The 410,541-nt window shown below is 46.6% G+C and overlaps 7 protein-coding genes and 1 pseudogene across 13 annotated transcripts; 4 read left to right on the top strand and 4 right to left on the bottom strand.

Moving 5' to 3' along the window:
• The first annotated feature begins 55,459 nt into the window (after positions 1 to 55,459).
• Positions 55,460 to 56,940, top strand: LOC123955088 (annotated as a pseudogene).
• Positions 56,941 to 106,826: 49,886 nt separating this feature from the next.
• TEX36 (testis expressed 36) lies at positions 106,827 to 117,455 on the bottom strand. The gene is made up of 4 exons (XM_046026163.1): positions 117,405 to 117,455; positions 112,418 to 112,549; positions 111,494 to 111,574; positions 106,827 to 107,123 (listed from the first exon to the last, which is right to left on the bottom strand). Exons 1-4 carry the CDS (start codon positions 117,453 to 117,455, stop codon positions 106,827 to 106,829), a joined length of 561 nt encoding a protein of 186 aa, XP_045882119.1.
• A 34,379-nt stretch (positions 117,456 to 151,834) lies between these two features.
• Positions 151,835 to 198,105, top strand: EDRF1 (erythroid differentiation regulatory factor 1). Of its 4 annotated transcripts, none has more exons than XM_046026948.1 (25): positions 151,835 to 152,037; positions 153,114 to 153,322; positions 154,958 to 155,024; positions 155,680 to 155,805; positions 156,770 to 156,894; positions 157,126 to 157,282; positions 160,505 to 160,606; positions 160,870 to 160,991; positions 161,689 to 161,800; positions 164,446 to 164,593; positions 164,670 to 164,778; positions 165,074 to 165,185; positions 166,646 to 166,906; positions 169,305 to 169,376; positions 169,656 to 169,806; positions 172,100 to 172,288; positions 172,634 to 172,834; positions 174,237 to 174,455; positions 176,689 to 176,912; positions 178,965 to 179,123; positions 179,293 to 179,442; positions 180,647 to 180,800; positions 182,700 to 182,815; positions 183,673 to 183,824; positions 197,978 to 198,105. In XM_046026948.1, exons 1-25 carry the CDS (start codon positions 151,930 to 151,932, stop codon positions 198,021 to 198,023), a joined length of 3,591 nt encoding a protein of 1,196 aa, XP_045882904.1. In that variant the 5' UTR covers positions 151,835 to 151,929; the 3' UTR covers positions 198,024 to 198,105. The 4 variants fall into 4 exon arrangements, with proteins under 4 accessions (XP_045882904.1, XP_045882902.1, XP_045882905.1 ...); XM_046026946.1 differs by lacking the exon at positions 197,978 to 198,105 and adding an exon at positions 193,779 to 194,602; XM_046026949.1 differs by lacking the exons at positions 166,646 to 166,906; positions 197,978 to 198,105 and adding an exon at positions 193,779 to 194,602.
• On the bottom strand, positions 194,753 to 203,863 carry MMP21 (matrix metallopeptidase 21). Its single transcript, XM_046026950.1, has 7 exons — positions 203,395 to 203,863; positions 202,472 to 202,934; positions 201,519 to 201,658; positions 201,127 to 201,268; positions 199,866 to 200,123; positions 196,935 to 197,107; positions 194,753 to 196,684 (listed from the first exon to the last, which is right to left on the bottom strand). Exons 1-7 carry the CDS (start codon positions 203,554 to 203,556, stop codon positions 196,385 to 196,387), a joined length of 1,638 nt encoding a protein of 545 aa, XP_045882906.1. The 5' UTR covers positions 203,557 to 203,863; the 3' UTR covers positions 194,753 to 196,384.
• A 7,346-nt stretch (positions 203,864 to 211,209) lies between these two features.
• UROS (uroporphyrinogen III synthase) lies at positions 211,210 to 242,700 on the bottom strand. 3 transcript variants are annotated; one of them, XM_046026984.1, is made up of 10 exons: positions 242,601 to 242,700; positions 231,978 to 232,066; positions 231,705 to 231,788; positions 229,851 to 229,947; positions 227,535 to 227,609; positions 221,620 to 221,694; positions 216,438 to 216,518; positions 216,013 to 216,098; positions 214,938 to 215,036; positions 211,210 to 211,524 (listed from the first exon to the last, which is right to left on the bottom strand). In XM_046026984.1, exons 2-10 carry the CDS (start codon positions 232,038 to 232,040, stop codon positions 211,390 to 211,392), a joined length of 795 nt encoding a protein of 264 aa, XP_045882940.1. In that variant the 5' UTR covers positions 232,041 to 232,066; positions 242,601 to 242,700; the 3' UTR covers positions 211,210 to 211,389. The 3 variants fall into 3 exon arrangements, with proteins under 3 accessions (XP_045882940.1, XP_045882939.1, XP_045882938.1); XM_046026983.1 differs by lacking the exon at positions 242,601 to 242,700 and adding an exon at positions 242,225 to 242,562 and having other exon boundaries at positions 231,978 to 232,119; XM_046026982.1 differs by lacking the exon at positions 242,601 to 242,700 and adding an exon at positions 242,225 to 242,560.
• Positions 242,701 to 242,746: 46 nt separating this feature from the next.
• On the top strand, positions 242,747 to 256,596 carry LOC123955221 (BRCA2 and CDKN1A interacting protein). Its single transcript, XM_046026980.1, has 7 exons — positions 242,747 to 242,941; positions 246,408 to 246,482; positions 247,145 to 247,225; positions 251,470 to 251,559; positions 252,863 to 253,050; positions 254,517 to 254,691; positions 256,148 to 256,596. Exons 1-7 carry the CDS (start codon positions 242,774 to 242,776, stop codon positions 256,316 to 256,318), a joined length of 948 nt encoding a protein of 315 aa, XP_045882936.1. The 5' UTR covers positions 242,747 to 242,773; the 3' UTR covers positions 256,319 to 256,596.
• Positions 256,597 to 256,751: 155 nt separating this feature from the next.
• DHX32 (DEAH-box helicase 32 (putative)) lies at positions 256,752 to 307,255 on the bottom strand. Of its 2 annotated transcripts, none has more exons than XM_046026977.1 (12): positions 306,992 to 307,255; positions 292,787 to 293,276; positions 281,563 to 281,756; positions 277,182 to 277,554; positions 271,665 to 271,910; positions 270,319 to 270,418; positions 270,073 to 270,231; positions 261,548 to 261,769; positions 260,767 to 260,916; positions 258,593 to 258,780; positions 257,526 to 257,707; positions 256,752 to 256,935 (listed from the first exon to the last, which is right to left on the bottom strand). In XM_046026977.1, the coding sequence occupies exons 2-12, from the start codon at positions 293,066 to 293,068 to the stop codon at positions 256,764 to 256,766; spliced, it is 2,268 nt and encodes a 755-aa protein (XP_045882933.1). In that variant the 5' UTR covers positions 293,069 to 293,276; positions 306,992 to 307,255; the 3' UTR covers positions 256,752 to 256,763. The 2 variants fall into 2 exon arrangements, with proteins under 2 accessions (XP_045882933.1, XP_045882934.1); XM_046026978.1 differs by having other exon boundaries at positions 261,548 to 261,739; positions 306,992 to 307,254.
• Positions 305,200 to 407,742, top strand: FANK1 (fibronectin type III and ankyrin repeat domains 1). The gene is made up of 11 exons (XM_046026979.1): positions 305,200 to 306,812; positions 382,598 to 382,775; positions 389,215 to 389,339; positions 396,064 to 396,145; positions 397,112 to 397,186; positions 398,024 to 398,089; positions 402,856 to 403,021; positions 406,496 to 406,639; positions 407,181 to 407,258; positions 407,418 to 407,462; positions 407,557 to 407,742. The coding sequence occupies exons 1-11, from the start codon at positions 306,575 to 306,577 to the stop codon at positions 407,608 to 407,610; spliced, it is 1,251 nt and encodes a 416-aa protein (XP_045882935.1). The 5' UTR covers positions 305,200 to 306,574; the 3' UTR covers positions 407,611 to 407,742.
• The last annotated feature ends 2,799 nt before the right edge of the window (positions 407,743 to 410,541 follow it).

A 410,541-nucleotide genomic window follows, 5' to 3' on the forward strand; every position in this document is an offset into this window, starting at 1 on the left:
CTCTCTCACTCATTCTCTCTCAAATAAATAAATAAAATCTTAAAAAAAAAAAAGATATTTGCAAATATCTTCTCCCATTTTGTCAGTTGTCTTTTGATTTTGTTGACTCTGTCCTTTGTTGTGTAAAAGTTTTTATCTTGATGAAGTCCCAATATCATTTTTGCCTTTGTTTCCCTTGCCTTTGGAGACATGTCTAGCAAGAAGTCTAGCAGTTGAGGTCTTCTCTAAAATTTTGGTGGATTCCTGTCTCATATTAGGTCTTTCATCCATTTTGAGTCTGTTTTTGTGGATAGTGTAAGGAAATGGTCCAGTTTCATTCTTCTGAATGCGGCTAATTTTCTCAACACTATTTGTTGAAGAGACTGTCTTTTTTCTGTTGGATATTCTTTCCTGCTTTGTTGAAGATTAGTTGACCATAGAGTTGAGGGACTATTTCTGGGTTTTATATTCTGTTCCATTAATATATGTGTCTGTTTTTGTGCCAGTACCATATTGTCTTAATGATTACTGCTTTGTAATAGAGCTTGAAGTCCAGAATTGTGATGCCACCTGCTTTGGTTTTCTTTTTCAACATTCCTTTGGCTATTCAGGGTCTTTTCTGGTTCCATACAAATTTTAGGATTATTTGTTCCAGCTCTGTGAAAAAACTTGGTGGTATTTTGATAGGGATTGCACTAAATGTATAGATTGATCTATGTATAGGCATAGACATTTCAACAGTGTTTGTTCTTCCAATCCGTGAGCATAGAATGTTTTTCCATTTATTTGTGTCTTCCTCAGTTTCTTTCATGAATGTTCTATAGCTTTCTGAGTACAGATCCTTTGTCTCTTTGGTTAGGTTTATTAGGTATCTTATGGGTTTTGGTGCAATTGTATATAAGATCAACTCCTTAATTTCTCTTTCTTCTGTCTCATTGTTAGTGCATAGAAATGCAGCTGATTTTCCTTCCGTTTCTATGTTTTGAAACAGCTTCAGAAGAATAGATATTAATTCTTCTTTAAATGTTTGGTAGAATTTCCCTGGGAAGCCTTCAGCCCTGGACTCTTGTTTTTTGGGAGATTTTTTTTTTTTAAGATTTTATTTATTTATTTATTTGACACAGAGAGAGATCACAAGTAGGCAGAGAGGCAGGCAGAGAGAGAGGGGGAAGCAGGCTCCCCACCAAGCAGAGAGCCCAATGTGGGGCTCGATCCCAGGACCCTGGGATCATGACCTGAGCTGAAGGCAGAGGCCCCAACCCACTGAGCCACCCAGGTGCCCCTGTTGGGACATTTTTTATTACAACTTCTATTTCCTTGCTGGTGATGGGTCTGTTCAGGTTTCCTATTTCTTCCTGGTTCAGTTTTGGTAGTTTATATTACCTAGGAGTGTATCCATTTCTTCCAGATTGCCTAATTTGTTGACATATAGTTGCTTATAATATGTTCTTTTAATTTGTATTTCTTCCATGTTGGTTGTGATTTCTTCTCTTTCATTCATAGTTTTATTTATTTGGGTCCTTTCTCTTTTCTTTTTGATAAGTCTGGCCATCTTATTAATTCTTTCAGAGAACCAGCTCCTAGTTTCATTGATCTGTTCTACTGTTCTTTTGGTTTCTAGTTTATTGATTTCTGCTCTAATCTTTATTAATTGTCTTCTCCTGCTGGGTTTAAGCTTTATTTGCTGTTCTTTCTCCAGCTCCTTTAGGTGTAGGGTTAGATCTATGTGGCTAGATCTGCTGCCAGTCTAATGTAGGTTACAGACCTCTTGTCCCAAGCTGCTTTCAGGATTTTCTCTTTGTCTCTGAGATTTGCAAATTTCATTATTATATGTTGGGGTGTTGACCTATTTTTATTGATTCTGAGGGGGGCTCTCTGCCTTCTGGACTTGAATGCCTATTTCTTTCCCATGTTAGGGAAGTTCTCCACTATATTTTTTTTTTCCAGTGTGCCCTCTGCCCCTCTCTTACCTCTTCTGTGGTCCCCATTATTCTATATTGTTTTGTTTTATGATATCACTTATCTCTTGAATTTTCCCCTTGTGATCTAGTTCTCTCTCTTTTACTCAGCTTCTTTATTCTCCATCATTTTGTCTTCCATATCACTAATTTTCTTCTCTGCCTCATTTATCTTAGCACTTAGAACCTTCATTTTTTATTATATATCATTAATAGCCATTTTGATTTTGACTAGGTTAGATTTTATTTCCTTTATTTCTCCAGAAAGGAATTCTGTAGTATCTTCTTTTTTCAAGCCCAGCTAGTATCTTTATAATCATTATTCTGAACTCTAGTTCTGACATCTTACTTATATCCATACTGATTAGGTCCCTGGCAGTCAGTATTGCCTCTTGTTTTCTTTTTGAAGTGAGTTTTCCCATTTTGTCATTCTTGCAGAAAGTGGTCACTTTTGGGGGTACCTGGGTGGCTCCATTGGTTAAGCATCTGCCTTTGTCTTAGGTCATGACCTCAGGGTTCTGGGAATGAGTCCTGCCTCAGGCTCCCTGCTTATCGAGGAATCTGCTTCTCCCTCTCCCTCTGTCCTTCCCACTCATGTGCATGCTCTCTCACTCTCAAATAAATAAAATCTTTTTTAAAAAAATGCTTGCCTTTCTATTTGTAGAGTTTAAGCTATTCTTTTCTTAGATCTTTGCTTGAATTCTTAGGTATTCAGAATGATTTGATAGCAATCTAGCTCAATTCCTGGGACCAGACGGAACTAAGGTCTCCTACTCCTCCACCGCCTTGGACTATCTGCCTTTGATTTCCTTTGTTAATCTTATATTCTCTCTGTTTATTAGGGATCACTATACTGCAGAAGTTTTCAAGCTAGTGATCACATCCAAATGAATGAGTCATAGGACACTGAATATAATTCTTTAGTAGATGTATCAACATGATCTTTTCTGAAAAATGATATACTAATGATGCGAATTATTTAATTACACCATTATGAATGGGCCTATCATCTTGATTTATAGGACTTCTAATATAAATTCTCCTGGCTCATGGAACTTATGTACATGAGCCTTCAAGCCTACTATCCCCAGTGAGTAAAAATTTTTGGCAAGCAGATTTGCTAGCCACTTACTATCTTCTTTGCTTTTTTAAGATTTATTTATTTATTTGAGAGAGAGGGGGAAAAATGAGTGGAGGGTGGTGCAGAGGGAGAAGCAAACTGCCCATGAGCACACTCAAACACAGGGTTCAATCCCAGGACTCAGATCATAATGTGAGCTGAAGTCAGATGCTTAACCAACTGAGCCACCCAGGTGCCTTGCTGTTTACTATCTTCTTTTTGATCCAAACTATCATTTCTCTTAAAACTATGTTATAGCTTATATCCTCGAGAAAATCTTTGAGTCACTGAGTCACCACCACCCCCCTCCGCTGCCTTGGAATTTTTTCCATACTCCTATTGTGTTATATAATCATTATGGTACTCTATAAGAAAGTAAACAGTGTAGTTGCATGAATAATAAATGATGTAACATCTTTTGAGTGAGACAATTACTTTTATTTCTTTGGTATGTTTGTATTATTCCTCAGTGCATTGTATGTACTCATGTTGTTAACAAACTTAGTATTTTTCATATAAAAATTTCATTTTATTAATATTTTTAAATATACATATAAAAGATCATATTATATACATATTTCTGAATCTTGTTTTTTAAAACTCAACAAAACCTCATGGAAATTCCTCTGAAACAACTGGTATAACTTTAATTCATTTTGAAGTGTTGCATATTATTTCATAATGTGGATGTGCCATAATCTAGTCAATCATCCTCCTACTGGTAGGGCTTAATTTAATTTCCTTTTTTTGTATAAATAATTCACCCATAAATATCATCTTTGTCTTATGTCTTATGTCTTTCTGGTTTTATTTCTGTGGACTGGATTCCTAGGAATGGGCACATGGCATCTTAGAAAAGGCTGTGACAATTTACAATGTATGCCGACCCTTTTATGCTCATTCCTAACAATACTAAGAATTAATATTGAGTTATTTAAACTTGTTTGTAGGTCAGGGGCAATGATTCACTCACTCATCTGACAAACATTTATTGAGCACCTTTTACATAGCAGACACTGTTGCTGGCAGCTTTATACAGCTGTGAACAGCATAGGTCAAGTCCCTGTGCTTCTGGAGCTTCTATTCTAGAGAGGTAAATGGATAGCAAATACGCTGAGAGTCAAAGAGGGTCTGGAAAGAATGGGACAAGACTGACAGAGGTGGTGAAGAAGGCAGCGCTACTTGAGACAGGGTGCTCAGGAAAGATACCTCAGAGTTGTCATCAGAGTGGAGAAGAAGTGTGGAATTGGGTCACAGGAACAGGGGACAGCCAGTGAAGGCCCTAAGGCTAGTGCATGTTTGGCATGGCTTTTGGAACGAACATCAAGGAGCCAGGGCAGCTGGCGGGGATCTCCACCTCTACACTTCAGAGCTCTGTGGAAGCCAACTTCAGGGGTAGTGCCACTGAGACTCACTCGGAGTGGCACCACCGTGTGTCCTGTGCATTGCTGGTCACTGTACACAGCAGGAGCTTGCTGAGAACACACTAGAACCGAGAAGAAAGACCCCTTTCTGGCCCAGTTTTCCTCCAGTGCCTCTATTGGCAAAACTGGCATCTAATTACATGACAAATTGTTTTACAATAGTTTTTGTAATTTTACATTACAGTTTTACAATTTTTTTTCCAAAAGTCTTCATTACAGATCTTTTCCCCCCAAATTTATCATTTGTCTGTTGACTTTGTACAGGGCCCAGTTTGTCCTCTAAGTGTTTAAAAACTACATCTAGTCATATATGTCTCTCTCTTTCTTTTTTAATCTTGACTTCTAGGTTTTCTAAAGATTTTTAGAATTTTATTTTTTTAATTTATATCTTCAGTCTGTGTAGATTTATTTTTCAGTATGGTATAAATAAGGTTCCAATTGTATTTTCTTTCAGATAGCCCTTGTACTGACACCATTGATGAAATAATCTTTGCTCCACTGAAATGAAACTTTGTCATTTATTATACTTTTGTATTTACTGGGATCTGATTTTGGATTCTCTTCTCAGTTTCACTGATCCATTTGTTTCTTCCTGAATCTGCAATGACTTAATTGTAGACTTATTATTTTGTAAGGCAAGTACATCCACTGTTCTTTTTCATAAGTTTCTTAACTATTCTGAGCACACTTATTCTTCAAGTTTCAATATCATTCCTTCTAATTTGGAAAAACTCTATGAGATTTTAATCAGAATTAGATTACTTTTACATATTACTTTTATGATGTGTCTTCCAATCCAAGAAGAATATCTGTTCATATCTGGTTTTATACATTCAATTAGGGTCTTTGATTTTCTTCTTTTAAAAGATGACTACACTTTTTGGTTAAATGCATGTCTAAGTATTTGTGGCTTTTGTTGCCATTGTGAATGGCAGTTTTTACTTCCAGTTGCTTGTGCCAGTGTCCCAGCAGGAGACACATGATATACGCAAATGGGGTAGTGAGAAGAATTTTAAAAGAAAGTATTTGTAAAAGTGTGGACATTAGTAAAGGGAAATCCACAATGATGGAGAAGCATACCAGGGCAGACCCAGCAGGACAGTGAGGGTTGGCAGGGAGCACTTTACAGACTTGGAGAGAGAGCTGCAGCAGCAGGAAAGGACAGCTGGAAAGGAGCCTCTGGTAGAGGAGGCAGCTGGGACCCATCCTGGGTCCAGCAGAAAGGGAAACACCCTGTCTCTCCCACCTCCTGCCAGTGCCACCCAGTGGCTGAGCCCAGCTGGAAGGCAGAGGGCAGAGAAGGGCGAGAAGGGGAGACCAGGAAGGCAAACGGAGTCTGTCCAGTACCATGTTCAAATTTAGAACACAGGAAGCTATTGAATTTTTTGGCCTTTGTCTTATTTTCAGCCACTTTACATATTATTTTATTAATTCTAATAGCAAAAAAAAAAATTGAATCCCTTTGGGTTTTCTGCCTGTACCATGATATCATTCTTTAAAACAGGTGATTCTCTTTTCTTCCAGTCAATTCATCTTCCTCTTGTATCAGTTTGTGAGGGTTGCCACAACAAAGTAGCATAAATCCACAGGCTTAAGCAGCTGAAATGTATTATCCCAAAATTCTGGGAGCTAGAAGTCCAAGATCAAGGAGGCCTCAGGGCTGGCTCCTCCTGCAGACTGAGAGAGGATCCCCCAGCTTTTGGGGGTTTGCTGGTCATCTTTGGTGCATTCCCTGATTAATAGGTGAATCACCTCTATCCCTTCCTTCACCTTCCCAGGGCATTCTCCTAATGCATTCCCCCTTTTATAAAGATATCTGTCATATTGGATTAGGGCCCACCCTAATGATCTCATTTTAACTTGATCATCTGCAAAAACCTTATTTCCAAATAAGGTCTTACTGCAAGTACTGGGGATTAGGACATTTTTTTGCAGGGGATGGGGGTACACAATTCAACAGTCCAACCCACAACACCTGTCCTATCACCTTTAAGACAGTACTTATTAATAACAGCTATGGCAGGCATCACTGTCTAATTTCTAATTTAGTTGAAATTATTTTCAATTTTCCTCTTATAGGATATATTTCCTGTTGATTTTTGGTAAGTAATCTATTAAAAACTTACTCAAAGATAGTTTGGTAAACAAATAACATTGTTATCAAGTTATTAAATTATTTTCTCTTTTTCTGTTTGATAAAAATTTTCATTAGGAATAAGATTACCACCACCCCTACCCTGGTGTTAAATAAACCTCTGATCCTCCCAAAAAAAAAAAAAAAAAAAATTATTGCTACATTTTATCGATGGTCTTTGTACCATCTGTTGATTTGGTCAAATACCTTTACTCTTTTAATTTATTGATATAATGGATTATGTTGATAATTGTAGAATTGTTGCATCTCTCTTGCTTTCCTGTAAAAAGCTCTTTTTGATAAAAATTTATTATTTATTTGATATATTGATGGTTCGATTTGCTAATATTTATTTAGAAATTTTACATTGATTTTTTAAAAGATTTTATTTATTTATTTGACAGAGAGAGAGTACAAGCAAGGGGGAGCTGCAGGGAGAGGGAGAAGCAGGCTCCCCACTGAGCAGGGAGCCTGATGTGGGGCTCAATCCTAGGATGCTGGGATCATGATCTGAGCCGAAGGCAGACGCTTAAACAACTGAGCCACCAGATGCCCCTACATTGATTTTTCTGTTAACTCAGACTGTAGTTATTTTGGTAACTCTTTCAGGTTTTGGTATTACATATATGCAAACTTCATAATTTTTAATTGGAAAGATTTTTTTAAAAAAAATATCTGGCCTAGAATAGTTTACCTAATTGGATTATTTATCTGATCTTTAAAAGTTAAAAAAATTTCAGCTGTGAACTCACCTTGTTCTGTATGTTTCCTAGTGATACATCTTTAAGCAGCTTTACAATTTCTTCTTTGGTGATTGGCCTATTCAAGGTTTCCACTTTTTATTGTGTCAACTTAGGTAATTTAGGGTGAATTTGGGGTTTTCTCCTTTTACATGTTTGAAGGGTTTGGCATAGTATTACATGTGATGTTCCATCATGTTTTTTCTAAGTTCTCTTTTATCTGAGATTCTCTTTTCTCATTATTAGTCCTGCATATTTTTGCCCTTGCTCTCTTTTCCTTTATCAAACTTGAAAGGAATTTATCTTTTTAAGTGTTATTTCCAAAGAAACAGCTTTTGGATTAATTTATCCTTCTACTGTCTTTGTTGCTATGGTTTTCTATTTCATTAATTTTGTCTTTTAAATGAACAAATGTCCACTTTTCAGCTTTTTATTTATTTTACAGTTCATTTCTAATTTCTGGTTTCTTTATTTTTAATATTTTTCTTTTTAAAAATTTTATTTTTTCCTAATTTTCTGATGACTACTTAAATCTATAGAGATGTGGCAAAGCTTTTAAGTGTGCACCCTAGGTTTTTAGAATCAAATGTTCTCTTCATTCTTTTCTTCCTTTTTTTTTTTCTTAAGATTTTATTTATTTATATTAGAAAGAGCATGAATGGCAGGGGGAGAGGTAGAGGGAGAGAGAGAGAGAATCCCAACTAGACTCCCTTCCCTCCCACAGTCCCAAGATCACTACCTGAGCTGAAATCAAGAGTCGGACACTTAAGTGACCAAGCCCCTTCTTCATTATTTTCTAAGTGATTTGCTATTTACCTTTAATTTTTCTTTGTGTGTGTGTTCATGGTTTAGTGATTTTATTTTGTTCTAATGGAGGTAAAATTTTATATAACATTATATAAGTTTCAGGTGTACAACATGATAATTTGACATCTGTGTGGACTACAAAGTGATCCCCCTCAAAAGTCTGGTTACCATCTATAACCATACTATTGATCCCCTTCACCCATTTTGCCCAGCTTCCAACCCCTTTCTCCTCTGGTAACCATCAGTCTGTTCTTTGTATCTATGAGTTTGTTTTGTATTTTTTGTTTGTCAGTTGTGTGTTTTTAGATTCCACATATGAGTGAAATATATGGAATTTGTCTTTCTCCATCTGACTTATTTCACTTGAGTAATACCTTCCAGGTCCATCCATGTTGTCATAAATGGCAAGATTTCGTTCTTACTTATGGCTGTATTCCATTGTGTAAACATACCGTATCCTTTTTATCCATGCATCTATTGATGGGCATTTAGGTTCTGTTCATATCTTGGCTATTGTAAATAATTCCGTAGTGATATAAGAATGCATATACCTGTTCAAATTAGTGCTTTTGTGTTCTTTGCATAAAGACTCAGAAGTGGAATTGCTAGATCGTATGGTAGATCTATTCTCAATGTTTTGAAGAACATTTGTTCTGTCTTCTCCAGTGGCTGTACCAGTTTGCATTCCCCTCAACAGTGTGTGAAGTTTCCTTTTCTCCACATCTTCTCCAATACTTTTCATTTCTTGTCTTTTTGATACTAGCCATTCTAACAAACATGAGGTGATACCTCATTGTGGTTTTGATTTTCATTTCCCTAATGATTAGTAATAATTGAACATCTTTTCCAGTGCCTGTTGGCCATCTGTATATATTCTTTGGAAAAAATGTCTGTTTAGATCCTCTGATTATTTTAAAATTGGGTTTGTTTTTTATTGTGGAGTTGTATGAGTTCTTTATATATTTCAGATATTAACCCCTTATCAGATATATGATTTGCAGGTGTTTTCTCCCATTCAGTAGATGCCTTTTCATTTTGATGATAGTTTCCTTTTCTGTGCAAAAGCTTTTTAGATTGATATAGTCACACTTATTTATTTTTACTTTTGTTTCCCTTGCCATTGGAGTCAAATCCACAAATACCGTTTTGCATGGAGCACTGGGTGTTGTGCAAAAAGAATGAATACTGTTACGCTGAAAAAATAAATAAAATGGAAAAAAAAAATCCACAAATACATCTCTGAGACTGATGTTAAGAGCTAACTGCCTATGTTTTCTTCTAGAAATTTTATGGTTTAGGTCTTACATTAAAGTCTGTAATCCATTTTGAGTTAATCTTGGTGTATGGTTTCATTCTTTTGCATTATGGCTTCTCTTTAACTTTTTTATTTAACCTAATGATTAACTAGGACTGTGATTCTAAATTCAAAAGATTTTGGTCAGTGTTTATTTAATTTTTTTTAATTTTGGTATAATAATATATGGTCTTTACATATCTATTTTTATCCTTCTGTGCCCATGCTTATTTATTTATTATGCTCTAATTGTTTTGTTGTTGTTGTTTTTAGTTTCAGGGGTAGAATTTAGTGATTCATCAGTTGCATATAACACCCGGTGCTCATTACGTCAAGTGCCTGTCACCCAGTTACCCCATCCTCCTCCCATCTCCCCTCCAGCAACCCTGTTTCCTATAGTTAAGAATCTCTTATGGTTTGCTTCCCTCTCTGTTTTTATCTTATTTTATTTTCTTTCCCTTTCCCTATATTCATCTGTTTTGTTTCTTAAATTCCAAATGTGAGTGAAATTATATGGTATTTGTCTTCCTCTGCCTGACTTATTTTGCTTGCATAATACCCTCTAGTTCCATCCAGATCATTGCAAATGGCAAGATTTCATTGTTTTTGATGGCTGAGTAATATTCCATGGTGGTGTGTGTGTGTGTGTGTGTGTGTGTGTGTGTGTAATCTACGTATATCTATATCTATATCTATCTCTCTCTCTATATATCACATCTTCTTTATCTATTCATCTATTGATGGACACCTGGGCTCTTTCCATAGTTTGGTTATTATGGACATTGCTGCTATAAACATTGGGTGTGTGTGTCCTTCAGATCACTATGTTTATATCCTTTGGGTAAATATCTAGGAGTGCAATTGCTAGGCTGTAGGGTAGTTCTGTTTTCAACTTTTTGAGGAACCTCCGTACTATTTTCCAGAGTGGTTGTACCAGTTTCCATTCCTACCTGCAATGTAAGAGGGTTCCCCTTTCTCTGCATCCTTGCCAACATCTATTGTTTCCTGAGTTGTTCATTTTAGGCATTCTGATCAGTATGAGGTGATATCTCATTATGGCTTTGATTTGTATTTTCCTGGTGATAAGTGATATTGAGCATTTTTTCTTGTGTCTGTTCTGTGTCCATGCTTACTTTTGATTACTTTGATTACTTTTTTCATTATTATTGTCTCTCTCTCCTTTAAAAAATTTTCTTGTTTAGTCAAGCTACTATTCATTTTATTTTCCCCTAGCTAATGCAGAATTTTAACTGAACATTTATCTTTAATAAATGGTTATTGGATTTTTTATCTTGAAATCATATGCTTCCTCTTTTTGGTGTTATTATTTCCTTTAATTAAAAAGAGAAGGTAGTTATACATGGTTGGATTTTTTTAACTTTAAATTAAGGCTTGCAGTCCTATGTCAGGTCCTCCAATTAATAATAATAATAATAATAATAATAATAATAATAATAAATTTTTTAAAAAAGGAAATGTATAGGCCTATGAAATCCAAATCTTAGGATCTTTGCCTTAAATTTTTTACATCACAGCAGTCTCTTTCCCCACAGAGTCACTCTGGTTTCCTTGCTCAGTTCTTATTTGGTGTACACTCTTTGTTACAATTTAACCCACCACTTGACCTGGAATTCCAATTCTGCCACTTGCTAAAGAGTAAATTGAAGAAAAATGAAAAAAAAAATAAAAGGTTATTGGACTCTCTCAAGAACTCTTACACAGAAACATATTTCTAAGTTTGTATTTTCAGTCAAGATACTAAGTACTTACCCCACCAAGATGCATTGTTTTCTTTTTTCCTCTACCCTAACCCAGTAAGGTCAAACCATTTTCAAGATGTTCTTGGTTATCCTTGAAATTTTATTTTGGTAAGTTTTAGCAGTGATTTATTAAAATTTAGAAACATTAACAAACTCAGAACTAAAAAGGAAATTGGGATTGTGATAGAAACTGCATTAAGTAGATTTTGAGGAGTAGTGGCATTTTTAAACATTGACTTTCATGATCTGAAAACATGCTCTGTCTCTGTTAATTAGGATGTAATATCCTTCAGAAAAGCTTTGTCAGTTTTTTATACCAAAGTTATGCATTTGTTATTTTCCAAATTTTGTACTTTTCATTGCTATTGTGAATGGGATCTCTGTTTCCATTATATTTTCTAGCTGATTACCATTATAATAAAGGAGAACAACCTAATTTATATCTTCATCTTGTGTCTAGTATTCTAGATGCCAGTATGCTAAATTTCAAAGTCGATTATAAAGTTGTTCCTTTGGTTCCTTGGATTTTCTAGATAAACAATCATATAACCTATTAATATTGATGATTTCTGATACTTGTTTCTTTAATTTTCCTTTTCATGTTCTATTGCATTAGCTAGAGATCCCACAGTGTAGAATAATGGTTCTTAGAGAAAACATTCTTATCTTGACCCTAACTTTAGCCCAAATATTCTTATTTAAACATCTTTAAATACTAATTTTTATATTCTAACATATATTCTATATCGTTTTTAAGGTTTTGTTTTATAGCTATTTCCTAAGACTTGTTTCTTTTTATTTAAACCCAGAATAAATCTGAAATTTTGTGGGATGCCTTACTGTCTCCTGAGATGATCTCAAGACTTTCTCTTAATCTTTCAGTGTAATGATTTACACTAATAGATTTCTTAAAAGTGAATAGCCTTTACATTCTTAATTTATTTTAGACCCTGTTGTAACTTATTTACTAATACTTTGTTTCAGTTTTGCATTTTTGTTCATGAGCGAATGACCTTTAGTTTTCCTATCTTTAGCTGTCCTTGTCTGATTTTGATATCAGAAATATATTAGTCATTTAAAATGGGTCTGAAAGACACACCAAATGTGTTTTTGCAAAAAAAAAATATGAATTACATCTTAATTCTATTGAAAAGTGTCAGTCAGGCCAGCCAGCTCTTGAAAAGAAAGGATTCCATGATCCGACATGTCTGGGACTCATATCCCTCTGTTAGAGAGTCACAGTACACCAGGTACAAAGCGTTTGGAAATTCCTACTGGAAAGAAGCTTATTTCTTCAACCCAGGCTTTCCAAACAAACTTGAGCACAGACATTTCGTTCTTTTAAGCTTACCTATTAAAACATCCTACACAATATCTTTAAAGAGATATTAGTTTTGGAAATGCTGCTGTAAGCACAAAGCTGTTTCTTGCAAATTATTTATAACAGCAAAGATTAGAGAACAACCTAAATAAGAGGGGGATGTTTAGGTAAATTATGGGAGAATGGAACATCATGCAGTCAGAAAGTGCTGTGCCCAAGACTTTAATAAAGGCATGAAAACGCACATTCTTTTAGTGTTAAGTGAAAAATCAGGTTAAAAATACATCGTGTCATCACATTTACATTAACACCAAAAACAAAAAACTGAAAACAAAAATGATAAGGAGTAATCAAACAAAATTTCTAATAGTCATCTTGGATGGTTGGGTTTATTTTTTCTCCTTGTGTTTCTATAACCATAGATTGCTTCCTTGTTTGGGGAAAATGGCAATGTCAAAATAATAGAAACTCCCAGTTTCTTCCATGGAAGTGAACGTTTGTGGGCAGAGGGAAGAATGTCTAGCAGACGTGGGTGGGTGCCAGGGTCTCTGTATAATATTCTTTTTTTTTTTTTTAAAGATTTTATTTAGTTGACAGAGAGAGATCACAAGTAGATAGAGAGGCAGGCAGAGAGAGAGAGGGAAGCAGGCCCCTGCTGAGCAGAGAGCCCGATGCGGGACTCGATCCCAGGACCCTGGGATCATGACCCGAGCCGAAGGCAGAGGCTTTAACCCACTGAGCCACCCAGGTGTCCCTCTGTATAATATTCTTTACCTCCTGCCCATGGAAGGGCGTCCTCAGGGTGGACCATATTCTTAGCGTGGATTTAAGTGTGAGCAGCCTCTCATCTATGCCAACACCAGGTTCTAACTTAGCAAAACAGGCTGCTGCAACATGTACTCCCCACCCCACCTACCCTACTCCTTTTCCATCCCATCCTCGTAGTAACTATAGATGACTATCTTTCCCTTTGGACCTTAGGCTTCTCCAAGGAAGACAGTGTCTGATGGATCTTTGAATTCCCTCTGATAATTTGCACAGGGCTTTAGGCATGACACATGTCAAAAAATGTTTTTTCATATTCTAATATAATGTAAGGGGTGTCATTTTCTTACGTGTCCCTAGACCAGTCCTGCTCATCATGAAAGAGTGAGGAAGGAAGCAGAAGAATTCTATGGCTCCAGGAAGAACACATGCTAGAGGAACCATTAGCTCTATACAGTCACCGAGGCCACTCCCAATTCTCTCCCTCTAAATCTGTTTATTCGAAGACTTTGGACTCCCCCTTTTAAAGTAGAGATTTTCTATTTTGCATAATATTTTAATTGATTACAAATGACTATTACCCAATTTCAGAGTAACAGTAAAATTGTGTATATTGGACAATCACCTAGTAGGGAACATCTTTTTTCATTAACAGAGAGAGAGAATTGAGGTAACTAGTGACAACTCCAATTCTTGAGATATTTATTAATGGTATTCTGATTCTAATTAATTACACTACAGTTTACACAATTCTTGACCTCTTCCAACACAGAGAACATTTTGCTATGTAATTTTTGAAGGCTAAAGATACAGAATCTCCTATAAGGGCTGAATCCATACACACACACACACACACACACACACACATACAGGCAAAGTCAAGAGCATATTTTTCATGGAGGAATGGAGGAGTTTCTTTCCTACTTTCAAAAATCATGTACAATCCAGAATCTATTTGGCCACTACTTCTGTGTTATTTTTAAATTCTCTGTCAGATAAAATAAAGCTTAGCTTCCCTAAGATTTTAACTTAGCTTTGACAGTGACTTCTTAATACCAAGAGTGGCATGATCCTAATAGTTTTCCTGGACTGAGCTTCTTCTCTGAGCCAGACAGCAGGTGACTGTCACTCGCTTCATCCTCAGAATCCCCCTGGTTGATGGGTTCTGCGACCGCAGGTGCACAGGCTGAGGCTCAGGGCGGCAAAGTCAGTGTGTAAGATGGCGCAGCTAGTAAATACGCACAAGACCTGGGGTTTCAAGCACGGGTCTCACTCTCTCCAAAGTCAAACCATTTATTGGTAACAGCATCACAGGAAAACTGGAATTAGTAGATGAAATAGACAATACTCATACAAGATGATTGATAATAGAAGGAAAACCCCCAACTGACTAAGCCCTAAGCAGCACTTAATATGCACCAGGCACTGTTCTGAGCACTTGCCCTGTATGAATTCATTACATTCTCAGTTTGACCTCAGGAGGTAGGCACCATTATTATCTTTAGTTTAGAGGCAAAGCGAGAGCCCTGATAGGTGAGACAGCTTGCCCAAGGCCATGCCCTTGGCAACCACAGGGCAGAGCTTGGACCCCCAAGAGTTAGCTCCAGATGGGAGGAAGAAGCCACTATTCTGTGCTGCGTGAGAATGACAGAAGCCCTTGGGACTCTCCTCTTGCCTGTTGGTCCTCTCCGTTAAAAGTGATGAATTCGATGCTTGCTCTACTGTTCTCAGCTTGAAGAGATTTTTGGATTATCTTTGGGAATCAGCAAGACCGGTTTGTTCTGGGACAGGCAAGCTATCCCAGACTCCTTTCGACAGAACATGTATCTCCAAGCACCCTTGGGGGAAAACAGCCGTGGGAATAATCTGGCTATTTCCTCAGCGTTTGTTAAACCCCCATGTCACTGTGGTATAAATTGGGCTTTGAGCTGACTTCTTGGTTTTATCAAACATCTATATCCTAGTGTGTGTAAAGGAAACGTCCTTTGGGTTTTCCAGAATCCAGCAAATAATAAGATGGTGGGGAGAAGAAAGTTCTGGAGTTCACATCTCACACTGCCTTAGAACCACATTAGTGACACCGTGAAGCTTTGTTTTTCCAAGAGATTATTATCGTCAGAAGAGTGTCTCAAGTTAACGATTTCCAAGAGCTTCGCATCCCCTTCATATTTATTATTTTGGCTTCAAATTACCTCAGTCAATAAAATTACCGTTGTTGGTTCGCACCTTTCAGAAAATTTGTGTGCATTAAACACTTTGGCAATATTTATTTATTCTGCCATCTGTCTCACTATCTACACATTCTCAACAGTCTGGCCTCGAAAGGGCCCAGAATCACCTGAGCATCGTAAAATTAGTCCATGGCTGTCAGAGTAACGCATGGAGAACACAGCTGCTGTCCTGCTGCCTGATTTAATGAGGTTCCGAAAGTATGTGGACAAGGATGCTTTCCCTTGGTTACCATGGAAACAGGACAGGCTCTCAGAGCAGGTGTCAGCAGCATCGAAATCAAGATGAATCAGCTGATGGCTCGTCATCTGCAGGAGGCGTTGACCAAGCCCCCGTGGCTCCAGTTTGCACATAATGGTGCCCTCCCGCTCCTTCCTTCAGAGGAACTCCGGGACAGAGACCCAAACTCCACCCAGACTTCATTCCAAACATACTGTGTTACCATATAAGCTTTGTGAGTCGAAAAGGGCTTACACTTTGAGAATTTCAAAATTAGAAATCCATGGTTACTTCTGTTCTTTCAGATCCTAATTAATTGGAGATCTGTTTATTTGGGGGGGGCATGATCCACCCCTGAACCTCCCTTTCTACCCAATCAACTTGAGTTTATTTGATTTTATTCAAAGTCAGACTCATTTCCATGTCAGGAAGAAACTTTTTGTCTTAATGAACAGAATAGGATATCCAGTTCTTCTGGCTAAACTCACCATTTACAGGGCCAGAGGCTTTTTACACAAAGCTGGTTTTCCTCCTAAGTTATGCTGTCCCAGTTGAAGCAGTGTAATTCGTAAACTTCAGGGTTAGCTCCAGTTTAGTGTTAGCTCCGAGTCACTTCTCCGAGGCCACATCACTTGTAAAGAATAGAAAATCGAATATAAAACTATTCTTTACAGTTCATTCTGTGAGTATGGAGTCTTCTCAGGAAAGCTAGGAATGGAGGGGGGTTGGCTAAAGCCCCTGGAGCACCATTCCTCAGGAAGCTCCAATTTGGCACCAAAACTTACAGCAGGAAAACTTCGGTAAATACAGCTCTCTCCTCTCTGGCTTGTGCAAGGAGAAGGAATCTTTAACTTCTCGGCTTCACCTTCTCAGGATTTTTCTCCATCTTTGGACAGGGTCAAATAGAATTCATTAGCCAATTACCTCAGAGAAAATAAGGAAGCGTATGTGCTATTTCATGTAGAAAAAGAGCAAAGTGTTCCATTTTTCTGCCTTTTTCGGCTGAACTGACAGATATTCTTTGTTCTCTAGGAATGTGATGATTTAGGCCAAAATTCTGCTTCCTGAATAATTTAGATAATTGCCTCCGCCCCAACACTTTGCTGGAGTCGGGGAGATTTGACTTCAAAAAGCAGGTGATCAAATTAAAATTGTGTTTTGATGGACCTTACATTGAGCTCTTTTAGAAAGGGAAAGATGGATATTTACTGCTTAATTAAATGTTTCTGTGTGTTTTGAAAACAGAAATGAACCATACAAATACTGAATGTTATTAGTCTAATGTTAAGTGGTGAGCAGTGAAAAACCTCTTCTGAAACGGAGCTTGATATCCTAGACTTTGTTGCTTAAGATTCATCCAATCAGACGTTTTTGTCAAGCAGATGTTCGAGTCTGGATGTTGGAGGAGACAAAGCGTTCATCCTGGCCCTTAGGAGTTGTGTGTACAAAGTGAGTCTTGTTCCTCGGCTCTGTAGCTGTCAGTCTGCGTCCCGTCACTCCGAGCCAGTGTCCTGTGTGGTAAACAGCGGAGAGGAGTCTGAGGGCTAGCTGGAACTAGACATTTCCCTGGGTGCTGGTGACCCAGGAGCACCCAGCATGCATGGACAGCAGGGGTCCCACGGGAAGAGAAATTAAATAAAAGATTTCATTTAAAGCAACGGGACTGCTGTCTGGACTGACCTCCTGTAGGAGAATGAGAGCTTCATTTTGGCATCATGACGTGATTGTTGACTCACTTCGTGGACATTTTCTCAAGCCTTTGGCAAATGCTACTAACACAGGACCGTGGTTCGAGCACATGAGTCGTTTGCCTGACAGGATCCAGGATTTGGGCTAAACCATCTTCATGCCTAGTCTGAGTGACCCGGCTGGGGGTTTGCTGCCGGGGGGTCAACAGGTGCACCTGTAGCCCAGAGCGGGCCAAGAGAGAAAGGGGTGAAGCAGAAGGAGTCGTCTGTCCCTCATGGCCACTGGCACAGACCCTACTCTGGATGGACCCCACTGCGTACCATGTCCTTGCCGGTTGGGGCCTGTACCCCAGGGCCTCAACACTACCATCTCTCCAGCTCCTCTTGAAGACCCTTTAGAATCTCTGCTCCTCCTCAAAAGTCTGCCCAACTATCCCGCAGCGACCCCTCCTCTCAGCAAACGACCTTGCTCCCCAGTTCGCAAAGAAACAGAAGCCCTCAGGCAGGACCATCACCAACCTTGTTAACTAACCCAACCGCATCCATCCTCTCCTCATTTCCCTTTTAAAATAATTATGGCAACCACAGATAACGCTTATGTCGCATTCACCATGGAGTCTCTACCTGTGCTCCTTTACTTAGTCTTCGTGACTCCCCTGTGATGTAGGTGTTAGTCTCATCCCCATTTTAGAGATGAAGAAGCTGAGGTACAGAGAGGCTGACGCGCTTGCCGGGGCCACTCACGTAAGCTGTGTCGGAGCCAGGATGTGACCACTGTTCAGCCACTCTGCTAAGATGGAGATCAGCTGCTTATCTCCAGCCAGTTCCTCTGCAGCCTGGAGACCCTTCCCCTCCCACCTTCTGAGGGATTCACTCTAACAACCCTCCCTGCCCCCTTGGATCATCAGCTTCTCCTTTCTTATTGGTCCTTTCCTATTGGCAATTAAATACACCCATCTACCCATCTTCAAGAAGTCCTAGATCTCTCTTCCGTCGCCTTCTGTCTTCTCCCTCTCCCCCCTTCCTCTCTTCCTCCCTCCCCTCCTCCTTCCCACTCCCCCTTCATTCTCTTTCTCACTCTTTCCTATCCTCTAGTTCAAAACCAAGCTTCATGCAAAAGCCACCAGCACACATGGGCTCCATCTCCGTACCTTCTACTTACTCAGCCCATGGTGAGCTGGTTTCTGTTCCATCACCCCATAGAAAGGTCCTCAGCTTGCCAGTAATCTCCACTGGGTCGTTTCAGTCATTGTCTTGGCACATAATTGACTTTAAAGAAATGTTTTTGTAAAATATATAAACAAAGGAATATAGAAAATCTTCTAAGAAAAACTCAGCTTATTTCTCCCCACTCTGTTCCCCATCCCTCTAACAGCTTATGTCTGGAGATCCCCTCAATCAGCGCCCCCCACACATCACAGTTCCTCAGCCTGAGGTCCCAGGCCACCTGGGTGGAAATCTCATGACCATCCCTCACCCCTACTGGACCTTCTAAGTAAGATTCTCCAGGTGGAGTCAGGTATCGCAGTGTCAACAGCTACTGGAGTTGAAAGCCAGGCACATGGCAGTCGGAGGACCAAGGCTCCATATCTGCCCTTCTGTTAATGTCAATGATTCAGGGATCTCCTTATAAACAGTTAGATTTAAAACTATAAAAGGGATTATGCCTTTGAAAAACATTCGCAGATACGGAAGAAAGCTTAGTGTTCTCTTTGGCGTTGAGTAATGCTTATGGAATTTCATTGATCCTTGCTGTTTGTTTGCAGCATTGACCCCTTCCACGAAGGCTGTGGGGAAGGTTGCCTCAGCAGAACAACGGTGGGAGCAAGCAGGGCGCATCTGTGCACCCGAAACAGCTTACATGGGGGGACCTGATATCTTGGAGACTGATGCTCTGTGTTCTCTGCTCCCACTTTTTGGGATAAGAAAATCTTATTTAGAAGGCAGAATCGCTTCTCAGACAAATGCAGACAAGGGAATACTTTCTCCCTTATGTGAAAATGCTAAGTGACTTTCATTCCATGTAATTAATAACTCTAATACTTCCTGCTTCTATGTTGGATTGCTACCTCACACACCAGTTCCTGTACGTTAGCACAGTTTACTCTAACAATACAGAGAAATGGGCAGGGCATTCTATGCATCATTCCTTCCACAGAACCCTAGCAGGTTCCTGTTCTGTGTCTGACCCCAGCCTGGGAAAACAGAAGAGGGTCTGATGTGGAAGCTGCTGCCCTCCCATACCTTGCAGTCAGATGGTCGAGATAAGCCATAAGTACACAATCTAGTACAACCTAGGAGGTACCAAGGGCTTTGACATTCGATTGTAAACACCCTGAAGGCAAGAACCTGCTTTTTTCTATCTCTGCACCAAGCCCAGGGTCTGCGGGGAGCCAACGTTCACTTCATGTGGTTAAATGAACAGTAAGCATCAAGCACTTTGGAAATGTGGAGTTGGGTTGGGATTGGGGGGTGGATCACTTCCTGCTTGGGGTGGGTCAGTGGACTGGGACTTCCTGATCAAAGAAATGTTTGGACCCAGCAGTTCCTACTCATCTGTAGAACTTCATAAGACGTCTTCATTCAAACCTTGACAGATTGAGTGTAAATTAATGGAAAAGATGTTAGAATGTCAACCTGCCTAGCTTACGGCTTGTATTTGGGTGAAAGGAACATTTTACTCAAATGCCCGCTTGCATTCCATGTTTTCTTAGTATTAGTTTCCAAGACTTTTCTCCTGTGTTATTTTTGTGTTTGCTTGTTTTTGCTCTATTTTCTCATAAGAAAAATGCAGTGCAATCTTGTAAACAACTTGGAAAGTGGAGACAAGTTTGAAGAATTAGGAGGAAAATCACCCATAATCCCATGACCTAAAGGCAACCATGGTTATTTTTTTTGGCATATTTTTTTACAGCACTTATATATGTGTGTGTGTTTAACGTTGATAAGCACTATTAAAAACACAGTTTAGAATACTTTCCACTGTCAGTAAAACTCTTCAACAGCTTCCTAAAGCACTATGGCATGAGACACTGTTGCTCATGCTATAACTTATATTTTCATCACGTTTGACATGTGGCTTGTTCCAATTTTACATTAATAGAAATAAAGCTGAAACGAAATCCTTATAAAGTGTGGCCCACATTTTGGGTTACTTGCTTAGAATAGGTTCCTCAAAAGGAAATTGTAGAATCAGTGGAAGCAAACATTTGAAGGATCCTAATTAGATACATATTACCAAATGGCTTTCTAGAAAGTTGGCCTCCCAGAGGGTTTGATTCTGTCCCGCTCTTGTTCACCAGCTCTTCTCATGACTGACTGCAGCAAAACAAACTGTCCCCAAAGTGAGCAGCTTAAATTTACAGGCATTTCATTTTCTCTCACAATTTTGTGGGTCAGGAGTTCAGGCAGGGCCCAGCCGGCTGGTTCTTCTGCCCCAAGGGGCACTGACTGGGGTTTCTTGCAGGGGTTCGACTGGCAGCTGGTCTGGTCTGGAGGGTCCGGGATGGTTTCATCCTGGCTCCATCAAATCCCTCCTCTCTCCAGGTGGTCCCGGGACCTCCTCACACGGCCTATCCAGTAGGCTCATCAGACTTGTTATGGGGTGGCTTGGGGTGCACAAGTGAGCCAGTGTTTCCAGAAGAAGGAAGTGGAAGCTGCCCGTCTCTGAAGGCATATTCTGCCATATTGTGTTTTTTATTAAAGCAGTCATGGAGCCCACCCAGCCTCCAGGGAAGGGACCGAGGCATTATGTCCCAGCAGAAGGAACATCAAATATTTGTAGACACTTCTAATTCAACATAAGAGCATTGAGTGTTATTGTAAGAAATATTAACTTGCTTGCCAATACAAAAGATATGGTTAGATAAGAAAGTTGCTTTCCTTATAATTTATTCATTCCAAAACGTCCTCAACTTTTTCATATAATTATTGCCCCTTGAATTTTCCCACCTATGAGTTGTTTGTTCCTGCCCTTGGGTCTCTGATGGCTTTGCCATGTACAAACTTCAGGTGGTGGGTGGGCTACAAAAGCTCTCCAAACCTCTGCTTCTTCATCTGCAAAATGGGGGTGATAACATTATCCAGCTGAGCGTCTGTGAGAGCTGCTGGGATTTTCAATGAGAGGAAGAATCTAGACAGTTTATCACCAAGCCTGACCCATGACAAACACTCAGTACACGCTAGCAACTATTGCTAATCGTATCATTTGTTCAGAGTCTTGTCATAACAGTCAGGTGCCAGACTGAGGACGTGCAGATGGAGAGACACAGGGCTGCTGAAGTCACCGAGTGACTTCAGACAGAGGCAAAGCCAGGCATCCTCTGTGTTCTGAGAAATGCCAGTTTACAGCCCTAATTCCTGGCACCTCTGCGCAAGGGCAGGGAGCTGATGGCTTGTGAGTGGGCACAGTGCCATCCTACAAGGTGGGAATGAGAACGGGCAGCCAGGGGAACATGTATGTGCCCTGCCGTGTTTGTTAAACAAACCGTTCCCAGCCGGGGAACACTGCAACAGCTGTCAATCCTGTTCTTACAAATCCTGCTAATAGGAGATGTACAGTCATCAGTCCAGCTCGGGGAAGAATTATCTTTCAAACTTTTTTTAAAGAAACAGTATAGTACACCCAGCAAATACAGAGAAGTTGATTTATGTCTCATCCATCAAACTGAAATAAATGTTATTCCATGGGAACGAGACCAGCACGTTGAGACTGGAGGTAGTAAATTCATTCGCTGAGCACTGACTGAGGGGTACTCACATTTGTCACTTCCCCCTCTTGTCTGAAGGTGACACTCGGCGCCTGGCCACCAGCGGCACTGGGCTTTCAGTTGCTTTTCCTCCCTGTTAGTGATGACAGGTTGTGTTCCTGCCAGGCTCACAACTCCCTTCCTGATTTGAGCCCAGTAATGCCTGGCTGAGTCAGTAGCCTCTCAGGTGACATTCTGGACTGTGAATAGGTCAAACCATGGCCTTGCCAGCCATGGGCACATAGGGATGTTCTCGGTGGGTGATGGGCTCAGACAGAAGACAGGCAGGTGTGGGGTGCAGCAGGGAGGGAAAGGCCGGTGATGAGGACTCAGACGGCAAGAGCTCCCGCATCACCTACCAATCACGTGATATAGGCTTCCTGAGTCTGTTTCCACATCTACTAAATGGGGTTACAAATGCCTGCCCTGCCTACTTGCCAAGAATGGGAAGCCCCACAACACAAAACCTCATTGCCATGGGAGATAGAAGCACATCTGAAGCAAGCATACATAGTCTTTCTGTGTTGTTCTTTACTGAAGATTTCGTTCTCTAACAGCTTTGGAAGGGCTTAGTAAATACTGCTTTCCATTTAACAGAGTTACAAAACGAAGGTGCATCGAGTTTGACTTGTCAGGTCCTAGAGCAGAGCCCAGGTCCCTCACCCTCCACGATTCCCACCAGACCACCTCGTCTTCAGGTGGAACAAGGGCACTGGATATGTTTCCAGGGCCCTGTTTTTATGCTGAGTGGGTCAGTTCCAGCTGGGGTGCAGTGAGTTGGGAATGGCTGCTCACCTGGAGAAGCTCACAGACACCCATCCTTCATCTGTCTGTCCATGGAACCCTGGATAGGGAGGGCTGGATCCTTCGGAGCAACTCCATCCAGCAGTAGGACAGAAATCTTGGAAAGGCAAATACTCTGCTTCAAAGAGGCCAGACTTGTCAGTCAGGTAGAACTGGGCTTTAATCTCTCTACTTACTGTCTGAGTAAGTTACTGCATCTTTCTGTGTCTCGGTTGCCTCAAAAATCGGAGACAGTGAATCATGGGGTGTGTGGCTGGTGGGGGACTAAATCAGTGTGCAGAGCATCAGGCCTGATGCCTGGCACCAAGTAGATGGACACATTTTCTTCCTTTTTCCCTTAACATCTATCGTGTCTTTCACTTTTTCTTCCTTCCCTAGGGGTCTTGGAAATATCCCGGAGATGAACCAGACATACTTGACCTTGGAGATTTCTTGAGCAGATCATGTTCTGCAGGTATGCTGAGGTAATGCTAACGGGCACAGAGCTCGGAAGGAGCCAGCCTAGTCTCTGAGGACAGAGACAATGCAAGAGGGAGGTGGTTGTTTATATAGTGCAACCCGTCGCATTCGAGTGTTCCTTGGTACTTGGCACACAGCTCCTCACGCGCTGGGGAGCGAAGTGACTGCAGAAACCCTGGAAACTCCTCCCACCTTTTCCAGGATAACCGTGTAGGACCGGAGCACATCCCGAGGACTGGGTAACAGATTCCAGTCTCCTTAGTAGAATGTCAGAGGAATCCCAAATTATAATCTCTAGAAACACTTCTGGAAACTCCTTTTCCTTCTTTCTTTTCTCCTCCGGTTCTTATGCAATTCCTGTAGGGACTCTCAGACTCAAGACATTTCACTCTCAAAATTCTGCTTCCATGAAGAGGCTGCCCCTCCCCTGTGGCTTTTAAGTCCTCTCCTTCTGTTGATCCCCCCTCCCTCTTCCCCCTCCAGCCCCGTGCCCCTCTACTCATTTCCCTAGGTCTGTAATCTCCACAGGCTGGCAGCATGTGGGGAAAGGAAGCTATCTCCTACAAGGCCAGAGGAGGAAGAGAGGATGAGCCTGAGAGATGGGGCGGGCAGGGCCCAGGGTGGGGGCGGTGTGCATGAGTATCTCGTTCCCACTGCACATGCCTGTGGACCGGGGAGCCCCCTAGCACATGCTGGCGGGGAAAGCCATGATGATGGAGTGCAGACAAGACAAGGGGTGTGAGCTGGTGCCCCCCGGGCTCTCTGAGCATGACGCGTGTGGGAACGGCACGCAAGGGTCCTATTTCCCTTGGTTTCTATTTCCGCACTTCTCCCCACTCCAGTCTCTCCATCAGGATGCTCCCCTCCTGTTGGCCTTTCAGTAGCATCCATCTGAACCCAGAGGCTCCCTGGCTTTGTTGGGTCTGTGCTGCTCCTTCTCAGGCACCCGACCCCTGTCCCATGCTGTTTCCTCTGAGTACAACACTGTTCCCTCCCCTGTTTTCATCCAGCCCATGGCTGACTCAGCTCCGCATCAGCTCCTCCGGGAAGCCTTTCCAACCGCCCTCTTCTGGCATGGTCTGGGGATGGGGGAGCACCTTCTTTGTAATGACTCTCATTCAGCAGACACCTGTTGGCTGCCTCCTGTGTGTTGGCCACATGAGGGCACCAGGGACACAAAGACAAGCAAGACGCGCTCTTAGCCTTCAGGAAGCTTACAGTCCCTGTCCCTGGAATAGTGAGGTCGGGGACACAGGACAGTGCCTGGAGTTGTCCTTTTCTACTTGCCTGTGTCCCCGCTGTGCATCCTGGAGTCCTGCAAAAGGTCCTACCTGGGTTTCAAGCACCCCGAGCACAGGTTCTAGCCCATACAGTGCTGTGCCTTCCGTGAACACACGAGCGGGTGGGCAGTGAACACGCGGACCTGCCACGAAGCTTTGGTGCACGTCTGGGAGGCAGCACCGCCGGGAGGCTACCTTCCCAGCGACTCTCACAGTGAGAGCTTGCTGATGATCCCGCTGGGCAGCTGTGTGGACGAAGTGATTTGTGGTTTGAAGTCCCTGAGCAAACACTGTGGCAGAGAAACGAAAGGAATTCCTGTGGTAGTACTTGCTTCCTGCTCCTGTGCTCTTTTCTTGCAAGCTGGAGTCGTATGTTAGGTCCCTCCAGGACAAGTGTTCTCATGTGTGAGTGATTTATGCTTTATGCAGGCAGTGTTCCTGGCAACACAGGTGGGAATGGCGGTAATTTCGGGTGCAATCCAGTCCCAGCCTGATCCCTTGGAAAGTTCTGCAGCCTGAACTACACCTGAGATGCCTTATGATCTGTGTCCACTTCACCGTACGAAGGGATCCCAGAAAGCTGTCCACACATGATTCCAGGGCGTGTCCGTGCGGGTGTCTCCAGAAGAGACTGACACTCCCATCAGTCGAGTAAGAGATGTCTGCCCTCCCCAAAGCAGGTGGGCATCACCCAATTTGCAGAGCACCTCCGCAGAACAAAAAGGCAGAGGAAGACAAATTCTTTCGCCCTTCTGAGGCATCATCTCCTGCCCTCAAATATCGGCACTCCAGGTGCTCGGGCTTCCAGACTAGGATGGGGACTTACACCGTCAGCTCCCCTGATTTTTAGGCCTTTGCACTCAGACTGAAATCCACCACCAGCTTCCCTGGATTTTCCAGGACGTCGGGTAACTTCTTGGCCCCCGTAACTACATGAGCCAATTCCTCGACTATACCCCTCAGATCTGCTTCTGTATCTGTGCCGGTGGTTCTGTTTCTCGGAGAACCTAATGCAGCACCTCAAAGCCGAGCCCCGGGGAACAGGACCTCCAAAGCCCTTTGGGGCCTCTGAAGGATCCCTGGTGCAGGGACAAGCCAGGAGAGACCAGGGCCAGGAAGCTGGAGATCTGGGAGGAGCATCTACACCTTGTGGGGACAGGAATACCCAAGAGCTCTGGCGGTGGGGAGGGCCTTGTTTCTATTTGACTTGGAAGTCTGTGTCTAACTGACAGACGCACGGGCCACACTCAGCAGGGGATTGCCTCCACGGCCTCCAGCTGGACAGTGGGGGTTGAAGCCACAGACATGGGCTGAGCCCAAATACGGGCTCCCTTGTGCAATTCTAAGAGGGGCTCTACCTGTGTCCTTGATGTCTTTGCTAAGGGTTTTATCCTTTTGTGTTAGGGGTGAGCAGGGGTAGTTCTGTTAATCCAGGAAGTCAGAGAATAGTGCTTCCTGAATATCAGAGCTTATCCTCAACTCTCTGGCAAACAGGTGCAGATTATGAATGAGAAGGAGTCACGGAGGCCTCAGGGCTGAGCACAGAGAGATCAGATCAGACTTTCCTTCCTGAGCTTGAGTTTATTTCTAGAAAGAATCGCTTTAGAAAAACATCATTTAAAGCTATATTCATGGATGCCACAACCACAGTACTTGAGTAGGACATACTGCGAGCACCTCACTCCCTGCTGTCTCCAGTTCTTAGGAATGAAAGCATTTTCTCCAGAAAAATGAAGGCTAATGTTAGAAGTGCTTGGGGAATCACACCACTTAACTAATTTCCTTAGCATTCCCAGCAACACAGCCTCAGTGGAAACTTTGGAGGGAAAGAGGGAGCCTTTCAAAGCTGTTATAAAAGGCAGTAGCACCCCCTCTGACACAGGGTGGAAGGGGGGACAACAAATAAAAGAGCGTCTCCAAACTCAAAAGGAGGAAAGGATCGCTGGAGGGCGTGGGGGGGGCAGAGAACACATGAAAAAAGACATTATTCCCACTTTGCTGATTATAGAGCTCCACCAAATCCTCCCACGCCGGAAAGAACAAAGTACTCATTTCTAGCAACCCCAGAACAGAAGAAGGGGATATTGGCACAATCCCTTCATATTAAGGAGCAATTAAGGTATTAGGAGATTTCAGAGAAGTTCCAACAGAACAGAGCCATTCCCGTACATCACAAATCACATCCTTGACGAACTCCCGAGATACCGTGCTGCTCTGTTCCTTGTTATTTTTCGGGCTGTTACGTTCGCCCATTCACTCAACAAATACTTGTCAGGTGACTGCATGCACAGGTCACGGAAAACGACTGTAAGGACCCACCAGGATCCTGTGGAAGAAGCAATCAGATCTGGAGTGAGAAAAGCCAAGATTCAAGTCACCGCTGTGCCACACACGTGATTTGTCACACGCCTTTCAAGCTCCCGGTCTCAGGCTCCCCACCCGGAAACTGAGCCTCTGATAATGCTTCGCAGGGGAGGCGAAGGGGCTCCATGAAAGACCGTCCTTCGCGAAGGTGACCTTTCATTCGTTTTGTAACCTTCCCGGACAGGAAAGGGCACCACATTCCCTGATTTGGCCAGCAAAGTCTCAGGTGACACCTGTTGGCCCAGCCCCAGTGGCCTGCTGCAGGTGCCCCCATGTGGCAGACCAGTGATAGGATCCCCTCTTGGGAGCATCACCTATGCAGGAGCAAGCGCGAGAGGAGCCCCAGGGCTTCAAGCCGGTGGCTCGGTATTTCCGTCCCTCGCTAGCGGCCGGCGGAAGCTCCTTCCCGCCGAGCCACCCCTGCTCCCTGTGAAGGTGCCAGCCCGGGTGCGACCCTCAGAAGCGTTCGCAGAAACCGGTGCGCTGCTGCACGTCTGCAGCAGCGGGCCCCCAACAAAAGAGAAAACGGTAATTTGTGGTGCCCCCTCCCCATCATGAAGGCAGACTCTGGTATGAGGAACTGATTTTCTGCACAAAGACCTTCTTCAGTCCGTAAACTGAAATACGATATTTCAAGGCCACGGTGCTGCCGACCTCTACAAGAAGCACAAAGCACTGGCTGAGGCTGGTGACAGGAAAACCTGGGAGGTCTGGGCCTTCCATGTGGAATCAGGCTGCAAAGGGGGTGGCTGAGTGAGAGAACCTTAGACCCCGGACTTTAACTCTCAGCTCTCGCGCCCTTGGCCATGCTCCTCAGTCTTACCCTGCTGCTGTTTCCCAACTCGGTGGGCGGGTATGACCACAGCACCTCCTCCTAGCGTCGCCCTGAGGAGGAAGGCAGATGCACGCAGAGGGTTTAACCGGCCCTGGACGCCGGGCACATTGTCCATCAGTTGTGGAAGAGCTTATTCTCCATTCTGCTGCTCCCCACAGAGGGTCGCAGTGGTCCACAAGCATGTTCATGGTCAGCAAGCACCTGGCAGGAGTAAGGGGCCAGCCCCTGCTCGTACCTTCTCTCCCTTGGCCTTGCTTCCAGATCCAATCGAGACCGTCCAGAACTCGGACTTTCAAACGTGGTTAGTGAGTTTGCCTCCTGCCGGTGTGAGTTAGCGACTGCCACAATAGCACCGTACCACAAACTACCCTAAACCTCTGTGGCTTAAGACGACAAGGATTTATTCTCACCGCCGTGAAGGTCAGCTGGCGTCTACAATCCAGGCCGAGCTCTGCTTCGGACCGCTCTGGTTGGGGGAATTCTGGAGGTAGCTCCGTGAGGACTCATCTCTCAACCTTCTCCTGCAACCAGGGGCCTGCCCCGAGGATGCCCTTCTCCTGGCAATGGCAGGGGCTCCCGGGGGACATGGGGAGCCCTCCAGGTCTCTCAAAGTCTAGGCTCAAAACCCAGTCACTGCTACTTCTGCCCACGTAACCCCACCCAAAGCCAGTGCTCTCCCAGAAAGTCCATGGCAAGATGTGATGGGAGAGACGATAAAGAACTAGGGCCAATTCACAACATCTCATCTTTCACAGAAAAGGATGAAACAAACAAATTCCGAGTACTTCTTTTGGACTAGGACATGTTTCGGTTTCAAGAAACCCTATGAACCCATTTTACAGATGAAGAGACTGAGGGCTAAGATCGAACCATCAGCTTTTGCTGTATAACAAAGCACTCCCAAACTGTATCTATATCTGGACACCACCATTTATGTAGCTCACAATGCTGCCTGTCGCCAATTTGAGCTGGGTTGGTCAGACTCCCTGAGGCAAACTCACCTGAGACCATGATGCCTGGTACCTACAGCTAATAGGTGGGCTAGAGGCTGGCTGGGGTTTGGAATGACCTCACCCACCTATGTGGTGGTTGGCTGGCCATTGACTGGGCGACAGGCATCCTGGGCAGCCTAGCCTAGATTTGTTCATATTTGGATGTAGATTTGTTTATATCTGGGTATCCTGCATCCAAGGGCAGCAAGAGAGAAAGCCCCCAACATTCAGGCACATTTTTTGCCCGTGCTGGCGTGTTTGCTAATGTCCCAGGAGCTAAAGGAAGACCTAAGGCCAACCCAGAGCTAGGGTAGGAGGGCATGAGCCGACGGGTAGAGAGAGCACGTTAAATGAGGATCCTTCTGGTTTATCCGCCACAAGTACCTGGCTCGGGGCATGCAGTGACCACATGGCAGACTTCCCTTTTGGGGGACTTGGGGCTGACAGGCATGTGGTAAGCTTAGCCTGCAAGACATCTATGTCCCTGATGTGTTCTAGACACGCAGGTTCCTTCCCACAATGGCCATGTAAACTTCCTGTCCTCACTAGACTTTCTACTCATATCTATCTCAAAGCCTCATGTCTCAGGCATTAAATAAAAATTACAAAATAAATGTATTTCACGACCTTTGGGAATCTTTGGGACCTTTAGGGTCAGCATGAGGTGAGTCTCTTAGTAGCAAAATTTACCGTCAGAAACACAAATCTTGACCATGTGATTCTGGAGATTAGTTCTCCCAAATCATTGTCATAAACAGAACTGGGGGATTCTCTAGGTCCCTGCCCTTGTGCCCACAATGGGGCACCCACCTGTCAGGCTGTTTGCTGGGCCTGGTTTCTGAAGAAGTGCCTAGGATTTGCTAAGTGTGCCCAGGTCTTAGCATCTGAGCTTTTACTATGCAAATAGCCTCAAATGCTTCACCCATTTCGCATCATTTATCTGGAAAAGGGCAAAATCATTTTCCAAATTGGAGCAGACATGGAGGGGGGAAATGTGTTCGGTGTTATTGCAATTAGTCACGCTTTGGAATATCCTGGGGAAAGTCTACTCTTGAGTTATTATTGACATAGTGAAGTGGAGGAGGTTAGAAAGAAGTCTGCAGGCACCATTAATTAACCTCTCCATTATTTTTATTTCCTTGTGCATTTTTCTGACGGATAGAAGACCCGGGGTCAAACCCTGCTGGAGCCGTGGGCATCCCAGCACTCACAGAGCCTACACTCCTGTTTTCCAGAGCCAGGGAGAATGGCTGGCAAGTTCCACAACTCCAGCAGGCAATCAGGCAGGCACAGATCCTGGTCCCACATTGTTTGTGGCATGGTCCTCCCTCCTCCCCGTCCTCCCAGTCCTCCAGAGGTTGTTCACGTGCTACTTCTCCGGAAAGCCTTCCTAGGATGAACTCTCCTTCTTCCACAACTCTCAGCCCTGTCTTAGTGCCTCTTTCCGGGTGGAGGCTGGGGTATTTTGCCCAGATTCCATCTCTAGGATGAAAGCATTCATCTCCCAGCTGCTCACAGCTGCAGCCCTCCCTGGCAATTACCTTTGGCCACAGGGAATAGACTTACTTGCCCAAGGTTGGACCCATCAGGGGAGCCAGCAGCCAGTGACTGGCTAAAGCAGGGACACCGAGCCCAGCCCATTTCCCAAGATTTAGGCACATCTTGGCTCAGAGCTCTTGGAGGATCAGCTGGGCCCATGCCTGTTGCACCTGCACTGTGGACCCACTTCTACTCAGTGCTGACTTCCTCACAGTCTTCCCTCCCAATAACCCTCCCCCATGCACCTTCTGCCTGCAGCTCTCCCTCTCAGGGTCTGCTCTGGGGAATCTGAATTGAGACACTACATGGCACTTTGTGTCTTACTTTGTTTTCTAACTGGGTGCTCTGAGGCTGAACTCACCATCATACTTATTTTTTTAAATCTTGATGACTAAAAATGAAGTTATGAATTTAAAGTTTCTCGCAGTTTCCTCCTGAGCTAGAGATGGAGGCCGACCTTGTCCCTGAGAAAAGACTGCTGGTCTGTTTGTTTGGGGGTGGGAAGGACTTTTCAGTGTCCTTGTTGTCATGGAGAGTAGAGCCCCAAGCCTGCTCTGGAATGGAGAGGTTGAGGCCACAATATGAGCAAACACTGTGTGCTGATGTTCAAGGCTATCTTTCCAAGATGAGGAGTTTAATCTTGTTCATGAAACCAGACAGGGAGGAGGGGTTTCTTTCCTGCTCTGGGCTGAGGAGAGGTATGGCTTTGAATCAGCTCTGGCTAAAGGGATGAGATGAAAGCTGTCCCCTCACTCCTGGGAGGAGGTGGCTGGTCCTGTTGAGGGTGGCCATCTGGGAGGAACACCTAAGAAGGGAGAGAGCCAGAAGGGGACCCTGTGAAGAGCATGGCCAGTGGACCCTAGGAGATTTAATTTCTGGAATCTATTTTAAAAGTTTCCTCATTCAGGGGAGCCTGGGTGGCTCAGTCAGGTGGCATCCAACTCTTGGTTTTGGCTCAGATCATGATCTCAGGGTCTTGGGATCAAGCCCTGATTCAGGCTCTGTGTTCAGTATGGATTCTGCTTGAGATTCCTTCCCTTTCCTGCTCCCTCCCCCTCTCCTCTCACATAGCACATGAACACACACGCTCTCTCTCTCCCTCTCTAAACAAACAAATAAATAAAACAATAAGTGTTCTCATTTCCACTACAGACCCTGATGTTACCCCCAAGCCCCCATGGCCATGTAGATATTCGGGAAGGGCCTGATCATACTTGGCATGCAGAAGATGAGTTCCAGCAGCCCAGACAATGAGAGTGACATAAGGGAGGGGACATGAGGTGATAAACTGTAATTCAGTCAGATTCATGGGAAGAAAGCACTCTTGAGAGACCCAGAAACACTTGGAGTGGGGGGAAGGGGTTCTGAGGAAAACAGAGCTTGTTGGCTGAGTGTTGGAAGGTCAGAGGCTCTCGGGGGACTGTGTCTATGGACTCTGACTAATGGGCTGTCTCCCTACTGCCCTCCTGGGAGAAAAGAGTTAGTGGATTCCCTCAAGCCAAGAGTGTGCTGGTGTGCACCCAAGGGCCAGTGACTCCCGACCCATGGTCTCTGGTGGGCAGAATTCTAAGACAACTCCCACTCCCCTGTAATCCCTTCCCCTGTGCATCATGAGCCATCACTCCTGCAGTCATGGTACATGATGTGGCAGAAGGATTTTGCAGCTGTAACTAAGGCAACTAATCAGTTGACCATAAGATAGGGGTATTTCTCAGGTGGGCCTAACATAATCAGAGACTTTGGTGGCGGAAAGAGAAATCAGAGGTGTTTGCAGCAGAAAAAGGATTCAGTGCATCATTTCGGACTTTGAAGTTGGAGAGGACCACATGCAAAGCCTGGAAAGTGGCCTGGAGGAGCTGAGAGTGACCCTGGCCAACAGTCAGCAAGGGTGTGGGGACCTCAGTCCTACAACCACAGGAACTGAATGCTGCTAACAGCCTCAATGAGCAGATTCTTCCCCAGAGCCTCCAGAGAAGGGCCCAGCCAGCTGACAACTTGATTTCAGTCTTGTGAGACCCTAAACTGAGGCCAGCCAAGCCCAGCGGACTTCCACCTGTGGAACTGCGGGAGAACGGCTGTTGTTTGAAGTCACTACGTTTGTGTTCATTTGTTACCCAGCAACAGAAGACTGATACAGTCTTCTTTGAAAGCTCTTTGCAACAGATTTTGGAACACTATGGACTGTGGATAAATTCCTTCCTGTTGTTTTCAGCTGCATGACCCCTGAGCCTCAGTTTCCTGACCTATAACTCGAGGGAGATAATGCCTATCTTTCAAGGCCCTCTCATTCCCTAGAGTCTGGGTAGGGCTGCTCTTGGGAGATGCCTCGATCATTCTGCACCTCAGCTGTTTCCTTGTTAAAAAGACTTCATTAATACTTACATCATTGTTCTAAAGATCATAGCAGACCAGACAGCAGATGCCTGGCATGACATCGACCTCTCCTATTTACACCACCAGCCTGAGCACAAACCACACACATCACACACCCAAGAACAGGCCACGAAGGGCAATTTCCTGCAAGCTTATCATCAAGCCCTCTCGTTTCTGGGTAGCACAGGCCCCTCTAATTGAGAAATTTATTGAATTTTCTAAGAAAAATTGCCTACATGTTATATGGCCCTTTTAAGGAGCCAAATATCTCAATGCAACATTTTATTTGCATCAAAAACCGAAAACAAGATCCCATGAAAGTTCCTCAGGAGAGATTTTGCCAGAAGTTGTCACATAACAAAGTATGTTGCCATCCATCTTTTCCTTTAGATCCTCTCCCGTGTGGTCCCGCGGGGGAAGCTCCTGATTGAGATATAGGTGGCCAGTAAATGGGGAGCTGGAGCCCACACGTCCAGCGTGAAGAAGTCACGTGGGCGGGGAGGCGGCTGCTCCGGATGTAATCGTCTCCCATCGGAGCTCCAGTGATTCATGGGGGCCCTGATCACAGGCCCCACGTTATCTAATAGATTTCTGAAGTTTTCCACCAAGCGTTTTATTTTAAGTGACAGTTATTTCTATTAATGGGTGGGCCCTGTCAGTTTCCTGACCCCGGTCTGCAAGGATATTCTTCTGTTCCAATGGCAGTCATCATTTCTGTGAAGTGATGCGTGTAAAGGAGGCAGCCAGTGCAGGGCACCTCACTCGGGGCTGTCACTCAAGTTGACATCTCCATGTCGGAGCATTTTCTCCAAGTTTTCTCCATGTGACCTGCAAGGTAAAGATCAGGGGGCTCTCTTCATCCAAGCCATCCAGGTGCCAATCATCCTTACCTAAAAATGAAAGTTACAAACAAGCTGGGCTACTATTTATACTCTCCTGCCTGGCCCATCTTCTCCCTGTCAATCTCGCCCTCTCATTACGGATACAGGAGCCTCTTCTCCCTAATGCTCCGCAGCACACATTAGCTGCTCCCGCTCCCCCACTATTTGTCTTCCCTCACCTTCTGTGATTTTTTATAAAATAATCATGTCCGTCTGGCCTTTGTGCTTTCTCTGCCTAATAGGAGAAGGGGACATTTTTCCTCTCCTTGGCTTTTCTTTGCCTTCTCTTGCCTCCCTCCCTCCCTCTTCCATCCTTTCTCTTCTCCTCCTCTTTTCCTTCCCCCGGTTCTCTTCCTCTTCCTTTTTCGTTGTCCTTCCTTTATCCCCTTCCTGTCCCTGATGGCTTCCCACAAGGAAGTTATGCTCTGACTCTGCCCTGCAAAGCTACCTTCCCTTGGACCTGTGGCTGCCTGCCCACACAGCCCACACCAGGCCCCTTCCCAGCCTCCGGCCTGAACCTGGGTCCCGCCTGACGGCCTTCCTCCCGCCCCCACTGAGCCCCCACTTCTAACCTCCTCTGTCCTGATAAGGAGGTGCCTCTCCCTGCCATCAACCCCTCCTCTCCATGTGAGGTCTGTCTGTGCCTCCCTTCGGCCTCCACCAGGGATCTTTCTTAGCTTCCCCGGCACAAAAGCACTGCTCTGAGTAAAGGCCTTGTTCACTCATTCAACAACACCTCATCAAGTGCCTTCTACCAACCAGGCTCTGTAGAACGAGGAAGCCTGTGGTTAATGAGACCACAGCCTACAAGGTACTTGAAGCCCCGCAGGGCAACTCGCACTGAGCTAATGTCTACCAAAAGTTGTCATCACGATGGCCACGCATGGCACAAAGTAAGTCTGTCATCGATCAGCATACGTCCTGTGCTCTCGCTTCCTGGTAAGGACCCCAGGCACCAACGGGCACTCGCTGCTGCTGCTCCTGGAAAAACACAGCCTGTTTTCGAGAACATCCAGCCCCTGAGGATGGCAGGCGGGCTCCTCCTTTTGGGTGGACATGGCCTTCCAGTCTTCTTGTACTCTTCAGGAACTGGGATGGTGAAAACCACTGGGCTGTGGTCCTTCCCCTGGGGAGGGGGCTTGGGCCTGTTGCTGGCACATCTAAGTGCTTCGCGTGGCCTCCAGTGTGTTCACAAGTGTTCTGCTCTCCAGTGAAGCAGGAGCACATTTTCTCAGCCTTCCCTTCCACACGGACCACTGCCTCCTCCCAGCACTTGCTCACTTACCGTTTGTGTCCACACGGGGCGAAGCTCAACTGTGCACTTGAAAACACAAGTGTGTGTACTGAGCTGTGAGAGCCCAAAGGCACCTGTACTGTGATAGAATGCAGAAAAACCATGAGTCTGAACAGGCACTAAAATAGTGAACAAAGAAGAAATTCATTAACTAACATCCTCAGCCTCCATTTTCCCTTGTGTCAGGTGGGATAACCGTAGCACAGGGAGATTTCCAAAGCATTGCACACAGTTTGCCCCAATAAAGGCCCATCTACTTTCCCAGATATATGCCATTTAGAAGTCCCAACTGCGGGGGCACCTGGGGGCTGCAGTCTGTTGAGCGTCCGACTCTTGATCTCTGGGTTGTGAGATTGAGTCCCGCATTGGGCTCCACGCTGGGAGTGGAGCCTACTTGAGATTCTCCCTTGCATTCTGCCTCTCCCTCACACCCCTGCTCATGCATGTCTCTCTCTCTCAAAAAAAAAAAAAAAAAATGTAGGTTTTGTGAACCAGGCACAAGCACGAACAAATGTGGGAAACTATATAAAAAGCCTTAGTGTTCGAGGTGTTGGGCTCTGGAGGCCCCCACTGGCAGGGAGATCTGCACAGATCTCCACCTTGGGACAGGGAGGGACCATGTGGGGAGGGCAGACAACGGGGGTCACCTGTTTCTGCTTCCTGCTTCACTGTTGATTGTCACATGAAAGGAAGGGAATGGGGGAGTCAACTGAGGAACTTGGCTGACCTGGAGAGACTGGACCCCGCTGTGGGAAACTGAGGTTTGCTCTTTGCAAAGCAGCCGGATGCCTTCTCCAAAGACACTGGCAAACGAGGAATCGTGATAACCTCATGAACCTTCCCGCGAGGTGCTCCTCGTCGCTGCAAAGAATTCACGTCTGCGCAGAACTGAACCGAGTCACACGTTGCTAATCGGACAAGGTGCCATTGGGAGATGGAATACTTCATCCAGACGCCTGACTTGAGGATAGGAGGAGTTAAAAAAAAAGAACAAAAACTACTGTTAACTTTTAAACTAAAACAGCAACTAAAAGTCAGACAATTAAGCAGAGAAACCATGCACAAATGTCACACACAGAGAAGATCAAAGGAAACTTCGATCTCTGATAAAGATCAAGAGGGACAACTCAGATTTTTATGGCATCTGCTGACAAATGGCTGGAGTGGAAAAAAAAAAAAACACCTAGTAACTTGATTTCTCAGTATGCTGGAGAGATCAAAGGCTAGCCTCGGAAGTGAAATACCACAAGAAATGGCTCGCCCTTTATTTTTATTATTATTTTGGGGGGTAACTTGTATTTTAGGCCCATAACTCAAGGTTTGGAGACTTATGAGCCAGTGTCAGGAGAGATCAGTCAGCTGGCTGAACAGTGAGGGATATATTGCCCTTGGAACTTGTTCTCCTATCCTCTCAGCGCACCCCTCCACAATGAAGAAGGTGATACTAGACCTCTGTAAATAATACGGTCGAACCCTCTGATGCCCCAGAACACCGCCTTTCCTGAGCCGGGTACTATGTGATTCCGTGTGCACGCCTCACATGATCTCCATCGTTACTACTTTCCGGCATTTTATCCTCTCATCCTATATCCACATGCCCCGGACTTTGCTCCCTCCAACTCGCTCTTCAACACCATCTTTATCGCCTTTGAAGTCTGGTCTTCCTTGAGTCGCCTGTGGTTACATCTGTATCCACAGCACTGAAGATCATCCCTGATCTCTCCGAATGTGGAGGTATCTGACAGCAGGTAAATAAAACATCCGGCTGTGTGTTTCCTTCTGTTTTCATCTGGAACTTCGGCCTGATGCACAGATCTCTTGGATGAAAGCTAGCCTATTCTTTCAATTTTCCACATTTGGTTAACATTATATTATCATTTATTGTTATTTTTGTATAATTTCCTGATTCATATAGGTAGCCAGCCACAAGCATAATAATGTGGTTAATATTTTACACAAACAATTACCTTCAAATGTAAGTTAGTAAGTGGATTACGAATGAATCCAAGAATATTTTGGCAAATATCCCTGAGAAGCTGCTTTGGGACTAAAGCCATGGTAACAAAGCAGAGTATTCTGGCTAGGGGATCGATGGTGTGTTTGAGAAGCTTAATAAAACATTAAGAGTGTTGATACTGCTGATTCCAGGAAGGTAGGCAGAGAAGTTTAATCAGGTATCAGGCAGGTAACTAGACAATGTAAATAAAATAGACCAGAAATACATGTCCTATAATCAGTGTTATTTGCATCTCTCCAGCTGAGAATTACACACATAAGAAGGATAACGCTTAGATTATTGTAGTGTGTTAGAGGAACCTGAGGAGCCAAAACGTGCCACTTTCTGTTGCTAAGTTCCTGGCGACTGTGGTCTAGACTCTGATGGGCAGCCCAGAGTAATCTTCTCCCTCTTGGATGCCGGAAGTGCTCCGTGTGCAAAATGGTGTGTCCGCCCAAACTCATGCATCCAAAATCCCTCTGGATGTTTTAGAAATCCAGATGCCCCATAGGTCTTCCTCACTGTGACCTGTGCTAAAAGAGCTGCGTTCTTTTCTTAGTTACTTTATATTACAGGACATTTCAAGCCTTTACTAAAATGGGCAGCGTGATGAATCCCAGTGTACCCATCAGCTTCCATTATTGGCAACCTTTCATCAATCTTATGGCTGATTTTTTCTATTGTGGAAAAAAAAAAAACCCTACGTAATGTAAAATTTACCATCTTCACTCTTTTGAAATGTGCAGTTCGGTGATAAGTATATTCACATAGTTGTAAAACAGATTTCCCGAACTTTTTCATCTTGTAAATCTGAAGACTTACACCCAATTTCCCTTTCCCCCAGAAACCACCATTCCATTTTCTGACTTTGAATTTTATTACTATATATATATATATTTTAAGATTTTATTCATTTATTTGTCAGAGAGAGAGAGCACGTGAGCAGGGGGAGAGGCAGGCAGAGGGAGAAGCAGGTTCCCTGCCGAGCAGGGCTCAATACCAAGACCTGGAGATCATGACCTGAGCCAAAGGCAGACACTTAACTAACTGACTGGGCCACCCAGGCGCCCCTGAATTTTATTACTTTATGTACCTCATGTTAATGGACTCAATCACATAGTATTTGTCCTTCTGTGAGTAGCTTATTTCATTGAGCATAACGTCCTCAAGGTTTAGCTCATTCTGTAGGATGTGACAGGATTTCGTCCCTTTCAATCCTGAGTAATATTCCATTGTGGGGATGGAACACATTTGGTTTATCCATTCATCTGTGGATGAGTATTTGGGTTGCTTCCACCTTTTGGCAATTGTGAAGAGTGTTGCTGTGGACATGGGTGTCCAGATACCTGGGTGCCCAAGATCCTGATTTCAGCTCTTTTGGATATAACCCTGGAAGTGGGATTGCTGGATCACGTGGCAGTTCTGTTTTTAACTTTGTGGCATTTCCCCAGCCGCCCATCATGTTTGGCATCACGCCGACACTGTGCAAGGGTCTAATACCTCCCCGTCCCCACCAACACTTGTTATCTTGTTCTCTGGGTTTTTTGATAGTGGCCATACTGATGGGTGTGGGGTAATATCCCACTGTGGTTTTGATTCGCATTTCCCTGATGAGGAGGGATGTTGAGCTGCTTCTCATGTGCCTCTTGGCCATGTGTACATCATCTTTGGAGAATTGCCCATCAGTTCCTGTCCCCATTTTTTTAATTGAGTTGTTTGATTTTTCGTTGTCATTGCTGAGTTGTGATTTCTTCTTGAGTAGAGACATAAAGAAGATTTCATGTTTTGTTTTTAATCATAACAACTGTAAAAGAAAAAGTGGCTAGACTACGAAAATGAAGATCAGATAACTATACAGAGGAGGTTTCCAATACAGGCCACTTAGGGTTAGTAGATTGCTTTGAACTCTCCATACGGCTAATGGGAATCATCCTTCAGCCATCAAAACAGTAGGGGCACCTGTCCGAGCCAGCCTTCCTAAAGATGAGACATGAGTGTGTAAAAGGCCTGGCCTCTGTTTCCAAAGAGCTTACAACAACTCAGAAAAAGGCAACTTTGGGTCTGATATGTTTTAACAGCTGTACTGAGATATGTCTCAGTTCAGATACACAGTACAAAATTCAATGGGGGGTTGTATATTTATTTTTGAGATTATGATAAGATCTATGCAACATGAAATTTGCTAATTTAACCATTTTTTAAGAGATTTTGTTTATTTATTTATTTATTAGAGAGAGAGAGAGAGAGAGAGCACACACAAGTGGGGTGAGGGACAGAGGGAGAAGCAAACTCCTTGTTAAGAAGAGAGTCCCAGAGGGCGCCTGGGTGGCTCAGTGGGTTAAGCCTCTGCCTTTGGCTCAGGTCATGATCTCAGGGTCCTGGAATCGAGTCCCACATCGGGCTCTCTGCTCAGCAGGGAGCCTGCTTCCCCCTGCCTCTCTGCCTACTTGTGATCTCTGTCAAATAAATAAAAGTATTATTAAAATGGCACCATTAATCAAAAGGGAAAGAGGGCCCCTTGCAAGAGGGTAAATGTTGTGGGAAACTGGACTTAACTTGAAAATTCGCCTTGTCACCATAGGCAGTCTCTTCCTGAGCAGAGATCTTGCTTGTCAGCCAGGGAACTCGGACACACGGTGGAGGTGAATGGACTGAATTGCACCAGAGGAAACGGGGTGTAGAGAGGGCTTACGGAGAAATAAAAGGGTTTAACCTTAAATTATCTCAATTGATGTAATTTTCCTCCTGACCTTATGGAGGGAAATAAAACAAGATGAGAAAACGGAAAGATTTCTCTCTGGCTAGAATATTCCACCTCTAGGCCTCTGTGGGAATGTTCACAATCACCCCATCCGGTTACTCTCTTCTTGCCCAGTTACCACCCAGGCCTCATGCCTTCCCCCCTTCATTCATTCACTGCAAGCCCTTTGCAACAGATACTTTCAAAAGGATCCAACACCTCCTTAGTTCTGGTGGAATGGACAGGCCTCTTACAGGTGTGTGTGCCTGAGCCCCGCGTGGACGCCGGTCCCCAGCTCTCTCCATCTCTGAGGGGAGAAGCCTGTTGCCTTGTTCTGCAGTCCCGCCCGCCCTTCCCTCCCTTCCTCTGGCACCTTCAAGAACTCACGGAATTTTAATATCTTCCCCATGTGCCACGGTGGTGCCAATGCAATGTTTTTTAAATAATCTATACTTTATTTCGTTAATGCCATTCACAGATTTATGACTTCACATTTCATCATTAGCGCAGACTTGTGGGCTTTGAACCAGAAGCAGCGAGTTGAATTGCTGGAAATGGTCTTGTTGCAACAATTATCCTTCAACCCCGAGTGAGAGAAGCTGGTGGTGGGGTCTCGTGCCCGCCCGCCCCTGGGGAGGCTGTTGGTGCCACCTGGCCCGGCAGCCAGGGCCCGACTGGAGGGAGGAGAACCCTGGGGCTTGGGAGCGCATTGTTTTGGAGAAGGATAATGTGGCAGGAGCTTGTTATTTAATAACTAGCTGCCTTCCGAGCAGGAGGGTTAATCACTACCATTAAGCAGTGATCACTCCAGGTGAGGAGATGAGAGCAACTTCACATTTCGAAAGTTTGGAAATCAAAAAGCAAATGGCTGATGTGAGCAGAGCTTGACGGGAAGGCTGCTCTCGGTTCCAACTGTGTGCACGCTCTGGGGCTGTGCTTTCAGCTTGTGGGGGGTTTTTGTGGGGTTTTTTTTGTAATGGAAATTAAGATAAAACAACTTGATGCTGGCGCCTGGCCCTTTCTGGTTTTACCTATCATCATGTTAGAAAGTTTTTACAAGGAGCCCATGTAATTTTTGTAATTAGAAAAAGCAATTGGCATTCTGTAAAACAAAAGAAAAGCATGGGCTTTTTTCACACTCCTCTTTTGCCTGGATCCTTCTTCCACCCATGGCAGTTGCGGCCCAGGGTTCAAGGCTGTTTACTCAGTCATGGTAAACAACAGCAGATTTTCCCTTTTGCTTTCTGACTCTGAGAAATGAGAGCCACGAAGACTGAAGACCATTTCCAAGGAAGAGAGCAAAATGGAAAACCAAGAAGACGGAGAGGAAAATGGTCATCACTTCTGTCTGGCCAGGTGTGTCTCCTGCTTGTCCTTCAGCTCCCCAAAGCCGTTCCCAGCCACCATGCCAGGGTCAGCTCAGACATCCGGATAGTGATCCTGAGTGACTCGCTGTAGGCAGCTCTGAGTTCAGCTGCCACCAGCTCTGAGACCCGCCGCCCAATCTTGCTTGCAGTTCGAATCACCTGGGCAGCCTTACAAGACTCTGAGTTCAGAGTCTCCAACGACTCGAAGGTGAGGGCTCTGGATACAGGCAGATGATGGTATTGTGCAGCCAAGAACCAAGTCAAGAACCTTCCCCTCTCCTCTCAGCTCTGCCTCCTGCTTTGGTCAAAGCCTTCCGTTGTCCAGTGTGGTCCATGGACCAGAGCATCGGCAGCATCTGAGAGTTCAGGAGAAATGCAGAATCCCAGGCCCCAACCCAGAGCTTCTGAATCAGATCTTGCATTTTAACCAGACCCCCAGATGTGTAGTGTGTGTGTTAAACTGTAAGGAGCACTGGCCTTGGTCTCAGGCTCTCTTGCCTGGACTCCTCCATGGTCTCCCAGGGGAATTCCTTTCTCTATTCTCCCTCATTTCTAGGGCATCTCCACACTATTGAAGGGGTTCAGAATGAGCTACTGTAAAATCACCTTGAGCTGAAGGCATTTGTGTTTCTGAAATCTCTTCTCTGTCCGAAAGCGGAACCTCCCCAAAGAACTCAATGCACGTATATCCCTCCCCAGCTCACCTCTAATCTTCTCGAACCCCAGGCTCTGGCAACTGAATATCACATCTCCCATCTATCCTCTTAAGGGGCCGGCTTCCTTTCCAAGATGTCACTGGCTTTTCCATCAGTGCCCTCTCTCCCATCTTCGAAGAAGGCATTCTTTTTCTCAGAAGTGCCCCCCTGCCCTCCCCATCCCCTATAGAATGGGACAGAAGCCTGGGATTCTGACCACTTCCTGACTCACGTTCTTTGAGAACTCCCGTGCTGTTGTGTCACGTAACCTGCTTTCCTCTCCGGCCAGTCTGTCTTTTGTTGGTTTAGTTCGCAGGTCCCCGCCACTGCTCTGAGAAGGCGGAAGAGAGGTTTCCCTGCCCCACATGACACATTTGCTCACGGCGCTGATGCTGTGGGATGAACTACCAATTCCTTCCCGGGCAACGAGGCCCCACGAACCTGGCGTCAGACCGTTCAAGAGGGGTGTGTGTCTCTGGCTTCCTGGAGCCCAGTCCTCCAGCTGCGCTGACTCCCAGACGTCACAGCTCTTTGTCGATCTGTGTGGGCACAGACTATAGCCTCTACATGCGCTTTCTCCCTCTTCTCTCCCTGGCGCTCTCTCGCTCTTCAGAGCAGCCCCACTGATGCCCTGTCCACACACCTTTCCAGCTTTCTTCCCCGCCCCCCAAAGAACTCTCAGTGTCCCTAGTTTGTGACTCCACGCCTGGCACAGAACCGGGAACCTGGAAACTACTCAAAAAATAGTTCAGTTTAGGGGCGCCTGGCTGGCTCAACAGGTAGCATGAGACTTTTGATTTGGGGGTTGTAGGTTCAATTCCCACCAGGTACAGAGATTACTTAGAAATAAAATCTTAAAAGAAAAAAAAAAAGGAGTTTAATTTGGATCAATGGATAGAAGGCCTTAGTTCTGGGTTCCAGACTTCTGAGGGGTCTGCACCTCCCCCCCAACACACACACACACACACACACACACACACACAGAGTGATAGTTCAGAGAACATGCAGGCGCCGCTATCCTGCCCTCCAGCCCCAAACATTTGCTCAGGTGAAAACAGCTCAGGCTCTAGGGAAACACTTCTCTACGACTCTTGCCTTACGTCCTCGAAACAAAAAGTACCTGAGCCCAAATGCCATGAAGTCTTGTGGGTTGTGCCTCTGGATGTCAGAAATAGACAGAGCTTCAAAATAGGGGAGGATCTGAGCAGCAGAAGTGCTTAGGTAGGATAAATGACTAATTAATTCCCTTGTCAAATCCATCCTCCCAGAGAGGATGAACAGAAGAGATTTTCGCATAGTGAAGCATTCTTTGTGATACTGAGAGTCCATTTTCTTGCTTCTCTTTGTGTTCCAATCTGTGGCCCAGATGTACTAAAGAACACTTAGCAGTAGTTAAATAATTCATATTGCTCTCAAATTTGCATACATGTGGATCTAGATATGACAGGCATGAAGCATGGTACCAGCTCCTGTGGTTGCACCGGGATGGACTGGGAACGCTAGAACTGAAAATAGTCCTATTTTTGACAACTACTTAATGGGATTAGCCCGACTTTCAAGATTTCAGAGAAATTCATCTCTTAAAAAATGGTTTCAGTTTTTATACCATTAACGATATTTTCTTTTCTTTTTCCTTTTAAATTTCATGGATAGTGATATTTTAAAAGAAAGTAACTTTTTAAAAACATGAAAAATAATGTTGATTTTTGGGGGGTCACATTAGCTTTTGTTTGTTTTTTGATATAAAAATATTTGAATTGTATTTACTTTAGACACAGCTACATTCTGTTTTAAATCTTTAAATCACTGAGAGCAAATATAAGGCAAGATTATGATGAGAATCAAAAATAGAATGTAGAGCTCAGACAAGAAAAAAAGGAGAAGAAAAAAGAAACCGAATACCTTCAAATAAGTGATTTGCATAAATTTTTTTAAAGCTAGAAACAAAATGAGAAGTCTCTGTCAGGCACGACCCACATAAAATTTGCTAGTAAGACATTAGAAATTCTATATTTAATGAAGTTTTAATTACTGATCAAAACAATGAAAATGAGGGAGAAAATTATTCTAATCAAATTCACAACTTCAAGAGGTCAGAGGAAATCCCTGGGACCTCATATTCCCCACTACATGAAGATTTAATTACTGATCAAAGCGGTGAGAATGAAAAAGAGGATTGTTCATGACAAATTCACAACTCAGAAGCAGCAAGTGCAACTCTGGCCTGTCCGTTGGAAGACGAAGAAAAATCCATTCATGAAATTAGCAAATTGGATGAGAAACAGAAGTCTCTGGAGCTTCACTCATTTATGGTAGGACAGTCCTGAAAATGGCGTCAAACCCTCTTTGACAGCACGATAATGTTTCTAACAAAACACAATCCGATTCAAATTAGCGAATCCAATTTTTCATTGGGTGAGCATGAGCATGGCAGAAAACGAAGTATTTCACTTTATACTAGCATTCTTTCAAATGGAGAAGGAACCTCTAAAAGCCGGTTTTCGTAATCTAAAGTGAAAGACAAAGTGTTTTGTTACATGTGTCATGTAATTCACAGCCGACTTTTCGAGATCAGCTTTGGCCAAAGATGTTATTTGTAGCCAGAGACATTTGGATTTTTTTTATCAAAATAACACGAAATGTCATTGGCACATGTAAGAAAAAAGTACACACGTGCAAGTACTAAAAATTTCGGAATGGTGAATAAAGAGCAAACCGCTAACAGTATTTAACAATGACACGTCCATGCAGTCTACAACACTACTGTGATGTTCTGAAATGATACATTCCGAGCTCAGTATTTATCCGAGAGTTGCGGTGTCTTTTACAGTACTGAAACCCCAATATTTACAGAAAGCAATAAAAATGTTCCAGGTTTAATAGAAATAATCCCAGTTTTTAGGCTAGGATGGCCAAAAATGTAAGATGGATAAAAGTCATAAAACAAACACTCACTACTCAGGATGGAATCATTCAAAATGAGATGATTAATTCAGTAGGTAAGAAAGTGAGAGGATCAATCCTACATACAATAAAACCATAAATAAACATTACTCAGCGCAACTAGATGTAGCCACTGGCAAAAGTCGCGTTGAACAGCAAACACTGACTATCTGTACTGTTGAGAAGAAAACAAGAACTTACTGCACTGTTGTTATGACGTAGTAGTTTTTGATTTAAGAACTGGAAAAATGACTTCCGGTTCGTGGCATTGATTTAAAAGCTTGCTAAGGGGGGACCTGGCTGGCTCAGTGAGTAGAGCATGTGACCCTTGATCTCAGGGTCATAAGTTCAAGCCCCACATTGGGTGTAGAGATTATATCTAAAGATGTTAAAAGCTTTTTGAGAATAAGTCTATGAAAATGGCATCAGACACAGTAAACAAAAAGTGTATGGCCCCCAATTTTTTGGCCAGAAAGTTAGAAGCAACGCATGGATAGCTCATGATTTGACTTTGTTACTGGGATGCATGGTCTCAGGTTAGCTAGTGGTGCATTCTTCAGAATAATTAAGCAAGCATATAAAGGGTACTTTCTAGATCTGCCCAAAAAGGGAACAGTTTGATCAAGAATATATCAAATCTGACCTACAACCTCTCTAAGACTTAAAATGGGAATGCCAAGTAAATGCCACTCAAGCAATTACATTTAACTTAAACAACTTCATAAGAACAGGTTAAAAGTGATTAAATATGTTAAAAATGTAGATGTATGTTAAATATTAACAAATTAAAATATATAAAATATGTAAAAATATGTTTGACTCTAGTTTTTACATGACAGAAAATTGGCCAAAATATCACAGATTGTCAAATTTAATTATTATTGTGTATGTATACACATATTTTACTGATGGGTCTGTAATACATAGGTGAAATCCATAATTCATAAATTATATACTTATTCCATAAAATTTATATTTCTGACCTAATTTCATCAAAATCACTAATTATACCTTTATCATAAAAATTCTCACATACTTTATCCTATAGAATAATGTCAAATTAGACATTTCTTGAGTAATCAGAATTCCTAGTTTCTTTTTTTCTTAGAATTCCTAGTTTCTGTTAATTTCACATTAGAGAAACTTTGCTCTATGTTAAATTATAAGTATTAATCTCTACACCCAACATGGGGTTTGATCCCACAACCCCGAAATCATGACCTGAGCTGAAATCAAGAGTCCCATGTGAACAGTCAACAACAGACTGAGCCCCCCAGGGGCCCCTCACCTTGACTGGTTTTAACTCAGCTATCCATGAGATAGAAATGGTGGGGGGGAGGACAACTTAGCATTGACCTTCCCCGAAGACCCCTGGGGCCCAAGATGTCAGTGGGGTGCCCAGTACCTGCCCCTAACCCTTCAGCTGGCCTCCTGTGCTCTGATGCTCCCACACAGCTGGCCCCCTCTGTCCCCAGATGCCCTGTTCCCACAGGCCATGGTTGGAAGATGGCACACTGTGCCACCCCAGAGGGACTACCTCTCCTCCCAGCTTCCCCAGTAATCCCAGGGGCCCCGTGAGTACCCACAGAACTGAGATGGGTGCTTGGAGCACCATAACCAACAGCATCCACTGGCTGCAGTGGGACTGGAGGGCTCCCCCCAGATTTCCCCGAGGTGGACTCGGCAGTCAGCTTGCAGCTGTGCCTTAACGTCTTGGCCAAGCTCAACACGCCACATCTAGAGTTGGCGTCTCTTCCTCTGTATGAGTTTCTTACTGCTTGTTGCAACAAATGACCGCAAACTCAGTGCCTGAAAACAAAACACGTGTATTATCTTACAGTTCTGGGGCGGAGAAGTCCCTGAGCTGAAGTCAGGGTGTTTGTTGGAGGTTCCTCGGTGAATCCATGTTCTTGACTTTCCAGACTTCCAGAAGCTGCCTACACACCTTCCATCTTCAAAGCCAGCAATGTTGTGCTGTGTCTTCCTCACATGGTGTAACTCTTTGACTCTCTTGCCTGCCTTGTTCCTCCATTTACTAGAACATCTTATAACCTGGCTTGAGTCCTATGCCCATTCCTGAGCTGGGGTCAGGGAATGGGGTAGAATTACTGGCTCTCTTTGGGTCATCAATATCTCCATCCCTTCAACTCAGAGCGGTGGGGGGCAGTGATGGGCAGCCCCCAGCAGAGGCACAGGGCTGAAGCAGAGAAAGAAGTTTTCTAGTTTCTTCTGAATGGACAAAACAAGAAATATCTACTACAAATATTCATTGTTTTAAATCATGGAAAGATGTTAAAAATTCAGAGCAAAAACATCACCCATCATCCTGTCATCCCCCAATCAACTGTAGTTAAGATTGTGGAATTTTTCCTCCAAGTCCTTTTTTTCTGGGCACATGCACATGTTGAATACAGTCCTACCATATCGTATGGACAATTTTGCATCCTGCTCTTTTTACTTGAAATCATAACAGAAGGATTTTCTCATGTTATTTCCTTTGACTCTGTGCCCTGCACAAATCGACTTCCGTTCCCACCCCAGCTCTTTGGCAGAAGACTGTGTAGCCTGTACAAGTTAACTGGAAGGAGTGTGGGCTGTTTTGATTTAGGGAAATTTGAGCAGGGAGGAGAAAGAGGGACGAAAGGCACAAGGCTCTGTGACCCTTGCAGAGCCGCTGAGACAAACCAATGACACGGGATATGTGCTTCTATCCGTAGTGGTCATTTACCGCCAAACACCGTTGCCCACCCCAATTTGTTAAGTAATCAAGTTCGCGGGACAGTCCCAGTGCCAGTGGAGGGTGACGCTCTCCTGACACAGGGTCCTGCAGGGAGAGGAGTGCTTTCCCAGAGAATCCATCCCAGTTTTTGTGAGTTATGGGTGGTAACGTGGTTTTTTGCAAGGTGCTTCCATCTTCAGGTGAGGACGGGATGCTATTCTGAAAGCTGCTGCTAATCCGTGCTTCCAAATCCATGGGCTTTGAAGCTGCTTAACTGAAATTCACATCCAAACCGAATTCTGCTTTAGCTCAACTTGACGACTATGGATGGTAAAAATAAATCCCCAGGTCCCACAAGGACAGTGATGGAGTAGAGTTTGTTTGCTGGCACAGAAATGACATTTCAACTGGAATTCAGTTGTCTTCATGCAACCAAACCAGATTTTATGTCATTCTCTGACCTGGATTTCTTTTTTCCCCAAGATAACACAGACAGAACTCAGGTACTGTCGGTGACTCAGAAAACTCAGTTTGCCACAGGCAGCCAAGTTTGGCTATGGGCTTACTCGGCGGCCCATGGGCTCAGCTTTCCCCGAGCAGCCCAGAGGGAAGGAGGGGTGTCATGACCTCCATCTCCTTCCATTCTTCATCCTGCTTATCCTCTCCGTCAACAAGAAGTGCCTGTTCTACCTCTGGATGCTGCTCTGCTTCCACCTGCAGCCGGACCACGCTCAGGTCTCACCTGCACTCATGAAAGCAAGAAGGATCTTCCAGTGACTGAAACCGCAAGCATCTCTCCCCTGTTCACAGCTTCCTGTTGCACTGACTCAAAATCCCCACTCTTCACCATGGCCCATGGCCCTACAAATACAATCCCTTTCTGACCCACCCCCTCTCTCCCTTTGCCCACACACCGCATCTTGGCCACTCAGGTCTCCCTTCTAGTCTCCCAATCCCACTAACTGGTTCCTGCCTCTACCTGAGCTGCTCCTCCCCAGGGCTCCCACACATGCAACCCCAAGGTCTTGAATCAAAGTCAAGATCTTGCTCGGTGAGGGTTCCTTGGCTACTTTCTGCTTTATTGCATTTCCACCACATTCACTCTTGGAACGATCTTGTTTTTTTCATTCATGCATGCCTATCTATCTCCCCACTCCAAGTAAGCTCCTTCAAAGCAGGAATGTTGTTGATCTTAATCAACATTACTTAGTAAGCACCTTCTGGGTACTTAACAAATATTAGTTGAATGAAAGAGTGAATGAACATCCGATTCTAAAAAGACATGTTTTCTATGAGGCATGGACGATGATATGTTGGAGTGTCAGTTTCACACCAGTCAGTGTTCCCTGGTTTTTACCACTAGCTTCCTACATATTGCACTTGTCTTGGAGCCATGAAAGAATTCCCTTAACATTCATTAAGGTCAGGCAAGTGAAAGTCTTATTTCTAGTAAGGGAGAGCGAAAGTATGACTCTAAAATGGCAATTGCCCTAAGGTGTGAAAAATATTTTAAAATTCTCCATTTGCTCTTTGGTGGTAGTATCCTTTGTCAAAACTTTTCTCCATGTTATATTCATGCCTAATGAATGGAAGAAGAGAGTTTTCCTAGAACACCATAAAACACACCCCACTAGATGGAGCTTAGGAGGTATAAGTGCCCTTCGAACTCACAGTGCCTGGTGACTTAGAAGTAAAAGCAGACAGGGAGGAGAGGAATCATTGATATATAGAGCTAGAAGATTGATAAGGAGAAAGGGGAAAATTTAAATTTAGAGTCCAGCAGCCTTCTGAGAGGGAAAGATCAAGACCCCACACCCTCTTTTCCCCGGTTTAAGTCTGTCCAGCTCTTTGGGTTGGTCCTGGCCAATGTCTGATGAACAAGGCACCCAACCACTCCTTGAAGCCTCACACCCGGTCTTCTGATCACGGGTGGGCAAATGACCCATCCTGGGCCAATCATAATCCCCAGCACCTAGACTACCGTTATTGGTCCAGGGATGTCACATGATCCAGCCAGGCCAATCAAAGTCCTGCCCTGGGACTTTGCTGGATGGAGCAGGAAGGGAAGAGTCTTCCATGATCTGAATGGACACCTGCTTGGAGGGATCCAGTTCCCAGAAGAAAACTCCCTTGCTGTCACAACCAGCAGAGGCAGACGGAGGAGATAGAGTCCCCGGGGCAATCTGGGCCCAGAGTAGAAAGCACTGAGGCCCACGCTGTAGCACAAGGTCACCTGGGTTCTCCAGCAGAGGCAGCTGGGGTGTGCTACCGGCCTCAAGTCCCCGCGGCTTGCTTCTTCTCTACCTGTGCCTTCTCCAGCTAGCACAACCCAAAACACGGGGAAGCTTCCCTAAACCCAAGTATCTTTTTGCTCAAACTTGTGTGTTTGAATGGGGCTTCGGTCACACTCAAAGAGTCCTGGAAAAGAACAGGCGAGCAAGTCACTACAGAGACCATGCTGTGAGGGAAGTGATTTGCTTGCTGGGGGCTGTCGGGTGGTGGGCTTCTGACCTTGTCCAGGCTCATGCATCCTTTTTCGTAGAAGTGAATGTGTCTGAAAAGCGGCAGCCCTGGGAGTGCCACTGGCTGGGCAGAGGCTTGGGGGGTCAGGGGTACCCTCTGTCCTGCCATCAGGGAGAGCCTGCAGCCACAACAGCAGGAGTGGGAGCCTGAGCCCCAATCCCAAGGCCATGATGACACATGCTCTACAGGGCAAGCAGGAGTCTCCCCACACGGGGAGCCCAGCCCTCCTGCTCAGGGATGGAGTGAAGGGACTGGCAATGGCAAGACAACTGAATCAGGAAGCCAAGGGACACAACCTCAGGCCAGGGAGGTGGGCCGGCAGGAAGGGGGTGGTACCCTCTGGGTCGTGGCTGGGCCTGTAGCCTCCATCCTGACTACTGCATCATCTAAGAGAGAAGCCATGGCTGGCATCTCTGCGCTGTCTCCAAAGCACGTTTATACTGTTGTCTAACGCTACCTTCTCAGCCTTGAGCCTGGAGCACAGACTTGGTGCACATTTTTTTAAAAAGGACTTTGCATATTTATTTGAGAGAGAGAGCATGAGCAGGGGGAGGAGAGGGGCAGAGGGAGAAGCAGGTTTCCTGCCGACTGGGGCTTCATCCCGGGACCCTGGGATCATGACCTGAGCTGAAGACAGACACTTAACCAACTGAACCACCTGGGCACCCCATCATGCACATTTCACAGAGAAGGAAGTTAAGCTCGGGGGAGAAAAGAAACTTTCCGCATACCCAGGGCATGGCTAGGTCTCAAGTGCACGTCGGTTCTCCCATTCAGCTGAGCGCAGACTTACAGCTCGGAACCGGTGACCAAATGCAGTAGATTTAACTGTCTATTTGTGTGAACTTGATTATTGAATTAGCCGCTTAAAAGCTGAGTTGAAAGAAGTGACTCAGCATCCTATACACCTGTGGGCACAAATCCATGTGTTCATTTAGACAATCAAAGATAAACCCGAGGAATTTGCTTGGATGAAGAGCTCAAAGTCTTCTTGGGATGTCATTTTTCAGTGCTTATTTCACTTCGGGTTGCTAGGAGATAAATTGGTTTAAAAAAAAAAAAAACCAATTTGCATAAAGACCAGGAAAGCATTTTAATAATGTCAATATATAGCCAAGTGGACTAAAGAGCTAAAGTGACTATTTTTCACTGGATAATTAAGCCTCCAAATTTAAATGTTATAAAAGAGATAGACTTGTATTCCACGGGGGTCTGTTCCACTTGAGTAGCTAATTATTTCTCAAGAACAACACTGAGTCATGTTAGACATCTTCTTGCTGATCTAATAATATGAGGCTACTCAGAGAGGTCTCCTATCCTATCACATAATCAGGAATGGGAAGTGGATAGGGTTTTTATTGCGGAATTGTGAGAAATCCATTTTTTAATCACTAGCACAAATCTGACAATCTGTCTGGCAGCCAGGAACTAAATTAGAGAAGTTTTCTTTCCGTGATATGTATGTTGTAAATCTCCGTAATTCAAACCGATGGAGAGGAAGAGCCAATCGATTTTGGGGGAAAAAAAAAAAAAAAAAATATATATATATATATATATATATATCCACCCTAGGACTCACTCACTACTTTTTTAAATTTGCCTTTCAAGTCCCATTAGAATCTTGAGTCCTGCCCAAAATGATCGATACGAAAGTGTTACTTATGTTTATTGTCTCAAAACAGGTACACGGACTAGAAGAAACTTTGAAAACGTTTTTGGAATGCCAGGGTGGCACGTGGGTCCATGTCTACAAGGAGGTTCCGGTCGTTCCCTCCGTCCCTGTCTGCTAGCCTCCTCGCCCTGGCCCTTCACCACTTCTCCCAGCCAGAGGAGGGCCTGTTCCCCTACCTTCGGGCCTTGGCAGGGCTTGCGACTTACTTTGAGCAATAGACTGGGAAGGAAGTGGAGTTGGGTGAGCACAGAGCATGGGCCTTAAGAGGCCTCTGGCTTCTAGATCTGCTCTCTTAGAAGGCCACGGTCATGTAAAAAAGCCCCAGCTGGCAGCCTGCCGATGAAAGACCTCTTGGAGAGAAGCCCAGCAGACCGACACCAACAGCCAGACGTGGTAGGCTCCTGCGGACCACACAGGCCCACGCAGGCAAGAGCAGCAGAACTACCCAGCCGAGCCCAGCCTCAACTGCTGACCCGCGGAATGGTCGCCACGGAGCTGTTTGAACCCACTAAGTCTGGGGGTCATTTTTAATGCAGCAATAGATGCCAGGTACAAATTTTTGAATAAATGTAGACCATTCAGAAGTAACCGTACAAAAAGACAAACATCCCCACGATCTTACCTCCAACATTAGCTACCATCAATATGTTGGTATTTTTCTTCCAAATATTTTCTTGCATGTTTGTTTATTTACAAGAATGGAAACATATCGTTTTATAAACGCGCTTTTCTTTACGCACCCGACGTGAATGTTTTTGTGTGTCATAAAATAGTCTTTGCTTAGTGTTCTCTTGGGTGATGGTCGTTAAGTATAGTCACTAGAGGACACAGGAGAGGCTCAGGAAAGCCAAGTTTAATATCCTACAGGGTCCTAGAATCAGCAGGCACAGCATGGCACGCAGATTCTCCTTAGGAAAGGGAAGACAGGACCGGACAAGCTGCTCAGATTAGCTAGTTTGAATAATGTTGTCGGGCTCTGGCCTCCAGGGCTGTCCTCCGGTGGTCTGTACCGGCCCTGGGATAATGAGAGCGGGGAGTGGGGCCTCCTGGGGTCTGCAGGACGGAAAGAAGAGGCGAGGCTCTGGACTTCTTAGTTTGCACGCGAAGGGGATTCTCCAGCCGTCATCTGCCGTCTCTAAGAATTTGCTAGCCTGGGAGGGGCAGTCTCTCCCCAGCCAGAATGTTCTTAAGATGTCAAGACCTATCATAATAGAAGATGAAAAATACATATAAACAATAGAGTCTTCAACCTCGTTTTAAATAATGGCTTAGTATCTAATGTCTTCACATACATCTTCCAGAATAGACAGCCTCAGGCAAGAATTGAAGGGCTGAGACTTTATATGGGAGGTGCAGGCCGAGGGCCTAGACGGTGAGGAAAAGAAAGAAAAAAATTCAAGGAAAAACACAAAGCAGTGCTCTGTGATGAGTCAGCACGCCAGCAGCGATTTCAGGACGAGCTCTGGAGACACACACAGGTCGTGCCACAGACACATTCCCCTGGCATCGGGAGCGTCCCCCAGAAGGGGTGCAAGGAAGAACCTGATGGCCACACAGTTCCCCAAGGGGAGAAGCACGATGGGGGTGTATCTGCCCGATTTCCAATAGGTCGAGGGTCACCCCCATCAGGAGCTGACTCTCCCACACTCACAGTGCTGTTGTGAAGTGCGCCCCATTCGCTCAGGAAGCCCTGCCTCGTGGGACTCTGTCTAAGCTGGGGAGGAGAGAGTGACTGCATGGGGGAGGCGTGAAGCCCAGAAGACAGAGACGAGCAGACTGCCTAGGGACTCTGACAAGGCCCAGACTTTGTGTCCACTGCGTGTGTGTCTAGTGTAATTTACTTAACCCACGTTTCACTCCCAACATGACCCGCGCAGCCCGTCTCCACTGTGCTACTTTTCTCGCCAGTTAACCCTCGTTTTCATCTGGGACCATTTCCTGGGCATAAACCCCTAGAAGTGAAACCATTGGGTCCACATTGAGGGTTTTGATCAGTGTTATCACCCAGAGAGCCACCATTACAGATTTTGTCATTTCGAGTCCTGTGCACTTCTTGTTAAAGATTCTGTTTCGTGCTTGTGACTGTTGTGAATAGGATCTTATTCTGATACGTCCTTTACCTCGTTAGTGAGGATGATGGTTCATAACAAAGAGCACGGAGGACATGGGGAGATGGAGAGGAGAGGGAGTTGAGAGAAACTGGAAGGGAAGATGAACCAAGAGAGACTATGGACTCTGAAAAACAACCAGAGGGTTTTGAAGGGGCGGGGGGGTGGGAGGTTGGGGAACCAGGTGGTGGGTAATAGGGAGGGCACGTACTGCATGGAGCACTGGGTGTGATGCCAAAACAATGAACACTGTTATGCTGTAAATAAACAAATTAAAAAAAAAGATGTTTGTTTTCGTATAATCATCTTTTGATTTCAGTTTAAAATATTGTTACATTCATGTGGCCCAAAGGCTTGGAGTTGAACAAAGTCTCCCACCTACATCCTCACCCCTGGAAATAGCGTGGACTCCTCAGCCAGGCATTTGGAGGCCTTTTGTACAGGTGCAAACAAACACCCGTGTTCTCTTTGTCATGTTGTACGGATGCTCCGTACCTTGCTTTCATTAGCTTCACATGTAACTTGGAGACGACCCCCATGTTAGTAACTATGCGAAGTACCCTCCGCTTTGACTAGGTTCTCCATCATAGTATGGACGCCATGATGTAGTTAACTAACCCCTGCTGACTGGCACTTGAAATGTTGTGATCTTCTATATTTCCAAAAAAGGCAGCAGTAAGTAACTTTGTAAACATCTCATTTCACCCACCCCCATGTGAGTCTCTGTAGGATCGATTCCAAAATGGGGCAGATTGATAGGTCGAGGGGCATATGGACATCTGGGAAATGGGTGGGTGAGGTTAGCTTGTTCTTTGTCAAGGCCGCACCAGTCTACGTCCCAATGGCAAGAGCAAGAGAGTCTCTCGGCCCATCACGGGGTGGTTTTAAACTTCTCAGTCTTTACCAGTCTCATAGGTGAAAAGCAACGTCTCAGCGAGGGTTCCATGTGATTTCTCTGATTACGAGTGAGGCTCAATCTCTTTCCGGATGTTTAAGAGGCATTTATATTCCCTTTTCCGAGAACTACCCAACTCTGTCCTTTACCCTGCGTCAGGTTGTGTGGTGTCTGTTTAAGGAGTGCAGGCTTACGGGATTCTCTTTTGAGCTCCAGAAGTCAGTCCGTTGACTCTTGGTAAGAAGGTCTGACGCTGGGGCGCCTGGTGGCTCAGTCGGTTAAACGTCTGCCTTCGTCTCAGGTCATGATCCCAGGGACCTGGGACAGAGCCCCACGTTGGTCTCCCTGCTCAGCAGGGTGTCCGCGTCTCCCTCTGCCCCTCGCCCTGCGCATGCTTGTGCTCGCTCTCTCTGAAGTAAACACAATCTTTAAAAAAAGTGAAGTTTTTATAATACCTGCAAAGAATGCCACTTTCATCTTCTTTCGAAAAGTCCCATCTGATATCCCTGTCTTTTTCTGCGTGTGTTTTCGAACGGAGACTCCCAGTTTCCAGCACAGCGCTGGTTCCCGTCTTCTACCTTCCTTGCAGGGGAAGGCCTCTCGCACTTCATCAGTGGGTGGTGAGACACGGGCTGGAGCTTCGGGTACGCGTGCTTTACCCTCTCAGCGGAGGGCCCTCTCCACTCCTCGCTTACTGAGAGGCTATTAATAGTGTTGCGACTAGAAGCGGCTTCTCGGCTCCTTGTAGAACCTCTGGCAGGTTCAGCCTACTCGCCTCCACTCCGGCCTCCACCATGTCCGTCAGGCTGACCCAGAAGTCCTACAAGTGTCCACCGGCGGCCCTGGGCCTGCAGCAGCCGCTCCTGCACCAGCGGGCCTGGCTCCCGCAGCAGCTCGTCCGCCTTCTCCCGGGTGGGCGGCAGCTTCGGGGGGGCGTGAGCAGCAGCATGAGTGTGGTCGGGGCTATGGCTGCAGGGCCGGGGGCGTGGGGGCACCACGGCCGTCTCAGTGAACCAGAGCCCACTGAGCCCCTTAAGCTGGAAGTGGATCCCAACATCCAAGCTGGGCGCATCCAGGAGAAGGAGCAGATCAAGACCCTCAACAACAAATCTGCCTCCTTCCCCGACACGGCAAGGCACCTGGAGCAGCAGAGCAAGATTCTGGAGACCAAGTGGAGCCTCGTGCAGCAGCAGCAGACGGCGGGGAGCAGCCCAGACCCGCTCGAGAGCTGCGGTGGCAACCTGCGGCGGCCGCGGACACCCCGGGCCGGAGAAGCTGGAGCCGGAGGCGGAGGAGGAGGACTTCAGGAGCAAGTACAGGGAGGAGCTCAAAGAGCATGCAGGCATGGAGATTGAATTCGTCCTCATCAAGAAGGATGTGGACGAATCTTACACAAACAAGGTGAACTCGAGTCCTGCCTGGAAGGGCGGACCGACGACATCGACTTCTTCAGGCGGCTATGCGAAGAGATCCGTGAGCGGCAGTCCCAGATCTCGGACACGTCTGTGGTCCTATCCATGGACAAGAGCTGCTCCCTGGGCCTGGACAGCATCGTCGCCGAGGTCAAGGCCCAGTACGAGGACTTCGCCAACCGTAGCCGGCCTGAGGCCGAGACCCTGTACCAGATCAAGTACGAGGAGCTGCAGACATGGGCTGGGAAGCACGGGGATGTCCTCCGTTGCACGAAGACGGAGATTGCTGAGCTGAACCGGAGCATCAGCCGACTCCAGGCTGAGATGGAGGCCCTCAAAAACCAGAGGGCTGCCTGGAGGTGGCCATCGCCGATGCTGAGCAGCGCCGGGAGCTGGCCATTTAGGACGCCAATGCTAAGGTGGCCGAGCTGGAGGCCGCCCTGCTGCGAGCCAAGAAGGACATGGCCCGGCATCTGTGCAAGTACCAGGAGCTCATGAATGTCAAGTCGGCCCTGGACGTTAAGATCGCCACCTACCGCAAGCTGCTGGAGGGCGAGGGGAGCCAGCTGGAATCTGGGACGCTGAGCATGAGTATCCATACTAAGACCACCAGCAACTACTCAGGTGGCCTGAGCTTGGCCCATGGGGGCTTCCCAAGCCCTGGCCTCAACTATAGCCTGAGCTCCTTCCAGGCCAGCTTTGGCCCCGCTGGGTCCTTCAGCCGCAGCAGCTCCTCCAAAGCTGTGCTAGTGAAGAAGATCGACACCCGTGACGGGCAGCTGGTGTCCGAGTCATCTGATGTCTGTCCAAGTGAACAACCACCACGGTCCCGCCCAGCCTCCCCACTCTCGTGGCTGCCCTAGAGCCTTTGGCGGAAGGAGCTGTGCAGGGGAGCGTCAGGAACAGGAGACCCACCTAAGACTCAGCCCCGGTCCTCAGCCTGACCTTTGGGGGGAGTCTACTGCCCTGGGTACCCCATCTTGTCCATGCCTCCAACTATAAACCATTTCGAGTGTCTTGTCCCAAATAAACCTCAGCTGGCTGTGCCCATCCCCCCCCAAAAATAGTGTTTCAAAAAATATAATCAGTATCAGATATTAAATTATATTAAATATATTTTCAGAATATATGCCGATAATCATAATTTTTTATTCTTCATCTTTTGATACATTATATTAATAGATTCTTAATCCCAAACTATCCTTGCATTCCCAGAATGGTGTGGATTCCTTCTTAACCCAGTGCAAGACTCAATAGCTTAGTATTTTGTTTAGGATTTTGGCATCTCGGGACACCTGGGTGGCTCAGTTGGTTAAGGGTCTCCCTTCAGCTGGGGTCATGATCCCAGGATCCTGGGATCGAGTCCCACATTGGGCTCCCTGCCCAGCGGGGAGCCCGCTTCTCCCTCTCCCTGTCTCTCCCTCTGCTTGTGCTCTGTCTTTGACAAAAACATAAATAAAATCTTTAAAAAAATAAAAAATAAAAATAAAAATAAAGGATTTCAGCATCTCTTACATATATTCATATGAGAAGTTCCTGTCTGGTTTTCTTTCTGATAATACCTTTGTGAAGTCTGGGCATCATGACCTGTTAGGTGGTTCTTGATGAAGCTTCAGCTCCGAGCGTCAGTTTGCTTTTTCAAATCCATGTAAGTAACATCTCCTTTCTCACAACTTCCACCCCCATCCACAGAACCTTGGCAAAGAATCTACTTATTGGCATCACATGACCTCGGGGGAGTTCCCCCTATCTCTCTGTCCCATTCTCCTCTTTTATTTAAAAAGGGGAAGGGTTAATAATAGTGCTATCTCGTGGTGGCAGCATTTTGTAAGGATTAAATGAAATCGGGTTTGTAAGAGGCTGTAGCACAATGTCACAGAGGAAGGGCTCCCACTGTAGCAGATAGGACGCCTTTCTTGATAACCAGCCCCATCTGACAGAAGTCCACGCCTGTAGCGTACTTGCTCGGAAAGTGCTTTCTGGATGCTGAGCATTGGCACGTCCATGGGAAACAAATGCTGCGTATGATGTCAGCCACGATCAGGGCGATATTGTCTGATCCAGAAGTGGTTCACGTCGCGCTCATCTTTTTAACAATGTGGTTTAACAGGAAGACACTGTGACACAGCACAGAGACTCAATAGACAAATATTAGCGGTCAGGAGGTGCACTGCACAAACGCTCAGAAAGTTGTTCTAGTGCCTAGTTTCACCGTGTCTCCGCAGTTTCGTTCACATTAGTGATTTCCATACCATTATTCTCCCCTTCCCCACCCCCACGGCCCAGAGGGAGGCAGCCTCAGCAGGGTGGCCTGGGTGGGGGCTGGAGTCTGAGCGTGGTCGCTGTCACCTCTCCGTGCAGACTTGGGGCAAGCAAGCAACTTCCGTTTGTGTTTTTACCTATAAACCATGAATGACGATGCTAGAAACCGCCTCACTTGGAACTGTGAGAACTCAAAAATGAGTTACTGCAGGTGAAATGTTTGGAATTGTTTCTGCCCCTCCGCCCCAGGGCCACACGCAAGGAGAGTGTGCGGTCATTCATGTCGCTTTTATTACTACACACCACATTCTCAGCAGGAACCAAGTCAGGTGGTGGGTGACGGAAGTTTGAGAAATTGTATACAGCTGGCTTTTGTCATAGGTCCCAGTCCCCAAATCCCCAACAGCCTTGCCATTTACCTCTAACCGGGGTGACTAGGAGGCAGCAGGGCCCGGGGGTGAGAGGCCCCATGCTGTACAGAACTATCGAGAAGACCTCTCCTCCAAGAAGCAGTCGGTGGCTGGCAGGGGGCCCTCGCTCTGTGCGCAGACTCAGGCTTGGGAAACCTCACTGATCAAACCCCTGCGTCATCAAAGTTTCTCCCCGCTACACTCCCAGTTAATGGAAGTCAACAGAACATCCTTATTCCTGTCGCAAAGCAAATCTGAGTCTTAACATTAGAAGTGTAATTAGAATAGTCACGTGCGTACACAGAACCGCCACGTTAAAGTGGAATCCCCTCCAGCTCAGAGGATCGGTGAGCAGATACCTTCCCCGTGGTCTGGTCCCTCAGCTCGGGTCAGCTTTCCTTTGTTTTACACCAACCTCCCTGAGCAAATGCGCAACTCTTGATCTCAGGGTCATGAGTTCAAGCCCCAGGCTGGATGGAGAGCTTACTTAAAATACAGATAAATATATAAACAAACTGACCTCCTGGCCATCAGGACAACCATTTAATGCCCGGGGAGATCACACCCTGGCGCATCCTGGATCCCAGGCTCTCACTTCTGAGTCGGACCCCCGGCTCACCAGTTTTTTTCACGAAGTGACCGCGGCAAATTAAGCCCTCGCAAATCCAGCGAGTGTCCTGCACGGCAGAACTGCAAATAAAACTCTACGTGTTGAATGAGCTTATTGTCTCCCTCTTGTTTGCAAACACGCACACAGTGAGATCTTGACTATTTCAGAGCTTGGAAAAACAAAATTGTCTTCCAGCCTGTTTGAGCGCTGGGTGATTTTTCTGGCTCCTGGAGAAATGCCCAACCTTTTTGGAAGAGCGTATCTTGTGCATCCTAAACCCTCCCGCTGGGAAGAAACCCAGGTCGAGACGGCGGGCCTGAGGAGCATGAAACCGGAGGCAGCAGGTGGAGACCTTTCCCACTAAGACGAACACACACAAGGACCCCCACCCAGGTCGGCCCTCTGCCAGTGGGCTCTGCCCCCCACATGACGGCTCTCCCCTAATTACATGCTCACAAATGCAACATGAGTCTTTCTTTGCTTCTGCAAAATGCAGTTACCCCAGCTTTAGGCTTAGATTCCAGAGGAAAGAAATTGTCCCCTCCTTCTGACAAGTTGCCAGACTCTGGAAAAAGTGATCGAGTCTGCAGATCCAGGCTTCTCGCTGTAATTCAGCCACTTGCTGTGTGACTTTACACAACCTAATTAGCTTCTCCAGACTTCAGTCTCATGAGGGTCTATGCTTGCCTCAGTGAATGGCCAGGAGACTCATACACACAAATACGTTAGAAAATTCTTACAAGGTACAAAGCATCGCACAAATATAAGTTATAACCCTAAATGTGAGGTTAGCTCCCTCATGAAACAGATGATGAAACAGAAAATAAAATAGAGAAAATGGGCAGATGCACAAAAGGACAAACTCATGAGGTACCGGGAGTAGACAAATTCACAGACACGGAAGTAGAATAGAGGTGACCTGGGGGTGGGGGGGGCGGGGAAGGGGGGGTTAGTGTTCGATGGGGACAGGGCGTCTGTGGGAAGATAGAGGGATTCTGAGGACGTGCGGTGGCACCAGGGGCACAGCGATGTGAACGTACTTAATGCCATTGAACTGTACAGTTAAAAATGGCGAAAATGGTACATTTTGTGTCATACATGTTTTCCCACAAAACAAAAAAATAAAATAAAAAAATAATAAAAAATAAATGAGCAGACGGTTTAGGGAGACACAGGATTCTTTACAACAAGGGCTTTAACTTACAGATCGTCGGGAAGAGTTGTGTCCATGTGTCTGATAACTTTTCTTTCTATGGCCAGACTCCATGAGAAGCCAAAAACCTCATTAGAAGGTATTTATGTTTGTGCCTTTGGAGTGGCACTGTCCCGCCCACTGATGACCACCCCCGGTGCTGTGTCCTCACCAAGAGTGGGTCCCGTAGCCAGAGCAATCGCTCCTTCCGTGGACAGACATGAACAGACACCGCCAATGTTTGCCCCCGCTTCCCCTTTACCTTGTGCCCAGGGCTGGCTGTGCCCTCTGCCCGGAAGAGTCTCCCTTCCTTAGAGCGGTCGTAATCAAAGCAAGGAGTACGCAAACGTCCTCCACATGGATGACCATATAATCTCTCCTCTAAAACGTGATGCTTCTGAGAAAGGGGGACCTTAGCCCTAAGTTGGGACAGTCCCAGGAAAACCAGAACATAGGCTCTGTCTCTCTTTCCTGCTCCACCGAGGCTGTTCCAACAGATACAACGCCAGCCGTTTCCTTCCCCTCACTGTGTCTCTGTCCCAAGCAGTGGGAGAAAGCAGCCTCTGGGGAGAGAAGACAGTCACTCTGACGCAGCTCTTTGAACACGCCAGAGCAGAAGCCGGAACTCCCGTGAGTAGGAATGTTCTGTGGCCCACGAGGAGAGTGTCTGCTCTCCAGGGAAGTGGAGGAGGAAGAGGGGCACAAGGGTGAGGCCAGCAAGAAGGCCAGAGGCCGCCTGCTTGGCGATGAGAGCACCCACCCCCACGCAGAATGCCGGGTGACGGTCCCGGAGGCATACGGCACCCGTGCATGAGCGGGTGTTGGGGGAAATCAGGAAAGATGTGGGCCTCGACACACCACAACACGGAAGAGCCTCAAACACGCGGTGCCAAGTACAGGAAGCCCACACAGAGGCCTCACACTGCATGATTTCGTTTTTGTGAACTACCTGGAGGACGGAAATCCATAGAGTGCATTTGGGCAGGGGATCGGGGAGGGGGCTGGGCAAGTGACCGGCTGATGCGTGCGGGCTTGAGCTTGGGGTGATGGAAGCAACCGGGGCTAGAAAGATGGGAGGCTGCACAGCGCCGGGGATGTAGTAACACCACGGGATCGCTCGCTTATTAAAATCATTCATTTTCTGTTTTGTGAATTTCACCTGAAATTTTTTTTTAAACTGTGGTCTTCCTGGTGGATCTAACACGGGCACGTGGCAGCAGAGGACCGCAGGGTAGAGGCAGGCCTGGCTCCGGAAGGCAAGAGTCACCCACAACCAGATTTCGGGGGGGAGGGGCAGGAGACCCCAGCTGCCAGCTGGCTTACACGGAGGGTGAGGGGGCGGTCACCTGGCTCACTGTGGCCCACAGGAACTTAAATTTGCCACTTCCGGCTTCCAGCTTCTGGTAGCCAACTGTCTTCTCAAATAAATAGAGTGACAGACTGTTTACTGACACCCATGCCAACCAGAAGGGATTGAAATAAAGGCGTGGAAGAAAGAGGTCCTGGCTGTGTGAGGGCCAAAAGGGCGCAGATGCAGGAAAATGAATACCAGAGAAAACTGAATTCACGGCGAAAGTCACTGAAGGAGGCAACAGGGGTATTTGATACTGAAGCAAAGTTTAAGCTTAAGCTTGCCTACACTTGACACCGTTGCTTCAAACTCTATAAGGCACTTAAAAATGTCGGATGAGGGGCGCCTGGGTGGCTCAGTGGATTAAGCCGCTGCCTTCGGCTCAGGTCATGATCTCAGGGTCCTGGGATCGAGCCCCGCATCAGGCTCTCTGCTCCGCGGGGAGCCTGCTTCCTCCTCTCTCTCTCTGCCTGCCTTTCTGCCTACTTGTGATCTCTCTCTGTCAAATAAATAAATAAAATCTTTAAAAAAAAATGTCGGATGAGAGGTACTTGGGTAGCTCAGTCAGTGGGGCATCTGACCCTCGATCTCGGCTCAGGTCTTCATCTCAGATCGCGAGTTCAAGCCCCACCTTGGGCTCCACCACGCTGAGTGAATACATAATACAAACATATGTACATACGCACATAGACCAGGTCGGGCCGATAAGCCCACATACCCATGGTCTGAACAACGCACCACTCCTTGAAACTGATCAAATAGACAAAAATTGATCAAATCGACCAAAAATCAAATAACCCCCCAACCCACATTTTTAGACATTTTAAAGCATAAGTTAAAACAAATTATAAAAATCTGTAGGTTTTTCTGAATCATTATTTAGAGGGAAAGTCAGAATCTTAAGTGTATACACTGGAAGAAAGAAAGATTAAAAATTGACAAACTGACTTAGCAAGTTAGCAGCACAACGGCAAAGAAAGCAGAAGGAAAGGAGAGCAAGAAATGCACAGAATAGAAGAACAGAGAGCGTCCACAAAACCAACATTATTTTCCAAGAGGCTAGTTTAAATAGACAAATGTCTGGCAAGGTTGAGTGAAAAAGCGAGAGAAGGAGAGAAAGAGAAAGAAGGCACAAGACAACCAGGTATGCAAAAAGGAACGCAGTTATAGTTACGATTCAGATTTCAAAATTCAGCACAAGAATTTGATGTAGACTTTATACTACAATGTTTGAAAACTTAAGTAAAAATAAGTAATCTCAAAATATGTGTTACACTATTGTGAATTTAGAAAAAACCCACAAAATCAGAATAGAACTATTAAATACATTGAATCGGAGTCAAAAGTCTCACACAAAAGGCTGATCTAACATGCTGACAGGTGTGTTTTACCAAACCTTCAAATAATATCGATTATCTTTCACTTATATAAATCACTCCCCCCCAAATGTATATTTGCAAATAGAGGGAAAGTTACCCAGACTCATTTTGTGAAGCTAGCCAGTGTCATGTCAATATCAAAATCAGACATGAACACTTACGAAAAGGACAAGTATCGGCCAAGCTTCAGCAGTCGCTTCCCAACTAATCTCATTGCTGTTGCTCTTGCCCCGTTAGAGTTTACTCTACTCGCAACCCAGAGCGATCTATTTAAAGTGTAAGTCAGAGTAGGCCAGCACCTACCACTCTGGCCCTGGCCACCACTCTGCCTTATCCTCTACCTCACCCCCTTGCTGTTCTTGAAGCACACCAAGTACTGCTGCCCCAGGGCCTTTGCACTGGCTATTCTTTCCACAGAGACCACTTTTCTCCCCACATTCACGTGGTTCTCTCTCCATCTTCATTCAGCCTCTGCCCAGAGGGTTTCCTTGACCCTGATTACTCTGCTGCACTGTGCATAACATTGCTTAGTGCTATAGACTATACTGTGTCTCCCCAACGTCTCCCCAAATTCCTTTTGAAGTCCTACCTCCACCCAGTGTCATGTTATTTGGAGATGAGGCCTTTGGAAGGTCATTAGGGTTAGATGAGCTCATGAGAGTGAAGCTCTCATGATGGGAACAGTCCCCTTGTAAGAAAGACCCAAGGAGCTTTGTAAGAAGACACACCACAGAGCTTGCTCTCGCTCTGAGAGACACAGTGAGAACACGGCTCTCTGCAAGCCGGGAGGAGAACTTGCACCAGGAACCAAATCTGCCTTGATCTGGGACTTCCCAGCCCCCAGAACGATGAGGAAGAAAACGTGCAGTGTTGGTCCCCCCATCCCACCGCCCCAGTCTGTGGTAGTTTGTCTGGCAGCCTGGGCTAAGACACCTATTGAAATAAATACTTGTTAATCATTTTCTTCCTCTTGGGAATGTAAGCTCTGCAAGGCAAAGCCTTGTCCATCACCATTTCCTCCTATTATTCTCCTCGGGTATAAAGCATAGTACCTGGAGTGCCTGGGTGGCTCCATTTTTTAGTGTCTGCCTTTGGCTCAGGTCATGATCCCAGGGTCCTGGGATTGAGTCCCACATCGGGCTCCTTGCTCAGTGGGGAGCCTGCTTCTCCCTCTGCCTCTCTCCCTAGCTTGTGCTCTGTCTCTCTAACAAATAAAAAATACTAATAGTAATAATTACAGAACAGTACCTACTTCAGAGAGCCACTGTGGGTCACATGGGGTGGTGGCCCGTGCCATCTGCTAGGGCCTGCGTCCAGGGAGTTCTCGAGCACGTCACCTCTATGACCGCCTGTCCCGGACAGTGCCCTGCCGGTGTTGGGGGGTGACCGCATCCCGCTGTCCACTTCACGGTCACCAGAACTGCCAAGTACTTTGCCGTCCAGTGCCGTACTCCAGCCGGTGGGGGTGGGCGTCTGGGCCTCAGCGCGGACAGACGGTCCTCCCCTCCACCAGGTGAAGTCCAGCCACTGTCCCATCAGTGACATCCCACCCGAGTCCAAACACCTCCTGAGGCTTTGGGCCACCTGCTGATGGGATTCCCGCCTCCTGCCCAGCGTCAGCAGGACACACGGATTTCCCACGTGTGGCTGTTCGCCGCGTCCTCGAGCCCACCCTGAAGAGCCTCCTGCCCGTGATAATCGAACAATGACAGTAACGATGAGCACGGGCTGAGGTCACAGCCCACGGGGGGCCCTGCCCCTCTGCTGTGTGTAAACTCACGGCCACCCTGGGGTGTGGCAAGAGTGGAGGAAACCGTGTCGCGCGGGCTAAGCTCGTGCCCCAGTCACCAGGCTGACGCCCAGCCCAGTGCTTTTTCCCCCCACAACCCCGCCTTGAGCTGGGTTTGCTGGGCTCAGCTGCCACTTCCCCTGACCTAGAGGAAGTGGGTCCTTGGGAAAGCGCAGGCCTCGGGCCCTGGCAAAGCCACTTCTCCCCAAACCCGCAGAGCCCAGAGCTGACCATCGTAGCTGAAGTGACCTACTTCGTGCTGAGAAAAATGACTCTAGAAGGTGCATTCCTGCCCTTCTCGAGCCTCTTTTAACTCCGTATTTCACAAATCCGTAGATTTTACTGATCTTTGACTTGGAGGTTTTTAGAGACCCAGCAGATTGATTACAGGAAATCAAGTCCTTTCCGACAGAAGCCCAGCTCTGTTCCATCACTGGCCAGGCCCAGAACTGTTTCAGCAAAGACTTACTGCCCCTGAATGAAATCACACCTTTCCCGCAAGAAAAGAAAGACTAAAATTGAGTGCTTTTGAAACCTCCCTACCTTTGTTGGGACCCCGAGTCCCAAATTATATCCTTGGTCCCAATGCCGAACCCGTTCACAATAGATGTGAAGCTGAGGGTGAACCTGATCCGATCAGCTGTGTTTCCACAGACGGCGGACTCCTGTGGAGTCTCCACTTTTTTAAACCATGACCTTTGCTCCACTTCCCACACGCTCTCCCTTTGCTCCTCCCCCAAATCACTCATGCAACCAACTGAACGTTACACTCATCTTGAATAGTTCTTCTTTAAAAACTGGAAAAAGGGGTCCCTGGCAGGCTCAGGCTGTAGAGCATGTGACTCAGGGTCATGAGTTCGAGCCCCACCTTAGCGGTGGAGATTACTTAAATTTAAAAATATGATAATAAAGGAAAAAAATTCTTTCATTTTAAAATGTAACCACACTAAGGAACATCTGGTAAGTGGAGAAAGAAAAAAAACCCCCAAACACCCGTAATTCCAGGCAGCTGAAACAGCTTTGTCCACAGTGTGGTCCTTGACGGGGTGAAGACTAAAGTTGCTCTCAGTGTGTAACTGTGGAGAATCACGTGCGGAGCTTTAGGATGGCTGAGGACCACCTGGCACGGGGACAGGCCACTGTGCCCTCCCTCAGAGGGGCCGCCTTCTGCTGTGCACACGCGTGTGTGCGCACGCGGGCATGTGTTTTCTCCCCTCTGCGTTGCCTGTGTTCCTGCTCATCCCTGTTCATTTTCAGTCTTGACCTTGTTTCTGCATTTTCTTCCAGGACAGGTTCTTTGAGAGATGCGCCTTTTGTTACACGTGCTCTCGAGTTTCACACACTCAAGAGCGCATGAAGAGGCAGCAAACGGGCAGTGGCCCTCTGCTCAGGGGACGGTGGGGAAGATGGTCACGCGCGCACCAAGGGTCCTGCTCCCCAGGCCACGCCCCTCACTGAAGTGGGTAACGAACGTGTCACTGCTTCAAGCTACTTGCTAGACAAGGAGCAATAAAACCCCTTCCACTTTGGAGCCCAGTCCAGAGGCTCTGAAAATGTCAACAGGTCCTAGTTGTGATCTTTCATAAGTCTGGGGGGCCTGGGTGGCTCAGTCGGTTAAACGTCTGCCTTCAGCTCAGGTCACCCTCTCAGGGTCCTGGGATCAAGCCCCACATCGGGCTCTCTGCTCAGCAGGGAGTCAGCTTCTCCCTCTTTCTCTCCCTCTGTGCTCTCTCTCCATAAACAAATAAAATCTTTTTAAAAAGTGATGAAAGATCTGAGCGTCAGTTTCCCCATCCGTAAATCTGGGCGGTCTCTAAGGATCCCCCAGGGGAGATTTCCCTGGCTCCCTGGCCACTGCAGCCTCCCGTAAGGGAGCTGTGATGGAGAGACCTCTCCCCCCATCCCTGGCTCTGCCCTGCCCTGGACTCCAGGACCCGTGCTGACCTGAGGCAGACATACAGAGCTTCAGCCCTTTGTCTGGGATTTGCCCTGTGATCCAGTCCTGATGTGCCTAGCCCAGTCCAGGAAGCCAGGCATGGGTCCAATGTATTTAGGCAGCAAACACGAATGAGCCACCGCTTAGAGCTGCGCCCCACGCCCGAATACGCAGAGAAGTGGTCCTCGTCCTACCCCCAGCAGCCCCAGGGGACGCACCGAACAACACAACACGGTTCTCAGGCCTGCGCCCACCAGTGCCCAGCGCAGAGAGCACATCTGCTGGGTCCCTGGCCTTGAACCTGGACCTGTCCTGCACCTGTGGACCCAGTAGCCACCCCACACCACACTCTGACCCTTGACTCAGCCCCTCCTCCTCAGATCTTAAGAGTTCTGCCCTGAGCTGAGTCTGGGGGTACGCGCAGGGGATTTCGAAGAACTCACTCCTCCCAGCCTCCCTGACTCTGAGCTTTCCCCTCCTTGGGAGCCCCAACACTCCAGGGGAAAGCATCCTGAGCACCCCACAGGCTACGGGGCAGGGCCAAGCTGGAAACATGCCCACACTTGGACCCATTCTCTGAGCTTGCTCTTCCGCCCATGGGGACAGTGCCCCAGCAGCCACCGTGTCCTGCCCCTTCTGCCACAACGGACTGGCCTACAGGGGAACGTGTGGCCCGGGTCAGGATTGCCAGAAAAATGCTGGCTCCCAGCTAAGTTTCGTAGGCAAACAGCGGGTTTTCCTTCAGAGTATGGATTATAGGTAACCAGTGGCTTACCCTTCAGGAAAAGTGCCACCATGAATTATTTAGGTGTCCTTTATTTCTCTTTGCTACATCCGGTCACCCCACCCAAGGTAGACCAATCAAATTCCATCCCAGAACTTTGAACCCACAGCTCAGCAAGCCTCTACAGAACGAACTGGGGTGGCAGTGGGGCCGCTAGGTCCCACCAGGGAGGGAGAGAAGAGAGGAATTTGATCTGCAGAGAGGAGGAGGCTGACAGGGGTAAGAGGCAGCCACTTTCCCCTGTGTCATGTTCTGGACTTTTCCTAGGAACTGGCCCCATCCCTGGCTTCAGGGCGCTAAGAGGCCCTGACGTCCTCACCATTCATTCCACCCTTCAGGGGAGAGGGTCTTGTCCAGCATGTCTAAGGTGGAACCCTTCCCTGGGAACCCAGGCGAAGTAGCTGGTGTGAATGATGTTCTGTTTGTTGCTTTCCGCCCCAAACACCAAGATGGTCCCACTAGAGTCCCTTCAGTGTCCCCAGGAATCACTGCAAATTCCTCTCTCCTCTCACCCCCCTGCCTCCAAATCCCGTCAACTCCACGTTCTCTCCACACAATGACACTGCCCTGTTTCCAGCCTCCAGCCCCCGCTCTCTACAGCTATGTTTCTCCAGGACTGTCCATCTCCAGCCGAGGCAATTGTCCTAAACATAAATCTGACTTGTCCCCCCACCTCACTTGACATCTGTCAGTGGTTTGCCTTCTAGGGGCGTAGGGGTCCCTCTGTGATCTGGCGTCCGCTGAGCTGTCCATGTTCACCCCATCCCTCGCCGCCCGCCCAAACCATTCCCAGCTTTGACTTTCACAGTCTCCGCCAGACTCTCCCTCACCTGAGGGCCTTTGCACCTGCTGCTCTTCCCACTCCTCCTCCCCTGGCCCCACCTTCTGCCTTCAAGACTCGGCTGGGGTTGGGGGCGTTAGCAGCCTGTCCTGACTCACCCCCACCCCCCGCCACTTCCTAACAGGTATGATAAGGGCTTCTCCTGCAACGCACTTACCCGTAGCAGCACCTGAGAGCATGTTAGAAACGTCAATTCTCAATTCCCCTCTGGACTGCCTGATTGGAAACTCTGGAAACTCTGGAAGTGCGGCCCAGCGGTCAGGGTTGTAACTAGCCCACCAGGTGGTCTGATGCTCACCCTGTTTGAGAACCACCACTGTATTGTAATCGCGTATTTATGTGTTTGAAATAAATAGCTTGACAGCGTGAGAGGATTGCAAAGACCACGGCATCTTCACCCGCTAATAGAGGAACTGACGCATAACAGATTCTGGGTCAATGACTGTGGTGGAAGGAAAGGGAGGCCGGAACAGAAACTGGAAGGGAGGGGAAAGAGGGGAAGCGGAGAGGAAAGCAGGTAGGCAGCCGCAGTCCTCTCGCAGCACGCTTGGCTTTCTGACCCTCCTAGGGTTTCTAGGCCCAGCCACCCCGTTTTGGCATTTCCCTGGCTCTCCCCTCTGCTCACTGTAAGTTTGGGCACAGAGACAGTGCCGGACACAGGCGCCATGCACCTGTCATTCCTGGTCCCGCAGGGGCAGCAGGACGCACCTGCCACCATGGGGCCAAGAGGGAGCAGGTGACAGGCTTTGGGAGCGTCAACAACTTTCAGCATGTGCGGAGGAGGAGGGGAGCGAGGGTGGAAAGGATTTGCAGCGGGTCTGGTCTGTCATTTTCTGGTCGGTTTCATATCACTTGCCCACCCCATGGGCATTTCCAGCTCCCAGGCCTGCCAATGGCCAGGCACCCTCCTCTCCCTGCCTTGGGCTGTGGCTGACTGGCCCACAGGCAGGCGGCTGATCTCAGGAGTGTGTCCACAGGCTCTTTGGTCATTTGGACCTGAGTCGTCTGCTTGATCAGGTGAACGGGTCAATGCCAACTCCCTTCTCAAGAGGCTGGCATGAGACACTAGGAAGGCAGTCGCTGTGGGAACCCACGGCGAGTGGGTGAAGAGGAACCAGGGGCCTGCGTGAGCTGGGCCATGTGTGGCCGATGACAGAGCGAAGACCAGGAACGGGACAGGGAAGCCCGAGGTGTTGGCAGATGCAGAAAGAGACAGAGCGATGTCCCGGGCAAGATGTCAGGCCTGTCCCACCGTTGTCCCCACTCCCATGAGAACGGCTCTACCTGGCAGCCTGGATCCCTGAGCCATCCCGGTCGCACTTACAGAGGAGAGGACCTTCCTTTCCTTACTTCCTCTACTACGGCTGAGTTTCAGTCTTCATCTGAATGACTTAGAGTGAGAGAAATGCAGCGCTCAGATGTAAGTTGTGTTCCACAAGCGTGAAAACGGAGGACCAACCACAGCAGCCAAGGAGCCGTCCCCCGGCCATCCAGCGGCGCCCAGGGGCGCAGTTACAACTCTCCAGGCGACCGACAGCCTCTGCATTACAGCGCTGAAGACGGAACGCACACGCGCCCGTCGCTAAGCTAAGCACAGGTCCCTGTTTCTAACTGTAGCCCCATCGAAAGACCGGAAATCTCGTGGCATCCTCTCATTAGCATTTCAAGGGTAGGTCTTGACGCAGCGTCCATGGAAAAGTAGGACTGCATTTTGTACATGTGAGATGCTGAACACGACGGCCCGGTTCTGTTTGGGTCTGACCTGGACCCTCACGAGGTATGAACCTAGCTGATGACCTCAGCCAGCAAGAGCCGTCGTTACAGAATAGTACATGCCAGGTCTAAAAGCAATTCGGTTTTACCTTCTCCGTTTGGCCAGAGGAGTCGGCATGGCTAACTGTTCACCCAATTTGTCTGTCTGGAAACAGAAGAATTGGGAACATTAAACATATTTGGGAAATCTAAGCACGTGTTCTATCTGTTAATGCTCCACATCCTAATATTTGGGGTTTGAATTTTCCGTTAAGAATAGTAGCTAACATTTACCTTGTGCTTTCTGTGAGTAAGAAACTCTTTTGGTGTGTGTTGGTAAGAAACGTTTAACCAATAATGATGTTTGGTCTTCACAGTAACCTATGAGACAAGTATATTGTTTTAGAAACCGCGCTAATTATTATATGGGGACCTCCACGGACATCATCCACGGACACTGTCCACGGAGCGCACCCAGCAGTGGCAAGCCAGGTCTCCTACTGGGAGGCTCCCTCCCAGCCTTTCTGCCACATCCACGTGGAAGGTGAGCTAAGGAAACAGATGATTGCTTGTTTGTTTGAGGTACAGGCAGGGAAGATAATCCAGGAATTTGTAATTGCTCATCCCTGCTGAGGGATATTAGCCAGACATTAGCCTTGCCACGTGAATCATGACACTTGTGTCCGGCTGACTTATTACCTATGCACGGTGGTGCTCACCAGCTTGCCTGCTTGGTTTAGAAGGTGCTGGAAAAAGATGGTCCTCACTGCATCTAGCGCTCCCACTGCCAGTGGCTCAACCAGGAACCCAGGGCTCTTCCCCCACCCCTCCCGCCCCCCTCCCGGCCACGCTGCTACCCTGCACTCCAGCCCTCACCCCTACAACTTCCTGCCCCTCCTCACCCGGTTCCCTCCTATCACCCTTCTTCGGGACTCAGCCTGAGTCAGCCCCGGGGAAGCCCCGAATCTGGAAGACCCTCCACCCGGACTCCTGCGCCCCCCGCGTGTTCCCCAGCGAGGCTCTCACGGCTCTGACTCCCGTTTGAATCATTCGTTCACTCCCCAAACCTGCTCTGAGCGCCTGCTCTGCCTGCGGGCGATCCGAGAGGGACGGAGAAGAGGACGAGAGACCCAGCGGCCACGGAGGGGCACCACCCCGGAGAGATGGGGGCACAAGCCCGCGTTCGTCCCGACTCTCTCCGCCCCGGTTTTTAAATTCTGCCTTATATTTCCAGGCTACATAGAATGTCATTCCTTCTTTTAAAATTCACCCGTGTGTCCTTTCCGGGGAATACCAGTTAAGGATAGACGCTGGTGCGCTGTGCGGCGCAGGCCCTGGCGCTGGCGGGGGAGGCATGGGGGGCGCCAAGCTGCCCGACCCCGGCCGGCGCGGGGAAGCTGCGAGCGGCTCTCAAACGTGGCCACACCGGGCCAGAAAGGGACCTGGGACAACCTCAGCCCCAAGGACCGCCGAAGGGTAGGGCCTAGCGTGCTTCTGTTCTAGGAGCCCCGCTCCTCCCGCTAAGAGGACCTAAATAAAGTCCCACCCTCCCCACCGCTCCGCTCTTAGAAACTACAGGAGAGACGGTTCCACTGGATTTTTCCAAAGGCCAAGGATCCGACGCCCCCTTCCCCCACGCCGGAAGCCTGGTGGGGGCGAGGTGGCTCACAGGAAAGCCCTGGGGCTCCCCACCCCCACGTGTCCCCACCTCCGGCCCAGCCTCCCTCCTGTCCCCCCCCCCCACCCTGCCCCAAGCCATCCCCGATCCCCACCCTCTGAACCTCCGCCCTCCCCTTCCCCCCACCTCTCTGCCTCCCATTCCACTTCCCCCTCCGCTCCCCTGCTTGGCTCCTGGCTGTGCAGAGCTCGCCCGTCCTGCGCCCCCTCCCCCTGGGCTCCCGCCCCCCTCCTCGCCCGGTTTCCCCCACTCCTCCCCCCACCCAGCCCCGCGCGCCCCTCCGCTGCGCAGTTTTTCTCCTGGAGCACGGCCCCCAAACACATTCCAGACGCAGACTGCGCGGAGAGGCCTGGGCGGTCACCCTTGCCCCTACGCTGTGAGCACCGGGTTCGCAGCCGCACTGGGGACCCGCCGCCGGGCCGCAGCCCCAGCCCAGCAGCTGCGGAGGCGGCTTCCGAGGCGGGGGCGCAGGGCCACCTTATCGGACCTCGGCCACAGCGGGGGCGGTGGGGCCTCTAGGCCGCTGGGCGGCCTCGGTCTCCTCCTTCCCCTTGAAAGGACAGAGTACCCAGGGCTCCCCGCCACATCCTGGTGTTGAAAACCACAGTCCCCTCCCTCCCTCCGCCCAGCCTGGGAGACCACCCGAGAGCAGCGAGAACTGGGGTCGGGTGGGCAGCGCCCAGACCGGCCGGTGCCTGGTGGCGCACAGAAAGCGCCTGGGGACCAGGGTCGGGGGGCGCAGTTGGTAAGTGGGCAGCAGACCCGGCTCCCCTGGCTCCCCTGGCGGGAACCCGGGTGAGGCCCTCGCGCAGTCCTTCCCCTCCGCGGCTCACCCGGCATTTTCTCCCCGACAGGCTGTGCGTTCTGGGGTGGGACCCGGTCCTCCCGGCTCATCTCAGTAGCCAGCAGAAGGCAGGGGCGACCTGTGAGTGTGTAACACATTTTTTTGGTTGAATGAGAAAACAAACAGGCGAATGAAGGAATAAATCAAAGAAACTTTCTGGGTCCAAGATGGGTTTATTCTTACACCCTCCCCCCCCCCAAAAAAACCTCTCCATCTTTCTTCTTATCTATCAAAAGCAACTTTGTGCCTTTAAAAAAAAGTGAATTCAACCCGTTCATCTACCAACCCTTTATTTAGAACCTACTGTTCAATTTCTGTACTTGGGAGTTTATGGGCCCTGAGGGAAGTGTGGATCAGAAGAAGACTCAGTGCCCTTAGACTCAATTCTCATAATCCCAGCCGTCCTCCCTTCTAGGAGTAAGAGACAGTCCTTCTAACTGGCCACCCTTGTAGGACCCCCCCCACCCCACCCCCGGGATGAAATGTATTCAATGATGAGATGTCAGTAGACCCCCGAGTTTTCAAACATCTCTCTGAAAATTTAAATCCTGGACCACATCTCCCCATCTGTCCAAACAGGTAATTATACTTTGTGTATTAAAGTCTTCTATCTCTGACCTATCCAGTGCACAAAAAACAGTTTAACCTTTAAACCAAGTCATGTACACCATTTTACTCCTGGAAAGAGGAATTTATGTTATTCCGTCAAATCAGTATCAACCTGACCTTTAAACGCATCAGTGTTTCTTGGGGAAATATTATGGCTGGGATGCCTACGGAGGTAAACAACATCCACTGCTCCTGCCCGGCGCCGAGCCCTGCTTATTCTGCTTCTCGGAATAAGAGGGTGGAAGGCGGCGGGGCCCAGAGCTCTTCTGACAGACTCCACGGGGTATGAAGAACATTGTAAATGCACCAGAGTTGGCAGATATATTTCTATATTACTGTTCCTGAGATAACCGCTAAGGTGAATCATTTCCCACCACCTACCATTCCAAATTATTTCAAATTCTGAAGGGACCCTATTTATTTCATTGGTAGCTAGCAATTTACTTAGCCGAAGATCATTATATTTATGTGTCTGTGAGATCCTCACAATAATTACACATTTGCGCTGTCTCCGATGTGCTATACGTACTCTCATTAGTCATATACTTGGAAGGATATTATCACATTTTTGGAGCAGCCTTCGCAACGTACATATAAAGCGCCCGACTGGATGTGAACTTTGATTCTCAGGGTTTTCTTACACATCAGATTTATCAAACAGCAGGGCAGCCCGCATTCACATGCAAATGCTAACAGAATGCTGGGAAATTGTCTTAATTTCTCTTTTCTCTCCACTGCTTCCGCGCCACAGCCCTGGAAGATATTGTCTTGGGCAGCAGGGAGAGCAAACCTAGCTGAGATCTAAAATTGCTTTAGAAGCTTACCAAAAAGTTCCATAATAGGAAATATTTATAAGGCAGTATGCTTCTTTCCCAATCATAAAGTCACTGATGGGGAAGTATGATGAGGGCATTTGAAATTTCCAGTGTTCAAGCAATGTCCCCGGGGTTGATTTCTCTGGACAGTGTTTGCGAGGCTGGTCAGTTTACCTGAAAGGTCTGTTTTGTCACCTTAAAGTCATGGATTATTAGAGGGCACGGACCGGCTGGTGGTTTTGTCTGTTTCCGCACATTTATTTCGGAAGGGTCCACGATTATCATAACCCAGGTCATTCGCAGAACATGTCTAACCTTGATAGCAAATAACCGTGGTAGGAGAACGTTTCCCCCCACCTGAGCAATAGTTCCAAGAAAACATGACAATTCACATGCCAGAGACCATTATAGGACCGCTGAATTCCGGATGGGACCCCGGGGGCTGGAGAGGGGGCAGGTGGGTTGTCTGATGGCACGGACCATGGTAATTCTGTGTGATGGTGTATTCACATGTGCTTCCCGGGCTAGACGGTGACCTCCGTGAGCATGCGGACCGTGACTGCTCATGTTCACTTTCACATTTTCAGCACCCAGGGCAGTGCCCAGAACATACCAGCGCCTGGCACATAGGTGCTCAATAAATATTTGTTAGACGTTGAGATGTGATGGAGTGAATTATTGCCTTCGGATGCAGTACTGTAACTATCTTCTGGCCCTCAAAGAGCTTCTAGTCTAATGGGAAAACAGATGTTTAGCAGCTGCTCCCAAGAAAGAAGATTCCCAGTGCAGAGAAAATAGAGCTGAATGCGTGCGCAAGAGCGAAAGGAGAAAGTGGTTCTGATGAGTGTTTCTGTGCCACAAATCACCCTGAAGTTTGGTGGCTTGGGAGGGAGCTTTGTTGGCTGGCGGGAGTGTTCTGTATCTCAGCTGTGATGGTAGCTTCGTGACTGTACATTTGTCAAAGTCAGCAAACTACACCTGAAAAGGGTAGATCTTATTTACTCTATGTTGTATTTTAATAAGCTGCCTTTCAAAACTGAAACAAGGGGGTCTGGGTGGCGCAGTCATTTGAGCGTGGGGCCCTTGGCTTCTGCCTAGGTCTCCCGGTTGTATGGTCGAGCCCTGCGTCAGGGTCCAGGCTGAGTGTGGAGTCTGCTTGAGATTCTCTCCCTCACCTTGTCCCCTTCCCCCTTCAAATAAGTAAATAAAAATCTTTTTTAAAAAACTAGAAACTAAACCCAAACCCTTAGAGACTTGCGACAATAACTGTTGGTTACGCCCACAGATGCTGCGGAGGCGGAATTGGGGCTGGACACAGCAGGAGGCCTAGGCGTCGGCTGGGAGGACCCCAGGCTGGACAAGGACCAAGTGGCCGAGGGTGGGGTCACATGGAGGCCCCTGGCGCCCGGGCTCTGGCCTGCGGTGGCTAGAAGGCCAGAATGCCCCCTGGAGCCCCTCCGTCTCAGCCTCTCCGTTCCGCACATCCTTGGTGAGCGCCTACTGTATGCCAGGCTCCGCTGCGGGGGGCTATGGAAGGAGCCGTTAGCGCAGGAGACCCGTATCCTTGCCCAGCTGGAGCTGAGAGTTCGAAGATGGACGAAGACAGTAAACATTATAAAGAAGTCAGTCTGGTCTGCTGAAGGTAATACGGTATGTTAGAGGGAAAGAACTAAGCAAGATGAGGGGTGCGGGACGTGGTGGAGGGAGTCATCTTTGCGAATGGCACCACCTGGTGCCACCAGCTAACGGTCCTGGTGCTTGTTTTTGCCAGTGTGATGGTGCAAAATCGTGTTGGTTTTAATTGCGTTTTTCCAGCTATGGGGGAGCCGAGCGTCTCCTCTCGTGTGTGGCAGACTGCCAGCTGGTCACCAAACACGGTTCCTCGTTTTCTTGGGCGCAATTAGAAGACATTTCCCAGCCTCCTGTGCAGTGGGCTGCAGCCTGGGGTGGGTTCCAACGGAGAGAACAGGAGTTGTAGAGTCTCACATCTCCACGTCTCGTCCATAAAAACCTCTTCCCCCCGAACCTCCCCCGCCCAGCTGCCCCGTTCCACAGGCAACCTTGGAAGACCCATGTTGAAGACGGCAGAACCTCCAGCAGCCCTGTGAGGACCAGAACTTTGCCCCTTCCTCTCCCCAGCCGAGTCTGCATGAGCAAGAGATGAGCTTCTCCTGTTGGCGTTTACGGCGCTGCCCAGCCTCGGTCACATGCGTTCATTCCATTTCTCTCTTCTGAGGATGACCTGCTGGGACCCTCTGCCGAACTTTGTATGGGGTTGTTTGTTCTTTTTTTCACGGATCTGTAGGAGTCCTTTGTACCCTTGCTGGTCAAAGTGTGGTCTGTGGACCGGCAGGATAAATTTCACCCGGGACCTTGCTAGAGATGTGGCATCTCTGGCCCCGCCCAGACCCGCTGGGTCAGAACGTGCATTTTGTAAGGATCTCCCCATGAGTCTCATGCTGGGGAAAGTCTGGGACGAGTTCCTACCCATGTTTCGCAGTAATAATTCTTCATTTTCATGTGCATTCGATTCATTTTCCCTGGTCTGTACCCATCCTCCCATTTTTTTGGCTCTGTCTTCTCACAGATAGACTTTTTTTTTTTTTTTAAGATTTTATTTATTTATTTGACCGACAGAGATCGCAAGTAGGCAGAGAGGCAGCAGAGAGAGAGGGGGAAGCAGGCTCCCCGCCGAGCAGAGATCCCGAAGCGGGGCTCGATCCCAGGACCCTGGGAACATGACCTGAGCCGAAGGCAGGGCTTAACCCACTGAGCCACCCAGGCACCCCCCACATATAGACTTTTAAGCATTTTTTAACATTGCAGTATTTGCCAAATTTCATTTATTGTCTGTCCCCTAAGAAATTCTCTGCCTGAGGGCATATGGATATCGCGCTGTATTTTCTTCTAAAAGTTTTAAAGTTTTCCTTTTCACAGATTGTTCGTCCACCTGGAATGTTTTTCTGTGTGAGATGTCCCGTAAGGCTCTCCTGTTATTTTTTGGGTGTGGGTAACAATTACCCCAGCACTGTCCGCTGAATTAATCATTCATTCCCTACGGATCTGTCATGCTACCCCAGGCTCCGGCTGCTAATCAAGTTTGCACACACATGTGGGTCATGTCTCTGGTCTCCCGTTCACATTTTTCTTTTGGGTCACCTGCTTCCCCCACCCCACTCCCTTAACGGTATGTTTCAATCTGTCCCTGTCATGAGATTCTTTGACAATGAATTTGAATGGCTGCCTCCTATTCCGCTGTCCTTCATTCTGTTCAAGTTTCCTTGTTTTGGTTTTACCCTGCTGTAAATAAAGGCGGGGTGAATATCCTTCACGCGATCTTTGCACGCACACGTGTTGATTTAAGATAAATTCTCTGAGCGAAATTACCAAGGAGGCATATTTTTAAAGCATTTGATAAATATTGCCAAATTTCCCCCTAGAGAAATGGTACCAATTTCTATTCCTACCTGTTTCCTGTTGCCTTCCTTAACATTTTAATATCTCAGCATTTAAATCCCTACCAATATCATAAGCAAAATACTAACACGCTATCATCATAATGCATGTGCCTTTGACGACAACGGAAGATGCACATTTTCCATATGTTTATGGGCCTTTTGTACTTATTTTAACATGTTTGAGCCCATTCATGTGTAGGTGCACTTTTCTTATTGATTGATAAAGCTCTTTATCTATGAATAACATTGACTCATACATATACATCGCAGGTTTTTTTTGCAATTTGCATTTTACTTTTTACATTTGCTTACCATGTTTTTTTTGGTGTGCAGAAGCTTTAAATGTTAACGCAGTAGGATCTAGCGATGTTTTCCCTTAACATATACTAAAAGAAATACATAAGTCCTATCCCAAATGATTGCTCTATGGATTTTTTTGTTGTTGTTCTTTTAGATTTTGTTTTTTACATTTTACTATTTAATTCACTTGCTCGTTACACTCAACCCTCAAGTGGCAACTGACTTCTCCAGCCAGGTACAATCCCCTAATATACACTTCCTTCCCTCTGAGCACTTTTCACGATGGTGGTGTTTCACTGGTGTGTGAGTCTTTGGCTGATGTCTGTGTCCCGCTGTAACATGCAAGCCCCATGAAGGCAGGAGTCACTTTTTCATCCTTTCATTCCCAGCATCTGTCAAAATGCCAGGTGCCTGCACCCACTCGTGTGTAACCCCTCTGGCTTTGTTTAGAGCACCTGAAGATTCCTGTGTCTGTCAGCCCTTACTTCTGTCTATTTACTTAGCTCAGCTAATATGCACAAGCGATTATATGCACACACACGCATATGTATGTACATAATTTTATAGCTGTACAGTCGGATCCTATTCAGCCTTTTTTTTTTTTTTTTTTTGCAGCCCTTGAGGTCCAGCCTGGGCTCATCTGACCACACCATTCACTTCTTCCCTGCGGTAGATCATTCGGTAATCCCTTAGGCTTTATAAACAGGCAAACCTACTATCTAAAAATAATTTAGTCTGTCTTGCTTCTACCAGGCATAATTCACATCTTTGATTTGTTTATTGCATTGGCTAAAACGTCCCAGAACATGCAGTTCTTTCGTATTGGGGGGGGGGGGGGCGTGGGGAGGGACTGTATAAAACCAGAATAGAAGAAGATTGTACTTACGTTGTAATTTTTTTCAATTATAAATTTCAGAAGATAGCCAGATGGTCTCCTGATGTGCACACAAAGAAAATTTTCACAATTCTTATATCAGCACTAAAAGTGGCCACCGTGCACAGCACCCCAAGCGCCCCGCCTCCCCCCTCAGACTGCTCCACTGTGGTGAGTCTGGTGTTCCTGCGGGAAACAAGGGTCCTGTCTCCCCTCCAGCAGCAGGCTGCAGGGCGCACTACCTGGGTATCTGGAAAGCTAGGACACACTCCCAGCTCTGCCCTAGGTTGGTGCCCTGTCTTGGATGAGTCACTGTCCCTCCATGGTCCCCATTTCCCCACTTTCCAGTCGAGGAACCTGCCTCCCAGCTCTGCAGCCTAGGACTCCTGGCTTCTGCAGAAATGGCCCTTCGGGCCATGTGGGTCCTGCACATCCCAGACCTTGATCTCCCGGCAAGAGGATCCCTGCCAGAGCGGATGCAAGCCAAGTGATGATTTACATAAGCTCAGACCTGAAAGCCTGCTGCAGTGAAGGTATTAAGGAGATAAACCTTGGAGACTGTCCCATATTGGCTGAGTTGAGCCTACATAGATCACGGAGAGAACAAACCATGAGGTACCGTCAACTGATCACAGGAGCAGAGTGTCCGAATCGAGTGATGCCAGGAAAGGCTCAAGTTAGCAGGAAGCACTACCAGCAAGCCCAGAGGAGGCAGAGACAAGGGCTCAGAGCCTTCCTGGCCATGCAAGACCCCTCTCCGGAGATCCTCCCCTGGTCTCACCTCGTCACCCCCCATACCAGCGCTCCCCAAGCATCATGGCAGTCGTCTGAGCCACCTCGCGACTGCTCCTTAAAAACAGAGACCATGCCTTGTCATTTTTGCCTTCCCCAAGCACTTGTGAGGTGCTCAGATAGTGACAACATTTTTACTTCTTTCAAGGCACATTTTGTTTCGACTCACAAAAGTATCGAACGCTTGTTCTAGGCTATCTAGAAGACAAAGCCACAGGCTAATGACTTCATCCAGAAAACACAGATTACATTTTCCTCTCTGTTCCTGAGGTTCATTGGTTTTTCACAAAACTTACCTTACTATATGCGTAACCTAAATGCGTATATCATCGTAAAAATTTCTTACATAGTTAAATATTTTTCTAAAATGTGATTTTTTAGTAGCTATATAATTTTCCATCTTGTCCCTGAGCCTTCTCCATTGGCCAGATACTTAGATTTGGTCTTTAAGCTATTATTAATAACTTTGTGAAAAGTATCTTTGCCCCTAACCATTGCCTAGGGATCTCATTGGTTCCTTAGGATATATTCTCACTCAGACGGGGGATTACTGGATCAAAAGAAGGAGTTTTTATAGGGCTGTTCATAGGTACTACTCCATTTCCTTCCAGAAACGTGCCAGTTCTGTCTGAAAATGTCCATCTTGACAAATCCTTGCTAGCATTAGGTATTTAAATTATGATAATAAATATCTTTGCTCATTTCATAGTGAGAAATGGAAACTCATTGTTGCTTTAATGGGCTTTTCTTTGATTACTAGTGAAGCTGAAAATTTTCTCATTTGGTTACTGTCCATTTGTCATTTATCTTTTGCGGATTTTCTATTCATTCCTTCTTCTCTCTCTCTCCCTCTGTCCGTCAGACACTCAGTAAAACTGTGCGGAGGCATCTGTTGGCCAGACCCTGCCCAGGGGCCATGGTGAACGTGGTCAGGAAGACACAGGCAAGGACTCAGCACCCGTGGGGTGACACACAGCCCAGCAGAAGACCACTGGACAGCCGGAGACAACTGCTAGGAGGAGGAGACCATGCATAATTCTTTTTAATCATGGTAAAATACCATTTTTAAGTGTACTCACATTGTTACATAACCAATCTCCAGAACGTCCATTTTGCAAAACTGAAACTTCATACCCTCGGTCCCCTCTCCTAGCCCTTGACAACCACCGTTCCACCTTCTGGCCCTGTGATTTTGACGACTCTGGGGACATTTTATGACTGGAATCATATAAAGTAGCTGGGTTATTTCACTTAACCTAATGTCCTTGCGGTTCATTCATGTAAGAGCATATGACAGGATTTCCTTCCTTCTAAAGCGGAATAATATTCCATCGCACGTATGTGGAGATATCTCTGTCTCTGTCTCTGCCTCTATCTCTGTCTCTGTCTGTAAGTCTCTATCCCACTTTGTCTTGACAGTGCCTTGATGGACACTCGGGTTCCTTCCACCTTTTGACCATTGTGAGGAACGCTGCTACGAACTGGGTGTACGAATACCTCCCCTGAGACTCCGTTTTCAAATCTTTAGGATATATCCCCGGAAGAGGGGTCCTGGATCATAAAGTGACTCTATTTTTAACTTTCTGAGGAACCGCCACCTGTCGTGCGAGCAGCCGCACCATTTCGCAGTCCCATTAACAGGGCGCAAGGGCTCGGCTTCTTCACATCCTCGCCAACTCTTGTTACTTTCTGGTCTTTTGCATTTTTTTTTTCGTAGTAGTCGTCCTGACAGGTGCGAGGCGGCGTCTCGCCGTGGTTTTGGCTCGCATGAGAAGGTGGTGAGCATCTTCTCAGGTGCTTGTGGGCTCTTTGCGTATCTCGCAACGGGCGGTTTCTGATGCGGACTTCGCGTCTGCACGGAGCAAAGCGACACTGGGAGGCGCTCCGCTCCGGTCACGTCTTCACGGGGAAGCTGACTTGAAGTCCTCCCGATGATTAGCCAATTTCTAAACGAGAGAAAAGCTTGGGGACTGTCCTGATCAACCAGATTCTCCCACTCCCGACGCATGAACGTGGGAGGCCGCAGGCGTGGTGACGGGAGGGTCTGAAGCAGCGTCGTCAGTGCGGGGACAGCTCGCCAGTCCCCCCCTCACCCCGCACTGCGACGTGCCATCCGCAAGCGCGCACCCGAGAAATTAGTAACGCGCTGAAGAAAGGACTGGAGGTCAACCGTTTTGAACGGCTGAGACTGTGCAGTTTGAATTTGCAAATTACCAGGTGCCTCGTCGCTTTGGCTCTGGAGAGGGGGCCCAGGGACCTGCTCGGGGTGGCCGTCCTGTTCTCCTCAGAGTGGACACGTCAGCGTCGGCTGCACTAACACATGTGCACACAGGCTGTGACGTTTTTTAAGGTGTTGGTGCCCTCCACCCCATGGTACCAACAATTCCCGAGTCTCAGCTTCCAGAACTCTCTGCAGCAACTTTTTTGACTCTAAGATGGACAGACCGTAGTCCTGGGCCGCCCCTCCCGGTGCGCACTGCTGCAGACTCAGCAAAGCCCCAGGACTCCAGCGTTTGCAGACGCGAAACCTATGCTGGGGGTCGAGTCCCCGCCTCTCTTCGCAGGACCCTCTGCTGCACGGCTTCATCCCAAACTTCCCGAACCACAATAAGAGGATGCGGGGACGGTGCCAGGTGCCCATGTGAGTACTGGGGGGGCTGTCGCCTCCCCAGGAGCTGGGGCGGGCAGTGACCAGACGTAAGTGAGACACCTAAAAGCAGGTCCTCGACAGTCTTGAGGTCCTTGGGCTGTTTGGGATCTGAACTAAACCAAAGGATTTGGTTCTCGACACTGCGCTCAGGGAAAAGGTAGAGCGGGTCCTTAGTGGTCAGCTCGCTCGGAGCCAGGCCGAGGGTGCCACGCGGGTCCTGAGGTGCCCCGGCTCACCACTCACCTTGTTGTTAGGGGCTAATCTTAGTTGGAAGATTTAAAGGGGTGGAGCAGGGAATGAACCTCTGCAGGAAGGCCAGATAGCCGGCTGTACAGTCCTGGGGTTTAAAAAAAAAAGGCGCCTGGGTGGCTCAGCGGGTTAAAGCCTCTGCCTTCGGCTCGGGTCATGATCCCAGGGTCCTGGGATCGAGCCCCACATCGGGCTCTCTGCTCGGCGGGGAGCCTGCTTCCTCCTCTCTCTCTCTCTGCCTACTGTGATCTCACAGTACTCACAAATAAATAAATAAAATCTGTCAAATAAATAAATAAAATCTTTAAAAAATTAAAAAAGCAATAGCAGACAGCAGACGAATGTAACAGGAAACATCCAGAGAACGCAGGCAAACAGGGCACACAGGGCTCTGTGAGAGGAGGCTCACACAGAGGACGCGGGAGGAGCCTCTGTCCTGCCCACGGCAAGCGCCGCCGTCTCAGAGTGACCGTCTCTGCGCCGGAAGATAAGGCAAAGAGCACAAAGACAAGAGGACACATGCAGAAAGGCGAGAGCCTCACACGTAGGGGCCATGCCCAGAAGGAGGCCAAGGTGACCTGGCCTGTGGAGGAAAATAAGCACAAGCAAAATGAGGTTTCCAGGAGACACGCCAAAGCACTGAGATAGTCAGCTCTCCAAATCTGGCAAGGAATCACCTTTTCCAGAATGTTCCTGCCCATCCGTGCTCTGTGCACCGAGCTCGGCCACTGACTTAGCACTTCTGTGTGCAGCCGGCTCCCACCAGGCTGGGACCCCTCCCCAGCGGCGCCTGTGACTCCCCTGTCCCAGACGCAGCGCCTGGCGGAGCAAGGGCTCCTCGAGGGCGTGACGAGAGGAACAGGAAATGGCTTAGACCCATCTCCCCGAAAGAGTGTTCACACCTTCCTTCAAGGGAGAGAAGCTAATAATGAACTCGTGTGGAGAATAGAGAGGTGTCCACACTTAAAGTGAAAATTGAGTTTGGTCCAGAGATAATTTTGACGTCCTGGCTCAGCTCATAGTTTAGTTTTGAAATATTTGTTTCCATCTGGGGTTTGGCAGAATTGCATGTAGTAAAACCCCACTGATGTTTTCCCTCCTAAAAGGAGAAATTGGAGGCAGACGGGAAGGTTCATCATGACACATTTGTTACACACGTTTAAAATAATTTGAGCAGCATTATTGAGATGTAATTTACATAATGTATATAGAAAAGTCTTTGTGTCACAAGAGCAGAACTCAGTGTAACCCCACCCCCAAAGCAAGAGACAGAACACTGCCAGCCCCCCAGAGGCTCTGACCCAGACTTTTGAAGGCCTTGGCCGCTGGCCTTGTCCAAGAGCCACTTTGGTGGCCGCGCCTCGTGTATACACTAGGATGCGTTCACTTCACCGAAGCCCGTCTTCATTATAGGTAAGGATTTGCAAGCCCAGCCTCCTGGGCTCTGAACATGCTCTCTTGGGTCACGGATTCCATAAGAACCTGTGTAGTGGACCCTGGTGCGCTGCCCAGACCCCGCTAGCACACACCTCCACCGAAGATCACACCCCTTCCTGGGGCGGCGCACACCCAACATCTGATCAGGGCAGGCGATAAAAGCCAAGCTGTCATGGCTCAAGTCAGGAGCCGTCGAAAGGACCGTCTTAGCTCAGGGCTCCCCGTGGGTCCCCGTGGGGACCATCCCCGGAGGGGGGGTGTTCTCAGGCCACCAGCATGGCAGCCCCCGGCCAGTCCCATGTCCTCCCTATGCTTCCAGTCCAGGCCTGAGGGCTCGCTCCAAACTCCGCCTGAGTCTGCTTCCTGGGCACCTGACCTGCAGCTTCCATGGGCTCCCCTAGCCTTCCAAGCTTTCATTTCCGGTGGCGGCGCTGAGAGCCGGCTCTGTCCTGGGAAGGCCCGGGGTGCTGGAGAATATACAGAAAGCGGTCATTAATGGGCTTCACTGTTCTCATGCTGCTTCGCGGATCACAGAGCTCTCCCACACACCCTATCTCCGCGCCGTCTGCTCGTTCATTCACTCGTTCAGCCAGCCCAGCCGTGACGCTCCGGCCCCACACTGGGGGTGACCACACAGTGAAGAGTAAGACACTCCCTTCCCTCTGAGAGCTCACATCCCAGTGCAGAAAGCAGATGCCACAGCAGAATTCTCTGGGTGCCAAGGGCCATGACAGGACAAGCCCTGAAGAGGGGAGAAGAGTGGCAGCTGGGGAGGTGAGGCCCCCAGGGAGGTGAGGCTCCCCGCCAGGGCATGCAGCAGCAGGGCAGCACCAGGGAGACCACGGGGTGCGGGAGGAGACAGGCAGCCAAGCCCCGGCAGCCACATGGGCCACAGGCCCACGCAGGGTCTCTGAGGTTCCCGTGGACTTAGCCCAGCGTGGCTGGGAGTGGGAGAGGCCCCGTGGGCTCTGGCTTCCCCCCATGCGAATTCCCAGGGCCTTTCAGCGCACACTCACGCTGCTCGCTGGGGCCCGGGCAGCTGAGCAGGGAGAGAAGAGGGGAAAGCATGGGGAAGGAGAGAGTTTGGAGGCAGAGTGGTGGGTGGTAGGATCCAAACAAGAGATGAGCATGATCCTGGCAAGTTGCCCCGGTCCCACTTCAAGCACTGGATTAACTGAAATCCTTCTTCGCTACTTTCCAAAGTCAACAGGATTTGTTGAGTTTTTATCTCCAGTAAAGGAAAAGCTTTGAGAGAACAAGACAAAAAGAAAAAGAAAAAGAAAACATGTAAAAAGAGATGTTTTCACTGATCTGAATTTGGGGCATATCGACGACTGAAAAAAAATTTAAATGCTTAATTGTGGGGTCAGACACACTCTTTTAGAACATCGCTGCTTAGAAAACAAACTTGAGCTTATGCTCTTCAACGGTACAAAGATGAAAACATTCTTGCCTATTTATCAAATTAATCACCTTAAAATCTAAAGACAAATGGGATTCTTAGGGCAGTGTATAGCCAGTAATTTAATACCTAAGTTTTTCTAATCAATAAACCATTGGCCTGTTAGAATATTTAAGTCAGGCTTCAAGTCATTCAGGGAAAAAAAACCTATCAGCTTAAGTTCTTTGAAAGCATGTCTTTAATTTAAAATGTCATTTTTTACTTATGTGTTGCATTTTACGTTACTCTAAAACAACACCAAAAAATGTTCATAGAACTAGTGAAGGAGCTCCCGGCTGGCTCAGTGGGTGGGGGCCATGAGACTCCTGATCTCAGGGCTGTAAGTTCTAGCTCTCCGCTGGGCATAGAGATTACCTAATAATTAAAACCTTAAAAAAAATTTTTTTAGATATTTAAAATATCTTAGAATCGGAAATGTCACCATTTATTATGTCTTTGATTCAGTACATATTTTATATACATAATACTATGTACCAGCATGTCGTATGACTCTGGGGGGCACCGCTCATGTTGTGATGTCAGAAAGTGATCCAGGTTTGTGTGAGGCTATTGGGACACTGTTATGGACAGCGTGTTTGTGTCCTGCCCAAATTCATATGTTGAAACCTTCCCCCTCAATGTGATGGTATTTGGACGTGAGACCTTTGGGAGGTCATGAGTGTGGAACCTCCATGATGGCGATCGTGCCCTTAAAGAAGAGTGACAGTGCGGAGTGTCCTCTCTCTGTCCCTGCCATGTGAGGGCACAAGAAGACGAGGAAAGGAACTTTCCCTGGGACCCAACCATGCGGACCTCCCAGCCGCCACGACTGTGGGAAATGCCTGTTTAAGACCTGTCGGGAAATTCTGTTAGAGAGAACTGAACCAAGACAGATCCCGCGGTGATAAGACACAGCCCTTGTCCTCGGCGAGCCCACAGTAGAGGGTGGAACCGGCCGGCGAGGAGAGCCTCATGGGGCAGAGGCGCTCGCCCCTCCGAGCCCCCTCACCTGCCTTGGGATCAGGGAAGTGCCAGGTGTGACTCCTGGACCGTTAAAGCCACAGAGAGTCTTCAAAGATTCTCCCACAGAGAGGTTAAAGGATTTGTCCAGGCTCCCCCAAGGGGATTTCAAACTAGAGCCGCAATTTACTGCTTGTCCAAACACAGCACGCTTGCCGTCATGCATTAAAATTATGCAAGTTATTGGTGCCTTAAAAGAAAAAAAAAACTCAAAGTATATTTCAGGGCATGTAATGATAAGAAACATTTGGCATGTTCAAGGGGAAAAAATTCAAGTGTGCCACTGTAGAATTCTCCCCTATGGAAACCTCTGACTCGGTGTGCTCGGCCAGGAGAGGCAAAGTTTGGAAGAACCCGATGTGGAACTCCAGCCTGGAACCCGCCCGCTCAATGCAAACAGCGCGAGCTCTGCAGCAAAAGATTTCCACGTCCGCACCTCGGACCCACGACAGTGAATTCGTGACTGTGGCCTCCAACGTGGGCTGGTGGCAGTTCTGCAAAACCTTCCTTCCGCAAACCTTCAGTGGGAAGGCGGAAGGCATGCTGCTTGAGAAGCGGCCACCTGTTGTCACAGACCTTCTCCACCAGCGTGGGGCAAGAAAATGGGCTGGAAGTCTTCCTTCGTGGGAACTTTTCCCTGGTGACACTCCCTGCATCTTCAGACGCCGACGAAAGCATGGAAAGGAGCAACCGTTCTGGAGGAAGCTTCTAGGAAGATCTTACAGAGGTCATGTGTTATACACAGCTAGTATGGGAGATACCACACTGTTCTAGCATCTTTGTTTTCGAAGTCCGTTTTAAAGATTGTCCTAGAACAAAATGCAGGGCAACGAAAAGTCAAACTAGGTAGGCTGTCTGGCCAGTGTCTGCTTTTCTGGGCAGCCGGTGCACGTGCCCAGGCGTGTCTGATCATAGGCGCCGTGGTCCCCGGTCTCCTCCTCACAGCACCCTCCAGAGAGAAACAACAGCGTGGCTCCATCTCACAGATGGGAAAGCCGAGGTTCAGAGAGGCTGCTGCGATGCCCCTCATCACAGGACATACAAGTCCCAACTGGCAACCGCCGAGCTCTGTGGCCCCACCCGGTGGCTCGGGATTGGTGCCAGGCACACTGCCAGAGGGCCCTCCATCAAGCCTCCATGCCTCAGCACTGTGGGCTCCGGCTGGCCGGACCGTGGAACCGCACGGGAAGGATGGGTGCTGCCCAGAGACAAGGAGCCCAGTGTGCTGGGAGGGTGAGAAGAACTCCAGGCACCGGGCTACCTGGAGTTCAGAAGAAACGTTTTGAGAAGATAATTTGTCATCAGAAAAACCCCAGGGTCTGAGAAGCCTGCTTCCTCATCTTTCTTGGAGAAATCGAGACGACTTTAAATTACCCGACAAATTAGTTCATTTTAATGTCAGAATGCACCGAGAGGGGAAGGGTTTCTAAGGTGAAAGACGAGTAAGTGTAATTGCTTCTTTTTTCAAGATCACAATATTACTTTGTTCATTATGAAATAATGAAGCATTATTTAATCCCATTATGAAATAAATGAGATTGAGTAAATAGCACATCCGCATTCAAGCAGTGATACAAAGTCAGCAAGTGTTTATTCCACTGACATTTAAAAATAGCAGCTCCATTTTTCTTAGTAATGAATTTGTAGGTGTTTTCATTACAAAAAGTATATTTTACAAGAAATACAAATCAGGCATTGTTAAATTAACTGTTTGGGAAGCTCTCCGGCTGAACGCCTTCCCGGGGGGTGGGGTTTTGAAACGTGGATTCACTTCTTCACAATAAAGCTGATCTGCGGGCAGTGATCAATATCAAACAAAATCATCAGTGAAATGCAAAAGAAAAAAAGTCGATATGCGCGAAGAAGGGTAAGTCCGAGAAGCCCTATTTCAGTATGTACACCTGCCCTCTTGTGGTCTTCATCTGTATGGTCGCCTACCGGGCGCTTTGAAGACTATTAGAAATAGAGTATCCCAGCTAGTATCCTGGTAGCTGTGTTCACCTCACCGCAGAGCCCTGTCCCCCACGTAGCTCTGATTCTTTTCAGTGAGCACGTACTCAACAGCCTCCTCTGCTGGGGGTTGAAACCCCCAAGGCGCACTCACGTTTGGTGATGGCTGTGTTAGAGCGGGATCCATTTCGCTATTTCTCTTGCTCTGGCTATGAAGACTGCATCGCAAGTGACCCCAGAACACAAGGAGGCGAAACCACCATTCTGTGAGTCGGGAATTTGGACCACAGATGGTTTGTCTGGGCCCCCATGTGGAAGACCTAAAGGCCGTGGCTGGGAACATTTCAAGGCTCATTCACTCTTGAGTGGATGAGGCTGGCTGGAAGCTGGGGACCTCAGTTTCTTGTGCCCACGGCTCTGCATGAAGGCCAGTATGGGCTTCTTCAGAGTATGGCGGCTGCGTTCCAAGGATGAGTGTTTCCAGGAGAAGGAACGACAGGCAGAAGCTCCGCTTTGATGACCCAGCCTTAGAATTCAGATACGTGCTCCTCCGCCGTGTTCTGCTGGTCACGAGGGGCCAGTCCTGATCAGCATATTAGGGAACTAAACCGGCATGAGAACAAGGAGGTGTAGATCACTGAGGTCCATTTTGAAGACTGAATGCATACATTTTAATAATAAAACTACACTGTGTTCTGTTTTTCAGTAAAGTATGACTGCCTTCACCTTCCGATCTGGCCCTGGCATGCTCTCATCTGACCGCAGGCCAGCGTGTAGGACTGAAGCCCCCTTTCCTTCCTGCTTGAGTGTCTGTGGGAGAACGATCGAGGCTGATGTCCCAAATAGAGTGACTCATCCGAGGGAAAAGACGAGATCTTCCGGGATCTAGCTCTGGAGGGGCCAAGGGAGGGCGGAGGAGGGACAATAGCACAAATGGGTGGGAGGTGGTCAGCTTGGGCGGTGGGGGGAATGGGGACTTGTCTCTTCTCTACCGAGGAGTGTCCCTGCCAGACCCCCATTGACCCCCCACTCCACCTGCATGTTAAAAGATTCCATCAAGGACATCTGGGAGAAACACGAATGACTAATAAACATTAAAGAAGAAAAAAAAAAAAACACCTCAATTTCACTAGTAACCCTGGAAACAGACATCGAAGCCACATTCAGATACCCTGAAGGGATTTTTTTTTTTAGGTAAGAAGGGTCAGAGTGTTTTCTCAATGAGTGGAACCTCATTTAATCTGAAAACGTACTGCAGCCTATAATTATCTGAGTCTAACTCAAGTCTTAATTCAGATTTTCCGTTTTTAAAAATATAAGTGTTTTTGGTTCTGAGAAAAATAGTTTCATGTTCAGGAATACCAAATGCTGGTATCCGACCACTACCCACAAATCTGTCTCAGGGGACAGCTGTGTAACTAGAAGCTGTCAAGGTGTGGCCGTTAACTGTAGGACAGACAACTCCCCCTTGATCTGGAACATTCTGCACTGTGGTCAGAAAGGAGACGACCTAGGACAGGGCTGGGGAGTGTGAGGATCCTGAAAACATGACTTGGGCCTGAGCCTCGAACAGCAGGTGAACAGGCTCCAGGACGTCCTCTGTGGGGTGTCGGGGAGAGCCTTCTAGATAAAGCGAGCAGCAAGGGTCAGTGGCGTCCGCCAGAGCCGTATGCTTGGGAAATGGCAGGTACCAGTGTCCTGGTGGGTGGTATGTGGAAGTCGGCACCAGAGTAGATAAGGGCCGTGACTGGAGGCTGAACTCAAGCTGCTGATGTGAGGCTCCAGTGTTTTTCCGTAAGGGCACCAGCATTTGGGCAAATTTTAGAACAATCACTCTGTGCACAGTAGCCCTCGAGGGGCAAGAGGAGATGCCAAAAGTTAGCAACAAGAAGCTGAGTCGGGGTAACTGCGGCGGTGGGGGTGGGAAAAGAAAGAAGGGACATGATTATTAGAGGGAACTTTCTGAAGCAGAAGAGGCAGGAAGGCATTAGGGTGGGCCCCAGGCTTTGGCCTCAGTGACAGGATAGATGGGGGTGTCTTCAACTGAATGTGGAACATGAGGAGGGGAAGAGTCAGTGTGGGAGAGACCTTGAGCTCGCAGCTGGACTTGCCCAGGGTACGTGCTTCTGGGCCCACCAGCAAATCTGGCTCTGCCCAGGGGCGTGCACCTCACTAAATCTTACCCCCAACCCCGCAACAGGCACGCTAAGAGGAACATGAGTCTCCCTCGAGCCGCATCCCTGGTGCCTCGTACGGGGCCTTGGGAAGATTCGGCAAGCTTTGCTGAAGACACGGTTGTGTACATAAGCGATGGGTCAACAAAACGCATGCAAGACAGAGGAGAGGGAAGAGGATGGGAAGGGAAGGGGTCTGGGGACACCCTGAGGACGGCCACCTGAGAAATGGTCGAGAAGCAGAAAGCCCGTGCAGGTGGTGGGAAAGACCAGGAGGGAAGAGCAAGAGACCCGTCCAGCTGATCCGCTGTCCCCAGCTCTCCCCACCACCTAAACAGACACAGCGACAGCCCAGCAAGGAGCCCCGCAGACAGAGTTCATGCTGGAAAAGCTCGCGCTGACCGTGTGGGCTGGAATGGGTGAGAACCGGTTCTGTTCATTTCCGTGCAGAATCTGCTCCTGTAGACAGTCCAGAGAACCCTCCGGCAGGTGTCCCCCCCAGTCACTTTCTTCCTAGACATGCGATCACACACCCACTTCGTTGTCTCGTCTTTACGGAAGGAGAGTTTCCTAAATATCATTAATTACCATGAAGAATTCAGTAAAGGGAAAGACCTAATGAGGGATTACTTTTTATTAATGGCAGTAACTCGGGACATCTGTTGGAGAGTCAACAGCCCGCCCGATGAAAACTAAGTTATGAAGGCCTATGGCACTTGATTGAATTTTGCTTTTATGTCTACAAATGTGATTTCTTGTATTATGCATTTCTCTATGATATACTGATAAAAATTAGAATTTATCTTTTTTTTTTAAAGATTTAATTTATTTAACAGACAGAGATTACAAGTAGGCAGAGAGGCAGGCAGAGAGAGAGAGAGAGAAAGCAGGCTCTCTGGCGGGCTCTCAGAGAGCCCGATGCGGGGCTTGATCCCAGGTCTCCGGGATCATGACCTGAGCTGAAGGCAGAGGCTTTAACCCACTGAGCCATCCAGGTGCCCAAATTACAATTTATCTTAGTAATGCTCACAAAACCCTAAATAAATGGCCATGTTCGAAGCACGAAAAACATAAACAAAAAAGGTTTGCTTGACTTGGAAGCCTCGTGGGATGATCTTGCTCTGAGTAACAGCATCTGTTAAAAAATTGTTTTGCTGATCCGTTTAAATTTTTGGTTGTCAGACTCATACAGCAACAGAAAATTTAGAAAACAGGGAAACCGATGTCCCAAATCTTGCCCCCATCACAAGGTCTGACAGCGATTGGAGGGCTCCGTCCTTAGCACTAAGCGGAGTTTTTTAGTTGTAAACACAGTGTACTTTGTATCCTGCTTTTTTTTTTGCTTAATGTTATCTGATTCTTTTTTATGAGCAATGAAATTTGATACGAGGGGGCTGCTCACGGGGTTTTTTGAGAGACCATTGTTGGAAGGATTGGTGAGCATTTTCTAAGCCCCATCGACTTCAGGGAATCAGGAAATTAAACTTTTTATTTATTGGTCCTTTGACTTTCCCATAAATGGACACAGTTCCACCTTGTTTGACTGCACTGTAAAAGCAGACACCGGCTGAACAAAGGCACGCCCGTGAGTAATTAGGCATTAGGTGGGGGCAGGGTGGTGCTTTATGGGGCCATTAGGACTCTCTCAGCTGCCTTTAAGGTTCAAGTCTGCTCCTTGGACATTAGCTCCCATTAGTTTCTTTGATTTAAAAAAACTGGAGGTTTTGGGGGGCGGAGGAGTGTCCAAATGTTTAAAAAACGGTAAACTGACTTTCCTACAGTCCTTTAAGGGAAAGGATAAAGGCTGTTTATTCCATAGGTGCTTTTAAAGCAAAAAAACACACACATTTTCTGAATCTGAGTTGCTTCGACACTTCTGATACAGATGGTGTGGTCAACCCTGCAGAGCCTAGGGAAGCCGGCTCCCCGCTTTCCCACCCAGCAGAGGGGGGGTGCAACCCCCCTTCTCTGCAAGGTTTGCAGCATCCCTGAGAGGCTGTGTTCTTATCCCATGTTCCTCGGCCAGCCCACTGGCTTGTGGGTCTTGACCAGTGGTCTGGGGGAAACGTGGTTTTTGCTGCGTGCAGTTTCCCTTGTGAAATGCATTTCCTCATATATTTAGTTCAGAGCAAAAACTGTTATTTTCTTTGCTTGCCATCACAGCTATTAAATAAATAACTAAAGGGAATCCACCTTCAGAGGGAAAAGTTGGCAAGTTCTTTTCCACAAATGTGGCCTCGGGAAGACGTCCTCTTTGTAGAATCATCTTTACTCACCTGCTGTGGCTTTGTAAAGCAGAATGATTGTTGCCGCTTCTAGCATGGAAAAAGTCCATTTTGTTAAAAATCATAAGTTTAAAAATAAAACCACTAGTTTTAGTGGTTGGCTGTTTGGAAACACTCACTGATTAGCACTGTACATCGTCAGTGAGGGTCAGATACTAAACTAAGCACTGAGCCAAAGTCAAGGTCAAAGGGATGGATGTGAGCCTGTCTCCAAAGTGCTTGCCACCTGGGAGGGGAAGCTGATGCTTAACATACGAGTGGTCTCAGGGGTGCGAGGGAGCTCAGAGGAGAAAGAAGAAATGTTACTTCCCACTGGGGACCAGGGTGGCATGGCCAGGTCATCCCTTCACAAGGCAGGACAACGGGTCAAGACCACATCAGACCCATCACCAACCCAATATGCTTTGGTTCTCAAGAAACTAATGCGATCCTCTGTTGTTGCAGAATTATAACTAGGGACTCGATACGGTGAAGAGTGAGTGGCCGAGATACTTGAGGAGTCGGTGGCACCGCCCCAGGGAAAGGAGATGAATTCTCCCCAGAGCCTCCAGAACGCAGCCCCGCCCATAGCCAGATTTCTGTTCTCTGAGACCCATTTTGACTCTGGCCTCCAAAACCGTAATAAATGTGGGTTGTTTTAAACCCTCCCCAAAGTCCTTCCATCAAGCTACAACCCCGTGTCCATCCTGTCCTCCTCCTGAGCTGAACCCCAGTGCCTAGCTCTCTGCCGGAGGTCTGCTCTGCCTCCCCAGACACTTCGATGGGAATCTCGCTGCTGTCATAACCGCTTCCTGACCCGTTGCCTCTGCCTTCTCCCGGCACAACCAGCTCTAGGTGAACAGGGCAACCGCCGAAACCTCACGTCCCAACCATAAGGTAGGAAAACAGACCTCATTCCATCTGCTGAATAAACCCATCATCCCTCACCATTTCCCTCCTCTTAATTTTACCTATCATTAGGCTTTCAGTAAGTAAACAAACAAAACCGAAATAACTGCTTATAAATCCATAAGTAATCAAAATGTATTTAGTGCTTTAGCAAATAGTTTGTTTTTCTAATTTTCCTTTAATTAGCAGGGAAAGAATTAAAATCAATTTCTCATCCAGCAGATAAAAAATTAGACTCAGCTTCTGCCCTTACACAAATCCAAATTTTAATGTACACAAGAAACACAAATTCATAATTGTTCTTTAATATCATATGTATCCAATATTAAGCACATTTCTATGACATTTATCTTATCTCCCTGATCACAGCTTAATAAAATTATAATTATGACCTTTCAAAGTATTATTGCCTGATCCACACTTAATCGGCATTCTTCACTTGAAACCTTGAGTCTTGCGAGGGGGCTGCCGCATTCCGTCGGTGGGAGAGTCTCGACTTTGTGCACTAGGTGGGAGGGTGAGTCGGTCGGTCCCCGCGCCCCCTTGTTCCCCAATGCCCGAAGCAGGGGCTTGAGAAGCAACCGCTGATGAGTAAACACCAGGTGTCAGGCGTGTTTTACTTGTATTCACACTGACCCGCGTGAGGGTGTGCCTACACCAAGCCCAAAGGGAAAGGGGCAGTTAGGGGAGGAAGGGGACAGGGATGGGGACAGGGCTCTATTAGGAATGAGCCAGAAATCAGCCCAGACTGAGTTGGCAAACACTTGTGCTTTAATCAGAGCTGTCCTGATCCGGGGTTCCTGGCTGGCTCAGTCGGTTAAGCGTCTGCCTTTGGTTCAGGTCACGATCCCAGGATCCTGGGATCGAGCCCTGAGTCAGGCTCCCTGGCAGGGAGCCTGCTTCTCCCTCTGCCTGCCTGCGGCTCAGCCTGCTTGAGCTCTCTGTCAAGTAAATAAATTCTTAAAAATCTTTCAAAAACAAATGAATAAAACTCCTTAAAAAACAACAAAACTGTCCCCATCGACTGAAAACACTGAGCTCTTCTGCAACTGTGCTCGCACAGAGCCAAATCCTTCCTTTTAAAGATGCTGAATGTGACAGATGTCGGGCTTCGGTTTGCTGAGGCCTTGGTGTCTGCCTGTTCTCGGAGGAGCAATCCGATTTCTCCCGGGGGATGCCGTGGAGACTTGCCTGTCCTCCTCTGGGACGTGGCGGCGTTGGCTGAGGAAGGCTGGCACACGCCCCTCTTGGCTGATGAGAATCCTGGAAGCTTCCACCGAGGTGATGAACAGCAGATTATTTGAGATGGTTTCTGTGTTTCCCCTTCCAGCCTAAGGAATCACAGCGTGTCCTTGGGCTGGGAAGGCCAGATGCCACAGTGGTCGCTTATGATCCCGTGCACAGCGCGACCCCGGGTGACTGTTCCTCCTGCTGGGGGCTCGTGTTGTCGGTTGCAAACGCCGCGGCCAGACCGGCACCCGGGAGGAGCCCTGACAAGGCTTCTTGGACCTGATCTTCTGATGCAAGCTCCTGGGTGGCCCAGGGGAGGGAGAGACGGCAAGAAAATGGGATGTGTGTTCTTGTGTCTGTATTGCCCAATTTGGAAGCTTGCGGATCTACTGGATTCCGGCTGGGAGAAAGAACACAGCACTCGAAGTTATTTCGGTGACTCTGTGCAGAAATCACACGCTACACCTAACAAAGTCAACAATTTCATGGAGCCTAGTCAAGCGTGTGAGTTACCGTTTTATTCATTCCATTTATTCAGTGAGTAAGACGCTGACAGGGGGTTGATTTGTTGTTTAATATTTGGGGGGGGTTATTTTGGTATATTCGTAACGTGTTTACTTAAATATGGTGTGTTAAATGAGATGTTTTCATTTGTTTTGATAGGTACTTATAAAGGCAACGTACAGCATTTCACACTTACACAGCGCTTTCCGAGTCCTCGGCACGGCACTAGGACTCGAGAACGACTACCCTGCGTGTTTGGGAAGTGCCAGCCTCACTTTACCCAGAGCGAAGCGAGGCTTGAGCAGTGCCACCGAGCCCCCAGACCCTGAGCCCAGCGGCAGGGCTCTTCCCCAATCTCGGGCTCCCACTATCACGCTAGGACCTAAGATTGTGGGCAACAAGAAAGAGCCCAGAGAAGGAAATGGATTCTTCTTGCTTGTTTTATGGTTCTGGGGTGTTACCATAACAGCATGGATTCTTCCATGAACTCAGCAGAACATATGGGAAACCTATACTTAGCTTGTCATTTCAAGCCCTTCCTCCCCCACACCCAGCTCCCCCCCAAAAGTCCTCAATATGGTACCAATTCTGTAGGTTAAAAAAAATATTCAATTGGGTGATGTGTCCTTTGGTCTTGACCCATGGGACAGCAGCGATGGGTCCCGCCATCTGATTGGAGTTGCAGTTGAACACTGAAGTGCCCAGCAGACATGGTCCCTGGGATGGCTCTATTGGCCTCGGCCGGAGCAACATGGCCAAGACAACCAAATCTGGTGCCCAGCCTTCAGGACAGGGATGGCTTTGGCCAAAGACAGCTCTGGAATGCGCAAAACAAAGAGACGGCACGAGGCGATCTTTAAAAATAGTTGTAAATGTCAAAACAGACCGAATGAGAATGTGCTCTTCTGCCTAAAAATAGGCAGTGTTTCAGAGGCGGCTTCACACAGGCAATCACCACTCTGCTCTTTCAACTCTCATATTTAAGGGTCTTAGATCTGGATTTTTATAAATGAGAAACCCAGTCGTTATGCACATGCTGACCACATGCACAGGAACGGAATCTCCCCGATCGGCTTCTAGAATGGATACTAGGCAGCATCTCTCCAAAAGAGTATTACGGAGCCATCAGCTGTTCTTTCAGTGTCTCAGTCATTTCGAGGATGGCACAAGTCCAAGTCTCATTCATTAAAACAGAAGAAATCTATAAACACCTGCATGTAATTGATTAGTAAGTTGGGGTTTCTTTAACTAGCTGTTTATTCCTCTGTTTGAAACAACACCCTCAAACAAAGAACCAACAATGGCAAATCGTTGACATTGTGCCAAGTTATTAGAGACTTTTATTTCTGTAAAGTGGGTTATTTTATTGGGGGGGTCACCTAAGTTCCTGAGGGCTCCCCTTCCATTCAAGTGCTATGTCCTTTAGTTCTTGGTTCACTGGATTGAGAACATACAGTGAGGTGTGAGGTCATTGGACATTGGTGTTTACTTTTTATGTAGAAAACAAAGAGAGAAATCTGGGTCTAAGGGTAAGTTATCTAATTTGTGTTTTTGCCAGTGGTGAACGTAGCCTCCACTCTTCCATCCCAAGAGCAGAGGCTGACCTTTCCCCATCCCCTCGTCCCGCCTTCACATTCTTGCGGATTTAGTTCTGCACACCTTGTTGGTAATTTTGTGAATTTCATCCGTAGGGTGTTGAATGTTGGGTCACTCGTGTTGGAGACTGTTGGTGTTTGGGCAGAGAGAGGTGAGGCGAAGCAGAGGTGAGGTAAGTGAGGATTTGGGCACGGTGGGTGGGGAGAGGGTGCTGGGAGCAGACAGGGAAATGGGAGGGAATAGCTCTGGGGACACCCGCATTCCTATAAGTCAGAGAGTCAGAGACTGATTTGCAAAGAACAGGTAACCCTGTGTGTTGGGGCAGGGACCTGAGAGTCGTGCCCTGGGCGAGCCTCCCAAAATTTCCAAGCATTCAGGCACTCGGAATGTCTGAATGAGGGGGAGGGTGCCAAGAAGCAGGACTGGACACCAAAAGCAGCTCAGACGTCATCAAATCTGTCATCAGGCATTTGATTAAAACGAGCCAAAACCAAAACAAAGCATCTCTTTGAAACTGGGGACAGGAAGGAGCAGCCACACAGAATCCCTTCAGAAAGGAAAGGTAAATAGAAACCTCGCTGAGGACTGATTTAATGTGTATAAAATGTCACCGGCTAGTCTCTCCATTTTAGTGTGTCATTTTTTTTAAAAATCAGGGAATATAAAAACAATGTGTAAAGGCTGCGATAGGGATTACTAGGACTCCGCTGTCTCCTCCTTGCAGTCTTTCTCCTAAGATCTGAAGGTCCTCAACCGGGAATGCTCCCAGAGGTGGCGCCCAGGGTGAACCCCGCCCCTGAGATGGGGAGTAATGACCATGACCTCAAAACCAACAGGAAGGGTTGGGAATATTTTTTGGCCAAACATCGTGTGCTCTTCAGGGTAAGAAGTTGTTATTCATGTAACTGCCCTGATGTGAAATCATGTATCGTAGAATAAAAGCCAACATTTGAGGTTTTAAGAATTACTCCTCACAAATTACAATTGAGATGCGCTGAGTGTGCCTTCCATGTGGTATCACCGGTACGCACGGGACACATGCGCCTTGAAATGAGAGAGCGGAGAAACACGGGGTGAGGAAGAGGGCCGTCACCGGAAGGTACAGAGACCAGTCTGAAGAGAACTTTGAGGACTTCCACTCACAACCTTTAGAGCCTGCTTCTGAGGTGTGGAAGACACTTCTAGCTGGCTGAGCAGGGCAGCATTAAATAATATTGGCTTACATGTTAAGAAAATTATTTCTTTTCCTATTTGAAGCCTTCCATTTAGGTTGGGGAGAAAGCCTTGGGTTCAGTGACTATGTGTCTAATACCTCTGAGGGCAGACCTCAGACGTGAAGTCTTGAGGGGAGAACGATGTTTGCCTGGAAATTCATCACATCAGATTGGGGTTTTCTCCCCCTCGCCAAGGAGATTACCTTCAGGTTACTTTGTATCTATGACAAATGATCCCGATTTTCTAAAAGATGGAAATCAAGGTCAAAGTGTGCACATCAGGGCAGCAAATGTGGTAACCAGTCCAAGGAGACAGTGGGTTTGGGAAGAGGTGGGGCCCCAGGACACTTGGCCGGATTCTTTATAGAGATTCTCTGCCAGAGTTGGTCTCCTCCTCTGTGCCAGGCAGCAAACTGGATCTATGTCAGGGCCAAGGCAAGAGGACAGGGAATAGTTACCTGGGCCCAGGGTCAGGGCAGTGCCCCCACAAGATGACAGTAGACAAGCTGGGAGCCCTCCCCAGAGACAGAGCCGGTACCAGGTCCTGGGCAGTGCAAACTGCCACTCACCCGTCCTCAGGCTGATGGTGTGAGGACGTCCACCACACTCACAGATAAGCAAGCAAGGATCCTCACAACACGAGCATAAAACTAAAAATCACCAAGTGTTTGCACCATGCTGGAAATACATACAGCAATGCCTGAGAAACAAAATGAATGGACAAAAATAACGAGATGTTAGAATAAGTAAGATTATTATTGGACAGAATTAAATATTCCATCCACTAATAAGACCCGAATAGAGGCTCTGGAAGTTAAAATATTGTTTGGCTATAGAAAACCCTCAGTAGCTTGGCGGAATAACAGAATGGACCCATTGAAGAGCCAACGAGCAAACTGGAAGGTGAAGTATAGGGCTTCTCCCAGCAATGGGTGCAAACAGACAAGCAGATGGAAAATATAAAGGAATACTTCAGAGTTGAGAAAGCTAGGTCCAGATATTTCCATACCCATCTTAGACGTATTCTAGAAGAAAAGGAGAAAGGGAATAGAGAAAATAATCAAAGAAATGGTTAAAGAAAATTTTCTATGACTTAAAAAAAAAACAACAAAAAACCTAGGATTTAAAAAGTGAAATAGCTCACCCAGTTCTCAAGGGTACATATCACGTTAATGCTAGACTAGCACAGCCAGTTAATAAGCAAAATACAATCTATTTTTTGTAGCTAGCAAAAGAAGCTGCTCACAAACACACACACACACACACACACACTCACACACACAAGTGCACATACTGGTAAAATCTGAGTAAAGTCTATGGATTTAACATCAGTTTCCTGTATTTGCTATTCATGGTGGGCTGAAGCCCAGTCTGAAGCCCAGGATGAGGCTCTTGACACTCACTCTTGTGTATTCCCCTGCCCTTGAGTGTGAGCAGAACCTGTGAAAGTGATTCAATATTCCTCCCATTATTCTGCCATGTTATTGAGAAAAAAGGACTTGTCCAGGTGCAATTAAGGACCCAAATCAATTGACCTTAAGATACAGAGATTGTCCTTCTGCCATGTGAGCCCTCACCAAACGCTAAATCTATCCCACCATCTTGGGACTCCCCAGCCCTCCAGAACTATGAGAAATAAAGATTTGTTGTTAACAATCAAATACAAATATATATGGATGTTAAACTGGGTGGATCTGGGGCATCTGGGTGACTCCGTTGGTAAAGCATCTGCCTTCAGCTCAGGTCGCCATCCCAAGGTCCTGAGATGGAGCCCCAGTTCGGGCTTTCTGCTCCGTGGGGAGCCTGCTTCTCCCTCCCCCTCTGCTACTACCCCTGCTAGTGCTGACTCTGTCAAATAAATAAATAAGATCTTAAAACAACAACAACAACCTGGGTGGGTCTGATCTAATTGTGTGATGCCATTAAAAACAACAAACAACAATAACAGAGTTTTCCTAGTGAGAGAGATCCCAAAAGGTAAGAGAGATTTAAACTCCATTGATGACTTTGAAGCCAGACAAGGTGATACAGCAAGTCAAGCAGAAACTTCCAGGAGCTAAGAATGGCCCGTGGCTAACAGCCAGCAGGGGAACAGGCATGAGGTCCTACAAGCACGGGGAACTGAGTTGGGGCACAACCACATGAGCTTGAAGACCACCCCAGGCTTCACTCAACCCTTCATTTTAGCCTGTGAGACTCTGAGCAGAGAGTCCAGCCAGTGTGCCCAGAACCATGAGCTAATACACGGGTGTTGTTTTGAGCCACTACATTTATGGCTACTTGCTGTAAGCAACAGAAAACGAATATACTGTTGTGCCATAACTATGCCAAATATTATCCTTCGGGAAAACTGGGTAAAAGGGACACAGAATCTCCCTGTACTACTTTTTTTTTTTTTTCATAATTTGCTACAAAGCTATAGTTCTTTCAAAATAAAATTTTTTAAAAATTTTATTCATTCATTTGAGAGAGACAGAAAGAGCACAAGCAGGGAGAGCAGCAGGGAGAGGAAGTAGCAGGCTCCACCCCCGAGCAGGCAGCCCAAAATGGGGGCTCAATCCCAGGACCCAGAGATCATGACCTGAGCTGAAGGCAGACGCTTAACCATTTGAGCCATCCAGGCTTTCCCAAAAAGAGGGATTACACATCCTTTTTGAATATCCCCTAGAACATTTGCAAATACTGACCATGTGTTAAGCCACAACATTTTAAAATTTTCATTAAGTAGAAATTATACAGATTTTAATTACTGACCATAATGCAAAAACTAATCAATTAATAACATATAGATGATGAAAACTAACAAAAGAATAAATCAGAAAATTTACTTCTTAATAATTCTTGGATTAAGAAAATTAAAGCCACTTTAAAATGAACATCCTTTCTTGCTTTGTCAAAGCTTAATTGAACCTATAGTTGTGGGTTCATTTCCGGGTTTTCTATTCTGTTCCACTGATCTTTGTGTTGAGAAGGAAACCGAGAAAAAGACTCTTTTTTTTTTTCAGATTTTATTTATTTATTTGAAAGAGATTATTTATTTAACATGAGAGAGAGATCACGAACGGTGAAGAGGGTCAGAGGGAGAAGCAGACTCCCCATTGAACAGGAAGCCTGGGACCCTGGGACCATGACCTGAGTTGAAGGCAGACGCTTAACTGACTGAGCCACCCAGGCACCCCAAGAAACAGACTCTTAACTCTGGAGAACATAATGATGGTCTCCAGGGGGACAGGTGAGAGAGGGGATGGGGATGAAGGAGGACACTTGTGATGAACACCAGGTGGTGTACAGAAGGCTTGAATCAACATATTGTACACCTGAAACCAATATTATACTACATGCACACTAACTGGAATTTAAGTTAAAACTTTTTTTAAAAAAGGGAAAAAATCAAAAAAATAACAGTACATACAGAAGCATAGTGTATCTACAGAATGGCCTTTGGAAGAAACAGCCTTACCTACATTCTCAAGAAAACAGGAAAGGCTGCAAATAAATGAGTTATATTTGCACCTTGAGAAGCCATAAAGAAATAAAAACAAGCCCAAGAACAGAATACGTGAACAAGAAAGCATGAATTAGTAAGATCAAAAGCAAACAACGGCAACAAAAATGTAGATTTAGTAAAGAAAGCAAAGACATGTGAGCAACGTTTAACATGTCAAAGGACAGGACGTAACTTTAAAGATTAAAGAGAATAACTAAATGAAATATCCCAAATTCAAAAATCAGTACAAAACACATGATTTCCTCTACAAATAATGATGACCAAAATTGGATGGGGCGCCTGACTGGCTCGATGGGAGGAGCATGCAACTCTTGATCTCAGGGCTGTGAGTTTGAGTCCCATAGTGAGTGTAGAGGTTACAGAATAAATAAATAAATAAATAAATAAATAAACAAACCAAAATTAGAGAAATGGAAAAAAAGAAATAGAATATACAGATTAATTTTCATAAAACACATTGAGAAGATGTTCAAAGATCTGTACCCGAAAACTGCACTAGGCCCAGATTTCATGGCAAATTCTATAGATATTTGCAATTTACACATGCAGTTTCAGAGCACAGTAAAAATAGATTTTAGAGGAGGGCCTGGGTGGCTTTCATCAGTTGAGCCTCAAACACTTGCTTTTGGCTCGGGTCATGGTCTTGAGGTCACGATTCAGGGCCTGTGCATTGGGCTCTACTCTCAGCTCGAAGTCTACTTGTACCTGTCCTTTCCCCTCTGCTCCTCCACCTGCTCCCCCCTACCCTACACACACACACTCTCTCTCTCTCTCCCAAATAAATAAATAAATAAATATAATCTTTTTTAAAAGTAGACTTTAGGTACATCGGGGGTGGTGCGGTCTGTTGAGCGTTGGAATCTAGGTTTCAGCTCAGGTTGTGATCTCAGGGTTGCAAGACTGAGTCCCATGTCTGGCTCTGTGCCCAGCACGGAGTCTGCTTAAGATTCTCTCTCCCTCTCCTTCTGCCCCTTCCCCCTGTGCTCTCTCTCTAAAATAAACAAACGAACCTTCTAATACAATAGATTTTAAGATCCTTTAACAATTTGCATATCAAGGCAAGAGAATAATACATCAAAAGAATAATACATCATATCATAACCAACTAAAGTTTGTCCCTTAGAATGTTAGTATGGGTCAACATTAGGAAATCCATTAATATACTTTACTGCATTCACAGATTAATACCGAAAATGTTCATGATCATCTCTATAACTGCCAAAACGTCATGGGCTAAAATGTCACCCCACATATTAACAATAAGAACTACAACTAATCCTAGATTTCATAATTCAGATTAAAGGGGTCCTAAGCAAAGCATGAAATCCAGAAGCCATTAAAGAGGAGATTCATACATTTTACTACATGAAAATACACACAGAACTAAAAACATGGTGTATAGCACACCTATGTAAGATGTTAACAATGCGGGGGAACCATGGGGAGTAATGAATGAGGGGAAAGGAGGGAGATGGAAACTGGGTACTTCCCATTCAGTTTTCCTATAAACCTAAAACTGCTCTAAGAAATACAGTCTATTAATTTAAGATACATATATGATAACAAAGAGGGACTAACCAACATTTGATACAAAAGCCTTAATATCTTAATATATCAAGAAATCATGCAAATAATGGAAGAATGAGACAAATGAACCAATGGAAAATTTCGTGAAAGATACAGATAAACATTTCACAGCAAGAGAAACACAAATGGCTTTTCAATAACAACACACACAATGAAAGAGATGCAAATTGAAACACGATACCATTTTTTAGCTAACAGATTGGTAAATATAAAAAAATTTGTTAATGCATGAGTGTGGGGAAATAGAAGCTTTCGTATCTTGTATCTTGTTGGCAAAGTTGTAAGTTGGAGCACTGCTTTTAGGATATTTGATCTTAAAATTTTTTTAACTTTTATTTTTTATTTATTTGACAGACAGCGATCACAAGTAGGCAGAGAGGCAGGCAGAGATAGAGAGGGGGAAGCAGGCTCCCTGCTGAGCAGAGAGCCTGATGTGGGGTTCGATCCCAGGACTCTGAGATCATGACTTGAGCTGAAGGCAGAGGCTTAACCCACTGAGCCACCCAGGCACCCCTTAAATTTTTTTTAATTTAATATAAACTAAAATTGAAAATCCACATATTCTTTGGTTGAACTAGTTTATTTCCATGAGTTTTACCATATAGAAATGCTTGTAGATGGAGGCAAATGTTTATCTATACAGATGTTTAGAGGAGGAAAAGACAGAAACCTGCATAAACGGCCATCAGAAGATTCCAGGACCATGGCACATCCATGTCAGGAACCACTAGACAACTGTGTTTTCAAAAAAGATTTGTAAGTACTGATAAGGAACAACTTTGAACCTTCAAAGATACATTTCTAAGTGTAGTTGGTATTGGAGCAGTGGAAAGGCAACCGTGGAATGGTGTCTACCAGTGGTGTTTGTTAAAGGGTGTGTGTGTGTGTGTGAGAGAGAGAGAGAGAATGAATCTATACAGATTACCTGGGAAAAGCTGTACATTAAAAAGTGTCAGTCAGTAGGGCTGGCGCTGGGAGAAAAAAATGGGGACTGGAGTCAGAGATATGAGGAAAACCATTTTCACTCCTTAATTTTTTTCCCCATGTACATACATTACATGGACTTTACAAAATAACTTAGGCGGAGAAAAACAAGAAACAAAGAATAAGAGATCACTCTTAACTGGATGAAGATTACCTATCTAAAACCTATGGCAATAGTCAGATTTGAGAGCAACACATTCAAAGCAGCCATGTTACTTTCGGAAATAAGGGTATGCGCTGTCTGTGCCAGTATTCGAATTGTATCTGATGCAATAAAATGAGGGTGAGGTATAAACATGAAAAATGAGACAAATGATCATTTTTGCAAGTGATATAATCATCTGCATAGAAAATCCAAAAAAAAAATCCACTGAAAAATTATTAGAACTTTATTTATTTTTTTTGGAAATTTATTATTACAAGTTTAGCCAGGTGTCAAATACTAGATTCCCACGCAGAAGTCAATAGCTTTTGTACACATCAGTCAAAATCAACCTAACAGTGTAACTTCAAAAAAAAAATTCAAAATAGCCACAGAAGTTCAAAATACGCAGGAATAAACACAGAAAAGAAACATGCCAGAACCATGTGAAGAAAACTAAAACTTTACAAAAGAACATAAAACAAGATTTGAATAAATTGTGAGAGTCACTGTCGCACATGGTTATCAATTCTCCTATAAACTATTTTCTTAATTTGGGGAGATTTCTATCAAATTACCAGTGGATTTACTTGACAAGCTTATTCTAAAATTCATCTTTAGGAAAAATATCTAAATAGAGATAAGAAAGTGTTGGGATTGAGCGCTGGTCACACTGGTAAGTCTATAGGAGTGCGATCCCAAGGACCGTTGAGTGGGTGAAGACACTCCGCCAATAATCAGAGAAATGCAAAATAAGAAACCAAGTAACATGTTTTTGTCCTTACGTATCCTTAAATATCTAAAAGTTAATTTGAGGGGCACCGAGGTGGCTCAGTCGGTTAAGCATCCGACTCTTGACTTCAGCTCAGGTCATGATCTCAGGGTGGTGAGATCAAGCCCTGCGTTGGGCCCTGTGCTGGGCGTGGAGCCTGCTTAAGATTCTCTCTCTCCCTCCACCCATCCCCAACCCCTCATTCTTTCCCTTTCTCTAAATAAATAAATAAATAAAAGATGATTTGAGGAGGGACAAACTGAAATGCACAGATACCATTGGTAGGAGGCTGATCACTTTACTCTAAGGTAATTTGGGAGTATTTATTAAAACTTCAACTGTGGGGGCGCCTGGGTGGCTCAGTGGGTTAAAGCTTCTGCCTTCAGCTCAGGTCATGATCCCAGGGTCCTGGGATCGAGCCCCACATTGGGCTCTCTGCTCGGCAGGGAGCCTGCCTCCCCCCTCTCTCTGTGCCTGCCTCTCTGCCTACTTGTGATTTCTGTCTGTCAAATAAATAAATAAAATCTTAAAAAAAAAAAAAAACTTCAACTGTGCATCTCATCCAATCTAGCACTAACAGGGTAACTTCTCAGATTTTACTCCTGAGGAACGTACAAACATGCAGTCAAAGAGACTGATCAAAATGTTCTTGTGGCACCAGGTCAGACAGCAAAAAAGCAGAAGCAATTCAAACGCTCACTAGGAAGATAATGTCTAACACATGGTGCATTCGTTTTAGGGAATGCAGTGCAGCCGTTTGAAAACCAAACCAGTCTATCCATACGGACACGGTAAGAACTCCTAGGATACACTGGTAGATATCAAAGGACGTTCTAGCACAGCATGGGCTATGGAACAGTTTATGTTCAGAATTTATATGGAGTGATACATACGTATATGATTCTAAGCGCACAGAATAAAAACGAAAGGTTAACTTACTTCTGGGGACAGGACAAAGATTGCAGATGTGATGAAATCAAGGGGAACTCCTGGTACCTCTGTGTTGTTCCAGCTTTCAGCATGAAAATGTGATCCTATATCAATTACAGAATTTTTTAAACTCCCCTCCTGGAGGTAATGTGGCCATTTTAAAGTTCATTTTAATACATTTTTCGTTTAAAGCACTTTTCATTGCAAGTGTATATATCTTCACATATCTTTATTTTTATAAGAACTTGAATGTTTTTCAACCTTACTAAAAAAACAGAAATATGTTAAAGTGGGGAGTGGTAACATAATGTGTAGCTTTTCTGGTTTCTCAGTATAAAGACTTTCATCTCTGTGTTATCACAGCAAGAATATTTCACCTCTGCATTAAGACATGTACAATCTCTAATCTCTAATTTAAACAAATCCTATGTCAACTAGTAGGGCTGAACCAGAAAACAAATGTTCAGTGCGATACCAATATTACAAAACTCATCCATAACCTTCTGGAAAGATTAGGGCTCCAGTGAAGAACCAACCTTTTTGTCAATAGCAAACTTTACTTTTGGAGTCTTTTTCAAAAACTCTGTATAGCTTTTCCGAGGAATAAATTTAAAAGACTTCCATATCTCATTATAATGTCTTGGGAAGCGTCTGAAAATTGGGAGCACCACAACTTCTCGGTAGACATATGATATTTGGTTATTTGAAAAGCCATCAAGACAAGATGGAACATAGTCACACGCCCAGAGATTGAAATTTCTTGAAACATGTTGCCTTTTCTCTGGGGAGATCTTCCTCCGTCCCAGGCCCTGGGAAAGAATTATAAAAAGATTAGGAGAAAAATATTCAAGGTCACAAAGTTCTGGGGTCTTCAGTGAAACCAGTTACATGGCATCCTAGCCTTAATGCACAGTATGGCAACCACAACAAGAGGTATATCCTTTACCTACTTGCTAAGTGTTGTACATCAACACTCAGAGTATGTTGGAGGCATTTTGTTAATGATGCTTGCAGTCTTCCACTTCCACCAAAGGGACTAGTCTTCCAGAGACACGGAAGGGGGAGCCAGAGAGACCACAGCTGGAAACAGCCTTTTAGCCAGCCTGGGCTCCCAGGCACTCTGGACAGGTTCTCTGCACCCAGGGGGCTCCTCCATGAATCTGCCCCTAGCGGCATCCCAGCATTCAATGGGATAGATAGTTCTCCCTCTAAGAAGTCCACAGAAGCTGGATTCTTTCCCAAGAAGGAAGCAACACCTTTGGGGATCTGCCCACAGCCTTCCTCATTAACACTCAGGACCTCACACATGAACCTGAGAACAGCTCTGTATTCAGAATTGGGCTTTAGATCTGATCATGATTAGGAGACAACACTATGCTCAGACAAAAGACGAGGAGAAAAGACACATTAGATTACCCAGACTTTATATTACAGAGCATCCTGGACTCGCAATTGAGCAATATCCGATAATTCCATGGTAAACAGAAAAAAATTGCAAGTTAGGGATTGTCTGTAGCAAAGTGAGTTTGTCTTTTCATAAGGACCGGTATCGTTCCAAGTGGCAGCAGGTAGCAGACCCAATTAGGGTAATTTGAAGAGAGTTTAGTAATGGGACTATCTGTGGGGCCCCCCACTGGGACAGTGCAGAGGCTCCAGATCCAAGGGACTTAAAAGGGAATGTAGTCCCCACAGATCAGCCCCTGGTGCCAGGGGAGAGAGAAAGGGAGAGACTGGCTCTGGAGGCACAGACAGAAGGGGTTGCCCAAGCACCTTTCTAAAAATGTACCTGCAGATACTCCAGAAAAAAATTAAAACCAGATAAAAGAGACAATATGAATAGAGAAAGAGCTACAAAGAAAGGAACAAGTAAATCTTGTAATTAAGTCTAACTACTTACTGATAATGTGACTATGAAATATATCAAAACTTCAAGTAAGAATCCACAGAAAGAAAGGAAAGAAGGGGAGAAAGAGGGAGAGAAACAAATCTGGAACTGAAATCCCAGGATTTCAACTTGACTGCTTTTAACTCCAAGAGGTGCCACTTAACATGAGCCCATGAAAATGGCACCTTCATGATTGGGAAAGCACATCCTGGCCTCCAGCACAAGAACCCCCAGAGAGGAAAGTGAAGGAGGTCAGTACACTGAAGAACCTGGCTTATCCTGGAGGGAAAGCCTATAGATATTAAATTTTATATTCACAGAGTAATAGTGTCAATGAATTTCTTAAACATTTATATTTAAGGGTAACCACTAGTAAACAAGAGAAGTCACGTTGAGCAAATCAATTCAATCTAACAAAGTCAGGAGAGTGAGGGGGAAAAAACAAGAAACAATATACGAACATGGTAAACAGGAAACATAAATGAAATAGCAGAAATAAAACCCAAAACACAAATTATATCAATGTGAATGGGTGAAATTTTTATACAAAGAAACAATGACTCTTGGATTTTTTTTAAACCATGCTCTATTTTATTTATGATTAAAAAAAAGAAAAGCAACACCAAATGACTAAAAAGTATAAGGACAAAGGAATAAACCATAATGAAAGTAATGACTATCATCAAAAAGAAGACAATAGTGGCAAAGCTAATATTGCACTCTAGATTCATGGTTAAAAATGATAAGGAATGTAAAGAGAGATACTTCATTTTGATAAATAATAAAAGCCACCAAGAAAATAAATACTCATGAATTTTTATGTAGAAAGATATGGCATTAAACTATATAAGGTAAGGGGCGCCTGGGTGACTCAGTGGGTTAAAGCCTCTGCCTTCGGCTCAGGTCATGATCCCAGGGTCCTGGGATCGAGCCCCACATCAGGTTCTCTGCTCAACAGGGAGCCTGCTTCTCCCTCTCTCTCTCTGCCTGCCTCTCTGCCTATACTTGTGATCTCTGTCTGTCAAATAAATAAATAAAATCTTAAAAAAAACTATATAAAGCAAAAAGAATTTAGAAATTCAAGAATAATCTTAGAAGGGAAAATTGACAGATAAAAACAAAAATTAAGAAAAGGCTATGAAAGATTTGAATAACAACATTAAGATTTTAATTAATAAAATGAAGAACTTTGTAATCAACAGATGGGGAAAATATGTTCTTTTTAAACACCCATGAAACACTTATTAAAATTAATCAGGTATAAGATAACAAAGATATTCTTTATAATTCAGAATCCATATGCTATAAAAATTTAACCCACTGAATTAGATATTAGCAACCAAAGATGATCTCAAAAAATTCTAACCATGCAGAAAATTCAAAACATTCTTCTAAATTGTTTTTAGAATTAAAAATTAAATCATAGATTATTTGAAAGCAAATAACAATGAAACTTTAATTAGTAAAACCATTGGGATGTAGCCAAAGCAATAACCTGAGGAATATTCATAGTTTTAATAAGTTTATTAACAAAAACACTTACAAGTATATGAACTAAACATGCAACCAAAAAAGATTAAAAAGAACAGCAAAATAAGAGTACTTTAGGAGTTGTTACACCAATAAATTTGAAAAGAAATAGATGAATTTTAGGTAAACATGTGTCAGCAAAATCTACATGAGAAGAAATCAGTAGAATAGATTAATAATCAACAGAGAAATGGAAAGGGTTAAACAGTAAACAAACAAAAAAACTTACTCTAAAAAAAGTATTAAATCCAAATAATTTCATGGGCAAATTCTATCTAAATCTAACTTCATTAAACTGAAAGTTCACATTTTATCTAAATTATTCCTAAATGTAGAGAAAGTTGGAAAGCTTCCAGTGTTCTCTGTGAAACTAACATAGCTCTGACAAAATATTTGTGGTACAGTCCTGTTTATCACATTAACAAGATACACCCTTATAGATATATATGTTTGATGTGGATTGCAAAAGTTCTCCAATTTTACCCACCAAACCATTATTGGTGAGCCCATCAAGGTGGCATTATGAGGAGGAAAAATAAGTGTGCAATTTTTTTTTCAATTGTATTTAATTCTGTACTGTTTGAAAGTTGTAAAGGACATACGTTACTTTGACAGTTTAGAAAACCATTTTAAGCCCTCACATATTCATATAGTAAGCCCTCCATTTAGAAAGGCTGGCAGCGTGGGTATTCTGGATCTGTATTCAACACTCTGTATTCAACACTCTGCTAAGGGCAAATCAGAATTTTTGGGTTAAACCACTTCAGCTGAGCTTAAATATGACAGCCTAGAAGAAAGAGTGACTTTGGGCAAGTTCTTTGGGTTTCTTGTTATCAGGTTCCCCATCTCCAAACTGGGGACGATAAGAGTAATTAGCCAGTAGTGTTGTCATGAGCATTAAATGAGATAGTATGAGATGCTTGCATATGGTACATTTTTAATAAATGGTGGGTTTTATGTGTATCATCATCATCACGAACGTTCAGATTTGGTAAGAATTCTCGGAGATCACCGGATCCACCCCTCTACCTCAGATATATTAACCCTGCCCTGTCCAGTTGGATAACTGCCGGCCACATGTACACTTCAGATGTGGATTTTCCAAATGGATGGGGATGAATCTGGATTTTAAAGGCTTCGTTTAGGGAATGTAAACTATCTCAGAAATAATGTTTATATCAATTACATGTTGAATCGATAATTTGGGGAGTTATGGAGTTAAACAAAATATGTTATGAAAATTACATTTTCATACTAGAAAATTTACAATTACGTTTGCAGCTCACTAGATTTCCACAGCACGGTGCTGCGTTCGCCACCACTAACAAGTGCTCTCAGACTCTTCTCTCTCCACTGAGGGCAACTCCCTACTTCTGGGGAAGGATAGCACCAGTGATTGGGAAGTCCTCTGTATTATGTAAGCTCCCCTTCTCTGACCTCTCCTTGTGGGGCGTGGGGCTGCCTACCAGAGACATACAGGCAACCCCTCCTTCCCAGGACAGATCTTCACAAGAGACTCATGAACAAGACAGTTTATGAGAAGACACGTTTTGAAGTAGGAAGTGAATGCAAACATGGGAAGAAGGACTATGCTTTCTGGTGCAGAAAGTTGCATGGAACTTTGAGAGGTTCGTGCATTTTTTTTAACCTGTTATGAGGCATTAATTTTGACTTGGTTCCAAATTTTGAGGAAAGTCCTCGACCTTCACCGTGCCTCCCAGAGGCACTCCCAGTTGGACTAGTAATTTGGAGAGCAATACTCACCGAGTCCAGGTAGCACCCCGAGCTCTGCAGGGTGTGCCGATTGTCATGTACAGAGAAGGGGAAGTTGTTATTTACTGCTTGCTGGAAAAGATTGAGGGAGGGGTGAAAAGACACACATCAGGACCCCAACATGCTTTCAGAACTGACACACAGCAGCATGGAAAGAAGACAGAGGAAGCAAAGGGACGTTACGTAAGAGAGCAACCCATCACTGGAAAGGAGCAAATGGCCCAGGGCAGTGAGGTTATGGGTGTGCACCCCAACTCAAGGTTTTGAAGCTCGACTTTATTGGTGACCTTGAGGAAAATCATAAGAATCCTCTTTCTTTTTTTTAATATTCATTTATTTTATTTTATTTTTTATTAATTATTCTTATTAACATATAATGTATTAAAGAATCCTCTTTCAAAACACCTTCTTTGGAGGCAAAGAAGGAAAAGTGTATTGGTTCATAGAAGTGAAAGCTGGTAAGGACCTTTGAGGCATTGAGATCAACTTCTTCATCTGACCAGTAAGGATCCTGGTAGACCCGAGCCCCAGCCCAAATAGGCAGTGAGAGTCAGCTAAGGGTGAGGTTCGCACCGGCTTCCCCTTTAGTCTGCTCTACGCCCCTGAAGTGGCTCACAAACTGCCCGGGGAGGCAGAATGGGCTCATTCATGATCTGTGAGCTGTCACCAAAGGTGATGTTCCTTGTCCACAGATGAGCCTAACCTGATTGTCTGGATCAGGAGGGAGCTCCTTCTAGAGAGTATTTGGGGTGTCACAGAGACCAGGTTTCGGGTGGGATGCTCCCTGCATTTAGGGAGCCCGGGGGGGCCAAAGGAGTGGTTCCTTCCAAAGAAATGCCAGAAATGCCAGTAGGGCTGCCCCCGTGGAGAGCCACAGGGATGGGGGGCCCGGGCCCGCACTCCGGACTCACTCACCTTCTCCCGAACTTTGTAGATTGGTGGCAGCTTCCCCTCCACTTGCCGAGACAAACGCGGGCGGTGGGGCTCCTTCAACATAGCGCTTGTGCTGGATTCCGGTGTCTTCTGCGTTAGTCCAATCTGAGGGAACTGGAAAACCAGCGCACGCCGTGATTAAAACCAGACACACTGTGTCTCAGAGCGAAGTATCGGGGCTTCCTCCGTGATGTGATTAAAATGTCATTTGGGTGCTTCTGGTGTGCAATGGAAATGGCATAATTTTTGTAATTTTCAAGTATTCGTTCCAAGACAAACACTGTAATGGCCCCAGGTCCTCCTTGCCAGCTGTTTGCAGTTACCGGGCCACCCCCACTGCACAGGAGCCTGGAAATGTTTCTGCCCTGGTAAGGGGGGCGTGGCCTGTGAGCGCCAGCATGCCCCCGCCCAGAGGCGCTCCCGAAATGGGGCTAAGGGTTCAGCCAGCCTCCTGCAGCGGGGAGGTGGGGCTAAAACCCAGTTGAGCCTGCACTGAGAAGGTAGAATGGGAGGGGGTGGGAAACGTCCTTGAGGGAAAAATAGGGGATAGGATACAAAGCATAATAAAGATGATTTGGGGGAGGCTGTTGGTATCTCTCCATGAACACGGGGCAAGGAAACAGGTCTGGGCAGTGGGAGGAGTTCCCCAGAAGGGCCTCCGCCCACCCAGCAGAGAGCTCTGGGCATGGGATGACCTCTCAGAACTGTCCTGAGCAGGGGTGAAGGGCCTGGGCCTTCCTGCACGCTCATAGGTGACCTCAAGGAGGCAGCTACCTTCAGCCAAGGCAGGCCTGGTGTCAGAAAACGGAGGAGGGGGGCGCCTGGGTGGCTCAGTGGATTAAGCCGCTGCCTTCGGCTCAGGCCATGATCCCAGTGTCCTGGGATCGAGCCCTACATCGGGTTCTCTGCTCCGCGCGGAGCCTGCTTCCTCCTCTCTCTCTGCCTGCCTCTCTGCCTAGTTGTGATTTCTCTCTGTCAAATAAATAAGATATTTTTTAAAAAATTAAAAAAAAAAAGAAAACGGAGGAGAAGAAAACATCGGGTTCTCTGCTCCGCGCGGAGCCTGCTTCCTCCTCTCTCTCTGCCTGCCTCTCTGCCTAGTTGTGATTTCTCTCTGTCAAATAAATAAAATATTTTTTAAAAAATTAAAAAAAAAAAAAGAAAACGGAGGAGAAGAAAACGGGGAAGAAGTATAATTTGGTGGTTGGGTCACACACTATAGATCAAAGGTCCTGAGTCCAGTCCCGGCTTTCTCTCCTGTAAGGTGAGCCTGATGCGAGACACTGAATTTTCTAAGTCCCCATCTCTTTATCTGTAAAATGGGAATAATAATACTTATTTGACAGGGTCGCTGAGATTAAAAGGGAAAATGCATGTGCCAGAAAGTACTCTCTGCTAGCAGATTCTAGCTTTGCTCGCAGCTGTGGCCTCCCTGACCCCTCCCCAAACCCCCTGCCACACCTCAGGCCCCTGCTCCCTCCTTTCTGCTGGATTACAAGGAATTTAGCCAACACTGCCATTCTCCCTCGTTCCTTCTCGCGTCACAGTCTAACTGTGTATGCAGGTGGCTTCCATTCACTGCCTGTGCGGAGTGTGTTCAGTGCGTTACTGTTTCTGGAAAAAGGTGGGGACGTTACACCCTACACGTGGTGCCCTTGGTGGGCTCTGCTCACAGCGTGAGAAGCAAGGGGCTAGGTGACACACAGCCACTGAGCCATCTTTCAAACACAGTGCTGAGTGGAAGAAAGAAAACCAGAAGGAGACCTAGAACCCAACACCATTTCTGTGCATAAAGAATCCATGCGCACAAGACAACAGTATCTGATCTACAGAACACATCCAGATGAAAAAACTCCCAGTACACATTTTTGAATGACTACAGGAATGAGGATCAGGGCAGTGAAAAACCACACACCATGCCAGGCCAGCACCTGCCCAGAGCCCCAACCAGTGCCCCAACCAGCATCCCAACCAGCGCCCAGGCTCTCCGGGGGACCTGCACAAGGAGGGAGGGAGGAGGGAACCAGGAAGGAGGAAGGCTTTCTTTTCACCATCGTGCTCTACTATTTAAATGTTTCTTAACTAAGTGCAGCATTACATTACTCTTTTCCACAACAAAAACAATTATATCTGTTTCTGATTACGGTTGTAATACATACTCATGGTTTAAAAAGATTCAAACATAGAAACATAAGGAAGTCTTTCTCATACATCCCTGTGGGCATGAACACCCGTGTCTGTGTATGGATGGATGTGTGTAGAGACAGAGACAATTTTGCATACATATGGTCATATCATACATGTGGTTTCTAAACATCGTATTTGCCGGTTTATTGAAGAGTAACTTTTGATTACTTTCTCCCCGTCCTTTTGTCGCCCCACATGACAGTATCCACGGCTGAGTGCTCGTGTCCACAAACCCCGACCCCTGCAGACGGGCTTTGATTGGTTTAAAAAGTTGGACCATAAGATGCGTACTGTTCTGCTGGTTTTTGTTTTCCCACTTAACAAGGTACCCTAGACATTTTCCCAAGCCAACCTATATATTTCTGACTCATTCAGTTCTATTTTGTAATGTTCTAAAACAATTTTTTCCAAAGTAAATACAAAATACAAAGAGCCTCCAGACCCATAACCTTTCCTTGCTCTCTTTCTCCGGTCTGGCTATGTCAACACTCCTGTCTGGGCGGCTATGGAAAATCCGGCAGGGTGGGAGTCATTCTAGCATCAGGAAAGATCCCTTTCCCCAGCTAAATGACAGCTGACTTGAGTTCATTTGTATGCTGGACGTCTAAGGACTAAATCACTAGGGGGGGGGAAAAAGTCTCTCGCATTTTAATTTCACTCTTTTAAAATATATATTTAATGGTGATAACATGATAACTGTGAAATAAACCCTTCTGGTGGATATTGTCACCATGAAATATAGCTTTTTAACTAGTTGGCGGTGAAATTTTTGCTGCGTTCACTCATAAAATGACTGCAATATTAAACAGGAAGGGAAAAGTGTATGAGAAAAGCTTTTCCTGTCCGGCAACAGCCAGATTACAACCAGCAAGGTCAACTGCAAAATGACTGTCACCTTTAATGTGGCAATTACTGTCCTCCCCAGTGGGCTGCTGCTGACTCTAAGCCAACGATATCTTGAATTTTCCCGACTGGCCTGCAAGTTACTTTGGGAAACTTCATGATCAGCACTATTCTTTTTATGCTCTGAGGTGCGGGCAACAGAAGGGACCCACCCCAAACACTCAAGTCAGGCTTCGGGAGGCAATGCGTTTCCCCCTGAGCCCTGGCCCCGGGCACAGTCCTGGGATCACAATATGTCCCCAAACTCCCTGGCAATAAAATTGACCATGTGACCCAATGAGATCAAAGAGAAATCTGTAGGGCAGGGCTCTGGGATAGCTTTGTTTTCCCCCCATGAAAAGGGACAGAATTAACCAACAGGTGCCTTCTGTCCTTTCGTCCATTGACTTCCCCCTCATTTACCCCCGTGAGTCGAACAGTCCCACACCAAGGATGACATGAAAGAAGACTGAAAAGGACCTGATGACCTCCAAGAGCATCTGTCCCAGCCCTGAACTTCCTCCTTCTGAATTTCTTGTTGCTTGAGAAATACAAGCCCTTATTTGATTCACTGTAGTCAGCTTTTTATAATTCCTGCTCAAACTCAATTGTCGCTGATACTGTAGGTGAGAGAGAGGAAGCTACTTAGTCTGAGAAACTTGTATTTTTCTCTTCAAGACTGACTCCTGTTACGTAGTTCATCCTATTTCCCATTTTACTTTGGCTGCCAGGAATCTCCGAGCCAAATCTGATGATATTTTATAAATTGCAGTCATGTATGTCCTATGGCTGCTGTATACTCCACGTCTCCCCAGTCTCAGCCTTTTGTTCTTAAATACATCCAAACTGATTCTGAATTTTTATTTTTTTACACTTTCCTGCTTTATTGTGAATATTTTCTATACGTTACTGCAAATCTTTGAGGAATGAAGCAGGGTATACTAGAAAAAAATATAGGTGTATATGTATCATATTAATATACAAAATAGTTCACAAGTATTGAGTGGTTACTCTTTTTGTGTGCACCATACTAAGCCCTTGTGTGAATGGTCTCATGATCTGCACAATAGCCCTATAACCTTGGTACACTATGCTCCCATTTCACAGACAAACAAACTGATTTAAGGGTAAGCTGTTTAGTCAAGATCACATCCAGGTGGGTAAAGTTAGTTTTTGTCAGTTTTTTTTTTTTTTTTTTTGAAGATTTTATTTCCTTTGAGAGAGAGGGAGAAAGAAAGAGTGCACAAGCAGAGGGAGGGACTGAGGGAGAAGGAGAGAGACAATCTCCAGCAGACTCTGCCCTGAGCGGGGAGCCTGACTCGGACCTCGATCTCATCACCCTGAGACCATGACCTGAGCAGAAACCAAGAGTCAGACACTTAACCAACTGAGCCACCTGAGAACCCCAGAAAGTTAGTTTTTTAAAGGCTTTAGACTGAAATGTTCCGAGGTGTTTTCTATTTTTCCTTTTCTTTTTACACAAAGAGTGTTAACTTTTCCCGTATTACAGCTCTAATGCAATCAGTAGGTAAAAAGACAAAGATCCCAGGACCCCGGGAGTTTACATTCTCGGAGTGGATATAATACAGTAGATTACATAGCATGCTGCAAGATGGATGTTATTTAAAAAAAAAAAAGAAAGAAAAAGAGCACACAGCATTGACGGCTTCGTGGACACTCACGAGAGCGCTGAGTGTTTTACACACAAGAGTTGTTTCATGCAATTCTCCCAAGGACGCTATGAGGGTCCTATTTCACAGGTGAAGGGACTGAGGTTAGGGAAGTGATTCGTCAAGTGATGCCACGTGAAGTAGCAGCAGCGAGATCTAGACTCAGGTCTGTGACCTTGACCACACCCACGTGGCCTGAGAAAGGCCAGAGAAGCCACCACCTTTCTTACCCATCTTCCGTCCTTATCTAAAGCTGGGTTGAAGCGTCTCCCTTTGGCCATTTTCTGCAGGAAGTGAAGGTGCCTGAGGTCGTCTCCCTGACCTCCTCACTGCTCAGAAACTCTGTCATCTGGAAGACACTCCCCCTCCTTGTTCCTGACCTTCAGCCTCTACCAGGAGGGGAGGGTCCAGGGGACCCACCGTTGCCATAGAATCAGAGCCCCCATCACAATGGGAGAGGACGGCGGGGCTTCTGAGCCCTCGGAGGGTTCCTGCCAGGGTCCTTGCACCTGCTGTTCCCCAAGGTGTAAGGCAGAGAGTCACCGGGTCCCAGCTGAGGAACCCCTTTAACAGGTCAGACAAGTGGGGACAAGACAGCCTGGAGATAACAGCAGACTTTTGTCCCGTCTACATCCTCGAACTGGTGACCTTGAGTAACCATCTGTCCCAACTTCTTAGTTTCCAGAAAAGTGAACTGAATCCAGCAGGAGATCACCTTCTCCTCGGTGGGTCTGTGACACCCAGGGCTCCCTCCCTGTCCCGGCTCAGATGTCCATCCCGAGGGCTCCTGCTGCTTGCTCACCTTAGGACACTGAGGCCACGAGGAAGCAACCGTGGTGAGCAATCGTGAAACGCTGGGTGCCGGGCTGAACTGGATACTTCCACGTGTTTTTGTCTTATTTATGCCGCACAAGCACCTTTGGCATTTACAAATGAGGAAACGAGGGCCACACAGCCAACGGAGTTGGCACCGGGTCGCAGGATGGCTCCAGAGCTCACGAGCCTTCCCCAGGGCCAGCTCACCTCCCCGGGGTGCACAGGCCGCCCCTGAGAGCTGTGGCCTTTCTCTCTGAGCCCAGATACCCAGACCTGCCTCTCTTCTACTCAGCTACGTGATTTCTGCTTTTCTTGCCGTCTTTCTCCTTTTTGAGATGCTCTGTCTTCATGGCTCTCCTGGCTAGTCCACGAATTAAGAAGAGTAAACATCTAGAGGAGACTCTGTCCAGCAGCTTCTCATCCCCTAATCATCAAACCGGGCATTCGCACAAGACTTGCCATGTCGGTGACACGGGACCTCTCCCCCCGCCAGCGCTGGTGGCCTAGAGAGGTGGGCTCCTGGATGGGAGGCCTGGGGTGGCACCGTTCTCTGGCGTCCACGAGGCCAGAGCCCTGCAGTAGGGGTGGAGGAGAGAGAGACGGCGGGCAGCGTCGTCCCGTGCCAGGGAGCCGCTGTGCCAGCTCCAGACCGACAACCCTGCCATGCAGGGACAGGCAGGCCCTCTGGGTTTCCGCTACCTGCTGACGGTCCCTGAGGTGAGGCTCCCTCTGCTTCTCACAAGTCCGCTGGCTGTCCTCCTTGTGGCCCGGAGGTGGCATCTCGGCTCCAAGCGGCAGGGTGGACAAAGGGCTTGTCCCAGAGTGTGGGACTGGACCAGTCCCGGCCCCGGGTTCATGGTACGCTCTCCTTGCTGGCTCCGCAGCTTCTTTCGAGGGAAGAGTTGCACCCGCTGCTGTGAAACGCTCCCTCCCGCGAGCCGCAGCTCCGCCCGTGGTCACGCCTCGGCTGAAGAGAGGCTGCCACCTAGGCTTTGTCCTGGCGGGGTCTTCTTCCAGCTGACGCTCCATCACCAGGAAAGAGAACCAACGCCAGGACAAGCAAAGTCTCTGCCGCCCGGATGGGTGTGAAATGCTCTCATCTGTCATCTGACCGGCCCTGACTTCCAGCAAGGTCAGGCAGGAGTAGACACCATGAAAGCACTTGGTAACTGGAAAGCACTTTGCAAAAATAAGGAGGGACCTATGTGAAAGGCCCGTCAGTTTTGACTAAGTATTTTCCTACCCGCTAGTCATCACTGCATATGACGTTGCATGTGTGCTGGATGGTTCCTTCTTACGCCTTCCACGCACCGGGTCATCTCCCACCCCTCTGCCCCCCACTCTATGCCCTGGTCACTGGCCTGCAAAGACCACATCACCCGTCCCCACCCTTTGGCTGTGGTTAGACTCACCCAATAGGAAGAACCAGCGGGAACTGGGAGGGCAGGAGAGCAGGACGCGGGGTGCCGGGAACTGGTTAACAACCAGCTCTCTGGGGAACGGTCTGATTTGTAGGGGTGTTTGTCAATTTCCATGGTACAAATACTTCTACAGTGATTTTTAAGCTAAGACCAGGGACGCCCCACAGGTCAAAGGGTTGATCTCAGGCTCCTTCCCTTCCAGGCCACACTTGGGAAGGAGCTGTGTTGTTGGAAGGACACCTACCACTCCGGTCAGTCTGGCGGCCCCTCTCCCACAGCCCCCGCTCTTGCTGTCAGCAGCGACCTCTCCCCACCCCTTTGGCCTTGGGGTGGGCAAGGCTCTTGACTCTCATGGGTCCTTCTCATCCCCTGAACCCTGCCCACGTCTCTAGAAGGAGATCCTTCATGAGACTGTGTTCTGTCTTGGAGTGGGCCATCTGGTTCCTGCGGGGACACAGACAGGGGCCCACACAGGCATGAGCCACGACCTCCACTTACAGAAGGGGAGACTGAGTCTCAGAAGTGGAGGGACTCCCTGCAGTCACACAGCTAATGCGTGGCAGAGCACGAACCAGACCCCAAATGTCCTGAGGCCACGTTCAACGCCAGCATGTCCTCATTGGCGGCTCGTCCGTGACTCCGCCAAATTATTAAGCAGTGACTTCGAGGAGGATTGCTTTAATTCCCTTTCTTTAATTGGCATAAAACAAGGCCCATCTAAATCCCTACCTCTTGGCCAAATGCCCCTCTCTGGTGGCCTCTGGAGGTCAAGGCCAAAGGGCGGTGGCCCTGGGCAGCAGAAGTGAAGCAGGCGGCACTGCACACATGGTGGGAAAAGGGGGGACGCTCCCGCAGAACGTGCGGCTCCCACACCCGGAAACTGAAAGGAAAGCAAGAAGGATGGAAGATGCCAAAGACTTGGGAGTTTAGAAGCCTAGAACCCGGGCCATTTCCAACACAGTGTTCCAGGGGCACTCACTCGGTCTCCACCAGTGGAGCAGAAAATTTTTTAGAACGGCAATCTCATTTCTAAATACACTTTGCATCTCCTCTGTCTTCAGTCATCTGCTCTGTTAAACAAGGACTCTGGCTGCCGGTTAAGGTGTGTTTCAATTTTTCCCCTTTGAATGATTGCTCAAAATTCTAACAAATTTGTCCAAGGAAGTCAAAACTGAATAAAGAACACCCCGCCAGGAAGAATAAAATCCCACTTCTCCTCAGCTGGGATTTCTCAGTCAGAGATTGGGCAGGGCTGCTGCTTGGTGGTGCTATTATTATCTGCAGAGTTTGGGGTTGCTGGTCTGAGCTTTGTGACCCTCCCCAGTTCGCACACAGGTCCCAGAGCACGCAGGCGCCCGAGTCACTGGGGCCAAGGTCAGCAGCAGTCCACGCTCCCTCCTGGCCTGAGCTCTGCCTGTGCTGGGTCTCTGCCTGGAACACAGGGGCCAAGAGCATGCTAGACACCCTCCGCACAGACACTAGTGAGCGTGCGACAGTGTTTATTCTGTCAGTCGACAAAGGTTTACCGGACACCCACTGTATGCCATCCTGTTTCCAAATAGCACCAAGGCAACCACTGACATATAGGAAATGGCGAATTTACCCGTTTGTCTAAGGATCAGTATCCCCAATCATTGGTGAACTGAAAACTATTTTCAGCAAACTATCTACATTCACAACGAATTGTTTTGCTCAATTTTTTAAAAAGATTTTATTTATTTGACAGACAGAGATCACAAGTAGACAGAGAGGCAGGCAGAGAGAGAGGAAGGGAAGCAGACTCCCTGCTGAGCAGAGAGCCCGATGCGGGGCTCCATCCCAGGACCCTGAGATCATGACCTGAGCCGAAGGCAGAGGCTTAACCCACTGAGCCACCCAGGCGCCCCTTGCTCAATTTTTTTTTTTTGACTTAACAGTTGTTGTGTACCTTGACTTTTAGATCTTGCACATCTGAAGTGTTAAGGAGTTTGCGAAAGGTACGTGTCTCTCTCTCTCCCGTGCATTTCCAGTGCAACAGGCCATTCCTTGTTAAATTAATGAGGGGAGAGAAATCTTTTGAGGGAGAGAACGGGGTGGGACTAGGGGCGCTCTGCAGGCATGCTCTCACTCGTGGGTGCGTCCGCGCCCACCTGGGACGCGCCCACCTGGGACGTCCCCACGAACGCTCAGACCTGCCCACACGGGCGTCCTTCTGGTGTCACTCTGCCAAATGAATGTTTCGTCTTCCCGTTGACATCCACAAACCCTGGGCAACTTCACTTCCGTCTGCGTGTAAAATGTTGCACACTGAGAAATTCTCAGGCGTCTGCCAGATATTACGAAACATATTTTCATTTCACCCACGGACATAAACTATCTGGGTTCTTTCTGCAGGTAGCAACTGGATCAAGGTGACCTGACTACACTTTTTATTACGATGCATGATGTGTATGGTACTGATTTTAACGGACGCACAACACGTTTGCACGCCGTCTGGAAAAGCACTCTCGCATCTGTAATGGAAGCACATTTTTGGTAGCAACCCTATGCTGCAAACTCTCTGGAAAATTAACTGCCTCTCTCTCCCTTCTGCTCAAGAAAACAATTCAGTGGATCCAGACGGCTAAGACTCTCTGAAAGACAAAAAGGAGATCTTCACCAACTGGGAAGTTTATGGAATTGAAAGGCAGATGCAAACTCACTGTAACATTTACAAAAACCCTTAACTCCGCCAACGGGCCTGATACCCCAAATTCAAGTTACAGGGGACACTGTCATTGTAAGGACCGAACAATTTGATCATCTTGCCGAGACAGGAATTGCCATAAACCTTTCAAATGGTTTCCAGAGAAGTTTTGGGTAATGGAGACTTTGGAGACTTGGTCACTCAGAGAAGGGCCACCATCTGCAATTGTGCTGGAGACGGTGACGGACGCAGTAAAGCCCGCAACTGTCCGCGTGCAACCAACCCTCCTCTAGACAGAGACATTGCCCCACAAACGATCGGTCGTGACTCAGAGAGGCACGGGGTGCCCCTGGACTGTATGACAGAGGGACCTGAATGAATGTGAAAGGATCCCAAGGCTGTGAGGAAGACATGGAGAGAGAAACAAGAGCAACGGGCCAGGGAAGAGGGCAGTGCGGGACAGGCAGATGGACCTCCTGGTGCCCTCGTGGTGGGCGCAGCTTGGCTTGCTCTGGAAAAGGAAGGGAAGCCAGTGTGGTCTTGATGCCGGTGGGACGACAGGCACCTGCCCTCCATGACCTTGACCCGACAGCCAATGCTGCCAGGAGGCAGAGACCCACGGAACAGGCAGCAATAGCCAAAAAAGTCTCTTGAGGACTTTGGCTTTTTTAAGAGCACCTTAGAAATGAGACGTGCCTGAAATGCCCCAGATGCGTGGTGCTTACTCTTCCTCCAAATACTGAAAGAGACAAGCAGAAACCTTCAGTTCGGAGCCCGTCTCTCCCCTCGTTGGGATTGTTATGTCTGTTTCCACGCGTGCGTCTGCGTGTTTGCAGAGGTGGACGCCAAGACGCGGCCCTCCGTTTTCGCCCCCTAGAAAGATAGCTGCTCTTGTCCTCTCGCACTCTGAATGGGAGAGCCCTCCGAAAACACAGAATAAAAGACAGCAGTAATTACAAGTGTGGTTCAAAACGGAGAGCACTAAAATGGAAAATGCCAGCCTCCAGAATCGTGGAGCGAAACGGCGAAATAAATATCTATTTTTCAGCTGAAGAGAAAATGAGCAGTGTCTCGGAACGCGACGGAAAGTTCATCTCTACCCCAGCCGGCGCGGGAAGCAGCGGAGGCAGGGTCCCCAAACGGAGAAGAGATCTGTGGGCCTTTTCAAAATCCCCTTTATCCTCTTATTCTGTACTATAAAACATAATGGAGATTTCATCAACTTGGCAGGAAATTGCAAGCTAATAAAAGAGCCTTGTTACAAAGATAATAAGAAGAGAAAAGTCATAAAAGACAGACTTGAGCTAGGTTCTGGCCTTAGGCCCTCCTTTCCCCAGCTCGGCGGGGACCGAGGTTCATCAACTCAGTTAATGGTGTGGATGGCCACCAATCTGTCCTTCCTTGCTCCTGCTCTTTCTTCACATTCTGGGACATTTCCGCCCCTAGGGGGTGCCTTGCAAAGGCCAACAGAAACCCATGCAGCATGAAGCCTTGTCGCGTCCGTCGCCTTCTGCCTACGTGTCACCTGTTCATTAGCTCAGAAGTGACACCCTGATGGGGGAACCAGACAGGATACCGCATTGAAGCCATTGTCGATAAACCCCTTCACCTGAGAGAGGACTGCTTATTCCTCGCATCCTTCTGCTCCCTCTCTGGCTTCCAACTTATCTTGTCACCAAAACACCAGCCATCTCTTTCTCCCCTACTCCTCTCCTGGCCCCGGGCCTCACGCTGGAGTTTGATGAGAAATGCAGATTCTCAGGTCCCTGCCCAGCCCTACTGAACCAGAATATGCACTTTCACAAGACTCCTAGGTGATTCGTGTGCACATAAAAATTTGACAAGTGCCACCGTAGAGAGTCAGAGGCACGTGAGACCCATCTGAGCCATGGGTTCGGAAAGCCCTGTGGGCACATTTGATCTCACACCTGCGGATAGACACTGCAGCCTAATCCCTGAACAATGACCACTGTCCTGCGAGATTTTGAAAGTTTCAGAAGCCAAACAGGAGGCTTAAAGAGCTTACATTTACCCAGGTTTTCCCTCAGGTGCCCCAACCCTTCCTAGACGATGCCATACAGACCTACAGAGTGCTTGACGTGGAAGGAGGCAAGTGAATGATGTTCTTCCCCGGAGGACCCTCAGACACATGCTGTTTCTTTGCACAGTTACATAAACATACTGCCCTGTGGTTGTCTTAATGTTTAATTTAGATTGCTGCCCCATTGATTCAACTGTGGCTCGGGCAAATGAGAGTGAACCAGATTCATGGCTCCGCCGTGCCACGGTCCAGTCGTCCTGCCTCTAAGAGAATGACCACATCAGGGCCGTGCGCCTAATTAAGCACTTAGTCAATAACCCACTCCCTCTGGACTCAGCCATTTGCTTTATCCGTTGCGGGAACGAGATCAAGCTGGGCAGTGAGTGTGGGTAATTCATGCAGGAAGAGCTCATTTTAGGTGAGGCCGATTGATTGGAAGTGGCTGTTTCTGAGTCCGCACTGGAGAGAAAGCGCCTTCCCTCCTCGGGCGCTTCCAGCACCTTCACAAAGGCGAGGCGAGGCTTGAAAATCCAGCCTGCCAGGGGTGCACGGGTGTGGACCCCGAACGGCCAGCCGGACCTGGCCGCTGTGGCCCCAGAGAGCTGGGGACAGACCCCATCATTGGTATGCACATTGTTGGCTGCCATGGGGTGTCTGGAGCCGTTCTGTGTGCGATAAGAACTCTGCATTTTATCTGAGGTCTCGAGACAGCTTATTGACTGCACGGTCTTACTGTATGGCACATAATAACATTGTTAGGGGAAATGTCAGCAAAGGCACTGAAGGGTGGAAAAACACAAAATCAAATTTCTCCTATGACAATGGCTTGAATATCTGTTGGGTTTTCGCTTCCACCAAATGAGGCTGCGGGTTCTTTTCAGGCTGATTCAATCGGCCCCTGACCAGTGTTCGTCCGGCCTGCCTACCCAGCAGTCAGCACATTTTAACAAGCCATCCGTTCATCCTCCTCTCAGAGAGGGGTCTGGAACAGGCGGACGCTGTCCCAGTCTCTTCACAGAGAAATCATTTTCATAACATCCCGAGCGTCCCCAGACTTCATGGAACCATCTCCTGGGGTGGAGGCATCCCTAAGACATCTTCCTTCGCTGGCGTAATTAAAAGAGATTCTCCTCTTTCCAACGTTGTGTTACATTTACATTCAAAGTTATTTTGCTCTTTCTTTGCCCTTGCCCTCAAGGAATTGTGGGAATTCAAGTTAATAGGCTTTTAATGGCTCTGTGATAACTGTGATTATCAACTGTGAATCAGATCGGGAGAGCGCTGGAGTTCAGCAGCACCTCGTGCACAGAACCACCGTTCCTTTTGATCCTTGGTTGAAATTTGGTTTTTACTGTTCAGGTGCCACCATCCCCTAAGGGGGAAAAAAAAATTATCTTTAAGGATATCTCATTTGTTTCACAATTGCTTTGATAACAATTTTAAAGCCTTTCCACGTCTTCCTTTTGATATATTAGCAGCATTTAGAAACATATCCTGTTGCTAAAAATTAAGTCTACAATTGCATTTCCTGCTTCCTTTTTGAGGGGAAGATGCTGGATAGATTTAAAACACATGCAACATGTTGGATACACACACACGCTCACACATACACACGCACCCACCGTCTTCAACTTTTCACTGCCAAATATTTAGAAATAAATTTTTACTGTGTTCTCTGAACATATAATTACTGCTTTGAGGCTAGTTAATGAAAATATACTTTTCTTTGAAACATATTGGCTCTACTAAATGAGCCTTTCCTTGTGAGTCTACAGATGAATTGATTGTGAGCCTCCTTGAAAAAAAAAAAAGAAAAGGCATTCTGATCATTGTTGCCAGATGTCTCCAGCAAGCCTGCCAAGCTGTGGCTAGAAACGCAGCCTCAAAATAGTAGGCATGGGATTGTCCCATCAGCCAATTAGGGCCCTGAGAGCAAATTAGCTCTCGCTTCCCATTGGCCAGAACATCTGTGACCTGCGCATGGACAGCCCAGGGACGTTCTAGCCAGCATCCCCCACTCTGGCCAGTTGCTGCTGGCATCTGAAAAAGGCCACGAATAAGAGTCAGTCCACGGATTTTAGAAACTGCCTTGTTGAACACCTCAGTTTACTCCCTAGGAAAATCTCCATGGCCATCCCTGGGGACCAGGGTATTTTTTAGGCAAAGTAATACCTGTGGTCGGAATAATTGCACCTGGCAAAGCCCTCACTGAAGTTGTTCTCTAGAGACAAGGCCTCAATCTCAGAGAAGCGGGGGCCCTCACCTACAGGGCCCCCGCCTTGGGGGAGAAATCAACTAGATTTGTTCAGTGGGAAATCTGTAAGAGTGAAAGCTCCGTAACCCAGCAGCAGACAGCACAGCGCTGCCTTCTTGAATAACCATCATCTCAAACTGGAAATTGCAGTCACCATCCATTTTAAAAGACACATTTCAGCAAGAAGCCATGGGAGACGTAGAACCCTAAAGACCAGCTCATCTGTACAGAACAAAGCAAGGCTGGGGGTTCTCATCCGCAAAGGTCAGCTCTTGGCAGCATATGCCCCACTGGGCAGCCAAGAGCTCTTTAGATGCCGTTGCGGGACTGGCATCAGGACCAGAATTAAGAAACGACTGTTAGCAGCAAAGACTAATTGGGTAGCAGCAGCTCCCTCAAAAACACTGAAACAAGATGGGATTGGGAGGGAGACAAACCATAAATGACTCTTAATCTCACAAAACAAACTGGGGGTTCCTGGGGGGAGGTGGGATTGGGAGAGGGGGAGCGGGCTATGGACATTGGGGAGGGGAGGCGAACCATAAGAGACTATGGACTCTGAAAAACAACCTGAGGGTTTTGAAGGGTCAGGGGTGGGAGGTTGGGGCAACCTGAGGGTTTTGAAGGGTCAAGGGTGGGAGGTTGGGGGAACAGGTGGTGGGTAATGGGGAGGGCACGTTTTGCATGGAGCACTGGGTGTTGTGCAAAAAGAATGAATACTGTTACGCTGAAAAAATAAATAAAATGGAAAAAAAAAAAAAAAAACACCCACATCTTATGATCCAGCAATTTTACTTCTGAGAATTTACCCCAAGAAACGACCCATATATTTGCACGAAGATTTATCCCTAAGTGTGCTCATGATACTATGTGTTCGAGAAAAAAAAATGGAAACATAAAGTTGAGCCCAATGCAGTCATGAAAACCACAGAAGGACACAGAAAGGTTTACATTACATTGTTCATTTAAAAATAGCACCTGGGTGGCTCAGTTGGTCACGTGTCTGCCTTCCGCTCAGGTCATGATCTTGAGGTCCTGGGACCCAGCCCCAGGGGGGCTCCCTGCTAAGTGGGGAATCTTCTTGTCCTCCCTCTGTTTGTCCTACCCACCCCCATGCTCTTGCTTTCTCTCTCTCTCAAATAAATAAAATTTAAAAAAAAAGAAAGGTAAATACATATATAGAATGATCCTCTTTTGCAAAAATATGTATACATATTTATAGAAAAATGGAAGGTTACACAAAAAGTTTGAGAATTACTTGAGTTTCTTTTTTCTCTTCACTGGGCTTTTCCAAATGAACATGTATTGCTATCGTCGTTAGAAATGAAATGAGATTTTTTTCAAAGAGGGCATGGGAAAGCAAGTAACATAGGACTGATGTAACAGTTCAAGAGCAGACCAGGAGAGGGTGTAAAAATTAAGCTACAAAAAAAACAGTGATGATCTAGGAAGAACAAAGAAGGCCAGACTGGTTTTGGTCAAATCATGAATTTGCATGTGTTCTAGAAAAAATGTTTCACAGGCAATGCTCCACATGGCATTAGGTGCTGAATGGTTGGCGTTCCCTACTCTGGAAGGCTCACCACCTGTCTGAGGAATGCGTCCACGTGTCCTCGGGAGCACTCCCCTTTCACCCTCATGGTGGGCAGAGAAGTTCCCCGATCAGTCTCTATGGAATGTACTTTAATAAGCCCTCCCATTACGGAAAGTGAAATCAAATAAAGCTTAAAGTCCGCCAAAGCGTGACACTTGGCCTTAACCAGACTTTTGAGAGTGAGGCCTTGAAGTCCAACAATGAGGAATAACAAAGTTTCGAGTTCCAGCAGCATCCCTGCGGAGATCTTCAAGCAGGAAGGCTAGGACCTGCTCGAATGTCTTCGTGGGTTCCTCTGAACACAACTGTGAAACTTTCAAAGCTTCTGCTCTCAGGACTCAGACCCAAAAAGCTAGATTTTTCTCAATTTAAAATATATATCCTCTCCATTATGGAAAAGCTTTTAGCATGAGTTCTCCAATATCCAGTGTGCATTTTTACAGTAAATAGACCATCTGACCAATTCTTTCTCAAATGGGTTAAAGAAGGCTCCAAGGACACTGGCCAAGTGGTCAAGCCAGGGTTCAGTCCGAGGGAACAGAGGTTCATTTAAAGGGGTATTTATGGGAGACTTGGAGGCAGGAGGAACCGGGGGGATAACAGACATTTGGCGGCTTGCCTCTCTGGCACCCATCACCACCTCTCTTTCAGCAATAACTCCAATTTCTGCTCCTCACGACCATCAGTCCACCTGGATGGGGCAGAGTGGGGTCTGACCGTCACTCCGGCTCTAGCCAATCAGAGCATCACGTTCCCCTGGTGCTACTGTTTGGCTCTGGGTGGGCACAGGATGAAATCAGTCTGATCAAAGCAAAGTAAATTCCATTCTCAAGCAGAGAAAGAATCTCAGTCTTTCCCGACAATCGAACCTGAAAGCATGCAGGCTGGCATCTCTGCTCCCCCCTTCCCACCTCGGTACCTCAAGAAGGAAGCCAACTCACTGGGAAGACCTGCCTGGGGGGGACCTTCCTGTGTAGGAATGCGGACCCTCCCTACACAGGCTGACCTCCAGCCAGCGTGCCCCTGCCCTAGCCACTGCATGAGCCAGGAAGGTTTTCCTCTGTCCGTGAAAAGGGAGGGAGGGTTGAGGGAGGAGCAGAGAGAGAAGCTTTGGCCTCACAGGCTGAAGGGAGGGGAGGACCCATGGGAAAGGTAGGTGGTGGGAAACAAATCTCAGAATCCACTTCCTCCAGGATTGGGGAGCCCTCCCTGGGGCCTGGCCAACACCTTCAAAGCCCAGGAGTCTGCTCTCCAGATGGTGGCCATTCCATATGCCTCCCTGTCATCCGTGTTCCTGGCCCATCCCCTGCTGTCCACTGCTACCGAGGATGCCTCACGTGCCTGTCACCCTTGTCTTCTGCAGAGTGGATCTCTTGGTCTGGATTCTCCCCAAGAATGATACTGTAGAAGGCTGAGCCCCGACAGGGGAGGGGAGGGAAGGAGGAATTCCCACGCTCTGGTCCCCATGATCACTCCATGTACTTGACTCCGATCCCAGCCCACACACACACTCTTGACTCGACCTCACCCCAAAACACCAACTGCCCCTCCCTGGTTTGGCAGGTCTCGGGACCTCCGTGACAGCCGTACTGTTCAGCCTGTAATTTCTGCTCTCCCTGCAGCTGGCACAGTTGGCCCCAGATGCAAACCCCAAGGACTGAATGACTGCTTCTTGCCCTAAGTGTAGCCTCCTCCTTGTGAACAAGACTTGCTCATTTGTGACCCATGGGCTTGTGTGACAAGCAGGGAAAGGAAGCTATCATGAAAACTTGAAAGGAGCGAATGGCAAAAGGCCTACTCCTTCAATTTCATTGAACAGAGTTGATAAATTCCGTATTTATTTCCCTATTAACCACCATATCAATATCGTTAATGGAAAGTTACATATTTTTCTGTTAAAAATAGGCATTCTTGGGGTGCCTGGCTGTCTGAGTCTGAAGAACATGCAACTCTTGATCTCAGGGTTGTGAGTTCAAGCCCCGGGTTTGGTGTAGACCTAAATAAATTTTTTTTTTTAAAGTCCTTCTCCTCTGCATCTTTGTTGACCACGTTTTCTGGATTTTAGTGCAGTTGGACTTCTGGGTCTGAAAAATGCCCAACTTCTGTTGTAACCCAGTCCAGGGCAATAAAGCAGAACTTTAAATGGTGCATCCAGAATTATTTGTTTTCTGTTCTCTAAGTCATCCTGGAAAGCAAAAGCACCTGAATGCTAACGCCCCAGTATTTCTCTGTATTTCTCAATATTCTCAGTATTTCTCTGGACTGCAGGAAAAAATCCCAACACTTAGAAACGTGTAGGCAGCAACAAGAAGCCTGGGAAAACAGCCTCAGGACGGCTTCCGGCAGCAGCATCAGCCCGTGCTAAGAACGCAGCCCAGGAGTGGGAGGCTGGCTTGCACCCCAACACTGCCACTTCCTAGGCGTGTGATCTCAGGCAACTTCCTTCACCCCTTTGTGCTTCACTTTTCTCATATGCAAAATGGAGATCATTTTTTAAGTACCTGTAGCTTTAGGGGGCACCTAGGTGGCTCAGTTGGTTAAGAGTCCAACTCTTGGTTTTGGATCAAGTCCCAATCCCAGAGTTCTGGGGTGGAGCCCCAAGTCTGCTTGTCCCTCGCTCTCTCCTTCTGCCCCTTCCCCTGAGCTTGCTTGCGCTCACGCACGCGCTCTCTCTCTCTCAAGTAAAGTACCAACATGTTTGGGCTATTGTATTAAAGCCATTGCTAACAGGTGAAAAGCCTAGAAAAGTTCCTGACCCATGATTAGGTGTGAATAAATGCTAGCTCTTTTTACTATACATTACTGATTCCTCAAAATGCATAGATTTTGTCAAGAAGACTGTGGGGATATAGTGAGTGGTAGCTGGGACTGGAAGGAGGAAGGAGCCCAGAAAGCCCGAGATGGGCAAGACCCAAGCTGGGGACTCGCTCTGAGTCTCTGGAAGGCTGGCCGCAGATCCATAGTTTTCAGAAGTGAAGAAAGCCGTGGCAGAGGCAGATGCTTTCCACACCAATCTGGGGTGCCCCCCCCAAACGATGTCCTCATTCCCAAGGATTCTCACAGGCCCTGACCTTGGATTCTGTTTCTTCCTCTGCTCTCTTCTCTGACACCAAGTCCCCCGCAGCTGTGTTGGCATCCGTCCTTTCTTTGGCTTGCGGATGGTGGCCTGTAGGTGGGGCAGGGGTCAGGAGGAATCCTGGGCAAGAGAGGACCCCAAGCACCAAATGGGAAGTCTGGAAGCTCAAAGGCAAATGTGGATTCTGTATAGCTTTGCTAACGGAAGCCCTTGCTTCAGTCTGAATTCAGGTCTTCCCCCGCAAAAAACCACCAGCAATGACAGGCTCTTCAAAGTGAGTTCTAGCCACAGGCCAAAGATTAGGCTTTACTGAACCAGAGTCAGGGAAAGAATGACAGTCAAACATCTTTTTCTGCACGCAGACTGTAATCAGCTCCCCACAAGGTCATCGTGGAACACCAAGGACAATCCAGACCCCTCCTGGCTCTCCTCAGTAATGGACAGAAGCAATGGTGCAAATAATCTGGCCAAATGGTGGGTAATCCAAAAGTCATTTCCATTGGCCTTGGGAGAAGTCTCCATGCTCGTTCTGAGTGTGGATGTATGCAATCCTCCCTGCCAGCTCTGGGGTGTGCAATGGGGTCTGCTCATACCTATCCTCAGATCAGGCTGTGCACAGAGGAAGGCGTCTCCAACCGGTGTTGCACAGGCTGTGGTCACTGCAGAGCTCAAACGACACTGGACCATTTGGAATGGAGTGTGCGGGGGTTCTCCGTGTGCCCCTGGCCCATCATCCATGCTTCTCAGCTCTGCCAGGCTGACCCTGCCAACGGTATGCCATAGGCTCCTTTGCTCTTTGTCTTGGGGGAATGAAGTTGGGGTGGGGGCTGGGGACCTAGGAGAGTTCATCAGAGAGGCAGCTAAATGCTCACTCAGAGCACAGCCCCTCACTTGATCTCACTGAAGCCCAACACCCTACCCCTCCTTTATACTGAGAAGCCACTTGACTCTGCTGGGGCCGCCCCCATTTCAGACAGGGGGCATCAGGTACGACACATCTGGATCTGCATCCAGTGTTGGAGGCCATTTTTCTCTCCCTGTTGTCATCCGGGATGATGCAGTCCCCCAGGGATGACTGACTCCCTTTGGAAATGGATATATCAAATTATCAAAGGAGCCGCTCACCCAACATTCTTGACTTTTCCTCCTCCCAAGCCCCTTCTCCAATTCTGTCCTCTCAAAACCAGGTTTGGGATTTTATAAGAAGGACCTTTTGTCAATCGCTGGTTCCATGATCTTGACCCAGACTCTATTTTCTAGAATCATGACCCAAATTCTTCCTCCTTAGTCCGTTCAGCTTTCTGACTGTTAGTTGGTCAAAGCCATGGCTGTTGTGAGTTTGCCACAGTAACAGTCTGTTTGATCATTGTTGTGTTGATGGACAATTCAGTTGTTTCTGAGAGTTTTTTTAAGATTTTATTTATCTATTTGACAGAGAGTGTGCACTTGTGCATGAGTGCATGTAAGCACACAAGCAAGGGGAATGGCAGGCAAAGAGAGAGAGAGAAGCAGGCTCTCCACTGAGCAGACAGCCCAACGTGGGTTTCGATCCCAGGACCCCAGAATCATGACCTGAGCCGAAGGCAGATGCTTAACCGATTGAGCCACCCAGGTGTCCCAATGTCTGATAGTCTTTAAATCTGGTTATTTTTCAGAGTTTCCTGCCCCAGGAGTGGTGCCACCATCCATCCAGTTCCACACCACAAAGACTTAGGTGTCATCCACATACCTTTCTCTCCTCCATTCCCCAAATCCAAGCCACCCCCACGTCCTGGCATATCTCTCAAATCCATCCACTTCTCTCTAGCTCAGTTTCCAACATCCTGGTTTAAGTGACCACTGTTTCTCAAGTGGATGGCTGCCTTGTTCTGGGAATCCCTGCATCTCCCCAGCCCTCTCCTCCCAGGCCATTCTGCAACCACATGGTTTGGAAATGTGATTCATACTATGTCAGCTGTTAAAGTGCTTTCAGTGGCCACCATCACACAGCATAAAGACAATGTCCTCTGTGCAGTCCATAAACTCCTGACTGCTCTGACCACTGCTTCTGGGTCTGGCTGTGTCTCATATCATCTTCCACCTCCCCTTCTGCATCCCTCCACAGCCCGCACTCTCTGCCACCATAAGGTTGTATGCTGCTCTACCCCACACCCACCTGACCTCTTTGTCTACCCAACTCCTGTTCACCCTCCAGATCTTAAACATTACTTCCTCTAGATCAAGTTAGTTCCTCCAGTTAACTGTAGAAACCTGAACTCTCCTTCAAAGCACCTGTCACAGTTTGTAGTATGTAACGTGTTCATCCCCCCCCCCCCCCACCTCAGGCTACTCACTCCATAAGCCCAGGAATTATCCCTAGATCCTCCTCTGTGACAGGTGCCCAAGAGTCTGGAATGAATGATTTTTTTTCCTATTAAAAATGCTGCTGAGGAAATTTTTGAATCAACATTGCAAATTTACCACATGCTTCTATTTCCTCCTCTTCTGGAAACCCTCCAGTGATGGAATTTTTCAAAGGTATAGACCCAAAAGGACAAGAACAAAGAGAACTAAAGAGAAGACAATAATAGAAGAAAGACCTCAGCAGATTTTTGGAATGTAACAAAAAAACAAAACAAAAAAATAAGTGGGGAAATAGTAGCTGCTGCAGCAAAGAGCAGCAACTAGGACCCAGGTGCCGATAGAAGGTCAGCCAGGGGTCATGGAGAGCCTGGGCCCCTGAGACTTAGAAAAAAATACTGTGGACATTGGGGACACAACAAGGCAGAGGCTGATAAAGCTGCTTTAAAATCCATAGCCAGAGGGCTCAACCCTTGCCCCTTTCCCACCCTAGGTAGCCAAGCAACGACTTTCCCCATCTCTACTCTGACGCCACCACCAGTAGAAAAGCAGGGGCTTCTCCTCTAGAGAAAATGAATCTGAGGGTCTCCACTGGGGAGGAAATGAGGCATGGAGGTAAGGAGAGCACAGGAATAAAAACAAGCAGCAAGGTTGAGCAATCTACTATTCTGCAGCTTCCCGGGAAAACCCTCAGGCACAGAGAAGCAACTTTTCACAGTTGCAGGTGGGCCATGGCACGCTGATTGGTCTCAGGACACAGGCAGGGACAGACTGTGGCCACTATCATGAATAAATGCAATGTGGTAGCCCCGATTCTATTCTAGATCAGAGAAAGAAGAAAGGCAGCTATAAAGGATAAGTTGGGAATGTTGGGGAAATTCCGATATGGATCCTATATGGGGCTTTATTATCAATGTTAAATATCTTGCTGTGATAATGGTATTGTGCAAAAATATAGGCAAATATTCTCACCCCATAAGCCATGCCGAGGCATTTAGAATAACGGTGGCTTTCAGAGAGCCAACAAAGGAATTATACACTTACAGATATATATGTGTGTGCATGTACGCACAGATAGATGGAGAGGTACTTACAGGTATACATAGACTAATAGTCGGACAGGAGGGGGCAGGGAGAGGAAATCAAACAGAACCAGTGTGGCAAAATGTTAACCATAATAAGACTAGGTGTGGAGTATTCAATTATTCACTGTTCCTTTCCTCAGTTTTTATAGTAGGTTTGAAATTTTTCAAAATAGAACAACAATGGAAAGAATCCTAGTAGGATAAATCCCTTGACAGCAACACTTAAAGTGAAACCCAATAACAAACATATTTTGTTGGATATTGAGTAAAAGTGATTTTCAATCCAGATTCCTAGTCCCAGCCAAACGATCTACCAAAATAAGGAGGGCCGGAAAAAATACTTTGGACATAAGAAAGGAGTCAGCATTTTTATGTCCCACGTACCTTTTCTCAAGAAGCTAGAGAAAGACCTGCTTCAAACAACAAAGACAGGATTCGGGAAAGAGCCCTGGGAAGAAAAGAAGGCTGGGGATGGTGGGAAAGAGAAGCCACAGGACACAGGGGTACAAGAAGACTGCATCCAATGCAGGCTGCAGCAGAAGGGCACCACACTTCTGGAAAAAGGAAAAACAGAAAAGATCAAACAAAGCAAAACTCTCCTGGGCCTGCCCAAGCGGGAGTTGTCATTGGTAAACGTGGATCAGAGCATTAAGGGAAATGCAGTGATGACACATAGTAAACTGGCAAATATAAAATCAATTCCGTTGTTAATTCCAGAAAAAAAATTACAAGTATTCCAGAAAAGAGACGAGGGACTAGAGCATGTCTGCCTTAGCAGTTAACAATATTTGTAACGTTATAATAAAGGAAACACTTTTTTTTTTTTTAAATTTCTTCAAAGCTGGGAGGGCACCTGGGTGGCTCGGTCAGTTAAATATCCAACTCTTGATCTCAATGCAGGTCTGGATCTGAGGGTCACGAGTTCAAGCCCCACGCTGGGCTCCACACTGGGCATGCAGCCTGCTTAAAACAAAATTGAAGCAAAACAAAACAAAATCAAGACACTACGTGGGAGTGAAGATGGGGACTGTGTGTATGGAAAGGTAGGGAGCTCGTTTTAATTATGTTCTCATCTGTCTGATTTACCGTCTGGAAATCAAATGTAAAAAAATGGGTACATCAAGAAACAGGTGCCCAAAATAATTAAACACAGAGGTGCAGACTGGTATTTGTACATTAGTGTTCATGCCAACATGGCTCACAGGAGCCAAAAGTGGAAACAATCCAACTGTCCGCAGACAGATGGACCAATGAGCCATGTGTGGCATTTTCAGGCAGTGGAATATTATTTTTTTTTAAAGATTTATTTATTTGACAGAGAGAGATCGCAAGTAGGCAGAGAGGCAGACAGAGAGAGAGAGGAGGAAGCAGGCTCCCTGCTGAGCAGAGAGCCCGATGTGGGGCTCGATCCAGGACCCTGAGATCATGACCTGAGCTGAAGGCAGAGGCTTTAACCCACTGAGCCACCCAGGTGCCCCTGCAGTGGAATATTATTTAGCCTTTAAAATGGAAAGACACTCTGACACCTGCTACGTGGGAAAACCTTGAAGACATGATGCTGAGTGACATAAGCCAGTCACAGAACAACGAATATCGTGATTCCACTGATAGGAGTTACCTAGAGGAGAAAAATTCACAGATACGGAAAATAGGGTCAAGGTTACTAGGGGCTGGGAGTGGAGAGGGAAGTGGAGAGTTACTGTTTAATGGGTACAGAATCGTCTTTTGGGAAGATAAGAAACTTCTGGAAATGAATGGTGGTGACGGTTGCACCACATTGCCGGTGTGCTTAATGCCACTAAAAAAAGGTTAACAAAACATGACAGCAGAAGAATAGTATTCAAAGTTATGGTGCGTACTAGCAGGAGAAACAGCTGAGTGGGGAGTGCTTGCAGGAGGAGGGGATGCCGGGCCAGGGGAGGGGAGGGGCGTGGCAAGAGACAGTAGCCGGTCATTAAAGTCCTTGTTGCACAGTTTTCTTTTTTTTTTAAATATTTTATTTATTTATTTGACAGAGATCACAGGTAGGCAGAGAGGCAGGCAGAGAGAGAGGAGGAAGCAGGCTCCCCGCCGAGCACAGAGCCCAATGCGGGGCTCGATCCCAGAACCCTGAGATCATGACCTGAGCCGAAGGCAGAGGCTTAACCCACTGAGCCACCCAGGAGCCCCCAGTTTTAACTTTAGAAAGGATAGCAGGAACACTCACACAGTGCTGCTTACTCGGATACTTTGTGCATATGTTCTTTAATCCTCCTGTCACCAAGAGGCAGGTGCCTCAGTGTCCCGTTCTCAGCCAGCCCACTGCGCTGTCCCTTGGCCACCTGCGTTACAGTGATCAAAGTGCAAACTAATTTTCAAAAGATGCCGCAGTGAATTTCCTTGTCTACGTATTTTATGCGCTGCTATGTGAATATCGGATTCCTAGGAGTAAAAGAGTCCGAATTTTTATAAAAGACAAAACATGGTGTCCAGCTCATTCTGTCGACATAAAAACGAAGAATGTTGCTGATGTAGATGTTATGTTCCTCTTCAAGTGGAACTGAGCGCAGAAGCCAATGACCTTCCTTTGTATTCGTGATTTTTAGCAGGTCTCTCCAGTTTTTGCAGTTGCCCTCACTTCCCTTCTTACCTCTCCTTGTGACGATGATCATTGTAATGGTACTTGGGGAATAAAATATAAGAAAAATGAGCACCGAAAGAGCAAATCGGGCTTCCTTTAGAAATAGAGGAAAATAATTTTGCAGTTGAGGAAACACATTAAAATATTATTTTTCTAGTGAAAATAGTTACATCACAATTTTAAATTACATTTTCCATTTGAAATGGAGTCGATTTGCACCACCTACTGGAATGCATGGCTCTATAGAGTCCAAGGTTTCAAAATTAGGAATCCGCTTTTAGAGACTTTAGAGTTAGGTTTTTAGATATCTCTGAGAGACCAGACCCTTTGATATGTTGGAAATGCCAAATGCTAATTTACTTCAGGGACCATTTTCTAAAACAAACTCTCTTTAGAAGCCAAATTTAATCATCTAGCTCAATTAACAAATTGTACAACTGCTTATAAAAATAAAATGATTAAGCCAAATACATCAACCAAAGAGATAAAAATGTAAATTAGAAGCAAAACTGAAATCAATACACATTATCAGTTGCTAACTCACTATTAAAAAAGAAGATTCAAGCAGACAACTGGAAAATGACAGGAAACATAAGCAAACGGGGTAATAAACAGAACATAACTCAACATTAATTAAAAAAGAACTCGCCCAATGAAAATTTGATAGTGTTTATACCCAAAGTAATAATCATTGTCATGGCTTAATTACAGCTGAACATCAACATACAAAGCACTCATATTTAAGCTCTTTGACATTGTAAAGGAAATCCCAACAAAAATTTCATTCTTCATGACAAACTACTCCAAGCAATAAATTTCTGAGGATCTAGTAGCAACATTCATTATCGCGTAATTGACAGAGATTCAGAAAAAATATATCTACAGTATCCACTCTTCTACATGAAATTGCTTTAGAATAGAAGCCTAAATATATTACATTTTAATTTCTTGAAACCTATTATAGCATTTCACTTATTTTATGGGTGTTTTGTCTCAAAATTGATTTTATTTTTAGATGTCAACTAAATTAGATGTCGACTCAATTAACCGAAGCATAAAATATGCCAGCAGGATATATGTAAAATACACCCACAAAATGGTGTGCAAGTAAGCACCTGATTGAAACTCTGAAGCACAAAAAAGGTCCCGTGCAATGGTCACCGACTCATCCATGATCCTCTTTGTTGCTGCAGGTGATTTGTGCATGACAAGCCCGTGCACAGTGACAAATGTCATGTGCAAAGTTGCCAGGAGGTGTTTTTCCTCAGTGTAGTTCACCACTGATGTGATTTCATTCTTAAGGTTCTCATCTGCATTGGAAAGCGTGGTGGTTTAATTTCTGTCAGCTGAGCTCAAAGCCTTTCACTGAGGATACAGAGGAAATTCTTAGCGGGGCCACGGACGCCTTTCCTGGTCAAGACGCAGCGGCCTCTCCAGCCGGACCTGCCACCTGCTGCTCCCCAGGCTTCTGCCCCAACCTCAGCACCACCTTCCTGTGCCCCGCCCTGGCCATGCTCCCCACCGCTACCAGGACTTTGCCTATGTTTTTCCCTCTGCCAGGAATTCTCTTCTCTCCCCACTTTGGCCTAGTTACTTCTTCCCTGTCTTTCCTGGCTGAGTCCATTCAAAGCAGCAAGTTCGCATCTGGGGAGTACCTACCTGCAAGTTTCTGCATTCCCCCACTAGACTGCTTTTACTCACCAGTGAGTCCCAAGCGCGCGACACACCGCCTGCACAGAGGAAATATGGAACGACTCACTCAGATCAGGGCCAGAGAGGCACCTGCTCTGGCCCTCCTCCGGCTACACCCCTCCCCAAAGGGAGATGAGCCCACTTGGAGCTCCAGGGAGCCCACTCTAAAAGCTCCAAGCCTACTCTGGGGTCCATGGAGGCTGCTTCCCAAGCCTGTCCCCCCAAACACCTGGCATATCCATCCCTGTGCCCAAGGGGTGGCCAAGGAGCATCTGTTGGAAAGGTGAGAGGATAAAATGTATTTTAGGGGCACCTGGGTGGCTGAGTCAACTAAGCGTCCAACTCTTGATTTCGGCTCAGGTCATGATCTCAGGGTTGTGAGATCGAGCCCCACATTGGGCTTTCCTGGGTGTGGAGCCTGCTTAAGATTCTCTCTCTCCTTCTTCCGTTGCCCTCCCCCTGAAAAAAAAGTACAGAAGTATTTTAATAGTTGGCAAGGGGGTGGCTGTGATAAAGGTGTATAGTTAAGGAAGGAGGATAGAATGTGTTTTATTTCATAATTTGTTGGTTTAATATATAACTTGAGATATTTCGCTGTGTGCTATGCAGAACTCCATGTATAGTTCCCCCCAGACCCTGCCAGTCTCCCTCCCAAAAAAAACAGGCACAGAAGTGGTTTCATGCATAGCTGAAAATAAACTTGAGCTCTCACTTAATATCCTGATGATCCCTTGTATCCCATCGGAAATCTGAGTTCAAAGGAGAATGACTCTTAAAGTCAACAGAGATATAAATATTTCATGTCAAAGCTCCTTGATAAGCACAATGAATGGGGCCGGGGGAGAAGAACGGGGATAAAGAGTTGAAGTCATTCAGTTTGAAACCGTGTTTCAAAATCATTATAGGACACTGAAATATTAAAAATTATGTTCTTTGGGTAATAGGACAATGCACTTTCTTGAGTCTTTTTGCATTGCACTACTGTATGAATTTTCTTTTTTTTTATATATTTTATTTATTTGACAGAGAGATCACAAGTAGATAGAGAGGCAGGCAGAGAGAGAGAGAAGGAAGCAGGCCCCCTGCCGAGCAGAGAGCCCGATGCGGGACTCGATCCCAGGACCCTGAGATCATGACCTGAGCCGAAGGCAGCGGCTTAACCCACTGAGCCACCCAGGCGCCCCCTGTTTGAATTTTCTAATGGAACAGTGCTTACATTTGTAATGAAAATACCACTCTTTTAAAAATCAAGTTACTATTCTGTTTCATTTACAAAATGTGAACATTTCACCAAAGCGCACCATCTTTGCTATCCTTCACATGGAAGCAACAGTAGGAATTTTTTGCCCATATATTAATTTCAGAGGCAAAAACTGTATCTTCTCAGAACTCAGTGGAAAAGGACTATGGCTTATCTTACATTGCAGATAACAGGAAGTCACAAATAAGCTTCATTTCTAGGTTTAGAAAATGTGTCACCTGGCTAGTGGGCTCGGAGCCTACTTGATTTTGGGAGTTCCCTGACCGTTTGTTATTCCTGCCAACTTCCATTAAGCCCACCTTGATTTCTTCTGTTTCCTAATTATGGTCTGGAGTTTCTTGTTCATACCCATTCTTCTAGAAACCTAGTTTTGTTTTTCCTTACTTAGAAATAAAAATGGTCTAGGGATGCCTTGGTGGCTCAGTCAGTTAAGCATCTGCCTTCAGCTCGGGCCATTATCATGATCCCAGAGGCCTGGGATCAAGCCCCAAGTTGGGTTCCCTGCTCAGTGGGGAGCCTCCTTCTCTCTCTGCCCCCTCCCCTGCCCATTCTCTCTCTCTCTCTCTCTCAAATAAATGAATTCTTAAAAAGAAAAAGAAAGAAAGAAAGAAAGAAAAGAATGAAGAACGGTCTAGTTATTTACCTAGCAAGAATCAATTGCCCTCCATCCTTTGCCCCATTCCTTCCACCAAGTCCCGCACACCAAGTGTACCAGTCAACAGGGGACGCTCTTGTCCCCTCCCCCTTGCCCAGGCTGCTCCCACTTCCACACTTTGGCTAGTGTTTTTCCTCTATCATCCCACACCCTGCCCAACCTTCCAAATCCCAACTACCCCAGGCTCCATGGCCATTCCTGACCACCCCCCACAATCACCCCTCCCAGACGAGTGTAATTATCACACCTTGGAAACTCTACCACATCTGGACCTTCTCCTTTTCCATATCAGAACTCATATTCACCTGTTACTACTGAGCACTTGCTACTGCCCTTGTCCTCTTCCCAGAGCTAGATCCTAAGCCCTTGAGGTCAGAAGCCCTGTTCTGCTACCGTCTTTAACCCAGCATTGTTTCTGGGACTCAATGAATGTCTGAAATGAATGAAGCTACATTGTTTGGTCAATCCCAACACTGTGTCAGAACTGCTCAGGGCTCTTTGAGAAATGTGTCTTCTCAGTGCCAACTCAGCAGACTGACTTCAGACAGTGACTGACAGAAGAAAATGGCCAGAAAAATGCAACACGGAAGATTAAATTAAAAGGGATGAAGAATGAACTGATTCCAGTAATAATTCGAGGAAGGGGAGGATTGTGGGTGGAGGCGGACTAGTTGTGTGTTGATAATTGTTCAAGGTGCATGATGGTGACGGTTCATTTTCCCACTCTCTCTACTTAGGTATATATTTGAAAATTGAAAATATTTGAAGAAGAAGGCAAAGGAGAAGCAGCAGCAACAGTTGGTTTGCAGACACAGAGGAGGCCCCGGGCCCAGGTATGAGAGAAAGGCTTGGCATGGAGGTCTCTCTCCCTCCGAGTACCATCCTTCCCTGGGGCCACACTCCTGTCGTCCAAACTCCTCTCCTCCCAAATCTATACATGCCCCCACTCATTTATATGGCCCCCACCCTCGGACCCTTGGCCCAAGTAATGCCATCCCAGGCTCTGCCTCTTGGGTATTGCCCCACGTTCTAGGACATTCCTAGATGGGAACGGGAGCCCCTTGGAGCCAGTCTCTACTTCAGCCAATCTGGTTGGCAAACCCTACCCCGTGGGTGTGATAAGTCACACATGGAGATCTTCTGGGACATAAAGTCCTTGATGTTCTTAAATCACACCAAGTACAGTCCCCTATGAGGAAGAACTTGCCACAGTTTCCAGGAGACACCTCAGTGGAAATTTCTCCACTCTGGAAGGCTTCCCATAGCAGTGGAGGCTAGCGCAGACCACCCTCCGCCCAGAAAGACCGGTTCTATTCTAAAGGAGCTCTCTGAGGATCGTCCCCGTGGCTGTGATTTTCCAGTGAGTCATGACAATCAGATCATAACATTCATTGCAGCCAAGATGCCCAGAACGCCATCGTGCTTTCCTACTCAAGTCTTCCCTGAACGAGCCACGACAGCCTTGCTGATGAGGTCCAGCCAGGTTTAGGGATAAACAAGTCCGACCCCCTCCAACAGGACAGCTCAAGTTTCTCCTCCCACTCCCGTGCTAGCTCTTTCCTCCTTCCGGAAGACCATTAAAAGAATGATATTTGTAATGTAGATGAGGCCAGTCTTTTTGCACAATGTTGACAGACAGGAGGAAGATTCCAGAGAGAAATGCCACAGCAGCAAATGAATATAAATGATGCTTTTCTACTTTGTGTTTATAAAATGCCTTTTGTACCAGAATCTCAAAGCGCTCCAGAAAGCAAGGCTTTGACTGGCACGTTCAACTCAGGGTAAACGTGAATGGCCAGAGCTCCCCAAGTCATTTGTGATAAGAAAGAACAAAAGTCCAGACACTCTAAAAATTCAATATCCTTGCCTTCTGGGTAGTAAATAAAAGTGTGCAGATGGATAATGACATCTGTGGATTCCGGCTCCGTTTCCTAGGGAGAAAAAAATGTAAATAAATATGTAAAAAACTGTCCTATGTGGATAACACCCGTGGTTCACCCAGTGGTTACCATTCAGACCAACGTCCGCGTGCAATGGATTCTGTTACTGGGTGCTTTGTGACTGCATGACACCGAGAAAGTAAAGTATATCTTTTCCATGACCATGAGAAGACAAATACAGAAATGTTTAGTTAAAAGGTCTGTCCAGTCGGTGACTTTGACATCTGATGCTTTGGCACTAAGTGATGCCTTCCTTTCCTTCTGTCCACCGGTGTCACTGCTTAACAGCTAAATGATTCATTAGGGTCTGCAAAGGCCAAACCCTTAACTAGAAAGGCTGAGGGGGACCCACGGGCAGTGCCTGACTGTGGGATTGATTTGAAAGTTCATTTGAGAATTCCTTCCTTCTCACGCTTCCTCGAAGGTGCAAAGGAGCGTGCACAGCATGAATAACCCCTCAGGCTCCAGCTACCAACGAGTTGTCTGAAGAGCAGATGTTAGTGACTTTGAATCTGTTCTTTGGATTCATTTAGGGTTCCAGTCAGCTGCGGAGAATAAAACTCACAAAGGCTAAGAACACGTCTGCTGTGAAAGTAATACCTAGCAGAGACAACCTGTCCCTACAATCACTTGCGTTGTGTTCTGAAAGTCAATGCTAGTCGCTTACAAAAGAATTTCAGTTCTTCCAGTATCTAGAAAAGGAACCCCTGAAAGCACAATCGAAATGGCTTCTGAAGAGTTTCAAATAATTTGCTTAAATGTTATTAGTCTACAGAAGAGCAATTAAATAATTATCACCTAAATTAAACCAGCTATCGTGTAGTTTTCACCAAGAGGGTGTTGCTATTACACTGGTAAAGTGTACCTCCAAGTTTTCATTGTCTTACACTTTAAAATTTTTCTACTCTTGTCAGATTAAAGTGTAAAGGAAAATACAGATCATTAACTTGATAACTGTTCTTGACGTAAAGAGCAGCTGGCATGTGGCTTTTGGTACCATGGTGTGTCTGAAATAGTCTTTCTAAAAACAGCATTCTACAAACTTTCTTATCACACACTGTTATTAGTTTCAAAATGTTCTGAACATGCAGCCCCAATGTATGTGATGTAATTTGTAAATTACATCATAGCAGTAATACATTAACATCAAAACACAAAAGTAGAAAATAATCAATACTTAACATATTTTAATTTATTGACTGTAAATGAGTTCTGTTCCACTAATATTCTTTAAAAGAGAGTAAAGTGGTCAAACAGGTTTATTTTTGTGCTCTAGTTTGAAAACCTGGTGACAGAACAACTTGAAGTGTCCTTCTTTTTTTTTAAAGATTTTTATTTATTTATTTGACAGACGGAGATCACAAGTAGGCAGAGAGGCAGGCAGAGAGAGAGGAAGGGAAGCAGGCTCCCTGCTGAGCAGGGAGCCTCCTCGATCCCAGGACCCTGGGATCATGACTTGAGCTGAAAGCAGAGGCTTTAACCCACTGAGCCACCCAGGTGCCCCTTGAAGTGTCCTTCTAAGTTCAGCTTATTTTAAAACAGGGTTTGATGATTGTCATTACTTAAAATAGCTCAAAAGATAATTAATTAGGAAGAAACCCATAGTCTCAGAACTTTCCAAGTCAAACTGTCATTTCAACTGTATCCCACATGAGGCAAACATTGTAGCTGAAATTTGGTTACATTTCCATCTTCTTTGAGTCCATCCATCTTTCCTACACACCAATTATACGGTTTCAAGGAATAATTCAGAGATTGTAAGTTGTCTTACATGCGTTTGTTTACTCGTTCATTCGTGAGGAAGAAAGGTCAACAGACTGTTGTCAAGGAACAAAATTAAAAACAGGCCGAATGAGAGAGAGAGAGATTGAGAGAGGGAGAGGAAAGCTCTTGCTGGCAGCTGGGAAGAGTGAAGCTTGCGCACATTTTTGGGGTAAACAAATCAGTTGGTGGCTGACAAAGAGATCAGTCTGGGCATTCTGAGTAGGCCAAGGAGTGGTATTGAGGAAAACAATTAAGATGTGGATAGGTTTTCCCAAAGCCTTAAGAGTGTGGCTGAGAACCACGGGGGAGCTTGCTCTCTCTATGAGGTCGGCTCTGCTGTCCCCCTTTGGTTAGACGCTGCCCAAGGTAAACCAGACCTGCACCCCTGTTCTCCTTGATATACTTAAACTCAATTCGGAAGATTTGTAAAAGAGGTGAGACATTTCAGCTCTTAAGTTGACTGCAGACATTAATTTTTTTTTTCATTCGTTTGTTTATTTACAGCATAACAGTGTTCATTGTTTTGGCATCACACCCAGTGCTCCATGCAGTATGTGCCCTCCCTATTACCCACCACCTGGTTCCTCAACCTGCCCCTCCCCCCGCCCCTTCAAAACCCTCAGGTTGTTTTTCAGAGTCCATAATCTCTCATGGTTCATCTCCCCTTCCAGTTTCCCTCAACTCCCTCTCCTCTCCATCTCCCCATGTCCTCCATGTTCTTTGTTATGCTCCACAAATAAGTGAGACCATATGATACTTGACTCTCTCTGCTTGACTTATTTCGCTCAGCATAATTTCTTCCAGTCCCGTCCATGTTGCTACAAAAGTTGGGTATTCATCCTTTCTGATGGAGGCATAATACTCCATTGTGTATATGGACCACATCTTCCTTATCCATTCATCCGTTGAAGGGCATCTTGGTTCTTTCCACAGTTTGGCGACCGTAGTCATTGCTGCAATAAACATTGGGGTACAGATGGCCCTTCTTTTCACTACATCTGTATCTTTGGGGTAAATACCCAGCAGTGCAATTGCAGGGTCATAGGGAAGCTCTATTCTTAATTTCTTCAGGAATCTCCACACTGTTCTCCAAAGTGGCTGCACTAACTTGCATTCCCACCAGCAGTGTAAGAGGGTTCCCCTTTCTCCACATCCTCTCCAACACACGTTGTTTCCTGTCTTGCTAATTTTGGCCATTCTAACTGGTGTCAGGTGGTATCTCAATGTTGTTTTAATTTGAATCTCCCTGATGGCTAGTGATGATGAACATTTTTTCATGTGTCTGATAGCCATTTGTATGTCTTCGTTGGAGAAGTGTCTGTTCATATCTTCTGCCCATTTTTCGATATGATTATCTGTTTTGCGTGTGTTGAGTTTGAGAAGTTCTTTATAGATCCTGGATATCAACCTTTTGTCTGTACTGTCATTTGCAAATATCTTCTCCCATTCCGTGGGTTGCCTTTTTGTTTTGTTGACCATTTCCTTTGCTGTGCAAAAGCTTTTGATCTTGATGAAGTCCCAAAAGTTCATTTTCGCTTTTGTTTCCTTGGCCTTTGGAGACATATCTTGAAAGAAGCTGCAGACATTAATTTTTAATAAGCAGCATAGGTCATTTTCAGCAACAAAAGTGCACAATATTGGAAAGATTTGCAAACATTTTCAAAAGCGCTCTCATAAGATAAAGTTAAAAAAAAAACAAACAAATGTGTCTTTCTCATTTGCTGTTAAACCATCACCTTTCTCTCAAAGGGACAGATTAAGCCTGTCTATTTTTGTGAAATTTTCAACTAAAGCATCTTAATGATGGCTACTTGTCACCACAGAAAAGGATGGGGACACTTTTTATAAAATATAGTAACTCATTTTCTGAGCTTCACAATTCTTTTAAGTGCTTTGCCACACGATGATCTGTAAACTGTGTGTGGTATATAAGATTTTCAAGGTCGCCTCTCATCACGGAATTCTGAAAAGATTGTCCTAAAGGCCTTGTTCTGTCACCAGATTTAATCATGTGGACAGTATCTAATAACCCATCTGAGCCACCATAAACTGGTATACTACAGAGTGGTCCCTAGACACCCAGTGCCCCTCGCTGGGGCATATGTCTTCCCTACCACATGGGTGCTACACTTGGCTGTGTATCTCGTTTTGGCCAAAAAAAAAAAAAAAAAAAAAAAAAAAAAAAAGGTGTGTGGCAGCGATGTTTGTTACTCCTTTTGTTTGGTTTGGTTTTGTGTGTGGGGTGTGTGTGTGTGTGTGTGTGTGTGTGTGTGTGTGTGTGTCCCTGACCAGAAGCTTTGGGAACTGGTTTACAGGTTGTACCTCTCTTGGTTGTACCACTCCGACAGACAGTGCTCAGGGTGGTCTCATCAGTCTGGCTCACAGAGTAAAGATCACGTGGACTAGTGCAAGGATGTCCCAAATTCTGCCTGGGACACACTTCATCTAAATATTTGGGATGTTCTTACCCTTAAGAATTTGTTCACAGTTTACCTGAAATTCAAATGTAACTTACCATCCTGAATTTCACCTGGGGACCCTAATTGTAAGTCACTGCATTTGGGAATCGCTTGTTTTGGCTGCAAAACCCAATCTCCCATGACTAATAGACCATCTGACAATGGCCCAAGAAAGGGTGCCTGCGTCAGTCTGCATATCAAGTACTAGGAAGGCTTAATTTGTCCCTTAGTTTTCAGATTAAAAAGAAGCTGTTCTGGTTCTTCCTGAAAGCCAGCAGAATGTCTATAGAGATCACTGTTCTAAACTGTGGTCACCAGCAGCAGTGGTCAAATGCTGGAATCTTGCTAAAAATGCAGATTCTAGGCACTACCTTAGAATACCAATTTTGAATCTGGAGTTGGCTAGACGATCTGCTGGTTTAACAAGTTCCTTGGGTGATTTTGAGACAAACTAAAGGTCCAGTGGCCTGTGTCTGCATTTCAACTTTCTGTAAGACTGCGTGGGAGTCAGGGACTCAACCCCTTTTGCTGTTCAACTAGTTTTGTGAGATGTTCAACAAGTCAATTCTGTCCTCCTTTCTGGAGTGCCCTGCTCATCTATAGAGGGATGGGAATGGCTCAGATCATCTCAATCTCTCTTCCAGCTCTAAAAGTTCAGAACAAGGAGTCAGAAACCCAGGGCCTTCCAAGGTTCTGTAGGCAAAGTAAACAAGTGAGGGGGGGTAGGTGTAAACACTAGGTCATGTAGGGGACCGTGGCACCTTGCAAGGCACGAGCCCCATTCCAAGTGGTCCCTGCATGTTTTCTGTTTTGCGGGTAGAACTCCCAGGTCCTAGGCACATCTCCCTTGCATAGAACTATAACATTTTTTTAAAAGATATTATTTACGTTATTTATTTATTTGAGAGAGAGATTGAGAGAATGATTGGGGGAGGGGCAGTAGGAGAAGCAGACTCCCTGCAGAGCGGGGAGCCCCATACAGGAGTCAATTCCAGGACCCTGGGATCACGACCCGAGCCAAAAGCGGCTGCTTAACCAAATGACCCACCCAGGCAGTAAACATTTTTGACAAGATTTCTAATGTTGCTCTGTAAAACAGTGGGCTGCGAGTAACTAAGCAAATTTATGTCCGGCATTTCTCTGAAATCATAACGTGTGCTGGGAGGATGAGATTGGTAAGTGCAGTCTAACCTGCAGATTGTTTCAGAATGGAACTGGTGTGAAGACTACCTTTAATAACTAATGACTCACACCACAATAGTTTGGAGAGACTTCATTAAACCTTTTCAGCTTCGATTTTGCAGATTAAAAAAAAAAAACTGGAGCCAACAACATTGTTTTTATGTCTCAAACACTTTGATAAGCATTTTAAAAGCCTGTCATATTAGTTATTTTACCTACATTGCCTAGGGGCTAAAACAGTTCAATGGGCTGGTGCTATGGTGTTGGTAAAACAGATGATTAGATGGGACACTAGCCCTCCAGGAGCTCACAGGTGGCAAGAGACGCAAATACATACAGCTAGTTTTTCTATAAAGTGGCGAGTGCAGGGTAAAGCGACATACAAACTTTGGGGACAAAGAAAGGGACCCTAAGGATTAAGGAGGGGGAGGTGTCAGGAGAGACTTACTAGGGACGATATCTGAGATGAGTCTTGAGAAATAAGCCAGATGAGGAAGGGAAAGGTGTCCTAAGCAGGGGGAAACACCGGTAAATACAGACTGCTGGAACAACCCGCTGAAGCAGAAAACTGTAAGCCGTTGATTCATTCAACAAACATTTCCTAAGTGGTGAAAACATCAGGTGCTGGGGAGCCCGGTAAGCACCCGGTTAGTGCTGACTGATACCAACCAACAAAGCAGAGCAGGCCCTAGGTGATGGAGCACATCCTGAGCGGAAGGGAAGCTGAGGGACAGGGAAGGAGGCAGAAGGCAGACATTGATACCATACAAAAAGAAACATAAATAAGCTTCTTTTTTTTTTTAAGATTTTATTTATTTATTTGACAGACGGAGATCACAAGTAGGCAGAGAGGCAGGCAGAGAGAGAGAGGAAGGGAAGCAGGCTCCCTGCTGAGCAGAGAGCCCAACGCGAGGCTCGATCCCAGGACCCTGGATCATGACCTGAGCCGAAGGCAGAGGCTTTAACCCCTGAGCCACCCAGGAGCCCCCATAAATAAGCTTCTTAAAATGTGAAATTCTGAAAGTAATGATCCATGTTACCCACAACATTAAATTTCAATCACTGACATCAGAAACAATGATAACTCACTATCTCTCTTTCTCACACACACACACACAAAGCACTTAAAAGTGTGTACAGAAGAGAGCAATTAACGAGCACTTAGCTAGAAGAATGGATCAACTCTCTGTAACTCAGATGTACCCAGTTTCTCTTGCTTCAGGAATCCCCCTCCATTACTGTCTACACTTCGCTGGTTCTAGTCCTGGGAATGGCCTCAGGAAAGCCAGTCTCCCCTCAGGTCCTGGGACTCACTGGTAACCCCCTTGCCCTGAAGATCCTTTTTGGAGCTGACCTCTTTTTCTATGCTGAATTTCTGGCTGTGTTTCATTCCTCTCTGCCTTTTCTTTCTTCCTTTGTTTCTTTTTCTTCTTTTTAAAATATTTATTTGAGGGGGGGCGCCTGGGTGGCTCAGTGGGTTAAAGCCTCTGCCTTCGGCTCAGGTCATGGTCCCAGGGTCCTGGGATCAAGCCCCACATCGGACTCTCTGCTCCGCAGGGAGCCTGCTTCCTCCTCTCTCTCTGCCTGCCTCTCTGTCTAGTTGTGATTTCTCTCTGTCAAATAAATAAAAAATATATATATTAAAAAAATAAATATTTATTTGAGAGAGAGAGAAAATGTGAGGGTTAGGGGGAGGGAGCAGAGGGGAGAGGGACTCTCACGCACACTCCATGCTGAATGAGTTCTACACGGGGCTTGAGATCACAATCCTGAGAGCATGACCTGAGCCACTGAAACCAAGAGTCAGATGCTTCACCAACTGAGCCACCCAGGCACCCCCTCTCTGCCTTTTCACAGGCCATTTCCGGCACATTTTTCCATTAAGCAACATCACCAAGGGTTCAGGAACCTGCTTCTCAGGAAGCCTGCAATATTTTTGAGTCCTGAAAAAAAGAATTACTGACACCTCAGAAAATCCCTTCTTACAAAAAATTATAAGTTTAATAAAAATTATGTTTTATGATAAAATAATGCATAATCACAAAGAAAAATGGAAAACTAAACTTTTAAGAATTAATTTTAAATCACTTCATCTTACCACTCAGAGACTTTTTATGGGGACATAGACACAGGCAAAAGATATGCTTTAAAAATTAGGATCATAATACATATTTGCTTTTTAAATTTTTATCATTTAACATCGTATGTACAATTGAAATGTTCTTGAACATTTCTGAAAAAGAAGTTAATAGTTGCACAAGTTAATGGTATTCTACACCAGGGGCACCTGGGTAGCTCAGTGGGTTAAAGCCTCTGCCTTTGGCTCAGGTCATGATCCCAGGGTCCTGGGACCGAGCCCCACCTCGGGCTCTCTGCTCAGCAGGGAGCCTGTTTCCGCCCCTCTCTCTGCCTACTTGTGATCTCTCTCTGCCAAATAAATAAATAAAATCTTTAAAGGAAAAAAAAAGGTATTCTATACCAAAAAGACTTAATCATCTTCCTAATGCTAGATAACTTGTGTTGAAATTTTTTACTACAATAAATGTATTGCCCTGCAAAAAAAGGACTACAAAATATAAAAAATGATAAATATCAAAATCAATACATGTTGAAGTGTGTACAAAATGTACTATTATGTATAATTCACTGTTAAATATAATAAGAATGTTTCGTGACATTTGAAAACATTGTAAATTGAGCTTCCTCAGTCACAAGGATGTCACAAGGACGTGTGACTATGCACATAGTTATCAGAGCCCAATATAAGTTACAAATTGAGATAGCCAAATACTGCAAGGCAAAATTAATTTTTCAAAAAGTTTCCAATGTTTTGCCACAAAACAATTCAAGTTTTTTATGAAGGATGTGCCTGCATTTATGCTTGATATGGCAGTAGATGGGGATTCTGAGCATTAGAGATCCTAGCAGCTCCCAAGCTTTCACATGGCGCGGGTCGTTCCTCTACGCCCTTACTACTCGAAGCACTGGCATCATCTCCTGGAAGTCTGTTGGAAATGCAGACTCTCAGGTCCATCCCAGACCTACTGAGTCAGAACCTGCATGTCCACAAGATCTCCAGGTGTTTCCTGCGCGCGTTAACGCTGGACAAGCCCCAGGACCACCCAGAGAGCCCCTTGCTAGCTCCCTGGGGCCTGCCAAGCTGGCAGGCTCTCCGCCCGTGCTTCCCGAGTCACTAGGCAAACGCGGCACCTTAAAAAAGCCTGTGGAGGTGTGACCGCCTTCGAAGCGCGTCGGTTCCGTAAAGGCGGAAGGGCGCCAGTCCAACCCTCGGGGCTACGGGCCCAAACCCGTATTGTGATGCGCGAGCAGGACGCCAAGCCGGGGCGCGCCGGAGTCTGCACTGCCCCTCACCTGGGCCCCTGATCTCTCCTCTCCTGGGGCTGTGAGGCCGTCTGTAAGCCGGCGGGGGCGCTCACACCTCGCTACTTTATTTAACTGGACCGGCTGGTTACAGGACTGCGTCTGGTACTTCCCCGCCCGCGCTGCGACGACTTCGCCAACACCGACACCGCCGAGCCGAGGTCGCCAGAACTGTTTGCCAACAAAGGCTAGAGGCGTGCAAGGGGTGGAGCCTGGGAATCAGCTACCGCGAGACCTGGTCCCCTGAGGAGGCTCCAACAGGCGCAGGCGCACTACACCCCTGCCCCCGCCGCGAAGGTGGCTTCCACCGGGGAAGACGGGGTCTGGCCTCTGGCACAAAGATCGCGAGATTTGAGCGCGTCACCGAGACTCCTTCCGGTCACAGACCGGAAGCTCAGTGAGCGGGGGCGTCTCTGGCGCTTGCTTCGCTGTGGTGCGGCGCCGCTGGGCCCGGTTTCTGTCGCTCCTCCTCGGATCCCGTTCCGCCTCGCCTACCCTGGGCCGAGGTGATGGGGGACTCCAAGGAGGGTGGAGCGGAGTCTCCGCCGGTCGGGGCTGCTGCTGGGGAAGGGCTCAGCCTCCTGTCCCAGGGAGAATCCGAGGAACCTTCTGCACAGGTGAGTCGGTCCTGGGGCTGGACCTGCAGGGCTCCGGGGGCTGCGGGCCCGCTCCGCGAGAGGCGCATGTTACGGTTCCCGGAGGCTGCCGGTGCCTTGTGTGCGTCTGGACAGTCCGCCAGCCGGAGTGGAAGCCGCCGTGTCTGTGACCTGGCGTTCGGGTACTTGCATCCAAGTCACTCGGATCAAAAGCAGTTCTGGCTTCCCACTCGGTTACAACCGACGGCGGCTTAGGCACGACCTCGGCCGTCAAGGAGCGGGAATACGTGGTTCCACAGTGTGGCACAGTCGTGCCGAGCTGCCGGGAGAAGAGCGGGTGTCGGGGGGCGCCAGCGAAACGGGGTCGAGGTAACCCAGAAGGGTTCATAGTACTTGCCGGGCCGAGAAGGGACTGAGGGAAAGGCTAAGATGGTGAACTCGCGCACAGAGCTTGCTCGGGGGTGTGCAAGTGAGGAGTGTGAGGAGCCTCCCGCGCCTTCCTGTGAAGGCAGAGGCTCAGAGTGTGTAATGACCCAGCGAATCGACTCCTAAACGTTTGCTTGAAAACGGGAAAGCCCCAGCGGCGCCTGGCTGGCTGAGTTAGTGGAACGAAGGCTTCTTGGTCTCCTGGTCGTGAGTTCAAGCCGTACGTTGGGCGTAGAGTTTGCTTAAAAAACAAACAAACACAAACGCCGCAGATATCCTACCAAAAGACTTTCTAAATGATACGTTACTGAAATTAAAATAGCACATCTTTAAAAACAAAGAAAAAAGTACATCTTTAATAACAAGCAGAGGCTTTTATCCAATTTTGCATTTTGTTAATGGGATTCTATTGACTGTCCTTGGCTTTTGCTTGTCCACTGTCTTAGCTGAGCACCATAAACACTGTACTTCCAGACTCATGTTTTTCTTTGAAATTGTGTGAAAAAGAGCTAAGTAAATGTGGCAGTGTGTGCCTGCGTTTATTGCTATTGGAAGGGTGTGGCATATATTCTTGTGAAGCCTGATGTGGTGGGTTTTTTTTTCTTTTTATAAAGGTGGTATTTTTTAATTTCTAGCAGTGTTATTAAAGTTTCGTTCAATGTGTTAATTAGGGGTCAGCTTTATTTCTTGGAGGCAATGAAGTGAAGAGCCGAGCTGTGGTGAAATACTCCTCTGCCCCTCCTCGAACAGCATTTGCACGCCTTGAAGAGAAAACAGACTTGAAACTCCCACCTGCCAACTGGTTAAGAGAGAGTGCCAAACTAGGGCCGGCAGGAACTACCATTCTTGGCAATAGTAAGAAAAGCAAGCCATTTTCAAGGTAAATAGCCATCAGTGACGTTTTTTCCTGTCTCCCAACAGCCTGTCTGCCAGCCCCCAGACTCTGCTGTTTGCTTTTTCGGTTTAAGTTGTAATGCTCACCATCTTGGTGAGATTTCTCTTGAGAAAACGTTGACTTTCAAAGGTTTCCCCCCCCGCCCCCCCGCAGTGGGATTGTATTCTCGTGTGAAGACGCCAGGTGCATGTGCTTCTTTCAGGTCTGCAGCCTGTTATTAACAAAGCTGAGTTTTGACCATTTAAATTCAATCAGCTGTTTTATTTTTAGCCAATCAGGGTACCTTTTGAGTATATGAATATAAAGAATCAGGGTGGCACAGGAGGAGAACCGTTAACTCTACTGACTCTGCCCTGTAGAGTTTTTCATTAAATGGTGGTGGATGATTTCATCTGAAAAAGCCTGATAGAGAAACCGAGCATTTTCCGGTGACTTACACCACCTTGACTTTGACACTTGCTGAGACAGTTGCTGGAAGTTCTGCTGGTGGTATTTAAGTGTGAGAGAGTGGCCTGGGTTCTTAGAGAGAAACCTATACTAACATATTCTTGTAGACAATTTAATGTGTAGGGTACTCTTTTTTTCCCCTCTGTATGACTGAACCTAAAATATGTCCGCATAGCTAGCAAGAGCCATCAATATGTTAAAAGATAATGAGTTAGTAGCTTAGAAATTATCCTAATGCTTCCAAAGGTAAAAAATTATATTTGCATAATATTATTTGTAGCATTATTTATACTACCAAAAAGTTGGAGATAGTCCAAATATTTTTTTAAGAATGGCTTAATCAGTTATCAGTCAACTAAATTAAATATTATAAAGTTATTTAAATTTTAGTTACATTGAACGTGTGCAAACATGTGCCAAGTACTTTATATGTTTATCTCGTTGACTTTTCACAACAACCCTTTGAGTTAGGTTCTGTTAACTAATTTTCCACATGGGAGAATTGAGACTTAGAAGGGCTAAGTAACTTGCTTAGCCTGCATGGTCAGGCATCAGAGCATGCTTTGAAGTGAGGCATTCCTAGGTAAGTGTTCTGATCCTCTGCCATTTACTGACTGGAAAATGGTGACATCAGCTGCTTTTCAGGCGTAGAGATTATAGACGTGCCTCACGTGGCACCTGACACATTTTTTTTTTCTTTTCTCCTTCGGGCTGAATTGAGGTCATGTTCTTTTTTCCCCCTAAAAGTGTAGTAGTATATGAACTAGCAACACAGTCCTACAGACTAAAATCCTGATAAATGTTTCTGCTTATATTTTTCTTATCTCTTCACCTAAAAAGTATAATATCTTAAACTGATTTCTCTTGGAGATTTTTTTTGGGATTTGTAATTACAAAAAAAGTAATTGTTAATTTTTTTATTCTAGATGCTTCCTATTAATTGCTTCTAATGATTATTACTGTGTTTTATCAAATTAAAGATGTGATTGATTTAAATCTTTGTACCATGAAGAAGGAAAAACTTCATTTCTAATGTTGATAGGCATATTGATTGCAGAGATGTAAGATTGTGGAAAATGGGTATCCTGGAGGTGCTGGAATAGTGTATTCTCTTGTAAACTCTACTTGTTTCATTATGAGCATGACCTTTGTGGCCTTTGTTCCCTTCATTAGCTTTGGTATGGCATACGACTTTATTGATTCTGTGGGAAATGATGTGGACGTTGTCTCTGACTCTGAAGTAAGTGTGCTTATTGGAGAATGTAATTGGGGTGTTTGTTAGGGATTTATAACATTCTCTGTTCTGTAGTCTTGAAAAATTTCTGATGAAATAAGATACAACTGTCTGATTATCGAATACCTTTTGTGCTGTAAAGTAACACTCTTCCACATCTCCTTTCAAAAAGGAAGGAGTGACATCCAAAACACAGGCAGTGACAGTAATTCATATTGGTGGTTGTGTTCTAATAGAAGCAATTACAAGTCACTGAAAGGTGTGGGATGATTTATATAATGTTACCAGTTGAGAATTAGAAATGATACTTAGGGCAAAATCTTTTGCTCCTTACTTGGTCAGTTTTATCTGATATGCTAAAAGCCTAGGTCAGTGCAAAAGTGACCAGTACATACTTACCTTTAGGAAATTCCACTGTGTAAAAATAAATGTTTGCCCGCCATTTACATTAAAATAGGATGACTGCTAAAGTTAGGTGATTCTGGTTTTAAAGTTTTGTCTTCCATGTGTTTGTGTTTAGCTCTTTGTGTACAGTAGTTTATATAACCTTAGGAAAATAAAATTTCTTACGCTTTAAAATTGAATGAAGTTAAAATTGGAAAGAGTTCAGGTCACACTAAAAAGGTCTTTTTAAACTGTTTTTCCTCTTAATTTTTTAAAGAACATAAAAAAGCTCCTGAAGATTCCCTACAGCAAGTCCCATGTAAGCATGGCCGTCCACCGCATAGGGAGGACTCTTTTACTCGATGAGTTAGATATTCAGGAACTCTTCATGAGATCATCTCAGGTAATAACTTTTGGTGGAAAAACAACCTTTTAAGCACTATTTTAACAACTTAAGGGCACTAGAAATATCATTTCAAAGAAAGACTGAAGCGGAAACGTGGTTCAGCGGTTCAGCAACTGAGAAATTAGATGGTTCGTGGAATACAAAGAAGTTTTAATTAAAAAAAATAGAAAACAGAGTGAATAGGGAAGAAACTTATTTTATTTATAACCAACAGCCAGGATTCTTGCAAAGAAAAGGATGAAACCAACGGAGAAAGTTGTGAAAAATCAGAAATCTTAGAGGGTTGCTGAATTTTTTGAAAAATTCTTTGATGTCTCCATTAAAGAGATTCTCTTGAAACATAACTGCCAGGAAATGTGAAAAATGTTAGAAATAATTCCTATGAATACATGGTTATTAGTATTAATTGGTTCACTTAAAGCAGAACTTCTCAAACTGTATTTTGGTAAATGACTTCTCCACTCCCCTCTCCACCCTGTGTTGGTGACGGATACTTTTTGGAAAGTGTTAACAACAACGTTTCAGTGTCTCAAGGCTTACTCTCCATTTCTGTACTCTGACTGGGGACTGTTGGCAGGCCATGGTGTATGTATGCTTGTCACTGGTCAAGCCTTTGGGATGTGACAATGAGTAAATCACAAGTCCTCCTTTCCTGGCAGCTTACAGTTTTGGTGTTATAAACACACACAGATAATTTCAATATGGTATGCATATTGGGGCTTCTTCCAGGTGCCAAGGAACATGTTAGAAAGAAAAACCACTTCTCTTAGCCTGGCTCAAGGAGAAGAGGAAGACAGATTTCCCCAAAGAGGTGAAAGGGATTAAGTCAAGAAAGATAGTGTTTGAGTATGTGTTTATGAAATAGTATTTTTAAAATAGAGTATTTTTTGTAAAAGAGGAGAGGGTAACAAATGTTTTGATTACAGGTTTGTTGTATTTATCATTTTCTTTTGTTACTCAGACTGGTGATTGGACATGGCTGAAAGAGTTTTATCAGAGACTCATTGATCAGAAGTGGCAGAGGAAGAAGAAAAGCAAAGAACACTGGTATCAGAAAGCTATTCTTTCCAAGTTTTTATATTACAGGTACTTGGCTACTTGTTTATTTTTTATCTTTAGGAAGATGAAATTCTCTTCTGAAATTGAATTTTAAGCTAATAAAAGTAAGCTGTGTAACTATTGATATTTCAATATCTTCTGTTCCTTTTTAAAATAAGATTTATGGTTGATATGGAATTTAGCTGTAAAAAACTGGTAGGCTGTCACATAAAGTTAACTTTGGTAACAATGTGATGTTTTTATTTCTGGTTTGACCAGTATCAATGGTGATGGAGCCGCTCAGCCTGTCCCATCTGCTGCAGAACAGCAGGAATCATCCAGTTCAGATCAGACAAATGATTCGGATGGGGCTTCGTGGCCCGCCCCCTTTGAAATGCCTTCTTCGGTTTCTGAAGACCCCAGTGCTTCCAGTCAGGTTAGTTAGTACTTAGATGTTAATTTAGTAAACTCATTTAAAAAGACAAAACAAGTGATCTTGTTAATAAAAATGGAAGAATAGGAGTAAAAATACTTTTTAAAAAAATTTTCAAAATAGGATTTGTAAAAAAATATTATGAATAGCTAGATAATGTTTTTAAAATTAATTTGAAGTATTTAAAGATTTTTACTGGCATTCAAAATAGCTTACCAGTGTAAACACATTGGTCTGCGGTGTCATGGTGTCATTAAAACACCAGGTCTGTGGTGTCTTTTTAATAAGCTAGTGTCTATTTAATGCCTCTTATCAATACTGATTATCTCCTTGAAGTCATAAGACTATTCTATAATACAGTGATAGAAACTATTTTAAGCTTTAGACTTACAGTGAATGCCTATCAAATACTGAGACTCACAGGCCTGTTTGTAACTTAATAGTGACCTTCTCCCTTAATTTTTTGATTGTTAAGCCTAAAATTGCCCTTAAGATTTTCTGGATGAAGTTCCTGAGACTTAACCCACATTGATATTGTAAAGTTTTTAGAAAGGAAGAAAGAGTAGTGTATCTGTTTTGTGTCTTGTATTCTTGGTCCTTTTCTTATTTCTTGTTTAGGTTTTGTCTTTACTGTGTCTTACCAAAGAGTAAAGAAACTGAATCTATGTAAATTTATGCATGTCTGTTTTTAGGAAAACATAAGTCAAAGATAAAAATAAGATCTTTGGTTAATTGTGTTTTTCCTCTAGCTGTGTGTTCTCACATATTGAACATTATTTGTCCAGATTGTTGCTGTCCTCACAAACTGTAGGGTTACAGGAGGCAAATGCATTTAACTCGATTTTAGTTTTAGTAGGTTTTAAGATAGAGAAAGCTCATTAAGCTATGTAATGAATTTAAATTTTTTCCCAAATTAGGAAAGCTGTGGTGAAAAAGAAGGAAGTAATTACTGCGCAGGTTCCCATAGTGCTCACCTCCAGGAGGGGTGGGTGTTGTGAGAATACTGAGAGGCATGGGTGCTGGGTGCTAGCAGGGTCCAGTGTCATGACCTGGGTGATGATTACATGGATAATTTGCTTCGTAATTAGTCATTTTACTGTGTATGATTTATTTTATGCACCTCCCTGTATGTGATTATATTGCATTAATGGAGTTTTAAAAAATTTATTTAGTATTCCTTGACTTGAAAACCCACGTATTAAAAAAGAACCACATAACAGAAATACGAATCTCCTGCCACCAATCTGCTCATCTCCCAGCCTTATTATTCTGTTCCTGCCTCGTTTAGTGCTTACTATGAAAAATCACGGAGGCTTTTGAGAATCTGTAGAATTGTATGCGGAGGAAGTAAGCTGGTGTCTATTTAATGCCTTTTATGCCACGTACTTTAAGCTGTGTATGTGTGTGTGCGTACATATACATTTGTTTTCATCCTTGGGGCTGTATATGTATTCAGTGTTGATAGTACCATTTTATAAGTAAGTAAACTGAAGTTCATAGAGAGTAGATGTTTGCTCATGGTCCCACCACTGGGGAGATCTGAGGATTTACACCCCGAGCTTCTGGACTTCGGGGCCCTGTTCTGACACAGTACTCCACTACATCCATGCACTCCCACATGTCTAGAAGGGCCTTGTAAGCAGTGGGGTTGTCAGAGAGATGGCCATGGTCCTAGGCAGAGCTAGCCTGCCATAAAAAAATCTTCTTTGACGGAATATTTTATGTAACATTATACTGCCTGCATTTCAGATTTGGAGATTGTTGTGCACTCTGTTACCTCGTGAATTCTTATTCCCAAAACTAACCTGGCTGGTTTGAGGCCTGTGTTAAGCAGCAACAGAGTTTCAGTAGATGTCTGTGGTTGGCCTTGGAGCCGGACTTTTATTGGGAACATTGTAACCCAGAGCCCAGACTCGCTAAATCTGCTGCCTCACAAATACAGTTTTGGGATTTCGTCCACAGGTTGATATCTTGTCCGTACAAAGAAATAAAATAAAAAAGCTTGGCGTTCTAGTGGGACTCTTTAAGGAGACTGCAAGACAGCAAAAGCACTGGCGATCTCCCCCACCCCCACTGTGCTTGCAGTCGACCTGCTCACTTCATAGGCAGGGGCTGAGCCTGTTAGCACGTGCAGAGGTTGGGAAGTTAGAGATGGAATTAGCTGTGCACATGCGCGCACACACATACCAATCTCGGGATTAAAGGTTTAAAGTGATGTTTCTTTCTTTTTTTAAATAGTTTTTTTAAATAAACGTATAATGTATTATTAGCCCCACGGGTACAGGTCTGTGAATTGCCAGGTTTACACACTTCACAGCATAAAGTGATGTTTCTTAAGGCAACTGTCCCTAATGTTTGGAAATTTGAGTGGTACACTGAGTTTACCCATTGTCAAAGGTTCCCTCCTTAAGTGCTTTCTAGAATATATTCCACAGAATGTATTAAGGATAAAACATGTTCTGAGATTAAATAAATTTGAGAACATTGGATTTTACAGAGGAAAAGTTGATTTTTCTCTTATAGAACCTTTTAGAGGCTTTTTAAAAAATGTACTATGGATTGTACATTGTCCAAAAGCAAGCCCGTAGTGAACAGTGGCTTTCAAAACTTCCTCCGGAAGGTCTTCACCGAGTACCCCAAGGATTAGTGTTCTGTGAAGCCCGTGTCGGACAATGGCAGACCTCGGGGCTGTTCTGATGACCGATGTCTCAAGAATAATACGGCTGGGGGTGCCTGGCTGGCTCAGTCAGTAGAGCGTGTGACTCTTGATCTTGGGTTTGAAAGTTCGAGCCCCATGTTGGGTATAGAGAGTACTTCAAAATAAAGTCTTTTTAAAAATATAGGAAGAATAAAAAGAATATGGCTGAGATGTCTTAGAAATTTTTTAATTCAGTAGAGATGGCATGGGCTGAAATAGCAGTGGTATTCAGATTTAGCCAAAAAAGAAAAAAAAAATCAAAACTTTGAAAGCTTAAAAATGAAATCTTTAATCTTTTTTATTTGAGTAAGATCTAAATGTGATTAGCTTATTAGAATAGCTATGATAATTAAGAGCTGAAGTAAGCCACACGGTGATGAGAGTTCATGATTTGCACATTAGCTCTAAATTCACAAAAGTAGATTTGAGGTTTATGCTTTGAATGTTTAGGGGATACTCTTGAAAAGTAGGCCATTTGTGAGAAATTACGACAGCAGAGTCACTCCTTATCCTTGCACTTTTCACAGGGAAATGAGCCTCTTGAACCCTCATACATAGTGGGGCATGTGGCCTCAGCATCCAAAGAACAAAACCTGACTACTTTATTCAATGACGGGGAAAACAGTCAGGTATGCTTTCTGTGGTGTCCAAATTGGGACACCTGATCCCCAGTCTGCTTTGTCATTTAAAAGCTAGGACTTGTAGGGAAAAAAAGTCCACTTGATCCTGAAAATCACTATCTAAACATCTCTGTGATCTTATAGCTCTGTGACTTTAATTTACTCTGTCTTCTTTGTCTTTCCTTATTCTAGAAGTTCTGTGAATCGTGGGGGGAAATTATGGATCTCCTGATATTACACAGTAATCTCTCTTATTTTATTTTTAATCAAAGGGTCTTAAAAATGATTTTGTTCGGAATATCTTATGGACATTTGAAGATATACATATGTTAGTTGGCTCCAACATGCCTATATTTGGAGGAGGCAGGTATCCAGCAGTCAGCTTACGTCTCAGGTAAACCAGAATGGTATTTCATTAGAGTCAGTGTTTTATCTGCTTTCACTTAATCTGTTAATCATCACCTGGGTTTTTCCACCTTTCTCCTTGCCCCATGAATTGAAATCCGCTCGGGAGTGAGGAAGGGGCTGCTGTTAGCTAATGCTGAAAGCCCTGAGGTTGGGTTTTCATTCATGTCCTTAATGAATGGAGTCAGAGATCTGTTGTACTGGCTTAATCTTGTGTTGGAATTCACAACGTGTGAGAATATAATAGAATTTCATTAGTTAAGGGAGTGGTTTACCAGCTTCCTGTTAACTGACTGTGAGCACTTGTTGATTTAGTGCTCCAGCTGTACGTGTTGGTGTGGGCCAGTGTGAGCTCCAGTGTGGGCATTATCACACGTGGTCAGTCGTTCACCTTCGGTTGTGGGAGGAGCAGGCAGTGGGCTCACGGTAATCTGCTCTCCCACTTCCTTCTACTCTTAACTGAGAACTCATGGAGTCCAGTTAGAAACACAAGCAGAACTTACGGAAACATGGTGGAGAACACACCATGTCAGCTATGTGTACGTGTGTATATCTCATCAGAAAGTGTGTATGGCATTTTTCACCTGGGGAGAATAGGTTAAAGTGGTCAAATGGTGGAAATAAGTCTCAGATGGTTTACTGCGGAACATCTTAACCTGTATAACACCGGAAATGTGCATTTTTAGGGACAACAACAAACCAATTAACGTGCTAACTGGGATTGACTATTGGTTGGACAACTTGATATGCAACGTACCAGAACTTGTGATGTGTTTTCACGTAAATGGAATTGTACAGGTAAGTACGCTGCAGTGTGACTTTTCTAATTTTCTCCCAAATGTAGCTCGGTGCAGAGAGTACCTCTTGAGGCCCTTAAAGACTAGGCTGTCTTTTTAACAAGATTGCTGTGAATAAACTGAAAATTTGAGTGATTCCACATTTGAGTTGGTGATACCAGAATTCTAGATGTTACGGGAGTATGGTTGTATAGGTAATTTGTAGGAAGGTCATAAATACACTGCAACGTACATTTGTAGCCACAGAACTTTGATTTTAATGCCATATGTTCATAGCAGTTCATTATCTAAAAATGTCTCTGCAGTGGAGGTGTCTGTTCAGTATCTGAATATCTACTCCGGATGTGCAGTCTTAGGGGAAGGCTACAACAATAATGTGTAAAATCGATAGCTTACATGGCATATTATTAATGAGCTTGTTCTAGTCATGAGGCACTTTATCTTCATTATAAGTGTTGGGGAAAAACAAAGAATAAAGTTTGGTCACTACCCAGAAAGTTAAAATACTAGTGGGAAATAATGGTGCAAAGAGAAAGATAGGAGACCATCTGTTAGAAGGGCAGGACAGCCACAGAAATCTGGGTGGTCAGGGAAGGTGCGATCACTTCTGTTTTAATCTATAGAGACTTTAGGAAGTAGTGGCCTCTCAACCGAATCTTGAATGATAGCCTCTCCCAAAGCAAGAGATGAATAGTTAGAGGACTAGTGTAAGTACATGAAGGGATTGACAACAAATGCAGCTACGGACACAGGATTCATTGACAGAAGAGCAAATAGATTAGAAAAGCCGAGGTCAAATAATGAAGAGTCCAGGATGGCTCATGGAGTCAAATAGCTCAGTCCAGGATGCTGAGCTAAGGAGTGTGGGCTTAGTTCAGTTGATCTTCTGGAGTCTGTGAAGGCTTTACATCTGGGAGGTGAAATTCATTGTATTGGAGTCTTAGCCTGGAGATGGCGTGTAGGACAGGCATGGAGGGCTCTAAGACACGAAGCCTGGGGAGGGCCTTGCTCTACTCTTGTAACTTGTTGGACTTAAACTGCAGAGGAAGTACTAAGAATTGACAGTGGTAGGAAGGAGGAGCTAGCACTTATGGAGTGCTTGTTTTGTTCCAGATACTCTGCTAAGTGCTTGACATGCGTTACTTACTTGATCTTCGTAGCTGCTGGAATACCAGTATTCCCTGTTGATAAAGAGGGTAGCTTGAAGATCAGGGAGCTCAAGTGAGTCACCCAGGGCTACATTGCTAGTAAGTGGTGGTGCCAGTATTTGAACCTGTATCTCACTGAGGCGGTGCTTCTAACCATTGTACTCCAACCCAGTGGTTCTAAACCTTCAGTGTTTATCAGAATCACTCGTGTTCTCTAAAAAACACAGTTGGCTTGGCTTTCTAGTATATCAGGATAGGTGGGATCTATGTATCTGTCAAAGAAAATTAAAAAAGGAAAAAGCTTTGTAGATTCTGATTTGCACTGCTAGTTGGGAAACACTTTTGTACCATTACCCTAAAGAGCAGCATTTAATGAGAGGCTGTGGCCAGAGAGGGTGGTGGCATTATAGGGAATTCCAGGGCTCAGGATCTAGAATAGCAGTGGTATCATTGCCTGAGATGGGGACGTGGAAGTGGTTTAGGCAAGGAAGGTGATCTGTCTTCATCACATGTTCCATTTGAAGAAAGCACTGAAATGTCCCTGTGAGCATTTTGAAGTCGCAGGCTTTGGAGAAGAACGGGGATAGAGAAGTAACCCGAGTGCCGTCTCCCCGGGTACTGTTGGACGCCATCACTGTGGAAATCTATTCAACTCAAATGTTGGAGCCTTTCCCCGTGTGGGTGAAAGGGGAGGGGGACCTGAATAGTGCGGTATAAAATCCAGGAGAGGAGTGTTTTAAGGAAGGAGTTAAGATGCGGGGCTTTAGATGAACCAGCAAGGATGAAAACCAACCTTAGGAGATGATTTGGTCTTATTTTCCAATCCATTTGGAGTTTTTTAGAGTTTTCAGAAAATGCAATAGGAGACATTTAAGGAAGTGTGAACAGAAGACAAACGAGAAAAAAAAAGTGGAGGTACTTTAAAAGTAGTGGCAGTGGTGTCCCTGTGGCCTGTACGCTTGTTGCTGCCTCCGGTCCCTGGTTCTGTTTCTGGAAAAGAGTCAAGTCCATAGCTCAAGGGAAGAGTAGTGTCTACTGGGGAGACGTGCCCAGTGAGTCTAGTGTCTGGGGGAAAGCAGCTGGGTGAAGTCTGCCTTCATCTGCCACCCTCCCAGGTGAAAACCACCAGGTAGAACTGAAGGAATGGTGTGCTATGAGCTGTTCTACATGAGAACAGAAGCAGGATCGTGCCTAAATTTGTGATTCCAAATTGGTGGTGATTCTGTCTTGAGACTTGTTCCTGTGACAAGCGGACAGCATTGCTGAGCGGTGGGTCAGATTCCTTTGAAGTGGTGGAGAAATAAAAAGATCGAAAACCAGCGGGTTAAGCTCTTTGGGGCTGCATAGATCCCCGGGGGCTTATGTTTAAGCCACCAGGGTTATGTTTGACCCCTTGCTTATGCTTATGACCCCAGGGTTTATGTTTGTTTCATTCTTAATAAGAGAAGGGTTGCTGCCTAGGTTTTCTCTAAAGCTGCATTCTGTCTGTGTTTTACAGAAGTATGAAATGATAAAAACCGAAGAGATTCCCAATTTGGAAAACTCGAACTTTTCTACAAAAGTCATAAAAGACATTGCACAGAATATTTTATCGTTTCTAAAATCTAACTGTACGAAAGAGGGACATACCTATTGGTTGTTTAAAGGTAAATTCCTTCTTGAATCAACAGTAATAATTGATTGGAGTGGTCCTAGTAAACTAAAGTTTGTTTTCCTTTTCAGCAAGCGGCAGTGATATAGTGAAGCTTTATGACCTCACTACTCTTTGTGAAGAAACTGAAGACAAGTACCAAAATCCGTTCACAATGCCGGTGGCTATTCTCTTATATAAGTGAGTGCTTGAAGAAGTCATCTTATTGAAAATTTTAAAGTGCACAGCCACACATTCCAGGTCAAAGCTTTTAAATACCTCTTAGGTTTTTGTGGCTTAAGAAACAAAGTATAGTGCATATGTTTACAGGCTGTACCAAAGTCAACTTGGGAGGGGGGAGTAAATACCATATTTTAAAATACAGTATTGTTTTTTATATTCTTTATTTTATTGGAAGGTAAGAAGGGCATGGTTATACTTGAGTCTTGCAGAGAATGAGAAATGGAGTGTAAAGTTGATATAAACATTTTTTTAGGGTTGCTTGCAACATGATGATGAAGAAGAATCAAAATAAGAAACACTACGGGACTATTAGAACGTTGCTTCTTAATTGTGTTAAGTTGTTGGACAAAAGCAGACATCCTCAAGTAAGATTAACATTTATATGCTCTTTAAAAATATTCTAGCATTCTGAAAAAATAAAAAAAATTAAAACATTCTAGCATTTTGAAAGTTTGTTGCCTAGACTTAAAGCCTCTTAATTCATAGTCTGAACTGCCCTATCTGTTATGGTAGCCGGTGACCACTGGTGGCTGTTGAGCCCTTACAGTGTGCTTAATCGGAATTGAGGTGTGCTTCAAGTGTAAAACACACATGGATTTTGAAGGTTGGGTGTACATATTGCATGTTGAAATGGTAATATTTTGTGTTACTGAACCAATACATTAAAATTAATTTTGCCAGATTTTGCCTTCCGTATTTTAGCCACTAGAAATTTAAAATTTCATATGTGGCTGCCTGACATTACATTTCTCTCAGATAACACTGTTCTATAATTTTAGAACTCATGTGATTTTAACAATGGTGTTGTTTTTCCCTCTTAGCACTTCTAGAAGGTGGAAAACTATTTTACAGTATTTCTTAAAAGATCCATTTACACAAATGGGCCTTGTTGTCACTTTGTTGTATAACTAAAGTTCACACTCCATATCTCAGTATATAAAGCATCTCTTAAAATAATCTTTCAGTCCTGTGCCCCACAGTTTTACTTCACCCTTTCCCTCAGTCGTCTGAACCTGACAGCTACTTTTTGGTGTAATGCTAGTTGTGTTCCATTTGAATTAGGAAAGGCATGGAACATAGGCAGTTTTTTTTTTCTAAGATCCAAGTTAGTTTTAATTGTAGCCACATCCAGTTGGATATAAAAGATTATCCTAGATCCCAAACCATGAGAAAATTCTTTTTGAAGAAAAATAAAATAATTTCTGATTTAAATACCTAATTGCTGATTATGAGGTAGTGGCAGTTAGTAGAAATTGAATAGTTTACGTGAAAGTTAGAAAAGGGTTTTAAAACTATTAAATGTCTGTGGTCAAAAATAATTACTGATAATAGAGTAGAATAAATAATGATAATACGTAAATGCTAATTTTAAGAGATGCCAGGATGGACTTTTCCTCATTAAGCTAGTGGGGGATCCCCCCCGCAACTGTAGATCATGTAATAAATATTAGTTGCTTATCAAACCCTTATTAAGTTATAGCTTGTAAAGAGAAATTCTGGTTTCTCAGTTAATATGGAGAGTTGTCTTGCTAATATTTTATTATGACACTCCCTGTGAAAACTTGTTATCTCCAGGTGCCACCTCTTTTTAAGACAGAGGGCTGGGGGTGGAATAATTGCAGGAAATAAACAACCCATGAAGATTTTCTGGGGAACCTTCACAGTACTGATAACTTTGACTTGAGAATAGTTCTGTGTGTATTACAGTGTGCAAACAGGCTGTTTGCCGACCTCCTAAAATTTGTTAGTACCGTAGTAACATTTATTCCACTTCAGATTGTTCAGTTTTGATGACAATCACACGTATTTCTTTTTTTTTTATAAGATTATTGCTTCAGCCAATTACATGCTTTCAGAACTTTTTCAATTAGATGAACCTAAAAAAGAAGAAAGTTCAGAATCTCCTTTAAATGAGAATTCTGATGAAAGTTACAGTGAAGAGGAGGAAGAGATGCCAGACAGCGATGAAAATGGGTCCTATAGTACCAGCTCGGATCCCTCAGACGATAACAAAGCAGTAGCTATTATTAAGTCTGTTGGAGAACTGTCAGTTCCAGAAAAATACAAATCCATTCATCAAATCCGAGTAAGCATGGTAAAATTGTATTAAAGTTGTATTAAAGTTTAATCAGTTTAAAAACAATTATTAATTGAACACAGCTAACATCTCAAAAGATGGCATTACTGGGGCGCCTGCATGGTGCACTCGGTTAAGCATTGGACTCCTGGTTTCAGTTCAGGTCATAATCTCAGGGTCTTGAGATTGAATCCCATGTCGGGCTCCATGCTTAGTGCGGAGTCCGCTTTAGATTCTGTCTCCTTCCTCTGCCCCTCCCGTTTGTGTGTGCTCGTGTACACATGTGCTCTCGCTCCCTCTCCCTTGCTCTCTTTCTCTCTTTCAGGTCTCTTAAAAAAAAAAAAATCGGTAGATCTTTCATGGTCCAGGGGCTAGTAATCATTAGCTTTATGAACACTAAAACCTGTTTTATAATTGCCCCAGGGTAACTGATCCACATGCAGACCAGCGGTAGACAATGAGTAAACCACACATCAATTTATTAGTTTTTATGTAGGAGATTTTCTTTTGCCATGACCAGTGTATATTCCTGTCTCCTCACTGGAGTGTTCATTCTCAGAGTCTGGGTTACTGTGAAACTGAATGTATAGATTGCTTGGTGAACATAGGATAAGAGCAGACCAGGGCTGGTTTGTTGATCCATTTGTGAGGAAGCTGTTGCCTTATCCCAGCGCTGCAGGACAATAATTTCACAGTGACTGGGCCTTATCAGCTACATTGGACACATCTTGGCCTGGTCAAGGTCAGATAGACTCCAATAACTTCCTACCCTTTAAGTTCTGTTGACGTGGCTGGTACCATTCTTTCCAGATGGTAGAGTTATGTTTCAGTTTGCTAAATCCTAATTACTTTCCAGTCTCCCTCTGATCAGATCCAAGTTAGCCTTAAAAAATCCTGGCATTCCCAGAACTGAATATAGTCATACATACAGGTAATGTCTTAATGTAAGCTCTGAGTTTACCTTTCAGATGGAAACTTAATATCCAGATAGATTTTTAGAGGACACCCCTGTCACCCAAAAACATTGCCTATCTTTTCGACTCTTCACTTTACCCTCTCATTCACCATAGCCACACTGCCTCTTCCCTGCCTCAGGCTTGTCAGGCTCATGCCCACAGGGGGCACGTGCTGTTGCTTGTGTTCAGCATGTCCCCCAGGTTTTCGTGGCTGCCTTTTTTAAGCCTTAAATCTTGATGGAAATGTTGCTCCTTCTGAAGATCTTCCCTGACCACTCTAGCCAAAGCATCCCCTATTTTTATCTCCTTCATGGAGATCATAATCTGTATCTAAAGTTTGTGTTTGTTTCCCTTTATGAAAATAGAAGCTCCCTGTACGTATGGACATTCCTCTATCTCCCATGTCAAGGACACTTAAGGAAATATTTGATTAAATGACTACAGGAAAAATTCTTTTTTTTAAATTTATTTATTTATTTTTACAGGAAAAATTCTTAACTATCCATCTGAGAGTTTTCCTGCACTTCCCGCTTGAACTCCCATCCCCCACCAGGGGAATTAAAAAAAAAAAAATTCCCGATTATAAACAAGATTACTGAAGCCAAAAGTTCTGTGTATTTGCGGAACTGCATTGTAACACCAGACCCTAGATCTATGGAGTAGGTAGATGACAAAGACTATGCTGTGTTAGCTTACAGTTTTTTACAGAGATGGCACTTTTTTATCGTATCTGAAGCACTCAAAAAAATGCCCTGGTTTTCATATAAACAGGTCTCTAGTTAGCTTCGCCTTATTAGTGCACTTTGGAAACTGCAGTCAGCCTGGCTTCAGCACCTCATTTCCAGCTCAGTGACTGGGTCCACGGACACATCACTTAACATCTGTGCTCGGTGCGCAATGAGAACAGTCATTCCAGCCTCGCAGGATTCAGTGGACGTGACATGCCTCGGAGAGGCCCTTACACATAAGATCACTTAGTAGATACAGGTTGTTAACTGGTTCTGCTCGTAATGAAGCATACAAATTGTACAAATTGTGCAGTGAGACCATTGGTGATACTTGTTAACTTACGCAGATATTGTTAACTGTGTGTTATGAGTGTCATTGCTAATTAGGGATTAAACTCACCTACTAGGTATACATTTAACCAAAACATTACTCACATTCTTGCTTTTTTTGTCATAATAGAATTATCTTTAAAACTAAGAATTTAAAGTAACATTAACTTTGGCGGATCTTTTTATTGGCAAGGTTTTGTGGATGCTTAGGCTGCTTCTATCTGCAGCGTGAAAGCAGGACATTAACCTTAGTGTCAGTTACCTACGAAGCTGAATACACAGCAGATTTTGAAATTTTTGATGCATAGAGTTTTAATAATGCCCAGGAGCTGAGAGCTGTGGAATTTGTCATGTGGACAGCATATTAATCGTTTTAAATGTTTGTTTCTGAAGCCCAGTTGCACGTTCCCGGTTTGCCATGACACAGAAGAGCGCTGTAGACTCGTGCTTAGCTATGTTCTGGAGGTGAGTCTTAATTTTGTCTCTACTTTCAGTAAACTTGTACTTGGTAGGCACATAGAGCATATTTACTGGTGACTAAGCAGTATTCTGAATGGTACTCTGCTCCTTTTCTCCCCTCTAAGCATAAAGAAAATCGGTTTTTCCCAACCGTTTCAAGTAAAATGTAGTCTTTTCAAGTCTGTTTTCAAAATTTAAATTCTTCTAAATGTGTTCAGGGCCTTATATTTAGTTTCTGGTTGACCTTCAGTTACGTGTCTGGTAAATGTTTCTCCTTTTTTAAAGGGGTTAAAATCTGTGGACAGCAGTATTAAAAAAGAAAGCGACCTTCCTGCAGCTGACCCCAACACCCCAATCCCATTAAAATATGAAGATGAATCCACAAGGGGGGGTCCTGAGGGTCTGGAGAAGCAGATGGCCTTGTTTTTGGACAAAAGTAAGTTGAATTGATGTGCAAATAAGGACTTTTCTATAGAATAGTATACTGGCCCTTTATCAACAGCAGACTTATGTCAGTTAAGGCGTTCATTGAGAGGAACTCAGGAGAAGGATATCATGTGAATGGAAAGTAGGGGGAAATACCGTTTCATTCAAAATATAAAACAAAGAATAATTTTGACCCTTTATAGATATTCCTAATAAGTTCCACTTCTTCCAGTTTCTTGCAGCGAGGAGCTAATGCCCTCAGCTCGGTAGGGTTCTCATAAGAAATTACTGCATCAGTAAAAGCAGTCTAGTGTTTAAGAGCAGACTTGAGAACCAAACTGCCTAGCCCCAAATCATGGCTTTACGAAGGCAGTTTCCACTTTTTTGAACCTTTTTTTTTTTCTCTCTCTCTCAGAGTGGAGACAATAGTGCCTACTTTAAAGTTTTTTTTATAGATTAGATGAATTAATATGTGTGAAGTGCTTAGAACAGCACACATAATAAGCACCGTAGGATTGTTGGCTTTTGTTACCGCATGGTCCTTGAATCAGCTAGAAAGGCCACTTATAAATTGTCTCATTTGTTCCTCAGGAAAGTCACTTCATGAAGAACATGTGGACTCGTAAAAAATTGGTTTCAGTTGCTTAAAAAAATGTTTCAGAAGCTTGTATGTTTGAAATACTAAGTGCATCAGTCACTTCTGGTCAAGGGTTAAAAAAGAAAAGAAATACTAAATGCTTTCCTGACTTTTTAGAGTTCTCTTCGTGAACCTAAGCTGTTTATGGGGGGGAGTAAATTTAATTGCCCTAAGCATTTATGTATTGCTTCCTGTGTGCCCGGCTTGAGCCTGTGTACAGTGAGGAGAACGCCAGGACTTGAGACATCTCTGCCTTCTTTATGGTGTTTTTTTGAAATGCCTTTTCTCTCTTCCTTCGTCCCCACCTCAGCCATTGAAAATCCTGTTGCTGTTCCAAGAGATCTATGCTCCCCTCTCTCTGTAGTCAGAATTGATTCTCTTACAACTTTGTCCTTGAGCACTTACTGAAGCCTGCCTATGTCATAGTTAGATTTGTTGAATGGTTTTATGCACACCCGCCAGTACAGTTGGGAGCAAAAACTGTGTCTTATTCAGTTCTGGTATTCTCACCAAACCTCACACAGAGAATACAGTTACAGAGGGAAAAGAAATATGTGCACAACTAAAATCATAAGAGATTGTAAGTACCTTTCATTGGTTTGAAAGATTTGTGTTGTCACTGATCAAAAAAATGAGAAATCTTGAGGCTCAGAGACTAGGGAGGGGAATTCCCACAGCATTTTGTTCTCACCTCTGTAGTTGCACTTAAAATAGATTTGCCATGGTTTGTGTTAGCAGCCTGTCTCTACCTCTAGTGTGTGAGATCTACAAGGATGGAGAGCATAGAACTTCGTGTCACGGTTTCTGGTGTCTAGCACAGTGCTTGGCACAAAAGTGATGGTTTGTTAGATGAAGAAGGTAGTAGTAGGCTGGACTTTAAATAAAGCATGTTCCTGGTGGAGGAAACAGTCCATTAAGAGGGGAGATTAGAAAAAATGGGCATCTTTGTGGGCAACAAGCTGTAACTTGACTTTGGCTGCTGGGTGGTAGAGGTGGAATACTGGGGAGGAAGACAAAAAGATCACGTGGGAAGTGGGCTTAGGTGCTCAGGACTTAATAAGTGGTGTGAAGCCATTTTGGTGTTCTAGAACAGGCGTCCCACCATAATTAAAGCTTAGTTTAGGAAGGTAAACTTTCAGGGGTGCCTGGGTGGCTCAGTTGTTAAGCGTCTGCCTTTGGCTCAGGTCATGATCCCAGGGTCCTGGGATTGAGCCCCATATCGGGCTCCCTGCTCAGAAGGAAGCCTGCTTCTCCCTCTCCCTCTGCTGCTCCCCTGCTTGTGTTCCCTCTCTCACTGTGTCTCTCTCTGTCAAATAAATAAACAAAATCTTAAAAAAAAAAAAAGGGCAGGTAAACTTTCTGGCAGGATGACATAGACTGCAGAAAGGTCATGCCAGTCATGAGTGTGTTTACGTCAGTGATCAGTGACCCTGAAAGAGAATGCCAGAGTTGACAGCGGGGAGCAGAGAGCCTTCAGAAATCCCTGTGAGGATCTGTTGAAACGCTGCCGTTTTACTCCGTTGTTCAGTAGTAAAGTGCAGTGTATGTCCATCTTGTAGCCATAGTACCTAAGCCTGGACTGTTTCTATGAAGAAACGTTATTTTTTGATAGTGAGACTTATATTCAAATAAAATGTGCTTCCTTTCCCCTCCTCCCGTGTCATAGTGGGCTCCCTTCAGAAGGGTAATTATTCCAGTCAATCTGGAATGATCCCTGGTTCTTGGCAACATAAAATGAAACTCCAGCTGATTCTCAAGTCATCAAAGGCCTATTATGTTTTGTCTGATGCTGCCATGAGTCTTCAGAAATACGGAAGAGCGTTACGATACATCAAATTAGCTTTGCAGAGCCATGGTAAGTCACTGTAAACTAATACACTTCATAGGCATTGGGAGGGGAGAACAGAAAAGGCATCTGAATCACAGTGAAGATTTACTCCTATTCCTGTTGTAAAACTTAATTTTGAAATAACTTTTCTAGTCTTGAGTGTGTTACTTCGTATTTTGTTTTGTGCTGACTGGTTATCTCTTCCTTTGAAATACACGAAACTACAGAAACTACACGTGATAGCTGCCATAACATAAACCAAAGAGCTACAGTGGTACAAAGCTTTCAGCTAGTAACAGCTTTTCTTAATACTCACTGTAGTCATCAATTTCAATACCCCGGTGTTTTCTCTTTCCCACCCCTTCTGCCTAGATACTTACTGCTGCCTCTGCACCAACATGCTTTCGGAAGTGCTGCTGTTTCTGTCTCAGTATTTGACGCTCTGTGGGGACATCCAGCTGATGCTGGCCCAGAATGCGAACAACAGAGCGGCGCATCTCGAGGAGTTTAACTATCAAACGAAAGAAGATCAGGAGATACTGCACAGCCTCCACAGAGAGTCCAGTTGTCAAGGTATGCCAGTGAGACCCAGCGTTCCGTGCACGTGGGATTAGTCCGTCCAGTTCGTGCTTATCAGAGTATGCCAGGACGGTGGTGAAAATGTTAGTGTTTTGATATTGCAGTTTTGTTTCATTGATTGCTTAGTTTTAAAATTGAGCATGATCCCTGATGTATTTGTGTGTTAAGCGATTTTGAAATATTTCATAATTACTAATTATACAACTAGAACTAAAGATAAAATAAGCTCTAAAACAATTGTGTTGACTTCTTTACTCTCGTCTTTTCATGAGGTTTTCCTCGGTAACTTTGTAGTTAGTGAACCAAGCTATGGTTTCCTTTTGAAAAGGAGTAACAGTTGGGTAAAAGCGAATGAATTACCTTCTGAATGATTTCTGGGGGCACAGATCCAGAGATCATTTTTTTAAACTTCATTAAAGTTCATGGCTGACTATCTTACTGAGTATATTACTTCGTTTTGGGGTTGTCTGATTTTAAAACTGGGAAAAAGAATTGGTCCACTGCAGCTGTATCCTTAGTATGGCCGTAAGTTCACTGCAGTCAGGGCGGTAAATGAGCTAGGAGGAGCACCTTTGTAACATATCATGGCATTGTTGTATTTTGCTCTGAAAGTGTTGACGTTATTTGATATCTATCTCCCCAAAACTTTGGAACATTTGCCATGTAGAGAAGTACAATGAGGGGAATGTAGTATTTCCTCACTTTCGCCCTCTTTCTTTGCCTTCTCTCTTTCTGAGTTTTCTCAGACGATTGGTTTCATAGACACAGGGAGAGAATCCTTAGTGTTTTTACCACTCCCATCACATTTCATTTAAAACACTTGGGCCTGAGAGTGACGTTCTCCTGTGTAAATGTGAGCAGCAGGACTGCTCCCTTTTTTCCTCCTTGAATGTTGGGCCCTGCACCTAAGTTTACTGCAGTCCCGCTGGATGGCATGTTGAAGTCTTTGAGAGTTTATGTAGCGCTTCTTCAGTGAGGTAAACTGACATTCAAACCATAATGTCCGTTAAGTAGCCTCTTGTAGCAATCAGCGCTTTATTTCAAGAACTATTTCCATTAATTAAAAAGAAGAAAAATGGTTTACCTTGTATCAGTGAACTTTAAGTCTGTACCAATGAGCAAGTGTGCTTGGTAAAATCCAAATGATGGAATTGTTTGGTATTTTTGGTCAGGAGAATATTTCTTTATTCAAACATTAATATCCCAGGAAAATGAAGTTTTCTAAATTAAAAGATGTTTACTTTAAAACTTAAAATTCTACTTATATTGATTGAATCTTATAGTAGGTTTATACCATATTGGATTTCTTTTGTTGTCTTAAAATTAGGAGATTACTTGAATACCAAGGAAGATGAGTTCTCGGTACTCACTGTGATGTTTCCTTTTTTGTTTCAAGGATTTGCATGGGCAACTGATTTGTCTACAGACTTAGAGAGTCAGCTTTCAGTCAGTTGTAAATGTTACGAGGCTGCTAATGAAATCTTGCAATTTAGTGACTTAAAAAGCCAGAACCCAGAACACTATGTACAAGTATTGAAGAGAATGGGTAATATTAGAAACGAAATCGGTGTGTTTTACATGAATCAGGCTGCTGCTCTGCAGAGTGAGCGAGTAGGTGAGTATCTCTTGGGAGTCTGCTCTTTATTGCCTCTTCTCGTAGAAAATCATGCTGATTTTATGGTCTGAGCATAGTATTATGGCACTTGACTTGATGTAAAAAGGGGTGCTCTGGGGCGCCTGGGTGGCTCAGTCATCAAGCATCTGCCTTTGGCTCAAGTCATGATCTCAGGGTCCTGGGATCGACCCTGCATTGGGCTCCCCTGCTCAGTGGAGAGTCTGCTTCTCCCTCTCACTCCCCATGCTTGTGTTCTCTCTTTTGCTGGGTCTCTCACTGTCAAATAAATAAAATCTTTAAAAAAAAAAAGAAAAAAAAGAAAGGGGTGCTCTGTTGAAGAATCTTTTATTCTTAAGTTCTTGAGAAATAAAGATAGGAAAATACATTTCCCTTTAAGATTCATTGGGGCTCCTGGGTGGCTCAGTGGGTTAAGCCCCTGCCTTTGGCTCAGGTCATGATCTCAGGGTCCTGGGATTGAGTCCCGCATTAGGCTCTCTGCTTGGCAGGGAGACTGCTTCCCTCTCTCTCTCTGCCTGCCTGTCTGCCTACTTGTGAGCTGTCTCTGTCAAATAAATAAATAAAATCTTAAAAAAAAAAAAAAGATTCATCATTTCAGTGTCCTCTGTTCTTCATCTGATCAGAAGTGAAGTGCACAACCAGCTTGTGCCAGGCTCTGTGTTAGGTTCTGTGCTGGGTGTGTAATTAATTACAACATAGCTCTCTTTCATGTCAGGAAGCCAGAGAGAAACACAGATTTATGGGGCACTGGGCTGGCTCAGTCAGTAGAGTGTGCAACTCTTGATCTCAGGGTTGTGAGTTCAAGCCCCATGTTGGGTGTAGAGATTATGTAAAAATAAAAAGTCTTAAATAATAAAAATCTTTGAAAAATACCATGAGCACAGCTGCAGGACAGTAGAAGAGTGGAAAAAGGAGATGTATTTTGAAGTTGTGGGGTTTTTCTAGGGCTTTTGGGAAGAAGGTGTGGTTTGAACAGATTGGTACATGATGTAGGATATCAACAGGCAGAGACATGGAAGGGGGTGCTGTCCATACTGAGTAGGCAGCGCTGAGAAGGACTAGAGATGCAGGATCCGGTGGCTGGCGAGAGTAGCAGCACGTGATCTTTTGTGATTCAGGCAGAGGAAGACAGATTCAGCTGGGCCTCTGTCAAGTCTGAGAGACGTGTGAACATGTGAGTGGAAGGTCTGCCTCAGTTGTTGGTTGGAAACCTGTACTTAGAGCTGTTTGGGTTAGCAGGACGTAGGTTGGAGATCACTCAGATGGCGTGGGGAGGGGATAGTTGGATCCATGAGGATGCTGGACATGTGAAGACCTGCCAGTGGGAGGAAGGAACAGGGCTGCGGTAGAGTGGAGGACGGCAGGTAAGTTGAGGAACTGTGTGTGTGCCTGGTAGTCTGTGAACTGTGCTTGGCACTGGGGTACAAAGAGGTCACGCTTGTTAAAGAGTTTTGTTATATGTATAATATATATTTTTTCTTGGCTAATAACCTGTGCTTTTAGGGTGTCTCTAGAGGGGGAAGTCTGTGAAGGAGATGCAAAGTGGTAGCCAGAAACCTAGGAGAATTAGATACAGCCCAGATCATACCTCTTACAACTCCATGGGACCACGTGTTGTGAATCTTTATAAAATAGGGCTTTGCTTGGATCTTTTTATTTGCTTGTTTTCATATCCATCAGTTCATAGTGAAAGAGGGCCATGTTTGAGTATTATGTGAGTTCGCTCAGGCCACCTTACAAAATAACCACAGATTGGGTGGCTTAAACAACAGAAACTGTATTTCTCACAAGTTGGAAGCCGGAAGACAAGAACAAGGAGCCAGCAAGTTTGGGTTTTTCTGAGGCCCCTGTTCGTGGCTTTCGGATGGCCACCTTCTCTCTGTGTCCTTACCTGAGCTTCTCTTTGTGTGTGCCCCTGGTGTCTGTTTCTCCTAGAAGAACACCAGTCATATGGGAACCGGGCCCCATGTTATGACCTGGTCTGACTTTAATTACCTCTTTAGAGGCCCTGTCTCCAAATACAGTCACATTGAGGTAGGGCCTTGCTCTGAATTTGAGGGGTGTAGGATGAGAGCAGGTCACTGCAGTGGCTGCACACAGCTGGTTCCTCAGCTGTCCTGTCCCTGTCCTGCTGCCCTTGTCCTTGCCTGGGACGCATGGGGGATTGACATGGATGTCTGCTGACATGTGGTTTTCTTTCTCTTCTCTTGTGCAGTGAGCAAAAGTGTGTCTCCTGCAGAGCAGCAGTTGTGGAAAAAAAGCTTTTCTTGTTTTGAAAAAGGAATTCACAACTTTGAGTCAATCGATGATGCCACAAACGCTGCTCTTCTGTTGTGTAACACGGGAAGGCTCATGCGGATTTGCGCGCAGGCGCACTGTGGTGCCGGCGATGAATTTAAGCGGGAGTTCTCACCAGAAGAAGGCTTGTATTACAATAAGGTAACACGCTTGCATGTCGGACCCCATCCATTTATACCTCTTGTCATTCACTTTTGCCATTGCTCCCTGAAAATATTACAAAACTAACTAGAACTGTAGTGATGGCCTAGGAGGAGACAGAGAGAACCCTTAGAGACTGGCCCGAGAATGCGAGAATTTAGCGTTAGAGGGGGCGCATTGGAAAGATGATTATCCAGTGAGGTGTGTTGGCCTAAGCAGAGAAGACCGGTGGATTAAAGGCTGACGTGGAGAAAGGGAACTGGGAAAGTGGAGGAGGAGCTTCATGTGATGAGACGGGACAGGCCTTTCCCAGCACCACACCACAGGCAGGGATCACAGAGTAACCTTGGACACATTTAAATGTGTAGAAATAATGATTTCCAAATGCACAACAGAAAGCAAAATTGAAAAGCAAACGCCGAAAATATTGAAAATATTGAAATATCGAAAATAGTGAAAATATTGATAACAAAGGACAGATCAGAGGTCGTATATAAAGAAGCATTAAGATCTGTTGAAGAGGGGGGTGTCTGGCTGGCTCAGATGCCAGAGCGCATGACTCTTGATTTTGGGGTTGTAGTTCAAGCCCCACGTTTGTGTGTAGTGCTTACTTTAAAAATAAATGAAATAAAATAATTAAAATAAATTGCCCCAATAGAAAAGAGTTTAGAATATATAAAATATATATATTTTTTAGTGAAAAAAATATATTCATAAAAATTTTTTTAAATTAATATATAATGTATTATCGGTTTCAGAGGTACAGGTCTGTGATTCATCAGTCTTATGTAATACCCAGTGCTCATTAAGGGGCAGATCTTGAACAAAAATCTCATACACATTTCAAAAAGGGTAGTTAATATGTAAGAAATTTAAAATTCTAAACTTTTATGAAATTAAAATTTAAATTAGAAATTGAGTTTCTTTTGTCTGTTTAATTGCCAGGTATTTTGGCAAGTGGTAACATCCAGTGTTAGAGATGGTGTAAGGAGCAAGAGTTCTCTTTTCTTTTTTTTTTTAAATATTTATTTGAGGGGGGTGCAGAGGGGCAGGGAGGAGGAAGAAGGCAAGCAGACTCCGTGCAGTGTGGAGAGCCCAATGGGCTCTGCACCATGAAATCTCAGGAACCTGAGATTATGGTCAGAGCCGAAACCAAGAGTCAGATGCTGAACCGACTGAGCCACACACGCAGCCCAAGAGCTCTCCTTTAACAAATACTTCACAGTTAGGTGAGCACTAGTGAAGACTGTTTGTGGCATGGGAGGGTTTTTTTGTTTTTTTTTTTAAGATTTATTTATTTAATTATTGGAGTGTGAGTGTGGGAGGAGGAAGCAGAGCGAGAGGGAGAGCGCGACACAAGCAGACTACCGCTGAGTACAGAGCCAGACGCAGGGCTTCATCTCACGACGCTAAGACGACCCGAGCTGAAACCGAGAGGCAGATGCACCCCCCAGGCACCCCATGCATGGAGATTTTAAAATAAAATTGACCTATTAATAGTTTTTTTACGTTTATAGATACATACAGCAGAAGTAGGTGATGTGCACAAGAAATGCAGAAATTATTGCTTAGGTGATGGAGTTAAATGTGATTTATTTGCTTAAATAAAATGACCATGCCCTTGAGGCTGGGGCTGGTAGAGGGTGGAAGGGGTTGCTGCTTTTTATAGTCAGATCCAGCAGTATTTTATCCTTGGGCTCATCAAATTAGTTTCTTCTGACTTACTAGTTATATAAACACATTCTCATTCAGAAAGGAAAAAAACCAAAGGAAGGAAATGCATCCTTGTGCATGAGCATGAGTCAGAAAGCGCTGAGGCTGGGGCGGGACCCGCTGTGGAAATGAGGCAGGGCCCACAGCCCACTTGAAGCGGCTCGCCTCCCTGAACTAGTTTCGTTGATACGGTTTTTTCCTTTCCTTCCAGCACTGTCCTTCTGTAAATTGTTCCCACATCAGATTAACATCTGGGTGATTTTAAAGTATGTTTTATTTTCATGTGTTGTTGGCATAGATTTAGACTGAGCCCGACCTGGATTTTTCCCTCCCTCACAGGCTGTCGATTACTATTTGAAAGCCCTGAGGTCCCTGGGAACACGAGACATCCACCCGGCTGTCTGGGATTCAGTGAACTGGGAATTGTCCACAACTTACTTCACGATGGCAACGCTACAGCAAGATTATGCCCCATTGTCTAGGAAAGCTCAGGAGCAGGTAGTAATACTTGCGGGGCTCTAGAAGAAGTCTTCAGCTTCATTTATGCCTTCATAGATATTGAGCATATTTTCTGTAACAAGCAGTATTTAAATATTTTTATTTAAGATTATGGTTTTGTCATTTTCTTCTTCTTTCCCTTAAAAAAAAAAAAAACAAAAAAAACCAGATCGAGAAAGAAGTCAGTGAGGCTATGATGAAGTCCCTGAAGTACTGTGACGTGGACTCCGTGTCTGCTCGACAGCCTCTCTGCCAGTATCGAGCCGCGACCATCCATCACAGGCTGGCGTCCATGTACCACAGTTGTCTGAGAAATCAGGTATTGCCATTCCAGCTGAAGTTCAGTGCCAGGTCCATTTAACAGTGTTCTGGGTGTTTCTCTTACATTTTACTATCTATGTAAATGTCATCTAATCTGTTCGCTGATTTAGAAAAACTAGCCGCGGAGGTGGTTTTTGCTCTCTCACCTGTGCTGCATATCTTGTCTACTGTGATCGGTATTATGTTGTGAAATCAGACATCCTCTGTGTGCCTGTCCCTCCACCCAGAATACCTGTGTCCTGGGTTTTCCAGGATGTCCGTACCTTTTCTGATTTACCACGTATGCATTCGGCCTGGCAGGGAGCTCTGTAGGAGAAATCATACTGTACGTATTCTGTGGTTTATTGCCTTTCACACACACGGTGTTTTTGAGATTCCTGGTTGGTGCATTTTCTTAGTTCATTAGTATTCATTTAATATATCACAGTTTATTTATCCATTTTGCGATTCCCGGACTTTGGGGTTGTTTACTGTGAGGCTGTGGGAAACAGTGCTGTGAACAGCTTTGTGCGTGAGGCCTGGCACCCAGGTGTGTGTTTCTGAGGATAAACAGAGGCCCAGGTTGGAGGCGCCATCCTCCAGGGGGGTTGCCTGGCTACTGCCAAGGAATCTTGAGTGTGAAGTTTCTCAGAGATGTTTTCTTGTTTGTGTTGCTGTTTCCCTTTTCTTAGCTCAGGACCAAGGCAGCTTATTTTGCAGTCCCCTGGGTATGGGCCTTCTCCTGGTGCCCTTACCCTGACACTGTCATCCTTTGAGATGCAGCTTAATCGGAGAGGATTTCTTTCTACTTTAAGCTGGCCCTGGACACTCTTCCCCTTGCCCCAGGAGTTCCTAGCCAAGATTCAGGCTTGCCCAGATGGCCTAATAGCCTAGCCCCAAGGCAAAAGCAAGCTTTAGCATTCCAAGGCAATACAATGGGGACAGAGTTGTCTTTTCAGCAGGCAGTGCCGGGACAGCTGGATGTCCCGGGCAGGGCAGTGGAGTTGGACTCCTGCAGCGCCTCATGTACAAAAATTAACCAAAAGCGCATTAAACACCTGACTGTAAGAAACTGTAATACAGAAAGAAAGAAGATAGTAATAAAATTGTAAGATCCCTAAAAAATAACGACACTAAGTAACCTTTAGTGATCTAGTCAGAGACGTGGTAAGTAGTTACTGTGAAGCCCAGGCGTTAAGATTGGTCTTGATTTTTGACTGCAGGTTGGTGACGAGCATCTGAGGAAGCAGCACCGGGTGCTGGCGGACCTTCACTACAGCAAAGCCGTTAAGCTCTTTCAGCTTCTCAGAGACGCTCCCTGTGAGCTGCTTCGAGTGCAGTTAGAAAGAGTGGCGTTTGCAGAATTCCAGATGACCAGTGAGTCCTAACTTTTTCCTTTCACAGATCTGTGTGCATTGACTTTTGTTGGATCCTCTTTGAATGAGACAGACCTGGGGGTCTCTCTTGAAAGTAAAAATGTCATTTTCTTTTTAATATGCCCATAGTTAACGGCTTTGGGTAGGGGCCAGGAGAAGTCTCTAAACTTTTTAAAGTTTAGGAAATGGATTTGGTTATGTTCTTTGACCAACTTATCTTCGTAGAAATATTGAAATATATCCCATGCTCTCTTGGGATAAAAAATGTGGTAAGTCAGTTGAGAGCATTAGAGCTGTGACAACATGATCATGAACAGCACAGGAAGGGAGAAGCAGTGGTCCCATTGGAGTCCTGTAAACCGAAGGTGCACACTGGCAGCCATGGATTACGGAACTAGAACTTAGACCCCGAGCAAGGTAGAGCTAAGTGGGAAGGGAAGGGAAAGGCAGGAGGCAGGTGGATGAGCCGGTGGGGAGGGAGTGGGGTGGGGGGGGGAAAGCCCACAGCAGGGGGAGGAGTTGCTGCTCCACACTGAATGTGTCTTCCCGAGTTCTGTCGCTCCTGCCCACCTACTCCCCTTCTGTAGGAGGGGTCTTTGGAGAAATAGCTCTCGTGTGGTAAAGAAACAAGAAATATTTCTTTGAAGTACATCTGTTCATTTGATTTTATTTTCAGTTGTGTGCTTGTATAAAATTAAAATAAATTTAGTATCTACCCTGGTAGATGACTTTCAGTAGAGGATCCCAGAAGGATACACCAGAAAGTGATATTGCTGCCTTGGGGATGGCACCTGGGGGCCCAGGAGGAAGGCCTTCACTGTTTTCTCATTCAGACTTTATACATTTTGAGAACGTATTACCTATTCAGAACAGTTTTTTAAAAACACTTTTTACTGGGGTGCCCGGGTGGCACCGTCAGTTAAACATCAGACTCTTGATTTCAGCTGAGGTTGTGACTCAAGGTCATGAGATCGAGCACCATGTCAGTCTCCACTCAGCGTGAAGTTTGCTTGAGACTTTCTCTCCCTCTCCTCCTGTCCTTTCCTCCCCCAACCTCTCTCAAGAAAAATAAACGCACACACACACACGCGCGCGCGCACACACACGCACACACACAGACTTTTTACTGAAAGTATTTTTAACTTTTTGCCAGTGAATACTAGATGGCAGAATTAATAGTAGCTCTGTCTGGGGGTGGGTTTGGGTGACCTTTGTTCATTTGCATCTTTTAAATTTGCTGCCATGTTTGAATTCCTTCAAGAAAGCAGGTATCATTTTCATAAAAACAGATCCTGGAAACAAATTTGCTAAGCTGACAAGTATGGTTAATTTTCCTTCTAAAAGAATGTTTAAAAATTGAATACCTGAGAAAAGCAATGTAAACATTTGGGGACCTTTGGACCAGACTTGTCCTAGCTGGTTTCTTTGACCTAACGCTCAAGTTCTCTGTCAGGCAGTTGTGTTCTCACCCTGACAGAGCTAAGTGGTGACGCGGGGAGACAGTTGTTTATTGTTTTGTCTAGACTTAATATTTTCATACGGGGATGATTACTGAGAGTTGGATTTGTTTAGATTCTCATGAGCAACTGTTAGAGGATTTGAAAGTCCGTTTTCATTAATACATTGACACTGGATGGGTTTCTAGATTTATATTGAAAGGAATGATCATTTTTGGGGTGTCTGAGGGGCTCAGTCATTAAGCATCTGCCTTTGGCTCAGGTCATGATCCCAGGGTTCTGGGATCAAGCCCTGCATCAGGCTCCCTGCTCGGCAGGAAGGCTGCTTCTCCCTCTCCCACTCCCTCTGCTTGTGTTCCTGCTGTCACTGCCTCTCTCTCTGTCAAATAAATAAATCTTAAATAAATAAATGAATGATCATTTTTGTGTTTTTAACACTTTAGGTCAGAATAGCAATGTTGGAAAATTAAAAACACTATCTGGGGCTCTTGACATAATGGTGAGAACTAAGCATGCATTCCAGCTTATCAGAAAGGAGCTTGTAGAGGAATTTGACCAGGTAAATGGAGAAAATATTTATTTGTTTTTTGTGTGTCTTAAGCTAAGTGGTGAACATATATAGTGAGCATTTGGGGTATATGTGTGTGTTCTTCATATCATGGGTTTATGTGTATATACAGACATTCATACATGTGTGTTTTCCATTAATCATTAACAGGGATCTGTTGTATTTTCTTGGTGGAATTATTAAACTCTTTAAGTTGGACTATATGTTCTGTATTAAAAATTTTTTTCTTTAACCACATGGAGCTTAGTAAGACCCCAGTAGCATAATGTCTCTGTTGTGTTTTCCTTTTGCTTCTTTTGTTCTTTTTTATTCTTCTGTTTGTTTTTAAGAAAGAAGGAGTTGCATAATCTCTCCTGAACTGCAGGGGAGCAGTTGAACCTTTAATGGGCTGAAGCTCCTTGGAAAGCAGTTCCGGTTTGCCTGGCATTCCAGCATTCAGGCTGCCTTCTGCTGTTGCTGAAAGCTTCCCGGAGGCCCCCATGGTCCCCCAGCCTGTTTCTTTATCCGGCCCTGATTTGCCCAGCCCTATAGTCTGCCCATTTCCATCTTGCTCCTTTACTGTGCAGTGTTGCAAAGCAGGAGATTTCCATTCGGGGTTAGTTTCTTCTAAGTGCCTGTTAGGTGTGAGACATTTTTCACAGGTTTTAGTCTGTCAGAGTGATCTCTCAGGCGGGAGAGCGACTGCCACCAACAGGCTGTGCCTGGAGAGATACAAATGACCTGGAGTTTCCTTTTTGTTTTGTTTTTGGTTAAAAAGTTCAGAGTGAATTGAATTGTGGTCCCTTCATTTTACCATGAAGCGGTCACTCTCGGGCGGCTTAGGTAAAGTAACTTCTTGTCGTTTTCAGCCTAAGAGCGATGAGTCCACTCCAGCTGCTGATTCCTCTCCGAGTCTTAATCGAGAAGAAGTGATCAAGCTCCTCAGCATATTTGAATCCCGGCTGTCATTCCTTCTCCTTCAGTCCATCAAGCTGCTGTCTTCAACTAAGAAGAAAACAAGGTAAGTGCAGTGGTCATTTGTGGAAATTTCTTTTCCAGAACCTTACCTGTAAAAAGGAAGTAATCTCTACTGACCGAATGAAAAGATAGGTTGTATTCATTCTTGTCTTTTATGTGGGTGATCAGGGATTTGAAGTGGTGCTTTTCCTGACTTGGTGAATTAGATGAGACTCCTCTCCATGTGCCCTACTACATACTGGAACTGGAGAAGCAGATCTTGCTTCCTAAGAGTAAATATCCTACTGGTTATAATGCTTTCCCTGAGAGAGATGACTGACCCTGCAATGAAGAGCCTGCTGTTTCTAGTAACTCTCTGTTGTTTTTAGTGGGAGGTAAGACTACAGTTTTGATCCTGAGCCCCAAATGTGCTAATAGCAAGGAGAGGACAGAGAATCGAAGTCTCTGCAAAGCCCAAGAACCTAGTGAGGAGAAAAGTGGGAGCATCTCTGCAAAAAATGTTCTCCTACACCTGTATCAGCTTGTACATTTCTGGTGTTCTGCCAGAGTCATTATGTTGGCCTTATTAATTTAACTTGAAACTCCAGTAGTAAGTACTAGGCCAGGAAGGTAATACAAATAATACGTCTTTCTTTTTTTAAAATACAAGTACAGTCTGGCCATATTACAAAATTTGGAAAATAGGAAAAAAAAATCACTGTACATATACGTTGTTATCAGTTATTTGATGTGTATTTTATCAATTTATAATCTTCAGGTGCTTTGTATTTGTTTTCGTTTACAAATTTCATTTACAAATTTACTTTTGGTGCTATATAGTCCTTCAGGCTTTGACAGACATATACAGACAAGTGTCTCCTGCCAAAGCTATGACACAGAACAGTTCCATCAGTCCAAAAATTCCCTCTTGCTGCCTCTCTGTGGTCAGCCCCTGCTCCGCCCCAGTTCCTTAAATCTCAAGGAGAAAGCTTGGTGTCTTTTACCGGTAAGTGTAGCATCAGCTGTGGGTTTTTGTAGCTGCTCTTTATCGAGTTGAAAATGTTCCCTTCTATTCCTAGTTTTTTTCACGAATGGACATGAAATTTTTGTCAGACGTTTATTGATACACACATTGAAATGACCACATGGTTTTCCTTCTTTAGTCTCTTGGTATCCTGGAGCTCATTCGGTTTTTTTGAATGTTAAACCAGCTTTGCCTTCCTGAGATAAACCCCACTTTGTTGGTATGTGTCATTCTTGGGTATCGCTGGGATTCCGTGTGCTCATACTGTGTTGAGGATTTTATGTGTGTTTGTGAGGATGGTTCTCTCCTGTAGTGTGGTCATAGTTCTGGTCTTATAGTGGTTTTGTCTGCTTTCGGGACTGGAGCAGTGCTGGCCTTATTAATCAATTTGCAGGTGTTTCCTCTTCTAGTTTTTAGACGTATAGAGTTATTGTTTCTTCCCTAAACTTTTGTTAGAATTTACTAGTGGAATTATCTTAACCTAGAGTTGGCTTTATTGAAAGTGTTTCAGAATGATTTTTACTTCTTTTCGTAGGTAAGGTACTGTTCATGTTGACTTTTTCTTCTTGAGGAATAAAAGTCTATTTTAGCTGTTGTCAGATCAATAGGTTCACAGTATTCTGTATTATCCTGTTAATGTCTTAAGGTGTTTGTAGTGATAGCCCTCTTTTCATTCCTGATAATGCCAGCTTTTGTGTTCTTTTTTTTTTCTTTTAGTCTGATTAGGAGTTCATCAATTTTATTGATCTTTTTAAAGAACTGACTTATTCGATTGATTTTATTCCCCATGGTTTTTCTATTTCCACTGTCGCTGATTTACACATTTCTCTGTATACCTTTCTTTCTGCTTATTATGGGTTTAATTTGCTCTTTTTCTGGTTTCTTAAAGTGGAAGCTTAGATTATTGACTTGAGACCCTTTCTCTTTTTTAATATAAGCATTTTACTATAAATTTCACTCTGCTTTTGCTACATCTCACAGCTGTATTTTCTTCTTTCAGTTTAATATTAATTTTTTATATCCCCTGAAACTTCCTCTTTGACCCCTGTGTTATTTAGAAGCCTGCCACTTAGTTTCTAAATAGTGGGACTCTCCAGGTAATCTTTATTATGGATTACTAGTAATTCCATTGTGCACGGAGACCATACCTAACTTCATATGATATCTCTTTTTGGTGTACGTTTGTATTATGGCCTAGAATATGGTTTGTCTTTCCATGTGCACTTGAAACATACGGGTATCCTGTTGTCTGGGATAGAGACAATGGACATGTCAATTAAATTGGTTTATAGTATTCAGGTCTTCTGTGTTCTTACTGAGTTTCTGCTTGTTTTATTGATTACTAAGAGAGGGTGGAATTCTCCAGCTACAGCTGTGGGTTCATCTATTTTTCTTTTCAGTTCTGTCGGTTTTGTTTCCTCTGTATTGATGCGGACACATTTATTTTTTATTTTATTTTTTTTTTAAGATTTTATTTATTTGACAGAGATCACAAGTAGACAGGCAGGCAGAGAGAGAGGAGGAAGCAGGCTCCCTGCTGAGCAGAGAGCCCCATGCGGGGCTTGATCCCAGGACCCTGAGATCATGACCTGAGCCGAAGGCAGAGGCTTAACCCACTGAGCCACCAGGCGCCTGATGTGGACACATTTAGATGCACACACTGAGGATTGCTTTGTCGTGGAGAATCGACCCCCTTATCATGTGATAGCTGCTTTTTATCTTAATACAGCTACTCAACTTTCTTTTGGTCAATGTCTTCTTTTCTTTTAACCTTAACTATGCCATTTTTAGTAAAAGATTCTTATAAATGACATTCAACTGGGTCTTGCTTTTTTTAATCCAAACTCGTAACCGGTGTGTTCAAGACCATTCACGTTTAAGGTGGTGTCATATAGTTAGTTAAAATCTGGCGTCTTGCTAGCTAGCTGTTTTTTTCTGTCTTCTTGAGTTAATTGAACATTTTCTATGATTGCATTTGATTTCACTCTTGATTTCTTATTTATACTATTTTTTAAATGTTTTGATGTTTGCCCTAGGGTTTAGGTTCACAGCTTTAATCAGAGACCACTTTCCCATGATATTCTGAGGCACTACATGTTGTATGAAGACCTTCAGTCACTCCCAGTTCCTCCCTCTCATCAGTGGTGTTACCGTTCATTTCGCTTTTACATATGCCACAGACGCACAATACACTACTGCTCTTTCTGCGTTAGTTACCTTTTAAGACCAATTAAAAATAGACCAATTTATTTTTATATGAATTTATTTTACCTTCATTTATTCCATTTCTAGTGCTCTTCTTGGTATAGATACATTTTCTGTCTGGTGTCCTTTCTGCATGAAGAACTTCCTTTAACATTGACCAACAAAGAATTCTTCCATTTTGATTGTCTGAGAAAGTCTATTCTTCCTTCAGCTTTGGGAGAGGGTATAGAGGTCTTGGTTGACACACTTTCATAAGGATGTACCTCCCTTGCCTTCTGGTTTGCGTGTTCTCTGACAGGAAGCCCGCTCTGATTCTTACCTTTGTTCTTAGGTATTTGTTTGTTTGTTTTAAAGGTTTTTTATTTGACACAGAGATAGAGAGTACAGGTAGGCAGAGCAGCAGGCAGAGGGAGAGGAAGAAGCAGGCTTTCCGATGAGCAGGGAGCCTGATGCCTGGCTCAATCCCAGGACCCTGGGAACATGACCTGAGCCGAAGGCAGCCGCTTAACCAACTGAGCCACCCAGGTCGTAGGGATTTAATGTGCCGGTTTTCCTTCAGCTGCTTTCAAGGTTTTCCTCCCACTCCCCAGCAGTTCGAACAAGATGTTTTTGGGTATGTTGTGATTTCTCCTTCCTTCACGGGTATTTTTATTTCTTGTGTTCCGTTTTCTGTTTCTGTGGTGCCAGTTTTACCTGTGCTAGCCTGTCTTCAAGTGCATTGGTTCTTGATTTTGTGTCATTTGCAGTTGAACTTGTCAAAAAGCATTCTTGATCTCTGTTTGCTCTGTTCCTCATTTCTGGTATTCCCATTGGGTTTTTGCTGTAGGTTCCATCTCTGCTGAAGTGACCATTCTGATCTTGCACACCGTCCACATTTTCCATTGAGCCTTTTAGTGTATTAATCAGTGTCATTTTAAATCACCTATCGGATAGCTCCATGTCATATCTGAGTCTGCTTCTGTTGATTCTTTGTCTCTTGGTGTGTGTTGTTTCCTTACGTTTCTACATCTCCTAGTTATGGGAAACTGGACATCTCAGCCTGAGGGAAATAATTTTAACTGTGCCTGGAAAGCTCTTACACCTGTCCCATGCTAGGCTTTTGGTATGGGGCTTGAGTTTGTTTTTCTAGTCTGGAGCTGAGCTGTGGTTGAGCCTTTGTGTCGCTGTGGTTAACTTTTCACGTCTGCAGCCTTCAGGTTGCTCAGGCGGTGCCTGTGCCTAGTGTGGGGCCGGTCTGCGGAGGGTGTTTCTGAATGTCTCCTCCACTTTAGTGTTAGGGTTTTCCTAAGGAAGGTTTGTGGTACCTCAGAGAGGGTCTGTCTTCACGCTCTCACGGTTCTCTCAGCTATATTCCACTCCTGCTTGTCCTTCAGTGTTTCTAGGCTGCTAGGGAGGGGAAAGACGGTGGACCCGGCCTTCTCAGTTGGTCTGGGTAAGCCTCAGTCTTGGGCAGCCACTGCGTCCCTGAGCGCGAGTGTGGCCTCCCACTGCACCTGCCCCACCGCCAGGGTGGAGTGGCTTTATCTGCATTGATGTTCCCCAGTGCCCTAAGGCTGCCGTTGCTCCTTGCCTTCCTCTCCCTCGACTGTACCCTGCAGATTAAGGCTTTCAATCCTTGGAGAAAAGGGTCTGGGCCGGGTTGCCTGCCGTGCTCTAGCTCTAGCTGGTCTCCTTGCCCAGCCTGCATGAAGGTCGCTTTCTTAGGGCTCTCACCAGTTTTTTATGTGAGCATCTGGGGGGGTCCTTGAAGAAGGGCCTACAAGACAAGGTGAACTCATCCTCTTCTGCGGCCCCCAGGGACCCTGCACTCCCTCGCCAGCCCTCACTCCGCCTCTTCCAGCTCATTAGCTATTTTAGCTAAATTCTTAGCAGTATCTGGGTATATGGCTGCGTCTGCCCCAGCCAAGGAAGGACTTCCCGGTCTCCCTGTCCGTCCTTAGTTTTCAGACTCATTGCTTGCCCAGGGATCCCAGCTCTTTGACAGATTCGTGCAAAGTCATGAACTTGTGGTTTGTCCTGCTTCGCATTGCTGTGTTTGTCAAAGGGTGGGAATGATACTTTCTCCAGCTCTCTGCATTCTGAGAAGAAACCCTGTCCAGTAAATGCTCTCAGGTAATTCTCTGTGGCCCACGGAGAGAGCAGTGTTTGGGGAGGAGCGCTCCATCTGAGGTGCCCTCGCAGCTTTGTGCTCATCCTCGGGTGGCCTCCGTGTCCTGTCCCCGTACCCGCAGGGAGTGTGGTTCAGCCGGTGACGCCTGTCTTCTGAAGAAGCAAAGAACTAAAAGGCAGAGGAGACAGTGCGAGTAGTGGCACAGCTGAAAAACGTAACGGCTTTCCTGTTTAACAACAGTGGGTAGATTCTAAAATTTTTTCTTGGTTTCCACAAGGTGTCAATATAAACATAGGACATGTGAGGAACAGTGATTCACTGCTTTTCACAAATCGATGGTTTGAGCAGTTCGCTACCAGGTGATGCTTCAGTCTTACAGTATCTTTTACAAACACAACTGGCGGGGCGCCTGGGCAGCGCCGTCTCCTAAGCGTCTTGCTCTTGGTTTCAGCTCAGATTGTGATCTTGGGGTCTTGAGATCAAGCCCCCAGGCCAGCTCTGCCCTGGTCCTGGAGCCTGCTTACGCTCCTCTCTCTCCTCCATCCCCACAGACTCGCACGCACATTCTAAGAAATAAATAAAATCTTTAAAAAAAAATGTAGGGGGGCGCCTGGGTGGCTCAGTGGGTTAAAGCCACTGCCTTCGGCTCGGGTCATGATCTCAACGTCCTGGGATCGAGCCCCACATCAGGCTCTCTGCTCAGCGGGGAGCCTGCTTCCCCCTTTCTCTCTGCCTGCCTCTCTGCCTACTTGTGATCTCTATCTGTCAAATAAATAAATAAATAAAATAAAATCTTAAAAAAAAAAAAAAAAATGTAGGGGCACCTGGGTGGCTCAGTGGGTTAAAGCCTCTGCCTTCGGCTCGGGTCATGGTCCCGGGGTCCTGGGATGGAGCCCCGCATCGGGCTCTCTGCTCAGCAGGGAGCCTGCTTCCTCCTCTCTCTCTCTCTCTGCCTGCCTCTCTACCTACTTATGATCTCTCTCTGTCAAATAAATAAATAAAATCTTTTTTTTTTTTTTTAAATATTTTATTTATTTATTTGACAGAGAGAGAGATCACAAGTAGGAAGAGAGGCAGGCAGAGAGGAGGAAGCAGTCTCCCTGCAGAGCAGAGAGCCCGATGCAGGGCTCGATCCCAGGACCCTGAGATCATGACCTGAGCCGAAGGCAGCGGCTTAATCCACTGAGCCACCCAGGCGCCCCAATAAATAAAATCTTAAAAAAAAAAAAAAATGTAGGGGGTGCCTGGGTGGCTCAGTCATTAAATGTCTGCATTGGGCTCAGATCATGATCAAGCCCCCCCGGTCAGCAAGAAGCCTGCTTCTTCCTGTCCCACTCCCCATGTCTCTCGCTGTCTGTCTCTCTCTCTGCCAAATAAATAAGTAAAATCTTTAGAAACAAAAGTTTTAAGGAACTGTCATGTGTATGGCTTAAGTGATTTTTATTTTAGTGGAGGGTCTTGTAACCTGTTTTTTCAGGTCATTAATATACCGTTGGAAAAATGCAGCCTGAAGTTTTCATGCATGATGCATAAAGTCCTGTTTAGCTCATTTGTGTTCATTTGTCAAGGTTATTAAATAAAAGACTGTTAAATGTGATATTTATGTTGATACGTTGATAAGCTTCAAAACCTAGAGAAACCGGTTAGTGAGTCAGCGACTGCGTTTCTCCCGTGCTGTCTCCCCACAATCTGTGAGCGTTCCTGTTTGGAGTAAAGGGAGACCAGAACTTTTTTTTTCTCTTTTAATCTTATTTTAATTTATTTCTGAGAGAGAGCATGAGTTGGGGGGAAGGGGCAGCAAGAGAAAGAGCAGCGATGCAGGGCTCCATCCCAGGACCCTGGGATCATAACCTGAGCAAAAAACAGACGCGTAGGTGACCGAGCACCCCAGGTGCCCCAGAACTAGACTTTAAAGGGAAATAGTATGTTTGGGTTTTCTTTTGATTATTCTCTACCTACCACAACGCCGCTTTAAAAAGAAACAGCTTGAGGTAGCCTGGGTGGCTCAGTGGGTTAAAGCCTCTGCCTTCAGCTCAGGTCATGATCCCAGGATCCTGGGATCAAGCCCCGCATTGGGCTTTCTGCTCACCAGGGAGCCTGTTCCCCCCCCCCCCCTCTGCCTGCCTCTCTGCCTACTTGTGATCTCTGTCAAATAAATAAAATCTTTTTATAAATAAATAAATAAATAAATAGAAACAGCTTAGTAATTAAAAATCTTAATTTTCTTAGAATGTTCTTAAGACGACTAACTTCCTCTTATGATGACCAGCGTTATCCTGTGAGAAATGCTTGTTTTGTCCGTTGGGTTGTGTTTTCTTTTTGGATGAAGAATTTATTTACTGTTGTACTGTATTTTAATATTCACTGCTTTAGCAGATAGAGCCTTTTGATCTTCTTTTGATGGCTTTGGGGTTTTGTAGAATGAAAAACTATACAAAATAGAAGTAATTTCTGAGGGTTTGGAAAGCGCTTGACCACAGTGCAGAGAGCAGATCTTTTGGCTTTATGGGCTGTTCCTGGCCATTTAATGTGTACATTTAATATTTGGGTAAGAGAAAAGAAAAACAGAGGAATGGTAGTCACCTTTGGAAAAAAGATAAGCCAATGAAATATTGGGGTCTTTCTTGTTAGAGTTCAGGGGTCAGTGACACTACTGATGAGAGCTGAGGAAGGATGAGAATCGTGTGTAGAAATTGGAAGATGGGCCGCTTGGGTGGCTCAGTGAATTAAGCATCTGCCTTCAGCTCAGGTCATGATCTCGAGGTCCTGGGATCGAGCCCTGCGCCAGGCTTCTTGCTCAGTGGGAAGCCCATTTCTCGCCCTCTACCTGCCACACCCCCTGCTTGTGCTCTCTCAAAAATATTTGTTAAAAAAGAAAAATTGGAAGATGAAGATTCAAGATTCAGAAGTAGGATCAGGACAGATCTCAGAGGTTTTAAATTTATGATTCCAGCAGCCATCAGTTATCTTTAGGCCACCAGCTAAAATGTGGCATCATCGTCCATGAGGGAAAATTCATTTTGGGAGCACTGGTTCTGATTAAGTACTACTGCCTTGATTTGCCGGTAGTTTAAATTTCTTATAAGGTCCTCAGATGTTTTATAAAGGTCAGCCCCACCCATAAATTAAAACACAGCCCTCTTGGGCCCAAACTGTGGACGGTGAATGCATTTTAAACGATCACTTTTACTGTGCCACAGGTGGTTTGAAAGGATTGACTGATAAAAGTAGTAGGACTAAGAAGGAGAAGTTTCTAGAGAGGGGTGTGCGGGGCCCACACTCTTTCCAGCCTGGGCCCACGGTCAGCCCCAGTGTGGACAGGTGGGTCCTGGTGAGGAAGAGTGAGTGGAGCCACGGAAAGGAAGAGTCCTCATAGCCCTTGATGTACACCAGAGGGAGGTTCTAGACTGCTGGTTTGCTCTCTGGCCGGCCTGATGGGCACTCAGGCAAAAGCAGAACATTGGCACATTGGTGAACGGAAAGAACACAGCATTTGAAGTCAGAATATGTTTTGACATGAATCCAAATTATTTAGCCCTTCTGAGCCTTGGTTTTTACATATTTAAAGTAGGAATGAATACATCCTTGCCCTTCTGAGGCAGTGGTTACCACGTGGCTCAGATGCAAACGTGCACATTCTGCAGAGACGATCTGCTGTCGGCTGTAGATGGTCACGTGTGGCCGGAGAGTCGGTATTGCATCTGGACTCGTTTAAAAAAGGAAAAAAGGGCGCCTGGGTGGCTCAGTCATTAAGCATCTGCCTTCGGCTCAGGTGGTGGTCCCAGGGTCCTGGGATCGAGCCCTGCATCGGGCTCGCCACTCAGCGGGAAGCCTGCTTCTCCTTCTCCCACTCTCCCTGCCTGTGTTCCCTCTCTGTATCTCTTGTTGTCAAATAAATATTTTTAAAAAGTGGGGGAGGATGCTAGAGGTGAACTGCCATGTAATTAGTCATCTTTTCTCCTTTTAAGATAATCTACTGCTCTGTCCTGTGGGGGACCTATTTTCAGAGCAGCTGAGTCTTTGTCAGAACAGTTCTTGAGTATGTCTCGGACCCTGTGCCCGAGGGGCGTCGTTCATACGAAGTTCACGGGCGGTGTAGATACATTGAGGTGGGCTAACTCCCAAGTCTGGAGTCTGGGCTTCCGGCCGGCACAGTTCTAGCCCCACGGAGAGCAGCCCCACCTTCACGCTGGTTGATCTCGGGGGTCAGGCTCAGAGCAGAGAAGGGAGGACATAGGGGACAGCTTTCCACGCTCTCCCTAGCCTGGCTCCGCCGGATTCTCTTCACCACGCGTCTCACCTGACATGCTCTTCTCTTCTGGCTCAGTGCGCGCCTCCGCCCCGCCCCAGCCCGGCTCCCACCGGAGTGGAACTCGGTGCCGAGAGGGCGGGGGCGCTGGGTCTGGCTCGGCCGTGGCGGGGGGCCGCTCCCCGTGCGCGGGAAGCGCTCCGAGACTCGTAAACAGAAGGATCGTTGGTTCTGATGGATGTAGTGAAGTACGTGTCCACACACAGGCCTGTGAACGGTGGATACAGAAGGTGAGTCCGGAATGCACAGGACTAGAGCACCTGCCTCCCCGTGGAGAGTGACGGGCGTTCCTGTGGATGGTCTGGATTCTTCTTGAGCTGTTGGCGGGCGTCGCTGTGCACTTCACCTCTTTGCTTTTGTTTTAACGCAGCAGTAATACTGAAGACGACGTGGTCCTCAAAACCAACAAGCAGATCTACTCCCAGCTTTTGAGAGCTACTGCTAACAAAACCGCAGCCCTTCTGGAGAGGATCGACGTTCTCGTCCATCTGCTGGACCAGCTCGCTCGCGGCGGCGGCAGCGTGCAGTGACTCGCGCCCCAGGCCCCGGCCGCGGAGATGCTCTAGTGCCTTCAGCTCTCGGGGGCGAGTGTCCACTCGGTGCTTCGTGTCATTAAATATGAGGGGAATACCCACGTACAGCAGGCCCGGCAGTGGAGACTCAGAGTGCTCTTTTCCCGTGACAGACGAGTCATGGCTGAGTTCTTGGACTTCTCCATTGGAAGTGCTACAGCCAGAATCCGACTCGGAGCTCCCGGCACTTGTTTCTTGGGGAAGTACATGGTACCTCCGTGTTCACAGACTTGCTGTGGTGGCCGGTGCACTTGTAGACATTTTTGAAGTATGTTAAGCTACATGGGTTTAAGATAATAATTATTTTGGATGATGTTACTTTGGTCCAGGGAACTTTTATCCAGATGACTCTAGTGGTTCACATGGGTTAAGGCAATGCCCTGTGCACCTGCAGGGTCCCCTCCTCAGCTGCACGGAAGGAATCCTGTCCTCCCCCAGCTTCAGTGCGGGATGTGGTGCAGACTGGTCGTTGAGCCAGTGTCTGTATTTAGTGCATGTTCTGAAAGGATCCGCTCTCCTTTGACTTTGTATGACAGTTGATCAAGAATAGGTACTACTCCCCCCCCCCTTTTTTTTCATTTTAAACTTGAAACTGTGAATAAGGTAAGAAAACTATTTTGAATAAATAAATTATTTATTTAAAATGTCTGTATTTTTCCATTTTATGTTCTTCGCTTTGATTGAACTGGTTTAATGAGTGGATTTTACAAAGGAAAGATTAAAACATTAAAAATAAATTGTGCTACTAAGTTCTCCCTAGAAAGTCACACTCACGACTCGCCACTGTTGCTGAGCAGCTCCTGTCCCGTGGCGTACAGACGGCCTCTGTTTTTCCGTGCTACAGCATGCGACGCTGCGCTTGTCCTTTCCTGCTAAAATCCATTTCAAGGAAATGGAACAGAAATCAAGCCTACTCTTTACTGTCAGGTAGACGGTTGGGACTTCGGTGCATGAGGCCTTTGTAGACAAGAGCCTGCCCTGCCTCCAGGTCTGCTGGCCTGGCCCCCAAGGTCCATTCCGACCTCCTTCCGGCCATCTGCAGACCCCTGTCCTGGCGGATGATGCAGAGCCCCTCCGCTCAGCAGCCATACCTCTCTGGAGGAATCTGAACTCCGTGGAAAGGTGTTTGAAGCTGAGTTTTTATGGGGCACTTTCTCATGCGCTGGGACTCTCAGGTGTTTCTTGGCAGTGTGTGGACACCTGTCCCAGCTTGGCAGAGCTGCTGGCCCCGGGCCGTCTGTCCACTTCCTTGTTACTTAGTTTACACTTCCTTGGGACAGATTTGCATCCATTTTCAAAAATCACTGAGACATTTAAAGTTTTGACTAAGTCGTGAAGCCGATGCACAGAATCAGCCGTGTCTCCTGTCAGGACAGCGGTCACTCCGCTTCCCCCGTCGGCAAGCGCGGTCTCCGCGGGTTAATTCTGCGCACCTCCACGGGGCAGATCTGATTCTGAAGCCAGCGTCAGGGATGTCGCCTTCCTGTCTTGTTTTCTGGCCTCTCCTTGGCTGAATAGCCTTTTCGTCCAGAGGAGTATTTGTTTTTAATCAAGAAGATACCAGTGCTCACTGTCTTCCCTTGTCTAAGCAAGAATATGAACATCCCTACAGGGGAAGAGATGTCTTTTTCAATGTTTTTGTCATCTGCTGACTTTAAATTCGTGCTGTTTAAAGTGCTCATGTCTTAAGCTCTTACTTGAAAAGAACTGTGCCACCCGTGGCCTGACCACCGAGATGACTTGTTTTGCAGTTAACTTCAAGGCAGGGATGGAGAGAAGGTCGCCTGGATGCTGGGCTGGAGTGTGGAGGTGAGGGGGGCCAGCAGCCACCGCGTCTGACTCTGGGAAGGACACAGTTGTGAACTCCACAGTTTCCTCGACTAGAAATGTGCACAGTTGTAGGTCCCCTGGCACTCTCCAGACTTGTGAAGATCAAGAGAGAAATACATGGGAAAACCTGTACACTGTCACGTATTAGAAAAATATAAATTATTGTGACAGGAACTGTGGACTACAGTCAATTTGAAATCTGTGACCTTTTCCACTGAAGGCTCCCAGGGAGCTGCATTTCCTTCCATCTGGATCCTATGGCTATCGCTACGTTTTTGTCCACCCACGAAATCGGGTGCAGGGGGGATGGGTGGTGGAGAGACAGGGATTCCTCAGGGTTCTTTCTTTTTTTAACCTTTCCTAAAAGATTGGCAAAATTATTCAGTGGATTATTTTTTTGCCTGAGAAATTCCCTTCTAAATCAAGTATTTCAGAAGTTCAAGTAATGCTTTTTCCATTGGCTTTTAGCCCTATTTGCTTTGGTTACTAAAAATCTGGTTTGTTTCCTTTGCAAAAGAAACCGGACTTGCTCTCAGACGAGAAACCCTCTGACTCCACTCGCCTGTTTCTCCCGTTACGTGTCCAGGCTGGAGGTGTGGACGTCACAGATGTCAAACCACCGCTGTGAGATGGACTGCTTCGGAAATAAGCCATTTGAAGGAAGCCAAGAATGCTTTTGTTTGTCCTTGTCGTTGACTACTTTCCAATAGGCATTGTCTTTGAAAAAGAAAACGGAGTTGTGTGCGTAGGAGTAATAGGCAGAGTCTATATTCCTGAAGGGATGGTTTCGTGGCTCTATTCCCGGAAACACTTCAGTGATGTTCTTCGGGTAAGAATCAAGTACTCGATCTCTATTGACATCAAATGCAAACACCTGCAAAGCAAGTAAGAGAGTAAGACTGGCTTCTCTGAAAACCACTGATTTTTTAAGTTAACTTAGAGGAATGCGGTAAGTAAATCTGTGGCTTTGCACTAGATTCTCTGGGCTTGAACTTCGTTCTCCATACGGTGGGATCTGCCACGGCCATAGAGGCCTGAGGCAACTGAGAACAACTTTAAATGAAGAACTTGAATTTCAAGTAGGGCTGAAGAAGCAACACGAGGCTGGAAAGCGTCCTACTTACGAGGGACTCTTTGAAGAAGTAAATTAACTGCTTTCTTCGGTCGTAAAAGGCAGTGTCCAGGGGACTTGGGATGCCAGGAAATCCTTCTGAAATCAATTTGGGGTAGCTTCTTCCTTGTTCATCTTCTGTGTAGGTCTGATCCTTGTCACTGTCGTATCTCCAGTACTGATTCCCTGAGGGCCAAACAAAAAATGCTAATATGGCTTATTACCGTTTAATTAGAGCCAACCAGGAGGAGGGACTGCTTTCAACACAGGCCTCAAGCCAACCATGATGATCTGCCGTGACCCCAGGAGAAGGCAGGACCTCAGCATCTAAGCGAAGCCTCCATTCAGATGAATGATTCCCCAGGTCTTGAATTACTTCTAGATTGGTCTCAGCAATCACTGCTGCTATTAAAATGTTGGTTGTCGGGGCACCTGGGTGGCTCAGTGGGTTAAGCCTCTGCCTTCGGCTCAGGTCATGATCTCGGGGTCCTGGGATCGAGCCCCACATCGGGCTCTCTGCTCAGCAGGGAGCCTGCTTCCCCATTCCCTCTGTCAGCCTCTCTGCCTACTTGTGATATCTCTCTCTGTCAAATAAATTAAAAAAAAAAAAGTTGGTTGTCAGGGACACCTGGGTGGCGCAGTCGGTTAAGCATCAGCCTTCAGTTCAGGTCATGATCCTGGAGTCCCAGGATCCTGGGGTCAAGCCTGGCATTGGGCTCTCTGTTCAGCAGGGAGTCTGCTTCTCTCTCTGACCCTTCCCTCTCTTGTGGTCTCTCTCTCTTAAATAAATAAAATCTTAAAAAAAGGAAAAAAAAGTTGGTTGTCCTTTGCAGGCACACCAGCCCACTGGTGCTCATCAAAAGCAAAAAAAAAAAAAAAGACGAAGAGCATGCGGTCTTTCACAGAAGTTTCTTCTTACATACAGTCTCATGATCTCCCTTTTACATGTTAGGGAACAATGGGTTGTGAGTCATTTTCCTACCCTAATCAACATATGCCTTCTTTTTACAGAAAACAATCCTGATGCTTATGATGGGGTTTTACTTTTTTTTTCAGGGTTTTAGGATCATGTAGTTCCACACCAACCGCAGGGTACAAGTGACATGGGAGAGAAGAGCGGAAGTGGTCCATGCGGTCCAGTCACAGCCCAGGCCTACGGGCGCAGCCCCCTCCCACGCCCCACCACGTGACTCCACCCACTGTCCTTGTAAGCTTGTCATTTTGCTCCCTTGCATTTCAAGATCCGAATGCTAATTTCAGGCTCTGAAACAGCACAGGATTATTCTAAGTTCTCCTTATTAGCTCCTAATCCTGACTATTAACATACTGTCAGAAAAAGTAGAACACATCCACGGATTCGGTATTTTGTGCTCACAACCTACGCCGCGCCACAGCCAGCCACCTTCCTTAGCCACCAGCCCTGGGAGCTCCCTTTCCCTCATTCCCTCCCTCCCCCCACCCCCCCATCTGCCCCCCCAACCCCTGGCCAAAAGTTTGCCATTTTGAACAGTGAATGACATGGGTCCAGCCGGGGGTGCAATTCACTCTAACTGGAATACTTTTTTGAATTCAAAGTCTTCACAGCAAGTTAACTTTAAGGTATTTTTAAAGCTCCAAGCATAAAGTACAGCCATATGATAGCAATCCCCCACAATGACCTAATTCTATAATTAAGAATCTTTGAGTGTTGCCAGTCTAAGTTCTAGTCCAGGACTTCCTAAAGCATGGAACGCTGTGCTTCTAACTCTGTAAGCTCTAAACCAGCGAAGTCCACCCTCGTAATTTCTTTATGTAACTGAACCAAAGTAATTCTTCCGTCATGTGATGTCCGGAAAATTAAGACCAAATTCCTGTGCGGCCCAGTCTGTACACAGCATCCTGGCTGGGCTCTGGCCTCACGGAGTCCTGAGTGGTTTCAGGCAATAGGGTCGTATTACTAGGGAGTGGGGCAGAGACAGGGCGCACAGCTTCCCCCTAGGGCGTACGTTTGGGGAAGGGAAAGAAAAACCAGCAACCACAGAATCTTGTTTGTGGTTTGATGCCACGTATTTGGTTTGCTAAGGCAGCCCACCTCGGTGACAGGGACACAGAGGCCAGAGCAAGGCGATCTATGAGTGAAGGGAGGAAGCCGCAGGAGACCCTTGGCCGGCCTGCTCCGTGTCCCCCACCACCACCAGGGCCCCCTCCTCAGTTTCTGCCTAACACAAAAACACGGATCTTCCCTGCTCGGAAGCCACGATTCCTCACTGCCTGCTGGGTGAGGTCCAGCCCCCGGGCATGGAGGCTCTGGGTGCTCAGGCTGGCCTGGGCTTTCCAACCTAATCTCATCCCGTGTCGGGGCCCTGTCATACCTCCACGGGCTCAGCTGTCTCTCCTGTCTGTGTTTCACCCTCACTCACCCTGAAACTTTGCTTCGGCCGCCTGTGTCTCACCGCCCCCTCACCTCCCCCATCCGTACCTCCCCCACCACGCTATTCCCTATGTCCCTTTCGGGGCACCTGGGGTCCTACGTGTCCTCCGAGGCTGGGACAAGCCCTGAATTCTAGGTGGTTCCGGCATCTGGTTCCAGGGGCAGTGGCCACCTTGTCCACTCACCCTTCCCTTCACTACATAATTCGAGTGGGCCACTCCTAAGGTCTGTTCTCTCCAGAACTAGTCTTGGCAACCACCTCAGGGCCAGGCACAGTTGGTCATTCATTCATTCAGTCATTCATTCATTCACTCACTCACTCATCTGTTCCTTTGAAGCATGGGTGCCTTCTCCCAGAGATCGGGAGTAAAACACCGCCCCTGTGCTCACAGAGGTCCCAGTCTGACGGAACAGACAAATTATGTGAGGACTTGCGGGTGCGTTATGCTAAGACTCCCTGGTATGGGGTTCAAACGTTTGTTCCCAGTGCGCCCGGGGAATAAAAGCAACAGAGCCGTCCATGAGAACCTTTACCTTTAAAAAAATAACGCTCGTCCCTCCTCCATGTCCAGAGGTGGACATAAGCGTCGATGTTCTGTGCTGGGATTCCGTGCCAGCCCCTGAGGATTTGGAGAGGATCCCCGTAGCGCGTCCGGTTGTTTCGGTTTTCGTAAAGCCAGTACCAGCTGTTGCGGAAGAAGTAGGTGCTGAACCTCAGCGTCACGGCGCCGTGTGGGTTTCGCTCTCTGCGAATCCAGTCAAATGCGGTATCAAACGACCCTTCACATGAACCTGAGGGGAAAACGTCCAACCACTTGTCACCTGCTGCAAAAACCAACAATCGTTACTTCCATGTGTCACTCAAAGACAACTGCGAAGCTGGAGTTTTCTGTTCAGTGTCTCACAGCAAGACGCCCTCCCCCACGAGAGCCTGAAGCGGGCCCACCCCGCGGAGCTGCAGGAGCCGGAGGGGCCCCGGGGCAGTGTTGGCTCACAGGGCCCATTCTCGCTAATCTTTGTGCAGGAGACGACTCCGGAGCATCCCGATTTTGGATGCTGGCTGTGTGACCCCCCCTAAACGTAGCTGATGCCCTCTGATGGCTCGTCTGACTTCATTAGAGGCAAGCAGTTTGGTTCTGGGCACACACAAGACTAAGATTTCCTCTGCGGGAAAGAAACCCATCCTGGCACTTGTCACTGTCCAAATGTGCCGAGAGCATCTTTGCAGAGAATGGCTGGGGTGGAACAGAAACGGTGGTGCGCTCTCTTCCAAATGGAAAAGGGGAGAGTGGCTTTCTTCCCCTCAGCCTCAACGCTAAGTCATTATTAATCACTTCCAGTAAATAGGGAACCCTTAGCTCTCTGTAGTTAAAGAGAGATTAAAGTTGATCCTGGCAAGGCTCCCGCTGCTCTTTGCCTTGGGACGGCAGGAAGCTTCTTCCAGGGGCTTCCAAGTGCCTGCAGGGCCAGTGGGAGGCCGCTGCCTGGGTGGCCCACTGCTCTTTAGGAAGCCGCCATGTTCCCCTCCTTCCTCCCAGAGACATAGCGTAGCCCAGGGAAGAGGGAACATCCACGGGAGAGCTTTGCTCTGCATCGGGGGCCACGTCCGGGCACGGCCACCTTGAAGGGAAGAGTATTCCCGTCACAGAGCTAGAAGGCAGCTCCCCTCCCGTGCAGCCAGAGTGGCACTATCTTGTGCTGCTTCGGGGCAGCCTCCCGATCAGGAGTGATTGGGGTCCTGTCATGCTGAATGTCCTCTGTGAGCTCTGCGGACGGTCTTCTAGAATAGTCTTACCGTACAACTTTTGAACTGCTTTTCTGTCTGACCAGTCCAACTCAAACACAGGCTCCTGGGGGATGTAATTCGGCCGCATTATGGATCCTGGCCTGTAGGTGTGAGGCAGGCCGAGTACGTGGCCAATTTCATGGACGGCCACCTAGAGGGAACACAAATCACGGGTGCCGTGCCAAGCCTGGGTGTCTGTCACGTGCCCCCCCAACTCCAGGGGGCAGGCCTGTGCTATAGGAGGAGATGCACATGTTAAGGAGAAGGGGAGCGGTGGGGAGAATCGGGGAGCTTTCCCAGAAGGCTGCGGACACTTCCCCCGAGGAGGCCTGGCGTCCTGCCCTCCCGCCCGTGCTGCACACCCTTCGCCTGGCCGCTCGGGGCAGCTGCAGCCCGCTTACTTTGAGAAGGCTGATGCCTACGTCACTGCTGGGAGGTGTGAAGTGCTCGTCGTCGTCGAAGTGGATGTCGCCCAGGCGCCAGGCATGTGCAAACTCCTGCCCGCTGCCATCAAAAACCCGAGGACAGCCCAGGTGCCGGCCTGACCAGGGGAGAGGGAACATGGACACAGAGTCTTCGCAGCCTCCAGGGGCTCGCAGTCCAGGAGCGGAAGCAACAGCTCCTGGCTCCTGCAACAGGCCGGTGTCGAGTCTAAACTCGGAAACAGCTGCCCAGCAAACCTGTGGGAGCTGGCGGAGGGGGGTCGGGGGGTGCCCTCCAAATGCTTAGGGAGGAGACAAGATCTGAGCTGGAGCCTCCCAGCTGACGGGTCAGGACATGAAGGAGGTGCTGCCCGGTGGTCAGGTCCCTCCCCTGTGTACGGTTTTCAGCTACACTTCCTGCACACCAGCAGGACGGCCGCGAGCATCCCTAGCTCCCAGGGGGCTGCAGAGACATTACGCTGTCCAAACCCACCCAGCTCGGAGGTGGTGGGCCCGCTGGTGGGGGCGCCCAGACCACCACGGGCCAGTTCTCCCCAGGAGTGGCAGGGAGGGGGCGCCCCTGCCCTGCTGGGCACGGGAGCTCTCTGCAGCAGTGCTCACCCCGCTGACGGGCTCAGGGACAAGCACAGGGATCCAAACCCTAAATCGCGGAGGCAGGCAGGCCGTGCCCTTCCCAGTGAGTTGTAATAAAGCAGCACTGAGGTTTGCCGGCTGCGCTTACTCCTGGAACGTGCCACCTCCGACACCCCAGGAGGCTCTGCAGGTGGCCCAAGTCGGGGGGGGGGGGGGTGTCCCCTAGTCAGCCTGTTGCTCGCCCCCCGCCCGGGCTCCCTGTGCAAACCGGGCCGCGCCTCCGGCCGTGGGGAAGGCAATGGGGACACAGCCCGCCTGAGGGTCTCGGCCCTTCTCACCTCGCCCGAAGCCCAGCTTTATGTCCACGCTGGCCGCGGGGGCGGCGAGGTCCTCGCGGAAGTCCAGCGGCATCACCTCGCTCCACATGCGGAAGGCCAGTCTGAGGATGTGCCTCTGCTCGTCCACGGCCAGCTGCCCGCTGGCGCCCTCCCCCAGCAGCCGCCAGGTCAGCGTCCTCTTGGCGAAGGCTCGGGTCCCCCGGCGGGGCGCGGCGACCTCAGGCTGCGGGGGCGGCGGCCGTAGGAAGCGCTTGGGCCGGGCGCGGGGCGGCGGGCGCGACAGAGGCCGCGTGTCGGGGACGCCGCAGCGTGGCCTGTTCATGGCCGCCAGCGTGGCCGCGTCCAGCCGCCCGCTCGCCGGCAGCTCGTTGACCTTCTGGAACCTGCGCACGGCCTCGGCCAGGCCGGGGGCCCGGGGGCTCGCGGGCGGCGCGTCGGCCCAGCCGTACTTGGACAGGAATCGCTGCGGAAGAGAAGTACCGACCGCGGGGCGGGGGGCGGACTGAGCGGCCTGGACGTGGAGGAGACAGGACGCGCGAGGCCCATGTGTCCTCGTGCACGTCTGTGTGCACGGGGCGTGGTTGCCCGTGTCGTGCATTTCTAGTCCGTGGTCACCGGTTGTCTGTGGGAGGCCTTCGCCTGAGGCGCACGTGCCTAAGGCGGTGTGCCTGCGCACGTGCCTGCGTGTGCGTGTGTGCTCCTGCGCGTGTGCCTGCGTGTCCGCCTGTGCCCTGGCCTGCATGTGCGCGTGTCTGTGTGTGCGGGCGTCCGCCTGTGGTGTGCACGAGTCCGCGTGTGCGCGTACGGATGTGCATGCCTGCCAGGGGCGTGCACCGGTCTGCGTGCGCGTGTCCGCGTGTGGCGTGCCCGCGCCCGCAGGTGCCCGCGCCCGGGAGTGTGGGGGCTGCCGGGGCTGCGCCTACCTGCGCCGTGAGGGGGTCGGCGATGGGCTGGGCGCGGCGCAGCGGGGCGGGCTCCAGGTCCGAGCGGTCCCGGCTGTGGAAAAGTGGCTCGGGCAGGGCCGGCCCGGGGGCCGCGAGCCAGCAGAGCAGCAGGGCCCGGCCGACGGCGGCGGCGGCCAGCATGGCCCCGGCCGAGCACCGGCTCCGCCACGCGCCGTCCGTCCCGTCGCCCTCCTGAGGCGCAGCCCCCCGGCGCTTTTATAGCAGCCCCAGGGAGACACGCGCTGGCGAGGCCTTCCCACCCAGGCCCGAAGTGTGCCCACCAGGAGGCCCGGCGGGCCCTGGACGCGCCGCCCTTTGAAGACCCCAGGAGCACGCTTCTTGTTGGGGTGAGAATGTTTGCGGCTTCCTCGGGTAATTACATCCCGACCTGGCAGCCGCCTGCCGATTCCGTTTCTGTGGTGACGGGAGGTGGGCGAGCTGCTGCCCCAGTGGGCTGGGGACCCGCCGCCAAGCACCCCCTGGCCCTGGTCGCAGCGGCGCGGAGCCTCGCCCCCCGCAGCCTGCTGGGGCCCGGTGCACCTGCGGCTGCCCCCCCCCCCCCCGCCCCCGTCCGTTTGCTCATAGCTCGCGTCCGTTTTCCTTCTTGGTTAGCTGCGGCTGGGGATGTTTGTTTCTCTGATCTCTTCTCGTTCTTGTTTCTTTTCATAAAAGAACAGTATAGGCAAATGTAAATTCTGGAGGAAATCCTGGGATCCAGATAGTGACGTTTCGGGGAACATTCTTACAGGTACATGGGTCGTGTGCATGCGCAGCAAAGGATTTGTGTTCGGGTGATTTTATATGCATCATATTCTCTGTGCTGTTCCCGTAAACCCCAGGGAAGGTCGTGGGCGCCTTTCTGTGTTCACGAATATGTGTTCGCCGTCCTAGTTAATGGCTGTGGGCTGTCCGGGTCTGTGGGCCAAGGCACTTTTACACGAGGATATACTAGAATCGCCTGAGGTTCTAGAACTGCCCTTCTGTTGCCCCTCTTGAAGGAGTCTACTGGAGGAAGGAAAGAGGAAGAAAAAATTGGCTCAGCTGCCTGGGAGTTGTAACTGGTCTTGTCCAGAGAGCCTGAGGGAAGAGCGAAAGGCCCTCCAGGCACTGTGGCTGTGGGTGAGAGCCTGGAATGCCAGTGTCGCAGTCTGCTAACAGCAGGGGAGCAGGTGTGCGGGCTGTCCCTTAGCTCCTCGTTCATTCATCAAACACTCCTTACTCTTCTAGGGACAGGGGATACGGAAATGAACATGATGCACTTGTTCTTTGCCCGCTTGGAACTTATATTCTAAGTGGAAGAGACAGACAATAAACAAGCCAATGAATGAAAAATTAAAATGGTGACAGGAGCTGAGAATGCAGATCAGGAAACTGAGTGCCTTGGAGGTGGGCAGTCGATATTAAGGGTCTAGGAAAGACCTATCGCAAAGATGAAATGTAAGCAATGAAAGAAAAGCAAGAGGGACAATGTCACATGTGATTGGGATTCGTGGGTGGTGTGGGCAAAGGAAAAGGAAAGTGCAAAGGCCCTGAGGCAGGACCCAGCCCCTGCAGAGTAACAGAGGGCAGTGTGGTAGATGTCAGCGGGCGGTGGGAGGAGGGAGGTGACGATGGAAAAGAGGGTGGATGGGAAGACGATGAAGGACCTGGAGGTCAGATAATTTGGATTCTACCCCAAGTTCGTTGGGGATCTTTTGAGCAGGAGAGTGACTTTATTGCTTCATCATTTAAAGAATCCACCTGGGGCACCTGGCGGCTTAGTCAGAGGAGCAGGAGACCCTTGATCTTGGGGTTGTAAGTTCAAATCCCATGTTTGGTGTAGATGACTTAAGTAAAGACATAAACTTAAAAGAATCCTCCCAGCTGCTCTGTGGAAGATGGGTAAAGGGGTGCAGCCCCGAGGCAGGTGTAGACTGCAGTCCCTCCAGGGTGCCCTAGCAGCCCTTCTGTGCCAGGTTGGCCTGATGGCCCTGTAGCCTGAGACCCCTCTAGGATATTGGGTTTCTAGACAGGGCACCGTACCAGGCTGTGACGCAGGGGAATTCATTCCTAGCGAGATCCCTGGAGCAGGTGTTTGGCCTCACACCAATGCTGCAGTGACAAGGCCAGCCCTGGAACTGGGCTGCTCGTCAGGCCAGCTGCACAGCCCCACTCAGTTCCTGTCGGCTCAGAGACATCTGAGGCCGGCCCCATACCAGGTGGGGACACAAGAGCGAGTAGGGGTGGGGAGGCATGACTTTGGAGTGGGGGGCCTATGGGGTTGAAACCCTCCCAGGGCTGTGCAGGTGTAATGGGTCCCTGAAACCGCCTGCCAGATCTTGGAAGTTTATCAGGAGGCCCTACCTGGGCTCAGTCCCATAAACTCTGCAGGTGTTTTCGACACCACATCACCTCCCAAGGCTGTGTCCTTAGAACAGTGTCTGGGAGCGGGAAAGGCAAGCCGAACGGAACCCACGTTCCAAGGACTGGGAGTGGGTGAGGAGCGTCGGCGTGCCCGAGTCCAGCTCATGGGACAATCGGCAGTCATCTCTTAGATGACCTTCCCCCGCAGGGTCGCTCACACTCAGCTGTGTCCACAGACCCACAGACCGCCCCACCCCCGACTGTGTCTCCTGTGGACGTGCCCTCCCGGCTCCCGAACCAGCACCACTGGCTGGGAGCGCCCCGTGGGCACTCCTGGGGCTGTGGCGGGAGAGGACACCTGGGCCAGCTGTCAGGAGACAGGCGTGGCTCATGTCATTTCTCATCATTAGCCTCACACCCGCTGCAGAAGCAAGCCCCAGGCATCCTATAGAATCCTGTGCGTAACTATGTTCGTAGGGATCCGTACAGGATCGACTGTTGGGGAGAAAGAGCAAAGCTTACCACCATGATCACGCCTTAAAACTGAGCAGCAGCGTCTGCCAGTATCACGTGCACCCGGGCAGAGTTCACATCTTCAACTCCAGCCTCTTTCATTACATTTTATGTATTTAAAGATTTTATTTATCTGACAGAGAGACACAGTGAGAGGGGCCACACAAGCATGGTCACAGGGAGAGGGAGAAGCAGGCTTCCCACTGAGCAGGGAGCCGAAGTGGGGCTGGATCCCAGGACCCCGGGACCACATCTGGGCCGAAGGCAGATGCCTAACAACTGAGCCACCCAGGCGCCCCCCCCATTACATTTTAAATTAGCTTCTGATTGCAAGGGACATCCTGAATACTTCTTGTAGAACCAAATGAAGAAGATGAAAAGCACGACGAGCGACTCCCAGTGGCGCACATGCACCTGGTACTCCCATGTGACTGTGGCGCCCGACATTTACACAGAGCCAGAGGGGGGCTGGCCCCAGCGCTGGGGGCCTTCTGGTGCGTACCCGTGCCCACCGGACCTGCTCTGCCCATGTACCTGGACTTCCGTGAGAGGCCCGGGAAGCCCATCCCTCATCTCACAGAGTCGGCCTGGCAGGCTCTCTGCACCACGTGACCAGAGGGGCCGGGCCACAATCGGTGCCCTACTTGAGTTCCTTCCCACTGTGCCCTGTATCCTACCTGTCATACACGTGTCATTTACATGTATAATATATATAAGCACACATGTGACTGACAGGTGTCAATCATGTCAGTGTGTATATATCAACATACTTCACATCTGCATGCGTGTCAATGGACATGTACATCTGAATAAATGGCCACAGAATTACTGCACCGTGTGGCCAAAGCCCAGTGCAACTTTGAGGCTTAAGGGTCGTCTTCACCTTGCACATGTTTGGGTTGTCTGTTCTGTTTTTTTAAATTGAAATTCAAACTGTTTTGTGTTTGCTTTTTTTTTTAAAGATTTTATTTGAGAGAAAGAGAGAGGACGAGCAGGGGAGGGAGTAGTGGGAGAGGAAGAAGCAGGCTTGCCGCTGAGCAGGAAGCCCAACGTGGGGCTCCATCCCAAGACCCTGGGATCATGTCCTGAGCCAAAGGCAGACACTTAACTGACTGAGCCACCGTGGCGACCCTCGAACTGTGTTTTGATTAGAAGATAATGCTAAATGTTTTCTCTTGGGGAAACCAAAACCTTCACAGGTACAAGGTTTAGAACAAAATTATTCACGATGCCACCTAGACACTATCTTTCCTGGGAGGCTAACATTCTGAACACGGAGCAGAATTGAGAACTCTGTGGTTGAGTGCTGGTGTCCCGAGGGGTGATGTCACACAGCCTGAGTTCTGCTGGGTCTGAAAGACCAAGTCGGGGCCCACCCATCCCTTGAGCCCTGGCCGAAGACGGCGCTTCTGAAAGTCAGGTCTTCAAACGTGCACAGCAGCTCTCCGTAAAGACGGCAGGGGGACCCACTAGGGCTTTATGACGGAAGGGTCTTGTTCCCTCACATTGGTCTTTTCTGCTGGGTTGTGCGGTTGGCCTGGGACTCACCCGCTCGGGGCCCCCGGACCCAGGGACTGTCTACCCTTCTCTCAGAGCATTCTTCTGATTATTTCAAAGCCTCTGAGTAGCCTGACTGGCGTCACAAGGTTCCCACTGCTTGATTAACTAAATTGCGTATTCCAGGTAAATTGGATTTTATGGAAATCAGATTTAGGAGAAAAAATGGCAGAGAAAAGCGGGTGGTCTACAATACAGACAGGAGCGACAGCAACTCCAAGAGAAGCTGGTGTTCTTGGTCTGTGCAGGGCACTCCTCATCTCTGAGCTTGGGGAAGGGTTTGGCTGGAAGCTTCTAGAATCTTCTTAAATGCTGAGATGGCAGGACCCAGTTGTCAGTGGAAGGAGTGAAGACGTTTTTTTCCCCCTGAAGTACATGTCTGTACAATATGGGGTTGCATATTCTCAGCATCACACAGCATAACATTTTGAAAGAGACTTTCCCTTAATTATTCCCACAGGAGATTTCTGAGCCTTATGCCCAGTGAGGGGTCAGTTTTGCCTCTGAACGTGGATCAATCTCAAAGGCCCAGGTTTTTGGAAACCACCTGTGCAAGGGCAGGCCTGGGTGTGACTCACAGCCACACACTTCTGCCCGTGAATGGGAGAAAAAGTCTTCCCACTGCCTGATCTTCTGATTTCCTTCACTCTGGACTCTGCATTTCAGTCACTCTCCACCCGCGAAGAAATCCCCTTTCCCCCATGGCCAGCCTTGGCCCCCAGGCCTCCCCGGGAGCAGTCACACACGCTTACACATGGAAGGCTCTGTGGTTTGGGGCTCCTGCTTCCCCACGGAAGGACGTGTGCCGAGGCGGAGAGGGGGCCGGGGGGAGGGAGGCCACAGTCACCGCTCGCCCGCACTTCTCTGCGCAGGTGTGTGAGACGCTTCGACGATGGCCACTGACGTGGAGGTCATGATTGCCATCGGCTGCGGCTTACTGCTTATCGCGTGGTTGCTGATTTGCTGCGTCCTCTGTCTTTGCTGCAAAGTGTGCAGAACACTGAAGTGAGTGCGAAAGGGAGGAGGGCTGAGAGGTCTGTACAGTCAGTAGCGTGATTTGCCCAGCTGAGAACCTCCAGGCAGTTGTAAGAAATGGGCTTTAAAAAAAAAAAAAGAAATCTGGGGGCACCTGAGTGGCTCATTCAGTGAAGTATCCCATCTTGTTCTCAGCTCAGGTCTCAACCGTGGGTTCAAGCCCTGTGCTGGGCTCCATGCTGGGTTTGGAGCCTACTTTAAAAGAAAGAAAAATCAAATCTAATGCTTACTATAAAATCTCCGAAGGGACATATGACAATCGATGGCATCGACACAAAAGGCAGGTGACTTGGTCTGGAAGAAGGCCATCCCGAGACTCTGCTGTCTCCAGCTCCCTGCGGTCACCCTCCCAGCGACAGAAGCTCGGAGAGCGGTGCTCTGGCAACTGTCCAAAGAGAGGTGGCCTGCCCCCCTGTCTCCAGGCCACGGGCCTGTTGTGTGAAATACAGGTTCTTTATGTGGAACTCAGCTGCCTCCTGACTTTGTTCTCTCCGGATGTTTGCAGGCCCCTCCAGGGCAAACGCTGTGCTGTCTCTGATCCCCAGGTACTCAGAACTCATTAGGTGTCGGGGCCATGACCCCAACATCGCCTCTGCCATCTGGCAACGCCTTCTGCCAGACAGACCTCTCAGCTCAGAGCAGTAAATGCGCAGTGTTGTTTGTGTATGACAATACGCGACACACTGCTTACTACCCACCAGCATAAGCTCTCCATCCAGATCTGAAGGCAGCTTCGGCGAGTTCTAGATGGAGTTTTCTGAGCTGCAGGGCACACCTCTAGGAGGCGGTCGCTCATCTGCCTTTGACAGGTGGGCAGCCTGCAGCTCACACGGCAGGAGTGACCCCCCCGGTGTCAGGGAGACGGGGCTCCGAGAGTTCCACTGCACCCTCTCCTCCTGGTCTTCATGCTCCCCCAGCCCAAGCTTCCCGAACCCTCAGGACCCTTCACTTACTCCCAGTCCCTGCAAAGAAGCCCAGGCACTGTCCACTGTGGGAGGGCTGGTTCCTGTCCTCACCCAGGTGACACCTCAGTGGGGCCTCCTATGTAGGGGTGATGGCAGCCGGGGGCTGTGCGCACACAGGGGACAGCGGGCAGCAGGTGGGTCAGAGGCAGAGCGCAAGTGTGGGGATATAATCGGGAGCAACCTGCAGGCCCACGGTCAGGGGACCGCCTCCACCAGCCTTGGTCTTGTCGGCCCCACACGACCACCGAGGGGGGCACGGCAGCCGTTCCTCCTCACATAGCAGCACCTGCCGCAGCCCTTGGACGCTGAGGCTCGCGTAGCCATCTCTGGTCCGGTGACGACACTGTCCTGAGGCTGGCCTCTAGATGCTGCTGCAGCAGCCTGGCCTGGCGGGCACTGCTTGGTGGCACTGTGGGGCCGGGAGGGCAGCACCCACCTTAGCGTGGGCTGCCTGGGGCACGGCGCTTCCCCGGGCTCAGAAAAGGTGACTCCAGCAGAAAAAGGCTCCCTGGGAGCGGCAGGGGTTCTGAACACACCCCATCGGTCCAGACCTGACTTTCAGATCGGAAAGAAGCGGTCGGATGGATTCTGACCCGTCCTCGGAAACAGGACCGCAGACAAAAAGTACGGGGCCATCACGGTACCCGCAGAACTTCCGCTCAGGTTACACCACTAATTATCACCAGGTCCTCACTTTTCTGCTGAGGTCACGTGGAGGTGAGGCAGCTCCGGAGTGCCATCAGTCTGGGCCTCTGTGCTTGACGTCCCCAAGTCCCTTGCAGAGCATCCTGGCTGGTCACTCATCACTGGGTGACCCTGAGCAAGGCATTTAATGCCACGAGTCTCAGGTTCTTCCCCAGAGAAACAGGAGTCAGAGTGGCGTCCCCGCCTCAGATTGTGAAGGGGCACGAGGAGGAGGGAGGCAGGACTGCCAGGTCAGACCCCTTCCTGCCACCAGCTCAGGTGACCGAACGACGGACGTGGGCGATAGTCTACCCAGCTCAGGTTCCAGGCCAAGATTTTTAAAAAGTAGAAATAAAGTTTGTGGGCAGAGTCCCCAAGCCTGTCCGCAGGCCTGGCACCTTGCAGACGAAGGCCTCCTGTGTAAACCCACCTCCCCGCCCCGCAGACGCCCTGCCCGGCCTGGGCTGCATTTCAGCTCGGGAGGGAAGATGGTCTCTCCTGATCGGCACAGCAACTGGCCACAGCGCACAGGCAGGAACTCGCAGGTCCCTTCTCGGAGACGAACGAAGCTGCTTCCTACACAGATGTTCTCGTGCCTGCCGGCTTGGCGGCTCTCGGAACGTGGGCGCATCTGTTTCCTCCACAGACACGGCTCTGTGTGCAAAACGACACACGGCAAGGGACAACACAGTCGGTGCGGGGAGCCGGGCGGTTTATTTGGTTTTCTTGCCTCTGCCAGAGGAGCTCTCGCCGGCCCCAGGGGCCCTGCAGAGGCACGAGGCCGAGGCGTGGGGGCCCTGCCGATGGCTCGCTTCCCTGCAGCAGCAGCACGGTGCCCTGGGCCGGGGACAGCAGCGCAGCGGGAACGGTCACCGACTCAGCAGCTGGGGGCCTGGAGGGCCACCTGGAGACCCTTGGCCAGGGCCAGCGGCGTGGGGCTCTCGGCCATGCAGCTCACACGCAGGCCCTGGGCGGTCAGCGCACGGGCTGTGCTGGGGCCGATGGCGGCAAACTGTGGGGGGAGAGAGGGGGAGCTTCAGTGCCCCTGCAGGGCCGGGAGGACAGTGGGGCAGGGCCTGGGGCCAGTCGGGTCACTGGGGCTCACGGGCGGACACCCCTCCCACCGTCTTGGCCGCCTCTCCACAGGCCTTAGCGGCCCACGGTTCTGCCCTGGGGGGGGGGGTCCACGTGGAGCAGCGCGCAAAGTCGGCGAGGTGCTCCGGGCGTGGCGGGGGCCCCGGCTGCACCGCCCCCCGCACCCCTCCACCCCAGGAAAACTCAGCAGCCGAGGATCAGGTTCCCATCCTAGCCCTGCCGCCTCTGGACCCCTGTCCCTTCATCTGTAAAACAGGGTCACCGCCTTCCCCAGGGGCTGCTGCGAGGATCACGAGAGGCCGCTGCGAGCAAGCACCTGGCCGGGGCCCCGGCACAGACGAGTACTCAGCGGGGGACACGGTTACTCTGAGCGAGACGCTCGGTGGCCTGAGCCGTGTCAGCGGGCCGCCTCTCTCCCTGCACATGGCGCGTTTGATGGTCACATGCAGAGCCTCGCTTGGGGCTGAATGTGGTTTTCCGTCGTGGTGACCCCGGCCCTTGCCCAGGTGTCCTCACAGGTCACGGAGCCCCTCTGGCCCCGTGTGCTCACCTGTAGAAGGGGTGCAGCTGCCCTCGCATGGCAGGCTAGCACGGGGGGAAGCAAGGCCTGTTGCTCTGGGGGAGAGCACGCCCGTCACCCCACCCCCGCACTGGGTGCACCCGCGCCCCGGGGAAGGTCTGGGAGGACGGCAGCCCTTACCCGGCGCCCCCTCCCATCCTCCCTCCCGGGACCAGGCGTGGCACAGGGACCACTCTCAGGACACTTTCTGGGGCATGTCAGAGCCACAGGACAGAGGCTGCTGCCCCCGGAAGCCCAAGCTCCCCGCCCCCCGCTCCACCTCATGACGCAGCCGTTCCTCGAGAAACTCCCTGAGGGAAAGATGGCGCTGGGAGGAGCCCCACCTCACAGCAGACACACTCGTGAACCTGAAGTGGCTCCCAGGCCTAAGTGTGAGAGCAGAGACCGTCAGCACAGAAGGAACACAGGGCGAGTCTTCACGCCTGGGATTAGCTCCACCGCTCACGGCCCAAGTAGCAAAGGGAAAGCCAGGTAAGTGCGTCTTTACCAAAACGGAAAAACTGTCCTGCTTCTGAGGACACCATCACAGAAGGGAAAAGACAACTCAGGGGACAGGGAAAATTTCTGCACATCGTCCATCTGTGGCGGAGCCTGGATCCAGGAACCCAGAACTCGTCCAGCCCAGCAGCACCGGCCACAAGAACACGGCAAGGACGTGAACAGACGCTTGTCCGAAGGACAACCGGACCGGCCAGCACACGCGGGGACAGCTGCTGGGCGTCGTGGGTCGTAGGGAAATCCAAGTCAGAACTGGCCCCGGCCGCCGGGACGGCTCTGAGCATGAAGACAGAGAAGACAAGCTCTGCGCAGGCCGTGGAGGAACCGGCACCTTCCCACACGGCTGGTGCGGAAGCAGAGCGCGGCAGCTGCTCGGGAAGACGCTGCTTCTTCAAAATTACCAAAGTGAGACATACAGTGACCGCGCGGCCCCGCAGTTCCCCTCCTTAGTGCATGCTCAAGAGAGGTGGAAGCACGCGACCGCTTCAGAACCACAGTCGGGCCCAGCGTCCCTCCTGCCCGCCCCGGAGCGGACCCAGCGCCCGTCGCCGAGGAGCGGCTGAAGACGCGGTGCCGCGGCCCAGCGCGGACGCTCCCACGGCCACAAAAAGAAGCGAAGTCCTGACAGGCCACAGACCGGGGGAGCCTGCAAAGCACCACGCTGATAAGCAGAGGAAGGCAGTCCCGAGAGCCCAGAGAGCAGCTCCGTGGAGACTGCGGTGGCCCGGCTGCCGGGCACGTCCCAGCGGCGAGAACTGGGGCAGCCCAGCACCCCGGCTTCTCCCAGCCTCCAGGGAGGAAAGGGCGGACTGTGGGCCGGTCACTAACTGCCTGAGCACGTCAGGGCCTAATCTTCTCAATCCTTCCAACCCTGAGCGTTAGACACCGTTCTCCTCTCCTGTCATTTAACCTCTCTGGGCCTCAGCTGCTTCACCCGTGGTCAGGACAGTGGTTCCAGTTTTGCCTGATTCCCGCCACTGGACCGGTGGGCGCGTTCTACAAGATACTGCCCGAAAACGTTCCAGCAACTGGCCACGGCTCAGGTGTCACCTCGGCCAACAACGTGGCACCCGTCTTCCTGGGTTCAAACCCCTTCCTCCCGTGAGACCTCGGGCAAGACACAGACACACAACTGCTCTGGGCCCAGTAGCCCTGTAGAACCGGGAGCCGGCGCTGAGTCCGCAGGCCGTGAGACGCACCCGGAGTAAAAGCCAAGGGCGCTCGCTGTGCGTGAGGATGCGGTGCTGGCGGCCTGTCCTCCGCCCTCTCCTCGGTCCCACTGCAGCCAGTTCAAGAGCCTTCCTGTCACGGGCCCCAGAAGCCTCGTCGTTACTTGTAGACGCCCAGCAAATGGGGTCCCTCACAAGTGGGAATGTTAAGCTTTTGAATTAAAAGACATGAAAAGAGGGAATGGCTTTTAGAATAGATAAAGCCAAGATGTTTCGATGGGAAACCAGGGAAAGGACACTAGGACGCTTGCCAGGTTCTGGCCAAGGACTGGCCCGAAGTCTCATCCAGTCCTGAGACTCCTCTGTCGGAGAAGACCACAGACAGCAGCCCCCCTCGACTGCAGGTCCCTGAGCAGCCCCTGCCCCCTTATTCGCGGTTTCACTGTCCACACTGCTAGTTCCCCGCAGTCAACCGCCGTCCAGACCAGCCTCACGCTGCGTCACTCGCCTCCATCACTCCCCTCCCCTTGTCTCATCACCGAGACACGTTCCCATCTCACATCTCGGGAGAAGGAGGGTGCGCACACCACAGCAAGGCGTCCTGAGAGAGTTCACGTCACTGTTACCACAAGACACTGCTGTAACGGCTTTATTGTCAGTGGTTGTTAATCTCGTATGGGGCCTAATTTAGAAATTAAACTTCATCACAGGGATGTATGTGTAGGAAAGAACACACTCTATCAGGACTGGGTAGTAGCCGTGGTTTCAGACTTCCACCTGAAGGTCTGGGAACGTATCCCCCACAGATAAAGTGCGACTACACGTCTCTAAAGGCCACAGAAGAATCATCGTCCTCGTGGTACAAATGAGGAAACAGGCTCAGAGAGATTAAGTAACTTGCCCAAGAGCACCAGCCAGGAAGTGGTGCTGGAGAATTCTAGAGCCCGGCCGTTCCAGGGCTACAAGCGGAGAGCATGGTGTCTGCTAGGTCAGGAGTGCTCTGACTTTACACGGAAACTCTAGGATAATTGGCAAGAATTTTTAAAAATCTGAAAAAGACCAAAAGCCCACTGAATACCTCACCTTAATTCGGTCGATGTTGTCACCAGATAACTCTTGAATGTGCTTGAGGCTGTACATAAGGCCAGAGGGACTGAAGAACGTGATGCTGGCCGGAACGCCCTGCAGGGAGAGCACAAGACCAGTATGTCGGCACAGGCCAAGAAGAGAATGTTCCGCTGGTTCTTCTAGCCAGGTGCCATCAACCCTGGAGCCCCAGGAGGCAGCCCTCAGGCAGCCCCACAGAGTCACAGCAGGAGGGTTCCTGGTGGACGTGGCCTTCTCTGCTCCCTCGAGGCCAAAGCCAAGTTCAGGTGAGGCACCGTTTAGAGGGCAGGGTGCCTTTGGGGAGGCTGAGTGCTGCTCCTCATTGCTCTGCTGGCCCACAGGTCTGTCTGTCTGGCCAGAAAACATGGCAGCCGTGGACCCCATGCCCAGCCGAGCAGATGGTGCCACGAGCTCACGTGGCCAGAGTGGCCCTGATGAGTGAGACGGCAGTCCAGGCCCGCTCCCTGTCAGCTCTGCATCCCTTCTCAGGAGACAGAAGGCGCACTGGCTGCACAGCCTTTCTGTTTTGGTCTGCACTAACGGGCCGTCCAGAGCCAGCAAGCCCTTCAGAAGCCTGTCCTGGGAGAGGGAGGGGAGGCAGCCCACTGAGTACAGATGTGGGAAAGCTTAAACTGGCGCCACCCACCTTCCTGCCTGAAGCCTTCAGAGGTCTCTGTGGCTTCCCAAATTCAGTCCAGACCCCTCGGTGGGCACTGTGGGCCTTCCCAGCGTGGGCCCCGCCTCCCCTCCCAGCCTCTGCCCCTGCGGCTCCCTCAGGGCCCCACACAATGAAGGACGGTGGCACGAGGGCCCCTAGCTGCCCAGGCCCACCAGGTCTGGGGTGGAATCCACAGGGCTTTGTGCATATTATCTCCTTTCATCCTTCTAGAAACCTTACAGGAGAGTTCTGTTCCCATTTCACAGATACAGAGATGGAGCCTTGGGAAGTCATGCAACTGGGGATGGGGGGACCATGCACAGGGGTTTGGGCCTCTTGCCCCCCGGCCCCCACCACCCATCACCCAGAGCTCTCCCTGCAGGCACCACCCACCTGCTTAGAATAGTAGCTTTTGAGGTTCACTTGGATTCCTGGGTGTGGGATCTTCTGATAGACAGTTATGCTTTCCATGGGGATCCCTGGGCACAGTCAAAAGCAGAAAACAGGCTTTATTCCACTGGGAACACTGGGCTCCCTCCCGAGACTCTCCTCTGTACGGGGACCTGCTCCAGGGTCCGTCTGCCCCAGCACCACCCACACTCTTGGCGACGGCTGTGACACCCTGCGGGCTCCCAGCTACGGTCAGGACAGCAGCCTGTACCCCACACCGGACACGACCATGAGGGCGGCCCACCCTTTCCTGGGGGCTCCACACAGCCAACCCTGCACGCGGACCGCGAAGGCTCCCGGCAGCCCCGAGGGGGCAGAGCGGGGGGGGGGGGGGTGGGCTGTGCCACAAGCCAATGCACCCTCGTCACCTCTGTCCTTGAGCATTTTCGGCAGGATTTCTCCTTTGACGGTTCCGCAGGGAAACAGAAGGGGCAATGCCGGTGACTCCCCTGTGGATAAAGAACCAGACTTTGTTAATCCTTTCAGGAAGGGGTTGCACGTGCCCGGGGCACGGGGAGCAGCAGCTCCAGCTCACCCGGTGGCTGTGAGTGGGAGGGAAGAAGCTGACCTTGCTACTAGATCGCAGAGGAGTCGGCCGCGGCGCTCAGAAAATGGGGGTCCCCACATGCTGGGGCCACTGATCCCCAGGCTCCTCCAGCCCCTCTGGTCCTGATGCAGCGCTGGGCGGCAGGCACGAGCTAGCATGCCGCTCTGCACTTGGCTGGAGTCAGAAGCCAGGGCCCACGCTCACAAGGCAGCAGGGAAATGGCAGCCAGAAGTGGCCGGGCAGCCACCCCCAGACAGAGACGAGCTGTCTGCCTACTGTCCCCTCAGGACGGCGGTCACCTGGCTAAGTGCCCACAGGCCGGATGGGTGGCTGTGGAGGGACCCGGCCTGCTGAGAAGGGCCCTGCCTCCCACCCAGCTCCCCGTCTCCACTCTAGGAAGACCTAAGGGTGCGTCCAGCTCCAGGCTCTCCGCAGAACGAAGACGGCATGCGGTCTGAGCTCTGACCTGAGACATTACCAAACAACAAAACCAATGGGAGAAGCTTCCCCAAATGTGAACAGTGTGATCGAACTAACCACTCCCCTCCGACGTCCGTCCATCAGTTGGAATAAGTCTTAGTGGCTGTTGCTCACGCACAAGCGCATTGTTCTGTCCCCATCCGATCTCCCCGAACACCTCTGTGGGGACTGCAGTCAGAGGAAGGAACAACCCAAGCTCTTCCCGTCCAGCACCATCTCCCTGAAGGCCAAGCCCAACTACAGGGACAACTTCCTTTTTCCAGGTTATTCAATAACTACGTACTGGTGAATGTGTTCTTGATTTAAGCTGCTCTGTAACTATCAGCATGGACATAAAAGAACACAAGGAATCGGGACAAATTCAAATGTAGACGATAGATGCCCACTGATTGCTCTTTTCCGGTGGGAGGAAATGCTTCATGTGCTGTGGCTGCCGTCCTTGGAGACAAATTTCCAAAGCGATGTTCAGGTGCGACTTTCTTACCCAGAGCCAGGCATGCCTCCGGTCTGTGCATCCATCCGTGAAGTTAGGTGCTGGGGGTGCAGGATTCTAGGGGCCAAAGCTGCTCCCACAGAACCCCCCAGCCACCTGCTCTGGGGCAGCTTCGAGAATCCGGCAGAAAAACCAAGGCCTGCCTATCCAGCAAGCCTAGCCCTAGACGTGTGCAAGAGGCCTTTGGAAGATTCCAGTATCTGCTCTTCAAAGCAGCTCTTTGGAAGATCTAGCCCAGTACTGAGCTGCTCGTGCTCACTCCCGGATAGCTGGCCACTAACTCGGAGAATGGGAGCTTAGCATGTGTGTCCTGGTACAGGGCAGATGACTGTCTTCTCTCATCGTACCATCAGAGAGCCAGGCCATGCATGCAGGCCCAATCAGCCCAGCTGTCTTTGTGGAAACCCGTGACACTCTCAGCAAAGGAGGAAAACCTGAAAATGCCCCAGTAGAATTCTCTTCTGCCAAGTGGCGATCTACCACAACCATCCTTTCTGGGACCTGTCCCCTTCAAGAAGTCAGAGGCAAAGAACCCATCTTTTTGGGCGAAGTTTACTGTCTGCAGATTTTTAACTCACATAGGCCAATGCTGATGCTGGCTGGCTCTGCAGAGGTGTGAGAATTTTCCTGGAATAATAGGGAGAGACGGGGGCCTGGCAGGGGCCTCACCCAACAGAGAGGACTCAATGGTGACTCCCAGGGCTTAGAGGCCGCCATTCCTTTAACAGGGCTGTGGGGGCTGAGGCCAGCAAGAGCGCTGAAAATCGCAGGAGAGGGTTGTGCCGAGGGGCTGGGGACGCCATAAAAAGTCAATGTGGAAATTAAGGTAACAAGGCTGATTTTTTTTTAAAAATGCCATTTCACTGTAGGACACGTTTGTGGCTGGAAAGGTCCATCTACTGCCAGGTCAGAACTGATTTCGGCCTCCCAGGCTGGGAGATGCAGTCATGCAGAGATTCTCATGGTGGAGAATCCGGACAGCAGGGCTGGTGGCGAGGGAAGAAAGGGCCAAGCAAGTCGGCGAGGCTGCAGGGGTGGCTGTTGGTGGCCCCCGAACCGGGGACATTTCAGGTAACCGCACCCCCCTCTTGCAGAATGCCGTAATGCCCCCTTCTACCATTTATTTGCTGCTCGCTTTTCCATTAGAGCGGATCTCCTGGAGGGGGAGAATTTTCTGTCAGAACAATGAGCTAAATGGGTTAATAGTTTTAAGAGCTGCACTGGCACCTGACCCGTAGTAAAAAGTGTTACATAAAAGAGAGAAGGGCGCCTGGGTGGCTCAGTGGGTTAAGCCGCTGCCTTCAGCTCAGGTCATGATCTCAGGGTCCTGGGATCGAGTCCCGCATCGGGCTCTCTGCTCAGCAGCGAGCCTGCTTCCCTCTCTCTCTCTCTGCCTGCCTCTCTGTCTACTTGTGATCTCTCTCTGTCAAATAAATAAATAAAATCTTTAAAAAAAAAAAAAGAGAGAGAGAAGCAGTAACTACAAATTGGCCTGTTGACCGCAAACACTGGAAGTAGGTTTTTAGCTTTTAAAATCCAGTTTCAGAGCTTGTTGGGGGAGAAAATCATTGATGCTTTCGTAAAACCAAGTGAAAGTCCCTGTTAGCAGTCAAGAAGGATTCGTGTTTGGATATTCTAACTGCGACTGAAGATTTATTAGGACAACCGGGAGTGCTGGTTACAAATGAGAAGAAGACATAAAGACTTCACAGAGGATGCAGCCCAGTCTCTGCGGAGATAAGGCAGAGAGCGTCCCTATCCCCTGGAAATCTTGAGTCCGTTAATGGAAACACTAGTGTGGTATCTCAGAACGACTCCGATCCTTCCTGCTTGTGTGTGCAGAGCAAGGAGCCTCTGGACCTGAGAGTGAGGAACGACTCAGTTTCCTTCCATCTCTTTCTAGAACTTGAGCGCCAGTGGTGAGCACAGCCAGTCATCTGCCCTGGAGACAGAGCTAAATGCTGTCCCACCCATGGAACCAGTCATCCATCTTCGTGAACCAAGGAGGCACTTAATCCCCTGGGGAATGCCAAGCTCCACCATTTACATTGATTTCTACTTTAAAACAGAACGGCTTTGTTACTATTTGATGGTGACCATCTCCTAAGGACATCAGAAATAAAGAGCCTGGCGTTGGATCATTCTGGAGCACAGGCATCCCACACCAGGAGCTGCTGGGGAAAAACCCAATCACATGATGTTCCTCTTGCCCTGGAAGAGCTGAGGCGTGGTGATCCTCAAAACAGTCCGATGGGCCCGAGGACCCTGAGGCGCCCAGGACCGTGCTCACCCCGGATCCCCGGCATAACCACCTTTGGCTTCCCAGCAGGTTTTGACTCCTGGCCGCACGTTAGTGCGCTCCTGGCAGGCCTGGGCTGACGCTCAGGAAAATGGCCACTCAGCTTGGCCAGGCCTGTTGTCAGGGACCAAGCCCTCTCTTGCCTCGCTCCCCATACGCCCTCCTGTCCCGCCAGAACAGCTGAACAGTGCTCAACAAACACCGCGTGGGGACACCTGTGTGCCGGGCCATGAGGCAGGAGTGGGTTAAGCGACAAGGTGAGGCACAAAGGGCATGCGTGTGGTGGGGGTGGCCAGAGGAGGGCCACGGTCTCCAGGACAGTGGACGTGGAAGAAACGCAGCCTGTGGCGTCCCTGTCACAGAGGAGCCTACGTGAAGGACAGAGTCTCTGTGGGCAGCACCGACAGGAGGGCTGAGGCAAGACGGCTGCACAGGAAGGGAGAAATGAGAGTGGCTCGCCAAAGCGCCACGGAGCTGGCCACTAGAGTCGTGGGCCCCGCGACTGTCCTACTGAAGAGCCCCCGAGGCCCTGCGGCTCACGTGCAGTGGTGGCCCCAAGAGCCGGGGCAGGAGGCCCAGCGGTGCTGCCCGGGGATGGGAACACAGTGCTGGGTACTCGGTGCTCCAGTCCAGCCCAGGCCAGCACCTGCTTCGGCCGGGATGGGGCCCAGAGGGTCACTGCATTAGGGCTCACCTCCTTCGTCCCTGGGGCTTTGGAGGGTCTCCGAAACACACCCCCTCAGTATGAAGAGCATTTTTCAAAACTTAGAGACATCAGCAAACGAAAGCAAAGAGCTGGGCTGGGCCATAGTGGCGGATGTGACCGCAGAGGCAGGGAGCGCCTTCCCTCCAGCTGCCCTGCTCCACTGCCCGGCAGCCTCCGCCGCGGCCCCGGACGCTCTGCGGGGGCAGAAGCCGCAGTGGGAAGGCATGCCCGTTGAGTGCCGTGGAAGGGCAGGGGGCCATCTGGAGCCCGGCATATGCTGGCATCGTGCGTGTTTCATCTCTGAGTATCTAATACCTCGTGAACAGCCCGTGATGGGTCAGTGATCATTCAACTCATCTTACCCATGGCAGGGGCGACAGGACGCAAGAGCGAGTGTCTGCCTCCAGGTTAGCCCTGGGGGACAGAGGATGGGAGATACAAGCGAGGAGGACCACTCTGGCCCTCCCGTGCCTCTCGCTCCGAGAGCTCCCCCACATCTTTGCTTCCATCAAGGCTGCACCCCCACTGAAAGGCAAACCCCTCTACACGCTGCCATCTCAGGTCCGGGGCCACATGCTGCCCAGGGACATGCTCCCAGGGGTGGGCTGCTTGGAGAAGGAGGCGGCCCCTGAGAAGAGCAGGGAGGAGGGGAGGCGAGGAGCGGACACAGACTCAGGGAAGGTTCCCAGTGCCAAGAGCCCGCCCCCACTCCTGTCAGCATTACTGCAGATGGTCTCCTGGGATTTGTCTCTGAATGTTTCGTTTTGTGTCTTGTTCCAGTTGTCTCCAGTCCTCTGGAGGAGGGGGCGGAGAGAGGCGGGCTGAATTTCCAGCAACACAGACACACACAGTCAAAGGAGCCTGCGGTCCCACGAGCAACCTGCACACTTGAGCCAACCCGCATCACCACGGAGAACGCGCCCAGGAAACGTTCCTCTCCCGGGGCGCTGGGGTGCGGGGCGGGGGGTGAGGCCAATGAACAAAAAGTAAATGGGCGTCACTTGGGGTGACCTTTTTCTACTTACGGGAACAAATGTATTCTGCAAGCTTTTCTGCATTCCCAGAGTTTGCTCCTTCTGTGTCCAGGCCGATTTTATTCACTGAAAAATAACAAAGGAAATGTGTTTTCCCCAAAGACCTCTCTTCCTGGGTTGTTTGCTAATGTGCAAATGCAAAGGAACGTCTCCTCCTGAAGGCTGGTACGGGATGATGGCAGGCACCGCGGCCAACGCGAGGGTGCTGGGCCCTGGGCCCACCCTTCCTAGATGTGTGGCTTTGGGTCACGCGCCCATTTCTCTGAGCCCCACTGAGCTCATCTACACGAGGGGAGGACACCAGCCACAGGGAACTGCTTTAAAGATTACGCGAGATGATGAGAGCCAGCCCTGGCCATCCAGGGGAGCTGAAGAAAGGCGGCTTTCTTATCGGCCAGTGAGGAGGTGGCGAGCATTTAGGATTTGCTACGTCTCACAGGGCATGAGCGGGCCCTCGTTCTCTTGGGGAGATGAGGCCAGCCCCGTCCAGAAGGGTGTTGTGGGCTGACGTGGCCAGACTGAAACGGAAGGGAGGGCAGGAGAGGTTCCACAGGATCCTGCCAACAAAGACCTCCAGCATCGGGGCGCCTGGGTGGCTCAGTGGGTTAAAGCCTCTGCCTTCAGCTCCGGTCATGATCCCAGGGTCCTGGGATCAAGCCCCACATTGGGCTTTCTGCTCAGCAGGGAGCCTGCTTCCTTCTCTCTCTGCCTGCCTCTCTGCCTACTTGTGATCTCTGTCAAATAAATAAGTAAATAAAATCTTAAAAAAAAAAAAAAAAGACCTCCAGCACCTCAACTATGGGTCTTCTGGGCTGAGGGGTGAGCAGCTCCCATCAAGGAGTGCGGCAGGAGCAGCCCCCCACCCCAGGCCCCTGGGCACTCTTCCACACGGGAGACGCTGGCCCGTCCGCAGACGACGCCGAGGGAGGAAGGGCCGCGGCCCCCGTGCCATCCGCGCTCGCCACCTGTCCATGGGCTGCGGCACCCCCGACGGAGGAGGGCTGTGGCCATTCCCTTTAGGATTCATGTGAGACCCGCCGGCTAATAACAAACGGCAGCTTTCACATCAACACCGTCAGCTTTTTCATTAACAGGTCATTGCTAGCGTCCCAAGCCCAAGAGACAAAAGTCACATGCCGCCGTAAACTTTGTTCTGGAACAAAGCCGTGATTACACTGTACGGCCGCCCCTCCTCTGATCGGACACCAGAGCACTGAAGACTCCCCAGGAGCGAACTGGGACCTCAGTACCACAGTGATGGCGCTCTTTACCGTCGGCTCACCCGCGTGGTTCCTGCGGCGACTAGACGGGAGGAGCCACGCCGACTCTCGTGCCCTGTTCCCAGGGAGCAGAGCCCCGAGCCGTCCAGCACCTGTCAGCTCTGTCTGCGAGGACAGGGCCTGGCTGTGTGGCCGCCCACAGCCCGCAGAGGCTCTCAGTAGAGGTCAGGGAGGGATGTTCACAGGAAGGTCTCCACCCCTGTGGTGGCAAGACTGGCTCTGCTCTAAGCGGGTGCAAGGTTTCAGCCACGGGCCCAGGGCCTCGGGCGCTGGCAAACCCGCCTCCGGGGGCTCCCCAGGCCGTGGTGACAGGGGAGCTCCCAGTGACTCACACCAGTGAAACAAACCAGTCTGCCCCCAGACTAACCTGCCATCGTGTTCTTTCCATTTAAGAGCTTAAGGCGAGGACTGCCATGGTGCGCCCAGTCGGGAGCTCGGGTAAACCTGGGGTGAGCCCCCCCGCTGGAGGACGCCTATGCTCGAAGGTATCATGCACTTGTCTCAAGGGGGGAAAGTTCTTAGTGCAGGGCGCCTGGGGGGTTCAGACAGTTAAGCGTTTGCTCAGGTCATGATCCTGGGGTCCTGGGATGGAGCCCCGCATCAGGCTCCTGGCTCCTTGCTCAGCGGGGAGTCTGCTTCTCTCTCTGCCTGCTGCTCCCCCTGCTTGTGCACTCACTCGCTCTCTCTCACACAAATAAATAAAATCTTAAAAGAAAATGCTTAGTGCAAAGGCAAATCATAAGAATCAACAGGTGGGATGTGAAGACACATTAAGGTTATAGACACAGATGATCTCAGTATTCCCCCAGAAGTCATGGGAAAATGAAGCAATGATAAATACTCAAAAAACAGATATGGTTTATGGGGTGCCTGAGTGGCTGTCGGGCGAGGATCCAGCTCTTGGGTTTTGGCTCATGGGTCCTGGGATCAAACCCTGGGTCGGACTCCTCGCTCAGCAGAGAGTCGGCTTGAAGATCCTCTTCCTCTACCGCTCCGTCCACTCGCACTCTCGCGTGCACTCACTCTGTCTCTCTAAGATAAATCAATCTTGATGGACTTTGACATCAAGACCACTGACTTGGGCCAAGTTTCCATTTCCACTATGAGAAACATTTGTATCTTCTCTTTGCTTTAACTGTTTCATTCTCCTGACCTGATGTGCAGCTTCTGGGGGGAGCCAGAGGCAGCTCTTGGGCCAGAGGGCTCCTGCAAGACGGCCCCTGGTGACCTCAGTACTCACACCACTGTGACATCCCCATCCCTTGAGCGAGGCTGGACTGGCTGTATTCAAACAAAAGGAAGATGGCGGAAGTGATGGGATGTCATTCCCAAGATTAGACGATGAAAAGACTGGCTTCTGGCCAGGAGGCTCTTTTGTGCTGGCTCTTGGATTGTCTTATAATAGGGGAACCCTGCTGCCGTCTCCTAAGGCAGCCCTCAAAGAGGGCCATGTGGGGCCTGGGAAGTGGAGCCATGTGCGTGGTTTTGGAAGCAGAACCCCCAAGTCAAGCCTTGAGATATCTGCAGCCTGGTGAGAGACCCCGAGCCAGACGGACCCAACTTAGCCATTCCCAGATTTCGGACTTAAAGAAACTGTAAGAATTTAAATGCTTATTGTTTCTAGCCACTAAGTTTTGGGCAATTGTTACGCAGCAGAAGATGACCAATGCTTGGACTTGGGACTCCTCTGGCTGTCCATGTTCAAGTTCCTCTCACCCTCCACAGTCTTGCTGGGCCTCGGGATGAACAGAAGTGTCCAGCAGTTCACCAGAGAGAGGTCCTCTGGGACACCACGTCTGGGAAGGTGAACTGAGAAGGTTCCAAGGTTGGGTGACTGACTTTCATGTTAAGATAGAATGTGGTTTCTCCTAAGAGATTGTTTTTTTCTTTTCTTTTTAAAAAGTAATAGAGATTACTTTTAATTACTTTTAATCACACAGCAGTGTGGGTCCCAGCTGAGCCAGCCGAGCACCTCTCTCCCAAGAGATTTTTTTTTCCCCAAGAGACTTTTTAAAGGTGCAAAATCCCTAATCTCATCCCTTCTTTGATCATGCCCTTAGATCAGCCCTTAGAACATGTCCTTCTTGCAGTGGATAAACAGGGTATAGGCCAGGGCCGGGGATCCCACGGGACCAGGCTCTGCCATCTGGAGCACACGGGAGGCCGGCCCACACTAGCCGGCTCTGTCCCAGGTTTCTCATCCCGTATCCCCACTTTTGCTCTTGGGTTTTCTTCTCATTTGACAGAACACTGAGATGCAGCCTGCACAGGGGTGCCACTGAGACGAGACTGAAGGTGGCGTGAGAATCAGAACAGGACCATTTCCAAACGTGCCGTGTTTGAGAGCTGAAGTGATGTCTAAGTCCAAAGTTGCCATGAGAATTTTCTTTCCTCTTCTACTTCAGAAAAAAAGAAACAGTGAAAGGAAAGTGTAAGCAAATTCTTAACTGATCTGGGGGGGGGATGGGAGAGTGGGGGCGGTTTCCTTGGTAACCAAGGCCCGATCCCCTCTTCACTGGAGCCCCGAGCTGCAAGCTGCTCTGTGTTGAAAAGCTGAAAAGCGACGCACCAGCTCTTCATTAGTCAAGCAACTCGCAGCTCAAGGGATGGGGATGTCACAGTGGTGGGAGCACCGAGGTCACCGGGGGCCGTCTTGCAGGAACCCTCTGGCCCGAAAGCTGCCTCTGGCTCCCCCCAGCAGCTGCACATCAGGTCTGGTGAATGGAACAGTTGAAGCAAAGAGAAGACAGAAATGTTTCTCATAGTGGAAATGGACACCAGGCCCACACACTAAATTGGGGGACTGTCTATAAACAACTGGCCAGTGTCAAGGTCACAAAACCAAAGACAGACAGAGGCACCTTTCTGGCCTTCAGGAAACTAACTAGACATGCTGACGAAGGCAAGACAGGATCCTGAATGCCGTCCTTCCACCACGATGGACATTACGGAGAATTAGGAGGTACTAGCATGTCCCTATTAATTTCTGGATAGTCGCAGCGATACGGAACAATGTGCTTGTTTGTAGGGAACCTACATTCAACTATTCGGGGTTGGTGGGACATCACGTTGGCAACTTACTCTCCAGGACTCCAGGAAAGATTGAGTTCTTTGTATTGTAACTTAAATTTTCTGTAAATTTCCTTCAAAAGAAAAAGTATATAAAAGAAGAAACTATATAATCATCATAAAGATGTATCATAATTTATTTAACTATTCCCCTATTGGGGGCTCCTTTTTCCACGATTATAAATAATGCTATGCTATACATTCGCATATAAAAACCGATTCTTTTCTCCTGTTTTGGATTACCTTTGGCTAGATTATCAGGAAAGGGATTAGTGGGCCAGAGGGTCCAAAGCTTGTAATAGAGCCTTATTTATTTTTTTTATTTTTAAAAGATTTTATTTTTTTAAGTAATCTCTATGGCCATCGTGGGGCTTAAACTCACAACCCTGAGATCAAGCATTGCATGCTCTACTGACTGAGCCAGCCGGGCACCAATGTAATAGAACTTCTGAATACATACTGAACAAGTATTTCTGAAAATATATGACCCAATTTCTAATGCCATTTAGCAATATTTGAATATATTTGTCTCACTTTACCTTTACCAGGACAAGCAGGAGAGGCAGGAGAGGGAGAAAAATCCTCCAGCAGACTCCCTGCTGAGTGCAGAGCAGGACTGGGAACTTGATCATGACCTGGACTTGAGACCAGGTCCCTGAGATCAGGACCTGAACTGAAATCAAGAGTCAAACCCTTCACTGAATGAGCCACCCAGGAGCCTCTAAAATTGCCTTTTGTTATTCATAATAGATCTCTTTCCATTACACCTGAGTTTATGTTAATGAGCTGGTGTTTGGAAAGCCCTGAAGGATGGGGGTTGCCAGGGGAACCAACCCTGTGATTAGAGAGGGTAGTCTCTAGCCTCCAAGGAGAAGAGTGGGGCTGGAGGTTAAATTAATCACCAATGACCAATGACTTACTCAATCACGCCTATGAAATGAAGCCTTTATGAAAACCCAAATGGTGCCACAGAGAGGTGCTGGGAAGGCAGTGCACCTGGAGGGGGTGTGGAAGTGCACCCCTTCCCGCCCCCCACCTTACTCTAGGCGTTTCTTCCATCTGTGGTTCATTCGTATCCTTTGAAATATCCTTTATAATAAACAGGCAATAGTTAGTAAACCATGTGCCTGATTCTGGGAGCAAATGATCCAATCCAACCTACATTTGTTAACCAGGTACAGAAGGGTGACTATGGTAGTAACAGAGACTATAGGAAAGAAGAAGAATAGTTTTTCATTCCCCAATGACTTAACCTTGCTTGTTTAAAAAAACAAAAAAACCTATAGTTTAAAACATGGTATTTTGCTTATTATATTTATAAATAATTAGTCAAATATGCTGCTGCTAAGGGTACAGTGAAAGCTCTCTCTCTCATAAATAAGTAAAGCTTTCAAAAAAAGGGGGGCAACTTCATCTTTCTCATCGCTTAGCAAATACCAAGGGTTTTATAAAGGAGATTTGTCCCAGGGAGAGGGACAAAGCCAAATACACATTTTTATTATAAATCATAACATCCCAGTCATTTTTTTGGTGTTTTACTTTACCTTGATTGCTTACCTAGAGAAGCAGTAGCATTTCCGACCACATACACTGACTTGGCATTCCATTTTTCTCTCAGAGAATGTTTCCAGGCTGTAAAACATAGAATGAGATGTGAGCAGCAAACACCACAGTGGCCACCTGGACTGCTGCCCAGAGCTCCTTGTTCATCCTAAGACACTTGTGAACAAGGCAAACTATTAATAACCACGTCTGAAGAACAGCATCTCAAGCTAAAAATCCATTTTTGTTGTGTTCATATTCGGCAGTCACATTTCTAAAAATCACTTCATAAATGTTTCAGTATGCCTTGCTTAGAATATTAACTCTTTTCCACAGTTGTACTAGAAGCACTTTTATTATGTACCAGAAAATAAACATAACTTGAAGAATGAATTTGCAGGGTGACATTAAAGTTTAAAAATGTAAACTTTTATTAAATTTTTTTTTTTTAGTAATCTCTACACCCAACATGGGGCTCGAACTTATGACCCCAAGATCAAAAGTTGCAAGCTTGGGGTACCTGGGTGGCTCAGTTGCTTAAGTGTCTGACTCTTGGTTTTGGCTCGGGTCATGATCTTGGGGTCGTGGGGTCGAGCCCTGTGTGGAGTTCCATGGGAAGTCTGCTTGAGATTCTCTCTCTCCCTTTTCCCTCTGCCCCTCCCTCCATCAGCCCCCTCCCCGGAAAATAAATAAGATCTTAAAAAAAAAAAAAAAAAAGTCACACACTCTCCCAACTGTGCCACCCAGGTGCCCCTAAAAATGTAGACTTTTAAAGAAAAAGTCACTGGTCTTTAAATATAGCAACTTAGGGGCGCCTGGGTGGCTCAGTGGGTTGAGCCTCTGCCTCGGGGTCCTGGGATCAAGCGCCCCATAGGGCTCTCTGCTGAGCGGGGAGCCTGCTTCTCCTTCTCTGCCTGCCTCTCTGCCTACTAGCGATCTCTCTCTCTTTCAAATAAATAAATGGAACCTTTAAAAATAAATAAAAATATAAAAAAATAAAAATAGCAACTTAGTGTCTAATAGAGCAACACAACCGGTTTTATTCAGGACATGTATCTGAAAGCAGTCAAGAAACTATAATCTCGGATGTGTATATATTAAGTCAAAGTAAAGACCATAACTTTCTGGTTCGTGAGCAAACACAATTTCACAGAGAACATTATGATTTTAGGGCAAAACCAAACAGCTTTAACTGTGGATTAAAGAAATACAAAGAGAAAATGAGTTGGATGAATACACGCTGAGGCCACCGGGTGTTCACTACTGTTGGAGAAGACAAGGACGCATGAGTTCTCCCTTCCTACAATCCGATTAGGAACGTAACTTTCCCGAATATTTAAGTGTTACACTACGCTTTACACTCCCATGGGAAATTTCCTTTTATTAATTAATTTATTTATTTTTAAAGATTTGTATTTTTTTTTTAAAGATTTTATTTGACAGAGAGAAATCACAAGAGAGGCAGGCAGAGAGAGAGGAAGGGAAGGAAGCAGGCTTTCCGCTGAGCAGAGAGCCCGATGCGGGACTCGATCCCAGGACCCTGAGATCATGACCTGAGCCGAAGGCAGCGGCTCAACCCACTGAGCCACCCAGGCGCCCCAAAGATTTGTATTTTTTTAAAGTAATCTACACCTGACATGATGACCACAGTATGCATGCCTCTGGCCAGCGGTCCAGGATTGCAGGAGATGCCGAATGTAAAGTATTTAACAGAGTCTGGTATACATTAGGCACTCCATAAATGTTGGGCAACGAAGCTATTTGATTGAAAGACTAAAGTGGTTGTTCAATCTGAAGCCTGGGCTCTGTTCCTGTGTTTTGATGGGGGAGGGAGGGAGGAGGTGGGAAGAAGGGACTGAGATGATCGTGTCATTGAGCGCCTGGCATGACACCAGCCATTTTTTTGATGTGCTTGGATTTCCTCATCATCTCTTTGAGGAAAGAGACTGCCACCAATATATTCTGAGGAGAGAGATGACCACCGGCAGATGAATCCCTCAGGGTCTAGGGACTTGAGGGGCTGCCCTGTCTTCTGTTTCCCAAGGCACATCAGTGATGTGACACCGTCAGGTGCCTGCCCTGGTCAGAGACCACGAGGCTACCTGTCATTCTGTGTGGGACATTCAGAGTCTGCTTATAAGGAGACAGGCCATTTTCTGCTTCCTCCAAAGGTTACACAAACATGAACTAGCTTGGTACGTAAATACTTTTTTGAGCTGAAAGTCATTGAGATGTTTCAAACCTGAAAAATCTATTTCTGGGATCCGGTGTCCCTGCTCAGAAGAATCAGAGTAAAGAAAGTCCAGTGGAATTCAGGAGAGCCCCCCTCACCTTCCATTTTATTGTCTTTCTCCAAACACAGCTCCGCTGCTTCCACTGCTCTGGGGCTGGTAAAAATGAGTCCTCCATAGCCTTCAGGATGAGACAGCTGTGCACCAAACCGCAACAGAGACCTTTTACATGATGGCCGAGTTCAACAGTTCCCAGATTTCCAAATGCTTCACAAAACCAACTCCTTCCATCCATCCATGCGCCCGTTTATCCAGCCGTCCACTCTTCCATCGACACCTGCCGGGAGCTGACTATATGCCTGGAACTATTCTAGGCCTTTCAGGGTGTGCAGATGAACGCACTGTTCGTGGCATTTCTCTCAAGCAGCTCACAGTGGAGGGGAGAGCTAGGAAAGAGCATGCGGGGTGGGGGTGTAGCAGGAGCAGACAGGGGGGCCACGTGACCCAGCCGGGGCTTGGGTGGGATGCGGGCTGGAGGGCAGACTGGAACTGCATCCGTACTAAAGCTGGAAGCTTCAAGGCGCGCTGGGGTGGTTGGGTCGGGTAAGCTGCCTGCTCTTGACTTTGGCCCAGGGTCCTGGAGTGAGCCTGGCGCCGGGCTCCATGCTCAGCAGGGAGTCGGCTTAGAGAATTCTCTCTCCCTCTGCCTCCTCTTCGCCTCCACGTTTTCTCTCTCCCTCTCTCTCTAAGGAAATAAATACATCTTTAAAAAAAACCACTGGACTCTTCAAGGGGCAATATCCATGTCGAAGCCTTGATTTTCAAAGATAGTAACAGTGACAACATTTACTGAACATTGCTCTTTTTACCTATTGTGTCCCTCGCTCTAAGTTCCCTAGGAGATGCATGAGGTCCCTATCTTCTCTTCGATGAAGACTTGGGCTTGGAGAGACTGAGGAACTGGCCCATGGTGAGAGGCAGGCCCAGAACTCATACCTTGTGCCCCGACTCACTGCAGCATAGGGAGCTAGACAAGAGTCCAGAAAAGCTGTCAGGGGCCACGCCGGCTAGCAGGGATGGGAGAGGCTCCTGTGGAAACGCCAGTATCTGTGTGGCCACGAGGTCCAAGAAGCGATCTCAAGTGATGAGATCTCTGGGGCCTTTCAGGGCTGCTCCTGGAAGGGCACGTGGGTCTGGGTCCTTCTTACCTCGTTCCCTCGGCACACAGCCCAGCACATAGGGGCATAACAGGTGCCGGACCGTGTCTGTCAAGTCCATTACTGAGTCAGTCGTGCCGTATTCGGCCCCAAAGAAAAGCACAGGCTTTCTATAAAGAGCAGGAGGGGTGAAGCTGGCGCAAACGGCGGCATAGAGCCCCGGAGCATGGCTGGGCACCCCTAGTCCGTGAAACCAGCTGGCTCTACCCCACGTGTCTAGAACGGGGCTTCTGGGAGATGCCCTGAAGGCGCTCCCTTCCTGGGACAGGGTGCTCACTGGTGAGGGCTGCCTGAGCACTGAAGCTTTGATGGCAAACATCCGGAAGGCTTTACCGGGACTGTGTCCGGCAGGACAGATCCCCGTTCCCCCTGGCGGCAGACCTGACGCTGTGGGGGAGCAACAGCCTTACTCCAGCGGCCCAACCTGGGGCCTCTAAAACAGTGAAGTGCGTGGTCAGGGCAGGTGGGTGAATGGGAGGATGCAGTGGAAAGGCCCGCAGGGCTGGGAGCCCCCGACCCCGACCCCGCCTCCAGATCAGGGTGGCTTTCTGGAGGAGCTGGGGACTGTCACAGGGACAGGCTCATCGCCCCGTGCGCTGGAGCCTGGGGAGGCTGCGCTGCCCTTGTCTGCAAGTCGGGTAGTAAAACGAGGGACAGTGAAGAAATCCTTCCAGCTCAGGTTGGCAAGGGTTCTAGAGACTCAGAAATTACGGTACTCAGACACCAACAGACCTTACCTTCTCAGAAAAACTGGGAAGAGACAAAAACTCAAACGATAAAACAGGGATCAGAGTGGCTTCGAGTCCATGTAATCCTAATTCCTGCAAATACAAGAATACGGTTCCGGGTTGGCCAGGGTTGTTTGGAAAATAAGGAAAAGGGTCACAGGACCACGTTAGTCTGTGTCGGCTCCTCAGAGGGTTCGCAGACCACCCCCAGGTCCCACCCCCCTTAGGTTCCTTAGGAAGACAATGTGGTGCTGGGCAGGACCCAGGGCCTCAGGCACTTACCCTGATGTACGGATCTTGGCCACAGTCATCCTCCTTGGCGTCTTTCAGTAAGAGAACCTTCATTATGGCCTGGCAGTCCTTACAGGGCGCTGGGACAGAGCAGGGAGACGGACGGATCTTAATTAGATCTCAGGAACTCTTCCTAAGCAATGTCAGTTGGGACAGGAGCACAGGAGGAAGGTCATCAACTGCTTGCCGAGGTGACTGACCTATCCCTTATCCACAATGACTTAGCGTTAATGGGCTTGTTCCTTCTGAAGCCCCTGTCACTGATAAGGCCAAGGGACAGCATGCTGGCACTTGATATCACTTGGAAAGGCAGATGAAAGCCATTAGGGAAAGCCAATGTCCCGGCCACACGTTTAAGGCTCCTGAAAAGGAGTGATAAAATTTGGGGGTTGTATCATTACCAAATAGACAAATTATGTTAAAGAAATAAAAAATTACTCCATCTCAAGATAAATGTACTAAGAAGTTAATAAGCTTTTTAGGCAATAATTATATTGACCCTTCTACTTCTCAAATGATGTTTTATAAATGGTGCCAAGTATGAGATCTCTTTTAGAAGTTTTCTAACAACCTGGAAAAGAATTTGTTGATATCTTTCGAAAGCCTTGTATACTTTATACTCTTTCTTCTTATGATTTCACTTCTAAGAATGAATACTAAGGCAATATTCGTAAAAGCGTGGAAAGACTAACATAAAGATGTTCATCCTGGATCCTGGCGTATGTGACATAGCAGCACTGTGTAAGTTTCAGCTCACATCAGCTGTTTATCCGATACATTTATTTGCTTCAATATGATTACCACCATAGCAGCTCAGCTGAAGCCTCTACCACGCCTCCTGATAATTATTTCTATTTTGCAGTGAGAACAATTAAGATCAACTCTCCTAGGAACTTGGAAGTTTGAATAGAGTACTGTTGACTGTAATCGCTGTGTTGTGTATTGGGTGTCCAGGACTTACTACTCTTTTTTTTTTTTTTAAGATTTTATTTATTTATTTGACAGAGATCACAAGTAGGCAGAGAGGCAGGCAGAGAGAGAGAGAGAGAAGCAGGCTCTCCGCCGAGCAGAGAGCCCGACATGGGGCTCGATCCCAGGACCCTGGGATCATGACCTGAGCCGAAGGCAGAGGCTTTAACCCACTGAGCCACCAGGCGCCCCTACTCCTCTTCTAGTTGCAAGACTGTATCCTGGTATTTATAGTGGGAACAAAGTAAATATCCAACAGAGAGACCAAGGTAGTTATATGAAATTATTAAAATATTAGTAACTTTAGTTACATGGATTATTTAATCACAAAATGTGAAGTTAAAGAAGTATAATGCATGAATAGTACGGTTTTATAAATTTTATATATGCATATTTATGAGAGAATATGCATCCGAATACTACTAATAATTACTTCTGGGTGGCAGGTTAGGGTGATTATTTTCTTGTTTACCTCTTTCTGTATTATCCATTTTCTTTTACAATAAACATTATATTGTGTTTTTTTTTTTAATCAAGGGGGTGGAATTTAATATGACAACCCCAAAGGCCTCAAAATAAATGTTGCTAGAGACCTGCAGAATAAACTCTGCTTGAAATGTGGGTTACTATCCTGTAAGTAGCATTACCACCAGCTGGTTACTGACTATTACACAGTGGTTGATGACAGTCAGACAGCGCGTGTTGTGTGGAGCAGAAATGGGTTAACTCTGGGAGCCATTACTTGTGAGTTATTACTGAATAGGTTTCTGGAACATTATAGTATCTATGGGACACCTTAGAAAAATCTGGCTCAAAATGAATTGCTTTGTATCTAAGCAACCGGCCCTGGGTGAACAAATAATAATCATGAAATCAAGTTCTAATTACTGCTGCTGTCAAGCTGTGAGCTAGAGAGACTGGGGATTTCAAGAAATGGGCAGTACTGTTCCTATCTTTTCTTGGAATTACTTGGAATGTGTCTCACATAGAAATTAGGAACTGGCCTTTCTGAGATGGGCACACGCAGGTGTCAACCCGGTGAGGCTTGAGTCTGCATTTATTCCCAAATGCTAACGTAGATGGTGCTGTGAAGGCATTTTGGAGATAAGATAAAGTCTATCATCGGGTGGCTTTTTGCCAGGGAGATTATTCTAGATAATGGGGGGGGGGGGCTCCTCCAGTCAGTGGCTTTAAGAGCAGAACGAAGGCTTCGCTGGGGAAGAAATTACAGCTGTGGACACCGCTTCCTCTGCTGCCCGAGCTGGCCCACCCTTCTTGGCGGCTTGCACTCAGCCTGCACTGGGGGTCTCAGACTCGCCTGGCAGCCCCCGCATTGGCACCAGGCAGTGCCTCGCAGCAGGTCCTAATCCATATCCCCCACGAGCTCTGTATCCTTGGTTGAACCCAGACTGATCCCAAGAGTTCCTTCTGGGGCTCCAGGAATCTGTATGTCACTGAGTGGCAGGTAAAACTTAGCATTTTCAGGTAATACATACATGTTTCCAGGCCCATGAAACAAGCCAGGATTGTGGGGATTAGAAGGTGGACACAACCTGCTGTTGGAAGCAGTTGGTCCTGGGCCGCAGACCTCAGCCCCACCACGTCCCCACCATGGCTTGAGGTTCTGGGATGCGTATCCCCAAGATTTCAAAGGATACATTTAGTGATGTTTCCAAATTCCAAGAGCCAATCTCTCCCAAGTGTTTCTATATGTTCTGAGAAACTGACATCTGCAATCTGTCTTGGGGAGATTAGGTCTGCATTATGTATTGGGGGCGGGGCACGAGTTCAAGTCTACCAAGTGCTGGGAGGTGATGTGGGAGAGATGACTGGGTGCTGATAGCTGGGTGCTGGTCCAGGGCCACCACTCTGAGAAAGCGGCATCTTAGTTGAGATCTGAATGACAACAGCAGCGAGGAGAAGCGTTCAACTGTCAGGAAGGGGCTGGGTGCATTCCCGGGAGAGAAGGGTATGCAGGGCTCTGGTGGGGACAGGGGGACTTGGGACACCATGAGATACGGGAATCCGCGGACAGGTGACTGGCCGCGATGGTATTCATGCCTGAGACAGGCCTCCAGCTCCTGCGGTGAGCACGGCCACCAGCAGAGCAGGCAGGTGTCGGCGGCTTCGGCAGTGGGGCCCTTAGGAGGGGGCTGGTCCAGGGACTCACCCTGAAGACAGGGTTAACAGGACACGGGGGGTAATTCACGGTGAAACTATCTGTTCGCCCCCTGATGGCTGGACCAGCTGAAAGTGTCTTTCTTCTTTGAATACCACCACACTTGGGGCGTAATCCTATCTGTGAGTTAACAAGTATTTCTAGACCATTGCTGTGTCCTCGGCACTGGGGATACGATAGGATTCCTGCATCCCACTGGCGGGAGGGTAAAGCAGACACTTGAGTAACAAGCGAAGGCGACTGCAGAGGCGGTAACTGCGGCGAAAACAAGTCAAGGTGCTCTGGAGGCGTAAGTGGCAAGTCTCGCCTGGACCGGAGCGGGGGCCGAGGATGCCGGTAGCCCCCAAATGCCCGCCCTTCCTTTCTCACTATAGAAATGGAATCCCTCGTTAGTAACGAGGCACACGGTTGCCCAGAGCAGAAACATGCACCTGGATGTGGCCAGGGGACTAGCTTCCGGCCACAGGATCTACGTGGGAGTGATGTGCACACTTCGTGGGGCCCATCCTGAGAGGGAGGTGCCCTGGCCCTACTCCTTCTCCCCTGCCTCCTTGCTGGCTGGGATGTGGAGGCGATATCTGGACCTTTCCTTGGTCTGTAAGAAGCTGCAGTAATGCCGCCGTCTCCTATGACTGGAGAGAGCCATTTGGACGTAAGTCAGGGAATCTAGGCAGAGAAGTCATTCCTTGTTCCTAGGGCAGCTAGGCACATCTGTGCCTTTACAAACCCACGTACCTTGGCTGTCCCATGAGCCAATCCTCCCCAGTTGGTATTTCCTCTGCTAAGGGCGGTGTCCGTCACCTAGTCCCTGGGCCTTTGCTACAGACTCTTTGGCTCTGCGGAACCTTTTGGGACTAACCCCCCACCCCCACCCCAACACCCCCCACCACCTGTAGACCGTTCTCTGAGCCTTTGGGTTCTGCCCTGGGCTGAATGTGCTAAGGGAACGGTTCCCATCAATTAGGGGGAATCATTCTCGAAACAATATCAACTTTAAATCTTCAATTACTGGGGCGCCTGGGTGGCTCAGTGGGTTAAGCCGCTGCCTTCGGCCCAGGTCATGATCTCAGGGTCTTGGGATCAAGTCCCATATCGGGCTCTCTGCTCAGCAAGGAGCCTGCTTCCCCCTCTCTCTCTCTGCCTGCCTTTCTGCCTACTTGTGATCTCTCTCTGACAAAAAAAAAAAAAAAAAAAAAAAAATTTTTAAATCTTCAATTACTAAGAAAATTAGTAATTTGGGGCGCCTGAGTGGCTCAGTGGATTAAGCCGCTGCCTTCGGCTCAGGTCATGATCTCAGGGTCCTGGGATCGAGCCCCGCATTGGGCTTTCTGCTCTGCAGGGAGCCTGCTTCCTCCTCTCTCTCTGCCTGCCTCTCTGCCTACTTGTGATCTCTCTCTCTGTCAAATAAATAAATAAAAAAATCTTTAAAAAAAAAAAAAGAAAATTAGTAATTTGTGAGCATGACTATCTTTGTGCACTTATCAGGTGATTTCTTTCTCACTGAACTTGATGACGTGGGGATCTGGCAGGGCATAGAGTCTCCAGCAATGATTCCTCTTAATTCTGCATTAGAGGTGCTTTGAGCAATGGCAGGAAGGAACAATAAGGGTGTCTGATTTTCACCTGCCCAGTCCAGCAGCATATCTCATGGAACCTCTTAACGGTAATTATCAGGAAGCCATCAATTTTATTACCTAACAACCACAGAGCAGAACCCAGAAGACACATTTTCTCTATCTGCAGTGGGTCATCTGGGTTTGCTTTCAAGTGTTTGCATTATTGAACTAAGCCCTTTGTACCAGAGTGGTACTTTTTATCTTCATGCCTTTCTATTTTCCCAAACACTCGGGTGTGCAAAGTCTATGAGAGGCAGCCTAGTATGGCAGTTAGGAATACAGTGTCCAGAGCCAGACTGCCTGAGTGGGAACCCCACCCAGCTCTGCCACTGACCAGTTCTGGGACTTTGGATGAGTTTTGTCCTCCATAGGCTGGCTTCCTCACCCCTAAAACAGGACAAACCTCGTAGACTTAATGCAAGTAAAGCATCAGATCAGTCTCTGGCGGACAGTAAGTGCTCAGTAACTGTGGCAGCGGTCACTGCTATGTCCTTCCAGTGGCTCAGCAACCTACAGCTGGATAGGGCAGAGCTTATTCCCACTTAACAGGGGAGAAAAGAAGATCACATCATGCGCAATAAAGCTACTACTGGATACCCGACCCTCAGCCCTGTGCTGGTTCAGTGACACCACTTCCCTCCTATTACCCCAAAGAGAAAAGGGAAAGCAGACATGAGAACAGGAGAGGAGAAATAAATTTATAAACAAGCGGCTTTCCCATTGCTGTTAAGATCAGAAAACTCCCCAATACAACCTGTGAAGGCCCAGCGCCTTCCAGCCCCATGTCTCTGCTCTCCCCTGTGCACTCCAGCCGCCCCAGACTTTTCTGCATCCCTCAGGCTTGCCCCCTCCCCCCCCCAGAGCTTCTAGTGCCAACTCCTACTCGGCCTCCAGGGCTAGGGGTAAACATCACTTCCTCAAAGACAGTTAGGATGTGGTTTGGCGGCTCTAAGAGATCCAAGCGAACAATGGCTGAAACGGGAGAGAACTTTGTCACGGCTGGCTGGTGGCCCCGTCATGCAGAGGGGATGTGCTCCTTCTGCCTTGTTCTTCCAACATCCCCAGGCAGGTGAGCAGCTCAGAGCTGGGCACCAGACCTGTTCAGGCCACGGTAAGGACTTTGCTGTTTATCCTGAGTGAGATGTGATGCCACTGGGGAACTGAGCACGGGGCTGATGTGCTCTGATTTATATTTCAGTAAGGTCACTTGCAGCTGCGAGGAGAAAAGACTCAAAGTAGGAAGGAGGAAGAACTGGGAGGCTCTTAGAACAGACTAGTTGAGGGGCGCCTGCATGGCTCAGTCCGTTAAGTATCAGACTCGACTTCGGCTCGGGTCATCATCTCAGGGTTGTGAGATCAAGTCCCAGGTCGGGCCCTGTGCTGAGTATGGAGCCTGCTTAAGATTCTCTCTCCCTCTGACCACCTCTGCCCACCCCGACCACTCATGTGCTCTTAAAAAAAACAAATAAATAAAATATGAAAAAGAACAGTCTAGGCGAGAGCTGGTTCAGGTTTGGACTAGGCTGGCCAAGTGGGGAGGAGTGTACTTGGATGGGTTCTGAAGGCGGAGCCAACAGCATCTGCTTGGGCTGGATGCAGGGTAGAGCAAAGAGGAGTCATGTTTAGAACCCGAATGGTTCTAATGGGGAGAATGGGAGCACTGTCAGGAGATGGGAATGGATGGGACCAAGATTCACTGGGACCATATTATGTTTGAGGATGCCTATTCCCCAGCAAGGTGCCCTAGCCCATTTGTGCACTGTGAATGAGTTCTAGGCATGTCTGCAGGCTTGATCCCCACAGGCCTTGGGGCAGCTGGTAGGGCCCAGGTTCCCAGAACCACAGTGCACTCGTCCCACGCCCACCCCGGCCGGGGCTGCTGCCTTTCCCTGCAAAATGCACAGCTGATCTGTTTCTTACAATGTGCTGTCTAATAAGTATTAGCATTTTCTTGATATGCTGTAATGTTAAAAATGTTGGAGAGTACCAGCATTAAATGTCCAAATGAAGAAACTGGGTGGGCAATTTGGGCTCAGTGCGGAGTCAGGTCAGAAGACAAAGTCTGGGAGTTGTCAGTGTATAGAGGGCATTTGAGGTCTGAGGACCGGATAAGACCACGGTGAGAAAACAAGGAGGCCCAGGACAGAGCCCTACAGCACCCATGCGATGCCAGATCCAGTCTGGGCAGAGAGCAGAGGAGACTCTAGCAAAGGAAAAGGAACACAGACTGGGGTGAGCCCTAGTCACGCCATAACAGAATTCCACAGACTGGGGGCTTTCACAGTAGACTTTATTTCTTTCGTTCTGGGGCCTGGAAGTCCAAAAATCAAGGCTCCATCATGGTTGGTTCCTGGTGCGAGCTGTCTTGCTGGCTTCCAGCCTACTGTCATCTTGGTGCGTGCTCACATGGCCTCTCCTCTGTGTTTGTGCAGAGAGAGCTCGCTGGTGTCCTCCTCATCTTCTAAGACACCAGACCTAGCGGATTAGGGCTCCACCTAATGGGTAGAGTTGTAGGGCTTGACTTCTCATGACCTCATTTAATCTTTATGACCTCTTTTTTCTCCTTTCACCTTTTTTTTTTTTTTTTTGAGTAGTTGCCATGCCCAACATGAGGCTTGAACTGATGACCCTGAGATCAAAGTCATGCTCAACCAGTCAGGCATGACCCTTCACTGCCTCTTCAAAGGCTCTATATCCAAATAAAGTCTCATCAGGGATTAGGGCTTCGACCTAAGGAATTTGGGGGGACACAAGATAACCATAACTTAATGCGGAAAGTCCTGCTGCTCTCCCAGCAGTAACAACCGCTCCTTCCCCCGCTTTTTTAAGGTTTTATTTATTTATTAGAGAGAGAGGGAGGGAGGGAGAAAAAGCACAGGCAGGGGGAACAGCAGAGGGAGAAGCAGGCTCCTGGCTGAGCAAGTAGCCCAGTGAGGAACTTGATCCCAGGACTCTGGGATCATGACCTGAGCCAAAGGCAGACGCTTAACCAACTGAGCTACCCAGAGGTCCCAAGAGCTGCCCTTTCAGTGAGCATTTACTCTGAGCAATTTATGGGGCTAAGCATTTTACGTTGCAGGATCTCAATCCTTATTGAAACCAGAAAGGGTAGGTATTATTATCCTTATTCCACAGAAGTGGAAACCAAAACTCCGATATGCCCAAATTCACAAAACACACTGAGTGGCAGCAGTAGGATTTAATCCCAGTCTGAAGCCCATGCCCATTCCCCAAGCACTCGCACACTTCTCAACTCCTGTAAGACAGTCTATGCTACTTCACACTCTGACCACTCGCTCCACACTGGGAGCTAGTCTGAGGACCCCAAGTAAGGCTTTTCCCTCGATCTCTTCTCAACGCAATACACACTCCCTGGAAAATTTGCAAACTACAAAAAAGTACAGTCCTTCAAAAAACACCAAACACAGAAAGAATTACCATATGATCCAACAGTTCCACTTCTGGGTATACACATCCCAAAATGTAAAAGCAGAGACTTAAATAGGTATTTGTACATCCAAGTTCACAGCAGCGTTATTCACAATAGTCAAAAGGTAGAAGCAACCCAAGGACCCACCAATGGACGAACGAATAGACAAAATGAGATATATATGTACAACGGAGTATCATTCAGCCTTAAAAAGTAAATTCCGACACATGCTATGACATGGATGAACCGTGAGGAGTTTATGCTAAGTGAAATAAGCAGTCGCAGGAAAAATACTACAGGATTCCCCTAGAGTAGTCAAATTCACAGAGACGGAGAACAGAATCGTGGTTTCCAGGGACTGGGCGAGGAGGAAATGGGGAATTATTGTTTGTTTTTTTTTTAATTAATTAATTAATTAATTTTCAGCGTAACAGTATTCATTGTTTTTGCACCACACCCAGTGCTCCATGCAGTACGTGCCCTCCCTATTACCCACTACCTGGTTCCTCAACCTCCCCCCCCGCCCCCGTCCTTTCAACACCCTCTGGTTGTTTTTCAGAGTCCATAGTCTCTCATGGTTCATCTCCAACTTCCAGTTTCTCTCAACTCCCTTCTCCTCTCCATCTCCCCATGTCCTTCATGTTATTTGTTATGCTCCACAAATAAGTGAGAACATATGATACTTGACTCTCTCTGCTTGACTTATTTCGCTCAGCATAATGGGGAGTTATTGTTTAACAGAGTTCTAGTTTTGCAAGATGAAGAAGGTCTGGGACGGATGATGGTGGTTGTTACACAACAAAGTCAATATACTTGATGCCACTAAACTGTATGTTTAGAAATGATAAACATGATAAATTTTGTTATGTTTGTTTTACTACAAGAAAGTAGTAAAAGAAACGGAAAAGATTATCCATGATGTCTGAGTGCAACTCTGTTGATAGGCTGGCCCTGTGCCTTTGAGTTGAGTCTTTTTTCCAATTTTAGCCTTATGGTATCTCTCTCTCTCTTTAACAGGTTCCTGTCTTGTACATTACAGAAAAATGTTTTTACATAGTTGTGGGATGGAAAGGGGGCATTTTAAGCTATCCCATCAGATGTGAATCCCTGATATGCATGTCTATCAATATCCAGGCCTGGTAGCGGAGACTCTCAGGAAAGATGAAAACCACAGAACACAATCATGGGGCTCCAGGGACGCTTACCTTATCCTTCCCACACTTCCTGCTGCGGACGGATCACTGAGCCTTTGGCTTCTGCTTAAACCTCTGGGCAGCAGCCCCCTCACTAGGAGGGGCAGCTCCTTCCATTTTTTAGAATTAGAGGTATCCAACCCACTTTTCTCAATTTACAGAGGGAAAAAAACCATAGACCTCCCTCTCAGATACCTGATTTCTTCTTTAATTAAGGACTTTCCTTCCAAATAGTCTTTTCAGTGAAAAGCTGCGCACTGGTAGCCCGTGAGATAAACCTGACTGGGGACTGAGCTTTATTTGGCACAGGTGTTCAAAGTCAGGATCGATCTTGTGGAACTCCAGGTTCTCTGAAGCGTAAAGACCTGACGGCACTGGGACAGCAAGTCCCCTCCGCCACAACTGGCTGCTGCAGCACAGCATACACTGTCTAGCTGACCACAGTCCTCTCCACTCTGTTCTCGCAAAGGCTCTGCTCCGTAGTTCAGATTTTCCCCCAATGGACCTGAAGCATTTAAGGTTAATGCTTATCTTAAAGAAAGTTTGTCGAGAAATGCGCTTAAAGAGCGTCGGTTGGGGGCAGGGCTTCGGTGAGATTCATTCAACCGCGGACCAGGCCATGCTACCGACGGTGCTGGGGGGCCAGAGTCCGGCCCTGCAGGCACCTGCGCGAGCCTGACGACCTGCCATCCGGGTTCGATCGCTGCCCCTGGGCCACGGCCCCCACCCTGACCAGCAGCGGCCTCGGGGTTCCACTTCCCACTCGTCACGCACTGGCTGGCGCCGCAGGCTAGCCTTCCGCGCCCGCGGGCCTCAGTGTCATCGTCGGCACCGTGGGCGGCGACACCTACCTCGCCGGGCTGAGGAGGCCGGAAAGGCTAGACGCTGGGCCAGTTCCCAGCACTCGGGAGGCGCCCAGTGGGGGCGGTATCCCGCGGTGCCGATGAGTCCGCGGTGCCTTGACTGGAGAGCGGAGCCGGATGGGCGGCCCCCTCACCACGTGGTCTCTGCTGCCATGGAGACAGCCAACGCGCAGCCACGCGGCCTCAGTCTGCAGACCAGGGGTCCCCAAGCCGGAGCCGCTCACAGCTGGAGCGCGCGCATGCGCAGACAGCCAGGCCCGGGGAGGGCGGGCCGAGATGGATCGAACCACTGAGCAAAGGGGAGGGGGAGCGTTGGTAGGAGTCAGGGAGGATGGAGAGGGGGGAAGAAAATGCCAAATGGGACCTGAAACTTGACTTGACTCCTAGGCATCACCGCCGTGGAATCCATCAGGGACCCTGGACTGTAGCCGACTCCGCGGCGAGGCTGTCCGTCGTCTGTCACCCGCCGCGGCTTGTGTGGGCGGGTCCGGAAGGGCGGGCTCGTGGGAGTTGCGCAGGCGCAGTGAGGCCGGCAACATGGCGTCCAGGCCCAAGCGGCGTGCGTTGGGAAGCGGGGTTCCTCATGCCCCAGGCGTCCCGGTCAACCGCGACGAGGAAGAAGAGGAAGATGAAGTGGAGGATGAGGACGAAGACGATGAAGACAGTGACGAAGAAGAGGATGAAGACGACGAGAGCATCCACGAGGTGAGAAAACACGCGACCCCAGTTTGGTTTATGTCTGGGAAAAAAGTTTCAGGCCGCCAGAGCCGTGTGGCTGAGTGAGCTGCTCGGAGGAGCGACTGCCAGTACCTCAGGGTCCGTGAGCAGAAACTGGAGATGATAAAACTGCCCCGCTCGGGTTCCACTTGAGTCTTTTACACATTGCAGCCCCAGGAATTATTACTACTATTTTCAGAAGTCCTACCCCGCGGCCTGGCCCCTCCCACCTCTCCGGGAACACTCGCCACAGCCCTTTTCTCAGTGGCTTCTGTAAAAGCCCCAAATCCATACAACAAGAGCTGCAGTTTAGTCTCAGCCCAGCCTGCAGCAGGTTCTTGTTGCCTTCCTCACTCTCCGCGGCCCTCTGCGTTGTTCGAAGGCCTTCTCGGTCCGCTTTGTCGGGAGTCTCTCCCGGTGCCCTTCATTCTGCGGTGTTTTCCCGTCCTTAGAGCCCAGCTAAGCTGTATCTTCTGCCTCCGGGCACCTGCACCTGCCCCACTCACCGACCCTGGTGATGGGTTCTTAGAAAACCGGGTTCCTTTTTTCCAGCATATCTCCTACCATACTGCTTGGCATTACAGGTGCTTAATATTTGTTGAATGAATTATCAGGACCGAATGATCCTTCAGAGCACCATGTGCCCAGTAGGTACCTAAAACTTCATGGGTCCCAAGCAGAATTTGCAATTCATGCTCCAGCTCCTAATCTTTGCCATTTCTGTAATGGTTCCCGTATTCGCCAAGTCACTCAGACAAACCCGGTAACTAACTTTAATTCCTCTCTTTTTGCATCTTATATCCCACAGTCTGTCAATAAATCTGTAGCTCTACTTTCGTACCCAGACACTTTCCATCATTGATTCTTCAACAGACTCAGTACCTGCTTCCACCCTCGCTGGACTCCTGTAGTCACTTCAGTGGCTTGCTCTCTTCCATTCTTGTTCCTGTACCATCTCTACGCCTGCAGCCAGAGAGATTTCATTTTATTATACGATATCAGGAATGCTAAATACCGTACTTAGACGTTTATTTATTTATTTTTTAGTAACCTCTAAGGCCAGTGTGGGGCTCAAATGCACAAACAGGAGTCACATGCTTTTCCTACTGAGCCGGCCAGGCGCCTCCAGAGAGATCTTTTTAAAATGTAGGTCTGTTCTCTTTTCCCTGTTCAGAACACTCCACTGACTTTTCATTTAACTTATAAGAAAATCGGAAGACCTCCTGGTTGATGGACAGAAAGGTAGCTAATGTGGCCACAACAGAATAAGCAAGAGAAACTGAGGGGAAGTCAAATTCAATATAAACATGATTCAGGCTTAGGCTCAGACTGGCGTGAGTATATGGTAAATCTTCCTTTGAACAGAACTTTCCCTTAGAAATCAGCTCTTAACTTTGGCCCCTTGCGTTGAATGTGACCTCACCTTTTTTCACTTAGAGCTTTAATGGGCTGTTTTGCTAATTTGGGGGTTATAGAAGTCAGTGCTTTCGTTGACATGGATAGTCAGTCACACTCCAGTGATTAAAAATTAGTGTGAGGGGGCATCTGGGTGGCTCAGTTGGCTAAGTGTCTACCTTCAGCTCAGGTCATGATCCCAGGACTCTGGGATCGCTCCCTGCTAAGCAGAGAGCCTGCTTCTCGCTCTGCCTCTCCCTGTGCTGCTCTGCCTACTTGTACTCTCTCTCTCTCAAATAGATAAAAAATAAAAAAAATTAGTGTGAGAATGGTCGTTGACTGTAGTGTAGGGAAAGAGGCATGTGTACTGTTGGTGGGAATATAATTTGTTGCGGTGTCTGTCTTCGGAGGGCAATTTGACAGTATCTGTCAAAACTGAAAATGTGCACATCTCCTGATACAGTAGTTGCACTGGAAAGAATTTATTCTTCAGTCATAATAATAATGTTTCCAGACTTTGTGCACATTGTATTAACTCATTTAATTTTTTTTTAAAAGATTTTATTTATTATTTGACAGAGAGATCCCAAGTAGGCAGTGGGGCAGGGAGGAAGCAGGCTCCCTGCTGAGCAGAGAGGGGCTCAATCCCAGGACCCTGAGACCATGACCCCAGCCGAGCCGAAGGTAGAGGCTTAACCATTGAGCCACCCAGGCACCCCAACTCGTTTAATATTTACATCAATCTTCTGAAGTTAGGAGTTATCACCATTTAAGACAGAGGATACATAGCAGGTAAAGTGAAGGTAGTCTGTGTAGTGTAGCCTCTGTAGGGGAGAGAAACAGGAAATAAATTTGATTATGTGTCGAAAACCCCTTGAAAGATTAACTTAACTACTGATAGTAACCTCTGAAGCGTAGGAGTTGGGTGGTGGGTAATAAGACTACTAACTCTGTAATCTCTGGTCTCTTGTAGTGTTTACCGATGAAATGTATTACTTTTTTTTTTTTTTAAGATTTTATTTATTTATTTGGCAGAGAGAGATCACAAGTGAATTATATTTGAAATTCAAAATCTGCTTTAGGTATGCTGTGTATATAAGGGAGGAAATGCACGCGCGTGTGTGTTAAGTCTGATTTAGAAACAGGGTGATTGGCTTTGCGGCAACAAGCAGAGAGGGGATAGAAAGTGGATATGAGAACTTCAGGAAAAGGTCAGGGTATTGAAACGATGAGAAGAAAAGCACTAGGCATGTTAAGTTCTTGTGGCCCTGTGGTTAGGACTCTTGCTTGTGCCTAACAGTGACCCTTGGAGGGGAGCTTCAGAAGATGGGGAGTTTGAGGTAAGGATGCAAGGGAACCTTGGACCTCCGAGGGCAGGGAGAGGCTGGGTCCTTGAGCCTAGAATGCTGTGGAGAACCTGAGACATCTTTACACATTTTTCTCTGCTTTATTGCTCTTTGTTCCATTCAAAATACTTGGTTATTTTTCCGTTTCTTATCCATAAAGCAGAGAATAGAAAATGCCAACAGCTTCTTTGGTGCGAAAAGGTGGTTTTATTGAAGCAGAAGGACAGGACCTGTGGGCCGAAAGAGCAGTGCTGGGGTCCTGAGGAGTGGCCCATTATATACTTTCAAGTTGGGAGGGGGTTAGGGATACCGTGAGTCTCTCAGGAATTTTGGAAGCAAGGTTTCCAGGACCTTGTGGGGGCTAGCTATTGTTGGGAAAAGGTCATTTATTACTGTTTGATAAAACCTGAGTCATGAGACCCTTCATATGTATATCTGTGGGTCACATGTGATTGCCAACGTGTATCTTGGAGAGGGAGGGTAGAGATAAAGGAAGTTTCCGAAGAATTTTTATATGATAAAGTAGATTTACAGGATCCTGGGGTTTGGGCTAAGATTGCCTGTTGCTCTTAGCAAAGTATTAATATTAAGGCAGTTGAGTCCCTAGAGGGTTGTCACTCTGCCTGTTTCAAGGACTTGTCAGTAGGCTGTAGGTAGTAAGGAAATTTAGTAATTTTTCGTCTACCTTTGTTTCCCCACATCATTATTTACAGGAAGTGAATGTTGAATTTGAAGCTTATTCCATCTCCGATAAGGATTACGACGGAATTAAGAAGTTACTACAGCAGGTATGGTCTTTGCTCCTCTGCACAAATCTCTTCTAAGAAAATCCAGGCCATTCCACACAAGCTAGGTCAGATTTCATCCCTTATTTTAGAATTCCCATTCTTACTCCCTCCACCCTGCAGAGAAGGAAGGACAGTTTCTCTTTTCTTCTCAGCCTAATTCCCCTTTGAGCCTCCGATTCATATGTTAATAAGTGCCCTGTGTCCTAAAATACCTTCCTTTTCCTGTGCTAATTATTCGAGCTACTCCACTGTTTCTCTCTCCCTCCTGTCTAAGTTTTGTGGGGCCAAAGAATTCTTCCATAGTCCCATCGCTGAGTGCACCAGCTGGTGCTGCAGAGTTGGGCTTGCTGCTTCTACACAGTCCTCACCCCTGTACGGTGGCTTTGGTTTTACCCTTTAGAGCCTCCAGGGTCCAGGCACCACATTCTTTGCCCCTTTGTCCGTCGTTCTCCCCTCCCCCACACGTCCTGTCTTACCCCTGACTGTCCCTTCAGTTTTATTCAATTCTTCTGGGCTTTTCCTTTCCTCCTGGGATCGCTCTTTTGAGGTGTCTTTTTCATCATTGATATTTCATTGTTTGAGTGTGGATATTAGGAGTTTTATTAAAAATTATGCTTTGATTTTCATTTAAAATAAGGGGTTTTTTTTTTCCCTCCTCTTAGCTTTTCCTGAAGGCTCCTGTGAACACGGCAGAACTAACGGATCTCTTAATTCAACAGAACCACATTGGGAGTGTGATAAAGGTAAGCGGGACAGTTATGTATGTTCTGATTAAATTATTTTTTTGTCCTGTTAAGATCCTCCTGATGTTTAGCTGGTGGGCCAGGAGCTCAAACTGGAAAGAGGTGTCACTGGAGGAAGGGAGACTGGTTAGAAAGCCATTCTAACAGTGTTAGAAACAGTAATTTCCAAGATTACTGAGTGTAGGAATCCTGGGGCTGGCAATGGATAGCAAGAGAAGGGAGATATTTGGGAGATGAGGTATGATGGGGCTTAGTGAGTCACTGGTCTGACTGAGGGGAAAGGAGTGAAGGGTGGCTCCAGACGTGTCTGGCTCCAGCAACCAAGATAGCAAACGTGGAGGATGAGGGGGTCAGTTTGATTTGCAGGTGATACATGCCGGGGAGGTGTGAACAGCAGCTGGATTTGGGCGGTCTCCGCAGATGGATGGTCTACCCAGGGAGGGTGGGGACGGCCCCTGCTGATAGCACTGTTACTTGGGGAAGTAAGTCAAGGGCGGAGTCCGCAAAGGAGCCATGCTAGGGGCCACGCTGGGGGTGCGGGTGACCTGGAAGGAAGTGGCATTAAGCACGGAGGGAGCTTTTGGAGGAGGCACAGCAAGAGGGTGAGTCCTGCCGCTGCTGCTCCTGATGATGCTGTGGGTTTTCTGTCTGTGCCTCCTGCCCTCGGTTTAGTGTCCTAGGATGGCAACGGTCCCCTCTTTGGCTTTTTTGGACACAACTCAGTGAGGACAACTCCTGTCGGCTCCATGTCACGTTAGCTAGAGAGGGTCAGCGGGGGCCAGAGAATTCACTTTCAAGATGGCTTACTCACGTGACCAGCAGGTGGGTGCTGGCTGTCCACGGGGAGCCCCGCTGGGACTGTGGGCCAGGGGCCTCCGTTCCTCCGCGGGGCGGGCCCCTCTACACTGGCTGGGTTCCAGGAGCAAGCAGCCCCAAAGAACCAGCCACAAGTGCACAGCTTTGTATTTCCGCTGTCCTCGTAGTCAGACATGAAGGTCTGCACAGGCTCGAGGGGAGGGTGACGGACCCCACCACTCAGGGAGGAGGGACGAGGTCTTTTGTCAGCGTGGAGCTGGAGCTGGAGCGGCCGTCTGTGGAAAACAGAATCTGCCACAGTGACCTTGGTCCATTTCCTCATCCATCTCTGGAAACGAGGGTGGTCCTGGTCCCTGCTTTGTGTGGTGGCTCATGGTTCGGAAGCAGCAGGAGTGGCTGAGCACGTGGCGCTCCGAGCTGCAGCACATGGTGAGTGCTGGAGCGGCGGCACCCATGCTTGGTCTCCGCCCGGCCCTGCCCGCACCGTGGCCCGGCCCGCGCCGTCTGGTCGTGGTGCGAAGGCAGCGGCCCTTCAGTCTGAAGCTCGCGCTCACCGCCGCCCCTTGAGCCACCTCCTTTGTTGTCAAAGCCGCAGGTCTCGAGAAAGTTGGCATTCGCAGCCTCTGCCTCCTGTCCTCAACACCCCAGTCTGGCTCTTCTCACCAGTACTCCCCTGACGTTCTGGAGCTGTCGGATAGGGTCATCAGCATCCCTGTTACTAAACCTCATGGCATGAAATGTCACAGTGAAGGGAACAGCACCACCAGTAGCTTTCTTTCATTAGAGCATGGGAGAAGCAGGCCCCTTTCACCAAACACGTGTCCCCTCCAGCTGATGGTGTGTGTAGGCATGCTGACCACACTGACTCCATCTTGTCGTGCTCGCGCCGGGACCTCCTGTGGGCTCTGCGCTCTGGGCCCCAGGGAAGCTAACGCATGCCCTGACCAGAATGTGGGGAGGCTTGTTCGGATCTTCCCTAAAGAGGCCCCACCTTAGATAACTGCCCTGAGGCCTCACCATGGTGCCCCAGGCTCCAGGAGAGCTGCGGGGTGAGTCCTGGGCACCATGGAGAGCTGCCACGTAGCCTCAGGGTCGCGTGTCCCCACGATCCCTCTGTCACTAACAGCCTGAGTGAGAATGGTGTGGCACGGCTGGCTTCAGTTTTCTGTCCTAGGTGCCTCCTCAGTGTGGAGGAGACGTGACTGACCCTCCTCCGCCTTTTTTAACAATTTTATTTATTTGACAGAGATCACAAGCAGGCAGAGAGGCAGGCAGAGAGAGAGAGAGAGAGAGAGAGGAGGAAGCAGGCTCCCTGCTGAGCAGAGAGCCCAGTATGGGGCTCGATCCCAGGACTCTGGGATCATGACCCGAGCTGAAGGCAGAGGCTTTAACCCACTGAGCCACCCAGGCGCCCCCCTCCTCCACCTTCTAATCGTGTCCTAAGACCGTCCAATAAGAAATTCACTTTTATTTTTGCAAGAGCTTTGCTGTCAGTGGGGGGATTCAGCCTTCACTGGGATGATGACACAAATAACCTCACCGTGGTAAAGAAGTTACGGCTTTTGGCTTCCACAGAGGTACTTGATGTGTCCCAGCCACAGAGATTTCAGTCCCTAGGAGAGGGATTGCCCAGAACTTCCACCAGAGCCTCTAGGACTCTTGCAGAGAAGACGGATCCTGGGGCTGTGGAGGGGAAGGGCAGGGGGAGGCCCTGAACTGCACCTGTGGGCTGTGTAGAGCGAGATTCCAGGGTGGGTTTGAGGTCCGGTTGCTCAGGCCTGAAAATCCCCGGAATTGTGTTGAACCAGGAGGCTGGAGGGATGGGGGGGCATGGGAAGGGGCGGTGAACCGGTCAAGTAGGTGGGGCTCTCGCTGCAGGGGCAGGTGGTCGTGGATGAGGCTGATGGGATTGTGACCCCGGCCCCATGGAGAGGCTCGGGTGGGGTGTTGCTTTGAGGGCTGGTCACTGGTCAAGGAGGACCAAGGGAGCATGCCCCGGGGGATGCTAACTGCTTGTGAGCCCAGTGACCATTTGGGGGGTTTCTTTTCTTCCATTTTTTTCTTAACTAAGCTCTGCCCAACCAACTCACAACCTTGAGATCAAGAGTCGCGTTCCCCTCCAGCTGAGCCAGCCAGGTGCCCCAGTTTGGGGGATTGCTTAGGATTCGGCACCCAGGGTCCCCTTTCCTCCCGTGGTGCTCTGTCGGTACTGCGTGTATTTTGCTGCAATAGATGGGAGATCTGTGAGGTGCAGGACGTCTGTCTCCCGTTTGCTCTTGAGGGACAGGGGCTGGTGGACGTGTTCTCTTCTTTCCGTCTCCTTCTGAGCAGATATGCCCTGGCGCTCTCACGGGTCACGTTTGTGTCCTTCTGTGTTACTGTCCTGCTCTGTCCGTGCTTCTTGATTCTGGAGCTCGCAGCCGCTCTCGTTTTGGCACACAGTTCCATTTCCTCGGCCACCGTGCCCTTCCTCGTTCCGCAGGAAGAAACTGGTGGTCTCTCATGGCCTGGCTCAGCAGAGATGTTGAGCCTGGCTGCCCCTTGGCCCAATCCCCCGTCAGTGGCTGTGCCGCCTTAGATCCGGGAGCCACTTCCCCAGGTCCCTCCCGTGAGGCCAGGCCCCTTCAGCCACCGGCCTGACGCCCTGACCCTGTAGATGCAGGTGCCGCTGCTCCATTCCCGCCCAGAGCCACCTAGAGCGCCCCAGCTCCTTCAGCTGTCCTGCTGGGAGCCAGCGGCGCTGCAGCGAGAGCTCGTGTCAGTCCCTTCTCGCAGGAGAGTGTCAGGGACACACACAGGACACTTGTGGGTCCCTGCCATCCCAGGTGCTGGGGACGCAATGAGAGCGCACAGCCTCTGCAGGCCACGTGGAGGAAGATGTGGAAGGAGCTGGAAGGCCCAGGGGAGGGGCTGTCGGTAGAGTCAGCAAGTTCAGGTTGGAGTCAAGTATTTCATTCTTAGCTCTCTGTTCCTATTTCATTCCCTTTCTTGCCCTTTTTTTCCTCTTCCATTTATGTGGTAGGTGGAAGTGGTGCTCAAGCGTTGTTCGCCCTCCCCGCTGCTCAGGACTTGCCTGCGCTCTGGGGGCGTGTGGGTGGAGGCCCCCCTGGAGGACCGAGCAGGGCTGGCCTGGACCAGGCCACTTAGAAGACAGGAGGGTTAATTTCAAGAGGTTTTATCTCGTCTGGATTGGTAATATACTGAGAATCCAGCATAAAGAAAATGTGGAGCAGGAAGCAGTCACCAGCATGTAGAAAGGGGGAGCAGACCCAAGAGAGGTGAGCCGGTAGGGACAAGGCCCACGGTCCTCAGTGCCTTCCCTGCGGCGACGGCAGCCACGGAAAGTGTCGGAAAACTGCAGTGTGAGTTGGTGTTCTGCTTCCTCCCAACGAGACATACAGTTGTAATTCTTTTTCTTTCTAAAATAGCAAACGGATGTTTCAGAAGACAGCGATGACGATGTGGATGAAGATGAGATTTTTGGATTCATAAGTCTTTTAAATTTAACTGAAAGAAAGGTTGGTTTCACTGGTGGCATCTGAGTACCTGTGCCTTAGACCCCAGTCACTTCTGTTTAATGCATGGTGCTGGTGCTGTTTATGTCAGACCGTGAGAGTAACAATAAGGATATGTGCTTTTGTGAAATCTTACTGTAATCTTATTTTTAGGATTTTATTTGAGAGAGGGAGAGGGAGAAGATGACTCCTTGCTAAGCAGGAAGCCTGATGGGGCTCGATCCCAGGACCCTGAGATCATGACCTGAGCCAAAGGCAGACGCTTCACTGACTGAGCCACTCAGGCGCCCCATTGTAATCTTTTTTTAACATGAAGAGTGTTTTTGTGCTGAATGATCTCTGTCGTGAAAGTCCCGGCTCCCTGGGGTGTGGAGAACCATCCAGACTGGGGTCCTGGTGTTGGTATCAACCCCGGAGCTGGTGACCCTGCCGGCCTGCGGCTCTTCCTTTCATCATGGGGCTTCGTTGCTTCCTGCAGCGGAAGGCACGTCCTGACCTTCACTCGTGTTTCCATTCATCTCTGCTGACTCGCTGAGTTTTTGTTGTTTTTTTTTTTAATTTTTTTTTTTTAAAGATTTTATTTATTTATTTGACAGAGAGAGATCACAAGTAGGCAGAGAGGCAGGCAGAGAGAGAGGAGGAAGCAGGCTCCCTGTGGAGCAGAGAGCCCGATGCGGGGCTCGATCCCAGGACCCTGAGATCAGGACCTGAGCCGAAGCAGCAGCTTAATCCACTGAGCCACCCAGGCGCCCCGAGTTTTTTTTTTTTTAAGATTTTATTTATTTGACAGAGAGAGGCACAGGGAGGGAGGGAACAGAAGCAGGGGGAGTAAGAGAGGGAGAAGCAGGTTTCTTGCGGAGCAGGGAGCCCGATGTGGGACTTGATCCCAGGACTCTGGGATCATGACCTGAGCCGAAGGCAGATGCCTAATGATTGAGCCATCCAGGCGTCCCTCGATGCGTTTTAATAAAAAGGGAAAACCAGCTGTTTATCAGAAAAAGTTCATGTCAAACTTCACCTTCAGGTTTTTTGTGAACTTTCCAGTTATTCCCATCTGTCTTTACAAGATGGACTGGAATCGCTATTGTTGTGTGAGTGTTGGTGTCTTGTCACCACTGCTCGTGGGACCGTAAATATCCAGGTGTAGAGACTCGGAGAGATGCTTGAGCGGTCAGCACGGGGGACAGGCGGGCTTTAAAGGCGGTGGCAGGAGGCTGCTCTCACGGTTTGGTAGAAGGTGATAGCGCCCTGGTTTCTGCTCCTGGTGTGGCCTGTACCGACCAGCGACCTTGTCTTGGCTTCCTAGGGCACCCAGTGTGCCGAGCAGATTAAAGAGCTGATCCTGAGCTCCTGTGAGAAGAGCTATGGGAAGAGCTTGGTGGAACAGCTGGACGCACATCTGAATGACACCTCCAAGCCCGTGGGCTTGCTCCTCAGCGAGAGGTTCATCAACGTCCCTCCTCAGGTCGCGCTGCCCATGCATCAGCAGCTCCAGTAAGAGCCTGCACCCAGGGTGGGCGGGGCGGGGCTCCGCGCAGGGCTTCCGAGCCAGTGGCGGCAGGAAGTGCTCCGCCCGCCGTCTTGGGGGCCTTTTGGCTCCAGTGAACAGAGGCCACTGCCTCCCAGGGGCATGTCCCTTCCTGACAGTGGGCCCCTTCATGACTTGTGACAGTATGAACAGTCTTACCAGGTGTGTGGGGTATAAACACAGATGCGTTTATATAGGCTTTTTACCCCCTACTGGTCTAAAGTTGTCATCCCCTTGCCAGATTTCTGTGACAAGGACACAGTGCCGAACGGTTAGTCCAGTAACAAACTGGTACAACTCTTCAATTCCACTGGGATGTTTTGTAACGAAGGTAGCAGTACTGATACTGTGTCTCTCTTGTTTTGGAGTTTGCTGTTTTTACTTCTTTGTGGTGGTGTTTTTTTAAAAATGACCCTGAGATCATGACCTGAGCTGAAACCAAGAGTCAGAAGCTCAACGGACTGAGCCACCCAGGTGCCCCTGTTGTACTTTCTTAATGCAGGGGTTTTAGGTTTACAACATTTTAATTGTTAAGAAGAGCTAAGGACCGGGATTGCTGTGCTTTGGGGTAGAGCAGGATGGAAATCCAGATGGACGCCCTTGCTCCGGGGTCATGGTGCTGCGTGCCTGCTAGCCGGTGATGGGCATGTAAGGACAGGTGAACCTTCAGGGTTCCCACTGAACAGGTTCATTGCTTTCTAGTTTTACTCTCAACCCTGCCCTCCCCTGATGCCCAGCTGCCGTTCTTTGGTTTGCTTTTTTTACTTTTCCTGATCCGCTGGCGCTCATGTTTATTTGGGTTCACAGGAGAGTGATGTGCTTTCTCCTGGTCCTCTGTTCAAGAAAGCTGAAGTCTTTACATCTTTGATTAGTCACATACATAGGGACATGCAGTTTTCTGAAGGCTACGTTGCCATTCCACGGACTCTTCTAGAATCTAGGGGAATCTGTCCTGTCATGCCACTTCTGCAGTATGCCAAGACTCGTCATAGTGCTGGACTCTAGTGCTTGGAGACTGGTCATCACATGGTCATCACGTCACATCACAACACATCACATTGGTTGATGCTCTGTTAAACATTTGTTTTTAAAAATCCAGATTCTTGCCTATTTTTAATATCTGCAGAGGCAGAGCAGTGATGTTGATAAATGTGAGACCCTATTATTTGCTGTGTGTCCACAGCTCAGCATCGCCTGAGGGATACATCCCACTGTGTCCTGTAAAACATGTCCATAGTCCATCACAGTGCAGGGGACCACATAGGTAAACTCAAGGCGTTAGAAGTGTCCAGATCCGATCTCTGTCCATCAAGCCTGTGTCCAAGACAGCGGACCCCCCCACAGAGGCCTCATTGGTTTGCCCTGTGCTCTGGTTTGTGGGTGGGTTTCACCGGGCTCAGCAGGCAGACCGTCTCTGTGTTATGCTTTGTAGGAAAGAACTAGCAGAGGCACACAAAACTAATAAGCCATGTGGGAAGTGTTACTTCTACCTTCTGATAAGCAAGACGTTTGTGGAAGCTGGAAAAAACAATTCCAGAAAGAAAGGGAATAATCAAGAGAAAGAGGAATTAATGTTTGCCAATGCAGAGGAAGAATTTTTTTATGAGGTAAGACTGTCCTGTTTTCATCTATTTGTTTGAGTGTAAACAAGGATTTTCTTGACGATAGGAAGGATTGACTGCTCTCCGGTTTATGGCAGAGTGCTCTGAGATGGCGGCCGTTTCTCCATGTTGCCGGCAGCTGGTGGCTGGTGCAGTCCCCACAGCTAGAACCTTCCTCGCAGGTTCATCCCCAGCCCCCCAGCCCCCAGGGCGGAGCGTGGGAGGAGAGAAGCCATGAACGTTGAATGGTGATCAGACCCTCAATACGCTCACTGGAAGATCTTTAATTCTAGAACCACTCCATGAGGGAGACGTTGGTCCTGGTTTACTGATGGGGGACATTGAGTCTGAGGGAGATGAGAGCCATTATCTGAGGTCATGCAGGCGGTTAATGTGCAAGCTGGGGCAGGCCCTGCTCCCCAGTGGTGGCTTACGTGGTTCTCTGTGCCCTTGGTCCTGGATGTCCTCCCACTTGTGGGATTCCTAGCACTTTCTTGCAGAAAGGTGGCTTGTGCCATGATGGGCAACCAGATACCAGAGCATACGCTTTCTCACCCTGACCTGCTAAGTAAATCCGGGGGTAACCTACTTTCCTGGATTAGAGAACATGAGTTACTACCTTTTTTTCTTTTAATTTAAGATTTTATTTAATTGAGAGGGAAGAAGAGCAAGCACAAGCACGGGGAGCTATGATGGGCGAGGGAGAACAGACTCCTCGCTGAGCAGGAAGCTGCACATGGGCTCCATCCCAGGACCCTGAGAGCATGACCTGAGCCCTAGGCAGATGCTTAACTGACTGAGGCCCCCAGGCGCCCACATCTGTCACTACTTTTCAAAAAGCCTTTGACTGAAGACTGAAGTACCACAGGTTCAGCTCTGCCCTTGTTTTTCAGAAAGTAAATAGTGAAAGTTAAGTTTTTATGCCTGAGCACCTTAGAGTGTTTCGGGGCAGGCTGGATGGGTTTTTAAGCCTGGTTACACAGACCTCCCTGTTTTCACATGGCTTGATTCCAAGGGAGCAGCCAGGACAATGGGGAAACACCTGTGTTTGAAGACCATTCTTTTCATTAACTGTTACATGTTACAAGTCTTTATTTCACTTTTCTGTTGCAAGACTGAGAATCAAATGAGAATGAATGTGAGTGAATGTGAGGGACTTCAGAATCATAAACGCTTAGAAATGGTAGTAGCCCATGACGCTTAGCTGCTGTTCGCCGCTTCGCACTGGCACACTGCTCTCCATGCTTCTGGAGGTCAGAAATCTGTAAGCATTTTGTAACTTCCACCTGCATATCCTATTTGAGCTTATTTTATTCCATGTTTTGCTTCTGTTCACTGTTATTTTCGTTGTTCTTCATTGTCATTCTTAAATACATCAACTCGTACTCCTGGCTGCCACGTAAATAGGTTTTTTCCTTTAGGTTGTCTGAATTTTTAACTTACAATTATATCTTTGGTTCAGAAAGCAATCCTGAAGTTTAACTACTCAGTGCAGGAAGAGAGTGACACTCGTCTGGGAGGCAGGTGGTCCTTTGATGATGTCTCGATGAAGCCCTTGCGAACCGTGATGTTGATTCCAGGTGACAGGATGAACGAAATCATGGATAAACTGAAGGAGCATCTCTCTCTCTGACCTGTTTCCCATGGACAGTAATGGGGTGGTTTTGCGTTTTGTAAAATTACCAGAAAACAGCTCAGATTTACTGAAAAACCCAGACTTTATTCAGAGTAAGGTCCTCTACAAAATGTAGGGGTCTGTCACTTGTGTCTGTGACACATTTACAAAATAGCTTTTAAAAAAAAAATTTGGTCGAATTATGATTGGTGGATTAAAAGCTTTTCCAGTAAGAAGGAAAACATGGAGTCGTAATTTAAAGAACTCAATAAAAACTTCTATTTTTTATTTTTAAATAATATACAAAGTGTTATTTTTTTCAAGACTCTCGTGTGGGGTGTGCCGTCCTTGTTCAAGTTGAATGTCTGCACCTCACTCTGGTGAAACGACGTTCAGGCCAGCTGGGGGAGGGCAGGGGCGGGACTTATTGCACATCTTGCTTTCTGTGGAAGGTTCTGAAGAGTCACTGGACGGTGCATCTTGGCTCAGTAGTCTCAGGGCACTTCTCACACATTTTCTGGTCCTTTTTCATTGTTGAAAGAGGTGAAAGGTGATCCATTACTTGGTGGAGAATATCCTTACTTTCACTAGGAGGCAGGTTGCTGAAATAGTACGGTGGTGCCAGCTGCATAAATCTGTTGAAAACATAAAGGTGAGATTTTTTTTTCTTTTTTGGGGAGAACTACCAAACATTACGTGTGGGAACTTCCACCCCCAAAGAATCTCGTTGTAGACCTGGTATTTAATTTGAACTCTTCCGTCTCCGTCTGCCTTTGCGGAATAAATACTTCCTGTGGTTTTTTTCCTGTGGTTTTCATGGAACTAATCCAACTGCATTTCTAGAATATGTTGGCTTCTCTTGTGTTGTGTTATTTCTCTGCAACTTTTCCTATCTTTTAAGAGGCATTATGCTCTGTTCTATATTTCATTTTTTTTTTTTTTTAAAGTAATCTCTACACTCAGCATGGGGCTCAAACTCTTGACCCTGACCAAGATCAGGCATTGCCTGCCCCACAGACAGCCCGCCAGGAGCTCCTCTGTGGGCTGTGATTCCAAAGAGAGGAGCATTTCTGTCCTCACTCGAAGAGACCTGCCCTAAGTAGGGACGCTCAGCAGAAATTGGAACTGGGGCCAGTGTAAGCTCACAGAAAATGTCCCAAGAGCCAAATGGGTCATTTGCTCAACTATGAGTCGAAAAGAACTCCATTTTTTCTGTTAAACTCACAGTTCAGGAGAGATTTCTGAGGTAATCCTGACGTAGTTGTTCTCGGCTATGCTGAACTTGTGGAAGAGCACCCACTCCGGCAGCTTCTTGGTGACGGAGTAGCCGGACAGCGGGTGCAGCTGAGCGACCTGCTTGTGCGTCAGCATCAAGTAGTTACCCGACCCGTCCACGTCCCGCGCGATCTACCAGGCAGCGTTGGGGAAAAAAGATTTTGTGTTAAGATGGAGATAACGGACAAAACTGTTCTCTTTTAAAAAAAACTCCAAAGTGTTCACAATCGTGAAAATTACAAATCTGCCACCCATGTTTCTATTTGCAGATCTAGAAAATAAGCCCCAAACGGGTTTTGCCCAGAACTTTGAGACAGTGAGGACGTTCCTAACGTCAGCAGTTTCCGGCAGTGGGTGAGGAGCGCCGCTGCAAAGGCGAACGTTCGGGCGGTGAACGCGGGCGTGGAACCTGCCACGTTACGGGCCGTATGTTTTAGCTCAGTCAGTACAGTAACACTGTGGTGGAGGAGCCTTACTTTTTCTGCACATGATGAGGAAATTCATGTTAAAATGTCATTTTTCTCTCTTTTAAGACCACTTCAGAGTTTGAGAGGGAAAACCACAGTTTCTCTGACCGCGACGTGAAGGACATGCTCGCCTCGGCGGTGTGCTTCAGTCGAGGGGGCTGCGTTACGAGGCAGCCTTCATTTGGGGGATGAGACACTGCCTTTATTTCTTGGCTGGCTGTTGGTGTCACCGGTTAAATGTGAGCTAATTCACATGAGATGAGGGACTGTACCTGAAGCTCAGCCAAAGAACATGTTTTCCTAGCGTCCCCGCTGCAGTGAGAACAGGCCTCCTGTCCTTTTGGACAAAGTGAACATACTCTGGCTTAGCCCTTCAATTCCCTTGAGGGGAAGTATATTTAAATACCAAATCTTTAGTAACAGAAGGTTTGCAGTTTTATTTAAAGTTACCACCAACAAAAGAACCCTAGGCGAGAGCTTCCTGACTGACTGTCGCGGACAGGTGAGATCTGGGAAAGCCCACACTGAAGGCCGCCAGCCCTGCTCTCACCTGCATGAAGTAGCCGGACAGGAGAGCCTTCTTTATGTTCAGAGCATTTTCCTTTGAGCCAAAAGCGGGTTCTGCACAGGGGAGCTCGATGCGCTTGACAATTTCCAAGAGTTCCGCTCGGATAACGTCTGCGGTCCTCAGAGCACAGCAGTTGAGGAAGTAATCATGACACCACTTGTCAACACAGTCTGGAGGGAAGGAAGCAGAGCGGACAGGCTGTAAGCGGTACGAGTCCAGGCCGGGACGGAGGGTGTTCTCTGTCCTCTGCACGCCTCTCCCAAAGAGGTCACATGAGCGGTGGGAAGGAGGCTGCAGGGACACGGGCTGGCTGGCGGGACCTGCTCTGGCCGTGGGGGTTCTGGATGCCCACCGAACTGTGGGCACAGCATGTTCTAGTGCCGACCAGGGTGTCACCCTTCGTCAGCAGCTCTGAAGGGGACAGAGGAGGGGGTCTCTGATCAATATTTGTGTTTTGTCTCATGTACTAAGAGTGAGGATGTCCAGGGCCATGTTGACTCAACTTAGGAAGGGAAAGTGTACAGTACAAGTTCCCTTAAGCCGTGAAAATATCTCAGTATAAGAAAAGGATCACTACTGGGACGCCTGGGTGGCTCGGTGGGTTAAGCCTCTACCTTCGGCTCAGGTCATGATCTCAGGTCCTGGGATCGAGCCCCGCATCAGTCCCTCTGTTTGGCAGGGAGCCTGCCTTCCCCCCTCTCTCTGCCTGCCTCTCTACCTACTTGTGATCTCTTTCTGTCAAATAAATATATAAAATCTTTAAAAAAAAAAAAAAAGAAAAGGATCACTACTAGGCTGATTTGGGAATTCTGTTAAGCTCATCTATCTGCTCTAGCTGCAAATTTTATATATATGTGTGTGTGTGTGTGTGTATTTAAGATTTTATTTATTTGGCAGACACAGCAAGAGAGGGAACACAAGTAGGGGAAGTGGAATAGGGAGAAGCAGGCTTCCTGCTGAGCAGAGAGCCCGATGTGGGGCTCGATCCCAGGGGACCCTGGGATCATGACCTGAGCCGAAGGCAGATGCTGAATGACTGAGCCACCCGGGCACCCTGCAAATACACTAAAATTCAGTCACCTGGTTAAGTTAATGCTTTCTTGCTACCTGTAGTTACTTAAGATGGACCTAGAGTTCCACCTTGCGCTGGGAACGCACGTGGCATTCACGCAGCAAGCAGCAGACCCCGGGTGACCCTGTCCCGTATACTCAGTCCTCCTCGGAGCAAAAAGACCTTGTACTTGGGCAAACAATGGCACCCACCCTCTTTGTTCTCAAAAGATGCCACCAAGCTCCCCCTATCCTTTCTGGCTCCACTGACTTTATCTTCTCAGCTCTGAAAAATTAACTCCCCGCTCTCTAATTCTACTGCTGTGCGAACTACTGTCATCTTTTCAGCTCACTTTCCATCCTACCAGAGCAAAGGAGGTAAAAGATGCTCCATGGCAAACGAAGGTTCCCTTGCAGGGAGGGAGCTCCTCGCCGGCTGCCTCGGAGGCCCCAGCCTGTGCCCGCTGCTCTGCCCTGTCCGCCCTTCGGGATCCACTTCTTGTCTTTAAAGCCAGGCAAGGGAGTCTCACGGAGAGGTGTTTCCGGTTCCCTTTTCCCTGGGTCCCTTTGTGGGAATTCCTACGCTCGCTGTTGGTCAGCATCAGGACTTCTCAGCTTTTGCACATGCCCACACCCCTCCTCCTGCCCCTCGGCCAAACCCCAGTCCTGTTCTCTCCAGCCCCCTCGGCAACCCGCTGACTCGTTCCTGGGATCTGGGGCCTGGTTGGCTGGTTTGGTTCCGAATGTCTGCATCCTCTCTTCGCCTGGGAGTGAATGTGGATGTTCAGGGAAGCACGAAGCACAGCTCTGACCCTGGGGCCCCCAGAGATGGCAGTTCCTTCCCCCGACCCTAGAGGGCAGAAGCTGTGCCATGCAAGTCTCTGTGTCCCCATGTCACCTGCGCGCGAGCTACCTCCGGGGGCCGGCCGGGCCGAGCGCTGGAGGTCCACGCGCACAGACACGCATGGCAGTGGGCGCGGTCGGGGCCTCAAGCGCCACTCCACCCGGGTGACCAGCAGAGCTAGGGAAGGGTGAGGAACACCTCGGCTTTCTTTGAGGAAAGAAAGGTGGAAATGGGTTTCTCAGGATCACAGGCATTCACTTACGTTCACTGGTGGAGTTCAGAGCTATGTCTTGGTAGGCTTTGTAAATGTTGATGAGGGTAAAGTGATCTCCTTCAGGATGTAAAAACGTCTTCCAACGAGTCAAGGCAGCCTCCTCAGCTCCATGTGGCACATTAGAGAAGCAGTTGGGAGCTTTAAGACACAAAAGGTCACGAGGTCAACAAGCCTGGAGACCTGTGACCTGAATACAACACGCAGAGGGGAGGGGTTCACTGCTGTGTGTCTGGAACTGCTCCTGTCTACTTTGAACAAATGTTATTCTTGCTTACTTAGACATCAGATTTAGGGTGAGCTGTCATGTTTTTGTCCCGATTTATGTTTGCCTCTGTCAGGCATAGTGCGAGTCCCCTGCTGGTAGCGCAGTCACAACAGGGGACACCCGGGGACCGGAGCCGCTCAGAGGCCCCGCCGCAGCCTTAGGCCCGTGCTGCCCGTAAAAGAACACATTAGAACAGAAAGTGAGAAGATGGAAGGACGTGGGAAACAGCAACACCTAAGTCTTTGGGGAAGAACACTTCTAGTGACACATTTTTCTTCCAGTGTCTGATTCACAAATTCACTGGATTTGACTGATCTTTTTATATGAAGATAGTTCATCTTTCTACCTTTTAGATCTGTTAAAGTTCTTCATTATCACTTGAAAGGATTAAATGAATTGGTCAGAGTCTCCGTTAGGTTCTTAAACTATTTCAGGCGGGTCTCGCTTAACTCTAGAGCTGGGACAGACTGAAGACACAAAAGAGCGGTGCTCCCCGAGGAGTACCTGTCACCATGGCGGCGATGGTCAGCATCTCCTCCACACAGTCGAACTCGCAGGACGCTAGGATAGACTTGGAGAGCTGCGGGTCAAGAGGAAACTCCGACATGATGATCCCGAACTCCGAGAGGTTCCCGTCATTGTCCAGCGCCGCCAGGTAATCCAGGTCTTCCAGGGCCTGCATCAGACTCTCCGGGGCTGGCAGAGGGAAAAAATCATCACCATCTCCTAGAAAGAAGATGGAGTGACAAGTCCCGGCCCTCCCCTCCCAAACGGTGGGCAAAAAGCGGTCTGCGAGACCAAGAATGTCAGGCAGTGAAGGACAGTGGTTCCTGAGAGGGGGACGCCAGTGATGCAACTGCCGTGACTGCCCAGCGTGAGGCCTTGACAGTTTCCTGCTGCAGCACCAGAAGGCGCCCCAGGTGGGGCCTGTTGGACTCCCTGTGTCATGAAGACGGTGTGGAGGGCCCAGGGAGGCTAAGGTGGCCAGAGATTGCAGGTGGGGTACCTGACAGGAGTCATACAGAGAGAAGACGCAGAAGATTCACGGAAGGTCTCGACTCATCAGCAGAGCGTGCGGAAGAAGCTATGTCGGGTCCCAGAACCATCCAGGGGATTAGAGGAACAGTGCCAGGTGCTCTCGTGAGATCTAAGATAACCCCCATTTCTACCCACTGGACTGGGAAATCGCACAGTTCGTGGGGCCCTGGGTAGGAGATGCAGAAGGGAAAAGCCCCACCCCCCAAACCTGATGTACACTCTGGTGTCAGCTAATGAATCTGAAAAGCAGGACCTGAAAGGATCATCCTGCAACTCAGGATAAAGGTTAAGAGTATAAGAATAAAAAATATCAGGCGCCTGGGTGGCTCAGTGGGTTAAGCCTCCGCCTTCAGCTTGGGTCATGATCGTGGGGTCCTGGGATCGAGTCCCGCATCAGGCTCTCTGCTCAGTGGCAAGCCTGCTACCCTCTCTCTCTCTGCCTGCCTCTCTGCCTACTTGTGATCTCTCTCTGTCAAATAAATAATCTTAAAAAAAGAAAAAGAATAAAATCTAATACCCACCACAGCAAAATGTACAATGTCTAGCATCCAGTAAATATTATGAGGCATGAAGAACAGGAAAATACAGTCCCTTAAAGAGAAAAATTAATCCACTGAAACTGACCCAGAACCTGGAGAGATGACAGAAATGGTAGGCAAGGATGTTCAAGAGTTACTTGTCAGCAGGCTGATGTGCTCCAGACCCGTATTTCTTCTTTAAGTTTATAGAACATCAGTAATGACATTCATCATATATGCTAATCCCCACCAAAAAGGAAAATCCATTTATTGGAGCAAGGTACTCTTGGCCTTGCAGAGTAAGATGAGATTAATAAATACAGTGTTTTTCACCTGTCCGGCAGGTGGTAGAGCAATGCAGGCCACACAAAGCAGCAGAGCAGAGCATTAAGCTGCTGTTGTGTTCCACCCCAGACGCCGAAGGATTTCCGAGCACCCCCAGATCGCTTTCACTGTCTCACTCCAGCAGGTGCGCCGTGAGCGGGAGAGGAACACGATGGGGACCCAAGCAGTAATTTCACCTGCTTGCATCCGGGAGTTCAATATAACAATAAAAATGACCTTATTTGCTGTTCAAACACTGACCGCTAAGCTACTTGTCAAAACTTAAGGCAAACTGTGTAACTCCAAAGCCAGTCACCGACTCAGATTTGCTAGAACCCCTCGTTGCTAACAAGATGCTGTGAACACATGGGGAAAAACCACTCCTGTGGGGAGAGAAATGGCTCACTGTGGCTGATGGGCAGTTCGCCAAGTCTCTAGTCCTTTCGGTGAAGAAGAGCAAGTGTAAGAGCCCTGATCTCAACCTGAGACACATCGGTTGTGAGCAAAAGCTCAGTTCTGGAAAAGCAGGTGTCGGGGCTGCAGGGGCTCTAAGAAGTAGCCCCTCCACGAACCTGCCTGAACCCCAGAAACCTGCTCAATGCCCTGACGCTCCGCTTTAATCCCCAGACAGGAGAGAAGAACGTTAACTTCCCTACTGCTTTCGAATTCTTGGAGATTTAACACTGAGTAGGGCAGGCCTCCCAGGAGGTCCCTGTCCTTGCCCGTGTTCTGCCCCCTCCTTCCTGCCTGGGTGTCAGCATGGAGCACCGGTGGCGCTCCTCCTCCCTTCTTGGACGGCCCCCGGGCAACAATGAGACCTTGAGAAGCCACAGTCCTGGGAAGGAGACAGATGGGCTATTAGGAAAAAAAAGTCCAAGAGTTATCTCAGTGAGCCATGACAGAACAGCTGACCTGCCAGAGAAGGTGCGAGACGCAGTCACAGAAACACGCGTCTCAGATTAAACACAGCAGGAGGGGGTTGGGAGCACAAACTTAATTACTGACAACTGTTTAGAAACCAATTTCTGTAAATCGGCAAACCCGCTGTGTTACAACTTACAGGATCTTTGGGAACTACCCGTAAGCATCTGGCTTCGCGGCCAGGCTGTGTCCCTAAAGGGCACCAGCTCCTCATTTTTAGGCCCTGCAGCTGAGTTGGCTGCACGCAGGATTACGAAGAGAAGTAACTTCATAATTCTGTTCCTGTCCTAACGTCAGGAAAAAAGAGGATGTTCTTGGGTTTTCTTATATCAGAAGGAACAAGGTGATGAATGTAGATGCCGCCGGTGAAGGAACAAAAGAAGTAGCTGAACGGGGTTTCTCACGCTACGTTCCACACTTTCAGACACCTCCCAGTGCAGCCATAAAACCGTCTTAGCTGTAGAGCAGAAGGGTTTAGACGAGACTCTCCTCAGCAGCTGTTTAAGCGTGAGCCGCGGGAACAGTGCTAACGAATGTCTCACTGGAGAACAGGGCAGGAGTCTCCCTTGGTCAGCAGTCCCTGGTTCCCCCCACCACCCCCCACCAGGTAATACTCCTTAACCTACTCTCTAACCACTAAGGATCCAGGATTAAGGTTCTAGTCGAGCGGCTGGAGTTGGAAAGAATCAGAGACAGGGTGGCCTCCACCGGCGAACGGAAGAGACGCATTTTCAACACCACGCCCACGGCAAGGCCTGACCCTGGCCCCGCAGGAGCAGACCCTCTCGTACCCAGCCTTGTCGTGGATGGGCTCGCGGACAACAGCGCTGCTCCCGCCGCCTGCCGGGCACCGGCTGCAGCATGAGGCAGGGGCAGCCCAGGTCCTCTGGGCTGACCCAGCTGTGCCCTCAGGCCAGCTCTGCTCCGTGCCGTGCCCTGGAAGGACACCCTTGTAGACCAGAGAGCCACGGGCACCTCACCTCACTTGCACCGCCCAGACCTAGGAAAGGACTAAGGGGAAGAAAGGAGCAGAGTCCAGCTCCAGGGGCTGCCTTGTTGTTAACTTATTTCCTTTTAAGGATAATACTCAACTCATTCACCCGCTTCCTCTCAAGCCACTTGTGAGTGTCTTGTGCACTTGGCATCTGCAAGGCCCTGGGGGCAGGGGCACACATGGACGGACCCAATCTTGGCCCTTCTGGAGTTGGAGGTCTTAGGAGGGAGACGCACATATACACCAACAACCAATTTCCAATGCAATTTTACCCCACGGGCCTCTTCTTCAGGAAGTGCGCCTCCACTCTGAGAAGCATGATGCTGTAGCCTGTGACCACGTCCCAGACTCCCGCTAACCTCCAGCCACGGCTGCCTGGCTCGGGGTGGGGCCTGCTCAAACTGAGCTGATGAGACTCTACGTTGGGGGTTTCAGAGTCTGGACCAAGAGAAGCTCAGGAGTATGCAGGGGCTGACTCGGACATCGTAAGGCTTGGAGAACACAGCCGGGATTCTGCCATGAGGACTGACAAGAGAGCAAAGGAGAAGACCCAAGAGACACAGAGATGAGACTCTGTGCCGAGGTTGTTCAGGTCTCTCGTGTTCCTGAGGCTTGACTTCTTTCTCACTCTGGATTTCACGGGATACCCCAATCTCCTTATCTTCCTCCATTTGTGTCTACACTAGTGTGGACCACATGGCTGGCTCTCGTGTCCAGAGGAATTCTAACTAACACGCCACAGCAGAGTCATTCTATGTTGAAGGAACAGGGTCCCCAAATGCCACTGGAGCTCAGAAAAGTGAGCCAAAGCTCACTTTGGCTTCTGGAAGGAACAAGAACAGCTGCCCTCAGAGCTCTCACTGTGTGCCTGGTACCTGCATTCATCATACACACACACACACACACACACACACACACACAGAGAGAGAGAGAGAGAAAGACAACAGATAGCAATGAAGTCACAGCTTGAGAAGACTAAAGAAAAATGAAGTTTCTGGTCCCAGCTGGTTTTAGGACTGGGACTTGGGCACCATGCACGGCGCAGAGTCCACAGGGGGAGAGACTGACTAGTCAGAAGATGGCTCTGGGCTGACAGTGTAGACTTTAAAGTCTTGGGACTTCTAGGGAATGGGAGCCCAGCCACTCAGAACCCACAGGCCTGTTTCTGAGCTCAGGTCAGAGTCACGCAGGTGGGGACAGCTACAGGATTGACTGCATGCCGGTCGTGTAAACGGCTTTATCTTGACAACTCTGCGAACCAATCACTTTGATTATGCTCACATTCAGATGAGAAAACTGAGGCCCGAGGGTCTGACAATGCCGATGTGACACAGGGAGCAGGGGGCCATGACCAGAGCCCAAGCTTCCTGGTGCGGCCCCTCACCTGGGCCCCTCTGCCCCGGTTGGCCAAGTATGGTGGGTTCCCATGGCTTGCCCCGGCTTTATTGTCAACAGTGTACCCTTTCATCCTCCAACGTCCCGGCCTAGAAAGTAAATCCCTGCATGCGGGACCCATGAAGAGCCTAAGGCGAATCAAGAGTTGAAAATGCTTCTGTTCCATGCCTTCTACAGTCTCTCCCTTCTCCTCTTCACTTTCTGAAAATTTACTTTGTTGAGACCCTCCAGGATCCTCCTCAGCGGCTCTGGAGTTGTTCCAATGTATTTGTGCCCCCCCCCCCCCCCGGCACCGAATACAGCAACACACTCCAGAAGCGTGACCATCACTGACGCAGTCATCTAGAGGGGGTTCCTGCCTGTGTGGCGTCGGGCTCTCTGCTCACGTCCGGCGCTGTAGGGGGTGGCTGGCAGCCAGCGCGGGGCTCTGCAGCGAGGCTGTCTGCACGCACCAGCATGTGCACGTGGCATCTGGCCCCTTCTGCCCGAGTACAGACTGTCCTATTTAAAGACCCTTTTGCAAACCCCAAAGCAAAATCCCCCGTTTCTGGTGATGCAGAGACAAGCAGAGGTGTCTTGCCAATGTGCGCACGAATGTGGCTTTTCTGTGGCAGAGAGGATTCCAGAAGATTTGGACTCGTTGAGTCCCAACTCCTCTGGTGAACCTCCCGCAGCATCTCGGCAGTTTAAGCCCCTGCAGCGTCTCTAATCCCTTGCTCTGCTGACTCCAACACTGGCCTCTGTGGCCGTGACGCGATTCCATCCCCACGTCCGTGCCCTTCTCCTCGACCACCTGGTCCCGTCCTGCTACCGCGTCTGGCAAGTGTGTGTGTGGGTTCCTTCTTCCCAGGTCATTCCAAAGCTGGTTGTCGCAGCCACACGAGCTCTGCATCCAGACGCAAAGATAACATCTGGGGCAGGTTGGTAGGTTTCAGCTAGTTTGTCCCCAATTTTTGTGTAGGTGCCATTGCTTCCCAGAAGGCAACATGTGCTCATTTGACCCTGGGCCTCCTGACCCTGATCAGTGACTGTGTTGCTCCTGAGAAATCAATCTGCAGCACCAGGGAAGAAAAAACAATGGATTCTTTCTTTTTTTTTGAAGAGCTCTACATCAACAGAGCTCAATGAATAGCCTGTAGCCTAGTTATGCCAAATTCACTTGCACACGGCTCATGGATCCTGAAAGGGGTAACAGGTTGCTGTGCTGGCGTAGGTCAATGGTAAGTTGAGTTAAATGACCAGCTGCAAGCATCATCGTTTTTTCCTTCTAAACTGATGAGTCAGGGTGAATCCACAGTGAGCTTTTCCCCCAGCACAGCAGACACAGTTCTGTGTGTGTCCTCTGGAGCCGACAGTAAACGGCAGCCCCAGCCCGCTGCCCCCGCTGCCAGTTCTGGGCCTCTGCAGCGCGGAGGGGCCGCCGGGAGAACGCGGGGTTCTTCCCTGCTGCGGTGCTTTCCGGCTGGCTTTGTACAGAGGCTGCGTCTCTTCTGTCTCGACGGCGGGTCACCAAACATCTACTGTCTGGAACCAAGAAGATGCCGTGGAGTCGGCACGTGGGGATTCCGGGCCTACAAGAGAAGCAGCGGAGCCGGAGCTGGAAGAGCAAGTTTCAAAAATGAAGCGTGTCTCTTCAGAGCGTGGTCTCCGGAAGGTCGCTGCAGGGGTGACGGTGGCCGACTGGCCCACCACAAAAGCCACTCTGTTGTAAGCTCTGAGGTTTCCGAGGGGAAACCCGAGAAATGGGTGCACGTGGCAGAGACCCTTGTTTTGTTCCTCAGAGGCCAGAAGGTGGGTGGCGGCTGGAAAGTTCGGGGACCGGAGCCACGGGAATGCGGCCACCAGCACTGTGGGCCTGCCTGAGCCCCCAGTCCCCACCCTGGCCAGCGGCCCTCAGTTCCCGCCCCTCCTACCCCTTCTGAGAACCAACGCTGCGGCTGAGGCCGCCACGCACAGGCCACAACCTTGCGTCCCATCCTCCGGCAGCTGCCGTCCCCTCAGCTGCCACCCCGCGCAAACGTCCGCCGCAAACGGAGGTGTGTCCCTCGTCAGTTCTCGGCACCTCTTCACAAAGGCTGGAGCCTCTGGAGGACCTTCCTCTTACTGAAGCTCCGAGTCCTGCCAGCCTCGGGGGCCCAAGCCGAGCTAAGGCCAACAGCGCTTTTGCAGTCCTTGCCAGCCGGACTGCGCCGCGGGCCAAGCGACAGGAAAACGCAGGAACGAAGAGAAAGCTCCGCGGAAGGGCAGAGCCTGCGCGACTTCCGGCTGAGCTCCCTGCGCGAGGCCTGCAGGCCGCCACTTCCGGCCGCGCTCTCGTGCACTTGTGGCCAGGAGCTGCACAGCGGCAGGCGCCGCTCGCCCTCCTCCGGGTGGCAGCGAAACCGCAACCACTGGACTCACGCGGGACAGGAAGGAGTGGGACGAGGAAGGAGTCCCTTCGTCTGAGCGCGCTGTGCACCTGAAGCACCAGCGAAGGCATCAGAGCTCTGGGGCAGGAAGCTTTACAGGCATGGAGCACCCGCTGCTTCAGCGACGCCAGGCGGGGGCCGAGATCGAAGCGGCCGCTCCCTCGGGGACGACGGCGCCCACGCCTGGCAGGAAGGGCAGCCTGAGGAAGAGGCCAGTGGCGCGCCTGGGCCTAGCGCAGGCCTTCCCGGGGGCGGCAGCGGGCGGGGGGCACCCAGGGGAAGGCGCCCCTTCCTGCCCGCGGCGGACGACGCTCAGCCGCGTCTGACCCGCCCCTGCGGGCTCCGGGGTGGGCTGCTGGCGGCTTGGGGGTGCGGTGGAGAAGCACCACAGACCTTCCCTCAGAGGACCTGGAGACAGGTTTGGGCCCGCGGGACTCCGGTGTGTTCAAGGGAACTCTAGCAGAATCCCCTCCGTCTGTGCGCGGGACCTAATTTCTGTGACTCGGTTTCCTCTTCTGTAAAATGGGGCGAGTCCGAGCACGCCCCTTCAGAGCGTTGTTGCAGCACGGACGACCGTCCACGTGGGCCGCTAGACGGTGCTGCTGCCCCTGAGAGGACGGGCGCGTGCTTCAATGCATGAGAACAAGGACCGGATTTGCGCCTGTCCACCTTCCTCGCCGCGGACTGCGGCCGGCGGAGGCTCCGGAGCTGGCGTCCCCCGGACCGTGCAGGCAGAGCGGTGGCAGCGTTCGCTCGCCGGGTAGCAGAACGTGCGAGAAGGCCGGAGGCCCCGACCAACCTTCCCCAGCTGAGCAGGCCCGTGGCCGCCCCGCACACCGCTGGAGCCGCCTGCCCTGTGCCTTCTCTGCCTTTCCGCAGGCCTCTGCTGCTCCTCAGGCCGCGGCCCAGAGCAGGGGTGGCCCTGAGGGAGAAGGGGGCACCTCCGGGTGACGGGACCTCCGTGGAGAGACCCCCCCCCATCCCCGCCTAAAACCCCAAGCTCCGTCCTCGGCTTCAGAGCCTCGGCCCTGCAGGAAGAGCTGCACCTGAATTACAAAGGAGGGAACTTCTGGGGCACCCCCGGGACACCATGCGACGCCGGAGGAAGGATGGTTGGCTGACACATGTCCTACCAGGAGACCTGAAGGCCGCTGGCACCCCAGACGCCACACTCTGCCGACAGCGGGTCTCCAGGCCCGGCCCCCAGGGCACCAGGGGCCATCCGCTGACAGTTCTCCATGGTTGGGGCAGATAGTTCTAGAAGCTTTTAAACAAACTCCTTCAGAGAATGCTTCTCTCTAAAGGCAGAAATGCTCGCGCACAACCCAAGCCCACACTGGCCTGGCCTGCCACAGGTGCCAGCTCTTTGGCCTGGCTGCGGACTGAGGAGAGGAGGCCCTCTCTGGCTGTGCATGCTATGCACAAAGCTACCTGGTCTGTTCATGAAGTCGCAGTGGCCTAGGCCCGCGATGTCTATTCTCTTCAGGAAGAGCACCATGCTGGTCAGGTTGGCCTCCTGCATCTCCGCCGGCTTGAGTGGCCGCATATCCTTGGAGGCAAACTCCTCGGAGTATAGACAGAAGAGCTTGCCTAGAAGAAACCGAAGAGGGTGGTGTGAGCGTGCCTGGGTCGCCTTCAGTCAGGGACATACAGCCGTTTCCACGACCGTGGGACTACCTGAAGAAGACGAGCCGAGAAGCTGCTTGCGCGTGTCCGCTTGGCTCTGGCTGATGGGCTGCGTGACCAGGGAGTCTGCCCGTATCCTCGGGTTGTACACCTTGGAAGGAAAGACAGCACGGGTCGCATCAGACACTCGGGGTTTCCAGGCGGGGCCCGAGGGCAGCATGTGGTCCGTCACGTCACCCGTGACACACTCTCCTAGGCCCCTCTTCTCTGGCCCGGACTTACTACAGACCATGTCTTGACAGAGAAACTGCCATCGCCTTGACAAACGGATTTCAAGTCTTCTTTCACTGTAGGTTCCATAAATATGGGACCTCGGCACCATCACCTGAACACTAACAGTGTCACTTCTTAAGGCACGACCCTGTGATGACCACAGATCGGCATCCACCACATGGAGGAAAGCCTTACGGCTGCCGGTGCGTCACCTCGAGGTTCTATGTGAATCGTGACCTCAGTGGTCTGACCTTGATAACAGCCGCTGAGCTCTCCCAGACCTGGATCGGCTCAGACAGGAACTGCCCATGGCAACAACAGTCACTGTTTTCCCTTACAGGGGCTGTGGGGGTAGGGACAGCCCTGGGTCCTGAGTGGTGCACTAATCCAGTAAGACCCCACACTGGCTCCAAGGGAACCTTCAGATCAGGGGGCCCTGCTCTGTGCAGTGAGACAGTGAGATACTCAGAAGTCCCAGTTTCCTCGAGGGATAAAAGCTACGTAACTGCTGATAACGTGAAACAGATCAGTACTTGGGGAAGTTCTTTCAGTTCTTAAACATTAGGATTTACGTTCCTGTGTCTTTTTGAGAGTTTAAGATCTACTTCCCTTTTATCTAATTTTTTTCTTTAAAGGTAGTAATTTTATCATATCAACATTCAAGCTAAAACTTGGTAAGATAAAAGTCCATGTACTTGAAACTAATTTCCGGTAAATCACCTCAGGGAAGACCCTATCATTTTGGTTACGGGGCTACCAAAAATACTCAGGAGATGTACACAGGGAAAGGCTGGTGAGAAGTCTGACACTTTGCCTTGCTGGCATCAGAGCTTAAGAAAAACCACTGACAAGGAGAACCACCACCTTTATGCCTTAGTAGTTGTGTCTGTTCTCAGGACATTTTCCCATGGCACCTGAAATCAACTCGGTTTGGGGATTACCTACATGCTAATGAGAGGCCCTACCGGGTAAACAAGCCTTGCAGTACTTTCCCTTTGCACATGGGAGCCCATCAGGGACACCCCTCCTAGATCACAGGCTTTGTCCTCACTTCCCAGTGGATATAGTGGCAGGAAGCCAAGGACAATTACCAGCAGAGGGTTTACCGACTTGATAGTAATTACCTTTCTCCTTTCCACACCCACATCAATAACAAATTTGACTGTGTTGCTCCAGATCAGAGACTCTCCAGAGCTAGCAGTCAACACCACTCTTCTCTGATAAACTTGGCATCTCTTTTCTGTTTCATCATTTGGCTTGAACAACGCACATTTCTCTTTTGGATACAAAGGAATGACCACCAGCTCTCCAAGATCTGGGTTTAAGTTAGATCCTTCTTGACAGACGATTTCATAGGCTTTCTCAATATCCTAAAGTAAAAAACAGCATCATCCATGAGAAGAAACATGCCACAAACAACTTTGCTACTTAAAAAAAAAAGTCTAATTAAAAAAAAGTCTAATTAAATAAAACTATAGGCAAAAGCTGCATAATGTATACAAGGAAAGAAAGACCTGTGTCGTCGTCTATGTGAATCAGTACATGAAAAGATATAACTAGACGAGAACGTTTCTTTGGGGAAGTTAAATATAATTTATAAACAATTTCATTGCTTTTAGTCCAGAATGGTTTTCCTCTTGTGAAATGTGCTATTTGCGCCTTCATGCACTTATCCTATGTTTCTAGCTTGATGTAGTTTCTCAAATCCATTACCAGTGATGGGTAAACCGAAGTTATTTTCACATCAGTGATGATGCTCTAATGGTGGCAGAGGTAAGAATTATAAAACAAGCTCTGGCTGTCCAATAAAAGCATGTACACATACACATTCTGTAATCAGGGTCTCTGGGTCACTCTGAAAGTTGTCTTGACCCGTTAGCGCCTTAAGACAATATACGAGCAATGAAGTAGGTGGGAAATATTCACTGCTAATTCATACACCTTGGCATGACTGAGGCATTTAGAAATACCCTTTTAAATTGTTTCACTGCCAAACATATTGAAAAAAAAAAAAGGTAAATTATTTCCCCTAAAACTATACAGAAGTGTGCAAAATGCTCAAAGGCAGCGTGTTTTAGACGGTCTTGTTCTATTTCTCAAATACAATTAGTTTTTTAGGACCTCATATAAAAAAGATGGCACTTGGGGCGCCTGGGTGGCTCAGTGGGCTAAAGCCTCTGCCTTCGGCTCAGGGCATGATCCAAGGGTCCTGGGATCGAGCCCCATATCGGGCTCTCTGCTCAGCAGGGAGCCTGCTTCCTTCCCCTCTCTCTCTCTGCCTGCCTCTCTGCCTACTTGTGATCTCTCTGTCAAATAAATAAATAAAATCTTAAAAAAAAAAAAAAAAGATGGCACTTAAATTTAATTCTTACACCTTTTTCATTTAGGTTTCTAAAATTTCTACTTTCTTAAGGGCCCAACTAACAAACTACCAAACAGAAGAAGCCTCATTTCATTCATTAGATTTCACTAAAATTCTAAAGAAAAAAGATGACTTTCCGTGACTGTTCGAGTTTTAAGACCTGTTCCATTTTCTAGTGCACTCGCTCACTCACTCTCCTTCCTTCAGTTCATTTGCAGAAGAGGGCTGAGTTAACAGGAAGGTTTTGTAGGATAGATCTGCCTGGAAAAACGGCATCATGGTGAGCCATCTGGAAGTTATTCCTGAGCTGTGGGGAGGCCCCAGGAAGCGGGGCAGAGGCCTCTGCGTGAGCAGGTGTCCAGCCACGTTATCCTGTGTACATGTCCCCACAGAGGTGGCTTCCTGGGGGCAGAGGTCTACCAAGCAAATAGTGTTTAACTATTGATCATCATGAAAACTTGCTGATTAGGACAATCGGAACAAACATAATTCTGATCACGCCCTCAACATATGTGAGAACAGCCTGTGGGAAATTACAGGGAAAGCAGGAAAGTGGGCTGTGTGTCCCTGTCACTGGCCGCCAGTTGCCCCCCCAGGACATCCCCTGTTCCTCCTGGATGACCCCCTCAAGTAGGCTGCCCACAGGGGCTACTGGCATTGGAAAAGGAGACGGATTCCAGCAGCCCACTTGTGAGCAATTATTTTTCAAAATAAACCTTCAAATTACACTCGAACGTTTCTCTTATTAGAATACCATTTAAAAGGTAATTTGGGCCACTCATTTTTAATTTGCTTCTAGTTGCTAGATCTTCTTGGTTATAGGTGGATTCTTAGGTTGAGTTTTGTTCCGAAAGGAGAAAGAAAAGGCATAAAAGAAATCTTCAAAAGGAAAAAAGTGGAGCAAAATAGAACCCGACACAGTGTGTGGTTTCGACTCCTTGGGCTCAGCTGACACGGGGCTCTGAGACCATGACCTTCAGGATTTGGAAAAAAAAAAATACTTAACTGATTCTTCCAACCGTTTATTCATTTCCGTCTTACCCAATGGGTACAGTGCGCTGATCTATGTGGGGCCTTCCTAGGATCCCCTGCAAAGCCATGGAAAGCACAAGACACACTGAAAGGAGATCCCCAGGCCCCAATTGGAAGGCCTGAAACTGCACAGAGCACCTCGCAGAAAACCTTCAACCTCACAGTGCCTTTCTGGAACAGTTTAGAGGGGCACCATAATATGGCTGATGGGACCATAAATCTCAACTTCGTTCTCTACATAACGTTATTTCACTTTTCCAGGTTAAAAGTTAAGTGATGAGGAACCAGAAACACCGAGGGCTCAAAGTCCATAATGTGTGAAGAACTAGAGCAGCAGGTGGCCGTGAGGATGGATTCAGCCCTGGGTGGGGGGGGCGGCTGGGCTGGTGCTCAGAGCTCGAGGGAGGCACCCGGTGCTCACCAACCCGAAATGGTGGAGAGCATTTCTGCAATTATAAGTGTAGCTCTTAATCTAAAAAATGACAAGCAGCATGTTTCTGGTCATGTACTTAACTGCCTCCATTCCTAGGACATTTAACTGCCATGGCAGACTTGAAAATTTTATATGGAAATTAAGAAAGCTTCAAATAGCGCAGGAGGGAAATGATCAGTGGCTGTCAACACGGATTTCAGAGCGGGGCGAAGTTTTCAAAGAGACAAATTGCAAGACCCCAGGAAAGGAGTATCTTCTCTTTTCTGCCCCCCACCCCCCACCTTTTTTTTAAGAGAGAGCGCGTGTGCACAGAAGCAGGGTTGTCATGGAGGGCAGAGGGAGAGGAAGAACTTCCAGCAGACTCCACACTGCACAGAACCCGACATCCCGTGACCCTGAGATCATGACCTAAGGAGAAATCAGAAGCCGGATGCTTAACAGACTGATACACCCAGGTGCCCGGGAGAGGAATATCTTAAGGAGATGCTGATGTAAGTGGTAAAGAAGAAAAGAGTAACATCCATCAGGAGATAACTGTGTGTGCAGTTTGCTGGGGGGACGCAGGGAGAAACAGACTCCAGCTGCGGGGTTCAGAGCTGAACTGTGAGGAAAGCGGAAGCTGGAGGGGGGCATCCCTCAGAGATCCCAGGACCCAGGTCAGACCTGCAGCCCACCCCCCGCCCAACATCACGGCCTCACTCTCAGAGCTTGGAATCACAAATTCCGGCCCACAGCCTTCATCACATTATCACTTGCCAGAGTTTCAGACAATACAAGACTACGGTTTCTTAACAGGAAATGTCCTTCAGGTCCAACTTCAAGAAAGATTACATGCCTTTGTAAGCCCTGAGTTCTACCACCAGCCTGGGTCAAAATGCATCTCCTATGGTCTGACATTTAAAGTCACCATGCCATTAATTATAGCTTATATTAAACTTGTAAGAATCAAATACCTTTCTTAAGACCATCCACTATCCCCAACTCTGTTAGGAACTTTATTTTTCAAAAATCCATTTTGGGGGCTCCTGGGGGGCTCAGTCAGTTAAGCACCAACTCTTGATTTCGGCTCAGGTCACGGGATGGAGCCCATGTCAGGCTCTACGCTCAGCACGGAGTCTGCTTGTCTCGCTCCCTCTGCTCTTCCCACCCCCCTTTAAAAATAAAGTCTTGGGGCGCCTGGGTGGCTCAGTGGGTTAATGCCTCTGCCTTCGGCTCAGGTCATGATCTTAGGGTCCTGGGATTGAGCCCCACATTGGGCTCTCCGCTCAGCAGGGAGCCTGCTTCCCTTCCTCTCTCTCTCTGCCTGCCTCTCTGCCTACTTGTGATCTCTGTCAAATAAATAAAATCTTTTTAAAACAAATTGAAGTCTTAAAAAAAATCCACTTGGGAATTTTTGCTTACTCTAACTTGAAAGAGGACTACTCATTCCGTCAGTCACCCCTTCTCCCCCCAAACATATGTCTTTTGTCACTGGATGAGGGACTTTCACACTGTCTAATTCTGCCATTCTTCCCTTCCCTTCATTCCCTTCCTTTCTCCTTGCTGCTTAACATTTTATCACTTTCCTCGGGACTTTCTCGGCTATCTTGAATCAAGCAGGATTAGGAAATGATAATAGAATAAATCACTGTAGTAGGCAGAAGCTCTCCTACTGAAGAAACTCTATACGTGAAAAATGGAGAAACGTGCTGTAGTTATCATATATTTGAGATTCTAAATTACTATGTGGAAGCAGGTAAAATCAGTCTAAAGTTCCTGAAGTTGGAGGGTCAGTCATCCTTTATGCTCTGAACATAAAACAGAATAAATACTTCTGTAAGTATTTCTGAAAGCATGTGAAACTTAAGACTCTGACGGAGAGCTGAGATCCTTGTCTTTGTTCAGTTGGCGGCTGAGCCAGTATCAAACAATTTCCTTTTTGGTTTCTGCTTAGTCACTGGAATCACTACATATTTAGGTCAAGGTCTACTAAAAACTGATACTTTTACTGAGTAAGATGATGGGTAGGAAATAAAAAGCCAGGAAATTAGTGTCTAAGAAGAAAGGTATAATTCTTGAGATTCTGGAGGCTTCTAGATTGGGCCAACAGAGTCCTAGAGGGGAAGTAGGGCCACTGAGTAGCTGCAATTAAAAACAAAATCCACTGCAACCCCAAAGGGCACCTTGAGGATGTAAAAGCAGTAGCAGATGCTCAGTTATACATTTCCCACTGTTCTAAAAACGCACCTTCTAGAATCCAGTCAGATTCTTCTCACTTATCTTACAGAAGAGGAGCCCCGGGGCAGGGAGAAAGCCTTCTGTTTGTGCTATAAATAATGCCTTTCTGCCTCACACCCCACTGACCGTTGTAGGAACATCTGTGGGAACTTTTCCCGAGTTCCTTTGCCCTCGGTCAAGTGCTTAGGGGACAGTCCGCTGCAGCAAACGCTCCTGGTCAGGTGGGAGGCAGCCAAGAGCGTGGCAGGAGTCAGGGAGCATCTTCTCTCCGAGACCATCTGAGCACGCAGGCGCAGCTGAGAGCCGGTCCCAGGGCTCTGGAAACCCCCTCGGTGGAGTCCCGAGCACCTCCCCTGTCCCCTGCTCTCACAGCTTGCGATTTCAGAAGCCCTCCATGTCCTCCGCTCGGAACCGTCTTATTTACCATGCCACATGGCTTCCCAAGAACTTAAAAAAAAAGGGTGTGTTGGAACCAAATATTTAAACAGTGAGTCAGCAAATGGACACCTGGATGTTAATTATTAAATGTTTCCCAACGAGCTTAAACGGTTCCCCCTAGGGAACCCGATGACGCCACGAGGCCAGAATATGACTTACTTGTTCACAGGCCAGAAAGACCACAATGTCCCCCGTCTCGCTGGACTGGTGAATTTCAAAGATAAGGCGTAAAATAGACTCAAAAGACTCCTTCTGAGCGCCGCTCAGGTGCACAACCTCCACAGGGCGCTGCTTTCTCACTTCTACGAGAGGCACGTTGCCGTAGTAAGAGCTGAGCTTGCTGACCAGGTGCGGGGAGGAGTTAATGATGAGCTTCAGCTCCGGCCGCGCGAGTAAGACATCCTTCAGAAGACCGAGCAACACGTCGGTGGCGATGCTTCTTTCGTGGACGTCATCCAAGATGATGACCCCGTAGCTGCCCAAAAAAGGGCTGGACATCATCTCTCTCTGCAACATGTCATCCGTACAATACCTGCGAAGAAGCAGGAGGAACGTCAGAGGCCCTTAGGAAAACCCAGAGATTCCAAACGACACCACAGACGTCTTGGCCACGCCCTCCCTCTAACGGGGGACTTAGTGGGACAGAATCACACGTTACTACGGACTCTGGTCTAAAAACAGATGATTTAAAACTACGCTACTTCCTTCACGTGAGAAATTAAATCTATTTCCTTCTCAGCAAAAACTCGTCTAAGCACTGATCTTACAGGGAGAAATGTTCTCTGCCAGGAGGAGGTGGTGTGTTATGGAAATATTTCAAGGCTTCATTAAAAAGAGGAAGATGGTGACTTATTTGAACTCCACTAGACTCAGCAAGGCCTGGGCCTTCCAGATGATTATGTAACACTAAGACAATACTAAGGCTTAATCCTAAAACTATACAAACCTCCAGTTTTCTCCATAACACAGAGATCTATTTCCTACCTTTGTGTTAAGAAGATCATGTGTACAGTGCTTTAAAAAGTGCTGCTCCTGATAACTATTTAAAAAAAAAGTACAGATTGTGAAGGTTTCAGGAAATGTAGTTTATATTTCAAATCCCTAAAATGGAATTTTAGAAAGCTAAAAATAAAACATAGGGTAGTTTTATTAATATTTTCTGAAATTAAATGTAGCGAATTTGACCTTGAATGAAAACGAGTCATTTTTAAAAAATCTGTGTTCTATTTGAAATTTATGTATCACTTCTACAAGTCTGGACACCTGGTTCAGAAAGACTATTTTAGGTATATAATACTTATATTTTATATATATATACATACATACACATACATAAATATTTTGAAATAGTATCCACTGTTTCAAAAAAGACCACGAAAAAGCTTATAGCAGAACTAAGTTGTTACATACAACATCCAAAATGAATGGTACTAGGCATAAAGATTATATTTACTAAGGGTCTATTATGTGCCTAGCAAATGAGATACTAAGGGGCTACAAAGAAAATGAAGAAGACAATAGCAAGTATAGAACACTGCCTTCCGTAATCAACAGGTCACTTTAAAGGCTCTCATTTAAATAGCTATTCAATGTGAGCTTTTTAAAAAATTATGGCTCGCACAGATCTCTAAGAAAATGAACCTGGTTCCGATTTACCTAGAGAATCAAAATTTAGCTAACACGTATAAAGTGCTCACACGTGCCGGCCCCACGTGTTCGTGTCGCCCCCACAATAACCCTGTGAGCAGGCAGGATAAGAACCCCATCTTACGGACGAAGAGGCCTGAGCTGCAGAGGTCAGGTGGCCTGTGCGGGGCTCTGGGGAGCAAGTGGTGGGGGACACTCCTCTTCGAGCCACGCTGCCTCCTCTTCAGAGCACAGAATCCGAGGAGGGAGATGGGGGCTGCTTTCTTCTATCATAGGGGGCTTTTCACTAGTTTGAGCCTCTTTGCTGCGACTCAGACTCTGTTAGCAACAAATCAGGGTACTGCTGACTCTGCACTGGCTGGGGGCTGTCAGACTGGAGAAGAAAGAACAGTCTCCTGGCAACGAGAATCATGGCAAAGTGCAGACACAAAAGACAGCATGAGGGCCAGGCCCCCCCGCCACGGCAGCAGGAAGCAGGACCGCTGGGGCCGAGGCCGGTCACCCAGCCCCACCGCCTCCACAGGCGTACCTGCGCCTCAGCGGCCCCGCAGCTGGAAGCTGTTGTCCACACGAAGAGCGAATGCAGTGCGCAGATAAGAACGACACCAACGTCGGCATGAACTGTAGCCCTTCCTTTGGCCGTCATGACTGAACTCGTGGGTGGTGGGGGGGGGTCCATAAAATAATCACATGGAAGCCAAGTCCCAGCGAGAGATGTGTCTTCCAACTACTCTGACAACATTATTAGATTTCTCCACAATTATTTATCTCTGTGGCTTTCTAAAAAATTGTGTGTACATGTATACACGTGTAGTGTGCGTGTGTACACACTTGATCCGTATTAATTAGCAATACTGTAATATTGCATTTTAAAACTGACTACATCCAAGAGTTCCCGCCAAACGGTTTCCAAAGTCCAGATGGCATTAAAAATATAAAAATACCTATACCGACCTGAGACTATAGTCAGAGCTGTCCCTTAATTAATACCATGACCATCTGAAAGCCACTTCAAAATGTAGAGGATAAAGAATGACTCTGTCAAGCGTGGGGATCCTGCACTCCTGTGAAGGGTCAGACGTCCTGTCCTCTGCAAGGAGGCTCTTACCTAGTTCATCTGTGCCATTCATAGATCATTTGTATCACAGACTTTATGCATATACACTACTTTGATGACTCGGGGACACTGTGGCTATAAAGGCAGGAGGTGAGGTATCTTCAAGAAGTTCAAGTCCTACTGTTGTTGATGGAAAGATTCCCGATAGTTAAACGCTAACCCGAAGACCTGTGTCTTCCATTTTTGAAGGTAAACATTTGAGGGAAAGCAGCTTAGTACAGACCCCACGAGTCACATGGCCTTTCTGAATGGGAAAAGTCTCCAGACTTTACCACGAGAGGCTCTAAGCTCTCCAGCTAGCTAGGAGCGGGCACTACTCCTTCCTTCCACTAGCAAATTTGTTCAATGTTCTCTGAAACTAGCATGTCAGATCCTGGGGATATGAGGATGCAAGACCCTGTACCACACCACGCCACACCACACCACACCACCCCACACCACACCACACACACCACACCACACCACCCCATACCATACCCACTACCCCATACCACACACTGCCCCATACCACACCACATACCATACCATACCACACAGCACACACCACACCACCCCATACCACAATGTACCACATCACCACATCACCCCATACCACCGCACACACCACACCAGACCACATCACACCACCTCATACCATACCATACCACACCACAACACACATCACACAGCATACCACACTACACACCACACCACCTCATATCATACTATACCACACCACACACCAGATCATACCACACCACACCACATCACACCACACCACATCACCCCATACCACACCACACACCGTATATACCAACCATGTTACACTAGAGCTGAGGGTCCCCAGTGGTGTGTCACACAAAGGAGTTACAGATGTGCAGACATACTGTTCCCAAGACACTTGTCTCCTCAGCCCCTGGAGTGGTCAGGTACTGCCTGGGGCAGCTGAAGTCCTTGGGAGGGCCAAGCAGCTTTGGCCAGTTCTTTGAGGTGCTGTTAGACAAGTCCATTTTCTAGGTGGACCATGATATAAAACTGCCTGAGAAACGCTGGCCCAGAGCACTGCTTTTTTCAAATTACGTTTCTCTTTTCTCTTTGCTTCTGCGTGTTAAACTCTTAGAACCCTCTGTGCAAAGGACATCTCACAGTGAAGCTAAAAACAGAGATAAAAAAGATGCCCTTTTCCCTCAACTTGTGGTAGTTACTGAGAAGGATCCTGGGAACCTGGAAGACTCTGAAAAGCAGAGTCACACAAACGCTGATCGAACCTGCCATGATGGAGGCTGGTGCCAAGTTTTAAAGAGGCCCGGTAGAGTGTTTTCTAACGCACAGCACAGGAGGGTGAGGGAAGCCTTCCTGGAGTAGGTGAGCCTTGCAAGGGGTCTCGCACGCCTAGAAGGAATCAGCCATGTCCAGAAGAGGCATCGGCATTCCAAGCAGAGGGCACGGGGCACAGGAGAACCACACGCATGTGTCAACTTGGCGGCCGCACAGATAACTTGTATGGACCCATCGTGAGGAGAAGCTCAAGAAGCACAAACCTGATGGCTTTTGGGCCCAACCTAACAAGTCGTCATTTTCCCGTGAGGATTATGGGGAGACATGGAAGAAGTTTAGACAAGAAACCCCCGGTGATGCCAGTGCAGGAAAGCCACCAGCGCACATCTGGCTGGTGACGAAGCGACCAGTCACTAGGACACATTATAAGACGTAGAACACAAGAATACGCTCTTGTAGGATCGTAGAACACAAGCTGAATGTCTTCAGGCACAGCGGACCCAAGCCCCTTAAACCCACCTCAGGATGGTTTCGCTGGTGCAGCAGTTTTCAAAGGGGATCACGTAGCCAACTTCATGGCCGATGTTCACATCCATCTCGTCTGCCACGCGCAGGGCGAGCTGCACCGCCGTGGGCTTGTGCACCTGTGTGCACACCACGCCCCCGTGCTGGTAGTGGATGGAGAGGCAGTACTCGGCGCACCACTGAGGAACCTTTCAGGGGAAAAATGAGACAGGATCAGCTTCCTTGGAGAGAACCACCAAAAGACAAGGGTTCATCTTAGAAATCTTTCCTCCACCAGTGAATCGCCAGTGGGCTGCACTACCTCTCACTCAGTGAAACTCAGAACAGTCTGTGTTCCGCAGAGAGTCATTCCTATTAAAAAGTTTAAGGGGGGCACCTGGGTGGCTCAGTCATTAAGTGTCTGCCTTCGGCTCAAGTCATGATTCCAGAGTCCTAGGATCGAGTCCCGCATTGGGCTCCTTGCTCAGCAGGGGCCTGCTTTCCCTCTGCCTGCCTCTCCCCCATCTTGCGCTCTCTCTTTCTCTGTGAGAAACAAATAAATAAAATCTTAAAAAAAAAAAGTTTAAGGGTTAGCAGGGACTGCGAAAGTTGGACTTCCTCCAGATGAAAAAAAAATGCAGATAAAAATAAAAGCAAAATTAAAAAATATTTTTAACCTCCGCTGTGTTTCTGAAAAGACTAATTTATTTACCGACTGTTATTTTCTTCCTGGTTACAAGAAAGCTCCATCAAAAATATGGCTTCTGGTTACACTGTATGTTAACTAAGTTGAATTTAAGTAAGATCTAAAAAAAAATACGGCTTCTGGTATCAACTACTTTGTTTTAAGCAATGTAAATATTAAGCCTCTCAATGAAAAATAGTGATTCCAAATTAAAGCATGCACATTTAAACCCAAATGATCATAACAAAATAACTGGATAAGCCTACTCACTTCCCGGTAATAGAAGCTCAAACACACCGGCATTCATCATCTAAACACAATGTAAAACAGGCTCACTGAGCTAGTCAACCAATCCATCCATATTTGGAAAGAGTCAATTCCAAGGCTGCTGTTGAGTCATTTATATTAAAAAATCCTTTTACTGAAAATGTACTATAGAGCAATTGGCTTTGTTAAGTTTATTTGTGTAAGAATGAGGGGAGTGGAAAGTACTTGTTTCATCTGCATGCTGTAACCCTGGGTTCTGTCAGTAAGCCATGCTCTGTTACATGTGTCTTGAAAATAAATCATCCCAAGAGCGTTTTTAAATAGATCTAAGGTACTTAAAAGTTTTAACATGTTTAATTATTTTGAGATTTGCTATTTAGTACACCCATCATAGAATTCTTAGATTTTAATTCTCACCGTAATTTGAAGAATAAACACAACCACAAATCATAACTCCAAAACATTACTGCTATAGAATGCTAATCCCCAATGATTAATAGTGCAAATGTAGTTCCTTCATTTTAAGACAGGTGTCAGCCTTGTTAACAGGTTGAAAACTAATCAGTAATTCATTTATTCAGCACCCACTTTGTTCTGTGAAAGATGAAGGTTTAGGGTACTGCACCCAGGAAACGTGGAATCAGGGCACAGCAGGAAACGACAAGGCACTCCAGGGACCAAAGTCCAGACCTCCAGCAGCCTGGCTTGCTACTACTTCGTTTTTTATTTGTTTGTTTAGTAATCTCTTCACACAATGTAGGGCTCGAACTCATGACCCCAAGATCAAGAGTTGCATGCTCTTCTGACTGAGCCAGCCACATGCCCCAACTACTTTGTTATTTGTAAATCACAAATTCTCTAAGCTTCAGTTTCTTCTCTGTAAAATGGGTGGAGGGGATGAGTTACCCTTCAAGTCTAAGCTCTGGGACATTTGCTCCACAAGGCCTACTGCGATCCCACAGGGCACTAGCCAGTGGCCATACACGGATCACCCTTCCTGCAGCTGCTGGTCTGTTCCTGGGGTCCGCCCACCCCGCTAGACCAGGAGCTCTGGGAGACCAGAGATCCATCTCAGTCACCAAATAATCTCAAGCAATTTTACTCAATATATATTTGATGGATGAACAAATTCCTTATACTTTCAAAAATACTTTGAGCATTTAATATCAGAGTATGCTCTAATACTATATACTACTATATATATTGTTTATATCTAATAATATACAATATTCGAGTATATAATCCTGTATTTTTTCACATAAAATTTCCTGCCTCCCTCATTTTCTAGCAACTAATTTTTTAATTCCTGCCAAACCCTTCCTTTTTAACCTGATTCCCTTCATATCAGGGTCCACTCTCTAGGTGTCTAGCTGAGACTTTAAATATCATTCTTGTGAAAACCATATTAAAACTGTTTGTTTGAGGGGCACCTGGGCGGCTCAGGAGGTGAAGCATCTGCCTTCGGCTCAGGTCATGACCCCAGAGTCTTGGGATCAAGCCCCGAGTCAGGTTCCCTGCTCAGTGGGGAGTCTGCTTCTCCCTCTGCCGCCCACCCTGCTCATGCTCTCTCTCTCTCTCGCACTCTGATTCTCAAATAAAAATAAATACATTAGGGGCGCCTGGGTGGCTCAGATGGTTAAGCGGCGTCTCTGCCTTCAGCTCAGGTCGTGATCTCCAGGTCCTGGGATGGAGCCCCATGTCAGGCTCCCAGCTCAGCGGGGAGTCTGCTTCTCCCTCTCCCTCTGCCTCTCCCCCTGCTTGTGCTTGCTCTCTCCATCTCTGTCTCTGCATCTCTCAAATGAATAAATAAAAAAATAAAACAAAAAATAAAAATAAATACATTAAATTAAATTAAATTAAATTAAACGGAAGCATTTGTTTGAATTTTTGTCTCCCCACTAGACTGGAGAGTCCTTAAGCTGTGGCTGTGTACGGTTCATATTTCCCCGATACGTAACAGAGGACCTGACAAATAACAGGGATAATAAATATTTGGGTGGATGGAAGGTTAAGGATATCATAATAATCATCCAAGGAAGAAAAGGGAAAAGCTTGGACTCGGAACTTAGAAGTAATAAAACCAAGGGACATTAACTGCAAAGGCAGCATGAGCCAGTACTCACGCGCAGAGTTAGATGCGTAAGAAGAAACGAATATTCTACGATTTCTCACTAATAGTAGGGCGACGGTATCACCATCAAGAATAGAAAATTGGAAAATAATTTTTTTTTTTTTGAAGATTCTTTTATTTATTTGACAGAGAGAGAGGAGGAAGCAGGCTCCCTGCAGAGCAGAGAGCCCGATGCAGGGCTCGATCCCAGGACCCTGAGACCATGACCTGAGCCGAAGGCAGCGGCTTAATCCACTGAGCCACCCAGGCGCCCCGAAAATTGGAAAATAAAATAAAATAAATGAAGCTAAACAGCAGAAGGTGCTTTTGTGGGGAGTGAGGCGCTAGGAGGGGAGAGAGACGACCTTGGGCCTCGGGCGGTGAGGACGGTGTCAGGCGGGTCTGCGCAGGGAGCAGGCCGAGGGGCAGCGAGCCTGAGAGCAGCTGACAAGCAGGCGGGAGCAAGGAGGGGCCGGAGCTCCAGGCGGGCGTAGGAGTCACGGGATTTCAGAGCCGGAGGAAATCTCTGGAAGGCACGGCGGCCGCACTCTATATGAGTGCCTTGCCCGAGTCCTCCTGCCCGTGGGCGGCCCAGCCCGAACTGGTCCACACCCGCCGGCGGCTTGTCCGGTGTGATTCCCGCCAGGCGGCAGGTGTCCAGGCGCTTCTGACCATCAGCGGAAGCCTCGAGACTCGGCCGCCAGCACTTCTAATCGCACTCTCCAGCCTAACGGCGGTGCGGACACAACACCGTGACGCTTTACAGACGTCCAGCTGCTGCTGAAATCAGGGCACCCAGTTTGCCCACAACACCTGAGAATACTGCGCACAGTCTGTGTTCTGCCATCCAGGCCCGCGGGCTTTCAGTCTGGAACGCGACGTGATTCGAACAATTACGGGCCACGTGCCCAAGCTACTGACTGGGATTTGGCCGCATTTCTTTTCTTCTATCTACTCACAGGGACAAATGCTGCACGATTAGACTATTTCGCTGCATTTACAACAGCATAAATATCATATAGGCCCGGCAGTGCAATAAATCTAACAATCCAACAGTCCTCACTGCCCTTTTTTGCCCCCTTCCACAACTGAGCAAATTATTTCACTTAGAGCTCTTCTAAATTGTTATCTGTTAGAGTAACCAGGGAAAGACTGGCCGCACGCCTACTGTGCTTAACGGGGGGGACGTCTGCTGACACAGCCAAGGAGAGCAGAGCACAAGCCACGGCCCGCTCCGGAGAACCTTGGAACTACAAGAACCTGGAGAGCTTAAATACCTACATCTTTCTCTAATTCATTTGGCTTTACTCTTCCCAGAGAGAGACACTGAATTCTAGACCACTTTGTGCCTTAAACAACACTTCAGAACTTAGCCAATAGGGCGCCTGGGTGGCTCAGCTGGTTAAGCGTCTGCCTTAGGCTCAGGTCATGATCCCAGGGTCCTGGGATAGAGCCCTGCATTAGGCTCCCTGCTCAGCAGGGAGGCTGCTTCTTCCTCTCCTGCTCCCCCCACTTGAGCTCTGTCTGCATCCAAAAAAAAATTAAATAAATAAATAAATAAAATCTTAAAAAAAAAAAAAGAACGTAGCAAAAGCTGTACAATCTGGTGAACAAAATGGGAAACAAGCTTTTTTTTTTTTTGCATTTATTCTCAGCAGAATTTACTCCTGGGCTGTAAGTTTTTGTTTCTTCAGTTTCCTCTGGGATAGCTTTTTCTTCTGTGCAACCTCCTCTTCTGGTTTAGGGAAAATCCAGTCGTCTTTGGGCAGGATTGCTCAGCGTGGCAGGGAGAGCTCACGTGTGGGTTGACACGACCATGAGTCCTGTAAGTTCTGGGCTACTTCTCGGGGGGCTCTGTTTGCCTGCATGCGCTCAATGACCAGAGAACTGACATCTCAACCCTTATGTTCAGCATGACTCTGCATTTCTAAGCACGTAAAAAATTCAACACTCTTCTGGGGCCCCTGACCCTGTGCACAGCCCCACTGTCTGGCCTGGGCACACTGACCAACTCCCACCACTGCAGGGACGCACCGCTCCTGCAAAGTGACGTCCTTCAGATACCTGGTGGCTTTTCAGATCTGCATACCCTTGACGGCCTGGGCAGCCTCGTGTGTGTTCTCAAGTGAAAGCGAAGATTTGAACCTCTTGATTTGCATGATTTCGTAAGGTTTTCTGGGTCAAATGGACAGCGAACCATTTTCAGAGGTCACCTCGGGCTGCTTAGGGAAGAGCAGAAACTGCTCTTTTGACTCAAGAGAAAAATAAACCTACTTACATATTTATCAGGTGTCTGGGCAATAGACAACCCCCGAATTTGTACGTTTGGTCTAGAAACTCTCCCTATTAGAAATCACAACTGCAAATATTTTCATTTGGAACTCACCTTACAATTGTTTCAAACTCCTTCAACCCATTTTTTCTTCTTTTTAAAAAAATGATTTTATTTATTTATTTGAGAGAGTGAGCGAGCGAGCATGAGTGGGGGGCCAGGCAGAAGGAGAGGGAGAAGCGGCTCTTCGCTGAGCAGGGAGCCTGACGGGAGCTTGATCCCAAGACCCTGAGATCATGACCTGGGCCAAAGGCAGATGCTTAACTGACTGAGCCATCCAGGCGCCCCTCCCTCAACCCATTTTTTAAATGCCATTTCCTGGACTGTGTGTCGTGCCAAGTGTGTTAAAGCCTGAAGCACGCCACTCTGCTGTCCCAAAGCCCAGCTCGGCTGCCTGTGGGGTGTGCAAGGCAATCAGTGTGAGAGTGCACCGCGAGACCGTGCGGCCCCGGCTCTTATCTGCTGCCGGACAGCAGATCACCAGGACGCTGGCCCGTGTGCAGCATGAGAGGCGGTAAGAGGAGTCCTCTGAGGAACCAGAATCTGATCTACATCAAGACTTCATCAACTTTAATTAGGGGCTAGAGTTCTACAACTTGTACGAATTCAAAGTGAAGCAAAGATGCTCCATTCTCCGGGCAGCAGGCCCAGAGGCCGGGGACTGGGCCTGAGAGCGCGGGGACCTGGGGCTCTCGGGGGGGCCTGATCCGGGAGAGCAGCCATGGCGGCGGGGTGTGGGCCCACGGCTGCCCCTGGGGCCAGAGGACAGCCACGTGGGTTACATCCGTGCAGAACTCCCTGTCCTCGCACCCACCGCCACCGACGGTCTCAGCTCACTGAGTGGACAGGTGCACAAGTGAAGCGAGACAAAAAGTCGTCTGTGAGACACGAGGCTACGCCTGTTAACACGTCCGAGTCCCAAAGGCCCCCAAGTCCTCGTTTTCCACCACTCCTCTGTCCGTGCCAGCCTGGTTCCTCTTCTGTTTTCTAGAACGACGGGGGCTGCAGCCAGTGCTGAGGCTCTGGTCTCTCACTCTTATTCCAGTGCCAGAACCACAGAATCCAAAGATTGAAAGAAGCATCCAGGACCCGATTGACCCAGAGGTCTGACTCCTCACAAAACACCGTGCACAGTGCCTGCGCCTGAGCACGCTCCTGAGGCCACCCCAGGGGAAGTCCTAGGTCAGGCTACGTTACTGAGGAGTGGGTCCCCTTCTGAATTTCATGTCCCACGGCCCTGGCTATCAAAATTTGTGCGTATCTTGACATGGAGGGAACACGGGTAGAATCCAGCAGCAGGAAACACGGCTGGCACGTTTACTCAGTTAATAGGGTGCAGGTTTCTAACCCGTACAGCTGCTTTCTTTAGGTGCCTCTCAAGTGCAGCGCGCTTAGCCAATGCCCTAACCCCTCCATCTCCTGGGAAATTTCCAGACAAAAGCTGGAGAAGGAGAAGCAAATAAAACAGACAGCTCTAAAAATATTTCATTCTCTTTCAGGCTTTTTTTTTTCTTATAAAGCTGCTCCCAAAAAAGGCAATAGGAAAAGGCTCTATAAATATATGAAAGGTGTCCCATTTTCCCCAGGGCAGGCACAAAATGCCAGCTGGACCAAAGAGAGAAGAAATTTTTAGGATCCTACAAAATGTCTGTGGTCCTCTTTAGAAGGCTTGGGTCTAAAGACAAACTTTTGTTTGAAAGGCTTGAACTCTGAGGAACAAGACAGTCTGGGAAGCTCTGTAAAAAACAACCAGGTTGCTTCCAGAATCGAGAAAACAACCAACGCTCCCAATATTTAAATTAGTTAAGAACTGGCCCATTTCCCCATCATTTGAGGACTATTTTGATTTCTGCCACCCTGTAGATACACACTGACTTCCCAACTAACAGAAAACAAGCATTATTTGTGAAAATGGTTGAGAAGTCAAAGATGACAGGAGAAAGCATTGCCAGTTATAACATCTTATAAATGTATGATAATTCTTGCCCTTAAAGATCACAAGTTCTAAAAGAAAACTCAGGGAGGGGCGCCTGGGTGGCTCAGGGGTTAAAGCCTCTGCCTTCGGCTCAGGTCATGATCTCAGGGTCCTGGGATCGAGCCCCACATTGGGCTCTCTGCTCAGCAGGGAGCCTGCTTCCTCCTCTCTCTCTGCCTGCCTCTCTGACTACTTGTGATCTCTGCCTGTCAAATAAATAAATAAAATCTTTAAAAAAAAAAAAAGTGTAGGTTAGCAATTCTGAAACTACATGATGAGCACGTATTCTAAGACTGAACAAGCCAAGCCATCGCAAATAATGAGTGGCAGGTTTCCTACAGTTAAAGAAGGGAGTTACACATGGGAAACAGGCACAAAGAATGAACCCTGTGGTGTGGAGCTGGAACCAGAGGCATCAGCATGAATTCGTGGTTTTTAAGACACACGCACAGAGAAATAAAAACAAATATATATATATTTGTTTTATAATATATATATTTATATCTATCTCTATATATTTATATTTGTATAAAATACATATTTTATTTGTTTTATATATATAATATTATATATATATAATTTATTTATATATATATATATAGAGAGAGAGAGAGAGAGAGAGAAAGAGAGAGAAATACATAAGAAGGAGAAACAGAAAGAGCCAAAGACAGAGAAGCAGAGTTAGAGGTGGCTAGTGGGGGTACCCGTACCCCCCCCCCCCAATATTTACTTCCCTGCTATGTTAACTGACAGGGCCTGGAAGCAATAACAAGCCAATGACAATGCCACTTAGTGTCCCCATCTTGGTTTCTAAGTACAGTTCTCCACTAAAACGAACCAGGGCTCCTTGAGAAAAATGGCTATTTCTAAGACTGGAACAGAGACATGGGTGGAGCCTCTAAGGTCTTACGGGGAAAGAGCAAAGACGTGCTCAGGAACCACGGGACACGTTGGAAAGACACGGAATCATCCTGAACGGGTGCCCACAGACCACATCAGGGACAGTGTGAGCAACAAAACAAATGGGCTTAGTAATGGATTATAATCCATAGAATAAGGAAAGAATGCATGAGCTCACATTGAAATATATGAACAGACAAATAACAAAGAGGAAGTTTGGTTTTTCAGAAGAATTCCAAATATTAAATGTAAAAGGAACATCAGAATTAGAAAAATCACCAGGTTGGTTACCCCCAGCGTAATCATGTCGAAGAATGATCTAAGGATGCTAAAACTAGTAGGCAAACGCATGTTGAGAAGCGCACTTTACACAGTCTCGAAGTATCTCCCCGTATCTTTTTACATGTTTTTAATAGTGAAACACTGATTTTTTTTACTCCATTGTTTAAAAACTCTTGACAAGATTTAACAGGAGACTTATATAAAAGTGCTCATCATGGGACACCTGGGCAGCTCTGTTGGTTAAGCATCCGAGTCTTAACTCAGCTCAGGTCTTGATCTCAGGGTTGTGAGCTCGAGCCTGGCTTTGGGCTCGAGGCTGTGCATGGAGCCCACTTAAAAAAAAGAAACAACAACCCAAAATGCTCATCACAGCGCTGTTGGAATAGCCAAACTCTGGAAGCAACCCAAGGGCCCATCACCGAGAGAACGGATGTATAAACTGTATATTCACACAATGGGACGCCATAAAAAGGAAAAACAAAGGAAGCCCAGCTGGAAAGCATCAGACTCATCCACGGTTTCCAGACCACCACCATTAGCATCACCCATGGGTCTGTTACCCCGGCGAGCCCTCCTCTCCCTCCTATTGGATTAAAAACTGAGGCAGGGTCGGGGGAGGAGGCAGCAAGTGGGTTTTGGAAGGCCCCTAGGTGAGCCCCAAGTTAGAGCGTCACTATTATGTCTGTCAGTAACACCTGTACAAGACAAGCTGGTCTCAGAAGAACACAATATGTTCATTCAATAGTGAAAAACTGGCTAACTAAAACAACAGCGTCTTTAACCAAAACACACGGTGAAGCTATAAAGAAAAGCAAGAAATGATTAATACACGTTACTCTGTAAAGGAAAGAGGGTAGAGTCTGGGGAAGGGACACACAGACAGCCTCTGAGAAAAATAGTGTCTTATTTCTTCAAGTAGGCAGCGGGTACGAGAACCTTACCAAGTTATCAAATATAATTAACATCAGGGCAGAAATCTTACTAGGCCTCCTGACAGGAAGCACGGAGGAGGACACCACAGCACCCGCGCGGCCTTCCTGCCACAAACACGTTAACTGGAATCTAATCCTAAGGAAACGTCAGACAGGCTCAAACCAAGGGATGTCGTACAAAACACCTAGTGTTACTCTTCAGAAGTGTCAAGGTCATGAAGGACGAGAAAAAAACAGCAGCTGTTTCAGATGAGAGGTGAGGAAAGAGAAGTGGCAATTACACACAATGTAATCCGGATTGGGTTCTAGACCAGAAAAATACTTGTATTATAAAGGACATTAGTAGGAAAAGTGATGAAATTCGAATGTCTGTACATTAGGTAATCAGGAAATGTAAATTCTACATTCCTAACTTTGATATGTGTGGCTGTGCCCTCTTTTTAGTAAATATTTGAACTATTTGGAGGCAAAGGACATCCCATCATTAACTTTTAAAGGGTTCAGGATAAACACTGTGCACGCCTGTATGTCTTTGTGTGCATGGAAAGAGAGAACGATGAAGCTCATGTAAAATATTAACGTTTAAGAAAGTTGGTTGAACAGCATATGGAAAATCTTTGTCCTACTTTTGCAACTTTTCCTAAGTCTGAATTATTGCAAAGCAACAATTTCAAATAATGTTTTAACTTGCTGTTTGTCCACAGAAAGGAAGGAATATTATACCCATTCAGTTTTCAACAGTAGCTTCTTGCTGAGAAACCAAAAGCATTCGTTGTAACAGTAACTCACTGTAACAATTATAATTCATGGCAAACCCTCCACATGGGCAGCTCTAAGTTAAAGAAAAACACCTACTGTCCATCCTTAGTCTCTTCAAATTAGAACAAGTAAACCTCAGAAGACAAACAACCTGAAAAGTGGCAATGCACAGTAGAAAGTATTCTTGTACTCGCAGCTCAGGAAGTCGTGTGACAAGAGACAAATTATCAAATCCCTCTGGGCCAGTTTCATCATCTGAGAAATGAAGGCGTTCTGTCAGAGTATCTTTATGGTCTATTCTAATTCTTACATTCCAAGAATCCATACATGAATTTTGTAATCAAAATACTGCTTGCGTTGGAATTTAAAAGCAAAATATAGATACTAAAATCAATCTAGAAGTTCAGGTGTAAGAACAGCCTGGACCATATGTTTTCATTGACCATCTACCCTCATTCTATCCTCCATACTGGACCCCAAAATGTAGGACCTTGGGCCAGGATGATATTTGCGCACTCACTTATTTCTTAAAGTCTGGAAAATAACAATTTTCTGTGCTGTTGAATTTCTGTAATTTACCCAGCTTCACCAAGAAGCACGCATGACCAAACACCTCCATCGTCAGACTGCTGGGCACATAAACATGACAACTAGTCCCCAAATCTGTGCCAGGCATCGCATCTTTTCAAATGGAATATGAGCCATGAAATAATTTGAATGGGTTTTTATCTACTAGTCTAGAGAAAGTGTACTGGTACACTAAACATGATATCCACACGGGTGTGATTAACTGTCATCAGCTGGCTTTAATAAATAAAACCAGGTAATTTAACTGTTGTGCTTGAATTGTTAACGCTCTTTTTTGTTTTTGGGTTTTTGGTTTTTTTTTTTGGTTTAGATAACATTATTAAAACAGAACGCTATGCTCCAACATTGCACTTAAGTAAGGAGAAAGTACAACGCCTCGAGCAAATGGTATTTCCCAACGGCTACTCACCTGAGAGCTCTTGCCGCACTTAGCATCTCCTGAAACGATCACAATTTGATTCTGAAGCAGATTCTCCATAAAGGAGTATTTTTCTTTCCATATTGGAAGATCTTCCCTCTCTTTTAGAAGTTTGTAATAACGTGATGAATACGGCAATCCATCGAAAGGGTTGAGTTCCAAATCCTCACAAGCCAAAATCCCCTCCTCATCCCCATCACTGGAATCCAGGGACTCGGGGAAATAGCGTTTCTCGGAGGCGGAGTTCGGGCTTTCCAGTTCTGCCTCTTCCATCTTGTCCGAGGGCGAGCTTAAGCAGCCGGCATCCTCCGGGCGCTGTGCTCCGACAGCAGCGCTCGCTGGGACGTCCCGATCGCCGAGACTTCAGTGCAGAGTCTCAGCCAGCTGGGCTCCCCTCATCGGCACCCGGGCCTCTCTGCTGTGTGACCTACGGTGCCCGCACGCGCTCTTCTGCACGTTCAACGACAGTCCATACACCGCCCTGCAAACGCACAAAGAAGGAAAATCAGGTACCCAAACAAGACGTCCAAAAGCAAAAGCACAGGCATTCAAAATGAAAGCGTTAACTGGTTTTTTTTTTCCTGCAAACCGGTTACTGCCCGTGCTTTCTGCTTCGTCTTTGAGGAGCCAGGCTAGCTCTTCAAGTGTGGTCAGCTGCTGTCTTCTCCTGGCCGGCTTGGGGACGGCCGCACACTGGACCTGGTGCTCTAGGCCTGACCTCGAGCACAGGTCCTAACAGCGAGCCGGGGACGTGGTGGCTGTGAGGCTCTAGCATGTGGTCTCTAGCCTCACTATGAGAGAGACGCCGGATCCTGTTACCGGGGGAACCAGTGCGTCCTGCCCTAACACTGGTTACGAGACAGTCTCTTTTGTTTTAACTAAGAAATCCTCTAGCTTAAAGGAGAGTATTTTTAAAAACTTCATTTAGATTTGCTTATGCCAGTCCACAGTGACAGGTGAGGGAAGTGGATTTATTTATTTATTTTCTCCTCTGAGGCTATAGCTAGTTTTGTGTTATAAAGTCTTTGTTTAATCAAGCCGAAGCCTCAAGCATATTTCTTGAGATTCTAGGACCTTGATCCCAAAATACCTGATTCAAGTGGCAGTAGAAGAAAACATTTTTTTTTAAAAGATTTCATTTATCTATTTATTTGAGAGAGAAAGAGAATGAGTTGCGGGGAGAGGGCAGAAGGAGAGGGAGAAACAGACTCCCCGCTGAGCAGGGAGCCCAACATGGGACTCGATTCCAGGACCCCAAGATCATGACCTGAGTTGAAGGCAGATGCTTAACTGACTGAACCACCCAGGTGCCCTGAAAATATTTTAAATGAAGAAAAGAAATTACCCAAGCAAGGGCAAATTTAAACGAGGTCAGTAACTTATTCCCTACATGTCAGGTAAGTGATCTTTCAATCCTGCGTGATTTTTTTTTAAATCCAATCAATATTGCCGGAAATAAACCCCTTTTCACATTAGCCAGGTCAAAACTAAAAATACAGAGAAACTCAAGGAAAAAAGAGCAAACCGTAACTTGTAACAACTCATGGTATTGTCAAATAACTCTTTTTACAGAACCTCGTTTACCGTATCTATTGCTTTAGATGGTTAGTGGGCTCCCAGGGCTAGCTCCTCACGCAGGTAATAAAAAAGGCTTCTTCACTATTCAAGCCAGGCTCCAGGGAAACACTGAAACAATCAAGGAACACTTGCTGGGTGCCTCCTCAGAGCTTCGGTTAATAACACACATAAGGTACTCTGAGGTCAGGAACAAGACTTTACAAACTCACACACAAATAGGCCAAAAGAGGGAGAAATTAATAACCAGAGGGTGGGAGAAAGGATGTTTAACTCCTCAAAGGGAGAGTTCTTCAAAATTCATTCTGAAAGTTGTTTCAAAATTAGAGTGGTATAATAACACAAATGTAATATGGACTAACATCACAGCTCTTTGTTGCTCCTACAGGTGAGATCAGCTCTACAGAGCAACTCCAAGAAACACTCTGGCTTGGGATCACAGAACAAGGTGACTTTAAGACAGTATATAAGAATCAGAAAATTCCACTGCTTAAGAGAAGCTAACATTTGGTTTTATATTCAATTTTCCTTAATGAAAATTGAATTCCTTAATTCAATTTTCCTGAGGAAAAGGGTTCCTTAACCCTTCTAGAAGTTCTCATTCTACATGTAAATTAAACTGCTGTTATTATGATCAATGATTGCCCTAGGTACTATTTCTGAACTGTTTTACCTAAAAAAACACAGTTACTATTTTTACAAAATAAACACCTTTGAAATGTTTCTCTTAGTTTTATGATACTCCCTGAGGGTCAACAATCTTGTAATTAAAGTAAAATCTTATTTATTAAGTATCGACCACTTTGAACCAACAAGAAAGACTTGAGTTTTCCGGGCAGTCATCTTTCCAGAGATGGAAGGGTCACCCGGCCCCCTCACCACACCTAGACAGTACGGCCCCATCACCTACTTCTCTGCTCCGCTGGATTAAAGATGGCCGCCAGTGCTCTGCCACTGCTCCCCTGAGAGGTGGAGTCTCCTTCCTCTCCCCTTCGCTGAGCTGGCCCTGTGAATCACTACCATCAAAAGAATGCAGTGAAGAGACGCTGAACCACTTCCAAGGCATCCACATGCCTGAAACACCCCTCCTGGAGCCAGCTGTCATTCTGTGAAACGCCCAAGCCACATGGAGAGGCCACTGGGAAGAGACCTAAGCTGGGCTTCCACTGGCAGAAAGCACACACATGCCACGTGAGTAAGCCACGGAAGATGGTCATAGCCAGGTCAAGTCTCCAGATGACACAGGCCCGGCCAATACAACTCCCAGCAAAAGCAGCACCCACAGCCACCCCGTCAAGCCAGAGAACCATGAAAGGGAACCCACGGTCATGGCTTCTGGAAGCTACTACGTTCCTGGGTGTTGGTTTTGGCAGCAACAGATAACCAGACCTCTGCCTACTAAAACAATCTAACTTTCTCTTCGTGACTCCGGGTCACCATTACGTCAGTTTCCCAAACAGAACGATGTCCTCAGACTTCCCGGAAGTGTCCAGGGATCAAAGGCCAGACTGGTCTGAAGCCCCGCATTTCTGCAGGGATTCCATACCCATGGACCCTGTGGTCAGCGTGCTTACCTGGTGGGGCCCTTCTCTGCTTTTCTGACCCGCTGTCCTACCCAGCATGTTAGAAACCAGTTAGGCTTGTTGGACAGAAATACTCGTAAAGGTTGAGCCCAAAGGGCTCTCTATTGAGTCCAGCAAGCCTGAGGGGCAGCGCTATGAAGTTCGTGACCATCTATGTTCACTACTCAGAGGAACTTTCTGTTGCTTGGTAGTTTGAGACCCAGATTTGGAGGGGGCAGCGGCGGAGTTTTCATGATAGACAACGCCTTTCTGCATTTATTCGGCTACTGGCGTGACCCATGTCAGTATTTTCTTAGAGGTAATTAAATACATACAAGAGATCCAAGGTTTGGCCTTTGGCAAATTTAGTAGTACCAGGGAGGGACAACAAATACGGTAGGTGACATGCGCCTCAAATCCCAATTTAATAAAACCTGTTCTGTTAGCAGTATCAGCTACATTCCTCTACAAGGATCTGGAAGATTGGTATTTGCTCCTTTCCAAAGCTTTCTTACATATAAATTGTACACTGCATAATTTGTCAAGGACTGCCCTTTGAAGTGAGTCTATTACAACTTTTAAACAAGCATTTATGAAAAACAATACAGATCCAATGTAACATGAAACCACCTCAACAGGAAAGAATCAGATGTAAGAGGAGCTATGTCTCAGTCGTTGCAATCCTCAGTCATGGCAATTCTGGTGCAGTTAATTCTAGAAACACAGTTCACTGAAAAGGTAAAGTTGGCAAGGAATTAAGCAAACCAAGATTGTGAAATTTGTCCTGAGAAACTCTGGATTAGGTTTCGCTGTTCAATGGTCCTCTTCTGCATTTTTCTCCATGTTCTGTTTACTAAAAATACACTCTTCACACCTATCAAGTTCTCAAATGTACAACGTGAGGACTCCGCGGAGATGGCATGGGGCCTCGTGGCTCCTGCGGTGTCACGGCTCTGACGCTATCCACGTAAGCAGGGCTCCCACCTGCGTGTGCTGTCCACCTCGCTCCTGAACTTAGTCTCCTGTGCTCCACTACTAACTCGTCACGTCCAACTTGGCTATACAGCAGGCATTTCAAACTTAGCATGTCCTAAACTGACCCCCTGCTATTTACCCTGAAGCCACAAACCTGGTCCTCCCACGTCAATGACTTCCTTCCTTTCAATTGCTCAGACCAAAAAATTTAAAATTATTCTTGACTTTTTCTTGCCCTCAAATCCCACATCTGACCTCCAGTGGTAGTGGGCAGAAGAACAGGCTCCGGAGACCTGCATGTCCTCACCCAGGAACCTGGGAATGTGTTCTTGGAAGGCCAAAAGGGCCCAAGGATGTCACCAAGTTAAACCCACCGGCGAGGGAGACTACCCTGGTGAGTCCCATCTAATCTTAAGAGCCCTGCAATCAGACAACCATTCCCAGTTACAGCCACAGGGATGCAGTGCTGTCGGCTTTGAAGGTGGAGGGAGGGCCATGAGCCAAGGAATGATGTGTGTGGCCTCTAAAGGCTGAAACGACAAGGAAATGGATTCTCTCCTCGAGTCTCCAGAAAGGAACACAGGCCTGCCAATCTTCGATCTTAACCCAGTGGGAACCTGGACGGACTTCTACCCTACACAACTGTAAGAGAAAAAGTGACCACTCACTCTGCGGTGATTTATTACAGGAGCAACAGAAAACGAACTCATGATGTCAGCTCTACTTTCAAAATACACTGAGCACCGCTGGGAGCAGCTGGTCCCCTGGGTCATGGCAGCAGCCTCCTGCCCGGCCTTCTGATTTCACTCTTAGCCATAGTCTCTTCTCAACCCAGTCGCAGTGACCCCGCTAGTCAGCTCCTGTTTCCCCTGCTCACAAGTCTCTACTGGCTTCTCATCTCATCTCACTCCAGGGAAAACCCCAAACACTTAACAGGATCAGCAAGCTCGGAGGCCCTGGACCTGGCACGGCTCTGGCCTCCTTTCCAACCACTCCCTTGCTCCTCACACTTCCAGCCGCGTGGTCCCCTGGATATTCCTTGGGCGCCCCGGCCCGGGACTTCGTGCCTGCTCCTCTGTCTGAAATGTCCTTGCCTCAGGTGTCCCAACGGCTAGCTCCCTTTCCTCTTGAAGGTTTTTATCAAATGTCAACCCAGGGAAAGCCGGGGTGGCTCAGTCATTAAGCATCTGCCTTCAGCTCAGGCCATGATCCCAGGGTCCTGGGATCAAGCCCCACATCAGGCTCCCTGCTCAGCGGGAAGCCTGCTTCTCTGTCTCTCACTCCCCCTGCTTGTGTTCCCTCTCTCGCTGTGTCTCTCTCTGTCAAACAAATAAAAATAAAATCTTAAAAAAAAAAGTCCAGTGAGGGATTATCGGCCGCCCTGTCTTCACTTTGACCCACACCCCCCACAACCCAGACCCACTTCCTAGCCTCTTTTCCTGCTTTGTTCTTTCCCCTTGACACTCACCATGGGCCGACGAAGTATGTATTTTACCTCTTGACCTTGCTTCTGGTCGGTGTCCCGCACCAGAAGGCGAGCACCACGAGGCAGGGATTTGTGTCTCTTCTGCTCACTGCTGTCTACAACAGAGCCTGCCCCATACTCCGCATTCAGTAAATCTTGGCTGAGTGGATGATGCAGGCAGTTCAGAGAGATTTTTACTCAACTTTTCCAAGTCTGCCTTACATTGAGTCAGTGTTGAGGTTTTCTCAAACTCCTTAGGATTTGGTTCTTCCCCTTTCCCTGGTCTTTTACTTCACACCGAGATGCTGGTGATGACCTAATGCTTCGGGATTTCTGTGACTCTGTGTCCCCTTTCATGAACAAGAGGACAGACGCCTGTTATTCCTAAAGGCTCCAGCCTGAACTCCTGGGGAATTCCCAGATTCCAAAACTGAAATATTTGTACAGGTTCTTGGTTGGCCTTGAAGAAGACACCCAAACCACAGTTCACCCTGTCTTTCAGCAGAGTTACGGTGCAGAAAGCACCGGAGCTGCCCTGAGATCTGTTGGGAGGCACGGCCCACACCTGCCCCGGGCCGCCGACCTTCCATAACCGATACGGACAAAGCAACGTCCTTTCATACCGGGGAAGCTCTCAACTACCGGTACTACCCATTACCCTCGCCCCGCGGTTTTGGTCTCTGCTTAGACCATTCTTGGAGCGATACCCTCTTTGGTATATGCCACAGTCTGAGCCCGAATATCATGGGTGCTTAATTAGCAACTAGAGGCTGCGGAGCTAATGACTGAATCACTTTCTGTTCTTTAGGGATTTTCCATTTTTAAGACTAACATCTTCCATGCCTACACTGCTGGTCTTCCGTTTACTTACTCAGCCAGGACCTGAGCGTCCACTAAGTAGCCACCCTGCAAACGGGCCAGCGCCACAGAGAGAGCAGCCAGGTCTGGGTCCCGTCCTCCCAGAGCTTACCGTCCAGCGAGGCCAAACTTGGGAGGGGGGTGTTGTGGAACAGAGATCGTCTATGACACGCGGACTTAGTCTCATGGTCGAATAACTAGGAGGAGGAAGAGGCGGCTGCTACATAAAAGGAGAGAGAAAGGCTCTGGTACAGACGAACTCAGAGAGTGGACCGGGCCAGATCACCAAAGACAGTATGCAAAAGAGACTGTGTTTTATTTTAAGTGTCATGGGTCTAACGTGCCCAGTCATTTTCTGATCAAAATTCTTATTTTTTACTTTTTTCCTTCTTTTTACAATTCTCCTATTAGATTTGATATGTTATGGTATTTTTTAATACTAAAATTTATAATGTGCTTTAGTTCCTTAGTGAGACAAGTTTTAGGAGAGCTGGTAACATTTCAAGGCAAATGGCAGGATGAAGCATAGTGGGGTTTGGAGCTGGCTTACTGAGCTGGGCAAAAAATCATTTTCATATACAAAAATTCTGAAGACTTAAAAAAACTAAATAACATTTCTTGGCTTGAGCATTTTAAATCATTTTCTGATAGGTCTGTGAAAATAGTCTGTTCTATGATCTGATTCGCAGCCCCTCCCTTTGTACCTCCACTCTTTAGGGAAAGGGAACACGCACATACATATCTTTCTTGCCTTTAAAAAAAATCATTCTTTCTATCGGACACCCAAAACTGGGTTGAGATTATTTGACCACATAATTTTTTTCTTGAAGAATCAGTGGTAATTTGTATTGAAACTTTACCAATATTTTAGTATCTATTTAATGTCTCTTCATATTCTGCATGGCAGTAAATTATTTAATATTAAATATTTATATACAGGTTCAAACAGAATCAGTAATCTAAAATAGAAAAAAAAAAACCCTCCAAGGATGAGTCTTCTGTAAACACTAATATTAAAAAGTTGTACTTTTGTCATTTGTATCCCCAAACTCAGTTATCCCCTAATGTCACAGATCTTCCAATCTCCCAGGAGAAATGCTACCGTCGGTAAAGTGAACGCCGATCTCTACTACGACAGTGTAAGTCCTGAAAAATTAAAAATATTAATTCTGGCCATTTATGGGGGCAGCTTAGAAAAAGGAAACATCCGTCTACGTGGAGTTTTTGGAACCACACTACGGGGCTAATGCAAACACTTGCTACAGGCGCTCAACACATTTATTCCGATTTTTACTTTGCTCTCTTGCTCTACGCTCACCACACGCTTCCTACCGTCAAGACACATCTCCAAGCCATCGTCCGAGCCATCGTTACAACTTCTACAAAGTGAGATACAGGGCTTTTCACAGACCATGTGACCAATCAATATTTGCTCAACTGATAAACAATATCCCCGTAACCCATAATTATAATGTTTAGAACAGAGGTTAATGAGGCATTACAAGTGAATAATAACGGTCTTCAGGATAAAGGGCTATTATTTTTTAGAGAACAGGATCACTGGTCCAACATTCCATGCCAATTCCATTCAAAATGCTTATTTGTGGCAACATAAAGAGCTAGCACCGAATGTCAATCAACTCACTGCTTCCTCCATTGAAGAAGTCTTGCTATTAAAAATGTCAGCTCAGTGCAACAGTATGATTAGAGCCACAGTCTAGATCCTGGCACAAGCTCCTTATCTCACTGCCAACCAGTAACAGTGTGTGGACTGGAACTGGTCTGCAGATCGCAATTCGAGAAGCATGGTTCTCACTGCTACTAAAGTTGAACCGGTAACAATAATGGTAATGATGGTAATTCCGCCAATTAGCCTGTATCGAGTGCGCTTCCTGGGTGCCAGATGCTCTACGTACTTAAACACTTCGTATGGATTATTTCATTGAAACTCTTAAAGACCCCATGAGGGTTTACTTTATTGTTTCCATTTTTCAAATGAGGAAATGTAAGCCTTTGGAGGTTTAGTTAATTCATCCAGCTTCTAATAGCTCGTCTGTGGGAGAGCAGGTGCTTGAAGTCAAGCAGCCTGATCTCAGCTCAACCCCAGTTAAGTGTACGGCGTATGCCTAACCACACTGTGCCATACCGGCTTCCTGGCTGCATCAAAGAGCCCGGGCTCCCGGTGAGACACCGTGCGCTGAAGGAATACTTGAGGTCATGGGAGAGGTCAGGCAGGGGTGGTCTGAAAGAAATACCATTAAACAGAACAGAGAGTGAGAGCGCAGCTCTCTTATGAAAAGAAAGACATTCGAGAATTTCTGAAAAACACGGCTGTAATCACCCACGTGGCCTTACAGGCAAATATTTAATATGTAAACTTTATCTCCCAGGCATGTGATACTCCAACTGAAACAATGGGCTTATTGTTACTAGGACTTTGGGAAGGTTAGCCTGTAGTCTGTTTCAAATGGGCTCAGAGCTCCCCAAAGCACATCCTCCAGGATCTACTTAAAATCTTTCTAGAACAAGATAAAAGTTCAGAAGCCATTTTAAAAGACTCTTATGTCCCAGACTTCTAACCAATAGACTTTGTTTTGATTTTAACCAAATTACATCATTTGGCTTTTTAAAAACACTCAAATTTAAAAATGATTCACTTTTAACTCAATTATCTGTTCATACCAAATATGGCTGGAAGAACCAATCCTGAATAATTAATTTAAGAATTCTACATTCCACTGGTAATTGACATTTTTGTAGACTTATATACGGGAAGATCACCCAAACTCAATCAATACTTATATACCATAATAACCTACCACTGCCCACATATATATTTGTAAATCAAGCTTTTTATTAGAATGTCATTCAGTGCTTTTCAATATTGTTTTGCTTGGTTTTATCAGAGAATATTCTAAAAACTAGTATTTGTGTAAAAGCAAAGTTAATAAAATTTGCTAAAATATTAACCTGGCTTATTTACGTGCTCTATTTAGATAATCTGAGCAAACAGTTAAGATCCGGCAAAAACTGAACTCTAAAGAGATTATTGCCAGTCTTTCCTAGAAAAATAATATAGTTATTTTACGTCCAACATTTACAAAGAGAACTTCTGCCCACCTTTTTGTAAAGACAGCATTGGTCTGAGGTATCGTCATAACTCCCAAAGCTACATTTTACTTGAATTATTGTTCCAAATGGGGGTGGTGAAAAACCACAAATATCGGGAAATTTTCTTTCTTGTTAAGAAAGTAATGGGTAGCATTTTGCAGTCACTTTAATAAAACAGAAACAGATTGATAAACTAAGCTGTACATTCCATGGCAAGTGGAAGAAAAGATAATTTCAGGGAATGCCAATGCATGAACCCTCAAGAGCAGGGATTCCGCTTTATTAATCTTTCCAGATTTTGAGCTTTTTTGGGCCACTCCTCCCCAGTCTCCTTGGGTTCTCCCACCACACACACCTCCTCATGTTAAGTAACTGTGCGCCCCGGGGTCCGAGCCTTGACGCTCTTCTCGTTCCACGTAATCTCCCTGGAGAGGTTTATCCACTCATATTTGGCCTCAGTTTCTGAATGCTTCATCTAAACTTCCCCCTTCATCTCACTTCTTTCTTTAGTTCCTGCCCCACATGTCCAACTCCTACTTAAGTGAAATCCCAATTTAGATGACAGGCATTTCAAATGAACTGAACTCATCATGGGTGCATTTCTCACACTCCCTAAAAAGAAAAAGGCTTCTTTCCTTTTCTCGTGTTCTGGATTTCGATAACAGAACACCTTTCCTTTTCACCTGGACATCACCCCTGGCTTCTCCCTCCTCTTCACCCCCTACAACACCAACACGTGCCGCTTGGACCCTCTGAGAGCCCCCTCCATTCTGTTCTCCACCCTCCCAACCACCACACTTATTTTAGCATTTCTTGATGGGATTACTACAAAATCTCCAGTTTGGTTTTTCTGCCTCTCTTTCTGGCTCTCCACCAACCCGTCATTCACACGCTGCCAGCGATCCCTTTCAAATGGAGGAACGATCACGTCACTGACCCAAATCCTTCTCATTACCTTCAAGATACAAATCTCACTCCTTTCGTCCTTTCTGATTTAATGCGTATCTGCCTCCCAGCTTCACTTCCTTCTATGCTCTTCTATTAAGTTGCCTCTGCTCCTGCCACAATGGACTCCTGCTTAGAGTTGTTCTCTCGTACCCCTGTGCCTTTGCCCGGGAAGACCTCACACACAATCCATCTGGTCATTTCCTACTCCCTTGTGGAGAGCAGCCTCCGAGAAGCACCTGGCACATTATGGATGCTCAGTGAAAGTTTGCTGTATGCCTGCAGTAACCAGCACCTCCATTTAAGACGTTCTCTACAATATGCAAGGTGTTTTCACTCCTATCTATAAATCACGTCACTGATTTTGATTTTCACAACTTGACTGTTAGACAATCCCTGCAGATCCTGTTATTACCAGTTACCCATGAGGAAATAATAGCTCCTGACTTTCCAAAGTGGCATAGCTAGAAATTAATGCGACCACCCCTGACTAAAAGCTTGTCTTGTATTATTATTCTACTTAAATTATCAGGTAGATACTGAAAAGCACCATGAGCTAAAAGGAGTACTGGACTTAGTTCCTAAAATAGTTAATCTAATCAGAGGCACAGACCCATGCACATAAAATGGGAGAAAACTACAAGAGAGTAGAGTCCGGGGCTAGGTGCCAAACTGGGTAGTGTCCCCAGCAGGAGAGAGCAGTGCGTTTTGTGGGCATTGACCAAATCCTGGAAGACTTTCCAGATGCGGGGGCAGCAGCATGGTCCTGCAGCCCAATTATACTAAGAATGAGTAAAATGTTGAAAGAGCATTCCTGGAGTCCAACAATTTGAGTGCAGACCATTACAGATCTGGAGGCCACAGAAGAAACGAGGCAAAAATGGACATTCGTTTTCTACCTTGACTGAACTCCTTGTAAATTTCAGAAAGTGGTGGTGCAAAAGAGAGAAAAAAGTACCCTCACTCCGGCAAAACAAAAAGCAAACAAAAATCCAGTAACAGAAACAAAAACTTCCTCTGAGTTAGGACAGTAAGTCTAGGAAACACAGTCATGTGCTTGTTTGTCTTTCTTTTTTAATCATCCTACTTGCATTAAATAATGTTAACTTTCTTTTTTTTTTTTAAGATTTTATTTATTTATTTGACAGACAGAGATCACAAGTAGGCAGAGAGGCAGGCAGAGAGAGAGCGAAGGAAACAGGCTCCCCACTGAGCAGAGAGCCTGATGTGGGGCTCGATGTGGGGCTCGATCCCAGGACCCTGGGATCATGACCCGAGCCAAAGGGAGAGGCTTTAACCCACTGAGCCACCCAGGCGCCCCGATAATGTTAACTTTCTACTGCAATTATTTTTATTTTGAATTCTGATGTGGCTAAGAGACTTAAGTAAGAAAAAGAAAGGCTACGTCTGTCCCTTCCTTGCTACCTTATTCCCTGGTCATAGTGGTTCGGTTTGCTACTCTAGTTAAGCACCAGCAAAGTAAATAATGTAGTAATTCTACCTAGTCTGCTGAACTTAGAGACCTTTTTAAAAATCGGGACTTTATCTTTTTTACCTAACCACCAGTAACCGCCTAAATATGCCAATGAAAATAAAAAGAAAACACATGTTAGGAAATCCCCAAAAGGAGCAACCAATACCTTTGACATTCATCTCAACCCCTACCCCATGAGCAACATTCTGTCCTCAGGATAGCTCCTCAAGTAAGAAAGCATATCCCTATCTCAAGCACTTTCTCGAACACTCTTCATCAACAGACAAGCACAAATACACGGCACCAGCTGCTAGAGGGATAAAGAGAAACTGAATGTTGTCCTTAAACATGTTAGTACCTTCCCCCACTTCCACCCCTCAGTCATTTCTTCCATAAACACACTATCCCCGAAAATCCAATGTTGCTTTCCACAGTTGCCAGTTACCTATTACCTGAACTATTTCAATGCCAGACCTCCTCAATGTCAAGTTTATTGCTACTGATAAAATCATTCTTCTACACTGCTAAGTTTAAAATAGCAACATATACCTCCACTTTTCAACCTTAAAATCTGCATGCAACAACCAGATTCTTGAGTCCTTTTAACTTCAGCGTGGAGATTGGAGAGAGACAACATTGTTCCCTTGTCCTTTTTTAAACACAAATGCTGAATCCTTTACTGTTTGAGAAAATAAAACCCTATCTCTTTTACGTGTTAATAAAGACCAGGTTTTTATCACTAACTTGTCACTTTGATTATGGTATCACTAATGAGCACCACTATGTTTCTTGGATGAAAAGACCAACGCATGATTTTGCTAATGGTACGAAAACTCGAGTCTGAAGACACTGTTCTACAGAAGTGCTGTTGATCTTAGATGCTGTTTGTCTAAAAATGCACCCCCTGCCTCTAAATTTCAGGAACAGGTAATTAAGGTGCCGTGAAGTGTTTACTTTCCAACCTGAATTTATTACTTCAATATTTTAGCTTATGAATTATGAGTTCAGTATATATCACACTGCTTGTCAATATCCACACATAAACCTTCTTGCTTTGACAATTAATCTGAAAAGGCCCTATACAGTCCGAGGGGAAGCCCAGTTTGGTGGAACATAATAAATGTCCGTTTCCATCACAGAATATACGCTTCTCGGGTTCAATTAACCTCTGAACGATTCTCTTTCTACGAGGAAAGTAATTTTCCTTGGTGTCCTTGTCATCTATGGAGTGGAAATCTCTCTAGTGGCAAAGAATGAGTAATTGCTTACATGACCCAAAAAGGGCTCTTCTCATCATTTCCCTCAAGTGCTGTCTAGAGCAGAGGGAGGAAATGATGGAGGGACCATCATCTCCAGACAGGAGCACCAAACCAATCACGCACTTCCCACCCGCCTGCTCTTTTCCTCCTCAATCCTTTTCTTCTCTCTCCTCCATTTTTCTTTCCTCCTTAAGGCTCGCTTTTTCTTAAGCTAGATCTCTCTCCCGGTGGGCTGCATTTTTACAACCCACCAGGCTCAATCTCTTGCGATCCTCAAAGCTTCCTTAAAGCATAACCGGCACGTATTTCAACAGTCAATTATTATGATGCTATTGTATGGGCTAATGTTACAGTTTAGCAGCCCTACAAAGTTTTGGTACAAAATATGTGGGCTGACTCCACAGCCGAACCGAAAACGGGGAGGATGGAAATAAACAAAACACACACACACACACACACACACTCTCTCTCTCTCTCTCTCTCTCTCTCTCTCTCTCTCTCTCTCTCGCCGGAAAGATCCAACCCAGGCCCACTGCCTGAAATGTGATACTCGGGATGACAGTGCACTGTGGGGCAACGGAATTCTCCCGGGTTTCAGGATTCAGGAGCCGCGTTTGGCCCACTGCCGCCGCCGACAGAAGAGGCTTTCTTTTGCTTTATGAGCTTCCCATCAACGCCGCACGAGTGACCACCCTCCCGGGGCCTGGCACGCCCTGGCTGCCGAGGGATCGCCCCGCTGGGAGGGCTGGGGCGCAAAGGGTCGCTCCCGCCGCCGACACGCTGACTCCTGGAGGTAGGGGCGGGGAGGCGGCCTCTGCCGGGGCCGTTTCGGGGATCGGGGCGGGGTCGTCCGCGGCCAACCGGCGGGCAGCGGGGCCCCCCGAGGCGGCGGGGGCGCGCCGAGCCCGGGCGGCCGCAACAGGTGCGCCGCGGCCGCCCACCCGCCCCTCCCGCCGCCCGGCCGGCCTTTACCTGCAGCGGCGGCTCCCGAGTCCGGGGAGGGAGGCCCGGGCCCGGCCGCCCTTCCCCGCCCGGCAGGCCGAGCTCGTCGGACGCACGGACTGACGGACCGACGGACGCCTCGGGACGGCGACGGGGGGGGCCCCACAAGTCCCCGCCCCGAAGGTCCGGGCTCAGGCCCCGCCGGGGGCGCGAGGGCTGCCGGAGAGGACGCGACCGCCCGACCGGGCCTCAGGAACAGAGTCTTCGGCCGACGACCCGGCCACCACCCTCGTTCCCTGCCCCCGGCGACGCGCGGGCCCTCACGCTCGCCCGCGTTTCTTCGTGGCTTTTGGTCCCTCCCTCTCGCCGTCCTTCTGGCCCCTCCTCCTCGCCCTCCGCGTTGTCAAGGCAACCCGAGCGACGCCTGCCGCGGACTGGAGGCGTTAGGAGGGGCGGCGGCGGCGCCGGGGGCTCGGCCCTTGGGGGCCCGGGAGCAGCTGACCATGGAGCCCCAGAGTAAGGGGGCCGGGCCGGGCGGGCCGGAACCTCCCGGGAGCAGGGTGGGCGCCCCGCGCGCGGTCCGCAGGCTTTAACGCTTCTAACGCGGAAACACGGTTCTCCCGCTCGCTCCTGTCTGTCCAGGAGGGGGGAGAGGGGCCTAAACCTGCCCTGTGAGTCCGGCTGGGTCCGAGCGCCGAGGGAGTCCGCGGGGAGCCGGAGGGACGCGAGAGCTCGGGAGTGTGCACCGGAGGCGCCCCCGCCCCCGCCGTGTTCTTTCCTGGTTCCTGTCACTCTCGTCGTCGTTCTGGCTCGGCTCATTCACGGTCAGGAGCCGTCCTGCTTCTAAAACGTCCGCAGTTGAACAAGCTACGAGGCGGGGTCTTGAATTTATGAGCGAGACCCGTCCGATCCCCACTCCATAGTCTGTGATTGAAAGGAGAAAAACAACAACAACAACAACAACAACAAACCAAAAAACAAAGCTGAGCTTTGTCCACGCGTATTTGATTCACTGCTAGAGGCTGTACGAGCTAGGACACTCCAAAAAAAAAAAAAAAATATATATATATATATATATATATATATAGTAACCTAGCTCGTACAGCCTCTAGCAATGAATCAAATATATATATGTATATGCATGTGTACATATATATATATATATATATATAATTCTCCTGTTTCCCACATTGTGTGGCAAAACGTGGGCCATCTGGAGTTGAGAGATCAAATATACGCTCTAACTTAACTGGGTTCCCCGGCTCCCAAAGCTCTCTAGGCCTGTAGTGCCCTGTCCGTGCTTTCCAATAACGTCTTATTGCTCCTTTTGTTCTCAAAATGATAACTGTTTTCTGTAAAGACTTGGAAGATCTTAAGCTGATGCAGTTTAACTCTCAAAACCAAGTTGGCTTTTCTTGGACAATTTGAGAAATGGAAGTACTCAGGTCAGATCCATTCTCTGGGGAAAATGCTGGTGTTTTAAAGGGTCGTTAGTTTTGGACAAGAAGGCTTTAAAGGCTTTTTTTCCTTCCTTTTAAGTCATTTGCGGATGAAAACCTTACACGTTGTGAGTTATAGTTGCTTGAGGTGAATGTATACACTATCCTGCTGTTTGCATTATAACTCTATGTATTACAGCTCTCTTAGCGCAGTGGGCAGCGCGTCAGTCTCATAACTCTATGTATTCTACATCTTATCCAGTTGGTTGAAAGAAACTATAACTTACGACAGTCTCCTGTCAAATTGATGCCAGGCTGTGTATGTTTTCTGTTAATGGAAGAATGAGGTGAAATATCTCTTTCAGAAACAGCAACTTTATTCCTTCAGATTTGTTATTGTTTAAATGTGTTAAGTACAGATTTTGACTAATTCTGTGCTCACTGTCTTTATCCACTCACCCATTCATAGTATATCTTGTGTTCCAGACACTGTTCTAGGGATGGGGATGGTACAATGAATAGGATAGTGTTAGTTTGGGCCATCCCAGGAAAACCCTGCAGAGACTTGCCCAAGAACAACCCACACCTCTCTCAGGTCTGAGATTGGGAGGGAGGAGACAGAAGTCTTCCGAGAGGAAGTAAGAGGAGGCCTGCAGAATGACCTTGATTTCGGCTCAGTCATCATCTCAGGGTTCTGAGATCGAGCCCCAGGATGGGCTCCGCACTGGGCATGAGTCTGCTTGAGATTTTCTCTCTCCCTCTGCTCCTCCCCTCCCTGCTCCCTCTTGAAAAAAAAAAAAAAAGTATTATGCATAGGAATTACGTGTTTATATCCCATCGCACTGGGTTTTGAGGTGGAAAATTTTTGTTAACTAATTCATGCCTGGGGGACAACTGTACAGTTATTCCTCTTCACATAGTCTTAAAAGCTTTTATCAATTTAATCTCAAGTGATCCAAACAATCACCAGTTATCTTAGGAAATTTTTTTTTTAAGATTTAAGTTTGAAGAAATCTCTACGTCCAATGTGGGGCTTGAACTCACAACTCCAAGATCAAGAGCCGCATGTTCTACAGACTGAGCCAGCCAGGTGCCCCCGGAAATTCTTTCACAGTCTAATGAGCACCATTTTGGATAAATATTTACTAAATCATTCACTGTTAGTAAATATTTAGAGGATACCATTAAGTGATTTTTAAGGTCCCTTTTGACTTCAAAATTCATATCCAACCTTCAAAATTCAGATTTTACCTGAAACCGACATTATTTCATTCTCTCAAAGATATTGGCGAACACTATAGATATGATATTAACAAAAATTATAATTATCTATAACTACTGTTATTATATTATTAATGATATATTGTGATACCAACATTTTGTAACACATTGTACGCCTGGTGTTTACCTTTTGTTAGTGACGGGTTTCAAAGAACATTTTACAACTATAGTTGAACATAGCATCAGTGAATTGATTGAAAGGAAGGATCCTTCTTAACTGCTCTAAGGATTAGACATATACCCAAGGAAAACACCAAGGAACCGCTAGAGTCGTCTTATCCATTCTGTTTCCACACACTTAGGTTTCTATTACTTTTAGGAATGACCTTTATAAATGGAGTCATTAAAATCCAATAAACATAAACCTTCAGACCTCACAGCGGGCTCATACTCTGGCTATAGGCAGAGGAGAACAGGGCTATCACTATTTTACAGAATAAATCAATGAGCCAAGAAATGACTCCCCTGGGAAAGGGCAAATTAAGTAAGTTCACAACCTTGGGCTGTTCAGAGTGATTTTGGCTTTAATTATTTTCTTCCTAAACTAACTATACTATTGGAAAGATAGCCCACATATGAAACAACATGGAAAATATACATCAAAAAAATTCGTTTGGTTTTGTTTTTGTTTTTAGAAAATATTTAAGTTCAACAATACTGTCTCTTCCATAATTTCTTAGTGAATGACAATGCCAAGGGGTAACTTTAGGGGCCTTTACCCTCTCTCTCATGATCTTTCCCTAGCTCACCAAATCACTCTAAGCAAACATGCAATCTGGGTATAAAAACTGAATCAAATGGAACACCAAGGTAAGCCCCAGCTCCCACTTAGAACCCTATTGTTGCCTATTCTGTCTATAAAAAATCCAGGTCTAGTTTAGACCAGGCAGCCCTTGACTGCCCCCGCCTCCCCCCACACCCCGGCTTAGAAAGGAATACCAAATGGGGATCTAAGTTATTCCAATGACTAAGAGAGTGAGGCATTCACTTAAAGGGCTGACGCCTTTCTCCAAACCTGTTTTTCTACTGGTTTTCCCATCTTTGATAGGATTACACCATCTCCCTGGTTATTCCAGCTGGAAATCAGTCATCCTTCCCTCCTCTCTTCCACTCCCTACCCCTTGTACCACCCCACCCACCAGCATGCCTGTTTATTCCACCTTCAAAATACTGCCATCACTGGGACTCCAAGCCACCATCTTGTTTAAGCCATGGTTGCAGGCTCTACTGGTTTCTGCAGTTCCTGTCCCCTGCCGCATCTGTGTTCCACCTGGAAGCCAGAGTGACCTTTTCACAATAACATATTACGTCATGTTCCTCCTCTGCCAAAGGCCCCTCGAGTTCTCATAATGGTCTAGTTGCCTCTTCAAACTTATCAGATGTGTGATCTTAGATAATTATGCTTCAAATGATGGTCTTTTTAAAAAAGATTTTATTTATTTATTTGAGACAGACTGACAGAGCAGAAGCAGGGAGGAAGATCAGAGAGAGAGAGGGAGAGGCAGACTTCCCGCTGAACGGAGAGCCTGACATGGCGCTCGATCCCAGGACCCTGGGATCATGACCTGAGCTAAAGGCAGACGCTTAACCCATGGAGCCACCCAGACACCCCAAGTGTATGGGTCTTTTAGTCCCTTAAGCATACTAAGCTCCTTTAAGGACAGTGAGTCTTTGCACCAGCTTTTCCCCTCCTGATTGGACAGATCTGACTCAACATCCTCTGGTCTTAGTTTAAAGGTCCCCGCTCATTGAGTCCTACACTTAGACCCTAAAGTAGGTAGTGCCCTCCTTCCTCACGGACCTTTGCATTTTTCTCTTCCTAGCAGTGATCACAATTCGAACTTCCTTTGTTAATTAAAAAAAAAAAAATCTATTTTTGCCACCAGATGGTAGCATTGTGGAAAAGGGCCCTGTCTGCCCTTCTGGCCCTAGAGCCTGACAATGGGAGGGACGTAAGCCCCAAACAAGCATTTACTGAATGGATGCCACTGCCTCATCTCATGTTATTTCCTTGAGAATGGGGCGTCCTTAAAATCAGAAGCCATTTTGCTCTACAACAGGAAGGGCTGCGTGCCGGTGAAATCTCAAGTGCCTCTTGTGGGGCGTGCTTCAGGTCAAGTTCATTGAACTCAGGTGGTTACACCTGTTAGCTGGATTACAAACATGGCATTGCTTTTTAGTAGGCTAAATGAGATGTTTTAAGAATCTCATTTTATCCAAAAAAATTAAGGAGGGGCGCCTGGGTGGCTCAGTTGGTTAAGCATCTGCTTTTGGCTCAGGTCATGATCCCGTGGTTCTGGGATCATGTCCCTGCACAGTGGGGAGCTTGCTTCTCCCTCTACTCCTCCCCCCTACTTGTGATCTCGCTCCCTCCTTCTCTCTCTCTCCCTCTGATCAATAAATAAAATCTTTTTAAAAAAATAAGTAGGCAAGTAATCTTATTTTTGAGACCCAAGTCTCACTAGATCATAGCTCCGACAAAATCTTTGCACTACCGTGGCAGCTTTAGTAACCCCGTAGACTGGTAGGAATTTAAGAGTAATTATGTAAGCCCAGGAATGTTTTAAATATTTTCTGCAGTTTTTTCTCAAGTAGTCTTAGCCCCTAAAGAAGATTAATTCTAATAATTAGGTTACAATTGAAATATTATCATTAAGAAATAAATGCTTGTATAAATTGAGTTCAAAACTAAAAAAAAAAAAAACAATTTCAAAGCAACATCGCTTAAATAGATAGTTTCAAATCCCCATCAAAATACTAAAATTCATTGCACTCCTGACCTCCAGATGCTCTGCCAGCCCCAGAAAGGGGCAAAACACCTGAACGGTTGCAGCTGTGTCTCACCAGCAGCTCACATTCACCTCAGTGTTATTCCTAGACCAAGTCCGTTCCTGGTGACTTGGATTTTACCTCTCGGCGGAAAAGGAAGCACTGTTAAGACATGCCTCCCTGGGAGGACCTGCCCAATCACCCCCAGGAGCTGAGCTAACCAACCAGATTGAAGGAAGGGTTTGTGCACACCAGCAGCATCCAAGAATGCCTGAATGACTCAGTAAGGTCAGAAGGTGGTGTGAACACCTTAACAAATAAACAACTCACAATGCAAGAAATGTTCTTGCATTTCTGTGCTCACGGGGCTGGCTGGCAAGCCAGGGCCAAAGATGCTTATCCGTGGGATTCTCCAGCCTGTGTTCTGGGGGCATTTTTCTCCTGCGAGGCAGGAGGAAGGGAGGAGGCATTCTTTTCTCTTCGACCCCAGGTGCCAGTTCCTTCAGCTGTGCCCTTCCTCCTTCCAGGTTGTCAGGGTCCCTTCTCTAGCCTCATCTTCTCGGGAGTGTCCTCTCGTCCTCAGACTCTCCTGCCTCCACGAGTCAGTCCAGAATGCTCTCACCGCCTATCTACCTGTCTGTCTATGAAAACGAATTTTTGGACATCATTGTCTCTTAGGAACTTTGCCTTTTTACCATCCTCCAACTCAAATCAGAGTTACTGTCTGCATTTAATTAATACGTTTATTATTCTAACAAGCTGTAATCAATATTATTCATCCATTCAACTCTCCCATTAAAAGTTAACTTGAGGGGCGCCTGGGTGGCTCAGTGGATTAAGCCGCTGCCTTCGGCTTGGGTCATGATCCCAGGGTCCTGGGATCGAGCCCCGCATCGGGCTCTCTGCTCAACAGGGAGCCTGCTTCCTCCTCTCTCTTTCTGCCTGCCTCTCTGCCTACTTGTAATCTCTGTCTGTCAAATAAATAAATAAAATCTTTAAAAAAAAAAAAAAAAAAAAAAAAAAAAAAAAGTTAACTTGAAATGGATTAAGAGTATTATCATAAGATCTTAAATTTTAAAACTCCTGGAAGCAAAACATAGGGTGAAAGCTCCACCAGGAGGAGATCCATGAGGCAGGCGCCTTCACAGGAACATTCTATTCGCATTTGTCTTGGCCAAGGTTTCTTAGATGTGACGCTAAAAACACAAGTAACAAAAGCAAAATCAACAAGTGGGGCTACGTCAAACTACAAAGCTTCTGTACGCTGAGAGAAACAACACAAAGGCAAACTACAGATGAGAGAAAATATTTACAGATCATCTATTGATAAGGGGTTAATATCCAAACTATGCAAGGAATGCATACTGCTCAACAGCAATAATAAAAATAACAGTCATCATCACCATCATCACCATCTAATTAAAAATAGGCAGAGGACCTGAACAGACATTTTCCCAAAAAGCCACTGATGACCTTGCTTTTCAAACGTTTACATTTACCCCCACTTGGCTTTTATGACAGACTTGTATTAGTACCTGTTTTTTTCTAATCAAAAATAGAATTGGGGAACCCGGGTGGCTCTAACTCTTGGTTTCCGCTCAAGTCATGATCTCAGGGTCTTGAAATCACGCCCTGTGTTGGGCTCCGTGCTCAGCGGGGAATCTGCTCGTCCCTCTGCTCGTCCCTCTGCTCCTCCTGCCGCAACCTCTCATTCTCTGTCTCAAATGAATAAAATAAACCCTTAAAATATATATATATATAGCGTTCTCCGTGGTTTTGCAGTGAGCCCTTACAGCGGCAGCGCGCACCCCATGCAGCGAGAGTGGCGCCGCCCAGTGCCTAACCCGGGAACCACACTCCGCATCTCCACATCCAGCAGCCAGAGCCCTGAGCGGTCTATGAGAATCCGTGCCTTATCTTGATTTATTTGGGGCATCTGTTACCAAGGTGTGTCCTCAGGTGCCAGAAAAGCCTAAAAGAGGTTATTTTTTGGACCCGAGAATGCTAAAAAAAAAAAAAAAAAAAAAAAAAAGTTTTCCATGTAAATTAATGGCAACTGCTGCCATTAATTTACCAATTTTTGTGGAAAAACACCAGTTCAGTTTGTGATAGTTTTCACAGGAACATTCTATTCCAGATAGCTGGGGAAAGCTGTGTATGAGTGGCCAAAATGTACACAAAAAGATGCTCAATATCACTAATCATCAGAGACATGCAGACCAAAACTACAGTGAGCTAACACGTCAGACCTGTTAGAATGGTCATTACCAAAAAGGTAAGAGATAACAGGCATTGGCAAGCAGGTGGAGGGAATCCTGGTGCACTGTCAGCGGGAACGTAAACATTAGCACAGCTGCTATAGAAACCAGTATGGAGGGTCTCCAAAAACTGAAAAATAAAACTACCATATGATCCACCAATCTCACTCAGGGTATATATCTGAAGGAAATGAAATCAGGATCTTGAAGAGATATCTGCACTCCTTCATTGCAGCATTTTTCAAAATAGCCAAGATAAGTAGTTATATCTATGTACAGATATAGCTACCTATATCTATCTATCTATCTATCTATCTATCTATAATATACCTATATAGATACACAATGGAAAGCCACAAGAAAGAAGGAAATCTTCCCTTTGTGGCAATATGGATGTATGCGTAAGGACATTATGCTAAGCGAAATAAGCCGAAGAGGGAAAGACAAACACTGAATGGTTATGATCTCTCTTGTATGTGCCAACCGAACAAGTGGAACTTAGACAAACCGTAAGTAGAATGCCAGGCAGCTGCCAGGGAATTGAGGGAAATGGGGAAATGCCAGAGAGTACAAATTTTGAGTTACAAGATGAGTGAGTTCTGGGAATCTAATGTACATGGTGACTAAAGTTAGCAGTTCTGTATGTGAAAGTCACTAACAGAATAGATCTTAAATGTTCTTACCATATAAAAAATTAATTATGTGAGCTCATAGAGGTGTTAGCCAACCTATTGTAATCATTTTGTAATACATAAGTGTATCAAATCATCACGTTGGACACCTTAAATCTACACAACGTTCTGTGTCAATTTATCTCAGTGAAGCTGGAGGTGGGAGTTGGGAAGCCAGGAGCTCCTCGTTGTTTTCTTTCCTGAAGCTCTCTAGGGCACTTGGAAGAAAACAACTAACCCTATTACACTACTCACTTTTTTTTTAAAGATTTTATTTATTTATTTGACAGACAGAGATCACAAGTAGGCAGAGAGGCAGGCGGAGAGAAAGGGGGAAGCAGGCTCCCCGCTGAGCAGAGAGCCGGACACGGGGCTCGATTCCAGGACCCCGAGATCATGACCTGAGCCGAAGGCAGATGCCCAACCAACTGAGCCATGCAGGCGCCCCTACAACTACTCACTTTTACTGAAGAGTTCTAAGACAGCAGCGGGTGGTTTTCCTTGCCTTGTGTAGGATTTGGTGATTGGGATCAAGTTTATGTTTTTTTTTTTTAAATTTTTTTTTTAATATTTTATTTATTTATTTGACAGAGAGAGATCATAAGTAGGCGGAGAGGCAGGCAGAGAGAGTGAGAGGGAAGCAGGCTCCCTGCCGAGCAGAGAGCCCGATGTGGGACTCGATCCCAGGACCCTGAGATCATGACCTGAGCCGAAGGCAGCGGCTTAAACCACTGAGCCACCCAGGCGCCCCTCAAGTTTATGTTTTAAGTGAGTTTTTGCCACGGTGAGCAATGGCCTAGCAGTGTCCCCTTTACCACTGGGGTCAGTAGTGCTTTCAATCCGACTGGAGAAACAATTCCAGAGAACTCAGTACCAATTCAGAAAACTCATCCTAACATTTCTGTTCTTTGGCTCTGATTCTGTATTAATATTTGTATCAATTAGAGTTTAATTAGAAAAAGCAAAACCACTGTGGGTGATACAGTACGTGTTTTCCTAAAATGTTCATTTGTGGTCATTGTTATGCAGCAACAGCAAACAAATATATGGCTTCATACAGTTTCTGCGGGTCAAGATTTCAGGAATACTGTAGCCGAGAGCTTTTGTTTTGGGTTGTAGTCCACGCGCTGGCCAGAGCTTCGGCCTCCTAAAGGCTTGACTGAGTGAGGCTGGAGGATCTGACTTCAAGATGGCGCACGCAAGTGGTGGCAAGTTGGTACTGGATCTTAGCGGGAGGTCTCAGTAACTGAGCACGTTCCTTTCTCTGAAGGGCTGCTTGAGTGTCCTCACAGCTTGGTGGTAGGTTTTACCCAGAGTAAATTCTCTCAGAGAAAGGAAGGTGGAAGTTGCATTGTCTTTTATAATCCGGCCTTGGACGTCACACTCTCGTCATTTGCCCTATTCACGACGAGAGAGCCTGAGGGAGGGCTCTACAAGGCCACGAATAGCAGGAGGGGAGCACCGTGGCAGACTAGAACTACCGCGCTTGTCAGTGGTCCCACTCAAAGAACCAGCTTTTGGGTTTTTGTATTTTCGCCACTATGCGTTTGTTTTCTATTTCATTGATTTCTGCTTTTATCTTCATTGTTTCCATCTTGTAAGCTTTCTGTTCTCTCTCTCTCTCTCTCTTTTTTTAAGTCTTTGAGAGGAATACCTGGGTGGCTGTTGGTTGCGCATCTGCCTTCTGCTTGGGTCATGATCCTAGGTCCTGGGACAGAGCCCCATGTCACGCTACCTGTTCAGTGGGGCATCTGCTTCTCCCTCTCCCTCTGCCATGGCTCATGTGCTCTCCCTCTCTCTCAAATAAATAAAATCTTTTAAAAAGTCTTTGAGATAGATTCTAACATCATTGTTTTTCAGCCTACTTTTGCAATTATGTACATTTAAGACTATGAATTGCCTTCTAAGCTCAGATTTAACTGCATTCCACAAGATTTTTTTGTGTATCTGTGTGTGAAGTTGTATTAAAGTATGACATATGCCCAAGAAAGTACACAGTATTAAATACACAGATTGATGAGTTGTCTCGAAGTAAACACCTGTAACTAGCACCCAGATCAGGAGACAGACGACCGTTAGTTATTTCAAAGCCTGAGCCTCATAATACTGCCAGTTCCTCTAAAGTTCACGTCTGATCATTCCAACACCTGAATCACTTACAGATTTGTCTGTCTTTTCTGGTTTTGATCATTTGGTCATGTATCCTGGCATTCCTGGTAATGTTTTATTGAATACTCGACATTCTTTGTGAAAATCATAAAGGTTTTTGTAGATATTATCCACAGATTTTATTTAATTTTGGTTGGCAGGTATAAGCAAATCACCTTAATTTAGCTGAGGGTGGTCTATTCTCAGTTTGCTTTTATTCTTAGGATGCGGCTATTTAGGGATCTTCGCTGAAAACTTGGGGACTTAACTAGTGCCCTTCCCTTTCTTTATCTTTTTTCTTTTTTTTTTCTTCTGAGAGAGAATACATTTTATACATGATATACATGTCTTACAGTTTTTGATCAAATTGCATAAATCCTAGTTAATGAAGATAATCAGGAAATTCAGTAGATATTTTTGTATTAATTCCCTGAAGATTAAAAGAAACTTTTATGACTATTTTATGTACATTGCGTAGAATGCACTTTTGATGGTTAAGTAAGTTATAGATGTCAAAAATAAAACGAGACCAAAGATAACTAACAGAATCATTTCTCCAGGGGAAAATAGCCTGCTATTTTAATATTCTGTTAATTTGTTTTAGAATGTGTTCAGGATAATCCTCAAGTTAGCTAGAGGTGTTACTTGGGCCTTCTGGAATCTGCTCAGATAGACGACTCAGATGGCAATGGTCTTTTCTTTCCTGTTGAATGGCTTCCTCTGTCCCGGCCACATGCTGCACTAGCTCCCGACGGTATGTCATTCAGGCCCAACTACTCGAGGAGAGACTGAATTTTCTTTCTTAATTCTAATTCTAAAATTCAGGGGAAGAATTCTTATTAGATTAGCTGCATCTGATGCCCGTCCCCTCCATGGCGGAAGGATGGAGGGGAGGAGTGTCCATAGCAGCTCGTGTGCAGGGAAAGCCGAAAAGGTCGGGGGAAATGCCAGACCTTTGCCAAACAAGGCGATCGTGTAAAACCACAACATTTCAATACTGTGTCCAGAGGTGGTTCTACTTGTCTCTCTGGTCTGTTGGAGGGAGGGCGTTCGTCATTGATCCGAGTCCTCCAAAGATGGCCCGAGCAGGGACTGACTTTGCAATGAGTTCGCTGTAAGATCCGTCCAGAGAAGCAGGGACCTGTTTTCATGACCCAACTGCTTTGTGTTCTTGAAGCTTACAGAGTGGAGTGCCACGGAAAATCAAAGTATTGTTGCGGCCAGGTCTTGCTGACCAATATAAAGTCACTTCCTGTTCTTTTATTCAGAGCGTACTCAGTAGCTACGCCTGAATTTATCTGGGGGACTCCTTTCTTCCCATTTTGCAGAGAAAAATAATCATGACAGTATTCTGTAGGAAATTCCATGTACCTGAACCTGCTTTCTTGTCCTCCAAGGTCAGATGGTCACAAACCGATCTTTAAGAAATCTTTTTTTTGTAAGGTCACTTTTTAGAGAGAGGAAGAGAGCGAGCGAGAGAGAGCAAGCACCCACAAGCTGGGAAGGTGGCAGAGGGAGAGGGAGAAGCAGTCTCCCTTTTTAAGATCCCTTTTAATTTTTATTTATTTATTTATTTATTGAGAGCACACACAGGTGCGGGAGTAGGGGGGGAGGGACCGGGGAGGGGAAAGGGAAGGGGAGAGAGAGAATGTTAAGCAGACTTCATGCTGAGCACAGAGCCTGCTGATCTCAGGACCTTGACCTCGCTGAGCCACAATCCAGAGTCAGACCCTTAACCCACGGAGCCACCCAGGCGCAGAGTAACATGAACAATTTAGCCAGCACGGTGAGCTCGAAGAGACACGAAGTAGCTGCAGATGTCTCACTTGTGGTGGGCAGAGGGAGAATACTGTGGCTCAGCGTTCTGTAGGATTCTGAGAAAGGGGCTGATAGAGGAATCCGGTGGCCTCACAGCCTGCCGCCTGGGAAACGTCCTCTCTGAGCGGCACTCTGTGGCCCGCGTCACAAGCCACCTCTGCCTCTTTCACCGTTGAAGCCCAAATATGACAAAGTTCAGGACAACACTTCCCAGTTTACTTCAGGAATGCAGTTGAGAATGGCTGAGTTCCGGGACCACGTGACTCCGAGGAGTCAGCACTTGGCTCCTCTCTCCCTCCAGAGGACAGTCCGTCACCGGCTCTGGTGGGGTAAGACATGCAAGACCTCCAGCCGCCTTCTGTGGCTCCGCTCCTTGGAGTGACAGTATTTCAGGGTTAGTTTGTCCCCTGTGAACTGTGAGGTGGGCTTTGCAGATCTTTTAATTTTAATTCATTAATTTATTTGACAGAGAGTGAAAGGGAGCACAAGCATGGGGAGTGGGAGAGAGAGAAAGAGGCCGCCTGCGGAGCAGGGGGTGGGATACGAGGACCCTGGCGTTGTGACCTGAGCCGAAGGCAGATGTTTAACGGCTGAGCCACACAGGCGCCCCTAGATCTTTAAAACAATAACAGTTCTGGGGCGCCTGGGGGCTCAGTTCGCTAGGTCTGCCTTCAGCTCAGGTCATGATCCCAGGATCCTGGGATCGGGTCCCACATCAGGTTCCTTGCTCAGCGGGGAGCCTGCTTCTCCCTCTGCCCGCTGCTCCTCCTGCTTGTGTTCGTGCTCTCTCGCTGTCTCTCTCTGACAAATACATGAAATGAAAAGAAAAAAAAAAAGGATAGCTGTTCTGTTCAAGATTGGACAGAGTCCTGTTGGGCACTACAGTTGCATAAAGATGCAACCGGTCATACGTGTGTGTTCTTATTGCACATTTGTGCACGTGGGTGTGTAGAACAGAAGCGCAAACACAGATACACCTACTTTCTATTTCGAAATTTTTCAGAGCTGGAGAGTAGCTCAGAGTCATACACTGAATGCCTCTGCCCTTCACACAGATGTGACTGTTCACACTTTGCCACACTTGTTTTCTGCCTTTCTCTCCCCTGCCCACACTCTCACAAATGTACACAAGCACATTTATTTGCTGAACCCTTTGAAAGTGACACACCATGACACCATGGTCCTAAATACTTCAGCATCTTTCTCCTCTAAGAGCCAGGACACTTTCTTCTGTAATCACGTACTACTAATACACCCCGATGGTTAACATTGGTCTAGTAATAGTATCTAATAGGTAGTCCCTAGCTGTTTTTTTCTCAGTTGTCTTAATGATGTCCTTTATGGTTTTTTCTTTCGCTTTAAATACTTGGGACCCTCTTCAGGATTACACGTGACGTTCAGCTGTCATAGTCCTTCAGCCTCCTTTAATGTGGATAGTCTCCATATTTTTTTTTCTTTCAGCACTGCTATTTCTTTTTCTTTTCAAGATTTTATTTATTTATTTGACAGAGAGAGAGACACAGCGAGAGAGGGAATGTAGGCAGGGGAGTGGGAGGGGGAAACCAGACTCCTCGCTGACCAGGGAGCCTGATGTGGAGCTCGATCCCAGGACCCTGGGATCATGACCCGAGTCAAAGGCAGACGCTTTAACGACTGAGCCATCCAGGTGCCCTGTGACACGGATATTTCTGAAGTGGCCCGGCCAGATGTCTTACAGAAGTTTCCACGCTGGATTTGTCTGATTGTTTGCTTCCTCATGTTTGAAGTCAGATATTTTTACAAGGAGTGTGATATCACACAGATGATGCTGTTTTTTTCGTTGCATCTTACCAGCAGGCACTTGATGTCCCTTCTGTATTTTGATACAATGTCACTGCTGCTACTGAAAAAGAAGAGACGAATGTTCTAGTATGAAGCGTCGTTAAGAGTTGGGGAGTCTGGAAAGAAGACTTTCTCACGGCTGTGAGGACTGGAGCTACAGGAGCCGCAGCGTCATGCTTCCTCTTACTGAGAGAGGGTGGCCGGGTATGAACATGAATGATGTGCTGCTCTTCTCGAAGACGTGTCCTCCTAGCAGGAGAGAGAAGCTAACACGTATGAAAGAATCTTCCTGTGAGGGGAGAGAACATTTCCGCTTAGGACTAGAGCACAGATGTGAGCTGGCAGGGATAGTGAGTCAGAGGCTTGGTAATTGAGGCAAACCCCACTCTTCGTATTTCTGTCGTCACTGCTTCCCGGGATATACTTATGATTCTACTTGGGCCTATTTCCTTCTTGCCCTGCACGTTCACTATAGTCACTCATGTTTTATTGCCTGCCTCATGTTTACTCACCAGAGCCTTGCCCTCCACTGCTCTGCACTCTGTGGTGGCCTGCTTCCAAGATGGCTCGCCATGAGCCCTCCGCCTCCTGGTGTTCTCACCTGCACCCTGCCTTGGTCTGTGTGACCAGTGACATATGGCAGAGGTGACACGTCACTTCCAGGATTAGATTATAAAAGCCCGGGGCTCCTGCCCTGGGCTGGCCTTCAATCTCCGTTTCCCTTCCTCCCTCGCTCCCTCTTTTTGTCCTTCTTGGATTACTCATCAATGGCCATGTCATCATGTCATCGACACACTCAAGCATCCTATGGAATGGCCTACATAGCCAGGAACGGAGGCCAAGTACCTCTTGCAAGCGGATTCCCCAGCCTCATCCAAGCCTTGAGATGACCGCTGCCCCAGCTGTCAACTTGACCGCAACCTCTAAAGCGACTCTGACTCACTCAGCTAAGCTGTTCCCAGATCCCCAACCCCCAAAGCTGAGACAATTGTGGGTACTTGTCGTTTTAAGCCACTAAGTCTTGGGGTCATTTGTTGTGTAGCCTTGGAATCAGACACCATTTTGTATCTGTTGCTGTGAAACATGGCCTTTCTGACCCCAAGAGCAGCATGGATCTCCCCCTACTATAACTCCTTTTGTGCTTCTTTCTCCTCTTTATTATTTTCTGGTTTTAGATAAGTTATATAGTTACAAATTTCAAAAGTAAAAAGTTATAACAGGGTATACGCTGACAAGTTTCATTCTTGTAATCCTGTCGCTCAGTTCCTGTCTTGCAGGCAACCACCTTCTTCGCTCCTGCGAGGTCATTCCCGGGAGAGTTTAAGTATTATATATACAAGTAGATTACATGTACTACATTCCTGTCTCTGTTCTGTATTTTGCTTTTCTCACCTAGCCTTATATTTTGCTTTCTTTTTACTACAGGAGTTTTCTCCTATTTTAAACACCTGCGTAATATCCCATGGTCGGTTTGCTCTGGTTTATCTAACCCTCCACAACTGACAGGCCGTTCGTTTTCAGTCTCTTGCTGCTGAGGGAGGGTGAGTAGAAGACGTCTGGTATTCCTAATCCCCTGAACCTGTGAGTGTCTCGCCTCCTATGGCAAAGGGAGCTTTGCAGCTGTGATTAAGTTAAGGGTCGTGATGATGACGAGCCTGTATGATCCAGGTGGCCTCTGTGTAATCAATCACGAGTCCTTTTTAAAAACGGAGGCAAGAACAGCAGCCTGGAGGGGGATGTGAGCAGAGTTTGGAGTGTTAGGAAGGTTGGAATCCAAGAATGTGGGAAGACTTTAGAAGCTGGGAAAGTTTCGGAAATGTTCTTTCCCCTAGAACCTCCAGAAAGAACAAGCCTTTGATTTCGGCTAGGCAAGACCCACTGTGAACTTCGGGCCTCCAGAACTGTAAGATAATGAATTTGTGTTGTTTTAAGCAGCTGTGTTCATGGAAACCAGTTACGACAACCACAGGAAACTAGTACGGCTATTATCACAAACAATGATAAAGTTGCATTAACTGTGTGTTGGACATTCTGCATTTTGTGCAAGCATTTTTGCAGAATAAATGCCTAGATATGGTATGGGCCGAAGGCAGTGTTGGGTTTGGTTAATCCTCACTTCCAATGGTAATATTTGTGAGAACAACTTCCCCAGCCTCTCCAAAGAGTGGGTAACCAAACTTTGGATTTTTAGGGTTTTTCAATTGCTAACCAGTAATTTCTTGAATGAGCTAATTGTTACTAGATATTCCTTATCTGCACACCATTTTAGAATCTTCTTCAGAGTTGGGACTAAGTCCTTATTTCTATTTATTCCACGTTTTCCTGCCTCCCTTCTACTACTTTACAGAGAGTGAGTTCTCCCCATAAAGTGGTAAAGGGATACGTATCCAAAGACATCCATTCTTCTCAAGAGTGGGTAAGAAATGTTATGTAGGATCCATTTCATCCATGTACATAACCATCAATTTTTAGTTATAAAAACAAAATGCTTCATTTTGGATAAAAACATCCTAATTGTAATCATTGATAAGGGTTAAGGAATGGTTGCCTGGCATGTTTGTCCTGCTTCCCCCCCCCCCCATATTTGATGGATCTAAGGCGGGATCAAGAAAACACGTGGCCTCGCCTTGCCCCTGTGCCCCAGACAGCTACTGCAGACCTTTTCCATTAAGGGCAACACAATCCAGGCTCCTGGAGGTAGCCAGTCCTTACTGATTATTTGCTCAGGAGCAAAAACTTGTTTGTGTCCGACTTAAGGACTAACAGCTGCACCACAAATGTAACCTTGTGCCTTTCCAGTGAAGAATGAAACATATATAGAACCTTCCACCACCTTCCTTCTCTTACCTTTAGGATGGTTACACCTCCATTCCTTGTGTTTTCTTCTTCTTTCTTAGCATTGCCAACATCTTTTTTGAGAGCTTAAAACTTCAGGGAAAAGAAAAAGCTACACTTTCCTGGACACATTGGAGACTTCTAGTTTTTTAAAATTAGTTTCTTTTGTTTCTAATGTAGCCTGGTGGGTTTGAAATCTAATTAAAAAAATTATTTGGTAAAAGTTCTAACCTTTTTAATCACTTAGCTGTTAGCTAAAACTTAATACACAGTGTTCAGTTTCTAAGCCAAACAGTGTTAGAGTACACATTCAGAGTTTTCAAGCCTTCCAAGAAACCACAAAGCTTTAGTTTAATAAGACCTGGAAATACAAAACATATCTATTGCCAATGATCCCAGTCATAAAAATTCTTTGGTTACTGACAAGGGTAAAAGATGATGAAGGCTTTTAAGAAAGATATGTGACTTCTGTCTTCTAGCTGTTCAGAACTGGTGATAATTAACAAGCATCCAGCAAATAACTTTAAAGATAGACTCATGCGTCTCCATCCTTTTCTGATCGTGTGTCCGCATTTTGATGGTCCCTCATTCTGCTTGACCCCTAAACTTGAGCCCTTTAGCCGTCTGCCAAAAGGAGGGTGTATTTGTCCGAGGCCTGGCACTTGACACGTTTCCCTCCTCGCTAATCAGCAGCGGGATAGTATCTTGATGACACAGGAGTAGCGAGTCAGGCTGGTTGGTCCCAGCTGTTTCTGCCAAAGCTGTCCCTCTGGTAGGAGTCCTTGCCACCACTAATTCCAAAGGACCTCTTTTTACTTTGAGTTCCTTCTAGATAAAAGTGGACCAATTTATAAAAATGTGATAATGCTACCAACACTTACATTACCATTAGAGCTCGTATTTTGAAACTTCCTACATACCCATTCCAGTGTGGGACAGTACTCTTTTCCCTCAGGAAAACAGCCTCTATGGTCAGTGTGTTTTTCTTCAGCACCGAATATGTAACAGGCCTCATTCTTCTGTGAGGTAACAATCTAAACTTACATGAACTTTTTCATTTTCCAGAGCTCCACTGTTGATCTTTTTAGGCTTAAAAAAAAAAAAGAAAGAAAAAATCTCCATCATCTCTTCTGTGGTAATTCCCACACCCCACTCTGTGTCAGCTACGCGGTACCCCCCAGAAGTACAGGAACCACACCTGCCTGTTCACTGGGGCACCAGCGTTGGTTGAATGGAAGACATGAAAATGTGGGCAGGATTGAAAACTTCGTGACTAGGGGAACCTACAGTGCTATGGGTAAAGAAATGTTGACCCAAGGCAGTGTCTTTGTTTTGTTTTGTCTTTACCATATTATTTTTCCCCAAGGAGTAGAATTTAAATTCTCTTTAAGAAAAATGCTCGGAAGAGAAATGAAATATGTATGTATGGTTGAGTTTGAAAGGCCACTGTAATAACTAAGATTCCATCCACCCTCTGTTCTCTGCTTCAGGAACTAATTTGGAGGAACATTGCTCCAATGGAAGGTCCATGATCCGAGGCGTGGGTCTCACTGTGGGCTTGCTTTTACTTCCTGAAGATTTGATTGCCATAGAAGGGGAGAGGAAGATCACACTTTTGTGATCAAAAGTGTGGGCTATGAATTCCTGGGTTGGGTGAGGCCTGGAGGCGAAATTAGAGAATTTCTGGCAATGAACTTGCATCCCATCTGAGGGAGGTTTGGGTGGAGGGAGCCAGGAAGGCTGGAAGTGGTTGGCAAAACCCTGGGAAGGGTTGGGAAAGACTGGTAGATCCAGTTCTACCGGGAATCCATCCAAGAATATTGAACTTGAAAATGATACAAAAGTGCCTTTGCCATGTGAGGGAGAACTGCCCTTCCAGGGGACAACTTCATTTGCATACGCACAGACCAGAATCCTCTGTTGGTACTGGTTCTCTTCAACTTATTGTGACCGAGGCTGTGCAAGGCGAGGCTGGAAAACCTGAAAATGGATGAGGTGAACAATGCATACTTTTCCCACTGATGCACAGATACCTTCCTATGGTTCATAAATGGTTGGCATTTTCAAATTTTAGATTGCTCTGTATTAACTTCACGGTTTGTAATAACGGTGATTAGCGGTTTCTTTATAGTTGAACCATTTTGTTCCTTTGGCTGTGAAAAAGTAATGAGAGGCTTTAAATAAGATTTCCATCAATAGAAAGTAGGAGCAGTCTGTATTTCCTCCACATACAGTCATGAAGAAGATATTCTAAGAAGACAAACTTTGTGGCCGGGGCAAACTGTTTTGATTGCTTCATGTGTAATATGGTATAAAAAATAATATTGTTTAAAAGGCTTGCCACTTGCAGTATTCATAATTGCCAAAAGATGAAAACTCCAGTGTCCCTGAACAGGTGAACAGATAAGCAAACAAAACATGGTCTGTACATACAGTGGAATACGACTCAGCCTTGAAAAGGCAAGGATTCCGACAGAGGCTACAGCACGGGTGAATCGGGAAGCCCATAGCCAGGGCGAATAAGCCGGCCACAGGAGGACAAGCCCTGTATGATTCTACGGTCAGAGGACAAAAATCAATCAGTGACACTTGTCCTTTATGCGGGAGAAAATAAGCCATGGGTGGGGGAAGATGGTGTCCCACCCGCGGTGGAGCACTCTTGCCGAGGGAAATAGGTCACAGCTCTACAAGACCAGTGCAGAGGCGGGCAGTTGATTGGCTGGGGGTGCACACATGACCGTGTTTGGAAAGATCAAGGAAGGAGGAGCTAAGTAGGGCCCAGAGTTGGCTCAGCATCTGGGGATTGGCTGACTGGGTATACCGTGATCCCAGGCAAGTTGGAGCATTTACAGGAACGGGAAAGTTTGGTTCGCTGATGTGGCACATGTCGCTGGAGTGCCTCCAGCTCAGGCCCAGAAGTTTCGTTCACGACTTACCTAGAGTAGTTAAACCCACAGAGACAGAAAACAGAATAGAGCCTGCCAGCAGCTAGGGAAAAGGGGGAGTTGCTTAATGGATGGGTGTAGGATTTTAGCTTAAGATCAAACAAGTTCTGGAGAGGGATAGTACTGTAGTTGTACAACCATGTGAGGGCTCATAATGCCACCAAATTGTACACGTAGGGGCGCCCGGGTGGCTCATTCCGTAAAGCACCTCATTCGTTTCAGCTCAAGTCGCCATCCTAGGGTCCTGGGATTGAGTCCCACATTGGGCTCCCTATTCAGTGGGGAGCCTGCTTCTCCCTCTCCCTCTGCCTGTCTCTCCCCCTGCTTGTGGTCTCTATCTCTCTCAAATGGATAAAAATCTTTAAAAAGTATATACATGTATATACATATATATGCACATACATATATATACATACATACACACATATAAATGGCTAAAATTGTGAATCTTGTTAAATATTTTGCCACAGTAAAGATTTTTTAAACACCTATCATTTGAACACCTCCTAAATGCTTTCGGTACATCTCCACTTAAAATGGCCTCACACAGGGACCACGATCCCTTTAGCTCACAGATGATGAAACCACCTCTGAGGAGCTCGTTCTGCCTCCGGGGTCTCACAGCTGGTAAATGTGGGCTTGTCTGATGTCAAATCACGCCTCTGCCCTGCCACACTCCTCTCTGAAGAGCCAGAGAACGATCAGTGGAGAATCTCAAAAATAATAGAATTGGACGTGTAAGAGACACATGCGTATTGTTTGAGCAGAGACCAGCTAAAGATGGCTGGGACTGATTTAGTCTAAATACAGTTGAAAGGTGAATCCATAGGAAGGGGGAAGGAATTTCTAGGCTTCAAGATGAGCTAGAAGTCCTGAGAGTTACCTGGATTTGAATCCTAGCTCACGAGAGAGAAGTAGGGGTCGGCTACTGTTAGCCACGGAGAATATTCGGTAAAGCCAACTATCAAATGTCATTGGCCTGCGTTTATTGGATGTCCAGGGGAAACCAATCCCATGGGAACACTGGAGGCAGCAATGCCCCCTTTTAATCTCCTGGGAGGATCTGGGAGATCTTGAGGAATGAGAGGAGGAGTCCTTCCTTGGGGGTCAGGTGGAATATCGAAGACGAGCCAGCCCCTCCGACCAATGGTGATTGCTGCTAGTCCATTGTTTATCTGACCCGTAACATGTAGAAGAGATCAGTTCTTTGAGGGATACAAAGGCTTTGAAGTGGGTCAAAGATGTATAAACCCGGCTGTCCCTCCCTGACCTTTGCCAGTGGGGTTTGTCTGATTCTTCTAGGGCTCTGTACATTCACTTTCTGTCTCCTTTTGTGCCCCTGCGGTACACCTGCCCGCAGCTGCTGCAGAATCCTTACCCTGGTGTGTGTGTGTGTGGAAAATGCTCTGAGGTTGACCATAAACCTGAAAATGAGTTTTTCCACTGAATTGGATTATTTTCTAGTGTCTTTTATCTGATTGACTTTTTTAACTGCCCCCAAACTACTGTACCTTCGTAATTGTGTGAGCTCCTTTGGGAATACTTGGTCCTCATTCCTTGCTTCACCACGTAGCAGGTTTACGACCTGTTGGTTTCTGCCCGTACTGCTTCTGGAATTGTGTTGTGACTTTTCATGATGAGAGTTTAGATTTTGCAACTGCTCCAGTCAATAGTGCTTCCTTCTGGGGCCCCTGGGTGGCTCAGTGGGTTAAGCCTCTGCCTTCGGCTCAGGTCACGATCTCAGGTTCCTGGGATCGAGCCCCGCGTCGGGCTCTCTGCTCTGCAGGGAGCCTGCTTCCTCCTCTCTCTCTGCCTGCCTCTCTGCCTACTTGTGATTTCTGTCAAATAAATAAAATATAAAAAAAAATAGTGCTTCCTTCTGGCTCAGATGACACTGAGGCCACGTCTCAAGGTGCAGGGAAAGAACATGGAGGCAGGCAGTAACTATGGTTTTAAAAATTGTAACTCTCAGGGCACCTGGGTGGCTCAGTCGGTTGAACATCTGCCTTCTGCCCAGGTCATGGTCCTAGAGTCCAGGGATGGAGCCTCGCATCGGGCTCCCCACTCAGTGGGGAGTCTGCTTCTCCCTTGTCCCTCACCCCACTTGTATTCTCACTCTCTACCTCTCTCTAAAATAAATAAAATATTTAAAAAATAATTAACTCCCGGGGTGTCCAGGTGGCTCAGTAGGTTAAGCATCCAACTCTTGGTTTTGGCTCAGGTCATGATCTCTGGGTCGTGAGATCAAGCCCTGAGTGGGGTTCTGTGCTCAGCAGGGAGTCTGCTTGAGATTCTTTTCTTCTCCCTCTGCCCCCTCACCCCTGCTCACAAGCGCACCCATGTGTGTGTGTGTGTGTCCACGCGTATGCTCTCTCTCTAAAATCTTCAAAAATATTTTAACTCCCTTTACCTTTCTTATATAACAATCATGAAAATAGGTATAAAAATTTTACCCACTTAATGGGAGGAATTTGAGCTACTGTTTAGTTATCTTCATTCTTATCTGAAAAGGTTATTTAAAAATCTCTAAGGTTACTATTTCATAATTGATCAAATGGTACAGAATTACTGAAACTTTGGACATTTAAACACATTTTTATTTAACTCACTATGTTTTCTCCCCTTGCGGAGGGGCCCTGGCAAAACCTAAAAAGTGACTTGAGATCACAGAGAACAAACAAGATCTGGGATGCAGGAGGAAAAGCTGCGATCGTCTGACCTGCACATTATGCTTTTTTTTTTTTTAAGATTTTATTTACTTATTTTAGAGAGATAGTGCAAGTGAGCGGGGAGAGAGGGAAAGAGAGGGACCCAAGCCAACTCAGCCTATACACAGAGACCAACTTGGAGCTTGATCCCTTGACCCTGAGATCATGATCTGAGCCAAAATCAAGAGTTGGACATGTGGACTGAGCCACCCAGGTGGCCCTATGCAGTTTGCTTTTTGTTTTTCTGGATTTCGGATGCAGACTTAACCTTGAAATATCTGGCCTCTGAGTCTCCCAGCACGGTGATGCAGCGTCGTTAGCCCCGTTGTAAAAATTAGACTTGACTTTGGACCTAACGTTTCCTTATGGCCATTTTCATAACGTGTCCAGATGAAAATGTTGTTCCTCACAATACACTAGATTTATTTATTAGAAAAACCTTTTTTTTAAAAGGTTTTATTTATTTGTTTGACAGAGAGAGATCACAAGTAGGCAGAGAGGCAGGCAGAGAGAAAGGAGGGGAAGCAGGCTCCCTGCTGAGCAGAGAGCCTGATGTGGGGCTCGATCCCAGGACCCTGAGATCATGACCTGAGCCGAAGGCAGAGGCTTTAACCCACTGAGCCACCCAGGCGCCCCAGAAAAACCTTTTTAAATGATTTTATTTTAAGTCATCTCTACACCCATTGTGGGGCTCAAACAACCCAGAGATCAAGAGTTGCACGCTCTACTGACGGAGCCAGCCAGGCGCACCAATACGCTAGGCTTATTAAGTAGAAAATTTAAAGATTTTTTGTTTTGTTGTTTTCTCCAGAAAATGTTTCCTTGGGTAAAAAAACAAAACTTTTTTTCTGTTTCCTGGAGTAGTCTTAGTAATAAGTGCAAATACTCTGGGATGATTTTTTTTTTCTTTTTTTTGGAGAAGACTGCATAAACACTTCTATTTTTCTGCGTGATTTACGAGTAGGGTCAACACTGTCACAACGATGAACATAGATGGTGAATGTGTCCAAGCTGGGCTCAGGCACTGTGGTTGCTGTTGGCCCAGAGCGAGCACTGGGCAGCAGACACGCCAGCTGCCGCACGAAATGTACAGCGATGGTTTGCAAACTGCTGGTTAGACCTCCAGTCTCTCGGCAGACCAAGGCTTCAATACACAGGCTTTTTGGTGAAGGTTTCGACAGGTTTGCATTCATTTAAAAATCAGCTTTCAATGTATTAAAACACCCTGTTTATTTTAAAGCCAACTGGGGGGATATTACATATGCCTACTATCCTTCTGTCCTGCTACGTATTTATTTTCCTGGCCATCTAATTACTTCATTAATACAAACATATTTGTGTCCATCTCCCTGCTTCCTCTCCCTTGATCTTGGAGGTTCTTGGCCTTTTGCACCTAACTGGTAAGTCAATTCTAAAATTTGTGTTTTTCACAAAAGTTGTTGGGATTTCCATGGGTATTCAATCAATAGCTCAGTCTGGAGAGAACTTTACAGTATCAAATTTTCCAATCCATGAGCTTCATTTGTCTTCCCAATTCTTATGTCGTTGGAACATTGTTAAATAGGATTTTCTCCATTAAGGTCCTATACATACTGTAGGTCAGTTACTAGATTCATTGCATTTTCTGTGCTATTGTAAATTATTCAGTTTGTTAAAATTTAATTTTTAATTTTTGGGTGTGTGACTGGCCAGCTCTCTCATTATTTATATAGATTCTTTAGGAAATTTCAATACAGTTAGCCAGACCATCCGCACATAAGTTTTTCTCCCTTGCCAATTCTTTTGCTTTTATATTCCTTATTGCACTGACTAGGACCTACAGTCACCAGTCTGGTTCACCAGCAATGCTGACAGTGGTCATCTTTGTTGTCTTTCCAATTTCAGAGAAAGCTTTCGGTATTTCCCATAGATAATATTTTTTGTGGTAGATCTCCTTTATCAGAATAAAGAAGTTCCCTTCCATTCCTAATTTGCTTATTTTTTGAAAATGAAATGGGTTTGAATGTTATCAGATACTTCTCATGCATCTGAGATGATGATTTTTTTCTCCGTTAAACTGCTGGTGAGTTAAGCTTTGTTTTTTTCATGTTAAAATCAAGCATTCCCGGGGCGCCTGGGTGGCTCAGCAGGTTAAAGCCTCTGCCTTCGGCTCAGGTCATGATCCCAGGGTCCTGGGATCGAGCCCCGCATCGGGCTCTCTGCTCAGCAGGGAGCCTGCTTCCTCCTCTCTCTCTCTCTCTCTCTCGCTGCCTACTTGTGATCTCTGTCTGCCAAATAAATAAAAATAAAATCTTTAAAATCAAGCATTCCTGGAATAAAGCAAAACTTACCCTTTTAATATATTGCTGGCTTTAGTTTGCAAATACATGTGTAGGCTTTGTAAACCTGCATACGCTTTATTCTTTTTCGTGTCCAGCTCTGTGATGTTGACAGATAGTCACGTAACCACTACCACAGTGAAGATTCTCTAACCGTCCATCACTTTAAAAACTGCCTTGTGCTACCCCTTTGAAGGAACTCCTCCCTCTTTAGCCCTTGGCAGCTACTGATCTGAATCCCTGTGGTGTTGCCTTCTTCAGAATGTCATCAACATAATGCAACTGAGATTTACTCATCTCGTGTGGTCTAGATCAACAGTTTACTCCTTTTTATTCACACTTAGTATTTCATTGTATGGATCTAGCATGGTTTACCTGGTCACCATGGGAGGCGGATGGAATGTTTTCACTTATTAGTGCATTATAAATGAATTTGCTCTGTTTGTTTACAAACTGGCCTTTGAACATGGGTTCTTGATTTAGTAAATACCTAGGAATAGGATTCCTGGACGGCACTGTCAGTCTATGTTTGACTTTACAAGAAACTGCCACATTGTTTTCCCAAGTGGCTAGACCCTTTCAGTTTCTTGGATAGATACATGAAGGTTAGAGCTATCGATTTCTTCTTGAGAGTGCTGGTGTATGGAAGGGAAAACTTTACCTGACCCATCCTATGTTTTCAGCCGGGGCTCTGTAACAAAAAGATTCATAAGCAAAAAACAACTCACCTGTGTGGGGGCACATCACACAGGGGATACCTCTGAAAAGTAACTCGAGTGGTGGCTTTCCAGCAGCTCACTTCTGTAGCACCTTCAGCAAAGGGCCAATGTCTGTAGAGAAATGACAGGAAGAAGGAAAGCAGTGTAGGCTTCCAAGGGCAACAAACTGGGAAGGTTAAAATACAGATGTAATGACGAAGCTAATGGAGGAAAGTTTGGTTGCGGATTTCTCTGGTGCCATCTCTGGACTGGGAAGCCTTTTTCCAGTAAAAGAAGAATTTACATCCTGCCTTCAGGCATAAATGAGGGAGGACAAATCTTTTCCTATGTTTGCCAGGGCTTAATTGCCTTCTGTTCAAAATAATTTTTATGCAAAAGAGACTTATTTTGGGGTGACCTATTCTGGTTTTCTTCAGTAATTTGTCTTTCAAGGGGTTGATCTATTTAATTTGTAGAATTTCTAAACAAAAATTTGTAGTATCCTTTCTTTGTAGTATCCTCTCTTAACCCAATGTCTGTAGGGTTTGGAATGGCACTTCCTTTCTTCTTTAAAAAAGTTTAATTTAATTTAATTAAAAAAATTTTTATTGTGTTATGTTACTCACCATAAAATACATCATTGGGTTTTGATGCAGTGTTCCAAGAGTCATTGTTTATGTACCACATTCAGTGTTCCATGCGGTACGTGCCCTCCCTAATACCCACACTGGGCTCACCCTTTCTTTTTCCTGGTGTTGGTGATTTGTGTTCTCCCTTTTTCTTGGTCAGTCTGCCTAGAGCTTTATTAATTTTATTTTTTCCCCCCAAAGAACCAGCTTTGGATTTCACTGACTTTTCTATTTTTCTATTTTAAATTTTATTGGTTTAGTCTCTATTTATTCTTCTGGTCAACTTGGGTGTCTTCAGCTTTTCTCTAAGTAGATACTTAGATGGTTGACTTGATACTTTTCTGACATAATAACTTAGTGCTATAAATTTTCCTCTTGGCACACATTTTGAAAAGTTGATACGTTCAGTTCAAAATATTTTCTAGTTGTCCTTGACCCACACATCATTTAAAAGTACGCTGATTTCCACATTCTTGGCAATGTTCCAGAAATGTTTGATTTCTGACTTAATTCTGTTATCAGAAAACTTACTTGATTTGATTACAATTCTTTAACATCGTTGGGGTTACTTTTATGACCCAGAATATAGTCTATTGCCTTCTGCCATGTTGATCATTCTTCCAAGTTCTGACTTCATCTCAATCTGCTTGCCATTGACTTTTAAGAGTCCTGGAGTCCTTGCATTTTATATTTTGTCCAGAGATTTTCACTGAAATCAGAGAATGACTGGCTACAACATGAATACTGCATCTTGACCAGCACCATAAACTGTCAACACATTTTAAAAAAAAACCTTTTCATCCGCATTGAATAACATTGCCCTGTAAATATCTTTGCCTGCAGCTGCCTTGTTGGCCTTGGTAGCAAGGTTATTTTTTTCTTAACCTCATGAAATGAACCAGGGAGTATTTCTTCTTTTTCTATTCTCTGAGACAGTTTATGTTAGTTTCTTTTTTTTTTTTTTTTTTAAGATTTACTTATTTATTTTAGAGGACACAAGTGGGAGGGGCAGAGGGAATCTCAAGCAGAGTCTGTGCTGAGTGAGGAGCTTGACGTGGAGCTCAGTCCCAGGACCCTGAGATCACGACCTGATCCAGAACCGAGAGCTGGACGCTGACCGGACTGAGCCACCCAGGTGCCCCAGATATTTAACTTGTATATTTCATGAAACATTTTGGTGAAGCCCAAGGAACCTAGAAATTTTAGAGAAGATTTTGACTACTGATTCTATGTGTTTGATATGTAGAAGAGCTCTCAGTTTTTCTGCTTTTTGAGTCCATTTTGACGTTGCCTTTTCAAAGTCTTTAGGTCTAAAGTACAATCCTCATTCTGTGCTGTTATTTTTGGCTTTTTTTTCCTAACTCTTGCTAAAGGCTTGTGAATTTTACTATGCTTTTTAAAGAACCGAATTTCAGCTTGATTGATTCTATTGTCTGTTTCTTTGTATTTTGTTATGTCTTTCCTGTTTCTTTGAGTTTATCTTGTTCATTTTATTTTTTCAGTGTTCCAAGATTGTCCATGCACCACACCCAGTGCTCCATGCAATACATGCCCTCCTTAAATCTTGTTCATTTTCTAATTTATTGACTGACTCTTAGCTTAGTTCATTGATTTTATTTTTCAAAGTTTTTCTACAGTATGAATTTAAGACTATAAATTTGCCTTAAGAATGGATTCAACTGTATCTCACAGTAGTATCTTTTTTTTTTGTATCTCAAGTTTTTGATAGAACTGATGATAATGAATCTTCCTTGTAAATTTATCTTTTTTTTTTTTTTTTAAAGATTTATTTATTGGACAGATAGAGATTACAAGTAGGCAGAGAGGCAGGCAGAGAGAGAGAAGGAAGCAGGCTCCCAGCTAAGCAGAGAGCCTTTGATCTATGGGTTATTCAGAAGTATGTGTCCCAATTTCTAAAATGTGAGTTTTCTCGTTATCCTCTGTTTCTTACTCTCAGCTTAATTATGCTATTGTTAGAGATTGTGATCTGTATTCCACTTCTTTAAAATTTGTGGCTTGCTTTAACACTCAGATATATGGTTATTATTTTGAAATTGTTTCACATTTACTTGAAAGGAAGTCTGTTTCTGCAGTTAAGATACTGTGTTGTATACATGTCCATTGAGTCTTTTTTCATAATTTTGTTAAAATCTTCAATATCCTAATTTTTTTTAAAACTTTTTCTATTGCCTGAGAGATGTTAACATGCCATTGTGCTTGTGACTTTGTCTATCTCCTTATATTCTGTCAACTTTTGCTTTCAATTTTGAGGCTATATTGGGATATATGATTTCAAAAAACATGTATCTTCTTTGTAATTTGAATTTCTATTGAAATCCTTTCCTCATTTATCTCTGCTCTCAACTGTATCGATGATTGATATAGCTACAGTAATTTCGGTCACCCTCTGCTGTGTGTACGTGTGTGTTATAGTGTCTTTCAACCCTTCTGTATCTTTATATATTTTTAAAAGATTTTATTTATTTGAGAGAGAGACAGAGAAGGGGGAGGGAGGAGCACAAGCAGGGGGAGCAGCAGGCAGAGGGAGAGGGAGAAGCAGGCTCCCCACTGAGCAGAGAGCCCGATGCAGTGTTCTATCCCAGGCCTCTGGGATCATGACCTGAGTTGAAGGCAGATGCTTAACGGACTGAGCCACCCAGGTGTCCCTGTATCTTTACATTTTCGATAGGACTCTTGTGAACAGCATGGGATTGGATTAACAATTTAACGACTTCTAACCGAATCATTTAGTCACTTTGCACTTATTACATATCCTGATGTTTTTGGATTCTCTCTATACGGTTGTGTATCTGACATGAATGTATATGTGTCTGATCATCTTATTTTATATTTTCTACATGTCCCTCACAATCTCCCACTTTCCTGTCTCCTTTGGACCAGTGGGATGTTTTTTTCATTTCTAGTTTTTTGGAAGTCTTTGTTTACATTCTTTCAGTGCTATCATACTAATCTGACCATGTGTATTTGTTATAAAAGCCTGAAGTTTACCTTCTGGGTGATACAAGAACTTTAGAATATTTTAATTGCTTTAATTCCTCTTGGATTATGCTATTACAATGTATCTAAATTTCTTCATTTTCATCTCTTCATTTGGAGATGATGATAGATTCACACCGAGCTGTAAGAAATAATACAAATGTACTCTTTAGTCAGTTTCTCCCAAGGGTAACATGTTTCCAAACTATAATGTAACACCACAACCAGGAGGTGGACATTAATGCACAGATTTTATTCAGATTTTACCAGTTTTCTGTGCATGCATGTGTGGGTTTATTTAGTTCTATTCTCTCCTATCACGTATGGGACTACTGTTGCCCAGACAGAACAGTTCTGTAAGAAAGCGCCTCCGTGTTGCCCTTTTTAAGCCCCAGATGCTTGCTTCTCTCCCTAACCACTAAGCCGGTCTTCATTTCTATAATTTTGTCATTTCAAGAACATTACATAAATGAAACTATTTAGTATCTAATCTTCTGAAATTGACTTTTTTCATTCAGCTTAATTCTCTTGAGATTCATTCAAGTTGTTTGGCTATATTTTAGTCTTACCATTTTTGTTTTTCTATTTCATGGGTAATTTTATTGTTTTATACACTTAATTGTAGCCATAAATTCACTATTTTCTTTCCCCATTCTTCATTTCTTCTTGTATCACTCAAGATCACTTTCTTCCTGCCTGATTTACAACTTTTAGGATTTGGTTTAGTCATAGTCTCCTGGGGCCAACTCCCTATGTTTCTTTTTCTTGTATGCTGTCTTTATTTCATTCTAATACGTTTTTTAAAAAGGAAATTTTTAATCAAGATATAAGCTACACGTAGGTATAAGAAACATACAATTAAGATTATAAAAGTACAGCTGAGTGAATATTTACCTAGTTGATAGAAATGGAACATTACCAGCCCCCTATAAGCTTCCTTTATATTCCCTTCCAGTGATTACTTTCCCTCCTCTCCAGAGAAATTCCCCATCCTGACTTCCTATACTTGTAGAGGAGTTTTGCCCATTTTTGCACTTTATACATAGATTTTTTTTTGCCTGTCTTCTTTCCATCAGCTTTAGCTATGTGAGACTTGCTCATAGCAATGGTTAGTTCATTTTCATTTTTGTATAAATTCTATTTTACTAATATCCCATAATATAATTACTCTGCTAGTGGTAGGAAATTTGGTTTCTAGTGTGGGTCTATTATAAGTAATATGGTTATGAGCTTTCTTGCGCATCTCTTTTGGTGCACATGTGTCTGTTTCCACTGGCTCTGTACCTGGGAGTGGAGTATTTTGTAGAGCATGCTTATGGTAGGCTTCGGGAGATGCTGCTAAATTTTTTCTACTGGTTATGTCAGTTTGTGCTTCCACACCTGGTATGTGAATGTACCAATTGTATCTCGTCCTTCCCAATACTTACCTTTGTGTCAGCTTTCTATGCATTTTTAATTTAGTCATTCTGTTGGGTATGTAGCAGTATCTCACTGAACTTGAATTTCTATGATGCCTAAAGAGGTTGAGCATACTTTCATATATTTTGATACTGGCCGTGTGGATATTCTCTTTGGGGGGAAGAGTCTTTTCACGTCTCTTGCCTCACTTTCTCTTGAGTTGCTGATCTTTTTTTTTTTTTCTTTCTTTTTTAGTTTTTTTTTTTTTAAAGATTTTATTTATTTATTTGACAGACAGAGATCACAGGTAGGCAGAGAGGCAGGCAGAGAGAGAGGAAGGGAAGCAGGCTCCCTGCTGAGCAGAGAGCCCAACGCGAGGCTCGATCCCAGGACCCTGGATCATGACCTGAGCCGAAGGCAGAGGCTTTAACCCATTGAGCCACCCAGGCGCCCTCTTTTTTAGTTTTGATGTGAGGGAATTCTTATATCTATTCTAAATCAGAGTCTATTGGTTAGATTTTCTTAGTGCTTTTTCATTCTCTTAACCGTTTCTTTTTTTTTTATTTAAAGATTTTATTTATTTCACACAGAGTCAGAGAGACAGTGAGAGAGGAAACACAGGGAGGGGGAGTGGGAGAGGGAGAAGCAGGCTTCCTGCTGAGCAGAGAGAGCCTGATGCGAGGCTTAATCCCAGAACCCTGGGACCATGACCCGAGCCAAAGGCAGACACTCAAATGACTGAGCCACCCAGGCACCCCAACCATTTCTTTTGATAAGTAGAAATAATTAGCTCTAATTAGTCTAATTTATCAATCTTTTCCTTTATGGTTAATGTTTTCAGTGTTCTTTATAAAATTCTCTTGCCTTATCTAAGGTCATAAATATATTCTGTTATCTTTAAGAAATATTTTCAGGTTTTTATCACGTATCTGGTTTAGATTTTTTCATCTGGTTATTCAGTTGACTTAGCACAATTATATTAGAATGACATTCTTTCCAGGGCTCATGGCTGGTTCATTCAGTAGAACATGTGACTCTTGATCTTGTGAGTTGGAACCCCAGGTTGGGTGTAGAGATGACTTCAGATGACTTCCTTTCCTCACTATTCGGCAATGCCCCCTTTATTATAAATCAAACACCATAGAGCCATAAGGATGCTTTTCTGGCCTCTTAGCTCCTTAGTTGATTTGTCTGTAATTGTTCTGGGAATAAAATCATAAAACAAAGCCCCTGCTCTTAAAAGGTATTTACAATCTAATGTAGGAATCGAGTAGCTTGGTTCAACATAATGTGGAAGAAAACAATGTTAAAACTGTGCTCATGTTTAAATTTTCAGAATTAATCTGTTAAGATTTACTTTAGTAAAGAAATTCCATAGGAAGACTGTTTTCATAACAGAGACATTTTGTGTTTCATTACTTGGATTTTCTTTATAGTTTACCATATGTGAATATATCCCTAAGCATACATTGTTTAGTTTTACCTGTTTAACTTTGCTATAAAATGGCATTTATACCACATGTATTCTTACTGTTTATGATATGGTCCAATTTAAGCTTTTAAGACCAATTATATTTTAGTGGTAGAATTTCTAGCAGTAGGAAAACTTTCATGCCAGGTGGTTTCCATTACATTGGTAGTTCCTAAGATCTGGTATACAACATCATTTTAGGTGGTATTAAGACTAGCATTTTTAAATGATCACTTTATATTTTAATAGTTTCTATTGGTTACAACCGTAGTATTAGTTTTTTATTTACTTACAGCGTAAAATTTCAAGCCAACGTAAGAACATTCCAGCCAATTTTGCAGGTGGTAGATACTTTGTTCCTCTTTGTAGACTGCCAGACACTTGAAGTGGGATGGAGATGGCCTGTGTGGACGACCTGGCCTTCGATAGTGACTTTCCTGGCCCAGGGAATGAGAGAGGAGGTTTTGTCATTGACTCTGCAGTCAAGGCCAAGCTGCTCCCTAAGAAAGTTCCGTTGGCCCGGACAGGAGGAGTAACTACACAATACTGTGCAAAAGGTGAAATCTGTCTCTGGTTTGCCACTCTTCAGCCGTGAGTGGCTACTCGCCACTCAGCATATGAGGGATGCCCATAGTTCAGTGCCAACGAATTTGTGATTTCTCTGGCTAGAAGATGAAGTACCATCCATGTCTGGTCTTCTCTGACAGATGGAAAGATAAAGGGTGGTATCAGGGTGCTTGGGAGGGTTTTGGATTGAGAAGCTGGTGAGCAGATCCTATGAACTATATATTGAGGAGGGCTTCAGTTCCAGAAAGAGTATGAAGCTAGGAGGGTGGGTTTCTAAGGATAGGACAGAGGCCCAAGACCAGGCATAGAGCCAGAGTTGGAGGAGGAGAGTGAGCTTTGCGGGGAATATTCCTCATCCAGAGCGATAGCATCAGGCCATGGTACATTTTATGGCAGTAAATGGAGCCGAGTTTATCATTTAATGTTCAGGTCACACAGTCATTGGCCTCTGGGGAAGAAGCAGGAATCCACAAGACCTGACCATGCATGAGGGGGAGGAAGCAGCCCACGTAGTCCAGGGGAGTTAGGTAAGAGTTCAAGTGTGGGAGGGCAGGAGGAGGCAGAGGTCTGCAGGCCCACTAAGAACCAGGCTGGAAGGGGAGTTGATCTGGGGGAGGAGATAAGTTCATTTGAACCTGTTAAAGGTTTGAGATGACTGGGGCCTGTGCTGGGATGAATAACAACGGAACAGCTAAGCAAGAGCGGGGGGGGGGGGGGGGGGTCTTACCAGGCAGGGGACAATACCCAGAGCTGTCTGGGCCGCGTGGGAGAGAGACCGACAGAACGGCTGATTGTGCACATGGCGAAGGAGAAGAGCGCAGGCCACAGCTAGCGAAATGATCTGGTACCATGGCTTGTATGTAGCATTTCGTATGTATTTGTTGAAGTGTTTTTGAAATACCTGTGCAGACATTGAAAGACATAGGGAGATTTTAACTTCTGGAGGTCGAGCTTCTGGCAAGCTTAACCTTGGGATGTAGATTTATATGTGGAGGCAAAAGAAAAAGATGTTCACGTGCTCGCACTGGCCGGCTTACCTCAACAGCGCTTTCCTTCTCAGCCGCCTGCTTTTGTCTGGCTGCTGTTTAATAAGTATGACTTGAGTTCCCTCTTCCATAGAAAATTAGAAGCCACGATGGCTATTTAAAGGCTTATCAGTGCAACTGGAGGCAACAGCGGGCAACTGGTTTGGAGCGCGGGGACTGGAAACTAAGACTGTGGCTGCCCCATTACCGTATATCACCAAAGAAAGGAAACAGGCGTCTTTCAGAGGTGGGACAGGTTGCATGGTAAACAGACGTCATGGGACAGGGTGAACACGGGCAAGGTCATGGGCAGCCATAGCCTCTCTTGGACAGTGCGCTGGGTAAGGGCTGAGAGGAGCCTGGTCTGAGGGAGTCTGACCACAGGCAGGAAGTGTGGCTGAGCTGGGCAGGCAGATGTCTAGCTATTCAGAGGGTTGGAACTGTGGGTGGAATTCCAGTCCTAGATGAATTAAGGCTGCCCCTAGAATACAGTGGAAGGATCAAAACTGACTGGAGGGGGGAAGGAGGGCCACAGGAGGGCAGCTCTTACTTGTTTAGTGTTGTGTACGGGGCCCTGGGCAGCTCACCCAATAGCTGGAATGTGGCAGAACCAGGATTCCACCCCCGTCTGGCTTCACCCTCCTGCCCTCCCCACCAGGCCACATCGGTCTGTGGCTACTCGTTTGCCGCGAGTGCTGGTCCCGCAGCCATGTTGTCCTGGGGCTCCCTGAGCTGGGGGTCCCAGCACCATGGGCTTCCCCCTCCCCGTTAGCTCAGTGCTGGAGTCCGGCTGGGTTGAGACCATTTTCCCAGCACACTGGGTCTCTCCTCTGCTGGGGGCGTGTGTGTGGGCAGAGCTTCTCTCTTCTCATCTCACCAAAGACTGCCTTCTGCCCTGAAGCAGGTAGCCTGCCACGGGGCACTCTCTCCCCACCCACCCCCTTCATTCCTTTGGCGACACTCCTCCTGTCCTATCGGATCATCTTCGGAGTCCTCATCCGTCATTGCATTTGTCCTGGTTTGCAACCGGGGCATTACCCAGTTCTCCACTCACTGCTCCATAGAACGTCAAGCTTCAGGAAGGCAGAGGCCATGTCTGTTTGCTCACCACTGTGTCTTCCTGACCCCCGGAAGGTCTTTAATACTATTGATGATGGAACAGAAGAGCTCAAAAACATACCTCTGCATGTATGGCTAATTAGTTGACAACAGAGGATTCAAGAATATACAGTGCAGGAAAGGATGGTCGCTTCAGCCGTTCTGGGAAAACCGGACCCCATCTTACACCATGCATAAAATCCACTCAAGATGGACGAACGACTTGAATGTGAGACCTGCAACCAAAAAAGAAAACACAAGCTCCTTAACATTGGTCTTGGCACTGATGACTTGAGTGTGACACCAAACGCAAAAAGAAACAAATGGGACACTATCGAAAAAAAAAAGCTTCTGCATAGCGGAGGAAACCCACAGATGAAAAGACAACTTGGAGGATGGGAGAAAATATTTACAAATCCAAATTACATAAAGAACTGAAACAACTCCATAGCAAAAAAATTTTAAAAATCTGATTAATAAATGGGCATTGGACCTGAACAGACATTTTCTCAAAGAAAATCTGAATGGCCAATAGGTACAGGCCTGCCTCAGAGCTGTTGCGGGCTTGGTTCCGGACCACCACCGTGGAGCAAACATAGCAATAAAACAAGTCAAAATAATTTGGTTCTTTTTTTCCCAGTACATAGAAGAGTTATGTTTATACTGTACTGTAGTCTGTTAATTGCAACAGCATTATGTCTAAAAAAAAAAAAAAAAACCCAAGGCAACGTACATACTTTAGTTTAAAAATGATTGCTAAAAAACCCCTGTCTTCTGAACTGTCATTGAGTCAGAATCCTTTTGTTGGTGGAGGGTGCTGGCTCCGTGTTTCTGGCTGCTGACCAATCAGGGTGGGGGCCGCTGAAAGTTGGGCGGGGGGGGGGGGGGATGGTAGGTTTTTTTTTTTTTTTCATTTATTTGTTTATTTACAGCATAACAGTGTTCATTGTTTTGGCATCACACCCAGTGCTCCATGCAGTACGTGCCCTCCCTATTACCCACCACCTGGTTCCTCAACCCCCCACCCCCACCCTCGGCCCCTTCAAATCCCTCTGGTTGTTTTTCAGAGTCCATAGTCTCTCATGGTTCATCTCCCCTTCCAGTTTCCCTCAACTCCCTCTCCTCTCCATCTCCCCATGTCCTCCGTGTTCTTTGTTATGCTCCACAAATAAGTGAGACCATATGATACTTGACTCTCTCTGCTTGACTTATTTCGCTCAGCATAATCTCTTCCAGTCCCGTCCATGTTGCTACAAAAGTTGGGTATTCATCCTTTCTGATGGAGGCATAATACTCCATCGTGTATATGTACCACATCTTCCTTATCCATTCATCCGTTGAAGGGCATCTTGGTTCTTTCCACAGTTTGGCGACCGTAGTCATTGCTGCAATAAACATTGGGGTACAGATGGCCCTTCTTTTCACTACATCTGTATCTTTGGGGTAAACACCCAGCAGTGCAATTGCAGGGTCATAGGGAAGCTCTATTCTTAATTTCTTCAGGAGTCTCCACACTGTTCTCCAAAGTGGCTGCACTAATTTGCATTCCCACCAACAGTGTAAGAGGGTTCCCCTTTCTCCACATCCTCTCCAACACACGTTGTTTCCTGTCTTGCTAGTTTTGGCCATTCTAACTGGTGTCAGGTGGTATCTCAATGTTGTTTTAATTTGAATCTCCCTGATGGCTAGTGATGATGAACATTATTCATGTGTCTGATAGCCATTTGTATGTCTTCGTTGGAGAAGTGTCTGTTCATATCTTCTGCCCATTTTTCGATATGATTATCTGTTTTGTGGGTGTTGAGTTTGAGAAGTTCTTTATAGATTTTTTTTTAAGATTTTATTTATTTATCTGACAGAGATCACAGGTAGGCAGAGAGGCAGGCAGAGAGAGAGGAAGGGAAGCAGGCTCCCTGCTGAGCAGAGAGCCCAATATGGGGCTTGATCCCAGGACCCTGGGATCATGACCTGAGCCAATGGCAGAGGCTTTAACCCACTGAGCCACCCAGGTGCCCTGGCATGGTAGTTTGTTAAAGCAAGGTGTGGAGTTTGCTGCATTGGTTGATTCTTCTTCCTTTTACACACGAATTCTCTGTATCATGTGGTCGCGTTTGACCGCGTTTTCCCCTCAGCAGGACTTCTTTCAGCATTGGAGTCTGAGCTCTCAAACCCTGCTGCTGCTTTACCAGCCAAGTTTATGTGACCGTCTCAAGGCTTTCTTGGCTTTTCACCAGCCTTCACAGCATCTTCACCAGGATTAGAGTCCATTGCAAAAAACCACGCTCTGCTTGTCCATCCCAAGCAAGTCCTCATCTGTTCCAGTTCTGTCATGAGATCTCGTTCATCTCCAGCTAAGCTCCTGGGTGATCAGGTGCCTTATCTATGAGCAGCGACATGTTCAATCTTTTTTTTTTTTTTTTTTTTTTTGGTCCCTAGCAGTAGGTCCCAAGAGTAGGCTTAAAGTATTCCATTAACCGTGTTGTAAAGGTGTGCTGTCATCCAGGCCTTGTTCCATTGGTAGAGCACAGGAGAGTAGACTGAGCATAATTCCGAAGCGCCTTAAGATTTTTGGAACAGTGAAGGGGCACTAGCTTCCACATAAAGCCACCAGCTGCGTTAGCCTGGTGACTGGCAAGAGTCAGCCTGTCCTTTGAAGCCAGGCACTGCCTTCTCTCTGGCTATAGCAGCCCTAGATGGCAACTCCTTCCAACAGAACGCTGTTTTGTCTACCTTGAAAATTTTATTGCAGGCACTTTTATTGTCTTCGCCTGATCTTCAGATAACCTGCTGCAGCTTGTAGGAAGAGCTACAGCAGCTCTTGCTTCTTCACCTTGTACTTGGATGTTACGGAGGCAGCTTCTTTCTTAAACCTCATGAACCAACCTCTGCTAGCTTCAGACTTTTCTTCAGCAGCTTCCCCAGCTCTTAGCCCTCACCGAATTGGAGAAGTTGGACCTTGCTTTGGCTTTGGCTCAAGGGAATGTTGTGGCTGGTTCCATCTTCTGTCTACTACTAAAACTTTCTCCATGTTGGCAGTAAGGCTGTTTTGTTTTCTTATTATTCATGTATTCATTGGAGTGGCACTTGTAACTTCCTTCGATCATCTCACCTTTGCATTCACAGCTTGGTTGTTAGGAAGCTAAGCTGGGTTTCTTGTGCCGGTCTTGGCTTTCAGCACATCTTCCTCATTAAGCTGAATCATTTCAGCTTTTGATTGGAAGTGAGAGGGTGTGGCGTTCACTTGAACATGTAGAGGCCATTGTAAGGTTATTAATCAGCCTAATTTTAATATCATTGTGTCCCTGGGAATAGGAGGCCCAAGGAGGAGAGTGGTGGGAACGGCCAGTCAGTGGAGCAATCAGAACCCACACAACATCAGGTTAAACCTCAACTAAGTTTGCAGGCTTATATGGGCGTGGTTGGTGGAACCCCCAAAGAATTACAGTAGTAATACCAAAGATGACTGATCATGGATTATCATAACAAGTGGAATAATAATGAAAAATTTTACATATTGTTAAGAATTACTGAAATGTGCCATGGGGACATGAAATAAGCAAATGCTATTGGAAAAATAGCACCGAGAGACCAATTTCATGTGGGGCTGATGCAAGACTTCAATTTGTAAAAATAAATAACCACTCCCTCCCCAAAAAACCTCTCAATATCTGCAAAGCACAATAAAAGGAGATATGCCTGTACGTGCAAAGATACTCAGAGTCCTTACTCATCAGAAATGCAAATCAAAACCATTTGAGCTAGCACCTCGAGCTGTCGGGATGGCTGTTGTCAACGACGAGAGAGAGCGAGTGCCGGCAAGCATGTGGGAGCAGGGAACCATGTGCACCGTGGGTGAGAACGTAAACTGGTGCAGCCACTGCGGAAAACAGTATGGAGGCTCCTCAAATTAAAACCAAAAATACCAGGGCTCCCAGCTGACTCAGTTGGTGGGGCTTGTGACTCTTGATCTCGAGGTTGTAAGTTTGAGCCCCACGTTGGGTGTAGAATTAAAAAATCAATCTTCGATGTGATCCAGCAATCCCACCATTGTGTACGTAGCAGAAGGAAACCAAATCACTGTCTGGAAGAAATCTCTGTGCCCCATGTTCAGTATAGCATTACAGCAGCCAAGACCTAAAACAACGTAAGTGCCCAACACCAGATGAATGGATGAAGAAAATGTGTTATATTTATATACACAATGGAATATTGAGCCATGAGAAAGAAGGAAATCCTGCCATTTGTGACATGAATGGACCTTGAGGGTGTTATGTTAAGTGAAATAAGTCAGAGGAAGACAAATACGACATGATCCCATGTATAGTGGAATCTAAAACTGAACTCATAGAAACCGAACAGATTGGCACAGGCGTTGGGGAAATGGAGGAAGGTGGTCACAAAATACCGACATTCAGTTATGGGTCCTGGGCCTCTAATGAACAGTGTTAATGGCTATACTTAACAGGACTGTGTTGTTTGCTTGGAAGTCAGGAGGAGAGCAGATCTGAGAAGTTCTCAGCACGAGAAACATTGTAATGATGGGAGATGACGAAAGTTAACAATATATTCATTCTACACCTGAAGCCATTACGTTATGTCAGTTAAAGGCCAGTGAAACTAGAAATCAATACTATTTGATGAATGAACACATGAGACTGCCTTCAGTTAACTTCGTTTCTTAGTTCTTAGTTGCCATGTAGGTTGTTAGACCACAGCCCTGTTTTCCAAACTGCCTTGAGTGTGGTAAGAAACTGCAGGCTTGCTAGGAATTGAATCCCATTTAGTGGCAGACCTAGGTTTGTGAGTTCAGAAGCAATTTGAAGAGTCCTCTTTAAGAGAAAAAAGGGAAATTAGAGTCTATATGCTGCGAGAATGAGCATAAGAATGGAAATTATGAACGTAAAATTGGTTATGAAGGTGTATACTTACTCAGAGTGGCAGAAAGCACAATTAATTAAAAACACACAAAGCTTTCCAAATTAAAATAAACGCCACATAAATCCAGAAAGAATGACATTTTTATTAACTGATTTCTTTTTTTCCTACATGTTCTGGCTGCATGCCATTGTATTCCCTTTTGTGTAACAAGTGACCTTAGAATTTTGTGCCTAGAATAGAAAGATAATTTAGTCTTTCCATTAATGTGGTTATTAAACTTCTTACTCTAAAATTATCAGGCGTTTGCTGAATATTCTTGCTATAACTGCAGTTTTATTTTAACCCTAAGAAGGGCTCCCACCAGGAGAAAGTTCTGTGTACTTCTCGGAGCAAATCCTGTGTATGCAGGGGGTCGCTAGCCCAGTTGATGGAAGGTTTCTCAGACTCCAGGAAACTGTGGCATTTTTTCCTAGAGCATCAGTTTTACTTGTTAGTATATACGGTGAAACATTTTTATACTAAAATAAAAGCCAGAATGTCCTACAGTAGAATGGGAGATCCATTAATTTTTAAAGCTGGAACATGAGACTTCATAAGGCCTTGATTTTGAGTTAATATCTCAGCACTTCCGGATCTGAGGTTGTCATCTGGTTTCCATTCGAGTTTTTCCATTTGTGTTTAGATTCACTTGATCTCGGTGATTTTTACTTCTTTGCTTAACTGGAACTTAAAACCTACTTTAATTGAAGTACACTGTAGACGTGGAAATTCAGGTTGTGGTTAACTGAAAGTTCACAAAGCAAACATAGCTGTACATCCAGAACTGGAGGCAAGAAAGAGAACTTGACCCCAACCCCAAAGATCTCCATTCACTCCCTTCCACACACACTGCCTCTGCTCCATACCCTGGTTTCTAACAGTGTAGCTTACTATTGCCTGATATATAAAAAAAATTATATATATACACACACACACACATATATATATACACACATATATATATGTATATACATATGTATATTTATTTTAAAAAGAAAGAGAGTGAGTGGGGTGGGGGTGGGGTGGAAGGGGCAGAGGGAGAGGGAGAGAGAGAATCTTAAGCAGACTCCACACTGAATGGGGAGCCTGGCATGGGGCTCCATCTCCCAACCCTGAGATCATGACCTGAGCCCCAGTCAAGAGTTGGATGCCTAACCGACTGAGCCACCCAGGTGCCCCAGGTTTGCCTGGTTTTGAACTTTAAGTGGAACCATCCTGTCTATACTTGTTTGGATCTGGCTTATTTACCCCTACATTATAAGACTCACTTGTATCGTTGTGCCCAGTAGCAAACCCTTCACTCTCCTTGCTATTCTCTTGTCTGAATATACCACAACTTATGTATTTCACTGCTGGGCATTGGGATAGTTTTTATATTTTGGCTGTGTGAATAAATATCACTATAATTATTTTAGGACCTGTCTTTTTGTGAGCATGTGTATGTGTTCATGTTGAGTGTGTGTAACTAGGAGTGGCATTGTTGGCTCCTAGGGTATGCATGTGACCAACTTCGGTTAGACATGGTGGCTGACGCACTCTCCAGTAGCGTATGAGAGTTTCAATTGCTCTGCCTCCTCACTAGCCATTGGTTGTGCTTTCTGTCTCCTTAATGTTAGATTTCTTGGCACCTGTGTAGTGGCATTTCATTATGGTTTCAATGTGCACTGCAAATTTATGAAGCACTGGCGGCTTAGAAAAGATTCTGCTTTGCAACTTGTTTTTGGTATCGTGTAAATTTTCAGAATAGTTGTCAAATTTGGAAAGACCTGTAAATTTTATTCATGAAATTTAATATTTCAGAAAATTTTCCATACACAGAAGTCTGGATGAATAAACCGATGCACCCATACGTCCACACAATGGAGTGCTACGTAACTGTTTTCTTTCTTTCTTTCTTTCTTTCTTTCTTTCTTTCTTTCTTTCTTTCTTTCTTTTTAAAGAATGATCTCCATGGCCTGATATGGGGTGATTTATTTATTTTGTCGCACGTTATTACTGTCTGTCAAAATAGCATTACATCATGCTTTACAGAAACTGAAAACAAATTACTATCTGAGTCTCATAAGGTGCCTAGTAGAAGATCAACTTGCAAACATCAGTTACTACATTTCTATGTAATAAATTGTTAGGAAGCATAATTTAAAAATATCATTATTATATAAAATTCAAAGGACCCTAGGATTACATCTAACAAAACATGTGAGTCCTGTATATGGAAACCACTTCATTGAAAGACATTACTAATGACTCAAAAGGATAACGATTTACAGATAATTAGTAAGACCAAGAATGTTCATAGCTGGACTGTTTACAGTAGCAAAACCCATGCATCCATTGTTGGAATGGCTGAATAAATTATGGCATATTCACATGATAGAGTATAACGGAGCAATGAAAAGCTACTCACAACTTGGTAAATGATAGTAACAAAATTTCATGAAAAAGCAAGTCTCAGAAGGTAATACAGTTTAATATCCTTCTATAAAGTTAATATACCAGCAAAACTGAACAATAAGGAGGGACTCATACATACAACATTAAACCACTTTTGCAAATCATGGGAATAGCAAACACACATCGGTGGTCTCTCTGGAGGATTAAAGAGTAGGATGAGGACAGGACGCAAGTACAGTCACTGGTATTCGTACTTTTCTAGGTCTTCAGCTGTTGGTTCTTTACAGCGCCTGCTTGATTATGGGTTTATATTCCACATACTCTAGGATAGCAAGGGTCATAATGAAAATGATAAAATAACTAAGAAATAGCCTTGATATATCAATTTTATTTGTATATACTATATACGTTATACATATAACATACTATAAGTTGTACACACACACACACACACACACACACACACACACACACACTCAATAACGAATTAGAAGCTACAGTGTAGGAAGGGAACTTCCTACATGGCATTCTAGAACTTAATCTGCAGGGTCTATATGAAGACAATTTTGAAAGCCTACTGAGAGCCATAAAAGGAGACTTGAAAGTGGAAAGACATATTTTTTTCCTAGAAAAGCTTATTTCATAAAGATACCAATTCTCCTTGAGTCTATAAATTAAACATTTTATAAAATTTTTAAAGTTATTTTCAGCCTGGATAGGTTAATTGTAGAATTCATGTATGGAAAATAAGTATGTGGGTACAGGCAAAGAAATTATTAAACAAAGATAAAAGTGACTAGAACTGAATAGAAAGCTTCAGTAAACCTGCTTGGGACAGGTAGGTCAATGGACATAAAGGCCAATAAAGCAAACCAAAGCACAGGAATGACCCTTTATTTAAGAGAAAATTCTTATATGATAAAGATAACATTTCTTTTTTTTTTTAAGATTTTATTTATTTGATATATATAGAGAGATCACAAGTAGATAGAGAGGCAAGTAGAGAGAGAGGGGGAAGCAGGCTCCCTGCTGAGCAGAGAGACCGATGTGGGGCTCGATCCCAGGACCCTGAGATCATGACCTGAGCCGAAGGCAGAGGCTAAACCCACTGAGCCACCCAGGCGCCCCTAAAGATAACATTTCAAATCAGAGGTGAACTTGGGATTGTTCAGTACATGTTAGGGGAAACAGATAGCCATATTTTAAAAACTAATTTCAGAAGGATCAAAGATTTAAGTCTTAAAAAAGTAAATCTAAAAGAAAATATGAAATTTAAAAATAACCTCAGCATGGGGAAGATCTTTTGAAGCATGACTCAAACTATTGAAGCCATAGAAGATGAAGCTGACTACGGAAGGAGGAGGAAAATGAAACTGAATAAAAATGTGTTGGTGGGAAAATGTTAGTTCATCTTAAAAATGTCTTTGATATGTAAAAATTCTGCAATTAATAAGACCAACTATACAATAGTACATACAATAGACAAGTTTCAAACAGACATTCCACATGTTTTCTAAAAGCAAATGCAAGTAGGTTTTAAACATCAAAAAAAAGTTCAATCTTAAAAGTTCAGTCTTAGGGGCGCCTAGGTGGTTCAGTGGGTTAAGCCACTGCCTTCGGCTCAGGTCATGGTCTCAGGGTCCTGGGATCGAGTCCCGCATCGGGCTCTCTGCTCAGCGGGGAGCCCGCTTCCCTCTCTCTCTCTCTCTGCCTGCCTCTCTGTCTACTTGTGATCTCTCTCTGTCAAATAAATAAAATCTTAAAAAAAAAAGTTCAGTCTTAGAGAAACATTAATTAAAATGACAAGAATGCAAAAATTAGCAAATGAACAACTCAGTTAAAAAGTGGGCAGACAATCTGACCAGACTCCTCACACAAGAAGATACTCAGATGGCGACAAGCATATGGAGATCCTCAGAGTCCTATGCCATTAGGGAACTGCACATTAAAACAACAAAGGAAGTAAACAAATGAAAACAAACCACTTCACGCCATTAGAATAAAGAAAATCCAAGACTCCGATAATACCAAATGCTGGTGCACCTGTGGGGCAGCAAAAACTCTCGTTCATTCCTGTTGGGAAAGCAAAATGGTACAACAGTTCTGGGAGACGTTTTGGCAGTTTTTTATGAAACTAAAGATGCTCTTACAGCGCCAGCCATCATGTTCTTGGTACTTAAAGGAGTTCAGAACTTAGGGCTACACAAAAGTCTGCTTGTGGATGTTTATGGTAGTTTTGTTTATAATTGCTAAATTTGGAAACAGCCAAGATGTCCTTCAGCAGGAGAATGGATAAATAAGCTGTGGTATACCCAGACTATGGAATATTACTCAGCACTAAGACGAAATGAACTACTAACCCATGAAAAGACATGGAGGAACCTTGAGTGCATGTTACTAATGAAAGAAGCCAGGACTGTAAGTGGATCCGTAGTTCCCCGGGGATTAGGGGGAGAAGTCGGGGGTCGAAGGCTGAGGAGGCAGAGCACAGAGGATTTTTGAGGCAGTAAAACCAGTAAATCTTCGCTGTGTGATACTCTAACAGTGGATACACGTCATTATACATTTGTTCAAATCCACACAATGTACAATGTCAAGAGTGAGTCTTAATGTGAACTACGGACTCTGGTGATGATAGACCAACGCAGGCCCATCAGCTACAACAAACGTACCCCGCTGGCCCAGCATGTGAATAGCGGGGAAGGTGGTGCGTGTGTAGGGTTGAGCTATGTGGGAACTCCGTACTTCCTTCTCAGTTTTGCTGTGAACTTAAAATTGTTCTAAACCAGTCTATTTAAAAAATGACAAGGAAGTACCATTTTAAAATCATCTAAATATTTGACACACTGTGTTCTTGAGGGTAGGGAAGTAGGCATGATTTTTGCTGGAGCATGGAAGGAGTACCTTATCAATCCAACTTGAAAATGTATAATCTGACTTAGCTATTGTACTTCTAGGAATTTATCCCGCAGATACATTCCTGTGTGATGGAAAATGTCTACAAACCAGGATATACAGTGAATCATTATAATAGGTAAAAAGCTGGAGATACTCTAAGTGTCCTATAAGAGGGAATGGGTCAAATAGAGCACATTCATAAAATCACATACGAGTAGGTATCAAAAGGAAAAGTAGACGGTAATTCAGTCTTTGATCACATTAAAAACAACGTTTGGCAGAATTTCAGCTCTGCAACTCATTCATGGTAAAGTCAGGGACTTTTGAAAGATTTTTGCTGTCAATTTTGCTGTAATTGCTATCTGGTTTCTTTCCTGTAAATTCCAGATTTTCATGGGTCAGGGCAATCATGAATAGTATTAAACAGTTTGTCACTGGGGTCTTGTAATAGCAGCAATTATGAGTTTCATTTATCTTTAAATTATTGTTAATGAGAATCTAGCAAAATAATGAGTATTTCCCTAATGTTTGTATGTTCCACTTTTCTTCATTCATTGCGTTATCAGAAATCAGAGCCTACTCACTTTATTTGAAATTTATCCTTACATTTAATTCCTGCTTTTACTGAGATCTGAAAATTTTCCTCTTACAATTGGTTTTCTGATGTTAGAATAATTTCCACTAAATTCATCGCTCCTTTTTAATCACTTGTTTCATAGTCCAATAATTCTACACTTCTATATTTAATAGATCGAAATCCTACCTATATGTCCAAATCTGAAATTTTTAATTGAGTGAACTGGTCGAAAAGGATTTTTTCCAACTTTTACTTAAGATGGCATAGTCAACCTTTCTTAATTTTTAAAGCATTAAAATACTTAAAAATAATCCACATATCATAACCCATGTCTTCTAAAAAACCGTGCAATCCAGTGTTTAGCAGTATACTCCATTTTAAGAGTATACTATCCAATTTCATGTATCACCCCCAAAAGACCCCCATCCCCATCAGCTGTCACTCTCATTGTTCCTTAGCCCCTGGCAACCATAATCTACTTCTGTCCCCACGGATTTGCCTATTCTCGTGGCTCCTGTCAACAGAATTCCACAATATGTGGCCCTTTGTGCAAATTTTACTAACTTTTTGAATAAACGCGTGTCTTACGCGTGTCAAGTGTTTCTTGCCATAGAAAATGTATTTCAGAGTAGTTAAAATTGCTGTTGTACTTCAGAATGTGCTGAGAGCTGGCTGGCTCAGCTGGTGAGCTGCCAGTCATGAACCTGGGGGTTGCGAGTTTGAGCCCCACACTGGGCAGAGAGAGCCTACTTTAAAAAAAAAAAGTCATAAAATGTTATGCTGTAAGATCTCACAGCGTTGTCTGTAACAGGCAAACCATCTCACTATCCTTAGACTCTTAAAAAAAAATCCAATTTGGCATTTTTTAAAAAAAAGATTTATTTATTTATTTGAGAGAGGCAGAGGACGCGCACACACAGAGGGAGAGGGAGAAGCAGACTTCCTGCTGAGCAGGGATTCCAACCCCCCCCCAAGGTGGGGCTCAATCCCAGGACCTGGGATCTTGACCTGAGCCAGAGGCAGCCGCTTAACTCAATGAGCCACCCAGGCACCCCTGGCATGTGTTTAAAATACTACATCTCCTGTAAGAAAGAATAATTGGTGCAAAATCCTGAAGTCGTCTTCAACTTCAGGAACTGGGAGGAGTTCTCGATGTGATTTAGGGATGAGTTGCATCCAGAATGTGTTTTTAAGTGCTTACGAGGGCTTTCAAAGGGTGCTTGAAACTTGGTCATCTCTCTGGACAGTCTGGTCATTGGCTGATTGCAAGTGCGCAGTGTGGGTCACGGTTGTCCAAAAACTTCATTCACTCTGGGGAATTGCCAGAACTGCTTTTGACCGATTCTTGTGTGTGCCTTAATTTCAGGTCAATTTTGGCAAAAAAATTAAAACACGGTTTCTTGCATACCCCAGTGTTTTGTTTTATATTTTAGAATCGCTCACATCATGGCATATCTGAAGTGATTCACTACGGCGGAATCTGAAGCAGGACAGGGTTGTTTGATGTCTGGTTTGGATTTCTCACTTCATTTTGTTCAAGTTTTCCCTTAGTTTGATTAAATTTTCACGAGCCGTTTTGGATCAGTAAGTCAATGTTGTCTCTTCGTTTTGACAGTTTTCCAAGCATTCATGTAAGAAAGGATCAGATCTAGTGGTTAGTCTGATGATTTCCTGAAGTTCGGAAGAGCGTTGCTTTTTATTGTCTGATGGGTAATTCTTTTTCACTTAACAGTTTAATGCCCTCAGCTACTCCTTTTCGTGCTTCAAAACGATACTGTATGTTGTTTCTTGTCTGTTCTTCCAGGCCATGGTAAAGTACATCTTAATTTATCTGTCATCCAAGCAAACACAACCTCCTTGTGTTCTGTGACACCTGATTTCTTAGAGTTCTTAAAATTTAATTCCACCTGAAAACTTATGTGGTATAGGTCATGTAGGGCTTGTTAAAACCATTTAATATTGGTAAAAAAAAAAAAGAAAAATACATATATTCTTCAGTTGTGGAACAGACTAGCCAAGATCTTACAACAATTTCATATTTAAATGTGTTGTATAATACCTGTTTGAGAAGCGTTTTAACAAACCCTCCTTTCGGTTCTCTGTAAAATGAGATCACAGTTTTGCAGGTGAAAAACTCACGCACAGTGTGTAACAGACCAAGAGGCGCATTCGCGTTACTTAATGGAAGTCAACACCTTCATTAAAAGGCGGCCATGCTGACAAATTGTTTTCTCTTCGGAAATTATTTTGTGCTTGATTCTTGTAATCGTATTTATTCTGTTGTCATTTTTATTATCAGTGTCTTCTTGACTATTATGATTCCTTTTGAAATGGTTCTGCACATCCTTTCAACCACGAGAGATTTATTTTCATTGTTAAATGGGAGACTCTTTTTCCTCCCCAACATTTTGAAGGTCCCGCCAGTTTATTCTTTCTGTTTCCTCTTTAGTTTCCAGTAGGATCCTTCCTTTCCGGCATCTTTGAGTTTTGGAGGGATCAATAATTGTAGAAAATAGAAAATTTGTCTGAAATGAAGGCAAACACAAGAGCAGGTCAAATGTGTTTAAAAGTGGCCACTGTGTTTGATGAAACCCCATAATTGTATAATTAAATCATTCTCAGGCTACACAGAGTGAATCATTGATGGGATACGTGCGGGCGTTCTTCACGGGGACGTGTGTTTCTTCAGGCTGCCCGGCTGCGCTGGTGGCAATTCCGCGTGCTGTTTCATCTGGAGCTGTCAGACGGGGGGACGAGGTGCCCTGCTGAGGGGAGGTGCGCCTAAGAACGCGGCAGACATGCAGCTTCTGCGTCAGTTACGTTTGCTGCTTAAAGGAAGGCTTTGCATTTGTGTCCTGCAAACCAAGAACTTTGACATTTTATTTCTTGTGACTTCAAAAGAGAGAAAAGTAGGGTACGTTTGTAATCGTATACGCCGCCTCTCGAGTATATTTCTGACAGATGAAAACTTCGGTTTTAATTAGTTATCCGTGAGAGCTACAACCTCTGTTTCAGATTATAGATATTTGATGTCTGAGAGAATTCTCCACGGACTGGCTTCTGGCTCTCTCCTTCTCACCGTCTTTCCCTGAAGGGTATGTTCCTAGGACAGTAGATTGGCTCACCCTGAACCTGTGTGATGGGGAGCACCCTGGGAGCCTGTTTCCAGACGGAGGGCGTAGCAGTACCTCGAGGATACACACACGCGACTTCAAGCTGTATTGGTACCTTCCCAAAGCAGGTGTGTTTCTAACTCGGTGCACCTTTGATGGCAGGAAAACCAGTCCTCACAATGCTGCCAGATGCGGGGGGAGGTGGGCGTAGGGGAAGCCGGAGCGGGAAGAGGGTGCTCTCCTAATAATTAGGAGTTCTGACCTTGTTTGCAGATTTAACAAGAAAATGTTTTGCCATGTGAACGTGTTAAGACTCCTTGGAAAGGGCCCATGCCTGTTCAAGACCCCAAAGATTTAGGTTTCATGAACTCTGTAGAAAATCTCTTTTTGGGTCTAATTATTTCATGGCTAGGGGACCCCCTCCTAAGAATTGAATAAATATGGGTCCAGTTGGACAACCTTTGTCTGTTGGGCCACACCATGTCCCAGGCTGCTTTGTAAACGAAACATTTTGTGGGTCCAGCCTCTGAGTCCGGGAAATGCTTTCCTCCATGCCGCCTCTGCTTGCTACTGGATTCCACCTGAGTCTGCCCAAGTGTTTGTGGGGTCAAGGTGCCTCAGCCCAGCCTGGGCTCTGGGGGTGAAGAAGAAGCATTTTTCTGTAGCAGGGGAACCCCCCGTGCCCTGCCGTCCCACTCCTCACCCATCTCAGGAGAAACCTATCACCCAGTGAAGGCAAGGGTCCGTATCAAGAGCATCAGACTTTCTGGCCAGACATTCTTCTGTCCTTTTTCTCTCTGGGGCCAGTGGCTAATGATACATGCATTTACAAAGGTCTTGCTCAGCAGAGAGCACTTTCCTGGAACTTTCTGTACCAGTCGAGGTAAATGGTCAGGCCCAGGGCCGGCGTGTGTGCCCAGAGTTGCCCTTTCCTGCCCAAGGTCCCTACCACAAACCCAAAGCTGCTTTAAAAACATTTAAAATGATTATACTCTGAGTACATGGAAAAGCGCTGAACTGTAGACTTTAAATAAATGAATTAACATTTAAATAAAAGAGTTTTATGGCGTTTCCATTCTACCTCTATAGAGCTGTTTAAAAAAATAGTTCAGAGAGGGACTCGTGGTTGCTGATTTGTACGTAGTTTTCCATTTCCTGGGGAGTCACAGCTCCAGATCCAACACAGCTTTGTTAAGAACTCGAATCAGGCAGAGGAGGGTTCAGCCACTCCCGGTCAGGCGATCTCCTACCTCTGGGAGGGCTCTGTGTTCGAGTCTCACTTTCAGGTAAGGATTCTGCTGTCCTCCACGGGTGTCGGTGAGCCTGAATGAGACGGCTGCTCTCCAGCACCCAGCACAGGACTGGCGCAATGTCAGCGCTCACATAAATACTAGGATTGCCATGATGGTTTTGTTACGTGCTGAAAAGCCCAAAATTAAAATTAAAGATTAAGATTAAAATTATCCTGAGTCAAATGATTTCAAATAAAGTCAACATGGATTCGACATCATGGAGAATTTCAGTAGTTAATGGCTTTTCCCCCCTGTACTGGGCAAAATTGATTTTTGAATGAAAAAAGATAGGAAAACTAATTAATAGAGCATTTATTGAAGAGCAAAAAGTTTAAAAGAAACACTTGCCTCAAATTATAACATTAGCAGAAATCACTCTGGTACCTTTTGTTCATTGCTTTGCTTGGCAAAGAATTTCTGTGAAACACTTGTAATACTCTTATTTGATGTAAGTATCTAATTTTTTTCTTTTTTCTTTTTTTTGGATTTATTTATTTTGGAGACAGTGCATGAATGGGCAGAGGGGCAGAGGGGGAGAATCTTTAACTGGACTCCCTAATGAGCATGGGGCCCAAACCAGGGCTCGATCTCACCACCCATGAGATCATGACCTGAGCTGAAACCACGAGTCAGATGCTTAACTGGCTGAGCCACCCAGGCACCCCTAAGTATCTTAGTTTTTAAGTAATGTTTTAATAAAAACTCAGTTACATGCTTCATCTCAAGTGATTATATAGCTCCCACACAAAATCCAGTTCCTTCCAAGAAAGGAAGAATGTATGTTCTACAGCAGCGCCAGGAAGGCGGGTAGGGGTGTGGTGGGGGCCATTAACTCAAGGAATGTTCGAGGAATTTAAGATTTTTCAAAGCTTATCTCCATGAACTATGATGCCTTACCCTGACTATGGCAGAAAGCTGTGTGAGGCCACATTCTTCCTTCTTCACATTCTAAAGTTCAAATCAGGAGGAAGATGGAGATCTTATGAAAATCGCGGAACACTTTGGCTACAAGGGGTTTGTTTTACCTACCAAGCATGCAAATATTTGATGCATGTGGCTCTTAAAGCAAAACCGGTACTTTTATTGTATTTTGGGGGGATGAAGGGCAACAGCCAGGATGAGGTTTGCACATACTTGGAAGGGAACTCAAAGTGACATGTTATTGAGGATTTCACTTTAGAAAAGAAAAAAAAAATCAAGGGCTTTCTCAAAGATTGTACAGAAAATAAAATTTATTGGAGCTCTCCGTTGCCTGATGCTCCACCATTCAGCCACCATATATAATGCAAGTTATTCAAGCATAGAAAATGGGAAGGCACTGTCAGATTTACTGCTATGTATGAGCATGAATAATCTTTATTCTTATTGCTTTCCCACTTCAAGGTGAAATTTTTTATTTGGACCAAAGGCATTTGTTGGGTTTGTAGAAAATACAACACAGGCACCTGGGATGTAATATATTTATTGTACGTGTTTGTCGTGGTAGAAAGTGATTATGGATAATTTTAAAGTTAAAAAAAAGTTATGTTTAGGCATTTTAAATAAATTTAAAGTGAAAATTTTATAATTAACTTAGAGTTGAATGATAATCTTGTGGGTATGTTCATTTAGCAGTTTTAGTGGCCAAAAAAGGACCCACTCATGTTCCTTAAGAAAATACCTTACAGGGGCGCCTGGGTGGCTCAGTGGGTTAAAGCCTCTGTCTTCAGCTCAGGTCATGATCTTGGGGTCCTGGGATCGAGCTCTGTATCGGGCTTTCTGCTTGGCGGGGAGCCTGCTTCCCCCTCTCTCTCTGCCTGCCTCTCTGCCTACTTGTGATCTCTGTCAAATAAATAAATACATCTTAAAAAAAGAAAACACCTTACAAACGGGAGGGAAGATAGTTTTAGTAAACAGTTAAAAAGGAGAAATGGTAATGCGTTTAAATTTGTAGACCTGGGTGGTCTAGAACTCATCAAAACCTGTTAGGTGCGACTCACGGAAGCCACACCCCGTGACATTATGCAAAAGAACCCTGCGACCTTACACTCGTACCCCTGTCCTCTGTGCTATCGCGCGATGTTTCTTCTTTACATACTATTAACCTCAAGATACATTGTTGTTTACTTTGGGCAGATGATCTATTTTCCCACATATGTGCTGTTTTTAGTACTTGATTCCTTTGTGTAGATCCAGATTTTCATCTCCTAGGATTTTTCTTCTGCCTATGAAATTTTCTTTAACCTTTTGTATAGCTCAGGGTTGCTGGTGATGAATTCTTTCAGCTTTTGTGTGTCTAAAATAGCCTTTATTTTGCTTTTATTTATTTATTTAAGACTTTATTTATTTGACAGAGACAGAGATCACAAGTAGGCAGAGAGGCAGGCAGAGAGAGAGAGAGGGAAGCAGACTCCCCGCGGAGCAGAGAGCCAGATACGGGGCTTGATCCCAGGACCCTGAGATCATGACCTGAGCCGAAGACAGAGGCTTTAACCCACTGAGCCACCCAGGCGCCCCTTGTCATGGTTTTAAGTTTATTCTGCTAGGGGTTCTTGAAGTTCTGGATCTGTAGGTTTATACTTTTTATCAAATTTGGGAAAATTTTGCTATTATTTCTTCAAAAAAATTTACCTATTTTTTCCACTCTAGTTCTTGAACTCCCCTACATGTAAGTTAGTCTGTTTGATATTTTCCTTCAGTTCACTGCTGCTGTCTTAATTCTCAAGTTTTTTCTATTCATTTTCCCATCTTTTTAAGAAGTTTTTGTTTGTTTATTTGTTTGTTTTTGTTTTAAATCTAAGTAATCTCTACATCCAACTGGGGGCTCGAACTTATAAATCCAAGATCAAGTCATATACTCTTCTCATGGAGCCAGTCAGGTACCACCATTTTATCTTTTTTTTTTTTTTTTTTTAATGGTTAGGTCTTCTAATTTAGTGACATTTTTTCTACCATGTACATTCTGCTACAAATTCTAATCAGCTTATTTTTCATTTCATAGTGTATCTTTCACACAGGTCTAGTTAGACACTTTCAGTGTCTTCTGTTCTTTCTGCATCTTGCTCGCGTTTATCTTCTTGAACACCCAGAGCGTATACTTACACTAGCTGAGTGTGCTTGTCTATGAACTCTGTCATCTATGGCATTTCTGGCTTCATTCCTATTGAATGATTTTCTGCTTCATAGTGGTGATGCTTTCTTCCTTTCTTTTTTTTTAATTAATTAATTAATTTATTTATCTGACACACACACACACACACACACAGAGTCTGTGTATTAGCATGAGCAGGGAGAGTGGAAGGCAGAGGGCAAGGCAGGCATAAACAGGCTCCCTGCCGAGCAGGGAGCCCAATTCGGGGCTCGATCCCAGGACCTTGGAATCATTACCTGAGCCAAAGGCAGATGCTTAACTGACTGAGCCACCCAGGCACCCCAATACTTTCTTTTCCTAAAACAGCTTATTTTTTTTTAAAGATTTATTTATTTGACAGAGAGAGATCACGAGTAAGCAGAGAGGCAGGCGGAGAGAGAGGAGGAAGCAGGCTCCCCGCCGAGCAGAGAGCCTGATGTGGGGCTCGATCCCAGGACCCTGAGATCATGACCTGAGCTGAAGGCAGAGGCTTAACCCACTGAGCCACCCAGGTGCCCCTAAAACAGCTTATTTTTATAATCGTTTAGATTCCCAAAAAATCAAAGATAGTATATCGTTTCTTTGTAACCCATAACTCGTTTCTGCTGGTAACAAAGTCTCCACTTTATATTTCCTTAGTTTTTACCAAATGCCTTTCTTTTTCTTCCACGACTCTACCCAGAATACCCCATTAAATTTAGTGGTCATGGCCCCTTACAACTTTCGGTGGTGGTAGTTTTTCCAGACATGTCTTGTTTTCGACGACGACGGCAATTTCGAGAAAGGCTGGTTCAGGTGTACTGTAGAATGTCTTCCGATGGGATTTAATGGAACTTTCCCTCCAGATTAGGTTGAGTTTGTGGGTTTTGGGTAGAAGACCACAGGGATAAAGATGTCATTTTCCTTGCACTGATGAGGCACTGTCGATGTCAGTTTGAACCACCTGGGTGGGGTAGGGGCAGTGTTGGTCACAGTTCTCCAGCTGAAGTCCCTTCCTCCCTCCTGTCCTTACGGAACTTGACGTGTGGCCCACACTGAAGGAGCGAGCAATTATGTTCTACCTCCTGGAGGGCAGATCATTCACATACATTGAAGTCCTTCTGCATGGGGGTTTGTTTCTTCTTTCAGATTTGTTTATTCATTCATTTGGAATTTGGATCTGTACCTTATAGCTTGGGGGTATAGTCCAATACTAACTTCATTCTGTTCTTCAATGTTCCAGCTTGAGTCACTGGGAATTTTTCAATTGGTGCCCATGTCTCTTGAACATTGTGGCCTTTTTTTTTTTTTAACTATTAACTTTCTGGTACTGTAAGAGGCTGCAAACTCATCTTGTGTGCTTCCTGCCCCATTTCTAGAATCAGCCTTTTCTCCAAGGGCTGGCTTCTTAACGGAAGAATAACATTAGAAACTAAGGTCTGGGTGCTGGTCTTGCTTACTGCTATTTACTGGGGTATCATTGCTTTTAGGATTTCCCAGTTGACAGAGCAAAGAAATACAGGAGTGTGGACACACATGTACATACATGTATATGTAAGTTAAGCTACACATGAGTTCATACTGATGACTCCAACTATAATTTAACATGTGGGCCATTCTAGCCTCCTCTCTGTGCTTGTCTGTGAGGTCTCCCCCCAGTAGTGACGGGTTTGGTTCTCACCATCTGCTACTCATTTACTTAATTGTTCAGCTCCAACACACATGCACAACAATTAACAATTGTTAACCTGGACTCCTGTGGGGAATGGCATTATCAAGTGGAGTACAGTGTTTGTGGGCGGTTTCTTTTCCCTTGATCTGAGTCTCTACACATTTCACAGTTACCTAGGGTGGCACCCTTTCCCCTCCCCGTCAAAGAAGTGGTTTCATACATCTGTAACAATTAAAGATTGTTTTATCACATTGTGGGTTCCACCTTGGTGTTCCCCAACTACCTAAATGATTTTAAAAATGTGCATTAAGCTTCACTGCTTGGTCTGTAGAGTCCCATGGTTTTTGACAAATTCCTTGTATCGTGTATCCACCTTTAGAGGCTCATAAAGAAGAGTTTCACTCTCCTAAAAAAATCTTTTGTGTCTCACCTACTCATCCCTCCGTCCCTACCCTAAAACCTCTGGTAACTACTGATTTTTTATTCTCACCACAGTTTGGCCTTTGCTACAATATCCTATAATTGGAATGGTATGGATGTATCCTTTTTGGATTGGCTTCTTTCACTTAACAATGTAAAAGTAAGATTCTTCTTGTGGCTTGCCAGGTCATTGGTTTCATTGTTGAATAACACCCACTGTATGGGTGCACCATAGATCCCCTGTCCCTTCACCTCCCGAAGGACCTACTGCTTCTAGCTGGGGACAACGATGAGTATAGCTGTCATGTAAACATTCTCACACAAGGTTTTGTGTTGATGTAAGTTTTCAAATCAGCTGGGTAATTACTTGGGCTCTTGATTGATGTGTCATATGGTAAGACTACATTCAGCTTTGTAACAAAACAGACAGCATTCAGCCAAAGAAAGATCTTGCCAAATTGTCTTCCAGAGTAGCCGGACCAACAGCAGTGAGCGAGAGTTCTAGTTGCTCGGCATCTTGGCTAGCATTTGGTATTGTCAGGTGTCTAGATACCATCTATTCTTATAGGTGCTGGGTGGCTTCATGCTGCTTTAATTTGCAATTCCCTATTGGTGTGTGACGTTGAGCATCTTTTCACGTGCTTATTTGCCATCTGTAGGTCATTTTGGTGAGATATTGATTTAGATCTTTTGCCAATTTCTTAATTGTTTTCATAATGTCGAATTTTACGAAGACTGTTTATGTTTTGGATACAAGTCCTTTATCTGAGAGGTTTTGCAAATATTTGCAAAATGCCTTTTTTTTTTTTTTTTTGGAAGCACCTGAGTGGCGCAGTTGGTGGAGTGTCCAACTCTTGGGTTCTGCTCACGTCATGATCTCAGGGTGGGATCGAGCCCCGTGTCAGGCTCCTTGCTCAGTGCAGAGTCTGCTTGAGATTCTCTCTTACTCTCTCCCTCTGCCTCTCCCCATCCCTAAAATAAAAAAAAAATCTTAAAAAAAATGCCTGCCTTTTTAATTGATAAAAGCATTTATTTCATTCTTGTTCCTGAAGAGAATTTTTGGTGAGTGTGCTGTTCAGGCCGACAGCTGCTTTTTCTCTTCCCTCTGAGATATTCCTGTGTTGTCCTTCAGAATTCTTGTCTCCTCCTGACCTTACTTTGTGAGGGGATGTGTTTTCTCTCTAGTTGCTTTTGGGATCTTGCCATTTGCCTTTGATGTTCTGTAGTTTCTTGTTTGTGTCTAGGTATGTTTTTATTTATCCCACTTGGGATATATTTTTCTTCCTGAAGTTGTGAATTTGTATTTTTAATTAGTTATGGTCCATTTTCAGTGGTTAGTCTTTAAATGTTGCCTTTCTACTCTCTTTAGTCTTCCTTTCTGGCAGTCAGAGGGACTGTATGTTGATCTATTTTTCTTAACCTCTACTTTATATTTTCTATATCTGCTTTATCCTGGGTGAGTTCCTCAGACATATCTTTATATTTCTGCTTATTTGCCACTTAATCTACTGCTTAGTTTTTATTTCAACAATTGTATTTGCATTTCTGGAATTTCCATATGGCTTTTTTTGGTCAGATATTTCTGGGCATTCCTAATAGTTTTCTGTTATATGTTCAACTTTGTGAATCTTTCATTTCTTTAAAACTTACGTACATAAATCTTAATTCATCTGAGTCTGACCATTCCAACCTCTTCGGTTCTTGGAGGGCATTTTTAATGTGGGTTTGGTATTCAGTTATGGTGAGCTGCACGTCATCGGGAAGACAGGTTGTGACTCACAGTTCGCACGAACATGCCATGCCATGCCCTGTGGAGAGGAGGACACATAGGGAAGTACCAGGTCAGTCAGGAGGCAGGGGGCAGAGTAAGGAGGACCATGGACAAGACTCTTCACTGCGGTTTCTGTGGGAAAGACAGGCAGAATAAGCAGGTTTAAGATTGACTACTTTGAGGGTGCCTGGGTGGCTCAGTCAGCTTATGTCATAATCCCAGGATCCTGGGATTGAGTCCCACATGGGGCTTCCTGCTCAGAGGGGAGTCTGCTTCTCCCTCTCTTTTCTACCCCTCTCTCCTGCTTGTGCACTCTTTCTTTCTCTCTCAAACAAATAAATAAATAAATAAAATATATTTTAAAAAGACTGGCTACCTTGAATAATCCCCGCAGGCTCTGGGGCATAGGGGCTGTCCCAGTTGGTTTGGCATCTGATAGGTAGTTAGGGAAGGAGGATATTGGTCTAGAGTTTAAGATCTTATAGGAGGTGAGAGGAAGTGTGTGCTTTGGGTTGACCTCTTTTCATATGAAAGTTGCCCTGGAAGGCAAATTCATGGCCTCTAGGAACTGGCTAGCCCTGGGAGGGGCAGTCTAGTCTCCCCAGGGTCAGTAAGGCCCCAGATGTCAAAACCTTAGCATGAAAAAGGCATGTTTAATACAGGGTCTATATTCCTCACTGTGTGGTAGCTTGTCTTCCTTTGTGTTTGGTAATGTTTATTTGATCTTAAACTGTGTGATTAATAACTTGGGCGGGGAGAGTCTTTCCATCAAAGAGCATTTGCTTCTGCCCCAGAGGTAGTTGAGGGGTTTAAAGGAACCATGGCTGCCTTGGGTCCCTCCCTTAGAACGGGACAGTCTGACTCCACTGCTGCGCGTTGCTTTCCAAGTCCAATATGGCAGCGACGTGGTTGCTGTATTGCTCTGGCCTCGTCAGCGTGAGGCCCTGCTGTCTGCCGATGAGGCCAGCTCTGGTCCTCCCGTGCTCTGACTCCCTGCTTCTCCGGCTCTGGTTCTCTACCTCAGCAGATTCCTTCTTTCCTGTTTTCTGGTTGTTCCGGACAATAAAGCCCAGGTTTCTGTTCCCATTGGTTCCTGATGGATCTGAGCCCTGCTCACATTTTACAGTATTTTTAAAATTGGGACAGGGGTGAAGAGATGGGCTGTCTCCGGATGATAATTCTGCCTTTTGTGAGACCAAAGTTGTGTCAAAAGGTGTGTCCCACCCCAGCTCTAATCATTGTGGACTGGAGGGTCCTTCAAAAGAGTCTGACAGGTTTGGTTGCCTGTATCTGATCACTTCAGGACCTGGCCTCCTACCTCCCAGGTCCTCACCACCATCCTGTTTCCATCTCGGTTACTGCCATGGCCTCCTGACTGGTCTCCCTCCTCCTGCCCTTACCTCACTTTGGTCTCTTTAAAATATGATAGCCAGAGGGTTCCTGTTAAAACCCAAATCAGCTTGTTTCAGTCCTATACTCAGAAAGCTTGAATACATCTCCTGCAGCACCAGCATCAAAGATTTTGCAGTGACCAGAACATCCTGGATGTTTCGTGCACCCCTTTGTGCCGCCCCATCACGGACTTCTCTCCCCTCATCCTCTCCTAGTCTTGCTCATGATCCTCTAACATACCAGCCTCGGTGCAGTTTAGGAAACATGCCGGGCTTGCTGCTGCCTGTAAGTTGTGTTAGCCATGCCCGCTTGGGAGTGCCCTTCCTCCAAATACCTCCATGACAGTGTTCTCAGCTCTACCCGCTCTTGATCCAACTCTTCGATTCCAGCTCAGGTCATGATCTCAGGGTCATAAGATCGAGCCCTGTGTTGGGCTCTGCACTGAGCGTGGAGCCTGCTTGAGATTCTCTCTCCTGTTCTCTTTGCCCTTTGCCCTTATTTGTGCGCTTGCTTTAAAAAAAAAAAAAAAAGTCGCACCCCCCCAGTGGAGTGAGTCTTCCTCGGCTACCCGGATCTAACACCGCAACGGACCCCACCCTCTCTAGTCCCATTCCCTGCTTGAAATTTTTCCTTAGCGTTTCGGATCATATTATATATTATACATTGTTTCTTTTAAAAACCGACTTCACTGAGATATAATAAAGTGTACCCATTTTAAGTATATAGTAAGTGGAGTTTTAACAGATGTATTCACCTGCGTAACCATTACTTCAGTCAAGATACAGAGCATTTCTATCACCAAAAATATCCCCCTAGGCTCCTGTGCTACCTTGTAGGCACATTTCCAGGCAACCACTGCTCTGATTACCATCACTAGGGATCTTTGCGTCTTCTAGAACTCCGTGTAAGTGGAGTCACTCAATGTGAACACTTCTGTCTGGTTTCTGTGACTCAGCATAATGGTTCTGAATTTTATCTGCTGCTACATGTGTCAACAGTATAGTAACTGTTCATTGGATATTATGAATTATCTATGCATTCCTTTTTATTGCTGAGTGATAGTTCAGTGTATGGATCTATCACATGTCTCCATTTACCCACTGATGGGCATTGGGTATGTCTTCAGGTTTTGTTGGTTTTGAACACAGGTACACTGAACGTTCATGTCCAAGGCTGTAGACATTTTTCATTCACTTTGGATAGATACCTCGGGTGGAGCTGTTGTTTCAATGTTCAGTTTCTATATTTAACTTGATTAGAAACTGCCAGTTATCCAAAGTGCACAGTTTTAGATTTCCACCAATAATGCATGAGTTACAGTTCTGCATCCTTGTCAACACTTAGATTCCTCGGCTTTTTTACTTTAGTTATTCCTGGCGTTTTGTTGGTTTTACCAAATGGCCAAAGCAATCTTGACGAAGAAAAAGAAAACCGGAGGCATCACAATTCCAGACTTCAAGTTATCTTACACAGCTGTAGTCATCAAGACAGCATGGCATTGCCATACAAATAGATCAATAGAACGGAAGAGAAAATCTAGAAATAAACCCAAACATGTGGTCAATTAATCTTCGACAAAGTAGGAAAGACTATCCAATGGGGAAAAAGTCTCTTCAACAAATGGTATTGGGAAACCTTAAAAAAAAAGAGTAAAAATTTTTTTTAATATGTTCTGGACATGTGTCTTTTGTTAGATATATGAATCACTAACATTTTTTCCTCCATTCTCTATATACCTTTTTATTTTCATAATGGTGATTTTCAAAGATCAGATGTTTTAAATTTTATTGAAATTCAATTTATCAGGTTTTTTTTTTTTTTCCTTTTGTGGTTAGTGCTTTCCATGTCCTGTGTAAGAAATCTTTGCATTATGTGTGGTTGTAAATTTTTGTCCTAACTTTTCCTGTATTTTGTTTATTCATTTTGTTTAGTGTCTTTCCCACAACTGCTAGATATAAACTCCTCGAGGCAGAGGTTTGTGTTGAATGTATTGCAAAATCCCCAGTGTTGGATCAGTGCATAGTTCATAGTAGGCTCTCAGTTAAATATTTGCTGAATAAAGGCTTTCATAATTCTTACACATGTATATATCTGTAAATAACACATTAGATTACTTTGCATACTCAATAAAGTTATTGACTATGAGCTAAAGTAAGCATAGTAGTTTCTAAGTAGCAGACACCATTACTTACCTGAGAGAGCAACAAAATGTATTCTGTGATACAAATAAACCTCAATTTATCCATTTTCCTGTTGAAAAGGGTATTTCCAGTTTTTCATGACATCATCAATAACGTGACCGTGGTCTTACCAGGTCTTCTTGCCCATGTGTGGGAATGTATGTCTCACTTTCAACCTGTTTCCTGGGGCAAGGGGGTTGATAATAGTCTTGTTCGTCTGGATACAAGGAAACCAGTTTCTTGCATACTCTTGGTACATTGATATATCCAGCATTTAAAGGGTAATTTGGCAATATGTATCAAAATGAAACCTTTACTTATTCAAATACTCCATAATTTTACTTCTACGAATGTCTTTTTTTTTTTAAGATTTTATTTATTCATTTGACAGAGATCACAAGTAGGCAGAGAGGCAGGCAGAGAAAGGGGGAAGCAGGCTTCCCGTGAGCAGAGAGCCCAATGTGGGGCTCAATCCCAGGGCCCTGAGATCATGACCTGAGCTGAAGGTAGAGGCTTAACCCACTGAGCCACCCAGGTGCCCCGATTCTAGAAATGTCTTGTAAGAATACTTGCATTGCTGCATAAAGTTAAATGCACCACAGTTTTTTTTTTTAAAGATTTTATTTATTTATTTGACAGAGAGAGATCACAAGTAGATAGAGAGGCAGGCAGAGAGAGAGAGAGAGAGGGAAGCAGGCTCGCCGCTGAGCAGAGGGCCCGATGTGAGACTCGATCCCAGGACCCTGAGATCATGACCTGAGCCGAAGGCAGCGGCTTAACCCACTGAGCCATCCAGGTGCCCCTGCACCACAGTTTTTATTGAAGTATTACCTGTACAAGATTATCATATACAGAAAATAGTTTGTTTTCAAAATTTGAGTTAAAGCCACATCTATTAACATGCAAGAAAACAGTAGCCTGATACTGGAAAATCTGCTATACCCATGCTCAAGAAATCTTTGAATCTTCATTGAATTGCTAGTGGTCATCATTTTTTTGGGGGGAGGGATGTGTTTAATCCAGAGAATTCTTTTTAAAAATTTCCAATATCTGAATAACCATCTTTCTTTTTGAAAACAGTAGGACATACTTTTTTTTTTTTTTAAGACAGAACAGCATATTTTTTAGAACTCATCTGATTGGATGGTAATGACTTTGCCTTTTAATTGAGGTTATGTTTGAATGCTTAGGTGTGCCAATTTTCATTTGTAGGATTAATTTTATAGCCTCCATTTAGAAAGCAATATATATTCCCATGCAACCGTAAGATTGCAGGAGTAAAAATAAAAGCTTGTGGTTTAAGGATAATTTCAAGTCAACATTTCCTATGCATTTTTTTGAAATTTAAGGGACGTGTTGGGGAGGATTAAAAAAAGTGTGTGAAGAGGAAAGGATATGGAGGAAGGGAGCTGGCGAGGGTGGAAGGGAAGCAAGCTGGCTCAGAGGATGCAGGAAATTTATTTGCCTTCAAGCTGAGTTCAAAGCGGTACATTTGTAACAGGTGCAGAGAGGGGGAAGGAAGTCTATTTCAAACTGTTTTGTACACACTGGAAGAGAGGGACTTTTGGAAGGACAACTATAACATAGTAGCTGCCTCTGGATTTTGTTTGTTGAACAGGTTTAGTTACTATGTACAGCAAAGTGTCTGATCATGGATCTTGGCCGCCAAGACCTGAAGGGAGCCAAGAAACTGATGACTACGAAAACAACCCCATAATAGAAGCAGGGATTTCTTATCCAGGACATTATTTGGATAAATGCAAAGAACAATGACCATTATTTACAATTAATGCCGGATTTATGATCCTGTTTTTTTCCATACTGGCTGCCAAGGTGCAATGTATTTTCCTGTGTAGACCCTCGTAGCTTATTTAGAATGAGTGAGTTTGGAGAGAGTTATGGTTAAAAAAAGTTTGTATATGTTAAGTTCGGTCATCCCTTCTGTTCATCCTTTTTATTGCAAACCATTGCAAAGGCAGTGTTGGAGAAGCAGGGGTGTGGTTATAACCTACAAAAGATTTTCCCCATTTGGAAGAGCGCCAACGTGTGGGAAATATGGATTGATGTGTGACGGAAAACCACGACGTTTTCATTAATCACAACTTGTAAAAATTCCAGTTTATCACGTACATGTATCCCCTTCATCTCAAATGTTCATGTTACGCCTCTGCACTTTTACAAAGACCTACGTTAGTACCTGTTTCTGCTAACTGATAGAAATCTGAAGAGGATTTTCACTTTAAGACTCCACTCAGCGTCTCTGCTTCCAGCTGCCAGAGCTTGGACCTGTGTCTGTGAGCACCTGCGCTTCCTCTCCATTCATACTGTGTGCCCAATAACCAGATATGTCCTAAGGTACCAGAAAAGCCCATGAGAGTCTCTTTTGGGTCTGTGAATGCTAACAATTTTTTCCCATATAAATTAATGATCATTGCTTCTTTGGTTTATGCCATTTTGGCTTATAAAAAGTTTCGCAGGAACGTTCTATTTTTGGATAGCAAGAGAGCCCTGTATGTCCATGATGAGCGTTAAATTTTTCTTTAGAGGTATTACTATTAGTCAGACTACTCAGTTGCTATTAAAATGATCCAACTCAGTTTTTGGTTTGGATTTTGCATGGGGGCAAGTTTGCACCTTATGTTACCATCAACTTAAGTGGCACGATGAGTCATTTTTCTTGTTATAATGTCATCATCGCTCTTTCTGGGCTGCACCCTTGATACATGAGATCAAAGGCCTCTCAGCATGTTGGTCTGTTTCTTGTAGAGCAATGATCATAGTTGTGATTGTTTTTGAGGGGAGAGATGTCTTTGTGTAATGTTTCTATCTCCTGTAAGACTGTGGACCGGAGCTAGAAGCATCCATCTCGTCCTACGCTACTCTCAATACTTAGACTGCTTACCCCACAGTAACATTCAAAAAAAGATATTGAAAAGTAAAGCTGAGAGAATAGGTAGAAGAAAGAGATTGGTTGGATAGAGAACAGAGCAGGAAAATAGCAGTTTCGAGAGAAATTTAAGACGATGACCCCTGATATAATCACTTGAAACCACAAAATGTGCTCAAAAGCTGTAGGATTGCAAAGATTCTTGTCGGTACGCATCGTTCCACTTTATTCATGTGACAAAGAAGGGTTCAAACAATATGGTTATGTTACAGGCTGGATTGAGTTAGTTTTTATGGGGCTCTGTGGAAGGCAGCTGATAAACCTCTATGTCCGAAGACAAAGTAGCACACCCTATGGGATGCCAGGCGTGAACTAGAAGATGGACAGCACAATGATTTGAACTCCTACAACAGAGGCATAGAAACCCCTGTCTGACGCTGCTGCTTCTCACACCTGCTGGCCAGCGGCATGCGTTCAGAGCACTGACAAGCATTGACGGCTGTAGGGTAAAACATCCGGTGTTCAGACTACTTATCTTTGATGGTCGAATGAACTGCAACCTATTTTAAAGAGTTAAAAGACAATTCCCTGAATATTTGAATAATGTCAGCTCGAATCAAGCATTTATGAAGTGGTGTTGGCTCGGTCCACTCCCCTCCGGGCGCCTGGTCTCTAGCTGGATTGCATGTATGGTTGGAATGTAGGGCATATTAAAGACCCACGACTCCCCGGGGTGTCTGAGTTTGAAATGGAATCACATTTGCATAATATTTTAAGGTGATTGTGGAGTGCGTGTTATCTGGGTACCCATTCACTTGGGCAGCGAGTCAGACAAAAATAAGGATAGAAACACACCTGGGTCTGCGGCGCCTTGTTCTGTTCTTTTGTTAAGTAGTTTAGTCATAGAGTTTTCACCTGCTGCCTCTCCCCTTAGGAAACCAAGCACGGCCAATGAAATTGCTCTGCTCTGCTCTTCCTTTCCTTCCTTTTTCTCGATACAGTTTTGTTTTCTCAAGCTTTATGGAAGTTGTGTCGTTCTGTACACATCACATCCTCTTACAACTTGCTCTTGGAATTCAGCTACCCACCCCCCTCCCCGGATTAATCCATGTAGATGAATTTAGACCCAACTATTTGCAAGTGTAACCTTAGCTACCGTGTACTATTGCAGTGTACGGTTATTTAGAATCGGTTCAGTCTTCTCATGCTGGCGATGGAGGTGGTTTCCAGTGTTTTCCAAACGCAGAGTCGCCGCGAACATTCCTGCCACGTCAGGGACCGTGGCTGGGAGTGGAATGGCTGGTGCTGCGGAAGGCATTTCGCCTGGCCCCAGCTCGCCGGAGAGATTTCCCAGCTCATACTTCGGCTGGCGGTCCGGGAACGCCCCAACTCTTCCTCTTCCCTGCAGCCAGCGGATTCTGATTTTCATAAACTTGGCTATGGTGAACTCCCCTTTGAAGTCCTTCCCTGATGATCGGTGAGGGTGCGTGTGCTTGATTGACGTCCCGCCTCTGCTGCGTATTGGGCCGTGTTCTTTGGTGCGGTTTTCTTCGTGGATGGAAGCTAAGCAGATGCACGGAACATCTTTCTGTTGCTGCTATTAAAATATCACACCATATTCACTCTAAATATAGTTTCAACTTCAGTGACCTGCTCTGTGGCAATAACATATAAATAGCAAGTTGACTTTTCATATTTGGTTTGGAAAGACTGTCATTTTTACCCAGTTTGTTACTCGTTTCCATTGAGAAGCTCAGAAGCCCCGCACCAGGCTGCACGTGGGGCGAAGCCCAGGCTCTGCAGTTAGAGACCCGGGCTGCAACTCCTGCTCCCCTCTTACCAGTTTTGTAGCCGTGAACAGGCTGCTTTACCTGTCCGAGCCTGTCTCTTCCTCCCTGTTCCTCGTCTGTACATGGAGGTCATCAGATCATCGAGAGGTCTAGGCTTACTGTAGCTTGAGTGTCCTGTGCAGGAAATAGTCTGGGCAAGAAATAGTTGAAACACATCTCCTATTTTGTCTACTACCTGTTACCCATATGGAATTCCAAGCAGGGTTTCCACTTAGCGAAAAGGACTAAGTGAATGTTTTCAAAAGCATCACCCCGATCTTATGTTGAAGCTCCTTATACATTTCAAATCACTTTTCAATATTTTGTTGCTTTTTCTTTGTAGGAAATTTGGGAGGGAGGGAGAAAGGGAGGCAGGCAGGCCATCCTCCTCATACATCCTCTTTGTCCTGCGGCAGGAGACAAGCAGTGGATTCAGGACACGAGACTACGGTTCCTAGTAATCACTCTGGGAGGCTGTGTCTTTTGTTTTTTGTTAGTTGAGTGTTGCTTATGTGTGGTTTCTGTTTTCCTCTAAAAGCTTTTCTAGCAAAGTAGAGAGAAGCAGGTTTAAGCAGTTTGCATTTTATATTATTTTCTCTTAGAAGATAAGGGTGGTTGGCAATAAAAATGTAAGGAAATTTTCTAAGAAAATGAAAATGTTTCTATTAAAATTTTAAAAAGATTTGTTCATTTTTGAGGGAAACTGAGTTGAGGAAAAGGGCAGAGGGAGAGGGAGACAGAGTCATAGGCAGACTCCCTACTGAGCATGGGGCCCAACAGGCTTCGAGATCCCACAACCCTGAGATCACAACCAGAACCCAAACCAAGAGTTGGATGCTTAACTGACTGCACCCCCCAAGCGCCCCAAAGAAAATGAAAATGCCTTTTTTTTTTAAATTTTATTTATTTATTTGACAGACAGAGATCACAAGTAGGCAGAGGCAGGCAGAGAGAGAGGAGGAAGCAGGCTCCCTGCTGAGCAGAGAGCCCGATGCAGGGCTCGATCCTAGGACTCTGGGATCATGACCTGAGCTGAAGGCAGAGGCTTTAACCCACTGAGCCACCCAGGTGCCCTGAAAAATGCTTTTTAATAGATGGTGTCCTCTCTGCCCACAGGCCCTGCTAGACTTATCCCTCTGACCCTTCACACCTCTCTTGAGAGCGTCTCACCACTCCTCCCAGCCGCCACTGCCCCCCCCCCCCACCCAAGATGCACCTGCTGCCTCTCCTCTCCCTGCCGCGTGCCTCTGGTTTGCTTTTCTTTGGTGTCGGGTCTCTTAGCGCCCTCGCCCTCTATGTCTGGGTCATGCTTGTGCCATCGGGACATAGGCGGTATCCCACAGATAGGCTGAATGAATCGATGTAAAGTAAACTTATCCCTTGGAAGTAGGTGCAGAATGTCTGCTTGACACTAACACGGTCAGTAACTTGAGCCGGAGTGTAACTGAAGCGTCTCAGGCTACGAAGCATCCACACGACTTGTTGGATATTTTTATCAGACTTGTTTATCAGACTTGTTTCTCCAGGTACATGCAAGCTCAGGGAGGGAGAGTCGAGGCTGATTGTTGATCTTTGCTGAATTTTATTTTCATTAAGTATATGTGAAAATGTGAAATCCCATTCTGGATTTTTTTTTTCCATATCCAATGCTGTAATGACAATAGAACTTACCCCCAAATCAGCCATAAATCTTGCTCTAATTGTCTTTCATTTTTCTAAGTTTTTCTGTATATGCATCTGTATACTTTATACCATTATAATCAGTGTCTATGCAAATTTGAGTCCTTCCCTCAGCATATGAAACATATTGACATCAGTATATATTCTCCCATGTGGTTTTTTAGTGGCGAAGTATTTTTGCATATAAATGATGTACCACCGTGTAGACAACAAATTCCATGTTCTTGAACATTTAGATCATTTGCAGTTTTTATGGCTATCAGGGATGCCAAGGTAATTTTCTTGGTTTTTCTGTTATCATTTATGTAAGTGCTTGTGTAGTCAAATGTATGGAGCTCGTAGGTGGAATACACAGAGCTTAAGGGCACGGCTGTGGTGTCGTGTTGCCTGGGTTCAAAGCCTTGCTCAGCTGCCTACTGGATGCCCCCCCATAGCCAGGTCAGCGATGTGTCCCCTAACTATAGTCCATTTGTAAAATGGAGGAAATTCTAGGATTTCCTAGGGTTGTTTTAAAGATTAAGTAATATACTGTATCAGAGATATAGGAGTGCAATATATGAGATGTGATATGCAAATTGCTTACAACACGGTCTGATACAAAGTGAAGGCTCATTAAAATTTAGCTATTATATAATCCAGGTTTGGGGTAGCGGCGGGTTAGGTGGAAGCAGAGATGGACAGTGGCCATGGTCATGCTGAGAATTGAGGAAGCTGCATGCCGGGTGGGAGGACACTACCTATTTTTTCTATTTTTTTTAATGTTTTTAATGTTTAATCGTTTTTTTTAATGTTTTTAATGTTTTTTAATGTTTAATGTATGAAGTAAAAGTATACACAATACAAAACCCCTTTAGGTTCTATATTTATTTTTTGGTTTTGGATTATTTTCTTTGGACATGTTGCTAGGCAAGGAGTCACCAGGTGGGATGTTGTATAATCCTTGTGGAACATGGCCAAAGAGCTTTAGTAAAGGGTTGTGCTCAGGACTTCCCACAATCTGTAGGTAAACCAGATTTGTCACAGCCATAAACATGCAAGGGTAATACCCTGTGCTAATTTTCATCAAATTTTATAAATAAAATGGTACCTCAGTTATTTTAACATCCCCTCCCCGCCCCCACCCTGCTTCCTTTTCATTGAAGTACAGTTGACCCAAAATGTTCCGTGAGTTGTAACAGCATGACCTACAGCAGGGTGATCACGCTGTGCTCACCCTGACTGTAGCTCCCATCTGTCACCGTAAATGCGGCTGCAGGATCAGGGACTGTCTTCCCTGTGCTGTGCCTTTCATTCCCGTGACTTATCCGGTGCAGAACTATAAGCCTGGATCTCCCGCGCCCCGTCACCCACTTTGTCCCTCCCCCACCCCTCCCCCACCCCTAGCAGCCACCAGTTCATTCTCTTGTCCATGGATCAGTTTTTGGTTTCTCAACACTCGTTTTGATTAGTAGTAACTTTGAACATTTTCTTAGTTGTATTTCCTGGTGGTTATAATTTTTCCAGCTTATCTACTTCTGTCCTTGGTCCTTTCATCTACTGGGGTTTTATAGGATCCCATTCTATGAAAACAATAGTTGGATGGACCTAAGGCCATTTTGGCTGTCGCATCTCATTGTTAAGTTAAAGGAAAAAGCTGTCCTCGCTCTGTGGCTACTGTGATATTTGATTAAAATTCCTTCTTCGGTATGTATTCATGGCAAACCTTGTGGGATACTTATAAAAATCCAGGGTGTAGGAACGGTTATGATCTCCTTGTCATATTGATTTGGAATACGGTTTTGATTTATGGTTGCTATAAATAGATGGTCAAGCCATGACGAATTGCTTTGAGGTGACAGTCACCACTGTCCTTTATATAGTGTCCCCTCGGTGTGCCGTCATCTTCATTACAAACCATCTGCCACTCGAGACCAGGCTGCAGATGTCCCTTGTCAATGAAATTTGACCTCAGTAAATCTGCAGGTGTCTTTGGAAGGACAGGGAAAGCGCCATTCTGCTTTTGTGATATTCTGTATTGACAGCGATGAGACTCCTATTTGCTTCTCCATCATTTTCTGTTTTCTGTGACAGTAATCACGGCTGATTTCAATACGGACTGTGATCATGAGTTCTCTCCATAGCTTTTCAAATCCCATCACGTGCCCATCATCAGGAGACCTGGTTAATTGGATGTTGGTACGAATTCCTCCTTTGAATCTCCTTTTACAGGGTTGGCACATTTCTGTTTTATTATATTATTACAACCTGAATTAAAAAATTAGGGTGTTAAGACCTAATATTGTACAGTGGCTTACTTATACCAGATAGCATTCGTGTTTAGACCTATACCTTGTAAATGATAGTTCTTTAAAAGGTGGGTTTCTTGTGTGCTTGAGAGCCATGTTTTTTTACCATCTTTGTAACCACTGGGACTAATGGTAACAATGTGTGGAGGCTTCTATATTTTATGTTCATATTATTTATTACTTGACAAATGGCAGGAGGGGCATGAAACTGTCCTATTTGTCAGATTTGCACAAGAACTTTCTTACAAAGAACGTCTGTGGTGCACAACACAGGCGTAAATCCTCATGCAGTTGTCTTTTTGCAGTATTTGTAGTATTTTGGAGTATTTCCTTTTTCATAATTTGGAAAACCTTTTCTTTTGGTATTTATTTTATTGAGGTATAATTGACCTACAACATGAGTTTCAGGTGTACAACAGAGTGATTCAATCTTTGTGTATGTGACCCTGAGGTCCCATAGGGAGTCTAGTTACCATCGGTTCCCACACTTAGTTAGAAACATTTTTCTTTGCTTCCTGTAATGAGGACTTTTAAAGATCTGCTCTTACCAACTTGCAAAGATGTAGAACGATGGTGTTTCCATATGTTTACCATGTCCGTGGTGCATTATGTTCTTCTGACTTACTTTGCAGCTGGAAGCTCATACATTCCTCCCCTTTGCTATCCCCCCCACGCCCCCCCACATCGCTCCCCTCCTTCCACCCTGACCTCGGCCACCACCAACCTGTTTCCTATTGGAAAACTTTTCAGATAAGTTAGCCACGATGGAGAGAACCTACCAACTGTTTAAAGAAACCACACAAAGTTGAAGGTAAGGTTTGTTTCTCCCTTTTTGTTGGTATCGTCGGGAAAGTTAAGTTTTAAGCCAGAGCTTGTGACATGAGATTCTGTGATTGTCTAAATTTTGGCACTGGTTATCAGACTTAAGCAAAAGCATCTTTTAAGAGATCTGATACTCATAGGAAAAAGAGTTCTAAAAGTTCTGTATGAAAAGTAGCCTCTAACACTGTATATTAACTATCCTGGAATTAAAATAACAAAGTAGCATCTTAACTTGTGTCTGTTGGTGTATGTTTGTGGTGTGTTGTACACTCATTTTATAAAACTTGTAAAAGTAATTCCCCAAATAGTGGTTATGATAGAAGATAAATACGAATATGGATACGAACATCTTGGTTAAATAGCAAAAAGGTGAGCTTTCGAATTTTTAAAAAATACTAATTTAAGGGCGCCTGGGTGGCTCATTTGTTTAAGTGTCTGTCTTCAGCTCAGGTTGTGATCTCAGGGTCCTGGCATGGAGTCCCGCAGCGGGCTCCCTGCTTAGCAGAGACCCTTCTTCTCCCTCTTGCTCTCTGACCCTCCTCCCTGCTTGTTCGTTTTCTCTCTCTCAAAAACATTTTTTTTTAAATGTTGATTTTTAGTCACCTTAAGATATGTGACTTGTCATATAGCCACTCAGTTACTCCTAGAGTAGAGGGAGTCAGAGCTGGGATGGTAGATACACTCACCACCGCCCCCGCCCGGTCGCAATTCTAGCTTCCTCGTAAAGCGTGGGGTGACAAAATAGAAAAATAGAGGAATTTGTGCCTGTATTGGTCGTGCACTCAATGTAGCCTAGTTTTCCAGTATGATGTGTACTCCCTGGCCTGGCAGATTTCTCTAGGGGGGATCTCACTAATTGTTTACTCCAGACCCTATAATAACCGTTTCTTGGCCTCTTACTGCCATCTTTCCCTCCACATTCCATGCTGGACACGGAGAGGCACCCAGCTGGCTTCCTACCCACGTTCACAGTGTCAAGGTGAATGGCAGCGAAACCTCTCTGCCTTCTTGGCCCCTACTTAAGGTTCTGTGCTCTTCTCAGACCATGTTCTGTTTTGTGGACTGAGTTCCCGAAGATAAGTGGTCTCCCTGACCCCAGGGCCGGGAGGGACTTCTCCTCCCTTCTCCCTCCTGTCTGCAACATCCCGGCACTTCAGACAATGGGGGTCTCCATTTTTCTTGTCAACTTCTCATGCTCCTTTTCAGTTTCCTGGGGTTTAAGCTGGTTCACAAGTCAAGACTTACTTAAAATGAATGGTTTGGAAAAAAACAAAAAAACAAAACAAAACCTGACTCTCAACTCTTAGAGACCACATTGACGGTTACCAGAGGGGAGGTGGCCGGGGGGCTGAGGGAGAAAGGGGAAGGGGATTGAGAAGACACTTATCTTGATGAGCACCGAGTAAGATATGGAACCATTGAACCATTATGTTGTACACCGGAAACTAACATAACACTGTGTTAATTACACTGGAGTTAAAATAAAAATAAAACGAAGGGTTTGAAGAAAACTTTAGATTGAATGAAAAGATTTTTCACCCAGGTCTAACTTTTCGATCTCTGCTCCTAGGAGGCAGTATAGCTCAGGGTTAAATAGGGACTCCTGAGTCAGATTGCCTGGTTTTGCCTAATACTGTGGTCTGACCTTGGGCAGTTCTTTAACCTCTCTGTGTCTCTTGATACTTTATAAGGGTAGGAGGGTTTTTGTTATCTCCACCTACAGTCGTAGGGAAGGTGAACCGGTAACTGACCAGACAGCATGTATTGCAGTGCTGGCCCTGGGTGGGCTCATGGGTATTTTGTTGACCCCCTCCCAGCCGCTGGTCTCGTCCTGGCCATAGCTGTCGGCTCGCACAGAGGCTCAGTGCTGTCCCGGCCCTTTGTTCCCTGGGCATCCCGAGGCTGGGACTTGGGCCTGTAGCCTGTTTGTACATATGTTTTAGGATCCTAAAACCAGTTCCTGAAATGTGTATAATAGCAGGTCATGACAAAAATACCAGAATTTTTATGAAAGAAAAACACAAACTAAGTACAGTGTCGTAAGGGTTAAAACACACCTGTCAAATGACTGGAGGTTGGCCAAAGACCAAGACAACTTTGGTCTCATCTGCTGTTTCATTTTGTTGGCCACCCTAAAAAACCCCCCCAAAACCAGAACTCTTCCCTGATGAGAATGCTCGTTCATGTCCTGACCATAAGGGTCCTGTCTGGCATGAATAGCTTTCCGCCCAAAGCACTTCTTGCCCGGGTGGAGATTCACATTGTGGGAAGCTTTGTTGTTCTGTAAGGAAGACTTAGAGCGTAGCCTCGCTGGTCTGTGCACAAACCTTCAGTGTTGGGGTATGACTGCCGTGCGGAACGGGTCTCAGCCACAGTCTGTCTGCAGCTACCATGGTGGTGCGCTCGGTAAGCCTTCGCTCACGAGTGCTAGACCATGGTGAGGCCGTGGGCCAGGGAGATTTGGATCATCCTTAAAAAAAAAAAAAAAAATTAAATGAGGAACAACAACAAATCAACTTGCCAAACAGCACACCTTTTCTGGCAAGCCACATCAGGGGGAGGGGTGATAGACAGCAGGGGGACCCTGACCATCCTGAGACTGCTGCCGGATGTGGGCACATGGCCACGTTTGGTGGAACTGGTGCCAAGTTCAGGCACAGAGGTCTGATCGTCCATGCTGAGCTCACAGACCGAGGTCTCTCGTTAATTTACTGTATCGATGATTAGTAAAAAGCAAGGCAAGAGAAACGCTTGCATAATGGGGAATATTTTTTTAATTTAAATTCAATTAATTAACATACAATGTGTTGTTAGTTTCAGAGGTAGAGGTCAGTGACCCATTAGTCTTACAGAGCACCCAGTGCCCATTACATCCCGTGCCCTCCTTAATGCTCCTCACCCAGCATGACCGGGAACATGATCTTTATATTCCTCACATAAATTCATGGTGAGCCATTTGACTTGTCCATTTCAAAATTTGGCATTAAATTAGAGTTTCTTGCCTATCTTGATTTTGACTGGGGTTCTCAGCCAGGCTTCTTTGGAATGGGAGTTTTACTTGGCTTCTAATTATATTGGGGGTTATCTGCAACAGTCTATTAGTCCTGGTCTTTGGATGGTTCTAGAAGGCTCTGGAAAGAAAAGAAAAATGAAAGCACAGGTGTCATAATGTCAGGGTGTGCGTCTCCAGTACGTGCCAGGCAGTGTTGCTGGGCTTAAAGGAGATGCTGGTACCAGAAGGTGAGTGTCTGGCAGGTAGGAGGTGCTCATGTGTTCTTTCCCGCACAGATATTAATTAGCACGTAGAACGCTGAAATGGGTTTCTCTAAGGAAACCAACAGCCCCATGAGTCACATTAGTCATTTTTATAGTTCTTAATATTTCAAGTATTGAACATCATACAGCCCCATGGGCCACATAGGTTTATAATGAAGCATTTTGCCAAATAAGTCTTAAATTCTTAAAGAACGGAAACCCTACAAATCAGTGGCAAGTCTCCCTCCCCATGATCTCCCCGTCCCTTCCCCGAAGTCTTCGCGATAACTCTGTCCTGGTGGTGGGCATTCTTCCCCAGCGCACACTCAACTTTCACCGCCTATTTGTGTATTCACAAACAATACGTAGCGTTGTGTTGTAAAAACTGAAGCAGTGCGATGGGGCAGATCCTTTGAACATGGGATTTTCACCCCCTCATTGAGATTTACCTAGGTTACATGCAGACCTAGCTCTTGTTAGCTGCTGGGTAAGGTAGCATCGTATGCAGTACTCTGGAATTCGCGACTCCGCAGGCTGGTGAGTTATCACACAACACTTTGAATACTTTTGATTGTTTCAGAGCATGAATTGAAACCCAGGTCTAGTCAACTCCATCATGCCATGCTTTCGATAAATATTAGGAAAATAAAGTTGAGAAAAATGAGCTTGCAGGCTGTCCCCTGGTGTATCCAGAGGAAGGAAAGGAAATTGGTGGTTGTCTGTCCCCCTGGCCTGGAGCAGGCAAGATCAGGGCAGCCCTGCCTTCCTCAAAGACGGCTACATTGCAGGATACCCTGGAGTCTGCGGGGAGTAGACTGTGGTCTCTGGGTCCGCTGCCCAAGACAGGGCTTCTGGGAGGTACAAGACCCTTTCTTAGTGAATAGCGAGTCTGGAAAATCACTGATACTTCTGAGGCCCGAAAGGCCCTGTGAGATACAGACGGTTTTTAAGACAAGTGTCAGATATCTGGGGCGCCTGGGTGGCTCTGTTGGTTAAGCATCTGACTCTTGATTTCGGCTCAGGTCACCATCCCAGGGTTCTGAGATCAAGCCCCGCGTTGGGCTCTGCACTGGGCATGGAGCCTGCTTAAGTTCTTTCTTTCTCCCTCCGCCTGCTGGTGTCCTCTCTCCCAATAAATAAAATCTTAAAAAAAAAAGTATAAGACATGGACCCAGCCCTCAAGGAACTCAAACATCTCACAGGGGAGGCGAAGCTAACACGAAACACAGCAGCTAGATGCTGACCACCCTGGTGCGCTGCGCCCCTTGTCTTCTTCCACAGCAACAGAATAACCTGTATTTTCCTCCGCATCTTTCTCTGCATCTCATGCAAGAATACCTTCTGGAAATCCTTCCAAGTCATCTAGTCTAGAACTAGTTCATTTTTTTTTTAATATATACATTTTTTATTATGTTATATTACAGTTGATTTTTAAAGGACCATGTAATATCCCACGCTAAGGACATGTCATCATTTATTCGACCATTCGCTTATCAGTGGGTCATCTCTTGTTTGCCGTAACCTGCTAAAAACTGCAGCATTTCCTGTCCTTGTAGAGGTGTCCCTCTGTGCTTTGGTGCTCTGATTTCTGCAGGCATGGGACAGCTGGAGAGGCGGCTATAGGTATGTTTAATTTTAACACTTGCTGCTGTATTGCTTCCTAAGAAGGCTAGAATTCCCAATTCCCTGCCAACAATGTTTGAGACTGTCCTCTCCCTACACGGTCACCTCTCCTGGTTATGCTCTCTCGTCTGGAGCGTCTGACTGGATATGAAGTTATATACAATTGTAATCAATTTCTGTGGCCAGTAGGGAACACTGATGTCTGTTTGGACATTGTACGGGCTGTTTGTTTTCAATGTTTTGTGCGCTGCTCATCTTTCATCTGGTTGGTTATTAGCCTTTGGGTTTCTCCCTTGGTTAGTCTGCAAGAGCTGTTTATCTAGAAGAGAAATCAATCCTTTGTCATCTACATTACAAAAAACGTTTTGGAACAGTCCCTAAGTGAACTATTGTATGGATGGATTAGGAAACGATCTTCTCAACGAAGTATGTGGTAGCTCATTACATCAGCTGGATTTTCTGTCACTTGAGCTTTTCCGGTATTCTTCAAGCAGCAGGGAGGGGTCCTTACGTCTGTGCCTGATGTGGAGGAAAACAGTGTGATCTCTCCCTATTGTAATGCACTCGGCTGATCTCGGGTCCTTATGGAATGGAGTCCTGAAAGTCTGTGTTTTTGTTTGTTTGTTTGTTTGTTTTTTGTTTTTTAGAAATCACACCATCCCCAAAGCCTCATCCACCTGTTGTGGGCAAAGTGACTCATCACAGCATCGAATTATACTGGGATCTGGAAAAGCGAGCAAAACGGCAAGGACCTCAGGAGCAGTGGTTCAGGTTCTCGATCGAAGAAGAAGACCCCAAAATGCACACTTACGGTATCATTTATACGTAGGTGCAATATTGAATTGCTTAACATCCTGCTTTGATTTCCTGATGAGCTGGAATGGTTTCTATTGTCTCTAACAAGACTCATTCTGAAATGAAAGAAAAAGTGAGCCAGCATCATTTGCATGCTGCTTATGAGTTAGAAGTTTTGGAAAATCAGCATGAGCGGTCCCTCTGAAACAAAACCTCCTCTACCTTCGAGAGCTTCTTTGGCTCCTGCAGTATTCTAATGGTACATTTTAAAACTCTAAAATGTAGAGACACAATCAAGAGGATTTGAGATTGGAGGAGGCTGCTGTGTTCAGAGATGTGGGCGAGGGCCCCCCTGTCTGCCCAGGATGCCTCCGGACCGCCTGGCACTCTGCTGTTCTCGGTTAGCTGTTCCCAGGCAGTGCTGGTCCCCGGGGCCGGGTCTTCCTCGTTAGGTTACCTTGAGTGTGTTTCCGTCTTTTTTCACGTGGCTGTTTCCTTCATGCCATGCAAATATCAGGTTGAACAGGCTCCGCAAAAGGCTTTTGGAAATGGCCATCCTCCCACCCAGGCACCCCTCTATCCTGACTTTGTTTCATGTTCTCCTATCCTCTGGCTCTGCTGGAATTATCTGTCTCATTGGCACGTTCGTTTCGTCTTCCCACTAGTATTTAAATTCCGCGAGAGGCAGAAAAGATGCCTGTTTGCGTAACACCCAATGCCCCCGCCCCTAGGCCGCGTCGGCACTTTGCAGGCCATCTGAATACTTGTCCCACGGATTAATAAATGAATGTAACTGGGGTAATCAAGAAGTCATTTTTTTTTTTCAACTCCTTTCTTCCTTTTGACTGCTTTACCACTTGTGAAACGACTATCTTAGGGATACCAAAAACACGATACAAATATGGCTGTGAACTCTAATTAGTCTTGAGATAATTGTAGAATCATTTCAGGTTGTAAGAAATGTCAGAGATCTGGTGTACGTTTGGCCCACGTCCCCCGGGGACTAACATCACGGGGCGCTGTAGGGCGGCCTCACAGACTGGGGCTGATGCCGTCAAGGCCCAGGGCATCTCTGGAGTTTTGCGAGTCTTTTCTCAAGGTGGCATCGTGATGATCTTGAGGGTGTTAACGGAGGATTTCACTCTTCCCTGAATGATAATATCCTGGGGATTTAATGAACGGTTGGTTGGTTGTGGTTTTGTTTTTTTAAGATACAAACAACAAAAAGCAAAACCCCAAAACAACAAAAAAACCAAACACATTTTTTTTTTATTTGTTTATTTACAGCATAACAGTGTTCATTGTTTTGGCATCACACCCAGTGCTCCATGCAGTACGTGCCCTCCCTATTACCCACCACCTTGTTCCTCAACCTTCCACCCCCTCCCCTCACCCCCCCGCCCCTTCAAAACCCTCTGGTTGTTTTTCAGAGTCCATAGTCTCTCATGGTTCATCTCCCCTTCCAGTTTCCCTCAACTCCCTCTCCTCTCCATCTCCCCATGTCCTCCATGTTCTTTGTTATGCTCCACAAATAAGTGAGACCATATGATACTTGACTCTCTCTGCTTGACTTATTTCGCCCAGCATAATCTCTTCCAGTCCCGTCCATGTTGCTACAAAAGTTGGGTATTCATCCTTTCTGATGGAGGCATAATACTCCATTGTGTATATGGACCACATCTTCCTTATCCATTCGTCCGTTGAAGGGCATCTTGGTTCTTTCCACAGTTTGGCGACCGTAGCCATTGCTGCAATAAACATTGGGGTACAAATGGCCCTTCTTTTCACTACATCTGTATCTTTGGGGTAAATACCCAGCAGTGCAATTGCAGGGTCATAGGGAAGCTCTATTTGTAATTTCTTCAGGAGTCTCCACACTGTTCTCCAAAGTGGCTGCACTAACTTGCATTCCCACCAACAGTGTAAGAGGGTTCCCCTTTCTCCACGTCCTCTCCAACACACGTTGTTTCCTGTCTTGCTAATTTTGGCCATTCTAACTGGTGTCAGGTGGTATCTCAATGTGGTTTTAATTTGAATCTCCCTGATGACTAGTGATGATGAACATTTTTTCATGTGTCTGATAGCCATTTGTATGTCTTCATTGGAGAAGTGTCTGTTCATATCTTCTGCCCATTTTTTGATATGATTATCTGTTTTGTGTGTGTTGAGTTTGAGAAGTTCTTTGTAGATCCTGGATATCAACCTTTTGTCTGTACTGTCATTTGCAAATATCTTCTCCCATTCCGTGGGTTGCCTCTTTGTTTTGTTGACTGTTTCCTTTGCTGTGCAGAAGCTTTTGATCTTGATGAAGTCCCAAAAGTTCATTTTTGCTTTTGTTTCCTTGGCCTTTGGAGACATATCTTGAAAGAAGTTGCTGTGGCTGATATCGAACAGGTTACTGCCTATGTTCTCCTCTAGGATTCTGATAGATACCTGTCTCACGTTGAGGTCTTTTATCCATTTCGAGTTTATCTTTGTGTACGGTGTAAGAGAATGGTCGAGTTTCATTCTTCTACATATCGCTGTCCAGTTTTCCAGCACCATTTATTGAAGAGACTGTCTTTTTTCCATTGAATATTTTTTCCTGTTTTGTCGAAGATTATTTGACCATAGAGTTGAGGGTCCATATCTGGGCTCTCCACTCTGTTCCACTGAAAACCAAACACATTTATCTGAAACATAGTTACCATCCGCAAATAACTCTGGCCCCATGACTCGAAAATGTTGTTTTAATAAGGTCATGCCATGGTATTCTCCAATAGGTAATTTCCGTCTGAAGTCTGAAAGCATGAATACGATATTGGAAGTATGAGTATGCGGAAGGGAAGAAATATCCTTTCTTTCCCGGGTCCCCTGGTGCCCACCCTGCAATCGGGCTGCAGGTGGGGCCGTGCTCTATGCTCTTTGCCCGCAGTCCTGGGAGGAGGGGGGTGGGCGACGGCCCCCGCCCCGGAGCGCAGCCACGCACTGGCCTCCAGCCCGGGGCGTCTGTCGGGGTGTTGCACGTTCTGCAGAGGCATGAGTGCTGCCCTGCTGGGGGGTCTTCCCGGAGGAGAGTCTGGCATCACGGAGCTGGTAGCAAGACCTGCCAACCGCCAGCCCCAGGCTTGCCTGCCCTCCGAGAAGGGACTGCCGAAGCCCGCCACTAGGTGGCAGAATGAGACTGTGTTAATCTCGACGCCTTCGCTCTTCCCCTGCTTTCTCCTGGTTTCCTCAAGAGGAGCAACGCCTTCCTTTGAAAAAGTGGTTTAGAACATCTGACCTTGGAATTAGGATTTAAGAACTTCCTTTTTACTTGTCTGTTTCTGTCCCTGTTCACCGCTGGCCGATCCTGAATCGGGGATGTCCCTACAGACCCTTACTGGTTTTGTGAGTTCTCCCTTTGCAAACCCCTCGTCTGTTCCGTCCCGAGGTGGTGGCATTTCTGCCCCAGGAGGATGCAGACTCCATCTTCCGACTCGTTCCCTGATGCGCTCCAGGAGCGCGTTTGCTGAATGCATGGGCCTCGTCCGTCTTCTCTTGCCTTCCAGCCGTCCATTCTGTCTTGCTAACCATCCTTTTGTCAAGTTCTCTTCAGGGAGTCTGCATTTCTGGAAGCATGACAGTCAGACTCCATCCATGATGCCCTTCACAGGTCACCTACAGCCTGCCTGCCTTGTTGTCTCTCTTATTTCTGAGCATGAATCCTCCAACGAGATCTGTTTACTGTCCTTTGAACAGACCCTGATTTTTTCTGCGTGTATGTTCAACTGTTTTCCCTGTCGGACCAGTGTCCCCTCACCCCACCCTTTCTTCCACAGGGTCAGATTCTACCTCGACTGAGAACCTTGTTACTAACCTATTATTGTCTGCCCCTCTAACTTCCTATGACAACTGTGCATTTCATTCATTCACTCACGATTATCCTGTATTTCATTCATTCGGTCTGCATGTATTAATGAGTACCTACTATGTTGCAGACTCTGCTGGATGCAGGGGTTGTGCACTGAACAAACCGACAAAAATTCCTCCCTCATGATGAGAAAAACAAATAAGAGATATAAGTGAAAATGCAGAGTAGGTAAATACAGATGGTGAGAAGACCAAGGAGAAAGTGTAGGAAAAGTTGGGGGTTTGGAGCAGAGGTAAAGAAGGTTTCCTTGAGAAGGTCGCATCTGGCTAAAGAAGCAGCTGAGGCGGATCTGGAGTCTGGAGAGTATCTGAAAGAAGAACATTCCAGGTAGAAGAAATAGCAAGCAAAGCCCCCTTGAGATGGGACTGGCCAGGTATGTTCCAGGAACCCTGGGGAGTCGAGTGGGTGAGGAGAAGAGGGCAGGGGATGAGGTCAGCGAGGCTGTCGCTGGGGTCTGTGGCCGGCCAGAGCGGTGGCGGGAAAGCCAGAGGCGACTGCTAAGCTGTGGAGGGGCAGGGCCTGGTTGACATTCTTGCTCTCTGACGATCGTTCTAGCTGCTGAGGTGAGAACAGGCCCAGGGAGGCGCAAGGCAGCCATTGCTTTTACAGTGAGTGAGGTGGAGAGGATGGAACCGGGCGAGCCATAGCTGAGTTTAGGATGGTTTGAAAGACAGACTTGAAGACTTCGCTGGTGGCTCAGATACGAGATGGGAGAGAAAGAGGAGCATCAAGGGTTAGATCTAGACCTGCCCCTCCTGGACAGGCGAGTCAGGCTGCGTTAAACCTCAGCTTCAGAGTCTCTGTGCTTTAGGACAACAGTTTCCCACAGGACACTCTTGGTGTGTTGGCTGTGGCTCCATTCCACGGTGTCTGACTTCCACGTCCGCCCGGGCTGAGGGAGCAGCCTCTGTCTGGAGGTCGCCAGTCACTGTGGCCGTGGGCAGAGGGCAGGCCATACTGTTTCTAGAAGCTTCCACCCAGAATGATACATTTCACTCCTGCTTCTGCTTCCTTGCTTAAAGCAAGTCCTACGGTCGTGTCTGAGTTTGACAGGGCAGGGGGAACAGGACCCTTGTTCTGTCCCCAAATTGTCCCCAAATATTTGGGAACAATAATCTCATCTTCCACAGGTGGTGTGAGGGGACTGGGCCTGAGCATTGCCAAGAACAAAGATGGGAAGACAGGGGTGGAGAGAGGAGGAGAGACTCAGCGGGGGCATCAGGTGGTGGCCAAGTAGAGATGTCAGGGAGCAGCAGCTGGGCAAGGGGACAGTCCCCAGCAGGAGACTGGATTGGAACTGGGGGCAGAGGGAGCATAGAGAGAGAGGGCAAGTCTGACAACCAGCTCTTTAGGTGTTCCAGTATTGGGTTTCTTAGGTTCCATGTTTGTTCAGCTGCCACATCAAATATTTGCTTAGGGACTAATAACAAAAATACAGGCGTGTGTTAGACTTTCGGCTCTGCTCTACTGTGGTAAAGTCCCAAGATTGTCTCATTCATTTAGGTACCATGCCTGGGCCGTGGGAACCTGCACTTTTTCCACGAGCTTGCTGAATGCCTTCCGTTTGTCCCCCCATGGCTGGGCGGCAATCGCTGCAGAGTACCAGGGCCCCTGTGTGGGTCTGGTACTCTCCTGGCATCCTCTCGATTCAAGGGAGAGCCTCCAGCCTTCCCTAGTTGTGCCAGTGACTTCTGTTTTCTGAACAGTCGTGTGATTCCTCTTTCTAGGGAGTGAAGGTGCTTCTTGCTTCAGCAAGACCGGAGGATACTTAGCAACACTGGACCTTACTGGGAACACTCTGATTTTATGGTGGTCTGAAAGGATGCTAGGTCTTTGACCCCTGACACTGAATTCCATTGAAGCTTGGATATGATACTCAATTTTTGCTCCTCAAGGTCTTTTCAGAAGCCACAAATCCAGGGTTCAGTCTCTCCGATTCCTGGTTTCTACGAATCCTATAACGATAGATACGGACACGCGCTCACATAACGAGGAAATCTACCTACTCTTGAACTCACTTTGGGCTAGGTGGATCTGTTTTCGCTGGTGATGATAATGATTTTTAAAACCATGCAGTTTTACTGAATACTTATTTTGGTTTTAGAGCTTTCACTTTTATGGTAAATATATTTATATTGACTTTTAACTGTCTTGTTTTCTTGGTTTCTTAACTCAGATGTTTTTCTTCATGCCACTGGTATCATTTCTTCATTGTCTTTGTGCTGGTTTCTTCTTTGTGGATGACGTGATGTATCAGTTAGTATCTGTTATCTCTTGCTGCATAACAAACCACCCCCAAACTTAGTAGTTGTGCTTAAAGCAAAAAAAAAAAAAAAAAAAAGTCCTGTGTTTTCTCCTGACTCTGCAACCCGGGCAGGGTGGGAAGGGACGGATGTGTGACTTATCCTTTGCACTCAGGGCACCCTCCATCTAGGAGGGAGACTGACAGCAGCCGAGGTGGGATCATACAGGAAGTAGGTAGCATTCACGCATTGCTTCCTCCTGCTCTTAGCGACTTTTAGAGCGTGCTGATTTGATCACTGGGTGTCCTGATTGTGCGTGTCTCCTCCCTTCTAGGGGATACGCAACAAAGCATGTTGTGGAAGGTCTGGAACCACGAACACTGTACAAATTCCGACTGAAGGTCACCAGTCCCTCTGGTGAATATGAGTACAGCCCAGTGGTCTCTGTATCTACAACCAGTGAGTATACAAACACCACACCCCTTTATCCAAAGATCAATGGAGACAATGAGCCATATGGAGGTACAAATACCCTGCCTCCTGCTGAGCCTTTCTGGAAGCAGAAACCCTTCCATTTAAAAAAAATTTATTTATTTGAGAGAGACAGAGAGAGCATGAGCATGAAGGAGAGGGAGAAGCAGACTCCCTGCTGAGCAGAGAGCCTGATGTTGGGCTCGATCCCAGGACTCTGAGATCATGACCTGAGCTGAAGGCAGAGGCTTAATGGAGTGAGCCCCTCGGGTGCCCTGAAACGCTCCCATTTTTCAAGACTGTGCTGCAACTGTTCACTGGCTCGGCCAGGCGGCAGCAGGAGGGAAGTTGGTGCTTTTACAGACGGGGAGAGCTGTGCTGGGCCCGGCCCCGCCCTGGGAGTGCACATTCAGGACTAAAAGGACAAAAGGGTAGAGTCGCCTTTCCTAGGAAGAGGGCAGGGGGTGTGGGCCGAGAAACAGTCTGCCTGTCCGGCTGTGCCTTGGGTGACAAGGCCTAGAAAGTATTTTGTCTCTTTTGAACCACCTCAGTTTTCTGTTTTGACACACGACTCGGATTCCGGGGGGGGCTGTGAGGAAGAATGAACACCCACCAGCACACACCCACACACGCACATACAACACGCACACACACACACACACACACACACACATGCATGCAAGCGTGCACGTGGCGAGGGGCTGGCCACGCCGCCTCTGACCTTGCATGTCCTTCTCCCGGTCCCGCCTGAGGGTTCCGATGTTTGCTGCGATTGGTATTTTGAAGTGTTTTAAAGATGTGTGTGTGTCTAGAATGTGGAAAAGATCAAAATGGTCGGAAACGCTCTTCGCGGCCCACTCGATGAGGGCACAAACATCTTCTCTCAGTTGCACAATGGAGGTCTTCCTCCTGCGAGTAAAAGTCATTTTAAAGTTTTGGCCCCTATTGCATAGGGCGTGTGTGGGTGCACACACTTCCATACAGGAAGAAAACATAGCCTTGTCCTTCTGTGGCTTTCAGCCGTGTCCTTTATGCATTTATTTGGAGAGGTTTTTTTAAAATTTAAATTCAATTACCCAACCGACAGTACGTCATTGGTTTCAGATACCACGTTCAATAATTGATCAGTTGCGTGGACCACCCAGTGCTCATCACCTTACGTGCCTCCTGGATGCCCGTCGCCCAGTTACCCCATCCCTCCTCCCCCTGCCCTCCAGCAGCCCTCGGTTTGTTTTTAGCGTTAAGAGCCTCTCAAGGTTTTTCTCATTTGGATTTTTATGTGGATTAAAGATGATTAAGGTTTTGAGTTAGCCTATCACCTCTTAGTTTGCAGACAGGGCACGGGGGAGTTGGGTCTCAGTTTGGCAAACTGAGAATTCAGTGACAGTTGGGAGGGGTGTCCCTGTCCCAAGGTGCCCTGCTCTCTGCAAAGACGCATAATTTCCACGGAGACTTTCTGAGTGGAACGCTCAGTTACAGTGACGCGGGTCAGGAAAGAGGGCTTGTCCTTCCTGTGGTGGCGGTGAAAGCATTTCCTTCCTCTGGGAGACCAGGAGCCCTGGAGCTTTTAGGGGAAAAGGCAGAGCGGCGGAGTGTGAGTTGGTCTCTGGGGCAGGAGAAGAGTCGGCAAAGGGGAACCCAGTGTTTGGATGGACTCTCTAGGGGACGCTGGGCTACTGTGCTCCCTCCTGTCCCGCTGGCCCCAGCCAGCCACGGCCCCTCCTGCACTCCTCTGCCTTTGCCCCTTTTCTCTGGAGCGTCCGGCCTCAGAGCCCCCTTTTCCCAGTGCCCCTTCCCCGCCTCTGCCTGCCACTGTCCAGGCACAGCTCTGCTCGGGGGCGGTCCCTTGTGTCCCTGCTGGTACCCGGCTGGGTCTCACCCCCTCTGATAACACCCAGCCCATCTTATTTTATGTATCTTTCATCTTCTTCGTCTCCCACTGACTTGTGTGCTTCCAAAGTGGAGGACATGATGGGTCAGTCATGTCTGGTGTAAAAGGTCACGGTGCATGGGTGGACGGATGGGGAATGGGGAGGCCCAGAGGCAGAATTAGGATGAGGAGGGAAACACAGATTTTCTCAGCTCACACTCTTGCCTGTGGGGAGATGCACGTGTGTCCCACGGGCTGGGCAGCATCCCCTTGACCTGCACGGGGAAGGTGAATAGGATGCAGAGCCAGCCACGGTGAGCCTCTGCTCGCCACTGGCATCTTTGCTCCTGCCATATCCATGCCAGGGCAGGGGCTGCAGGACCCTCCGGCCAGAGCTGATGTGGCGCTCGCTTCCCATTCAGAGCTCTTCGGGAAGGCAGAAACCATTGTAGCTTTCCATCAGCTGGCCAGGACGGTGCCGACTTCCTACTGAGCTGGCTTCCCAGAGGCAGCCACAGAGAGGTGGTCTGGGGTCCAGAGCATTTGTCCCCGCAGCCCGTGGCTTCCGTGGGTCACTAGACCAAACCTCCTGCAAGGACCAGGGTGTGATGGAGACATGGTTCCTGGTGTTGATCTCACACAGGGCTTCCTGCTCCTTTTGCAGTCTGGTCACAGCGCTGGGCTGCTGGGGGGACGGACTCTCAGACTTGGGGGGCTCTCCTGGGTGGCAGTGGTCCCGGACCCTCTTCCTGCTGACTGCTGCTCCCTGATACTATTATTCTATTTATCATACCCAAAGCAGACTCCCTTAAGGAGGTTGATCATGCTAAACGAAGAATTAAAAATGTGCATATTTTCCAAAACAAGTAAAAAATGCTTCTGTGGGTTGATCCCTTGCGTTCAGTTTGAAAGTGTTTTTAATGAATCACGAAACCATGTACTTTGTTTGAATAAAGGATGCTCAGCTCTTTTTATTTTTTTAATTCCAGGTAAAGTACACAAGACTCTTGCTTAAATGAGGCATGCAATTTTAATCAGTTGGGCCCTTAAAAAGAGAAAAGCAGCTTCTGCTTGTTAATTGGCAAATCTCTCCTCCAATGAGCTCATCATTTATTCACTGCTTCTAACAGAGACTGAATTCCACCCAGGAAGGTGTTACTGCCGTGTTAGAATATCTGCGGCCACATCCGCCACTAAATGACCCTCTTACAGAACAGGGCAATGGCTTTCCCCTCCTCCTGGGTGTCCCCTCTCCTGGCCCTGCCTGATGAGTTCCATCCAGTGCGGTGGTAGGGCAGGGGGGCGGGGGGGGGCACTTGCAGACATCCTGCCCGGGGCGGCATGGATTTAGCATTAACGTCAGCCGAACAAACCCGCAGAGGCACAGCCTGGCTTCTCTGCATTCGGTTGTACGTATGGATGGCGATCCCCTGGGCCAGGCCCTCCATGTCTTCGAGGATTCAGGGGTAGGAGGAGTGGAACGTTTGGCTCACCCTGGAATTTCCTCTCTTTGTGACTCTTGCCTGTAGTGGGAGGGAGAAAAAACTGCTCCGCTCCGTTCTGCGAACAGGACCCTTTCACTTATTCCTCTTCTGATTCATATAAACGGAGACTTTCACGAGCCCAGGTTGAGCTGCGTCTGGTCTGGTGCTGATCCTCAGGACTCTCTGCCTTCCCGGCAGTGGTCTGAGCGGGGTTAATGAGTCAGTGCCGAGAAAGAGCATCTATGCCCCGAACGAGAAGTATCGCTTCCTTGCGCGGAAACTCCGCAAACAGGGAATGGTTAGCCGTAGCGCTGTGCTCCTTCCCTTCTGGGAGGGGTCCTTTTGTCCTCAGAGTAAGTTATGAGGGCTCTGATCACCTCTTGCAGAAGCTGAAATAGGGCAATACATTCCTTTCAGTGATGGCCTACTGTCAAAATACCCTGGTCTTTGCTGCACACCGTCCTCACGCCTCTAAGCACGATACGACTTTCTTTGATTTTCCAATATTTGCATGCTGCAGGCCTCCTGGGTAGGAGGGACCAGGAAGTGCCCCCCCCCCCCAAGCCAAGAGCTGGACTGGCCAGGTAAGACCGACGTTGTAGACTGGCGGTGGGTCAGAGCGGAAGCACTGCGGATGCCACACGTGCTTTTAGAACTTGGTTTAGGATCTTAAGAAGTTCGCGCTTTCCTGGAACTTTTTAGGCTTTGGCATACCCTTTCATTTACCACTTTGTTCCGGGGGAGCACGTTTGTTTATTGACGAAGTCTGCTTGTTTTCAAAGTTTAGTAAGGTGGGAAGCACATGATGAGTTGCTTGGCTACCTCAGCACGGAGCGAAGCGAGCTCTGACGTTGCCCACGCTTACCCGCTTGGTCTCAGACAACTCACTCTGCCTTCCTGGCTCTCTTTTGTGGTCTGAAGAATTAAAAAAAAAAGGATGGTGTAGAGTCCTAGATAGAGCTTAATGGATAATATTTGAATTAGGATGTCCTATTTTAAAATTTAGTAGAAATAGGATGAGCTTCCAATGTTCTTCTAGATGATTCTATGCGATAGTTGTTTTTGTATTTTTGGTGGCCGTTGAAGTTTGTGAGTCCCAAGAGGGAGCTGGCTGGGGGTGTGTACCACCACCATCCCACTCCTCCCCTCCTTCCTGGGAAGTGAGAAGGAAGGGAAACTTTCCAGGGTTTATTTCGTCCACTAAAGCAGGGATGCATCACCCAACAGATCATTTTAAGTCCATCGTACTCTAGCCCAGGCTTTCTCAGCCTTGGCGCGTTGACGTTTGGGGGCTGGATAATTCTCATTGTGTGCAGGTAGGATCGTCAGTATCCCGGGCCTCTACCCACTAGATGCCAGTAGCACCAACCTTTAAGGTGTGATAACCAAAAATATTTCCAGGTTTTACCAAATGTCCTCTTGGTGGTGGCGTTGGGGTGGGGGGAGGCGTTCCCTTCTGGAGCCCCCCCCCCCACCCAGTGGAACCACCGGGCTAGGCATGATCTTCCTTGGAAGGTCAGGGACAGTGGGGGGCCTTGCCCTTTGACGGTTTATTGTGATACTTTTCTTTGAAGCTTTTGGTCTAAAACTATGTGTGGAAAGATAAGGAAGCACAGTGTGGCTAAAAAGTGTTTTGGAGATTGGCAAGCACTCGCAGACAAAATTGGCATTTCAGAAACAGTTTTTACTTGGCTTTATTTTATTTATTTATTTTTTTTACCAGGAGAACAAGGGGATCAGCTAGAGGTCGTTCTGCCGTGATCACTGCACCTGCTGGCCGCCCCACCCCGGTTTCCCAGTTCATAATGTGCCCAGTTACAATCTTCCATGGAAACGAGTAGAAAAGGGGCTCCGGGGCCCAGGAGTTCTCCCTAGCGGACCTCACTGACCGGGATGGGTACTGAGTTTACAGTCCCTGTCCCAGGAGTTCTCCCTAGCGGGCCTCGCTGACCGGGATGGGTACCGAGTTTACAGTCCCCGTCCCAGGAGTTCTCCCTAGCGGGCCTCGCTGACCGGGATGGGTACTGAGTTTACAGTCCCTGTCCCAGGAGTTCTCCCTAGCGGGCCTCGCTGACCGGGATGGGTACCGAGTTTACAGTCCCCGTCCCAGGAGTTCTCCCTAGCGGGCCTCGCTGACCGGGATGGGTGAGTGAGCCCCAGGAGTCAGTCTCGGGGCAGTGCGGGAGGACAGGTCGGAGATGGGTGTTTTCCTCCAGGGTTTCAGATGATGACAGGTTCGAAGCCGGTGCTACTGTGTAAATGGCAAAGGAGAGGAGCACGCTGGTCTTGTTCTCTCTGGGACCCTGAGGGTCAAGACTGGGCACGCAAGTGACTTAATAAACGTGTGAGTGAATGGAAGAGACCTTGTTGCTGACTGGAACTGGGGATTGTGAACTCAGTACCCATCCGGGTCAGCGAGGTCTGCTCCAGTGTGAGGGGCGGGGCGTGACAACGGCGGGGACAAGGACAGTGGCCGCTGCCCTTCCCCCCGCCTCCACAGCGGATGCGTGTTGGGTATTCAGGATGTGCCAGGTGCTCTGCTAAGTGCTTCGCGTGTGTTCCATTTACGCCAAACCATTCAAGCAATGAGAAACGCACAGGAGTGTGAAGCAAGCCCTGGAAGACGGGCTTCTCTCCTTTGGCCGTTTATTGTCACACTCTGCACCTTTCTGCACTTCTGTTCTCCTCGAGGACCTGACGTTCCCCCCACACGATGGGACACCCTCCCTTCCTCCCCCCTTCCCCGTGTTCCTGGAGTCGTTTGCAGGCTTCCCCTCCTTGCTCCTCTCTGCCTGGCAGGCTTTCCCTCGTCATCGCGCTTTCTCATGGTGCTCCCCCCTCTGTGAACGGGCCCCTTCTGCACCCCAGCCCCCCAGCAGCTCCGGGGAGACCAGGCCAACGTGAATGTTATATTCCTGGGAAGCACTGAAGTTTTGGATGTCAAATGTTACAGCAATTTATTTTTGTCGTTTGTTCAAGTAGTTTAGAGACTCTTTGGCAAACAAAACCAGCATGTTGCGACGATCGTGGGGCTTTTCCTTGCTTGTAAGAGACATTTAGTAAGTCTTAGGAAATCTGGAAGGATTATTTTCACCTTTCAAAATACCATGCACAAAGCAGTGCTTTTATAACTTGAGAAGGTCCCAAGTCCTTAGGACGATCTGAATGTTCTTAAAATAGGGAAACAAGGCCTTTCTCAGTAGAAGAAGTGGAATGGGAAATGTAAGCCACACTTCTCGAGTAGCCAAGTGCCTTCTTGGAGGGGAACATGAACACCCACTCAAGGCTGCGGGAGGCACGTATCCGGAATGAATATTCTCTCATTCGCCTTTGGTGACTGTTTTCCATATTTCTTCAGGAGAACCCATGAGCAGCGAGCACTTTCACCGAGCTGTCAGTGTGAATGATGAAGATTTGCTGGTTCGAATACTTCAAGGAGGGTGAGACGGCTCCGCCCTAAAATTAAAAAATTTCTAATGCCAGCAAGTACATAGAAGTGCACTTAACTTTATTTCCCCTCCATTTTCCATGCCTTTGAAATTGCTCCAAAATAGATCTCCGGTGACTGGTGGGAGTGGAGCAAAGTCAATAAAGATGACCTCTGAGCCCCGTGTAAATGCTCGATTTTGTAAATATCTAATGAAAATTGAAAATGAAAATGAGAAGTCTGGGTATCTTTCTTTCTTCCCAGAAATAATTCCTGACTCTTGCTTACAGGCCATTTAGGCAAATTTCACCGCTAGGTGCCCACATCTACCTAAGGAATCATTAAATCCGCTGTTTCTGATTCAAAAAGTCGGAAAACACTAGAAGAAAAGTAGCAAATACATTTGCTGCCATGGGATATTTGAAGCCCTCGTGTAATGAAAGGTGAACAATGTTACGTAGGTTCTTTTTGAATCAGTAGTTTTGAGGACCTTAGAAGACCAGTCATTTTGCAAACAGGGCCCTTAAGTTGGAGGAGAGAAGGACCCCACGAAAAACCAAGGCTTCTGAGCTGGTGTTGCAGAGCTCTGCTTTGTGCCTCCGGTGGCCTCCAGGGAGAAACGCAGGCCTCCCCCAGCCCAGACGCTTGGTGGAGCGGAGTGCGGGAGTGCTGGCTCCCCTCTGTTCTGGAAGGCGGTGGTGCCTGTCCCAGGGTTTCCACTGCTCACATCGTGGTTTTGAGTTGAACGGACAGCTGTAAGCGAAACTACAGCAATTTCCCTTCCTGTGAATTCGAATCCTTGAAAAATATTAGGCAGGATGGTTTGAGACAACAGAAACTTAATGGCCCAGAAGAAACTGGAATTTTCGGGGAAAATGAATTGTTTTAGTCACCTGTGTCCTGCAAGAGACCTCAGCTGTGACTCTGAGGAGAGCCACGTGGAGCATCTTAATCTCTTTTCTCTGTGTTTTTCCCCAAGAAATGTTAAGGTTGACGTTCCCAATAAGTTTGGCTTTACTGCTCTGATGGTCGCTGCCCAGAAAGGTTACACCAGGTAGGCCTCCTCCTCTCATATCTCTGCGTGGCTGAACATTTCCCTTCTCCCAAAGGCTCCGGTCAGAGCAGGGATGGGAGGGAGAAAGGCGTGGGCAGGAGCCCCCTTCTTCTTGCTTTCCAAAACTCTACCACGGACGGGCTGCCCCCAAACTCGGCTGTTTGCAGCCTGAAGTTCTACACCACACAGGAGAGAATGTAAACGTGTAGAATCCTTTGGTGAGGAGGAGAGGTAGCCAGTAAATTCTGTTTTACAGTATATTTCATATGTCCCAGGAAAACTGGTTATTGGAATAGGAGTGTCTTTAAAAAAGAAAGAGGGAAGGATATTCATTCTGGAAAACAAACTTCCCCGAGAGGTTGCTAAGGTAATTTCCCCCGATACACTCTATTATCTCTATGCCACACAGAGGCATACACACTAGTGGCTTATTTTACAACCGTATTTATATTGAACTACTGAAGTGCCATTTTGGAAAAAAGACCTATATTTTATGAAATTCTGCCATTTGAAAATATATTTAAAATGGCCATTAAAGAGACAGCAAATTAGCTTGACAATACAATGTGTTTCATGTGGTATAATTTGTTTTCAGTGAATAATTCCTGTGAGGAAGAAGCCCCCAGCCCCACCTTTTTTTTTTTTTTTTTTTTTTTTTGGTGTTGAAGAGGTAGTTTTCTGGTTTAATAATGTCCTTTGAAGCCAGCCGGCCTCTGAAGGTAGAAAAGAAAGTGTGGAGATTGTCTGAAAGGTAGTGCTGTGTGTGTTCCCGCATTACTGTGGGTTCCTACCCATCAAAGCTGCGTCTCCAGTGACCTTCCGATGTGTCTCCTGCAGGCTTGTGAAAATCCTTGTTTCTAATGGCACAGATGTGAATCTGAAGAACGGAAGTGGCAAGGACAGGTGGGTGGTGGATATGCCCCGAAATGTCCCCCTACTTCGGTGACCAGGTTTGTACCCAGACGGTTTTTGTTTTAACCCAAATATTTGCAGCAGCTTCTTTCGACTGGGCTGTATCCCAAAGGAAGGAGGTCGATGAGCAAAGCCCGGCTTATTCATTCGTTCTCGTATTCCTTCACGCGCCGGAATGAAGTGGGCTATACCTTGTACAGCCGCCACCTGCCCTCGCTCTGCGCCCAGCACACGCTAAGTGCTCAAGTGACCGGTAGCCGTGACTGTAGCCATGGCCAGGGCCGTGCTGGGCATTTGGCTGTGCCTGTGACACTTGGGGCCCCCTCCAGGGATCTCCTTACACTTTGCCTTACTCTCTTAACTAAGCCTCTTAGGGGTTCCCAAAGAAGCACAAAGCAGCCACGATGAAAGCTATGGCTCAAGAACGTCCTGCGGTGGAGGCGTGGAGCACCGCATGGGAGAAACCGACAGGAAGAGCATGATACTTGGAGACTGTACTCAGACAGATGAAAGAATGCTCTACGAAGACTTAAAAATGATCAGTATTCTAGTAAAAAACCCTATACAGTAAAATGGACCAATTTCTTATAAATCGAAGGAAAAAAATCAATTTAGAAATGATACATGGCCATGGTTATAGAGAAAATCTTTGGGAAATTTAGGAAGAAAAAGATGGAATTTTGGAAGGGCACCTAACAGTGCCTAGCAGTGGTGATAGCGGAAACCTAAACGTGGAAAGAAGGTGGTGCACTGCACGCCGGTCCATGTGATACTTTCACTGAAATTGTCTTTTCGGTGGTACATTTTCTGGGAAAATGTAAATGTGAATCCCCAAAACCAACCCAAGACACAGAAAATCTGAAACAACCCATATCCGTGCAAGCACAACCAGTATCTGTGCAAGCAGTTAGAAAACTTAGGAAGGGATTATGAAACAGACCCGTGGCGGGACTGTTGTGCCCATGAGGAATGGGAGGGATGTAGGTAAAGGCTGTGGATAACTTACTTAGCAGAGGGGTAGTTGGACCGTCACCAAGCACGCCCTTACTGCCGGAGTCTGACTGAGAAAGCAAGCTCTTCGTGTGTTCATATGCGTGCAGATGGCTACGTCCCTTCCATCCCAACTCGGGGGGTCATGCGGGATGTAAGGATGGCTAGACTAGGACATTTCTCAATGCAGTAGACCAAAGGTGAAAACCTAGGTATGTGCAGAGGCAAAACAGAAATTTGGCATAACTGCGCAATTTTCTCTAGTTAAAATACCTTTACTCTTTGAAAGTGCAGGATGCTTTCAGTCCTGCGGACAGCCTCTGCGGATAGGAGCACCAGCCTGTGGTGATGGAGAGAATCCCTTGATTGCATCATAAAAGCTTAGTTAACACCTCAGACGACCAGCGTCATTCCTAGTGTTGACAGATGGCTTTGAAAAGTTAGTCAGGAAACCCACAGGAGTGGGTGAGAGCCATAGAGCTCCACGTCACATCCAGACTCCCCTGTGGTCAGGTCGTAGGACCTTGGGCAGTCACTTAATCTACGAGATAAGGATGATAGAAGTCCTTACAGAATTGTGCGTGTTTAACAAGTCACTACAAGAAAAGTGAGTAAAAACAGTGCCTGGCATGTTTTCTTGTTTTGTTACTTCATGACTGGTATTTTGAAAGATTTTTTTTTTTTTAATTCGACAGACAGAGATCACAAGTAGACAGAGAGGCAGGCAGAGAGAGAGAGAGGAGGAAGCAGGCTCCCCACCGCGCACAGAGCCCGATGCGGGGCTCGATCCCAGGACCCGGAGATCATGACCTGAGCCGAAGGCAGAGGCTTAACCCACTGAGCCACCCAGGTGCCTCATGACTGGTATTTTGGAGTGCTGGTCAGCCTGGTGAGAGATGAAATGTATGAGACCTGGCTCCTTTCTCGCAGCGCCCAGTGAGTCAGCTTTCAAATACTCAGACTTAATAAGGAAATTTAGTAAAGTGGCCAGCTACTATTTAACAAAAAAATTTTTTTTCTTAAATAACAGCAATAATCAGTTAATAAGTATATTGAGGGAAATAAAATAGAATAAATATCTAATGGAAGCGAGAAATTTGTATTAAAAACCTTATAAAAATGAGATTAAAAGGTTTAAAAGAATGGCATATACCATATGTGGTATACCATATACCATACCTATACCATATGCCAGAATGGCAAGATCGAAGACTGCAAAATTTTCAGTTTTTCCTAAATGAATATATAGACCAGCATAGCCTCAAATGGAATTATTCTTGGGAGCTTGTCAAAATGATTTTGTGGTTTCCCTGGAAGAACCAAGGGATGACACCATCTATTAACTTTGTTGAAGAGAAATGCGGAAAGACTTTCAACAGTCATTAAAAAGACTTGTAAAGTTTTAGTAATTAATGTAGTATGAGACCAGTACAAATAATTGAAGAAAAAAAAGATCTATAGAATGAACTGGAAAAAGTTCTCCCTATACGTCAGAACTTCGTACGCGACGACGGGAGCAACACACACTAGTGAGTATCGGAAGAAGAAAAGTTAAATTCTGGCCTTGTATGGCATGCATCAAAATAAATTCCAGATGAATTAAGAATTAAATAGAAAAGACAGAACCAGAGAAACCATAGCATGTGTCTGTCTGGTCTTCTAAAGATTTTTTTTTTTTTTAAGATTTTATTTATTTATTTGGCAGAGAGATCACAAGTTGGCAGAGAGGCAGGCAGAGAGAGAGAGAGAGAGAGAGGGAAGCAGGCTCCCTGCTGAGCAGAGAGCCCAATGCCGGACTTGATCCCAGGACCCTGAGATCATGACCTGAGCCGAAGGCAGCGGCTTAACCCACTGAGCCACCCAGGCACCCTCTGTCTGGTCTTCTAACGAGAAAGTCAGAATCACTGAAATAAATCACTAAGGAGAAGATTAAAAGTACATAACACATTTTAAAAAATTAATTACAAAGTAGAGGGTAGCCTGGGGAGAGATTTGCAAATATATTACCGACAAATGACTGGCATATTTAATGTGGGGGTGGGCGTCTGTACCTTCCCCACAAGATACACAGTAGATACGAGCAGTTTACAGAAGACAATTCAGAGCAGAATAAATTAAAACATTAATATGCAAAAGTGCCAGTAATAAAAAAAGTAAAAACTTACTGTCCTATTGTGAATTTAAAGAGGATAGTAGTGTTGGTATAGTGAGTAAAAGGGACCCTTATTGGTGCAGTCGATACAATTGTAAATGGACATAAGGGCTCTGGAAAGCAACACATCTAACGGGAGCCTCACGTTTGCACTAAGCATTTGGCAGTCTGCATGGGAAGAACGCATGGCAAAGCCTGGCTGGCAAAGGGCCGCGTTTGCTCTTTTCTGGGAGCCTCTGAGACCTGCAGGCCTCGTAAGGATCCAGAGAAGCGGGTTTCTGCTTCCGCTCCAGTCGCGCTCAGGGCTGAGCCTCAGAGCTGGACGTCCTGTTTATCACTCGGAGACTTTGTAGAATTTCCCTGTTGGGAAGACTTCCTTCGGCACTGCCCCCCACTGCCCCCCCCAATCTGTATTTTGAAAAGTTCAAACATTTAGAAAAGTGGAAAGAAGAGTACGGTAAATTTCTATGTACTTGCCGCTTAGGTTTGGCTGCTGTCAACATTTTGCCCTTTTTGCTTCTCTTTCTACATTTTTTATTCGCCTTTTTCTCCTTACTTGCCCATTTCAAGGTTAATAGGCATCCGATTCCTCAATATTTCCTTCGGTTTTTCCATGTGGGGTGTGGCCGCTAATCTCTCCTTTGTAAAGATACAGTTTCCTGCTGAAATTAGCAAATAACCTATGGGGTCATCATGGTGTGAATATCCTGTTCTCTGTTAACTTTTACCCCACGATTTTAGCATCCACTGATGGGCCTTACCCAGACCAGTTATTTAATTGGAATTGCCAAGTGTGATTCTCTAATTCCATAATGTCGTTCCTAGTGACTGGCTGGCAGGCTTCGGAGAAAAGGGCTTTCCCTCGTCACTTGACGATGGGCTACATTTTCTTCTATAAAGGCAGAGTAAATGTTTTTATTTAAATACAAATATTTAGAGTATGGAATTGGCTTAATACCCATCTATAATAATGTCAAATGAGTATTTTTCTCCCCTCTGCCTTTTTTGAATATCTTCACAGACTTGTGGATATTTTGAAATCCAATATTTTACTCAATTTACAGTGGTTCCGTTTTTAAATTGAGATGTAATTCACACACTCCTTTGACATTTGGCCCTTAAAGAACATATGAACGATGCTGTGCCGCTGTCACCGCGGTCGAATTCCAGAACATTGTCACCAGCCAGAAAGAGGCCCTGTGCTCACAGGCAGGCACTCCCAGTTTCCTCTCTCCCAGCCCCTGGAAGCAGCCACCCTGTCAGTTCGTCCCCGCGGATTTGCCTGCTCTGGGCATTTCACGTAAACAGTCCTACAGCGTGTAGCCTTTTGTGTCCAGCTTCCTTTGCTTAGCGTGATGTTTTTAGGTTCATTTATGTCGTGGCATAACATCAGTGTTTCTTTCTCCTTTTTATGGCCAAAGAATATTCCATCATATGGGGTGCCGCATTCTGTTTATCTGTCCATCTGTGGATGGACACGACATTTCATAGGAGTAATTTTCATGGCTTTTCCACTCCCATTAGGATTGCTTGGTTCAAACCAGGCAGGGTAAAACAGGGACCGGAGTGTGGCGACTGTACTCAGAGCTGTTGCTGCCCCCTCCGTATGTTGCAGCCTGATGCTCGCGTGCTACGCGGGACACCTAGATGTTGTGAAATATCTCCGAAGCCACGGCGCGTCCTGGGAGACCAGAGACCTCGGGGGCTGCACGGCTCTGCACTGGGCTGCGGACGGAGGCCACTGCAATGTCATCGACTGGATGATAAAAGACGGCTGTGAGGTATGGGATCTTCCTTCTCAGCCACACGTGCCATTAAGACCTTGCGGTGCCGATCCATGGGATTTAGGAGAAGCAGAGCCTTATGTGGAGTCTTTGATTAGCTGAACTTAGAAATGCTGCAGAAAGCTCTCTGACTTACCAGTAAGAAGGTTCCTGAAGCCCTGGGAAAAAAATGTCTTTATAGAGCCGATACGATAGCTGAGGCTTCACATTGTCATGGAGGTTTGTCTTATTAGGACAAAAAGAAACTGCTGAATCCAGAGCTGGGCCTGACGATTCTTCTGCTTATTTATGCCGGTGTCCATTCGCTCATTATCTCTTCATTCAATCTGTCCACAAAGCTTTACCGAGCACCGGCCGCGTACTAGTTGCTAGCTCAGGTCCTGGAGACAGGAGACGTCGAGAACTCTTACAGCCACAAGGCTTCTCACTGCTCTTAGAATGAGACTATTTTTATTTGTGGTTTGCTTTAAAGATTAACCACCACACAACCCTTCCCAAGAGCAAACTGACCATATCACAAACAGAGCATTTCAGCTCCTTGTGCCTTTACCTTGAAGCGGGCGTGTGGGTAACCCTTCTGGTCTCGTGTTATCAGACAGTGCAGACTGGACTTAGTGAATAGAACCAGCGTTGTTGGGCTTCTGTAGCTGTTTGAAGATGAGTCAACAGAATTAGCTCAATTATGGTAGCGGCTGATAACTTTGGAGAACTTTAGTTCAAGGCTTGAAAGAAGTTAAATAAAAATTTCAAGGCATGGAAATAAGGAATGGTAAACAAAATGCTCTCCTAATTGAGATTGCCAGATGGTGTAGAGTATGGAGAAATTAAACTGATGACCTGGAAAATAAACTCAAATTGAGAGGAGTCATGTCTCCTGGAAGATGTTAGCAGATCTGTTCTGGCTTGTCTCTGAAGTGTGACTGAAGGAAAGCCTTGCCTGTCGCAATTGTGGGGTCTCCCTGGTTGCCACTGCTGTCTGCAGGGGGCTGAAGAAAGGGTCTTTTGAAGGAAAAACCTCCGTAGCTAAGATAATTCCCTTTTATCACATTTTTTTTCTCTTTTAGAAACATGCACGAGAGGTGGGAAGGATTAGCATGTGGGCCTCGGTGGTGGGGCAGGGCCGCACCTGCCCTGGGTGGTGGTAAGAGCCGTGGTTGCCTTGTTTGCTTTATGATGAACTCTGCTCATGCTTCGGTCTCAGTAAAAGTCTGTAGTTAAAAATGAAGGTTGACCTTTGCTGAAAGAAGGGCAGGTTTCTGCCATGAGTATTTAAATTCTGTACTTTTGGAAAAATAAACTTCCTGGGCTTCAGATATGAGCATGTTTGTTTGTAGGTAAATTCTTTTTTTTTTTTTTTGAAAATTAAGATATCATGTATTATTTGATTCAGGGGCACAGGTCTGTGAATCATCAGTCTTACACAATTCACAGCACTCAGCATAGCACATACCCTCCCCAAAGTCCATCACCCAGCCCCCCTCCCCTCCAGCAATCCTGTTTGTTTCCTGAGATTAAGAATCTCTTATTGTTTGTCTCCCTCCCCAGTCCCAGCTCATTTCATTTTTCCCTCCTTCCCCCGACAGCCCCCCACCCTGCCTCTCAAATTCCTCATATCAGGGAGATCATATGATAATTGTCTTTCTCTGGTTGACTTATTTCACTCAGCATGATACCCTCTAATTCCATCCATATCATTGCAAATGGCAAGATTTCATTTCTTTTGATGGCTGCATAGTATTCCATTGTGTATATATACCACATCTTCTTCATCCCTTCCTCTGTTGATGGACATCTAGGCTCTTTCCATAGTTTGGCTATTGTGGACGTTGCTGCTATAAACATTCGGGTTCACGTGCCCCTTCGGATCACTACATTTGTATCTTTGGGGTAAATACCCAGTAGTGCGATTGCTGGGTCATAGGCAATATGACCTATTTCCTAGGTCATATTTCCAACTTTTTGAGGAACCTCCATGCTGTTCTCCAGAGCGGCTGCTCCGGCTTGCGTTCTGTCTGTGGGTCAACTTTATCTTTTCCTGTAGCATTGGAGCTACAGGAACGTTCCCACTAAAGATTTCTGTGAGGTCGGTTGGTGGCAGACCGTGGATGTCAACAGGAGTGCCTCCGTGTTCTCGACAGAGGGGCCGCCCCGTGTTTGGGGGATGGTAGAGAGGGGTCTGGGAGCCAAGCAGGGCACTGTGGCCACCATTCGAGAGTATCATGATTTCCTACTGACAGTGACGGACTGGCATGGGGAAGCGTCTCTACGTTTAAGGAGCCACGGGACCTTAGGAAAGGCGTTTGACTTCTTGGAGATTTGCTTTAATCACCGGTAGACCAGCAATCAAAGCACCTACCCCATTTAACCCTCAGACCCAAAAGAGAAAATGGGGGTGAAAGTTCACGGAAGACCCCATAAAGCACCAAGTAAAACAAGGCGATGATTTTATTATTTAAACACAATGGAGTCTGCTGCTCCGAGCTTATTCGTTATTTGCATGAGAAAGAACTGCAAATCCGGATGATGTTCAGGGGATAATCTCCCTACAAATAACCTGGCCCATCCTAGGGACTTTGTGGCAGTCCCTAGTTTGTTCCTGCATTCTGGTGTTTTACTGACATGCTCGACTAATACTCCTGCAACAGAATGAGGGGCGGCGTGTGTGTGTGTGCTGCGTGCACACGCACCTATCACCTTCGGTATCGTCCTTCGGGGATCCGTGAGGTCTGCCCTGGAACGGGGGGAGGCAACGCTCACATATTCTTACTCTAGAATAGGGTTTTTAAAACATGACCTCGAGAGCTCCCAATCCTGGATGACTGGGAGTTTGGGGAAGGTGCTAGGTTGGCCAACTCTCAGATTGGCATTTGGGTAGTAAATCTGGACGCTTTGTGTGGATTGCACCAGTAGTTCTCCTGCTTAAAGTTAATCCATGTTGGTAAGAGTAAGGGCGTGTGTCTATGTTACTGTCTTGTTCCAGAAAGGAGTGAAAGCTGCTTACAGAGACACTAATAAGGAAACAAAGTAAACTTTAAAAAAAAAAAAAAAAGGCGAGGAAAGTTAGTTGAGAAAATAAGGTCTTCAAAAAAAGACTTTATTTATTTGAGGGAGGGGGGCTGAGCAGGAAGCTGTAGGTGGGGCTCAGTCCCAGGACCTCGAGATCAGGACCTGAGCCACTTAACCCACTGAGCCCCCCAGGAGCTCCCATCTTTCAACCCTTTGAACAAAATGTAGATGAAGTTGCCGGCGGGATGTCCTGGGCCTCTCAGCCCCTGAAAAGTCCTAACACAGCTTCTCACCGCACGTGAATGTGAGTTAGCTCTGTTCCCTCGAGCCTTCCCAAGTCTCATCCCTTACGGGCTATCCAGCTCAGGGGCATTTGGGCAAGGAAACATTCCTTTGTAAGTTTCTGATGGATATTTTTAAGGAAAAAGACACTGGACTAAGAGCAGCTCTTCCTCTGGCATAAAGGTAGATGCTGTGGACATGGGCTCAGGATGGACCCCCCTCATGAGAGTTTCTGCGGTCTCGGGAAACCAGAGCGTCGCGTCTGTGCTGATTGAAGCTGGAGCGGACGTGAACATGAGAGATAAAGACGGAAAGACCCCGCTCATGGTATGCCTCTCTTCAGAACACAGCCTGGCTTTGCGGGATTAAGGTCAGAGCTGCTTCTAGAATTAGGCAATTCTTGTGAATTCAGCTCTGTATGAGCCCTGGGTTTTCGCTGTCTGTATATTCCCCACTGGCCTGTTAATAAAGGCATGATAATGTCACTGCGATATTTTTGTTCTTTTTACAACGATTTCTTTAAGGATTACTGGCCTCAGTCCCCTGGGCCATTGTAGCAGCCTAAACAGATCTGTTCCAACAAAGAACATGCTGCTTTCTTGTGCTGGTGTGGGCTAACATTTCTCCTGTCCTTGTAGTGCGGAAGAAGGCAGACTCGGCTCGGTTTCCTTGCACTCGGCGTCGCTGCAGAGCGAGAACATGTGTCTGTCGTGTGAAGTCACAGCGGCCCTGGCTGGCTCTGCCTTCTTGGGAAAGCCTCCGGCCGATTTCCCCGGGCCTGCCATGCATGGGGTCCACCCTGGCTACCAGCCTCCTCCTCTGTGGGGAGGGCAGACTCGCTCACACCCCACTGTCGTTGGTTTTTTAGGTGGCCGTGTTAAATAATCATGAGGAATTAGTTCAGTTACTTCTCAACAAAGGGGCAGATGCAAGTGTGAAAAATGAGGTAAGGAACTCAATCTTTATCTAAAGCCTTTCCCTGGAGAAGAAAGAAAAAAAAATATATATATATATATAGAGAGAGAATATTGTATTGTATATAATTGTATTAATTGTATGTAATTGTATACTGTTATATATATATAACTTTTGTTTTCCCTTTCAGTTCGGCAAAGGTGTCCTAGAAATGGCCAGAGTTTTTGACAGACAGGTTGGGATGTTCTTTCTGATTCTCGAGGCTAACTTTGTGGTACTTTAAAGAACCGCGAACCTGGGATGATGTTCACCTGTTTTTGTTTATCCAGAACGTGGTCTCCTTACTAGAAGAAAGGAAAAGAACCCAAATGACCAAGAAGTAGTCCATCTGCTGACCGGGGCGGCGCTACTGATTTCGAGAGCCCAAGCGGAACACTGTCAAAACGCAGCCGTTGAGCTAGAGACTAAATTCCGCATCTTTGGGGGCCATACATTTGCTTATTTATTTAGTTGAAGATTCGGTGACTTTTGTAATGTACAACTGTTCCCACTTTGAAATACATCTTTTTTTTTTTTTTTACCTACGCGCGTGCGCCTGTGGTGTCCTTATTGGGCGTCTGCCGCGTGGGGATGTTTTCTTGCCCTCGTGCCTTTTGCAGTTAGACACAAAGCCAAATATTTATGTACTGGAGCTGCACAGACACGGATCCCGCACCTCCCGCTCCTGCCCCCCGAGCTGTCCTCCGAGCCGCTCCAGGACCTTGTGGGAATTCTTCCCCTCATGTGTTTTCAATTACGACCTCGGCGCTTGGCTGCAGGCCTCCCAGGCCGTGTGGTCAGGCCGGTGTTCCTTTCTGGAGGGAAGCTCCTGGAAGCCCAGGAGGCCCCGTGAAAAGGTTTCTCCTCAGCTGTTGGCCTCACATCAAAGTAAAAAACAAAACAAAACAAACAAAACAAAAGCATTTCAAGACTCTGATTCTGCCCGTTAGAGGAGTCTGGTGGAGGCTCAGTCTTTCTAGAACAGACCTGTCTGAGAATGCGTTTGCGTATCCTTATGTCAAAGGAAGACCCAGCCTGCTGGCAGGCCGACGTGTGTTAAGGCAGTGTGTTAAGAGCCTGCAGAGCAGAAGGGGTTTTGACACTGGGCACGCAGCTGGAAGGCAAGCAGGCAGTAACCACAGCGAGGGCTGCCGGTTGGGAGCTTAGACACACGTGTGCGGGAGCTCGAACTCGGCAGACACACGTGAACATGAGCCAAGTGAGCCAGCAGACCACATGCCTCTTGTGTCTCCAGAGACAAGCGGGTTAACTCGGCCCCAGGAGAAGACTGGCCACAAAGGTCCGCACCGGAGTGGAATTTTCTCTGCCAGAAAAGCCTGATTAAAAGGTAATCAAAACTCCAAAGCTCTGGGGGGAAGGGCACCGAGTGCAGTCAATTTTATTGATGTTGGCGATTCTCAGCTTTACTCCATACAGTTTCTAGAATGTCCAGCTCCGGAGTTGGATCTGTGGGTCATAGATTGTCCTCTCTTTACTCATTTCATACGGGTTTTACCTTTTGTACAAATACATATTCCTTTATCTCTGCTCTAATCTTGATTATTTCCCTTCTTGCATGTGGGGTTGGCTTAATTTGTTGTTGATTTTCCAGTTCTTCAAGGTGTAAAGAGAGCTGGTGTATTCTGGATTTTTCAGTTTTTTTGAGAGAGGCTTGGATGGCTATGGATTTCCCCCTTAGGACCGCCTTTGCCATATCCCATCGGTTTTGGACCGAAGTGTCTTCATTCTCAGTTTCCATGAATTGCTTGTAAGTTTCTTCTTTGATTTCCCGGTTGATCTAAACATTCTTAAGCATATTCCTTTAAATTTGCTAGACTACATTTCTAAAATCTCTCTCAAAATCAGAGCGTAGTCATTACTTCCCACAGTCCTCCCCCCTCCCCCACGATGAATCACAAGATGAACCTTCACCTTCATTTCATGTCTCGGTCTGTTGTAGATCCCATTCACAAGCCCCGTCTGTGGCAGGAGTACACGTCCCTTCTCGTCGACAAAATCCAGGCGAAGTCGTCCCATCCTCCTGATGGGAGCCTTGGTCATACAATGGGGTGACTTTGGTCAATGAAATGGTAATGGAAATGGCTCCTGCCCCTCTGAGCGGAAGCTTTAAGCATCCCCATGTGTCTCTTCCTTCTGTCACAAGACCAGCTGTGACAGGTGGAGACGCTCCCTCAGCCCGGGGCCCTGCGGAAATACCAGAGGTCACCCGCAGATGGGTGACTCATGAGAAACGATCCCCTTGTGGGGTAAGCCACTGAAATTTTGTTTAAAGGGATTTTATTTATTTATTTGACAGAGATCACGAGTAGGCAGAGAGGCAGGCAGAGAGAGCAGAGAACCCAATGCGGGACTCGATCCCAGGACCCTGAGATCATGACCTGAGCCGAAGGCAGAGGTTTCAACCCACTGAGCCCCCCAGGCGCCCCACAAGCCGCTGGAATCTGAGAGTGGTTTGCTGCTGCAGTCAAGGCGGCCAACCATGAGCGCTGATGAGGTCTTGTGATAGGTTTGTGAGTTTAATTTTCCACAAATGACATTCGCGTCTCTCGAGTCCTGTGGTTTCTGGCGCATTTAAAAACTCAGGAATAGGGGCTGAATCTTCTCAAATGTCTTTTCAGTGTCTCTGGTAATCCTGATATGACATATTTCCCGAAAACCTGTTGATTTGGTGACTTGAACAAGTGGATTTTAAAGTACTGAACCATCCTTAGAGTCCTGAGACGTCTCCCTGGGTTACGGGGCCACGCCGGATTCTGTAGGTTCAGATGCTTTGTGTGTGTGCTTTCCCTCTTCTTTCTTTAGTGAGATCAGTGGTTTGACTTGTGTTTTAATTTTCCCAAAGACACAACCCATGGTCTGTTGTACCGTTTGGAATTGGAGTTTTACTTCGTGGCTTTATATGTAGCTTTTATAGATAGTTCTGTGTATACAGAACTTTTTCAGAGGCCCTTAGAAAGAAGGCACATTCTGTATGTTTGAAGTATCTCCATTGGATACATATCCATTTTGATTATGTTAATTTTCTTTATTATGTTTATTTAGCTGGCGTATAGCACGCTCCTAACTGGGGTCTTCTAGGTACTTGTTTTTTGCCTACTTGTTTTGACATGGGTAAAAGGTGTTAAGAACAAAGTCCTCTTGTTACCATTCTATATCTCTATTTTTCTTTGTATTTTCTGTAGTTCTTTATGAAGTTGGGTTCTGCTTTTCAAAAATCTATGAATTTCCACTACACTCAGATTTTCATTCTGGAG

Source organism: Meles meles, chromosome 13 (genome assembly GCF_922984935.1).
Source record: "Meles meles chromosome 13, mMelMel3.1 paternal haplotype, whole genome shotgun sequence".
In the NCBI taxonomy this organism is placed as follows: Eukaryota; Metazoa; Chordata; class Mammalia; order Carnivora; family Mustelidae; genus Meles; species Meles meles.

Bases quoted from the DNA above. Each gene is read 5' to 3' on its own strand.
- MMP21 (XM_046026950.1), bottom strand. From the start codon at position 203,556: ATGCTGGCCGCCGCCGCCGTCGGCCGGGCCCTGCTGCTCTGCTGGCTC. The intron at 202,935-203,394 runs GTAGGCGCAGCC...TCTCTTCCGCAG, and splicing joins CCGACCCCCTCACGGCGCAG to CGATTCCTGTCCAAGTACGG. The intron at 201,659-202,471 runs GTGAGAAGGGCC...TCCCCTGGTCAG, and splicing joins AAAGCTGGGCTTCGGGCGAG to GCCGGCACCTGGGCTGTCCT.
- TEX36 (XM_046026163.1), bottom strand. From the start codon at position 117,455: ATGGCCAAAGGGAGACGCTTCAACCCAGCTTTAGATAAGGACGGAAGA. The intron at 112,550-117,404 runs GTAAGAAAGGTG...CTGGTTTTCCAG, and splicing joins TAGATAAGGACGGAAGATGG to TTCCCTCAGATTGGACTAAC. The intron at 107,124-111,493 runs GTGAGTATTGCT...ATTCTTTCCCAG, and splicing joins CGGGGTGCTACCTGGACTCG to GGCCTGGGACGGAGGAAGAT.
- LOC123955221 (XM_046026980.1), top strand. From the start codon at position 242,774: ATGGCGTCCAGGCCCAAGCGGCGTGCGTTGGGAAGCGGGGTTCCTCAT. The intron at 242,942-246,407 runs GTGAGAAAACAC...CATTATTTACAG, and splicing joins ACGACGAGAGCATCCACGAG to GAAGTGAATGTTGAATTTGA. The intron at 253,051-254,516 runs GTAAGAGCCTGC...TATGCTTTGTAG, and splicing joins CCCATGCATCAGCAGCTCCA to GAAAGAACTAGCAGAGGCAC.
- FANK1 (XM_046026979.1), top strand. From the start codon at position 306,575: ATGACAGTGCACTGTGGGGCAACGGAATTCTCCCGGGTTTCAGGATTC. The intron at 306,813-382,597 runs GTAGGGGCGGGG...TTTGTTTTTTAG, and splicing joins CGACACGCTGACTCCTGGAG to AAATCACACCATCCCCAAAG. The intron at 389,340-396,063 runs GTGAGTATACAA...ATATTTCTTCAG, and splicing joins GGTCTCTGTATCTACAACCA to GAGAACCCATGAGCAGCGAG.
- EDRF1 (XM_046026946.1), top strand. From the start codon at position 151,930: ATGGGGGACTCCAAGGAGGGTGGAGCGGAGTCTCCGCCGGTCGGGGCT. The intron at 152,038-153,113 runs GTGAGTCGGTCC...TGTGTTAATTAG, and splicing joins CCGAGGAACCTTCTGCACAG to GGGTCAGCTTTATTTCTTGG. The intron at 179,443-180,646 runs GTATTGCCATTC...TTTTGACTGCAG, and splicing joins ACAGTTGTCTGAGAAATCAG to GTTGGTGACGAGCATCTGAG.
- DHX32 (XM_046026977.1), bottom strand. From the start codon at position 293,068: ATGGAAGAGGCAGAACTGGAAAGCCCGAACTCCGCCTCCGAGAAACGC. The intron at 260,917-261,547 runs GTACTCCTCGGG...TGTGTCTTAAAG, and splicing joins CATCGCCGCCATGGTGACAG to CTCCCAACTGCTTCTCTAAT. The intron at 257,708-258,592 runs GTGAGAGCAGGG...GCTGCCTGGTAG, and splicing joins TGTCCGGCTACTTCATGCAG to ATCGCGCGGGACGTGGACGG.
- UROS (XM_046026984.1), bottom strand. From the start codon at position 232,040: ATGAAGGTTCTCTTACTGAAAGACGCCAAGGAGGATGACTGTGGCCAA. The intron at 231,789-231,977 runs GTAAGTGCCTGA...TTGTATTTGCAG, and splicing joins GCCAAGATCCGTACATCAGG to GAATTAGGATTACATGGACT. The intron at 221,695-227,534 runs GTAAGCAATCAA...GTTATTTTTCAG, and splicing joins AAATGCTACTGCTTCTCTAG to TGAATAAAATCGGCCTGGAC.